This window comes from Drosophila biarmipes, unplaced genomic scaffold (genome assembly GCF_025231255.1).
Source record: "Drosophila biarmipes strain raj3 unplaced genomic scaffold, RU_DBia_V1.1 ptg000005l, whole genome shotgun sequence".
Lineage (NCBI taxonomy): Eukaryota > Metazoa > Arthropoda > Insecta > Diptera > Drosophilidae > Drosophila > Drosophila biarmipes.
The window spans coordinates 4,448,576-5,025,291 of NW_026114527.1; the positions used below are offsets into that span (position 1 = coordinate 4,448,576).

At 35.6% G+C, this 576,716-nt stretch overlaps 5 protein-coding genes, 3 long non-coding RNA genes and 2 pseudogenes across 21 annotated transcripts; 3 read left to right on the plus strand and 7 right to left on the minus strand.

Moving 5' to 3' along the window:
• Positions 1–102,411: 102,411 nt before the first annotated feature.
• LOC122818739 (uncharacterized) lies at positions 102,412–105,218 on the plus strand. 3 transcript variants are annotated; one of them, XR_006368251.2, is made up of 3 exons: positions 102,412–102,826; positions 103,096–103,317; positions 103,377–105,217. XR_006368251.2 is itself a non-coding variant. In XM_050889682.1 (3 exons), the coding sequence occupies exons 1-3, from the start codon at positions 102,729–102,731 to the stop codon at positions 103,407–103,409; spliced, it is 288 nt and encodes a 95-aa protein (XP_050745639.1). In that variant the 5' UTR covers positions 102,412–102,728; the 3' UTR covers positions 103,410–105,218. The 3 variants fall into 3 exon arrangements, 1 of the variants encoding a protein (XP_050745639.1); XR_006368252.2 differs by having other exon boundaries at positions 102,412–102,584; XM_050889682.1 differs by having other exon boundaries at positions 102,412–102,761; positions 103,377–105,218.
• A 31,210-nt stretch (positions 105,219–136,428) lies between these two features.
• LOC122818756 (uncharacterized) lies at positions 136,429–137,314 on the minus strand. Its single transcript, XR_006368259.2, has 3 exons — positions 137,117–137,314; positions 136,869–137,032; positions 136,429–136,815 (listed from the first exon to the last, which is right to left on the minus strand). It is a non-coding gene; the product is annotated as an uncharacterized LOC122818756 (long non-coding RNA).
• Positions 137,315–168,480: 31,166 nt separating this feature from the next.
• On the minus strand, positions 168,481–392,164 carry LOC108036172 (transcription-associated protein 1). Of its 8 annotated transcripts, XM_050889733.1 has the most exons (21): positions 391,842–392,163; positions 378,167–378,352; positions 370,714–370,911; positions 359,258–359,424; positions 348,425–348,515; positions 322,508–322,646; positions 319,745–320,117; positions 317,204–317,288; positions 317,007–317,150; positions 316,751–316,954; positions 260,544–261,161; positions 250,873–252,265; positions 237,712–238,007; positions 216,887–218,473; positions 216,542–216,828; positions 210,178–210,327; positions 195,304–198,097; positions 194,102–194,638; positions 190,092–190,220; positions 175,190–176,404; positions 168,481–169,185 (listed from the first exon to the last, which is right to left on the minus strand). In XM_050889733.1, exons 1-21 carry the CDS (start codon positions 392,076–392,078, stop codon positions 168,613–168,615), a joined length of 11,403 nt encoding a protein of 3,800 aa, XP_050745690.1. In that variant the 5' UTR covers positions 392,079–392,163; the 3' UTR covers positions 168,481–168,612. The 8 variants fall into 8 exon arrangements, 5 of the variants coding, with proteins under 5 accessions (XP_050745690.1, XP_050745691.1, XP_050745692.1 ...); XM_050889734.1 differs by lacking the exon at positions 378,167–378,352; XM_050889735.1 differs by lacking the exons at positions 348,425–348,515; positions 370,714–370,911; positions 378,167–378,352; positions 391,842–392,163 and having other exon boundaries at positions 359,258–359,396.
• LOC127011704 (uncharacterized) lies at positions 283,667–309,060 on the minus strand. Of its 4 annotated transcripts, none has more exons than XR_007764965.1 (3): positions 303,936–309,040; positions 291,764–296,996; positions 283,667–284,093 (listed from the first exon to the last, which is right to left on the minus strand). It is a non-coding gene; the product is annotated as an uncharacterized LOC127011704 (long non-coding RNA). The 4 variants fall into 4 exon arrangements; XR_007764964.1 differs by lacking the exon at positions 283,667–284,093 and adding an exon at positions 285,266–285,604 and having other exon boundaries at positions 289,439–296,996; positions 303,936–309,044; XR_007764966.1 differs by lacking the exon at positions 283,667–284,093 and adding an exon at positions 289,102–289,235 and having other exon boundaries at positions 293,065–296,996; positions 303,936–309,043.
• A 1,676-nt stretch (positions 392,165–393,840) lies between the features above and the next one.
• Positions 393,841–396,411, plus strand: LOC108032850 (probable protein phosphatase CG10417). The gene is made up of 3 exons (XM_017106854.2): positions 393,841–394,254; positions 394,317–395,822; positions 395,876–396,411. Exons 1-3 carry the CDS (start codon positions 394,144–394,146, stop codon positions 396,167–396,169), a joined length of 1,911 nt encoding a protein of 636 aa, XP_016962343.1. The 5' UTR covers positions 393,841–394,143; the 3' UTR covers positions 396,170–396,411.
• Positions 396,412–440,790: 44,379 nt separating this feature from the next.
• Positions 440,791–443,655, plus strand: LOC127011702 (uncharacterized). Its single transcript, XM_050889736.1, has 2 exons — positions 440,791–443,047; positions 443,172–443,655. Exons 1-2 carry the CDS (start codon positions 441,319–441,321, stop codon positions 443,264–443,266), a joined length of 1,824 nt encoding a protein of 607 aa, XP_050745693.1. The 5' UTR covers positions 440,791–441,318; the 3' UTR covers positions 443,267–443,655.
• Positions 443,656–452,508: 8,853 nt separating this feature from the next.
• Positions 452,509–453,416, minus strand: LOC127011705 (uncharacterized). Its single transcript, XR_007764967.1, has 2 exons — positions 453,298–453,416; positions 452,509–453,240 (listed from the first exon to the last, which is right to left on the minus strand). It is a non-coding gene; the product is annotated as an uncharacterized LOC127011705 (long non-coding RNA).
• A 58,678-nt stretch (positions 453,417–512,094) lies between these two features.
• Positions 512,095–516,922, minus strand: LOC122818743 (uncharacterized; annotated as a pseudogene).
• A 21,281-nt stretch (positions 516,923–538,203) lies between these two features.
• On the minus strand, positions 538,204–549,290 carry LOC127011703 (uncharacterized). Of its 2 annotated transcripts, none has more exons than XR_007764962.1 (2): positions 549,197–549,290; positions 538,204–538,401 (listed from the first exon to the last, which is right to left on the minus strand). XR_007764962.1 is itself a non-coding variant. In XM_050889737.1 (2 exons), the coding sequence occupies exons 1-2, from the start codon at positions 549,254–549,256 to the stop codon at positions 543,457–543,459; spliced, it is 519 nt and encodes a 172-aa protein (XP_050745694.1). In that variant the 5' UTR covers positions 549,257–549,284; the 3' UTR covers positions 543,404–543,456. The 2 variants fall into 2 exon arrangements, 1 of the variants encoding a protein (XP_050745694.1); XM_050889737.1 differs by lacking the exon at positions 538,204–538,401 and adding an exon at positions 543,404–543,915 and having other exon boundaries at positions 549,197–549,284.
• Positions 549,291–558,934: 9,644 nt separating this feature from the next.
• Positions 558,935–576,716, minus strand: part of LOC122818744 (uncharacterized) — a 23,299-nt pseudogene continuing 5,517 nt past the window's right edge.

A 576,716-nucleotide genomic window follows, 5' to 3' on the forward strand; every position in this document is an offset into this window, starting at 1 on the left:
TTAAAAAATGTTATTTCCAAGCTTAGAAGGTTATATGTTTAAAAACACCAAAGATATAATTTGTTCATATTTTCCGACTAATTTTCCAATCGTTTCTATGGCAGCTATAAGCTTACAATGTTATATGTGATAAAGCATCACAGCTATAATTTGTTTCATATTATTGTCCCACCAATTTACAGATCGTTCCTATGACAGCTAAATGATATAGTCGTCCGATTTCTATAAAATTTAATTCAATATTCAGAACTAACTAAAAAATGTTATTTCCACGCTTAGAAGGTTATATGTCATAAAGCACTAAAGCTATAATTTGTTTCATGTTATTTTCCCACCAATATTCCGATCGTTCCTATGACAGCTATATAATATAGTCGTCCGATTTTGTTAAAATTTAATTCGAAATTCTGAACTAATTAAAAAATGTTATTTCCAAGCTTAAAGAGTATATGTGATAAAGCACCATAGCTATAATTTGTTTCATATTATTTTCCCACCAATTTACCGATCGTTCCTATGACAGCTAATTGATATAGTCCTCCGATTTTGATAAAATTTAATTCTAAATTCAGAACTAATCAAAAAATGTTATTTCCAAGCTTAGAAGGTTATATGTTTAAAAACACCAAAAAGATAATTTGTTCATATTTTCCGACTAATTTTCCAATCGTTTCTATGGCAGCTATAAGCTTACAATGTTATATGTGATAAAGCATCACAGCTATAATTTGTTTCATATTATTGTCCCACCAATTTACAGATCGTTCCTATGACAGCTAAATGATATAGTCGTCCGACTTCTATAAAATTTAATTCAATATTCAGAACTAACTAAAAAATGTTATTTCCAAGCTTAGAAGGTTATATGTCATAAAGCATCACAGCTATAATTTGTTGATTTCCGATCGTTCCTATGACAGCTATTTCATATAGTCGTCCAATTTTGATGAAATTGAATTAAAAATTTACAACTAATTATAAAATGTTATTTCCAAGCATAGAAGGTTATATGTTAGGCAAGAAAGGAAGTTAACTTCGGCCAGCCGAAGTTTGTATACCCTTGCAGTTATAAAAAATAATCAACTTTAGTAACACCATGTGTTATTTTTAAAAATAGTTGCTCACTTCAGTGATAATAACAAAAAATTGTTGAATTCTTTTTTAAAACAATTCTTTTGACATCTAAATGTAAGAGTAGTCCGATTTTAATTAAATTTAATTCGAAATTCCTAAAATTATAAAAAACTAAATTCTAAATATTATAAGATAATATGTCAAAAAGCCCCAAAACTATAATTTGTTTCATATTATTTTCCCACCAATTTTCCGATCGTTTCTATGACAGCTATATAATATAGTCGTACGATTTTGATAAAATTTAATTTGAAATTCAGAACTAATTAAAATATGTTATTTCCACGCTTAGAAGGTTATATGTCATAAAGCACTAAAGCTATAATTTGTTTCATGTTATTTTCCCACCAATATTCCGATCGTTCCTATTACAGCTATATAATATAGTCGTCCGATTTTGTTAAGATTTAATTCGAAGCATAGAAGGTTATATGTTAAGCAAGAATGGAAGTTAACTTCGGCAAGCCGAAGTTTGTATACCCTTGCAGTTATACGAAATAATTAACTTTAGTAACACCATGTGTTATTTTTAAAAATTGTTGCTGACTTTAGTGATAATAACTAAAAATTGTTAAATTCTTTTTTAAGACCATTTTTTTGACATCTAAATGTTAAAGTAGTCCCATTCTTATTAAATTGAATTCGAAATTCTTAAAATTATAATAAATTAAATTCTCAATATTATAAGATAATAGTCAAAAAGCCCCAAAACTATAATTTGTTTCATATTATTTTCCCACCAATTTTCCGATCGTTCCTATGACTGCTATATAATATAGTCGTCCGATTTTGATAAAATTTGAAATTCAGAACTAATTAAAATATGTTATTTCCACGCTTAGAAGGTTATATGTCATAATGCACCAAAGCTATAATTTGTTTCATGTTATTTTCCCACAAATATTCCGATCGTTCATATGACAGCTATTTTATCAGACGTCCTATATTGTTAAAATTTAATTCGAAATTCAGAACTAATTAAAATATGTTATTTCCACGCTTAGAAGGTTATATGTCATAAAGCACTAAAGCTATAATTTGTTTCATGTTATTTTCCCACCAATATTCCGATCGTTCCTATTACAGCTATATAATATAGTCGTCCGATTTTGTTAAAATTTAATTCGAAATTCAGAACTAATTAAAAAATGTTATTTCCAGGCATAGAAGGTTTTATATTAAGCAAGAATGGAAGTTAACTTCGGCAAGCCGAAGTTTTTAAACTCTTGCACTTGTAAGAAATAATTAGTTTTAGTAACACCATCTGATATTTTTATGGATTGCTGCTGACTTTCGTGATAATAACTAAAAATTGTTGAATTCTTTTTTAAGACCATTTTTTTGACATCTAAATGTTAAAGTAGTCCCATTCTTATTAAATTGAATTCAAAATACTTAAAGTTATAAAAAACTAAATTCTCTATATTATAAGATAATATGTCAAAAAGCCCCAAAACTATAATTTGTTTCATATTATTTTTCCACCAATTTTTCGATCGTTCCTATGACAGCTATATAATATAGTCGTCCGATTTGGATAAAATTTAATTTGAAATTCAGAACTAAATAAAATATGTTATTTCCACGCTTAGAAGGTTATATGTCTAAAAGCACCAAAGCTATAATTTCTTTTATGTTATTTTCCCTCCAAATTTCCGATCGTTCCTATGACAGCTATTTAATTTAGTCGGCCGATTTTGGTAAAATTTAATTCGAAATTCAGAACTAATTAAAAAATGTTATTTCCAAGCATAGAAGGTTATATATTAAGCAAGAATGGAAGTTAACTTCGGCAAGCCGAAGTTTGTAAACTCTTGCAATTGTAAGAAATAATTAACTTTAGTGACATCATGTGATATTTTTATGGATTGCTGCTGACTTTAGTGATAATAGCTAAAAATTGTTGAATTCTTTTTTAAGACCATTTTTTTACTTCTAAATGTTAAACTAGTCCCATTCTAATTAAATTGAATTCGAAATACTTAAAATAATAAAAAACTAAATTCTCAATATTATAAGATAATATGTCAAAAAGCCCCAAAACTATAATTTGTTTCATATTATTTTCCCACCAATTTTTCGATCGTTCCTATGACAGCTATATAATATAGTCGTCCGATTTGGATAAAATTTAATTTGAAATTCACCAAATTGCACCAAAGCTATAATTTGTTTTATGTTATTTTCCCTCCAAATTTCCGATCGTTCCTATGACGGCTATTTAATTAAGTCGGCCGATTTTGTTAAAATTTAATTCGAAATTCAGAACAAATTAAAAGTGTTATTTCCAGGCATAGAAGGTTATATATTAAGCAAGAATGGAAGTTAACTTCGGCAAGTCGAAGTTTGTAAACTCTTGCACTTGTAAGAAATAATTAACTTTAGTAACATCATGTGATATTTTTATGGATTGTTGCTGACTTTAGTGATAATAACTAAAAATTGTTGAATTCTTTTTTAAGACCATTTTTTTGACTTCTAAATGTTAAAGTTGTCCCATTCTTATTAAATTGAATTCGAAATACTTAAAATTATAAAAAACTAAATTCTCAATATTATAAGATAATATGTCAAAAAGCCCCAAAACTATAATTTGTTTCATATTATTTTCCCACCAATTTTCCGATCGTTTCTATGACAGCTATATAATATAGTCGTACGATTTTGATAAAATTTAATTTGAAATTCAGAACTAATTAAAATATGTTATTTCCACGCTTAGAAGGTTATATGTCATAAAGCACTAAAGCTATAATTTGTTTCATGTTATTTTCCCACAAATATTCCGATCGTTCCTATTACAGCTATATAATATAGTCGTCCGATTTTGTTAAAATTTAATTCGAAATTCTGAACTAATTAAAAAATGTTATTTCCAAGCATAGAAGGTTATATGTTAAGCAAGAATGGAAGTTAACTTCGGCAAGCCGAAGTTTGTATACCCTTGCAGTTATACGAAATAATTAACTTTAGTAACACCATGTGTTATTTTTAAAAATTGTTGCTGACTTTAGTGATAATAACTAAAAATTGTTAAATTCTTTTTTAAGACCATTTTTTTGACATCTAAATGTTAAAGTAGTCCCATTCTTATTAAATTGAATTCGAAATTCTTAAAATTATAATAAATTAAATTCTCAATATTATAAGATAATAGTCAAAAAGCCCCAAAACTATAATTTGTTTCATATTATTTTCCCACCAATTTTCCGATCGTTCCTATGACTGCTATATAATATAGTCGTCCGATTTTGATAAAATTTGAAATTCAGAACTAATTAAAATATGTTATTTCCACGCTTAGAAGGTTATATGTCATAATGCACCAAAGCTATAATTTGTTTCATGTTATTTTCCCACAAATATTCCGATCGTTCATATGACAGCTATTTTATCAGACGTCCTATATTGTTAAAATTTAATTCGAAATTCAGAACTAATTAAAATATGTTATTTCCACGCTTAGAAGGTTATATGTCATAAAGCACTAAAGCTATAATTTGTTTCATGTTATTTTCCCACCAATATTCCGATCGTTCCTATTACAGCTATATAATATAGTCGTCCGATTTTGTTAAAATTTAATTCGAAATTCAGAACTAATTAAAAAATGTTATTTCCAGGCATAGAAGGTTTTATATTAAGCAAGAATGGAAGTTAACTTCGGCAAGCCGAAGTTTTTAAACTCTTGCACTTGTAAGAAATAATTAGTTTTAGTAACATCATCTGATATTTTTATGGATTGCTGCTGACTTTCGTGATAATAACTAAAAATTGTTGAATTCTTTTTTAAGACCATTTTTTTGACATCTAAATGTTAAAGTAGTCCCATTCTTATTAAATTGAATTCAAAATACTTAAAGTTATAAAAAACTAAATTCTCTATATTATAAGATAATATGTCAAAAAGCCCCAAAACTATAATTTGTTTCATATTATTTTCCCACCAATTTTTCGATCGTTCCTATGACAGCTATATAATATAGTCGTCCGATTTGGATAAAATTTAATTTGAAATTCAGAACTAAATAAAATATGTTATTTCCACGCTTAGAAGGTTATATGTCTAAAAGCACCAAAGCTATAATTTCTTTTATGTTATTTTCCCTCCAAATTTCCGATCGTTCCTATGACAGCTATTTAATTTAGTCGGCCGATTTTGGTAAAATTTAATTCGAAATTCAGAACTAATTAAAAAATGTTATTTCCAAGCATAGAAGGTTATATATTAAGCAAGAATGGAAGTTAACTTCGGCAAGCCGAAGTTTGTAAACTCTTGCACTTGTAAGAAATAATTAACTTTAGTGACATCATGTGATATTTTTATGGATTGCTGCTGACTTTAGTGATAATAGCTAAAAATTGTTGAATTCTTTTTTAAGACCATTTTTTTACTTCTAAATGTTAAACTAGTCCCATTCTAATTAAATTGAATTCGAAATACTTAAAATAATAAAAAACTAAATTCTCAATATTATAAGATAATATGTCAAAAAGCCCCAAAACTATAATTTGTTTCATATTATTTTCCCACCAATTTTCCGATCGTTTCTATGACAGCTATATAATATAGTCGTACGATTTTGATAAAATTTAATTTGAAATTCAGAACTAATTAAAATATGTTATTTCCACGCTTAAATGGTTATATGTCATAAAGCACCAAAGCTATAATTTGTTTCATGTTATTTTCCCACAAACATTCCGATCGTTCCTGTGACAGCTATATAATATAGTCGTCCGATTTTGTTAAAATTTAATTCGAAATTCTAAACTAATTAAAAAATGTTATTTCCAAGCATAGAAGGTTATATGTAAAGCAAGAATGGAAGTTAACTTCGGCAAGCCGAAGTTTGTAAACTCTTGCACTTGTAAGAAATAATTAACTTTAGTAACATCATGTGATATTTTTATGGATTGTTGCTGACTTTAGTGATAATAACTAAAAATTGTTGAATTCTTTTTTAAGACAATTTTTTTGACATCTTAATGTTAATGTAGTCCTTTTTTTTTTAATTGAATTCGAAATTCTTAAAATTATAAAAAATTAAATTCTTAATATTATAAGATAATATGTCAAAAAGCCCCAAACCTATAATTTGTTTCATGTTATTTTCCCACCAATTTTCCGATCGTTCCTATGACTGCTATATAATATAGTCGTCCGATTTTGATAAAATTTGAAATACAGAACTAATTAAAATATGTTATTTCCACGCTTAGAAGGTTATATGTCATAAAGCACCAAAGCTATAATTTGTTTCATGTTATTTTCCCACCAATATTCCGATCGTTCATATGACAGCTATTTTATCAGACGTCCTATATTGTTAAAATTTAATTCGAAATTCAGAACTAATTAAAATATGTTATTTCCACGCTTAGAAGGTTATATGTCATAAAGCACTAAAGCTATAATTTGTTTCATGTTATTTTCCCACCAATATTCCGATCGTTCATATGACAGCTATTTTATTAGTCGTCCGATATGGTTAAAATTTAATTCGAAATTCTAAACTAATTAAAAAATGTTATTTCCAAGCATAGAAGGTTATATATTAAGCAAGAATGGAAGTTAACTTCGGCAAGCCGAAGTTTGTAAACTCTTGCACTTGTAAGAAATAATTAACTTTAGTAACATCATGTGATATTTTTATGGATTGTTGCTGACTTTAGTGATAATAACTAAAAATTGTTGAATTCTTTTTTAAGACAATTTTTTTGACATCTTAATGTTAAAGTATTCCTATTTTTTTTAATTGAATTCGAAATTCTTAAAATTATAAAAAATTAAATTCTCAATATTATAAGATAATATGTCAAAAAGCCCCAAAACTATAATTTGTTTCATATTATTTTCCCACCAATTTTCCGATCGTTCCTATGACAGCTATATAATATAGTCGTCCGATTTTAATAAAATTTAATTTGAAATTCAGAACTAATTTAAATATGTTATTTCCACGCTTAGAAGGTTATATGTCTAAAAGCACCAAAGCTATAATTCGTTTTATGTTATTTTCCCTCCAAATTTCCGATCGTTCCTATGACAGCTATTTAATTTAGTCGGCCGATTTTGATAAAATTCAATTTGAAATTCAGAACTTATTAAAATATGTTATTTCCACGCTTAAATGGTTATATGTCATGAAGCACGAAAGCTATAATTTGTTTCATGTTATTTTCCCACCAATATTCCGATCGTTCCTATGACAGCTATATAATATAGACGTCCGATTCTGATAAAATTTAATTTGAAATTCAGAACTAATTAAAATATGTTATTTCCACGCTTAGAAGGTTATATGTCATAAAGCACTAAAGTTATAATTTGTTTCATGTTATTTTCCCACCAATATTCCGATCGTTCATATGACAGTTATTTTATTAGTCGTCCGATATTGTTAAAATTTAATTCGAAATTCTAAACTAATTAAAAAATGTTATTTCCAGGCATAGAAGGTTTTATATTAAGCAAGAATGGAAGTTAACTTCGGCCAGCCGAAGTTTGTATACCCTTGCAGTTATAAGAAATAATCAACTTTAGTAACACCATGTGTTATTTTTAAAAATAGTTGCTCACTTCAGTGATAATAACAAAAAATTGTTGAATTCTTTTTTAAGACAATTCTTTTGACATCTAAATGTAAGAGTAGTCCGATTTTAATTAAATTGAATTCGAAATACTTAAAATTATAAAAAACTAAATTCTCAATATTATAAGATAATATGTCAAAAAGCCCCAAAACTATAATTTGTTTCATATTATTTTCCCACCAATTTTCCGATCGTTTCTATGACAGCTATATAATATAGTCGTCCGATTCTGATAAAATTTAATTTAAAAATTAAGAACTAATTAAAATATGTTATTTCCACGCTTAAATGGTTATATGTCATAAAGCACCAAAGCTATAATTTGTTTCATGTTATTTTCCCACCAATATTCCGATCGTTCCTATTACAGCTATATAATATAGTCGTCCGATTTTGTTAAAATTTAATTTGAAATTCAGAACTAATTAAAAAATGTTATTTCCAGGCATAGAAGGTTTTATATTAAGCAAGAATGGAAGTTAACTTCGGCCAGCCGAAGTTTGTATACCCTTGCAGTTATAAGAAATAATCAACTTTAGTAACACCATGTGTTATTTTTAAAAATAGTTGCTCACTTCAGTGATAATAACAAAAAATTGTTGAATTCTTTTTTAAGACAATTCTTTTGACATCTAAATGTAAGAGTAGTCCGATTTAAATTAAATTGAATTCAAAATTCCTAAAATTATAAAAAACTAAATTCTAAATATTATAAGATAATATGTCAAAAAGCCCCAAAACTATAATTTGTTTCATATTATTTTCCCACCAATTTTCCGATCGTTTCTATGACAGCTATATAATATAGTCGTACGATTTTGATAAAATTTAATTTGAAATTCAGAACTAATAAAATGTGTTATTTCCAAGCTTAGAAGGTTATATGTCATAAAACACCAAAGCTATAATTTGCTTCATATTATTTTCCCACCAAAAATATGTTATTTCCAACCATAGAAGGTTATATGTTAAGCAAGAATGGAAGTTAACTTCGGCAAGCCGAAGTTTGTAAACTCTTGCACTTGTAAGAAATAATTAACTTTAGAAACATAATGGATTGTTGCTGACTTTAGTGATAATAACTAAAAATTGTTGAATTCTTTTTTAAGACCATTTTTTTGACATCTAAATGTTAAAGTAGTCCCATTCTAATTAAATTGAATTCGAAATATTTAAAATTATAAAAAAACTAAATTCTCAATATTATATGATAATATGTCATAAAGCACCAAAGCTATAATTTGTTTCATGTTATTTTTCACCAATATTCCGATCGTTCCTATGACAGCTATATAATATAGTCGTCCTATTCTGATAAAATTTAATTTGAAATTCAGAACTAATTAAAATATGTTATTTCCACGCTTAGAAGGTTATATGTCATAAAGCAACAAAGCTATAATTTGTTTCATGTTATTTTCCCACCAATTTTTCGATCGTTCCTATGACAGCTATATAATATAGTCGTCCGATTTGGATAAAATTTAATTTGAAATTCACCAAATTGCACCAAAGCTATAATTTGTTTTATGTTATTTTCCCTCCAAATTTCCGATCGTTCCTATGACGGCTATTTAATTAAGTCGGCCGATTTAGTTAAAATTTAATTCGAAATTCAGAACAAATTAAAAGTGTTATTTCCAGGCATAGAAGGTTATATATTAAGCAAGAATGGAAGTTAACTTCGGCAAGTCGAAGTTTGTAAACTCTTGCACTTGTAAGAAATAATTAACTTTAGTAACATCATGTGATATTTTTATGGATTGTTGCTGACTTTAGTGATAATAACTAAAAATTGTTGAATTCTTTTTTAAGACCATTTTTTTGACTTCTAAATGTTAAAGTAGTCCCATTTTTATTAAATTGAATTCGAAATACTTAAAATTATAAAAAACTAAATTCTCAATATTATAAGATAATATGTCAAAAAGCCCCAAAACTATAATTTGTTTCATATTATTTTCCCACCAATTTTCCGATCGTTTCTATGACAGCTATATAATATAGTCGTACGATTTTGATAAAATTTAATTTGAAATTCAGAACTAATTAAAATATGTTATTTCCACGCTTAAATGGTTATGTGTCATAAAGCACCAAAGCTATAATTTGTTTCATGTTATTTTCCCACAAACATTCCGATCGTTCCTGTGACAGCTATATAATATAGTCGTCCGATTTTGTTAAAATTTAATTCGAAATTCTAAACTAATTAAAAAATGTTATTTCCAAGCATAGAAGGTTATATGTAAAGCAAGAATGGAAGTTAACTTCGGCAAGCCGAAGTTTGTAAACTCTTGCACTTGTAAGAAATATTTAACTTTAGTAACATCATGTGATATTTTTATGGATTGTTGCTGACTATATGTTCCTATGACAGCTATTTAATTTAGTCGGCCGATTTTGATAAAATTTAATTTGAAATTCAGAACTTATTAAAATATGTTATTTCCACGCTTAAATGGTTATATGTCATGAAGCACGAAAGCTATAATTTGTTTCATGTTATTTTCCCACCAATATTCCGATCGTTCCTATGACAGCTATGTAATATAGTCGTCCGATTCTGATAAAATTTAATTTGAAATTCAGAACTAATTAAAATATGTTATTTCCACGCTTAGAAGGTTATATGTCATAAAGCACTAAAGCTATAATTTGTTTCATGTTATTTTCCCACCAATATTCCGATCGTTCATATGACAGTTATTTTATTAGTCGTCCGATATTAATAAAATTTAATTCGAAATTCAGAACTAATTAAAAAATGTTATTTCCAGGCATAGAAGGTTATATGTTAAGCAAGAATGGAAGTTAACTTCGGCAAGCCGAAGTTTGTAAGCTTTTGCAGTTGTAAGAAATAATTAACTTTAGTAACATCATGTGATATTTTTATGGATTGTTGCTGACTTTACTGATAATAACTAAAAATTGTTGAATTCTTTTTTAAGACCATTTTTTTGACATCTAAATGTTAAATTAGTCCCATTTTTATTAAATTGAATTCGAAATACTTAAAATTATAAAAAACTAAATTCTCAATATTATAAGATAATATGTCAAAAAGCCCCAAAACTATAATTTGTTTCATATTATTTTCCCACCAATTTTCCGATCGTTTCTATGACAGCTATATAACATAGTCGTACGATTTTGATAAAATTTAATTTGAAATTCAAAACTAATTAAAAGTATTATTTCCAGGCATAGAAGGTTATATATTAAGCAAGAATGGAAGTTAACTTCGGCAAGCCGAAGTTTGTAAGCTTTTGCAGTTGTAAGAAATAATTAACTTTAGTAACATCATGTGATATTTTTATGGATTGTTGCTGACTTTACTGATAATAACTAAAAATTGTTGAATTCTTTTTTAAGACCATTTTTTTGACATCTAAATGTTAAAGTAGTCCCATTTTTATTAAATTGAATTCGAAATACTTAAAATTATAAAAAACTAAATTCTCAATATTATAAGATAATATGTCGAAAAGCCCCAAAACTATAATTTGTTTCATATTATTTTCCTACCAATTTTCCGATCGTTCCTATGACAGCTATATAATATAGTCGTCCGATTTTGATAAAATTTAATTCGAAATTCAGAACTAATTAAAAAATGTTATTTTCAAGCATAGAAGTTTATATGTTAAGCAAGAATGGAAGTTAACTTCGGCAAGCCGAAGTTGTAAACTCTTGCAGTTGTAAGAAATAATTAACTTTAGTGACACCATGTGATATTTTTATGGATTGTTGCTGACTTTAGTGATGATAACTAAAAATTGTTGAATTCTTTTTTAAGACCATTTTTTTGACATCTAAATGTTAAAGTAGTCCCATTCTTATTAAATTGAATTCGAAATACTTAAAGTTATAAAAAAATAAATTCTTAAAATTATATAAAATTAAATTCTCAATATTATAAGATAATATGTCAAAAAGCCCCAAAACTATAATTTGTTTCATATTATTTTCCCACCAATTTTCCGATCGTTCCTATGACAGCTATATAATATAGTCGTCCGATTTTGATAAAATTTAATTTGAAATTCAGAACTAATTAAAATATGTTATTTCCACGCTTAGAAGGTTATATGTCTAAAAGCACCAAAGCTATAATTTGTTTTATGTTATTTTACCTCCAAATTTCCGATCGCTCATATGACAGCTATTTAATTTAGTCGGCCGATTTTGATAAAATTTAATTTGAAATTCAGAACTAATTAAAATATGTTATTTCCACGCTTAGAAGGTTATATGTCATAAAGCACTAAAGCTATAATTTGTTTCATGTTATTTTCCCAACAATATTCCGATCGTTCCTATGACAGCTATATAATATAGTCGTCCGATATTGTTAAAATTTAATTCGAAATTCTAAACTAATTAAAAGTGTTATTTCCAAGCATAGAAGGTTATATGTTAAGCAAGAACGGAAGATAACTTCGGCAAGCCGAAGTTTGTAAACTCTTGCAGTTGTAAGAAATAATTAACTTTAGTGACACCATGTGATATTTTTATGGATTGTTGCTGACTTTAGTGATAATAACTAAAAATTGTTGAATTCTTTTTTAAGACCATTTTTTTTACTTTTAAATGTTAAAGTAGTCCCATTCTTATTAAATTGAATTCGAAATACTTAAAATTATAAAAAATTAAATTCTCAATATAATAAGATAATATGTCAAAAAGCCCCAAAACTATAATTTGTTTCATATTATTTTCCCACCAATTTTCCGATCGTTCCTATGACAGCTATGTAATATAGTCGTCCGATTCTGATAAAATTTAATTTGAAATTCAGAACTAATTAAAATATGTTATTTCCAGGCATAGAAGGTTATATATTAAGCAAGAATGGAAGTTAACTTCGGCAAGCCGAAGTTTGTAAACTCTTGCAGTTGTAAGAAATAATTAACTTTAGTAACACCATGTGTTATTTTTATGGATTGTTGCTGACTTTAGTGAAAATAACTAAAAAATTGTTGAATTCTTTTTTAAGACCATTTTTTTACTTTTAAATGTTAAAGTAGTTCCATTCTTATTAAATTGAATTCGAAATACTTAAAATTATAAAAAATTAAATTCTCAATATAATAAGATAATATGTCAAAAAGCCCCAAAACTATAATTTGTTTCATATTATTTTCCCACCAATTTTCCGATCGTTCCTATGACAGCTATATAATATAGTCGTCCGATTCTGATAAAATTTAATTTGAAATTCAGAACTAATTAAAATATGTTATTTCCACGCTTAGAAGGTTATATGTCATAAAGCACTAAAGCTATAATTTGTTTCATGTTATTTTCCCACCAATATTCCGATCGTTCATATGACAGTTATTTTATTAGTCGTCCGTTATTGTTAAAATTTAATTCGAAATTCAGAACTAATTAAAAAATGTTATTTCCAGGCATAGAAGGTTATATGTTAAGCAAGAATGGAAGTTAACTTCGGCAAGCCGAAGTTTGTAAACTCTTGCACTTGTAAGAAATAATTAACTTTAGAAACATCATGTGATATTTTTATGGATTGTTGCTGACTTTAGTGCTAATAACTAAAAATTGTTGAATTCTTTTTTAAGACCATTTTTTTGACATCTAAATGTTAAAATAGTCTTATTCTTATTAAATTGAATTCGAAATACTTAAAATTATAAAAAATTAAATTCTCAATATAATAAGATAATATGTCAAAAAGCCCCAAAACTATAATTTGTTTCATATTATTTTCCCACCAATTTTCCGATCGTTCCTATGACAGCTATATAATATAGTCGTCCGATTCTGATAAAATTTAATTTGAAATTCAGAACTAATTAAAATATATTATTTCCACGCTTAGAAGGTTATATTTCATAAAGCACTAAAGCTATAATTTTTTTTCATGTTATTTTCCCACCAATATTCCGATCGTACATATGACAGTTATTTTATTAGTCGTCCGATATTGTTAAAATTTAATTCGAAACTCAGAACTAATAAAAAAATGTTATTTTCAAGCATAGAAGGTTATATGTTAAGCAAGAATGGAAGTTAACTTCGACAAGCCGAAGTTGTAAACTCTTGCAGTTGTAAGAATTAATTAACGTTAGTGACACCATGTGATATTTTTATGGATTGTTGCTGACTTTAGTGATAATAACTAAAAATTGTTGAATTCTTTTTTAAGACCATTTTTTTGACATCTAAATGTTAAAGTAGTCCCATTCTTATTAAATTGAATTCGAAATACTTAAAGTTATAAAAAACTAAATTCTCTATATTATAAGATAATATGTCAAAAAGCCCCAAAACTATAATTTGTTTCATATTATTTTCCCACCAATTTTCCGATCGTTTCTATGACAGCTATATAATATAGTCGTACGATTTTGATAAAATTTTATTTGAAATTCAAAACTAATTAAAAGTATTATTTCCAGGCATAGAAGGTTATATATTAAGCAAGAATGGAAGTTAACTTCGGCAAGCCGAAGTTTGTAAGCTTTTGCAGTTGTAAGAAATAATTAACTTTAGTAACATCATGTGATATTTTTATGGATTGTTGCTGACTTTACTGATAATAACTAAAAATTGTTGAATTCTTTTTTAAGACCATTTTTTTGACATCTAAATGTTAAAGTAGTCCCATTTTTATTAAATTGAATTCGAAATACTTAAAATTATAAAAAACTAAATTCTCAATATTATAAGATAATATGTCGAAAAGCCCCAAAACTATAATTTGTTTCATATTATTTTCCTACCAATTTTCCGATCGTTCCTATGACAGCTATATAATATAGTCGTCCGATTTTGATAAAATTTAATTCGAAATTCAGAACTAATTAAAAAATGTTATTTTCAAGCATAGAAGGTTATATGTTAAGCAAGAATGGAAGTTAACTTCGGCAAGCCGAAGTTGTAAACTCTTGCAGTTGTAAGAAATAATTAACTTTAGTGACACCATGTGATATTTTTATGGATTGTTGCTGACTTTAGTGATAATAACTAAAAATTGTTGAATTCTTTTTTAAGACCATTTTTTTGACATCTAAATGTTAAAGTAGTCCCATTCTTATTAAATTGAATTCGAAATACTTAAAGTTATAAAAAACTAAATTCTCTATATTATAAGATAATATGTCAAAAAGCCCCAAAACTATAATTTGTTTCATATTATTTTCCCACCAATTTTCCGATCGTTCCTATGACAGCTATATAATATAGTCGTCCGATTTTGATAAAATTTAATTTGAAATTCAGAACTAAATAAAATATGTTATTTCCACGCTTATAAGGTTATATGTTAAGCAAGAATAGAAGTTAACTTCGGCAAGCCGAAGTTTGTAAACTCTTGCAGTTGTAAGAAATAATTAACTTTAGTAACATCATGTGATATTTTTATGGATTGTTGCTGACTTTAGTGATAATAACTAAAAATTGTTGAATTCTTTTTTAAGAGCATTTTTTTTGACATCTAAATGTTAAAGTAGTCCCATTTTTATTAAATTGAATTCGAAATACTTAAAATTATAAAAAACTAAATTCTCAATATTATAAGATAATATGTCAAAAAGCCCCAAAACTATAATTTGTTTCATATTATTTTCCCACCAATTTTCCGATCGTTTCTATGACAGCTATATAATATAGTCGTACGATTTTGATAAAATTTAATTTGAAATTCAGAACTAATTAAAATATATTATTTCCACGCTTAGAAGGTTATATTTCATAAAGCACTAAAGCTATAATTTTTTTTCATGTTATTTTCCCACCAATATTCCGATCGTACATATGACAGTTATTTTATTAGTCGTCCGATATTGTTAAAATTTAATTCGAAATTCAGAACTAATTAAAAATGTTATTTTCAAGCATAGAAGGTTATATGTTAAGCAAGAACGGAAGTTAACTTCGGCAAGCCGAAGTTTGTAAACTCTTGCAGTTGTAAGAAATAATTAACTTTAGTGACACCATGTGATATTTTTATGGATTGTTGCTGACTTTAGTGATAATAACTAAAAATTGTTGAATTCTTTTTTAAGACCATTTTTTTGACATCTAAATGTTAAAGTAGTCCCATTCTTATTAAATTGAATTCGAAATACTTAAAGTTATAAAACACTAAATTCTCTATATTATAAGATAATATGTCAAAAAGCCCCAAAACTATAATTTGTTTCATATTATTTTCCTACCAATTTTCCGATCGTTCCTATGACAGCTATATAATATAGTCGTCCGATTTTGATAAAATTTAATTTGAAATTCAGAACTAAATAAAATATGTTATTTCCACGCTTAGAAGGTTATATGTCTAAAAGCACCAAAGCTATAATTTGTTTCATGTTATTTTCCCACCAATATTCCGATCGTTCCTATGACAGCTATATCATATAGTCGTCCGATTTTGTTAAAATTTAATTTGAAATTCTAAACTAATTAAAAAATGTTATTTCCAAGCATAGAAGGTTATATGTTAAGCAAGAATAGAAGTTAACTTCGGCAAGCCGAAGTTTGTAAACTCTTGCAGTTGTAAGAAATAATTAACTTTAGTAACATCATGTGATATTTTTATGGATTGTTGCTGACTTTACTGATAATAACTAAAAATTGTTGAATTCTTTTTTAAGACCATTTTTTTTGACATCTAAATGTTAAAGTAGTCCCATTCTTATTAAATTGAATTCGAAATACTTAAAATTATAAAAAACTAAATTCTCAATATTATAAGATAATATGTCAAAAAGCCCCAAAACTATAATTTGTTTCATATTATTTTCCCACCAATTTTCCGATCGTTTCTATGACAGCTATTTAATTTAGTCGGCCGATTTTGATAAAATTTAATTTGAAATTCAGAACTAATTAAAATATGTTATTTCCAAACATAGAAGGCTATATGTTAAGCAAGAATGGAAGTTAACTTCGGCAAGCCAAAGTTTGTAAACTCTTGCAGTTGTAAGAAATAATTAACTTTAGTACCACCATGTGATATTCCTATGGATTGTTGCTGACTTTAGTGATAATAACTAAAAATTGTTGAATTCTTTTTTAAGACCATTTTTTTTGACATCTAAATGTTAAAGTAGTCCCATTCTTATTAAATTGAATTCGAAATACTTAAAATTATAAAAAACTAAATTCTCAATATTATAAGATAATATGTCAAAAAGCCCCAAAACTATAATTTGTTTCGTATTATTTTCCCACCAATTTTCCGATCGTTTCTATGACAGCTATATAATATAGTCGTCCGATTTTGACAAAATTTAATTTGAAATTCAGAACTAAATAAAATATGTTATTTCCACGCTTAGAAGGTTATATGTCATAAAGCACTAAAGCTATAATTTGTTTCATGTTATTTTCCCACCAATATTCCGGTCGTTCCTATGACAGCTATATCATATAGTCGTCCGATTTTGTTAAAATTTAATTCGAAATTCTAAACTAATTAAAAGTGTTATTTCCAAGCATAGAAGGTTATATGTTAAGCAAGAATGGAAGTTAACTTCGGCAAGCCGAAGTTTGTAAACTTTTGCAGTTGTAAGAAATAATTAACTTTAGTAACATCATGTGATATTTTTATGGATTGTTGCTGGCTTTAGTGATAATAACTAAAAATTGTTGAATTCTTTTTTAAGACCATTTTTTTTAACTTCTAAATGTTAAAGTAGTCCCATTTTTATCAAATTGAATTCGAAATACTTAAAATTATAAAAAACTAAATTCTCAATATTATAAGATAATATGTCAAAAAGCCCCAAAACTATAATTTGTTTCATATTATTTTCCCACCAATTTTCCGATCGTTTCTATGACAGCTATATAATATAGTCGTACGATTTTGATAAAATTTAATTTGAAATTCAAAACTAATTAAAATATGTTATTTCCACGCTTAGAAGGTTATATGTCATAAAGCACCAAAGCTATAATTTGTTTTATGTTTTTTTCCCACCAATATTCCGATCGTTCATATGACATCTATTTTATTAGTCGTCCGATTTTGTTAAAATTTTATTCGAAATTCAGAACTAATTAAATGTATTATTTCCAGGCATAAAAGGTTATATATTAAGCAAGAATGGATGTTAACTTCGGCAAGCCGAAGTTTGAAAACTCTTGCACTTGTAAGAAATAATTAACTTTAGTGACACCATGTGATATTTTTATGGATTGTTGCTGACTTTAGTGATAATAACTAAAAATTTTTGAATTCTTTTTTAAGACCATTTTTTTTGACATCTAAATGTTAAAGTAGCCCCATTTTTATTAAATTGAATTCGAAATTCTTAAAATTATAAAAAAATTAAATTCTCAATATTATAAGATAATATGTCAAAAAGCCCCAAAACTATCATTTGTTTCATATTATTTTCCCACCAATTTTCCGATCGTTTCTATGACAGCTATATAATATAGTCGTACGATTTTGATAAAATTTAATTTGAAATTCAAAACTAATTAAAATATGTTATTTCCACGCTTAGAAGGTTATATGTCTAAAAGCACCAAAGCTATAATTTGTTTTATGTTATTTTCCCTCCGAATTTCCGATCGCTCCTATGACAGCTATTTAATTTAGTCGGCCGATTTTGATAAAATTTAATTTGAAATTCAGAACTAATTAAAATATGTTATTTCCACGCTTAGAAGGTTATATGTCATAAAGCACTAAAGCTATAATTTGTTTCATGTTATTTTGCCACCAATTTTCCGATCGTTCCTATGACAGCTATTTAATTTAGTCGGCCGATTTTGACAAAATTTATTTCGATTCTGATATAATTTAATTTAAAATTCAAAACTAATTAAAATATGTTATTTTTACGCTTAAATGGTTATATGTCATAAAGCACCAAAGCTATAATTTGTTTCGTGTTATTTTCCCACCAATTTTCCGATCGTTTCTATGACAGCTATTTAATTTAGTCGGCCGATTTTGATAAAATTTAATTTCAAATTCAGAACTAATTAAAATATGTTATTTCCAAACATAGAAGGCTATATGTTAAGCAAGAATGGAAGTTAACTTCGGCAAGCCAAAGTTTGTAAACTCTTGCAGTTGTAAGAAATAATTAACTTTAGTACCACCATGTGATATTCCTATGGATTGTTGCTGACTTTAGTGATAATAACTAAAAATTGTTGAATTCTTTTTTAAGACCATTTTTTTTGACATCTAAATGTTAAAGTAGTCCCATTCTTATTAAATTGAATTCGAAATACTTAAAATTATAAAAAACTAAATTCTCAATATTATAAGATAATATGTCAAAAAGCCCCAAAACTATAATTTGTTTCATATTATTTTCCCACCAATTTTCCGATCGTTCCTATGACAGCTATATAATATAGTCGTCCGATTTTGACAAAATTTAATTTGAAATTCAGAACTAAATAAAATATGTTATTTCCACGCTTAGAAGGTTATATGTCATAAAGCACTAAAGCTATAATTTGTTTCATGTTATTTTCCCACCAATATTCCGGTCGTTCCTATGACAGCTATATCATATAGTCGTCCGATTTTGTTAAAATTTAATTCGAAATTCTAAACTAATTAAAAGTGTTATTTCCAAGCATAGAAGGTTATATGTTAAGCAAGAATGGAAGTTAACTTCGGCAAGCCGAAGTTTGTAAACTTTTGCAGTTGTAAGAAATAATTAACTTTAGTAACATCATGTGATATTTTTATGGATTGTTGCTGGCTTTAGTGATAATAACTAAAAATTGTTGAATTCTTTTTTAAGACCATTTTTTTTAACTTCTAAATGTTAAAGTAGTCCCATTTTTATCAAATTGAATTCGAAATACTTAAAATTATAAAAAACTAAATTCTCAATATTATAAGATAATATGTCAAAAAGCCCCAAAACTATAATTTGTTTCATATTATTTTCCCACCAATATTCCGGTCGTTCCTATGACAGCTATATCATATAGTCGTCCGATTTTGTTAAAATTTAATTCGAAATTCTAAACTAATTAAAAGTGTTATTTCCAAGCATAGAAGGTTATATGTTAAGCAAGAATGGAAGTTAACTTCGGCAAGCCGAAGTTTGTAAGCTTTTGCAGTTGTAAGAAATAATTAACTTTAGTAACATCATGTGATATTTTTATGGATTGTTGCTGACTTTACTGATAATAACTAAAAATTGTTGAATTCTTTTTTAAGACCATTTTTTTGACATCTAAATGTTAAAGTAGTCCCATTTTTATTAAATTGAATTCGAAATTCTTAAAATTATAAAAAATTAAATTCTCAATATTATAAGATAATATGTCAAAAATCCCCAAAACTATAATTTGTTTCATATTATTTTCCCACCAATTTTCCGATCGTTTCTATGACAGCTATATAATATAGTCGTACGATTTTGATAAAATTTATTTTGAAATTCAAAACTAATTAAAAGTATTATTTCCAGGCATAGAAGGTTATATATTAAGCAAGAATGGAAGTTAACTTCGGCAAGCCGAAGTTTGTAAACTTTTGCAGTTGTAAGAAATAATTAACTTTAGTAACATCATGTGATATTTTTATGGATTGTTGCTGACTTTAGTGATAATAACTAAAAATTGTTGAATTCTTTTTTAAGACCATTTTTTTTAACTTCTAAATGTTAGAGTAGTCCTATTTTTATTAAATTGAATTCGAAATTCTTAAAATTATAAAAAACTAAATTCTCAATATTATAAGATAATATGTCAAAAAGCCCCAAAACTATAATTTGTTTCATATTATTTTCCCACCAATTTTCCGATCGTTTCTATGACAGCTATATAATATAGTCGTACGATTTTGATAAAATTTAATTTGAAATTCAAAACTAATTAAAATATGTTATTTCCACGCTTAGAAGGTTATATGTCATAAAGCACTAAAGCTATAATTTGTTTCATGTTATTTTCCCTCCGAATTTCCGATCGCTCCTATGACAGCTATTTAATTTAGTCGGCCGATTTTGATAAAATTTAATTTGAAATTCAGAACTAATTAAGATATGTTATTTCCACGCTTAGAAGGTTATATGTCATAAAGCACCAAAGCTATAATTTGTTTCATGTTATTTTGCCACCAATTTTCCGATCGTTCCTATGACAGCTATATAATATAGTCGTCCGATTTTGTTAAAATTTATTTCGATTCTGATATAATTTAATTTAAAATTCAAAACTTATTAAAATATGTTATTTTTACGCTTAAATGGTTATATGTCATAAAGCACCAAAGCTATAATTTGTTTCGTGTTATTTTCCCACCAATTTTCCGATCGTTTCTATGACAGCTATTTAATTTAGTCGGCCGATTTTGATAAAATTTAATTTGAAATTCAGAACTAATTAAAATATGTTATTTCCAAACATAGAAGGCTATATGTTAAGCAAGAATGGAAGTTAACTTCGGCAAGCCAAAGTTTGTAAACTCTTGCAGTTGTAAGAAATAATTAACTTTAGTACCACCATGTGATATTCCTATGGATTGTTGCTGACTTTAGTGATAATAACTAAAAATTGTTGAATTCTTTTTTAAGACCATTTTTTTTGACATCTAAATGTTAAAGTAGTCCCATTCTTATTAAATTGAATTCGAAATACTTAAAATTATAAAAAACTAAATTCTCAATATTATAAGATAATATGTCAAAAAGCCTCAAAACTATAATTTGTTTCATATTATTTTCCCACCAATTTTCCGATCGTTTCTATGACAGCTATATAATATAGTCGTCCGATTCTGATAAAATTTAATTTGAAATTCAGAACTAATTAAAATATGTTATTTTCACGCTTAAATGGTTATATGTCATAAAGCACTGAAGCTATAATTTGTTTCATGTTATTTTCCCACCAATATTCCGATCGTTCATATGACAGCATTTTATTAGTCGTCCGATTTTGTTAAAATTTAATTCGAAATTCAGAACTAATTAAAAGTGTTCTTTCCAGGCATAGAAGGTTATATATTAAGCAAGAATGGAAGTTAACTTCGGCAAGCCGAAGTTTGTAAACTCTTGCAGTTGTAAGAAATAATTAACTTTAGTGACACCATGTGATATTTTTATGGATTGTTGCTGACTTTAGTGATAATAACTAAAAATTGTTGAATTCTTTTTTAAGACCATTTTTTTGACTTCTAAATTTTAAAGTAGTCCCATTCTTATTAAATTGAATTCGAAATACTTAAAATTATAAAAAATTAAATTCTCAATATTATAAGATAATATGTCAAAAAGCCCCAAAACTATAATTTGTTTCATATTATTTTCCCACCAATTTTCCGATCGTTCCTATGACAGCTATATAATATAGTCATCCGATTTTGACAAAATTTAATTTGAAATTCAGAACTAAATAAAATATGTTATTTCCACGCTTAGAAGGTTATATGTCTAAAAGCACCAAAGCTATTATTTGTTTTGTTATTTTCACTCCAAATTTCCGATCGTTCCTATGACAGCTATTTAATTTAGTCGTCCGATTTTGATAAAATTTAATTTGAAATTCAGAACAAATTAAAAGTGTTATTTCCAGGCATAGAAGGATATATATTAAGCAAGAATGGAAGTTAACTTCGGCAAGCCGAAGTTTGTAAACTCTTGCACTTGTAAGAAATAATTAACTTTAGTAACACCATGTGTTATTTTTATGGATTGTTGCTGACTTTACTGATAATAACTAAAAATTGTTGAATTCTTTTTTAAGACCATTTTTTTTACTTCTAAATGTTAAAGTAGTCCCATTAAAATTAAATTGAATTCGAAATACTTAAAATTATAAAGAACTTAATTCGCAATATTATAAGATAATATGTCAAAAAGCCCCAAAACTATAATTTGTTTCATATTATTTTCCCACCAATTTTCCGATCGTTTCTATGACAGCTATATAATATAGTCATACGATTTTGATAAAATTTAATTTGAAATTCAAAACTAATTAAAATATGTTATTTCCACGCTTAGAAGGTTATATGTCATAAAGCACTAAAGCTATAATTTGTTTCATGTTATTTTCCCACCAATATTCCGGTCGTTCCTATGACAGCTATATCATATAGTCGTCCGATTTTGTTAAAATTTAATTCGAAATTCTAAACTATTTAAAAGTGTTATTTCCAAGCATAGAAGGTTATATGTTAAGCAAGAATGGAAGTTAACTTCGGCAAGCCGAAGTTTGTAAGCTTTTGCAGTTGTAAGAAATAATTAACTTTAGTAACACCATGTGTTATTTTTATGGATTGTTGCTGACTTTACTGATAATAACTAAAAATTGTTGAATTCTTTTTTAAGACCATTTTTTTTACATCTAAATGTTAAAGTAGTCCCATTTTTATTAAATTGAATTCGAAATTCTTAAAATTATAAAAAATTAAATTCTCAATATTATAAGATAATATGTCAAAAAGCCCCAAAACTATAATTTGTTTCATATTATTTTCCCACCAATTTTCCGATCGTTTCTATGACAGCTATATAATATAGTCGTCCGATTCTGATAAAATTTAATTTGAAATTCAGAACTAATTAAAATATGTTATTTTCACGCTTAAATGGTTATATGTCATAAAGCACCAAAGCTATAATTTGTTTCATGTTATTTTCCCACCAATATTTCGATCGTTCATATGACAGCTATTATATTAGTCGTCCGATTTTGTTAAAATTTAATTTGAAATTCAGAACAAATTAAAAGTGTTATTTCCAGGCATAGAAGGTTATATATTAAGCAAGAATGGAAGTTAACTTCGGCAAGCCGAAGTTTGTAAACTCTTGCAGTTGTAAGAAATAATTAACTTTAGTAACACCATGTGATATTCCTATGGATTGTTGCTGACTTTAGTGATAATAACTAAAAATTGTTGAATTCTTTTTTAAGACCATTTTTTTGACATCTAAATGTTAAAGTAGTCCCATTCTTATTAAATACTTAAAATTATAAAAAATTAAATTCTCAATATTATAAGATAATATGTCATAAAGCACCAAAGCTATAATTTGTTTCATGTTATTTTGCCACCAATTTTCCGATCGTTCCTATGACAGCTATATAATATAGTCCTCCGATTTTGTTAAAATTTATTTCGATTCTGATATAATTTAATTTGAAATTCAGAACTAATTAAAATATGTTATTTTTACGCTTAAATGGTTATATGTCATAAAGCACCAAAGCTATAATTTGTTTCGTGTTATTTTCCCACCAATTTTCCGATCGTTTCTATGACAGCTATTTAATTTAGTCGGCCGATTTTGATAAAATTTAATTTGAATTTCAGAACTAATTAAAATATGTTATTTCCAAACATAGAAGGCTATATGTTAAGCAAGAATGGAAGTTAACTTCGGCAAGCCAAAGTTTGTAAACTCTTGCAGTTGTAAGAAATAATTAACTTTAGTAACACCATGTGATATTCCTATGGATTGTTGCTGACTTTAGTGATAATAACTAAAAATTGTTGAATTCTTCTTTAAGACCATTTTTTTTTACATCTAAATGTTAAAGTAGTCCCATTTTTATTAAATTGAATTCGAAATTCTTAAAATTATAAAAAATTAAATTCTCAATATTATAAGATAATATGTCAAAAAGCCCCAAAACTATAATTTGTTTCATATTATTTTCCCACCAATTTTCCGATCGTTTCTATGACAGCTATATAATATAGTCGTCCGATTCTGATAAAATTTAATTTGAAATTCAGAACTAATTAAAATATGTTATTTTTACGCTTAAATGGTTATATGTCATAAAGCACCAAAGCTATAATTTGTTTCGTGTTATTTTCCCACCAATTTTCCGATCGTTTCTATGACAGCTATTTAATTTAGTCGGCCGATTTTGATAAAATTTAATTTGAATTTCAGAACTAATTAAAATATGTTATTTCCAAACATAGAAGGCTATATGTTAAGCAAGAATGGAAGTTAACTTCGGCAAGCCAAAGTTTGTAAACTCTTGCAGTTGTAAGAAATAATTAACTTTAGTAACACCATGTGATATTCCTATGGATTGTTGCTGACTTTAGTGATAATAACTAAAAATTGTTGAATTCTTTTTTAAGACCATTTTTTTGACATCTAAATGTTAAAGTAGTCCCATTCTTATTAAATACTTAAAATTATAAAAAATTAAATTCTCAATATTATAAGATAATATGTCATAAAGCACCAAAGCTATAATTTGTTTCATGTTATTTTGCCACCAATTTTCCGATCGTTCCTATGACAGCTATATAATATAGTCCTCCGATTTTGTTAAAATTTATTTCGATTCTGATATAATTTAATTTGAAATTCAGAACTAATTAAAATATGTTATTTTTACGCTTAAATGGTTATATGTCAAAAAGCCCCAAAACTATCATTTGTTTCATATTATTTTCCCACCAATTTTCCGATCGTTCCTATGACAGCTATATAATATAGTCGTCCGATTTTGATAAAATTTAATTTGAAATTCAGAACTGAATAAAATATGTTATTTCCACGCTTAGAAGGTTATATGTCTAAAAGCACCAAAGCTATAATTTGTTTTATGTTATTTTCCCTCCGAATTTCCGATCGCTCCTATGACAGCTATTTAATTTAGTCGGCCGATTTTGATAAAATTTAATTTGAAATTCAGAACTAATTAAAATATGTTATTTCCACGCTTAGAAGGATATATATTAAGCAAGAATGGAAGTTAGCTTCGGCAAGCCGAAGTTTGTAAACTCTTGCACTTGTAAGAAATAATTAACTTTAGTAACATCATGTGATATTTTTATGGATTGTTGCTGACTTTACTGATAATAACTAAAAATTGTTGAATTCTTTTTTAAGACCATTTTTTTGACATCTAAATGTTAAAGTAGTCCCATTCTTATTAAATACTTAAAATTATAAAAAATTAAATTCTCAATATTATAAGATAATATGTCAAAAAGCCCCAAAACTATAATTTGTTTCATATTATTTTCCCACCAATTTTCCGATCGTTCCTATGACAGCTATGTAATAAAGTCGTCCGATTCTGATAAAATTTAATTTGAAATTCAGAACTAATTAAAATATGTTATTTCCACGCTTAGAAGGTTATATGTCATAAAGCACTAAAGCTATAATTTGTTTCATGTTATTTTCCCACCAATATTCCGATCGTTCATATGACAGCTATTTTATTAGTCGTCCGATTTTGTTAAAATTTAATTCGAAATTCAGAACTAATTAAAAGTGTTCTTTCCAGGCATAGAAGGTTATATATTAAGCAAGAATGGAAGTTAACTTCGGCAAGCCAAAGTTTGTAAACTCTTGCAGTTGTAAGAAATAATTAACTTTAGTGACACCATGTGATATTTTTATGGATTGTTGCTGACTTTAGTGATAATAACTAAAAATTGTTGAATTCTTTTTTCAAACCATTTTTTTTGACATCTAAATGTTAGAGTAGTCCTATTTTTATTAAATTGAATTCGAAATTCTTAAAATTATAAAAAATTAAATTCTCAATATTATAAGATAATATGTCAAAAAGCCCCAAAACTATCATTTGTTTCATATTATTTTCCCACCAATTTTCCGATCGTTCCTATGACAGCTATGTAATATAGTCGTCCGATTCTGATAAAATTTAATTTGAAATTCAGAACTAAATAAAATATGTTATTTCCACGCTTAGAAGGTTATATGTCTAAAAGCACCAAAGCTATTATTTGTTTTATGTTATTTTCACTCCAAATTTCCGATCGTTCCTATGACAGCTATTTAATTTAGTCGGCCGATTTTGATAAAATTGAATTTGAAATTCAGAACTAATTAAAAGTGTTATTTCCAGGCATAGAAGGATATATATTAAGCAAGAATGGAAGTTAACTTCGGCAAGCCGAAGTTTGTAAACTCTTGCACTTGTAAGAAATAATTAACTTTAGTAACACCATGTGTTATTTTTATGGATTGTTGCTGACTTTAGTGATAATAACTAAAAATTGTTGAATTCTTTTTTAAGACCATTTTTTTGACATCTAAATGTTAAAGTAGTCCCATTCTTATTAAATTGAATTCGAAATACTTAAAGTTATAAAAAACTAAATTCCCTATAATATAAGATAATATGTCAAAAAGCCTCAAAACTATAATTTGTTTCATATTATTTTCCCACCAATTTTCCGATCGTTTCTATGACAGCTATATAATATAGTCGTCCGATTCTGATAAAATTTAATTTGAAATTCAGAACTAATTAAAATATGTTATTTTCACGCTTAAATGGTTATATGTCATAAAGCACTGAAGCTATAATTTGTTTCATGTTATTTTCCCACCAATATTCCGATCGTTCATATGACAGCTATTTTATTAGTCGTCCGATTTTGTTAAAATTTAATTCGAAATTCAGAACTAATTAAAAGTGTTCTTTCCAGGCATAGAAGGTTATATGTTAAGCAAGAATGGAAGTTAACTTCGGCAAGTCGAAGTTTGTAAACTCTTGCAGTTGTAAGAAATAATTAACTTTAGTGACACCATGTGATATTTTTATGGATTGTTGCTGATTTTAGTGATAATAACTAAAAATTGCTGAATTCTTTTTTCAGACCATTTTTTTTGACATCTAAATGTTAGAGTAGTCCTATTTTTATTAAATTTAATTCGAAATTCTTAAAATTATAAAAAATTAAATTCTCAATATTATAAGATAATATGTCAAAAAGCCCCAACACTATCATTTGTTTCATATTATTTTCCCACCAATTTTCCGATCGTTCCTATGACAGCTATGTAATATAGTCGTCCGATTCTGATAAAATTTAATTTGAAATTCAGAACTAATTAAAATATGTTATTTCCACGCTTAGAAGGTTATATGTCTAAAAGCACCAAAGCTATTATTTGTTTTATGTTATTTTCACTCCAAATTTCCGATCGTTCCTATGACAGCTATTTAATTTAGTCGGCCGATTTTGATAAAATTGAATTTGAAATTCAGAACTAATTAAAAGTGTTATTTCCAGGCATAGAAGGATATATATTAAGCAAGAATGGAAGTTAACTTCGGCAAGCCGAAGTTTGTAAACTCTTGCACTTGTAAGAAATAATTAACTTTAGTAACATCATGTGATATTTTTATGGATTGTTGCTGACTTTAGTGATAATAACTAAAAATTGTTGAATTCTTTTTTAAGACCATTTTTTTGAGTTCTAAATGTTAAAGTAGTCCCATTCTTATTAAATTGAATTCGAAATACTTAAAATTATAAAAAATTAAATTCTCAATATTATAAGATAATATGTCAAAAAGCCCCAAAACTATAATTTTTTTCATATTATTTTCCCACCAATTTTCCGATCGTTCCTATGACAGCTATGTAATATAGTCGTCCGATTCTGATAAAATTTAATTTGAAATTCAGAACTAATTAAAATATGTTATTTCCACGCTTAGAAGGTTATATGTCATAAAGCACTAAAGCTATAATTTGTTTCATGTTATTTTCCGACCAATATTCCGATCGTTCATATGACAGCTATTTTATTAGTCGTCCGATATTGTTAAAATTTAATTCGAAATTCAGAACTAATTAAAAAATGTTATTTCCAGGCATAGAAGGTTATATATTAAGCAAGAATGGAAGTTAATTTCAGCAAACCGAAGTTTGTAAACTCTTGCAGTTGTAAGAAATAATTAACTTTAGTAACATCATGTGATATTTTTATGGATTGTTGCTGACTTTAGTGATAATAACTAAAAATTGTTGAATTCTTTTTTAAGACCATTTTTTTGACTTTTAAATGTTAAAGTAGTCCCATTCTTATTAAATTGAATTCGAAATACTTAAAATTATAAAAAATTAAATTCTCGATATAATAGGATAATATGTCAAAAAGCCCCAAAACTATAATTTGTTTCATATTATTTTCCCACCAATTTTCCGATCGTTCCTATGACAGCTATATAATATAGTCGTCCGATTTTGTTAAAATTTAATTCGAAATTCTGAACTTATTAAAAAATGTTATTTCCAAGCATAGAAGGTTATATGTTAAGTAAGAATGGAAGTTAACCTCGTCAAGCCGAAGTTTGTAAACTTTTGCAGTTGTAAGAAATAATTAACATTAGTAACACCATGTGATATTTTTATGGATTGTTGCTGACTTTAGTGATAATAACTAAAAATTGTTGAATTCTTTTTTAAGACCATTTTTTTGACTTCTAAATGTTAAAGTAGTCCCATTCTTATTAAATTGATTTCGAAATACTTAAAATTATAAAAAACTAAATTCTCAATATTATAAGATAATATGTCAAAAAGCCCCAAAACTATAATTTGTTTCATATTATTTTCCGACCAATTTTCCGATCGTTCCTATGACAGCTATATAATATAGTCGTACGATTTTGATAAAATTTAATTTGAAATTCAAAACTAATTAAAATATGTTATTTCCACGCTTAGAAGGTTATATGTCATAAAGCACTGAAGCTATAATTTGTTTCATATTATTTTCCCACCAATATTCCGATCGTTCATATGACAGCTATTTTATTAGTCGTCCGATATTGTTAAAATTTAATTCGAAATTCAGAACTAATTAAAAAATGGTTTTTCCAAGCATAGAAGGTTATATACTAAGCAAGAATAGAAGTTAACTTCGGCAAGCCGAAGTTTGTAAACTCTTGCAGTTGTAAGAAATAATTAACTTTAGTAACACCATGTGATATTTTTATGGATTGTTGCTGACTTAAGTGATAATAACTAAAAAATTATTGAATTCTTTTTTAAGACCATTTTTTTTACTTTTAAATGTTAAAGTAGTCCCATTCTTATTAAATTGAATTCGAAATACATAAAATTATAAAAAACTAAATTCTCAATATTATAAGATAATATGTCAAAAAGCCCCAAAACTATAATTTGTTTCATATTATTTTCCCACCAATTTTCCGATCGTTTCTATGACAGCTATATAATATAGTCGTACGATTTTGATAAAATTTAATTTGAAATTCAAAACTAATTAAAATATGTTATTTCCACGCTTAGAAGGTTATATGTCATAAAGCACCAAAGCTATAATTTGTTTTATGTTTTTTTCCCACCAATATTCCGATCGTTCATATGACATCTATTTTATTAGTCGTCCGATTTTGTTAAAATTTTATTCGAAATTCAGAACTAATTAAATGTATTATTTCCAGGCATAAAAGGTTATATATTAAGCAAGAATGGATGTTAACTTCGGCAAGCCGAAGTTTGTAAACTCTTGCAGTTGTAAGAAATAATTAACTTTAGTAACACCATGTGATATTTTTATGGATTGTTGCTGACTTTAGTGATAATAATTAAAAATTGTTGAATTCTTTTTTAAGACCATTTTTTTGACATTTTAATGTTAGAGTAGTCCTATTTTTATTAAATTGAATTCGAAATTCTTTAAATTATAAAAAATTAAATTCTCAATATTATAAGATAATATGTCAAAAAGCCCCAAAACTATAATTTGTTTCATATTATTTTCCCACCAATTTTCCGATCGTTCCTATGACAGCTATGTAATATAGTCGTCCGATTATGATAAAATTTAATTTGAAATTCAGAACTAATTAAAATATGTTATTTCCACGCTTAGAAGGTTATATGTCATAAAGCACTGAAGCTATAATTTGTTTCATATTATTTTCCCACCAATATTCCGATCGTTCATATGACAGCTATTTTATTAGTCGTCCGATATTGTTAAAATTTAATTCGAAATTCAGAACTAATTAAAAAATGTTATTTCCAAGCATAGAAGGTTATATACTAAGCAAGAATAGAAGTTAACTTCGGCAAGCCGAAGTTTGTAAACTCTTGCAGTTGTAAGAAATAATTAACTTTAGTAACACCATGTGATATTTTTATGGATTTTTGCTGACTTTAGTGATAATAACTAAAAAATTGTTGAATTCTTTTTTAAGATAATTTTTTAGACTTTTAAATGTTAAAGTAGTCCTATTTTTATTAAATTGAATTCGAAATTCTTAAAATTATAAAAAATTAAATTCTCAATATTATAAGATAATATGTCAAAAAGCCCCAAAACTATAATTTGTTTCATATTATTTTCCCACCAATTTTCCGATCGTTCCTATGACAGCTATGTAATATAGTCGTCCGATTATGATAAAATTTAATTTGAAATTCAGAACTAATTAAAATATGTTATTTCCACGCTTAAATGGTTATATGTCATAAAGCACTGAAGCTATAATTTGTTTCATGTTATTTTCCCACCAATATTCCGATCGTTCATATGACAGCTATTTTATTAGTCGTCCGATTTTGTTAAAATTTAATTCGAAATTCAGAACTAATTAAAAGTGTTCTTTCCAGGCATAGAAGGTTATATGTTAAGCAAGAATGGAAGTTAACTTCGGCAAGTCGAAGTTTGTAAACTCTTGCAGTTGTAAGAAATAATTAACTTTAGTGACACCATGTGATATTTTTATGGATTGTTGCTGACTTTAGTGATAATAACTAAAAATTGTTGAATTCTTTTTTCAGACCATTTTTTTTGACATCTAAATGTTAGAGTAGTCCTATTTTTATTAAATTTAATTCGAAATTCTTAAAATTATAAAAAATTAAATTCTCAATATTATAAGATAATATGTCAAAAAGCCCCAAAACTATCATTTGTTTCATATTATTTTCCCACCAATTTTCCGATCGTTCCTATGACAGCTATGTAATATAGTCGTCCGATTCTGATAAAATTTAATTTGAAATTCAGAACTAAATAAAATATGTTATTTCCACGCTTAGAAGGTTATATGTCTAAAAGCACCAAAGCTATTATTTGTTTTATGTTATTTTCACTCCAAATTTCCGATCGTTCCTATGACAGCTATTTAATTTAGTCGGCCGATTTTGATAAAATTGAATTTGAAATTCAGAACTAATTAAAAGTGTTATTTCCAGGCATAGAAGGATATATATTAAGCAAGAATGGAAGTTAACTTCGGCAAGCCGAAGTTTGTAAACTCTTGCACTTGTAAGAAATAATTAACTTTAGTAACATCATGTGATATTTTTATGGATTGTTGCTGACTTTAGTGATAATAACTAAAAATTGTTGAATTCTTTTTTAAGACCATTTTTTTGACTTCTAAATTTTAAAGTAGTCCCATTCTTATTAAATTGAATTCGAAATACTTAAAATTATAAAAAATTAAATTCTCAATATTATAAGATAATATGTCAAAAAGCCCCAAAACTATAATTTTTTTCATATTATTTTCCCACCAATTTTCCGATCGTTCCTATGACAGCTATGTAATATAGTCGTCCGATTCTGATAAAATTTAATTTGAAATTCAGAACTAATTAAAATATGTTATTTCCACGCTTAGAAGGTTATATGTCATAAAGCACTAAAGCTATAATTTGTTTCATGTTATTTTCCGACCAATATTCCGATCGTTCATATGACAGCTTTTTTATTAGTCGTCCGATATTGTTAAAATTTAATTCGAAATTCAGAACTAATTAAAAAATGTTATTTCCAGGCATAGAAGGTTATATATTAAGCAAGAATGGAAGTTAATTTCAGCAAACCGAAGTTTGTAAACTCTTGCAGTTGTAAGAAATAATTAACTTTAGTAACACCATGTGATATTTTTATGGATTGTTGCTGACTTTACTGATAATAACTAAAAATTGTTGAATTCTTTTTTAAGACCATTTTTTTGACTTCTAAATGTTAAAGTAGTCCCATTCTTATTAAATTGAATTCGAAATACTTAAAATTATAAAAAATTAAATTCTCAATATTATAAGATAATATGTCAAAAAGCCCCAAAACTATAATTTGTTTCATATTATTTTCCCACTAATTTTCCGATAGTTCCTATGACAGCTATGTAATATAGTCGTCCGATTCTGATAAAATTTAATTTGAAATTCAGAACTAATAAAAATATGTTATTTTCACGCTTAGAAGGTTATATGTCATAAAGCACTAAAGCTATAATTTGTTTCATGTTATTTTCCCACCAATATTCCGATCGTTCATATAACAGCTATTTTATTAGTCGTCCGATATTGTTAAAATTTAATTCGAAATTCAGAACTAATTAAAAAATGTTATTTCCAGGCATAGAAGGTTATATATTAAGCAAGAATGGAAGTTAACTTCGGCAAGCCGAAGTTTGTAAACTCTTGCAGTTGTAAGAAATAATTAACTTTAGTAACACCATGTGTTATTTTTATGGATTGTTGCTGACTTTAGTGATAATAACTAAAAAATTGTTGAATTCTTTTTTAAGATCATTTTTTAGACTTTTAAATGTTAAAGTAGTCCCATTCTTATAAAATTGAATTCGAAATACTTAAAATTATAAAAAATTAAATTCTCAATATAATAGGATAATATGTCAAAAAGCCCCAAAACTATAATTTGTTTTATATTATTTTCACACCAATTTTCCGATCGTTCCTATGACAGCTATATAATATAGTCGTCCGATTTTGTTAAAATTTAATTCGAAATTCTGAACTTATTAAAAAATGTTATTTCCAAGCATAGAAGGTTATATGTTAAGTAAGAATGGAAGTTAACCTCGTCAAGCCGAAGTTTGTAAACATTTGCAGTTGTAAGAAATAATTAACATTAGTAACACCATGTGATATTTTTATGGATTGTTGCTGACTTTAGTGATAATAACTAAAAATTGTTGAATTCTTTTTTAAGACCATTTTTTTGACTTCTAAATGTTAAAGTAGTCCCATTCTTATTAAATTGATTTCGAAATACTTAAAATTATAAAAAACTAAATTCTCAATATTATAAGATAATATGTCAAAAAGCCCCAAAACTATAATTTGTTTCATATTATTTTCCCACCAATTTTCCGATCGTTCCTATGACAGCTATATAATATAGTCGTACGATTTTGATAAAATTTAATTTGAAATTCAAAACTAATTAAAATATCTTATTTCCACGCTTAGAAGGTTATATGTCATAAAGCACTGAAGCTATAATTTGTTTCATATTATTTTCCCACCAATATTCCGATCGTTCATATGACAGCTATTTTATTAGTCGTCCGATATTGTTAAAATTTAATTCGAAATTCAGAACTAATTAAAAAATGTTATTTCCAAGCATAGAAGGTTATATACTAAGCAAGAATAGAAGTTAACTTCGGCAAGCCGAAGTTTGTAAACTCTTGCAGTTGTAAGAAATAATTAACTTTAGTAACACCATGTGATATTTTTATGGATTGTTGCTGACTTAAGTGATAATAACTAAAAAATTATTGAATTCTTTTTTAAGACCATTTTATTTACTTTTAAATGTTAAAGTAGTCCCATTCTTATTAAATTGAATTCGAAATACTTAAAATTATAAAAAACTAAATTCTCAATATTATAAGATAATATGTCAAAAAGCCCCAAATCTATAATTTGTTTCATATTATTTTCCCACCAATTTTCCGATCGTTTCTATGACAGCTATATAATATAGTCGTACGATTTTGATAAAATTTAATTTGAAATTCAAAACTAATTAAAATATGTTATTTCCACGCTTAGAAGGTTATATGTCATAAAGCACCAAAGCTATAATTTGTTTTATGTTTTTTTCCCACCAATATTCCGATCGTTCATATGACATCTATTTTATTAGTCGTCCGATTTTGTTAAAATTTTATTCGAAATTCAGAACTAATTAAATGTATTATTTCCAGGCATAAAAGGTTATATATTAAGCAAGAATGGATGTTAACTTCGGCAAGCCGAAGTTTGTAAACTCTTGCAGTTGTAAGAAATAATTAACTTTAGTAACACCATGTGATATTTTTGCGGATTGTTGCTGACTTTAGTGATAATAATTAAAAAATGTTGAATTCTTTTTTAAGACCATTTTTTTGACATTTTAATGTTAGAGTAGTCCTATTTTTATTAAATTGAATTCGAAATTCTTTAAATTATAAAAAATTAAATTCTCAATATTATAAGATAATATGTCAAAAAGCCCCAAAACTATAATTTGTTTCATATTATTTTCCCACCAATATTCCGATCGTTCATATGACAGCTATTTTATTAGTCGTCCGATATTGTTAAAATTTAATTCGAAATTCAGAACTAATTAAAAAATGTTATTTCCAAGCATAGAAGGTTATATACTAAGCAAGAATAGAAGTTAACTTCGGCAAGCCGAAGTTTGTAAACTCTTGCAGTTGTAAGAAATAATTAACTTTAGTAACACCATGTGATATTTTTATGGATTGTTGCTGACTTAAGTGATAATAACTAAAAAATTATTGAATTCTTTTTTAAGACCATTTTTTTTACTTTTAAATGTTAAAGTAGTCCCATTCTTATTAAATTGAATTCGAAATACTTACAATTATAAAAAATTAAATTCTCAATATTATAAGATAATATGTCAAAAAGCCCCAAAACTATAATTTGTTTCATATTATTTTCCCACCAATTTTTCGATCGTTCCTATGACAGCTATGTAATATAGTCGTCCGATTCTGATAAAAGTTAATTTGAAATTCAGAACTAATTAAAATATGTTATTTCCACGCTTAGAGGGTTATATGTCATAAAGCAATAAAGCTTAAATTTGTTTCATGATATTTTCCCAACAATTTTCCGATCGTTCCTATGATAGCTATGTAATATAGTCGTCCGATTCTGATAAAATTTAATTTGAAATTCAGAACTAATTAAAATATGTTATTTCCACGCTTAGAAGGTTATATGTCATAAAGCACTAAAGCTATAATTTGTTTCATGTTATTTTCCCACCAATCTCCGATCGTTCATATGACAGCTATTTTATTAGTCGTCCGATTTTGTTAAAATTTAATTCGAAATTCAGAACTTATTAAAAAATGTTATTTCCAAGCATAGAAGGTTATATGTTAAGTAAGAATGGAAGTTAACTTCGGCAAGCCGAAGTTGTAAACTCTTGCAGTTGTAAGAAATAATTAACTTTAGTAACACCATGTGATATTTTTATGGATTGTTGCTGACTTTAGTGATAATAACTAAAAATTGTTGAATCCTTTTTAAAGACCATTTTTTTGACATCTAAATGTTAGAGTAGTCCTAGTTTTATTAAATTGAATTCGAAATACTTAAAATCATAAAAAATTAAATTCTCAATATTATAAGATAATACGTCAAAAAGCCCCAAAACTATAATTTGTTTCATATTATTTTCCCACCAATTTTCCGATCGTTCCTATGACAGCTATATAATATAGTCGTCCGATTTTGATAAAATTTAATTTGAAATTCAGAACTAAATAAAATATGTTATTTCCACGCTTAGAAGGTTATATGTCTAAAAGCCCCAAAACTATAATTTGTTTCATATTATTTTCCCACCAATTTTTCGATCGTTCCTATGACAGCTATGTAATATAGTCGTCCGATTCTGATAAAATTGAATTTGAAATTCAAAACTAATTAAAATACGTTATTTACACGCTTAGAGGGTTATATGTCATAAAGCAATAAAGCTATAATTTGTTTCATGTTATTTTCCCACCAATATTCCGATCCTTCATATGACAGCAATTTTATTAGTCGTCCGATACTGTTAAAATTTAATTCGAAATTGAGAACTAATTAAAAAATGTTATTTCCAGGCAAAGAAGGTTATATATTAACTTTAGTAACACCATGTGATATTTTTATGGATTGTTGCTGAATTTAGTGATAATAATTAAAAATTGTTGAATTCTTTTTTAAGACCATTTTTTTGACATCTAAATGTTAGAGTAGTCCTATTTTTATTAAATTGAATTCGAAATTCTTAAAATTATAAAAAATTAAATTCTCAATATTATAAGATAATATGTCAAAAAGCCCGAAAACTATAATTTGTTTCATATTATTTTCCCACCAATTTTCCGATCGTTATTATGACAGCTATATAATATAGTCCTCCGATTTTGATAAAATTTAATTTGAAATTCAAAACTAAATAAAATATGTTATTTCCAAGCTTAGAAGGTTATCTGTCTAAAAGCACCAAAGCTATAATTTGTTTTATGTTATTTTCCCTCCAAATTTCCGATCGTTCCTATGACGGCTATTTAATTTAGTCGGCCGATTTTGATAAAATTTAATTTGAAATTCAGAACTAATTAAAATATGTTATTTCCACGCTTAGAAGGTTATATGTCATAAAGCACTAAAGCTATAATTTGTTTCATGTTATTTTCCCACCAATATTCCGATCGTTCATATGACATCTATTTTATTAGTCGTCCGATATTGTTAAAATTTAATTCGAAATTCAGAACTAATTAAAAAATGTTATTTCCAGGCATAGAAGGTTATATATTAAGCAAGAATGGAAGTTAACTTCGGCAAGCCGAAGTTTGTAAACTCTTGCAGTTGTAAGAAATAATTAACTTTAGTAACATCATGTGATATTTTTATGGATTGTTGCTGACTTTAGTGATAATGACTAAAAATTGTTGAATTCTTTTTTAAGACTATTTTTTTGACATCTTAATGTTAAAGTAGTCCCATTCTTATTTAATTGAATTCGAAATACTTAAAATACTTATATGTCATAAAGCCCCAAAACTATAATTTGTTTCATATTATTTTCCCACCAATTTTCCGATCGTTCCTATGACAGCTATATAATATAGTCGTCCGATTCTGATAAAATTTAATTTGAAATTCAGAACTAAATAAAATATGTTATTTCCACGCTTAGAAGGTTATATGTCTAAAAGCCCCAAAACTATAATTTGTTTCATATTATTTTCCCACCAATTTTTCGATCGTTCCTATGACAGCTATGTAATATAGTCGTCCGATTCTGATAAAATTTAATTTGAAATTCAAAACTAATTAAAATATGTTATTTACACGCTATTTTATTAGTCGTCCGATTTTGTTAAAATTTTATTCGAAATTCAGAACTAATTAAATGTATTATTTCCAGGCATAAAAGGTTATATATTAAGCAAGAATGGATTTTAACTTCGGCAAGCCGAAGTTTGTAAACTCTTGCAGTTGTAAGAAATAATTAACTTTAGTAACACCATGTGATATTTTTATGGATTGTTGCTGACTTTAGTGATAATAATTAAAAATTGTTGAATTCTTTTTTAAGACCATTTTTTTGACATTTTAATGTTAGAGTAGTCCTATTTTTATTAAATTGAATTCGAAATTCTTTAAATTATAAAAAATTAAATTCTCAATATTATAAGATAATATGTCAAAAAGCCCCAAAACTATAATTTGTTTCATATTATTTTCCCACCAATTTTCCGATCGTTCCTATGACAGCTATGTAATATAGTCGTCCGATTATGATAAAATTTAATTTGAAATTCAGAACTAATTAAAATATGTTATTTCCACGCTTAGAAGGTTATATGTCATAAAGCACTGAAGCTATAATTTCTTTCATATTATTTTCCCACCAATATTCCGATCGTTCATATGACAGCTATTTTATTAGTCGTCCGATATTGTTAAAATTTAATTCGAAATTCAGAACTAATTAAAAAATGTTATTTCCAAGCATAGAAGGTTATATACTAAGCAAGAATAGAAGTTAACTTCGGCAAGCCGAAGTTTGTAAACTCTTGCAGTTGTAAGAAATAATTAACTTTAGTAACACCATGTGATATTTTTATGGATTGTTGCTGACTTTAGTGATAATAACTAAAAAATTATTGAATTCTTTTTTAAGACCATTTTTTTTACTTTTAAATGTTAAAGTAGTCCCATTCTTATTAAATTGAATTCGAAATACTTACAATTATAAAAAATTAAATTCTCAATATTATAAAATAATATGTCAAAAAGCCCCAAAACTATAATTTGTTTCATATTATTTTCCCACCAATTTTTCGATCGTTCCTATGACAGCTATGTAATATAGTCGTCCGATTCTGATAAAATTTAATTTGAAATTCAGAACTAATTAAAATATGTTATTTCCACGCTTAGAGGGTTATATGTCATAAAGCAATAAAGCTTAAATTTGTTTCATGTTATTTTCCCAACAATTTTCCGATCGTTCCTATGATAGCTATGTAATATAGTCGTCCGATTCTGATAAAATTTAATTTGAAATTCAGAACTAATTAAAATATGTTATTTCCACGCTTAGAAGGTTATATGTCATAAAGCACTAAAGCTATAATTTGTTTCATGTTATTTTCCCACCAATCTCCGATCGTTCATATGACAGCTATTTTATTAGTCGTCCGATTTTGTTAAAATTTAATTCGAAATTCAGAACTAATTAAAAGTGTTCTTTCCAGGCATAGAAGGTTATATATTAAGCAAGAATGGAAGTTAACTTCGGCAAGCCGAAGTTGTAAACTCTTGCAGTTGTAAGAAATAATTAACTTTAGTAACACCATGTGATATTTTTATGGATTGTTGCTGACTTTAGTGATAATAACTAAAAATTGTTGAATCCTTTTTAAAGACCATTTTTTTGACATCTAAATGTTAGAGTAGTCCTAGTTTTATTAAATTGAATTCGAAATACTTAAAATCATAAAAAATTAAATTCTCAATATTATAAGATAATACGTCAAAAAGCCCCAAAACTATAATTTGTTTCATATTATTTTCCCACCAATTTTCCGATCGTTCCTATGACAGCTATATAATATAGTCGTCCGATTTTGATAAAATTTAATTTGAAATTCAGAACTAAATAAAATATGTTATTTCCACGCTTAGAAGGTTATATGTCTAAAAGCCCCAAAACTATAATTTGTTTCATATTATTTTCCCACCAATTTTTCGATCGTTCCTATGACAGCTATGTAATATAGTCGTCCGATTCTGATAAAATTGAATTTGAAATTCAAAACTAATTAAAATACGTTATTTACACGCTTAGAGGGTTATATGTCATAAAGCAATAAAGCTATAATTTGTTTCATGTTATTTTCCCACCAATATTCCGATCCTTCATATGACAGCAATTTTATTAGTCGTCCGATACTGTTAAAATTTAATTCGAAATTGAGAACTAATTAAAAAATGTTATTTCCAGGCAAAGAAGGTTATATATTAACTTTAGAAACACCATGTGATATTTTTATGGATTGTTGCTGAATTTAGTGATAATAATTAAAAATTGTTGAATTCTTTTTTAAGACCATTTTTTTGACATCTAAATGTTAGAGTAGTCCTATTTTTATTAAATTGAATTCGAAATTCTTAAAATTATAAAAAATTAAATTCTCAATATTATAAGATAAAATGTCAAAAAGCCCCAAAACTATAATTTGTTTCATATTATTTTCCCACCAATTTTCCGATCGTTATTATGACAGCTATATAATATAGTCCTCCGATTTTGATAAAATTTAATTTGAAATTCAGAACTAAATAAAATATGTTATTTCCAAGCTTAGAAGGTTATCTGTCTAAAAGCACCAAAGCTATAATTTGTTTTATGTTATTTTCCCTCCAAATTTCCGATCGTTCCTATGACGGCTATTTAATTTAGTCGGCCGATTTTGATAAAATTTAATTTGAAATTCAGAACTAATTAAAATATGTTATTTCCACGCTTAGAAGGTTATATGTCATAAAGCACTAAAGCTATAATTTGTTTCATGTTATTTTCCCACCAATATTCCGATCGTTCATATGACATCCATTTTATTAGTCGTCCGATATTGTTAAAATTTAATTCGAAATTCAGAACTAATTAAAAAATGTTATTTCCAGGCATAGAAGGTTATATATTAAGCAAGAATGGAAGTTAACTTCGGCAAGCCGAAGTTTGTAAACTCTTGCAGTTGTAAGAAATAATTAACTTTAGTAACATCATGTGATATTTTTATGGATTGTTGCTGACTTTAGTGATAATAACTAAAAATTGTTGAATTCTTTTTTAAGACCATTTTTTTGACATCTAAATGTTAAAGTAGTCCCATTCTTATTTAATTGAATTCGAAATACTTAAAATACTTATATGTCATAAAGCCCCAAAACTATAATTTGTTTCATATTATTTTCCCACCAATTTTCCGATCGTTCCTATGACAGCTATATAATATAGTCGTCCGATTCTGATAAAATTTAATTTGAAATTCAGAACTAAATAAAATATGTTATTTCCACGCTTAGAAGGTTATATGTCTAAAAGCCCCAAAACTATAATTTGTTTCATATTATTTTCCCACCAATTTTTCGATCGTTTATATGGCAGCTATGTAATATAGTCGTCCGATTCTGATAAAATTTAATTTGAAATTCAAAACTAATTAAAATATGTTATTTACACGCTTAGAGGGTTATATGTCATAAAGCAATAAAGCTATAATTTGTTTCATGTTATTTTCCCACCAATATTTCGATCGTTCCTATGACAGCTATATAATATAGTCGTCCGATTTTGTTAAAATTTAATTCGAAATTCTGAACTAATTAAAATATGTTATTTCCACGCTTAGAAAGTTATATGTCATAAAGCACTAAAGCTATAATTTGTTTCATGTTATTTTCCCACCAATATTCCGATCGTTCATATGACATCTATTTTATTAGTCGTCCGATATTGTTAAAATTTAATTCGAAATTCAGAACTAATTAAAAAATGTTATTTCCAGGCATAGAAGGTTATATATTAAGCAAGAATGGAAGTTAACTTCGGCAAGCCGAAGTTTGTAAACTCTTGCAGTTGTAAGAAATAATTAACTTAAGTAACACCATGTGATATTTTTATGGATTGTTGCTGACTTTAGTGATAATAACTAAAAATTGTTGAATCCTTTTTAAAGACCATTTTTTTGACATCTAAATGTTAGAGTAGTCCTAGTTTTATTAAATTGAATTCGAAATACTTAAAATCATAAAAAATTAAATTCTCAATATTATAAGATAATACGTCAAAAAGCCCCAAAACTATAATTTGTTTCATATTATTTTCCCACCAATTTTCCGATCGTTCCTATGACAGCTATATAATATAGTCGTCCGATTTTGATAAAATTTAATTTGAAATTCAGAACTAAATAAAATATGTTATTTCCACGCTTAGAAGGTTATATGTCTAAAAGCCCCAAAACTATAATTTGTTTCATATTATTTTCCCACCAATTTTTCGATCGTTCCTATGACAGCTATGTAATATAGTCGTCCGATTCTGATAAAATTGAATTTGAAATTCAAAACTAATTAAAATACGTTATTTACACGCTTAGAGGGTTATATGTCATAAAGCAATAAAGCTATAATTTGTTTCATGTTATTTTCCCACCAATATTCCGATCCTTCATATGACAGCAATTTTATTAGTCGTCCGATACTGTTAAAATTTAATTCGAAATTGAGAACTAAAGAAGGTTATATATTAACTTTAGTAACACCATGTGATATTTTTATGGATTGTTGCTGAATTTAGTGATAATAATTAAAAATTGTTGAATTCTTTTTTAAGACCATTTTTTTGACATCTAAATGTTAGAGTAGTCCTATTTTTATTAAATTGAATTCGAAATTCTTAAAATTATAAAAAATTAAATTCTCAATATTATAAGATAAAATGTCAAAAAGCCCCAAAACTATAATTTGTTTCATATTATTTTCCCACCAATTTTCCGATCGTTATTATGACAGCTATATAATATAGTCCTCCGATTTTGATAAAATTTAATTTGAAATTCAGAACTAAATAAAATATGTTATTTCCACGCTTAGAAGGTTATATGTCTAAAAGCACTAAAGCTATAATTTGTTTTATGTTATTTTCCCTCCAAATTTCCGATCGTTCCTATGACGGCTATTTAATTTAGTCGGCCGATTTTGATAAAATTTAATTTGAAATTCAGAACTAATTAAAATATGTTATTTCCACGCTTAGAAGGTTATATGTCATAAAGCACTAAAGCTATAATTTGTTTCATGTTATTTTCCCACCAATATTCCGATCGTTCATATGACATCTATTTTATTAGTCGTCCGATATTGTTAAAATTTAATTCGAAATTCAGAACTAATTAAAAAATGTTATTTCCAGGCATAGAAGGTTATATATTAAGCAAGAATGGAAGTTAACTTCGGCAAGCCGAAGTTTGTAAACTCTTGCAGTTGTAAGAAATAATTAACTTTAGTAACACCATGTGATATTTTTATGGATTGTTGCTGACTTTAGTGATAATAACTAAAAATTGTTGAATCCTTTTTAAAGACCATTTTTTTGACATCTAAATGTTAGAGTAGTCCTAGTTTTATTAAATTGAATTCGAAATACTTAAAATCATAAAAAATTAAATTCTCAATATTATAAGATAATACGTCAAAAAGCCCCAAAACTATAATTTGTTTCATATTATTTTCCCACCAATTTTCCGATCGTTCCTATGACAGCTATATAATATAGTCGTCCGATTTTGATAAAATTTAATTTGAAATTCAGAACTAATTAAAATATGTTATTTCCACGCTTAGAAGGTTATATGTCATAAAGCACTGAAGCTATAATTTGTTTCATATTATTTTCCCACCAATATTCCGATCGTTCATATGACAGCTATTTTATTAGTCGTCCGATATTGTTAAAATTTAATTCGAAATTCAGAACTAATTAAAAAATGTTATTTCCAAGCATAGAAGGTTATATACTAAGCAAGAATAGAAGTTAACTTCGGCAAGCCGAAGTTTGTAAACTCTTGCAGTTGTAAGAAATAATTAACTTTAGTAACACCATGTGATATTTTTATGGATTGTTGCTGACTTAAGTGATAATAACTAAAAAATTATTGAATTCTTTTTTAAGACCATTTTTTTTACTTTTAAATGTTAAAGTAGTCCCATTCTTATTAAATTGAATTCGAAATACTTACAATTATAAAAAATTAAATTCTCAATATTATAAAATAATATGTCAAAAAGCCCCAAAACTATAATTTGTTTCATATTATTTTCCCACCAATTTTTCGATCGTTCCTATGACAGCTATATAATATAGTCGTCCGATTTTGATAAAATTTAATTTGAAATTCAGAACTAAATAAAATATGTTATTTCCACGCTTAGAAGGTTATATGTCTAAAAGCCCCAAAACTATAATTTGTTTCATATTATTTTCCCACCAATTTTTCGATCGTTCCTATGACAGCTATGTAATATAGTCGTCCGATTCTGATAAAATTGAATTTGAAATTTAAAACTAATTAAAATACGTTATTTACACGCTTAGAGGGTTATATGTCATAAAGCAATAAAGCTATAATTTGTTTCATGTTATTTTCCCACCAATATTCCGATCCTTCATATGACAGCAATTTTATTAGTCGTCCGATACTGTTAAAATTTAATTCGAAATTGAGAACTAAAGAAGGTTATATATTAACTTTAGTAACACCATGTGATATTTTTATGGATTGTTGCTGAATTTAGTGATAATAATTAAAAATTGTTGAATTCTTTTTTAAGACCATTTTTTTGACATCTAAATGTTAGAGTAGTCCTATTTTTATTAAATTGAATTCGAAATTCTTAAAATTATAAAAAATTAAATTCTCAATATTATAAGATAAAATGTCAAAAAGCCCCAAAACTATAATTTGTTTCATATTATTTTCCCACCAATTTTCCGATCGTTATTATGACAGCTATATAATATAGTCCTCCAATTTTGATAAAATTTAATTTGAAATTCAGAACTAAATAAAATATGTTATTTCCAAGCTTAGAAGGTTATCTGTCTAAAAGCACCAAAGCTATAATTTGTTTTATGTTATTTTCCCTCCAAATTTCCGATCGTTCCTATGACGGCTATTTAATTTAGTCGGCCGATTTTGATAAAATTTAATTTGAAATTCAGAACTAATTAAAATATGTTATTTCCACGCTTAGAAGGTTATATGTCATAAAGCACTAAAGCTATAATTTGTTTCATGTTATTTTCCCACCAATATTCCGATCGTTCATATGACATCTATTTTATTAGTCGTCCGATATTGTTAAAATTTAATTCGAAATTCAGAACTAATTAAAAAATGTTATTTCCAGGCATAGAAGGTTATATATTAAGCAAGAATGGAAGTTAACTTCGGCAAGCCGAAGTTTGTAAACTCTTGCAGTTGTAAGAAATAATTAACTTTAGTAACATCATGTGATATTTTTATGGATTGTTGCTGACTTTAGTGATAATAACTAAAAATTGTTGAATTCTTTTTTAAGACCATTTTTTTGACATCTAAATGTTAAAGTAGTCCCATTCTTATTTAATTGAATTCGAAATACTTAAAATACTTATATGTCATAAAGCACTAAAGCTATAATTTGTTTCATGTTATTTTCCCACCAATATTTCGATCGTTCCTATGACAGCTATATAATATAGTTGTCCGATTTTGTTAAAATTTAATTCGAAATTCTGAACTTATTAAAAAATGTTATTTCCAAGCATAGAAGGTTATATGTTAAGCAAGAATGGAAGTTAACCTCGGCAAGCCGAAGTTTGTAAACTCTTGCACTTGTAAGAAATAATTAACTTTAGTAACATCATGTGATATTTTTATGGATTGTTGCTGACTTTAGTGATAATAACTAAAAATTGTTGAATTCTTTTTGAAGACCATTTTATTGACTTCTAAATGTTAAAGTAGTCCCATTCTTATTAAATTGAATTCGAAATACTTAAAATTATAAAAAACTAAATTCTCAATATTATAAGATAATATGTCAAAAAGCCCAAAAACTATAATTTGTTTCATATTATTTTCCCACCAATTTTTCGATCGTTCCTATGACAGCTATATAATATAGTCCTCCGATTTTGATAAAATTTAATTTGAAATTCAGAACTAAATAAAATATGTTATTTCCACGCTTAGAAGTTTATCTGTCTAAAAGCACCAAAGCTATAATTTGTTTTATGTTATTTTCCCTCCAAATTTCCGATCGTTCCTATGACGGCTATTTAATTTAGTCGGCCGATTTTGATAAAATTTAATTTGAAATTCAGAACTAATTAAAATATGTTATTTCCACGCTTAGAAGGTTATATGTCATAAAGCACTAAAGCTATAATTTGTTTCATGTTATTTTCCCACCAATATTCCGATCGTTCATATGACATCTATTTTATTAGTCGTCCGATATTGTTAAAATTTAATTCGAAATTCAGAACTAATTAAAAAATGTTATTTACAGGCATAGAAGGTTATATATTAAGCAAGAATGGAAGTTAACTTCGGCAAGCCGAAGTTTGTAAACTCTTGCAGTTGTAAGAAATAATTAACTTTAGTAACATCATGTGATATTTTTATGGATTGTTGCTGACTTTAGTGATAATAACTAAAAATTGTTGAATTCTTTTTTAAGACCATTTTTTTGACATCTAAATGTTAAAGTAGTCCCATTCTTATTTAATTGAATTCGAAATACTTAAAATACTTATATGTCATAAAGCCCCAAAACTATAATTTGTTTCATATTATTTTCCCACCAATTTTCCGATCGTTCCTATGACAGCTATGTAATATAGTCGTCCGATTCTGATAAAATTTAATTTGAAATTCAAAACTAATTAAAATATGTTATTTACACGCTTAGAGGGTTATATGTCATAAAGCAATAAAGCTATAATTTGTTTCATGTTATTTTCCCACCAATATTTCGATCGTTCCTATGACAGCTATATAATATAGTCGTCCGATTTTGTTAAAATTTAATTCGAAATTCTGAACTAATTAAAATATGTTATTTCCACGCTTAGAAAGTTATATGTCATAAAGCACTAAAGCTATAATTTTTTTCATGTTATTTTCCCACCAATATTCCGATCGTTCATATGACATCTATTTTATTAGTCGTCCGATATTGTTAAAATTTAATTCGAAATTCTGAACTAATAAAAAAAATGTTATTTCCAGGCATAGAAGGTCATATATTAAGCAAGAATGGAAGTTAACTTCGGCAAGCCGAAGTTTGTAAACTCTTGCAGTTGTAAGAAATAATTAACTTTAGTAACATCATGTGATATTTTTATGGATTGTTGCTGACTTTAGTGATAATAACTAAAAATTGTTGAATTCTTTTTTAAGACTATTTTTTTGACATCTAAATGTTAAAGTAGTCCCATTCTTATTTAATTGAATTCGAAATACTTAAAATACTTATATGTCATAAAGCACTAAAGCTATAATTTGTTTCATGTTATTTTCCCACCAATATTTCGATCGTTCCTATGACAGCTATATAATATAGTTGTCCGATTTTGTTAAAATTTAATTCGAAATTCTGAACTTATTAAAAAATTTTATTTCCAAGCATAGAAGGTTATATGTTAAGCAAGAATGGAAGTTAACCTCGGCAAGCCGAAGTTTGTAAACTCTTGCACTTGTAAGAAATAATTAACTTTAGTAACATCATGTGATATTTTTATGGATTGTTGCTGACTTTAGTGATAATAACTAAAAATTGTTGAATTCTTTTTTAAGACCATTTTTTTGACTTCTAAATGTTAAAGTAGTCCCATTCTTATTAAATTGAATTCGAAATACTTAAAATTATAAAAAACTAAATTCTCAATATTATAAGATAATATGTCAAAAAGCCCAAAAACTATAATTTGTTTCATATTATTTTCCCACCAATTTTTCGATCGTTCCTATGACAGCTATATAATATAGTCCTCCGATTTTGATAAAATTTAATTTGAAATTCAGAACTAAATAAAATATGTTATTTCCACGCTTAGAAGTTTATCTGTCTAAAAGCACCAAAGCTATAATTTGTTTTATGTTATTTTCCCTCCAAATTTCCGATCGTTCCTATGACGGCTATTTAATTTAGTCGGCCGATTTTGAAAAAAAATGTAATTCGAAATTCAGAACTAATTAAAATATGTTATTTCCACGCTTAGAAGGTTATATGTCATAAAGCACTAAAGCTATAATTTGTTTCATGTTATTTTCCACTAATATTCCGATCGTTCATATGACATCTATTTTATAAGTCGTCCGATATTGTTAAAATTTAATTCGAAATTCTGAACTAATTAAAAAATGTTATTTCCAGGCATAGAAGGTTATATATTAAGCAAGAATGAAAGTTAACTTCGGCAAGCCGAAGTTTGTAAACTCTTGCAGTTGTAAGAAATAATTAACTTTAGTAACACCATGTGATATTTTTATGGATTGTTGCTGACTTTAGTGATAATAACTAAAAATTGTTGAATTCTTTTTAAGACCATTTTTTTGACATCTAAATGTTAGAGTAGTCCTATTTTTATTAAATTGAATTCGAAATTCTTAAAATTATAAAAAATTAAATTCTCAATATTATACGATAATATGTCAAAAAGCCCCAAAGCTATAATTTTTTTTCACATTATTTTTAATTTTTTTTACCATATGATATAGTCGTCGGAATTTCATAAAATTTAATTCGAAATTCAGAACTAATTAAAAAATGTTATTTCCACGCTTAGAAGGTTATATGTCATAAAGCACTAAAGCTATAATTTGTTTCATGTTATTTTCCCACCAATATTCCGATCGTTCCTATGACAGCTATATAATATAGTCGTCCGATTTTGTTAAAATTTAATTCGAAATTCTGAACTTATTAAAAAATGTTATTTCCAAGCATAGAAGGTTATATGTTAAGCAAGAATGGAAGTTAACCTCGGCAAGCCGAAGTTTGTAAACTCTTGCAGTTGTAAGAAATAATTAACTTTAGTAACATCATGTGATATTTTTATGGATTGTTGCTGACTTTAGTGATAATAACTAAAAATTGTTGAATTCTTTTTTAAGACCATTTTTTTTTACATCTAAATGTTAAAGTAGTCCCATTCTTATTAAATTGAATTTGAAATACTTAAAATTATAAAAAACTAAATTCTCAATATTATAAGATAATATGTCAAAAAGGCCCAAAACTATAATTTGTTTTATATTATTTTCCCACCAATTTTCCGATTGTTCTAATGACAGCTATATAATATAGTCCTCCGATTTTGATAAAATTTAATTTGAAATTCAGAACTAAAAGCAACAAAGCTATATTTTGTTTTATGTTATTTTCCCTCCAAATTTCCGATCGTTCCTATGACGGCTATTTAATTTAGTCAGCCGATTTTGATAAAATTTAATTTTAAATTCAGAACTAATTAAAATATGTTATTTCCATGTTTAGAAGGTTATATGTCATAAAGCACTAAATCTATAATTTGTTTCATGTTATTTTCCCACCAATATTTTTGACATCTAAATGTTAAAGTAGTCCCATTCTTATTAAATTGAATTCGAAATACTTAAAATTATAAAAAACTAAATTCTCAATATTATAAGATAATATGTCAAAAAGCCCCAAAACTATAATTTGTTTCATATTATTTTCCCACTAATTTTCCGATCGTTCCTATGACAGCTATATAATATACTCCTTCGATTTTGATAAAATTTAATTTGAAATTCAGAACTAAATAAAATATGTTATTTCCACGCTTAGAAGGTTATATGTCATAAAGCACTAAAGCTATAATTTGTTTCATGTTATTTTCCCACCAATATTCCGATCGTTCCTATGACAGCTATATAATATAGTCGTCCGATTTTGTTAAAATTTAATTCGAAATTCTGAACTAATTAAAAAATGTTATTTCCAAGCATAGAAGGTTATATGTTAAGCAAGAATGGAAGTTAACTTGTGCAAGCCGAAGTTTGTAAACTCTTGCAGTTGTAAGAAATAATTAACTTTAGTAACATCATGTGATATTTTTGTGGATTGTTGCTGACTTTAGTGATAATAACTAAAAATTGTTGAATTCTATTTTAAGACCATTTTTTTGACATCTAAATGTTAAAGTAGTCCCATTCTTATTAAATTGAATTCGAAATACCTAAAATTATAAAAAACTAAATTCTCAATATTATAAGATAATATGTCAAAATGCCCCAAAGCTATAATTTTTTTTCATATTATTTTTAATTTTTTTTACCATATGATATAGTCGTCGGAGTTTCATAAAATTTAATTCGAAATTCAGAACTAATTAAAAAATGTTATTTCCACGCTTAGAAGGTTATATGTCATAAAGCACTAAAGCTATAATTTGTTTCATGTTATTTTCCCACCAATATTCCGATCGTTCCTATGACAGCTATATAATATAGTCGTCCGATTTTGTTAAAATTTAATTCGAAATTCTGAACTAATTAAAAAATGTTATTTCCAAGCATAGAAGGTTATATGTTAAGCAAGAATGGAAGTTAACTTGTGCAAGCCGAAGTTTGTAAACTCTTGCAGTTGTAAGAAATAATTAACTTTAGTAACATCATGTGATATTTTTGTGGATTGTTGTTGACTTTAGTGATAATAACTAAAAATTGTTGAATTCTTTTTTAAGACCATTTTTTTGACATCTAAATGTTAAAGTAGTCCCATTCTTATTAAATTGAATTAAATACCTAAAATTATAAAAACTAAATTCTCAATATTATAAGATAATATGTCAAAAAGCCCCAAACTAAAATTTGTTTCATATTATTTTCCCACCAATTTTCCGATTGTTCCTATGACAGCTATATAAAATAGTCCTCCGATTTTGATAAAATTTAATTTGAAATTCAGAACTAAATAAAATATGTTATTTCCACGCTTAGAAGTTTATCTGTCTAAAAGCACCAAAGCTATAATTTGCTTTATGTTATTTTCCCTCCAAATTTCCGATCGTTCCTATGACGGCTATTTAATTTAGTCGGCCGATTTTGAAAAAAAATGTAATTCGAAATTCAGAACTAATTAAAATATGTTATTTCCACGCTTAGAAGGTTATATGTCATAAAGCACTAAAGCTATAATTTGTTTCATGTTATTTTCCACTACTATTCCGATCGTTCATATGACATCTATTTTATAAGTCGTCCGATATTGTTAAAATTGAATTCGAAATTCTGAACTAATTAAAAAATGTTATTTCCAGGCATAGAAGGTTATATATTAAGCAAGAATGAAAGTTAACTTCGGCAAGTCGAAGTTTGTAAACTCTTGCAGTTGTAAGAAATAATTAACTTTAGTAACACCATGTGATATTTTTATGGATTGTTGCTGACTTTAGTGATAATAACTAAAAATTGTTGAATTCTTTTTAAGACCATTTTTTTGACATCTAAATGTTAGAGTAGTCCTATTTTTATTAAATTGAATTCGAAATTCTTAAAATTATAAAAAATTAAATTCTCAATATTATACGATAATATGTCAAAAAGCCCCAAAGCTATAATTTTTTTTCACATTATTTTTAATTTTTTTTACCATATGATATAGTCGTCGGAATTTCATAAAATTTAATTCGAAATTCAGAACTAATTAAAAAATGTTATTTCCACGCTTAGAAGGTTATATGTCATAAAGCACTAAAGCTATAATTTGTTTCATGTTATTTTCCCACCAATATTCCGATCGTTCCTATGACAGCTATATAATATAGTCGTCCGATTTTGTTAAAATTTAATTCGAAATTCTGAACTTATTAAAAAATGTTATTTCCAAGCATAGAAGGTTATATGTTAAGCAAGAATGGAAGTTAACCTCGGCAAGCCGAAGTTTGTAAACTCTTGCAGTTGTAAGAAATAATTAACTTTAGTAACATCATGTGATATTTTTATGGATTGTTGCTGACTTTAGTGATAATAACTAAAAATTGTTGAATTCTTTTTTAAGACCATTTTTTTTTACATCTAAATGTTAAAGTAGTCCCATTCTTATTAAATTGAATTTGAAATACTTAAAATTATAAAAAACTAAATTCTCAATATTATAAGATAATATGTCAAAAAGGCCCAAAACTATAATTTGTTTTATATTATTTTCCCACCAATTTTCCGATTGTTCTAATGACAGCTATATAATATAGTCCTCCGATTTTGATAAAATTTAATTTGAAATTCAGAACTAAAAGCAACAAAGCTATATTTTGTTTTATGTTATTTTCCCTCCAAATTTCCGATCGTTCCTATGACGGCTATTTAATTTAGTCAGCCGATTTTGATAAAATTTAATTTTAAATTCAGAACTAATTAAAATATGTTATTTCCATGTTTAGAAGGTTATATGTCATAAAGCACTAAATCTATAATTTGTTTCATGTTATTTTCCCACCAATATTTTTGACATCTAAATGTTAAAGTAGTCCCATTCTTATTAAATTGAATTCGAAATACTTAAAATTATAAAAAACTAAATTCTCAATATTATAAGATAATATGTCAAAAAGCCCCAAAACTATAATTTGTTTCATATTATTTTCCCACTAATTTTCCGATCGTTCCTATGACAGCTATATAATATACTCCTTCGATTTTGATAAAATTTAATTTGAAATTCAGAACTAAATAAAATATGTTATTTCCACGCTTAGAAGGTTATATGTCATAAAGCACTAAAGCTATAATTTGTTTCATGTTATTTTCCCACCAATATTCCGATCGTTCCTATGACAGCTATATAATATAGTCGTCCGATTTTGTTAAAATTTAATTCGAAATTCTGAACTAATTAAAAAATGTTATTTCCAAGCATAGAAGGTTATATGTTAAGCAAGAATGGAAGTTAACTTGTGCAAGCCGAAGTTTGTAAACTCTTGCAGTTGTAAGAAATAATTAACTTTAGTAACATCATGTGATATTTTTGTGGATTGTTGCTGACTTTAGTGATAATAACTAAAAATTGTTGAATTCTATTTTAAGACCATTTTTTTGACATCTAAATGTTAAAGTAGTCCCATTCTTATTAAATTGAATTCGAAATACCTAAAATTATAAAAAACTAAATTCTCAATATTATAAGATAATATGTCAAAATGCCCCAAAGCTATAATTTTTTTTCATATTATTTTTAATTTTTTTTACCATATGATATAGTCGTCGGAGTTTCATAAAATTTAATTCGAAATTCAGAACTAATTAAAAAATGTTATTTCCACGCTTAGAAGGTTATATGTCATAAAGCACTAAAGCTATAATTTGTTTCATGTTATTTTCCCACCAATATTCCGATCGTTCCTATGACAGCTATATAATATAGTCGTCCGATTTTGTTAAAATTTAATTCGAAATTCTGAACTAATTAAAAAATGTTATTTCCAAGCATAGAAGGTTATATGTTAAGCAAGAATGGAAGTTAACTTGTGCAAGCCGAAGTTTGTAAACTCTTGCAGTTGTAAGAAATAATTAACTTTAGTAACATCATGTGATATTTTTGTGGATTGTTGCTGACTTTAGTGATAATAACTAAAAATTGTTGAATTCTTTTTTAAGACCATTTTTTTGACATCTAAATGTTAAAGTAGTCCCATTCTTATTAAATTGAATTAAATACCTAAAATTATGAAAACTAAATTCTCAATATTATAAGATAATATGTCAAAAAGCCCCAAACTAAAATTTGTTTCATATTATTTTCCCACCAATTTTCCGATTGTTCCTATGACAGCTATATAAAATAGTCCTCCGATTTTGATAAAATTTAATTTGAAATTCAGAACTAAATAAAATATGTTATTTCCACGCTTAGAAGTTTATCTGTCTAAAAGCACCAAAGCTATAATTTGTTTTATGTTATTTTCCCTCCAAATTTCCGATCGTTCCTATGACGGCTATTTAATTTAGTCGGCCGATTTTGATAAAATTTAATTTGAAATTCAGAACTAATTAAAATATGTTATTTCCATGTTTAGAAGGTTATATGTCATAAAGCACTAAATCTATAATTTGTTTCATGTTATTTTCCCACCAATATTCCGATCGTTCATATGACATCTATTTTATTAGTCGTCCGATATAGTCAAAATTTAATTCGAAATTCAGAACTAATTAAAAAATGTTATTTCCAGGCATAGAAGGTTATATATTAAGCAAGAATGGAAGTTAACTTCGGCAAGCCGAAGTTTGTAAACTCTTGCAGTTGTATGAAATAATTAACTTTAGTAACATCATGTGATATTTTTATGGATTGTTGCTGACTTTAGTGATAATAACTAAAAATTGTTGAATTCTTTTTTAAGACCATTTTTTTGACATCTAAATGTTAGAGTAGTCCTATTTTTATTAAATTGAATTCGAAATTCTTAAAATTATAAAAAACTAAATTCTCAATATTATAAGATAATATGTCAAAAAGCCCCAAAACCATAATTTTTTTTCATATTATTTTTAATTTTTTATACCATATGATATAGTCGTCGGAATTTCATAAAATTTAATTCGAAATTCAGAACTAAATAAAATATGTTATTTTCACGCTTAGAAGGTTATATGTCTAAAAGCACCAAAGCTATAATTTGTTTTATGTTATTTTCCCACCAATTTTCCGATCGTTCCTTTGACGGCTATTTAATTTAGTCGGTCGATTTTGATAAAATTTAATTTGAAATTCAGAACTAAAAAAAATATGTTATTTCCACGCTTAGAAGGTTATATGTCTAAAAGCACCAAAGCTATAATTTGTTTTATGTTATTTTCCCTCCAAATTTCCGATCCTTCCTATGACTGCTATTTAATTTAGTCGGCCGATTTTGATAAAATTTAATTTGAAATTCAGAACTAATTAAAATATGTTATTTCCATGTTTAGAAGGTTATATGTCATAAAGCACTAAATCTATAATTTGTTTCATGTTATTTTCCCACCAATATTCCGATCGTTCAAATGACATCTATTTTATTAGTCGTCCGATATTGTTAAAATTTAATTCGAAATTCAGAACTAATTAAAAAATGTTATTTCCAGGCATAGAAGGTTATATATTAAGCAAGAATGGAAGTTAACTTCGGCAAGCCGAAGTTTGTAAATTCTTGCAGTTGTAAGAAATAATTAACTTTAGTAACATCATGTGATATTTTTATGGATTGTTGCTGACTTTAGTGATAATAACTAAAAATTGTTGAATTCTTTTTAAGACCATTTTTTTGACATCTAAATGTTAAAGTAGTCCCATTCTTATTAAATTGAATTCGAAATACTTAAAATTATAAAAAACTAAATTCTCAATATTATAAGATAATATGTCAAAAAGCCCCAAAACTATAATTTGTTTAATATTATTTTCCCACTAATTTTCCGATCGTTCCTATGACAGCTATATAATATAGTCGTCCGATTTTGTTAAAATTTAATTCGAAATTCTGAACTAATTAAAAAATGTTATTTCCAAGCATAGAAGGTTATATGTTAAGCAAGAATGGAAGTTAACTTCGGCAAGCCGAAGTTTGTAAACTCTTGCAGTTGTAAGAAATAATTAACTTTAGTAACATCATGTGATATTTTTATGGATTGTTGCTGACTTTAGTGATAATAACTAAAAATTGTTGAATTCTTTTTTAAGACCATTTTTTTGACATCTAAATGTTAGAGTAGTCCCAATCTTATTAAATTGAATTCGAAATACTTAAAATTATAAAAAACTAAATTCTCAATATTATAAGATAATATGTCAAAAAGCCCCAAAACTATAATTTGTTTCATATTAGTTTCCCACCAATTTTCCGATCGTTCCTATGACAGCTATATAATATAGTCGTCCGATTCTGATAAAATTTAATTTGAAATTCAGAACTAATTAAAATATGTTATTTTCACGCTTAGAAGGTTAAATGTCAGAAAGCCCCAAAACTATAATTTTTTTCATATTATTTTCCCACCAATTTTCCGATCGTTCCTATGACAGCTATATAATATAGTCCTTCGATTTTGATGAAATTTAATTTAAAATTCAGAATTTAATAAAATATGTTATTTCCACGCTTAGAAGGTTATATGTCTAAAAGCACCAAAGCTATAATTTGTTTTATGTTATTTTCCCTCCAAATTTCCGATCGTTCCTATGACGGCTATTTAATTTAGTCGGCCGATTTTGATAAAATTTAATTTGAAATTCAGAACTAATTAAAATATGTTATTTCCACGCTTAGAAGGTTATATGTCATAAAGCACTAAAGCTATAATTTGTTTCATGTTATTTTCCCACCAATATTCCGATCGTTTATATGACAGCTATTTTATTAATCGTCCGATATTGTTAAAATTTAATTCGAAATTCAGAACTAATTAAAAAATGTTATTTCCAGGCATAGAAGGTTATATATTAAGCAAGAATGAAAGTTAACTTCGGCAAGCCGAAGTTTGTAAACTCTTGCAGTTGTAAGAAATAATTAACTTTAGTAACACCATGTGATATTTTTATGGATTGTTGCTGACTTTAGTGATAATAACTAAAAATTGTTGAATTCTTTTTTAAGACCATTTTTTTGAAATCTAAATGTTAGAGTAGTCCTATTTTTATTAAATTGAATTCGAAATTCTTAAAATTATAAAAAATTAAATTCTCAATATTATAAGATAATATGTCAAAAAGCCCCAAAGCTATAATTTTTTTTCATATTATTTTTAATTTTTTTTACCATATGATATAGTTGTCGGAATTTCATAAAATTTAATTCGAAATTCAGATCTAATTAAAAAATGTTATTTCCACGCTTAGAAGGTTATATGTCATAAAGCACTAAAGCTATAATTTGTTTCATGTTATTTTCCCACCAATTTTCCGATCGTTCCTATGACAGCTATATAATATAGTCGACCGATTTTGTTAAAATTTAATTCGAAATTCTGAACTATTTAAAAAATGTTATTTGCAAGCATAGAAGGTTATATGTTAAGCAAGAATGGAAGTTAACTTCGGCAAGCCGAAGTTTGTAAACTCTTGCAGTTGTAAGAAATAATTAACTTTAGTAACATCATGTGATATTTTTATGGATTGTTGCTGACTTTAATGATAATAACTAAAAATTGTTGAATTCTTTTTTAAGACCATTTTTTTGACACCTAAATGTTAAAGTAGTCCCATTCTTATTAAATTGAATTCGAAATACTTAAAATTATAAAAAACTAAATTCTCAATATTATAAGATAATATGTCAAAAAGCCCCAAAACTATAATTTGTTTCATATTATTTTCCCACCAATTTTCCGATCGTTCCTATGACAGCTATATAATATAGTCCTCCGATTTTGATAAAATTTAATTTGAAATTCAGAACTAAATAAAATATGTTATTTCCACGCTTAGAAGGTTATATGTCTAAAAGCAACAAAGCTATATTTTGTTTTATGTTATTTTCCCTCCAAATTTCCGATCGTTCCTATGACGGCTATTTAATTGAGTCGGCCGATTTTGATAAAATTTAATTTGAAATTCAGAACTAATTAAAATATGTTATTTCCATGCTTAGAAGGTTATATGTCATAAAGCACTAAAGCTATAATTTGTTTCATGTTATTTTCCCACCAATATTCCGATCGTTCATATGACATCTATTTTATTAGTCGTCTGATATTGTTAAAATTTAATTCGAAATTCAGAACTAATTAAAAAATGTTATTTCCAGGCATAGAAGGTTATATATTAAGCAAGAATGAAAGTTAACTTCGGCAAGCCGAAGTTTGTAAACTCTTGCAGTTGTAAGAAATAATTAACTTTAGTAACACCATGTGATATTTTTATGGATTGTTGCTGACTTTAGTGATAATAACTAAAAATAGTTGAATTCTTTTTTAAGACCATTTTTTTTGACATCTAAATGTTAGAGTAGTCCTATTTTTATTAAATTAAATTCGAAATTCTTAAAATTATAAAATATTAAATTCTCAATATTATAAGATAATATGTCAAAATGCCCCAGAGCTATAATTTTTTTTCATATTATTTTTAATTTTTTTTACCATATGATATAGTCGTCGGAATTTCATATAATGTAATTCGAAATTCAGAACTAATTAAAAAATGTTATTTCCACGCTTAGAAGGTTTTATGTCATAAAGCCCTAAAGCTATAATTTGTTTCTTGTTATTTTCCCACCAATATTCCGATCGTTCATATGACAGCTAGATAATATAGTCGTCCGATTTTTGTTAAAATTTAATTCGAAATTATGAACTAATTAAAAAATGTTATTTCCAAGCATAGAAGGTTATGTGTTAAGCAAGAATGGAAGTTAACTTCGGCAAGCCGAAGTTTGTAAACTCTTGCAGTTGTAAGAAATAATTAAGGTTATGTTTTAAGCAATAAAGGATGTAAATTTTGGAAAGCCGAAGTTTGTATACCCTAGCAGCTATGAGATATAATCAACTTTAGCAACATTATGTGATCTTTTTAAAGATTGTTGCTGACTTCAGTGATATTACAAAAATTGTTAAATTGTTTTTTAAGACCATTTTTTGACATCTAAATGTCAGAGTAGTCCTATTTTTATTAAATTGAATTCGAAATTCTTAAAATTATAAAAAATTAAATTCTCAATATTATAAGATAATATGTCAAAAAGCCTCAAAACTATAATTTGTTTCATATTATTTTTTCGCCAATTTTCCGATCGTTCCTATGACAGCTATATAATATAGTCGTCCGATTCTGATAAAATTTAATTTGAAATTCAGAACTAATTAAAATATGTTATTTTCACGCTTAGATGGTTATATGTCATAAAGCACCAAAGCTATAATTTGTTTCATGTTATTTTCCCACCAATATTCCGATCGTTCCCATGACAGCTATATAATATAGTCGTCCGATTCTGATAAAATTTAATTTGAAATTCAGAACTAATTAAAATATGTTATTTTCACGCTTAGAAGGTTATATGTCATAAAGCACTAAAGCTATAATTTGTTTCATGTTATTTTCCCACCAATATTCCGGTCGTTCCTATGACAGCTATATAATATAGTCGTCCGATTTTGTTAAAATTTAATTTGAAATTCTGAACTAATTAAAAAATGTTATTTCCAAGCATAGAAGGTTATATGTTAAGCAAGAATGGAAGTTAACTTCGGCAAGCCGAAGTTTGTAAACTCTTGCAGTTGTAAGAAATAATTAACTTTAGTAACACCATGTGATATTTTTATGGATTGTTGCTGACTTTAGTGATAATAACTAAAAATTGTTGAATTCTCTTTTAAGACCATTTTTTTACATCTAAATGTCAGAGTAGTCCTATTTTTATTAAATTGAATTCGAAATACTTAAAATTATAAAAAACTAAATTCTCAATATTATAAGATAATATGTCAAAAAGCCCCAAATCTATAATTGGTTTCATATTATTTTTCCACCAATTTTCCGATCGTTTCTATGACAGCTATATAATATAATCGTCCGATTTTGATAAAATTTAATTCGAAATTCTGAACTAATTAAAAAATGTTATTTCCAAACATAGAAGGTTATATGTTAAGCAAGAATGGAAGTTAACTTCGGCAAGCCGAAGTTTGTAAACTCTTGCAGTTGTAAGAAATAATTAACTTTAGTAACACCATGTGATATTTCTATGGATTGTTGCTGACTTTAGTGATAATAACTAAAAATTGTTGAATTTTTTTTAAGACCATTTTTTTGACTTCTAAATGTTAAAGTAGTCCCATTCTTATTAAATTGAATTCGAAATACTTAAAATTATAAAAAATTTAATTCTCAATATTATAAGATAATATGTCAAAAAGCCCCAAAACTATAATTTGTTTCATATTATTTTCCCACCAATTTTCCGATCGTTCCTATGACAGCTATATAATATAGTCGTCCGATTTTAATAAAATTTAATTTGAAATTCAGAACTAATTAAAATATGTTATTTCCACGCTTAGATGGTTAAATGTCATAAAGCACCAAAGCTATAATTTGTTTCATGTTATTTTCCCACCAATATTCCGATCGTGCATTTGACATCTATTTTATTAATCGCCCGATTTTGTTAAAATTTAATTCGAAATTCAGAACTAATTAAAATATGTTATTTCCACGCTTAGAAGGTTATATGTCATAAAGCACTAAAGCTATAATTTGTTTCATGTCATTTTCCCACCAATATTCCGGTCGTTCCTATGACAGCTATATAATATAGTCGTCCGATTTTGTTAAAATTTAATTCGAAATTCAGAACTAATTAAAATATGTTATTTCCACGCTTAGAAGGTTATATGTCATAAAGCACTAAAGCTATAACTTGTTTCATGTCATTTTCCCACCAATATTCCGATCGTTCATATGACATCTATTTTATTAGTCGTCCGATTTTGTTAAAATTTAATTCGAAATTCAGAACTAATTAAAAGTGTTATTTCCAGGCATAGAAGGTTATATATTAAGCAAGAATGGAAGTTAACTTCGGCAAGCCGAAGTTTGTAAACTCTTGCACTTGTAAGAAATAATTAACTTTAGTATCATCATGTGATATTTTTATGTATTGTTGCTGACTTTAGTGATAATAACTAAAAATTGTTGAATTCTTTTTAAGACCATTTTTTTGACATCTAAATGTTAAAGTAGTCCCATTCTTATTAAATTGAATTCGAAATACTTAAAGTTATAAAAACTAAATTCTCTATATTATAAGATAATATGTCAAAATGCCCCAAAACTATAATTTGTTTCATATTATTTTCCGACCAATTTTCCGATCGTTCCTATGACAGCTATATAATATAGTCGTCCGATTTTGATAAAATTTAATTTGAAATTCAGAACTAATTAAAATATGTTATTTCCACGCTTAGATGGTTAAATGTCAAAAAGCCCCAAAACTATAATTTGTTTCATATTATTTTCCCACCAATTTTTCGATCGTTCCTATGACAGCTATATAATATAGTCGTCCGATTCTGATAAAATTTAATTTGAAATTCAGAACTAATTAAAATAGTTATTTCCACGCTTAGAAGGTTATATGTCTAAAAGCACCAAAGCTATAATTTGTTTTATGTTATTTTCCCTCCAAATTTCCGATCGTTCCTATGACGGCTATTTAATTTAGTCGGCCGATTTTGATAAAATTTAATTTGAAATTCAGAACTAATTAAAATATGTTATTTCCACGCTTAAATGGTTATATGTCATAAAGCACTAAAGCTATAATTTGTTTCATGTCATTTTCCCACCAATATTCCGATCGTTCATATGACAGCTATTTTATTAGTCGTCCGATATTGTTAAAATTTAATTCGAAATTCAGAACTAATTAAAAATGTTATTCAGGCATAGAAGGTTATATATTAAGCAAGAATGAAAGTTAAATTCGGCAAGCCGAAGTTTGTAAACTCTTGCAGTTGTAAGAAATAATTAACTTTAGTAACACCATGTGATATTTTTATGGATTGTTGCTGACTTTAGTGATATTAACTAAAAATTGTTGAATTCTTTTTTAAGACCTTTTTTTTGACTTCTAAATGTTAAAGTAGTCCCATTCTTATTAAATTGAATTCGAAATACTTAAAATTATAAAAAATTAAATTCTCAATATTATAAGATAATATGTCAAAAAGCCCCAAAACTATAACTGTTTCATATTATTTTCCCACCAATTTTCCGATCGTTCCTATGACAGCTATATAATATAGTCGTCCGATTTTGATCAAATTTAATTTGAAATTCAGAACTAATAAAATATGTTATTTCCACGCTTAGAAGGTTATATGTCATAAAGCACCAAAGCTATAATTTGTTTCATGTTATTTTCCCACCAATATTCCGATCGTTCATATGACATCTATTTTATTAGTCGTCCGATATTATTAAAATTTAATTCGAAATTCAGAACTAATTAAAAATGTTATTCAGGCATAGAAGGTTATATATTAAGCAAGAATGAAAGTTAAATTCGGCAAGCCGAAGTTTGTAAACTCTTGCAGTTGTAAGAAATAATTAACTTTAGTAACACCATGTGATATTTTTATGGATTGTTGCTGACTTTAGTGATATTAACTAAAAATTGTTGAATTCTTTTTTAAGACCTTTTTTTTGACTTCTAAATGTTAAAGAAGTCCCATTTTTATTAAATTGAATTCGAAATACTTAAAATTATAAAAAACTAAATTCTCAATATTATAAGATAATATGTCAAAAAGCCCCAAAACTATAATTTGTTTCATATTATTTTCCCACCAATTTTCCGATCGTTCCTATGACAGCTATATAATATAGTCCTCCGATTTTGATAAAATTTAATTTGAAATTCAGAACTAAATAAAATATGTTATTTCCACGCTTAGAAGGTTATATGTCTAAAAGCAACAAAGCTATATTTTGTTTTATGTTATTTTCCCTCCAAATTTCCGATCGTTCCTATGACGGCTATTTAATTGAGTCGGCCGATTTTGATAAAATTTAATTTGAAATTCAGAACTAATTAAAATATGTTATTTCCACGCTTAAATGGTTATATGTCATAAAGCACTACAGCTATAATTTGTTTCATGTCATTTTCCCACCAATATTCCGATCGTTCATATGACAGCTATTTTATTAGTTGTCCGATATTGTTAAAATTTAATTCGAAATTCAGAACTAATTAAAAATGTTATTCAGGCATAGAAGGTTATATATTAAGCAAGAATGAAAGTTAAATTCGGCAAGCCGAAGTTTGTAAACTCTTGCAGTTGTAAGAAATAATTAACTTTAGTAACACCATGTGATATTTTTATGGATTGTTGCTGACTTTAGTGATAATAACTAAAAATTGTTGAATTCTCTTTTAAGACCATTTTTTTACATCTAAATGTCAGAGTAGTCCTATTTTTATTAAATTGAATTCGAAATACTTAAAATTATAAAAAACTAAATTCTCAATATTATAAGATAATATGTCAAAAAGCCCCAAATCTATAATTGGTTTCATATTATTTTTCCACCAATTTTCCGATCGTTTCTATGACAGCTATATAATATAATCGTCCGATTTTGATAAAATTTAATTCGAAATTCTGAACTAATTAAAAAATGTTATTTCCAAACATAGAAGGTTATATGTTAAGCAAGAATGGAAGTTAACTTCGGCAAGCCGAAGTTTGTAAACTCTTGCAGTTGTAAGAAATAATTAACTTTAGTAACACCATGTGATATTTCTATGGATTGTTGCTGACTTTAGTGATAATAACTAAAAATTGTTGAATTTTTTTTAAGACCATTTTTTTGACTTCTAAATGTTAAAGTAGTCCCATTCTTATTAAATTGAATTCGAAATACTTAAAATTATAAAAAATTTAATTCTCAATATTATAAGATAATATGTCAAAAAGCCCCAAAACTATAATTTGTTTCATATTATTTTCCCACCAATTTTCCGATCGTTCCTATGACAGCTATATAATATAGTCGTCCGATTTTAATAAAATTTAATTTGAAATTCAGAACTAATTAAAATATGTTATTTCCACGCTTAGATGGTTAAATGTCATAAAGCACCAAAGCTATAATTTGTTTCATGTTATTTTCCCACCAATATTCCGATCGTGCATTTGACATCTATTTTATTAATCGCCCGATTTTGTTAAAATTTAATTCGAAATTCAGAACTAATTAAAATATGTTATTTCCACGCTTAGAAGGTTATATGTCATAAAGCACTAAAGCTATAATTTGTTTCATGTCATTTTCCCACCAATATTCCGGTCGTTCCTATGACAGCTATATAATATAGTCGTCCGATTTTGTTAAAATTTAATTCGAAATTCAGAACTAATTAAAATATGTTATTTCCACGCTTAGAAGGTTATATGTCATAAAGCACTAAAGCTATAACTTGTTTCATGTCATTTTCCCACCAATATTCCGATCGTTCATATGACATCTATTTTATTAGTCGTCCGATTTTGTTAAAATTTAATTCGAAATTCAGAACTAATTAAAAGTGTTATTTCCAGGCATAGAAGGTTATATATTAAGCAAGAATGGAAGTTAACTTCGGCAAGCCGAAGTTTGTAAACTCTTGCACTTGTAAGAAATAATTAACTTTAGTATCATCATGTGATATTTTTATGTATTGTTGCTGACTTTAGTGATAATAACTAAAAATTGTTGAATTCTTTTTAAGACCATTTTTTTGACATCTAAATGTTAAAGTAGTCCCATTCTTATTAAATTGAATTCGAAATACTTAAAGTTATAAAAACTAAATTCTCTATATTATAAGATAATATGTCAAAATGCCCCAAAACTATAATTTGTTTCATATTATTTTCCGACCAATTTTCCGATCGTTCCTATGACAGCTATATAATATAGTCGTCCGATTTTGATAAAATTTAATTTGAAATTCAGAACTAATTAAAATATGTTATTTCCACGCTTAGATGGTTAAATGTCAAAAAGCCCCAAAACTATAATTTGTTTCATATTATTTTCCCACCAATTTTTCGATCGTTCCTATGACAGCTATATAATATAGTCGTCCGATTCTGATAAAATTTAATTTGAAATTCAGAACTAATTAAAATAGTTATTTCCACGCTTAGAAGGTTATATGTCTAAAAGCACCAAAGCTATAATTTGTTTTATGTTATTTTCCCTCCAAATTTCCGATCGTTCCTATGACGGCTATTTAATTTAGTCGGCCGATTTTGATAAAATTTAATTTGAAATTCAGAACTAATTAAAATATGTTATTTCCACGCTTAAATGGTTATATGTCATAAAGCACTAAAGCTATAATTTGTTTCATGTCATTTTCCCACCAATATTCCGATCGTTCATATGACAGCTATTTTATTAGTCGTCCGATATTGTTAAAATTTAATTCGAAATTCAGAACTAATTAAAAATGTTATTCAGGCATAGAAGGTTATATATTAAGCAAGAATGAAAGTTAAATTCGGCAAGCCGAAGTTTGTAAACTCTTGCAGTTGTAAGAAATAATTAACTTTAGTAACACCATGTGATATTTTTATGGATTGTTGCTGACTTTAGTGATATTAACTAAAAATTGTTGAATTCTTTTTTAAGACCTTTTTTTTGACTTCTAAATGTTAAAGTAGTCCCATTCTTATTAAATTGAATTCGAAATACTTAAAATTATAAAAAATTAAATTCTCAATATTATAAGATAATATGTCAAAAAGCCCCAAAACTATAACTGTTTCATATTATTTTCCCACCAATTTTCCGATCGTTCCTATGACAGCTATATAATATAGTCGTCCGATTTTGATCAAATTTAATTTGAAATTCAGAACTAATAAAATATGTTATTTCCACGCTTAGAAGGTTATATGTCATAAAGCACCAAAGCTATAATTTGTTTCATGTTATTTTCCCACCAATATTCCGATCGTTCATATGACATCTATTTTATTAGTCGTCCGATATTGTTAAAATTTAATTCGAAATTCAGAACTAATTAAAAATGTTATTCAGGCATAGAAGGTTATATATTAAGCAAGAATGAAAGTTAAATTCGGCAAGCCGAAGTTTGTAAACTCTTGCAGTTGTAAGAAATAATTAACTTTAGTAACACCATGTGATATTTTTATGGATTGTTGCTGACTTTAGTGATATTAACTAAAAATTGTTGAATTCTTTTTTAAGACCTTTTTTTTGACTTCTAAATGTTAAAGAAGTCCCATTTTTATTAAATTGAATTCGAAATACTTAAAATTATAAAAAACTAAATTCTCAATATTATAAGATAATATGTCAAAATGCCCCAAAACTATAATTTGTTTCATATTATTTTCCCACCAACTTTCCGATCGTTCCTATGACAGCTATATGATACAGTCGTCCGATTTTAATAAAATGTAGTTCGAAATTCAGAACTAATTAAAAAATGTTATTTCCAAGCTTAAAGAGTATATGTCATAAAGCACCATAGCTATAATTTGTTTCATATTATTTTCCCACCAATTTACCGATCGTTCCTATGACAGCTAATTGATATAGTCCTCCGATTTTGATAAAATTTAATTCGAAAGTTTATTATAGTTATTACATAGAACGAGAAAGGGCTTGTGCAGACAAAAATTTGATGTACATCGTGGCAAATTTAGAGGATAATAGTTTCGTGTTAGTCTTAGAAACATAGAATGTTAGGCGGTTTAAAATATCTGCAGAATCAATGTCACCTCTAATAAGATTTTTAATAAAAGTAGTACCAAGCATTGTTCTACGATTTACAAGTGTAGGTAAATTAAGAAATTGTAATCTACTCTAGTAGGAAGGTAGCTTTACGTTTTTATCCCAGTTCAAACTACGCAGGGCAAATAAGAGAAATTTTTTTGTACCGACTCAATACGGTCGATGTGGAATTGATATTGTGGACTCCAAACCGACGAACAATATCTCCAAATAGGACGGACAAGGGAGGTAAATAATAATTGGTCGTATAAGGATCAAATTCTTCTTCCAAGCTTAAAGAGTATATGTCATAAAGCACCATAGCTATAATTTGTTTCATATTATTTTCCCACCAATTTACCGATCGTTCCTATGACAGCTAATTGATATAGTCCTCCGATTTTGATAAAATTTAATTCGAAATTCAGAACTAATTAAAAAATGTTACTTCCAAGCTCAGAAGGTTTTATGTTTAAAAATACCAAAGATATAATTTGTTCATATTTTCCGACTAATTTTCCAATCGTTTCTATGGCAGCTATAAGCTTACAAGGTTATATGTGATAAAGGATCACAGATATAATTTGTTTCATATTATTGTCCCACCAATTTACAGATCGTTCCTATGACAGCTAAATGATATAGTCGTCCGATTTCGATAAAATTTAATTCAATATTCAGAACTAACTAAAAAATGTTATTTCCAAGCTAAGAAGGTTATATGTCATAAAGCATCACAGCTATAATTTGTTGTTTTCCGATCGTTCCTATGACAGCTATTTTATATAGTCGTCCAATTTTGATGAAATTGAATTAAAAATTTACAACTAATTATAAAATGTTATTTCCAAGCATAGAAGGTTATATGTTAGGCAAAAAAGGAAGTTAACTTCGGCAAGCCGAAGTTTGTGTACCCTTGCAGTTATAAGAAATAATCAACTTTAGTAACACCATGTGTTATTTTTAAAAATTGTTCCTCACTTCAGTGATAATAACAAAAAATTGTTGAATTCTTTTTTAAGACAATTCTTTTGACATCTAAATGTAAGAGTAGTCCGATTTTAATTAAATTGAATTCGAAATTCTTAAAATTATAAAAAATTAAATTCTCAATTTTATAAGTTAAAATGTCAAAAAGCCCCAAAACTATAACTGTTTCATATTATTTTCCCACCAATTTTCCGATCGTTCCTATGACAGCTATATAATATAGTCGTCCGATTTTGATAAAATTTAATTTGAAATTCAGAACTAACTAAAAAATGTTATTTCCAAGCTAAGAAGGTTATATGTCATAAAGCATCACAGCTATAATTTGTTGTTTTCCGATCGTTCCTATGACAGCTATTTTATATAGTCGTCCAATTTTGATGAAATTGAATTAAAAATTTACAACTAATTATAAAATGTTATTTCCAAGCATAGAAGGTTATATGTTAGGCAAAAAAGGAAGTTAACTTCGGCAAGCCGAAGTTTGTGTACCCTTGCAGTTATAAGAAATAATCAACTTTAGTAACACCATGTGTTATTTTTAAAAATTGTTCCTCACTTCAGTGATAATAACAAAAAATTGTTGAATTCTTTTTTAAGACAATTCTTTTGACATCTAAATGTAAGAGTAGTCCGATTTTAATTAAATTGAATTCGAAATTCTTAAAATTATAAAAAATTAAATTCTCAATTTTATAAGTTAAAATGTCAAAAAGCCCCAAAACTATAACTGTTTCATATTATTTTCCCACCAATTTTCCGATCGTTCCTATGACAGCTATATAATATAGTCGTCCGATTTTGATAAAATTTAATTTGAAATTCAGAACTAACTAAAAAATGTTATTTCCAAGCTAAGAAGGTTATATGTCATAAAGCATCACAGCTATAATTTGTTGTTTTCCGATCGTTCCTATGACAGCTATTTTATATAGTCGTCCAATTTTGATGAAATTGAATTAAAAATTTACAACTAATTATAAAATGTTATTTCCAAGCATAGAAGGTTATATGTTAGGCAAAAAAGGAAGTTAACTTCGGCAAGCCGAAGTTTGTGTACCCTTGCAGTTATTAGAAATAATCAACTTTAGTAACACCATGTGTTATTTTTAAAAATTGTTCCTCACTTCAGTGATAATAACAAAAAATTGTTGAATTCTTTTTTAAGACAATTCTTTTGACATCTAAATGTAAGAGTAGTCCGATTTTAATTAAATTGAATTCGAAATTCTTAAAATTATAAAAAATTAAATTCTCAATTTTATAAGTTAAAATGTCAAAAAGCCCCAAAACTATAACTGTTTCATATTATTTTCCCACCAATTTTCCGATCGTTCCTATGACAGCTATATAATATAGTCGTCCGATTTTGATCAAATTTAATTTGAAATTCAGAACTAATAAAATATGTTATTTCCACGCTTAGAAGGTTATATGTCATAAAGCACCAAAGCTATAATTTGCTTCATATTATTTTCCCACCAATATTCCGATCGTTCATATGACATCTATTTTATTAGTCGTCCGATTTTGTTAAAATTTAATTCGAAATTCAGAACTAATTAAAAAATGTTATTTCCAAGCATAGAAGGTTATATGTTAAGCAAGAATGGAAGTTAACTTAGGCAAGCCGAAGTTTGTAAACTCTTGCAGTTGTATGAAATAATTAACTTTAGTAACATCATGTGATATTTTTATGGATTGTTGCTGACTTTAGTGATAATAACTAAAAATTGTTGAATTCTTTTTTAAGACCATTTTTTTGACTTCTAAATGTTAAAGTAGTCCCATTCTTATTAAATTGAATTCGAAATTCTTAAAATTATATAATATAGTCGTCCGATTCTGATAAAATTTAATTTGAAATTCAGAACTAATTAAAATATGTTATTTTCACGCTTAAATGGTTATATGTCATAAAGCACGAAAGCTATAATTCGTTTTATGTTATTTTCCCTCCAAATTTCCGATCGTTCCTATGACAGCTATATAACATAGTCGTCCGATTTTAATAAAATTTAATTTGAAATTCAGAACTAATTAAAATATGTTATTTCCACGCTTAGAAGGTTATATGTCTAAAAGCACCAAAGCTATAATTCGTTTTATGTTATTTTCCCTCCAAATTTCCGATCGTTCCTATGACAGCTATTTAATTTAGTCGGCCGATTTTGATAAAATTTAATTTGAAATTCAGAACTTATTAAAATATGTTATTTCCACGCTTAAATGGTTATATGTCATGAAGCACGAAAGCTATAATTTGTTTCATGTTATTTTCCCACCAATATTCCGATCGTTCATATGACAGCTATGTATTTTATTAGTCGTCCGATATTGTTAAAATTTAATTCGAAATTTAGAACTAATTAAAAAATGTTATTTCCAGGCATAGAAGGTTATATATTAAGCAAGAATGGAAGTTAACTTCGGCAAGCCGAAGTTTGTAAACTCTTGCAGTTGTAAGAAATAATTAACTTTAGTAACATCATGTGATATTTTTATGGATTGTTGCTGACTTTAGTGATATTAACTAAAAATTGTTGAATTCTTTTTTAAGACCATTTTTTCGACTTCTAAATGTTAAAGTAGTCCCATTCTTATGAAATTGAATTCGAAATACTTAAAATTATAAAAAATTAAATTCTCAATATTATAAGATAATATGTCAAAAAGCCCCAAAACTATAATTTGTTTCATATTATTTTCCCACCAATTTTCCGATCGTTCCTATGACAGCTATATAATATAGTCGTCCGATTCTGATAAAATTTAATTTGAAATTCAGAACTAATTAAAATATGTTATTTCCACGCTTATATGGTTATATGTCATAAAGCACTGAAGCTATAATTTGTTTCATGTTATTTTCCCACCAATATTCCGATCGTTCATATGACAGCTATTTTATTAGTCGTCCGATTTTGTTAAAATTTAATTCGAAATTCAGAACTAATTAAAAGTGTTATTTCCAGGCATAGAAGGTTATATATTAAGCAAGAATGGAAGTTAACTTCGGCAAGCCAAAGTTTGTAAACTCTTGCACTTGTAAGAAATAATTAACTTTAGTAACATCATGTAATATTTTTATGGATTGTTGCTGACTTAAGTGATAATAACTAAAAATTGTTGAATTCTTTTTTAAGACCATTTTTTTGACTTCTAAATGTTAAAGTAGTCCCATTCTTATTAAATTGAATTCGAAATACTTAAAATTATATAATATAGTCGTCCCATTCTGATAAAATTTAATTTGAAATTCAGAACTAATAAAAATATGTTATTTTCACGCTTAAATGGTTATATGTCATGAAGCACCAAAGCTATAATTTGTTTCATGTTATTTTCCCACCAATATTCCGATCGTTCATATGACAGCTATTTTATTAGTCGTCCGATTTTGTTAAAATTTAATTCGAAATTCAGAACTAATTAAAAGTGTTATTTCCAGGCATAGAAGGTTATATATTAAGCAAGAATGGAAGTTAACTTCGGCAAGCCGAAGTTTGTAAACTCTTGCACTTGTAAGAAATAATTAACTTTAGTAACATCATGTAATATTTTTATGGATTGTTGCTGACTTTAGTGATAATAACTAAAAATTGTTGAATTCTTTTTTAAGACCATTTTTTTTACTTCTAAATGTTAAAGTAGTCCCATTCTTATTAAATTGAATTCGAAATACTTAAAATTATAAAAAACTAAATTCTCAATATTATAAGATAATATGTCAAAAAGCCCCAAAACTATAATTTTTTTCATATTATTTTTAATTTTTTTTACCATATGATATAGTTTTCCGATTTTGATAAAATTCAATTTGAAATTCAGAACTAATTAAAAAATTGTATTTCCAAGCTTTAAAGGTTATATGTAAAATAGCTCCAAGGCTATAATTTTTTCATATTTTATCCCACGTTTTTTCCGATCGTTTCTATAAACCAATTAAAAAATGTTATTTCCAAGCGCAGGAGGTTATGTGTTAAAAAAAACATAAAAGATATAATTTTGTTATATTATTTTACCAATAATTTAATCGTTCGTGTGGCAGCTATATGATGTAGTCGTCCGATTTTGATAAAATTTTATTCTAAATTCAGACCTAATTTAAAAATGTTATTTCCAAGCTAAGAAGGTTATATGTTAAAAAACACAGAAGATGTAATTTTTTTAATTTTATCCCCGATAGTTCCTATGGGAGCTATACGATACAGTTGTCCGATCCGGCTGATTCCGACTTATATACTACCAGCAATAGAAAGAAAGACTTTTGAAAAAGTTTCAGCCCGATAGCTTTACAAACTTAGAGACTAGTTTGCGTAGAAACGGACGGACAGTAGTACGGACAGACGGACATGGCTAGACTCGTCTTGTGACGCTGATCAAGAATGGGGTCGGAAACGTCTCCTTCACTGCGTTGCGGTGTTTAGTCGTACAGTTGTAAATATGAACTACCAAACTTTACTTAGACGCTCCAGAGCGAGAGAAAAGCGCTAAAAGCGTAACAAGGATAGGCTTATTGCCGATGGGCCCCTTGCTCAAAAAATAACTTTCGACAGACAACCTTGACAAGAGGGGAGAGTATTGCGCGGACCGCGACGAACCAATGGCACACTAACTTTGCGCAATAATATTATTTCCAGGCATTTTAAATATATACAATAATATATTTATTTATTCTGGTTAAGTTTTATTTTATATATGGACGTTGATGCACTTCGAGCAGTACAAACAAGTGGCCCAACGACACCAAGCACGTGCTTGTTACGCGCGGGGCCCTTTTATCAATTTGGGCAAAAAATGCGTGTGCGCGAGGAAGATACATACATAAAACAAATAGAGACGGGACACAAATGAAAATAAAAGGCACAACTTTGAATAAAGCATATGAGTTAAAATATTAGTTTTTAATACCGGGATAGATGTTGAAATGCAAATTAAATGATAAAGTTTATTATAGTTATTACATAGAACGAGAAAGGGCTTGTGCAGACAAAAATTTGATGTACATCGTGGCAAATTTAGAGGATAATAGTTTCGTGTTAGTCTTAGAAACATAGAATGTTAGGCGGTTTAAAATATCTGCAGAATCAATGTCACCTCTAATAAGATTTTTAATAAAAGTAGTACCAAGCATTGTTCTACGATTTACAAGTGTAGGTAAATTAAGAAATTGTAATCTACTCTAGTAGGAAGGTAGCTTTACGTTTTTATCCCAGTTCAAACTACGCAGGGCAAATAAGAGAAATTTTTTTGTACCGACTCAATACGGTCGATGTGGAATTGATATTGTGGAATCCAAACCGACGAACAATATTCCAAAATAGGACGTACAAGGGAGGTAAATAATAATTGGTCGTATAAGGATCAAATTCTTTTGACTAACGCTTTATAAACCCAAGAACACTCATGGCTTTGTTAACAGTGGACATAATGTGGCAGTCAAATTTAAGTTTAGGGTCCAGAAGAACACCTAAAGCGTTAACTGAATATATACGGTCAAGTGGCGTATTTTTAAGAAAGTAACTGATAAACGTAGGAGTACCCCTATAAAAAGTCATAACGTTGCATTTAAGGCAGTTCACATTTAAAAGGTTGTACTCACAACATCCATGAAATCAATAAATATCCGACTGTAAGTTAAATCCCGACGCTATATCATTATATGATAAACAAAGCTTAACATCATCAGCATACATTAGTACACGAGAATGTGTTATGATTGAGAGAAGATCTTTAATAAACAAAGTAAACAGCAAACGGCCCAAATGACTACCATGGGGTACTCCAGATGTCACGTGGATCAATTTTGAAACAGCATTCTTGAATATAACCCTCTGAGTCCTATCATTCAAGAACCATGAAATCCAAGATCATAGATTACCAGGAAACCGAAGCTGATCTTATTTAAATAAAAGAAATGAGTGGTTAACGGAGTCAAAATCTGTATATACAATGTCAGTCTGCATTTTTTCTTAAACCCATTTATTACAATAGATGACAATTCAAGAAGGTTGGTGGTGGTCGATCTACGCCTAACAAAACCATGCTGACACGGTAATATAAGCGAGGAACATAAATGTTGCAAATGAGAAGTGATAATACGTTCAAATGCTTAAGGAATTGCCGACAATTTAGAAATACCTCTATAATATTGGGCATTTCGGCGATTACAGGGGAAAAAATACAATTTGCCCTATTTAAGGGATTAAGGTAGTTAAAATTTGACCAAGCTGTCGAACTATAAGTAGTTTGGAAAAACTCAGCAAACAAATCAGCCATTTCAGAATCTGTCGATGCCTCCATTGACTTACGCTTGGCATTATTATGGGAAGCACGCTGACTCGGCTCGAAACGCGGAATGCTAAGAGTGCAGATCATATTACGTTTGCACTTGAAATGGCACTTGGCACGCTATCGCTTAGTGACAAATGTTATATGCCGTATGTTATATTATTATACATAATATTGGCATTACAACAAAGTGTTGTTACTCCGGCTAACAAAGTGTTGCCGCACACACATGCATAATTGCATTTTCCATTGCCTGGCTCTGACGTCATTGCGAGGTCGGTGGAGTTTGTGGGAGTGGCAAACTTTTTTTGAGGTCAATTAAAATTTGTTTTCTAGCATAAAAACTGTAGGCGCTTCAGCTGAAAATTGTGCTGCGCAGGAAGCCGAAGAATGTGCATGCCAAGTCTGCCTTTTCAGCTTATATAGTTTCCCAAATTTTAGCGTTCATACGGACAGACGGAGTCGGCAAGTGATTCTGATTAAGATACTTATACTTTATTGGGTCGGAAACGCTTCCTTCTACCTGTTACACATTTTTCGTCGAATATAGTATACCCTTTTAGTCTACGATTAAAGGGGTATAAATTGTTCTGGTTCGTATCTTCTTACGCAAAACAACACACAAGCAAATTTGCCAAGACAAATGGGTGTTTTTCACAATGGATATGTAGCATCCTGGTGTATTTTACTGGGAATGTAAAAAAAAAAACTCAAACCTAAAAATTAAATTAATTCACGCAATTAAATATACAACAAAAATTTTCCGTTAAGATTTTTATTTAAAATTTTTTGTTTACGGCAAAAAGGGAACTCATTACCTGTAAAATCAGTCTTTGATGAACGAATTCGATCTGTCAATAAAATTAAAAGTGCCGAAAACGTTTTTAACACCTTAAAAAATTGGTACCAAACAAAAAATGTTATGTTCCCATTTCTTACCAGAAAACCAAGGTCGCCTTCATAGCGTATTTCGCCAATTTCTATTGTAAACTGGTGATATATGTATGTATGTATGCAAATGGATGCTTGCCACAGGTGCATTCTTTTAAGTCCGGACCCTCGTGCATAGAATTCGGAACACCTTTTAGATGCCATTTCATAACGAAAGAACGCGTGCTGAAATGCTGTCACTTACGACTGGGTTATCCTTATTAAGCATGCTAAATTGTAAAAAGCAAAAAAAAAACAACTGTAAACGTAAGTAAAAGAATAACATGATCATGTATATACAATTAACATTGTTAAATACATTATTATCAGGTTTATTTATTAATTCATTTTAGATTGCTTCTTAAACATCATATATGAATAAGATGATGTTTGCCGGTTTTCGGCGCCCTCTGGTGGCAACATGAGAGGGTGATGCCTTGGTGCTGCCCTCACAATGGGTATCCTTGGTCACGTCTATTTTAGTGTTGCGCGTATCTGTACGTGTGCTAGTGGTGTGCTGGAGGGATGTTCGAGCACACGTTCACTCTCGGCACGGAGCGAAAGAGACTGAGTTAAGGAACCAGAGAACGCACTTTAGTCAAGCGTCGCGTTCGCTGAGCCCGTTTCCCGCTATCGATTGTGCTATCGATCGCGGGCCCCTCGAGTGCGATAACGCGTTAGGGGGCTTTGTCAAGGGTGCTGGTCTTGGCTCTAAGATTAATATTAGTTTAATTAGTTTCCTTAACAACTTAAAAGGTAATTAAAGGAATTACATTAGCGACTTAATATTATAGGATCAGTTTTCAAATATTTTTTCGGAATGTTAGATCTACTTAATAAAGAAGAGATGAAACAAATTAGAAATTTGGTACACATTAGTGTTCAGAACAATGCCATAAAAATTTAATTAAAATAAGTCAGCATTTAATGTATGAATTACGGATGAAGCTGACAAGACTATTCTACACAAAATTATTAAAAAACGATTATTTGGAAAGCATAAACCCTGAGAAATTGTTGAAAATCAAAATTTCCATTTGGATTAAAACAGACATAAATGAAATTATGAATTTTTCTCAAATTCCTTCAAGAAAATTAAATCACCTGTTTTTAAAATTATTTAATATCCCGATGAAAATAAGAACATTTTAACAGAAATTATACTTGTGAAATATTTCCTACATGAAGATAAAAAACATAGAAACTGGAAAAGTTGTATGTGTATTTGATGATTGAATAAGTGGAATAATTGGACAACAACAAAACATGTTATGTTAAACCTTAATTCTTATTGACATGGAATAATCCTAAAACATTGTTAAATCATAATTGCTTTTTTAATAAATTTCTATAGTTTGAAGTAATCTCGTTAAAATCCTTAGTTGTTCAATATTAGACACAGAGCCTTTACATAAATAATAATCTAACAAAGTTCAAATCATTATCTTATATTCAAACGAAAGAAATGCTAGTCCTAGCATGAGACATTCCCGCTCGTCCTACTCGTCCAGGCTGTGGTGATGACAAGCTAGCTCAGATTCGTGTCCTGGACAGCGGCATTCAGTTTTCGGTAGAAAAAAAGGTCGGTTAGCAAGGTGTTTTAATTTAGCTTGAGTAGGGAATTATCAGTTTTATTTAGGATAATAGATACACAGATTAAGTTTTACACATTCCTTGGCAATAGCGGTGAGGAGAAGGAGGACAATCGTTAGGGAAGTTACATTATACGATGAATTTACTATTAATAGTTCTGTATAGGATATGTGAATGTAGATCAATACGGAGCCAATTGCATTTCCAATACGTCCCTCAATTGGTAAGGCGTTGATCAACTGGATGTATACCCAAGGCTGTCTTGCACATATTGTGTTTTGAAGTACCGAGTCTCTTTGTCAATATGTCTGCTGACATCTATACATAGTTCCTTCTTCAACCAGCTTTCAGATGAAGTGGTGGCGGATATCAACATGCTTGGTGTGTTTGGAGAACACGGGGTTGCGTGGAAGTTGGCCAGCTCCTTGATTGTCGTTGTAGATGATGGTCGTCTTCAGTTGGACCAAAACTTTTTGTAGGAAGCTTCTTAGATGAACAACTTCCTTTGATAAGTCAGTTAGAGCCATACATTTTGCTTCTGTGCTTGACAATGCAACCGTCCGTTGCTTTCGGCATTCCCACGATATTGCTGCACCTGCGAACTTATACGTTTGTAAACTAGGCAGTAGTTCTGAGTGCCTTTTAGGTAACGTAATACCCTTTTGCAGCAATCCAATGTTATTTTCCAAAGTTAGTATTGTATTGACTCAGTGCACTAACTGCAAATGCAATATCAGGACGTGGCAAGTGAAGTGGCTTCGTAGAACACCTCTTCTGAGTCGGAATCAAACTGCGTATTGGGTGTGTCGATCTGCTCTGCAAGTATTTGATTGTAAATTAATTTGGGTCTTCTTGGTTTACCTATTAACAGCTTCCTTGGCCTTCCACGACCACGTTTTACTCATGGTCCTCAGACTCGGTATTTTTTGGTTGGATGTGTTCGTTGTAATCTTGCTAATTTTTTTGTTTGATTATCTGCTACCGGCTCAATGTTGACATCGATCTGAAGTTCAATGAATTCTTTGAACTTACATATGCTCGTGCCCAAAAAGATTTGTGAATACGACGTCTCGGCTTTTAATTAACATTTTGTTTTTTCACATCGTACATCCTATAAACTTTGGCATCGGTGCAGTATCTAACGAATACGCATTTCTTGGATTTTATGCTGATCTCTTCGATCGTTTGTCTAGTAAATATGCAATTTGACCATTTTTCGAGGAGTATATCCTACGGAATACTCGTGCTTTATTCGCTGGGCGGCAAGATTAATGTATTCTGTACCGTTATCTGACCTGATTGTTCTTCTCTTCTTTCTAGTTCGCCGTTCAACATAGTTTCCACGAGTCGTTCTTGACTAAAAAGGCCTGCATTTGTATTTTCCAGGTGTCGAAATTATCTTTGCCAAAGAGCTCTATGCCTATATTAGCAATGTTTATTTTCATTTTTATTTTGCTACAAAAGCAATATAATATTTCACGAAGCTTCATAAGCAACGAGCACTCTTCTTTTTTTGTCACCAATTTTACGCCTTCTGCTTGTGTCTAGTTTTGCTACACAAGCAACGAACACGGTTCTTTTCTCGATCGCCAATTAGACGCCTTTAGTCTCGTCCCCAGAAGTCTCAAATTCTTGCACATTCATATGTATGTGTGTGTATGTGCGCGTCGGCAATTTCACCACAACTTGAAATTTACCTTTAATCTCACTGATTGTTCAATATCTTTCTGCTAACTATTTTCTTCGGTCGTGTGTATACGTGTTCGCTTAACGCTCCGGAAAAGCAAATATTCACTCAGTCGAAAATGTTCGATGTTTATAAGCGCGAGGTTTTGCGTTTCGCGATGCCAATCGCAAATCGTAAACTAAAGTTATAATTAATTAATTATTTAATTAATCTTTACGCACTATCAAGAAACAAATGATTAAAAACGTGGATCAGCGCACTCAACGCCAAAAACAACAAGACGAAGCCCGTGAAAAAATTCAGAGAGAGCAAGGCAAACGTCGTAACAATGCTTATTACTCTGTCACGAGTAATACTCTAGAACCGAAAGTGCAAGAAAGTGCACGTTACTGACCGCCGAAAACCACAATGCAAAACTCCAACTGAGCTTCTGTCATCTAATGTTATAACAACAGCTACTACTAGTCAACTACAACGTTCTCTGACGCCAACAGTGCAATAACGACTACACTCTCTTCTTCTGCAGCGGGTAAAGCAACAACACAACCAAGTGCAAAAATCGGGTCAAACGGCAAAAGCTACTGTAGAAGAAATGACAGTTCCGCAAGCGGGTTCGGCCATGCACACAGGCATGAATCCCTACATTAATATTTCCAAGTGCAAGCTCACACCCCCAAAAAATCTGACGCCAATAAGGCCAAGGAAACATAAGCCGCCACCTATCTTTATCCGGGAGAAGATCTCGAATGCCCTAGTCAACAAAATAGTTGAGCTAGTTGGAAAAGATAACTTTCATGTTATTCCGCTTATGAAAGGGAATATAAGCGAAAATAAACTGCAAACCAAAACTGAAGACGATTTCTTCAAAGGTGCCAAAAAGTATTACTACACCTACCAGCGAAAAAGCTGCAAAGGCTTGCAAGTTGTGCTTGAGGGAATAGAAATCGATGTGATCCCCTCTGGAATTACAGACGCGTTAAAAAAAACGGTTTTTGTGCAAAAAATTTTGTAAACATTATGAACAAAAACAAGAAGCCGCAACCACTATTCAAGGTCGACCCTGCTGCATCGTAGGATCACAGTAGAAGAGCCGCATAAAAGGAACGGGCCAGTGCAATGCACAAATTGTCAAGAGTACGGTCACACCAAGGCTTACTGTACCCTCAGGTCAGTATGTGTAGCTTGTGGAAACTGCCTCGGCTCCGAACCCTGCCCTCCGAACAAGGTAGGTAAACAGTGTGTAAACTGCCAAGGAAACCACACAGCAAACTACAGAGGCTGTCCAGTTAGATGAAAAGTCGGAAGCAACGAGCGACAACGGCACGAGTTACCAATATTGTTGATAACAATATTGGTGTAGATATCTCCCAGGGTTAGTTATTCAATAAATACACTTTTATTATTTATTCTTGTTTTCATTTATTTTTGTAACGTCTGTTCAGTAACGATGTTCACACTCGACTGACTCGGCCGAGCAGAATCGTCACTTCGCGATTCTGTCTTCTCTTGTCTGTTTATAACGGTAGTTCCCCATTATGTCCAGTTGGATCGTGCCTCTTCGAGTTCGTCGCAGACTCTCCATCTCTACGAATAGGGTAGAGAGGGTAACTCCTCCCCCCCCAAGTGCTGAGTGAGGTCCGGAATGGAGACACATCTGTCGGCACGAACGAAGGTGTCTTCCTTAAAACGAGACCCTGCTCTAGTCTTAGATTAAGCATGGTTAGTAGTTTATTCGATTAATATAACATGAATAAGTATGTGGTTATTGAAATATTGTTACTTTGCCTTATTAGATATATTGTGACATAAGTACATTTTTTATTGCGTTCATCGCCTATTCTATACATACAGTGTTTGTAACTCTTATATTATTATGCTTATTATTCTGAATTTTGAGCTTACATAATATAACTATTTTATATGTTTTTCTCAAAAAATGATCAACTTATAAAAATATTAAGGCTTCATTATTTTGTTCATTAACTTTCATTATTTATATTATATATATTTATATATCTTACTTTTGTAACAAACTTCATTTTTTTTTTGTTTTTTTTTTTGTTTTTTTTTTTTGAAGGATTAGAATTTAAATGGACTGAGTTTCCTGTTTCTTTATTCTTTTTTTAATTTTTGATTTATGAATCTTCTGATTTTTGGATGTGATAAGGGTTGGACCTTTATCTCGTAATACTTGATGCTTAGTGAATCTAGGGGTAAGCTTATTTCGTCTATTTTCTTTTCTAAATATTATATCATTATTTTCTAGTCGTTCCGGGTCTTGCCTATCGTTATTCAACTTATTGATTCTAATTTTCATCTTTTTTTCAACTTTATCTTTAATCTCGGGATATATTACTCTCTGAAAATCATTAAGTTTTTGTATATAATCATGTTCGTTGCTGAAGGTCGTCTCTTTGTTAAATAAATGTGGTCTACCGTAAAAATCTCATATGGAGTGTATTTAGTGGTAGAATGGATAGCGTTATTATATGTAGTAAACGTTTCAGTAAGAATATCATCATGATCACAATCCAATTTTTTCTCCTTTTTTTATTTAATATGATGCGATATATTTCTGTTAAGGAGGAATGTAACCTCTCAACTGGTGAATTGCTAGATGATTGTTGGAAAGACGTGAAATGTACTTGAATATTATATTGTTGGCAGAAGTCTTTAAATATTTTTCCTGCAAATTCAGCGCCTTGATCGCAGACAAGTTTTTTTGGAGTACCGAAGAGTACAAAGAAATTTCTCATGGCTTTAACTATATTCAGACTATCCCTTGCTGGAATAGTATATCCAGCTGCAAATTTGAAAATTTATCTATAATTGTTAAAATAATTTTGCAATTGATGCTGTACAAGTCGATGTGTAATATTTGCATAGGAAAATCTGGAATTTCTGTTTCTTGATAAGATAGTTTTTGTGGTTGTCTATCATATTTTAAAGTTTGACAAATATCACAGCTATTAATTAATCGGGACGTTTGATTTTTAAGTTGTGGAGAATATATTTGTCTCTTTAAATGAGCTACCGTTTCGTCTACGCCTCTATGATTGTTGTTTATATGATAATTTTGTATTTCTGTGATTAATTCTGCAATACTTTCAACATCTTTCAGTATTGTAGTAGTTTTTACAATTTTATAAAGATTTGTGGGTAAGAAATATTCTTTTAATACATCTTGAATGATGGTGAAAATGTCATCTGCAGCAAAAATAGCGTATACTTTATTTGGTTTTAATATTGTTTTAAATGTTTATGTTATTTTTTTATTATCAAATGAACTATCCGTGACTACTCTCCTTATTTTTTTTTTGAAAAGAGTTGAGGTTATTATTTGAGAGTCTGTATGAATTCTAAATATAATCTGCATGTTGTATTCGTTAATTGGTTTATTTACGTTTAAAATTGTGTTTGTCTTTTTATTAAGGGTATTTTTTATAGAACTGTTGGTGTGTACTTCCGCTGAAATGCGACTAAGTGAATCTGCTACTACATTTTCAGAACCTTTTTTATATGAGATTTCATAATCATATTCTAAAAGTTGCAGTTTCCACCGAACCAATTTAGAATTAGGCTCTTTAAAATTCATTAGCCACGTTAGTGGTCTGTGATCGGTGTTAATTTTAAACTTTTGGCCATATAGATAAGGACGGAAATATTTAGTAGCCCATATAATGGCTAACATTTCTTTTTCGATGGTTGAATACTTTAATTCTGAGTCTGTAAGTGTGCGACTAGCAAATGATACTGGTTTTTCATTGTTCGATGTGCCTTGAGAAAGGACTGCTCCTATTGCCACATTACTTGCGTCTGTCGTAAGAGTGAAAGGTTTTGTAAAGTCCGGATATTTTAACAATGGATCATTACATAATAGGTCTTTACAATTTTCAAATGCGTTTAAGAACTCTTTGCCAATTTTGACTGAATCTTTACCTTTTAATTGTTGAGTTAAGGGTTTGGTGATCGTAGCAAAATCTTTAATGAATTTTCTATAGTAACCGAGCAGACCTAAAATTGATTTTATTTGTTTTCTGGTCTTTGGAAGTGGAAATGATTTTATAGCACTAATCTTTTTTGGATTTGGTTTTATTCCTCTGTCCGTAACCACGTGACCTAAATACTCAATTTCCTTTCTCATAAATTCAGACTTTGCAGGTTGCAATTTAAGGTTAGCATTATTTAATTTTTTAAAGACTGCTTTTAAATCGTTAATATGTTCCTGTAGAGATGCAGAGAATATTATTATATCGTCTAGATATATAAGACAACATTTGCCATTTAAGTCGGCTAAAACGTTATCCATAACCCTTTGGAAGGTGGCTGGGGCATTTGTAAGTCCAAATGGCATTCTTACAAATTCAAAGTGTCCTCCTTCTGTGGAAAATGCCGTCTTGTTTATATCTTTCGGATGCATCTCGATTTGGTGATACCCGCTAGCTAAATCTAATGCTGTGAAGTATTTAGCCCTGCCAATTCTATCTAACACATCATTGATGTTGGGCATAGGATATTTGTCTTTGATAGTTTTTTCATTTAATTTGCGATAATCCACTACTAATCGCCATAAGTTCACTTCAAAATAATCTTGTTCTCTACAGTTTTGTACTTCTAAGTATGTATCTAAGCAGAATTTTTTGTCCTGTTTTGAAAAATTATTAACTTTCATATAACTAAGATTATTTTCGGCAGTATAAAGTCCACCTGATATGGCAATGTCTTCGGAAATAGTTGTGGTTTCAAACAAGAACATTCCATTTGTTACGTTTACTGGTAGATGAATAATCTTTTTTGATTCTTCTTCTATTGTATATATATCAGAATTTGATTTCTCTTCTAGCTCAATATTTATTTTTGAAGTTTTTGTATTTTTAACGGAATGTTTACAATAGCTTTTATTTCTTGCAATATATCTATCCCGATAAGTCCATCAAAATATGGATGAAAATCAAATAAAAGAAATGAGTATTCTGACACATCGGAGAATTCACTAAACAATGGAATCATAGTCTTGTTATATAATTGGAATTGATTTAGTACTGTCTTAATGGCTATTGGTGTATGTAGTTTAATTTGATTTTCTTTTTCAATATAATTAGGGTTAATAAAAGAAAAGGTAGCACCAGTATCTATAAGGAACTTGAGAGTTTTATCGAAAATCTTGTTTACCATAATATATGGTAGTTTTGACTTGTCTTTATTTATCAGGTATCCGGTCTGTTGTCTGAGGCTTCTTGTGGAAAATTTGCCGCCTCATTAAAAATGTGCATTTGTGCGTGTTGATTAGCATTACTATTCGAATTTCTGTACTGATAGTTGGTGGTTTGTCTATTGGATTGTTTCTGTTGATTGTTATTGTTATAGTTATTATCTTTTGGCATAATTGCTAACATATTATTTCTTTTGTAATTATTATCAATATTGTCATAATCGTTTCGATAACGCTTATAGCTACGTCTGTCGTCATTTCCTCTACTACCGTTTCTATCGTTAGAACCGTCTCTACTACGTTTATGGCTACGTCTGTCATCATTTCCTCTATTATATTCTATACTTCTATTATAATATTGTTGAGATCCATATTCCTGTTTTTGATCCGGTATTTTTATATTCTTTTGAGCGAAAAAAGTTTCTCTTTCTTTCAATGCCCATTCGAAGGCCTCTCGGAGATTGGTCGGTTTCATGGATCTTATTGTAGCTCCTAATGGGCCTCTAATGCCTGCTAAAAATGAGTTGAGACATATGTCAGCAAACAATGTTTTTTTTGTCTTAACCACAATCTGCTCCGATTTTGTGGTTTCCGCTATTCTAAATAATGCTAATTTAATCTCACAGACTTTGTTATATAGTTGTCGTAAGGAAAGACCCTCCTGCACAGTATTGTGGAGCTCGAACATAAGAGTGGGTTCATCTCTCTTGTCCGCGCAATGCAAGATGAGGGCTTCTTTAATTTTTTCCCAATCAAGACTGGCTCCTGCTTCGATGATGCCTTCGCTGGCCTTTCCTTCGATTTTATTTCGAATCGATCTTAGAAGCAGCTGACCATATGGCGTTTTACTAGTGCCGCTAATCAGTGCTAGAATTTCCTCCACATTGGTTATAAATTCATGTAAAGTTTTTGGATTACCGTCGTATACAGGTAAAAAACGAATTGCGTCAGGTATTTTTAGTGTTGATAGGATATCAAGTGGATTAGCATTTTGCTCTCCTTGATTCGAAGGGACGTATTCTGATGAAGAAGTAGTGGATGATTGATCGTCTTGTCTTGTTACGATGGCTTCTGTATTCTCGGATACGATGGTGTTGATTCCAGTTTGACTCCTGGTATTTGGAGTATGGTTTTTTGCTCCTCTCATGGCAGCTCCTATCTGTTAATATAAAATATGTATTTTATTTTTCAGTTTTACGTGTAACAAACCAAATACGTATATTAATATATTGTTGCATTTGGTACTTAGGTTGCACCTAAATATATACTAATATCATTCGAACATGTATCAACTGCACGTTAAAAGGTTTGAAAACGTACATTTGCCCCTAGTCTGTGAGTCGCACTGAAACACGGAACTAACTGCAACTGTCTCAAACATCTTCCACGACACGTTCGATCGGCTTGACTACATATTGTTGCTCTTAGTCTGTGAGTCGCACTGAAACACAGAACTAACTGCAACTGTCTCAAACATCTTTGACGACACGTTCGATCGGTTTGAGCACATATTGTTGTTTTGCGCGTCTGTATGCATTGATTTTTTGTTGTATACATACGTATACACACAACTGTACTCAGGCAAAAAAAATGTTTCGACGACTGTTCGTACTGAATCGAACGATCCCGTTATCTGTGTGCGCTTCACGCATTGTTCCAACATATTCGTACAAAAACACAGAATAACGGAATTACAATAAGCAAATCATTTACTTTGCTTCACTGATATATACATACATACTTATATTTATGTTTTTCTTTCCATTTATTTTATTAAATTTCACCATTATGCTGTGTGTTTTCACTCGGAATTAATAAATCAAATACATACATGCATACATACATATATATAATGTTGTGTCCGGCTTAATATGGAATAACAGGTAAGAGTACGACTGCGCCAGTTACCAATATTGTTGATAACAATATTGGTGTAGATATCTCCCAGGGTTAGTTATTCAATAAATACACTTTTATTATTTATTCTTGTTTTCATTTATTTTTGTAACGTCTGTTCAGTAACGATGTTCACAATCGACTGACTCGGCCGAGCAGAATCGCCACTTCGCGATTCTGTCTTCTCTTGTCTGTTTATAACGGTAGTTCCCCATTATGTCCAGTTGGATCGTGCCTCTTCGAGTTCGTCGCAGACTCTCCATCTCTACGAATAGGGTAGAGAGGGTAACTCACGCTCCCAGAACACACAGAACATACACATGAGATCCCAAACGACACCGGAAGTTTTCTTCGCAGAAGCAGCCAGATCATCATTTCAACCAAAAAACCAAAAAATCTTGTTACAAATGCTTGCAGCTTCACAGTCCAAAAAAACTATTATGTTCCTGGCAGAAACGCATCTCACCAGCAAATATAACTTTCAAATACGGGGATACACGTTCTACAGCATCTTAATAAGAGACCGCATCAAACACCACTTTCACGAAATGTTCAAAAAAATTATTTGCCAGCTATTAGATAAAATTGCAGTTGGGCAACTGCAACCTTGCCATTGCCGCTGTTAACTGCCCACTCCGTTTTACAGTCTCCGAAGACCAATTCATGGAATTCTACAATTCACTTGGAGAGCGATTCATAGCAGCAGGAGATTACAACGCCAAGCACACACACTGGGGATCCCGCCTTGTGACCCCCAAAGGAAGGCAACTATATAATGCACTCATCAAAACATGCAACAAACTGGTTACGCCTACAGATCCTAGAAAACTACTAATCGGGCACCCTTGGAGGCAGACGTCGCATCGAACCAACTGGCTGAAGTTCAAAAAGTACATAAGTTCCCACATGGAACTAACTCCACAGCTCAACAACAAGGAAGTCATCGACTACTATACCGATCCACTGGAGTCTGTACTCGCCATCCTCAAAACAAAGTCTTAAGGAAGCTGGTCGCAGAATTACCAGGGCCCTATGGCACGAAGAAGTAAAAGGACAACGCCAGTACATTGAGAAATTCTTACCCGCCAGCACCACGCATCCCTTGTGGAGGGCTCACCCAAATCTAAGTGCGCCGGCCGAAACAGTAATTCTCATAAGACCCTCCTCAGGCAGCTGGGCCAGAAGCGACAAAGACAGAGCTTGTATATTTGCTTTACACCTTCAAAATGCCTTTCAGCCAAACCCTGCAACAAATTCATTACTGTCGCCGTCAATTCGAATTGAAACTGAGACGGAGCCAATTTTGTTTCAACCAGGAAAAGATCACACAATACATGCTTCATACAGACCGATAAGTTTACTCTCGTGTCTGTCAAAACTGCTCGAAAAATGCCTTTTGACGCGCATAATCCCATATCTGAAAAAGCACAACGTTATTCCGGCACATCAATTAGGCACTACAACATACAACGATTACACTATAGAGTCTGGAGTTCCCCAAGGTAGTGCTCTGGTCCAACTCTGTTTGTCCTTTACACAGCAGATATTCCCACGAACGACCGGCTAACTACTTCTACATTCGCAGACGATACCGCGATCATAAGTCGGTCCAAATGCGGAATTCAGGCATCAGCACTACTAGCTGATCATCTATACTGGCGTATAAAAATAAATGCACAAAAGTGTAAACACATAACGTTTACTCTTATCAGACAAACGTGTCCCCCGCTAACTCTGAATAACACGCCACTTCAACAAGCTGACGATGTAACGTACCTTGGCATGCACCTAGACAGGAGACTTACATGGCGGAGACATATCGAAGCTAAGAAAATTCATTGGCTCATAAACGCTCACTCCCCCTTCTGCCTGGACTTTAAGGTCCTGCTTTACAATTCAACGCTTAAGCCAGTCTAGACTTACGGCTCCCAGTTGTGGGGAAACGCGAGCAGCAGCAACATCGACATTATCCAGCGAGCACAATCAAAAATCCTGAGATGGATCACTGGGGCACCTTGGTATGTTCGGAACGACAACATCCACAGAGATCTTAGGATTCTACCAATAAAAGGCGAAATATCAAATCAAAAAGCGTCCTACCACACCAAGCTAACTTCTCATCCAAACCAGCTCGCCAAGGGCCTAGCCAGGGTTTCATACCGGACCCGATTGCAACGAAATGACCTTTCAGCTCAGCAATAGTTTGGTATAAGCTATGTGAATGTAGATCAATACGGTGTCAATTGCATTTCCAATACAAGGAGAGGCAAATTTTCGGAGACCTCTCTTTCTGTATCTTATAATCTGCCTGCCCACGGCACTCAGAGAGACAACGTTCGGTCGGTCCTTTTTTTTTAGTTTCTCCGTTATGTTCAGAAAGAAACCAAAAGAAAAAGAAGACCTGGTGCAGGTTGATTAAATTGTGCGCTGCGAAAAATTTTGATTTATTAATAAAAGTGATATTTTTTGAAAATAATAAAGTCAGGTGAGTTCAAGATGTTGTGCGTTGATCCACGTTTAAAATATGTCCTTTAATAAAATTTTGTATACGTTTTACAACATAACCTACAAAATTATGTTTCCGTTACCCAAAGGTGATAAAATGTTTTGTGCCAAAAAAATCCCGCAAAGGGTTTTACACAGCTCGAAAAGGTTAATATACAAATACTTATTTAAACACATGCTCTTATTTTTTCAGAAGCGTTGGACAGGGATTCGGAGCACCCGGGCCAATTTTTAGGGAAGGCGATGACGGACGTATACAATTAATTAAACTGGTAAAAAAAAATTCAGAATTTCCGAAGTGATTTCACTTGGGAACGTGTATGGATGTAGGGATGTTGAAATAGGCGTGCATGTATATCTTTAATGTGTATGGTTATATGGATGCTTATTATTATTATTATTAATGCCGGCGGGCATGAGTTGTGTTGGTATGTATTTGGTAAAAGAAAAAAAATTTTGGAAGAATTTTGTCGGCTGCGGATGTGCAGTGCGAAAATCTTGGAATGTTTTGGGGGCGTGAAATCGCAGAACGAAATTAAATAATTCTCACTGTATGCTGGGAATATATTTGCATAATATTTTTTTCTTAAGCTTAGTTCGTAAACAATCCCACATAAGAAGCCTTCCGTGCTCCAATGCGCAGTGGTGACACCACGGAGGGGATATGGGACAAGAGCGGTGCGGGGGTCCAGATTCGCGAGACAGTGGTCTTGAACACTTGGTTTTTCTGTCAATTAAAAAAGGCATTCCCTGTAGAGGAAAAAAATAAAAAATATCTTCACTGATATTATTTAATCTGGTTACTTTATAAGCTGGCTAATTTACCGTTTGGTTCCCTTTTTGAGCTTTAGGCTGGTCTCTATTAATTTGTGCGTTATTACTTTAAACGATTATTATTTTGATAACAATTATTATTAAATCTTCGATTATTAATTTCCTGCCAATTATCATTCGGCTGCCGATTGTTATTAGTTTTATTCGGGAGTTAAATCGATTGATAAACATCCATTGCTTTTGATTAACAAACATACCCGATATCGTAGAGTAAAAGGTTATAATATATTCGTCGAAAAGTATGTAACAGGTAGAATTAATCGTTTCCGACCCCATGTAGTAAACATGTTCTTGATCAGCCGCCGAGTCGATCTAGCCAAGTCCGTCTGTCCGACAGTCCGTCTGTCCGTATGAACGCTGAGATCTCGGAATCTTGGCATGCAGATTCCTGGGGTTCCTGTTTCAGCGAGTTGCCACACCCACTTTAACGCCTACAATCCGCGAAAATCTGTAGCGCGTACAGTTTTTATGATAGAACACAAATTTTACCTGAAATTAATTTGTCTCATAAATACTCTAATGCCAACTAACCGCCCAAAACTGTGGTGGCAACAATTTTCATGCTAGAAATTTTTTTAAAATGTATTTGTCTTAATAAAACCTTTCGATTGACCTAAAAAAATATTTGCCACGCCCTCTCTAACGCCCCCAAACGGATAAAACGCTTAAAACTGTCTGCCGCCCACTTAACGTATACCAAAATAGCCGGTAGGTGGCTTTTAGAATATTTCATTGCTGCTTATATATCTCCCTTTTTATTTTTCTCCCTCAAGCTGAGTAACAGGTATCTGATTGTCGAGGCACTCGACTATAGCGTTTTTCCTTGTTTTTTATTGACTTCGTTTTTATTCACTGTCATTCGTCCCTGCCTGAGGATACTGAGTTCTGATTCGAGAATATGTACGAGTATTGGTCGTTTATCTCTTTATATAAAGTCCAATCTAGATAAGATTGCTCGAGAGTTTAAAACGGTGTCATGATTGGTAAGAGCATCATGGTCAGCTCCCATCATTTTATTTCGTAAAATTGTTATGGCGCTAAAATATTGTTCACTTTGAAATTTTTTAAAACTCATTACAGTTTCGGCAGCTTCCCTCTTACATACACATTTTGATTGTTCCCCGGAGAATTTTTGTAAAGATTTTACCACTTCAAGTTTTGTATCGCATTTTATAGTTGGGCCGATTGCTTGAATTTTATAATCCTCTACACAGTTCGCATCTGCGCCAAACCTTCTTTCTAAACCCTCTATTTCTTTAATGTTAAATCGCCGGCTGTGGCTATACTACCTGCGGAAAAATTTGTTGCTCAGCCTTCTGTTGCCATTATTAAATCTTTGTTTCTTGACATTATTTATTAAATCGCGAATCTATCTTACTGTTTTTATCTGCTTAAATCTTATATTATTTTTATCAATTACCTGTTCTTAAATTATAATCTTTAATTTTGTATTATTGTAAATTAATTTCGCATGAGTCTGTCCCGAAGGGGTTTTCCTTCTGTGAAGTTGTGGGTTGATCTTCCTTTTTGGATTCAGCGAAGTTTGATGGCGAGAGAATGCCATTCCTTCCTTCTTTAGTTTTTCTTTTTTCAGCGTGTTGTTTTTTTTGGTTGTTAATTCTTCTCTGTATACATTTTTTTAGTTTAATGCGTTTGTGGGTTTTAATAATTTTTACCGTTTTTTTTTATTTATTTAGTGGTTTGTTGTTTTACTTATTTTTGGTTCTTATACTTTTTGACTTAATATTTTGGTCAACCTTTATTTTAAATTGTTGTTAACGATCACTGGGGATTTGTTGTATCGTTTGGTGTGTTTTTTTTTTAATTTTTACACAAAAAATTTTGAGTTGAGCACCGGTTATATTTAACACACTTTTCATTTAACAACTCTAAGAACCAATACAATAATTTGTTGGACGATGATTTGGTGTTAAAACTTTATCCATTAAACACATTTAATACAAGACCAATCGTTGGGTTGATCAAAATAGGACTGACTTCTTCATATCTTAGCTTCAGTCCTCCTCTCAGTCTTAAAACTTCAATTTATGTTTAACTTAAAAAATTTTAACGCAAAAGGTGCAATTGATTGGGTTTCGAAAGGAAGCTGATGCTTACTTTAATTATGATTTGTTTAACTAAGATGGGGAACAAAAATCGGACCTCAAAGCCAAAGGCAAAGACAGAGGACAAATGCAGAGTTGGAAAATATTGTTTACAAAAGCCATAAGTAGCCTCGTGTCACGGGTGGATTGAATTGCATTATCAGTAAACGAGGGAAGTGTTTTTCGTGACAGAAAATTTAAATTTGTCTGCCACATAATGTCCAATGCCAACAAAACCATGAGTGTTCGTGGGTTTATAAAGCGTTGGTCAAAATAATTCTATGATCCTTACGCAACCAAATTATTATTTATTAACTTGTCCGTCCTATTTTGGAATATTGTTCTTTGGTTTGGAGTCCACATTATCAAGTGCATATTGACGGTATTGAGTCGGTACAAACAAAATTTCTTCTTTTTGCCCTTGGTAGTTTAAACTGGTGGGAAATGTAAGAATACCTTCCTACGGGAGAAGATAACTGTTGCTTAATTAACTTGTAAATCGTAGAACAATTTTTGGTACTATGGGTGGTGTGAGGAGTTGAATAACTCCTTACAAATCCCAGCAGCAGATGGCCGGCCGGCTCACCGGGTACGCGGCGAATTCGCGTAGTGACGGCGCGGCGATGAGCGGTTGGAGAACGTGAGAGTTTGGAGATCAAGGACGGAGAACATGAGAGTTGGAGAACGGGAGAGAGAGTTTGGAGAGCAAGGGAGTTTGGAGAGCAAGAGAGTTTAGAGAGCAAGAGGGTTTTGAGATCAAGAGAGTTTGTAGACCAAGGATGGAGAAAGAGAGAGCCGTGTGCAAAAGAAAGTAACGTGACGCCGCCGGACTTTGGACGCGGCCGTGAACTTTGGACCAAGACAGAAGTTCCACATCTTGGCAGCGGAGCGGCACACAAGCATGCCATATGCATCACGGGAATCAGCGGGACGGCAGCAGCAGGCTGGGTATCGGCGGGAAGCAGCGCATGAAGGACAAGAGGGTCAAACTGGAGCCATGGACTTTGGACCCGCAAAAGGGGAATACGGTTTCCAGAGGCCCTATATAAACCCGCAGAGCGTTGGCAGCAGGGTCAGTCGTGATCGACTACGAGGAGAAGAGTTAAGACAAGCAGTCGATCAGATATCTAGTGAACAGAAAACCAACCAAGTAAACTACGAGGGAGTCACAACAAGGCGAGACGTCGAAAGCAGCGCCGTGGGAGCCTACAAGGAGCAAGATTGTTACGTCGAAACGTTCGGGATTGGGATTACAGGGAATCTCCGAACTGAGACACAGGTGGCTAAGGTCTAAAGGGGTACCACACGGCTAAGACAAGGTGGTCTGCTTGTTCCTGCAAACGAAGTTCTGGCGTTACGCCTGGAAGGTCTACAAGACTTGCAGCAGTGAAGGCCGGTGACAAGAAATCGTGAGCCTGTCGAACCCCAGTGTACCTTGCCCCAGGCACTACTTTGTCGTGCCCCAAGTGGAGTTGAGCAGGTCCTGGCGCGATCAGCCAGAAGGGAGAGCGGTCGACCGGTAAGGTTTCGAATGTGAAGTCCCGGAGCGGCGCGACCGAACCCCGAGAGTAACGAGCCAGAAGGGAGAGAAGTCTCGGAGCGGCGCTACAGAACCCCGAGAGTAACGAGCCAGAAGGGAGAGAAGTCCGGGAGCGGCGCAACCGAACCCCGGGAGTAACGAGCCAGAAGGGAGAGAAGTCCCAGAGCGGCGCGACCGAACCCCGGGAGTAACGAGCCAGAAGGGAGAGAAGTCCCGGACCGGCGTATGCCCAGAAGTCAAGATCCTGGAGAACTCGTCAGTCCGTTCACCCCAGTCTGAGAACGGTGACGCTTCTCTAAGCCCGCACGGCTGACCCCATAGCGACTCTGAATCGTTGCCGAGCACTCACCGAGACGCGTCAGGAACAAGCAGCAGACATGGATCTTCAGGTAGCTACAAAACTGAAACACCGTGTCAACGAGGCGAGAGAACACCGAGACAACCTGTACCGTCGGAGACAGCGAGAACAAGTAAATTATAAAGCCCACTGCAGTTATACCCGCGATAAACCCACAAGGAACCCGTGAATTCTGACCTTTCTTGCTGAACTACTGGGCGGTCACGTTTATATAAATTTGGTGGGACGATAACACACAATCTACTGAGCTAGCCGCACAAATCTCGTAGCGAGCAGAAAGCAAACAAATCAGTTCGTTACAGTGGTAATTTTAATTTCGTAGACTTTGTAACCCGCATACAAATTAAAGTTCCTGTTAACTAACACGAAATTATTGTCCTCTAAATTTGACACAATGTACATCAAATCTTTGAGGCCTTTCTATAAGGCCTCTCTATAATAATAATAATAAAAACAACATTGATCATTTTATTTGCACTTCAGCTTTTATTGTTTTATTTTGTTGTTCTAATGCTTCATTCTAAGTTACGCCTTTTATTTGCATTTGTGTCCGGTCTCTATTCGTTTTATGTATCCAAATAATAATAATAACACGAAATTATTGTCCTCTAAATTTGACACAATGTACATCAAATCTTTGAGGCCTTTCTATAAGGCCTCTCTATAATAATAATAATAAAAACAACATTGATCATTTTATTTGCACTTCAGCTTTTATTGTTTTATTTTGTTGTTCTAATGCTTCATTCTAAGTTACGCCTTTTATTTGCATTTGTGTCCGGTCTCTATTCGTTTTATGTATCCAAATTGATAAAAGGGAAGCGCATAAAAATCACTTGTTTGGAGTCGTTGGGGCAATTATTTGTACTGCTTCAACGTACAGCCGAGCCGAGTCGATCTAGCCATGTCCGTCTGTCCGTTTGAACGCTGAGAACTCGGAAACTGTAAGAGCTAGGACAGTCAGACCTGGCATGCAGATTCCTGGGCTTCCTGTGCCCACTCTAACGCCCACAATCCGCGAAAATCTGTAGCGCATACAGCTTTTATAATAGAAACAAAATTTTAACTGAAATGTGTGTGAAATGTGTTTATCTCATATCGACTGAGCCAAAAAAAGTGCCACACCCACTCTAACTCCCACAACCGGTTTATAAGCTTTCTATTTCTTTTGAGATAGTTGGTATAAAATTACAGGTTGGGTTCTTGCGCTTAATTATTTTTTTAATATATTTATTATTAACTTCTTTATTGTCTTGATTATACATTTTATTCTCATCTTCAAAATATGATTGTTGGTCTGAATAGTCTAACTGATACCCATTACGGTCGGGATAAGGAATTATTTTAATGGTGTTAATGGTTTTGTGATTAATAGGGATGTGTGAAATAAGTAGTAATTCGTTATTTTTATGGTCAATCCAAGTTGATGTTTTAATTAAAAGTATATTTTGACTGTCAACCGTCGTAATTGAGCAACTTTCGGTTGAAAAGTCCAAGACGGGAAAGTTGCATGCACATTTCTATGTCTTCAACGTACTCAATTAATTCATAAACAAGCGTTTCAATACTATTGCGGTTAATTTTGTAGTTTGTAAGTTTCTGTAATCCTTCATTTACAAACCTTATAACAATATTTAATTTATGAAGTGGAATTGAATTTTCTGCAATTAGATCAATTTTTTTTGTTAATTTTTATTCTATCATATTCATCAAGTGTGCCAAAAAGAAATTTAAGGGATGAACCTATTATGTCAAATAGTCCACGTTTTCGCTATTTTGCTGATGAATAGTTATACCATTTAATTCTTTTAGTAGTTTATTGTACAAGTATTTCATTCTGGGCGAGTCTGTGATTTTGTTACCAAAAGAATTTGTGATGATATTGATTTCCGTTAAATTAATTTCTAGACAGTGATGTTCATACACTACCGGTATTCGAATTGGAATGCTTGAGAAGAGTAAATAGCCAAGGTCGGAATCTGGGTTGGTTATTTGCATTTGTTGAGTGTGGCCCGTGGTGAATAATAGAAACAACACCATACTACAGAAGCTTCCTGTGGGAGTTTAACGGCATTAGTTATCTTTTGTTTCTTAAATTGTGCTTTGTGGTATTTGGTTTCTCTATTTTGATTAGTAATTTTGTAATGGTCTTCGTCTATTTTTTCTACATTTTTATTTGCTTTAAATGGATTTTCTAGTTTACCTTTTTGAATTGGTTCTTTTCTGTATCTAGTGCCAATGTTAAATTCCTGTAGATCTTCGTTTAGTTTATCTATTTTGCTTTCTTTAATATTTTGAGTGTCTAATATTGGATGTTTGTCCAGTAGTTGTATGTGTAAAGGATTGTTTCTATCTTGCTTATTTTTACTTCTTCATCATCGGATGAATTGATTATTTGGATTCTTTCATTTATTGTTTTATTAAGTCTTTCGACGTCTGCTACGCCGTTTTTTTGCCGTATTGAGTTGAAATTCAATTCCTTCTGCTTCAAGCCATCGCTTAAGAGACAAGCTGGAGAAATCTCCGTCATTGTCTGCCTTTAGTAATTTGGGTTTACCTAACTGATTAAAAATACGCACTAGCGCGTTCCTGCATTCTATACAGTACTTTGTTTTAATTTGTTCAAGTGTAGCGAATTTAGAATGAATATCGATGCAACTAATGTTATGTTTTCCCTCAGATGAATAAGTATCTACTACAAATTTGTCTCTACAATGTTCAGGGTTGGGTGTGATTTTAAAAGGCTTTTTTGTGCTTCTGTGTTGTGTTGTACCCAGATTGCATATGTTTCTTTCATTTATTATGTTCTGAATTAATAATTGGCTATTGGGAAAAAAGTGATTTTCTTTAAATAATTTTGTCATTTTCTGTATACCAGGATGTAAGAGTTTTTCATGTGATTGAAGTATAATTTCTTTAAATTCGGCATATGAGCAAACATTCTTTAAAAGGTAGAGGCTGCGAATTACTTTAGTGTAGGTGGTATTAATATTTTCTCTGTGTGCTTTTAGAATAATCAAGTAAAAAAAATGTTTGGCGTTTTCGAATGTCTTTTCATTATATAATAATTGTGGTAATGGAGTTGCCAAATATTGTTGAATTCTCTACTTTATTTTTCTTGAAATAATTGATTGGTTTTTCTGTTAAATGTCTGCACTATGTTGAGTAACTTCACTATGATGATTTTCTTCAATTTTAATTCTTGATAATGCATCAGCAACTGAATTTTCCTTCCCTTTAATATAGTTGATTTTAAATTGCTATTCGTTTAATTTAGCGCTCCACCTCTGTAACTTGGCATTCGGTTCTTTTAATGTATGCAGCAATCTAAGAGGTTGATGGTCACTAGCAATGAGAAAATGTCGTCATAGTAAATAATGTCGAAAAGTTTTAGTGGCATAAACTATGACGAGTAACTCCTTTTCGATAGCACTGTAATTTAATTTGTGTTCATTGAGTGTTCTGCTAATAATGGATATAGGATGGCCATTTTGAGATAGAACAGCTCCAAGGGCTAAATTACTGGCATCTGTGGTTAAAGTGAATTTTTTTCGAAATCGGATAATTGAAAAATTGGTTCTCTAATAATTAAAACTTTAAGTTTTTTGAACGCTTCTATCTAGTAGAGATTTTGTGTATCTATCTTTGCTCCTTTTGTTAAACATCTGGTCATGGGCTTGGCTATGTCTGCGTAGTTTGGGATAAATTTACGATAATAGCCGATTAATCCAAGCAATGCTCGGATCTCTTTTACTTGTGTTGGAATTGGATATGAAACTATGGCTTTAACTTTAAGGGGGTTTGGCTTTATGCCATTAGGGGTTACGATGTGACCAAGAAAGCTAGCTTCTTTTTTTAAGAATTCACATTTGTCTAACTGCAATTTTAAATTAGCTTCTGCAAGTTTGGAAAAAAAACTAGTTGTAATGAATTTAAATGTTCCGTAAGGGACGTGAAAAAAATTATAATATCATCTAAATACACTAAACAGTGTTTGTTAAGCAACGGTCGAAGGATATTATTTATGCACCTTTGAAAAGTGGCAGGTGCATTTCTAAGACCAAATGGCATTCGGGAGTATTCATAATGACCGCTTTTGGTGGAAAATGCAGTTTTAGATATCCATTTCTATTTGTTGAAATCCCTTTGCTAATCAATAGTAGTAAAATATTGACATTTTTCTAGTTTACCGAGGATTTTGTCCATATTTGGTATTGGATATCTATCGGGGATGGTTATTTCATTGAGTTTCCTATAATCAATTACTACTCTATATTTAATTTTACCGGAAGTATTCGTTTTTTTTTTGTTACTAACCAGGTGGACTTTTGTATGGTGAATTACTTTCTCTAATTAATCCCTGATTAAGCATTTTTTGCACTTGGTTTTCGACTTCAACTTCGTGTGCTTGAGCAAGTGGGTACTGTTTTGAATAAATTAAGGAATTATGTGTTGTATTTAGTACGTGTTGTATCCTTCTTCATATTGAAGATTTTTGAATTTATTTAATAAACCTTTCAACCTTGTAGTTTCCTCCTGATTTAGGTGACCTAATCGATATAATTCAAAATGTACTTTTTTATTGATTCCCGAGCTGAATTTTTATTTCTTTCTGGTGCCTTTTGAATATAAAATTTTGGTTTTTATCTGATTTTGAAGTAATTATGTTGTATGTTTTATCAAAAAGGGTTACTGTGCTATTTTTATAATTTATAATTGATTTTGGATTTTTCAACAATTTTCTGCCAATCAGTACATCGTAATTATTACAAAAACTGTGTACATAAAATAGTTCATTTGTTTTAAAAATACTTTAGTTGGGTAACATAATCAAGTTGTTTTATTGATCATATTTATTTAGGATCCTGTGTCTATAAGGCATATGTATGTACAACCTTTTCATGCTATTTCTATGTACTGGTGTTGCCCGGGGCTATTAACCGAAAATTTTCGTTTCCCTCTGAGCTATTTCGATTTTGATCATTTGTATTTTGAATGGATTGTACCTGTTGTTGCCCTTCAATAATACCCATGGTATTGATTGTAATACTGTTGTTCATAATAATTGGGTTGTAATTCTTCGTCTTCGTGCACGTCATGAAATATCAATTCGTCAATAGACATTTTAGTTTGCTCACTGTCCGACGGTCTTAGTCGTTTGGTAACCGAGAAGTTCGTGTTTTTAGATGTGGAGGGTTGTTGTTGTTGGGGGTATGTATTTTCTTTAAAATGTGCTGTTTGAGGAGTTGGAATTTTATTGGAATGTTGTGGTAAAGGATTTTTATGAGTTATTGGTTGTGTGTTCATGTATTGGTTGGGACCGAAATCATTTGGTACGTGCCACATTAGCTTGGATGTAAGGAATCTGTTGTGTATAGGTGGGTCTAAATGATTGCATGTATAGATTATAATTAGGTTGGAATGGTTGGGAATATTGTGGGTAAATTGGTTGATATGGGATTTGGGGATTTGTATTAAATTTGTATGATTTCGAATTCTGAGTAGGGTTTGCATTTTTATTATGGTTTTCTGTATTTTTATTCAATTCTAAATTAATATGTTCTTCACATATTCCCTCATTTTGTGCAATAGTTATTAATGATCTTAAGTATGCAATATCATGATGAGACAAAATAGTAAATAATTGTATTGGTTATTTTCTAATCAGTATTTTAATGGAATCTTTAATCGCCTGCACATAAATAAGAAAATCTGATTGGTTACCTTCCAGATGCAACTTTGAAATTAGTAGTTGACGTCGTCTTTCCGCTTCTTCGCAGAATGCTCTCAGATTTCCCTTATAAAGTGTCTCCCTGAAGTTCTCCAGTAGTTTGTAGTTCGGTGTCTGCGGCTCAAATTCTGCAATAAGTCTCGATCTTTGATGTTCGGAAGGCCCGTCTAAGTTTCTTTCGATAGCTCCAAGTACAATCCTTTGTTGTCGCACATCATTAGTTTGGTAGAGTGAAATTACATAGTCCACTCTGCTGATGAAGGTTTCTGGATCACCCTTAAATGGCAATGTCTTTAAGTTGCCGACGAGCTTCATCCAGATTGTTGTCGTTTAGCTCCACGATTTGGGGCGCGGCGATAGCTGATGGTACCATTGTTATTGCAAAGTTGTTATTTCGTAGTTGTTGTTACAGCAAAAATACAAATTTGTTTTATTTTTATTTTGTTTTCACTTATTTAAGTTGCCAAGTCCAAGGGCAACTGAGTTTTTTTTTTTTTATACTTCCACTTTTTGTTGGACAACCGAATTGGATTTATAATCCAAGTTGAAGGGTTAAAGGGTCGCGTAATTGTTAATCGAGAACTGAATTATAAAATTGAATTTATTTTTCACTTGAGGTACTTTCTTTTCGGATACTTTTTGTATCCTACCGACTGCGCCAGTAAAATTGTTTATTAATTTAATGAGTCGAACTAATGTCTCGTCAGTTGACTAAGGACAAAGCTAAGAAGAATAAAAAATCAAATATATATGCAACCGGTATAAATAAATAAAGTCAGCGAACTCAAAGTGGCACCGTGGGAAAATATCTTTGAATATACTTCAATAGATAATTTAAAATTAATGGGCAATAAAATATTGAAAACATTAAGAGTAGTGCTACTCAACTCAGGGACCCTAATAGATAAACAAAAAGATAATGAAGCCATTTTGTCTAACTTCCATGACGATCCGATACAAGGAGGTCATACTTGCATTTCAAAAACTTTAGCAAAAACCAAAAGACATTATTTTTGGAGGAATATGAGTACATACGAAAATGTCAAAAATGCCAGAAAGCTAAAATAAATAAGCATAGTAAGACCCCACTACAGACAGAGTTATAGTGGACACTATTGATCCACTATCAAAATCAGAAAATGACAACGAGTATGCAGTCACTTTAATATGGGACTTAACTAAGTATTTAGTTGCTATACCAGTTCCAAATTAGAATGCTAATACTGTTGCTAAAGCAATATTTGAATTTCTTGACCTGATGTACCGTCCAATGAAAATGTTCATTACGGACATGGGAGCAGAATACAAGAATTCAATTATATACAATTTGTGCAAATATTTCAATATTAACAAGAAAGGAAGTTAGCTTCGGCAAGCCGAAGCTTGTATACCCTTGAAGTTATAAAAAATAATCAATAATTTTATTAAATTGAATTCGAAATTCTTAAAAATATAAAAATTTATATGCCCCATATTATATGATAATATGTCAAATCCGTTTCATATTATTTCCCACCAATTATCCGATCGATCCGATTTAAAAATGTTATTTTAAAGCTTATAAAGTTATATGTTAAAAAACACTAAAGATATAATTTTTATATAATGTTTTCTGACTAATTTTCCGATCGTTCCTATGGCAACTATATGATATAGTCATCCGATTTTGATAAAATTTTATTCGGAATTCAAAACCCAATAAAAAATTTTATTTCCAAGGGTAGGAGGTTATATGTTAAAAAACACCGAAGATATATTTTTTCAAAATTATTTTACCACTAATTTTCCGATTGTTCCTATGGGAGCTATATGACATAGTCGTCCGATTTTGATAAAATTGAATTCGAAATTCAGAACTAATTGAAAAATGATAATTCCAAGCTTAGAAAATTATATGTTAAAAAACTCCGAAGATATATATTTTTTTTTAATTTTTTCCCCGATAGTTCCTATGGGAGCTATAAGATAAAGTTGTCCGATACGGCTCCGACTTATATTCTACCTGCAATAGAAAGAAGACTTTTGGAAAGTTTCAGCTTGATAGCTTTAAAACTGAGAGACTAGTTTGCGTAGAAACGGACGGAGAGACGGACGGACAGACGGACATGGCTAGATCGATTCGTCTTGTGACGCTGATCAAGAATATATATACTTTATAGGGTCGGGAACGTCTCCTTTACTGTGTTGCAAACTTCTGACTGAAATCATTATACCCTCTGCAAGGGTATAAAAATATTACAACATCACCACCAGACAGTTGGAACAATAGAAAGAAATCATAGAACTTAATGAATACATACGATCTTATATATCGGTTGATAAAACTGATTGGGACGTATGGCTTCATTATTTTGTCTTTTGTTTCAACACCGCCCCCTCTATGGCACATAATTATTGTCCATATGAGCTAGTATTTGGTAAAACAAGTAATTTACCAAAACAGTTTAATATTATAGATAGCAAAGATACAATATATAATATAGATGATTATGCTAAAGAAAGTAAATATAGTTTAGAAGTAGCAAATAAAAGAGCTAGGATAATGATAGAAGAGCATAAAAATAAAAATAAGGTACTATATGATCAAAAAGTAAACAATATAGATATATCAGTAGGAGATAAAGTATTATTAAGAAACGAAACAGGACATATAGAATATAAATATACTGGACCGTATAAAGTAACGGAAATAGGAGATAGAAATAATGTTATAATAATTAATGACAAAAACAAAAAGCAGATAATTCATAAGGTAGTCTGTCCTTTTTTTTTTATAATCACACTTAGTATGGCCATACATAGAAAATTTTTGATAATTTTATTGTTATTAAGTACAATCTCAAATAATAAAAAAACACAAAAAAAATGTATTTTATAGATAATAAGAATTAAAAAACTTCATGAAATTAAGTTATTTTTTAAAACGAGGGAGGTGTAATGTATGCCAATATGGGTTCTTATCACATAACATAAATTTTGATGATCTGTACTCTTAGCATACCGCGCTTAGAGCCGAGTCAGCATGGTTCCCATAATGACCGCTTTTATACATATGTGATAATATAATGCATATGCATAACTCTCTCTCTCTCTCTGCCCTTTTTACATAGTGTTACTTTACTAATATATAAAATATAAAAAATGGATGCTCTGCCTCTACGCCGACAGCTACATGCCTTAGTCTAAGAGAACCATGATTCATTCCAATAAAGACGATTAAAGCAACCACAACCGATGGTCTAGTTAATTTAAAATGCGATTGAACCAAAGCTTACAGTGAAATAGTTGCATACCAAGCTGCTCTGCAAACCGAAAAGCACTAGAAGGGGGCAGAGTGCGTGCCTAACTTATTCTATTACATTTTTAAAAATTTGTTTTGTAACCGCCTTACCTCTCCATTACATCTCAAAACCAATTTTAATAATCTAATTCCGATAAGGTTAGTGTAATGATAAGAGTGTGGGAGGGAAATTCTCGCTCTGGGATTGGAGTGATACGTTGGCCTCCTCTGCTGGTGGGCTCAACGCCGTTTCTGGATATTGCGGAAATATGATGGAAGAACTTCTCTCCGTTATTAACGGCCCTAAGGCTCGATAACCAATTCAATAACTAAGCAGCTTTCGCTGGAGTTGACTTGATAGGGCTATGCGCTCTTTATTCATATGACCATGGCCGGCAGGCCGACCGCTTGTCATACAAAAATGCTGACACTAGCAGAAAATGCATAACTTACCATGCCGATGTCAGTGAACATCGATGTTTCTCCACCTCTAATTACGCCTCTCTCCATTCTGAGCAGCACACCAATTACATGGAAAAGAAAGGAGGAGAATATCGTTTAAGCAATGTTGAAAGGAATTAGAAGACAGTGAAAGGACCAAGGTCGGGCAATTTCCCCATTAATTCTGGTGTGGAGAGGCCCGTGTAGCTAATGCTATTTTTTGAGAATTTTTTAAGTCGTATACCATTTTTAAACTTTAAACTTTTATAAATTGGTTATTTAAAAGCTTAGAAACGGGTTACGGGAATAAAAAAATAGTGATATTTTTTTTTAATTATTATGTCAGGTAAATGCTACCATAAGTGTAAGATCTTGTGCGTACGTCGCTTTTTAATTTACATAACCTAGAAAATTCTGGTTCTGTTACCCGAAGGTGGCATTATAAAATGTTTTGTGCCAATAAAAAGCGCCAATAGGGTTTTATACAGTTCAAAAAGGTAAAAACAGAAATATAAAAATAATACATATTTTTTACGCACATGCTTTTATATTTTTTCGGGATCGTTGGCTAAGGATTCGGGGAGACCGGTCATATGTTTCAGGAGGGCGATGGCCAATATAAAAAAAAACAAATTAGCGAAACAGAAAAATAGGCTTAAGTAAAACAATTTAAATAAAATGAATAACAATGTAAAAAATATTCAGTATTTCACAAGTGATTTCACTTGAGATGTGCCAATTGCAGTGAAAAAGCGGACATCCCATACAATTTTCTATATAGAGCGTCACTTGTTCTTCACTCGTGCAGGCTGATAATTTTTGTTTTTGGTCAGGGTGTTTTATTTATACAACCGACGAATTAAATAGAAGCAAAATCATTCCAGCACTCTACCAAACATATATCATTTACCGTTCCACAGCTGATTGGTATATACTTGGTATTTTTTCCTTCATTGCAACTTAAATTAAAACAGAAGAATACCAGTACGCCACTGATACTAAATAACATATAATTAGCATTTTCCGTTCAACTGACTGGTATGTATTTAATATTTTTCCCCAGCCTTCGAATTTAAATAAGAACAAAAGCTTCCCAGAAATCCACTGATACTAAATAAAAATAAATAGCATCTTCCGTTTCACAGCTGATTGGAATATATTTGGTATTTTTTCCTTACTCATTGGTTTAAATTAAGGCAAAAAATACTATTATTCCATCGGGGACTATAATACATAAAAAATAATACAGCAGTAATATAATAAAAAACCAATGGCTTTCGCCTCGACGCCTCGCAAAAGGCATACGGATTTGCGATCTATGTGCTCGACTAGATGGGCCAAGACAAGTGTTGCGCTAGTCAAAACGGTATCCCCTCCAAGGCTGGAGTTATGTGTCCATCCTAATATGCCGAGGCTGACCTCAAAGCTCCATTGTTGGACCAGTTCCAAGATCGTGCTAGAATGGTTAACCAAACCAGCGTGTCACTGGACAACGTTCGTTCCCAACAACAGGGTGACTAAAATCACCGAATCAACATAGAAAATTGTCCATCGATTCGTCCAGCCATGTTGTAAGCTATCACGCTGTCCGGGGTCCGTGTAGAGCAGATATTTTTCTGAAGAAGACCGCTGCTTGAGTCACCAGCGTCCTGTGCCCGCGACAAGTTTGATTTTCTCTTTGAATCACCTTCTAGAACAGATATACTAATCAGGTCATGCGGCCGCGTAACGACTTCCGACAGTTTGCGGTATGATGAACGGCCTCCTATATTCCTACTGTACGAATGTTTACTCTCGGGGCTTCTGGTAAAATGTACGCATCCATTTCATTACGTGGCGGTAATCAGCTAGTGGTGCGTCTCACCCGGTCCAGATAATGGGTTTCGAGAATAAAGAACTTGGCGAAGGCAGTGGTTAACTCCTGCACGGTCTGCGAAATCCACAAAAGAGATCGCAAGTCCAGATGATGGAACATTTTTCGATGGACTACGCCGGCCCGTTTGATATAGAAAATGATACCCGAAGAGCTTGACTCGTTACAAAAATGTATGTGTTGGTTTTCGATTTTTTTTTTTTTCAAAGGTCATCCACCTAGAGCCTACATCCGACCGAAATATTTCTTGCTGCCAAGTCCAGGTCGACAGTGGAAGGACTTTCGTCGGCGTTTCACCGTGCTTATGTGAGTCTGTAGCAGCAGCTCACCTTGCAATTCATTCCTACTGGGGCACCACATATGGAGGGCATATGGGAAGCTGGTGTCAAGAGCTTCAAGACCTTATTTTACAAATCCACCGCTACACGCAAGTACATCTTAAAGAGCTGTCCGCCCTCATAGCAAAAATCGAAGCTTGTCTTAATTCCAGACCGCTATCTTCGACGTCCGAGGAACCAACTGATCTCTTAGCGTTGACACCAGGGCATTTTCTTGTCGGCGGACCTTTGTTGACCATAGAGGAACCTGAAAAAAGGGCGAATCCAAGTCCATTCTGAACCGGTGGCAGCACTTAAAGTCTCTCCAACAACAATTCCGCCTTCGCTGGAAGGATGAGTACCTTAAAAAGCTCCTCAAACGCAACAAGTTTTAAGTTCCCACAGAAAATCGGTTAATCGAAAGTCGGTTATTCCGGGAACCGATCGCAGTGACCATCTTCCAGTAGAGCCGTCGTTGTAACGAGCAGCGTGTCCCCTTGACCTTAGTCCGTAACGAATATCCCTGTTATTGTTAATCAGCCTTGTTTGTTTTTTTCTTTACTATGACCAGTATAATGGCTCCCCGTCTACGTAGCGCTCAGGCATTGGATAGCAGACGTTCGAGAGGAATTCGATTCTACCGATGCCGAGTTCATGCCGCGGAATTCATCCTTTTCGAAAGTTTTAGATGTTCATAAAGCTAAGTGCAGAGAATCGGCTGCGGGCACAAACAACAGGAACAAGTCCAGCTCCCAGTCCCAGCTCGCTTCTTCACAGCGTTCGGGCCGGCAAGATCGCAAGGCTTCTTGGCTTAAGCAGTTCGATTTTGTGACTGATTATATAAAAAAATGTTTTTTTAAATAAGAACGAGTTATCAGAAAGATAACTGCAGTTCATCGGTATTCAATTGTAAAGTATTATCAAACATAAAATACAAATACAACTCCTACACATTCATACTCACATTATGCAGTCAGCCTTGAGACACCCTTTAAGAAATAAGAATCGCGTCACCCTCTAAAAAATAAGAATCCAATGGAAAATTACCAAATTATTAGGAAGCCAAATTACCATGAAACAAAAAACCTCATATTTTGATGATAAAAGTAGCAAAAACATTATTTGTCAAAAAAAATGAGGAAAGCTTAAAACTCAAAAATCCTGAGAGCGTCGACGTGAAATATTCGCCAATAAAAATACAAATATCTTGGGAATAAAAAATCCTGAGAGTGACGACGAAGTTAAAATCGTTGAGTTATTCGACAAACAATAGACAAGTGATATAGGTACTGATCAATTGGACGGACTAAAGGAACAAATAGTTCACTATATTGAAAAAGAGAATTCAAAGAGAAATATGCAAATTCCTCTACGAACAGACACAAAGTGGAACAAAAATCTTATCCGCGACAGTTAAATATACGGGAAACAATATCCGCATGCTTCTTCTGTCAACGACTTTTTGAATAGCGAAATCAGTAGAATGTTATCAGAAAAAAAAAGTAAGGCCTACCAGAGGCCCTTGCAATTTACCAGTTCAGGTAGTCCAAAAGAATGGAGAAAATGAAGACGGAAGCCGGAAGTTAAGACTCGTTAAGACTGGAAAGTGTCGGAGCCATTTTTGTTGCCGCGCCGAACTCCGATCTTGGTTTCCCAGATAAGTTAAACAAATAGAAATTAAATTAGTTATCCCACCCGTGAAACCAGGCTGCTTATGGCTTTTATAAACAATAATTTCAATCTCTGCATTCGCTTTTATCTTTGCCTTTGGCTTTGAGGTCTGAGGTCCGATCTTGGTTCCCCAGCTAAATTAAACAAATCAAAATTAAAGTAAACATCAGCTTATGTTCGAAGCCCAATCAATTGCGCCTTTTGCGTTCCAAGCGTCTGCCAAATTGCATCGGTCAGCATAATTGAATTTCACAATGAGATGAAACAGTTTCATCTTTCGACATAAATTGAAGTTCTAAAAGTTGAAAAAGAAAAGTTTCTAGCCGAGGTACGTTGGATTTAATTTAAGATGAATCAGTAATGATTTAGTAAAACGAAAGAAAAATTTTGTGTTAATATAATTTTTAATAAAATAATATCTGAAAATAACAATTAAATTTTTTCTTCAAAATTTCCGGAATAAAATTATTTTGCGCCCAACGAGGGCCGCGTTTTAAAAAAGTTCCTAATAATTATTTAATTAAAAACAATATAACATTGTGACAGTGATCGTTATTCAAAAATTAAATAGAAATTAATAAATGTAATAATAATTAAGAATAAATAAGGATAAAAAAATTATCAAAGAACAACGAAGTGAATTAAGAAAATCTTCGAATAAATTATTAAAAAAAAGTCAACACAATAACAAATAAAAAAAAACTTAAGCTTTAAACAAACTAAGGAAGGAAGATCAACCCACAACCTAACAGAAGAAAGACCCCGTCGGGACAGATTCATTCATTTAAAATAATAAACCATTTTTTTATTTAAGTTCAGGGAATAGAGAAAAATAATTTAATTGAAAAAAATAATAAGATAAATTCGCGAATTAAAAAATATCATCGAGAATCAATCTGGAAGATTTAATAAATAGCTTTGGTGAATTAAAATTAAAAAAGGAGGTTCAACATCAAATTTCTCTGCAGGTAGTATAGCCACAGCTGGCGGCCTAACAGTGGAATAGATCAATAGCTGTTCAGTTTGATGAAGTGACCTGGAAAATATAGGTCTTAGAAGAAATATTAGACTCAGATGCAAACATTGTGGAGGATTATAAAATACAAACAATCGACCCAACTATAAAGTCCGATACAACACTTGAAGAGGTAAAATCTTTACCAAAGAACACAGGGGAAACAACACAATATGTAGGTTGGAGGGAAGCTGCAGAAACTGTTATGAGTCTTTATAAAATTCAAAGTGAACAATACTTTATCGCTTTAACAATTCTACAAAATAAAATTATGGGAGCTGCTCATGATGCTCTTACCAATCATGGCACCGCTTTAATCTTTTAAGCAATCTTCTATAGATTGGATTTTATATATAACGATAAACGACCAATACATATTCTTAGGCAGCCACGAATGACAGTTACTGAATACTAAAGAAGTTAATTAAAAAAATGACTTTACTATTAAACAAAACCATAATGACAAACGGAAAGGACAGCGTAATTACCAAGGAAACAAACAAAACAACAAGAAGCAATGCTCTACGAATATTTATATCTATGGATCTATCTCAGAAACTCTTTTCTTATTAAATCCACAAGATTTGCCCAATGCTTTGGCAAAGGTCCAGGAATTAGAATCAAACCATTTCCATGCTCAATTTGCAACCAGGTTTAATTTATAAATAAAAATAAATATCAGGGAAACAACTTACGATTTGATCAAGTAGGAAAAAATAATAATAATAATAAAACGGGCAATCCATTGGGATAATAACCAAAATTATAACTGGCCACAAAAAGGACATTTTTGGCAAAACTATAACCAAAATAACATTCAAAAGCAACAAGCTGTCGAGCCAATGGATGTTGATCCATCGATTCAACTGTAGAATAAAGCTAATAACAATCGGCAGCCGAATAATAATTGGCAGGCATATAATAATCGAGGGAGATATAGTAATAATTTAACCCAAATAATAATCGTTTAAATTACTATCGCCCAAATCAAAAAAGCTAAAGCTTTCTTAAAAAAGTGACTGCAGTTCATGGGTATTCAATTATTAAGTATTACAATATTATGAATATATTTAAGACACGACATATATTTTATGAAATAGAAGTATAAGAATCTGATCTTCTAATTGGATACAATTTACTAAGAACAAGAAATGAAGCTAAACAATAATTTTATTGAATTGAATACTAAATTTTTAAAAATATAAAAATGTATATTCCCAATATTATAAGATAATATGTCAAAAAAGCCCCATAGCTATAATTTGTTTCATATTATTTCCCACCAATTGTCCGATCGTTCCTATGACAGCTATATGATATAGTCGTCCGAATTGTTGCTTTTACCGCTGGGACAATTACGTTTTAATTAAAAATTCCAAACCAAATAAAAAAATGTTATTTCCAAGCGTATGAGGTTATAATTTAAAAAACACCGAAGATATAATTTTTCAATATTATTTTTCCACTAATTTTCCGATTGTTTCTATGGGCGATATATGATATAGTGCTCCGATTTTGATAAAATTTAATTCGAAATTCAATACCAAATAAAAACTGTTATTTCCAAGCGTAGGAGGTTATAAGTTAAAAAACACCGAAGATATCATTTTTCAATATTAAGTTACCACTAATTTTCCGATTATTCCTATGGGGCCTATATGATATAGCGGACGACTATAAAGTCATCCGATTTTAATAAAATTTAATTCAAAATTCAAAACCAAATAAAAAAATGTTAATAACAAGCGTAGGAGGTTATAATTTAAAAAACACCGAAGATATAATTTTACCACTAATTTTCCGATTGTTTCTATGGGGGATATATGATATCGTAGTCCGATTTTGATAAAAATTTAATTCAAAATTCAGAACTAATTAAAAAGTCTTATTTCCAAGTTTAGGAGGTTTTATGTTAAAAAATTCCGAAAATATAATTCTTTTAAATTTTTTCCCCGATAATTCCTATGGGAGGTATAAGATATAGTTGTTCTATCTGGCTGGTTCCGACTTACATACTACCTGCAATAGAAAGAAGAATCTTGGGAAAGTTTTAGCCCGATAGCTTTAAAACTGAGAGACTAGTTTGCGTAGAAACGGACGGACGGGCAGACGGACATGGCTAGATCGACCCGTCTTTATACTTTATACTTTATGGGGTCGGAAACGTCTCCTTCACTGCGTTGCAAACTTCTCACTGAAATTATTATACCCTCTGCAAGGGTATAAAAATTGGAGCTATAATAAATTTAGCAAAGGGAGTTTTGGAATATAATGGGAAAACAGAAAAGTTAAGTTATTATAATACTAAAGAAAAAAATGATAAAAGTTTGAAGAAAAAAATAATATTCTTCAATCAGAAGAATTTATTATAAAAAAATATTTTTAAGATAAAGGTAGTAACGATACAGATTCATTATTTGTGGAACATAGTGAGAAAAGCTTGAGATTTGAATCCTGAGAACGTGGTCATAGAAATATCCGTCAATATAAATAAAAATATCTTGGAAATTAAAAATCCTGAGAGTGCGGACCTAGAAATATCCGTCCAAAATACACATATCTTGAGACCTCAAAATTATGAGAGTGCCGACGAAGAAAATACCGTCAAAAATCAAATAAATAAAAATCGTTCGAAATGTAAAACTTTCAAGCCCGCCGTCATTGAATTATTCGGCAAACAAAAGATAAATACTATAGGTATAGATCAATTAGAAGGATAAATAAATTGCAAATTCCTTTTAGAACAGACATAAAAGGGGAAATACATCTTATTCACGACAGGACAATACACGGGAAACAATATCCGTATGCTTTATCTGTCACCGACTTTGTGAATAGCGAAATCAGTAGAATGTTATCAGAAGAAATTATAAGGCCTAGCCGAAGCCCTAACAGTTCACCAGTTCTGGTAGTCCCAAAGATATGAGAAAATCAGGACGGAAGCCGTAAGTTAAGACTATTGACTATAAAAATTAGGTGAAATCACTATACCTGACAGGTACCCAATGCAAGACCCATCAGTACCCAATGCTAGACCCATCAGTAATTCTTTTTAATTTGGGGAAAGCAAGATATTTTCAACAATATATTTAGAATCAGGTTTTCATCAGATATTAATGAAAGAATCTGATGCCAAAAAAAATCTTTTTCAATAAATAATGGCAAATACGAATTTTTAAGAATGCCATTCGGATTAACAAATGCACCAACAATTTTTCAGCGAGCAATGGACGGCATTTAAGAGAACAAAATGGACGACATTATACTATTTTCAAATTCGATTGAACAACATTATGAAGTCTTAAACAAAATATAAATATACTTTTAGGGCAAACCTAAAAATCTCTTTGGAAAAATCAAAGTTTTTTAAACGCGAAACCTGTTTTCTACATCGTATCTTATAACGTCATTAAGACAGACCCAGAAAAAATTGACACAAAAAATATTCGGGAACTAAGAAGTTTCCTAGGCCTTACGGGCTATTATAGAAAATTTGTCTTAAACTACGCCTCTATACCCAAACCTCTAACAAAATATCTTGGAGGTCATAATGGCAAAATATTAAAAAGAATGTCAACGAAAATGTTAATTCAGCTTTTAAAACTTTTAACGAGCTGAAAGAAAATCTCAGTGCTCAAGTAGAACTAGTTCAACCGGACGATAATAAAAAATCTACTCTGACCACCGACGCTTCTGACGTCGCAATTGGTGCACTTTTCTCCCAAGATGGTAAACCAATTACTTTTATTTCAAAAACCTTATTTAAAACAGAACAAGCTTATGCAACTAATAAGAAAAAACTTTTAGCTATAGTATGGGCTCTTGAAAATCTAAGGAATTACATTTACGGAGTGATTGGAATTGAAATTTAAACCGATAACCAACCATTATCTTTCGCAATCTCAGATAAAAATCCTAATATAGAATTGAATCGCTGGTATTCCTTCATAGAAAGATTCACTCCAAAAGTCATTTATAAACCAAGTACAACTAAAGTAGTTGCAGACGCCTTATCAAAAATTCAGATTTACAACTTAACTGACAGTAACGAATCGGTCTCAGATCAAAACACTCTGCATTCAGCAGAGAGTAGTTTTGAGAATGTTATACAAGAAAACCGTAAACCCTTTCACCAGATTCAGCTCCAATTGTTATAAGAAATGGGGAGGTATACAATACATGATTCGGTTAATATATGCGAAAAGAAAATATAAAAAATATATTTAGTAGAATTTGACACTCCCGAAAACTTGATATCAATCTTAAGATAATACATTCCCTCTAATATAAAAAAAGGTATTAATTGCGCCTTAGAGGTGTATTGCATTTTATAGAATTCAAAAAGCACTTAAAGAAAATTTTATAAATACGTTTTTATATACAAGAATATCTGTCCAAGATTTAAAAAATTCTGAAGACTGAGCACTTATAATCGAAGAAACACATTGTAGAGCACGATTTGCAATAAAAACAAATATAACAGACATCCAATTAAAATTCCAAAAGCCGCAACCCCAAGTAAAGAAGGCGAAAAAGAAATCCAAAATAAATTAAACATCGAAAACAAAGTAATTGAGTTACGTCAACAATTTCCACAAGCCAAAGAATATAATCAGAGAATTCATTTATCAACGAAGCCAAAACCCTTTGACATACTATGTAATATAAGAGAGCACGATAATATTCCTCAAATTTTAAAAAATAAATAAGATAAAATGTTAGAAACACATAATGATAACAGAAAAGAAAAACCAAGTCATGTAGGACAAGTAGTTTGTAAAAATAAATACGGGGAAAGAAATAAAGTTAAAACTAGATATGAAAAGCAAGTAGTTAAGGAAATTTTACCCAACAATATAATAATCAACAGTAGAAATAGAATTATTCACAAAGATAATATAAAATTCGAAATATATATATATATTTTTTGCTCATACTACACCTTATTTCATTAACAAAATCAGAAATAATTGACTATACAAGACGCGAGTATCTTTTATTTAAGGACAATAAAGACGTATTGACGTATGATATATACGCAGATTTATTTCACGTAACGAACTTATGTTTTAATCAAGAAAAAATTCACTTGGAATCAGATAATATAAAAAGGGATACTAAAAAAAAATCACAATGGGACTTAGAAGTAATCGAATTAATTTCATCACAATTAATTTCAACTAGATCAAAAAGGGGAATAAATGAGTTACTGTGTGGAAATGGTTAGCTGGAATCCGGATCATGATGATTTTATTACAGTGTAGAATAAAATCAATGAATTCCAAATTGTTCAAAGAAATATAATCTCTTTTTCATGATTTAAAAAATGTCTTTATTGATCAAGATTTACCCCTGCGAAAACATCGCTTACGCCTATTAACATTTGATCTGCAAAATTTTACTGACACAACACACTTGCCAAAATTGACGTTTTAATACCAACATTTTAAACAACGATGATATCACGGAAATATTAAAGCACGAACAAAAACCAGTAATTATCGCTGACTTAATGGACATCTCTGTTTTTAAAATCGCACTTCATAGAGAACTTTTAATAATTAATATAAAATACCCAATAAAAAAAAACAGATGCGAAATATATCATGCCGAAACGATTTTTCAAATCGATGGGAAACTATATTAAGCAATCAAGTCGCGAAAGTGCAAATATGTTTTATGAAATGTCTAACTTTAAGAACGAATTTTTTAATTATTTTTGCACTTTAAATAAGGAAAAATCTTATTTTACCCGACTATTAAATGGTAAGAAATCAACTTGTAAAAAAATAAAAGAAAAAAATAAACATTATACAAGATGCTGCCATACATATAAATGGTAACAATATTGTTAACAAGTCCCATTTAAACGGGTCATATTTAATAACATTTAATGGTGCAACCAAAATTAATAATACCTCATATACCAATTTGGAAAACGAAATTCTTGACTACATAACTACGAACCACTTCAAAAATGATGAAATATCCGATTACATTTTATCAATTAACTCGAAACTCTCTTTATAATATAAAAATTTTAAATCCCTTCATACGTCAATACGTCTTTCTTGTCTTTGAATAAAAGATACTCGTGACTTGTATAGTCAATTATTTCTGATTTTGTTAATAAAATAAGGTGTATTATGAGCATCTGATAAAAAATTTTCTGGAAAAGGAAAAAACTCTATATAAATATTTAGAATTTTATATTATCTTTGTGAATAGTTATATTTCTACTGTTGATTATTATTTTGTTGGGTAAAATTTCCTTAACTACTTGCTTTTTATATCTAGTTTTAAGTTTATTTATTTTGCTGTATTTCTTTTTATAAACTTCTTGTCCTACATGATATTGTTTTTCTTTTCTGTTATCATTATGTGTTTCTAACATTTTCTCTTGTGTATTTTTTAAAATTTTAGAAATATTATCGTGCTCTCTTATATCACATAGTATGTCAAAGGGTTTTTGCTTCGTTGATAAATGAATTCTCTGATTATATTCTTTGGCCTGTGGAAATTGTTGACGTAACTCAATTACTTTGTTTTCGATGTTTAATTTATTTTGGATTTCTTTTTCGCCTTCTTTACTTGGGGTGCGGCTTTTGGAATTTTATATGTTAAAAACCACCAAAGATATAATTTTTGTTTCATATTTTCGACTAATTTTTCGATCGTTCCTATGGCAGCTATATAATATAGTCATCCGATTTTGATAAAATTGAATTCGAAATTCCGAACTAATTAAAAAATGTTATTTCCAAGCTTAGAAGGTTATATGTTAAAAAACTCCGAAGATATAATTTTTTTTTAATTTTTTGTCCGGTAGTTCCTATGGGAGCTATAAGATACAGTTGTCCGATCCGGCTGGTGCCGACTTATATACTACCTGCAATAGAAAGAAGAGTTTTGGGAATGTTTCAGTTCGATAGCTTTGAAACTGAGAGACTAGCTTGCGTAGAAACGGACGGACAGACGGACGGACAGACGGACGGACAGACGGACGGACAGACGGACGGACAGACGGACATGGCTAGATCGAGTCGTCTTGTGATGCTGATCAAGAATATTTATATTTTATGGGGTCGGAAACGTTTCCTTCACTGCGTTGAAAACTTCTGACTGAAATCATTATACCCTCTGCAAGGGTATAAAGATAAATATCAAATTTTCGGGAGTGTCAAATTCTACTATATGTTTGGTATTTATGAATATATTAACACACTCATGTATTGTATGCCTCCCCCTTGCTAATAGCAATTGGTGCTGAGTCTGGTGTAAGGGTTGTATAACATTCTCAAAACTACTCTCTGCTGAATGCAGAGTGTTTTGATCTGAGACCGATTCGTAACTGTCAGTTAAGTTGTCTGCAACTACATTAGTTGTACTTGGTTTATAAATGACTTTTGAAATGAATACTTCTATGAAGGAATACGAGCGATTTATTTCTATATTAGGATTTTTATCTGAGATTGCGAAAGATAATGGTTGGTTATCCGTTTAAATTTCAATTCCAATCACTCCGTAAATGTAATTCCTTAGATTTTCAAGAGCCCATACTATAGCTAAAAGTTTTTTCTTATTAGTTGCATAAACTTGTTCTGTTTTAAATAAGGTTTTTGAAATTAAAGTAATTGGTTTACCATCTTGGGAGAAAACTGCACCAATTGCGACGTCAGAAGCGTCGGTGGTCAGGGTAGATTTTTTATTATCGTCCGGTTGAACTAGTTCTACTTGAGCAATGAGATTTCCTTTCAGCTCGTTAAAAGTTTTAAAAGCTGGGTCATCCAGCTGAATTAACATTTTCGTTGACATTCTTTTTAATATTTTGCCATTATGACCTCCAAGATATTTTGTTAGAGTTTTGGCTACAGAGGCGTAGCTTAAGACAAATTTTCTATAATAGCCCGTAAGGCCCAGGAAACTTCTTAGTTCCCGAATATTTTTTGGAAGCGGATATTTAGTAATTGTGTCAATTTTTTCTGGGTCTGTCTTAATGACGTTATAAGATACGATGTAGAAAACAGGTTTCACGTTTAAAAAACTTTGATTTTTCCAAAGAGATTTTCATGTTTGCCCTAAAAGTATATTTATAATTTTGTTTAAGACTTCATAATGTTGTTCAATCGAATTTGAAAATATTATAATGTCGTCCATTTTGTTCTCTTAAGTGCAGTCCATTGCTCGCTGAAAAATTGTTGGTGCATTTGTTAATCCGAATGGCATTCTTAAAAATTCGTATTTGCCATTATTTATTGAAAAAGATTTTTTTTGACATCAGATTCTTTCATTAATATCTGATGAAAACCTGATTCTAAATCTATTGTTGAAAAATATCTTGCTTTCCCCAAATTAGAAAGAATTACTGATGGGTCTAGCATTGGGTACTGATGGGTCTTGCATTGGGTACCTGTCAGGTATGGTGATTTAACCTAATTTTTTAACTTACGGCTTCCGTCGTGATTTTCTCATTTCTTTGGGGATACCAGAACTGGTGAACTGTAAGGGCTTCGGCTAAGCCCTATAATTTCTTCTGATAACATTCTACTGATTTCGCTATTCACAAAGTCGGTGACAGATAAAGCATACAAATATTGTTTACAATAATATTGTTTAATTTTTCCACTAAAAATGTTGGGTTGCTGGCCGCGCGAGCTCCTTTTATTTTTAATTTGTTTTTCATTAAATATTTATTAAGGTTTTTATAACGCGGCCCCAAGTTGGACGCCAATTATTTCTGTTCCGGAAATTTTTAAGATAAAAAATTAAAGTTTTTTTTTTAGATATTTTATGATGTTAAACCTTTATTGAAAATACTTTTAGCACAAAACTTTTCTTTCGTTTTACTTAAACATTACTGATCTCGGCTCGGGTCTAAATAAGACTGCCTTCTTCCATCTTAAATAAAATCCAACGAACCTCGGCCAGAAGCTTTTCTTTTTGAACTTTTACATTTAATTTATGTTTAGATTTAAAGCTTAAAATGAAACCGTCGCATCTCATTGTGAAATTTAATTGTGCGGACCGATGCAATTTGGCGGACGCTTGGAACGCAAAAGGCGCAATTGTTTGGGCTTCGAACATAAACTGATGTTTACTTTAATTTTGATTTGTTTAACTTAGCTGGAGAACCATAGCCAAAGGCAAAGACAAAGGCGAATGCAGAGTTTGAAATTATTATTTATAAAAGCCATAAGCAGCGTGGTTTCACGGGTGCGATAGCAACTTTCATTTCTATTTTTTTAACTTAGCTGGGGAACCAAGATCGGACCTCAAAGCCAAAGGCAAAGACAAAGACGAATGCAGAGATTGAAATTATTGTTTATAAAAGCCATAAGCGGCCTGGTTTCACGGGTTGGATAACTTGCATTCTACAATGCAAAATATGAAAATTTGCTTGAATGTAGGAGACAATTATTTGTAACAAAAAACCTTGCGAATAATAAGACAATTTGTAATTCAGAAAATTTGATACATTTAAGCAATACTGGAAATACTGCTAGGCACCACAGTGTGATCGACTTCAATGGGCCAGTCTGGCTAGAATACAAATTTCTAGAACTAAAAGTAAAGGAAATAAAAATTGTCAAACCAGAACCCCTATTGTTCCAGTTATTAGGAGGAAAGGCCAAGTTAGAGGAAGTCCATTCACTACAAATGATCAAGGAACTCAACATCAACAACACAAAAACGCTGGAAAAACTAAGAAGCAAAACTCTTATATAATCTTCCGTTAGTTACGGATCATCCATCATCCTACTTCTAAGACCACGAAATAAAAAAGAATAAGCATTGATTGCACAACCAATGCCCTTAAAAAAGCTCACACGAACTAAGCCACGTGCGCTGAGCATGCACCTTTTGGTCAGCGATCGTGGGAATGGAGAATAGTCAATTTCCAAAGTTGATCGAACTCAGCCAAGTGAATAGAACAATAACAATTACTTAAATGAACTGGCCAATGACAATTACATTTGGTCAACAGCGACAGCGACCAGCAGCAGCCAATGATAATGAATCGACGCATAGTCATAATGAAAAATTTATAAGCTTAATTAAAATAAGTTCTTAAACCATCTTAATAAAGTTAAGTTTAATTTTTTTATAGAAAAAAAAATTATTTTTTTATCTTATTTATTTCAATTCCGTTATTTCTGCGCGACAATATTCCAGTTTCTCTTCTCACAATCGTAAGCTCAGAATAATTCCAGTGAGATGCAAAAGATATTTAAGTGCTAATAGTCAACCCGTATATTCCTAAAATATATTTTTAATTCCATTCCAGTCAAATTCCCGATTATTTTTCCTCGACAAGGGACCACTCCTTTTTTACTGCGTTTAAGTTACTTGCTTATAAACATAAATATAGTATAGAGAGAGACATAAATAGAGAGAGACAGAGGTTTTCTCGGGCGAGAATATTCGCTTATGGGAGCTATCCATCCTTAATAAAGACAAAATTCCTACGTGGCTTGAGCTTTGTTCCTTTCAGACAGAACACCATCGAACTCTTGAGACCGTCAAAAGCTTCGGATATACCAATTCCCACCATGTCCAATCCAAAGACTCAAATCAAGTAGCAAAATTTCCGAAAATTGAATTCTTTAACACACGTTCCGATACGAAGAAGAACCAGTCCTTCTGTACATGTCCAAAATTCCTACAAATGACGGTAGCTGATCGCCTAGCCTATATCCAAAGAAAGCAATTGTGCTCCAATTGCCTTGCAAGCAGCCATCAATTCCGGGATTGCACAAGCGCTCTTAACTGCCAAGATCTGCATCACACTTTGCTGCATCGAAACAGCGATCCTACTACGCCGACTCCATCCGACCCTCCACGGCGGGTATTCGCCTCAATTTCACGCCCATTTTCGTCCTATATAGCGGAAGTTTCCATACAAAAAGTTTTACCTAAGAATACACCATTTGAATACTGGGTTCCATATCCTGCTTTAGATGACAAACGATCCCGAGGTATTAAATTCTAGCAATACCAGGTCTGCCACAAGATCCATTCTCTACGGAAGTGCCACCATAACCATACTTCACCCCAACAGTCTTCACTCATGATTGGTTGACTCATTGTTAGACAATCCGCTGGACTAGACCATTTATCGGATTAAATTCAACTAAACGATCATGTATCAGCAAGCAAAATACTTAAACATTTTCGATAGCGGGTTTACCAAGTTAAATTGAAATCCTAACATCAATGGGTTCCGATTTAACCATTTCATTTTGATATTACAATAAAATGAGCTTTACTTCTAAACTCTGCAGATGATAGTAATGGAGATTCAATTACAAAATATAGTAGCTAGTTTAGAACACTTCATATAAGTTAATTCAACTTTCTCGAAGTCCAAATTTAAAACTTAATAGGGATATGTTTCGGAGTTTAGGTATTTCTTAAACAGGTGTGGAGGCTTTCCTTAATTCACGTTAAAGCAAATATTGACCTTCACGATTACCAGCTAATTTAACATTCCAAACACGATGTTTTCCATTACTTAGTTTAGAATTAATTTTTATAATATAAAAAATTGTAATTTTTGTTGAATCTCTGGGTGTTAATATGAAATCATTAATATCATTAATTATCAGTACTAATCACACTTTCTTTTTTATTCAAATATTCAATTAACAGTTCAGCTTCTAAATTTCGCTTTTTATTTTTATATAAACCTTTAATTCTTTAAACTTCTTCAATATTCATGTCACGTATTTGGTGACCATCATTCAGATAACATAATTGTTTGGCTAAGCTTTAAACAAACACAAGATACTCATAAAAAATCCATGAATAAGAAAAGTAAGCAGAGCATGGCTAAACAAACACAAGATTCTCATAAGAAGTCCATGAATAAGAAAAGTAAGCAGAGCATGACCATGTCTTTGGTCTATTGTTTTGGTCTTCAATTTCGGCCTTTTTCCCAAGTTAACCATTCGATACCTTTGCTGTTGTTGCATGCAATATAAGACTTATCCAAGAGACGATGTGGTGCCATCTACTAAGATTTTTAGTTTCTACCGCTTGTTCGGGTCGTTAGATAACAATTTATTGAACCTTTTTTTAATATTAATTGCTTTAAGCTGGTGTCGATCCAGAAAAAAAAATACTATTAATGTAAATTTAACCTCCAGTTACAAAAAAAATGTCATTTGTGGATCACCTTGTGATGTACCTTTTTACACAAGTGAAAACTCAAATGTAAATTTTTCACTTCGGATTTTAGTTGTTCCTTATACTCATTTGTTGTGTAGCCTGACAAGTCCCAAGTGAAATAAGGAATACTTTCAATGAGTTTTTACTTTTGAAAATGTAGAATTTAAAATACAACCATATTTATTTGCATTTTACTTTTTTTAAATTTAAATTGTATTACTTAAGCCAAATTTTCTGTTGCGTTAATTTATTTTTTATATTGGTCATCGCCCTTCTAAACATATTTCTGCACCCTCCGAATCTTTGGCCAACGCTTCTGAAAAATTATAAAAGCATGTGCTTAAAATAATTTATTTTTTTAATATTTGTATTTTTACCTTATCGAACAATACCATTTGTGGGTTTTTTATTGGCACAAAAAATTTTATCATGCCACCTTCGGGTAACCGAACCAGAACTATACATATAAAGCATCTTAAAAATAGACGTAAGCACAACATCTTACACTTTTGGTAGCACTTACCTGACATGATAATTTTCAAAAAATATCACTTTTTTAATAAAACAAATAAAACACAATTTAAAAAGACTGCGGCTTCTCTTCTAATAACTCAAACAGAATGCATCAGGTCTTCTTCTTTTGTTTTCTCTTCTCTGTTGGCGCGTCACTGAATCTATACCCTTTCTTGCGCGGAACATTTACGACTATATAACTTGTACTCCTTGTGTTACAAATACAAAAGGATTTTTTTTTAACTGTTGATACAAAAATTATTATTATTGTTATTTATAAATTATTATTATTTTTATTATAATTAATGTAGTGAATTCAGTTTACTTAATTTTGCCTTGATAAAATAATTAACTTTTATAAACAAAATTATTATTATTTTTTTAATACATTAATGGTTTCCAAATATTAGGGCATTTACATGTTACATGACAATTGTTCCGTCAAAGCTGAACATAAGAAAAGCAAAAGAAAGTCCGTCCAAATATTGACTCTTCGAGCGCCGAGGCCAAGAAGGTTATAAGGTACAAAAAGAGAGGGAAATCCCTTAAGATCAGACTCTTTGCGTTGCATGTCCGCTTTTATCGGCACTCTTCTACACTGCTTCGACGTATCTGCATAAGTCGACACACAGTTTTAGTCACAAAAAAAAGGTTTTTTCGGCTGACATGTCACTACCACCTACTGCAGAACTGAAGTATTTAAAAAAAAAATAACATAGTTCTGCGTCGTATCTTTTTTACGCAAAACAGCTCGTATGCAAATTTACCAAGGCAAATGTGCGTGCTGGGTGCATTCTATTTCTGTGCCTTATAGATGTGTTTCAAAAAGGTCCTTACAGATGTATGCCCTAAGAGGAATTCAGGAACGCATTCCGAAACAAATAGTTGTGGGTCGTATATTTTTTACGCAAAATAACACGCAGGCAACTGACGTAGGCAAACATGCGCGCAGGGTACATTCTAATGCGGTGCCATCCGGGTGTATTTCAATATAATGCATCCAGATGCATTCCAAACAGGAATTTGGAAACGTATAAAAGAAAAAACAAAAGAAAACGCTTCAGTCGATTTTCTCGACTATTAAATACCCGTTACTCAGCTTTTAAGTAACAAATTTATAAAAGTTTAAAATTGGAATACGCTTAAAAAATTCCCAAAAAATAGCATTAGGCTACACGGGCCTCTTCATGCCAGAATTAATGGGGAAATTGCTCGTCAATATTACGTGCACGAATTTGCGGTCTTTTAACTGCCGTCTAATGCCTTTCAACACTGCTTAAACGATATTCTTTCTTTTTCTTTTCCATGTGATTGGTTTGCTGCTCAGAATGGAGAGAGGGGTAAATTACAGATGAAGAAACATAGATGTTCACGGACATCGGCATGGTGAGTTATGCATTTTCTGCTGGTGTCAGCATTTTTTGTATGACAAGCGGTCGGCTTGCCAACCACGTTTAGCCGGGGTACAGCTTATAAATTTCAGTTTGATTTTCATATGAATAAAGAGCTCAAAACCCCATCAAATCAACTCCAGCAATCATTAGGACCGTTAATAACAGACAGAAGTTCTCCCACCATATTTCTCCAATATCCAGAAACGGCGTTGAGCCCATCAACAGAGGAGGCCAGCGTATTACCTGTTGAAAAAGTTCTCCCATCCCAGACATCGGCCACAGCGTATCACCCGTAGAAAAAGTTCTCCAATCCCAGACATCGGCCACAGAGGAGACGCACTGGCCACGTCAGGCAGCCACTTCACCACCCACTCCTCACGGAAAGCGGCTAGGGACGGCGACAATACTACTAAAAAAATTTGTAGTTGAAATTCTTCAAGATTCCTCTGTGTTCCTTAGAGATGAGAAAATATCGGAAACAAACATCGGCAACATGGCATCATTATTATACCCTTGCAGAGCGTAAAATGATTTCAGTCAGAAGTTTGCAACACAGAGAAGGAGACGTTTCCGACCCCATAAAGTATAAATATTCTTGATCAGCGTCACAAGACGAGTCGATCTACCCATGTCCGTCTGTCCGTGCGTTTCTACGCAAACTAGTCTCTCAGTTTTAAAGCTATCGAACTGAAACATTCCCAAAACTCTTCTTTCTATTGCAGGTAGTATATAAGTCGGCACCAGCCGGATCGGACAACTGTATCTTATAGCTCCCATAGGAACTACCGGGCAAAAAATTAAAAAAAAATTATATCTTCGGAGTTTTTTAACATATAACCTTCTAAGCTTGGAAATAACATTTTTTAATTAGTTCGGAATTTCGAATTCAATTTTATCAAAATCGGATGACTATATTATATAGCTGCCATAGGAACGATCGAAAAATTAGTCGGAAAATATGAAACAAAAATTATATCTTTGGTGTTTTTTAACATATAACTTTATAAGCTTGACAATAAAATTTTTAAATAGGTCTGAATTAAATTTTATTAAAATCGGACGACTGTGTTATATATGTCATAGGAGCGATCGGATAATTGGTGGGAAATAATATGAAACGAATTTTAGCTTTGGGGCTTTTTGAAATATTATTTTATAATGTTGGGAATATAAATTTTTATATTTTTAAGAATTTCGAATTCAATTTAATAAAATTATTGAATTTGTATAACTGCAAGGGTACACAAACATTGGCTTACCGAAGTTAACTTCCTTTCTTGTAAGAGAATACATACAACAGTAGGTAATACAACAGTAGGTAATTATTGCACTTTAGAGGTCAATTGCACTTCATAGTATTCAAAAACCACATAAAGAAAATTTTAAAAATAAATTTTTGTATACAAGATGTGGAAAATTCTGAAGACAGAGCACTTAAAATCGAAGAAACACAATGTAGAGCACACAGGGAGCTTGACGAAAATGACATACAAATCAATAGATTGTATTATTGCCCAAATGTACTCACAAAATTAAAATAATATATAAAAAATTGTACAATTTGCAATAAAAACAAACATAAAAGACATCCAATTCAAATTCCAATTGGAGAAGCCCCAGTCCCAAGTAATGTCGGCGAAAAATAAATCCAAAAAAATTAAATATCGAAAACAAAGTAATGGAGTCACTTCAACAATTTCCTCAAGCCAAAGTAATAATGACCGATAATGAACCGAGCTCCACATCGGCCCAATTTAAATCTTTGCTCAAAGAGGCGGATTAACTTTACATTACGCAGACCCTTGGCACAGTACCTCAAACGGACAAGTCTAAATTAACAGAATTGGCTCGATGCATTAAAGAAGAATTTAATTTAACCGACTATTCCGAAATAGTATTTGGAGGCGCTCAAGAATATAATCAGAGAATTCATTCATCAATGAACCAAAAACCCTTTGACATACTATATAATAAAAGAGAGCACGATAATATTTCTAAAATTTTAAAAAATACACAAGAGAAAATGTTAGAAACACATAATGATAACAGAAAAGAAAAACAATATCATGTAGGACAAGAAGTTTATAAAAAGGAATACAGCAAAAGAAAAGTTCGTTACGTGAAATAAATCTGCGTATATATCATACGTCAATACGTCTTTATTGTCCTTAAACAAAAGATACTCGCGTCTTGTATAGTCAATTATTTCTGATTTTGTTAATGAAATAAGGTGTAGTATGAGCAAAATATATATATATATATTTCGAATTTTATATTATCTTTGTGAATAATTCTATTTCTACTGTTGATTATTATATTGTTGGGTAAAATTTCCTTAACTACTTGCTTTTCATATCTAGTTTTAACTTTATTTCTTTCCCCGTATTTATTTTTACAAACTACTTGTTTTACATGACATGGTTTTTCTTTTCTGTTATCATTATGTGTTTCTAACATTTTATCTTATTTATTTTTTAAAATTTGAGGAATATTATCGTGCTCTCTTATATCACATAGTATGTCAAAGGGTTTTTGCTTCGTTGATAAATGAATTCTCTGATTATATTCTTTGGCTTGTGGAAATTGTTGACGTAACTCAATTACTTTGTTTTCGATGTTTAATTTATTTTGGATTTCTTTTTCGCCTTCTTTACTTGGGGTTGCGGCTTTTGGAATTTTAATTGGATGTCTGTTATATTTGTTTTTATTGCAAATCGTGCTCTACAATGTGTTTTTTATTATCGTCCGGTTGAACTAGTTCTACTTGAGCAATGAGATTGCCCATACTATAGCTAAAAGTTTTTTCTTATTAGTTGCATAAGCTTGTTCTGTTTTAAATAAGGTTTTTGAAATAAAAGTAATTGGTTTACCATCTTGGGAGAAAACTGCACCAATTGCGACGTCAGAAGCGTCGGTGGTCAGGGTAGATTTTTTATTATCGTCCGGTTGAACTAGTTCTACTTGAGCAATGAGATTTCCTTTCAGCTCGTTAAAAGTTTTAAAAGCTGGGTCATCCAGCTGAATTAACATTTTCGTTGACATTCTTTTTAATATTTTGCCATTATGACCTCCAAGATATTTTGTTAGAGGTTTGGGTACAGAGGCGTAGCTTAAGACAAATTTTCTCTAATAGCCCGTAAGGCCCAGGAAACTTCTTAGTTCCCGAATATTTTTTGTCAATTTTTTCTGGGTCTGTCTTAATGACGTTATAAGATACGATGTAGAAAACAGGTTTCACGTTTAAAAAACTTTGATTTTTCCAAAGAGATTTTCATGTTTGCCCTAAAAGTATATTTATAATTTTGTTTAAGACTTCATAATGTTGTTCAATCGAATTTGAAAATATTATAATGTCGTCCATCTCTTGAATGCAGTCCATTGCTCGCTGAAAAATTGTTGGTGCATTTGTTAATCCGAATGGCATTCTTTAAAATTCGTATTTCGTATTATTTATTGAAAAAGATTTTTTTGACATCAGACTCTTTCATTAATATCTGATGAAAACCTGATTCTAAATCTATTGTTGAAAAATATCTTGCTTTCCCCAAATTAGAAAGAATTACTGATGGGTCTAGCATTGGGTACTGATGGGTCTTGCATTGGGTACCTGTCAGGTATGGTGATTTAACCTAATTTTTTAACTTACGGCTTCCGTCGTGATTTTCTCATTTCTTTGGGGATACCAGAACTGGTGAACTGTAAGGGCTTCGGCTAAGCCCTATAATTTCTTCTGATAACATTCTACTGATTTCGCTATTCACAAAGTCGGTGACAGATAAAGCATACAAATATTGTTTCCAGTGTATTGTCCTGTCGTGAATATGATTTAATTTCCCTTTTTTGTCTGTTCTAAAAGGAATTTCCAGATTTATCTTTGAATGCTCTTTTTGAATATAGTGAACTATTTGTTCCTTTGGTCCTTCTAATTGATCTTTACCTATATTATTTATCTTATGTTTGTCGGATAATTCAATTACGGCGGGCTTGAAATTTTTACATTTCAAACGATTTTTATTTATTTGATTTTTGACGGTTTTTCTTCGTCGGCATTCTCATAATTTTTAAGTCCCAAGATATGTGTATTTTTGACGGATATTTCTACGTCGGCACTCTCTTCATTTTTAATTCCCAAGATATTTTTATTTTTATTGACGGATATTTCTACGTCGGCGTTTTTAGGATTTTCGAATCCCAAATCTTTCTTACTATGTTCCACAAATAATGAATCTGTATCTTTACTACTTTTATCTTCATATTTTTTTATAATAAATTATTTTAAAGTTGGAATATTATTATACCCTTGCAGAGGGTATAATGATTTCAGTCAGAAGTTTACAACGCAATAAAGGACCCAATAAACTATATTCTTGGATCAGCGTCACTAGACGAGTCGATCTAGCCATGTCCGTCTGTCCGTCTTTCCGTTCGTCTGTCCGTCCGTTTCTACGCAAACTAGTCTCTCAGTTTTGAAGGTTTCGGGCTGAAACTTTCCCAAAAGTCTTCTTATAAGTCGGAACCAGCCGAATCGGACAATTATATCTTATAGCTCCCATAGGAACTATCGGGGGAAAAATTTAAAAAAAAAAGTATATCATAGGTGTCTTTTATAATATACCCTTTTAAGCTTGGAAGTAATTTTTTTTATTGGTTTTGAATTTCAAATTTTAGTTGGAAAATATGAAATTTAATTATATAATTATAATCTTTGGTGTTTTTTTAACATTTAACCTTCTAGGCTTGGAAATAACATTTTTTAATTGGTTAAGAATTTTGAATTAAATTTTATCAAAATCGGACGACTATATCTTATAGCTATAATAGGAACGATCGCGAAATTGGTGGGAAAATAATATGAAACAAATTATAGCCTTGGGGCTTTTTGACATATAATCTTATAATATTGGGAATATATTATTTTTATTCTTAAGAGTTTCAAATTCAATTTAATAAAAATCTATTAAAATATTTAACTGCTTCTTGGTTTTTCTGTCTATCCTACTTAAATAAGGCGGCATTCTCCTGTAGGGGTCTCGTCTACAAAATGATCTTCACTAATTTTATTTAATCTAGTTACTTCATTTGCTGGCCGATTTACAGTTCCATCTGGTTACCTTTTTTGCGCTTGAGTTTGCTCTCTATTTTGATTTGGGCGATAGTAATTTGAACGATTATTATTTGGATAATAATTATTACTATATCCTTTCCGATTATTATTTGCCTGCCGATTGTTATTAGGTTTATTCTGGAGTTGAATCGATGGATCAACATCCATTGGCTCGACAGTTTGTTGCTTTTGGCCAGTTATAGTTTTGGTTATTACCCCAATGATTGCCTATTTTATTGTTATTATTATTTTTTCCTACTTGATCAAATCCTAAGTTGTTCACCTAATATTTATTTTCATTTTTAAATCCATTGAACCTGTTTGCAAATTGAGCACGGAAATAGTTTGATTTTAATTCCTGGACCTTTGCCAAAGCATCTGGTGGATTTAATGAGAAGAGTTTCTGAGATAGATCCATTTACTCCGAAATTAAATATTCGTAGAACATTGCTCCTTATTGTTTTCTTTTTTTTTCCGTGGTAAATACGCTGTTCTTTCCGTGTGACATGATGGTTTATTTATTAGTGAAGTCATTTTTTTATATTCGTTATAGTATACAATAACTGTCATTCGTCCCTGCCTGAGAATACTTAGTTCTGACTCTAAAATATGTATTGGTCGTTTATCGTTATATATAAAATACAATCTCTATAAGATTGCTTGAAAGATTAAAGCGGTGCCATGATTGGTAAATGCATCATGAGCAGCTCCCATAATTTTATTTTGTAGAATTGTTAAAGCGATAAAGTATTGTTCACTTTGAATTTTATAAAGACTCATAACAGTTTCTGAAGCTTCCCTACAACCTACATATTGTGTTGTTTCCCCGGTGAACTTTGGTAAAGATTTTACCACTTCAAATGTTGTATCGCAGTTTATAGTTGGGTCGATGGATTTTTTAATTTTTCCACTAAAAATGTTGGGTTGCTGGCCGCGCGAGCTCCTTTTATTTTTAATTTGTTTTTCATTAAATATTTATTAAGGTTTTTATAACGCGGCCCCACGTTGGACGCCAATTATTTCTGTTCCGGAAATTTTTAGGAAAAAAATTAAAGTTTTTTTTTTAGATATTTTATGATGTTAAACCTTTATTGAAAATACTTTTAGCACAAAACTTTTCTTTCGTTTTACTTAAACATTACTGATCCCGGCTCGGGTCTAAATAAGACTGCCTACTTCCATCTTAAATAAAATCCAACGAACCTCGGCCAGAAGCTTTTCTTTTTGAACTTTTACATTTAATTTATGTTTAGATTTAAAGCTTAAAATGAAACCGTCGCATCTCATTGTGAAATTTAATTGTGCGGACCGATGCAATTTGGCGGACGCTTGGAACGCAAAAGGCGCAATTGTTTGGGCTTCGAACATAAACTGATGTTTACTTTAATTTTGATTTGTTTAACTTAGCTGGAGAACCATAGCCAAAGGCAAAGACAAAGGCGAATGCAGAGTTTGAAATTATTATTTATAAAAGCCATAAGCAGCGTGGTTTCACGGGTGGGATAACAACTTTAATTTCTATTTTTTTAACTTAGCTGGGGAACCAAGATCGGACCTCAAAGCCAATGGCAAAGACAAAGACGAATGCAGAGATTGAAATTATTGTTTATAAAAGCCATAAGCGGCCTGGTTTCACGGGTTGGATAACTTGCATTCTACAATGCAAAATATGAAAATTTGCTTGAATGTAGGAGACAATTATTTGTAATCAAAAAACCTTGCGAATAATAAGACAATTTGTAATTCAGAAAATTTGATACATTTAAGCAATACTGAAAATACTGCTAGGCACCACAGTGTGATCGACTTCAATGGGCCAGTCTGGCTAGAATACAAATTTCTAGAACTAAAAGTAAAGGAAATAAAAATTGTCAAACCAGAACCCCTATTGTTCCAGTTATTAGGAGGAAAGGCCAAGTTAGAGGAAGTCCATTCACTACAAATGATCAAGGAACTCAACATCAACAACACAAAAACGCTGGAAAAACTAAGAAGCAAAACTCTTATATAATCTTCCGTTAGTTACGGATCATCCATCATCCTACTTCTAAGACCACGAAATAAAAAAGAATAAGCATTGATTGCACAACCAATGCCCTTAAAAAAGCTCACACGAACTAAGCCACGTGCGCTGAGCATGCACCTTTTGGTCAGCGATCGTGGGAATGCAGAATAGTCAATTTCCAAAGTTGATCGAACTCAGCCAAGTGAATAGAACAATAACAATTACTTAAATGAACTGGCCAATGACAATTACATTTGGTCAACAGCGACCAGCAGCAGCCAATGATAATGAATCGACGCATAGTCATAATGAAAAATTTATAAGCTTAATTAAAATAAGTTCTTAAACCATCTTAATAAAGTTAAGTTTAATTTTTTTATAGAAAAAAAAATTATTTTTTTATCTTATTTATTTCAATTCCGTTATTTCTGCGCGACAATATTCCAGTTTCTCTTCTCACAATCGTAAGCTCAGAATAATTCCAGTGAGATGCAAAAGATATTTAAGTGCTAATAGTCAACCCGTATATTCCTAAAATATATTTTTAATTCCATTCCAGTCAAATTCCCGATTATTTTTCCTCGACAAGGGACCACTCCTTTTTTACTGCGTTTAAGTTACTTGCTTATAAACATAAATATAGTATAGAGAGAGACATAAATAGAGAGAGACAGAGGTTTTCTCGGGCGAGAATATTCGCTTATGGGAGCTATCCATCCTTAATAAAGACAAAATTCCTACGTGGCTTGAGCTTTGTTCCTTTCAGACAGAACACCATCGAACTCTTGAGACCGTCAAAAGCTTCGGATATACCAATTCCCACCATGTCCAATCCAAAGACTCAAATCAAGTAGCAAAATTTCCAAAAATTGAATTCTTTAACACACGTTCCGATACGAAGAAGAACCAGTCCTTCTGTACATGTCCAAAATTCCTACAAATGACGGTAGCTGATCGCCTAGCCTATATCCAAAGAAAGCAATTGTGCTCCAATTGCCTTGCAAGCAGCCATCAATTCCGGGATTGCACAAGCGCTCTTAACTGCCAAGATCTGCATCACACTTTGCTGCATCGAAACAGCGATCCTACTACGCCGACTCCATCCGACCCTCCACGGCGGGTATTCGCCTCAATTCCACGCCCATTTTCGTCCTATATAGCGGAAGTTTCCATACAAAAAGTTTCACCTAAGAATACAATATTTGATGACAAACGATCCCGAGGTATTAAATTCTAGCAATACCAGGTCTGCCACAAGATCCATTCTCTACGGAAGTGCCACCATAACCATACTTCACCCCAACAGTCTTCACTCATGATTGGTTGACTCATTGTTAGACAATCCGCTGGACTAGACCATTTATCGGATTAAATTCAACTAAACGATCATGTATCAGCAAGCAAAATACTTAAACATTTTCGATAGCGGGTTTACCAAGTTAAATTGAAATCCTAACATCAATGGGTTCCGATTTAACCATTTCATTTTGATATTACAATAAAATGAGCTTTACTTCTAAACTCTGCAGGTGATAGTAATGGAGATTCAATTACAAAATATAGTAGCTAGTTTAGAACACTTCATATAAGTTAATTCAACTTTCTCGAAGTCCAAATTTAAAACTTAATAGGGATATGTTTCGGAGTTTAGGTATTTCTTAAACAGGTGTGGAGGCTTTCCTTAATTCACGTTAAAGCAAATATTGACCTTCACGATTACCAGCTAATTTAACATTCCAAACACGATGTTTTCCATTACTTAGTTTAGAATTAATTTTTATAATATCAAAAATTGTAATTTTTGTTGAATCTCTGGGTGTTAATATGAAATCATTAATATCATTAATTATCAGTACTAATCACACTTTCTTTTTTATTCAAATATTCAATTAACAGTTCAGCTTCTAAATTTCGCTTTTTATTTTTATATAAACCTTTAATTCTTTAAACTTCTTCAATATTCATGTCACGTATTTGGTGACCATCATTCAGATAACATAATTGTTTGGCTAAGCTTTAAACAAACACAAGATACTCATAAAAAATCCATGAATAAGAAAAGTAAGCAGAGCATGGCTAAACAAACACAAGATTCTCATAAGAAGTCCATGAATAAGAAAAGTAAGCAGAGCATGACCATGTCTTTGGTCTATTGTTTTGGTCTTCAATTTCGGCCTTTTTCCCAAGTTAACCATTCGATACCTTTGCTGTTGTTGCATGCAATATAAGACTTATCCAAGAGACGATGTGGTGCCATCTACTAAGATTTTTAGTTTCTACCGCTTGTTCGGGTCGTTAGATAACAATTTATTGAACCTTTTTTTAATATTAATTGCTTTAAGCTGGTGTCGATCCAGAAAAAAAAATACTATTAATGTAAATTTAACCTCCAGTTACAAAAAAAATGTCATTTGTGGATCACCTTGTGATGTACCTTTTTACACAAGTGAAAACTCAAATGTAAATTTTTCACTTCGGATTTTAGTTGTTCCTTATACTCATTTGTTGTGTAGCCTGACTCTGCAAGTGACAAGTCCCAAGTGAAATAAGGAATACTTTCAATGAGTTTTTACTTTTGAAAATGTAGAATTTAAAATACAACCATATTTATTTGCATTTTACTTTTTTTAAATTTAAATTGTATTACTTAAGCCAAATTTTCTGTTGCGTTAATTTATTTTTTATATTGGTCATCGCCCTTCTAAACATATTTCTGCACCCTCCGAATCTTTGGCCAACGCTTCTGAAAAATTATAAAAGCATGTGCTTAAAATAATTTATTTTTTTAATATTTGTATTTTTACCTTATCGAACAATACCATTTGTGGGTTTTTTATTGGCACAAAAAATTTTATCATGCCACCTTCGGGTAACCGAACCAGAACTATACATATAAAGCATCTTAAAAATAGACGTAAGCACAACATCTTACACTTTTGGTAGCACTTACCTGACATGATAATTTTCAAAAAATATCACTTTTTTAATAAAACAAATAAAACACAATTTAAAAAGACTGCGGCTTCTCTTCTAATAACTCAAACAGAATGCATCAGGTCTTCTTCTTTTGTTTTCTCTTCTCTGTTGGCGCGTCACTGAATCTATACCCTTTCTTGCGCGGAACATTTACGACTATATAACTTGTACTCCTTGTGTTACAAATACAAAAGGATTTTTTTTTAACTGTTGATACAAAAATTATTATTATTGTTATTTATAAATTATTATTATTTTTATTATAATTAATGTAGTGAATTCAGTTTACTTAATTTTGCCTTGATAAAATAATTAACTTTTATAAACAAAATTATTATTATTTTTTTAATACATAAATGGTTTCCAAATATTAGGGCATTTACATGTTACATGACAATTGTTCCGTCAAAGCTGAACATAAGAAAAGCAAAAGAAAGTCCGTCCAAATATTGACTCTTCGAGCGCCGAGGCCAAGAAGGTTATAAGGTACAAAAAGAGAGGGAAATCCCTTAAGATCAGACTCTTTGCGTTGCATGTCCGCTTTTATCGGCACTCTTCTACACTGCTTCGACGTATCTGCATAAGTCGACACACAGTTTTAGTCACAAAAAAAAGGTTTTTTCGGCTGACATGTCACTACCACCTACTGCAGAACTGAAGTATTTAAAAAAAAAATAACATAGTTCTGCGTCGTATCTTTTTTACGCAAAACAGCTCGTATGCAAATTTACCAAGGCAAATGTGCGTGCTGGGTGCATTCTATTTCTGTGCCTTATAGATGTGTTTCAAAAAGGTCCTTACAGATGTATGCCCTAAGAGGAATTCAGGAACGCATTCCGAAACAAATAGTTGTGGGTCGTATATTTTTTACGCAAAATAACACGCAGGCAACTGACGTAGGCAAACATGCGCGCAGGGTACATTCTAATGCGGTGCCATCCGGGTGTATTTCAATATAATGCATCCAGATGCATTCCAAACAGGAATTTGGAAACGTATAAAAGAAAAAACAAAAGAAAACGCTTCAGTCGATTTTCTCGACTATTAAATACCCGTTACTCAGCTTTTAAGTAACAAATTTATAAAAGTTTAAAATTGGAATACGCTTAAAAAATTACCAAAAAATAGCATTAGGCTACACGGGCCTCTTCATGCCAGAATTAATGGGGAAATTGCTCGTCAATATTACGTGCACGAATTTGCGGTCTTTTAACTGCCGTCTAATGCCTTTCAACACTGCTTAAACGATATTCTTTCTTTTTCTTTTCCATGTGATTGGTTTGCTGCTCAGAATGGAGAGAGGGGTAAATTACAGATGAAGAAACATAGATGTTCACGGACATCGGCATGGTGAGTTATGCATTTTCTGCTGGTGTCAGCATTTTTTGTATGACAAGCGGTCGGCTTGCCAACCACGTTTAGCCGGGGTACAGCTTATAAATTTCAGTTTGATTTTCATATGAATAAAGAGCTCAAAACCCCATCAAATCAACTCCAGCAATCATTAGGACCGTTAATAACAGACAGAAGTTCTCCCACCATATTTCTCCAATATCCAGAAACGGCGTTGAGCCCATCAACAGAGGAGGCCAGCGTATTACCTGTTGAAAAAGTTCTCCCATCCCAGACATCGGCCACAGCGTATCACCCGTAGAAAAAGTTCTCCAATCCCAGACATCGGCCACAGAGGAGACGCACTGGCCACGTCAGGCAGCCACTTCACCACCCACTCCTCACGGAAAGCGGCTAGGGACGGCGACAATACTACTAAAAAAATTTGTAGTTGAAATTCTTCAATATTCCTCTGTGTTCCTTAGAGATGAGAAAATATCGGAAACAAACATCGGCAACATGGCATCATTATTATACCCTTGCAGAGCGTAAAATGATTTCAGTCAGAAGTTTGCAACACAGAGAAGGAGACGTTTCCGACCCCATAAAGTATAAATATTCTTGATCAGCGTCACAAGACGAGTCGATCTACCCATGTCCGTCTGTCCGTGCGTTTCTACGCAAACTAGTCTCTCAGTTTTAAAGCTATCGAACTGAAACATTCCCAAAACTCTTCTTTCTATTGCAGGTAGTATATAAGTCGGCACCAGCCGGATCGGACAACTGTATCTTATAGCTCCCATAGGAACTACCGGGCAAAAAATTAAAAAAAAATTATATCTTCGGAGTTTTTTAACATATAACCTTCTAAGCTTGGAAATAACATTTTTTAATTAGTATGGAATTTCGAATTCAATTTTATCAAAATCGGATGACTATATTATATAGCTGCCATAGGAACGATCGAAAAATTAGTCGGAAAATATGAAACAAAAATTATATCTTTGGTGTTTTTTAACATATAACTTTATAAGCTTGACAATAACATTTTTAAATAGGTCTGAATTAAATTTTATTAAAATCGGACGACTGTGTTATATATGTCATAGGAGCGATCGGATAATTGGTGGGAAATAATATGAAACGAATTTTAGCTTTGGGTCTTTTTGAAATATTATTTTATAATGTTGGGAATATAAATTTTTATATTTTTAAGAATTTCGAATTCAATTTAATAAAATTATTGAATTTGTATAACTGCAAGGGTACACAAACATTGGCTTACCGAAGTTAACTTCCTTTCTTGTAAGAGAATACATACAACAGTAGGTAATACAACAGTAGGTAATTATTGCACTTTAGAGGTCAATTGCACTTCATAGTATTCAAAAACCACATAAAGAAAATTTTAAAAATAAATTTTTGTATACAAGATGTGGAAAATTCTGAAGACAGAGCTCTTAAAATCGAAGAAACACAATGTAGAGCACACAGGGAGCTTGACGAAAATGACATACAAATCAATAGATTGTATTATTGCCCAAATGTACTCAAAAAATTAAAATAATATATAAAAAATTGTACAATTTGCAATAAAAACAAACATAAAAGACATCCAATTCAAATTCCAATTGGAGAAGCCCCAGTCCCAAGTAATGTCGGCGAAAAATAAATCCAAAAAAATTAAATATCGAAAACAAAGTAATGGAGTCACTTCAACAATTTCCTCAAGCCAAAGTAATAATGACCGATAATGAACCGAGCTTCACATCGGCCCAATTTAAATCTTTGCTCAAAGTGGCGGATTAACTTTACATTACGCAGACCCTTGGCACAGTACCTCAAACGGACAAGTCTAAATTAACAGAATTGGCTCGATGCATTAAAGAAGAATTTAATTTAACCGACTATTCCGAAATAGTATTTGGAGGCGCTCAAGAATATAATCAGAGAATTCATTCATCAATGAACCAAAAACCCTTTGACATACTATATAATAAAAGAGAGCACGATAATATTTCTAAAATTTTAAAAAATACACAAGAGAAAATGTTAGAAACACATAATGATAACAGAAAAGAAAAACAATATCATGTAGGACAAGAAGTTTATAAAAAGAAATATAGCAAAAGAAATAAACTTAAAACTAGATATAAAAAGCAAGTAGTTAAGGAAATTTTACCCAATAAAATAATAATCAACAGTAGAAATAGAACTATTCACAAAGATAATATAAAATTCTAAATATTTATATAGATTTTTTTCCTTTTCCAGAAAATTTTTTATCAGATGCTCATAATACACCTTATTTTATTAACAAAATCAGAAATAATTGACTATACAAGTCACGAGTATCTTTTATTCCAAGACAAGAAAGACGTATTGACGTATGAAGGGATTTAAAATTTTTTTATTATAAAGAGAATTTCGAGTTAATTGATAAAATGTAATCGGATATTTCATCATTTTTGAAGTGGTTCGTAGTTATGTAGTCAAGAATTTCGTTTTCCAAATTGGTATATGAGGTATTATTAATTTTGGTTGCACCATTAAATGTTATTAAATATGACCCGTTTAAATGGGACTTGTTAACAATATTGTTACCATTTATATGTATGGCAGCATCTTGTATAACGTTTATTTTTTTCTTTAATTTTTTTACAAGTTGATTTCTTACCATTTAATAGTCGGGTAAAACAAGATTTTTCCTTATTTAAAAGGCAAAAATAATTTAAAAATTCGTTCTTAAAGTTAGACATTTCATAAAACATATTTGCACTTTTGCGACTTGATTGCTTAATACTAGTTTCCCATCGATTTGAAAAATCGTTTCGGCATGATATATTTCGCATCTGTTTTTTTTTTATTGGGTATTTTATATAAATTATTAAAAGTTCTCTATGAAGTGCGATTTTAAAAACAGAGATGTCCATTAAGTCAGCGATAATTACTGGTTTTTGTTCGTGCTTTAATATTTCCATGATATCATCGTGGTTTAAAATGTTGGTATTAAAACGTCAATTTTGGCAAGTGTAATTGTGTCAATAAAATTTTGCAGATCAAATGTTAATAGGCGTAAGCGATGTTTTCGCAGGGGTAAATCTTGATCAATAAATCATGAAAAAGAGATTCTATTTCTTTGAACAATTTGGAATTGATAATAGATTGCTTATTATTATTTTTAACCAATTCATTGATTTTATTCTACACTGTAATAAAATCATCATGATCCGGATTCCAGCTAACCATTTCCACACAGTAACTCATTTATTCCCCTTTTTTATCTAGTTGAAATTAATTGTGATGAAATTAATTCGATTACTTCTAAGTCCCATTGTGATTTTTTTTTAGTATCCCTTTTTATATTATCTGATTCCAAGTGAATTTTTTCTTGATTAAAACTTAAGTTCGTTACGTGAAATAAATCTGCGTATATATCATACGTCAATACGTCTTTATTGTCCTTAAACAAAAGATACTCGCGTCTTGTATAGTCAATTATTTCTGATTTTGTTAATGAAATAAGGTGTAGTATGAGCAAAATATATATATATATATTTCGAATTTTATATTATCTTTGTGAATAATTCTATTTCTACTGTTGATTATTATATTGTTGGGTAAAATTTCCTTAACTACTTGCTTTTCATATCTAGTTTTAACTTTATTTCTTTCCCCGTATTTATTTTTACAAACTACTTGTCCTACATGACTTGGTTTTTCTTTTCTGTTATCATTATGTGTTTCTAACATTTTATCTTATTTATTTTTTAAAATTTGAGGAATATTATCGTGCTCTCTTATATTACATAGTATGTCAAAGGGTTTTGGCTTCGTTGATAAATGAATTCTCTGATTATATTCTTTGGCTTGTGGAAATTGTTGACGTAACTCAATTACTTTGTTTTCGATGTTTAATTTATTTTGGATTTCTTTTTCGCCTTCTTTACTTGGGGTTGCGGCTTTTGGAATTTTAATTGGATGTCTGTTATATTTGTTTTTATTGCAAATCGTGCTCTACAATGTGTTTCTTCGATTATAAGTGCTCAGTCTTCAGAATTTTTTACATCTTGGACAGATATTCTTGTATATAAAAACGTATTTATAAAATTTTCTTTAAGTGCTTTTTGAATTCTATAAAATGCAATACACCTCTAAAGCGCAATTAATACCTTTTTTTATATTAGAGGGAATGTATTATCTTAAGATTGATATCAAGTTTTCGGGAGTGTCAAATTCTACTAAATATATTTTTTATATTTTCTTTTCGCATATATTAACCGACTCATGTATTGTATACCTCCCCATTGCTTATAACAATTGGAGCTGAATCTGGTGAAAGGGTTTACGGTTTTCTTGTATAACATTCTCAAAACTACTCTCTGCTGAAGTTTTGATCTGAGACCGATTCGTTACTGTCAGTTAAGTTGTAAATCTGAATTTTTGATAAGGCGTCTGCAACTACTTTAGTTGTACTTGGTTTATAAATGACTTTTGGAGTGAATCTTTCTATGAAGGAATACCAGCGATTCAATTCTATATTAGGATTTTTATCTGAGATTGCGAAAGATAATGGTTGGTTATCGGTTTAAATTTCAATTCCAATCACTCCGTAAATGTAATTCCTTAGATTTTCAAGAGCCCATACTATAGCTAAAAGTTTTTTCTTATTAGTTGCATAAGCTTGTTCTGTTTTAAATAAGGTTTTTGAAATAAAAGTAATTGATTTTTTATTATCGTCCGGTTGAACTAGTTCTACTTGAGCAATGAGATTTCCTTTCAGCTCGTTAAAAGTTTTAAAAGCTGGGTCATCCAGCTGAATTAACATTTTCGTTGACATTCTTTTTAATATTTTGCCATTATGATCTCCAAGATATTTTGTTAGAGGTTTGGGTATAGAGGCGTAGTTTAAGACAAATTTTCTATAATAGCCCGTAAGGCCTAGGAAACTTCTTAGTTCCCGAATATTTTTTGGAAGCGGATATTTAGTAATTGTGTCAATTTTTTCTGGGTCTGTCTTAATGACGTTATAAGATACGATGTAGAAAACAGGTTTCGCGTTTAAAAAACTTTGATTTTTCCAAAGAGATTTTCAGGTTTGCCCTAAAAGTATATTTATAATTTTGTTTAAGACTTCATAATGTTGTTCAATCGAATTTGAAAATATTATAATGTCGTCCATTTTGTTCTCTTAAATGCCGTCCATTGCTCGCTGAAAAATTGTTGGTGCATTTGTTAATCCGAATGGCATTCTTAAAAATTCGTATTTGCCATTATTTATTGAAAAAGATTTTTTTTGACATCAGATTCTTTCATTAATATCTGATGAAAACCTGATTCTAAATATATTGTTGAAAATATCTTGCTTTCCCCAAATTAAAAAGAATTACTGATGGGTCTAGCATTGGGTACTGATGGGTCTTGCATTGGGTACCTGTCAGGTATAGTGATTTCACCTAATTTTTATAGTCAATAGTCTTAACTTACGGCTTCCGTCCTGATTTTCTCATATCTTTGGGACTACCAGAACTGGTGAACTGTTAGGGCTTCGGCTAGGCCTTATAATTTCTTCTGATAACATTCTACTGATTTCGCTATTCACAAAGTCGGTGACAGATAAAGCATACGGATATTGTTTCCCGTGTATTGTCCTGTCGTGAATAAGATGTATTTCCCCTTTTATGTCTGTTCTAAAAGGAATTTGCAATTTATTTATCCTTCTAATTGATCTATACCTATATTATTTATCTTTTGTTTGCCGAATAATTCAAAGACGGCGGGCTTGAAAGTTTTACATTTCGAACGATTTTTATTTATTTGATTTTTGACGGTATTTTCTTCGTCGGCACTCTCATAATTTTGAGGTCCCAAGATATGTGTATTTTTGACGGATATTTTTAGGTCCGCACTCTCAGGATTTTTAATTTCCAAGATATTTTTATTTATGTTGACGGATATTTCTATGACGACGTTCTCAGGATTCAAATCCCAAGCTTTTCTCACTATGTTCCACAAATAATGAATCTGTATCGTTACTACCTTTATCTTAAAAATATTTTTTTATAATAAATTCTTTTGATGGAAGAATATTATTTTTTTCTTCAAACTTTTATCATTTTTTTCTTTAGTATTATAATATCTTAACTTCTGTTTTCCCATTATATTCCAAAACTCCCTTTGCTAAATTTATTATAGCTCCAATTTTTATACCCTTGCAGAGGGTATAATAATTTCAGTCAGAAGTTTGCAACGCAGTGAAGGAGACGTTTCCGACCCCATAAAGTATATATATTCTTGATCAGCGTCACAAGACGAGTCGATCTAGCCATGTCCGTCTGCCCGTCCGTCCGTTTCTACGCAAACTAGTCTCTCAGTTTTAAAGCTATCGGGCTTAAACTTTCCCAAAACCAGCCGGATCGGACAACTATATCTTATAGCTCCCATAGGAACAACCGAGGAAAAAATTAAAAAAAAATTATATATTTCGTGTTTTTTAATATATACCTTTCTAAGCTTGGAAATAACATTTTTTATTTGGTTTTGAATTTCGAATTAAATTTTATCAAAATCGGACGAGTATATCATATAGCTCCTATAGGAACAATCGGAAAATTGTTGTATTTTTAAGAATTTCGAATTCAATTTAATAAAATTATCAATTATTTTTTATAACTGCAAGCGTATACAAACTTCGGCTTGCCGAAAAAAAAACATCGATGTCTTCGATGTTGGCATCGAAGTTTCTCTACCTCGATTCGAGGAAGAGTACAAAATTCGGACTTAGTAGATGTTATCGAAGGGTTTTCGTATATGTTCTGCTTTATAAGAAATCGCAAAAACAAAAGTAAAGTATTTAAATATAACGAATCTTTTTTAATAATTGTCGAGATATTATAAAAGCACTAGTATCACGAAGAAAGGGAAAAAGTCCGTAAATGTCCCAAGTCTTCAGCACTAGATCCATTCAGCCATGAAGACAAGGGGACTTGAAGGCACTTTTCGTTCTTTCAAGTTGGGAGGCAAATTTCTAACGCTCCATTATCATAGGATGCCAAGTTTCTATAGTTAGTATAGATGAAACGCTCCTAATTTGTGCTGAGTTATGTCCGGTACTTGCAGAATTCAAATTTGTATGTTGGTCCACGAGTCTCCTTCGACAGCGCATTTGGATCGTAAATGCTTAAGAGGTCTGCAGTCAGATAGTTCGATCATGCATTTGCTGCTTTAGGATCGGGAAATTTACCCACACATCGTCTCGTTTGCTCTCCGCCTATTTGCTATAAGTGGCGTTGATTTTTATGGCCCTGTCTATACAACACTGAAAAGTCGTGGTAGGCCTCCGTATAAGTCATCTAGAAGTTGTTTTAGATTTAACCACCTTCCTTATTTCTTTTTTCTATTTTATTCGCTTTTCAAAGGTTCGTTGGGCGGTTCAAAAAACGGATGCGAGTTTGCATTCACACCACTATGGGAAAAACTTTTGCTCAAAACTTTTGCACCTACTCTTACGAGCTGTGGGCAGCGCGCTCCAAGGCGCAAAAGATCTGGCGAAAGTCCTCGTCGGAATCGAGGTGACGGAGAGGCGCTGATTCCCTATCATCTGTGAATAGGGGCCCTGCTCGCTTTATTTTTTGCTTTAAACCTTAGCAAATGCCACGTACGGAATGCGAAACGTATTATACCCATTCCAAACTCTTACCACATCAAAACCCACCCTCTCTCTGTTTTGAAAGAAATAGTTAATCTGATGGTATTTTTTGATAAAAAAGTTTTGTTTAATGAGCACCTCCATTTTATATAACCAAAAGCATATGCACTGTTAGGCTTTGTTTCACTGATCCGTATTCCAGACTGTCTGTTTACTCTGCGTTTGTCCGTTCTAGGATTGAATATGTTTCCTTTGTTTGGAATCCCTCGGGAAATGTCCAGATCAATGGGATTGAGAGGTTGCAGAAAATGTTTTTGAAGTTTGCATTGCAATCCTTGCGCTTTAACGAAACGGTGCCACCCTATGCTAGTCAGTGTTCCTTGCTGCATACTTGTTCCTTGAAGGAGCGCCGAACAATTGCTGGCCTTTCTTCCTAAATGCTTAATGTTGATTAGTTGTATCCAGATAAGGATTTATCTATTGGCGATATTAAATAAATAAATAATAGCATAACAGACGGTATAGCAAAAAAGATAAACTTATTTGCGGTCCTGACCTAGCGCAACGCCTAACCGAATGAGGAATTGGAATTGAGTGAAATTGGAGCTCCCCAAGCGGACACTCGAAAGTCCGAGCGAGGGGTTTTTTGTTGAAAATAACATCAAGCTGACGCCCAGTTTGCTCAGTTCAACAAGAAAAAAATAAACAAAATTTCGGTTTTGTAAAAGCAATCAAAAAAAAACAATTTTTTTCCAAATTCCTCCTAAACCTAAAAGAAAAACAATGCCTTGCGATCCAATAAGCAAAGTAAAGTAAAGTTAGTTTAAACTTCACGTATGTAATATCTTCTAGTTATGAATGGCGAGCTTAAGAAATTACGATGTTGAAATAATGCAAAAAGGTAGAACAGAACAAAACAGTTTTGAGTGATTCTATCGATTTGAGTGTCTGGTCTCTGACTCGGAACAAACTTTTTTTATGTGAAATAAACAAATATTAGATTCCTTTTTACAGAATTTCAAGACCACCTCATTTTCTACGAGGGAGTCGATTGGTACCAATCGAAATCTTTTGTTTATGTACGGTTTTTTTTACAATACAAGAAATTGAAAAAAAAATTCTAAAAAAAAAAATGCAAAAAGGGATTTATGCCCGAGCAATTCGTTGGTCATAACGTAAATTTATACTGACACAGGATAAAAAAGAAGCAAGAAAGGAAATTAGCTTCGGTAAAGCGAAGTTTGTAAACGCCTGCCATGTACAAACCATGTACATTTTTAAGGGTTCTTGCTCTGTATTTCTCTGACTGTTTTTTTCTATATCTTAGAATCGACAGATTTTTATTAAATTTATCCGAATTTTTTAAAATACAAATAAAATAATATGTTAAAAAAACACCGCAGCTATTATTTGTTTCATAGTACTTTCGTCCAATTTACGGACGGACAAACAAACATGGCTAGATCGACTCGTCTAGTGATGCTGATCACTAAAAAAAATTGCTTTATTTTTTATATAAGAAATGAAACTTCACTTTATTGAGATGGTTTAAGAATTTATTTTAACGCACGTGGCTTAGTTTGTGTGAGCTTTTTTAAGGGCATTGGTTGTGCAATCAATGCTTACTCTTACTTATGTCGTGGTCTTAATATTTTTTTGCGTGCTAACTCTTTCCTCCTTAAACGCGACTGTCCTCAGTCGCAACGAAGTGGAGTACTGGTCCGGAAAGTGAGGGCTTTTCTTGCCTTTTTGCCAAGGAAGCTGTGCTTTCCGTTGACTTTCGTTTTCGTAGAAGTTCCGTGACAAATCCTATTATTAGTAGAAGTAGGATGATGGCGAATCCGTAACTAACGGAAGATTCTAAAGTTGTTTTGCTTCATAATTTTCCAGCGCTTTTGTGTTGTTGATGTTGAGTTCCATTGAAGTCGTTCAGAAGTATGGTGCCTGGCAGTGTTTCTTCAAAATTGTTTTGATTGTTGATCATCTTACATTCTGGTTCTCAAATGTTTAGAAGAGCGTTTACACAAGTGTCATTGCTTAAATCTATCAAATTTTCTGAATTAGAAATTGTGTTATCATTTGCAAGGTTGATAATAAATAAATGTCTCTTATATTCAAGCAAATTTTCATATTTTACATAATTGATTACATGGTTTATGTTATGGTTAATGGGAGGCTTATAATATAAATTGGGTCTTTGCCATTTGTGGCTAATTTAACATTAGCAAATTCCAATGATTCCTCTATGTTGAAAAATAAGCTGTTTTCTTAATTATTTGATTAATGAATCTAAAGTGAAATTAATACCTACTTATTTATTAGGTGGAATGTATTATCTTAAGATTCATATCAAATTTTTGGGAGTGTCGAATTCTACTTGAAAAAATTATATCTTTGTTGTTTTTTAACATATAACCTTTTAAGCTTGGAAATAACATTTTTAAATTGGTGTAGAATTTCGAATTAAATTTTATCAAAATCGGACGACTATTTCAAATAGCTGTTATAGGATCGATCGGAAAATTTGTGGAAAAATAATATGAAAAAAAAATTATAGCTTTGGGGTTTTTTGACATATTACCTTATATTGGGAATATGATTTGTTAAATTTTTAAAAATTTCGAATTCGTCGGCCAGTGCACTTATGTTGTTCTTATTGTTGTATGCACTTGGCTGAGTTCGATCAACTTTGGAAATTGGCTTATCTGCATTCCCACGATTGCTGGCCAAAAGGTGCAAGCTCAGCGCACGTGGCTTAATTCGTTACCTTCGCATTGGTAGTGCAATCCGTGCTCACTCTTACTTATGCCGTGGTCAATTCCTCACTTGCACTGAAGTCTCTCAGTTTTGTAGCCTTTTTATATATTATTGTAAAGGATTTCTACCTAACCAAAAAAGTTGAAAGCTATGAAGATCAGCATGATTACTTCTTATTTGCTTAAAAAATGATTGTATCAATAGTTTTTATATGATTATATTTATGTATATTATTTTATTATATTATATTTCTATCGCCATGAAATACCATCATTATTATTTTAAATGAATTCTTGTAAGTCAAGACATTCGGCACTGCTAACTAGCTTTCTTTAACCCACTAATGCAGAAGTTATCTCTTGGTTAATTAATATGTTTAAGGGATGCGACTTGCAGGCAAAAACCATTGCCACACATTATTGTATAATTCCTTTTTATTTCCCCGTTTTATCGGCTAATTCCTATTTCGATTGTTATTCATCTCTCGACAATTAAAATTGGCTTATTGTTTTTGCATGCAACACTATCTTCCTGTAAGAATAATTAAAGGCGTATCTTTTGAAAGAGAAAGACCACCACGACCATTTACCATCGATCTAGAGCCAGGTTACATTTGTTTGTTGCATGCGCAACATGCTGCTACCAAGTTCGGATTTGGGTTGGATCCCATAGTCGTATTAACGACGGTAAGCTGGCTATTTTGCGTTAAGGCGACTCGGTTAATAATTTTTTATTATTAAACTGGGCGCAGACGGTATTGAACCCCTCATTGAGTTGCCTTAAAGCACCTGAGATAGGCTGTCTCGAGTCTGCTTCATAAAGCCGCTCATCTCAACCACCATTTTTTTGCAGGACCCACATGACCACATAAGATCAGAGTTAAAATCAATAAAATCTTTAGCTCTGCTGGTAAATCCTGAACATTTGACTTGCATCATCGAATCTAAGCTAAGAGATTAAATAAATCTAATAGAAATGTTAAAATAACTATAAAGACATACTGGGAGATATATTTACAATTTATAACACAATTGTTAGGCTAAGCTTTGTAAATAAATACACACAGAACACTCCCGCAAAATCACAGAAAAAGACAAAAACTCGGAGCACAAAAGTAAGCACAGGAAGTAAGACTGACGCAAATCAACGGGTAACTTATGGTAACAAACATAGCTTAGACCATTAAAAAAAAAAGATTTTATTGGCATTGTGGAGCTCTTTAGGTAAAATTTTATATTTTTTCGACGTCGTTAGGTATTGTTGGCGTTCAGCAGAACAGTCTATATCATTTAAGGGGGTCGTCCCGTGTTAATTTAATTTTTTTTTATTAAATATATATATACGCGAAGAAATTAAATTTTACTGTAATCGTCCGATTATCAATCGAAAGGTATCGTACCTTTAGGAAATCAATTGGTTTGGGAGAAAGAGCGGTGTAAGTGTAAAAGTTAAAATTTGGAAAATTTGATTTTTTGCACGAAGCTATATTCTCACTTAAAATATGCATCGAATGACTCTTAAACTGTCCAATGTTTTGTTTTAAAGTAATATGCAAAACACAATTTTGGGGAACTTTTCAAAATTAAAATTTTATTTTGGTTGTCAGTTTGTCCCAAGATGTAAGTCCTGAAAATTCTAGATCACTCGTAACAATTTTAGGGCATTAACCTAATTGGTACGCAACGCGACATACGAACAGCTGATGGCTGGCCGTCGCCGGCGAACGGTTACGCTGAGCGAATAGCTAATAAAAATAAGAAGAAAGAAAAGCGCGTGGAAGCTGCAAGTTAACCGGAGAGCCATACAAACTTTTAAGTTTGGCTTTTGTTACAATTTCTTGTCAAATGAACCAATTTCTGCCCTAGTTAAAATCTGTGCCAGCATATGATGCAATTAAAAGATACATGGAGTGAAACGAAAAGAGCGGACTTTTATTTGGGAATTTAACAACGGACTTAAGAGGCACGACTACGGAGGCATTGCCCGGCGAGGCAATGTTCGTAAAAACTTTGGTGGAAAACTTCAGCAGCAAATAGAACCATCTACGACCGCGATATGGAGAGAGATCGACGAGTCCAACAGAGATTATTACAACATGAGAAGGTTCGATTTCCACCGCTTTTAATAAGAGCTTGGTGGCCAGAGGGCAGCCTTGGAGTACATATAATGGATGGCACAGGTGGTCGGAAAATGAAAATGGAAAACATTTCAGACTTAATGTCTGTTACAAGTTGTGTGTCTGTTACAAGTTGGATTTGGATTGCGTTAGTGATATATACAGTGGCGTGATCACGGCGGTTACATCGACCACACCTAAGGTGCCAATCGTAGCATCCAGATGTCAGCTGGTAGCAGCACACTGAAGCAGAATGGATTGGAACAGATAGGTGTCCGGGTTGGCTGCTCAGTGGGAACCAGGTACATCGGAAAATATAATGTATGTTACCGCCATTGAGTGAGCGCGTTTTATAGTAACCCATCCCGGAGCAGCTTTCGGCGGAACCATGGTGAATTCTACGTTCTATAAAGGAAGAATGGAGCGATTATCCTACGGGACCGCAAGCTATCATCCCGGGCAATTGAAGGCAAATCGCAACCATATTTATGCAGGAACTCTGTTGAACATGACCTACACGGCGCCACGAGCGACTGCAAGTACGAGTTTCATATACACTCGTACTTGCAGTCGCTCGTGCTTATCCTCAAAGTATACCGAATTATGCGAGCACATGTCAGGGCACTTGGGACACAAGCCAGCATATACGTATTTACAGACATTCGCGCCGGCAGTGTCAAAAGTATGCTTAAATGCATCGCAAATAGCAAAAAGACAAGTTATTAGTAAGGACTTTCCTTGCTTTTATGGAAATCCAAAAAAAATGGCCAATGTTTATTAATTTCAAAAATGCTTGAGCGTTGTTTAGTTACGTGCCATAACGATGTAGGGGCCGAGTTGTAAGGTGAAAGACAAGATTCAACGGACTTGGTATTTTACCTACTCGTTATCAAAAATCCGAATAAAGGAAAATCGAGACTAGTTTGGGACGCTGCAGCCAAGGTGGAAGGGATCGGCCTCAACACGATGTTATTAAAGGTACCGGATCAACTACCCTTGTTGGAGTAATATTAAGATTTAGATAGAAACCGGTCGGATTATGTAGAGATATAAAAGAAATATTCCACCAGATAATGGTACGTAAAGAGGATCAAAGAGCACAACAATTTCTGGAGATATGGCGACAACACTAGAGAGCCAGATAGGTAGAGTACTGACCTTTGGTGCTTTCTGTTCCCCAGAAGAGGCTAACTTCGTGAGAGATAGGAAAGCTAAACAATTCCTTGATCAACACCAGAAGGCAGCGAAAGCCATTTTAAGGAATACATTTATAGATGACTGGCAAAGTTGTGAGTCTGAAGAAGAAATAGTCCGCATAGCTCATGAAGAAGAGGGGCTGGATATCAAACTCGTCTACAGTAATGCGAACGCTCTTGGGTGTCATTAAAACACCTAAACGCATCATTAAAATGACCGAGTCTACGAGAAACAAACGAGTGCTAGGAATGTGGTGGAATCCTAGAGCCGACCACTTTACATTTGTCAACAAATTTGGAGAAAATATTTATAACGAAACTACAGTCGTGACAAAGAGGTTTATACTTCGAATAGTTATGACCATCTTTGACCCATTAGGTCTGCTAGGATTCTATATAATTCAAGCGAAGCTGTTTCTACAGGATATGTGGAGGTCTGCCGTAGGTTGGGATAAACCAATCAGAAAAGAAGACCGTGTTCGTTGGGCTCTATGCTTAAGGCAACTCAAACACATCGAATATCTACAAATCCCACGGTATTTTGGCTTATCTACTGAAACATGTAATATTCAATTACACATATTTACAGATCCGAATATCCATGCCTTTGCCGCTGTAACCTACATAAAAATCGAAGAACGAGATGGTACCCGATGTACGTTACTGGCCTCTAAAAAGAGAGTGGCGCAGGTGAAACACATTTCAATCCCTAGAATAGAACTATTGGCTGACCGATTCCTGGAATATTGCGAAACCTCCGAATGGAAATGGAAGGAATACCACTGACCGTCTACGGAGCTAAGCCCATACACTCTGGAGAGGAAAAATGTCCATGAACTAAAGGAGTCATTATCAAGGCTGACAAGCGCCGTCCCGGAAATTAATCGTTTTAGCAAGTGGGAGAAGCTGCGAGGAGCCCTAAAATGCGTTATGCGTTTTTAAAGCAAAATAAGCAAGAGAGAATTAGCGTCGGAGGAGGCAAAGATAGCCACACGTACTCGGAACCTGGATGATGTAAACAACGTGTTTTACAGGATAGTTCAAGAGGAAGCGTAAGCGGAAGAAATAATTCTTTTACGCCGAGGAACCGTATTAGGAAGGAAGAGTCCAATATATAAACTTTCGCCTTACTTGGACAAAGCAGGCGTGCTGAGAATACGCGGCCGGATTGATCGAATGAGCGAAGTAGATATGAACGTGAAAAGGCCAGTAATTCTACCTAAAGAACACAAAGTCACCAATCTTCTGGTTGATTATTTTCACCGTAAGTTCCACCACCAGCGATCAGAAATTGTAGTCAACGAGATGCGCCTATTAAATCACATCCTGGGACTTAGAGAGTTCAAGCACTAGCAAACGCTTGTCAGACGTGCAATAAGAAAACGCCTCCGGAGCCACCGGAGACGGGAGATATTCCGCCAGAAAGACTTGCTATTATTGAGATACCTTTCACGAACACTGATATCGACTACCTCGGACCGATCGAGGTGAACGTTGGAAAACGACGACAGAAACGGTGGGGCGTACTGTTCACTTGTCTCACTGTAAGAGCGGTACACATCGAACTAGCTAACTCGCTGTCGAACACGAGGAGTGCCGAAAAGAATAAAGTCGGACAACAGACCCAATTTTCGAGGAGCGAGCCGACTACTACAAGAAGAAATCGGGAGGATCCCATCGAAGGAGCTGGAAAATAAGTACCCAGAGATCGAGGGGTCTTTTATACAGCCAGAAGCGCCCCACATGGGTGGCGCATGGGAGCGGATGATAAGATTTGTAAAATCTATCCTATCTGAAATGCTAGATGAGAAGCACGTTAAAAAACCGGTGCTTAGAGCAGCTCTAGCTGGGATACAAAACTCGCTCAACTTCCGACCATTGATGGCAGCAACACGAAAGGCATTTTGCTTGTTAAGAGTTTTCGTATTGCAGGTCCGATTGTAAACAGTTTCATGAAGGGATGGCTGAGGGAATACCTACCGTGCCTCACACAATGAGCTAAACTGCATGGCCCGCCTAACAACACGATCTGCATAGGAGATGTCGTCTTTATGGTTGATGAAGCGAACCCCAAGCAGTGAAGTGACTTCGGCGAATGCGCTATCGCCTAAGTGACTTCTGGAAGTGTCGCCGAAGTAACTTCTGGACGTGCCGCCGAAGTGACTCCGAGAATTGCCGCCCAAGTGGCACATTTCTTCCCGACGGGAGTGACTTCCGCGATCCGAATGCGATATCGCCGAAGTCATTTCTGGAAGTTACTTAGAAGTGATTTAACAGACGCTTCTAGATGATACCAGAAGGGCCTTTCCCCATTGGAAATCTTGAATAAAAAAACTTGTTTTTACATGTTAGGCAATATTTTGCATTTATTTTTTCCATAAGGTCTTTGATCACTTGTAGACACGGTCCTTGCCATATTTATGCCCAGCTCCGTTCACATGAGAAATGTAATGAAAACCACTTCGTAAATAAACAAAAGCAAAATATTTTTTATATTTAAAATAAAAATAAATTCGGAGGAATTACATTTTATAGATAGGTGGAGAGTCTTTGAATGCTTATTTCACTGCAATCGAGCCAGGTAATGTAAAAATATCTTGAAGTAATCGTACAGCTTCACGTTAATTCGCACTCTTCGTTGAGTTGGACATTTTAATGTGTTATACAATTTTAAAAATTCCGAAAAACAAAGCAACACACCAATTTTATACAAAACTTGACTGATCACAAGCAAAGTCCGAAATAAAGTGACGCACGGTCGAAAAACAACAGCGTAGGAAAAAGGGAGAGGAATTAAAGTGTAACGGCACTTATCGTGTCCTCCCTTTTCCCAGTAACTTTGTTTTTGTATCGTCTAACTATCGTCCAGAAGTGTCTCAGAAGTTACTTCTTCGCGTTCGCTACCCTTATTGTTTTTTGTAAAATTTGTGCTATCGTCTATTTATCGTCCAGAAGTGTCTCAGAAGTTACTTCTTCGTGATCAAAATGTGTGCTATCGCCTGCCTTTCTATCGCTCAGAAGTGACTTAGAAGTTACTTCTACGCGATTAACGTATATTTTGTTTTTGTAAAATGTGTACTATCGTCTTTATATCTTCTAGAAGTGACTTCTGGACGATAGGCGATAGAATTATCTCCCTTTTGCTTGCAGGGGTACAGTGCGACAAGAGCTCACAATAACTTTAACAGATCAAAAAATATGAAAGTCCGTAATTTTTAACTAAAATTCCGATCTAATTAATAATTATTGAAATTGCTTGATCAAGCGCAAGTGTGACCGTCTATTATTACGGAATTCGATTGGTTCCTAAATTCGAATTTATTTGGAGCTCCATTTCGGTTTCTTACTTCGGAATTAAAATTGTAAATTACTTTCCGTTATGGCACTATCAGCAAAATCCACGATAGCCCAAATTGTGGCTACAGCTGACTTCATGGTGCAATTATTAAATATCCGTCGCGATAATTTTAAATTCATGTGGCAAGCGGTAAAGGCAGCATACGGCATATCTATTCTCAGATTAAGTTCTGGCGAAATATAACAAAACGTATTCCGCATACGAAATGTTTGCAGCTCAGATCACCGAGCACATACGACAGGACCACTCTTCCAAAAACCCCCGAGCTCGGCAGCCCCGAGTTTGACAGCTCCCTCCCAGCCAACTTTCCGAGAAACTAGTGTCGAAACTCATTCCATAGTTTCGAAATCCCCACTCACCAATGATGGCTTTCGCTCTGCCTGTAAAAACCCAAAGGAACTTTAATGCACTTTTGAAGAATGCTTAACTTTGTTACAATTTTTCGGCGTTAATATTGAGAATTGGAACCCTATCTTGGTTAATATGTGCACAACAAAACTACCAAAGCTCACGGTCTCATTAAGGGAGCAATCCATCCAAAATACTTACGTGGCTTGAGATTGATTCCAAATCGATCCCAAATCGGGTGGCAGAATTTCCAAAAACAAAACCCTTTAACACAAGGGTAGTTTCGATACCCAAAGGCTGCGATATGTGTTCGAAAATGACCACCCCGTGCGTATATGCCCCTATATTAAAGGAACCAGTTATGCTCCAATTGGTTTGCTGCTTTACATTGCATCCAAAAATTAAATGATGTTAAAAAATTTAAATAAAAAAATTAAATTCAACGAGAACGAGTCGGTTTTACTACTCCGCCGATTCCATCCGACCCTCCAAGGACAGTATGCGTCTCAGTTTCACACACAATTTTGTCCTAGTCATCGCAAGTTTCCGTACAAAAAAAAAATCCATCCGATTATTGGATTCTATTGCAGATGTACAACTAGGATGACAGACCCAATCGAAGTATTAAATCTTATTGACGCCGACTCCGTCAAAAGATCTATCCTCTACGAAAGTGCCACCACTTTCTGCGGCACACATGCAGACTTTATTAATTGTGCTTTATTTATTGTGCTTCGGGAAAAAGTATTCAATAAACAGTTGACAGTCTTCAGATCAAACCCCGAAATCTTCTTCTCGACTGCAGTCAGCTACGCTTTAAAATCAGAACTGGCTACGCCTGTCCCAAAAAGCTCATTTCTGCAATTAATATACCAAATTTACAAAAAGGCTTACGGCATTTATATTGTTTATGCGCACAACTATGCAAGATTTAATACGAAACCAAAATCTCTTGATTCAAATGCTGGTTTCACAATAATCAAAATAATGACTTCCCTACGGATATCTACGCGGAGCGCTAAACTTGAGTAAGCGAATTCCTACTCGAAAATCACATCGACGTAATGCTCCTTACAAACAAATACATTTTACAGCTACGAGGATATTCATTATACGGAAAAAACAACCAGATGGTTAAGCACACAATTTACAATTTAAGATTCGAGGGCTTAAGATGGCGGACTAGTTCTTTTCTTCTTGACTTGGCAGGACTTTGATGACATTTGGCGGTAATTTCATGTCAATATCAGTATCAGTACTATATTTACGGTTGTATTTACCAATCGATCAAAAGTGCATTTGTCGATTTTTACAATGTCTGATTTAATTAAGCAGAGAAGTGCCATCAGATTTTGTTTGCGGAATAAAATTTAGGATTCGAAAACGTTGAGGATTTTACGGAAGGCCTTTGGTGATTCAACCATGTCCCAGAAAAATGTTTATAAGTGGTACAATGACTTCAAAGAGGGTCGGGAACGTGTTGATGACTTGGAGCACTGCGGACGACCATCGACGCCAACAGATGACCAACACGTCAATGAGGTAAAGAAATTAGTGCTCAAAAATCGTCGGTTGACTGCTATACCCTTACTGATAGGATCTGTGAAATCCAATTTGAAAGACCATTTCGACCTACGAAAAGTCAAATCTCGTTGGTACCGAAAACACTCAATCCAAAATCAATGCAAAAAAGTCATCGCGTTGATGTGTGTGAAACAGTGCATTCTGACTATCAGGACAAGCTCAAATGCATAATCTCGGGCGGTGAGACTTGAAGCGAAGATCGTGCTAAATACGAGGCCAGACTGAAAAGAGCACGCCAAAGTCGTTCAAAAATCAACGTTATGATGAGTTTTATTTTTTTCGATTTTCGTGGTTTGGTGCACTTTAAATTTTTTCCACCTGGCCAAACTGTTAATAAGGAATATTATTTAAGCGCAACCACCGTATTCTCCGGATTTGGCTCCGTGCGACTTCTGGCTATTCCCAAAACTCAAGAGAACATGTTTTGAGTCGATAGATGATATAAAAGCGTAATCGGCGAGGGTGCTCATGGCTATACCGGAAAGGGACTATTTGACCTGTTGGCATAAGTGTATTTTATCGGAAGGGATTACGTTGAAGGGGATGAAATTAATTCAGGAGAATTAATAAAGGAATTTTATTTTACAAACAAATTCGCCTTACTTTTAGCACACAGTAGTATTCAACTAAATACTGACAACCAACATACACTAGCCGCCGTACGAGCATACCTCCCCCCAGCTTAACTTAAGCTGAAGATGAGTTTATTCAGTTTTTCAACTCACTAGGAGACCACTTCATAGCAGCAGGAGACTACAATGGCAAGCACACACACTAGGGATCTTGTCTCGTGACTCCAAAAACATACTGGCCGGCAGACCCAAAGAAACTACCCAATTTAATAGATTTTGCGATAGCCAAAAACATTCCTAAAAATCTTATAAGTGCCGAATGCCAGTCCTGTTTAGTGTAAAAACTTTATTTTTCATTTTTTTTTTTTAATCGATCCACTTTTGTTTCTAGATTCATAAAAACACTTTTGGATTGGTTGGTTTTCCGTTGGAGCAAGGCGACTTAAACGCCAGCTCTCAACTCGTTTATTTTTCTTAAATTACATACAATGTTTCTGGAACACAGCCAGCGCATCCGAGGCCTTGGACTCTTCACTTCTCTTCTGCTGGCTTGGTTCATATTGCTAATGTTCGCTAAGCTATGCCGGCGGAGGCGCTACCAGAGCTGCGGTCGAAGCCTATGTGCAAATGCTTAAGGCTGACGGAGGGTCGACGCGGAAGAGAGCTAGTATGTTCACCTGGTGACAGAGTTACCGCGCATGTCAAATATGCTGACTCTGCAATGTTCAGTCCTAGTGCACTCAAGGGTGATCATATATCCATGCACTCTGGGAACTGCTTGGGTTGTACTTTTGTCTGTAAGTATTGTGGCCAAGTGCTACAATATGTTTGTACTTATATTAATTCATAACATTGAGTACAGTGTGCATTGGATATGTGAACATGCTACATCTCCCTCCATTTGAAAAGTAACGTAATTCTATGAAGTTTTTTTATATTATTGTTATTTTACTTTTTTTTGGTTCGAATCAGAAAGTATTGTTATGAATCAAAGAGTAATATTTTTATATTTTTTTTCACTATAATTATGTTTCTTTTTTTATGTATGGCCATACGTGATATATTTAAAAGAATTAAAGTGATTTTGAATTAAAAATGTTTAGCCTATCCTTATGCACGGTTTGTTTCTTATTTTTATTATTTGAAATTACTATGTTATTTTTGTTTTTTACACTTTCAATCCTATAGCGTCCAGTATATTTAAATTTTAGCTTATTTTCTGATTTATTTTCCAATAAAACTATATCTTCTATAGATATATCTATATCATTAGTCGAAAGGTCATAAAATTCTTTGTTTTTCCTATTATTTACCTCTATCATAATTCTAGCTTTTTTATGTGCTACTTCTAATCTATATTTGCTATACCTATTATACATAGGCTCTATGTTTTTTATATTATTAAATTGCTCTGGCAAATTCGATGTTTTTCCAAAAAGTAACTCATATAGACAGTAATCATTTGCCATTGAGGGTGTAGTGTTGAAGCAGTATACGAAATACTTTGTCTGTGGAGTGTCTGTGATTGTCATAGAAGTCTTTGTATGTGTTGTCCCTTTTGATTTTTTGCATTTTTGACATTTTCTTATGTAATTAGTAATATATCGGTTCACATCTTTACAATAATAATACCTTTTGACTTTATCCAAGGTTTTAGTTATTCCAGTGTGACCTCCTTGTACTGGATCGTTGTGAAATGCAGACAGTATAGCTTCTTTTTAAACCCTTGCAGAGGGTATAATAATTTCAGTCAGAAGTTTGCAACGCAGTGAAGGAGCCGTTTCCGACCCCATAAAGTATATATATATACATATATATATAGTATCAGCGTCACTAGACGAGTCGATCTAGCGATGTCCGTCTGTCTGTCCGTTTCTACGCAAACTAGTCTCTCAGTTTTATAGCTATCAGACTGAAACTCTCCCAAATGTCTTTATTCTATTTCAGGCATTATATAAGTTGGAACCATCCGGTTTGGACAACTATATATATAGCTCCCATAGGAATTATCGGGGATAAAATTAAAAAAATTACATCTTCTGTGTTTTCTAACATATGACCTTCTTAGCTTGGAAATAACATTTTTAAATTAGTTCTGAATTTCAAATTAAATTTTATCGAAATCGGACGACTATATCATATAGCTGCCATAGGAACGATCGGAAAATTAGTAGGAAAACATGAAATAAAAATGATATCTTTTGTGTTTTTTAACATATAACCTTATAAGCTTGAAAATAACATTTTTAATTTGTTCTGAATTTCGAATTAAATATTATTAAAATCGGACGACTATATCATATAGCTGTCATAGGAACAATCGGAAAATTAGTCGAACATTTTTAAAAAATGTTATCTTTGGTGTTTTTTAACATATAGCCTTCTAAGCTTGAAAATAACATTTTTTAGTTAGTTCTGAATTTCGAATTAAATTTGATCAAAATCGGAGGACTTTATCATATAGCTGTCATAGGAACGATCGGAAAATTCGTGGGAAAATAATATATAACAAATTATAGCTTTGTGGCTTTTTGACATATTATCTTATAATATTGGAAATATAATTTCATATATTTTTAAGAATTTCGAAATCAATTGAATAAAAGTCGGACCCCTCTAACATATAGGTGTCAAAAAATGGTCTTAAAAAAGAATAAAATCGTTGCCTTTACCGCGGTAACCTCTGTTATTGTAACTACCGCACTGGCCATGTCATGTTTGGGCGTTTAAAACTTACTACATTGTAAGTACTTAGTGATGGCTTCGTTCATCGTTGCGAAGTTTCCTGCCTCAAGATTTTCCATGCTCACAATCATTGTGGTAATGGCTTTTTAGTGCTGAATTTATCAGCATGTTCGGCTGGTAGGCCTTCGTCAGTGTACAAAGCTTCAAGCAGCTTTCTTAAATTGTCTAATTCTGTTGTAAATTTCTCGGTTGCTTGTTTTCGCCATTTTAGCTTTGACTAAGTTCACCGACTATAGTGTCTTGCAATTTTTTTATGATAGAGTTTATTGTTAGCTCGTTCTGCACCTTGTATAATGTAGATCCTATAATTTTTTTTTAATGACTTCTACAACCAAATCTTTGAATGTGCCTTTAGTCAAGTTAGCCAACTTCAAAGCTGTTACAAATCCTTGAAGGTGTATCTTTTGTTCGTTAAATTCCGGAATGGCGTTCGATATATCCCTTTGGGCTGCTGGATCTGCCATTATGTTTTCTTTTACGTCTGGCGCACTTATATCTGAGTCTATATCTTATTCCTCTTCTTTTACTGTTATAAATTCAGGAATTGTTAGATCTTGTAGATCTTTTTCTTTAATTTTAATTCCTTCGCTCGGTATATTTCCGTTAGGTATATTTCTTTATCTATGGTCAAAGGGGTATTTAAAATTGTCGGTATCGATATATTTAAGTTATACCTATCTTTCAAAGTTATTAAATTTGTTCGTAACTTGATCAATAATTTTGATTAATGCGCTCTATTTATGGCTATCCTATCAGGTATGTACTAAAGTTCTTGCCTTATGGAAGGAATCAACAAGAATCTTTCCATGTTTATTAATAGTGTCTACGAGTATATGTATTGGCCTATTTTGGCTTATAAATTTGTAAGACTAATCAAAGATGTCTTTTATTTCACGGATATGAACAGTTAACTGCTCCCATTCCATATTAAAATTTTATTAATTTTTTATTTGTTGTGTCAATTGTGCGTAATTCTTAGCACATTTATGTGCCCTAACACTGGGTGTATGTCTATTTCCGAGAATACTTTACAGTTTCTTATGGTAGACAGTATTATTGCTTTTTGCATTTTTAATTTTTCCTGCATTAGGCATTTTTAGGGAATTATTTCTGACTGTTATCTATTTTGTTCTGTTATTTTTGTTTTTTTTTAATATATCTTTAATAATTTCTAAGAGATACACATTTTTACATGTATCCCTACCTAGGTTAAAAAAAATTAAGACCCGCAGATAGAATGAAGCGCTGTCAGTTCACTTTTCCGTATTTCGGCTTGGTGCGCCGGACGGGACCGGTGCGAGTTGCACGGGCTATATAGTCTCCAACGGGTGTGCAAGGGGCGGACTGCCTCTCGCACAAGTCTTCTTTTCCTTCTCTGCTTTGCTCTGCTGTTTCTTCTGTGGCCGCATAGGGTTTTTTAATTTTCGACGTAGGTGCAAGGGGCGAACTGCCTCTCACACATGTCGTCCTTTTGTATTTATTTTATTTTTTTTCTATTTTTTTTTTATTTATTTATTTTTTTATTTTTTAGTCTATTTTTTAATCTGGCTTGCAGATACTTTATGTAAAATAATTTCACTTTTTACTGCATCTTCGCCATTTTTGTTTACTTTCATGTTTTCTAACTTGATCCACTTTCGTTAAGGGATTGTTAAAAAATACTTTTGATTTGTTTGGTTTTCCGTTGGAGCGACTTTATTGCCCGCTCTAAACTCGTTTATTATACCCTTGCAGAGGGTATAATGATTTCAGTCAGAAGTTTGCAACGCAGTGAAGGAGACGTTTCCGACCCCATAAAGTATATATATTCTTGATCAGCGTCACTAGACAAGTCGATCTAACTTTGTCTATCTGCCCGTCCGTCCGTTTCTACGCAAACTAGTCTCTCAGTTTTAAAGCTATCGGGCTGAAACTTTCCGACAAGTCGTCTTTCTATTGCAGGTAGTATATATCTTATAGCTCCCAGAGGAACTATTGGGGGAAAAATTTTAAAAATATATATCTTTCTCTTACGCTTGGAAATATTTTTTTTAATTGGTTCTTAATTTCGAATAAAATTGTATCAAAATCGGACGACTGTATCATATAGCTGCCATAGGAAGAATCGGATAATTAGTGGTAAAATAATATGAAAAAAGTATATCTTCGGTGTTTTTAACATATAACCTCCTACGCTTGGAAATAACATTTTTTAACAAATTTTAGAATTTCAAATTAAATTTTATAAAAATCGGACGACTCTATCATATAGCTGCAATAGAAACCTTCGGAAAATTAGTCGGAAAATATGAAAAAAAAAGTATTTCTTTGGTGTTTTAACCTTCTAAGCTTGGAAGTTTGTTCTGAATTTTAAATTAAATTTTATCAAAAGCGGACGACTTTATCATATAGCTGTCATAGGAAAGATCCGAAAATGGTTGGGAAAATAATATGAAACAAATTATAGCTTCGGTATTTTTTGACATATTATTCTATATTATTGAGAATATAGTTCTTTATATTTTTAAGGATTTCGAATTAAAATTAATAAAAATGGGACGACTCTAACATATAGCTGTCAAAGAAAAGGTCAGAGAAATAATGAAATACTTTTTTTTTTTATGTCACTGAAGCCAGCGACAATCCTTAAAACGTTACTAACGTTGATTATTTCTTATAACTGCAAGGGTATACTAACTTCGGCTTGCCGAAGTTAACTTCCTTTCTTGTGTTTTTTTAAATTACAGCAACCGAGGCGTTGGACTTCTTCTGCTGGCTTGGTTCATATCGCTAATGCTCGCTAAGCTATACCGGCAGAGGCGCCGGCAGAGCTGTGGTCGACGCTTCTGTGTAAATGCTTGAGGCTGACGGAGGGTCGCCGCTGATGAGAGAGGTAGTATGTTCACTTGATGACAGAACGGCGGCGCATGTCAAATAACTGACTCTGCAATGTCCAGTCTCAGTGTACTCAAAGGTGGTCATACAACCATGCACTCTGGGAACTGCCGTAGATAGCTTTGTTAATTCACTTAAGTCTATAGACGTACCTGCAGCTCGAGCTTCAACACCTCAATCTATAGATACACATTACATTACCTACATACATTATAAACGAAGAAAAACCTACAAATTGAACAGCTTGTCCTCGAAAAGAGACGATTACGTCGAGAGTGGCAATTACACAGAATGCCATCTGCTAAACAAAGCTTAAGACAAGCCTCACGTCAAGTTAACAAGGCTCTACACCAAGAAGAAGCATATGTCGACCAATTGTCAAGTTCTAGTACAAAGCACTCACCCAACTTTGACCTCACCGAAAGAAACCGTGATGACTAACAGGTGGCTGGGCGCGCAGCGATGCAAACAGAGCCAACCACAACTCACATATTGCGCCGTTTGCACTATCACCCAGCTTTTCAATGCCATCGCTCGTCGATTACAATAATAATAGCAAAGCCGGGAAAAGACGGCACAATCCCCACGTCGTATAGACCTATAAACCTATTTGTATGCTTATCTAAAGTCTTTGAAATATGCGTATGAACTCGGATAACCACATACCTAAGACATCAGAATGGAATCCCGTCACATCAATTTGGGTTTCGTGAAAAGCACAGAACTATTGAGCAGGTAAACCGGACATCAGAAATTCGGAAAGCGTTCGAAAAACGAGAGTGCTCTACTGCCTTATTTTTAGATGTCTCTCAAGAATCTGGCTAGATCTAATGTACAAGATCAAGACAATGCAACAACTACAGGCTTTTAGAGTCTTACCTTTAGGACAGAATATTTGTTGTGTGGTGCAAAACTGTTATATCTGATGATTTCACTGTCCTGGAGGTCCTCAAAGTAGCGTGCTGGGGCCAACATTCTATGTTCTCTACACGGTGACATCCCGACAAGCACACGACTAACATCATCTACGTTTGCTGATGCTATTCCTAGCCGCTCAAAATGACTGAAGCCATCAAATGCGCAGCTAGCTATTTATCTGGTCGATGTTGAAAAATGGAGATTGGAGAATGAAGGTGAAGAGCTTTGAATATAAAGTCGTGCCGTATATCTCGGTCCTAAAACCTATATGGATATGAATGACATTCCATTTCGCAAGAGTTAAAAGGAGTTTTTTGACTACGAACTGTGGACTCAATTCTAATAATGTAATTCTTATTTCGCTCAAGCTGTTCCAGAAAGTCCGTTGTGTCCTCCTCAGCTACTTTGGACTCCCACCAATTGTGATCAGCATACTTTATTTTTTACTCTTGCAGAGGGTATAATTATTTCACTCAGAAGTTTGCAACGCACTGAAGGAGACGTTTCCGACCCCATAAAGTAAATATATTCTTGATCAGCGACACTAGACGAGTCGATCTAGACATGTCCGTCTGTCCGCATGTCCGTCCGTCTTTAAAAGCTATCGGGCTGAAACTTTCCCAAAAGTCTTCTTTCTACAGTAGGTACAAGACAAGTCGGAACCAGACGGATCGGACAACCTTATCTTATAGCTCCCATAGGAATTATCGGGGAAAAAATTTTAAAAAATTGTATTTTCTTCTTAGCTTGGAAATAACATTTTTAAATTAGTTCTGAATATCGAATTAAATTTGATTAAAATCGGACGACTATATCATATAGCTGCCACACGATCGGAAAATAAGTGATAAAATAATAAAACAATATTATATCTTTGGTGTTTTTTTAACATATAACCTCATGCATTTGGAAATAACATTTTTTAATTGGTTTAGAATTTTGAATTAAATTTGATAAAAATCAAAAGACTATATCATATAGCTGTCATAAAAACGATCGGAAAATTGGTGGGAAAATAATATGAAAAAACTATAGCTTTGGAGCTTTTTGACATATAACCTTCAAAGCTTGGAAATATAATTTTTTAATTAGTTCTGAATTTCAAATTAAATTTTATCAAAATCGGACGACTATATCATATAGCTGTCACAAAAACGATCGGAAATTTAGTCGGAAAATATGAAAAAATTATATCTTTGGTGTTTTTTAACATATAACCTTCTAAACTTGGAAATAACATTTTTAAATCAGTTTAGAATTTTGAATTAATTTTTATCAAAATCGGACGACTTTATAGCTTTGGGGCTTTTTGACATATTATCTTATAATATTGGGAATATTATTTTTTATATTTTTAAGAATTTCGAATTCAATTTAATAAAAATCGGATTACTCTAACATATAGATGTCAAAAAAATGGTCTAAAAAAAGAATGAAATAATATTTATTAATATGGCTATGAAGCCAGCAACAATCCATAAAAATTTCACGTTGGTTATTAAAGTTGATTATTTCTTATAACTGCAAGGGTATACAAACTTCGGCTTGCGGAAGTTAACTTCCTTTCTTGTTATTTCAACAAGTACATGCCAATATACTTGGCTATGAGGTATATGCGAAAAGTCTGAGACAACCAAAAAGCGTGCGAAGAACGAAACAAGGCAACTTGGGTGAAATTATTATATGTTTATGTGCAATTGATAGTACTAAATATACTAGGCAGTCGAGAGCGCTGCAGACATAAAGTCTATACTCAACGCGAAAAATAATAAAACGTATTCCGTTTACGAAATGTTCTCCAAAAACCACCGAGCTCCAGAAAAGTCCCAGTTCCAGTTTAAAAAACTAGTGTGGAAGCTCATTCCATAGTTTCGAAATCACCACTTACCAATGATGGCTTTCGCCCTGTAAAAACCCAACTGAACTTTGTTCAATTTGCAACCCATAGGTCGGGAGTCTGGAATAGGCTTATAGGAACTTTAACGCACTTTTAAAGGATGCTTAACTTCGTTACAATTTTCCGGCGTTGACATTGAGAATTGGAACTCTATCCTGGTTAATATGTGCTCGTCTACCAAAGCTCATTATGGGAGCAATCCATCCGAAATACCTATAGATTGATTCCTAATCGATCCCAAATCGAATGGCAGAAGTTCCAAAAATAAAACCCTTCATCATACAAAATATAAGCAAAATAACTTTTTGCATCAAAAAATTTAAGATTTCACGACGAGAAAAATAGTTTAAAAGTCGGTTTTGACACATATTCGTCCCTAAGGTGAAACCATTTAGACTCACTAATTAAAATGTCATTATCATTGTCATTGTCATAGTGGAAAGCATGGTCAGTTAAAGAATAACAAACAATAAAAATATGTCTTAAAGTAATACATCTAAGTAAGTGCGTTTGAATTTCAAATTATAAATTAATAAAACTAAAAATTGTAAGGCGTAACCTTTCCTGGCTTTCTGTAGAAATTTTACACAGTCTGAACACGAATTCACATATTTATATTTATACACATATTTATATTTAAGGCCGCAAGTGCAAACGCAGCATATGCATTTCTAACAAGGAAGAAGATATATAGGCAGCAGAGAGATATTGTAAAGCGCCATCTACCTGATATTTCAGTATATGTTATGCGGGCGGCAGACAGATTTAAGCGTTTAAACCATTTGTGGGCGTTAGAATGGGTGTGTAACAGTTTATTTAGGTCAGTCGATATTGATGAAATTTCATTCGAAATTCAGACCTAATTTAAAAATGTTATTTCCAAGCTAAGAAGGTCATATGTTAGAAAACACAGAAGATGTAATTTTTTTAATTTTAGCCCCGATATTTCCTATGGGAGCTATATATATAGTTGTCCGATCCGGCTGGTTTCGACTTATATACTACCAGCAATAGAAAAAAAGACTTTTAAAAAAGTTTCAGCCCGATAGCTTTACAAACTTAGAGACTAGTTTGCGTAGAAACGGACGGACAGACGGACAGACGTCTAGTGATGCTGATCAAGAATATACATACTTTATGGGGTCGGAAACTTCTGACTGAAATCATTATACCCTCTGCAAGGGTATAAATGTGCATTAAGTTAGCAAAACAACTTTTGATATCCAAACTTTTTACCCATTGACAATTTGTGGTTAATTATACATAAATTATTTGACGCTCAATTTTTTATTTAATATAAGGTGTTTTGTTAAGTTGATATTAAGTTGGAATTACAACTCCTTAAACTTGAACTTTTTCAAAATGTTTATAATTGGTATTTTTCCGTTATTGATCCGTAAATTATTAGTAAAAGAATTAATTTAATCGTCCAATTAAATTTTTTTTAACTTAATTGTTCTGCTACGTTGATATAAGTTAGCAGTACTACTCGTTAAACTTGAACTTTTCCAAAATGTTTTTCACTGGTATTCTTCCATTATTTATCCGTAAATTATTCGCAAAAAAATTAATTTATTCGCTCAACTAAATTTTGTTTAACTTAATTGTTCTGTTATGTTGAAATTAAGCTAGCAACAACTCCTTAAACTTGAACGTTTTCAAAATGTTTTTAACTGTTATTTTGCCGTTATTTAGCCGTAAATTATCCGTGAAAGAATTTAGTTTTTAGTTTAGTTTTTAGCGTTTTTTTTACGTTTGTGTACACTGTAGAAAAAAAAAATACCTTCATGTCATCCTTAGCACTGTAAGAACTTTTTATTTCCCCTTTCTTTACTATCAAGAAACGCAGGCCAATATATCAACAGTGTTAAACATCGTCTATCATGAAAGCTGCCAACCCATCTTAGTCAAGCTGTTTTGTCATATGTTTTCATAAACATTTTTTTCGTAGATAAATCAACATATATACCCAAATATTTATCTTTTGACGAATACCCTATTACAAACATTAAGAAAATGCTAAAAAAATACGTTTATAACGATTAAAAATTTATTTATTACTATTGGGCTACCCCCAATTGTGTAAAAGATGGAGTGGCTTTAAATGTAAAATTAGCCAGGCTCACTACGTTGCAGCTGCAATCCACATTTTTAGTGGAAGTTTGTGGCTGTATTTAAAAAAAGATATAAAAATTAATTGTCGTGAGCAAATCATAATGTATAGACTTAGAATAAGAGTAAGAAAAAATTTTTTTGGCTTTTTAAGGTTGAAGAAAATGCAAAAGCTAGAATACAAGCAATACAAATAGTAGATTTTACGGAACAAGCAATTTTAACAATAAGGTCGGATACACTGCTCGAGTTAATAATAAGGTTCTAAATGTGCACTACAGTATAGAAACAGAAGATCAAAGAGCGTTGTCTTTGTCGTTTATAGAAGAAATTAGCGAAATACCTAACAATCTTAGGTAAAACCAATTGGACTCACCAATTATAATGTCATTGTCATTGGCATTGTCATAGCGGAAAGCATGGTCAGTTAAAGAAAAACGAACAATAAAAATATGTCTTAAAGTAATACATCTGTGTAAGTTCGTTTGAGTATTAAATTATAAATTAAAAAAAAACTAATAATTGTAAGGCGTAACCTTTCCTGGCTTTCTGTAGAAATTTCACACAGTCCGAACACGAATTAACATAAAGAACATATTTACGGCCGCAAGTGCAAATGCCAAATGTCATTGGCATTGTCATAGCGGAAAGCATGGTCAGTTAAAGAAAAACGAACAATAAAAATATGTCTTAAAGTAATACATCTGTGTAAGTTCGTTTGAGTATTAAATTATAAATTAAAAAAAAAACTAATAATTGTAAGGCGTAACCTTTCCTGGCTTTCTGTAGAAATTTCACACAGTCCGAACACGAATTAACATAAAGAACATATTTACGGCCGCAAGTGCAAATGCCAAATGTCATTGGCATTGTCATAGCGGAAAGCATGGTCAGTTAAAGAAAAACGAACAATAAAAATATGTCTTAAAGTAATACATCTGTGTAAGTTCGTTTGAGTATTAAATTATAAATTAAAAAAAAAACTAATAATTGTAAGGCGTAACCTTTCCTGGCTTTCTGTAGAAATTTCACACAGTCCGAACACGAATTAACATAAAGAACATATTTACGGCCGCAAGTGCAAATGCAGCACATGCATTTCTAACAAGAAAAAACGCTAAAATCGAGTGCCTTAACTATCAAATACCCTCTATTCTAGCTCTTATAGTTTCCGAGATCTCAGCGTTCATACGGACAGACAGACTCGGCTAGTGGGCCTGATCAAGAATATATATACTTCATGAGGTCGGAAACGCTTCCTTCTGCCTGTTACATAATTTCTGACGAATCTAGTATGCTCCTTTACGGGTATACAAATCTAAGAATTTACGAACAACAGATAAGAATGAAATGATAAATGTTATAAGTTCTATACGCCCGTCGAGGACCAAAGAAAACACGATGTTCTAATCTTTTATAACTTAAGACCCTATACAAATCCCTTCACAGTTTGGCTACCTAAGTTCATGCAATTGATATAAATAAACAGTTTCAATTTAGAACTCAACTCATGTAGATGTTTTTATACCCTTGCAGAGAGATTTCAGTCAGAACCCAGTGAAGGAGACGTTTCTTTTTGATCAGCGTCAATAGACGAGTCGATCTAGCCATGTCCGTCTGTCTGACCGTTTCTACGCAAACTAGTCTCTCAGTTTTAAAGCTATCGGGCTGAAACTTTCCAAAAAGTCTTCTTTCTATTGCAGGTAGTATATAATTCGGAACCAGCCGGATCGTAAAACTATATCATATAGCTCCCATAGGAACTATCGCTAAACAAAATTTAAAAAAAAATTATATCTTCGCTGTTTTTTTAACATATAACCTTCTAAGCTTGGAAATACCATTTTCTAATTAGTTTTGTAATTTTGAATTATATTTTATCAAACTAGGACGACTAAAATAATATGGAAAAATTATATCTTCGATGTTTTTTAACATATACCATTCTAAGCTTGGAAATAACATTTTTTATATTTTTAAGAATTTCGAATTAAATTCAATAAAAGTCGCACTGCTCTAACAAATAGATGTAAAAAAAATGGTCTAAAAATAAGAATGAAATAATTTCTTTTTTTTACATCACTGAAGTCAGCAACAATCCTTAAAAATTTCAGATGGTGTAAATAAAGTTGCTTATTTCTTATAACTGCAAGGGTATACAAACTTTGTCTTGCCGAAGTTAACTTCCTTTCTTGTTTCGTTTTGGTTTGGTCAAGGCATTTACAAAAGCACATTGTATCGATTTAAGAATAAAATTAATTAAATGATATTCTTTTATATTATACACAAGATGCAAAAGTTTAATTATTTATAAACATACCTACATGGTTTACATACTTCACTGTCCATATTTAAAGTAATGTATATATTTTTTTGCAAGGCCAAATTTAAGCGTATGCGTTGTCAACAAAATTGTTGAAGTCCAATACTATTCCATATGGAAACAAGTAGTGGCGAATTTAATTGTTGATGCACTTCAAGCAGTACAAATAAGTGGTCCATAAGTGGTTATTATCAATTTGGGAAGAAATGCAAGCTCGCGAGGAAGATACTTAAACAAGCTCAAGGCTATACCGAAAAGTGCTTATGGGAAGTGCTTTGAGGATTGCAAAAACCGTTGGCATAAGTGTATTGTATCTGAGGGGGATTACTTTGAAGGGGACAACATTAATATTGATAAATAAATTAAAAGTTTTTCTTGAAAATACAAAGTCACCTTACTTTTTGAACACACCTCGTACATAAAACAAATAGAGACGGGACACAAATGAAAATAATAAGCACAACTAAGAATGAAGCAAATGAGTTAAAATATTAGTTTTTAATACCGGGATAGAGGTTGAAATGTAATTTAAAAGAAAAAGTTTTTTTTACCGACTCAATACAGTCAATATGCACTTGATATTGGATAGGACGGACAAGGGAGGTAAAAAATAATTTTGTTGGATAAGGTTCATAACATTCTTTTAACCAACGCTTTATAAACCAAAGAACACTCATGGCTTTGTTGACAGTGGACATTATGTGACAGTCAAATTTATGTTTAGGGTCCAGAAGAACACCTAAATAGTTAACTGAATATGTATAAACTATAAAGAGTCATAACGTTGCATTTAAGGCAGTTCAAATTTAATAGGTTTTAGTTAAGTTAAAATCCCGACGTTATATCATTACAAACATTATAAACAAAGTTTAACATCATCAACATACATTACTGCATGAGAATGTATTATGATAGAGGAAAAATCGAAATTAAGCAAAGTAAAGGAACTTCAGATGTCACGTAGATCAATTTTGAAACAGCATAACCCTCTGAGTCCTACCATTCAATTAACTTGAAGTCATAGTTAATAGATTTCCAGATTAGCCAAGCTGATATAATTTGAACAAAAGAAGAGAATGGTTAACGGAGTTAACCTTGCTAAAATCTTAATATATAAAGTCAGTCTGCAAAACATATTTAATTCTGGGCATCCGCCTTTGCGCCACTTTTATGAAGTGGAATAATAAAATAGTCTTTCCAGATAGAAGGAAAAACTGATGATAAAATAGACAAATTAAAAAGTTAAAAATCGGTTTACAAATGGTTGACGCACAAAATATAAGCACACATCCAGAAAGTCCATCTGGACCAGTAAAATGGCGTTGTTGTTGTTAAATCCCTTAAGAGAGCTTTCGGTAATTACAGGGATAAAAATACAATTTGCCCTATTTAAGGTATTAGGGTAGTTAGAATTTGACCAAGGTGTCGATTACATCGATTTAGATACATAGAATAGCAATGACTGTTGAGAACATTAAAATCGGATCGAGCCACCACCCGATTTTCATGTTTTATAAGTGTTTGATTTAAGATTTTTATGTCTTTGAAGCGCATTGAAACGCATTCTTAAAAAATAGTTTATCAAGGTAATATCGTAAAGTTTATTATACTTTACGAAAACATCTCACTTTAGTTGGAGAAACTAAAGGAGAGGGTATCAGAGTAGGGGAGGCAAATTGTCAACTTCATAGTTGGATATCATCCAACGGTCTTCAGATAAAACAAAAGCTTACGTATAGAGCTTACTATGTAACGATAATTCCAGAGACCAAGAAATATCAGGTAGATTAAAGTTAAATTAAATGGCGATCGGTCCTATATGTATTAAAGTTATTTGACAGAAATCTAGAGTCGGACTTCTCTGGTTTCAGAGTTTTCAAGTTTCCGTTAAAGCTAAAATATCTTCAGTGAATGCAGAGGAGTCAGCACAAAGCGTGTGTAGCTTCATATTTAGTCCCCTAACATTTTTATACGCCAAAAATTAACTTTTTAGTTTTTTAGCACAGTGGAAAGTCTGTTATTTGTTCTCGGTTTATTGTGAACATATTCTTGAATTACTAAATCATTATTAAACCAAAAGCTTTCAGAAAGTAAACATTAAAACCAGCCGACGGAGCAAATATTTTAAATGACGATATACTACAAGCGTATTAAAATTTTAATTGTTCAACTGCAATATCTTCGGATGGGAATTTTTCAGGAATAAATTCCATGACATCCTCAGATGTGGTATCTGTGGTGAATTTAGAAACAAATAATTGCTTCCATTGTGGAACAACTGAAAGTTTCTTACGTCCCCCAGAAGCAGTCTGAACCTCACTCTGCTGAGATCCAGGAACGGTGCCTACAGTACCTATAGGAACGGTATCCTCGAATGGGAATATTTCACGTATAAATTCAAAAACATCTTCGGATGTGTTATCTGGGGTGAATCTAAAAACAAATAATTGCTTGAAAAACAACTAAAAGTTTCCTATGTCTAAACCTCACTAGGCTGAGAACCGGTGCATACTTTACCTATAGGTACGGTCGGCAACGAATTCCTTAACTTGGCCAATTTTATCCGGAAACAGGGACTCCACCAAAGGCATCAAGTTTTGGGGTGTATTCCATAATCGTATTAATGGCGATTAAGCTGGCTTTTTTGCCTTTGGGCGTCTCGATTAATAATTTTTTATTATTCAACTGGGCATAGACGGAATTGAACCCCTCATTAAGTTGTTTAAAAGTTCCTCATGTATTCAATAGGCTGTCGCGTGTCTGCTTCATAAGGCCGCTTATCTTAACCATTTCCTTGCAGGACCAATATGACCACATGAGACCAAAATTAAGATCAATGAAGTCTTTAACTCTTCCAGTAAATTCTGCACATTTAATGTGCATCATCGAATCGCAGAGCCAAAAAAAAGGGTCATTAGTTGAAGACGCAAGAGTACAATTTTTCTTTAAACAGACATTACAAGTTTAAGGCAAATAAAATACAATATGAAAAATACCTCAAAGTAAATTTGTCACTGGGGTCAAATCCAAAAAACACAAAGGCATAAAACACGAACAAAAATCAAAACCGGGAATAAAATCAAACATGAGAGAGCAGGAGTGAATAAATCTTCTATCTACTGAGCGTGGCGTGTGCGACCCTTACAACTTTACATAATCACGAAAAATTACAATATAAAGCAAGAGAGAGAGAGAGAAGGAATTAGAGAAATAGTAAAAAAAAAGTATACCAGAAGTTCGGTAGGTTCATAGAGAGTGTAAATTACAGCTATAAAATAAAGCGAGATAGAGTGAGAGGAAGTAAAACAGTTCTCGCAAGTTTAGAGAGGGTAAATTACACTAACAAAGCTAAGAGATTAATCAATATAATAGAAAGGTTAAAAAAACTATAAACACATAACCGTTTGCTGGGAGAGCTTTTTAAAATTTCTAACACAATTATTCGGCTACTCTCACAAAATCCCTAAAAAAAGTCAAAATACATATATTTATTTATTTATACATATATATATATATATATATATATATATAGACGTTAAATAATGGTTTGCTCTCAGCAGGGAATATAAATTCACAAGAAAACACAGGAGGAATTTGAAAGTGGTCTCTTTCAACACTTTCTAAAAGGGATTGAGAACCATTTCAAACTGTTGACTGATAACGTCACTACTTTAAACTACTTACCTGCTATATCACAGTAACTCTGATCATTACACGCCTTTCTAGGTCTTCATTTTGCAACATTACATTATTGAGCATTGACCACTTTGTTGGTCAATATAAATAACTCGCTCAATTTGAAATTGACTTTTTTGATTTTGTGATTTTAGGCAACATACATTGAATCAAACAAAAATATCCTAGAGCTCCGTATAATTTTTTTTTTGGTTAAATGATTAGTATATTAGTATTTTTCTTGTTTATAAAATTTTAAAAAAATTGTGTCGAAATTGAATAATAACATATTATAGTTTCCAATGGAACAACCTGCGACTTTACCCACCATCCCCGCATCTACACTAGGCGCTTTGATCAACAAGGATACTGCCTCTATATCTATCTATATTCACTTGCCTGGAAGTTCAGAGATGGAAGGCCGACCCACTTAAAGGAATTTGAAACTCTCATGACTGTTTTGGTTTAAAACCAACTAGCATAACCTCACTAAAATAACTTCAATTTCGAGTTGCATTTGCATTTTTTTTTGACTTCTTAGTTGCATATTTTTTTCATATGAAAAACAATTCAAAGTTCCAAAATGTAACCAGATTTCAACCGTTTAAACACATAAACACTTAGTATACACCACCTGTCTTTGAATTCATATTGCAAGAACTTCTTGGAACGCTTTTAAATTGTTATTTTCTATATTTCAAAAATGAACGGCGAATGTCGATTTTCACAAACAGACGTCTCGCTTCACAACCAGCTGATTTAACAGCTGTTAAGTTAACAAAGACAACGTTATCGGATTTCCTGAAACGTAACATTGGAGATTGGTGTTCTGCTAATGCACCCTCCTACAACTTTTTTTTTGATTTAACTACTTTTCAAACATGGGATTTTTGCCAAACAAAGTTGTCATCAAAGGCCCCATAGTGTATTATATCGACATTTTCACCAAACCCGCTTTTGAAGAAACACCTTCATAAATGGTTATTAAGAGATATTTATTTTGATTTATTAGTTTGCATTTGAGTTAAATAGTAAAATTAAAGTTTAAAATATTTAAAAATGACGTTCACGGGAATAGAAAACTAACTCAACAAATCGATTAATTAAATTATAGCCAGGGATGCCAGGCAGGGTCCATGCGACAAAGATTATCGATATTTGTTGCCGATTGTATAAGCATAGAAATCTTTTTATTTTCAATGCTGTCAAAGTAAGAAATTTTATTGAAACGCATCATTATTAAATCCACCGCTGAATTCACAACGCTAACTGTTTGGTCCATAACATTTCCATCAAAATATCGGCCTTCAGAACTATCTGAAACTTTACATTCTCCGAATCCTTTTTTTTGCAAGGCTATTATTTCATCCCTTAAAATAGTTTGTAGTATAGAACATAGCTTATAGTTCGGTTGAATAAAACATCGAGCTGTAGCCACAATTGCCGCCGATAAGGGTCCGGTTACTCCAATATGTGTTATAAAATCACCAACGTTTGGTGTTAGGCGAAATGGCACAGGTCTATGTTGGTTAAGCTGGAACTTATCATCATTTAAATCAAACTTGAAATACGATATGTTCATAAGTCCTGAATCTTGATGAAGGTACATCATATCTGCATTTAGACGAGTAAGATTTAACGCGTGTTCGCATAAAAAGGCCAAAGCCAACTGCAAGGTTATCTGAAAAAAGAATATTCAAATTGTTAATTGTGGCTTTATTTTTAAGATTTATGAGATTTTTTTATTTAAGGTAACTTAAAATCATAAACTAAGAGAGATAAGGTAAACGTTACTCAGCTAATGCAAGTGCGATGGAAATGAATCTTGAAGATATATCTACTCAAGGTAGAATTATTAAATGAAAAAAACAAAATTAACAGCCTGATCTCCGTGATGAAGTGGAGTATGAGGCTTAACAATACATATGCGAATATTTATCTTAAAAAAATAGTTTTATTGCTTCCCAAAGAATTCTCCAGAAATATTTATACACAGAGAAAATTGTTAACCAAGCACTTTGTTTATTAATAACAGCAAATGACCCATGAAATTTGATGTTTTGGCAAGTCTAAAAGGTCAACTACAATGTCAAAAATATGGTTTATTGTGTTTGGTATAGCTGAGCATTCTAAGACCGATTACAGAACTGCTCCTGAAATTTTAATTTCAGTGCTGACCAACGTAATGACGTGTATATAACTTCCTTAGTGATGTGAAACTTTTTTGTTTACGAAATAATATTTGTTGTCTAAACAAATAATCTTTATTAATCACGTGTTCGAAGACGACTACTATATAAAGCCGCAGAATTGAAAATCTGCTATAATGGTCCAATCGTAGCAAGTGATACACCAATCGAAAGATATGGCAAAAACAATGAAGATTGAATACCAAGACATTAGAAGCGGGAAGCGGTGAAAGTTGGGGATAAATGGCCCCGGCATTTAACCTAGTTAATTTCATACTGAGAATACACGTCGAATAAGAGCATTTGTTAAAATTCGATGTCCCGTTCAAAAGTAATTCCAAAAACAAGATTTTCTTCTTCTTCCCAAAGTGAAAATATTTGTCCCTGAGTTGATTTAAGAATCTTGGGTACCCTATGGGTGTATAAGGTAGCTCAAGAAAGAAACAACTTAAAGCGGTTTAGAAACAGTTTATTTAGTCGAATTAACAAGCATTATTCGTAACAACACCATTAACGGTGTATTCATACCGAAGTATTATGATTGATTTATTTTTTGTGTTTATTTGCTTAAATAGTTTTATCGATTAGCAAGCACTATTGATTAACTACGTTTGAAATAAAAGATTGTAATGTGATTTTATTTAGCAGGGACTTCATTTCTCTCAAAAATTTTATCCAGCAGTCGTGAATTGGCTATAATATTAAAGCCTCTTTTTAAAGATTTCAATTTTTCTTCTTGGGTACTTGGGCAAATCAAAATAATGAGTTGGCTCACGAATTTTCTGAAAATTTGGAACATAGGTTTTCTTGTGTTAAGAGCTCTGCGATAGAGAATCCGTTATAATTAATAGGGCTCATAATGTACAGAAGGCTTGCATTATATTGTGGTTGTTGCTACTAGCACTAGGGAGATGTCTTCCTCGTACAGGCAGTGCATTTTCGATCACGGCAAGAATCGGCTGTTTACGGATGTTTTAATTCCTATTTTTCATTGGAACATTCATTTCTGCCTTTAACACCCCTAAAAAAGGAATTCAATTTAATTAAAAGAACAAAAGAAGACAAACCGGCTGTTTCAGTATATGTTATGTGGGCGGCAGACAGATTTAATTGTTTGTTGGCGTTAGAGTGGGAGTGTACAGTCGATAGGTATTGATGAGACAAACACATTTAGTAACAATTTTGTTTCTATCATAAAAACTGTAGGCCCGGATTTTCGCGGATTGTGGGCGTTAGACTAGGCGTGTCACCCCGCTGAAACTTGCAAACTTGCGCTGCGCAGGAAGCCCATGAATCTGCATGCCAAGTTTGACTGTTCTAGCTTTTATAGTTTCCGAGATCTCAGCGTTCAGACGGATAGACGCACATCGCTAGATCGATCCTGATCAAGAATATACCTAATGGGGTCGGAAACGCTTCCTTCTACCTGTTGCATACTTTCCGACGAATCTAGTATACCCTTTTACTCTACGAGATATAGACGGCCTGCAATAGAAAGACTCATTTTACATAGAAACACACAACTTGTCACACAGCCCACGAAGGACTTATTAAAACAAACAGTAGTCCTGGTTAAAGAGGGCTACGAAGGATTTGGTTAATTGTGGTACAATTAAGTCAGTTGTGGTGCTGAATGGGGCGTATAAGAACGACTTCAATGCCTTAGGACACCCTGCCAGCAACCCACTTGAGGTGTTCTCCAACTCCTGGACCGGAGGACGGGTATTCTACCGATTCGTCACTAAAAAGAGTGACGCAAGTGCTAGTGACGACGAACTGAGCGACATCGCTGAGGCCGATGACACTTTGGTGCAGAGTTTCACTGCAGATGTCACTTGGTTCTAGTTCAAGACCTTTGTGTAGGTTTCTGAACTAAAACCAAAAGGAAATCAAGTTCCGTCAGTCTCTGTGCGACAACAACACTCTTCTCTTTTCATATTTTCTAAATAAATAATCATAAAAATAAAACTTGCCAAACGGTCTTAAACGTAACCTAATAGAAGCATTTAAAAACCGGGTAGTCTTTAACGGTCCCTCTTACTCAGGTCGCAGTCCCATAAACACTATCACTAGATACACCCTTGCCGGTCAACCTTGCAACCCCACGGCTAACCAACTGGCACATGCACATAGAAGTTGTATTCAGTATTCACCCCATGAAATCACCAGTAAGCTCAATATACCCTGTAGAGCCGAGTTAAATGGAAGGAAAATTCATAAACGCCCGCTAAACGACCTAGGGTTTTCCCTAGGTGAAGTCAACTTCTATAAATCCGTAATCCACATACATTAGCCCTGTTTAAGGGAACTAAAGCGAGAAACGATGACAAAATGGAGCAACATTACAAACCGCTACCAGCTTCCAACAAAAAAATCATGCAATGACAATAACAATATCACTTACAGAACTATGGGTTGAGAGACCCACAGTGTCAAATCAGACTGGAGTTGTAAATAGAACTTCTCAATTGATTATATTATTTGCTTATGTAAATGAAGTCGATATCATAACCCCTAAAAATACTTTCAGAATTTACGAAAAATAACGAACTAAACAAACCATTAGAAACAAACCATAAAACAAACAAATAAAACTGGCACATTTCACAAATATGAACGAAATTTCACAAATTAAACAACTTAAATATCCCCTATGGTGACCACGCCAGATACTTAGGGATAACAATAAAAACGACCATCGCTCTAAAGTCTTGTAAAAAAAACTCTTCGAACCACAACAAACGTAACGATAAACGCTATTTGAACTATGTAGTGTGAGGAGTTGAAAAACTCCACATTCGCATAGTGACGGCGCGGCGAAGAGCAGTTGGAGAACGTGAGAGTTAACAAATCAAGGATGGGGAACGTGAGAGTTGGAAAACGTGAGAGAGAGTTTGGAGATCAAGAGAGTTTGGAGACCAAGAGAGTTTGGAGACCAAGAGAGTTTGGAGACCAAGGATGGAGAAAGAGAGAGCGGAGACTTGGAAAAGCGAGAGTGCCGTGTGCAAAATGAAGTAATGGGACGCCGCCGGACTTTGGACTCTCCCGTGAACTTTGAACCAAAAGAGAGAGGGTGCCATTTCTCGGCAGCGGAGTAGCACACAAGCAAGCCAGACGCATCACGGGAACCAGGGGACGGCAGCATCAGGCAGGACGTCGGTGGGAAGCAGCGCATGAAGGACAACGGTTCAAACAGGAGCCATGGACTTTGGACCCTGTGGCAGCAGGATCAGTCGATCACGAGAGGCCGAGGCGAAGAGTCGACACAAGCAGCCAGATATCAAGTGAACAGACAACCAACCAAGTAAACTGCAAGGTAGCCACAACAAGTCGAGTCGTCGAAAGCAGCGCCGTGGGAGCCTACAAGGATCAAGATCGCTACGTCGAGACGTTCGGGATTGGGATTACAAAGAATCTCCGAACTGACACACAGTTAGCTGAGGTCCAGCGGACATCACACGGCTAAGTCAAGGCGATCTGCTTATTCCTGTCAACGAAGTCCTGGCGTTACGCCTGGAGGGTTTGTCAGAATTTGAGCAGTGAAGGCCGGCGTCAAGAAATCGTGAGCTCGGGGGTAAGCCTGTCTAAACCCTGTGTACCTTGCCCCAACTACTAACTTGGGGTGTCCCGCCTGAAGCCTCGTGAGATTGAACAGGTCCTATCGCGATCAGCCAGAAGGGAGAGCGGACGATCAGTACGGTCTCGAGTGAAATTTTCCAGGAGAACCTACGGTTCCGATTTTTGAAGTCCCGCAGCGGCGCGACCGAACCGCGAGGGTAACGAGCCAGAAGAGAGAGAAGTCCCGCTATCAGAAGTCACGCTACATACAGCCACCCAGTCAGGAGCAATTCGCAGGACAACGCCATCAGCGAGCGAGACACCACATCGCAACAGCCCCGCAAGGAATATCGAGCCCGCAGGAACGGGACGGCCAGTAAACTAAAGGGTGAGACTAGGGTGGAAGTTCGTTTACACTAGGCGTAGAAGCGAAAGGAAGCGCGAGGCAGCCTCCTGGCGTTTGTCCGCGCGATCTGAGCGGAAACCCTAGTGGGACCATCCGGGACAGAGCAAGGGACAGGCGGTCGTGTGTCAAGAGGAGTGGTCTTGGAGATCACGTCAGTCTGTTCACCCTAGTCTGAGAACGGTGACGCTTCCCTAAGCCCGCACGACCGACCCCATAGCGAATCTGAATCGTTGCCAAGCAGTCGCCGAGACAACGCGTTAGGGACAGGCATCGAACAGGGGACATCGAGACAACCAAAACCGTCGGAGACACTAAGTACAAGAAAATTACCAAGACGTCTGTAGTTATACCTGCAATAAACCCACTACGAACCCGTGAATTCTGTGCTTTTTCCCTGAACTACTGGGCGGTCAAGTTTATATAAATTTGGTGGGACGAACACACACAATCTACTGAGCTAGCCGCACGAATCTCTTAGCGAGCAGAAAGTTAACAAATCACTTCGTTACAGTAGTCTGGACTTACTTCGCCGTATGTTGTGAGAACACTACCGAAACGATATTTTTATCTTTTTACCACGCCGAATATAGTTGCTTGTTATTAAAAAATATTTATTCAACCGAAAATCTTTTAATACCCTTTCAGAGGGTATAATGATTTCAGTCAGAAGTTTGCAAGTTTTTGATCAGCGTCACTAGGCGAGTCGATCTAGCCATGACCGTCTGTCCGTCCGTCTGTCCGTCCGTTTCTACGCAAACTTATCTCTCAGTTTTAAAGCCATCGGGTTGAAACTTTCCCAAAAGTATTCTTTCTATTTCAGGTAGTATATAAGTCGGAACCAGCCGGATCGGACAACTATATCTTATAGCTCCCAAAGGAACTATCGGGGAAAAAATTTTAAAAAAATTATATCTTTGGTGTTTTTTAACATATAACCTCCTTGAAAATAATTTTTTTTAATTGGTTTTGAATTTCGAATTAAATTTTATCAAAATCGGCCGACTATATCATATAGCTGCCATAGGAACGATCGGAAAATTAGTGGTAAAATAATATAAAAAAATTATATCTTCTGTGTTTTTTAACATATAACTTCCTACGCTTGGAAACATTTTTTAATTGGTTTTGAATTTTGAATTAAATTTAATCAATTCAAAATTAGTGGTAGAATAACATTGAAAAATTATATCTTTGGTGTTTTTTAACATATAGCCTTCTAAGCTTGGAAATAACATTTTTTAGTTAGTTCTGAATTTCGATTTAAATTTTATCAAAATCGGACTACTATATCATATAGCTGTCATAGGAACAATTGCGAAACAATTTATTTACTAAAGTTGATTATTTCTTATAACTGCTAGGGTATACAAACTTCGGCTTACCGAAGTTAACTTCCTTTTTTGTTTCCTATGCCTTCTCTTGTTTTTGATTTTTTTGTTTGAAATTGAAAAAATAACAGTTATTTTCCTCCCTAGGTATAACTACAAACGAAAAGATTTCATAGTGCAATATTAAATAAGTTTACAACTTACCATTTTTCTGAAATGCCAAAAGTCTGTAGCTGCCGTAAATGTTTTCAAGGCCCAGTGTCTTAGTAAGTTCTTTGGTATCATAGTCATTTGAATTTCTGAAAATATTTCTCTTAAATGTGTGTGTGTGGCTTGAGTTCCTCTTGCCTGAACGTCAGAAAGCCGGTCATAATACTTAACTATTGGCACATCGTAGTCAACATGCATGTTGTGACAACATTTTTTAAATATTTTTAACAAAGAAATGCTGTTTGGATTATCTTCCGCTAATCGCATTTGTGGAGATATTGGGACAACCTTTGGTACCGTTATGTTAAGAAAGCGTCGGCTTGTTTCTTTTTGCTTTTCAAGGTAATAGTTTAACAAGCGTTTTAACTGCAATACTCTTTCTTCTCGACGAGCATCGCCCAGTCCGGAATCAAGGACTACAAGATAGGGATATATTTTTCCATTTGTACCTCTTATATATAATCTTCTCGCGGCTGTATTATTTTTTTGTACAATTTCAACACGGGGCATGAATCTGGCGATTCTAACATAATAATGTGATGATACCGGTAGTAATAGTTCTCCTGGAAGTTCAACCTCTGCCGTTTTTTGACTAAAGTTGGATAAGAACCTACACTTGTCTTCTATTAAAAATGATGTAGGTAGTTTTTTTACTTTTGTCTCAAGGACTTTTATCCATGTTTTTAATTTTGATATCAAATTGTGTAATTTCATAGCACCCGGCTTTGAAAAATCAAAATCACTGGTAAATTGTTCCTTCATTTTTTGAAATACTGGGTCCTGAAAAGTAACTTGGGCGCGTCGTGCAAGAGATTCGGAGGCTGCTGAATGCGAAATTGATGATGTTACGGACCCTGGAACGTTTTCGATTCCAATACCAAATGTAGAACCAAGCTTTTTAACAAAGTGCAACGTGTGGGGTGTTATGGTGGAGAGGACAACACTATTTCTATTTTCAAATGCTATAGCATAACATTTTATTAAGCCTTGACGTAGTTGTCGAAGAACTTCTTCGGTCCAGCTCTCTCTAAACCACACCATTTGGTCAACAATTCCTTCCAATGAACTTAATATTGTGGGATGTACTTCCCTTTGTAATTGCATAACCTTAGAGCAGCGCCACATGGGGGGCGTTGCTTTTATTGGATTAATTGACGAAATATTTCCTTGATTAGATCTTCCGCATGTTGAAGCAATGGTATCCATATTCTAAAATAAAAAACAAACATTATATAATTTATTATTTATTCTTAATTAAAAATATTAAAATTAAAACGTAAGCTATATAAGAAACTTTAATTATGTATGTGATTAAATAAGAAGTACGATATAAGCCAGAGAGAACTCTGTTGTCGATGCCATCGACTATCATATACCCGTTACTCAGCTAAGGGAGAAAGAGAAAGGGATATACAAAAAATTAAAATTAATGAAACAAAAAAAAAGCTATTTTTTATATTTTTACTAATATTTTTTCTTGGTATTAAAGTGGATTCACAAGTAGTTTAATAAATAAAGGTGAGGTTTCCTTCAAATTAAGTTCAAGATTCATTTCTTCCGTTCAAATTAATTTCTAAGGGTTTTTATATGACATTGGTTGCTTAAGCCGAGAGGCACTCCCACAAACTGCAATTTGCGACACCCTAGTATTTTTTAATTCGTTTATTTCAATTAATTTGCTAACTGATATTTGAATTGGTTAGCTTTATTACCAGAATACCAAAATAATTACCAAAATATAATATTTTTACTTAAATTCAAAATTGACATTTGGAAACCATGTTACTTAACGACAAGACCTTATTTTTAATTTATCGTATGAGTTCCGCATAGAAATAAGCTTAGTTTCACGTTTTTTAATGCACTTCTCAAAGTTTTACCATTTTTTAAAATTATAAAGAGCCAAACAGTCATATTTTGCATCTTCATTTTCTGTAATATAGTATTGAACAACAATAATTTAAGTTTAGGGTTGAACGTATTCGACTTTCATAATTTATTTATTTATTTATTTTTTTTTCAAACTTTATATTTTTAATGGCCCAGAATATATAAATGCAATTGTACCCGCAATAAAAATATATTGCAATAGCTTAAAACAAAGAGACTAGTTTGAAGTGGAGTCTCAACATTTCAATCAACTCGTTTTTAAGTTTGTACAAAACCTTATCTTTTCTTCTACATAGGTATACCTTGACTTCATATGAATCGTCTTCCAATCTCTTGCCGTCCCAGAATGCCATGCTTATTCAACTTATACCTCAAAAAATCGATCACGTCTCACTCGCATCGGCCCTCGTCAAGGTTCGTAGTCAGTCAGGAGACAAGCGGTGCCCTAGACTTTTGATAGACTCTGGGTCACAGGTTAATTTTATAACGAAGCAGTTGGTGAATATTCTTAATTGAAACGATATGATATGAGGCGACATTTTATTGGGAATTCCGCTAACTGCCATATCTTTTTATATATACAAAAAATTATATTTGTTACTACAGATCGCTTTTTAGTTCATGGGACTTCTACTCAGAAAACCCCAAATAACGTAGAAAACTAGGAATGGTGTGTGAAAGTTTCACAGATTTAAATTTTGTGTTTCTTTGCTATGAATAACTATTCTGGGATTAAGCTTTTTTCTCGTTCTAGCTTTTATTCGAAATTTAAGTAGCCTGCTTGATTTTCAGAATATTTATTCTTGATTTCCTTCACTACCTACGACGTTTAAGGTCAACATCAATAGTCGTTTTTTTCCGTATTTTATGATATCAACACACGCTTAAAATTCACGAAAAAATTCGACAAAATTGGTGGTATAGTTGCAGTTATAATCGGAAATATAAATCAACCAAATTTATTAGTTGGAGATATACTTGAAAACGGAGATTCTATACATTTATCTTGAAAGAAATATTAAAAATATTTTTCACTTCTTTTTCGGACCTTTTTTTTTACTTCTTGGGCATTTTTAAAATTCATTCGTTCATTTATTTCATATTAATTTTTTTACATTTTTATACTCGTTTCTCGTAGAGACAACCGGGCATGGCAAGATTGACTCGGCTAGTAATCCTGATCAAAAATATACTACCGTGGGCAAAAAGTAAGGTTATTATCCTGAATCAATTTCATCCCCTTCAAAGTAATCCCCTCCCGATAAAATACACTTATGCCAACGTTTTTTCAACTCCTCGAAACAAGCCAAATAGTCCCTTTTCGGTATAGCCATGAGCGCCATCGTCGATTCCGCTTTTACATCTTCAATCGACTCGAAACGCGCTCCCCGGAGTAGTCTCTTGAGTTTTGGGAATAGCCAGAAGTCACACCAAATCAGGAGAATACGGTGGTTTGAAAGTGACAATGTCGGACAAAATTTGTAATATGGCCTAAATCGTACTTCTAAATATTTTCAAAGAATCATAAAAATATAAAAATAATTATTTTTGAAACATTTTTTTGCAGTTTTTAAACGTGCTTCGCAACGTAATTTTGTAACACACATTGATTCGGAAGCTGAAATTTAAACAAGAAAGGAAGTTAACTTCGTAGTCTTCGGATTGATCAAAAATAAAAATACTTTATGGGGTCGGAAAGGTCTCCATCACTGCGTTGCAAACTTCTGACTGAAATCATTATACCCTCTGTAAGTGTATAAAAACCCCGGAAAAAATTCACAGCCTAAACTACCGTTCTCATACAATAAACATTTGTGGGGTGTACAGTGGACGTGGGAATATACGTTACGAATATAATCGTTATTCGTAGAGTAAAAGGGTATACTAGATTCGTAGGTGTGTGTTGGTGGCCAAGCCACCCTTAACGCCCAAATTACCAAAGACTGTAGCGCCTGCATTTTTTAAACTTGAAACCAAATTACTGAAATATATTAGTCTCATTGAAATATCGATTTGCTCAAAAACATCTTGCCACGCCCACTCTAACGCCCACAAATGCAGTATATGCTGGCAGACCACTACAGCTCTTGTTTCTCTTGGAATTACCGAAAGTTTTTTTTGAAGTGATTTAATGTGATTAAAGTGATTTTTAAAGTGATTAATGACATGGGTTGTGTTCTTAAGTCTTATGCCCGATCCATCGGAACGCTGTTTTCCAATTATCTTGGGTTTTGTTGTAAAATGTAAAAAATTTAAAAAAATGTATTTATTTAGTAGACAATAAATAATATAGATATAATAAAAACTTTATAAATGTCAAAAAACTTTTGTTATATTATATATTATATTATATTCACCAAATTAATTATTTCTTTGTGAAATCCGTAATGCATTACATAAATGAAATAATTAATTTTATACAGTGCGCTTTTAGTTTTTAGGCATTTTTTAAATTCATATAAATGCCTGGAGTATTTTATAAAAATTAAAAATTGCTACGCGACCAAACTTTGCCATTTTAGGTCCAGAGACAGCAGCTCTTCGGTAATTTGCTTGAATGTTCTAAAATTTTGTAAAATTCCCACTGTTACCATTTCATTTTGCTAAAAAATATTATTAAGTTTCAAAACCTATTTAAAATTGCATTTAATTTTTTTTGTCCTATTCCTCCAAAGTGTCGTTAATGACTTTGAGCTAAGCTTTAAAGTAGATACCCATTTACATTCTTTATCGTTTTACAAGCAAAACATTGATGAACGTAAAGTGCCATGTTTTAAATTTTTTATTTAACATAGTTCAAAACCCATACCATTTCAGTATTCAATTTTTTTTTTTTTTGCGTATCCAAACATTTTAAGGTCTTGGAATTAAATTAAATTGTTATTAACAGTTCCACAGTTCTTTTATTTTTTTATATTCTTAACGCTACAAGTAGAATTAAATTTATTGGGTTAGTCATATCGGGTTGAATAAAGAAATAAAATAAATTATTAAATATACTTCTTAAAAATTAACAAGGGTGTGTTTACAATTTGAGAATAAGATTGCAACTATCTTAAAGCGTGCCTAATTTTCATTCATTTTATAGATAAAGTAAAAGGCGCTTCTAATGGTTTTAAAAGCATGGGGTAGATTATTACACAGGCAAATAGCAATAATAAAGAATTGCCTTTTCAAACATTAGGTCTTATTTTTAGGGATAATAATTTTTTTTGCGATTGAGCTTTAAGAAGTTTTTGAAACGGGTCAACACAATCAATTGAAAATAAATTAATGTTCTAGGGTCAATCCATTGACTAAGGCTAAGGTCAAGGTGGTGAGTGCGACGTAGGTTAAACATGGAACGGGCGATTGCATTACAAGCAACAGTTAATTTTCGTTGAGTGTCACAATGCCAAAAATCTCAACATAAAAAAAAAGTGGGAACCAGAATTGTTTTGGACACTAGCATACGCAGCTAAGTTGCCAAGAACGGCTGAGAAGTAGCTGTCTCTGAAGTGTTTGCTCAATGTTAACGTGTTATTAAAGGTGATACCGAGGGTAACCGGCAGCTTCTTCATATTTGATTGGGCTATTGCGGATTATTTAATTCAAGAGTTGTGTAATGTAGAAGGGTTTTTCGTAAATAACTATGCTCTTGCTTTTTTTTTAATTAAACACATACTCCGTTTTCAATGGCCCATTTGTTAATTATTAACTTCACTTTGAGGCTTACTAGCATAGAACTGCACACCATTACCGTATGAATGGACATAAACAGGGAGCAGAACATCAGATAAGTCATTAAGTCATTAATCGCGGGCGATTGTATTGCATTTTAAAACAAGAAAGGAAATTAACTACGTCAGGCCGAAGTTTGTATACCCTTGCAGTTATAGAAAATAAAATGTTATGTTATGTTATACTATAAATAATATTCCCAATAGTATAAGATGTTATGTCGAAAAAAACCGAAGCTATAATTTGTTTCAATTTATTTTCCCGTCAATCTGTTTCAATTCATTTTAACACTAATTTTCCGAGCGTTCCTATGACAGCTATATGATAAAGTCGTCCGATTTTGTTTAAATTAAATTCGAAATTCAGAACTAATTAAAAATTGTTATTTTCAAGCGAAGGAAACACCAAATTTATAATTAAAAAAACATTTTTTCCGATTTTTCCTATGAGAGCTAGAGGATATAGTTGCCCGATTCGGCTGGTCCGACTTATAAACTACCTGCAATAGAAAGAAGACATTTGGGAAAGTTTCTGCCCGATAAATTTTAATCTGAAAGAAACTAGTTTGCGTAGAAACGGACGGACAGACGGACGGACAGACTGACATGGCTAGATCGACTCGCCTAGTGACGCTGATCAAAAACTTGCAAACTTCTGACTGAAATCATTATACCCTCTGAAAGGGTATTAAAAGATTTTCGGTTGAATAAATATTTTTTAATAACAAGCAACTATATTCGGCGTGGTAAAAAGATAAAAATATCGTTTCGGACGGACGGACATGGCTTGACCGACTTGTCTAGTGATGCTGATCTTCGGTGTTTTTTAACATATCACGTTCTAAGCTTGGAAATAACAGTTTTTAATTAAGTCTGAATTTCGAATTAAATTTTATCAAAATCGGACGACTATATCATATAGCTGCCATATGAACAATCGGAAAATGAATGGTAAAATAATATGAAAACATTGTATCTTCTGTGTTTTTAAACATTAAACCTCCTACGCTTGGAAATAACATTTTTTAATTGGTTTTGGATTTTGAATTAAATTTGATCAAAATCGGACGACTATATCATATAACTGCCATAGAAATGATCGGAAAATTAGTCGGAAAATATGAAAAAATTATATACTTTGCTGTTTTTTAACATATAACCTCCTAAGCTTGGAAATAACATTTTTTAATAAGTTCTGAATTTCGAATTAAATTTTATTAAAATCCGAAGACTACGAAGTTTACTTCCTTTCTTGTTTAAATTTCAGCTTCCGAATCAATGTGTGTTACAAAATTGCGTTGCGAAGCACGTTTAAAAACTATGTCTTCTTTCTTCACTTATTTAGCGTCTGCCGTTTCTGGAGACGAGTGCTTATATATAACATTAAAAATCAAAATTAAACCTAAATAAAGGCGGCAACATACCCCAATGCGTTTTTTTACTATTAAACCATGATGTAGACAAAGGTAATTCAGTTTTAATTTGATAATGTATTCGCTTTCATTTGTTGAATCAGTTATATTTATTTATTTACATATTGCTTTCTTAAAATTAAAAACTAAATAAAAAGGGATAGCTAGGCTTATATTCTAAGGCTAGCTTTACGCTGGCTTAAAGTCAGCAGTTTCAGTTTACTATTCGCTCCAAGATACAAAGGGAATAATTAATTCTTTCTGTATGCGCTTCTTAATTAATAAAGTTCATTTCAGGTGTCTTAAAGAACTTTCTTAGTTACAAGAAATAATACAAGTTTAATTTTTCAATGAAATCGAGATGTTAAAGAAGGTTTTTGGTCATAGGTTTATTTGGGATACGGGTTCGGTTGTTATTGAATGCAGTGCATTCGTTAAGGATATGCTGTATGCGCATTTTTGTCTGTTGTTGTTTGACTTGTCACTTAAGCTTAACTCGCTATTAAGTAAGATTTGGGAGAATGACACCACCGATCGTTATGAGGGCCAAACATAAACTGTAACTGGTGATAAAATGAATTAATCTGTACCCATATAAATTACTTTTAAAAACAGTTTAAAGTAAAAAAAGTTTAAAAAAAAAAATATCGTCTTCACAGAGTTAATATTAATGGAAAATTCCCAGTTCTCTACTTGGCAATCTCTGGCACTCCTCAGGGGAGTGCTATGGGACCTCTGCTTTTCATCTTTTTCATTATTGGTGAAAGGTGCTTTATGTCTTTAAAGTGTTTACTGTGTGCAAATTAAAATTTTTTTTTTTTTTTAAATTTTCATGTCTATTAAAATCAAACAAAAACACCTCTTAACGAGGTAAAAGTAAAGTGACGACCGCACCTTCAACAATCAAAAGTTCTGATATCTTCTTCTGTGACGTAAATGTAATATATGATCTACTAAATAAATACACTTCCTATATTGGGCACGCTGCACGTGTTACAGGTATACAATATTTAGTTATTTATAGCTGTTTTCTCGCCAAACTAGGTAGTTTTTCCAAAAGTCGTAGAACTAATGTTTTATATATTGAGCTGTTTAACATCATCTTAAATTTCCTGGACCTTTAAATAGAGTTTGGATTCGCACAAAAAACGATCAAAGCTCAGGCAGTGTAGGATGCTCTGAACTGGTAAAGGTGGCCATTTTTGTTGATTAATATCTCTGAAACGGCTATTTTTACAAGAATGTGTCGTATGCCAAAAGTTGAGGAATCTTTAGGGCTATACAACTTAACATTTTATTTAATCGTTAGAGCCGTTTTTGAGAAATCTGAAAAAAGGCTAAACAAAGTCTAAATCATTTTCAAACGGTGATATTTAAACAAATCGGTTTTATAAGGCGTACACAGTATTTCAAAATACCATAACGACGTATAGTACAAGCAGGTAGCTTCAGTACTTCACATGATACAACTGAGAGAATACAACTGAGTTGATAGGGGGGGGTATTTATCCCAACAGGCCTAAACAGATCAAATTTTCCAAATTTAAACTTTTACACTTTCGCCACTTTTTCTCCCGCACCAGTTGAGTTTTTTAAAGTCTTGGTATGCAAATTCTGTTGTTTTTGGATGGGATGATTACTGTAGACTGTTGTTCGCATCACACTTCGATTACTTCATGCCCAGGCCTATGCCATGTTCGGCTTTGTGACGTGGAACGAACCACTATTCACGGATCCCTACACCAGACTTGTGCTTTATTTTGCATTTACCCGATCTAAACTAGCTCTTATTTGGAATCCCTTCACTACCACTCACGGAAATAGAATAGACCGACTACAGAAACCCACCATCATCATTCACCTACCATCTCTTGAGCATCGTATAAGTATCCTCGCCATTTGCTTCACCTGTGATTTGGTGGTAGTATCTTCGGTACATTTTGTTTCGAGCTGCGGCGGTAAAACTATTCCCAATATGAGCCCCTCTATAGGACCTAATATGAGTCTAATTCTCTTCCAATTGTGATATGCAGTTGGACTACTTCTCAAGTAAATCAATTTTTACGCGTAGGTTAGTAAATTGTTTTCTAAATTTTAGTAAGTAAGATAAGTTGTTGAATTACACAAGTAGGTAGTAAAGGAATTCCGTTGGAGAAATAAATAATTAAATAAATAAAAATATAAGTCCAGTAAAAAAATAAGTCAACCCATAGATGGATGCGCAATAAATTCACATAAATTATTTGCATCAATATAAATGAGAAAGTTATTTACTTTACTGAAATCAATTTATTTAAGTTTGAGAAATTCTTTGGATCTCCTCTTTTTTAAAAATTGTACATGTCTCCGTATATAAGTTCAAATGTACATAACTATACCTGAGATTAATAAATCACTATCCAAATAAAGCTTTAAATAATCTCGTATAGTGTTACCACTAAAAGTTTACATAAACTATTGGGCTAGTTTTTAATCATCGATAATACAATATTTTTCAATGACAGAACTATAATATCAATGCCCAAAGTCTGGGTATCCTCAAATATTTCAACTTAACTAAATTTCTACGCACTTGCTTAAACTTTTCTGACTGAAATGTTTTATGTTCGGTTAGGTTAACCCGGCGCCAAGCATTGGCCTATTCGGCATTTAGCGCCGCGGTGGCCTTTTCCACCCTTTCTACTATATTGGGCTCCATGCCAGCTTGCAGTCTAGTACTAAGCCGAAGTATTTTATCTGTATTTTCGGGGTCACCCTGCGCTTTGCGCACCCTTTCATTTTTAATAATGAGAAATTTGTTCGTAAATAAAAATAAAAACAATTTAAATTACCATCTAAAATATCGTTTTTTTAGTTAGTCATTATTATTTATAAATTGATGAATATTGAACATGTTTTTATATAACGATTTGCTTGGTCGGATGCGTCTATAAATAACCCGCTTTTATGTCAAAACGGACAAGCCAAAAAAAAACAAAACAACAACGGATTAGCTTACCTTTGTAATTGCTTGTTGTTTTTCTGAAATTCCTAACGTGGCTATTTAAATAAGACTCCCAAACATCTCTAATTATTACACGTATGAAAAGTGCTCTTTTTTCGCAGCTATATGTTTTTTGAATTATTTTTTACAACACAAATAAATCAAGAGACAGTTAAAAAAGTTTGCAATGTTTTTCTAATAGTAGATGAAGTCGCTCAGATGGAGCCCTCGGAGCCTCCGGAAGAAGTGATGCAGGCGGCAAGCGTTTCGTGAGAAACCTGAGTTGTTCGAAGCGGAAGGCTATGCAGACCCAAGATACTGTCGAGGAAGTGCCAAGAACCTCAATAACACCGGGAACCCCAGAGCCCACATTGTTAATTAAAAAGAAAATAAAATCAAAACAATGAAATAAGACCAAAATTATATTTTATATTTATATCTCTGGTAAGCGCCCAACCTCTATTGAGCTCGTGCTTTTTCTTCTGCTTAAAGAAGCGCTTACTTTTCTTCTGCTTAATCAAGCGTTTAACCTGTGCTGAGCCTTCTTCTGCTTAAAAAAGCGCCCCAAAGGATGCTTAAAAAACACTGAATCTGTGCTCATTGTTTAGAACTACTGAACCCTATATGCACTACTGAACCCTATATGCCTATATTAATTTAAGAGCATCCCTCCTCGAGCATCTCCCCGGTACACCACTACCGATACACAGAGATACGCGCCGATCCGCCGGGGAGTCAAGTCAGCCTTGCGTATCCGAACCCGCGCCCGACCCCGCACCTTTTCGTTTAGTGTTTTCGGCTCTTGTCGGTCCGCGCAACACTACCAGCGCACCAAAATACACGTAAGCAAGGATACCCATTGTGAGAGCAGCAGGCCCCTATTATTACCAATTGCCAAAACAAACCTGAAACTTAAAAACCCCGTGTGTTATGCCCTACACCCCCTCCACCTTCTAATACCCTTTCTCGACCCAGATCAACAGCGAGTATTTGATTTCGCATCCGCGCAGCGCATCTCGACCGAGAGCTCCCACCTTAGAACCCTCGTAGACTCCGAGAACATCTATAGTGTAGAATCCTCGTAGCCTCCAAAAATTTCCAGAGTGTAGAAACCTCGTAGACTTCGAGAATATTTAGAGTGTAGAATCCTCGTAGTCTCCGAGAATATCCGGAGTGTAGAAAGCTAGCAGATTCCGAGAATATCCGGAGTGTAGGATCAGGAGTAGATAAACCCCTCCGTTCACGCTCGGAATCCCCGTAGCCAGTTACAGTCGGAGTTAAACAACAAGCAGTGCGATCGCCCTCTCAGTACCTCGCGCAGCCAACGAAGGGCGCCAGACGACTGGAAATTCCTTGGCCCCGATTGAGGTTTTACCCGGCGTGACAACGATTTGAATTGAATTTGGAGTACTTATAATAGTGTAGGACCAGGAGTAGATAAACCCCTCCGCTCACGCTCGGAATCCCCGTAGCCAGTTACAGTCGGAGTTAAACAACAAGCAGTGCGATTGCCCTCTCAGTACCTCGCGCAGCCAACGAAGGGCGCCAGACGACTGGAAATTCCTTGGCCCCGATTGAGGTTTTACCCGGCGTGACAACGATTTGGATTGAATTTGGAGTACTTATAATAATTGCAAAATAACTGCGATGGCTCTCGATTAACTTCAAATTTTATTGTTCAATGCACAACCGCAAAAGCCACATATGCGTCGGTGTCACAGATTCCCTCGACTCCAGCTACTCGGCCTAAGGGAAATGGATTTATATAAGCAGCAAAACGATATTGTATACCCTTGCAGTTATAAGAATTAATCAATGTTAGTAATGTTATATATAAAAGAATGAAAAGCATAATTTTTGTTTAAATAATTATTTTATTATTTCTCTGATCGTTTCTTGACGGTTATATGTTAGAGTCGTCCGATTTTTATCAAACTTAATTAGAAATTCTTAAAAAAATTACAACAAACTAAGTTTCAGCCCGATAGCTTTAAAACCGAGAGACAAGCTTACATAGAAACAAACGGACAAAAGGACGGACGGACGGACAGACGGACATGGCTGGATCGACTCGTCTAATGATGCTGATGAAGACATGTCTAGATCAACTCGTCTAGTGATGCCGGTCAAGAATTTATATACTTCATCGGGTGCGAAACGTCTCCTTCATTGTGTTGCAAACTTCTGACTGAAATCATAGTACCCTCTGCAAGGGTATACAAAATTTTTTTCGAGCATGAAAACTGTATCCGCCACATTTTTGGGCGGTTTATGGGCATTAGAGTGGGCGTGGCCAAATTGTTTTTTTTTTATCAATCGATAGGTATCGACGAGAACAATACATTTCATATGTTGTATGTTTCTAGCAAAAAAGCTGCAGGCGTTATAGTATTTTGCGAATTGTGGGCTGAAATTAACTCGCGCTGCGCAGAAAACTTAGGTATCCGCATGCTAAGTCCAAGCTTTTTCTAGCTCTTAAAATTTTCGAGAACTTAGCGTTCATACTGACGGTCGGACAAACGGACGGACAGACGAACGTGGCTAGATCGATTAGGCTAGTGATATTGATCAAGTATGTATATACTTTACATAGTCGGAAACGCTTTTGTTACATACTCTCCCACGAATTTAGTATACATTTATACTCTACGAGTAACAGGAATAAAAACCGTCTGCAAATCGTCCAGCCTGACAATGTTTCAAAGTAGTTAGCGAAATGTTGTGTAAACGAATTATTTATAATACCTATTTCTGGTAAAAATTTCATTTATTGAGTAAAATTATAAATTGTCCCATTTTTTGTAGAATAAGAAGCCGGCTTGAAGAAGAAGAAAGCATGTAAGCATTTTCGAAAATCACTCGCGAAAGTATCGGCATTGCCAAAGGATTTACTCGATCTTGTGACTTGCTCGGGAGGACCTTGCCAATGAGTTAAGTGCCCATTGACCACCTACTTGGTAGTAATAAACCAATTCAGCAGCCGCAAGCAGCTGTTTAGGGATGCAGTATGCATGGCAGGTAATTCAAATTTTTAATTTGTTTTCTTTTATTTTGTACAATATGCGCTTAAAACAAATATTCTTTTTGCTATTAAAAAAAAAAGGAGGCCAAAATTTAGTTACATCATATTAAATTTGACAATTATTAAATATCGCTTTTCAGCCACAACAGACACAAATGAAGTACATATCCCTGCCGACCTTAAATTTACCCAGCTGCTTGTCTGTCACTCCTAATGATTTTAATTTTCAGAATAAATTTCCGCCTCATGAACGCAGCACTACAGAATTTTGTGAAATGTTTATTCACATATTCAACACATCACTTGTTACTGCACGTCATTCAATTTGCATCGGCCGCTTCACTAAACTCAATTGTTATCCACGACCCCCGTTTTACATTTTTATTAATTTTAAATATTATTTATTTAGTATGTAGCTGGAACAAATACACATTATTCGACTTAAGAACATAGAATTTTGGTCGAAGCTGGGAAGTTTTTTAGCTAAACCTTACTTTGCTCCCTTGCTACTGATATTTTTAATTGTGTAGTGTGATATTAGAGAACATATCAGCGAGTTCAACCTTTTAATAGAATTTTTAGATAAAGTAATTGCGACGATGAACGTGAATTCTACCAAATGGCTTATGAATTTATTAAAGGTTAAAAAAAAAACAAATAGCGCCATTGTGTGCTCCATACTTAATTTTGAAATAAAACGGTATATTTTGACATTTCTTACGACAACAAAAATAGCACTATTAAAAGAAAAGGCTTAAGAAACTTTAAATTACTGCGACTTTCACATACGAGTATATAAGGTGAAAGTATGTTGTTCTGAAGCTTGGGCTGAAACAACAACAAAACCGCCAGTGACGTCACTACAGTCTAGAATCTTTTCTTGGGGTTATTGGAGAGTAACATTTCAAAAAGAGGTTTTGTATTAAAAACAGTGTTTTTTAATATTTCTGCAAAGCATTTCAGGGTTTTTTATTTTTGAGGAGGTCCCCATTATACTATTTGGCTCAAGTGCATTAAAAATGCATGATAAATTCTTATTGCCCGAAAAATTATTTGAGCTAGAAAAGTCAAAATGATTATCTTGCATTGGTTTTGAAATTTGAAATAAAATTGATCAAAATCGGACGACTATATCATATAGCTGCCATAGAAACGATCGGAAAATTAGTCGGAAAATATAAAAATATTATATATTTTGGTGTTTTTTAATATATAACCTCAATTTCGAAGCTTGGAAATAACATTTTTTAATTAGTTCTGAATTTCGATTTCAATTGTATTAAAATCGGAAGGCTATATCATATAGCTGTCATAGGAACGATCGGAAAATTGGTGAGAAAATAATATATAACAAATTATAGCTTTGGTGCTTTTTGATATATAAGCTTCTTAGCTTGGAAATAACATTTTTTGATTAGTTCTGAATTTCAAATTAAATTTGAATAAGATCGGACGACTATATCATATAGTTGTCATAGGAACGAACGGAAAACAATTTACTTACCAGTGTTGATTATTTCTTATAACTGCAAGTGTATGCAAACTTCGGCTTGCCAAAGTTAACTTCCTTTCTAGGAATTACGAATTCAATTTAATAAAAATCGGACTACTGTAACATATAGATGTCAAAAAAATGGTCTTAAAAAATGAAAAAATTTTTTTGTAATAAGCCGTACATACAGAGTCTTGCAAGAATATTTAAATCAGCAGTACTTAACAGTTAGTAGGAAGTATTTATTTATTTAAAGTATTTTTCGGTATATTTTATGCTAAACTTGAAATTTCTGAAATAGAAATTTCCTAATACATATGATGGCCAATTTATATAGACGATATTAAAATTTTGCTTTTAATTAAAGATCGTACTCACCGAGCATGACATTTTCCCAGCAAAGGCAGCTTGTTCGGCAGTTTTGTGTTTTTCCCGCTGTTCGATTTTCAAAGTCAAATATAAAGTTCGAATCGGAAAATAAACAGCTTGAGGATATAAGCGTCCAATCTAAACAAAATTAATAAGAAAGACTTGTGTTAATTTTACCAATTAACAATATACAGGGTTTAATTTTTGACGTTTACGACCCGATAAAGTATGTATATACAAACAAAAACACCTTTGACCGAAGTAAAAATATAGTGACGATTGCACCTACAGAAAACAATAGTTCTGATAACAATTTTTTTGACGAAAATTTAATATAAGATCTATTAAAGAAATACATTTTCTTAATTTACAACTAATGTTTCTTATTTTGAGCTGTTTAACAACGTCTACAATTTTTAGGATTCTCATTCTCATTTTGGGAGAAACTGACAAATAGAATTAGTTTTTCAGTCCCCGTATTTCTTCTGAACGGAGCATCCGAATTTGACAGTTGAGTTGTCAATCGACGCGTATTTTAAGTGAGAATAAAACTATTTAACCCACTGTCCTCAACAAATTACATTTTCTAAATTTTCACATTTACATTTTCACCGCTCTTTCTCCCAAACCAATTGCTTTTCTTAATGTCTTGGTATGCAATTATTTTAGTTTTTGCAATACCTTTCGATTGATGCATCACTCGCAATCGGACAATCACTGTAGATTTTCATTTCTTCGTGTATATATAGTAGTCGCCTTCGCACACCCCCTTCTGGTGCGCTTCGTCACTACGTGGACTGGCGTCCACAGTGATATGTGATTGCTGTACGTAGCCTTGATGCAATGTTTTGCCGCCACTTTAACAGAAGACTGGGAAATCGAGGTTCGATTTAAAACAGAAGTGCAGATGCCGGATTTCAGTCACAAAAAACAGCTCAATAAATGCAGTTTGAAGTTTATGATTACTAATTGTTTTAAATAAAATATGACTTTATAAGGTAAGTGGCGATGCAAAATTCACAATGTTCACAGTGAGAAAGGGAGATTGTTCCAAGTTTACACCGGAGATAACATTTTTCTACATAACATACTAGGTATAAACTCTATTTACTACGGAGCTTTTAAAAAAGTACGTTCTACGGTTCGTTTCGAAAAAAATGTTGTTTTATTAACATTCAAATATTTTTTTCCAAATCACTTTGATTTTTTTTTTATTTCGTCAGTACTTAAATTGTAAGACTTTTACTGAGATGATTGTATTTTAAATAACAAAACCCAAAGCGTTTTTGTATAATTAAACCATGTTGTAGACAAAGTTAATTCAGTTTTATATGGATAATGAATTCGGTTTTATTTGTTAAAAACTAAGGCTAGCTTTTCGCTGGCTTGAGGTCAGCAGTTTCAGTTTACTATTCGCTTCAAAGATACAAAGGGAATAATTAATTCATTTCTGTATGCGCTTCTTAATTAATAAAATTCATTTCAGGTGTCTTAAAGAACTTTCTTAGTTACAAGAAATAATACAAGTTTAATTTTTCAATGAAATCAAGATGTTAAAGAAGGTTTTTGGTCATAGGTTTGACAAGAAGTGGAATAAGTTTATTATTTGGTATACGGGTTCGGTTGTTATTGAATGCAGTGCATTCGTTAAGGATATGCTGTATGCGCATTTTTGTCTGTTGTTGTTTGATTTGTCACTTAAGCTTAACTCGCTATTAAGTAAGATTTGGGAGAATGACACCACCGATCGTTATGAGGGCCAAACATAAACTGTAACTGGTGATAAAATAAATTAATCTGTGCCCATATAAATTACTTTAAAAAACAGTTTAAAGTAAAAAAAGTTAATAAAATGCATGAATTAACCATTTAGATAATTCTAGAACAGCAACTCCTATGTTTATTTTTGATGGTGTTAATTTCCCGAATAACTCAACGCTATGGAAATCCTATCTAGCAACGCGATGTATAAAGCCTGCCAAAATGTATATTGATTTATAATGTTTTTCTAATACTACATTTCTACGCCTTGTATAACATATCTATGTGACTGGAGACTTTAATCTATCAATCCTCGTTTGGTCTCAATATCCGGAGCATCACTCTTCACTGCCAAGCAACATACATCAATTCTTTTTATCGATGTTATTTTCCGTATGGGCTTAATACATGTCAATAATCTAAACAATAACTAACATAAAATTTTACACTTAGTATTCGTTAGCACTGATATTAAATTTTCTTTAGTCCAATGTCGTTCAGCTATAAGTCATTGTTATATCTATCATAGGTCAGTGATACTGGATATAAGCTTTTATAGTTTTGCGCCTTCAGCTAAATATTCCGCTAAGTTTATTTTCAATAAAACCAGAAATGAGATCTCTGCCATTAACTGGGAGTCATGTCAGTTTAGAGTCATGTTATGACACTTTTTAGTTGCTATTTTAAATATAATTAATAACAATGCTCGAGAAACGGTCCACAATTTATATAAGTTGCCTTGGAATACGTAAGGTTTGAAAAAGCTTAAAAATCTTCGAAATACATTTTATAAAAGGTTTTTAGTTACACAGGATCCTAGCGATTGGAAGATACTTGCAGCACAAATGTGAATTTAAATTTCTAAAAAAATTTATTTACAATCAGTATATAGCAAATATAGCAAATGTTGAGAACGGGCTAAAAAGTAACCGAACTCTTTTTGGCGATTAATCAATTCGAAGAAAAACACTTCTTCAGTCCCGTTTGCTATGTTGCTAGGGAATTTATTTTCGCATTCAGATAAAGAAACTGCAAATCTCTTTGCTTCTTTTTCAAAGCTAATTTTGAGCCAATAGCAGCCTGGAATGATTCTCAAACCTTAAATGAATTTAGGTAGTTTAATCGTGCTAGAAGTGAATATTTATATGATTGTGGAAGATGTTGATGATTCTTACCCCCCGGACTGTAATGGGATTCCGGCCTTAAATTTGAAACATTCTATAGAGTTGCCATACGTACTACTAAATTGTCATTAATAAATCACTATATTACCCGCTTGGGTATACATTCGACATTACTAAATTGGATCAAATCACATTGACAATATCGTCTTCATAGAGTTAAAGTTAATGGAAAATCCCAGTTTTCTATTTGGCAATCTCTGGCTTTCATCAGGGGAGTGCTATGGGTCCTCTGCTTTTAATTGTTTTTATTAATGGCTTTCTATCTTCAGAGTGTTTACAGTTTTCAAATGATTTTAAAATTTTCATGTCTTTTAAAATCAAACAAAAACGAGGTGCAATCAAAAATTCTGACATTAACTTCTTTTACAAAAACGTATTATATTACCTACTAAATACATTTACATTCGGCACGCTTTATTAAAATGAAACAACTAAGCAATGGCATATTGAATTGCAGAGAGCCGAATGTTAAACCGGCCCCAAACAGATCAAACTTTCAAAATTCTTATTGCTTAAGTATATATTCGTCCGATTTTTATATTCGTTACTCGTAGATAAAGGAGTATACTATATTCGTCGGAAAGTATGTAACAGAAGTATGTAAAAAAAAGCGTTTCCTATCTCAAAAAGTGTACATAATCTTGACCAGGATCACTAGCCGAGTGGATCTATCCATGTCCGTCTGTCTGTCCGTCCGGCCGTATGAACGCTGATATCTTGGAAGCAATAAAAGCTTGAGCTTCTTACACGTCGCAAGTTTGTTTCAGCAGGGTGCCTCGCATACTTTATTGCTCACAAAGACCATAACACTAATACCTGTCTAGCTCCCATATTTTTTAATATTTGATAATTAAATTTGATTGTGTTCTTATTATCAATACCCATCTATATGCAAAAAAAAGATTTTCTTTTCGTCAGCCATATAATAATACTAAAATATAATATTGAACAATAAAATGAGCATTTTATATATAACATTTTTCTTAATTTGTTGTATTTTCTTCTGACATTCTTCTAGCATCCTTTAAAAATATTTATATAACGGACTGCAAGGATATTGTAATTTGTACTTACTTGACTCAAAAGATTTAATATAACATCGCCCTCAAATAGCTCCAAGCAGCACAGTAATTGAGGTATCCATGGAAGCCAATAAGAGGGTGGAATGCCTGGGACATATTTTTCCAAAGTATTTATGAGGGTTTTCGTATGGTTATCATAAGACATGAACCATAAAACTTTCGCAATATATTTTCTGGTTTTGCTTTCAATTTGATTTCTGCTTGCATGTAAATAACAAATTAATGCATTAGCAGCTAATGAAATTTTTCTTTCCTTAAGAAAAATTTGTTCCATATAATCGCCCCACATAGCCCATGCTTTTGTAAGACCATCATGAAGCTGCGCAGCAGCACTAAATGATTTTCCAGCTTCTTCACTTCGTCCTATTTGAGCTAGCAAAAGTCCTTTTAATGCATAAAATTCAGCATTCATTTCACCAGTAAAATATTTTAAGTTGGTAGATTCAATAACTTCCAAGGCTTCATTAATTTCATTTTTTCCAGATGTTGAGGGCATTTGGAGGTAGCATTTTACTTGCTGCCGAATTTTCTGAATAAAAGAAGTTCAAATGTTCAGATTTCTTTATAAAATTCAAATTTAAATAAAAAAGTCTGATAACTTTTTTTATGCCTATTCTGAATATATATTAGTACGACATGCATGTTTATAAATACTTCGGTTTGCCAAAGCTAGTTTTTTTCATTTTTTAACTTAAGCTTTTTATAGTTAAAAGTTCACAGTTTTGAAAATGGTTTATTTATTTGGACGAAAAATTTAGCTGCCATAGGAAAATTTATGAGAAAATAATGTTAAAGATAAAAGATATACAGCAGTGATCGGCTTTTACTTTTGCGTTAAGCTCGTTTTTTGGGAAATTTTTTTTTTGTTTCGCTATTTATTTTTTAACCGTTTCTTCCTACTTAGAAAACTTTTGTGACTATATGTGACGATACATTTATCGGCTTTGAACAAAACAAAAGTTGTTATTGATTGGTATAAATTCAGAAATTAATTTTGAATATGATATATTATTATATTTAATGCAAAACTCAAAACTATTATACATATGTAAAGTATCAAGGAATGACATTTTATAATTTAAAATCTTTAAGCTGCAATGGTAACTAAATTTATGATAGCTGAATTATGATTTCTTCCTTGTTTTTATTAATTTAGCCATTGAGACGAAACAATTGAATTTACTTTATAATTACCTGAAAGCAGTCCACTATCGGAACAGAAGGAATTGTATATATCCTGGACAATGTCTCTTGACAAACACCTGTCAAGTTGTGTTTTCTAGCAATTTTTCCAAAGGAAATAATTGCTTGTGCGGATGCGTGTACTCCTAGCATTGTACTTCCTTGATCTGCTTGTTGCTCTAAATGCTGTGTTATTATTTGGTAGTGATGTTGTCTCCAAGTAAATATATCACTCCAATGTGATAAGTCATCAGAAATAATTGGTAGCCGATTACGCCAGGTTTTAACGATTGCTTTCATATCGTGCAATGAATTATTACGAGATTGGGCCAGTCCTTGATGGATTTGACTCGCTTCATGAAGTTCCATAATTTGTTGTGAAGCTTGAAGATATGGCAAATGTATATGCGAAACTATGCTGGGTAATCGCCGCCACTCACGAATACATAAGCTAGATGCAATCTCTACATATCTTTCTACGCTGCCATTTTGCTTTTCTTCTTGGTGAAGTATATTCAAATAGCCTTTGTAAAGGTTTATTTTAAAGCCATGACGTTTCATATAACATTGTTCTGTTTTAGCTAAAGATGTTTTCATTAAATTCCAATCAGGTACGCGCCATGAACTTTCAAGAATTAAAAACATATTTTTATCTTTATTAGTTTGGGCATAGTCCAGCAGAATGTCCCACTGATTCAATTCCTTAGCACACCGCATCCAGTGCTTTTCCCACAATAATAATTCGCTATTAACATATGTATTAACGACGCCGTTATTTAAATCCTGTTTGAATTTGCTCATTGCTAGGTCATAAGCACCTTGGGCTTCTTCGAAAAATCCCATTTGCTCATATGAAACCGCTATATTTGTTTCCGGATAGTGTGCAAATTTAAGCCAAAGACCAGCCCACAAATCTTCCTCAAGCATTGAAGAATACATTTTTGAAAGTGAGTCGAATATATTTTTTGACTCACGATTATCTGAATCTGACCAATTAAAATCCACATCTTTAGAGCTATCTTTATTTTGGATTGTTTGATTAACTGACATATCTTCTAATACCAAGGTTGCCCTGTGCCATAGGTTATGAGATTTTCCAAGGTATGCTAATAAATTAGGTGGAATATGTATGGATGGCGTGCATTTAGTCAAACTTTCTACAAAAGTATTCAATGTACTTGGAAAGCAGTCCTTTTGATTGACATTGGTTCCAGACGATAAAAAGGGTATTAATTCCTTTGTGATGTTATGCTTCTGATCATCATTAAATATTGTCCAAATACGTGGAAAAATAGATATCCAAACGCTTTGGGCTAATTGCGTGTCGATATGACAAAGCTGAGAAGTAGCGACAAGCATCTGATCAGTCCTTATATTTCGATTTGCTTCTAAAAATTCAGCTTGCTTATGAACTAAGTCAACTAACGTAGCACGTCGAGTTGGTAATATTTGTAGGCAATCATCTTTTCGATCAGCGTTAAATTCCAGAGTTAAATCAATATCAAACACGTCATCTTTATCATCAACACTTTGAATAATATCAAAAGATTCCGATTGAGATGAAAGGAGGGACACAAACGAATTTTCCTGTGTTTCGGCTGAGTTAGCTGGAATAACTGAAGTAATGCTGGGTATTTTCAATTCTTCATTTGAACACTGAATTTGCATTATTGTATTAGCTGTTAGGATAAGCAATTCAATGCATTGTTTAATCCAATAATGGGAACCAATTGTGTCCCATGCTTGGGAACAAATAATATATAATAATCTATCGTGAAGTCTTCGACGCATTGAAGAGTCTAAAATCTCAAAGAATTTTGACCGTATATGGGGATTTTGAAATCGTAAACCATTCAAAAATGCTCCCTCCAGTTTGCTTGTTAATTCTGTTTGCTTGAGAATTTCATCTCTATATATAAAGTTTATAATTTCTAAGAATTGTACGTTTAGTTCAATTTCATCAGTGAATTTTTTTTCAACGTTCTGCATTAGTTTCACCAGCAAAGCTGATTTTTCCCGAATAGAGGGAACTTGAATCATAACATTTGGTTCTTTCGTTTTGATCCAGTCATCCATCATTTTTATTATACATTTTATTATTTTTACTTCCGAACTTTTTTCTATAAGACTTACCAAAATTGTACCTATGAAAAGTTTTCTGATTTCCACACTCATCACAAAAATTCTATTTTTTATTAATTCCAGCGAAAGCACCAATAGCTCTAAAGGTAAAGAATTTGAATCAGGGAGTTGGCTGTTAGCATTGTTATTGATTGTATTTATATGATCCTTTGTAAGACGATTTAGAACTCTTATAAATTGAACCAAAATTCGATCGATATAATTGTGGTTATTCGTGGTGCACGCTTTTAAAATCATTAAGGTACCAAATAGCGACGACGCATTTGGTTGTGGACTCTTTTCGTAAAACGTAAGGTTTTCGCCAATCATTTTACTAACTGCGCTATATAATAATTCGAGATCGTCATTTTTATGTTGCGTATCTGGTGGAAAAATTCCCATAATTCGTGTTAGAAACATATGCATTAATCGAACAATCCGAGTATTTTGATGAATTATACATAAAGACAAGCCTCGTTGAACTGGTCTTACTATTGATACTAACTGGTCCTTGTTTAATATAGTAGTTAAAAATGTTAGAAAATCGATTCCAGTGCAAATGTTGTTTAAGTTGTGATGAGGAGTTTCCACTGTTGCAAGAACTTTATCAAGCCAATTAAGCTTAATATCAAATGGCTGAGGCCAAATCTCAGGACGCATTGCCATTTTTAAAAGCATAACGCACCTAAAAAGAAATATACATAAAATTTAATTAAATATATTAAATAAAGACAACAAAGAACACCAGTTTAAAAGAAAAATCGTTACGAAGGTGACCTTGGGTTTTTATATTTTTTATGAGCTATTATTTTTCCTTCTTTTGTTTTTTACATATGCATTTTATTTATTGAATCTTCTCTGAATTGTTACTAACAATAAATATATAAAATCTTAAATTAAAAAACTATCTGACAGTCAATATAACTAACGCGAGTTTTAAGATTTAAGATTTAAAGGCTCTAATAACTATTGCTCAGGTGGAAGGTCATTTCGCTGTGATCGGGTCCGGTATGAAACCCTGGCTACGCCCCTGGCGAGCTTGTTTGGATGAGAAGTTAGCTTGGTGTGGTAGGACGCTTTTTGTTTTGATATTTCGTCTTTTATCGGTAGAATGCCAAGATCTCTATGAATGTTGTCGTTCCGAACATACCAAGGTGCCCCAGTGATCCTTCTCAGGATTTTTGATTGTGCTCGCTGGATAATGTCGATGTTGCTGCTGCTCGCGTTTCCCCACAACTGGGAGCCGTAAGTCTAGACTGGCTTAAGCGTTGAATTGTTAAGCAGGACCTTGAAGTCCAGGCAGAAGGGGGAGTGAGCGTTTATGAGCCAATGAATTTTCTTAGTTTCGATGTCTCCGCCATGTAAGTCTCCTGTCTAGGTGCATGCCAAGGTACGTTACATCGTCAGCTTGTTGAAGTGGCGTGTTATTCAGAGTTAGCGGGGGACACGTTTGTCTGATAAGAGTAAAAGTTATGTGTTTACACTTTTTCGCATTTCTTTTTATACGCCAGTCTGATAACCACCTCTCCACTACCACGAGATGATCAGCTACTAGTGCTGCTGCCTGAATTGGGCATTTGGACCGACTTATGATCGCGGTATCGTCTTCGAATGTAAAAGTAGTTAGCAGGTCGTTCGTGGGATTTTCTGCGATGTAAAGGAGAAATAGAGTAGGACCAGAGCGCTACCTTGGGGAACTCCAGCCTCTATAGTGTAATCGTCGGATGTTGTAGTGTTGCATCCCACGGCTAATTCTCTGTTGTAAAGGTACGATTCAAGTATCCTGTGAGTGTTTTCCGGCAGAATAGTTCTGAATTTATGCATAAGGCCATAAGGACAGACTCGATCGTCAGCCTGTGCAACGTCAAAGAATACCGCACTTCAGTATTCCCGAAATTCGAAAGCAGACCGTATTTCTGTTGTTAGGGCTGCCTGGTGAAACGAAGAAGACCATGAATTGGTCAAACAAGGTTGCAGTTGCCCAACTGTAATTTTATCGATGTAGCTTGCAAATAATTTTTTGCAAACCTTTGGTAAAAGTGACGTTGAATGCGGTCTCTTATTAAGATGCCGGTTCCGCCATGTGCTTTACCATCTAGATTATCGGTGCTGTAGAACGTGTGTCCCCGTATTTGAAAGTTATATTTGCTGGTAAGATGTTGCCAGCAACACCGTTGGCGTTCCACACAGTTATTCGAAGACTAGGCATAGTTTATTTTGACTGCTGAGCTGCAGGCATTTGTAACAAGATGTTTTGGTTTTGCATAAGGGTTTAATGAAGGACATAAATTCCATCATATTTATTTGCAAAGTGATCATCATAGTTTCCATGTTACTTTGTAACTGTCCTGCTGGATGGCCTGCTGGATGTAATCAATTTTCGGATCTAGGTGATCTGTGCCTGATCTTAGAGCACTGGCGTGAGAAATGCCGTTGGTGGTAGTTGGAGGGTCAAGTGATGAACTGGCTGCTTTTGCGAAGAAGACTTCCGGTGTCGTTTGTGATCTCATGTGAACGTTCTGTGTGTTCTGGAAGCGTGCCGTTGTCGCTCGTTGCATCCGACTTTTCATCTCCTTGTAGACTGGACAGCCTCAGTAGTTTGCTGTGTGGTTTCCTTGGCAGATTACACACTTTTTAGTGAGAGAGTCTTCATTGTTTACAAGGCAGGGTTTGGAGCCGTGGCAGTTTTCACAAGCTGCACATACTGACCTGAGGTTGCATTAAGCCCTGGTCTGTCTGTATCCCTAGCAATTTGTGCAGCTCTAGCTCGACCTCGAATAGTAGTTGCGGCTTTTTGTTTTTCATAATGTTTATAACATTTTTTGCACACAAACTGTTTTCTTTTAAAGCCTCTGTAATTTCAGAGGGGGTCACATTGGGTTCTCTTCCCTTAAGCACAACTTGCAAGTCTTTGCAGCTTTTTAGCTGGTACGTGTAGTAATTCTTTTTGGCTTCGTTTAAGTACTTTGTCACTGCTCGAAAATCGTATTCAGTTTTGGTTTGCAGTTTAGTTTCGCTTATATTCCCTTTCATAAGAGGAATAACATGAAAGTTATCTTTTCAACTATTTTGTTTACTAGGGTATTCTTCTCCCGAATTAAAAAAGGTGGCGGCTTAGGTTCAGACTCTTATTAGGGCTTCGTCAAAATGGAAAATCTATTTTCATTTAATGGCTCGAGATTTTCAGGGCCTTTGTTGTTACGGTTTACTGTGGGCTTATTGCCGTCACTTTTTTTTTGGGGGTGTTAGCTTGCGCTTGGAAATATTAATGTAGCGATCCATGCCTGTCTGCATGGCCGAACCCGCTTGCGGAATTGTCTTTTCTCCTCTCGTAGCTTTGTTTTTGCCGTTTTACCCGATTTTTGCACTTGGTTGTGTTGTTGCTTTACCCGCTGCATAAGAAGAGAGTGTAGTCGTTATTGCACTGTTGGCGTCAGAGAACGTTGTAGTTGACTAGTAGTAGCTGTTGTTATAACATTAGATGACAGAAGCTCAGTTGGAGTTTTGCATTGTGGTTTTCGGCGGTCAGTAACGTGCACTTTCTTGCACTTTCGGTTCTAGAGTATTACTCGTGACAGAGTAATAAGCATTATTACGACGTTTGCCTTGCTCTCTCTGAATTTTTTCACGGGCTTCGTCTTGTTGTTTTTGGCGTTGAGTGCGCTGATCCACGTTTTTAATCATTTGTTTCTTGATAGTGCGTAAAGATTAATTAAATAATTAATTAATTATAACTTTAGGTTACGATTTGCGATTGGCATCGCGAAACGCAAAACCTCGCGCTTATAAACATCGAACATTTTCGACTGAGTGAATATTTGCTTTTCCGGAGCGTTAAGCGAACACGTATACACACGACCGAAGAAAATAGTTAGCAGAAAGATATTGAACAATCAGTGAGATTAAAGGTAAATTTCAAGTTGTGGTGAAATTGCCGACGCGCACATACACACACATACATATGAATGTGCAAGAATTTGAGACTTCTGGGGACGAGACTGAAGGCGTCTAATTGGCGATCGAGAAAAGAACCGTGTTCGTTGCTTGTGTAGCAAAACTAGACACAAACAGAAGGCGTAAAATTGGTGACAAAAAAAGAAGAGTGCTCGTTGCTTATGAAGCTTCGTGAAATATTATATTGCTTTTGTAGCAAAATAAAAATCAAAATAAACATTGCTAATATAGGCATAGAGCCCTTTGGCAAAGATAATTTCGACACCTGGAAAATACAAATGCAGGCCTTTTTAGTCAAGAACGACTCGTGGAAACTATGTTGAACGGCGAACTAGAAAGAAGATAAGAACAATCAGGTCAGATAACGGTACAGAATACGTTAATCTTGCCGCTCAGCAAATAACGCACGAGTATTCCGTAGGATATACTCCTCAAAAAATGGTCAAATTGCATATTCACTAGACAAACGGTCGAAGAGATCATCATAAAATCCAAGAAATGCGTATTCGTTAGATACTGCACCGATGACAAAGTTTATAGGATGTACGATGTGAAAAAACAAAATGTTAATTAAAAGCCGAGACGTCGTATTCACAAATCTATTTGGGCACGAGCATATGTAAGTTCAAAGAATTCATTGAACTTCAGATCGATGTCAACATTGAGCCGGTAGCAGATAATCAAACAAAAAAATTAGCAAAATTACAACGAACACATCCAACCAAAAAATACCGAGTCTGAGGACCATGAGTAAAACGTGGTCGTGGAAGGCCAAGGAAGCTGTTAATAGGTAAACCAAGAAGACCCAAATTAATTTACAATCAAATACTTGCAGAGCAGATCGACACACCCAATACGCAGTTTGATTCCGACTCAGAAGAGGTGTTCTACGAAGCCACTTCACTTGCCACGTCCTGATATTGCATTTGCAGTTAGTGCACTGAGTCAATACAATACTAACTTTGGAAAATAACATTGGATTGCTGCGAAAAGGGTATTACGTTACCTAAAAGGCACTCAGAACTACTGCCTAGTTTACAAACGTATAAGTTCGCAGGTGCAGCAATATCGTGGGAATGCCGAAAGCAACGGACGGTTGCATTGTCAAGCACAGAAGCAAAATGTATGGCTCTAACTGACTTATCAAAGGAAGTTGTTCATCTAAGAAGCTTCCTACAAAAAGTTTTGGTCCAACTGAAGACGACCATCATCTACAACGACAATCAAGGAGCTGGCCAACTTCCATGCAACCCCGTGTTCTCCAAACACACCAAGCATGTTGATATCCGCCACCACTTCATCTGAAAGCTGGTTGAAGAAGGAACTATGTATAGATGCCAGCAGACATATTGACAAAGAGACTCGGTACTTCAAAACACAATATGTGCAAGACAGCCTTGGGTATACATCCAGTTGATCAACGCCTTACCAATTGAGGGGAAGTATTGGAAATGCAATTGGCTCCGTATTGATCTACATTCATATATCCTATACAGAACTATTAAAAGTAAAGTCATCGTATAATGTAACTTCCCTAACGATTGTCCTCCTTCTTATTCTCCTCACCGCTATTGCCAAGGAATGTGTAAAACTTAATCTGTGTATCTATTATCCTAAATAAAACTGATAATTCCCTACTCAAGCTAAATTAAAATACCTTGCTAACCGACCTTTTTTTCTACCGAAAACTGTATGCCGCTGTCCAGGACACGAATCTGAGCTAGCTTGTCATCACCACAGCCTGGACGAGTAGGACGAGCGGGAATGTCTCATGCTAGGACTAGCTTTTCTTTCGTTTGAATATAAGATAATGATTTGAACTTTGTTAGATTATTATTTATGTAAAGGCTCTGTGTCTAATATTGAACAACTAAGGATTTTAACGAGATTACTTCAAACTATAGAAATTTATTAAAAAAGCAATTATGATTTAACAATGTTTTAGGATTATTCCATGTCAATAAGAATTAAGGTTTAACATAACATGTTTTGTTGTTGTCCAATTATTCCACTTATTCAATCATCAAATACACATACAACTTTTCCAGTTTCTATGTTTTTTATCTTCATGTAGGAAATATTTCACAAGTATAATTTCTGTTAAAATGTTCTTATTTTCATCGGGATATTAAATAATTTTAAAAACAGGTGATTTAATTTTCTTGAAGGAATTTGAGAAAAATTCATAATTTCATTTATGTCTGTTTTAATCCAAGTGGAAATTTTGATTTTCAACAATTTCTCAGGGTTTATGCTTTCCAAATAATCGTTTTTTAATAATTTTGTGTAGAATAGTCTTGTCAGCTTCATCCGTAATTCATACATTAAATGCTGACTTATTTTAATTAAATTTTTATGGCATTGTTCTGAACACTAATGTGTACCAAATTTCTAATTTGTTTCATCTCTTCTTTATTAAGTAGATCTAACATTCCGAAAAAATATTTGAAAACTGATCCTATAATATTAAGTCGCTAATGTAATTCCTTTAATTACCTTTTAAGTTGTTAAGGAAACTAATTAAACTAATATTAATCTTAGAGCCAAGACCAGCACCCTTGACAAAGCCCCCTAACGCGTTATCGCACTCGAGGGGCCCGCGATCGATAGCACAATCGATAGCGGGAAACGGGCTCAGCGAACGCGACGCTTGACTAAAGTGCGTTCTCTGGTTCCTTAACTCAGTCTCTTTCGCTCCGTGCCGAGAGTGAACGTGTGCTCGAACATCCCTCCAGCACACCACTAGCACACGTACAGATACGCGCAACACTAAAATAGACGTGACCAAGGATACCCATTGTGAGGGCAGCACCAAGGCATCACCCTCTCATGTTGCCACCAGAGGGCGCCGAAAATAGGCAAACATCATCTTATTCATATATGAAGTTTAAGAAGCAATCTAAAATGAATTAATAAATAAACCTGATAATAATGTATTTAACAATGTTAATTGTATATACATGATGTTATTGTTATTGTGATGTTATTCTTTTACTTACGTTTACAGTTGCTTTTTTTTGCTTTTTACAATTTAGCATGCTTAATAAGGATACCCCAGTCGTAAGTGACAGCATTTCAGCACGCGTTCTTTCACTATGAAATGGCATCTAAAAGGTGTTCCGAATTCTATGCACGAGGGTCCGGACTTAAAAGAATGCACCTGTGGCAAGCATCCATTTGCATACATACAAACATATATCACCAGTTTACAATAGAAATTGGCGAAATACGCTATAAAGGCGACCTTGGTTTTCTGGTAAGAAATGGGAACATAACATTTTTTGTTTGGTACCAATTTTTTAAGGTGTTAAAAACGTTTTCGGCACTTTTAATTTTATTGATAGATCGAATTCGTTCATCAAAGACTGATTTTACAGGTAATGAGTTCCCTTTTTGCCGTAAACAAAAAATGTTAAATAAAAATCTTAACGAAAAATTTTTGTTGTATATTTAATTGCGTGAATTAATTTAATTTTTAGGTTTGAGTTTTTTTTTTACATTCCCAGTAAAATACACCTGGATGCTACATATCCATTGTGAAAAACACCCATTTGTCTTGGCAAATTTGCTTGTGTGTTGTTTTGCGTAAGAAGATACGAACCAGAACAATTTATACCCCTTTAATCGTAGACTAAAAGGGTATACTATATTCGACGAAAAATGTGTAACAGGTAGAAGGAAGCGTTTCCGACCCAATAAAGTATAAGTATCCTAATCAGAATCACTTGCCGACTCCGTCTGTCCGTATGAACGCTAAAATTTGGGAAACTATATAAGCTGAAAAGGCGGACTTGGCATGCAGATTCTTCGGCTTCCTGCGCAGCACCATTTTCAGCTGAAGCGCCTACAGTTTTTATGCTAGAAAACAAATTTTAATTGACCTCAAAAAAAGTTTGCCCCTCGCACAAACTCCACCGTCCTCGCAATGACGTCAGAGCCAGGCAATGGAAAATGCAATTATGCATGTGTGTGCGGCAACACTTTGTTAGCCGGAGTAACAACACTTTGTTGTAATGCCAATATTATGTATAATAATATAACATACGGCATATAATATTTATCACTAAGCGATAGCGTGCCAAGTGCCATTTCAAGTGCAAACGTAATATGATCTGCACTCTTAGCATACCGCGTTTCGAGCCGAGTCAGCGTGCTTCCCATAATAATGCCAAGCGTAAGTCAATGGAGGCATCGACAGATTCTGAAATGGCTGATTTGTTTGCTGAGTTTTTCCAAACTACTTATAGTTCGACAGCTTGGTCAAATTTTAACTACCTTAATCCCTTAAATAGGGCAAATTGTATTTTTTCCCCTGTAATCGCCGAAATGCCCAATATTATAGAGGTATTTCTAAATTGTCGGCAATTCCTTAAGCATTTGAACGTATTATCACTTCTCATTTGCAACATTTATGTTCCTCGCTTATATTACCGTGTCAGCATGGTTTTGTTAGGCGTAGATCGACCACCACCAACCTTCTTGAATTGTCATCTATTGTAATAAATGGGTTTAAGAAAAAATGCAGACTGACATTGTATATACAGATTTTGACTCCGTTAACCACTCATTTCTTTTATTTAAATAAGATCAGCTTCGGTTTCCTGGTAATCTATTATCTTGGATTTCATGTTACTTGAATGATAGGACTCAGAGGGTTATATTCAAGAATGCTGTTTCAAAATTGATCCACGTGACATCTGGAGTACCCCATGGTAGTCATTTGGGCCCTTTGCTGTTTACTTTGTTTATTAAAGATCTTCTCTCAATCATAACACATTCTCGTGTACTAATGTATGCTGATGATGTTAAGCTTTGTTTATCATATAATGATATAGCGTCGGGATTTAACTTACAGTCGGATATTTATTGATTTCATGGATGTTGTGAGTACAACCTTTTAAATGTGAACTGCCTTAAATGCAACGTTATGACTTTTTATAGGGGTACTCCTACGTTTATCAGTTACTTTCTTAAAAATACGCCACTTGACCGTATATATTCAGTTAACGCTTTAGGTGTTCTTCTGGACCCTAAACTTAAATTTGACTGCCACATTATGTCCACTGTTAAAAAAGCCATGAGTGTTCTTGGGTTTATAAAGCGTCGTTAGTTAAAAGAATTTGATCCTTATACGACCAATTATTATTTACTTCCCTTGTCCGTCCTATTTTGGAATATCGTTCGTCGGTTTGGAGTCCACAATATCAATTGCACATCGACCGTATTGAGTCGGTACAAAAAAATTTCTCTTATTTGCCCTGCGTAGTTTGAACTGGGATAAAAACGTAAAGCTACCTTCCTACTAGAGTAGATTACAATTTCTTAATTTACCTACACTTGTAAATCGTAGAACAATGCTTGGTACTACTTTTATTAAAAATCTTATTAAAGGAGACATTGATTCTGCAGATATTTCAAACCGCCTAACATTCTATGTTTCTAAGACTAACACGAAATTATTATCCTCTAAATTTGCCACGATGTACATCAAATTTTTGTCTGCACAAGCCCTTTCTCGTTCTATGTAATAACTATAATAAACTTTATCATTTAATTTGCATTTCAACATCTATCCCGGTATTAAAAACTAATATTTTAACTCATATGCTTTATTCAAAGTTGTGCCTTTTATTTTCATTTGTGTCCCGTCTCTATTTGTTTTATGCATGTATCTTCCTCGCGAACTCGCATTTTTTGCCCAAATTGATAAAAGGGCCCCGCGCTTGGTGTCGTTGGGCCACTTGTTTGTACTGCATATACATATATAAAAAGTTTTATATGTGAAACTTATTTAAAAGAGATGAATAACTTGGATAACTTTTTAAGGAAAGAAATGGTCGATTGACTGCTAGAGTCCTTACTGATATGATCGGAACATCAGAAGGATTTGTGAAAACCATTTTGAAAGACCATTTGGGCCTACGAAAAGTCTAATCACGTTTGGTACCGAAAACGCTCAATTTCATGCAAAAAAGTCATCGTTCTTCATGACCATTTCCCCAAGAATTTGACGCTTATCGTTCCGCAACCACAGTATTCTCCTGATTTGGCTCCGTGTGACTTCTGGCTATTCCGAAAACTCAAGAGACTACTCCGGGGAACGCGTTTCCAGTCGATTCGGTAAGTAATCCCCTACTTTGATGATGAAATTGATTCAGGAGAAAAAATAATGAATTTTCACGTTACAAACAAAGTCGCCTTACTTTTTGCCAACAGTAAAGAAGTTGCGAAGCTGCTCCCTGAGCAAACAGCGTTCTTCCTTGTTATACCCTTAAAGAGGGTATAATGATTTCAGTCAGAAGTTTTCAACGCAGTGAATGAGACGTTTCCGACTTCATAAAGTATATATATTCTAGATCAGCATCACCAGACGGGGCAATCTAGCCATGTCCATCATCCGTCTTTGTTGATTACAGTCAGAAGTTTGCAACGCAGTTATGGAGACGTTTCCGACCCCATAAAGTATATATTCTTGTTCAGCGTCACTACACGAGTCGGTCTAGCCATGTCCGTTTTTCTGTCCTTTGCAGGTAGTATATAAGTCGGAACCAGCCGGATCGGACAACTAAATCTTATAGCTCCCATAGGAACTATCGGGGAAAAAATTAAAAAAAAATGATATCTTCGGTGTTTTTTAACATATAACCAGGCTTAGAAGCCTGGAAATAACATTTTTTAATTAGATCTGAATTTCGAATTAAATTTTTTCAAAATAGGACGACTATATCATATAGCTGCCGATTGGAAAATTATTGGTAAAATAATATAAAACAATTATATCTTTGGTGTTTTTTAACATACGAGTATAACCTCCTGTGCTTACTAAAGATGATTATTTCTTATACTCGTAACTGCAAGGGAATACTAACTTAAGCTTGCCGAAGTTTACTTCCTTTCTTGTTTATAGTTGCAGGACCCACAAGACCACATAAGACCAGAGTTAAGATCAATAAAGTCTTTAACTCTGCCGGTAAATCCTGCACATTTGACGTGCACCGAGCCGCAGAGCCAGTAATAGATAAAGGGGTCTTTAGTTTAAGATACAGGACTAAAATTTTTCTTAAAACAGACAAGAGCCATTTAGTAAAGAAAGTAAAATGAAATAAAATATGAAAAAAATCTTAAAGTAAATTTGGCACAGGGATTAAATTCAAAACGCAAGATCGCGAAAATTAATCAAACGTAAGAGAGCACGAGAGAAAAAATATTCTATCGACTTAACGTGGTTTTTGCGACAGTAACAACTTTAAGCACGAACAAATACAATGTAAATCAAGCAAGAGAGAGAGAGAGAAAAAGAGAGTTCGAAAAATACCACCGAAAAAGTCTACCAGAAAAGCAGCAGGTTCCTAGAAAGGGTAAATGACAGTTATAAAATAGAGCGTTAGAGATTGAGGGGGAGGAAAAGAGTTCTTGCAAGTTTAGAGAGCGTAAATTACACAAACATATCTTAAAATAACTATACATACATACAAACGTATGTGTATATGTGTTTACTCGGAGATCTATTTAAAATTTCTAACAAAATTATTAGGCTAAGCGTTCTAAATAAATGAACACAAAACACTCGCACAAAATGACTGAAAAAGACAAAAACTCAGAGCACTAAAGAAAACATAGCTGTTCACAAGCGACGCTAAATCGATATCTTTCCGACGAATAGAGCCTTTTACTCTACGAGTAACGTGTATAAAAAAATTATATGTTTAAAAACACCAAAGATAAGATTAATATAATTTTATTTTCAATATAGTTATCCGATCCGGCTGGTTCCGACTTATATAATACCTGCAAAGAAGAATAAGAGTTTTGGGAACGTTTCAGCCCGATAGTTTTAAAGCTTTAAAAGAACATGTCTAGATCGACTCGTCTACTGATGCTGATCAAAATAAATATTCTTTATGGGGCCGGAAACGTCTTCTTCATTCTGTTGCAAACTTATGACTGAAATAATAATACCCTCTGCAAGGTTATAACAAAAAAACGCGGTAGTCGAGTGTCTTGACTATTAGATACCCGTTACTGAGCTTTTCAATATAAAATTAATGACTGCATTAAAATTGGAATATGCTGTAAAAAATTCGCAAAAAATTCACTGCCTTCTAGTGCGCCGGAAAGACTTTCTCTACCTGTTGCATGTTTTCCAACGTATCTAGTATACCCTTCTATTCTAACGGTTTTAAAAAGGTTCAGTCTTAACATGAGAATAATACACATGCAACACCCACTCGACGAATATTTCGGAAACAAACAAATCGTAGAAGAAACCACTGTCAATTCTTATTTTCAAAGTCGTGCATGTTCGAATGAAATACAAATTTTAAATTTAAAATATAGTACAAGAATAAAAAATCCTAATTACCCAAAAATTAAAAATGTTCTTCTAGATGCATCCTCCTAGTAAAAGGATTCCATCATCACAGCTTTCTGAATTCTAAATCTATGTAAAAAAAATCTAACCAAAAACGGATTTCTAAAGTCGTATGATATATAAAAACAGTATTTTTCATTTCATGCCGTTTAACCCATACCTTAGAGATTGAATGCAGGTAATAGGTATATCATATTCGAGACACTTTTATTTTTCACTTGATACCTTGATCATTAAAATATCATTTTTTAGCCGCTAGCTAGCTAAAACGTTGTATCAAACTATTCATACTTAGAACTCGGAATGAAAGAGTAGTATTTCATAGATACATTCAAAATTACTATGTACTGAGTTTATTCATTTAATAATAAATTAAATGCTTTGAACCAACTGCAATCAATGGTATGTACAAGGTAGAATGTTGAAATTATTTTATTTACCTTCGAGATAAACTCTCTCCTGGCGAAATGATTGCGATTTGTGGATCATTGACCTGGCATGCCAACCGTGCCAAAAAATTTAAAACCGTATCGCAGTACGATTTATCTATAGAGCGGAAAGCATCATCAGCCTTGGTATATGGTCCCACACCTGTATTAATAAAAAAAAATGTAAACCAGTTTAATTTAGAAAGTCATTTTCAATATGAAAGGAAGCTAAAGAAAGGACTATCAGGTACATAAAAAGTTTCCATGTTGAAGTAGGTTGTGCATTATCCCATCCGTATAAGGCAGCCCTGTACTTTTTTTTATTTTTATAAATGACATTTGTGTCTGTATTAATTTTTGGAACTTTCTTTTTTATGCGGATGATCAAAAGATTTATAGGACTGTCAGTACCGCAAATGATTAAGTATTGCTTCAATCTGACTTAGATAGAGTCGGTAAGTTGTGTTCCAAGAATAATATGCCTTTAAACCTTAACAAATGCCACATCGTTCGCTATGCGAAACGTCCTGTAACCATACCAACCTCTTATCACATCAATAACTACTCTCCCTCTGTTTTGAATGAAATAGTTGATCTGCGGGTATTATTTGATGATAAATTGTTGTTTAACGAACCTGAATTTTATATATAACGAAAGGCATATGCAATGTTAGTGTTTGTTAAGCGAAACACTTTTTTATTCCAAACTGTCTAAATACCCTCGTTTGTCTGTTCTAGGGTTCAATAAGCTTCCTTTATTTGGAAAAAGGTTTTGAAGTTTTCATTGCAATCCATGCATTTCAACGAACCGTCTCCACCTTATGCTTGTCAGTGATCCCTGTTTCACACTAGTTCCTTAAAGGATCCCCGTGCAACTGCTGGCATTCTCTTTCATAAAATCTGTTAGTAGGAAATATGTATTGTCCTTGCCTGTTGGGATGAATTAATTTTATTGTTCCTGCAAGGAATCTCCGTACCTTAGTTCCTCTTCCCGGACCATGCTGTCAGGAAAAACTATGCATGCAATTAGCTATTACTAAGGGCTTTGAGAATATTTCATTCCCTGCCTTCATAAAATTCAGATGGAGGGACAAAAAATATTCCCTTAAGAAATATTTTTCAAAACTGTTGATTAATTATAGCCAGATAAGAAATTATTCATAAAGCGTTAGACAATTCTGCTAAGCAGCTCCGATCGTTCCCACGACTGCTATGTGATATAGTCGTCCGATTTTGATAAAAATTTCATTCGCAATTCAAAACCAATATAAAAATGTTATCTCCAAGCGTAGGAGGTTATATGTCAAAAAGCACCAATGCTATAATTTGTTTCATAATATTTTCCCAGCAATTTCCCGATCGTTCCTATGACAGCTATATGATTTAGTCGTCTGATTTTGATAAGATTTAATTCGAAATTCAGAACCAAATAAAATATGTTATATTCAAGCGTAGGAGGTTATATGTTAAAGAACACAAAAAAATATATAATTTTTTTAATTTTTTCACCGAAAGTTCCTATGGGAGCTATAAGATATAGCTGTCCGATCCGGCTGGTTCCGACTTATATACTACCTGCAATAGAAAGAAGTCTTTTGGGAAAGTTTCAGCCCGATAGCTTTAAAACTGAGAAACTGAGAGAAACGGACAGGCAGACGGACGGACAGACGGACATGCTAGATCAACTCGTCTAGTGACGCTGATCAAGAATATATATACTTTATGGTATAAAAAGGGTATACTTAAGGGTATAAAAAGAAGTTTCGGTTTGTAAAAGTACGGCCCATTTGTCGATAGAAAGATATAACGAAATACTATGTACGCCTCTTGAACAAAATTTGTCTTAGTTCCACTGTTAAAACATTATGGCCCAAATTGCTTTTAATTTAGCTTTTGCATAGCTTTTTTCTGTTTAAATGTATCAAAGTTATTAATCAACAAAAAAGGCCACATTTACCAGTTCAGAGCATCTTTTCTGCGTTTCCAACCCATATTTGAAGGTCCCGGAAATTTAAGATGATGTTAGATTAATAGAAATACAGAAAACAACGATAAATAGCTAAATTTTGTGCTGTATATTATTAAAAAGGTATTTTATAGTAACACCACCGTTTACAAAAGGTTTAACATTATACATTTTTTTTTGTTGTTTTTATACCATTGCAGAGCGTATAATGATTTCAGTCAGAAGTTTGCAATTGAGCGAAGAAGATGTTTCCGACCCCATAACGTATATATCGGGTGTTTTTTTTTAGAGGTATAGAACTTTAAGTTGGCATCACTGTTCAAGATGGCGGCCGATTTAACAGCTGTCAAGTGATTTATTCTCAGTTTGGTTTGGCAATTCATCATGAATAGACTCACGCCTGAACAACGCTTGCAAATAGTGCAATTTTATTTCGAAAGTAATGGTTCAGTGCGGAATACGTACCGCGCACTACGTCCATTTTATCGTCGACAAAATCTTCCATCAGAGCAGTTAATTCGATTAACCATGGAACGTTTTCGCACCACGTTTACTTTTATTAATAACTCGCATCCACAGAGACGCCGTACGGTGCGTACAGAAGAAGCTATTGCTACTGTAGAGCGTAGCATTGAGGAAGACCCGAATGAGTCCATCCACCATAGAGCACAGGAATTGGATCTGTGTCCATGCACTTTATGGAAGATTTTGCGGAAGGATCTTGGCTTACAAAATCCAACTCGTGCAAGAATTGAAGCCAAACGATCATCAAGCATGGCGTAGATTCGTCGAATGGGCCAAAAACGATGTTGTCGTTGTTCCCGATTTCCCGATGAAGCGCACTTCTGGTTGAATGGCTACGTTAACAAACAAAACTGCCGCATTTGGAGTGAAGCTAATTACTTTGTATAGCTTATAATTTTTTCTTAAAAATCCCCTTAAAAATTTATAATGCCCTGGTAATTAATCCTTTAAGTCTAATCAAAAAAAAAAAAAAATAGACCGGTTGTGGGTTGTCATACACAAACAGAATTCTGACGTCCTTATCTGACTTGAAAATGTTCTTAATAACGACATTTTTGCAAGGAAATGTAAGGAAATTCCATGAAGGTAAGTATAAATTGCTTAGCCCACTTTGAGCTTTAAAATAATAAATGTATTTATGTAAGTATGGTATGGACACATGTTTGTATAAGTGTTTGCTTTTATACGGAAATTTTGCTGCATTCAAATTCAAGTTTTTTTTCCAAGAATTCGGAAAAGACCAATTCATTCGCCACGTGTGTTTATACTTACATACATAACCGAATTTTTATACATACATATGTATTTAAATATATAGAGGAACATAAATATCTAAAATATAATTTATCTTTCTAGTGCACCCTTACACAAATACTTATTAAATAATGAAAAAACATCACCTTAGATATAAATATTTATAAGCTATACAAAGTAATTAATATAATAAGAGAACAAAGCCTGTAAATAATTACACATTAAAAACATATCCCATATATATACAATTTAATAAAAGTATAAAACTATTACAAACCAAATATTATTATTTAAGCAGTTTTTTGGGAAGGATATTCAATATTGTATTTAGCTTATTTCAAAAACGATTTAGCTCATTTTTCCTTTAAAAAAAAGCTAAAATGTTCATTTTTTGATCCCAAATTCAGATAAAATAAATATAAAAATGTTAATATATATATCCAAATAAATTCATAAATTAAAACCAAAATATACTTGAAAATGGAACGAAATCAACTCATTTCACCCTTTTAGTTCCTACCATTTCGTTCTAGAATCAAGAACATTCAGCTCAAAATGAGAACATTTGTGCTTACACGGTTTTATGAACGAATGTTCTCAATTCAAGCACAATGTTCTTGGTTTTTAGTTTTTTACCAGTTACTTGTAGAGTATTCTAGATTCGTTGAAAAGTATGAAACGTTGGAAACATAAAAGTATGGCCGCGCCAACTCTTACGCCCACAAACCAATTTGTGGCGCCTACAGTTTTTATAATAGAAACAAATGTTTACTGAAATGTATTTGCCTCATCAATACCTATCGACTGACCAAAAAAAAATGCTACGCCCACACACCGCACAAAACTGTGGTAGTTACAGTTTTTATTCTATAAAATTTGTTGTTGCTAATATGTATTTGTCTCATTAATACTCTCGATTGACCTAAAATATTTTTTTCATGTCCACCTTAACGCCCACAAAAAGTTTAAGCGCTTAAATATGTCTGCCTGCCACATAACATATTCTGAAAAGCTTTCAGTTTCTTCAGATTTGTTGGTGGCATTTCTCGTATATATCTGACTTTTTACCCGTCCGCGCAGATTTCCGACAAGGTTATAACCTTACCCAGGTACTCCACATGGGTTCGCAGGAACTGCGACTTTTTTAATTTTACCTGCAGTCTGGCTTGCTTAAGTTTTTCGAATATAGCACGAAGGTTGTGCCAGTGAAAACAATGATGACGTTTGTATAGACATAACAGATCTTACCCAACATCACGTCGATCATTCTCTGAAACACGGAAGGTGCATTCTTCAAGCCAAATAGAAAACGCAAAATTTCATTCTTCCCGTTTGGGGTAGAAAAGGCGGTTTTTGGTATGTCCCATTCCTTCATATAGATTTGATGGAAACCCGTCGTTAAGTCAAGAGCTGTGAACATTTTCGCTTAACTGGAAAGTGCTTATGTTTTCCTGGGATCGATATTCGAGAATGCGACGTTTAAACCCTTGAAATCGACCATATCTTTATTTCTACAGCTTAAACTCGAAATGTTTTCAGTAAACGCGTGCATCCTTTAGCTACATATCTTAGGGTTAATAAAGTTATTATTCGCACCATTGTCTCTAAGAAGATTGACCCAATCTTTCACGTTAAACTATAGTATAGTACTCTAGAATGGCGTCGGCCATAAAATTTACTTCGCTAATATTGTTTACTTCACCCTCAGTCAGAGATGTCACAGATTTGGGGATGGTTGGTTTGAAAACTTACCCATGAACCCCTTTCCTTTTTTCGGAAAAATTTGCGAAAATTGACCAGGGCTGAATACATACACAAAATATCGAATATTGAATAATTATAGAATTTTACTTGACTTATTTTGAGCATTTTCCAATAAGTTTTACACTTAATTTACGATTTTTTTGATTTTTAAATAAACAAAAAACAAACAAGATTTTATTTTTCTTATCCGGCAAAAAATATGACATTTTTCGCGATAGTGCTAACTTTTACAAAAGCGGCATGTTTTTATAAATTTTCTCAATAACTCCAACTTTTTTGAATATAAAATTCTTAACAAAAATAGGTTTTATTTGTAACAACAATACTATGACAGTAGTATAAATAATTCGGTAACACAACATTTCGATAACTACACCGAAATTTGGTATTTTAAAGTTCGAGAAAATTTGTACCACTGAAAGGTTGAACGGATTGAAACTGCCTTAAATAGAACGTGGTGTCTTTTTATAGGGGTACTTCTACGTTTATTAGTTACATTCTTCAAAATACGCCACTTGACTGATTATATTTAGTTAGTGATTTGGGTCTTGTATTGTTCGTCGGTTTAAAGTCCATATTGACTGTATATTGAGTTTTCTTCTTTTTGCCCTTCGTAGTTTGAATTGGGGTTAGAACGTAAGGACACCTTTCCACCAGAATAGATAACAATTGCTAATTTACCTATACTTGTAAATCGTAGAACAACGCTTGGTACAATTTTTAAGCAAAATCTTATAACAGGTGATATTGATTCTGCCGAACTTATAAACCGCCTCACTTTCAATGTTTCTGTTAGTCTAACAAGAAATTATTATCCTATATTTTTTTTATTTTTAATTTGTTCATTCTGTTGTTTCTTTTTTTTTCTTTTGTGTCCATCTTTATTTGTTTTATGTATCTGTCTCGCATTTTTTGCCAAATTGATAATAGGGCCCAGCGCGTACCAAGCACGTGCTTGGTGTCGTTGGACCACTTCTTTGTACCGCTCGAAGTGCATCAACGTCCATCATATTAAGTGGACATTTCATGAAGGCGTAAGTTAACTAAAAATTTCCACTGTACTAAGAGTACTTAACGTGTAGACAAAGTAACTCTTCATTGCAGTGCCCGAAATATAAACCGAGCGGTATGCCTTGGCCCAAACACAATAAGTGGATTTGAACTCAAGTCTATGAGCATAAACCTATATAAACGACTGTCCGCTACAGCTGTCGGCAGCGCAGCTACAAGACTTAGTTTTTCTTAGCTCCTAAGAAGTGAAATAAAATCAGAATCCTATAAAAAAAATATTAAAACATGAAATAAAATCGAAATGGTTACAGTACTATAGTTTTTAGTTTTTGAAACTATATTAATGGTTTGTACTTCCCTTGCAATGCTGAATCCCGTGTGTTATCAAATGACTTCTTTCGATTTTCAACGGAATCCAATCCTGGACGCTTTACCGAGCTTTCTTGCATTATTTCCTCTTCAGTCGAATCAACTTTAGTTTCTCGATCATCCTCCTTAATCCGATGAAGCTCCCATTTTATAATAACTTCTGCTAAGTCCACAGCTAGTTTCTTATGTTCAATGGATGCTGTAGGAGGAAATCCCAGGCGCTGCATATAATTAATCAAGTGTTGCACTAATTGATGTCTAACAGGAAAATATACCTAAAATATAAATCCCATACAAAACATGAAGTTAAAGAAAAAATTAAATTATTCTTACTTTATAATGACGAATTATAAGTTGTAAAATATGGAATAACTGCTGCATTGCATGGCCTTCTTCAACGATAATTTTTTTTGTCCAATGAGTCAGCATAGTGTTTCCGTCTTCCATTCGCAATGGCATAGCTGGTGTTAGTACATCAAGTGCTTGTTTAACAATAGATCTGGCCTCTAACGCATGTCCTTTCAGCAAAGAATGAAATACTTGTAAGACTATTTTCTTATGAATTGCTAATCTAGCGATTATATGCGCAAGTAATAAGTGACCATGATATCGTGCAGTAGGGTCCACTGAATTCTTGCTGAGTAAACAAGGCCAAGCAAAGGTCATAAGACGCCTTAGCTTATTTCCTTGGCGTTTGTTATTTGCATCCCCATCATGTATATGCTGAGATGCACGTTCTACCAATAAGCAAGCTAGCTGAAGCAGAGCAATTCTCACTGCATCGTCATATTGCTTATCTGGGTCAAAAACTTTATTAATAAACACGGAAACAATGTTTTTTTCGTCTTCTTGATATGGGGTCGGCGGTGCTCCAATTAGTTTATTTCCTTCACCTTTATCAAAGCTTACAGTAAAACATGGAATAATTACGGCGGTAATAATTTTAGCCTTTAACTCTTCCGATATTATATTACTATTAAAAATTTCAACAAAGTAAAAAAAGGCATTTCGTTTCCAATTCACAGTAAAGCTTTGAGCAACTGTATTATGCAAAAAGTCTCGTAAGAAAAAGACATCCGGTATAAATCGAATGCACAATGCCCTTAATAATTGAAAAAGCAGTTCAATGTCATTTGTATTGTTAGAAAAATAAAGCAAAAGTATTTTTCCAATTAAATGCCATAAGTCACAAACTACATCTTCTGAGCACGTGGAGTTTAAATCACTCTGCCAACAACTTTTAAGGGTATCAACAATATCCTGTCGGGTCGGAATCCATTGCTCGTCTAATTCCATTATTGTAAAAATGATTAAAACGGCTTGGTGCTGAATTTTGTACTTATGCGTTTGAGGAAATTCTGTGCAGATATTTAAGTAAATTAATAATTTATTGTATTTACTGTTTTTTATAGCTGAACAAAATGGTGTTCCCATTTCGTGTTTCAAAATATATATAAAAAACCGACTCCATTGGGAATCAACCATAATAGATTCAGTTAAAAATAAATCTACGGTTTCGTCTGGGAAGCGTTGAAGAAACTTCAAAAGAGCTTCCCGATAAGGGCTAGATGCCTCAATCATCAAGTTTTCTTCGGTTTTTAAGACAAGCTGGCACAATTTTTCAATATATTTTACTGAGGCCGAGATATGGAAAAACATTTCAATTAATATGACAATTTTCTGTTCATACTCTCCACCTTTCGATGATGCAAAGAAGTTAACGTTTGCATTTGTGCACTTGTAGTCACCAACAAATGTTTCAATAATTTTTGAGCAATGTTGCAATATTTGCTCACTTAATTTCTCATTAAACATTTGTGGAAATAACTGAGTAAAGTACGACAATCGTTTTATTGCTGGTATAGATAAATTCCTGTGATCACCTAGTTTCAATAGCAGTGGACGCATTACTGATTGTACCTGCAAATATTAAAACAAACATAAATTATTATTATTTTTAAAAAGGCACGGCATATGAATTTTATTATTTAAATACATCTGAAACAATTATAACTCTGAAGTATATATATATTCTTAATCAGCATTACTAGACGAGTCGATCTAGCCATGTCCTTTTGTCCTTCCGTCTCTCTCTGTCCGTCTGTTTGCCCCTTTCTACGCAACTAGTCTCTCATATTTAAAGGGTTGGAAATTTCTTTAAAGTCTTCTTTCTTTTGAAGGTAGTGTAAAAGTTGGAACCAGCCGGATCGGACAACTATATATTATAGCTCCTATAAGAACTATCGGGCAAAAATTAAAAATAATAAGTAAACTTCCTTTCTTGTTTTAATTGTTTTAAATTTCGAAATAAATTTTATCAAAATCGGATGGAAAATTGGTGGGAAAATAATATGAAAAACGTATATCTATGGTGTTTTTTAACATACAACCTCCTACGCTTGGAAATATCATATTTTCGAATTAATATTTAGCTTAATATATAGCCGTCATACGAACAATCGGAAAATTGGTGGCAAAATAATATGAAAAATGTTATAAATTTTTATTTTAAATGTTCAATTAAATTTCTGTCGGTACAAAGAAGCAACGCGTACTTCTCTCTTAAATGTAAGCTCTGATTAAGCGCGGTCAATTACCCCCAACAAGGTGTAAAAACGACCCTACTTTCGGTCGATAGCCAAAGAGCAACAATTCAAAAGCCCCCCACCATCAGTTTTGACCCCTGGCGCACCAACAACATGCAACGGTAAAACTTCTGCATCCGCACGGCCATACATACCGGACTAGATAGATACATCCATATCAAGCGAAAGCTTAGCTCGCAGAATACCGCAGTATGTAACAACTCTAAAATAAACCTCGTCTAAATAAAAAACAAATTACTCGGGAGATCCAGCAGCAATAGATTTGCGCTTCTAGCAGAAAACGTATCAGAACAGGCTCAGGAGACCCAACCAAAACCTAAGCCACTACCAATTTACGTTAGGGACGGGGACGGAAACTTTCATGTTGTTCCGGTCACAAAAGAGGATATCCATAAATCCAAGCTTCAGACCAAATCTAAAGAACATTTCCGAGTTGTATCCAAATACCTGGAGGAAGCTAGGGAAATATACTAATGCACTGAAGAATAATCGTGGAAGAGCCACATAAAAGGAACGGCCCACTGCAATTTACAAATTGTCAGGAGTATGTACACACCAGGGTATACTGTTCACTTTGAACCAGCCCTGCCAACAAAGAAGACCCCAAAAAGAAAAAACGCGTTAGTTGACAAGGTACTCACACGGCAACTACAGGGACTGCCCAATCTACGAGAAGATGAAGGAACGCATGCGAAAAGTGACAGCAACGCGTCATCAGACTACACTTACTCGCGTAAGACGCCGGAAGTATTTTTCGCAACGGCTGCAATATCCTCATTTGGTCAACTAAATACCCAGAAAGGCTTCTCATACGCCGATGCCCTTCGAACAGGGACGGAAAACACACTCCAGTCTAATCTAGGAAACGCTCGTCAGATCCAAGTACAGTCACACAGCACTCTAGAATCTATGGTGGTCACCAACAAACTAAGTATGATGGAATTCGTGTCATTCATGAGAACGATCATGCAAACACTAATTCAAAACCAGAACATGGTGTTACAGCGACTTGCAGCTAAGCAGTCCAAATAACAGATGGCAAATTTACGAATAACAATGTGGAACGGCAATGGCATTCCACGGCACAACCTTGAAGTAACACAGTTCCTGAATGATAATCATATCGACATTGTGCTACTGGTAGAGACGCACCTCATAAACAAATACAACTTCCAAATAAGAGGCAACACTTTCTACCACACAGACCATCCAGATGGTAAAGGCCACAGCGGAACCAGCATTCTAATCAGGGCATGCATCAAGCACCACTTTTACAAAATAGTTGCAACTTATTACTTGGAAGCCATGTCTATCAAAGTGCAGTCAGGCACCGAAAACCTCACCATAGCCGCTCGAATGTCATTTGGCCTTTAAAATGTCCCCGCTACTTTCCAAAGATGTATGAACAATTTATTAGAAGATTTAATCTATAAAGATTGTTTAGTATATCTAGATGATATTATAATTTTTGCTAATGCCAATTTAAAATTACAATTAGATAAATGTAAATTTACGGAAAAGGAAACCGAATTCACATTGTCATATAGTAACCACTACAGGTATAAAACCAAATCCGAAAAAATAAGTGCCATCATAAATTTACCCGTACCAAAGACCCCAAAGAAATTAAATCATTACTAGGACTGTGTGGACTTTATCGGAAATTTATACCGAAACGCATCAAGCACCACTTTCACCAAAGGTTTGCAAATAATTATTTGCAAGCCACGTCTAATAAAGTGCAATTTTTGAAAGACAATTTAAGGACTTATACAAAACGCTTGGAGATCGCTTTAAAGCTGCAGGAGACTATAATGCCAAACATGCGCGCTGGGGATCACACCTTGTGACTCCCAAATTAAGGCTATTATACAGTACAATCATAAAACCGAACAATAAATTTAACTATGTTTCCCCTGGCATATCCACATGCTGGCAAACAGACCCCAGGAAAGTTTGAGACTTAATAGATTTTGCGGTGAGAAAAAACCATCCCCGCAATATAATAAGCGACGAAGCCCTTTGGACCTGTCGTCAGACCATTCGCCATTACTAATAACTCTTTTTGTAAGCTCACATATCTCATTAAGCCCTCACTTCAAGATTGAAGCGCATCGACTGTTCTACCGATACTCTTGAAGAACTATTCGTGAAGGCATCCACCCCAAAGCAGGGACGTGCAATCCAACCACTTAAAAAGTAATCTGCAAATTGAAGGGCTAGTCCTAGAAAAGAGGAGCCTGCGACGTGCCTGGCAAACCAACAGATCGCCGTCATTAAAACAACATCTTAAGGAAGCCACTCGCACACTAAATCGTGCTCTAAAGTAAGAAACAGAAAATGCACGGCTGCGATACATTAAAAAAATTTCCGCCAACCAGTACAACACATCCTCTTTGGAGGGCTCACCCAAATCTCAGCTCTCCGATTGAAACTGTCACAGTCAGCTGGGTCCACAGCGACGAAGATAGAGGCGAAACTTTTGCTTCACATCTCAGAAACGTCTTCCAGACGAACCCTGCTACTGGTTCATTTGTCCTACCACAAAGAAGACCTCAAAAAGAAAAAATGCGTTAACTGCCAAGGTAACAAAACGGCAAACTGCAGGGGCGCCGGAAGTATTTTTTGGCACGGCCGCAAGGTCGTCATATGGTCAACTAAATACCTAGAAGGGCTTCTCATACGCCGATACGAATAACAATGTGGAACGGCAATGGCATTCCACGGCACAACCTTGAAGTAACACAGTTCCTGAATGATAATCATATCGACATTGTGCTACTGGTAGAGACGCATCTCATAAACAAATACAACTTCCAAATAAGAGGCAACACTTTCTACCACACAGACCATCCAGATGGTAAAGGCCACAGCGGAACCAGCATTCTAATCAGGGCATGCATCAAGCACCACTTTTACAAAATAGTTGCAACTTATTACTTGGAAGCCATGTCTATCAAAGTGCAGTCAGGCACCGAAAACCTCACCATAGCCGCTCGAATGTCATTTGGCCTTTAAAATGTCCCCGCTACTTTCCAAAGATGTATGAACAATTTATTAGAAGATTTAATCTATAAAGATTGTTTAGTATATCTAGATGATATTATAATTTTTGCTAATGCCAATTTAAAATTACAATTAGATAAATGTAAATTTACGGAAAAGGAAACCGAATTCACATTGTCATATAGTAACCACTACAGGTATAAAACCAAATCCGAAAAAATAAGTGCCATCATAAATTTACCCGTACCAAAGACCCCAAAGAAATTAAATCATTACTAGGACTGTGTGGACTTTATCGGAAATTTATACCGAAACGCATCAAGCACCACTTTCACCAAAGGTTTGCAAATAATTATTTGCAAGCCACGTCTAATAAAGTGCAATTTTTGAAAGACAATTTAAGGACTTATACAAAACGCTTGGAGATCGCTTTAAAGCTGCAGGAGACTATAATGCCAAACATGCGCGCTGGGGATCACACCTTGTGACTCCCAAATTAAGGCTATTATACAGTACAATCATAAAACCGAACAATAAATTTAACTATGTTTCCCCTGGCATATCCACATGCTGGCAAACAGACCCCAGGAAAGTTTGAGACTTAATAGATTTTGCGGTGAGAAAAAACCATCCCCGCAATATAATAAGCGACGAAGCCCTTTGGACCTGTCGTCAGACCATTCGCCATTACTAATAACTCTTTTTGTAAGCTCACATATCTCATTAAGCCCTCACTTCAAGATTGAAGCGCATCGACTGTTCTACCGATACTCTTGAAGAACTATTCGTGAAGGCATCCACCCCAAAGCAGGGACGTGCAATCCAACCACTTAAAAAGTAATCTGCAAATTGAAGGGCTAGTCCTAGAAAAGAGGAGCCTGCGACGTGCCTGGCAAACCAACAGATCGCCGTCATTAAAACAACATCTTAAGGAAGCCACTCGCACACTAAATCGTGCTCTAAAGTAAGAAACAGAAAATGCACGGCTGCGATACATTAAAAAAATTTCCGCCAACCAGTACAACACATCCTCTTTGGAGGGCTCACCCAAATCTCAGCTCTCCGATTGAAACTGTCACAGTCAGCTGGGTCCACAGCGACGAAGATAGAGGCGAAACTTTTGCTTCACATCTCAGAAACGTCTTCCAGACGAACCCTGCTACTGGTTCATTTGTCCTACCACAAAGAAGACCTCAAAAAGAAAAAATGCGTTAACTGCCAAGGTAACAAAACGGCAAACTGCAGGGGCGCCGGAAGTATTTTTTGGCACGGCCGCAAGGTCGTCATATGGTCAACTAAATACCTAGAAGGGCTTCTCATACGCCGATACGAATAACAATGTGGAACGGCAATGGCATTCCACGGCACAACCTTGAAGTAACACAGTTCCTGAATGATAATCATATCGACATTGTGCTACTGGTAGAGACGCATCTCATAAACAAATACAACTTCCAAATAAGAGGCAACACTTTCTACCACACAGACCATCCAGATGGTAAAGGCCACAGCGGAACCAGCATTCTAATCAGGGCATGCATCAAGCACCACTTTTACAAAATAGTTGCAACTTATTACTTGGAAGCCATGTCTATCAAAGTGCAGTCAGGCACCGAAAACCTCACCATAGCCGCTCGAATGTCATTTGGCCTTTAAAATGTCCCCGCTACTTTCCAAAGATGTATGAACAATTTATTAGAAGATTTAATCTATAAAGATTGTTTAGTATATCTAGATGATATTATAATTTTTGCTAATGCCAATTTAAAATTACAATTAGATAAATGTAAATTTACGGAAAAGGAAACCGAATTCACATTGTCATATAGTAACCACTACAGGTATAAAACCAAATCCGAAAAAATAAGTGCCATCATAAATTTACCCGTACCAAAGACCCCAAAGAAATTAAATCATTACTAGGACTGTGTGGACTTTATCGGAAATTTATACCGAAACGCATCAAGCACCACTTTCACCAAAGGTTTGCAAATAATTATTTGCAAGCCACGTCTAATAAAGTGCAATTTTTGAAAGACAATTTAAGGACTTATACAAAACGCTTGGAGATCGCTTTAAAGCTGCAGGAGACTATAATGCCAAACATGCGCGCTGGGGATCACACCTTGTGACTCCCAAATTAAGGCTATTATACAGTACAATCATGAAACCGAACAATAAATTTAACTATGTTTCCCCTGGCATATCCACATGCTGGCAAACAGACCCCAGGAAAGTTTGAGACTTAATAGATTTTGCGGTGAGAAAAAACCATCCCCGCAATATAATAAGCGACGAAGCCCTTTGGACCTGTCGTCAGACCATTCGCCATTACTAATAACTCTTTTTGTAAGCTCACATATCTCATTAAGCCCTCACTTCAAGATTGAAGCGCATCGACTGTTCTACCGATACTCTTGAAGAACTATTCGTGAAGGCATCCACCCCAAAGCAGGGACGTGCAATCCAACCACTTAAAAAGTAATCTGCAAATTGAAGGGCTAGTCCTAGAAAAGAGGCGCCTGCGACGTGCCTGGCAAACCAACAGATCGCCGTCATTAAAACAACATCTTAAGGAAGCCACTCGCACACTAAATCGTGCTCTAAAGTAAGAAACAGAAAATGCACGGCTGCGATACATTAAAAAAATTTCCGCCAACCAGTACAACACATCCTCTTTGGAGGGCTCACCCAAATCTCAGCTCTCCGATTGAAACTGTCACAGTCAGCTGGGTCCACAGCGACGAAGATAGAGGCGAAACTTTTGCTTCACATCTCAGAAACGTCTTCCAGACGAACCCTGCCACTGGTTCATTTGTCCTACCACAAAGAAGACCTCAAAAAGAAAAAATGCGTTAACTGCCAAGGTAACAAAACGGCAAACTGCAGGGGCGCCGGAAGTATTTTTTGGCACGGCCGCAAGGTCGTCATATGGTCAACTAAATACCTAGAAGGGCTTCTCATACGCCGATACGAATAACAATGTGGAACGGCAATGGCATTCCACGGCACAACCTTGAAGTAACACAGTTCCTGAATGATAATCATATCGACATTGTGCTACTGGTAGAGACGCATCTCATAAACAAATACAACTTCCAAATAAGAGGCAACACTTTCTACCACACAGACCATCCAGATGGTAAAGGCCACAGCGGAACCAGCATTCTAATCAGGGCATGCATCAAGCACCACTTTTACAAAATAGTTGCAACTTATTACTTGGAAGCCATGTCTATCAAAGTGCAGTCAGGCACCGAAAACCTCACCATAGCCGCTCGAATGTCATTTGGCCTTTAAAATGTCCCCGCTACTTTCCAAAGATGTATGAACAATTTATTAGAAGATTTAATCTATAAAGATTGTTTAGTATATCTAGATGATATTATAATTTTTGCTAATGCCAATTTAAAATTACAATTAGATAAATGTAAATTTACGGAAAAGGAAACCGAATTCACATTGTCATATAGTAACCACTACAGGTATAAAACCAAATCCGAAAAAATAAGTGCCATCATAAATTTACCCGTACCAAAGACCCCAAAGAAATTAAATCATTACTAGGACTGTGTGGACTTTATCGGAAATTTATACCGAAACGCATCAAGCACCACTTTCACCAATGGTTTGCAAATAATTATTTGCAAGCCACGTCTAATAAAGTGCAATTTTTGAAAGACAATTTAAGGACTTATACAAAACGCTTGGAGATCGCTTTAAAGCTGCAGGAGACTATAATGCCAAACATGCGCGCTGGGGATCACACCTTGTGACTCCCAAATTAAGGCTATTATACAGTACAATCATAAAACCGAACAATAAATTTAACTATGTTTCCCCTGGCATATCCACATGCTGGCAAACAGACCCCAGGAAAGTTTGAGACTTAATAGATTTTGCGGTGAGAAAAAACCATCCCCGCAATATAATAAGCGACGAAGCCCTTTGGACCTGTCGTCAGACCATTCGCCATTACTAATAACTCTTTTTGTAAGCTCACATATCTCATTAAGCCCTCACTTCAAGATTGAAGCGCATCGACTGTTCTACCGATACTCTTGAAGAACTATTCGTGAAGGCATCCACCCCAAAGCAGGGACGTGCAATCCAACCACTTAAAAAGTAATCTGCAAATTGAAGGGCTAGTCCTAGAAAAGAGGAGCCTGCGACGTGCCTGGCAAACCAACAGATCGCCGTCATTAAAACAACATCTTAAGGAAGCCACTCGCACACTAAATCGTGCTCTAAAGTAAGAAACAGAAAATGCACGGCTGCGATACATTAAAAAAATTTCCGCCAACCAGTACAACACATCCTCTTTGGAGGGCTCACCCAAATCTCAGCTCTCCGATTGAAACTGTCACAGTCAGCTGGGTCCACAGCGACGAAGATAGAGGCGAAACTTTTGCTTCACATCTCAGAAACGTCTTCCAGACGAACCCTGCTACTGGTTCATTTGTCCTACCACAAAGAAGACCTCAAAAAGAAAAAATGCGTTAACTGCCAAGGTAACAAAACGGCAAACTGCAGGGGCGCCGGAAGTATTTTTTGGCACGGCCGCAAGGTCGTCATATGGTCAACTAAATACCTAGAAGGGCTTCTCATACGCCGATACGAATAACAATGTGGAACGGCAATGGCATTCCACGGCACAACCTTGAAGTAACACAGTTCCTGAATGATAATCATATCGACATTGTGCTACTGGTAGAGACGCATCTCATAAACAAATACAACTTCCAAATAAGAGGCAACACTTTCTACCACACAGACCATCCAGATGGTAAAGGCCACAGCGGAACCAGCATTCTAATCAGGGCATGCATCAAGCACCACTTTTACAAAATAGTTGCAACTTATTACTTGGAAGCCATGTCTATCAAAGTGCAGTCAGGCACCGAAAACCTCACCATAGCCGCTCGAATGTCATTTGGCCTTTAAAATGTCCCCGCTACTTTCCAAAGATGTATGAACAATTTATTAGAAGATTTAATCTATAAAGATTGTTTAGTATATCTAGATGATATTATAATTTTTGCTAATGCCAATTTAAAATTACAATTAGATAAATGTAAATTTACGGAAAAGGAAACCGAATTCACATTGTCATATAGTAACCACTACAGGTATAAAACCAAATCCGAAAAAATAAGTGCCATCATAAATTTACCCGTACCAAAGACCCCAAAGAAATTAAATCATTACTAGGACTGTGTGGACTTTATCGGAAATTTATACCGAAACGCATCAAGCACCACTTTCACCAAAGGTTTGCAAATAATTATTTGCAAGCCACGTCTAATAAAGTGCAATTTTTGAAAGACAATTTAAGGACTTATACAAAACGCTTGGAGATCGCTTTAAAGCTGCAGGAGACTATAATGCCAAACATGCGCGCTGGGGATCACACCTTGTGACTCCCAAATTAAGGCTATTATACAGTACAATCATGAAACCGAACAATAAATTTAACTATGTTTCCCCTGGCATATCCACATGCTGGCAAACAGACCCCAGGAAAGTTTGAGACTTAATAGATTTTGCGGTGAGAAAAAACCATCCCCGCAATATAATAAGCGACGAAGCCCTTTGGACCTGTCGTCAGACCATTCGCCATTACTAATAACTCTTTTTGTAAGCTCACATATCTCATTAAGCCCTCACTTCAAGATTGAAGCGCATCGACTGTTCTACCGATACTCTTGAAGAACTATTCGTGAAGGCATCCACCCCAAAGCAGGGACGTGCAATCCAACCACTTAAAAAGTAATCTGCAAATTGAAGGGCTAGTCCTAGAAAAGAGGCGCCTGCGACGTGCCTGGCAAACCAACAGATCGCCGTCATTAAAACAACATCTTAAGGAAGCCACTCGCACACTAAATCGTGCTCTAAAGTAAGAAACAGAAAATGCACGGCTGCGATACATTAAAAAAATTTCCGCCAACCAGTACAACACATCCTCTTTGGAGGGCTCACCCAAATCTCAGCTCTCCGATTGAAACTGTCACAGTCAGCTGGGTCCACAGCGACGAAGATAGAGGCGAAACTTTTGCTTCACATCTCAGAAACGTCTTCCAGACGAACCCTGCTACTGGTTCATTTGTCCTACCACAAAGAAGACCTCAAAAAGAAAAAATGCGTTAACTGCCAAGGTAACAAAACGGCAAACTGCAGGGGCGCCGGAAGTATTTTTTGGCACGGCCGCAAGGTCGTCATATGGTCAACTAAATACCTAGAAGGGCTTCTCATACGCCGATACGAATAACAATGTGGAACGGCAATGGCATTCCACGGCACAACCTTGAAGTAACACAGTTCCTGAATGATAATCATATCGACATTGTGCTACTGGTAGAGACGCATCTCATAAACAAATACAACTTCCAAATAAGAGGCAACACTTTCTACCACACAGACCATCCAGATGGTAAAGGCCACAGCGGAACCAGCATTCTAATCAGGGCATGCATCAAGCACCACTTTTACAAAATAGTTGCAACTTATTACTTGGAAGCCATGTCTATCAAAGTGCAGTCAGGCACCGAAAACCTCACCATAGCCGCTCGAATGTCATTTGGCCTTTAAAATGTCCCCGCTACTTTCCAAAGATGTATGAACAATTTATTAGAAGATTTAATCTATAAAGATTGTTTAGTATATCTAGATGATATTATAATTTTTGCTAATGCCAATTTAAAATTACAATTAGATAAATGTAAATTTACGGAAAAGGAAACCGAATTCACATTGTCATATAGTAACCACTACAGGTATAAAACCAAATCCGAAAAAATAAGTGCCATCATAAATTTACCCGTACCAAAGACCCCAAAGAAATTAAATCATTACTAGGACTGTGTGGACTTTATCGGAAATTTATACCGAAACGCATCAAGCACCACTTTCACCAAAGGTTTGCAAATAATTATTTGCAAGCCACGTCTAATAAAGTGCAATTTTTGAAAGACAATTTAAGGACTTATACAAAACGCTTGGAGATCGCTTTAAAGCTGCAGGAGACTATAATGCCAAACATGCGCGCTGGGGATCACACCTTGTGACTCCCAAATTAAGGCTATTATACAGTACAATCATAAAACCGAACAATAAATTTAACTATGTTTCCCCTGGCATATCCACATGCTGGCAAACAGACCCCAGGAAAGTTTGAGACTTAATAGATTTTGCGGTGAGAAAAAACCATCCCCGCAATATAATAAGCGACGAAGCCCTTTGGACCTGTCGTCAGACCATTCGCCATTACTAATAACTCTTTTTGTAAGCTCACATATCTCATTAAGCCCTCACTTCAAGATTGAAGCGCATCGACTGTTCTACCGATACTCTTGAAGAACTATTCGTGAAGGCATCCACCCCAAAGCAGGGACGTGCAATCCAACCACTTAAAAAGTAATCTGCAAATTGAAGGGCTAGTCCTAGAAAAGAGGAGCCTGCGACGTGCCTGGCAAACCAACAGATCGCCGTCATTAAAACAACATCTTAAGGAAGCCACTCGCACACTAAATCGTGCTCTAAAGTAAGAAACAGAAAATGCACGGCTGCGATACATTAAAAAAATTTCCGCCAACCAGTACAACACATCCTCTTTGGAGGGCTCACCCAAATCTCAGCTCTCCGATTGAATCTGTCACAGTCAGCTGGGTCCACAGCGACGAAGATAGAGGCGAAACTTTTGCTTCACATCTCAGAAACGTCTTCCAGACGAACCTTGCCACTGGTTCATTTGTCCTACCACAAAGAAGACCTCAAAAAGAAAAAATGCGTTAACTGCCAAGGTAACAAAACGGCAAACTGCAGGGGCGCCGGAAGTATTTTTTGGCACGGCCGCAAGGTCGTCATATGGTCAACTAAATACCTAGAAGGGCTTCTCATACGCCGATACGAATAACAATGTGGAACGGCAATGGCATTCCACGGCACAACCTTGAAGTAACACAGTTCCTGAATGATAATCATATCGACATTGTGCTAGAGACACACCTCTCAAACAAATACAGCTTTCAAATAAGAGGCTACACTTTGTACCGAACAGATTATATAGATGGTTAGGGAACGCATCAGGGACCACGTTCACCAAAGGTTTGCAAATAATTATTTGCAAGCTACGTCTAACGAAGTGCATCAGGCATCGGAAACCTCACCATAGTCACCATAATTTCTGAAGGACAATTTATGGTCTTCTAAAACTCGCTTGGAGATCGCTTTATAGCTGCAGACCATTCGCCAGTGCTAATAACTCTGCCTCAAGGCACACAAAAGCTGATGTCGCACAGAACCAACTGGTTAAAATATAAAAAGTATGTAAGATCTCACATTAAATTACCCCCTCACTTCAACATCGAAGCGGACATCAACTGCTCTACCGATATTCTTGTATTCGTTAAGGCAGCCGCTATCTCAACACCCATCTTAAGGAAGCCACTCGCACACTAAATCGTGGTCTAAAGCAAGAAACATAAAACTTTCGCCAACCAGTACCAAACATCCTCTCACATTAAATTACCCCCTCACTTTAACATCGAAGTGGACATCAACTGCTCTACCGATATTCTTGTATTCGTTAAGGCAGCCGCTATCTCAACACCCATCTTAAGGAAGCCACTCGCACACTTAATCGTGGTCTAAAGCAAGAAACATAAAACTTTCGCCAACCAGTACCAAACATCCTCTTTAAAGGGCTCACCCAAATCTTAGCTTTCTAATCGAAACAGTCACTCCGATAAGAAATTCATAACTCAAAATTCAAAGCAAATTCAAAATTCTACATCTCAGAAACGTCTTCCAGACGAACCCTGCCACCGGTTCATTTGTCCTACCACATATCAAATCTGAATATATTTCCCTACCACCATTGTTTCAGCTAAAAGAGATTGCGAAAGTCATTGGTGAACTGAAACTAAAAAAAGCACATGGCGGTGACCAAATAACCGTAAAAATGTTAATTATACTTCCAAACTTTGCCATTGAGGTTATTTGTAAGCTGTAATGGGATCATAACTCTTGGCTACTATCCAAAAAATAAAAAAAAATCTAATATCATTATGATACCGAAGCCCGGAAAAGTAATCAATTAGTTTACAGACCAATTAGTTTATTATCGTGATGTTAATTATACTTCCAAACTCTGCCATTGAGGTTATTTGTAAGCTGTAATGGGATCATAACTCTCGGCTACTACCCAAAAAATAAAAAAAAATCTAATATCATTATGATACCGAAGCCCGGAAAAGTAATCAATTAGTTTACAGACCAATTAGTTTATTATCGTGATGGTCTAACTAGCATAATATCATATCTAGGAGCACACAATGTTATCCCTGCTTTCGTTTGGCTTTCGTCAAAATCGTGGAACATCTGAACAAGTTAACCGAACTATAACACAGTTAGCGAACCGCCTCCTCACAGTAGTTTACTCTCAACAGGAAAACTTCCGCTAGCCGAAGTTTGTATACCCCTTCAGTTATAAGAAATAATCAATGTTTGTAACACCATGTTCAGTTTTTAATGATTTCTGCTATCTTCAGTGATATTAAAAAACAACGAGGAAGAACGCTATAGTCGAGTGCCTTGACTGTCAGATACCTGTTACACAGCTTAAGGGAGCATAAGGTAAATGGAGCATAAGGTATAAGCAGCAAAGCGATATTTTATCTACCTACCATCTACCGGCTATTTCAGTAAATGTTATGTGGGCGGCAGACAGATTTAAGCGTTTAAACCGTTTATGGGCGTTAGAGTGGGTGTGGCACATTTTTATAAGCAACAAAGCTATATTTAAGGGCGCCACCTACCGGCTGTTTATGAAGATTGTATGTGGATGGCAGATAGGTTTAAGCGTTTGTGGGCGTTAGAGTGGGTGTGGGCAATTATTGTTGTATTTTATTTCTATCATAAAAAATGAAGGCGATACAGATTTTCATAGATTGTGGTCGTTAGATTGTGCGTGAAACAAACTTGTGCTGCGCTGGAAGCCCAGGAATTTGCTCGCCAAGTTCGACTGTTCTAGCTTTTATAGATTCCGAGATCTCAGTGTTCATATTGACAGACGGACATGGCTAGATCGACACGGCTAGTGATCCTGAACAAGAATATATATACTTTATGGATCGGAAACGCTTCCTTTTACATGATATATACTTTCCGACGAATATAGTATACCCTTTTTCTCTACGAGTAACTGACACACAGCCTGTCACACAACCTTTAAACATATACATACAAGAATCAATTTATAATTAGATTGTTTTTACAATATTAATAATTATTACTTTTAAGCAGAGAAGGGCACGCCGTGGCTCAATTTGCTCACACTGCTCAAGCCGAACTGGCGTTGAATTTTGTTGTTTTTTTTAGCCGAACTGCTACCCAAACCGTTAGATCTCGTTTCGTCTCTGTATTACAATATACCTACTATGTATAGCAATTATTCAAATCAATCCGACATAAACATTAAATTCCTCGATCACAAATCTTTCCCACGCCTTCGATCTGCGGCAGACATAAACGAACGTTTAAAAAAAGAGCCCAGCCTGAGAACCCATTTGTCAGCATAAAAGCTTAGGTCAATTCAAATTTATTAAACAAAATATGAAGCCTAGAAACCGCTCATCGGGTTACATATTTGACCGATCGCTGCTCGCGTCGCTGTCACCGCTAAAAGTAATAGTTAAAAGAATAATGCAGTTTGTAAAATCAGTTTAAAATTGGGGATGTAACTTGAAAGAACTTTACCAATAAACAAACAAACAACTTCGGCAAGCCGAAGTTTGTATACCCTTGCAGTTATAAGAAATAATCAACTTTAGAAAATAATTTTTTCATATTATTTTCCCACTAATTTCCCGATTGTTCCTATGACAGCTATATGATATAGTCGTCCAATTTTGAAATTTAATTCGAAATTCAGAACTAATTAAAAAATATTATTTCCAAGCTAAGAAGGTTATATGTCAAAAAGCACCAAAGCTATAGTTTGTTATATATTATTTTCCCACCAATTATCCGATCGTTCCTATGACAGCTATATAATAAAGTCCTCCGATTTTGATAAAATTTAAATCGAAATTCAGAACTAACTAAAAAATGTTATTTCCAAGCTTAGAAGGCTATATGTTAAAAAACACCAAAGATATAATTTTTCAATGTTATTCTACCACTAATTTTTCGATTGTTCCTATGGAGCTATATGATACGAGGTGTGTTCAAAAAGTAAGATGACTTTTCAAATTTCGCGGGCAACATATTTTCGATTATCGATTTTTTTGTTTTGATATGTTGGTACACTCTTCCCTAACATCTGTACCAAGTTTCAATTGAATCCCCTTTTTCGTTTAGTTGTGAGAGGATTTTTTGCTATCGAAAAATATGGATCAAAGGATTTGCATCAAGTTTTGTGTAAAAAATAAAATTAAGTGCTCCGAAACAATTGAAGTGTTGACGACAGTGGCATACGGTGAAACTGTTCTGAGTAAAAAAAATGTGGTACAAACTCTTCCAAGATGGACGGGAAGATGGCAATGACGAACCTCGCTCTGGACGACCAAGCACGTCAACAACTGATAAAAACGTTCAAGAAGTGAAGAAAATGGTTTTGGAAAATCGTCGAATCACTATCAGAGAAGTTGCTGAAGATGTCGGTATATCGCTTGGCTCGTGCCATGAAATTTTTTCAAACGTTTTGGGCATGAGTCGCGTGTCAGCGAAGTTTGTTCCGAAATTGCTGAATTTTGACCGAAAGAACCGTCGCATGAGCATCGCTCAAGAGCTGTTGGATGACGCCAACGACGACCCAGATTTACTCAAAAGGGTCATAGATGGTGACGAATCATGGGTATATGGTTATGATATCGAAACCAAAGCCCAATCGTCACAATGGAAGACCCCTAGGTGAGCCAAGACCGAAAAAAGCACGCCAAGTTCGATCAAATGTCAAAGTTTTGATCACTGTATTCTTCGATTACCATAGCGTGGTGCATTTCTTACCATATGATCGCACGGTCAATAAACAGTAATATCTGGAAGTTATGCGCCGTTTGCGAGAAGCAATACGAAAGAAACGTCCAGAATTGTGGAAAAACAATTCATGGCTTTCGCATCACGATAATGCCCCTGCTCACTCATCTTTGCTTGTTAGAGATTGTTTGGCCAAAACACAACACCACAATAATGCCTCAACCACCATATTCACCGGATTTGGCCCCATGTGACTTTTTCTTGTTCCCAAAACTAAAAAGACCTATGAACGGACGGAGATTTGCAACGATTGAAGAGATAAAGACTGCATCCCTGGAAGAGCTCAAGGCTATACCGAAAATTGCTTATGGGAAGTGCTTTGAGGATTGGAAAAACCAATGGCATAAGTGTATTGTATCTGAGGGGGATTACTTTGAAGGGGACAACATTGATGTTGATAAATAAATTAATAGTTTTTCTTGAAAATACAAAGTCACCTTACTTTTTGAACACACCTCGTATAGTCGTCCGATTGTGAAATTCGAAATTCAGAACTAATTTAAAAATGTTAAATCCAAGCCTAGAAATGTATATGTTAAATAACACCACAGATATAATTTTTTTAAAGATTTTTGTTGTCTTTTATAAGTTGCTTTTTTTATAAGATATAGCCGTCCGATCCGGATGGTTCCGACTTATATACTACCTGCAATAGAAAGAAGACTTTTGGGAAAGTTTCAGACCGATAGCTTGAAAACTGAGACACTGGTTTGCGTAGAAACGGACAGACAGACGGACGGACAGGCCGACATGGCTAGATCGACTCGTCTAGCGACACTGATCAAGAATATGTATACTTTATGGGGTCGGAAAAGTTTCCTTTACTGCGTTGCAAACTTCTGACTGAAATCATTATACCCTCTGAAAGGGTATAAAAATAATAGTTAAAATAAAGCTTGTACATTTAAAACAAAATTCAGAAAGAAGATAGCGAGGGGTCACAATATTAGAAATGCAATAAAACGGTAGGATTCCGTGGACTATGAGATGTGTATATGCTTGCAATTAAAATCAACTCATACAAAATACAATTAAAACTGCCGTCGGAGATTTTTTTGGTAAGCACAGTTTAAGATGGTAGCGAATAAGATTTTGGAACAGACATCGAGGTTAATTTTTTATGATTTTTTTGTTCACTTATTTAGGTCTTATGGTCATATGTGGGCTGTTCTTTTACAAACCAAACGAACTTGGCAAAAAATTCACATTTTTGATTTGCTTGAAACGTTTTATACGTTAACGTTTTAAAAAATAAGTAAACACATTTTTTAGGATTTGAAAAAGAAAAAGTTTTTTTTTTTTGTTTTTTAGTTGTTAAATTCTTAAAGTTTGTACAAAAAAGGTATTTTTTAAAAAGTACCCTCTGTTTGCAAGTCTATATCTCCATTTGTAGTTATCCGATTCATTTCATGTCTTTTGCAGGAAAGCCTAAAAACAAATTTGAAGTATATACATTTTTTTAACTATTGCCGCCATCTCGCTCGCTCTTATGACGTTTGTATCTTTTTTTTGCAACCTTAAAAAATTATGACTAAAATAAAATATTTTTTTTTTTATACACGTGTTTACTTATTTTCTGAATGTTATACGTAAAACAGTTTCAAGGAAATCAAAAATGTCAACTTAAACAAGAAAGGAAGTTAACTTCGGCAAGCCAAAGTTTGTATACCCTTGCAGTTATAAGAAATAATCAACTTTAGTAACAACATGTACAAGTTTTAAGAATTTTTGCTGACTGCAGTCATGTTCGACTAATTTTCCGATTGTTCCTATGGCAGCTATTGATAGTCGTCCGATTTTAATAAAATTTAATTCGAACTTTATAACTAATTAAAAAATGTTATTTCCAAGCCTGGAAAGTTATATGTTAAAAAACACAAAGGATATAATTTTTTCTTATTATTTCACCACAAATTTTCCGATCGTATCTATGGAAGCTATATGATATAGTCGTCCGGTTTTGATAAAATTTAATTCGAAATTTAGAGCTAATTAAAACATGTTATTTTCAAGCTTAAAGGTTATATGTTAAAAAACACCAAAAACATAATTTTTTTTTGTTTTTTCCCCTATAGTTCCTATAGGAGCTATAAGATATAGTTGTCCGATCCGACTGGTTCCGACTTATATACTAGCTGCAATATAAAGAAGACTTTTGGGAAAGAATCAGGCCGATAGCTTTAAACTGAGAGACTTGTTTGCGCAGAAACGGACAGGCAGACGGACATGGCTAGATTAACTCGTCTAGTGACGCTGATCAAGAATACGAGTATAAATACTTATGGGGTCGGAAACGTCTCCTTCACTGCGTTGCAAACTTCTGACTGAAATCATTATACCCTCTGCAAGGGTATAATAAAATGTTCGGTTTGTAAAAGAACGGTCGATGTACAAAAGGTAAAAAAATTAACGTCAAATTATAATAGTATTTAAAAATTTTTTTTTTTCAAAAATGATGAATTTTATAAGAGTGTTATAAAACTATAATAAAAAAGGTGACTCCACCGAAGTGGCACATTTCTTCCCGACGGGAGTGACTTCCGCCATCCCAATGCGATATCGCCAAAGTTACTATTGGAAGTGTCGCCGAATTAACTTCTGGAAGTGTCGCCGAAAGGACTCAGAGAAGTGCCGCCAAAGTGGCACATTAACAGAAGTAGCACAAATAACAGATGCTTGTAGAAGATACCAGAAGGGATTTTCGCCACATGTTTTTACATCTTCGGCAATATTTTGCATTTATTTTTTCTATAAGGTGTTTGAGCGCTTGTAGACACGGTCCTTGGAATATCGGAAATGCTGCTTAGTAATATTATTTATGTCCAGCTCTGTTCACATCAGAAATTTAAAAATATCCATTTCTAAAATAAACAGAAACAATTTTTTTTTTTTATATTTAAAACAAAAATAAATTTGAAGGAAAACCCTTTTATAATTAAGTGGAAAATCTTTGAATGCTTATTTCATTGCAATCGCGACAGGTAATATGGAAATATCTTGAACTACAGCTTTACGTAAATTCGCACTCTTTGTTGAGTTGGATATTTTATTGTGTTATACAATTTAAAAAATTCCGAATGTGTGCTATTTCCTTCATATCGTCCAGAAGTGTCTCAGAAGTTACTTCATCGCGATGTGTGTTATCGCATTACTATCGCTCAGAAGTGACTTAGAAGTGCCTTCTACGCGTTATATGTTTATTTTGTTTTTGTAAAATGTGTACTATCGTCTTTCTGCTTTCCAGAAGTGACTTAGAAGTGACTTTTAGGACGATAGGCCATAGAATTATAGCCCTCACACTTTTATTAAACACATATATACATCTCTGTTACTCTTAAGATACACTATGCTTGTCTCACCCCCTTATACAGTATACCCCCAACTCTTGTAAAATAGGCTAGGCCTGTACAAGATTACTTTTGCAGCGACCGCCTAATAAAAAACACTTAGAAAGTGCCGTCTGCACATAGTTCATAAAACATAAAATACTGTCGCAAAATAACATCTCACCTTGTCTTTTTCGAGTGTAACTCCGGTTATAAAATGTTTCATGCATAGGTACGCAGTTTCCTGCAGTTCCGCTTTATCACTTTCCATGACTTTGAAAATTATATTTATAATTTTCTCTTTGTATCCAATATCACTGATGTAGTGGCATGCAGCTAGCGCTCGCAACGCACTAGTCCTAAGTGGTATAAGATTAGGAACGTTTTTGTAGCAGTCCAATTTCGCCAACGTGGCATCTTCGGCTTCACTTAATGTAAGCAACTCGTGGAAAAATAGTTTATGATAAGTGTTCGTCAAATCTGAAATTTTAAAAATATAAAGAAAAATTTCACTTTAATTCAGAGCTTGTAAAATACGGACTTTCTGCAATGCTGCTTGCAGAGGGTATAATGATTTCAGTCAGAAGTTTGCAATGCAGTCAAGGAGACGTTTCCGACCCCATAAAGTATATATATTCTTGATCAGCGTCACTAGACGAGTCGATCTAGCCATGTCCGTCTGTCCGTCCGTCTCTCCGTCCGTTTGTCCGTCCGTTCCTATGCAAACTAGTCTCTCAGTTTTAAAGCTATCGGGCTGAAACTTTCCCAACTTCTTTCTATTTCAGGTAGTATATAAGTCGGAACCAGCCGGATCGGACAACTATATCTTATAGCTCCCATAGGAACTATCGGAAAAAAATTATAAAACAAATATATCTTTCGTGTTATTTTAACATATACCTTTTTAGGCTTGGTTATAACATTTTTAAATTAGTTCTGAATTTCAAATTAAATTTTATCAAAATCGGACGACTATATCATATAGCTGCCATAGGAACGATCGGAAAATTAGTAGGAAAACATGAAATAAAAATGATATCTTTTGTGTTTTTTAACATATAACCTTATAAGCTTGAAAATAACATTTTTAATTTGTTCTGAATTTCGAATTAAATATTATTAAAATCGGACGACTATATCATATAGCTGTCATAGGAACGATCGAATAATTGGTGGGAAATAATGTGAAACAAATTATAGCTTTGGGGCTTTTTGACATATTATCTTATAATATTGGGAATATAATATTTATATTTTTAAGAATTTCGAATTTAATTTAATAAAATTATTGATTATTTTTTATAACTGCAAGGGTATACAAACTTCGGCTTGCCGAAGTTAACTTCCTTTCTTGTTTTCTTTTCGTTCGATATCAATCTCGGGTTTTAAGAGACTGCAACAAACAAATGTACGAAGGGAACCATGTCTTTTAAATCGAGAGTCAGCCTTTTGCTGCCCAAAAAAAGTAATTTATTTCTTTTCGCGATTGCTTTATTCTGTGGTCCCTTTTCTTTTGAAGAAGAAGAAGCATTACAAGAATATAGATATTGAGAAAAAATAAAGAAAAAATATGTCGTAAATTCCTTTATTTTAAATTATGTACCCGTTACTCTTATAGTAAAAAGGTGTACAAGATTCTTTTTCTGTCTGTCCGTTTAAACGCTGAGATGTCGAAAACTTTAAAAGCTAGATAGTTGGAATTCGGCACGTAGATTTTTGAGGCTCTGCGCAAGTTTAATGCAGTAGTAAGAAGCTTATGCTTCTTGATCCTAAAAAATTCATGATACAGCCGTAAGCCTGGGTCTACAGCTTAACTCCATTGGGGTTTAGGAAAAACTGGGTACATTTTCTCAAATCACAGGTTCATAGAAACAACATTATAACTTGATATACGTTTAACTGCACCAACCCAAGGTAAAGGAACTTGCACATGTACAAAGTATATTACAAGAACTCAGTAAAATAGAAACCAAATTCACAGAAACATGCGACAAGGCCTAGGGGAAAGAAAAAACGGCTTGATGGAGCCAATATAAATAAATAATTTATTAACCAGCTGCTTGACGAAACAAAAACAGAACATAACTAGCAAAAGCTTTTAACAAATATTCATAAGAAGGAAAAAGGAAACAACGGAACAGACTTACGCGTATTTAGAAACCACAACTGATGTCGCAAAACTTAGACTCGGACTAACGTTATTAGGACTTAGAATTCGTGCAGATTGGTTCAATAGTTTGTATTAAAAATTATTTATTCCAAAGAAGATAAACCTAAATATAAATTCATTTTATATATAAATATAAACAACTTTACATGTTGCCATGATTTTTTTAAAAATTGGACAAACTTTAGGAGTAGATTAAACCAAACGGTTTTAACTCTATAAAAAAAAAAACAACTATAATATCCCTAGAAAATTAATAAAGAAATTGTAAAAATTTAACTTTGTCGAGGAGACTATTTTGTAGTAATTCCGTCATGTATTGTTTTTGCAAAAAGTTTTAAGATAATTTTATAATACAATATGTGGGCAAACATTGGTATTTTATATTCTTACACCGCGGAACGTGTAGGTGATGTAAAAACGTTTGTGTAAGACTTTTACTTAGAAGAACTGAATTATCGTGGAAAACTAGAAATGGTTCGAGGGAATTTCACAAAGTTAAATTTCGCGTTCCTGCGTTACAGAAATATAAGATTTAAATTTACTATTGTGTATAAGAGCTATAAACAAAATTTGAGTTTAGTTATGATTTGAAATTTAATTGTAATATTAATTTCTAAACTTTTTTTTTGTTTTGTTTTCACCAATAGGAGCTATAATATTATTAGAAATTCTAAAAGATTAAAAGAATTATAATCAAGTTTATGCATTAACATTAACAAAAAACACCAAAAGTTATAATTTTTTTACAAATTTGTATGAAAACGCTTTTTGACCATTCCAAATACCAGAGGAGAAGCTCATTATAATTTTTTAAACGATCTTTGCGCTGTAGTTTTTTTGATTCGGATTATCTGCCTTTTTTACTACCTACAATATAAAAAAAATATTGGAAAGATTTCATCACTTTAAAACTTCGATAGTAGTTCACATAGAAATTGAAAAATATATATACTTTATTCACATTTTTTTCTATATGTAACATACTTTTCCCCGAATACCAAATATACCCTTTTACTACCTTTTGCCCTTTCTTACATACAAAATACTTGTTACATACATTTTCCCCAAACCTGAGATCGATAACAATTGATATTTTTATATCTTTAAACACTAAAAATAAATGTATAACATTTAAAAAAATTATAGAAAAATCAAAAATGTGAAAAATTTTCTTTAAGGAAATCCATTTGTGTAGTACCAGAACGGTCATATATTACTGCGGGCCAAAAGTAAGATGAATTTTTAATTTAATATTCGCCGACATAAGTTTTTTCTTTTTGATCGTTAATAAAATTTCTATAATTCGTCTAAGAATACATAAATTATCAGCCAACAACAAGATTGTGACCATTGCCCCAAAATTTAAAATATATTCAGCAAAATTTATTCAGATAATAGAAATATTCAACCCACAAACTCATTTTATTTCACTTATGTATCCTGATCGTGCAAATGAAATATTATTTCTAGTAGTGAAGTTTTTTTAAAGGTTAGGCCGAGGTTAGGGTTCGGAACATAAATTTGTATATTACTTATCGTCCCCCTGACAAATCGTTTGTACCCGTCCGTAAACATATCTATTATTGTCTTGATTATCCTTTTTGCTGGGTTTTCTTGCGGTGTATACAATGCAGTTAACTGGTGGTCGATTACGTATCGTTTAATAGTGCCATAGTGACTATAAAAATGTATCATTACTCTGCGCATGGTTTTCCTCAGACCTAGTTGCCCTGCTATGCTTTTCACTTGGCATCCGTCATGACGAAATTTTATGGCGATAAGCCATATCAGGGCTATTACGACGACGAAATGGTACCCTCCTAGGTAAATCATAATTTTTTGGATGCCCCTGTGATAATTCCTGTGTCAAGACGGCGATTTGTAAGATAAATGTTTTTTTCTAAATCCATGTATGCCAGTACTGGTGCTTCTGTAAGTGCTTGTTTAATGGCCTGGGTTGCGTCCGGGAGTTGTTCCAGCTCTACAAAACCCGGAGCAAACCATCTGTACCGCAAGCGACACCAAGAAAATTGTGGACTTTTTTTTGTTGTTCGTATTTAAGCTTTTTCTTGAAGTGGCCTTTTTCCTGGTTATCTTAAGATTAGGTTTTCAAAGTAATCGCGTTACCTCTCGCAATTTCATTTGTTTTTTCGTTTGATTTATTTTTTCTTCTTCGTCTAGGTATGTAAATGCAAATCGATCCATTTCTGGTCTTATTACTGAGTCCAGTGCTCTCTGAAATGTGGCTGGTGTGTTGTGAAGGTGGTAGTGCTTTACCTTCCATTGGTTTAATCCTTGGACTACGACGGTGAATGTAGTATATTGATTACACTGCTTTTCTTTTGGTACTTTTCAGTAACCGCTTTTCAGGTCTAATGTGCTAATGTACTTCGGTTCTCCAACATTTAATCAAATCTGAATAAACATGGATTGACGTAAACTATTACAGAAAATTTGTTTAATATTTTGTACACTGTCATGCTACGCTTCGTCACTGTGTTCTGCCCCACATTGCTTTATTTATAGCTGGCGAAAAAAAAAAACAATTCTTGGAATGTTTTGTCGTACACTAAAATCAAATTTTAGAATTGGATGGTCGGTGTTCATTGGCCTACAGGCACTGTCAGATTTAAGAAGTGAAGTTTTAACTCTCTAGCTTTCACCAGAAAGAGCTGTTTAGTCAGAGTGCTCATTTATTCAGCTTAAGAAAGGTAAAGGGAGATAGATACAGTAGCGCACATAAGTCTACATACGACCGTCCTTTTAAATGTTACCATCCTTTTTTATGTGACCAACTTCTATAACATTTACAGAAAAAAAAATAATGCAGTCTCGTTCTATCTGTTATTGTTATATAACAACCTAACTTTCATTTTTTTTATGCAACTGAAACTATCCAGCTCTAATCCAAAAGCTTAAAAACGGTCCTGACAAAATTGAACATACTACATATTTCTTCCATAGCACTTACCATATATAATAATAATACTAGATTCTATATTATATTTTCTAAATACCTATGTATTATATTGAAGGAAACCTGAAGATATATTTTTATTATCATTGTTGAATTGAGATCCTCTTGGATGACGACTAAACACAGTTTTTAATAAATCTAGTTGGTTCGATAAGATTCAAATTTACTCTTGCTCTGTAAGTAACCGAGCCACCAAGAGTTACATAACAACTAAAGGCGCTTTGTGCATTGGAGATGCGCATTAGAGATGCGCATTAGAGACCCGCACTTCAGAGCTCAGCACGCACAACTTAAGCCCATCTTTCGTCATCGGAGAGTACGCACAATCGGTGCGGCCTATCCCATTTCACCGTTAGAGCCCCACAAAAAGGTAAGCCCCAGCCTACATTCCGTCCTCGGAGCACCCATAAAGCGGAGTTTTGAATCTCAATATGGTATTAGGATGCCCTACAGATTGGTGCGTCTTATAGGAAGCCGTATAGGTAGCGCACATTGGCTGCGTCCCTAACCACCACCCAAAAAGCAGTGCAATATCACAATCGCAGCGCCCATCGACTGCGTCAGCGACTAGTATCGTTTATGGACGGTAAAGTTTTTTATATTTGTTTAGTATTTGTTATGCTTCTCCATTTATTTATTGAATCTTCTCCCATTAGATATTAACAAAAGGTTTATGAAATAACATAATAATCTAATTTACAGTCATATGAAATTTATTGCTGGGATGGGAGGTCGTTGCGTTGTAGGAGGGATCTGCTGGAAACCCAAATCAAGACTCTTGCGAGACAATTGGCGATAGCACGTTTTTTGTTTGTCATTTCATCTTTTAAGGCAAGAATGCCGAGGTCCCGGGAAATTCCGGGGAAACTGAATTACCAGTCAGTCCATTTTGTAAAATTGAATGATGCCATTGTTGACAGTTTTCAACCTTATGAGCTGTAAGGAGACAATTTGTGCATGCTCATACTTGAATAATAGCTTGTTGCCGCGTTTTGGGATCCATTTCTTGAAAACGGCTTCACACCTTTAAGTTATGATTCAGCATCTGTTGGTCTAGTTTTCTTCTAATAATAAAGCACAGAATTGGATCGCAGGATTTTGTGTAGATGTCTTTCGCGCTGTTTCATGTAGTGCTCGAATGATTCGATGATTCCGTTTTGGTACCTGTCTTTTATTCGTTGCCGAGTGTCGTCGTATCCGCCTTGACAGAAGGCCGTATCTGTCAAATAGTTTCCTGCTTCACCGCTTAGTGAGCATTGTAAAGTATGCAGCTTTTTGCTGGCTGAGTATGGTTTATTGTCCACATATAAATCGTGAAACCGGGGATAGTCGCCATTAATGCCGGAAATACTGCGGCGAGTATACAGGTTTATACAGAGGCACAGGTTTAGGCTCATTGGAGCAACGTTTTCTCGATGCAAGGCCATATAACAAGGGCAGTCCGATAAGTACTTGGCCTCACCGCCCGATGGCTTCACTATCACAAGCGAAATTTACTATCGTATAGTACATTCTCGAAATTTCAGCCGACTCGGACTTGTAGTTTTGTTGCGTGTGGAATCGGACGTGTCCGCGGATTTTAGAAAAATGGAGAAAGAGCAATATCGATCTAAGATTCGATTCTTATTTTTGGAAGGGAAATCGCGCATCGAAATCAAAGAGCGCTTGAATGCTGTGTACGGTGACTTTTCTCCTTCGATGGCGACCGTCAAAAATTGGTTTAACGAGTTTTAACGTGGTCGCAAGTTGTTACTTGAAGAGCCACGCCCGAAAACGGCTACCATGGAGGATAACGCGACAAAAATCCACTCTCGTATTGGCAACTGCCGATTTAAGATACGCGAGATAGCTGAGACAGAAGGCACGTCAAAAGACCGCGTGGGTCATATCCCGCATAAAAATTTGGGCATGAGAAAGCTGTCTGCGCGATGGGTACCGCGTTTGCTTACTCCGGAATTGTAAAGAAGAAGGCCTCCCCCGCTACTTTGGAGCTGTTAGCGAATGAGGTTCATTCCGATGTTTTTCTTATTATTAAGCTGTGTGTTTTAAATGTAAACCTAGAGTCGAGGATAGACTCTGAAATTTTCAGATTATCCGCTTTGCTTATACTTTTGTTTCTAAATACAATTTCGGGAAAGTTACAAATGTGCTTACGACACATATGTAGGACCTGACATTTTTCAATGCATAGTAAAGCCCCGGATGAAGAACCCTATTGATCCAGCTCTTCTTAAACTTCAGAGAAAGTTTCCTTGACAGAATTGAGTTTTTTTTTGTTTTTTTTTTTTTTAATAAAGGCATCGTCCGCATACAGCGAGATGGATATATGCTCAAAGGCAACCATAAAGAACAACACCTATAAAGGGGATCCCTGAGGTATACCGTTGTGGCGCTTGTGTAGTTTTGAGCGGTCGGACCATAAAGGTTCTATTGGTCATAAAGGCTTTGAAAGATTATAAAGCCTTAGACCAACACCCTAGAGTTCAAGTTGGTGTAACACTGAAAGTAACCCTACGCGATCGAAAGCCTTTACAAAATCCATAGCCAAATGGATACGATTTTTTGTAGAAAGGGCCTTCGACGTAAAGTGTTGGAATCTCAGCAGAGCGTCCATGGTAGAGTGGTTCCTTTTAAATGCCACTTGGTAGTGAGAGATTCGTTTTTTTTGGGTGATAAACCCCATGAGCCTACGAGCTATCATTTCTTTGGCTTTGGAATAGCGATTACTGTGGCCGATTTCCAGACGTGTGGGTAGGAACCACTGATAAGTGTGAGGTTTAACATTTCGAGGACTTTTTCCTTAAGAATGGGGGGAAAATTTTTTCTGTCGTACCCTTTGGAAGCTTTGGAAGTTCGAATGGCAAATTTTATTCCCAAGGGACTGAATTTCTGCTCGACCTAATTCCAAGAAAAATTGCAGTTTGCAAAATAATTTGACCAAGTATTACCAAATGCCTCAGCTATTTTACTCTCAATGGTAACAAACCCAGCTTCGGCTTTTAGGCACTTCATTGGACCATATCTTTTTTGAGCTGGACAGGGGCGAGATCCGTGATGTAAATTTTTCCAGGCAGGATCGCTTAGCAGTTAGGACGGTTTTTTTAAACCGAGATTTTGATTTCTTTTAATTCAAGAAGTTTGAAGTGGTCAGGTTTGACTTGAAAGTGTATAACAACGCTCCAAGCTCCCGAAGGGTGCTATTCCAGGGAACATTGGCGTTGTGCCGAATACTCTTGGTTTGCGGAATACTGCGATTGGCTGCGGCACGGATGCATTTGGTTACTTGAGCGACTTGGTGGTTAATGAGTTTGGTTTAAACTGCAGAGGAAAGTTGGTACATTCCGTTTCTATGAGTTTCCAGTGTGCTAGATCAGTTTTATATTTTGGCAAAAGAGGGGAACTGTCTGGGCTGGGTCTCAGACACAGAATAATTTAAATGGGAAAGTGATCACTGCCATGTGGGACTTGAAATCAGACCATTCCGAAATATTTGCCAGTCGTGGAGAAATGAAAGGTACATCCACATGTGTGAGTGTGTTGTGGGTAGAAATGTGGGATGCTGTGCCATCGTTTAAGGTGATCATATCGAATATGGCCCGCTCTAGGGTTTTGCCATGCCCATTGGATACAGGCGAACCCCATAGTGGGCTCCATGCGATAAAGTTACCAAACATTAAAAAGGGACCCGTAAACTGGTTTCTCATATTTAAAATGTCGCTGCTGGTAAAGTATAAATATATATATTTATATTAGTAATTAGCCTATCTAGACTGAGTTGAAGGGCCGTGCTAAGAATATTTATATTTAATACTTTGTAGGTGTGAGGAATATGCTGCTTTATGAGCACACCAATACCCTGTTTGCTTGTGATATTATTTGAAAAGTTTTGAAAATAGCCAACATAGGCATTTGGGCAGATGAAGTTTTGAAAGTTATGAGGCAAGTGGGTTTCTTGCAGGCATAAAACATCGGGGGCGAGGTCAAGGATTAGTTTAAGTTCATTGTAGTACCGTTAATGTTCCATTGAAGAATTTCGGCAGGCATAGCGGATAAAAAGATAATGTTTTACGTTTACCATTTTATTACATAGTTCACATGTTTTTAAAAGTCTTGATCCATAGAAGAATCAGAGTCGCTTATTGTGCTTTTATACCCTTGGGGTATAATGATTTAACTTAGACTTTGCAACGCAGTGAAGGAGACGTTTCCGATCCCATAAAGTATATATATTCTTGATCAGCATCACTAGACGAATCGATCTAGCCATGTTCGTCTGACCGAACGTTTCTACGCAAACTAGTTTCGCAATTTTAAAGCTATGGGGCTGAAAATTTCCTAAAAGTCTAAGTCCAAAAGAACCAGCCGGATCGGACAACTGTATATTATAGCTCCCATAGGAACTATCGGGGAGAAAATTAAAAAAATATATATCTTTCTTTTTTTTAACATATAACCTCCTAAGCTTGGAATTAACATTTTTTAATTAGTTCTGAGTTTTGAATTAAATTGTGTTTATCAGCGCATTTTGCGCACTAAGTTCTGGTGCATGTTGTAGGTGCGTGCGGGGAGAGGCTACAGGTACATCACATTGCAGTGTTTTTGCAGTATTTTGCCGTATGTCCAAGTTTTTGGGAGTATTTGGACTGGGTATACAAGGGTGGTCAAAAATATTTTCACAAAATAAAAGTAAATATACTCGAAACTTGACAATGTGAACTTTTGGTATCAATGGAAAGGTAGTTTAAAAGCCGTTTGAATGATACCATACTTTTTTTAACTCATTAAATATTTATTAAAAATGGCGAATTTTTGTGAAAATCTACTTTTTAAACTTTTTCCGTCGTCTTGAAAATTTTAATATTTTGATGCAAAAGTTTGTTCAAACAAAAGTAATAGTAGTATCCGACAGAAGTGCCTTGACAAAGTTTGCTTAACCACACAGCTGCCCGGAATCTAACTTTACTAAAAAGAAGTTGAATAATGAAAGATCAAGGGACAAACTTTTTAATAGAAGAACTTCACTTAGTTATGGGTTCGATGGAAGCTTAGCCACAACAGTAACTCCTTTACAAATGATTGATTCAAGCGGAAGTGTAGTATAGAACAATCGAACTCTTTTAAATTCTGCAGGCCTCTAAAGTTGGAATTCAAAAAGGAAACTAAGGAATGCATAATAAGGAAGCATACAAACTTGGAGAAGCAAATTACGTTTTGGTTTCGGTTATACCTGACAGTTATAGAGCCCACATCATTGCTGGATTCGATTCCTAGAGTTTATTGTTAGGGCGAGTTATAAAATCGTTTTAAAAAAGTGGAGAATCGCCAATGATGAAGAAAATAATGGATAAAAGAAAAAAAAGTTCAAAATTTATGTTGGGAAAAACTTTTTCTGAAAATAGTGACCAAAGGTCAGAGGATTCGGTAGCACGAATGACGGCAATACCGCTCGTCGAGCATTTAATGCAGAGGCAATACGCATTGACCTCATCTTAATAAGAAAATTACGAATTATGTTTATTGTGTCAATTGCCTATCAATATGAACAAATTTCAAAACTTCTTCTATGCTACGGCAAAAGTTATAATAGACAAATATCCTTGGCTACCTATGACCGCCGCGGTTCATAAAATTCTCGGTCACGAAAGAGATATTATTGAAAGCACAATGCTTTCTTTATATTAAATTATTTTTTTTTTTGAGAAAGTATTTTTTTTACTTATTTTTTTATTATTCTAATGATATAATAAAAAATTTCGTCCGATTTTTATAAAACCAAATTTGGAAATTCAAACCTAATTGAAAAGTGTTATTTTCAAGCAAAGGAGGTCATATTTTTGTTTTGTTTTATATTATTTTTCCTCCAATTTTCCGATCGTTCCTATGGTAGATAAGATATTGTCGTCCGATTTTGATAAAATTAAATTCCAAATTCAGAACAAACTAAAAAATATTGTTCCCAAGCGTATTTAAAAAAAAAATTTGTTTCCATCATTCCCATGGGAGCTATCCGGCTGGTTCCGATATGCTACACGATTATAATACTACCTGAAAAAGAAAGAAGACTTTTGGGAGAGTTTCAGTAAGATAGCTTTAAAACTGAGATACTAGGGACGGACAGATGGACGGACAGACGGACAGAAAGACGGACGGACAGACGTACAGACGTACAGACATACAGACGGACCGACAGACCGACAGACGGACAGGACATGGCTTGATCGACTCGTCTAGTGATATTTATCAAGAATATATATACTTTATGCGGTCGGAAACGTCCCCTTCACTGCGTTGCAAACTTCTGACTGAAATCATAATACCCTCTGGAAGGGAATAATAAAGACCGAAGAAACAATTTGTTTCATATTATTTTCCCATCAATTTTCGGATCGTTCCTATGGCAGCTATATGATGTAGTCGTCCGAGTTTGATAAAATTTAATACAAAATTAAGAACTAATTAAAAAATATTATTTGCAAGCGTAGATTTTTTTTTTAAGTGCCCAAAGATATCACTTTTTTGAACTATTTTCACATCAATTTTCAGATCGTTCCTAGGGCAGCTATAGGATATGTCCGTCCGATTTTAATAAAATGAAATTCGAAATTCAAAACTTATTGTGTCCTTTACTGCATTGCAAACTTCTGACTGAAATCATAAAACTCTCTGCAAGGGTATAAGAACACTAATTATCTAAAATTTGGCCAACGTGTACAAATCCACCATCAATCAATAAAGAAAATTATTTGTTTAGTTTTATTAACATGTATTAGAAAATAAAAATCAAAAATTAATAAACATAAAATAATAAACAATTGTTCTTGTTCATTATATATGATTAAAAAAAGAACGTTATCTTTACATTATGCTGTTGGAGAGTACGCCAAAAACGCACAAGTTTGCAACTTGCCAGGAAGTGAATTGACCAAGATCATAAGGCTTCTTTAGGGTACACAAAACTGACCCACGAGTACCGATTCTCCTAGCCAATAATCAGCCTATGCCGATTCTGCACCACAGATGCCATATCGATTTCACACATTCACAACGTTTGCCCCGCATTTTAAACACATAGACCTAGGAATTCAAATATAAAACAAGGAAGAACGCTATAGTCCAGTGCCTCGTACTCAGTTTAAGGGAGAAAAGGGATAATGAAGATAAACAAGCAGCAAAGCGATATTTTAGGGCACCATCTACCGGCTGTATTTAAGCGTTTTGGCCATTTGTGGGCGTGGCACCCTTTTTTGTAAATCGATAGGTATTGATGAGACAAATACATATCAGTTAAATTTTTTCTATCATAAAAACTGTAGGCGCTACAGAATTTCGAGGATTGTGGGCGTTAGAGTGGGCATGGCACCCCGCTACAACAAACTTTAGCTGCGAAGATATCCCAAGAATCTGCATGCAAGTTTGACTGTTCTAGCTCTTTTAGTTTCCGAGATCTCAGCGTTCATACGGACAGAAGGACATGGGAAGATCGACTTGGCTAGTGATTCTGATCAAGAATATATATACTTAATGAGGTCGAAAACGCATCCTTCTACCTCTTACATACTTTCCGACGAATCTAGTACACCTTTTTACTCTACTAGTAACTATCTGATGGTTTGAATAACCCTTCATTTGAAATCTCCAGCAAATTCTGAACTTCCTCAAATCAGCTAAACTTTTTTGAAATTTGTAACATTCAATAACAATGACTCTAAATCTGCGTAGCGTGCCTTCCCGGCCCGAAGGTTCCATTTTCATCGGACATTTTGCTTTTCCAGTTCACAACGACAAAATAAAATCTTAATTTAAACGGTTTTGCGAAATTTTGATATTTACCGGAGTTGTAGGGGTCAGAATATGGTATTTTTTTTTTCTTTTCGATAAAGTTGCACTCAGTCATTATTCTATATCTTTGGAATGGTTAAATATGTCTTTATGATGTTTTCGCTAAATGATCAGGAATTATTATCGATTGATAAATGTATAGTATAAATATGTACGAGTATGTCGGGTACTTACGTGTTTTGGCGCGACCGTGATTTCAACTCCTTATGGACACGATCGAGACATTTTGATAACACCTCACCCCATTAAAATAAGTATTTTTTAAGGATTATGCTAGTTTTCACGGAACAAGCAATTGGTTGTACAACAGTTTTTGGCTTAAAGTTTTCTCTCTTAGTCATAATAAATTGTTAGCTTACCTATGGTAAACAATCGTGGCTCTAAAGTTGTGCAAAATGTATTGCCATCCATTAATCCAATTTGAGCATTTGCTGGTTGGTGCCTCAACAAATGTTTCTTCGGTGGTATTATGTCAGAGAGAACATCTTTATGTGGGTCCATAACTTCAGAAACTGACTTTGATTGCATAATTCCAATGTGCTTTAACAGTACCATAGATTCTTCTCTGACAATTCCATTAGGGCTTGTTATATGGCGTACTAATTCATGAATAACTTCATAAGTGGCTTTTACTTGTAAATCTTTAAGCTCTTCATTTTTATAGCATTCACTTATGGGGCCTAAGCAAATTTCCAACATACTTTTCAAATAGCTTTTTGTTATTTCCATAGCGCCGTTAGATACATCTCCTTCCAAGTCCATTAGAATAAACATAAAAGCTTTCAAAAAATTAAAAAGATTTTGAAAAAGGGCACGTAAAGACAAATGTTTACATAAAAATTGTATAGCTTGGCAACCACCAACTTTAGAGTACCAAGGGCGTTCATAACATAAAGATATCATTTTTTCTGATAAATACTGTATGATAGGCAATTTACATGCTCTTTCTTTATTTCCCATTATATTTGTTGCAGTGTCAAGTATTATACCCATGCATGCTATACCCGGTTTACATAATTCCTTTTCTTCATGTCCCATGCAAGAGGCTAATGCATCAATTAATACCATAGGGTCAACTCCGTTCGTAGCTTGATATCCCTTTTTAGGAAAAGGTCCTGCCTGTTGTGCAATAGCTACCATTGTATAATGTCTTACAACAGCTGCCATTACTGGACACACAGAGTCACGCAAGTCCTTTGTTGCTGATGCGACTAGCATTCCTACAAGCGCTGTCTGATGAGTTAATCTAAGAGTTTCATCTTCGACTTTGTGCTGAAATGTTGACCAATTCATAATTTTATTTTCAACAAAATCCACATGACTAAAAAGTTTTAGCAGTATATGTTTTTCATCATCCAAACTAATAAACGCAGCTAAGAAACATCGAATTAATTCCCAGCTCTGTCGTCTATAAAATTGGTCAGTAGAGTTTGATCCCAATGCTCTAAGTGCTGATTTAATGGCCTCATCAACAGGAAAATCAATTGGTATTTCATATTCTTGAAAATACGTTACAATTGATATATTTGGTTTTTTAGTCCCATAATAGGATAAGGTTTGTGGCTCAACCATCATCTTTCGATTCCCGCCTCCAAATTTCCCAAGAACACGAAAAGCAACTAAAGCGGCACTGTCCTGATTTCTTAAGGTTTTCCACAAAGCTTGCATTAAAGCTGCTCTTACTGGTTGTATATGATCATATAAAAAGTCAGGTTGCAAATTATCAACGCAGAGCTCCAATGTTCGCAACCCCTAAAATAAAAAGGATATGATAAAAGTTAAAGTTTTGCTTGTGCGTTATGAATTAAAAATAAGAAAGAAGGCTATAGTCGAGAGCCTCGACTATCAAAAACCCATTCGTAAGCTAAAGGAAACTTAAGAACGACGGAGATACGTAAGCAGCTAACCGAGATAGTAAAGCGCCACCAACACGCGAATTCAATATATGGTAATGGCGGCAGACAGTTTGAACAGGTTTAAGCGTTGAAGGCGTTAGATCGGGCGTGGTAAACTTTTTCTGGCTTTACAAATATCGATACGAAGTCACTTCTAGAAACTTTCTGGACACATTATACAAAAACAAAAAGAGTCGGGATCAAAAAGAGGAAACTTCTCAGACACTTTTGGACGATTAAAAGACTATAATGGAGAGTCTAGAGAAACAATAAGGAAGAACGCTATAGTCGAGTGCTTCGACTATCAGATACCCGTTACTTAGTTTAAGGGAGCAGAAGGATAGTGAAGATTTGGACCTTTTAATGTGTTATACAATTTAAAAAATTCCGAAAAACAAAACAACACTGATCACAAGCAAAACTGGACTGATCACAAGCAAATTTCGAAATAAACTGACGCTCGGTGGAAAAACAACAGCGTAGTTAAAAAGGAAGAGGAATTTTCAGAATAAAAGGGTAACGGCAATTATCGTGTCTTCCTTTTTCCCAGTAAAGTTGTTTTTGTATCATCTACATATCTATCGTCCAGAAGTATCTCAGAAGATACTTCTTCGAGATCGAGGCCCTTTTAGTTTTTGTAAAATGTGTGCTATCGTCTAACTATCGTCCAGATGTGTCTCAAAAGTTACTTCTTCGCAATCGAAATGTGTGCTATCGCCTTTCCATCTCTCAGAACTGAAATGTGTACTATCGTCTTCCTATCTTCCAGAAGTGACTTAGAAATGACTTCTGGACGATAGGCGATAGAATTATCGCCTTTTTGCTTGCAACGGTATAACACCCTTGTAACGCCGCTTGACTACTTCGGTTAGGCACAAACACTACCCAAAAATGTGTGTCTTAAATTTAAGAAGTAAATTCAAAAATTATGTAACAGGAGAAATTGGATCGCTTTGAGGTGTGATTTTTTAAATTTGTCATTTTAGGGTTTTTTTCTAATTGAAAAAATAGGAAAACAATTACGCGCCCTATCGAAACGGGACAAAATTTATTGAATTGAATATAAAACTTTATAAAGGTTTGATTTAACCATTCCTATGGCAGCTATATGAACAGTCGTCCGACTTTTATAAAATTTAAAGAAAAATTTAGAATTAAAAAAATTATACAATTTTTCATTGTCTTTTTCATCCAATTTTCCGATTGTTCGTATGAGATATATTAAGGTATAATTTAATTTGAAATTCAGAACTAATTAAAAAATATTATTTCCAAGCTTAGAAGGTTATATTTAAAAAAACACCAAATATATAATTTTTTCAAATTTTTCAACTCATTTTCCGATCGTTTCTATGGCACCTAAATGATATAGTCGTACGATTTTAATAAAATTTAATTTGAAATTCAATACCAATTAAAAAATGTTATTTCCAAGCGTAGGAGGTTATATGTTAAAAAACACCAAAGCTATAATTTGTTTCATATTATTTTATCACTAATTTTCAGATCGTTCCTATGGCAGCTAAATGATATAGATTTTAATTAGAAAATCAGAACTAATTAAAAAATGTTATAGAAAAACATCCAACATATAATTTTTAATATTTATTTTTCCGATTATATAAGGTATTTTTGTCTTATCCGGCTGCCTCCGACTTATATACTTATTGGAAGAAAATGGAAAAATATGGGAAAGTTCAGCGCAATAGCTTTAGAACCGATAGAATATTTTGCGTAGAAACGGATGGAAAGGCGGGCGGACAGACGGACATGGCTATATCGACTCGTATAGTGATGCTGATCAAGAATATATATACTTTATTGGGTCTGAAACGTCTCCTTCATTGCGTTGCAAACTTCTGACTGAAATCAATATTTCCTTTCCAAAAAAAATACTCAAAAATCGGTTTTTTGAGCTTCTTTAGAAGCTTCGCCCTTAAATGTAAAAATAAGATAAAATAAGATAATAAAGAAAAGATATTATTTTCCCATCAATTTCCGAGCGTTCCTATGACAGCTGTATGATGTAGTCTTATAAAAGTTAAAGTTAGTTAAAAAACCCCGAAGATATAATTTTTCCATATTATTTTACCACAAAGTATTTCGAATTAAATTATCGATCGGAAAATTTGTTGGAAAATATGACAAAATATTATCTTTGGTTTTTTTTATATAAATTTGCAACGCAGTGAAGGAGACGTTTCCGACCCCATAATTGATCAGCGTCACTAGACGAGTCGATCTAGCCATGTCCGTCTTTCCGTCTGCCTGTCCGTTTCTCAAGTCTCTCAGTTTAAAGCTATCGGGCTGAAATTTTCCCAAAAGTCTTCTTTCTATTGCACTCCTGCTCCTGTTACGAGTTCGCAAATCACGAAGAGTTATACGCACATTGGGTGCATTGACATACACACATTTAGAGTTGTGAAAGCAGAGAGGTCGCGTTTTTAAATCGCTGCGTCTATTTTTTAAGTTTTCATCAAAAACTCAAAAGTACATCCGGCCATACGGCCTGAAACATCTGGACACGTACCTGGACGTCAGCTGGTGGCCAGGAGGCCGTGGACGACACCTAGGAACAACCCGGGAATTTATTCCCAACAGGTTTTGGCGGCCAGGCAGGGGACGGTCGTAGGCGAGGGAGGGGAAGCATCTTTTTCCTCTTTTTAATTTCCACTCGTTGTTTGTTTAGTTGTTGCCAATTTTTCCACTCGCGCTTTTTGTTTCGTAAACACTAAATCAGTGGTGAAAAGCGCTTGCGCGCCCAGCTGATCGTAGTGTGCGAAAGGGCTGCGGGTGCCATAGCAGCAAGCTTCGGACAGGGTACATGCCAAGCACTTAAGTTCCTGCCGTAGCATGTAAGGAAACCTTTGGCGGTTCTTGTTCTTTTGAAAATTATAAATAAAAAACTTTTAAGTCTTATCACTAAGATTTATTCCTTTTCTATTAAATAATAGAGCAAAGTCTGATCGAAGAGAAGCAGGTCACTGCGGGTAAGGGCTTAAACTTCGTGCAGTACCGGAGAATTCCCCAGGTGGGGATATGGCGGGTAGGGGACCGGTGGCACAACACCCTGGCGCAAGCCTAGGAGTTGGGCTTGGGGTGGGCGGTGGTACACAAAGGGCTGGCGGCACCGGCTAATGCGGACGGTTTTCATACGTCACTGTCCATTCTATCTGACTGGCCCATATGGAAGCTGACCCATTAAAAAAACACCTTAATGCCGAGATAGCCAGAAAAAAGGGCGGAGGGCAGTGGCAAGCAGTCTGGCACCCCCTTAACAGTAGAAAAAGGCAGACCAAAAGCTGCTGATGAAGAGCAAGGGAATGTGCTGAAACAGCTTACTGACCTGGGACCAAAGGCAGCTAATGAAGCTATTGGATGGAAAGCGCATCACAATAGTCGAAGAACAACCTCCACTGGAGGATCCTTCGCGGATATACTTAAAAAGGTAAAGGCAGAACCGCAGCAAAAGGATCTAGGTCAAGCCGCACAGGCCGTCAGGTGAACAGCCAAGGGGGACCTGCTAATCCTCCTAAATAAGGTCTCCGACACAAAAACCGCTGAGCTTCAGACCAAAATTAAAGCGGTCCTGGGCAGCAATGTTGACGTCAGAGCGCTGACTGAGACAACGGTGGTAGGATTAAGGGTGCATTCACACCTCTCAAACAAATTGTAAATCTTTATTTTTTTCAACTAATATGTATTAGTTTATTTGATACCTATAGATTGTCCCAAAGAACAACTTAGCCGTGTTCAGTCAGACGTCAAATATACAAACATATGTGTTGTTAGTCTTTTTTATGTTTTGATCTCTCATTCTTGGCGCTTGCTGAAACAAAAGCGAAAAATGAGAGCAAGGGCGCTGCCGCCTCTCAGAGAGAACATACTGCACGGCTAGCTTGTTATATTAAATATTAAGCAAAATAGGCTATTTGTCCTTTTTTGCCAATTTTACCATTTTACTTATTGCAGTAATTTGGTTGACTGGTTATGTTTAACAAACATATATTAAAACAAATGTTTTAAGTCTACTTTACGTTTTGCACTCACTTTCATAACGAAGGCTGTGAGAAATGCTGGTTAGAAACAAAAAAGCACAGTGACTATTACGAAAGATATATTTGTTTTTTAATTTTTGCAGGACGCTTGTGTGTTGATATGAACGCATATTTCTGACAACGCCAATCCCGACAACAATATAAGGCCTCCTGAGCAAAGATCTCAGTGCCAGAAACAAATTTGTGACCAAGATACTGTAGCTTTTGACGAATGCTTGAATTGTCTCTTCAAATGTCATTAGCTACTTCTCGCATTCATTTCGAAATACCCCTTTGGGATTTGTTAATATAAGTAATGACGTAGCTACAGCAAGCAAAAGGGACCAAAATTAACTGGACATCACTATTTGCCATTTGCAAAGAAAGAATCTGTTTAATATAAGCATTAGCTTGAATTTCTGCAAATATTTTCTTCAAAAAATCGGTGGTTTTTTCAAACTAGACCTAATAGCATACATGTAGTCCTCGTAAGTGAGGCTCACCTGAAGGTGAGAGAGAAAATTTTTAAATATGCTAAGATGGCTAATCAAACCATTTGATTGAACGCGAAGCAAAAGAGTACGAATTTCTTGAAAGTTTTCGATGTGAAGAGAAAAGTTTGGAGTTTCTGCAGGAAGTAGCTTCAATATTTCCGTTCGGGGCATTGGAGGATATGGAACACCGAATCGACAAACAGATTGTCCTCTCACCTTTTTAAGATACGAATGCCCTTGCTTATGCGTTTGATATTCAACATACGGACATCAACATCTACAGTTACAAACTGATCAATGACGACTATTACACTAGACATAGATTTTTCATTTTTGAAATTTACTTCCGGTTCGTCATTCAGACAAAACATACCGTGAATACGGGTGAACTTCTCTGATGAAACTCAACTCGCCAATAATATGTAACAAAATTACTTCCAAAGACACCCCCAGGTTTCTGCATCAATTTAAGAACTTCCCTATATATTTATAATCAAAATATCTAGCACACGTCACTGGGTCTGTCTTAATCATGCGTGCCTTTTCCCTAAATTGTAAATTTAAAGCTTCTTAATTAATATCAACCCTATCTACATTGCGCTCGTGCAGTACTATTAGCTCTGACCACCTAGATTCAGCGGCCGACAGAATTATAAAAAAAGTTGGCAAACTAAACTGTCGAATCATAGCCATGACTTTCTTTTTCTCATCTTCCCAGTGAGCAGGAGGCGTGCGTATATCCTTTAGAATTCGATATCCATCATCATGGCTAATTAAGTTGCCCATGAAATCTTCATCAAGTTCGTTAGTCGCTGTTATCGCTCTGGAGGCGATGCGCTTACGTAAGCAAGTTAAAATATTGTTTCGAATTTTCATCAATTCAAACTTCTTATATCTACGTTCCTAAGTTCAGACCTAACTATGGTTGTATAACTCTCTGAAGATGGTCTCTTGACGCCAGCATTTATGCTTGGGAACGCTAATTCTTCACAGTCAGCATCGAGAATCACTTCAAGAGGCTTTTGGCCCTCACCTGGAGCCATTGTTAATCTCAGAATTCCTACACTTTGTTTCTGGTTAATTTCAAGCATCGTTTCTTGTCCTTCAGGATTTATCATTTCGTCTCCCGTATTTTCATCGGAATTAGTCGCCTTCGGATTTACATCCTCCTGCTGGATGGTTAATTGTTCCTCTACTAATGGTAAGTCAGCTTGAGGAGCTCTAAAGGGAACAGTTTCGGATGTAAAGTCTAAGATCCACTGCTTGTTTACTGACACATTATGCTTTCTGTAAAGCTCTGTATTTACTAAGTATCTAATAGCGTCAACAATTTTAGAAGGCACAATGGTCTCTGTCATGAAATCATGTCCATATTCCATTCTTTTCTTGAAGCGGAGCTGTATAACCTCAGCCTCATTGACAGCTCGTGGAAGGGACTTCACGATATTGCTAACTGGAACATCGGAACATTTACAACAGCTCCTTTGATAGCACTCTGACGCTCATGACCTATTGACTTATTAATTATAACTGGAAGGCGAGGGGAAATCAGTCGTTCCTGAAAGGGTGTTAACCCCCTCAAGGAATGAGAAATTTCTGGTAAATGTAAGCCGTTGGAAATGGCACCTTTAGGCTTTCTTCCTGCTTTTATATTGTTGTGACAAGTTGCAGAAAACTTAAAAGAATCACCAATGAAAGTAAGCTTCTCTTCCCTGAACTCGCAATGTTCTTCCAAATGGGCTCTAGAAAGCTTATTTATTTGCTTGGGGAACCACAATCCCTTGCAACAAAAGCAAATCTGATCAGGTCCAAGCTTTACTTTTATATTAAAAGTAGCAAAAAGGCCTTCCAATTCAGTACTCTACTGGGACTATTTTCCTGAGATATACTAAGTCGTAACTCCTGACTTCGGATGGAGTTTCGATGGTTTTCTGCTACCCTATTATCACTAAAACTTCTATACTGACCAACTCTGACTAATATTTCTAATTGCATCGATAGTTGCTTGTCGAGCAGCTATAAGTGCACTACGCCGAGACAGTGTATTTCTTGCCTGCTTTATGACCCTGCGTCCCATGAAACTCCTACTTGTAGCTGTCCTAGCCCTATCCTGCGCTCTTTAAAATAGGTGATCCTGATTTGCTCTTACCTGTGCTCGTTGTTATGAAGGTATTTGCTTCTTGCTCACCCGCACGATCCAAGCGCCTAATTGAACGACGCCGAGTATTGGCTGCTTCCAACTGAACGGAAAGCAGGATCCAAGCGCCTTGCCGAGTGGTCAGAAGTATTTGGAACCTGATCTGTACCTCGGACTTGGCTATTTCTACGCTTTATAGAACGACGCCGAGTATTAGCGGCTTGCTCGACTACACGAGCTGACGGGTTTAAGCGCCTTGACCGATGGGACGCAGTATATAATCCTTGCTCTGCACCCTTAACTAATGAATTTTTCCTTCGCCTACGCTGAGCTTCGGAATTTTCTACCCTCCCCATCTCTGCATACTCAATGTTTGTATACTCTTGCAGAGAGTATTTGATAAAATTTAACTCGAAATTCAAAACGAAATAAAAAATGTTATTTCCAAGCGTATATCAATATTATTTTACAACTAAATTTCCGATCGTTACTATGGCGGCTATATGATATAGTCGTCCGATTTTGATAAAATTTAATTCAAGATTCAGAACTAACTAAAAAATGTTATTTCTAAGCTTAGAAGGTTATATGTTAAAAAACACCGAAGATATAATTTTTTCATATTATATTACTACTAATTTTCCGATCTTTCCTATGGTAGCTATATGATATAGTCGTCAGATTTTGCTAAAATTTAATTCGAAATTATGGGAGCTATAAGATATAGTTGTCCGATCCGGCTGGTTCCGACTTATATACTAGCTGCAAAAAGAAATAAAACTGTTGGGAAAGTTTCAGCGCGATAGCTTTTGTCTTTGATAGTCTTTTGAGAGACTAGTTTGCGTAAAAACGAACAGAAGGACGGACAAACGTACAGACGGACTTGGCTAGATCGACTCGTCTAGTGACGCTGATCAATAATATATGTACTTTATGGGATCGAAAACGTTTCCTTCACTGCGTTGCAAACTTCTTACTGAAAACATTAAATAAATATAAATCTGTCTAACCCCAAAACTTTTAAACCTTTTTAAAAGTGCAAATAAATTGTTTTGGTTTTGAAAACCCAACAACTACTATACTGGTTTAAGTCGGAACGTATTATATTATGACACAATGTTATAATTGTCGCTGGGTTTCCCGTGGAAAGCAGATTTGGCTGCATCCATAATCTTATCTCCCTTGCGCTTCATTTTTCGGTAACGGGTATTTTATATTCTACGCACTCTTTCTGTTTTTATTGAGATTTGTCAAAAACGAACTGACTAGAAACGAATTGGCAAGATCGATAAGACATATTCGGAATAGTCTCCCTCACGCTTTGACTGAAAAGGTATGTGCTAATTGGCAAGAATACATCCATTCTAAAGTGGCCCAAGAACTCTATTTTCCTTTGCCTTATCACCGCTCTCTGTAGTAGACCATTTTATTTATTCGTATCTAAGTATTATTTATTTTGGTACTTACCTGACTTATTAAAGTAGGTGATCCGTTTAAAGCAGAAACCAAAGGATCCATTAACATTGGTAGATAAGGCAGTAAAGATGACAAACGAACTGGGACCGTTAAGCAAAGTTCCACAAAAAGATCACGCATATGCTGTTTATGATATCCACTCTGAAGGCGATTTAATCCTTCCAAAAGATTTGGTAGAAGTGGCAGAAACTCTTGATATAGAAGGTCATGGCTACCACCACCAATGGATCTAAATAATGCCCTCAGGAGTAAAAAATAGTTATAAGGCTCGTCCGAAATCAAAGCCAATTCCATTGATCGAGTAACAATTTTATGAAGATGTGGACGCAACATTTGTTCATTTTCGACTGGAAAAAGACTAACGCTTCCAAAAACTAATTTGAATAAGCGCAGATACAAGTTAGATCGCTCCACATTTGATCCCATTTCTTTCATTTTGTCCAAAAGATATTCGACCAACACAGTGGCAAAAAGTGGTGAGGTTGTTGGATTTGCTAAAAACGAGTTTGCTATCACTTGCAAGGATTGATTTTTATAGATTCTTTCCACCAAAAAATTAATTGTTGTCGAAAATATTTCTTGGAAATTTTGGGAATGCATCATCAAAAACTGTAAAAACAAAATTAAAATAAAACAAGATTTGTTAAATTATTATGGTAATTGAGAATAGTATAAAACTTCTTCGGCTTCTTAGCCGAAGTTAAGCCTTGCATAACTGATGTAATAATTCTTTCATTTATGTTTTTTCGAGTAAAATCCACATTCCCTTTTCAATTTTTAATAAATATTTATGTCGTTCATGTTTCTGCGTGGATTAATAGTCTATTAACCACTTCTAAATCAATTTTAATAATTATTCCAAAACTTCTGCTAGTCAAACAAGAACGTACTTTAACTTCCGCAAGTCGAACATTGTTTTCCCTTGCAGTTTAAAGATATAAAGATGTAAGGAACACCATGTGCAATTTTTGAGGATTGTTCCTAACTTCAGGGATAATTAAACGCTAAGATCTCGGAAACTAGAACAGTCAGACTTGGCATGTAGATTCCTGGGCTTCCTACGCAGCGCAAGTTTGTTTCAGCCACGCCCACTCTAACGCCCACAATCCGCGAAAATCTGTACCGCCTACAGTTTTGATGATAGAAACAAAATTTAACGGAAATGTATTAGTCTCATAAATACCTATCGACTCACCAAAAGAATAGGTGCCACGCCCAACCTAACGCCCACAAATGGCCAAAACGCTTAACTAAAAGAGGCAAAAAAAAGACCCGAACTTCCTTTACAAGATTGTGACTGATGGTGGTGTTTTCAATATGATCCCGAAACGAAACGCCAGAGTGCTGAATAAAAGGCGCCGGACGGGCCGAAACCCAAAAAATCGCGCGATTTTTTTCTTTTGTTATGTTGGTACACTCTTCCCAAACAGCTGTACCAAGTTTCAATTGAATCCCCTTTTTTGTTTAGTTGTGAGAGGCGTAAAGGTAAAAATAAAATTAAGTGAAACAATTGAAGTGTTGACAGTTGCATACGGTGAAACTGTTCTGAGTAAAAAAAATGTTTACAAGTGGTACAAACTCTTCCAAAATGGCCGGGAAGATGGCAATGACGAACCTCGCTCTGGACGACCAAGCACGTCAACAACTGATGAAAACGTTCAAGAAGTGAAGAAAATGGTTTTGGAAAATCGTCGAATCACTATCAGAGAAGTTGCTGAAGAAGTCGGTATATCGCTTGGCTCGTGCCATGAAATTTTTTTTAATTGTTTTGGTCATGAGTCGTGTGTCAGCGAAGTTTGTTCCAAAATTCCTGAATTTTGACCAAAAGAACCGTCGCATGAGCATCGCTCAAGAGCTGTTGAATGACGTCAACGACGACCCAGATTTACTCAAAAGGATCATAACTGGTGACGAATCATGGGTATATGGTTATGATATCGAAACCAAAGCCCAATCGTCACAATGGAAGAGCCCAGGTGAGCCAAGACCGAAAAAAGCACGCCAAGTTCGATCAAATGTCAAAGTTTTGATCACTGTATTCTTCGATTACCATGGCGTGGTGCATCAGGAGTTCTTACCATATGGTCGTACGGTCAATAAACAGTATTATCTGGAAGTTATGCGCCGTTTGCGAGAAGCAATACGAAAGAAACTTCCAGAATTGTGGAAAAACAATTCATGGCTTTTGCATCACGATAATGCCCCTGCTCACTCATCTTTGCTTGTAAGAGATTGTTTGGCCAAAACACAACACCACAATAATGCCTCAACCACCATATTCACCGGATTTGGCCCCATATGACTTTTTCTTGTTCCCAAAACTAAAGAGACCTATGAAAGGACGGAGATTTGCAACGATTGAAGAGATAAAGACTGCATCCCTGGAAGAGCTCGAGGCTATACCGAAAAGTGCTTATGGGAAGTGCTTTGAGGGTTGGAAAAACCGTTGGCATAAGTGTATTGTATCTGAGGGGGATTACTTTGAAGGGGACAACATTAATATTGATAAATAAATTAATAGTTTTTCTTGAAAATACAAAGTCACCTTACTTTTTGAACACACCTCGTATATTAACGCTGAATTAAATTTTAGCAAAATCGGACGACTATATCATACCACTGCCATAGGAACGATCGGAAAGTTACCGGTAAAATAATATGAAAAAATTATATCTTCGGTTTTTTTAACACATAACCTTCTAAGCTTGGAAAGAACATTTTTTAATTGGTTTTGAATTTTGAATTAAATTTCATCAAAATCGCACGACTATATCATATAGCTGCCCTAAAAACGATCGGAAAATTAGTTGGAAAATATGAAAAAATTATATCTTTGGTGCTTTTAAACATATAACCTTCTAAGCTTGCAAATAACATTTTTGAATTTTTTAAGAATTTCGAATTCAATTTAATAAAAACCGGACTACTCTAACATATAGATGTAAAAAAATGGTCTAAAAAAAGAATGAAACAATTTATTTTTAATATCACTGAAGTCAGCAACAATCCTTAAAAATTTCACATAGTGTTACTAAAGTTAATTATTTCTTATAACTGCAAGGGTATACAAACTTTGGCTTGCGGAAGTTAACTTCCTTTTTTGTTATTTCAACAAGTACATGCCAATATACTTGGCTAAGTAGTATATGCGAAGGAGACGTTTCCGACTCCATAATTGATCAGCGTCACTAGACGAGTCGATCTAGCCATGTCCGTCTGTCCGTCTGCCTGTCCGTTTCTACGCAAACTAGTCTATCAGTTTTTAAGCTATCGGGCTGAAACTTTCCCAAAAGTCTTCTTTCTGTTGCAGGTAGTATATAAGTCGGAATCAGCCGGAAATATTATGAAACAAATTATAGCTTTGGGGCTTTTTGACATAATATCTAATACTATTGGGAATATAATTTCTTATATGTTTAAGAATTTCGAATTCAATTTTGAATTAAATTTTAGATGTCAAAAAATAATCTTGAAAATGAATGAAATAATTTTTTTTTTATTTCACTGAAGTCAGCAACAATCCTTAAAAATTTCACATAGTCTTACTAAGGTTAATTATTTCTTATAACTGCAAGGGTATACGCACTTCGGCTTGCCGAAAAAAAACTTCCAAATGGTTCAGAGAAAATTTTGCTTCCTGACTACCAAAAATTAATTCAAAATAACAGAACATAGAAATACCAAAATGACATTTGAACTTACCCCAGAAATTCAGAATATAAGGGAAAAATTTGTTATGGATTTTTATATGCTAGGCAACCAACAGTTCTTATCATGCTTAGGCGTATATTCCAAATTTGCTACTTTACTGGAAAGAAATATAGGCAGACCCCAAGAAATTAAGGCAGACAAGGATTCAGCATTTATGTGCGTAGCTTTACATAATTGGTTAAACTCCCTTTTGAGTTCAAATTCAAATTACAAATAGTAAAAAAGGGTATTTCAGATATAAAAAGATTCCACAAAACATTAAATTAAAAGTTAAGAATTATAGGAAGTGAATCAGATATTGAGAATAGATATACCAAATTCGAACTAATTCTTTATATTTACAATCACAAAACCAAACATAATGCTACAAATCAGACAACAACTGATATTTTCATGTATGCAGGAACACCAGATTACGACACACAAATGAAGAAAAGTAACAGAATTGAAAAACTAAATGAAAAATGATATGAATTTGAGATAGACCCTAATATAAACAAGCACCATTAGTGAAATCTAAGACTACAAACCCATTTAAAAAGACAGGTACTTTATAGAAAGTTGACGAAAAACATTTTGAAAAAACTAACAGGGGAAGGAAAATAGTACATTATAAAACAAAATTTAAAAAGAAAAAGAAAATTAATAATAAAAATTCCAGGCCAACGAAGGAAAACGAACGGACCAATGAAACCAATAATTTTGTCTATTATATTAGCAACTGTAATTCAATTGACACTCGCACAAAGTATTGAGATAAATCCTATAAAAGCTCAGAACGGATACCTCGTATTTAAAACAGGATCATTAGAAATCCCAACTAACTACGAATATCACTATTTAAGAGTAAATATAACGAAAACCGAACAAACATTTGAAAGAAGCCGAAGAATTCAATGATGTTATCCAAATCCGATATTTAGTAGGGAAACATAAAAGAGAAATTAATAGAATGCTTTAAAAAAAATTATTTCATTAGTTTTGTTTCCGACCATTTTTTTACATCTATAAGGTTAGAGAAGTTCGATTTTTATTAAATTGAATTCGAAATTCTTAAAAGTATAACAAATTATATCCCCAAAATTATAAGATATGTCAAACAACACCGAAGCTATAATTTGTTTCATATTTTTTTGCCCACAAATTTTTCAATCGTTCCTAACAGAGTCGTCCGATTTTGACAAAATTAAATTAGAAATTCAGAATTAATTATAAAATGGTATTTTCAAACGTACGAGGTAATATGTTGAAAAACGTTAAAGATATATCTTTTTAATAATCGACATACAGAACTAATTTAAAAATGTTATTTCCGTCTTGTTCCGATTTATATACTACTTTCAAAAGAAAGAAGACCTTTTTGAAAGTTTCAGCCCAATAGCTTTAAAACTGAGAGACTCCAAATACTTCTCAAAAATATTAACCTATTAGAAAGGCATATATCTTACATAGAACCAATACCTGCCCCTACAAACGTTACGCTTTTCTGCATTCGGAGAAGCATTCACAGTGATACTGGAGCAAAGTCTCACTAACTCGGCGGCGGACTGACCTACCAAAGCATTGTTGCAGTGTCAGCCGAGCCAATTATGCAAAATGCTACCATCATCTAAACCCATTGACCTACTCCAGAACAAAGCTTATGTCAGTAAATCTCCGTGTTCCTAGTAGTATATAAGCAAGTTCCAATTTTCGAATGAATCATAAAAATAGGCCTCGTAATACATCTCAATTAGCAGCTAACCGGTAGCTCAAACTTCAGCGCAGTGTCCGCATCACCTCTCCGTCCATCCTCGTCCCCGTCCCAGCGACAAAGCGCTCACTATAACACCCTTGTCCCGCGACGTGACCTAGAAGTGCCTACTTCGGTTGGGCACAAACATTGGTAACCTCGACGTGATCCTTTACCAACAAAGGATCACACTCCAGCGACCCCTTCAACCAAAATCTGAACCTCTAACTGGTGGAAAATACTGTTAAGTTCACACTATGTGCACCCACAGTGGGAACCACCTATTACGCAATCGACTACTGGGCAACCAAAATGAGCTAGAAGGAAAGATTCAACAGCTCAATTTCAACTATGGAAAAGATTCTGCCGAACGACGCAACCGAGACGGTTGTTATTCTAGTAAGCTACGCCAGTTGAGCGATCTCTGGCAGCAGTTCTGTGACCTTGATGATGAAGTCCAACGAATTATGCTCTAAATAAGTCTACTTGCAGAGTTTCATATATAGTTAACATTATGACACATAATATGCATTGGGATTCAAGCTCGTATAGGGACTAAAATAAATAAAATGATGTTCAAGTATTTCTCTAGTTTTAGTAAAAAAGTAGCCAGTTAAGGTTTCTATAGGAAAAATTTATAAATAATAATAATTTGTGATATTGGCCATGAGAGCTGTAAATCAGATGGCGCGGAGAAGATTCCTGACATAAAAAGGAAGATTTAAACTTATAAATAACATAAATAAATTTAAACATTCAATTTTTTTATTTGGTTCACTATTAGATTTGAGTTTTTTGAATTGCTGAATTCAAGCACCCAGCTGCTTGACATGTAGGATTATGCTAAATGAATTTCGGGTGAATTTTGAAAACTTTGGTCACACAACAAAGAATATGGCACCTCCCCTCCCATAACAGGTCGGCTATTCTTTCAAACCTCCGTCTCATCAGTATTGTGGCTGTTGCTTTCTCGGCTTTGTTTTCTCAGCCATTGCTCCCTTGGCGTTGAATACCTCAGCTTCTGCAAAATAATATGGCGCAAAAACTGACAAAATTTAAAATAAATCTTAAAAAATACTTTTAAACAAGGAGGAACGCTACTTTTATAACGAGTTTCTCGAATATCACATAACAAATAGGAATTCCAAATATAAAAGCAGCAAAGCGATATTGTAAAGCGCCAGCTACCGGCTGTTCCAGTATATGTTATGTGGGCGGCAGACAGATTTTAGTTCAATCGATAGGTAACATAATTTTTATAACACAAAAACTGTGGCCACCACAGTTTTGGAATGTTTGTGGGCGTTTGAGGCGCGGCAAATTTTTTTAGTTCAATCGATAGGTAACATAATTTTTATAAAAACTGTGGGCGCTAAACATTTTCGAGGATTGTGGGTGTGTCACCCCGCTTTTAGGTTTTATAGTTTCCGAGATATCAGCGTTCAAACGGACAGACGGACATAGCTAGATCGACTCGGTTAGTGATCCTGACCAAGAATATATGTGAGCTGGTGGATTAAACATAGGTGGGCGGGCAGTCCATATTACGTTGCGTTCTCAAATGATATTTGTCATTCCATCACTATCAGTCGAATAAAAATACAAAGATCTTCTGAAAAATTCGCTCGTCGTAAAGTGATTTCTGTCGCAAAATCAACTAAAAAGCAGCGTTATCAATATCAAAACTTATGTAAATCTTATTCCTAAACTTTATTAATAAACTACAGATAATATCAAATTGTCTTACATGTATAAGCGGTGAAAACGTCGCAGTTGAGATGGAGCTAAATGTGCACATATATACGTATATATCTAGATTTGTGTATATATAAAACTTTTTACAGTCTAATTCTTTTTGGGTAGTTTCTCTCTCCGTTCTTTCTCTCGCTTATGCGGATAACGCCGTGGATCTTATTAACATGCTCAAGCTCCAGATAAGCCTACGATTGAACGCTTATACTAACACGAGGCGCCAGTCAAAAACTTAAATTAAAATAAAATAAATAAATGAATAAAAGTAAATGAAATAAAATAATTACATAAATTAACTAAACATAATTTGCAAGCGGTCAATGCATTAGACAAATGCTGACTCAACTTGATCGATGTCAAGGTATTTTCGCGGTTGATCATATTGCGGGGCACTTGAACTGTACATAATTCATTTCAACAAAAGCTTGTTTCACTACCATACATATAGCGCTGCCAAGCCCGGTAGAACCAACTAGGGGCACCTCAGAAGCGTATTAATGAAACCGCTGATTTGCTGAATGTAGTGTCATCTTAAATTAATTGGCAAAACATTCATTATTATCTAGTTATAAATTTTAAATGAATCGTCTGATTTCCATAATTTGTTGGATGTAGACGGATGTTGATTAGAGACTCTAGACGGGTTCTAGTGCTCTGGTCGGTTGTGGGCGTTAGAATGTTCGTGGCACTGTAATGAAGCCAACTCGCGCTGCACAAGAACCTTAAGAATCCATATGCCAAATTCTAATTTCTTATTTCAGCGTTCCACCATCTGCTGATCTTAATCAAAATATTATGGCGTCGGCAACGCACACTAGAAGAGCTAGATAAGAACCCGGGAACAAAATGATGAACATTTAATGTCTGTTTGGGAAAGATCCTTGAAGATGAGATGATAAAAAGTTGGCAATGAAACTCGTCACCAATTCGAAAAAAACTCAAAGAAGAGAAAAGGATATCATAGTTATCAGTTCAGTGATCTGGTTGCCATTCTACTAGAGCTGACGTCATTAAGCTGTGGCGCTATGCTAGCAACGAGAAGGCAGAACTTTTCAACTGTAGAGGACAAGCCATTTACGACAGATGTTTAGAAAAATGACCGACTGTGACCTGGTGAATTGGATATAGGCGGGCAGTCACGCTGTGTTCTTAAATGATAGTCGATAATCCATCAATAGCAGCCGAACGCAGATTCAGAGAAGTTGTGAGAAAAGTCATTTGTCGTAAAGTTAAAATTCCATTTGCAAAATCAGCTGAAAATTCGCGTTAATCAATATTAAAACCTTTGTAGGTTATATATTAAAAAACTATTATATTCTTAAATTTTATTAATAAAGTAAAGATCATATCCAATTATCTTACATTAAAAAAATTTTTGGAGTCAGAAAGGCTTTCTTCCACTTGTTCCATACTTTCCTTCCACACCGTTAACCACAGTAAGCACCAAGCTAAAAAATTCTTTAATTTTTAGTTCGGACACTGCAGACATGCTCTTGAGGTCTTGTCTAACAGGTAAACGACAAGTCTGGGTCGTGTACTTCTCGCTTTGAAGTGGTGAATAGAGGCTCGGTGTTAGGTGTTACTTACTGTTCTGCCCTCTGGTGATGTCCATTTAAACTTTGATGATGTGAAGTTCTGTTAGTAAACCTATATGTTAACCATTCAGTTCTGCAGTAGGTGCATTTCAGACAGAAAAATTTTTTTTTGTGCCTAGAACTGTCTGCCGCTTTCGACGTGAACCAAGAATTTGGCGCATCGAAGAAGAGTTCCGACAAAATCTTATAATCTACTTATCCTCGGCGCTCGGAGAAACAACCTTTGGCCGGTGCTTTTTATTTGTGTCTCTCCGCTATTCCGCTGCGAAACATTTTAACTTATTAATAAATGAGATATTTTTTAAAAATAATTAAGTAAGGTAAGTGCTATATAAGTTTAAAGTCGGTTCATTTCTAAGATATTTTATAGGTTTTACAACATAACCTAGATAAAATAAATTCTGGTTCAGTTACCCGAAAGTGGTATGATGAAATGCTTTGTGCAAATATGAATCCCGCAAAGGGCTTTACACAGTTCGAAAGGCTAAATATACAAAAATACAAGTGTACAAAATTTTAATGTACATTCCCTTTTTTTCAGGAGCTTTGAACAACGATTCGGGGAACCCGGACCAATGTTTAAGGAAGGCGATGATGGACGTGAAAAACAAATGAACTAAAGAAAGAACAAGGAAGAACGCTATAGTCGAGTGCCTCGATTATCAGATACCCGTTACTCAGCTTGAGGGAGCAAAATAAAAATGGAGGTATCTAAGCAGCAAAGAAATATTGTAAAGCGCCACCTACCGGCTATTTTGACGGCAGACAGTTTAAAAAGTTTTAGCCGTTTGGGTGCCCTTTCTAAGGGCGTGAAAAATATATTTGTAGGTCAATCAAAAGTTTTTGATATGACAAATAATTTTAGCAAAAAAATTTCTAGCATGATAACTGTGGCAACAACAGTTTTGGGCGGTTTGTGGGCGTGGCAATTTTTTTGGGTTAATCGATAGGTTTTGACAAATTTATTTTAGGGAAAAATTTTTCTAGCATGACAATTGTGGCCACCACAGTTTTGAGCGGTTAGTGGTCGTGGAACATTTTTTGTTTGGTCTATCGATAGGTATTTATGAGACAAATAAATTTTTGTTCTATCATAAAAACTGTAGGCGCTATTTTCGCGAGTTGTGGGCGTGGCACACCGCTGAAACAAACTTGAACTGCGCAGGAACCCCAAGAATCTGCATGCCAAGTCCTACGCTTTTAGCTTTATAGTTTCCGAGATCTCAGCGTTCATACGGACATACGGATAGACGGACCTGGCTAGATCAACTCGGCTAGTGATGTTGATTAAGAATATATATACTTAATGGGGTCGGAAAGGCTTCCTTTTACCTGTTAAATACTTTCCGTCAAATCTTGTATACTCTACGAGTAACGGTATAACTAGGCTAACTAACAATAGCTATAATTCAATAGAAGTAAAATGTAAATTAAAATGAATGTATTTTAAATTTAATATTTTGATAGGTAAAAATTCTTTGGAAATATTTAGAACTTTGCTTTCACTTGGGCTGTTTCACTTGCAGGTGACAGGCCATACAATAATGAGTATAAGAAACAAGTGAAATCCGGTGTGACTTTGAAACATTTTTATTGGAATTTTCAGTTATTCAAAATTGAAACTTTTTATAACCTTTAATAACACGTTCACATGGAGCAAACATTTTTCCAAAGCAGCTAGCGATTTTCCCGAACGTTTTCAAACTCTTCGAGCACAGATATTGAAGGGGAAGGCTAATGATTGGCAGCAGGTAACAGCTATAGGAAAGCTTATCATTCACATGGGCCCTGAGGCGATGACTATTGAGTCGTTCCGAGGCGGTCGTACCTTGGGCTACCTTGCCTTCTGCTTCACCTGTTTCCACTCCTCTGGCTTCTTGACAGGTTTTTGGGGCTTGCTGGTGCTTTCTGTCCCGGCACGTTTCCCTTATTTCCTCCTTGGCTGGCTTCGCTTGCCGGCGACTTATGCATCGCCTTTTTTGATGGTTCAGCTAGCTGCCCATTTTGTTAACCTCTGGGTAGCTTGCTGTTTGCCGCTCGCGAGCACTTCTGCGCAATCTGGGGAATTCAGTGCGCTTGCGTCAGTACTGCAGGAAGTTTGCGCCTTTACCCGCAATATCCTGCTGATCATTGATCGGGCTTTAATATTTTTGATAAATTATTTAATAGAAAAATAATAAATCTTAATGACCGGAGCTTGCTGGTAAAGGACACGCAGCCCCTTTCGCGAACTACGATCAGATCCAAACTCGATCTAAACAATATCCCTCCGTTCTTGATCATGAAACAAATTGCTGCGGTAAAGTAGAAGAATTTAAAAAAACTCAGAAAGGAAATTTTACTAATTAAACTAAAATCTAACCTTCATGCTAAGAGACTATTCCAACTTAAAACTTTCGCCGATATAGCCGTCAACGTCCAACTTCAACACTCTTTTGATTTTACCAAGGGAGTCATAAACTCTAACGTCATTAGAGGAATCGACGAAAGTATTTTAAAAAGAGAACTAGATAATTAGCTAGCCTGGGACGTTAAGAAAATACTTTAGAGACAAAACGGTACTCTTACAGAGACCGGCCCTGTAATTTCTACCTTCAATTCTACCTTCAATATTCTCCCCGAATATATTGATTGGTCACCAGAAAACTAATGTTAGGGAATACATTCTCTGGCCCTTTATATGCAATAAATGCTTTATGTACAACCACATCAGTAATGCAAACAGAAACAACAAGAATAATTACCAAGAACTACAAACGTTCCTCTAACAATTTAACCCACATATAATGCCCTACAAGAAACCCATTAATCTCACACGGAATCTGTACATATTCCTGTAACTTTACACTTTTCTGCAGCTACAATACTAATGCGTTGGGAGACACAGCGAAACTGGTGCATAATTTTTTATCTCACACGCAACACAAACTATTCCCAGAATTTAAAACAATTGCCATTCGCATTAATTCCAAGTCAAAATACACACTGATATTAAGCAATTTCGCACAAACAACCTCCAAAACGTGTTTTTCCCAACAAACCTAACCACTATATAATAGTTCCATAGCTGACACTCTTATTGGGGTTCCAACAGAGCCAACTCTAGGGGCAAAATTTTTGCCAAATTCCTTGATGACAAGTCTCCAACACACTATTCCACTCATAACAAATTTACACATATAGACCTCTCTCTTGCCACTGCAGACATAGCGCTTGAAAAAAAGTAGAAAGTGATCGATGACCTTAAGGAAGCGATCATTTTCCTATTCTCATTTCTATCTTCTCAACCACTTCCTCTTCATCCTTTTTTCGCCAAACCATTCTTTAACCTGAACAAAGCAATTCAGTTCTTCTATACAACCTTGCAACAGCAACGTTAATATAGAAGCTGAACAACTTATTAAAACACTAATACAATACGTTCAAATAGATAGTCCACAAAACACAACCTTTTCCATAAAACACAGAGTTTCCTTGTGGAATCAGGAACTTACATTGCTAAGAAACACAAAAAAAAAAAAAAAAATTTTAGAATTTAAAATAGCAAATTTATAAAAGCCTTTACTCTACGAAACATATACATGCTATATAAACCCGATTACGCATGACATATAAATTATAGATTTAATGGGGGTTAGCTGGCGGGCAGGTCCCACGCAGTAGTCACTAATTGTTATATAATACAGATCGGCTGGCGGGCAGGTCCCACGCAGCAGTCACTAATATCAGTCCCAATTCTTATGGGACGGGTGTTGGATCCAGGGGGGATCACGCGTACTTGGTGTTGGTGATTCTTGAGGAGCCGGCTGGCTACTCCTATCCACTGAAGATTAGGAAGTTTACGTTGGAAGGGTGACTGCCCTTCTTTACCTGCTGGCCTAGAGACTCAGTCAGTATATTTTAATTAAAGATTTAACGGCTAAGTGCCGGAGTTTCATTAATAGGAGCTGGTGCTCTTTATTTATTGAATATCCTATATGAACTGAACTTAAGAATTAACAAAGGCTCATGCATGACCGGATGCCCGTGGCAGACCGCTGACCATGCACATTTTGCAGAAGTCATACGTTCGCTGTCAGCCAATGGGACAAAGCCACGGCCCATATGTTGGCACAATATGTTGGCTCAGCACTTGGGCTCATTAGGGTGGACCTCAAATTGAGGCGAACCATACACGAGTGGTATAAGAAGTGTAATAATAATATAATAATAGTGATTAATATTAATAAAGGGAATATGAATTGGCCTGCTCAGCCCAAGTTGGGAGTTGGTTGTTAACTACTCCCCCCTTTAAATTAGACGCCGTCCTCGGTGACAGCCAATTCGTCGATGGACTTTCGTAATCGGGATGCCTCTCGTTTGCGCCTGCAGTGATGTTGGAGCAGGACCAGGCCGCATAATGTAAAGCTGACGGCAACTCCCGCGGCGAACCACATCTTAGGTGCACCTCCCGCCGACACGTCATCTCTGAGTTCCTGCATCAGACGCAGGTTGTGCTCGTTCATCCGTTGCAGTAATGGCAAACTCAATATGTGATCATGTCCCGTTATGTTGATTAATGGGGAGGCCGCGATCCCTGGGCTCTTTTTCACAGAGAAGCCGAGGTTCAAAAACACGGAGTCATTAACCACCGCCTTCCTTTCGAAAGTAATAAGGTGGGTCCCTATTATGGTTGTTGGGGGACCGTCATCGATGGTGATCCTCGTGAGTTTTTCATTGACGATCATTATTCCGTCGTCCACGATTGTAAGTGGTTCCAGATTACTGGGCCGCGTCCGGCATGTAGCCGCCCCGCCTGCATGTAATTGCCTGGCGCAGGTGTCGTGCGGCGCCTTTTTACAAAATGTGGCCAAGTTGGTGGAGGCGCAGTCGGAAACTGCTAGGACTTCGTCGTCGCATTCCGCCACGCTGTTATCTTCTATTTGTAGAATAGTATGGTAGTGCGCGACCGGGAAGAGCAGGACTTTTTTACAAATACGCTTAACTTTAGGATACTGAACTAAGACATGGATAAAGACATTAGATTGAAAAATTTTAATCTTAGATACAGCCATAAGACTGACTATGGGGACCTCTGTGAGCTGTTCGTCAAAGATAGATTTAAGGTCATTGTGATTAAATATAACCGGATTTATAATGTTGTTCTTGGCAAGTGTGATTGTGAGCATGCAATTTTGTAATTCTGAAATGAGGATTCTATTCCTGGCTAGAAGTGTTTCGAAAAGGTGGCCGGAGTCAACTAACCCGTCCCTTTTTTCCTTGAGGATTTTATTTACTGTATCTGTAAGTTGGTTAATGTGTTTCTGTGTTTCTGTATTGATTACAACCTGCCTATTGTTTGCTTCGATCAGCGCTGCTTCGTTAGTCTTAATTCTATAGAGGTCCTCCGCGTCGGGCGTGCCTGCCACGACCTTAAGTGCAGTGCCCAGGAAATCTAGGCTCCTGGCCATTCTATGGTGCACGGTTAATTCATCCAGAATGTTCTGGGCATGATCGACGTCCACTTCCAATAACTTCCTCATATGCGACTGTGGGAACAGCTCCAGCATTCTGACCGTAGAGTCAATTATGCTGGAGAACTCAGACAAATTTGTCGAGTGCCTAACTAGGCCATATTGTTCCCACACCAGGACATTCCCGTCCAGTACCGGAATATACTTCGCGTGAGAGAAGTCGGTAATTCTCGCATTCGCTATGGACAGCAGTAAGACGAGTATAACGGCAAGCCTGTGGAGATGGTAGTAATGTTGAGTTCTGAATAACATAAGGGCGAGTATGGATGGCGGAGATGTTTATTTTATATTGTCCTTATGGACCACCCTCCCTTTAATGAGAACAGACGTTTTTAGGTCTGCTTCTATGCGCTCTTCCGAGTAGAGCGGCGTCAGCTTATTTCCGAGTCTTTTATTATTGCGCACGAGGACCTTTTCCCCAACTTCAAAGACTCTGTTTTGTCTTGAAGTGTTAATTCTATCGAGGTTGGTTTGTTGCGCCTTGTCGATCTTGGCTCTAATAGCCGAATTAGCCTCGTCGCTGCTGGCATGGATAACTTCTGCTGGCCTACAATCCGTGACTGAGTGCAACGATCTATTATATTCTACTGTAGCCCGCAAAATTAATTCCACAGTGTCGTCAATTTTTTTATCGATTTTGAGGCACCTGGCTATTTCTGCCAAGGTACTGTGGAATCTTTCCACTTGGCCATTGGAGCTACTGTGAAGCGGTGGCGCATTAATGACATCGATGCTGTATTGATTTTTCAGCAAAGACGTAATCGTTTCAGAATTGAAGGAAGCCTCATTGTCACAATAGATGGTTTTAGTTTTGTGGTAGAAATTTACCAATTGGAGTATAGGGGCCCGTACATCAACTATTGCCCTAGAAGATAAGGGCTGTACGATGGCGAACTTAGAGAACTTATCGATGCAAGTTAGGAAGATCTTTTTGTCGGTAGAAAAAATGTCAATATGTAACATCTCCCCTACATATGAAGGAATTGGGGTGCTTCCTAACTCCTGTCGTTTGGGGTGGCGATCGTATTTGGCTTTATTGCAGACCTTGCAATTTGCGACGACTTCGCTGGCCAGCTTTGACATGTTGGGAAAATAGTAGTCGCGAAGAATTTGCTTGGCGTTTTCCTGCGCAGCCCTGTGGGCGCGGTTGTGTTCGGCATTAACAATTTCCAGCTTTTCATTGGTATTTGTAATGTCAGTGACAAAGTTTTTACAATGCCAAAATTTCGTTGCAGGGAACTCCTGCCTCAAGGCATGTTGAACACAAGCTAGTGTCGGAAAGTCGCAGTGGATCGCGTTTACGACGTTGGCGTTGATAATTTCTTTAACAGATTGGACAAGTAGGTTTTTGTTATTAAAGTAAATGACGTGGCGAGTTCTATTGCCAAAAACAATGAAGTCTCGCCGAAGTGGTTGGTTTGCCTCTTCCAAAATAATTTGGTTTCTGAAGCAGTTTAGGGGTTTATCCGTAGTCTCGATGGTGTATGAGAGCGAAAGCTCGCTATGCACCGTGGCAGCGTCGGACTGAGGCTCAGCCTCTAGGTTGTTCAAGTGTTGCCGAGACAGCGCATCGGCTACAAGGTTTTGCTTCCCTGGCGTGTAAAACACCTTCCCGTTGTTTTCGTCTATAAAGGCCTTCCATCGCTTGATTTTAGCGTTGGTGTTTCTGTCAGATACCGCGTAAGTCAGCGGCTGGTGGTCTGTGAAGATCCTAACCTCCTGAGTGCCGTAAAGGTAGTTCTGTAGTTTGCCTATGGCCCAAACTATCGCTAACAATTCTCTTTCGTTGGTAGCGTAATTTAGCTCGCAATCCTTAAGCGTGCGCGATATCATTGTAATGGGCCTCTTGTTCTGGGACAATACCGCGCCTATTCCACTGGCTGAAGCGTCGGTGGTTAGGTCGAATGGTAATTTAAAGTCGGGGTACGTTAGAATGACATCTTCTGATGCCAGGATATTGCGCAGGTGGTCAAACGCATTGCGCTGGGCTTCATCAAACGTAATAGGAACTTTTTTCGACATGTTTTTACTGACTGCTCCGTTTTGCCCTTTGAGAATATGAGTAAGGGGCCTGGCAATGGAGGCAAAATTTTTGACAAAGCTTCTGTAATAACTCGCCAGGCCGAGGAAGGACCTGAGGCTAAAGAGGGTTTTAGGTTCTGGGAATTCTTGTATTGCCCTGACTTTTTCGGGATCTGTTTTTGTTCCCCCTCTAGTAACTATGAAGCCTAAAAATTCTACGCTTTCTTTAAAGAATTTAGTCTTTTCTCGAGCCACCTTCATGTTGGCGTCGAGCAGTCGCTTAAGCACTATATCGATGTGCTTAACATGTTCGGTTTCGTTTTCGGAAAAAACAATAACGTCATCGACGTACACGTAACATATCTTGCCTATTTCTTCCCGCAGTACATCATCGATGGCTCTTTGGAATATGCTACCTGCGTTTTTTAATCCGAAAGGTAGTCGACAAAATTCGTATTTTCCTCCGTTAACTGAGAACGAGGTTTTTTCCCGGTCTTTCTCGGCCAAGTATATCTGATGATACCCTGACTTCAAGTCTAGGGTAGTAAAGTATTTGGCTTTCCCTAAATTCGCTAGAATCATGGGAATGCTTGGCATAGGGTAGCGATCGGCAATTGTTTGCTCGTTTAGTTTCCTAAAGTCGATTACCAAACGTTTCTTCCTGATGCCATTATCGTCGGTCCCTTTTTTGTCAACTACCCAAGTAGGGCTGTTGTACGGGGATCTGGAAGGCCTGATTATGCCATTGCTCAGCAGTTCCTTGATTTCGCTGTTTACAAAGTCTGCTGCCCCCATGGGGTAGGGGTATAACCTGGAGTAGACGGGTTCGTCACTCTTAGTTCGGATAGTGGCGATGACCGAGGTGTTGAATGTTAGGGCCTCGTTAGAGGTCGAAAACACCTTTATTCTTTTCAGAATAACTTTTTTGAACTCGGCTTTCGCCGAATTTGGTACCACGATGTCGTCGATTTTTGTAAAATTCACGTTATCGCAGTCAAAGAATTTTAGTTTTTCCGTGGAGTTTGCGAATTTTATTACGCCATTGCCTAAGTCCAATGCGACCCCTGCTCGCGTTAGCGAGTCAAAGCCAATTATGGCATCGAACGTGCTTAGCGTATTTAACAAAAAAAATGGGGCGTTTAGCCCAAAAATGCGCATCATGCATTTTTGCTTGACGCTACTGGAGCCGTGAATAGAGCTCACAGTAAAGGGGTTCTCGACCGGCATTACGTTTTTTAGCTCCTTTACGGGCTTAACGTAATTTTTTGCCGCCCCCGTGTCGATAAGTATTTTTAATGTTCTATCAGCCAACTGTCGTTCGATGAACGGCAGTCGGGAGCGCTCCCTAAAAAATGTAGCAGGTCCTTAAGTTCGTCGGAGTCATTACCTTCTTCAATGCTGGCGACTTCCGCTTCAGCTGCGGCGGCGTAATCTGCCTCCTCCTGCTCATGGGACTGGGTTATGTTATTGACGCGCTGGCGTCTTTGCCCCGAATAACGCTGAGATGAATTCTGTCTTTTGTGATTGTTATTATTCTGAGGCTTTCCCCAATTAGTCTCCTGCCTAAACTTTGATGTGGAAGGGTCGACCTCCATAGGCTGTACTTTGTTATGGTCTGTAACTTCGGGGTCCCCGCGCTTCTGCCAGGGGCTGTCCTCCTGGGGCTTGCTTTGGCTTTGCTTCGGAACGAAGTGTGGATTTTTATCCTCTCCTTTCCATTGCTTTCCCTGAAATTTATTGTTACGCCTGTTTCCATCGTGGACAAGGGACTTGTCTTCTATTGCTTTTGCGTAGGAAGCCGCGAATGCACTTCTTTCAATGCTATTTTCGGCCTCCCGCGCTAGCGCAAGCGCAGACGGAAGGTCTTTTGGCTGTGCTGGCAGCACCAGTGCTCTAAGGGGTCTTTTCAGTCCAGCAATAAATGCGTGTAAGGCGTCGCCCCTAACTTCTTTATTCAGGATGGTTGCCGTGTCTGCAGTGTGCGACATAACTATTTTGTTCGTGACGAGCGTGAGTTTCCTCTCGACCTCGTCATAATATGCCATGAGATCGGCATCGCGCTGTTGAACCATCTCTAGATTTTGACGCAGTACGCGTAGGGACGTTTTGTCCGCGTATGTGCAATCCAGCCTAGCCAGAATTGCATCGAAATTTAGCACTGTATTATGGGACGTGAGGAGCGATCGCGCATTACCACAAATTTTGTTTTTGATAATAACCACTGCTTCATAGTGGGCCTCGCTGCCTTTGTATCTCTTGAATACCTCATACGCATCTGATGCGGCCTGCCTCCACGACACGTATTCATCGTGGCTGCCACTAAAGGTTGGGAGCGATTTTACAATATCTAATTTGACATCGCACTTTATGGCGGGGTCCGGTGTTACCCTTTCATAAACTTCTACTTGGGGTGCCTGCACAGTTAACGAGCTGACCTGATTTCTAACTGATTCAATTTCTGCCCGCCAGCGCTGCTCCTGTGCGGTTAGCGCGGCGTTGACAGCATTTGTAATGAGGGCCTGTATCATTTCTGGGTTCATTTCTGAGTCTGGTTGTGTCGTTGTGGGGCAAAATCCGATTTCTTCACTGTCGTCGCTCTCTACCTCTTGTTTAACTTCCCTATATTCCCAACTCATCGGCCGCAAATGGGGCTGAGTGAGTTAATCGGCAGTAATAAAGGCGACGATGGACAATTATTTAGGGGAGTAACTGCGCGGTGGGTGAAGCACAACGAATTTGAAGAGAAACTATAATAAAAAACCCGCTGAATTTATATATCTCAAGAAAAATTCCGGTTGGAAAATGGCTGGGTCGAAACAACAGGCTTAGTAATCACACAGGTACACTGGACACAAAATTTCTGTTTTTTTTTTTTAAAATAAACGCATGCAAATCGAGTATAATCATAGAATAATCAAGGGAATAGGGGAGGGGAAAATTTTCCACGCGTAATAACCACTTAAAATTGCAAACAAATATATATTTCATATAACTGCTTTGTGTATTTTTAAATTTAAATTTTTAAATTTAAATTGCTAGCTCTGGCACAAGTTTGTAAGTAAATATGGAGAATTTGTGTAGGCACTTATCTGTCACAATATTTCGTATTGACCTGGGTGACCTATCTTCGTCGCACAGTCACTTACATTTTGTTTTCCTCAGGGTGAGATTCGAAGAGTAGTTGGGCGCCAATTATAGATTTAATGGGGGTTAGCTGGCGGGCAGGTCCCACGCAGTAGTCACTAATTGTTATATAATACAGATCGGCTGGCGGGCAGGTCCCACGCAGCAGTCACTAATATCAGTCCCAATTCTTATGGGACGGGTGTTGGATCCAGGGGGGATCACGCGTACTTGGTGTTGGTGATTCTTGAGGAGCCGGCTGGCTACTCCTATCCACTGAAGATTAGGAAGTTTACGTTGGAAGGGTGACTGCCCTTCTTTACCTGCTGGCCTAGAGACTCAGTCAGTATATTTTAATTAAAGATTTAACGGCTAAGTGCCGGAGTTTCATTAATAGGAGCTGGTGCTCTTTATTTATTGAATATCCTATATGAACTGAACTTAAGAATTAACAAAGGCTCATGCATGACCGGATGCCCGTGGCAGACCGCTGACCATGCACATTTTGCAGAAGTCATACGTTCGCTGTCAGCCAATGGGACAAAGCCACGGCCCATATGTTGGCACAATATGTTGGCTCAGCACTTGGGCTCATTAGGGTGGACCTCAAATTGAGGCGAACCATACACGAGTGGTATAAGAAGTGTAATAATAATATAATAATAGTGATTAATATTAATAAAGGGAATATGAATTGGCCTGCTCAGCCCAAGTTGGGAGTTGGTTGTTAACTTATACAGTTGCCAACAAGCCAACAAACACTCCGCGCTGTAAAACAGTCAATATTCAATTTTTGTCTCAATTGTCGATTCTTGAATTATGTTGACGAAAAGAAATCGAATTAAAAGAGTATGTTGATGGTCCGGCGATAATGGATTTGAGTTCCATGTTGGAGTTTACTCTGACGCTGGATTTAACTTAATTTATTTTCTGGTTGTATTTAATTTTTGCTGTACTTTTTTGACTATTTATTTTATTGTTATTATTAAATTTTTTTATGTTTTTAAATCACTTTAGGAAGATATTGTTCCTATAGATATTTTTTTGTGTTTAAGTGACATATTTCGATTTAGCGTCGTTTGTGAACAGCTGTGTTTACTTTTGTGCTCCGAGTTTTTTGTGTGCGAGTGTTTTGTGTGTATTTATTTACAAAGCTTAGCCTTGTGTGTGAGAAATTGTAAATAGATCTCCCAGTAAACGGGTATGTCTTTATAGTTATTTTAACATTTCTATTAGATTTATTTAATCTCTTAGCTTTGTTATTGTAACTTACGCTCTCTAAACATGCTAGAACTCTTTCACTCCTTCTCAATTTCTAACGCTCTATTTTATACTGTAATTTATCCTCTTTTCTGGGTGCCACTTCTGTAACTCTCTCTCTTTCTTTCTCTCTCTTGCTTGATTTACATTGTATTTGTTCGTGCTTAATGTTGGTAGTGTCGTTCAATTACGTTTGATTAATTTTCGCGCTCCTATTTTTTTTTTTTGCGTTTTGTGCCTTTGTGTTTTTGAATTTCATCCTATTCCCAAATTTACTTTGCGGTATTATTGATACTTTTATTTCATTTAATTTTTATTTTTGTTTTCTTATAATGACCTATGTCTGTTCCAAGAAAAGCTGTACACTTCCGTTTTCAACGAAAGACCCCTTTATTTTTAGCTGGCTTTGCGGTTCGATGATGCACGTCAAATGTGCAGGATTTACCAGCAGAGTCAAAGATTATTAACTGAGTCGCCTAAACGTAAGAAAGCCAGCTTAACCGCCGTTATCACGACTATGGAATCCAACCCAAATCCGACCTTGGTAGCAGCAGTTCCTGTTGACACAGGGGTAAGCGAACCAACTGTGCGTATGGATACAGCTAGATCGAGTGAAGTCCATGTTTCTGGAATAAAATCTTCTGTACTGTCTAGGTCAAAGAAATCGGTTCTAAAACGCATGGTACGTTCTCAAAAATACATTAATCTGATACGACGTGTGCAGGACGTTTGACGTTATGTGTGTATGACTGCAGCTCAGAGCTCACTGGAGACTCGCAAGTTGGCAATTAAATTGTCTGTTGGTTGACATGCTAATCCAAGCATGTTTATTTATTTGCTTATTTAAGCAATGATCTACCTGTAGAATGTCAGTACCGCTCTCTCACCAGAGCACCTCTCGTGATCGTCGACTACAAATTTGAGACGATACACAATTGATGGATGTTGGAACCAACTATAATTATAATTCTCATAGTTTTATTATTAAGCTCTGAGGCGGTAGCACACAATAGTCTGGAATAAAAAATGGTGCTCTCCTTTATTAATGCCATTTTTGAATTAAATAATGTATGAGGTAATGAATGCGTGCATGAAATGAACTCCTTTTAAGAGGCATTGCTGCTTAATCGTTTCCCCGCTCTAAGGCCGACATCTTATATAGTATCATACATTTGCATTGGAAAACAATAATTATTACTAAAGTTCTTCAGTACTCGAAAGCAGCAGATATTCATAGATTTCCCTCGAAAAAAATAATAGTAACGCTTCACTTTATTTTAAGAAAGAGATATGAGATTTGACTAAAATATACATTCTGATCTTCAGACTTAAAATTTCGTATTAATATACGGATACATTTTCCAGGTTGAAAAGAAATGTAGAAGAGATGCAGAACGTTCGCGTGAAACAGTTTGATTAGTTGGGTTTTCGACAAATTTCTTTAAAAATTAGGTAGACATCGCATCACAAAACACATAAAACCCGATTTCTGACCCATTTGTTCATCCGTTACGTCATTACGAAGCATAATGATTCCTATTAAGGCCAAAACTAAACCAAAAATGGTTAAAAAGTAAGAAATTAATAAAACCATTATGTAATGCTTAGACATGTTCTAGCCCCCCTATTAAACAGCCCCTAAGTTCGGATCACCGACGCCAATTTAATCAAAGAAAGTGGAGAGGATCAACAATAATGATGACATCCGACATACCGTGATGTTTGTGACCCCAGTATCCGATCAGAGGCGTAGTGACCAATAGCATACTTCGAAAAAACTAGAGGTTTAATATTAATGTGTGAAAAAATGTAAGCTAAAGTAACTTTTTGCATAACCCAAAGCCAATTGCCGTATATAATATATTTTAAGTTAAAAACAAAAACATTGAAACATACATTTAAATCAAGCGAATCGCTAGACAAAATAGGCATCATGATATATATTATATTACATATATTATATATTTTTTGTTCAAGCGAATTGGAATACTTAAGAACATCAATATTTTATACAAGTAAATCCAATACAATATTTTTCAAAGCTCAGGATTCAGAACGTCGAGATCTTATCGTCGAAGACATAAAAAGGAAGTAAGTTTGTCGGAACATGGTTCCTTATTTAAAACATTCATATATAAATTTTTTTGCAGTCTATTACAGTTTTAAAGAATGCTATAAACTTTTCAGCGGCAAGTATCAGTTTTGTTGTTGCCCGTGCAATTACAGGAGACCTCTGAGCGACATTTGTAGTCGTGACTAGTCAGCGTTATACTACTTTATAAGCCTATAATGTGGAAGATAATTTGCTAACGCGAGAAGTAGAGAACGTCAAGAACAATGACTTAACTCTTGATGGACAACCTTTAAATCGAGGATCGTATTGCGTGGCACGTGACGAACCATTGGCACACGAATGTGTGAAGAGATGGAAACAGACACAGACACAGTCCGATCGTATTGCGTGCAAGAGACAGCTAAGCTTGTGAAGCAGTCTGGACTGACGACTAATGAATTTTACGCACTAATATTATTTTCCAGGCTCTTTATATATTTATTCTCAGTATGTTGGAAAAGCTTTATAAGATCCCACGACCCTAAAGCGACGTAGCTTATGCCGGCAAAAATTATGCCTAAACATCGGAGGCCTCTCTTGCGTATTCATATAATTTTCATGGTGCCAGAGATTGTGATTGGACCAGTTAACGAGAACTCAATGACCAAAAATGTGGTAATAGTAGGTCAAGCTGCTTATAACGGGGCCGGGAAAGTCTTAAAACATTTGTATTTCGTAGGTCAATAAATTGTTATGCCAATACTGGGGTAAGAATTAAAACTTTTCTCGAAGTCTTGCATTTGGAAAAAGGTATATCCAAAACAACACGCTTTCGTTGAAACCATCTATATCTCTTTATTAATAGATGAAATGCCCAACCAAACTTTTCTTACTAACCTTGCCGGGAATAAAGTGAAATTATCTAAAATATCCAAGATTAATTATTTCCCTATTAGTTAATCAATAATTATCTTATCGCTCCTATATCAGCTGTACGATATAGCCATCCTATTTTTTACATTTTAATACAAATATTTTAAATATTCGAAAAATAATAATTCTAAGAGGAGAAGATAATATGAAAAAAAGAATACCGAGGCTATAATATATACATTTAGCCACGGCGAACGGTTGCCCTAATAGTCAAGCAGGAATTGTGTAGAAGTAGGGTCGGAAGCCCAGTTGCCAACAAGCCAACAAACACTCCGCGCTGTAAAACAGTCAATATTCAATTTTTGTCTCAATTGTCGATTCTTGAATTGTGTTGACGAAAAGAAATCGAATTAAAAGAGTATGTTGATGGTCCAGCGATAATGGATTTGAGTTCCATGTTGGAGTCCACTCTGACGCTGGATTTAACTTAATTTATTTTCTGGTTGTATTTAATTTTTGCTGTACTTTTTTGACTATTTGTTTTATTGTTATTATTAAATTTTTTTTATGTTTTTAAATCAGAACATTTTTGTATACTGGGACTTTAGGAAGATATTGTTCCTATAGATATTTTTTTGTGTTTAAGTGACATATTTCGATTTAGCGTCGTTTGTGAACAGCTGTGTTTACTTTTGTGCTCCGAGTTTTTTGTGTGCGAGTGTTTTATGTGCATTTATTTACAAAGCTTAGCCTTGTGTGTTAGAAATTGTAAATAGATTTCCCAGTAAACGGGTATGTTTTTATAGTTATTTTAACATTTCTATTAGATTTATTTAATCTCTTAGCTTTGTTAGTGTAACTTACGCTCTCTAAACATGCTAGAACTCTTTCACTCCTTCTCAATTTCTAACGCTCTATTTTATACTGTAATTTACCCTCTTTTCTGGGTGCCACTTCTGTAACTCTCTCTCTTTCTTTCTCTCTCTTGCTTGATTTTCATTGTATTTTTTCGTGCTTAATGTTGGTAGTGTCGCACAAGCCACGCTCAGTCGATACAATATTTTTTCTCTCGTGTTCAATTATTTTTTTTTTTTTTTTTTTTTTGTGTTTTGTGCCTTTGTGTTTTTTGAATTTCATCCTATTCCCAAATTTACTTTGCGGTATTATTGATACTTTTATTTCATTTAATTTTTATTTTTGTTTTCTTATAATGACCTATGTCTGTTCCAAGAAAAACTGTACACTTGCGTTTTCAACGAAAGACCCCTTTATTTTTTGCTGGCTCTGCGGTTCGATGATGCACGTCAAATGTGCAGGATTTACCAGCAGAGTCAAAGATTATTAACTGAGTCGCCTAAACGCAAGAAAGCCAGCTTAACCGCCGTTATCACGACTATGGAATCCAACCCAAATCCGACCTTGGTAGCAGCAGTTCCTGTTGACACAGGGGTAAGCGAACCAACTGTGCGTATGGATACAGCTAGATCGAGTGAAGTCCATGTTTCTGGAATAAAAGCTTCTGTACTGTCTAGGTCAAAGAAATCAGTTCTAAAACGCATGGTACGTTCTCAAAAATACATTAATCTGATACGACGTGTGCAGGACGTTTGACGTTATGTGTGTATGACTGCAGCTCAGAGCTCACTGGAGACTAGCAAGTTGGCAATTAAATTGTCAGTTGGTTGACATGCTAATCCAAGCATGTTTATTCATTTGCTTATTTAAGCAATGATCTACCTGTAGAATATTAGTACCGCTCTCTCACCAGAGCACCTCTCGTGATCGTCGACTACAAATTTGAGACGATACACAATTGATGGATGTTGGAACCAACTATAATTATAATTCTCATAGTTTTATTATTAAGCTCTGAGGCGGTAGCACACAAGTCAGGAATAAAAAATGGTGCTCTCCTTTATTAATGCCATTTTTTGAATTAAATAATGTATCAGGTAATGAATGCGTGCATGAAATTAACTCCTTTTAAGAGGCATTGCTGCTTAATCGTTTCCCCGCTCTAAGGCCGACATCTTATATAGTATCATACATTTGCATTGGAAAACAATAATAATTACTAAAGTTCTTCAGTACTCGAAAGCAGCAGATATTCATAGATTTTCCTCGAAAAAAATAATAGACCCGCTTCACTTTATTTTAAGAAAAAGATGAGATTTGACTAAAATATACATTCTGATCTTCAGACTTAAAATTTCGTATTAATATACGGATACATTTTCCAGGTTGAAAAGAAATGTAGAAGAGATGCAGAACGTTCGCGTGAAACAGTTTGATTAGTTGGGTTTTCGACAAATTTCTTTAAAAATTAGGTAGACATCGCATCACAAAACACATAAAACCCGATTTCTGACCCATTTGTTCATCCGAATATGTAAGATTACGAAGCATAATGATTCCTATTAAGGCCAAAACTAAACCAAAAATGGTTAAAAAATAAGAAATTAATAAAACCATTATGTAATGCTTAGACATGTTCTAGCCCCCCTATTAAACAGCCCCTAAGTTCGGATCACCGACGCCAATTTAATCAAAGAAAGTGGAGAGGATCAACAATAATGATGACATCCGACATACCGTGATGTTTGTGACTCCAGTATCCGATCAGAGGCGTAGTGACCAATATCATACTTCGAAAAAACTAGAGGTTTAATATTAATGTGTGAAAAAATTTAAGCTAAAGTAACTTTTTGCATAACCCAAAGCCAATTGCCTTATATATATTTTAAGTTAAAAACAAAAACATTGAAACATACATTTAAATCAAGCGAATCGCTAGACAAATTACGCATCATGATATATATTATATTACATATATTATATATTTTTTGTTCAAGCGAATTGGAATACTTAAGAACATCATTATTTTATACAAGTAAATCCAATACAATATTTTTCAAAGCTCAGGATCCAGAACGTCGAGATCTTATCGTCGAAGACATAAAAAGGAAGTAAGTTTGTCGAAACATGGTTCCTTATTTAAAACATTCATATATAAATTTTTTTGCAGTCTATTACAGTTTTAAAGAATGCTATACACTTTTCAGCGGCAAGTATCAGTTTTGTTGTTGCCCGTGCAATTACAGGAGACCTCTGAGCGACATTTGTAGTCGTGAATAGTCAGCGTTTTGCTGATGTGTGCACTTTAATCGGCGCATGCCATTATACTACTTTATAAGCCTATAATGTGGAAGAGAATTTGCTGACGCGAGAAGTAGAGAACGTCAAGAACAATGACTTAACTCTTGACGGACAACCTTTAAATCGAGGATCGTATTGCGTGGCACGTGACGAACCATTGGCACACGAATGTGTGAAGGGATGGAAACAGACACAGACACAGTCCGATCGTATTGCGTGCAAGAGACAGCTAAGCTTGTGAAGCAGTCTGGACTGACGACTAATGAATTTCACGCACTAATATTATTTTCCAGGCTCTTTATATATTTATTCTCAGTATGTTGGAAAAGCTTTATAAGATCCCACGAACCTAAAACGACGTAGCTTATGCCGGCAAAAATTATGCCTAAACATCGGAGGCCTCTCTTGCGTATTCATATAATTTTCATGGTGCCAGAGATTGTGATTGGACCAGTTAACGAGAACTCAATGACCAAAAATGTGGTAATAGTAGGTCAAGCTGCTTATAACGGGGCCGGGAAAGTCTTAAAACATTTGTATTTCGTAGGTCAATCAATTGTTATGCCAATAGTGGGGTAAGAATTAAAACTTTTCTCGAAGTCTTGCATTTGGAAAAAGGTATATCCAAAAAAACACGCTTTCGTTGAAACCATCTATATCTCTTTATTAATAGATGAAATGCCCAACCAAACTTTTCTTACTAACCTTGCCGGGAATAAAGTGAAATTATCTAAAATATCCAAGATTAATTATTTCCCTATTAGTTAATCAATAATTATCTTATCGCTCCTATATCAGCTGTACGATATAGCCATCCTATTTTTTACATTTTAATACAAATATTTTAAATATTCGAAAAATAATAATTCTAAGAGGAGAAGATAATATGAAAAAAAGAATACCGAGGCTATAATATATACATTTAGCCACGGCGAACGGTTGCCCTAATAGTCAAGCAGGAATTGTGTAGAAGTAGGGTCGGAAGCCCAGTTGCCAACAAGCCAACAAACACTCCGCGCTGCAAAACAGTCAATATTCAATTTTTGTCTCAATTGTCGATTCTTGAATTATGTTGACGAAAAGAAATCGAATTAAAAGAGTATGTTGATGGTCCAGCGATAATGGATTTGAGTTCCATGTTGGAGTCCACTCTGACGCTGGATTTAACTTAATTTATTTTCTGGTTGTATTTAATTTTTGCTGTACTTTTTTGACTATTTGTTTTATTGTTATTATTAAATTTTTTTTATGTTTTTAAATCAGAACATTTTTGTATACTGGGACTTTAGGAAGATATTGTTCCTATAGATATTTTTTTGTGTTTAAGTGACATATTTCGATTTAGCGTCGTTTGTGAACAGCTGTGTTTACTTTTGTGCTCCGAGTTTTTTGTGTGCGAGTGTTTTGTGTGTATTTATTTACAAAGCTTAGCCTTGTGTGTTAGAAATTGTAAATAGATCTCCCAGTAAACGGGTATGTCTTTATAGTTATTTTAACATTTCTATTAGATTTATTTAATCTCTTAGCTTTGTTAGTGTAACTTACGCTCTCTAAACATGCTAGAACTCTTTCACTCCTTCTCAATTTCTAACGCTCTATTTTATACTGTAATTTACCCTCTTTTCTGGGTGCCACTTCTGTAACTCTCTCTCTTTCTTTCTCTCTCTTGCTTGATTTTCATTGTATTTTTTCGTGCTTAATGTTGGTAGTGTCGCACAAGCCACGCTCAGTCGATAGAATATTTTTTCTCTCGTGTTCAATTATTTTTTTTTTTTTTTTTTTGTGTTTTGTGCCTTTGTGTTTTTTGAATTTCATCCTATTCCCAAATTTACTTTGCGATATTATTGATACTTTTATTTCATTTAATTTTTATTTTTGTTTTCTTATAATGACCTATGTCTGTTCCAAGAAAAACTGTACACTTGCGTTTTCAACGAAAGACCCCTTTATTTTTAGCTGGCTCTGCGGTTCGATGATGCACGTCAAATGTGCAGGATTTACCAGCAGAGTCAAAGATTATTAACTGAGTCGCCTAAACGCAAGAAAGCCAGCTCAACCGCCGTTATCACGACTATGGAATCCAACCCAAATCCGACCTTGGTAGCAGCAGTTCCTGTTGACACAGGGGTAAGCGAACCAACTGTGCGTATGGATACAGCTAGATCGAGTGAAGTCCATGTTTCTGGAATAAAAGCTTCTGTACTCTAGGTCAAAGAAATCGGTTCTAAAACGCATGGTACGTTCTCAAAAATACATTAATCTGATACGACGTGTGCAGGACGTTTGACGTTATGTGTGTATGACTGCAGCTCAGAGCTCACTGGAGACTAGCAAGTTGGCAATTAAATTGTCAGTTGGTTGACATGCTAATCCAAGCATGTTTATTCATTTGCTTATTTAAGCAATGATCTACCTGTAGAATATTAGTACCGCTCTCTCACCAGAGCACCTCTCGTGATCGTCGACTACAAATTTGAGACGATACACAATTGATGGATATTGGAACCAACTATAATTATAATTCTCATAGTTTTATTATTAAGCTCTGAGGCGGTAGCACACAAGTCAGGAATAAAAAATGGTGCTCTCCTTTATTAATGCCATTTTTTGAATTAAATAATGTATCAGGTAATGAATGCGTGCATGAAATGAACTCCTTTTAAGAGGCATTGCTGCTTAATCGTTTCCCCGCTCTAAGGCCGACATCTTATATAGTATCATAAATTTGCATTGGAAAACAATAATAATTACTAAAGTTCTTCAGTACTCGAAAGCAGCAGATATTCATAGATTTCCCTCGAAAAAAATAATAGTAACGCTTCACTTTATTTTAAGAAAAAGATGAGATTTGACTAAAATATACATTCTGATCTTCAGACTTAAAATTTCGTATTAATATACGGATACATTTTCCAGGTTGAAAAGAAATGTAGAAGAGATGCAGAACGTTCGCGTGAAACAGTTTGATTAGTTGGGTTTTCGACAAATTTCTTTAAAAATTAGGTAGACATCGCATCACAAAACACATAAAACCCGATTTCTGACCCATTTGTTCATCCGAATATGTAAGATTACGAAGCATAATGATTCCTATTAAGGCCAAAACTAAACCAAAAATGGTTAAAAAATAAGAAATTAATAAAACCATTATGTAATGCTTAGACATGTTCTAGCCCCCCTATTAAACAGCCCCTATGTTCGGATCACCGACGCCAATTTAATCAAAGAAAGTGGAGAGGATCAACAATAATGATGACATCCGACATACCGTGATGTTTGTGACCCCAGTATCCGATCAGAGGCGTAGTGACCAATATCATACTTCGAAAAAACTAGAGGTTTAATATTAATGTGTGAAAAAATTTAAGCTAAAGTAACTTTTTGCATAACCCAAAGCCAATTGCCTTATATATATTTTAAGTTAAAAACAAAAACATTGAAACATACATTTAAATCAAGCGAATCGCTAGACAAATTACGCATCATGATATATATTATATTACATATATTATATATTTTTTGTTCAAGCGAATTGGAATACTTAAGAACATCATTATTTTATACAAGTAAATCCAATACAATATTTTTCAAAGCTCAGGATCCAGAACGTCGAGATCTTATCGTCGAAGACATAAAAAGGAAGTAAGTTTGTCGAAACATGGTTCCTTATTTAAAACAATCATATATAAATTTTTTTGCAGTCTATTACAGTTTTAAAGAATGCTATACACTTTTCAGCGGCAAGTATCAGTTTTGTTGTTGCCCGTGCAATTACAGGAGACCTCTGAGCGACATTTGTAGTCGTGAATAGTCAGCGTTTTGCTGATGTGTGCACTTTAATCGGCGCATGCCATTATACTACTTTATAAGCCTATAATGTGGAAGAGAATTTGCTGACGCGAGAAGTAGAGAACGTCAAGAACAATGACTTAACTCTTGACGGACAACCTTTAAATCGAGGATCGTATTGCGTGGCACGTGACGAACCATTGGCACACGAATGTGTGAAGGGATGGAAACAGACACAGACACAGTCCGATCGTATTGCGTGCAAGAGACAGCTAAGCTTGTGAAGCAGTCTGGACTGACGACTAATGAATTTCACGCACTAATATTATTTTCCAGGCTCTTTATATATTTATTCTCAGTATGTTGGAAAAGCTTTATAAGATCCCACGAACCTAAAACGACGTAGCTTATGCCGGCAAAAATTATGCCTAAACATCGGAGGCCTCTCTTGCGTATTCATATAATTTTCATGGTGCCAGAGATTGTGATTGGACCAGTTAACGAGAACTCAATGACCAAAAATGTGGTAATAGTAGGTCAAGCTGCTTATAACGGGGCCGGGAAAGTCTTAAAACATTTGTATTTCGTAGGTCAATAAATTGTTATGCCAATACTGGGGTAAGAATTAAAACTTTTCTCGAAGTCTTGCATTTGGAAAAAGGTATATCCAAAACAACACGCTTTCGTTGAAACCATCTATATCTCTTTATTAATAGATGAAATGCCCAACCAAACTTTTCTTACTAACCTTGCCGGGAATAAAGTGAAATTATCTAAAATATCCAAGATTAATTATTTCCCTATTAGTTAATCAATAATTATCTTATCGCTCCTATATCAGCTGTACGATATAGCCATCCTATTTTTTACATTTTAATACAAATATTTTAAATATTCGAAAAATAATAATTCTAAGAGGAGAAGATAATATGAAAAAAAGAATACCGAGGCTATAATATATACATTTAGCCACGGCGAACGGTTGCCCTAATAGTCAAGCAGGAATTGTGTAGAAGTAGGGTCGGAAGCCCAGTTGCCAACAAGCCAACAAACACTCCGCGCTGTAAAACAGTCAATATTCAATTTTTGTCTCAATTGTCGATTCTTGAATTATGTTGACGAAAAGAAATCGAATTAAAAGAGTATGTTGATGGTCCAGCGATAATGGATTTGAGTTCCATGTTGGAGTCCACTCTGACGCTGGATTTAACTTAATTTATTTTCTGGTTGTATTTAATTTTTGCTGTACTTTTTTGACTATTTGTTTTATTGTTATTATTAAATTTTTTTATGTTTTTAAATCAGAACATTTTTGTATACTGGGACTTTAGGAAGATATTGTTCCTATAGATATTTTTTTGTGTTTAAGTGACATATTTCGATTTAGCGTCGTTTGTGAACAGCTGTGTTTACTTTTGTGCTCCGAGTTTTTTGTGTGCGAGTGTTTTGTGTGTATTTATTTACAAAGCTTAGCCTTGTGTGTTAGAAATTGTAAATAGATCTCCCAGTAAACGGGTATGTCTTTATAGTTATTTTAACATTTCTATTAGATTTATTTAATCTCTTAGCTTTGTTAGTGTAACTTACGCTCTGTAAACATGCTAGAATTCTTTCACTCCTTCTCAATTTCTAACGCTCTATTTTATACTGTAATTTACCCTCTTTTCTGGGTGCCACTTCTGTAACTCTCTCTCTTTCTTTCTCTCTCTTGCTTGATTTTCATTGTATTTTTTCGTGCTTAATGTTGGTAGTGTCGCACAAGCCACGCTCAGTCGATAGAATATTTTTTCTCTCGTGTTCAATTATTTTTTTTTTTTTTTTTGTGTTTTGTGCCTTTGTGTTTTTTGAATTTCATCCTATTCCCAAATTTACTTTGCGGTATTATTGATACTTTTATTTCATTTAATTTTTATTTTTGTTTTCGTATAATGACCTATGTCTGTTCCAAGAAAAACTGTACACTTGCGTTTTCAACGAAAGACCCCTTTATTTTTTGCTGGCTCTGCGGTTCGATGATGCACGTCAAATGTGCAGGATTTACCAGCAGAGTCAAAGATTATTAAATGAGTCGCCTAAACGCAAGAAAGCCAGCTTAACCGCCGTTATCACGACTATGGAATCCAACCCAAATCCGACCTTGGTAGCAGCAGTTCCTGTTGACACAGGGGTAAGCGAACCAACTGTGCGTATGGATACAGCTAGATCGAGTGAAGTCCATGTTTCTGGAATAAAAGCTTCTGTACTCTAGGTCAAAGAAATCGGTTCTAAAACGCATGGTACGTTCTCAAAAATACATTAATCTGATACGACGTGTGCAGGACGTTTGACGTTATGTGTGTATGACTGCAGCTCAGAGCTCACTGGAGACTCGCAAGTTGGCAATTAAATTGTCAGTTGGTTGACATGCTAATCCAAGCATGTTTATTCATTTGCTTATTTAAGCAATGATCTACCTGTAGAATATTAGTACCGCTCTCTCACCAGAGCACCTCTCGTGATCGTCGACTACAAATTTGAGACGATACATAATTGATGGATGTTGGAACCAACTATAATTATAATTCTCATAGTTTTATTATTAAGCTCTGAGGCGGTAGCACACAAGTCAGGAATAAAAAATGGTGCTCTCCTTTATTAATGCCATTTTTTGAATTAAATAATGTATCAGGTAATGAATGCGTGCATGAAATGAACTCCTTTTAAGAGGCATTGCTGCTTAATCGTTTCCCCGCTCTAAGGCCGACATCTTATATAGTATCATACATTTGCATTGGAAAACAATAATAATTACTAAAGTTCTTCAGTACTTGAAAGCAGCAGATATTCATAGATTTCCCTCGAAAAAAATAATAGTAACGCTTCACTTTATTTTAAGAAAAAGATGAGATTTGACTAAAATATACATTCTGATCTTCAGACTTAAAATTTCGTATTAATATACGGATACATTTTCCAGGTTGAAAAGAAATGTAGAAGAGATGCAGAACGTTCGCGTGAAACAGTTTGATTAGTTGGGTTTTCGACAAATTTCTTTAAAAATTAGGTAGACATCGCATCACAAAACACATAAAACCCGATTTCTGACCCATTTGTTCATCCGAATATGTAAGATTACGAAGCATAATGATTCCTATTAAGGCCAAAACTAAACCAAAAATGGTTAAAAAATAAGAAATTAATAAAACCATTATGTAATGCTTAGACATGTTTTAGCCCCCCTATTAAACAGCCCCTAAGTTCGGATCACCGACGCCAATTTAATCAAAGAAAGTGGAGAGGATCAACAATAATGATGACATCCGAGAGGTTTAATATTAATGTGTGAAAAAATTTAAGCTAAAGTAACTTTTTGCATAACCCAAAGCCAATTGCCTTATATAATATATTTTAAGTTAAAAACAAAAACATTGAAACATACATTTAAATCAAGCGAATCGCTAGACAAATTACGCATCATGATATATATTATATTACATATATTATATATTTTTTGTTCAAGCGAATTGGAATACTTAAGAACATCATTATTTTATACAAGTAAATCCAATACAATATTTTTCAAAGCTCAGGATCCAGAACGTCGAGATCTTATCGTCGAAGACATAAAAAGGAAGTAAGTTTGTCGAAACATGGTTCCTTATTTAAAACATTCATATATAAATTTTTTTGCAGTCTATTACAGTTTTAAAGAATGCTATACACTTTTCAGCGGCAAGTATCAGTTTTGTTGTTGCCCGTGCAATTACAGGAGACCTCTGAGCGACATTTGTAGTCGTGAATAGTCAGCGTTTTGCTGATGTGTGCACTTTAATCGGCGCATGCCATTATACTACTTTATAAGCCTATAATGTGGAAGAGAATTTGCTGACGCGAGAAGTAGAGAACGTCAAGAACAATGACTTAACTCTTGACGGACAACCTTTAAATCGAGGATCGTATTGCGTGGCACGTGACGAACCATTGGCACACGAATGTGTGAAGGGATGGAAACAGACACAGACACAGTCCGATCGTATTGCGTGCAAGAGACAGCTAAGCTTGTGAAGCAGTCTGGACTGACGACTAATGAATTTCACGCACTAATATTATTTTCCAGGCTCTTTATATATTTATTCTCAGTATGTTGGAAAAGCTTTATAAGATCCCACGAACCTAAAACGACGTAGCTTATGCCGGCAAAAATTATGCCTAAACATCGGAGGCCTCTCTTGCGTATTCATATAATTTTCATGGTGCCAGAGATTGTGATTGGACCAGTTAACGAGAACTCAATGACCAAAAATGTGGTAATAGTAGGTCAAGCTGCTTATAACGGGGCCGGGAAAGTCTTAAAACATTTGTATTTCGTAGGTCAATAAATTGTTATGCCAATACTGGGGTAAGAATTAAAACTTTTCTCGAAGTCTTGCATTTGGAAAAAGGTATATCCAAAACAACACGCTTTCGTTGAAACCATCTATATCTCTTTATTAATAGATGAAATGCCCAACCAAACTTTTCTTACTAACCTTGCCGGGAATAAAGTGAAATTATCTAAAATATCCAAGATTAATTATTTCCCTATTAGTTAATCAATAATTATCTTATCGCTCCTATATCAGCTGTACGATATAGCCATCCTATTTTTTACATTTTAATACAAATATTTTAAATATTCGAAAAATAATAATTCTAAGAGGAGAAGATAATATGAAAAAAAGAATACCGAGGCTATAATATATACATTTAGCCACGGCGAACGGTTGCCCTAATAGTCAAGCAGGAATTGTGTAGAACTAGGGTCGGAAGCCCAGTTGCCAACAAGCCAACAAACACTCCGCGCTGTAAAACAGTCAATATTCAATTTTTGTCTCAATTGTCGATTCTTGAATTATGTTGACGAAAAGAAATCGAATTAAAAGAGTATGTTGATGGTCCAGCGATAATGGATTTGAGTTCCATGTTGGAGTCCACTCTGACGCTGGATTTAACTTAATTTATTTTTTGATTGTATTTAATTTTTGCTGTACTTTTTTGACTATTTGTTTTATTGTTATTATTAAATTTTTTTTATGTTTTTAAATCAGAACATTTTTGTATACTGGGACTTTAGGAAGATATTGTTCCTATAGATATTTTTTTGTGTTTAAGTGACATATTTCGATTTAGCGTCGTTTGTGAACAGCTGTGTTTACTTTTGTGCTCCGAGTTTTTTGTGTGCGAGTGTTTTGTGTGTATTTATTTACAAAGCTTAGCCTTGTGTGTTAGAAATTGTAAATAGATCTCCCAGTAAACGGGTATGTCTTTATAGTTATTTTAACATTTCTATTAGATTTATTTAATCTCTTAGCTTTGTTAGTGTAACTTACGCTCTCTAAACATGCTAGAACTCTTTCACTCCTTCTCAATTTCTAACGCTCTATTTTATACTGTAATTTACCCTCTTTTCTGGGTGCCACTTCTGTAACTCTCTCTCTTTCTTTCTTTCTCTTGCTTGATTTTCATTGTATTTTTTCGTGCTTAATGTTGGTAGTGTCGCACAAGCCACGCTCAGTCGATAGAATATTTTTTCTCTCGTGTTCAATTAATTTTTTTTTTTTTTTTTTTTGTGTTTTGTGCTTTTGTGTTTTTTGAATTTCATCCTATTCCCAAATTTACTTTGCGGTATTATTGATACTTTTATTTCATTTAATTTTTATTTTTGTTTTCTTATAATGACCTATGTCTGTTCCAAGACAAAAAACTGTACACTTGCGTTTTCAACGAAAGACCCCTTTATTTTTAGCTGGCTCTGCGGTTCGATGATGCACGTCAAATGTGCAGGATTTACCAGCAGAGTCAAAGATTATTAACTGAGTCGCCTAAACGCAAGAAAGCCAGCTTAACCTCCGTTATCACGACTATGGAATCCAACCCAAATCCGACCTTGGTAGCAGCAGTTCCTGTTGACACAGGGGTAAGCGAACCAACTGTGCGTATGGATACAGCTAGATCGAGTGAAGTCCATGTTTCTGGAATAAAAGCTTCTGTACTCTAGGTCAAAGAAATCGGTTCTAAAACGCATGGTACGTTCTCAAAAATACATTAATCTGATACGACGTGTGCAGGACGTTTGACGTTATGTGTGTATGACTGCAGCTCAGAGCTCACTGGAGACTAGCAAGTTGGCAATTAAATTGTCAGTTGGTTGACATGCTAATCCAAGCATGTTTATTCATTTGCTTATTTAAGCAATGATCTACCTGTAGAATATTAGTACCGCTCTCTCACCAGAGCACCTCTCGTGATCGTCGACTACAAATTTGAGACGATACACAATTGATGGATGTTGGAACCAACTATAATTATAATTCTCATAGTTTTATTATTAAGCTCTGAGGCGGTAGCACACAAGTCAGGAATAAAAAATGGTGCTCTCCTTTATTAATGCCATTTTTTGAATTAAATAATGTATCAGGTAATGAATGCGTGCATGAAATGAACTCCTTTTAAGAGGCATTGCTGCTTAATCGTTTCCCCGCTCTAAGGCCGACATCTTATATAGTATCATAAATTTGCATTGGAAAACAATAATAATTACTAAAGTTCTTCAGTACTCGAAAGCAGCAGATATTCATAGATTTCCCTCGAAAAAAATAAAAGACCCGCTTCACTTTATTTTAAGAAAAAGATGAGATTTGACTAAAATATACATTCTGATCTTCAGACTTAAAATTTCGTATTAATATACGGATACATTTTCCAGGTTGAAAAGAAATGTAGAAGAGATGCAGAACGTTCGCGTGAAACAGTTTGATTAGTTGGGTTTTCGACAAATTTCTTTAAAAATTAGGTAGACATCGCATCACAAAACACATAAAACCCGATTTCTGACCCATTTGTTCATCCGAATATGTAAGATTACGAAGCATAATGATTCCTATTAAGGCCAAAACTAAACCAAAAATGGTTAAAAAATAAGAAATTAATAAAACCATTATGTAATGCTTAGACATGTTCTAGCCCCCCTATTAAACAGCCCCTAAGTTCGGATCACCGACGCCAATTTAATCAAAGAAAGTGGAGAGGATCAACAATAATGATGACATCCGACATACCGTGATGTTTGTGACCCCAGTATCCGATCAGAGGCGTAGTGACCAATATCATACTTCGAAAAAACTAGAGGTTTAATATTAATGTGTAAAAAAATTTAAGCTAAAGTAACTTTTTGCATAACCCAAAGCCAATTGCCTTATATATATTTTAAGTTAAAAACAAAAACATTGAAACATACATTTAAATCAAGCGAATCGCTAGATTCATCATTTAATTTTTATTTTTGTTTTCTTATAATGACCTATGTCTGTTCCAAGAAAAACTGTACACTTGCGTTTTCAACGAAAGACCCCTTTATTTTTAGCTGGCTCTGCGGTTCGATGATGCACGTCAAATGTGCAGGATTTACCAGCAGAGTCAAAGATTATTAACTGAGTCGCCTAAACGCAAGAAAGCCAGCTTAACCGCCGTTATCACGACTATGGAATCCAACCCAAATCCGACCTTGGTAGCAGCAGTTCCTGTTGACACAGGGGTAAGCGAACCAACTGTGCGTATGGATACAGCTAGATCGAGTGAAGTCCATGTTTCTGGAATAAAAGCTTCTGTACTCTAGGTCAAAGAAATCGGTTCTAAAACGCATGGTACGTTCTCAAAAATACATTAATCTGATACGACGTGTGCAGGACGTTTGACGTTATGTGTGTATGACTGCAGCTCAGAGCTCACTGGAGACTAGCAAGTTGGCAATTAAATTGTCAGTTGGTTGACATGCTAATCCAAGCATGTTTATTCATTTGCTTATTTAAGCAATGATCTACCTGTAGAATATTAGTACCGCTCTCTCACCAGAGCACCTCTCGTGATCGTCGACTACAAATTTGAGACGATACACAATTGATGGATGTTGGAACCAACTATAATTATAATTCTCATAGTTTTATTATTAAGCTCTGAGGCGGTAGCACACAAGTCAGGAATAAAAAATGGTGCTCTCCTTTATTAATGCCATTTTTTGAATTAAATAATGTATCAGGTAATGAATGCGTGCATGAAATGAACTCCTTTTAAGAGGCATTGCTGCTTAATCGTTTCCCCGCTCTAAGGCCGACATCTTATATAGTATCATAAATTTGCATTGGAAAACAATAATAATTACTAAAGTTCTTCAGTACTCGAAAGCAGCAGATATTCATAGATTTCCCTCGAAAAAAATAAAAGACCCGCTTCACTTTATTTTAAGAAAAAGATGAGCTTTGACTAAAATATACATTCTGATCTTCAGACTTAAAATTTCGTATTAATATACGGATACATTTTCCAGGTTGAAAAGAAATGTAGAAGAGATGCAGAACGTTCGCGTGAAACAGTTTGATTAGTTGGGTTTTCGACAAATTTCTTTAAAAATTAGGTAGACATCGCATCACAAAACACATAAAACCCGATTTCTGACCCATTTGTTCATCCGAATATGTAAGATTACGAAGCATAATGATTCCTATTAAGGCCAAAACTAAACCAAAAATGGTTAAAAAATAAGAAATTAATAAAACCATTATGTAATGCTTAGACATGTTCTAGCCCCCCTATTAAACAGCCCCTAAGTTCGGATCACCGACGCCAATTTAATCAAAGAAAGTGGAGAGGATCAACAATAATGATGACATCCGACATACCGTGATGTTTGTGACCCCAGTATCCGATCAGAGGCGTAGTGACCAATAGCATACTTCGGAAAAACTAGAGGTTTAATATTAATGTGTGAAAAAATGTAAGCTAAAGTAACTTTTTGCATAACCCAAAGCCAATTGCCGTATATAATATATTTTAAGTTAAAAACAAAAACATTGAAACATACATTTAAATCAAGCGAATCGCTAGATTCATCATTTAATTTTTATTTTTGTTTTCTTATAATGACCTATGTCTGTTCCAAGAAAAACTGTACACTTGCGTTTTCAACGAAAGACCCCTTTATTTTTAGCTGGCTCTGCGGTTCGATGATGCACGTCAAATGTGCAGGATTTACCAGCAGAGTCAAAGATTATTAACTGAGTCGCCTAAACGCAAGAAAGCCAGCTTAACCGCCGTTATCACGACTATGGAATCCAACCCAAATCCGACCTTGGTAGCAGCAGTTCCTGTTGACACAGGGGTAAGCGAACCAACTGTGCGTATGGATACAGCTAGATCGAGTGAAGTCCATGTTTCTGGAATAAAAGCTTCTGTACTCTAGGTCAAAGAAATCGGTTCTAAAACGCATGGTACGTTCTCAAAAATACATTAATCTGATACGACGTGTGCAGGACGTTTGACGTTATGTGTGTATGACTGCAGCTCAGAGCTCACTGGAGACTAGCAAGTTGGCAATTAAATTGTCAGTTGGTTGACATGCTAATCCAAGCATGTTTATTCATTTGCTTATTTAAGCAATGATCTACCTGTAGAATATTAGTACCGCTCTCTCACCAGAGCACCTCTCGTGATCGTCGACTACAAATTTGAGACGATACACAATTGATGGATGTTGGAACCAACTATAATTATAATTCTCATAGTTTTATTATTAAGCTCTGAGGCGGTAGCACACAAGTCAGGAATAAAAAATGGTGCTCTCCTTTATTAATGCCATTTTTTGAATTAAATAATGTATCAGGTAATGAATGCGTGCATGAAATGAACTCCTTTTAAGAGGCATTGCTGCTTAATCGTTTCCCCGCTCTAAGGCCGACATCTTATATAGTATCATAAATTTGCATTGGAAAACAATAATAATTACTAAAGTTCTTCAGTACTCGAAAGCAGCAGATATTCATAGATTTCCCTCGAAAAAAATAAAAGACCCGCTTCACTTTATTTTAAGAAAAAGATGAGATTTGACTAAAATATACATTCTGATCTTCAGACTTAAAATTTCGTATTAATATACGGATACATTTTCCAGGTTGAAAAGAAATGTAGAAGAGATGCAGAACGTTCGCGTGAAACAGTTTGATTAGTTGGGTTTTCGACAAATTTCTTTAAAAATTAGGTAGACATCGCATCACAAAACACATAAAACCCGATTTCTGACCCATTTGTTCATCCGAATATGTAAGATTACGAAGCATAATGATTCCTATTAAGGCCAAAACTAAACCAAAAATGGTTAAAAAATAAGAAATTAATAAAACCATTATGTAATGCTTAGACATGTTCTAGCCCCCCTATTAAACAGCCCCTAAGTTCGGATCACCGACGCCAATTTAATCAAAGAAAGTGGAGAGGATCAACAATAATGATGACATCCGACATACCGTGATGTTTGTGACCCCAGTATCCGATCAGAGGCGTAGTGACCAATATCATACTTCGAAAAAACTAGAGGTTTAATATTAATGTGTGAAAAAATTTAAGCTAAAGTAACTTTTTGCATAACCCAAAGCCAATTGCCTTATATATATTTTAAGTTAAAAACAAAAACATTGAAACATACATTTAAATCAAGCGAATCGCTAGACAAATTACGCATCATGATATATATTATATTACATATATTATATATTTTTTGTTCAAGCGAATTGGAATACTTAAGAACATCATTATTTTATACAAGTAAATCCAATACAATATTTTTCAAAGCTCAGGATCCAGAACGTCGAGATCTTATCGTCGAAGACATAAAAAGGAAGTAAGTTTGTCGAAACATGGTTCCTTATTTAAAACATTCATATATAAATTTTTTTGCAGTCTATTACAGTTTTAAAGAATGCTATACACTTTTCAGCGGCAAGTATCAGTTTTGTTGTTGCCCGTGCAATTACAGGAGACCTCTGAGCGACATTTGTAGTCGTGAATGACGGACAACCTTTAAATCGAGGATCGTATTGCGTGGCACGTGACGAACCATTGGCACACGAATGTGTGAAGGGATGGAAACAGACACAGACACAGTCCGATCGTATTGCGTGCAAGAGACAGCTAAGCTTGTGAAGCAGTCTGGACTGACGACTAATGAATTTCACGCACTAATATTATTTTCCAGGCTCTTTATATATTTATTCTCAGTATGTTGGAAAAGCTTTATAAGATCCCACGAACCTAAAACGACGTAGCTTATGCCGGCAAAAATTATGCCTAAACATCGGAGGCCTCTCTTGCGTATTCATATAATTTTCATGGTGCCAGAGATTGTGATTGGACCAGTTATCGAGAACTCAATGACCAAAAATGTGGTAATAGTAGGTCAAGCTGCTTATAACGGGGCCGGGAAAGTCTTAAAACATTTGTATTTCGTAGGTCAATCAATTGTTATGCCAATAGTGGGGTAAGAATTAAAACTTTTCTCGAAGTCTTGCATTTGGAAAAAGGTATATCCAAAAAAACACGCTTTCGTTGAAACCATCTATATCTCTTTATTAATAGATGAAATGCCCAACCAAACTTTTCTTACTAACCTTGCCGGGAATAAAGTGAAATTATCTAAAATATCCAAGATTAATTATTTCCCTATTAGTTAATCAATAATTATCTTATCGCTCCTATATCAGCTGTACGATATAGCCATCCTATTTTTTACATTTTAATACAAATATTTTAAATATTCGAAAAATAATAATTCTAAGAGGAGAAGATAATATGAAAAAAAGAATACCGAGGCTATAATATATACATTTAGCCACGGCGAACGGTTGCCCTAATAGTCAAGCAGGAATTGTGTAGAAGTAGGGTCGGAAGCCCAGTTGCCAACAAGCCAACAAACACTCCGCGCTGCAAAACAGTCAATATTCAATTTTTGTCTCAATTGTCGATTCTTGAATTATGTTGACGAAAAGAAATCGAATTAAAAGAGTATGTTGATGGTCCAGCGATAATGGATTTGAGTTCCATGTTGGAGTCCACTCTGACGCTGGATTTAACTTAATTTATTTTCTGGTTGTATTTAATTTTTGCTGTACTTTTTTGACTATTTGTTTTATTGTTATTATTAAATTTTTGTTATGTTTTTAAATCAGAACATTTTTGTATACTGGGACTTTAGGAAGATATTGTTCCTATAGATATTTTTTTGTGTTTAAGTGACATATTTCGATTTAGCGTCGTTTGTGAACAGCTGTGTTTACTTTTGTGCTCCGAGTTTTTTGTGTGCGAGTGTTTTGTGTGTATTTATTTACAAAGCTTAGCCTTGTGTGTTAGAAATTGTAAATAGATCTCCCAGTAAACGGGTATGTCTTTATAGTTATTTTAACATTTCTATTAGATTTATTTAATCTCTTAGCTTTGTTAGTGTAACTTACGCTCTCTAAACATGCTAGAACTCTTTCACTCCTTCTCAATTTCTAACGCTCTATTTTATACTGTAATTTACCCTCTTTTCTGGGTGCCACTTCTGTAACTCTCTCTCTTTCTTTCTCTCTCTTGCTTGATTTTCATTGTATTTTTTCGTGCTTAATGTTGGTAGTGTCGCACAAGCCACGCTCAGTCGATAGAATATTTTTTCTCTCGTGTTCAATTATTATTTTTTTTTTTTTTTGTGTTTTGTGCCTTTGTGTTTTTTGAATTTCATCCTATTCCCAAATTTACTTTGCGGTATTATTGATACTTTTATTTCATTTAATTTTTATTTTTGTTTTCTTATAATGACCTATGTCTGTTCCAAGAAAAACTGTACACTTGCGTTTTCAACGAAAGACCCCTTTATTTTTTGCTGGCTCTGCGGTTCGATGATGCACGTCAAATGTGCAGGATTTACCAGCAGAGTCAAAGATTATTAAATGAGTCGCCTAAACGCAAGAAAGCCAGCTTAACCGCCGTTATCACGACTATGGAATCCAACCCAAATCCGACCTTGGTAGCAGCAGTTCCTGTTGACACAGGGGTAAGCGAACCAACTGTGCGTATGGATACAGCTAGATCGAGTGAAGTCCATGTTTCTGGAATAAAAGCTTCTGTACTCTAGGTCAAAGAAATCGGTTCTAAAACGCATGGTACGTTCTCAAAAATACATTAATCTGATACGACGTGTGCAGGACGTTTGACGTTATGTGTGTATGACTGCAGCTCAGAGCTCACTGGAGACTCGCAAGTTGGCAATTAAATTGTCAGTTGGTTGACATGCTAATCCAAGCATGTTTATTCATTTGCTTATTTAAGCAATGATCTACCTGTAGAATATTAGTACCGCTCTCTCACCAGAGCACCTCTCGTGATCGTCGACTACAAATTTGAGACGATACACAATTGATGGATGTTGGAACCAACTATAATTATAATTCTCATAGTTTTATTATTAAGCTCTGAGGCGGTAGCACACAAGTCAGGAATAAAAAATGGTGCTCTCCTTTATTAATGCCATTTTTTGAATTAAATAATGTATCAGGTAATGAATGCGTGCATGAAATGAACTCCTTTTAAGAGGCATTGCTGCTTAATCGTTTCCCCGCTCTAAGGCCGACATCTTATATAGTATCATACATTTGCATTGGAAAACAATAATTATTACTAAAGTTCTTCAGTACTCGAAAGCAGCAGATATTCATAGATTTCCCTCGAAAAAAATAATAGTAACGCTTCACTTTATTTTAAGAAAGAGATATGAGATTTGACTAAAATATACATTCTGATCTTCAGACTTAAAATTTCGTATTAATATACGGATACATTTTCCAGGTTGAAAAGAAATGTAGAAGAGATGCAGAACGTTCGCGTGAAACAGTTTGATTAGTTGGGTTTTCGACAAATTTCTTTAAAAATTAGGTAGACATCGCATCACAAAACACATAAAACCCGATTTCTGACCCATTTGTTCATCCGAATATGTAAGATTACGAAGCATAATGATTCCTATTAAGGCCAAAACTAAACCAAAAATGGTTAAAAAATAAGAAATTAATAAAACCATTATGTAATGCTTAGACATGTTCTAGCCCCCCTATTAAACAGCCCCTAAGTTCGGATCACCGACGCCAATTTAATCAAAGAAAGTGGAGAGGATCAACAATAATGATGACATCCGACATACCGTGATGTTTGTGACCCCAGTATCCGATCAGAGGCGTAGTGACCAATAGCATACTTCGAAAAAACTAGAGGTTTAATATTAATGTGTGAAAAAATGTAAGCTAAAGTAACTTTTTGCATAACCCAAAGCCAATTGCCGTATATAATATATTTTAAGTTAAAAACAAAAACATTGAAACATACATTTAAATCAAGCGAATCGCTAGACAAAATAGGCATCATGATATATATTATATTACATATATTATATATTTTTTGTTCAAGCGAATTGGAATACTTAAGAACATCAATATTTTATACAAGTAAATCCAATACAATATTTTTCAAAGCTCAGGATTCAGAACGTCGAGATCTTATCGTCGAAGACATAAAAAGGAAGTAAGTTTGTCGGAACATGGTTCCTTATTTAAAACATTCATATATAAATTTTTTTGCAGTCTATTACAGTTTTAAAGAATGCTATACACTTTTCAGCGGCAAGTATCAGTTTTGTTGTTGCCCGTGCAATTACAGGAGACCTCTGAGCGACATTTGTAGTCGTGAATAGTCAGCGTTTTGCTGATGTCTGCACTTTAATCGGCGCATGCCATTATACTACTTTATAAGCCTATAATGTGGAAGAGAATTTGCTGACGCGAGAAGTAGAGAACGTCAAGAACAATGACTTAACTCTTGACGGACAACCTTTAAATCGAGGATCGTATTGCGTGGCACGTGACGAACCATTGGCACACGAATGTGTGAAGGGATGGAAACAGACACAGACACAGTCCGATCGTATTGCGTGCAAGAGACAGCTAAGCTTGTGAAGCAGTCTGGACTGACGACTAATGAATTTCACGCACTAATATTATTTTCCAGGCTCTTTATATATTTATTCTCGGTATGTTGGAAAAGCTTTATAAGATCCCACGACCCTAAAACGACGTAGCTTATGCCGGCAAAAATTATGCCTAAACATCGGAGGCCTCTCTTGCGTATTCATATAATTTTCATGGTGCCAGAGATTGTGATTGGACCAGTTAACGAGAACTCAATGACCAAAAATGTGGTAATAGTAGGTCAAGCTGCTTATAACGGGGCCGGGAAAGTCTTAAAACATTTGTATTTCGTAGGTCAATAAATTGTTATGCCAATACTGGGGTAAGAATTAAAACTTTTCTCGAAGTCTTGCATTTGGAAAAAGGTATATCCAAAACAACACGCTTTCGTTGAAACCATCTATATCTCTTTATTAATAGATGAAATGCCCAACCAAACTTTTCTTACTAACCTTGCCGGGAATAAAGTGAAATTATCTAAAATATCCAAGATTAATTATTTCCCTATTAGTTAATCAATAATTATCTTATCGCTCCTATATCAGCTGTACGATATAGCCATCCTATTTTTTACATTTTAATACAAATATTTTAAATATTCGAAAAATAATAATTCTAAGAGGAGAAGATAATATGAAAAAAAGAATACCGAGGCTATAATATATACATTTAGCCACGGCGAACGGTTGCCCTAATAGTCAAGCAGGAATTGTGTAGAACTAGGGTCGGAAGCCCAGTTGCCAACAAGCCAACAAACACTCCGCGCTGTAAAACAGTCAATATTCAATTTTTGTCTCAATTGTCGATTCTTGAATTATGTTGACGAAAAGAAATCGAATTAAAAGAGTATGTTGATGGTCCAGCGATAATGGATTTGAGTTCCATGTTGGAGTCCACTCTGACGCTGGATTTAACTTAATTTATTTTCTGATTGTATTTAATTTTTGCTGTACTTTTTTGACTATTTGTTTTATTGTTATTATTAAATTTTTTTTATGTTTTTAAATCAGAACATTTTTGTATACTGGGACTTTAGGAAGATATTGTTCCTATAGATATTTTTTTGTGTTTAAGTGACATATTTCGATTTAGCGTCGTTTGTGAACAGCTGTGTTTACTTTTGTGCTCCGAGTTTTTTGTGTGCGAGTGTTTTGTGTGTATTTATTTACAAAGCTTAGCCTTGTGTGTTAGAAATTGTAAATAGATTTCCCAGTAAACGGGTATGTTTTTATAGTTATTTTAACATTTCTATTAGATTTATTTAATCTCTTAGCTTTGTTAGTGTAACTTACGCTCTCTAAACATGCTAGAACTCTTTCACTCCTTCTCAATTTCTAACGCTCTATTTTATACTGTAATTTACCCTCTTTTCTGGGTGCCACTTCTGTAACTCTCTCTCTTTCTTTCTCTCTCTTGCTTGATTTTCATTGTATTTTTTCGTGCTTAATGTTGGTAGTGTCGCACAAGCCACGCTCAGTCGATACAATATTTTTTCTCTCGTGTTCAATTATTTTTTTTTTTTTTTTTTTTTGTGTTTTGTGCCTTTGTGTTTTTTGAATTTCATCCTATTCCCAAATTTACTTTGCGGTATTATTGATACTTTTATTTCATTTAATTTTTATTTTTGTTTTCTTATAATGACCTATGTCTGTTCCAAGAAAAGCTGTACACTTCCGTTTTCAACGAAAGAACCCTTTATTTTTAGCTGGCTTTGCGGTTCGATGATGCACGTCAAATGTGCAGGATTTACCAGCAGAGTCAAAGATTATTAACTGAGTCGCCTAAACGCAAGAAAGCCAGCTTAACCGCCGTTATCACGACTATGGAATCCAACCCAAATCCGACCTTGGTAGCAGCAGTTCCTGTTGACACAGGGGTAAGCGAACCAACTGTGCGTATGGATACAGCTAGATCGAGTGAAGTCCATATTTCTGGAATAAAAGCTTCTGTACTGTCTAGGTCAAAGAAATCAGTTCTAAAACGCATGGTACGTTCTCAAAAATACATTAATCTGATACGACGTGTGCAGGACGTTTGACGTTATGTGTGTATGACTGCAGCTCAGAGCTCACTGGAGACTAGCAAGTTGGCAATTAAATTGTCAGTTGGTTGACATGCTAATCCAAGCATGTTTATTCATTTGCTTATTTAAGCAATGATCTACCTGTAGAATATTAGTACCGCTCTCTCACCAGAGCACCTCTCGTGATCGTCGACTACAAATTTGAGACGATACACAATTGATGGATGTTGGAACCAACTATAATTATAATTCTCATAGTTTTATTATTAAGCTCTGAGGCGGTAGCACACAAGTCAGGAATAAAAAATGGTGCTCTCCTTTATTAATGCCATTTTTTGAATTAAATAATGTATCAGGTAATGAATGCGTGCATGAAATGAACTCCTTTTAAGAGGCATTGCTGCTTAATCGTTTCCCCGCTCTAAGGCCGACATCTTATATAGTATCATAAATTTGCATTGGAAAACAATAATAATTACTAAAGTTCTTCAGTACTCGAAAGCAGCAGATATTCATAGATTTCCCTCGAAAAAAATAAAAGACCCGCTTCACTTTATTTTAAGAAAAAGTTGAGATTTGACTAAAATATACATTCTGATCTTCAGACTTAAAATTTCGTATTAATATACGGATACATTTTCCAGGTTGAAAAGAAATGTAGAAGAGATGCAGAACGTTCGCGTGAAACAGTTTGATTAGTTGGGTTTTCGACAAATTTCTTTAAAAATTAGGTAGACATCGCATCACAAAACACATAAAACCCGATTTCTGACCCATTTGTTCATCCGAATATGTAAGATTACGAAGCATAATGATTCCTATTAAGGCCAAAACTAAACCAAAAATGGTTAAAAAATAAGAAATTAATAAAACCATTATGTAATGCTTAGACATGTTCTAGCCCCCCTATTAAACAGCCCCTAAGTTCGGATCACCGACGCCAATTTAATCAAAGAAAGTGGAGAGGATCAACAATAATGATGACATCCGACATACCGTGATGTTTGTGACCCCAGTATCCGATCAGAGGCGTAGTGACCAATATCACACTTCGAAAAAACTAGAGGTTTAATATTAATGTGTGAAAAAATTTAAGCTAAAGTAACTTTTTGCATAACCCAAAGCCAATTGCCTTATATATATTTTAAGTTAAAAACAAAAACATTGAAACATACATTTAAATCAAGCGAATCGCTAGATTCATCATTTAATTTTTATTTTTGTTTTCTTATAATGACCTATGTCTGTTCCAAGAAAAACTGTACACTTGCGTTTTCAACGAAAGACCCCTTTATTTTTAGCTGGCTCTGCGGTTCGATGATGCACGTCAAATGTGCAGGATTTACCAGCAGAGTCAAAGATTATTAACTGAGTCGCCTAAACGCAAGAAAGCCAGCTTAACCGCCGTTATCACGACTATGGAATCCAACCCAAATCCGACCTTGGTAGCAGCAGTTCCTGTTGACACAGGGGTAAGCGAACCAACTGTGCGTATGGATACAGCTAGATCGAGTGAAGTCCATGTTTCTGGAATAAAAGCTTCTGTACTCTAGGTCAAAGAAATCGGTTCTAAAACGCATGGTACGTTCTCAAAAATACATTAATCTGATACGACGTGTGCAGGACGTTCGACGTTATGTGTGTATGACTGCAGCTCAGAGCTCACTGGAGACTAGCAAGTTGGCAATTAAATTGTCAGTTGGTTGACATGCTAATCCCAGCATGTTTATTCATTTGCTTATTTAAGCAATGATCTACCTGTAGAATATTAGTACCGCTCTCTCACCAGAGCACCTCTCGTGATCGTCGACTACAAATTTGAGACGATACACAATTGATGGATGTTGGAACCAACTATAATTATAATTCTCATAGTTTTATTATTAAGCTCTGAGGCGGTAGCACACAAGTCAGGAATAAAAAATGGTGCTCTCCTTTATTAATGCCATTTTTTGAATTAAATAATGTATCAGGTAATGAATGCGTGCATGAAATGAACTCCTTTTAAGAGGCATTGCTGCTTAATCGTTTCCCCGCTCTAAGGCCGACATCTTATATAGTATCATACATTTGCATTGGAAAACAATAATTATTACTAAAGTTCTTCAGTACTCGAAAGCAGCAGATATTCATAGATTTCCCTCGAAAAAAATAATAGTAACGCTTCACTTTATTTTAAGAAAGAGATATGAGATTTGACTAAAATATACATTCTGATCTTCAGACTTAAAATTTCGTATTAATATACGGATACATTTTCCAGGTTGAAAAGAAATGTAGAAGAGATGCAGAACGTTCGCGTGAAACAGTTTGATTAGTTGGGTTTTCGACAAATTTCTTTAAAAATTAGGTAGACATCGCATCACAAAACACATAAAACCCGATTTCTGACCCATTTGTTCATCCGAATATGTAAGATTACGAAGCATAATGATTCCTATTAAGGCCAAAACTAAACCAAAAATGGTTAAAAAATAAGAAATTAATAAAACCATTATGTAATGCTTAGACATGTTCTAGCCCCCCTATTAAACAGCCCCTAAGTTCGGATCACCGACGCCAATTTAATCAAAGAAAGTGGAGAGGATCAACAATAATGATGACATCCGACATACCGTGATGTTTGTGACCCCAGTATCCGATCAGAGGCGTAGTGACCAATAGCATACTTCGAAAAAACTAGAGGTTTAATATTAATGTGTGAAAAAATGTAAGCTAAAGTAACTTTTTGCATAACCCAAACCCAATTGCCTTATATAATATATTTTAAGTTAAAAACAAAAACATTGAAACATACATTTAAATCAAGCGAATCGCTAGACAAATTACGCATCATGATATATATTATATTACATATATTATATATTTTTTGTTCAAGCGAATTGGAATACTTAAGAACATCAATATTTTATACAAGTAAATCCAATACAATATTTTTCAAAGCTCAGGATTCAGAACGTCGAGATCTTATCGTCGAAGACATAAAAAGGAAGTAAGTTTGTCGGAACATGGTTCCTTATTTAAAACATTCATATATAAATTTTTTTGCGGTCTATTACAGTTTTAAAGAATGCTATACACTTTTCAGCGGCAAGTATCAGTTTTGTTGTTGCCCGTGCAATTACAGGAGACCTCTGAGCGACATTTGTAGTCGTGAATAGTCAGCGTTTTGCTGATGTGTGCACTTTAATCGGCGCATGCCATTATACTACTTTATAAGCCTATAATGTGGAAGAGAATTTGCTGACGCGAGAAGTAGAGAACGTCAAGAACAATGACTTAACTCTTGACGGACAACCTTTAAATCGAGGATCGTATTGCGTGGCACGTGACGAACCATTGGCACACGAATGTGTGAAGGGATGGAAACAGACACAGACACAGTCCGATCGTATTGCGTGCAAGAGACAGCTAAGCTTGTGAAGCAGTCTGGACTGACGACTAATGAATTTTACGCACTAATATTATTTTCCAGGCTCTTTATATATTTATTCTCGGTATGTTGGAAAAGCTTTATAAGATCCCACGACCCTAAAACGACGTAGCTTATGCCGGCAAAAATTATGCCTAAACATCGGAGGCCTCTCTTGCGTATTCATATAATTTTCATGGTGCCAGAGATTGTGATTGGACCAGTTAACGAGAACTCAATGACCAAAAATGTGGTAATAGTAGGTCAAGCTGCTTATAACGGGGCCGGGAAAGTCTTAAAACATTTGTATTTCGTAGGTCAATCAATTGTTATGCCAATAGTGGGGTAAGAATTAAAACTTTTCTCGAAGTCTTGCATTTGGAAAAAGGTATATCCAAAACAACACGCTTTCGTTGAAACCATCTATATCTCTTTATTAATAGATGAAATGCCCAACCAAACTTTTCTTACTAACCTTGCCGGGAATAAAGTGAAATTATCTAAAATATCCAAGATTAATTATTTCCCTATTAGTTAATCAATAATTATCTTATCGCTCCTATATCAGCTGTACGATATAGCCATCCTATTTTTTACATTTTAATACAAATATTTTAAATATTCGAAAAATAATAATTCTAAGAGGAGAAGATAATATGAAAAAAAGAATACCGAGGCTATAATATATACATTTAGCCACGGCGAACGGTTGCCCTAATAGTCAAGCAGGAATTGTGTAGAAGTAGGGTCGGAAGCCTGAGAGTAATACAACTCTTGATCATTAGCTAGCTCTATCTATTACCTCTCATTCAAAATCTTTTAAAATTCTTCAAAATCTTTTCACAGAATTTGCAATCCGATTTGTCATAACTAGTGTCTGGAACTCACACAATCAATGTTGGGGTTGTAGCCGCTCTTCATGTATGCAAGATGAAGTCCAGCGGCAATTGATAGTTATTTTACGTGTATTTCGTCTATATTTCTAATGAATGTGCTGATCTGAGTCCTCTACAAAAGATTTTTTCCTGCATGATTCATTCATCATTATTCCATGTGCTGTTTAAGCTTTATTTAAATTTGAGATTAGAAAATTTCATCTTAGTAGACTTTGACAAATCAGCTGTCATTTTATCCAGAAGAATAATACTTGCTTGTCTTGTTTTTAATTATTTACAAAGCTTAGCCTAATAATTGAGTTAGACTTTTTAAATAGGGGTCCCAGTAATTTATTTATTTGTTTCTATTAGATTTGTTTAATCTTTTAGCTTTGTTAGTGTAATTTACGTTCCCTAAACTCTAAAATATATCTTTTTGCTCCCTTTTTATCTCACTTGCTCTATTTTATATCTGTATATTACGATTTTTATGAAACTGCTGAACTTCTGGTAGTCTTTTTCGGTGCTTAAAGATGTTAGTGTCGCACAAGCCACGCTCAGTCGGCCGAATATTTATTCTCTCGTGCTCTCTTACATTTCATTAAATTCTGGTTTCATGTGTTCTTGTGCGTCCAGTTTAATAATAAAATATTATTAACCATGTCGCCCCAACGCAAAACAGCTAGCTAACCGCTGTTAATACGATTATGGAATCCAACCCAAATCCGAACTTGGTAGCAGCAGTTCCTGTTGACACACTGTGCGTATGGATACAGCTAGCTCGAGTGAAGTCCATATTTCACCCCAGATACCACATCTGAGGATGTTTTAGAATCTATATGAGAAAAAATTCCAATCCGAGGATATTGCAGTTGAACAATTTTGATTTTGCTACGCCGGAAGGATATAGCCTTTTAAAATATTTTATCAAAATGATGTGTTTAATGTGTTACTTTCTGAAAGCTTTTGAATTAATGATGATTTAGTAATTAATGAATTTGTTCCCAATAAATCGTGAGCAAATAACAGCCTTCAAATGAGCCAAAAAATTAAAAAGTTTATTTTTGGCGTAACAAAATGTTAGGCGGCTAAATGAAACCAGATTGAAACCAGAGATATCTGAATCTAAAATTCTGTTTAAAAACTTTAATACTTATAGGGCCGATCTCTCCTCACTTAGGGGGCGGTGTGCTGACGGCCGTTACCTCTAGCCTAATATTTGAAGTAATTCTCATTCATATCTCAAATAAAATTATATGTGTAAGTTTAAAAATCTCCTTGCAGTCTTTACCTATTTTTGTTACAAGATCTTATATTCCACCTCGCTTTGATGTAGTAATTTATGAGCATCATCTGTCTACGAGTATAATTAAAACTTTTCTAACACTTCTTTTTAACAGAGACCTTTTGATTGTTTTGGGGTCTTTAATCTACCTGATATTTTGTTGGTCACCTTCTGCCGAATCACTTGTTGCTATACCTTTATGGCTTTTACAATTATCGTTAAAGCAAGTAAGCTTTATACGAAATTCCATAAATAGACAATTAGATCATGTTTGTTTCAGGCCTGTTGAATTCACGGTATGTAGAATTGACGGTCTTGTTGTACATGACGACCGATATCATGCAAAACAATGGAATTGACAATTGCCTCCCCGCTCTGATACTCTCTCTCCTTTGGGTTTCCCATCTAAAATGAGAAGTGTTCTTAAATGGGACTATAATAAACTTAACGATATGAATTCTCATTATAACTGTACAGACTTGTACAATTGTACAGACATTGAAAGTGCCACTGAATTATTCTAAATAGTGTTAAATAGTTTTTTAATGAATGCGTTCCTGATAGGTTTAGTTCAAACCTAAAGGGGCCTCCTTGGTTTACCAATGCGCTTCAAAGACTTAAAAACCTTAAATCAAACACTTATAAAAAGTTTAAAAAATTGGGTAAGCCATCAGATTTTTCGAAATATGTGGTGGCTCGAACAGACTTTAATGTTCTCAACAGTCATTGCTATTCTATGTATCTAAGTCGATGTAAATTTGAATTTTCAAACGATCCGAAACACTTTTACAACTTTGTTAATGCCAAGCGTAAGTTATCGGCATTGCCTTCATCGGTACGTCTAAACTCAATGGAGGCATCGACACTACTTAGTGACAGGTTCTAACTACCTCAATCCCTTAAATAGAACAAATTGTATTTTCTCCCCTGTAATCACCGAAAGCTCTCTCGTAAGAGATTTAGCAAAAACAACGCCAACATTTTCTCCCGGTCCAGATGGACTTCCTGGATGTGTGCTTAAGTTTTGTGCGTCAACCATTTATAAACCGATTCTTAAACTTTTTATTTGTCTATTTCATCATCAGTTTTTCCTTCTATCTGGAAGGACTCTTTTATTATTCCACTCCATAAAAAAGGTGCGAAGGCAGATGTCCAAAATTAAAGAGGTATTTCTAAATTGTCGGCAATGTTTTGTTAAGCGAAGACCGACCACCACCAACCTTCTTGAATTGTTATCTATTGTAATAAATGGGTTTAAGAAATAAATGCAGACTGACATTGTATATACAGATTTTAGCAAGGCCTTTGACTCCGTTAACCACTTACTTCTTTTATTTAAATTAGATCAGCTTGGGTTTCCGGGTAATCTATTATCTTGGATTTCATGTTACTTGAATGGTAGGACTCAGAGGGTTATATTCAAGAATGCTGTTTCAAAATTGATCCACGTGACATCTGGAGTACCCCATGGTAGTCATTTGGGCCCTTTGCTGTTTACTTTGTTTATTAACGATCTTCTCTCAATCATAACACATTCTCGTGTACTAATGTATGCTGATGATGTTAAGCTTTGTTTATCATATAATGAGATAGCGTCGGGATTTAACTTACAGTCGGATATTTATTGTTTTCATGGGTGTTGTGAGTACAACCTTTTAAATGTGAACTTCCTTAAATGTAACGTTATGACTTTTTATAGGGGTACTCCTACGTTTATCAGTTACTTTCTTAAAAATACACCACTTGACCGTATATATTCAGTTAACGCTTTAGGTGTTCTTCTGGACCCTAAACTTAAATTTGACTACCACATTATGTCCACTGTTAACAAAGCCATGAGTGTTATTGGGTTTATAAAGCGTTAGTCAAAAGAATTTGATCCTTATCCGACCAAGTATTATTTACCTCCCTTGTCCGTCCTATTTTGGAATATTCGTCGTCGGTTTGGAGACAACAATATCAAGTGCAGATAGACCGTATTGAGTCGGTGAAAAAAAAATTCTCTTATTTGCCCTGCGTAGTTTGAACTGGGATCAAAACTTAAAGCTGCCTTCCTATGAGAGTAGATTACAATTGCTTAATTTACCTACACTTGTAAATCGTAGAATAAGGCTGGGTACTATTTTTTTACAAAATCTTATAAGAGGAGACATTGATTCTGCAGATCTTTTAAACCGCCTAACATTCAATGTTCCTGTTAGACTAACACGAAATTATTATCCTCTAAATTTGCCACGATGTACATTACATTTTTGTCTGCAGGAGTTTTATTCTATGTAATAACGCGGTATTAAGAACTAATATTTTAACTCATATGCTTAGGTGTGCCTTTTATTTTCATTTGTGTCCCGTCTCTATTTGTTTTATGTATGTATCTTCCTTGCGAACTCGCATTTTTTGCCAAAACTGATAAAATCCATCCTCATCTCAAAAAAAAAGATTACTGTCTGCCCTTTTACGAAAATTCTCATAAACACATAATTAACCGTATGTAATCTTTTTGGAAAGTTTTCGCCCGATAACTTTAAAACTGAGAGACTAGTTTGCGTAGAAACGGACAGACAGACGGACGGACAGACGGACCATGTCCTAGATCGACTCGTCTACAGACGCCGTTCAAGAATATATATACTTTATGGGGTCGGAAACGTCTTCTTCACTGCGTTGCAAACTTCTGACTGAAATCATTATACCCTCTGCAAGGGTATAAAAATTAAAGATATTTTGTGAGTAAAAGAATGTTATGTCGGACCGATAACTAGAACCGGTTATATGGAACGCATTTCTACAAACTGAATTTACCTTTTTGCTATTTTATTCGAAAAATAAGTTAACATGTGTATCAGGATTTGGACTGAAAAAATGTATTTTTATACCCTTGCAGAGGGTATAATGATGTCAAAAAAATGATCTAACAAAAGAATGAAAAAAATTTTTTTTTTTGATATTACTGAAGTGAGCAACAATCCTAAAAATTTCATAGTGTTACTTACTGTTGAATATTTCTTGTAACTGCAAGGGTATACAAACTTCGGCTTGCCGAAGTTAACTTCCTTTCTTGTTTTAGTTAAAATTATTTTAAGTTCGTAAAAAAAGCTAGTTTGCGCTAAAAAATATAATACAAATAATAAAATAGGTCCCTGCTATTCATTCCATAATATTAAATAATTTTTTAATTATAACTTACAATGCCACTAAAGTGTTCCAACACTTCCTTTTCTTCTTTACTTCTGGATATTAAACCAGAAGTTCGTTGTTGATTTGGATTGACGTTAATGGTATAAATATCTAAAGCCTCCATTGCATAATGAACTAATTCAATATAACAGCATAGAATTTCAGGTCCAAATATCTTTTCATGATTAGCAAGAATTGTATCAGATACCTGAAACTTTAAGAAACATTAAGACAAAAATAAATGCAAAAATATTATTAAAACATACTTTAGAGTTGAAGAAACCCCATGTTATTGTTTTAACTCCTCCTACAAGAGTTTTTACTAAGCTCCGAAATTCAGCTACATTTACAGAATTAACCCATTGTAATCCAGAAGCCGACGTTTTAGATTGTTCGTTGGATATTTGGTCCTAATTGAAATGTTGTTGGTTAGCTAAATGAAAGTATTTTTTTAAGTACATACATCTTTCGGATCAGGCACAGTGATAAGCGACAAAGAGACGTTGCCATTCGAATTGATCGATACTCCAGAATTCGGCTGCCCTTTGCTATGTTAGAAAGAAAAGACTTTTAATTATTTGTACGTATTGTTTGATGTGCAATCTACACAGAAAAAGTAAAATGTTTAATTGTTCTTATTCTTAAAAATATAAAAAATTATATTCCCAATATTATAGGATATATCAAAAAACTCCGAAGCTATAATTTGTTTCATATTATTTTCCCACCCACTTTCCGATCTTTCCTATGACAGCTATATGATATAGTCGACAGATTTTGATAAAAATTAATTCAAAATGTATAACTAATTAAAAAATGTTGATTTAAGCGTAGAAGGTTATAAGTTAAAAAACACCAAAGATATAATTTTTCAAATTATTTATATGTTAAAAAACACCAACGATATAATTTTTCATATTATTTTACCAGCCCGATAGCTTTAAACTGAGAGACTAGTTTGCGTAAAAACAGACGGACATGGCTAGATCGACTCGTCAAGTGATGCTTATCAAGAATATATATACTTTATGGGGTCGGAAAAGTCGCCTCCACTGCGTTTCAAACTTCTGACTGAAATCGATATACCCTCTGCAAGGGTATAATAATAATTTATCGTACGGTTAAAAATTCCAGAAGGTATTAAATACAAAATTATTCTTTAAGCGTGTCTCATAAATCACAAAATATGAATATTGTAAGACTATAGAGAAAGCGTTTCCGACCCTATAGTGTAGATATATTTTAATCAGGTTCATTAGCCTAGTCAACTAGCCATATCCGTCTGTCTGTTCGTCTGTATGGACGATCGATTTTATTTTTATTGGTGGGAAATATACTGAAAACAAAAAAGGAAGTTAACTTCGGTAAGCCGAAGTTTGTATACCCTTGCAGTTATAAGAAATAATTAACTTTAGTAACACCATGTGAAATTTTTAAGTCTTGTTACTGATTTCAGTGATATTAAAAATAAATTATTTCATTTTTTTTTAAGACTATTTTTTTGACATTTATATGTTAGAGTAGTCCGGTTTTTATTAAATTGAATTCGAAATTCTTAAAAAATTCAAAAATGTTATTTGCAAGCTTAGAAGGTTATATGTTTAAAAGCACCAAAGATATAATTTTTTCAAAATTCTAAAAATTTTAAAAATCTTATTTCCAAGCGTAGGAGTTTATATGCTAAAAACCACGAAAGATATAATTTTTTCATCATTATACAACCAATTATCCGATTGTTCCTATGACAGCTTGATATATGTCGTCCGATTTTAATAAAATTTAATTCAAAATTCAGAAAATTCAGAATTAAAAAAATTTATTTTTAAGCTTATAAAGTTGTATGCTTAAAAACACCAAAGATATAATTTTTATTTCATGTTTTCCGACTAATTTTCCGATCGTTCCTATGGCAGCTATATGATATAGTCGTCCGATTTTGATAAAATTTTATTCAATATTCAAAACCAATTATAATAATATAAATATAAAAATATTATTATAAAAATGTTATTTCCAAGCGCAGGAGGTTATATGCTAAAGAACACCTTAGATATACTTTTTTTATATTATTTTCCCATTAATTTTCGATCGTTCCTATGGCAGCTACATGATATAGTCGTCCGATTTTGATAAAATTTTATTCGAAATTAAAAACTAATTAAAAAATGTTTTTTCCAAGCCTAGAAGGTTATATGTTAAAAAACACCGAAGATATAATTTTTTTTTCAATTTTTTTCCCGATAGTTCCTATGGGAGCTATAAGATATAGTTGTCCGATCCGGCTGGTTCCGACTTATATAGACTATTAGTTTGTGTAGAAGCGGACGGACAGACGGACATGGCTAGATCGACCCACCTAGTGACACTGATCAAGAATATATATACTTTAGGGGGTCGGAAACGTCTCCTTCACTGCGTTGCAAACTTCTTAATGAAATCAGTGTACCCTCTGCAAGGGTATAAAAATATATATCCAAACGTTTTTCGTAAAAAAATTAATCCTCCTAAAGAAGTTAAACATGAACCTAAAAAAAACTTTTGGAAAGTTATGATTAACCTACTTTTTTACAATCTAAATTTTTTTTTGAAAAAAAAATTTTTTTTAATTAAAAAAATTTTTAAGTTTTTACATTTAGTTCAATTTTTTAGGTTTAACATGAAGCTACACTATTAAAAAAAAATATTTTTTGGGTTTGTTCGTCGGAGATGGATCAGCATCTTTTCTTCCGCAGGACATGTGCACACTTGAGGCGCTTCGGAAAAATGCCATAACTTGACATACATATAAATAATATTATTAATGTAGGACTTTGCTTGTGTATTATAATCAAGAAGGTTAAAAAAAATTCATAAATCTATCTATAATCGGTAAGAAAAAATGTTTGCTTTAGCAAGCTTATCTGTTATCTCTTATTAGTTATGTCTGTTATCTTGACAAAAATGTATGATCTTTTCTGATTTTGGGAAGGATAGTAAAATGCTTAAAAACCTAAATTTTACTTACCATTTTTGAATTATTAATGGAAGCTGTACTTTGGCAATAGTTTCAAATTTTTTCACAAACACTTTCAAAAGTTTTGTAAGTATAGTCCTAGATCTATGAGGTTCTATTTCACTGTGTTGTCGTAAGCAATCAACCAAGTTGAGTAAGAGCTTGCAAGACATGGTTTGTATTCCAACAGCAAGTGTTTCATCATGAACATTTTTTGAAAATAGATTTACAGCTTTTATTAATACGTCTAAGCTTAAGCTTTGGCGAACATGATGAGCAAGGTCTGCTAATGTTGAATAAGCCAAAGGGCGAATAGATTCCAAAGTGACACCTTTCCCAATAAGTAAGTCGTCATCAAATAGTTGTTCAATTGAAGGAATAAATTCTAAAAAATAAAACAAAACTATTATTGTATGACAATGTACTAAATACCATTCGAACAAATGTGTCTTAAATAGCTTAATCACATTAGTCACCATCTACCACTTACACTTAACATCACTGACGGTGTTTGGTATGATAGTATTATGCCCAATCCAGAAAAAAAAAGATGGAACGCTATAGTCGAGTGCCTCGAATATTAGATACCCGTTACTCAGCTTAATGGAGCAAAAGGATAATGGAGATTAATAACAGCAAAACTATATTTTAGGACCCCACCTACCGGTTTTCCCAGTAGATGTTATGTGGGCGGCAGACAGATTTAAGTATTTTTGCCAATTTGTGGGCGTTAGAGTGGGCGTGTCCCTTTTTTTTTTTGGTGAGTCGATAGGTATTGATAAGACAAATACATTTCAGTAAACATTTAATTCTATCATAAAAACTGCAGGCGCTACAGATTTTCCCGGATTGTGGGCTTGAGAGTGGGCATGGCATCCCGCTGAAACAAACTTACCTAGCGCAGTATCTGCATGCCAGGTTTGACTATTCTAGCTTTTATAGTTTCCGAGATCTCAGCGTACATACGTTCATACAGGCAGATAGACGGACTTTCGGGTTCGAAAACTCTAGCGGTCTAAAGCCTTTTATTCTTCGTTTTCCCATTGATCTGTTGCCATTGAATTTCAATTAAATGATTCAGCCTAATGACGGTTTTCAGTTTTTATGATTTTAATAAACAATTTAACGAAATGCTTTGAGTGGCCGTTTGGTAAAGAGGGACAGTCAGTAAAATAATTTTAAAAAAATTCCCAGGCAAAGTTAAGCAGTTCATCGAAATGGTCTCAAAAATCTCCAGCAAACATATGTCCAAATATGTTTTCTATTAAATTTTTTTTAACCAATCTCTGGAGGAGTCCTTCTTTCTGGAATGAAGGAGTCTCAATTCAGTTCAAGTTCAAGAGAAATCTTAACCTAATATTTTCTCCGCCTGAAATGTTTAAGAGCGTCATCTAAAACTTGTGTAGAATATGTGGTTAAAAGAAGGATGAATGTTATTCATACCTTCAACTTTTAAACGCGTTTTTCTTAAACCGCATTTTTTCATCTGGCTATATAATTTTAGCACATGTGTGGTTATGTGCTATAGCCGGTATTAAAACAATAAAAAAAAGTCACGTAGTTTATTTATACATAACAAAATAATAAATAATAATAAATAATACTAAATAATTACATTGTCCACACAAGAGGGGAAACTACAACTATTTAAAATTATTACGTGACGTTAGATATGATACTTAATGAGTTTGTCACATTGCCGTACTTTTTACCTTCACTCTTCATTTTTGTAAAAGACATAGAACAAAAGTAAATAGGTTTTTTTTTTACCATATTAAGAAGACATGCTTTTATTAGAACAAAAGCGACTATACCTAGAATTATATCTTATTATATATTCTTTACATTCACTCTTCATTTTTATACCCTTGCAGAGGATATAATGATTTCGGTCAGAAGTTTGCAACGCAGTGAAGGAGACGTTTCCGACCCAATAAAGTGTATATATTCTTGATCAGCGTCACTAAACGAGTCGATCTAGCCATGTCAGTCTGTCCGTCCGTCTGTCCGTCCGTTTCTACGCAAACTAGTCTCTCAGTTTTAAAGCTATCAGGCTGAAACTTTCCGAAAAGTCTTCTTTCTATTGCAGGTAGTATATAAGTCAGACCAGCCGGATCTGACAACTATATCTTATAGCTCCCATAGGAACTATCGAGGGAAAAAAAAAAAATTATATCTTCGGTTTTTTTTAATAATATAACCTTCTAAGCTTGGAAATAACATGTTTTAATCAGTTCTAAATTTCGAATTAAATTTTATCAAAATCGGACGACTATATCATATAGCTGCCATAGGAACAATCGGAAAATTAGTGGTAAAATAATATTGAAAAATTATATCTTCGGTGTTTTTTAACTTATAACCTCCTACGCTTGGAAATAACATTTTTTATTTGGTTTTGAATTTCGAGTTAAATTTTATCAAAATCGGACGACTATATCATATAGCTGTCATAGGAACGATGGGATAATTAATGGGAAATAATGTGAGACAAATTATAGCTTTGGGGCTTTTTGACATATTGTCTTATAATATTGGGAATATAAATTTTTATATTTTTAAGAATATCGAATTAATTAAATAAAATAATTGATTATTTTTTATACCTGCAAGGGTATACAAACTTCGGCTTGCCGAAGTTAACTTCCTTTCTTGTTTCAAAAGACATAGAACAAAAGTAAATAGGTTTTTTTTCTTACTACATTAAGATGGCATGCTTTTATTAGAGCAAGAGGGAATATACGTAAAATTATCCAATAAAATATAGAAACTTACTTTGACGCAAGTCCGTGGCAAAAATATGACGGGCTGCAATTAAGAGCTCTTTCCGGAGATGAGCGGCTTCCTTGGGACAGTTTCTCATTAGGTTCAGCATGCCGCTGGTAACAGATAAAGAGCTGGCTATCACTACTTCCTATAAGAAAAAGGTTACATAAATTAGGATTGTTGAACATCAGAACACCAAAATATTATCAACACGAAGTTTTGCTAACTATTAAAATTGCGATAAGTTATTTCTACAAACAATTCTTCAATTCAGTCTTTAACTTTAACAAATCCCCGCTTTTTTTTTTGAGGTCGATTTTCTGCGTTAAAGATTTGCATCGCAAATCAACAACTACTCTAGAGCTCACAAATAATTTTGCAAAGCCAATTGAGATTGCACACCACATGAAGGAAAATAGCTGTTTTAAATTATACGTCACGAAGCCGAGAGGGGCGACGCTATTTGTTGCTATAGGTGGGGGCGTTAGGTATCGCAAGGTGAGCTAAACAAAGGAAAAACAGATTAGCTGGAAGCATATCGGAGCAATCTTGTTTCAGAATTTCATAAGGGATGATATCCCGTGGGGCGTGGCATTGGCGTTGGTGACAGGCCAACAAGTAAAGTCACGAGAGACTTCGAAAAATGTTCACTTGTGAAAAAGCGGACAACCCAAACAATTGTATATATGGAGTGGGCATCTAGAAAGCCATTTTCGTTAAAGCAATTTGCGAATCGACTTTCGTTAACGATTTGTTGGAGTCGGTTGATACTCAGCTGAGGATCAAGGAGGAACCGTATAATAACTTGGCTCAGAGGACGAAATGCAGGAAAAAGTTTTATGAATGTGGTGGCTGCCCGAGCCTTACATGTTTACGTTTGTTATCAGCCCTGACTCTTATACAAAACCTCCGGTCATTTTCGATTCATTCGGGCTTCTTGGATTTTTACCTAAATTATCCTACAAAATATATGAAGGTATTGAGAGAGCTCGGATGACGGAATCAAAGCACCGGCCGGACTGGCTGAATGAAATGACAATTTTTTCTGCCAAAGCTGAAAGATCTTTGCATCCCTCAATACATGTTGTGTTGAGGTAAATAACTTAATAGGATGGTTCTCCGGATCGAATTATCTGTTGATAATGATAAAAATAAATTACTAAAACTAGAGAAATCCAAGTATTGTATCATAAGAAGGAAACTCAGAAACAAATCTCGCCTCTAGCATGGTCAAATCGATGCTATTGAAAATATATAATAATAGTGTTAAGCGTTTTGCAATACTTTCCCGGCATTGCATACCTAAAAGAAGAGTATCGTCACCGAAAGTACCTTCATTTGCATGCAGAATTATTACTCAACGAAATACAACAAAACTATTAGATACCAGGCCTGCGATTCTTTGTAAGGGAAATCAGGAGATTTACCTGCTTTACTTCTTTATCAACGGACTTATATTTTGATGGCTCTAAAACGCATGGTACGTTCTCAAAAATACATTAATCTGATACGACGTGTGCAGGATGATTGACGTTATGTGTGTATGACTGCAGCTCAGAGATCACTGGAGACTCGCAAGTTGGCAATTAAATTATCAGTTGGTTGACATGCTAATCCAAGCATGTTTATTCATTTGCTTATTTAAGCAATGATCTACCTGTAGAATATTAGTACCGCTCTCTCACCAGAGCACCTCTCGTGATCGTCGACTACAAATTTGAGACGATACACAATTGATGGATGTTGGAACCAACTATAATTATAATTCTCATAGTTTTATTATTAAGCTCTGAGGCGGTAGCACACAAGTCAGGAATAAAAAATGGTGCTCTCCTTTATTAATGCCATTTTTTTGAATTAAATAATGTATCAGGTAATGAATGCGTGCATGAAATGAACTCCTTTTAAGAGGCATTGCTGCTTAATCGTTTCCCCGCTCTAAGGCCGACATCTTATATAGTATCATACATTTGCATTGGAAAACAATAATAATTACTAAAGTTCTTCAGTACTCGAAAGCAGCAGATATTCATAGATTTCCCTCGAAAAAAATAATAGACCCGCTTCACTTTATTTTAAGAAAAAGATGAGATTTGACTAAAATATACATTCTGATCTTCAGACTTAAAATTTCGTATTTATATACGGATACATTTTCCAGGTTGAAAAGAAATGTAGAAGAGACGCAGAACGTTCGCGTGAAACAGTTTGATTAGTTGGGTTTTCGACAAATTTCTTTAAAAATTATGTAGACATCGCATCACAAAACACATAAAACCCGATTTCTGACCCATTTGTTCATCCGAATATGTAAGATTACGAAGCATAATGATTCCTATTAAGGCCAAAACTAAACCAAAAATGGTTAAAAAATAAGAAATTAATAAAACCATTATGTAATGCTTAGACATGTTCTAGCCCCCCTATTAAACAGCCCCTAAGTTCGGATCACCGATGCCAATTTAATCAAAGAAAGTGGAGAGGATCAACAATAATGATGACATCCGACATACCGTGATGTTTGTGACCCCAGTATCCGATCAGAGGCGTAGTGACCAATAGCATACTTCGAAAAAACTAGAGGTTTAATATTAATGTGTGAAAAAATTTAAGCTAAAGTAACTTTTTGCATAACCCAAAGCCAATTGCCTTATATAATATATTTTAAGTTAAAAACAAAAACATTGAAACATACATTTAAATCAAGCGAATCGCTAGACAAATTACGCATCATGATATATATTATATTACATATATTATATATTTTTTGTTCAAGCGAATTGGAATACTTAAGAACATCAATATTTTATACAAGTAAATCCAATACAATATTTTTCAAAGCTCAGGATCCAGAACGTCGAGATCTTATCGTCGAAGACATAAAAAGGAAGTAAGTTTGTCGGAACATGGTTCCTTATTTAAAACATTCATATATAAATTTTTTTGCAGTCTATTACAGTTTTAAAGAATGCTATACACTTTTCAGCGGCACGTATCAGTTTTGTTGTTGCCCGTGCAATTACAGGAGACCTCTGAGCGACATTTGTAGTCGTGAATAGTCAGCGTTTTGCTGATGTGTGCACTTTAATCGGCGCATGCCATTATACTACTTTATAAGCCTATAATGTGGAAGAGAATTTGCTGACGCGAGAAGTAGAGAACGTCAAGAACAATGACTTAACTCTTGACGGACAACCTTTAAATCGAGGATCGTATTGCGTGGCACGTGACGAACCATTGGCACACGAATGTGTGAAGGGATGGAAACAGACACAGACACAGTCCGATCGTATTGCGTGCAAGAGACAGCTAAGCTTGTGAAGCAGTCTGGACTGACGACTAATGAATTTCACGCACTAATATTATTTTCCAGGCTCTTTATATATTTATTCTCGGTATGTTGGAAAAGCTTTATAAGATCCCACGACCCTAAAACGACGTAGCTTATGCCGGCAAAAATTATGCCTAAACATCGGAGGCCTCTCTTGCGTATTCATATAATTTTCATGGTGCCAGAGATTGTGATTGGACCAGTTAACGAGAACTCAATGACCAAAAATGTGGTAATAGTAGGTCAAGCTGCTTATAACGGGGCCGGGAAAGTCTTAAAACATTTGTATTTCGTAGGTCAATCAATTGTTATGCCAATAGTGGGGTAAGAATTAAAACTTTTCTCGAAGTCTTGCATTTGGAAAAAGGTATATCCAAAACAACACGCTTTCGTTGAAACCATCTATATCTCTTTATTAATAGATGAAATGCCCAACCAAACTTTTCTTACTAACCTTGCCGGGAATAAAGTGAAATTATCTAAAATATCCAAGATTAATTATTTCCCTATTAGTTAATCAATAATTATCTTATCGCTCCTATATCAGCTGTACGATATAGCCATCCTATTTTTTACATTTTAATACAAATATTTTAAATATTCGAAAAATATTAATTCTAAGAGGAGAAGATAATATGAAAAAAAGAATACCGAGGCTATAATATATACATTTAGCCACGGCGAACGGTTGCCCTAATAGTCAAGCAGGAATTGTGTAGAAGTAGGGTCGGAAGCCCAGTTGCCAACAAGCCAACAAACACTCCGCGCTGTAAAACAGTCAATATTCAATTTTTGTCTCAATTGTCGATTCTTGAATTATGTTGACGAAAAGAAATCGAATTAAAAGAGTATGTTGATGGTCCAGCGATAATGGATTTGAGTTCCATGTTGGAGTCCACTCTGACGCTGGATTTAACTTAATTTATTTTCTGGTTGTATTTAATTTTTGCTGTACTTTTTTGACTATTTGTTTTATTGTTATTATTAAATTTTTTTTATGTTTTTAAATCAGAACATTTTTGTATACTGGGACTTTAGGAAGATATTGTTCCTATAGATATTTTTTTGTGTTTAAGTGACATATTTCGATTTAGCGTCGTTTGTGAACAGCTGTGTTTACTTTTGTGCTCCGAGTTTTTTGTGTGCGAGTGTTTTGTGTGCATTTATTTACAAAGCTTAGCCTTGTGTGTTAGAAATTGTAAATAGATTTCCCAGTAAACGGGTATGTTTTTATAGTTATTTTAACATTTCTATTAGATTTATTTAATCTCTTAGCTTTGTTAGTGTAACTTACGCTCTCTAAACATGCTAGAACTCTTTCACTCCTTCTCAATTTCTAACGCTCTATTTTATACTGTAATTTACCCTCTTTTCTGGGTGCCACTTCTGTAACTCTCTCTCTTTCTTTCTCTCTCTTGCTTGATTTTCATTGTATTTTTTCGTGCTTAATGTTGGTAGTGTCGCACAAGCCACGCTCAGTCGATAGAATATTTTTTCTCTCGTGTTCAATTATTATTTTTTTTTTTTTTTGTGTTTTGTGCCTTTGTGTTTTTTGAATTTCATCCTATTCCCAAATTTACTTTGCGGTATTATTGATACTTTTATTTCATTTAATTTTTATTTTTGTTTTCTTATAATGACCTATGTCTGTTCCAAGAAAAACTGTACACTTGCGTTTTCAACGAAAGACCCCTTTATTTTTTGCTGGCTCTGCGGTTCGATGATGCACGTCAAATGTGCAGGATTTACCAGCAGAGTCAAAGATTATTAAATGAGTCGCCTAAACGCAAGAAAGCCAGCTTAACCGCCGTTATCACGACTATGGAATCCAACCCAAATCCGACCTTGGTAGCAGCAGTTCCTGTTGACACAGGGGTAAGCGAACCAACTGTGCGTATGGATACAGCTAGATCGAGTGAAGTCCATGTTTCTGGAATAAAAGCTTCTGTACTCTAGGTCAAAGAAATCGGTTCTAAAACGCATGGTACGTTCTCAAAAATACATTAATCTGATACGACGTGTGCAGGACGTTTGACGTTATGTGTGTATGACTGCAGCTCAGAGCTCACTGGAGACTCGCAAGTTGGCAATTAAATTGTCAGTTGGTTGACATGCTAATCCAAGCATGTTTATTCATTTGCTTATTTAAGCAATGATCTACCTGTAGAATATTAGTACCGCTCTCTCACCAGAGCACCTCTCGTGATCGTCGACTACAAATTTGAGACGATACACAATTGATGGATGTTGGAACCAACTATAATTATGATTCTCATAGTTTTATTATTAAGCTCTGAGGCGGTAGCACACAAGTCAGGAATAAAAAATGGTGCTCTCCTTTATTAATGCCATTTTTTGAATTAAATAATGTATCAGGTAATGAATGCGTGCATGAAATGAACTCCTTTTAAGAGGCATTGCTGCTTAATCGTTTCCCCGCTCTAAGGCCGACATCTTATATAGTATCATACATTTGCATTGGAAAACAATAATAATTACTAAAGTTCTTCAGTACTTGAAAGCAGCAGATATTCATAGATTTCCCTCGAAAAAAATAATAGTAACGCTTCACTTTATTTTAAGAAAAAGATGAGATTTGACTAAAATATACATTCTGATCTTCAGACTTAAAATTTCGTATTAATATACGGATACATTTTCCAGGTTGAAAAGAAATGTAGAAGAGATGCAGAACGTTCGCGTGAAACAGTTTGATTAGTTGGGTTTTCGACAAATTTCTTTAAAAATTAGGTAGACATCGCATCACAAAACACATAAAACCCGATTTCTGACCCATTTGTTCATCCGAATATGTAAGATTACGAAGCATAATGATTCCTATTAAGGCCAAAACTAAACCAAAAATGGTTAAAAAATAAGAAATTAATAAAACCATTATGTAATGCTTAGACATGTTCTAGCCCCCCTATTAAACAGCCCCTAAGTTCGGATCACCGACGCCAATTTAATCAAAGAAAGTGGAGAGGATCAACAATAATGATGACATCCGACATACCGTGATGTTTGTGACCCCAGTATCCGATCAGAGGCGTAGTGACCAATAGCATACTTCGAAAAAACTAGAGGTTTAATATTAATGTGTGAAAAAATTTAAGCTAAAGTAACTTTTTGCATAACCCAAAGCCAATTGCCTTATATAATATATTTTAAGTTAAAAACAAAAACATTGAAACATACATTTAAATCAAGCGAATCGCTAGACAAATTACGCATCATGATATATATTATATTACATATATTATATATTTTTTGTTCAAGCGAATTGGAATACTTAAGAACATCAATATTTTATACAAGTAAATCCAATACAATATTTTTCAAAGCTCAGGATCCAGAACGTCGAGATCTTATCGTCGAAGACATAAAAAGGAAGTAAGTTTGTCGGAACATGGTTCCTTATTTAAAACATTCATATATAAATTTTTTTGCAGTCTATTACAGTTTTAAAGAATGCTATACACTTTTCAGCGGCACGTATCAGTTTTGTTGTTGCCCGTGCAATTACAGGAGACCTCTGAGCGACATTTGTAGTCGTGAATAGTCAGCGTTTTGCTGATGTGTGCACTTTAATCGGCGCATGCCATTATACTACTTTATAAGCCTATAATGTGGAAGAGAATTTGCTGACGCGAGAAGTAGAGAACGTCAAGAACAATGACTTAACTCTTGACGGACAACCTTTAAATCGAGGATCGTATTGCGTGGCACGTGACGAACCATTGGCACACGAATGTGTGAAGGGATGGAAACAGACACAGACACAGTCCGATCGTATTGCGTGCAAGAGACAGCTAAGCTTGTGAAGCAGTCTGGACTGACGACTAATGAATTTCACGCACTAATATTATTTTCCAGGCTCTTTATATATTTATTCTCGGTATGTTGGAAAAGCTTTATAAGATCCCACGACCCTAAAACGACGTAGCTTATGCCGGCAAAAATTATGCCTAAACATCGGAGGCCTCTCTTGCGTATTCATATAATTTTCATGGTGCCAGAGATTGTGATTGGACCAGTTAACGAGAACTCAATGACCAAAAATGTGGTAATAGTAGGTCAAGCTGCTTATAACGGGGCCGGGAAAGTCTTAAAACATTTGTATTTCGTAGGTCAATCAATTGTTATGCCAATAGTGGGGTAAGAATTAAAACTTTTCTCGAAGTCTTGCATTTGGAAAAAGGTATATCCAAAACAACACGCTTTCGTTGAAACCATCTATATCTCTTTATTAATAGATGAAATGCCCAACCAAACTTTTCTTACTAACCTTGCCGGGAATAAAGTGAAATTATCTAAAATATCCAAGATTAATTATTTCCCTATTAGTTAATCAATAATTATCTTATCGCTCCTATATCAGCTGTACGATATAGCCATCCTATTTTTTACATTTTAATACAAATATTTTAAATATTCGAAAAATATTAATTCTAAGAGGAGAAGATAATATGAAAAAAAGAATACCGAGGCTATAATATATACATTTAGCCACGGCGAACGGTTGCCCTAATAGTCAAGCAGGAATTGTGTAGAAGTAGGGTCGGAAGCCCAGTTGCCAACAAGCCAACAAACACTCCGCGCTGTAAAACAGTCAATATTCAATTTTTGTCTCAATTGTCGATTCTTGAATTATGTTGACGAAAAGAAATCGAATTAAAAGAGTATGTTGATGGTCCAGCGATAATGGATTTGAGTTCCATGTTGGAGTCCACTCTGACGCTGGATTTAACTTAATTTATTTTCTGGTTGTATTTAATTTTTGCTGTACTTTTTTGACTATTTGTTTTATTGTTATTATTAAATTTTTTTTATGTTTTTAAATCAGAACATTTTTGTATACTGGGACTTTAGGAAGATATTGTTCCTATAGATATTTTTTTGGGTTTAAGTGACATATTTCGATTTAGCGTCGTTTGTGAACAGCTGTGTTTACTTTTGTGCTCCGAGTTTTTTGTGTGCGAGTGTTTTGTGTGTATTTATTTACAAAGCTTAGCCTTGTGTGTTAGAAATTGTAAATAGATCTCCCAGTAAACGGGTATGTCTTTATAGTTATTTTAACATTTCTATTAGATTTATTTAATCTCTTAGCTTTGTTAGTGTAACTTACGCTCTCTAAACATGCTAGAACTCTTTCACTCCTTCTCAATTTCTAACGCTCTATTTTATACTGTAATTTACCCTCTTTTCTGGGTGCCACTTCTGTAACTCTCTCTCTTTCTTTCTTTCTCTTGCTTGATTTTCATTGTATTTTTTCGTGCTTAATGTTGGTAGTGTCGCACAAGCCACGCTCAGTCGATAGAATATTTTTTCTCTCGTGTTCAATTAATTTTTTTTTTTTTTTTTTTGTGTTTTGTGCTTTTGTGTTTTTTGAATTTCATCCTATTCCCAAATTTACTTTGCGGTATTATTGATACTTTTATTTCATTTAATTTTTATTTTTGTTTTCTTATAATGACCTATGTCTGTTCCAAGACAAAAAACTGTACACTTGCGTTTTCAACGAAAGACCCCTTTATTTTTAGCTGGCTCTGCGGTTCGATGATGCACGTCAAATGTGCAGGATTTACCAGCAGAGTCAAAGATTATTAACTGAGTCGCCTAAACGCAAGAAAGCCAGCTTAACCTCCGTTATCACGACTATGGAATCCAACCCAAATCCGACCTTGGTAGCAGCAGTTCCTGTTGACACAGGGGTAAGCGAACCAACTGTGCGTATGGATACAGCTAGATCGAGTGAAGTCCATGTTTCTGGAATAAAAGCTTCTGTACTCTAGGTCAAAGAAATCGGTTCTAAAACGCATGGTACGTTCTCAAAAATACATTAATCTGATACGACGTGTGCAGGACGTTTGACGTTATGTGTGTATGACTGCAGCTCAGAGCTCACTGGAGACTCGCAAGTTGGCAATTAAATTGTCAGTTGGTTGACATGCTAATCCAAGCATGTTTATTCATTTGCTTATTTAAGCAATGATCTACCTGTAGAATATTAGTACCGCTCTCTCACCAGAGCACCTCTCGTGATCGTCGACTACAAATTTGAGACGATACACAATTGATGGATGTTGGAACCAACTATAATTATAATTCTCATAGTTTTATTATTAAGCTCTGAGGCGGTAGCACACAAGTCAGGAATAAAAAATGGTGCTCTCCTTTATTAATGCCATTTTTTGAATTAAATAATGTATCAGGTAATGAATGCGTGCATGAAATGAACTCCTTTTAAGAGGCATTGCTGCTTAATCGTTTCCCCGCTCTAAGGCCGACATCTTATATAGTATCATAAATTTGCATTGGAAAACAATAATAATTACTAAAGTTCTTCAGTACTCGAAAGCAGCAGATATTCATAGATTTCCCTCGAAAAAAATAAAAGACCCGCTTCACTTTATTTTAAGAAAAAGTTGAGATTTGACTAAAATATACATTCTGATCTTCAGACTTAAAATTTCGTATTAATATACGGATACATTTTCCAGGTTGAAAAGAAATGTAGAAGAGATGCAGAACGTTCGCGTGAAACAGTTTGATTAGTTGGGTTTTCGACAAATTTCTTTAAAAATTAGGTAGACATCGCATCACAAAACACATAAAACCCGATTTCTGACCCATTTGTTCATCCGAATATGTAAGATTACGAAGCATAATGATTCCTATTAAGGCCAAAACTAAACCAAAAATGGTTAAAAAATAAGAAATTAATAAAACCATTATGTAATGCTTAGACATGTTCTAGCCCCCCTATTAAACAGCCCCTAAGTTCGGATCACCGACGCCAATTTAATCAAAGAAAGTGGAGAGGATCAACAATAATGATGACATCCGACATACCGTGATGTTTGTGACCCCAGTATCCGATCAGAGGCGTAGTGACCAATATCATACTTCGAAAAAACTAGAGGTTTAATATTAATGTGTGAAAAAATTTAAGCTAAAGTAACTTTTTGCATAACCCAAAGCCAATTGCCTTATATATATTTTAAGTTAAAAACAAAAACATTGAAACATACATTTAAATCAAGCGAATCGCTAGACAAATTACGCATCATGATATATATTATATTACATATATTATATATTTTTTGTTCAAGCGAATTGGAATACTTAAGAACATCATTATTTTATACAAGTAAATCCAATACAATATTTTTCAAAGCTCAGGATCCAGAACGTCGAGATCTTATCGTCGAAGACATAAAAAGGAAGTAAGTTTGTCGAAACATGGTTCCTTATTTAAAACATTCATATATAAATTTTTTTGCAGTCTATTACAGTTTTAAAGAATGCTATACACTTTTCAGCGGCAAGTATCAGTTTTGTTGTTGCCCGTGCAATTACAGGAGACCTCTGAGCGACATTTGTAGTCGTGAATAGTCAGCGTTTTGCTGATGTGTGCACTTTAATCGGCGCATGCCATTATACTACTTTATAAGCCTATAATGTGGAAGAGAATTTGCTGACGCGAGAAGTAGAGAACGTCAAGAACAATGACTTAACTCTTGACGGACAACCTTTAAATCGAGGATCGTATTGCGTGGCACGTGACGAACCATTGGCACACGAATGTGTGAAGGGATGGAAACAGACACAGACACAGTCCGATCGTATTGCGTGCAAGAGACAGCTAAGCTTGTGAAGCAGTCTGGACTGACGACTAATGAATTTCACGCACTAATATTATTTTCCAGGCTCTTTATATATTTATTCTCGGTATGTTGGAAAAGCTTTATAAGATCCCACGACCCTAAAACGACGTAGCTTATGCCGGCAAAAATTATGCCTAAACATCGGAGGCCTCTCTTGCGTATTCATATAATTTTCATGGTGCCAGAGATTGTGATTGGACCAGTTAACGAGAACTCAATGACCAAAAATGTGGTAATAGTAGGTCAAGCTGCTTATAACGGGGCCGGGAAAGTCTTAAAACATTTGTATTTCGTAGGTCAATCAATTGTTATGCCAATAGTGGGGTAAGAATTAAAACTTTTCTCGAAGTCTTGCATTTGGAAAAAGGTATATCCAAAACAACACGCTTTCGTTGAAACCATCTATATCTCTTTATTAATAGATGAAATGCCCAACCAAACTTTTCTTACTAACCTTGCCGGGAATAAAGTGAAATTATCTAAAATATCCAAGATTAATTATTTCCCTATTAGTTAATCAATAATTATCTTATCGCTCCTATATCAGCTGTACGATATAGCCATCCTATTTTTTACATTTTAATACAAATATTTTAAATATTCGAAAAATATTAATTCTAAGAGGAGAAGATAATATGAAAAAAAGAATACCGAGGCTATAATATATACATTTAGCCACGGCGAACGGTTGCCCTAATAGTCAAGCAGGAATTGTGTAGAAGTAGGGTCGGAAGCCCAGTTGCCAACAAGCCAACAAACACTCCGCGCTGTAAAACAGTCAATATTCAATTTTTGTCTCAATTGTCGATTCTTGAATTATGTTGACGAAAAGAAATCGAATTAAAAGAGTATGTTGATGGTCCAGCGATAATGGATTTGAGTTCCATGTTGGAGTGCACTCTGACGCTGGATTTAACTTAATTTATTTTCTGGTTGTATTTAATTTTTGCTGTACTTTTTTGACTATTTGTTTTATTGTTATTATTAAATTTTTTTTATGTTTTTAAATCAGAACATTTTTGTATACTGGGACTTTAGGAAGATATTGTTCCTATAGATATTTTTTTGTGTTTAAGTGACATATTTCGATTTAGCGTCGTTTGTGAACAGCTGTGTTTACTTTTGTGCTCCGAGTTTTTTGTGTGCGAGTGTTTTGTGTGCATTTATTTACAAAGCTTAGCCTTGTGTGTTAGAAATTGTAAATAGATTTCCCAGTAAACGGGTATGTTTTTATAGTTATTTTAACATTTCTATTAGATTTATTTAATCTCTTAGCTTTGTTAGTGTAACTTACGCTCTCTAAACATGCTAGAACTCTTTCACTCCTTCTCAATTTCTAACGCTCTATTTTATACTGTAATTTACCCTCTTTTCTGGGTGCCACTTCTGTAACTCTCTCTCTTTCTTTCTCTCTCTTGCTTGATTTTCATTGTATTTTTTCGTGCTTAATGTTGGTAGTGTCGCACAAGCCACGCTCAGTCGATAGAATATTTTTTCTCTCGTGTTCAATTATTATTTTTTTTTTTTTTTGTGTTTTGTGCCTTTGTGTTTTTTGAATTTCATCCTATTCCCAAATTTACTTTGCGGTATTATTGATACTTTTATTTCATTTAATTTTTATTTTTGTTTTCTTATAATGACCTATGTCTGTTCCAAGAAAAACTGTACACTTGCGTTTTCAACGAAAGACCCCTTTATTTTTTGCTGGCTCTGCGGTTCGATGATGCACGTCAAATGTGCAGGATTTACCAGCAGAGTCAAAGATTATTAAATGAGTCGCCTAAACGCAAGAAAGCCAGCTTAACCGCCGTTATCACGACTATGGAATCCAACCCAAATCCGACCTTGGTAGCAGCAGTTCCTGTTGACACAGGGGTAAGCGAACCAACTGTGCGTATGGATACAGCTAGATCGAGTGAAGTCCATGTTTCTGGAATAAAAGCTTCTGTACTCTAGGTCAAAGAAATCGGTTCTAAAACGCATGGTACGTTCTCAAAAATACATTAATCTGATACGACGTGTGCAGGACGTTTGACGTTATGTGTGTATGACTGCAGCTCAGAGCTCACTGGAGACTCGCAAGTTGGCAATTAAATTGTCAGTTGGTTGACATGCTAATCCAAGCATGTTTATTCATTTGCTTATTTAAGCAATGATCTACCTGTAGAATATTAGTACCGCTCTCTCACCAGAGCACCTCTCGTGATCGTCGACTACAAATTTGAGACGATACACAATTGATGGATGTTGGAACCAACTATAATTATAATTCTCATAGTTTTATTATTAAGCTCTGAGGCGGTAGCACACAAGTCAGGAATAAAAAATGGTGCTCTCCTTTATTAATGCCATTTTTTGAATTAAATAATGTATCAGGTAATGAATGCGTGCATGAAATGAACTCCTTTTAAGAGGCATTGCTGCTTAATCGTTTCCCCGCTCTAAGGCCGACATCTTATATAGTATCATACATTTGCATTGGAAAACAATAATAATTACTAAAGTTCTTCAGTACTTGAAAGCAGCAGATATTCATAGATTTCCCTCGAAAAAAATAATAGTAACGCTTCACTTTATTTTAAGAAAAAGATGAGATTTGACTAAAATATACAACAGTGAAACAGTTTGATTAGTTGGGTTTTCGACAAATTTCTTTAAAAATTAGGTAGACATCGCATCACAAAACACATAAAACCCGATTTCTGACCCATTTGTTCATCCGAATATGTAAGATTACGAAGCATAATGATTCCTATTAAGGCCAAAACTAAACCAAAAATGGTTAAAAAATAAGAAATTAATAAAACCATTATGTAATGCTTAGACATGTTCTAGCCCCCCTATTAAACAGCCCCTAAGTTCGGATCACCGACGCCAATTTAATCAAAGAAAGTGGAGAGGATCAACAATAATGATGACATCCGACATACCGTGATGTTTGTGACCCCAGTATCCGATCAGAGGCGTAGTGACCAATAGCATACTTCGAAAAAACTAGAGGTTTAATATTAATGTGTGAAAAAATTTAAGCTAAAGTAACTTTTTGCATAACCCAAAGCCAATTGCCTTATATAATATATTTTAAGTTAAAAACAAAAACATTGAAACATACATTTAAATCAAGCGAATCGCTAGACAAATTACGCATCATGATATATATTATATTACATATATTATATATTTTTTGTTCAAGCGAATTGGAATACTTAAGAACATCAATATTTTATACAAGTAAATCCAATACAATATTTTTCAAAGCTCAGGATCCAGAACGTCGAGATCTTATCGTCGAAGACATAAAAAGGAAGTAAGTTTGTCGGAACATGGTTCCTTATTTAAAACATTCATATATAAATTTTTTTGCAGTCTATTACAGTTTTAAAGAATGCTATACACTTTTCAGCGGCAAGTATCAGTTTTGTTGTTGCCCGTGCAATTACAGGAGACCTCTGAGCGACATTTGTAGTCGTGAATAGTCAGCGTTTTGCTGATGTGTGCACTTTAATCGGCGCATGCCATTATACTACTTTATAAGCCTATAATGTGGAAGAGAATTTGCTGACGCGAGAAGTAGAGAACGTCAAGAACAATGACTTAACTCTTGACGGACAACCTTTAAATCGAGGATCGTATTGCGTGGCACGTGACGAACCATTGGCACACGAATGTGTGAAGGGATGGAAACAGACACAGACACAGTCCGATCGTATTGCGTGCAAGAGACAGCTAAGCTTGTGAAGCAGTCTGGACTGACGACTAATGAATTTTACGCACTAATATTATTTTCCAGGCTCTTTATATATTTATTCTCGGTATGTTGGAAAAGCTTTATAAGATCCCACGACCCTAAAACGACGTAGCTTATGCCGGCAAAAATTATGCCTAAACATCGGAGGCCTCTCTTGCGTATTCATATAATTTTCATGGTGCCAGAGATTGTGATTGGACCAGTTAACGAGAACTCAATGACCAAAAATGTGGTAATAGTAGGTCAAGCTGCTTATAACGGGGCCGGGAAAGTCTTAAAACATTTGTATTTCGTAGGTCAATCAATTGTTATGCCAATAGTGGGGTAAGAATTAAAACTTTTCTCGAAGTCTTGCATTTGGAAAAAGGTATATCCAAAACAACACGCTTTCGTTGAAACCATCTATATCTCTTTATTAATAGATGAAATGCCCAACCAAACTTTTCTTACTAACCTTGCCGGGAATAAAGTGAAATTATCTAAAATATCCAAGATTAATTATTTCCCTATTAGTTAATCAATAATTATCTTATCGCTCCTATATCAGCTGTACGATATAGCCATCCTATTTTTTACATTTTAATACAAATATTTTAAATATTCGAAAAATAATAATTCTAAGAGGAGAAGATAATATGAAAAAAAGAATACCGAGGCTATAATATATACATTTAGCCACGGCGAACGGTTGCCCTAATAGTCAAGCAGGAATTGTGTAGAAGTAGGGTCGGAAGCCTGAGAGTAATACAACTCTTGATCATTAGCTAGCTCTATCTATTACCTCTCATTCAAAATCTTTTAAAATTCTTCAAAATCTTTTCACAGAATTTGCAATCCGATTTGTCATAACTAGTGTCTGGAACTCACACAATCAATGTTGGGGTTGTAGCCGCTCTTCATGTATGCAAGGTGAAGTCCAGCGGCAATTGATAGTTATTTTACGTGTATTTCGTCTATATTTCTAATGAATGTGCTGATCTGAGTCCTCTACAAAAGATTTTTTCCTGCATGATTCATTCATCATTATTCCATGTGCTGTTTAAGCTTTATTTAAATTTGAGATTAGAAAATTTCATCTTAGTAGACTTTGACAAATCAGCTGTCATTTTATCCAGAAGAATAATACTTGCTTGTCTTGTTTTTAATTATTTACAAAGCTTAGCCTAATAATTGAGTTAGACTTTTTAAATAGGGGTCCCAGTAATTTATTTATTTGTTTCTATTAGATTTGTTTAATCTTTTAGCTTTGTTAGTGTAATTTACGTTCCCTAAACTCTAAAATATATCTTTTTGCTCCCTTTTTATCTCACTTGCTCTATTTTATATCTGTATATTACGATTTTTATGAAACTGCTGAACTTCTGGTAGTCTTTTTCGGTGCTTAAAGATGTTAGTGTCGCACAAGCCACGCTCAGTCGGCCGAATATTTATTCTCTCGTGCTCTCTTACATTTCATTAAATTCTGGTTTCATGTGTTCTTGTGCGTCCAGTTTAATAATAAAATATTATTAACCATGTCGCCCCAACGCAAAACAGCTAGCTAACCGCTGTTAATACGATTATGGAATCCAACCCAAATCCGAACTTGGTAGCAGCAGTTCCTGTTGACACACTGTGCGTATGGATACAGCTAGCTCGAGTGAAGTCCATATTTCACCCCAGATACCACATCTGAGGATGTTTTAGAATCTATATGAGAAAAAATTCCAATCCGAGGATATTGCAGTTGAAGAATTTTGATTTTGCTACGCCGGAAGGATATAGCCTTTTAAAATATTTTATCAAAATGATGTGTTTAATGTGTTACTTTCTGAAAGCTTTTGAATTAATGATGATTTAGTAATTAATGAATTTGTTCCCAATAAATCGTGAGCAAATAACAGCCTTCAAATGAGCCAAAAAATTAAAAAGTTTATTTTTGGCGTAACAAAATGTTAGGCGGCTAAATGAAACCAGATTGAAACCAGAGATATCTGAATCTAAAATTCTGTTTAAAAACTTTAATACTTATAGGGCCGATCTCTCCTCACTTAGGGGGCGGTGTGCTGACGGCCGTTACCTCTAGCCTAATATTTGAAGTAATTCTCATTCATATCTCAAATAAAATTATATGTGTAAGTTTAAAAATCTCCTTGCAGTCTTTACCTATTTTTGTTACAAGATCTTATATTCCACCTCGCTTTGATGTAGTAATTTATGAGCATCATCTGTCTACGAGTATAATTAAAACTTTTCTAACACTTATTTTTAACAGAGACCTTTTGATTGTTTTGGGGTCTTTAATCTACCTGATATTTTGTTGGTCACCTTCTGCCGAATCACTTGTTGCTATACCTTTATGGCTTTTACAATTATCGTTAAAGCAAGTAAGCTTTATACGAAATTCCATAAATAGACAATTAGATCATGTGTTTGTTTCAGGCCTGTTGAATTCACGGTTTGTAGAATTGACGGTCTTGTTGTACATGACGACCGATATCATGCAAAACAATGGAATTGACAATTGCCTCCCCGCTCTGATACTCTCACTCCTTTGGGTTTCCCATCTAAAATGAGAAGTGTTCTTAAATGGGACTATAATAATCTTAACGATATGAATTCTCATTATAACTGTACAGACTTGTACAATTGTACAGACATTGAATGTGCCACTGAATTATTTTAAATAGTGTTAAATAGTTTTTTAATGGATGCGTTCCTGATAGGTTTCGTTCAAACCTAAACAGGCCTCCTTGGTTTACCAATGCGCTTCAAAGACTTAAAAACCTTAAATCAAACACTTATAAAAAGTATAAAAAATTGGGTAAGCCATCAGATTTTAATGTTCTCAACAGTCATGGCTATGTATCTTAATCGGTGTAAATTTTAATTCTCAAATGATCCGAAACAGTTTTACAATTGCCAAGGTAAAACAAGTCATCGGCATTGCCTTTATCGGTACGTCTTCGGCTGCTTAATACATTTCTAAGTACCCTAATCTCTTAAATAGGGCCAATTGTATTTTTACCCAGTAATTACAGAAAGCTCTCTTTTAAGAGATTTAGCAACAACAACACCAACTTATTCTCCCGGTCCAGATGGGCTTACTGGGCAGTTCCTATGAGTAACGATGAGTAACGCCCATACAACGAAATGTATGCCAACATTTTTGATGTGGATTTTCGATCTTGCTATTGTGCGTTGTCCGTGTAAAGGTCTTTGCTTGTGTGGGGTCTGCTGCAATAAGGGCTTAATGTCGCATTTGGCTAATGACTAGTGTCAATGGCCTTTAGGCCAGGGTCTAGTCGTTTAACCCCGGCGATTTAATATTAAAAATAAAGGCTATAAAAACATAATTTATATTAATAAAATAAAATAAAAACAAGAAAGGAAGTTAACTTCGACAAGCCGACGTTTTTATACCCTTGCAGTTATAAGAAAAAATCAACTTCAGTAAAACAATTTCATAATATTTTAGAACTAACTTTCCGATCGTTCCTATGGCAGTTATATGATATAGTCGTCCGATCCGGCTGGTTCCGACTTATATACTACCTGCAAAACAAAAATACAACTTTTGGGAAAGTTTCAGCGCGATAGCTTTTGTCTTTGATAGTCTTTTGAGAGACTAGTTTGCGTAAAATCAGACGAACAGACGGACGGACAAACGTTCAGACGGCCAGACGGACATGGCTAGATCGACTCGTCTAGTGACGCTGATCAAAAATAAAAATACTTTATGGGGTCGGAAAGGTCTCCATCACTGCGTTGCAAACTTCTGACTGAAATCATTATACCCTCTGCAAGGGTATAACAAGGAAGAACGCTATAGTCGAGTGCCTCTACGTTACTTAGGTAAAGGAAAATGGAGCAGCAAAGCTATATTTTACGGCGCCACCTACCGGCTATTTCAGTTATGTGGGCGGCAGACAGGTTTAAGCGTTTAATCCGTTTCTGGGCGTTCGTGTCACACTTTTTTTAGGTCATTTTCGCGGATGGTGGGCGTTAGAGTGGACGTGGAACCCTGCTAAAACAAACGTGCGCTGCGCAGGAATCTGCATGCCAAGTTTGGCTGTTCTAGCTTTTATAGTTTCCAAGATCTCAGCGTTCATACGGACAGACGGACATGGCTAGATCGACTCGTCTAGTGCTGATCAAGAATATTTATACCTTATGTGGTCGGAAACATCTGCTTTATAGCGTTTCAAACTTCTGACTAAAATCATTTTACCCTCTGCAAGAGAATAATAAAAACCAGTAACTCCTTTACAAATGCTTGATTCAAGCGGAAGTATAGTATAGAACAATCGAACTCTATCAAATTCTGCAGTCCTCTAAAGTTGGAATTCAAAAGGAAACCAAGGAATGCATAATAAGGGACCATACAAACTTGGAAAAGCAAATTACTTATTTTCAGCATTCCAAATTTGTTTTGGAAAATGGGAAAACGGTTTATATAAACTTTCGGCTGCACTTGACAGTTATAGAGCCCACATCATTGCTGGATTCGATTCTTCGCGTTTTTGTTAGGGCGAGTTATGAAATCGTTTTAAAAAAGTGGAGAATCGCCAATGATGAAGACATGAAGATATAAGCCAAAGGTAGGAGGATTCGTTAGCACGATTGACGGCAATTCCGTTCGTCGAGCATTTAATGCGGTGATAGAAGGCATTGACCTCATCTTAATAAAAAAAATTAGGAATTATGTTGATCGTGTCAATTGCCTATCAACGGCAGAAGTTATAATAGACAAATATATCCTTGGCTACCTATGACCGCCGCGGTTTATAAAATCCTCGGTCACGAAAGAGATATTATTGAAAGCACAATGCTTTCTGTGGGTTACTTTGGAGGGGAGGGTGCTGAGGCTAAGAATAAAACCTATAAATGAGATAGGTTAAATCAATGCAGTTGCAGCAACAATTTGAAGGACGTATTCCAAAGAAATTTATATACCTCAGATCCAAGAAAACAAAACAATGTTTTTTCCAAGCGTAAGAAGTTATATGCTAAAAAAAACCAAAGATATAAAGAAATAGTCAATTTTCCGATCGTTTCTATGGGAGCTTTATGATATAGTGGTCCGATTTTGATAAAATTCAATTCGAAATTCAAAACCAATTATAAAATGTTATTTCCAAGCGTTGGAAGTTATATGCTAAGAAACACCAAAGATATAGTTTTGTCATATGTTCCAACAAATTTTCCGATCGTTTCTATGGTAGCTTTATGATATAGTCGTCCGATTTTGATAAAATTTAATTCGAAATTCAAAACCAATTATAAAATGTTATTTCCAAGCGTTTGAAGTTATTTGCTAAGAAACACTAAAGATATAATATTTCATATTTTCCAACTAATTTTCCGATCGTTTCTAAAAATTTAAAACCTTTAACTCAAATCCTTTAACACACGAGCCACCAACACACGCCGAGCGCTATAGCCCGGCTATGAACCTCATGAGCAAAGCGTCTTTTTTTTAGATTCCTTTTCGTCATCATAATTTAAGAAAGATAATTGAGACAAAAATTGAGTTTTGACAGTTTTACAGCGCGGAGTTTCGTGAGCGTGATAGCAAGAGAGAGGGAGAGAGAAGGAATCAAAGCAACGGCGTTCTAAAAATAGATTCACATACGTGTGAGGCTTGCTTACAGTCAGATACTGATTGTTTTCTTGGATGGTGTGAGTACAACCCTTTAAATTCGAACTTCTACTTCGACGTTCATTAGTTTCTTTCTTCAAAATACGCCACTCGACCACGTTCAGTTAACGTTAGGTGTTCTTTTGGACCCTTAAATTTGACTGTCACATAATGTCCACTGTCAACAAAGCAATGAGTGTTCTTGGGTTTATAAAACATTGGTCAAAAGAATTTGATGACCCTTATACAACGAAACAAGGGAGGTACCCTTGTCCGTCCTACACAATACACAATATAAATCTTCCACGCGGACTTGCATTATTACCTAAATTGATAATAGGGCCCCTCGTGTAAAAAGCACGTGATTAGTGTCGTCCATAATATAAATTAATTTTACCAAAAAACGTAGATAATTATCAGCGGAAAAAGCTCGAAATGAAAAAAATTTAAAGGGACGACATTTGCCAAGGAAGTGGTTTACATACATGCCAAAATAAAATTTGTTGCAAAACTAGAGTTCAATTACATTTTGTAATACAGATTTTTTCGGGATTTATTCAGAGAACAAGCCTACGATTAAAAAAAAAACACATACATAAATTATTATTAAAGAAAGATACCAGTATTTTTACCTGTTAAGAAGCCTAATAGAGAATACGCTTGAACAGCGCTCAAGCTAACGCACAAGTTTTCATGCTTTTTTTTAAATTAATTGTTGCGCTTTAAAACGTTGTCTTCGACTATCAGGAGCTAAGTGTCTCTCGCTTTGCACGGCTGTACGTAGCGGCCGCTCATACACAACAGCTCTGCAAGTAGCGACTCTGTTTTTCAGTCATGGAGAAAGGTACCCTTTTACAATACTTATTGATCTTAGGCAAGATTTCGGCGGCAGCATTCTCGCCCAGTAAACTGCTCTCTTTGTGGGCGTGAATGTTTACTTATTAGTGCAGGGATTAGGGCATATTTACGTCGCAGACGGTCCACCTTCTAACTTGATCTGGAAGGAAATCACGGTCCTAGGGTCTCTAGAAATGACGAAAAAATAGTTGAGTAGACTGTCACTCGCTGATCCCAGTAGAAGATGATTCGGTGTTAAGGCATCGCTGTCATTCCCATCGAGAGACATGAATTTATGTGAACGTTCTTCCAGTTAGATTTCCAGCTCGCATAGTACACTTCGAAGTACTTCATCAGTAAGTTTATCGTGAGGCATATGACGTGCAGCCTCCTTTAAATCGATCGCACGAAAGGCTTCCAGGAGAGTGGATTTGCAGACGTGTTTAAAAGTTTTTGAGCCGACTTGAAATCCGAAGGAAATTGGAAAGAAAAATACTGAAGAACTTTTCGGGTGCGTGGGTAGTAATTTGGATGCTTGAAAATGGGGTGGTTCTTCTTTAAACACAGATTGCAGTTTTTAAGTACTAGGATGAAGAAGTTTATTCTTGGAAATTCTGTCATTCAGTTTGTGTCTTTAGACTGGACAAAGTGGAAAGTGGCAGATCTCTAGAGTTCGATGTCGCTGTATCAAAAAATAGCTAAACTCATGCCATGTAGGAAATTTGGCTTTATTTTGGATGGATTGCTTTTATATTGGGATCGTGAGCTTTGGTAGTGTTGTCGAGCACATATATACCAGGCTAGGGTCCCAAGTCTCAACATTAATGCCAAAAAATTTTAAGAAAGTTTAGCCACCTAAAAAATTATAGAAAATAGAAATTAAAGTTCCTTTAAGGAAGCTCCAGACTCCTGCTCTATGGATTGCGCATTGAACATAGTTTTTAGGTGACTGTTCACGCTCAGTTAAGTTTTCTCAGTCTGAGAAGTGTCTTTGAATTAATGGGAATTATTTTTCAACGGGTGTCTATGTATATCGCCGTAAAAAAATCGGAGAGCGAAGGTAATCGCCCGAGAAAACCTCTGTGTCGATAGAAGGGATCCGACAGCCTAAGAGTTAGTGGAGCTTAAGGTATTTGGGTGGAGCCCTGTTGTATTTGATCGAGGATTTGAGCTGCAAACGTTTCGTATACGGAAAATGTTTCGTTTTATTTCGCCTTGAGTACAGATATGATGTCTGCAATCGGAGAATGTGTCATATGCTGCCTTTAGCGCTTGCCCCGTAGATTTTAAATGATCGCGAAGGATTTTACACGCGGATAAGGTTGGGATAGGAGCCCCTGGAGCGTTCAAAGTGGGCTCAAAATGGGTCAGACCGTAAGCTGTGATTACAAATAGGACTAAAGCTGGTGTGCTGATGTTTCCATGACGGAAATTAATTTATAATTTTTTTTTTCAAAGTTAGTAAACTTAATCGGACCAGAAACAAATTCAAATTTAAGAATCAATTGAAATCTATAAAAATATATGGTCACATTTGCGCTCAAATAGGCAATTAGATTATTATTAGTTAGATTGGATGATCGGACTTTTGTAAAAAAAAATTGCGGACATTATTTTTTCTGGTTTGGGACCCCTTGACCCACTGTGCTCTGGAAAAAAACGAAGATGTTCGTTTCGAGTAGACTGTGTTAGAAGTGGTTGCAGAGGTGGTATATAAACACGCAGGTGGAACACAGTAAAAAATAAGAGTGCACTTGCTGGGGAAAAAGAATAGGTAATTTTTCACTGTGGCTGGGTTATATTTTACACACAATGGAGCTAAATAATACATTAAATATATGAATATTAGCACTGGAATATCTTTTGTATCTTATTGGAATTATTCTAAAAATAAAAATAAACTGAAAGATTGTCGAGCACAAATAAATAATTATTATTATTTTTATAATCCTGTCTGTTGTTGTGATTATAATTATTATTATAATAACCATTGCTTTTACCGCAATAATTACCTCTGTTGTTGTAATTACAACGCTGGCATTGGTCTTTTTGGGCGTATAGAATGGAATTCGCGTTGTCTGTCATTTTAGTACTGAATTGTTAGTACTTTGTGAATGCTTCGTGCATTGTCGAAAAATGTCTTAACTCGAGTATTGCATTAAGTTTTTCATTTTCACAATTTTTGACCATTGTGATAATAGCTTCTTTGGTGCTGAATTTATCAGCATGTTCCGTCGGAAGGCCTTCGTCAATATACGAGGCTTTCAAAAGGCTACGTAAATTGACAATTTTAGTGAATTTTTCGGCAGTTTTTTTTTGAGTGGTTTTTGCCAACTTTGTATTTACTACGTCGGATATTTCACCATCTATGGTTTCTTGAAATTTGTAAACCCTTGCAAAGGGTATAACGTTTTCAGTCAGAAGTTGGCAAAGCAGTGAAGAAAACGTTTCCGACACCATCAAGTATATATAGTCACTAAGCGAGTCGATCTAGCCACGTCCGTTTGTCCGTCTGTCTGTCTTCGGTGTTTTTTAACATATAACCTTCTAAGCTTGAAAAGAACATTTTTTAATTAGTTCTGAATTTCGAATTAAATTTTATCAAAATCGGAAGACTATATGATATAGCTGTCATAGGAACGGAAAATTGGTGAGAAAATAATATATAACGAATTGTAGCTTTGGTGCTTTTTGACATATAACCTTCTTAGCTTGGAAATTAGTGGAAAAATAATATGAAAAAATGATTTACTAAATTGATTATTTCTTATAACTGCAAGGGTATAAAAGCTGCGGTTTGCTTTAACTTCTTTTCTTGGATTATTTTTTCTTAATGATCTTCATCTAGTCACAATATGATGATGGTTTTAAGCTGTGCCAGCTTGGACTCTTGGATTTAAAAAAAAGGTGGTCAAAGAAATTAAATGACCCTTACGGCGCAAATACCATGTACGACTCATTAGTCTAACCAATTATTAAGTACTGCGTTCCCAACTGGACCATATTGATACATATGTACATATTGGTACATATTGACCGGATTGAATCTGTACTAGAAAAAAATTTCTGATATCTGCCTGCCGCCAGCACTTTATTGTGCCAAATAGATTCACTAAAAACTATATTCCACTAGTTTTAAATCATTGTATCTCCTATTATGACATGCAGAAACCTTTTAAAGTACTTTGCAATGACTATAAGAGAGTATTTCACCTAATTTCTACTACCGACTCACTGTCTATTTAGAAATTAATGCGTAACTGCGTGGTGCTGGCTTGGAAGCTGGTGAAGAGTATGGCACACTTGGCCCCTGCACCCTGCCAATACGACCAAGTCGGTGGGCTGCAACCTTCAAAGCTGTTTTATTGCAGTTTGTTACTAAAGTCGTGGTTTCAGGTAGAGCTCGTTTCCCACATTGTTGACGCAAACCTTGCACATCTGCAGCTTATAATAATATAATAACTTAACTCAGCGATGCTCCAACTTCTTTAACCCGTCTGAAAAATACGGTTTCTCGAGGTCTGTAAAATAGGCCTCTGTGGCAGCGACGACCTCTTCATTCGACGCAAATTTCGTTCCAGCGAGTAACTTTTTCAAGTTTGGAAACAAAAAGAAGTCACACGGGGCCAAATTTGGAAAATATAATGGATGGGGTAGCAGTTCGTAGCCCTTTTCGACCAATTTGGCCATGGCGAGGACGGAAGTTTAAGCCGTTGCGTTGTCATGATGAAAGAGCACTTCGTTATTCGCCAAATGGGGCCGTATTTTCTGCAATTCGGCGGCGAATCGGTTTTATAATAATTTAACGTAGTACAGATGTAGATGTAGATAGATGTAGATCACACCATGTGATAATCTTCTTTGGAGCAGGTTCGCCCTGTGAAGTCCACCGTTTCGACTGTTCCTTGGTCCTGGTGTGTACCAGTGTATTCATGTTTCGTCGACGGTCACGAAACGACGCAGAAACTCCTTCGATTTGAGCTTAAACAGAGTCAAACACTACTCTGAAGTGATCTTACAGTTGCGTTTGTTGTCCGGAGTGAGCAAAAGCGGCACCCATGGCGCCGACAGCTTTCTCATGCCCAAAATTTCATGCAGGATATCAACCGCGCGGTCTTTTGACAAGCCTACTGTCTCAGCTATCTCACGTATCTTTAAACGGCGGTCTGCCAATACGAGATAGTGGATTTTTGACTCGTTGTCACAGACCGATATTGCTCTTTCTCCATTTTTCTTAAATCCGCTGACACGTCCGATTCCACACGTCAAGTCAAAGCAAAACTACGTGTCCGATTCGGCTGAAAATTCGACGGTAGCCGTCTTCGAGAATGTACTACACGATAGTAAATTTCTCTTGCGATAGTGACGCCATCGCACGGTGAGGCTAAGTACTTATCAGACTTATTAAAGACCCTCTAATTCAGGCTCCCTTAATCACAGTTCTTAATGATTTATGGCAAGATTTCGGTGCCAACATAACCTTTACGTATTACGCAACAACTACTTTTTATATCATATCGTCAATTTGATGGTTGGGTCTCATTTAACTATTATATGTGCCAATTAACCAGTTTTTTTATGTAGGAAATAAGAACTGAAATTACTAAGTGACTAGAATGACAAACACGACACAATTGTACAAGTCTCATTGCACCGAAGGTTTTTTCAGTGAATAACATTATTAAATATTCATTTGTAAAAATAATAACATGTGAATTACCTGAAATATTCGGACAATGTACGCCAAAAATGACAAAGTTTTAATTTGCGCACCCATAAAATCTACAAAAATTTCTTTTTGTGGTGAGTTCCTGAAAAGAGAAAGCAAGTACGACAAATCAAAACATCATGAACAGCAAGCTAAATTTGGATTCGTTAGGCAACGGTATATCGGCATAAGTATTTTGACGAAACAAAAGTTAAATATACTCATAATTTCTTACTTCTTGTAAACTTTGGCATCAATGAATAAAAAATTAGATGCAGTTTAAAGGATACAATACTTTTCTTAACCCATTCAGTAATTATAAAAAATGAAGAATTTGTGTAAAAATCTACTTCTTAAATTGTTTTTCTTGTCTTACCGAATATTAATTTTAAAGTACCCTAGCGAGAAGGGGCAGCACAAAAGGCACCAGCCAAGACAAAATCTCAGATTAGTTGATACTGCTAAATGACTGGTCACGTCGATGAACGCAGAACTCTACTAAGCCATCCGCACGAATTTCGTAGCAAGCAAGCAATTGTATACGATAAATATCGCAAACGGGCGACTTCGCTCCCAAACGACTCATTAAATTAATAAAAAAAATTTACTGGCACTGTCGGTAGGATACAAAAATTATCCGAAAAAAAAGAACCTCGAGTGAAAAATAAATTCAATTTTATAATTCAGTTCTCAATTAACAATTACGCGACCCTTTAACCCTTCAACTTGGATTATAATTCCAATTCGGTTGTCCAAAAAAAGTGAAAGTATAAAAACAGAAAAAAAAACTCAATAAGTCCAAAGGCAACTAGCAGTTGAAACAGAAATAAGTATAACATATAAAAATTAAAGAAAAATTAAGTCCAACAAAACTAAAACTTAAATAAGTGAAATCAAAATAAAAATAAAACAACAACTTTACAATAACAATGGTACCACCAGTTATCGCCGCGTCCCAAATTGTGGCGCTAAACGACAACAATCTTGCTGAAGCTCGTCGGCAACTTAAAGACATCATGCCATTTAAGGGTGTTCTAGAAACCCTGTACACCTTCATCAGCAGAGTGGACTATGTAATTTCACTCTACTTGGAGCTATCGAAATAAACTTAGACGGACACGTAACACGATCATTGGGCCTTCCGAACATCGAAGTTTGGCCTACCCTTAGATCGAAACTAATTGTAGGATTTAAGGCACAGACACCGAACTACAAACTACTGGAAAATTAAGATCATTAATTACTTTGCACAAAATGAGGGAATATATGAAGAGCATATTAATTTTAAATTGAATATAAATGCAGAAAACCGCAATTAAAATGCAAACCCTACTCAGAATTCGAAATCATACAAATGTAATACACATACCCAAATCCCAAACCATTCCAACCTAATTATAATCAATACATGCAATAATTTAGACCCACCTATACACAACATATTCCTTACATCCAAGTTAATGTGGCACGTATCAAATCATTTCGTACCCAACCAATAACTCATAAAAATCATTTCCCACAACATTCCAATAAAATTCAAACTCCTCAAACTCCTCAAACTCCTCCTAAAGGAAATACATACCCTCAACAACAACAACCCTCCACATCTAAAAACACGAACTTCCCGATTACCAAACGACTAAGACCATCGGACAGTGCGCAAACTAAAATGTCTATTGACGAATTGAGATTTCAAGACGTCCACGAATACGAAGAATTACAACCCAATTATGATGAACAACAGTATTAAAATCAATACCATGGGTAGATTAATGAAGGGCAACAACAGGTACAATCATTTCAAAATACAAATGATCAAAATCGAAATAGCTAGAGCCAAACGAAAATTTTCGGTTAACAGCCCCGGACAACACCAGACATAGAAATAGCATACAAAGGTTGCACATCCAAATGCCTTATAGACACAGGATTCACAATAAATATGATCAATAAAAAAATACTCGTATTTCATTTTCCTATACAAAATACTAGATGTGAAGTTTTGACATCAAATGGTCCTATTACGTTAAACAACTTGATTATGTTACCCAGCAATAGTATTTTTTAAAACAAATGAACTAGTTTATGTGCACAGTTTTTATAATAATTACGATGTACTGATAGGCAGAAAATTGTTGAAAAATGCACAATCAATTATAAATTATAAAAATGTCACAGTAACCCTTTTTGATAAAACATACAAAATAATTACTTTAAAATCAGAAAAAAAAACAAATAAAAATTCACCTCAGGAATCAATAAAAAAAATAGATTTTGAATTATTTCGATAAGATCACCTAAATCAGGAGGAAACTACAATCTAACATTTACGAACACCATTAAACACGTACTAAATACAACACATAATTCCCCAATTTATTCAAAACGGTACCCACTTGCTCAAGCACACGAAATTGAAGAGCATTAAACCAAGTGCAAGAAATGCTTAATCAGGGATTAATTAGAGAAAGTAATAAACCATACAATGGTCCTACCTGGTTAGTACAAAAAAAAAACTACTGCTTCTGGTAAAAGTTAATATATGAGGTAATTGATTATAGGAAACTCAATGAAATAACCATCCCCGACAGATATCCAAAACCAAATATGGACAAAATCCTCGGTAAACTAGAAAAATGTCAATATTTTACTACTATTGATTTAGCAAAGGGATTTCAACAAATAGAAATGGATATCTAAAACTGCATTTTCCACCAAAAGCGGTCATTATGAATACTCCCGAGTGCCATTTGGTCTTAGAAATGCACCCGCTACTTTTCAAAGGTGCATAAATAATATCCTTCGACCGTTGGTTAACAAACACTGTTTAGTGTATTTAGATGATATTATAATTTTTTTCACGTCCCTTACCGAACATTTAAATTCATTACAACTAGTTTTTTTCCAAACTTGCAGAAGCTAATTTAAAATTGCAGTTAGACAAATGTGAATTCTTAAAAAAAAGAAGCTAGCTTTCTTGGTCACATCGCAACCCCTAATGGCATAAAGCCAAACCCCCTTAAAGTTAAAGCCATAGTTTCATATCCAATTTCAACACAAGTAAAAGAGATCCGAGCATTGCTTGGATTAATCGGCTGTTATCGTAAATTTATCCCAAACTACGCAGACATAGCCAAGCCCATGACCAGATGTTTAACAAAAGGAGCAAAGATAGATACACAAAATCTCTACTAGATAGAAGCGTTCAAAAAACTTAAAGTTTTAATTATTAGAGAACCAATTCTTCAATTACCCAATTTCGAAAAAAGTTCACTTTAGCCACAGATGCCAGTAATTTAGCCCTTCGAGCCGTGCTTTCTCAAAATGGCGATCCTATATCTATACCTATTACTAGCAGAACACTCAATGAACACGAATTATATGGCTGCATACATTAAAAGAATCGAATGCCAAGTTGCAGAGATGGAGAGCTAAATTAAACGAATACCAATTTGAAATCGACTATGTTAAAGCGAAGGAAAATTCAGTTGCTGATGCATTATCAAGAATTAAAATTAAAGAAAATCAGACGAATCATCAGCAGACGAAGACAATGGCAATCTTATTCAATCATATTCACACAGAAAAACCAATTATTTATTTCAAGAAACAAATACTTTTCATTAAATCTGATAAAAGTAAGGTAGATAATTCAACAATATTTGGTAATTCCATCACCACAATTCAATATAATGAAATGACATTCGAAAAGGCCAAACAGATTTTACTTGATAATTTTATTCATAAACATATCCATTTTTGAACTTACTCAAAGAGCACACATAGAAATTATTAAAACCACCTACACTTAAGTAATTCACAGCCTCTACCTTTTAATAAATGTTTGTTCATATGCCGAATTTAAAGAAATTATATTTCAATCACATGAAAAACTCTTACATCCTGGTATACAGAAAATGACAAAATTATTTAAAGAAAATCACTTTTTTCCCAATAGCCAATTATTAATTCACAACATAATAAATGAATGGCTAAAACAGAACACAGACACACAAAAATGATTTTTTAAAATCACACCAAACCCTGAAAATTGTAGAGACAAATTTGTAGACATATTTATTCATCTGAGGGAAAACATTACATCAGTAGCATTAACATTTATTCTAAATTCGCTACACTTCAACAATTAAACCAAAGGACTGGATAGAATTCAGGAACGCGCTAATGCGTATTTTTATTCAGTTAGGTAAACCCAAATTACTAAAGGTAGACGGAGACGGAGCTTTCTCCAGCTTGACTCTTAAGCGATGGCTTGAAGCAGAAGGAATTGAACTACAACTCAATACGGCAAAAAACGGCAACCATAAAATTAAACATGACACTACTGGACAAACACCTGCTCAATTATTCTTATACGCTGGGCATCCAATATTAGACACTCAAAATATTAAAGAAAGGAAAATAGATAAACTAAATGAAGATCGACAGGAATTTAACATTGACACTAGATACAGAAAAGGACCAATTTAAAAGGGTAAACTAGAAAATCAATTTAAAGCAAGAATTAATTTAACGGAAATCAATATCATCTCAAATTCTTTTGGTAACAAAATCAGACTCGCCCAGAATGAAATACTTGAACAATAAACTACTAAAAGAATTAAATGGTCTAAGTATTCATCAGCAAACTAGGCAGAAACGTGGACTATTTCCTTTAAAATTCTTTTTGGCACACGAAATACGAAAACATACCTTCCAGATGCAATTTCGAAATTAGTAGTTGACGTCGTCTTTCCGCTTTTTCGCAGAATGCGTTCAGATTTCCGTTATAAGGTGTCTTCCTGAAGTTCTCCAGTAGTTTGTAGTTCGGTGTCTGCGGCTTAAATTCTACAATTAGTCTCGGTCTAAAGGTAGGCCAATCTTCGATGTTCGGAAGACCAAATGATCGTGTTACGTGTCCGTCTAAGTTTCTTTCGATAGCTACAAGTAGAATCCTCTGTTGTCGCACATCATTAGTTTTCTAGAGTGAAATTACATAGTCCACTCTGCTGATGAAGGTGTAGAGGGTTTCGGGATCACCCTTAAATGGCATGATGACTTTAAGTTGCCGACGAGCTTCAGCAAGATTGTTGTCGTTTAGCGCCACGATTTGGGGCGCGGCGATAACTGGTGGTACCATTGATATTGTAAAGTTGTTGTTTCATTGTTAAAATAAAAATTTGTTTTATTTTTATTTTGATTCACTTATTTCTCTTTTCAACTGCTAGTTGCCTTTGGACTTATTGAGTTTTTTTTTGTTTTTATACTTCCACTTTTTGTTGGACAACCGAATTGGAATTATATATATTAGTTGAAGGGTTAAAGGGTCGCGTAATTGTTAATTGAGAACTGAATTATAAAATTGAATTTATTTTTCACTCGAGGATACTTTTTGTATCCTACCGACTGCGCCAGTAAAATTGTTTATTAATTTAACAAGTCGAACTAATGTCCCGTCAGTTCACTAAGGACAACGCTAAGAAGAATAAGTTAACACAGCTTAAGACTTTCTTTCTTGTGCTTGTTTGGGAGCGATTGGGATATGGATTGTACATAAGTTTGGGAGCGAAGTCGTCCGTTTGGGATATTGATTGTATACAATAATTTGAGAGTAAGAGTGCCACTCAGGGTGCGACACTTATTGATTGCAAGAATTGTTTATGTTATTGAAAAGCGGCGTCGCCTGCTCCGAATGTGGATTGTTTACATTGATTCAGCGTGGGATCGACTACGCTGCATATTCTTACTTTTTGGTACATAACTGAATATGTGAATATGTCACTATATACTTTATGGGGTCGGAAACGTTTTCTTCACTGCGTTCCCTCTGCAAGGGTATAAAAAAGGAAAATGACATTGTGATCGCCACTTGTGTGCTAGTGAAAAATACGGGGTTTGGGTAGAAGGTAAAACCATACGAAAAAAACATGTTTTTGTGATTTTTCCTGACGACAAAGGTAAAATGCCACAGTTATGCCATCCAAAGAATGTCTAAACCAATTTTTAATAAGGAATATTTAAAAATATGGTTATGGTAGCAATTGTTCGGACTTGTCCCGAAAAATGTTGATTTGCTGATTTTTTAAATTAAAATTTGTGAATTTTTTTTTAAGACTTTGAAGTAAAAAACAATATTTTTTGGGACAAAATCGTTGTGAAATCAAATTTATGAACAAAAAAAACTCGACAGCGTTACCTTGTAAAATATGTACAGAAATAGTATTTAAAATTTCAAAAGCATTGGTGTACTAGTTTTTGAAGTTATGATGGACAACGACTTTGAAAACGCCAGTTCTGGGAAACAGGCTTTAAAGTTTTTAACACAAAAAAATCCAGTGTAAAACGAAAATCCGACAGATATAAAAACACCCCTAACTTCGACAATTTTGCTTCAATCGATTTAAAATTTTGACACAATATTCTTCAATTTAAAAAATGAAAACAATATTTTTAATACCTTACCCCCTCCTTATGGTTGTGTTAGCACTCTCTGAAAGCAAAAGGGCGATAATTCGATCGCCTATCGATGACGATAGTAAACATTTTACATACAAAAATATATATATATTGCGTAGAAGTAACTTCTAAGCCACTTCTGAGCGATACAAAGGCAAGAGCTCACATTTCGATCGCAAAGAAGTAACTTCTGAGACACTTCTGGACGACAGCACACATTTTACAAAAACAAAAAGGGTCTCGATCGCGAAGAAATATCTTGTGATACACTTTTGGACGATAGACAGATGATACAAAAACAAAGTTATTGGGAAAAAGGGAGATTTATTGAGATGAGATTTATTTCTCAACATAATCTTCTTTTTGCTCGATACACTTGACCCAGCGACGCTCCAACTTTTTGACCCGTCTGAAAAATACGTTTTCTTAATGTCTGCAAAATTTTGCATTTTGCAGACCTTGAGAAAATTTTGCATTTTTCAGACCTCGAAAAAACGTACTTTTCAGATGGGTAAAAGAAGTTGGAGCATCGCTTGGTCAAGTGTATTGAACTAAAAGGAGTAAAATGAATGAATACTTTTTATACAATATTTAAAATAAAAACAAAACCAAAACGATGAAGAATAAGAAAACATTTGTAAGCTTTTACCTTAAAAAAATTAATTATATATTAAATAACTAAAAAACAAATAAATTTAATATTAACTCAAATTTGTTATTATATAATTTCGTACGAGATATAAATTATTTGTTTTATGAAATGGACTTTTAATTTTCAAAGAAAACATAATACTGAGAATAAAGAAAAGGGAGACATATCCCAATTTAAGAGAAATATTGCGAAACTTGAAAACAACTCAAAAATTTTAACAGCAACGCAGATAGATTGGCAGTGAGAAGGAAAGGAAAGAAAGCCAAAAAAAAAAACACTAATAAAAAGGCTAAAAAAAAAAGATGCAGCAAAAATTACATCAAATGGGTCTTCTGAGACTAATGGAAAAAATTACAAAAAAAAAAACGCAGCAAGAAATTCATTTAATTAATGTTCGGAGACTAAAGAAAAGAGTTTTGATAGATTAAAAAAGAATACAAAAAGTCGTTAACTACATCTAAAATTACTACATGGAAAATAAGAAAGAAGAATTAAAAAGATTACAAATAGTCGCAGAAGAACTTCATTTTATAAATGTATCGAGACTGGAAAAAAACGTCGTGATAGATTAAAAAAGAATGTAACAAGAAAGGCGTCAACTAGATCAGTCGAAAATAAGGAATATCAACTAAAAAGAACTTCATTTAATAAATGTTGTGAAGCTGTAGAAAAACTGTATTGAGACTGGAAAAAAAGGTCGTGATAGATTAAAAAAGAATGCAACAAGAAAGGCGTCAAGTAGATCAGTGGAAAATAAGGAATATCGACTAAAGAGAACTTCATTTAATAAATGTTGTAAAGCTGTAGAAAAACGGTTTGACAGATTAAAAAAAATGCAAAAAGAAAGCCAGCCTTTAGGTTAACTGAGATTGAAGAAGAGACTCTTAATAGACTAAAAAAGCAGAAAGACTTGTATTTAGCAGATCTTTTAAAAATCTCATGAAAAGGCTTTAGGTCGTGGTATTCATGATTTAATAACTTAACGAATAAATAAAAAAATGTGTCTTAAATTTTTCACCAAGGCTTTTATAATCGTTACTCGTAGAGTAAAAGGGTATACTACATTCGTCTGAAAGTAAGTAAGAGGCAGAAGGAAGCGTTTCCGAATACAAAAAATATGTATATTCCTGATCAGGATCAGTAGCCGAGTCGACAAAGCCATGTCCCTCTGTCCGCATGAACGCTGAGATCTTGAAAACTATAAAGGCTAGAACAGCCAAACTTGGCAAGCAGATTCCTGGGCTTCCTGCGCAGCGCAAGTCTGTTTCAGCGGCCCACTCTAACGCCGACAGTCCGCGAAAGTCTGTAGCGGCTACAGTTTTTATGATAGAAACAAAATTTTACCTGAAATTTGTCTCATCCATATCTATCGACAGACCTAAAAAAAAGTGCCACGCCCACAAGCCCCCGAAACTGTGGTGCCCTCAGTTTTCATGCTAGCAATATTTATACCCTTGCAGGGTATAATGAATTCAGTCAGAAGTTTGCAACGCAGTGAAGGAGACGTTTCCGACCCCATAAAGTATATATCGATCTAGCCATGTCCGTCTGTCCGTCCGTTTCTACGCAAACTAGTCTCTCAGTTTTAAAGCTATCGGGCTAAAACTTTCCCAAAAGTCTTCTAGCTCCGTGTTTAATAGTCTTTATGGTGTATTTGGGATCGAATGCTGTGTTTTTTGGGCGTCTTAGATGGGGTCTACCATCAGATCCAAACAAATCAATTTTTGTTTCATCGGACCAAAGGACATTTTTCCAGTTCTGGCGTGTCTGGTGGTTTTTGGCAAAGCAGAGTCGCCTTTCTGTATGCCTCTTGCTCATAAAAGGAACTCTCCTTGCTGAATGCGCTTTTAAACCGTGCTCAATCAGTCTGTTGCGAATGGTGCTCGTTACGGATGCGTTCATGTAGTTTTTAAGATCTTTCTTTAAATTGAACAAAAAATTGCTATAATAACACTCCTTGTAATAAAAATACTGAAAACAATACCTTTTATTTGAATTTAAACGAAGAATAACCACAGATTTCGACCAAATACAACCGCGTTTCTATTATTTCTTCCAACCCAAAACACGAGGTCTTCTGACAAATTTCCATGAATAAGAAAAATTGCAAACGAAAAGTGCTCAAAAAGGAGATTGTGATTAAGTACCGTTATCAATGTTACCAACCCAATGGATTTCATAAATATTCCTAAAGGTAGAACTTAAAAAAAAACGTTTCTATTATTTTTTCCATCACTGTATATTAATAGTCGTCAGATTTTGACAAAATTTAATTCAAAATTCAGAACCAATTAAAAAATGTTATTTTTTTTTAAACCGTGCTCAATCAGTCTGTTGCGAATGGTGCTCGTTACGGATGCGTTCATGTAGTTTTTAAGATCTTTCGAAGATAGAAATGTCTCCTTTTTCGACTTCCTTATAAGGCTCTTGTCAAATTTTGTAGAAGTGGCTCGTTTTCTTCCACGTTTCTCATGTTCAGCTTGATAGTGGATAGTAGAAAACAATTTTTTTTTTTTGAGCATTCTAATAGTTTTGCAATTTGTCCCATGGATTGGCCTTCTGCCTTTCATTTGAGGATTAGATTCCTCTCTACTATGGTGCAATGTGTTCCACGACCCATTTTAAAGCTTTTAACAATATTAAATGATAAATTGAACAAAAAATTGCTATAATAACACTCCTTGTAATAAAAATACTGAAAACATTACCTTTTATTTGAATTTAAACGAAGAATAACCACAGATTTCGACCAAATACAACCGCGTTTCTATTATTTCTTCCAACCCAAAACACGAGGTCTTCTGACAAATTTCCATGAATAAGAAAAATTGCAAACGAAAAGTGCTCAAAAAGGAGATTGTGATTAAGTACCGTTATCAATGTTACCAACCCAATGGGTTTCATAAATATTCCTAAAGGTAGAACTTAAAAAAAAAACGTTTCTATTATTTTTTCCATCACTGTATATTAATAGTCGTCAGATTTTGACAAAATTTAATTCAAAATTCAGAACCAATTAAAAAATGTTATTTCCAAGCTTAGAAGGTTATATTATTAAAAAACACCGAAGATATAATTTTTTTTAATTTTTTCTTCTATAGTTCCTATGGGAGGTATAAGATATAGTTGTCCGATCCGGCTGGTCTGACTTATATACAACCTGCAATAGAAAGAATACTTTTGGGAAAGTTTCAGCCCGATAGCTTTAAAACTGAGAGACTAGTTTGCGTAGAAACGGACGGACAGGCGGACATGGCTATATCGATATATACTTTATGGGGTCGGAAACTTCTTCACTGCGTTGCAAACTTCTGACTGAAATCATTATACCCTCTGCAAGGGTATACAATTTATATCTTCGGTGTTTTTTAACATATAACCTCCTACGCTTTGAAATAACATTTTTTAATTAGTTCTGAATTTTGAATTAAATTTTATCAAAATCGGACTACTATATCATATAGCTGTCATAGGAACGATTGCGAAACAATTTATTTACTAAAGTTGATTATTTTCTATAACTGCAAGGGTATACAAACTTCGGCTTGCCAAAGTTAACTTCCTTTCTTGTTTAGTTTTCTAAAAAATGTTTACTCCCATAGGAACACCAGCATAATAGAAACTTTGGTTTCATTCGTTGTACATTTTCTTAATCATAAAAGCGAGTACAAAACGTTGTTAAGTTTTTTGGTTTTGTAATTAAATATTAAAAAAAAATATATATGTATTAAAATTACCTTTGCATTGCTGTTGGTTGCAAATTGATAGTAGTCAATATTAAAGGAATGAATTCGGAAACTTCTTGATGTACTGCGTTTTTATATATTTGATACATTAGTACAACAATTATTGGAAGCTCTTGTAAAACCTTTAAGGACAATATTCCGCGAGGAAGAAGATTATACTGAAAATAAAAAAAATATTTATTTATTTAACATAGATTAAGAAGAAACGCTATAGTCGAGTGCTTCGACTATCAACTACCTATCAAAGGCCTCTTTGGTTACAAGGTACCCGCGTTCATCCGGTCGGACAGACAAAAAGAAATGTCTGGTATCGCTCTAGCTGTATATTCAAAATAACAAATTTAAAAAAAAAAACAAAAAAATAAAATTATCCTGTAAACTATCTTTTAAATTTGGTCCAGATCGCATAATAAATATAGAAATTATTTTATTTTATTTTTTTTGTAATATTTTATGTATTAATTTTCAACTTTATCGATGTCATAAATTTCATTATTATTATAAAAAAAAAACAAGGAAGAACGCTATAGTCGAGTGCCTTGACTATCAGATACCCGTTACTCAGCTTAAGCTTATGTATTAATTTTTGAACTTCATGTGGGCTGCAGACAGATTTAAGCTTTTTAACCGTTTGTGGGGCAACCTTTTCAGAAGACGTAATGTAACGTAACTCTACAATATGTATATAGACACTCAATGAAATAATTTTAATTTTGTTTTTTAACTCTTTGGAAAGTTCAACTTTCTTTTCAAAAGCGACAAGGAGATACCATTTGCAAAATATACAAATTGTTAGAAAAATACGTACGAAACACGAAACATATTAATATCAAAACCTGAAGAATTATTATTCTTTTTGAATTTAATTATTTAATGATCTTTTGTGAGAGATATGCCAATTTGAAACCCAACCCAACAAAGTTAAAATTTAAGACATAGCAACATCTGACTTTAACAACTGTTATTGTAACACTAAACTGTTATTGTAACATTATGTTAACATTTTAGGTATGTAACGTAGCATTTTGATCATTTCTTAACATGGTCCTTGAAAAAACCGGAAATAAGTTTTGGCCAGGGAAACATGGTACACTGTACTAATGCCAACATGTACGAGGTGTGTTCAAAAAGTAAGGTGACTTTTCAAATTTCGCGGGTAACATATTTTCGATTATCAAATTTTTTTGGTTTGTTATGTTGGTACACTCTTCCCTAACATCTGTACCAAGTTTCAATTGAATCCCCTTTTTTGTTTAGTTGTGAGAGGCGTAAAGGTAACAAGTTGTTTTGCGTGCTCAGCGATTTTTTGCTATCGAAAAATATGGATCAAAGGATTTGCATCAAGTTTTGTGTAAAAAATAAAATTAAGTGCTCCGAAACAATTGAAGTGTTGACGACAGTGGCATACGGTGAAACTGTTCTGAGTAAAAAAAATGTGGTACAAACTCTTCCAAGATGGACGGGAAGATGGCAATGACGAACCTCGCTCTGGACGACCAAGCACGTCAACAACTGATAAAAACGTTCAAGAAGTGAAGAAAATGGTTTTGGAAAATCGTCGAATCACTATCAGAGAAGTTGCTGAAGATGTCGGTATATCGCTTGGCTCGGGCCATGAAATTTTTTCAAACGTTTTGGGCATGAGTCGCGTGTCAGCGAAGTTTGTTCCGAAATTGCTGAATTTTGACCGAAAGAACCGTCGCATGAGCATCGCTCAAGAGCTGTTGGATGACGCCAACGACGACCCAGATTTACTCAAAAGGGTCATAGATGGTGACGAATCATGGGTATATGGTTATGATATCGAAACCAAAGCCCAATCGTCACAATGGAAGACCCCTAGGTGAGCCAAGACCGAAAAAAGCACGCCAAGTTCGATCAAATGTCAAAGTTTTGATCACTGTATTCTTCGATTACCATAGCGTGGTGCATTTCTTACCATATGATCGCACGGTCAATAAACAGTAATATCTGGAAGTTATGCGCCGTTTGCGAGAAGCAATACGAAAGAAACGTCCAGAATTGTGGAAAAACAATTCATGGCTTTCGCATCACGATAATGCCCCTGTTCACTCATCTTTGCTTGTTAGAGATTGTTTGGCCAAAACACAACACCACAATAATGCCTCAACCACCATATTCACCGGATTTGGCCCCGGTTCGAACTAGCTGAGCTATATAAGTAACGGGTATAAAACGGAAGCCCATATACATAATACAACTACTTATACAAAACAGTTTAGAAAATTATTATGCGAAATATAAATATATATATGTATATTTTTAAATATTATTATACAGTGCTAATCAACTATGTATTGAAATGACGTGGACAAATAAACAAAGATTAAAAAAAAAAAAACGAATGAAGTTAAATTGTGCAAGCCGAAATTTGTGTACCCATGTTAAATATTTAAGGATTGTTGTTTTCACTGAAGCTAGTGATATGAAAAAGAACAAATTGTTGTATTTATTTAAATATATCATTATCCCTTTAACCTTTTCATTGACAGATTTATGTGTGAATCGTTCGATTTTTATTCAATTTAATTCTAAATTCTTAAAAACTCAAAAAATTATATTCCCAACAATATGTCAAAAACAGCGAAGTTATAATTTGATTTATATTATTTTCCAACCAATTTTCCGCTCGGTCCTATGGCAGCTATATGATATAGTCGTCCGATATTGATAAAATTAAATTCGATATTCAGAATAATTATAAAACATATAATTTTTAATTTTAACCTGAATCCAATTTCGCAATAGCCCACTCTAGACGAAGATATGCAAATCGTTGTGTTTGTTTAACATTTTCAGTTTTATTAAAACGGAGCAGGAGACCAATGTACACTAATTGATCTAGATATTGAGCTGAACATTTTTGTACTGCTATATAGACCCAATAATTTAAATAAAATAATACAAAAAAACAGAAAATGTTAGAAAATATTTTTTAAATACTTAAATTCGATTGCAAACTTTGAGGGTAAGAAAATCATAAAATATATTTTATTTAAAAAATCAATTTAAAAATTCACAATTGAGCAATAGAGATGTTTTTTGATTTTAAAAGGATGTTTGCCTGTTAAAGTTTTTTTTATTGCAAAGTATCTTTTTTTTAAGTCGGTGAACACCAAAATTCTTTCGAAATCTAATGTACCGATCATTCTGAAATTTCAAACAGTATTTTTTCCGGAGGTACTTCGAGGTTTTTTTTACTGATTATTATACCCGTTTCTCGTTGAGTAAAAGGGTGTACTATGTTTGTCGAAAAGTATGTAACAGGCAGAAGGAACCGTTTCCGACCCCATAAAGTATATAAATTCAGGGTCAGGATCACTAGTCGAGTCGATCTAACCATGTCCGTTTCTCCGTATGAACCCTGAGATCTCGGAAACTATAAAAGCTATAAGCGGGGTGACACACCCACAATCCTCGAAAATTTGTAGCGCCTACAGTTTCTTCTATACACAAATTGTAACTGACATGCAATTGTCTCACCATTACCTATCGACTGACCAAAAATGTGCCACGCCCACTCTAACACCCACAAACATACCAAAACTGTGGTGGCCACAGTTTTTATGTTAGAAGGAAGTTAACTTCGGCAAGCCGAAGTTTGTATACCCTTGTAGTTACAAGAAATAATCAACTTTAGTAACCCCATATGAAATTTTAAAGGGTTGTTGCTGACATCAGTGATATTAAAAAAAAAATATTCCACTCCTTTTTGTAGACTATTTTTTTTCATCTATATGTTAAAGTAGTCCTATTTTTATTAAATTTAATTCAAAATTCAGAACTAATTAAAAAATGTTATATCCAAGCTTAGAAGGTTACATGTCAAAAAGTAATAAAGCTATAATTTGTTTCATATTATTTTCGCACCCATTTTCCGATCGTTCTTATGACATCTATATGATATAGTCGTCCGATTTTGATAAAATTTAATTCGAAATTGAGAACTAATTAAAAAATGTTATACCTAAGCTTAGAAGGTTATTTGTTAAAAAAACAGCTTGGATATAACATTTTTAAATTAGTTCTGAATTTCGAATATAATTTTATCAAAATCGGACGACTATATCATATAGCTGTCATAGGAACGATCGTAAAATTAGTCGGAAAATATGAAATAAAAATTATCTTTGGTGTTTTATATATATAATATATATATATATAATATAACTTTAAAAGCTTGAAAATAACATTTTTTAATCAGTTTTGAATTTTGAATTAAATTTTATCAAAATCGGAGGATTATGTCATATTTAATTAAATATTAAATTTTTAAAATTAAATTATTGATTATATTTTACAACTGCAAGGGTATACAAACTTCGGCTAACTCCTTTTCTTGTTTATTCTGATTTTGTTTGTTCAGCCTTTTTTTTTTGATTATTCGAAAACGGCTCGAACGGTTTTAAATTCAATTTAAAGGTGTATAGCATCTGAGATTCCTTAAAATTTTACGACACATTCTTGTAAACATATCCGTGTTAAAGTTATTTATCATTATTATTACCAGTTCAGAGCGTCTAAAACTGCCTGAGCATTGACTTTTTTTTTTTGCGTATACAAATTATTTGGTGAGGTAAAAATAGGTTATAGGTAAATAGGCAAAAGTAAAGAAGCAAATGTAATACTATTTAAATTCAACATAAAGACGAACTATTTCCCAACATACCGGCCCCCCTGAACGACGGTTCAGTTCAAAGGAAGCACAGCAATTTTCGTAATAGGGCGCTTGTAGATTCCCTTGGCGGTTTTAACGGTGACCACCCGAACCCTCTGATCCTGGCCAGGATGAACTTCGGTGACTCGTCCTAGCATCCACTTGCTTGGCGGTTGATTGGGCTCCTTCAACACAACCAGTGTGTCCACGGCAACATTTGGAGCATCTTGATGCCATTTCGTGCGAGGTTGAAGCGTGCTGAGATACTCGAGATTCCAACGTTTCCAGAAACCTTGAACCTTGGCCTGTAGTTGTCTCCAGCGCTGCAGTCTGTTGATATTTACATCCAGGAAAGATGGTTCTGGTACCGAAGTGAGAGGCTGACCTGTTAGAAAATGAGAAGGAGTTAGCGGGTTAAGACTGTGATCGCTAGGTGCGCATAAAGGGCGAGAGTTCAGAAGCCCTTCAATCTGAATTAACAGGGTCGAATACTCCTCGAATGTCAAGGCACTGCTGCCAATGACTCGTTTTAAGTGCAGCTTTATGGATCTCACACCAGTCTCCCAAATGCCTCCGAAATGGGGAGCAGATGGCGGAATGAAATGCCAATTAATCTCGTGGCTGGCCATGAAGCTTGAAATTTCTTCATCTTGACTTTGAGCTATTGCCATTCGTTGCATTTCAGCTAAATCTCTTTTGGCTCCATGGAAAGTCGTTCCATTGTCCGAGTATAAATCTGATATAGGTCCACGTCGAGACCAAAAGCGTTTGAAAGCGGCTATAAAGGCGGATGTCGTCAAATCGCTGACCAATTCTATGTGAATCGCTTTTGTAGATAGGCAGACAAAGATCGCAAACCAAGCTTTGCCAAATCTTGGTGTCCGGCCTGTCGATGTTTTGATTGACACAGGTCCAGCATAATCCAATCCAGTGTGCAGAAAACAACGGGCGGGTTGAACTCGAAACTCCGGTAAATCAGCCATAAGCTGAGAACTCGTGTGTCTTCGCTGCAGAAAGCAAGTTCTGCAATTGAATACAGTTTTGCGGACGAGGTTCCGAGCTCCTAGAATCCAATACCTTTGGCGTAGACTATGAAACGTGTATTCGACTCCAGCGTGTAACAATGCAGCATGTTGATAGCGAACTAGCAGACCAGCTATTAGAGATTCCTTAGGAAGGAGAATGGGATGCTTTGCGTCATAAGTAGCTATAGAATTATCGATGCGACCACCAACACGCATTACTCTCTGCTCGTCTAAAAAGGGTGTGTAGCGGATCAACTTCGATTTCTTCGACAATGGCTGTCCGGTAGTTAACTGCTGGTACTCCACGTTGAAGAACTCCTTTTGAGCGTGCGTAAAGATCTTTGCTCGTGCATATTGTAGCCCCCACGCCGATAGGAATGGTGAAAGTCGATTCCTCTCACGAAGACGATGAACGAAGCGAAGGCAGTAGCTGACTATCCTTAATAAACGGGACCATGAGGAGGATTTGTTGATCATACAAGATAGCGAATTTCCGTCGTCGGAAATGTGTAGATTAACTTTCGTTTCAGCCTTCATCTCTAGGCAGGCCTCTCCTTCTGTCGACAGAACAAACTTAGCTTTAACAGGTGGCCAAGCTGAACGTGACTGAGATAGCCAAGGTGGTCCATTCCACCATATTTGATGATCCACGAGGTCCTTTGGCAGTACTCCTCGCGATGCGCAGTCTGCGGGATTATCACCACTTCGAATATGTTGCCAGCAGCTGCGTGGGCAAACCTCTAGAATTTCAGCAGTGCGGTTGCAAACATAGGTGTTCCAAGTCCTAGGCGGAGAAGATAGCCAATGCAGGACTATTTCAGAGTCTGACCAACAATTAATTCTGGAAATAGGAACAGTTAATGATTGCTTGACCAGATAAATCAGTTTAGAGAGTAAATGAGCTGCGTTTAACTCTAGTCGCGGAATGGAGATAGGCTTAATAGGGGCTACGCGAATTTTAGCCATAATCAGTTTGACAGCATATCCATTGTTGACTTCGACGCGGCTATAGATGACGGCAACATACGCTTGAGATGATGCATCAGCAAATCCGTGCAGTTCCATTTCTTGATGTGGTGCAGATATGTAGCGAGGAACTCGACAAGTTTCCAATAAATGCATTTCCGATGCAAACTGTTGCCATCGTGTACATATTTGCTGCGGTAGTACTTCATTCCAATCGACAGAACTTAGCCAACTATCTTGAAATAGGATCTTCAGAAAAACAACAGTTGGCGAAAGCAAACCCAGCGGGTCGTAGATCTTGGCTAGTTCTGAAAGCAATATGCGTTTAGTAAGAGCAGTCGTAAATGCGGGGGTTTCTAATTTGAAGAAAATATAGTCCGGTTTTGGTTCCCAACACAATCCCAGGACTTTAACAAATCGAATTGAGCGGTCTTCCTCTAAATCCTCTGGTGGATACTCACAAATCTCCTTTGGCAACGACTTTAAAAGGGCGTAACAGTTTGAGCTCCACTTTCGCAATTTGAATTGAGCTTCGCTAAGAAGCAGAATCAATTCATCTTTGAGTGCAATGAGATCCTTGATGTTGTCGCATCCAGTAGGAATATCATCAACGTACGCGTCTCTGTTGAGCACGACAGCAGCGGTGGGATACAATTCGGCATAGTCATTCGAGAGCTGTTTAAGAACTCGAACTGCAATAAACGGCGATGAAGCTAATCCATATGTTACTGTCAACAGTCGATAATGATCCATCGTAGCGTTTTCATCCTTCCTCCAAACTATGCGTTGGTACTGTGTATGTTCGTCCGACACCAAAATGCCTCTAAACATCTTCTCGATGTCTGCACAAAATACATAACGATGCTGACGAAATCGAAGGCATACTCCAATTAAGTCCCGTTGAATAGGCGGTCCTATATGCAGTCGCGAATTAAGAGAATGACCCGTGGAATCCTTTCCAGAGCCGTCAAATACCACTCGGCAACGTGTGGTAGTACTATCTGGCTTAAAAACTGCATGGTGTGCCAAATAGTTGTAAAGTGCGGGATCCTCACCGCCTGCAGCAGCCGGAATCAATTCCATATGTCCTCGATTTAAATAATCATCCATGAAATCCACATATTGTTGTTTGAGTGCGGGGAATCTTCTAAATTTCCTTTCCAAAGCGGCGAAGCGGTTTAAAGCCTGTGGCAAAGTGGAGCCAATTGGCGTGCGGGGCTCCTTGAATGGGTATTGAACAATATAAACACCATCTTCTCTACGAGCATGTGTTTTCAGAAAATGTTGTTCGGCGGGATCACTGGCGTCTATCGTTGTTTTACTCGGATGCACTTGTTCCATGTCCATAAATGAGCGAACTAAGGAATCCAAATCTTCATAAGCGTGATGAACTTGTGCGTGCGTAGATGCTTTGTTACCATCAGTGTAGCTGCCTGTAATAACCCAACCAAAATTAGTATGCAGTGCGATGGGGTATTCGATACCAAACTCTCGGCGATGTCCAGTATATAAGTTCCACAGCTGATCAGCGCCTAAGATAACGTCGATTTTGCCTGGAGATCCAAACGTCGGGTCAGCTAGCGGTAGGCTGCGAATCTTGGTCCAAATAGTTGCATTTGATTTGACCTGCTGAGCTGGAATCGTAGAAGTTAGAGAACTCATAATTAGACAAGAGACTTCCAATGATGCAGTCGTGGTTCTTGAGAGTAAGGTGAAGCTAGCGCGACCTCGGCTAACACCAGCCGGGTTAGCACCTAAACCAACTACCGAAATGCGGGCATGCGTGCGAGGAATTCCGATCCTTTGGATAAACGACTCAGATACCATGGTTATTGTTGATCCAGTATCGAGCAATAACCTACACGAGGTCTCGTTTCCCCATGTGTCAATAACATTGGCGACAACAGTTGGCAGTAGGGCTGGATTGTTGGCCCTCTCCAAAATATGATGGCTAACAGCGGCATTATTCGTATCAGCGGCAGTCGAGTGCGCAGGTGCCACAGGAACCGATCTTGCTTCAATCGGGTGTACTAACGTGTGATGCTTAGCGTTGCACTGACGGCAAGTGTTCGATGAATTACAATCCCTGACTTGATGCGATCGACTCAAGCAGTTGAAGCATAATTTTGTATCCTTGGCGAAGGTGCGGCGGCTGACTACATCCAGTGCCTTGAATTCATTGCATGAATATATAGAATGCTGTCCTTGGCAATATATACATTCGCGAGACGACTGAGTTGATCCACTGGCATGAAAAGCGGCTTGGCGGCGTCTACTCTGGGCTGGTCTTGAGGGTTGCATTGCGGGTAAATCCTGACAAGACTCCAAAGTATCACAATGAGCGAAAAGAAAGGCGAACAGCTCCTCTATGGTGACGTCTTCAGTGGCCGATAAACTGCAGTTGGCCCAAGCTTGTTTAATTTCTGAACCTAACTTTGACAGCAAAATATGAATGAGCCATACATCGCGGCTGTCACAGTTCAGCGCATGTAAGCCTCGAATGCATTCGTCGGCCGAGTCAATTACCTTGCGTAATTCTGCAATATTCGAATTGTTAGCGGTTGGCAACGATAAAAAATTCTGAACAAACGATCGAGCGATGAGCGACCTTTTATTATAACGATTTTCTAATTTTTCCCATGCGTCTTGGTAATTATCATTACAGACGGAAATATGTTTAATTAGGGACAGTGCTTCTCCCTCCAGATATGATTTGAGATAATGAAACTTTTGGCACTTGGAGAGCTTTTCGTTACTATTTACTGAGCTTAAGAACAGATCACTAAACTGGCTCCAATCCTCATATTTACCAGAAAATGTGGGAATCCGAATTTTCTCAAACCTTAAATCAGCAGTTCCCGATGAAGTATGAATTTTCTCCAAAAGGTTGTTTTGTCCCTCAAATAGGCGTTCCACTGTACTTGAAAGTAGAATGTTCGACTGGTCCTGTCCATGATCCTGACCTCCCATGTCCTTGATGGCGTTACTAAAAATAGCATGCGCGGCGTAGAACTTGTCTTCGTATTCGGGTATGTCCAATCCAGGGTCTTCATATCCCTCCTCCAAGTGAAATTCCACTAACTCATCTGAGAGCTCCATAAAGTGGTTGAAAGTGGCGACCAAACGCTCCAGCTTGAATTGCAATGTTTCCACATTCTAACATCTTTGTGAAAACTCCACAGCACTGTTGAGGGTGCGCGTTATTTGCCCCTTGCAGGCACCACGTTGTTGAATCGTTCTATGCATTATCGCGTTCATGACGAAAAAACGGTAAATTTGTCTCTAATGTTCACAAAAGTAAATGCACAAATAAACGCGGGTATCCGGCTCGAAGGACCAAAATTTGTTATGTTTATGAATAGTGGACTGTATTATGGTTTTTATTATAGTTTTATGCATTTATTTTCACTATTTAGCGGGTTTACAATACTTTAAGCGGGGTTGCTATCAGCGAGCGGTTGCGGTTAATATCAACAAGCGAATGCAGCCGGCTTGCAAAACGTGCAGAAAAAGAACAGAAAAACGATCGCGTGATGTTCTAATACTAACGCATTGCACTGCAATTTCGGCTATGCGTGTGAGCTTAAAGCTCCCAAATGGTTACAATACAATGATGTGCGCAAAAATAGGTACTATAGGTAATAGGTAAAAATAGGTTATAGGTAAATAGGCAAAAGTAAAGAAGCAAATGTAATACTATTTAAATTCAACATAAAGACGAACTATTTCCCAACAAGCCTAATAGAAGAAACTTTGATTCTACCACTTTGGAAAAGCTAGCTTGTTTGTCGAGAAAACAGCTATAAATAGCTCCATTTTGTATACCCGTAACTTGTGAAGTACTGAAGCTACAGGTTTGTGCGATACGTCGATAGAAAGGTATTTCGAAAACCTATATACTTATACTTGTGAGCTACTGAATGTGTATAGCCCTTGAGATTTATCAACTTTTGGCATGGGACACACTCTTGTAAAAATATCCGTTTCAAAGTTATGATTCAAGAAAAATGGCCACATTTACGAGTTCAGATCATTTAGAACTTCCTAAGCATTAACTTTTTTTTGTGAGTATCCAAACTCTTTTTTAAAGGTTCTGGAAATTTAAGATGATGTTGAACAGTTTAGAATGAGAAACATAATTTCTACCACTTTTGGAAAAACTAGCTAGTTTGGCAAGAATCTTGTGAAGTACTGAAGCTACAGGCTTGTTAGAAAGGTATTTCGAAATACTTTACCTTTACCTTTAAAACACAATATGTCTAAATTTCACCGTTTAAAAACTATGCTAACGTTTTTTTACTTAGATTTTTTTGTAGAATTTTTTCTGATTTCTTAAAAACGCCTCTAACGATTTCTAATAACCTTTAATGTGTGATGTCTCAACTTTTGACATACGACTCACTCTTGTAAAAAAAAAACCATGTCAAAGTTATTAATCAACGAAAATTGCCACATTTATCAGTTTAGAGAATCTTACACTGCCTGAGCATTGACTTCTTTTTAGCTATATTTGGATACGCACAAAAAAGGACAATGCAAGGTTAAATGCTCTGAACAGGTATCCTCCACAGTGATATTCTCATGAAGTCGTAGGCCACACAATTTAATGTTTTGGCTGCACAGATAAACCTGTATGTGATGTAAACATAGTTTGTCTGGGACTTAAACTCAGAATGATTCAATCATAATATAAATGGCCCGTTATAAATTTTGTCTGCGCACCTGCGACTACTATTTTGTCTTTAAGTGTCGGCATGTAATTTTCCAATGATACTTACGAGTTGCTGTTGAGAATTGGAGTCCAGTTGCTTTTCGACATGTATGGTTCTTGCGGAATATGCCTCTGATAAAAGCAATTCGAAATTTAAATCTTTTAAATCGTTTGTCCAAATATCACTACATGTTTCAAAAATAGAAGCAATATGGTTTGGAAGATTTTTATATATTTCTTTAACAAATCCCAAAAATAGTTGAACCTAGAAGAAAAAAAATATATTTTTATTTTGTTCTTATACATTTAATTAAATTTAAAAAGGAGACAGTAGCATCTTTGTATGTATTTTAAAAGCTTTTAAAGAAAGGCTTTAATTAAATTGCTCATAACCTTTAAATGAATAACCCGAATTTTAAAAATGATCAATGAATGAATAACTGTGTAGTTTCTAGTAGAGTTCGAACACTAAATGATAAAAAAAAAACTGTGAAGCATATGTAGTTATATAGTTAGTTATAAAGTTAAATCTTTTAAGATTATCATTGTTGGACGGTAGCAGCTTTGGGCCTGAAATTTTAATTTCAGTATTGGGGATCATTCCCAAAGGCTGAGTTGTCATATTATGAGTTGAAAAATATTGATTATGTTTGGTTATACCTTTTTTTAGACCATTTTTTTTTTACAAATATATGTTGTTAGAGTAGTCCGATTTTTATTTAAATGAATTCTAAATTCTTAAAAATATAAAAAATTATATTCACAATATTATAAGATAATATGTCAAAAAGCCACAAAGCTATAATTTTTTTTTCATATTATTTTCCTATCAATTTTCAGGTCGTTCCTACGATAGCTATATAGTCGTCCGATTTTGATAATATTTAATTCAAAATTCCGAACTAATTAAAAATATTCTTTCCAAGGTTAGAAGGTTATATGTTAAGCAAGAAAGGAAGATTACTTCGGCAAGCCGAAGTTTGTACACCCTTGCAGTCGTTTCTATGGCAGCTATATGATATAGTCGTCCGATTTTGATAAAATTTAATTCGAAATTCAAAACCAAATAAAAAATGTTATTTCCAAGCTTACAAGGTTATGTTAAAAAACACCGAAGATATAATTTTTTTAAAATTTTTTCAGCGATAGTTCCTATGGGAGCTATAAGATATAGTTGTCCGATCCGGCTGGTTCCGACTTATATACTACCTGCAATAGAAAGAAGACTTTTAATAATGTTTTAGCCCGATAGCTTCAAAACGTCTCCTTCACTGACTTCTGACTGAAATTATTATACCGTCTGCAAGGGTATAAAAAATTAAATGCGCTGACAAGGGTAGCTAATGTTATGGTCGATCATGTCCCTTAAAGTGGGCATGGCACCTTGTGAAACAAATTTTCGTTGCGCGAGATGTTCAAGAATCTACATTGCAAATCCCAACTTTCTAGCTCTTATAACATGCTGCCAGACAGACATGGCCATGGGGTCGGAATAGCTTCCTTCTAATTGTTACATACTTTCTAACGAATTTAGTATATCCTTTACCCTTTTTAACGGGTTTAAATATAATGAAAAGATCAACAATTGGCCGCGTTAAAGCTATGCAGTCCTTTAATTTGTAAAATTGCACAATGATTGTTTGTATATGTTTCGATAATGACAGTGGTTTCTGGCTGAAGGTTGGCCGGGAAGAAAACCATATGAGTGCTTACTAGTGGTTTCTTTCCGAGTTGGCTTTCGAGGTGGCTTCTATAGTTGAAGCTTTGTTTTACGAGGAATCGAACTTAGATTGGCTTGATTTGAGAAACAAATTCGTTTTAGTTGCAATTTATTTACCAAATCTTCAATACACAAATTAACCTGAAACCACGAGTATAGCATAATTCTAACGCACAGCTTGACTCCTGACTGTCTTTGAACATCGACAAGAGCCATTGCAAGTTAGAATAATTGCAAGGAAGGTACAACGTTAAATAAAATGTTCATATGACTTGCAGAAGTGGCATTTAAATTTCGGTCCTTCGGCAGGTTGATGAATCGTTAATGCTCTTTTTTTTGGCTGTTCCAGTTTATGAGCTCTTCCGCCTGTCGTGGGCTTCCCAGTCGCTAAGTGTTGATAACGTTTATTAAGCGCATCTGATCAATCTACCTACCGCTTGTATTTCTAAAGAGAATAGCAAATTTTTGCATTTTTCGACTCAAGCGACCCAAGCTATTAAGAAAACAAAATTTTTGAACTCTGCATAGTTCCCGTCGAATTCTGGGAGTTTTATGTGTTAGTAATCTACTGCGGATTGTTGAAGAATTGAAACTACTATTATTTGCGAATCATGATTTATTTTTCCTTGAGACCGATTGCAATTTGACATTAATAAGGCCTTAGCTGGTACACATAAATCTTCTAGCTCTTCTCACATGCTTATTCAATTTTAGGTTCTTCATGAGCGGGACCCTTTTTGTTTTTGTAAAATGTGTACTATCGTCTTTCTATCGTCCAGAAGTGACTTAGAAGTGCCATTGTCTCAAATCGGAGATTCCTCATGTCCTCATCCTGAACGTATTGATGTAGCGATTTTGCTTCTTATAGGCTTCACACGGCGCTGCCGACGTCTGTATCTGTTGTTGCTGACTTGCTGCTGGTTAATTTGGTACTTCTTCTTTTATAATTCACTGGTCTTGGTGGATTGGCTCCCCTTGATTGATTGATCTCGCATCCAGCGCTGGACCCTCTTATAAAGGGGTCCTGGTACCGTTAATCCTTGGCTTCTGCGCACGGCCTACAGGGTCCAAAATCCGCGATTTTACTGTTCGACCCTTCGCCCTCTTCCCTATGAACTACTGTTAACCATTCGCTCTTTCTCTCCAAACTCTATTTTTAATTTCTCTCAAACCTCTCTCAAACTAAATTCCCCAAACTCTTGAAACCCGAACTCTTCAAACGAACTATTTTAAAAACAAGAAAGATATTTACTTCGGCAAGAAGATTTTTTACCCTTGCAGGTCTAAGAAATAATGTAGGTTAGTAACACCATGTTAAATTTTAAAGGATTGTTTGTAGCTTCAGTGATATAAATAAAAAACTATTATTTCATTATTTCTCTGACGGTTTCTTTGACAGCTATAAATATATTCGAAATTCTTAAAAATAATATGTCAAAAAAAAACACCGAAGCCTTAATTTGTTTCATATTATTTTCCAAACAATTTTCCGATCGTTCCTATGACAGCTATATGATATAGTCGTCCGATTTTGAAAACATTAAATTCGAAATTCAAAACTAATTAAAAAATGTTATTTCCAAGCGTAGGAGGTTATATGTAAAAAAATAAATATTTTTCAAATCACTTTATCACCAATTTTGAGATTGTTCCTGTGGCAGCCGTATGATATAGTCGTCCGATTTTGATCAAAGTTAATTCGAAATTCGGAACTCAATAAAGAATGTTATTTTCAAGCGTAAGAGGTTATATGTTAAAAAACACCAATTATTTATTTATTTATATTATTTTCCCACCAATTTTTTGGTCGTTCCTATGGCAGTTAAAGTCGCCCGTTTTTCATAAAATTTAAATCGAAAATCAGAACTAAGAACTAAGAACAGAAAAACGAATGCGACTACTATAAGAAATGAAAATGTACAGTAATCGTCCAATTGTTTCGAAACATAAATTGAAAGGTATTGTACAACCTAAAAAAATTAGTTTTGGAGAAGAAATGGTAAATGTGAGGAAATTAAAATTTGGATAATTTAACGCACCTACAGAAAACAAGTTAGGATATCAACTTATGTGACGAATATATATTATACGCAGCCAGTAAAACCAGCGCCAGGCGACACCCAGACCAGCCAAGGCACTCAATAAATAAATAGAACGAGATTAAACCGACTGTTATCATTCGAATCCTGTGTTTTCTTCGTTCACGTCATATAAATTTGGTAGGACGAACCCACAATCTTCTGAAGTAGCCGCACTAATCTCGTTGCGAGCAGACCTACAAAATCAGTTCGTTACATCTGGCGCACAAAGTGAGAGCAACAGAATCCTAATTGGAATGAAGTGGATTTGCCGCCTTAACGAGTAAGACTTCGTTCATGTCGCACAGAGGCCTAATGTGGCCCTGGATTGGACGACATAAGAAACGTACTATCTGAATATTATTCAGAAAAGGGGAAGGATCACGTTAACGAACGCTGAACTGACAACTTGCATAAGGAGGACCATAGGAGAGAGGAAGGTCAGGATAGAAAAACAGCAGCGCTGAATTGACCAAAGTCTGCAAAGGTCGCTAAACAAGGTCCTGAAACAAGTAAAATGGTACGCCAAAACATACGGCTTGAATTAAGACATGATCCCCCGAGCGATGCCGGGGAGGGAAGGGCTTTAAAGTGGTTCATTATCAACAACAAGTAATGGAGAACCTGGGCTTTCACACCAATTTTCTGCCAAAAGATTTCTTCACCAGGCTGGCGGGTCAGGTCAGGCAACGGATGCAGCTGATGATCTTAACCGATAACAAATTCCGTAAGCATCAGCATCGCAGGTCACATGCAGAAGATGCGAAAAGAATGACGACCAATGATTACCACCACCCCGAGTCCTACGGCGATCCCATCCGCAAAGAGGTGGAGATCGTGCAATGCTACCTCTCCAAACTAACTGGCAAGCTTATCGAGGAGGAGCAGTAGTTGTCCGCAGCGGCGATGATGGGTGAGAACAGCGACAAGCGACACCTACAAAATTGGCGGATAACCTGGCTGCTGTAGGAAGGATAACAAGGACAAGAGGGCTTGTTGGGTTAAAGGCACAGCTCGACAACAAACGTGTGACCATGAGCCCGTCTATTTTATCAGGAGTAGTGGATCCGTTAACGTTGGTATGGAATATTTTTATAACCGCCATAAAGTGTGCTGTATACGAGATCATAATACGAGTCAGGAACCGAAATAATAGATGGCTCGAGAAGAAGCTATCGGAAGCAATCTTTCAACTGCAACAACAATGCAGGAAACAGAGCTGGCAATCTTTAACACCGTGGTGGATACATAGAATACGGCAGAGACGTTTGGACCTAAAGAACGGATTCTGGCAGATGCCACTGGAAAAAAAATAGCAAGAAATAGACGACTTTCACAGTGGAGGATAATGCCGTTCGGACTCCAATTTGCGACGGCAACATTTCAGCTGGTTTTGGAGAAAGTAAGTAACCTCCTACCCGAGCCGAACCTGTATTCAACGCGGAAAGAACTATTAAACAACGGAGAAGGTGCATGGCAATCCTCTGGGCGATCCGAAAGCTCAAGTCGTATCTGGAAGGTTGCCACTTTAAAGTTGGTTTTGAAGAGGCTCAATGCATCGAATGCCCTTCAGAAAGGGTCGCCAGATGAGCTTTGGAGTAACAGCAGTACGATCTTGAGATAGCGTACATAGGGGTCACATAAACGTGGTCGACCCTTGTCAAGAGAATCATATAAGGGTGACGACGCCGACAATAGCTTTAGGAGGATGCAACTGGATCAAGGACATGGGCAAAAGCCGCAGAAGTACCCGGACTATGAGATGGAAGGCGAGACAGTACATAGAAGTATACCACACAGAGGGGGCAGCAAAATCGTTGCGTAGTGCAAGATGTGCATCCCAAAGTCGCTATGGGAAAGGGAAAACCCCTACGGTCGAACGGCGGGACACAATGGATAAAGACGCCCTAACCCTAAAAAATGCCAGTCTTTCATGATATATGATATATGTTTACCCAAGTGCCGGAGGAACCATGGGCTACGGTAGGCAGTGACTTCGTCGGAGCCCTACAAAGATATAAGCACGGAAAGGGTATAAATAGCAACTTTACGGATTCCTGCCAGTAGCTGAGGTCTGGAAGGCATCACACGGATACGTCAAGGAAGTTTGGTTCCAGCTCTGTCAAGACCACACTCTTACATATAACTAGACGGGTCTGTCACCCATCCTCGCAATAAACCCGATACGAAGCCAGCAGAGAGCATTTGAAGGCGATACCAGTAGGCATTACCGGCAGCCACGTCACGATCGCCGCGATTAGAACATCTTCAGTAAAGCCTGACAATTTCTTGACTTGCGTTTTTATGCAACAATCCAAAATATTTTTTTTGTGGACATCCAACATTTTCGGATGATGAATTTTCATTATTATAATACAGACACTATACATTTTTTTAGGAACTCGAAATCAATACTCACAGAAAATAAAATTGGATAGCTCTTTGCAAAATCATAGTTTGAGTTTGTTAGTTCACTGCTAAAATAAAGCCTAAAAACGTCTAAAAAAAATAATTTATTATCGACTTGTTAAAAAAATTCTATTGAAAATTAGATCATCCGAATTACCGCTAGCGAGACCGAATCGTCCACTGTGCGTTAAATTTAAATTTTGGATATTTTTTAAGCATAAACCGGTCGAAGTTCGGCTTTTCTTTTCGCGTCAATTGGATTTTGTAAGAAGAAGAATTCTTAATCAATATAAAATGGAAATTATTTTCCTTATGTATTTAAATGTTGTCCAAAAAAAAATTGACGGAAGCCTTCAATTTCATTCTTATTTAGCATAATCACTGCAGTTTTGCAGTCTTTAAGTGCACCTCGGCAAGTTAAGGCACAAATTTAATGGATGTATTCATAGCAAGATTTAGCAGCTTGGTAAATCGTTGGTCTAAAATTAACGCCAACGCTTTAAACGCATACATGGGTGTCCCAATGCGTTTTGTTTAGCCTTCCTTTCATTGCTTTCTCCGGAATACTTGAAAGTAGCGAGATCATGCAGTCCTTGTCTCCAGTCGGCAATGCTTGCTTTTTGGATTACCAAAAAGACTTCAATATTTTGCGAGTTGCAAATTCAGCTGCTTGCAGCTTTCGCGCCCTTTCACCTTTTAACACAAATGAAATTGATCGTCGTCCAATATTTTTTTATAGTAAGTATAGTAAGTAAGTAAGTATAGTATACTTCATGTTCTTGAAATTATTATTTCAGTCAGAAGTTGGCAACGTAGTAAAGGAGACGTTTCCGACCCCATAAAATGTATATATTCTTGATCAGCATCATTAGACGAATCGATCTAGCTATTTCCGTCTGTCCCTGCGTTTCTAGGCAAACTAGTCTCACAGTTTTAAAGCTATCGACCTGAAACTCTCCCAATAATTTTATTTCATTTGCAGATATTATATAAGTCGGATCCAGCCGGATCAGACAGTTCCCATAGGAATAACCGGCTTGCCGAAGTTTATTTCCTTTCTTGTTTTTATTATAATATTTGCCATTCGTAGCGCAAGCTACTGAAGAATTGGAGCTTTTTCCTTTTAAAATGGCATTATCATCAACATTGTTGCTCGAGTGGCGTTCGAAAAAACATTGTATTGCATACAAACAAATCGGAGTTGGAAAAAATTACTAGCTCATTTTTTCCATTTTTTTCGTAGAGAAAAAGGATCACAAAATACATTTTTTTAATGTCTATGAAGTTTTTAAATAAAATGGTTTTTTACTTACTTCAGGATTAAACGATGGGCGGAAGTGTTTATGTAGTTCAATTATAATGCGAAGACTCACAAGGACATTTTCTTCATTATCAGTTTTTAGTATTTTAAGCATCATAGTTATTATAGACTTGACATGTTGCCTTAAGCTTTCTGTTATAGGCAATCTGTGAATCAACTCCAAAATTAGCTTTCGAATCTAAAATTATAAGACAAGTTAAGAATTTAAAAATAACGTTTTTTATCAGTTAACTATTACAATAATCAAAGAAAATTATTATTTTGACTTCTCATTAGTTTCTGACGGCAAGAATTCCCAATTTTTGATGACATTTCTAAGTTTAAATAAGAACAACAAAGGAAGTTAACTTCGGCAAGCCTAAGTTTATATAGCCTTGCAGCTATAAGCAAGTTTAAGTTTTAAGTTTTTAAGGATTGTTGCTAGCTTTAGTGATATTAAAAAAAAATATTCCATTATTTTTCTGACCGTTTCTATATGTTAGAGTCGTCTGATTTTTAAATTAATTCGAAAGTCTTAAAAATATGAAATATGATATTACCAATATATAACATAATATAATATAATAATTTTCCGATATATTCGTCCGATTTTGATAAAATTTAATTCGAAATTCGAAACCAATTAAAAAATGTCACTTCCAATCGAAGGAGGTTATATGTTGAAAAACACCAAGATATATAATTTTTTTTATTTTTTCGCCGATAGTTCCTAGTGTTAGTGTTTGATCCGTCCGGCTCCGACTTATACACTACTTGCAATAGAAAGAAGACTTTTGAGAAAGTTTTACCGCACTAGCGTTTAAACTTAGAGACCAGTTTGCGTAGAAACGGACGGACAGACAGACATGGCTAGATCGACTCGTCTAGTTATGCTTATCAAGAATATATATACTTTATGGGGTCGGAAACGTCTCCTTCACGGCGTTGCAAACTTCTGAATGAAATTATTATACGCTCTGCAAGAGTATAAAAACAAATTTAGCCTATGTTGGCCAACATGACAAACCAAGAAGTAGGCTAGTTGGGAATTATACCAGGTTCCCAGTTGCACCCATTGCAGATGAGAATTGCTGAATTGCAAAACTTTCATGTTTTAGGTAGTATAAAGGATGCATAAGAATAAATCAGTTAACAACGAAGTCAGAACTTTTCAAAAAAAAGGTCATAAATTAGCGATGCTAAAAACAGAAATTAACTATAAAAATGTCTGGATATTTCCGCTATTTTTGAGAAACTAAACTCTCGAATGCGTCACCTAGATAATAATATCATTCCAATCCTTGGACCATATGGCAATCTGATCGATATAATTAAATTCGTGCACCTTTAGACTTTATCCTGAATTGTGGGATAGTCTGAACAGCGGCTCGTTCTAATTGTTTAGTCTACAAGCTGAGATTTTTGTTTCATGGTAATTTGCCTGTGGCTTGTTTATAGCTTGGTAATTTTCTTGTTTACAATTAAATTTTGATTCTTATTTCTTAGAGGGTGACTCGATTATTATTTCTTAAAAGGTTTCTCGAGGGTGATGTGAACATGTGCATAGGAGTGCGTTAAACTATGGATATGGTACTATACATTATTGAAAAGAATCACCTAGTCGACCTACCATGCCCTCTGAAATCTTTTAGTATGACAGGAGTGTTGTGGGTAATAACGAACACTCAAAAATGTAGAGAATTTATAGACAAAATTGGTGAAGTGTCTTAACAATGAACTATTTGCATAGTTTCTGATATCCCCAATGACACAAGTTGTCAAGTGGAACCTAGCCCCGCACCGGTTCTGCTACGAGCAAAAACCATAAGAAGCATTATAAGAACAAAGGGCACCTAGTTGGTCTGTATTTAACTCGAAATTGTGCCGAGAAATACAAATTCGCATGTTACCGTCAATTTTTTGAGAACAAACTAGGCAAGTCATCCGTTAAAAACGGTGTAGACGTTTCTAAATGACGATTCGTGAATTTTTAGCTTCTGTCACAATCCAATCCAAGTTTATGGTAAAATCCTGGATTTAAAATTTTACATATATCCATATAAGAGACAATGACATGACCTCGGAAGAAGGGGTTCTGTGTAGCTCTTCTTCGGTGTTTATACTACTACATCATGTTTGTCGGAAGCTTCTTGTCCGTGAATCCATGTTCTAGGAGATTCTCTCGGTTTTTAGAGGAAAGGCAATATTATCTTGCGCTTGGCGCTCTTCAACTTTTTTGCAATCTTTAGGATATGAGTCTATGGATTGCATATCTATTTTTATCTGAAGGAAGCTCCAAGGAAGTTGTGGGACTTTGCTGGAGACCATAATGAGAGGCAATGGGGTAGTGAAGTCCAGATTGTAAAGGCTATCCTAAGCAATACATCTCTCTATTTCTATTTTTCTATTTCCAAATAGCAAAATCGCCGTTGCAAACTTCTGACTGAAATCATTATACCCTCTGAAAGGGTATAAAAAAAAATTTTTGTTGACCACAATGCTCAATTAGTTTCTCTTGACGCTCCGGACAATCGGCAGCCAACACTCCCCGCCAATCCTGCACGCGGCAGTGCTGCTGACGACAGCCTGCGCTGCTCCGCGATGTTCTTTCTTGGCGTTCTTAGCGGTGCTCCTGTTCTGCGTCGTCCGTGCTGTCCGATCTTTTGCGTATCTGGGTCTCTGGCTCTCAGACTTTTCGCGGTATCGATTTCGGGCCAATGGATGCGCTTTTTAGAGAAACGTCAGGGGCTTCAATCAATCGGCTGCACGTCAGGACCAGTGGGATACGCCTCCGATACCGGACCTAAAATATCCAACGGCTGCGCTTTCCAGATAACCGTCGGGCGTTAAAACAAATCGGCCGCCACAGGCCAATACCACAGAAAACCATCGGTCGCTGCAGAGAATCATTATCACGTCAGAATCGGCTGGGCACTGCCTTGCGCCTTGCTGACTTTCATGGCTGTATCTCCTTGACTTTGACTTGCTTGAGATTGTTCACTGTAGTCCTTAATGACAGACTCTTTTGGTTTGTACTCTCCAAACTCTCATTCCTATTGTTTGCAAAAATCATTTTCCTCGGACCTTTTTTTACTTTCTTCCCTAGTATTTTCCAAACTCTTCTTCCTCTTACTAACTGCGTTCCTTTCTCTCTCTTCTCTTTTTTTCCAGCAGTGCTCCGGTAGGCCGGCTTACTCCGTACTGTTAATCTACGCAGTTATTTGTTCGGAGTAATTAAACTCCGTTAGGATGGGATGGCTTACATTCGTACAGAGTAAAGTTTTCTGATCGCGGTCAACTTGGTGGCCGCCAGTGCGATCTCTATTTTCGAAGGATTGCAAGTTGACACACAGCCTCCTCGTAGCAGTGAGCTAATGTGTGCAGCGAGTCACCCAGATGTTAAACGGTTGAGCGCAGAGTTTGGAACCCGCCTCGTGAAAAAAAAGCCCAGTGAAGACCAAAGCGAAAGCCTCGAAAAAGATCCCCCCTTATGATGACGACCACCGCAAAACGAAAAAGGACTACGATTTAAGGATATGCACCTGGAATGTCCGAACCCTCAATTGGGAAGGTGCCTCTATCAAACTGGCGGATGCCCTCGAAAAATTAAAGGCTGACATTACCGCCATCCAGGACATGAGATGGACAGGACAAGGTTGCTCCAAGCGAGCAAACTGCGATATCTACTACAGCTGCCATGCGGAGAGGCGCGAATTTAAATGCGGATTTGTAGTAAACCGGAGACTTCGCCAACACGTCTCCAATTTCTCCCCAGTGAGTGAACGGCTGGCTACAATCCGCGTCAAAGCTAGGTTTTTCAATCGTAGCATAATTTGCGCCCACTCCCCGACGGAGGAGAACGACGATGCTGTTAAGGATGCATTCTAGGCGAGACTCGAGGACACATACGACCGCTGCCCAGACCACGACGTGAAGCTTATCCTCGGGGACTTCAACGCAAAGGTCGGTCGCGAACGCATCTTTGACCCCACCGTCGGTCGATTCAGCCTCCATGAGACCACCACGAACAACGGTCTCAGGCTGTTTGACTTCGCCGCGGCGCGAAACATGGTAGTGAGTAGCACCAGATTCCGGCACCTGGACATCCACAAGGCCACATGGCTGTCCCCTGATCAAAGGACGCGCAACCAGATTGATCACGTTGTGATAGACGGAAGGCACGCCTCAAGCGTGATGGACAACATTGACTCGGACCACTATCTTGTCGCAGCCAAGATATGCATGCGGCTATGCCGAGCGAAAAACATACGCCCCATCACGCAACGAAAGCTTGACGTCACTAGGCTGCGATCACAACGGACAGCAATAGCATACTCCACTCACAGCGCCCACCCACACGGAACCAATGGTATGACGAGGAGTGTCGCGTCGCAGCTGCAGCAAAAAACGCCGCCCACAGAAAAACGCTGCAGTCTGGCGCAACGCGAGCTACGTGTGAACGTTACAGGGAGAAAAGGAAAGAAGAGAGGCGACTTTTCAGACGGAAAAATGGAAGCAAGAAAACCGAATTGCGAGAAATTTGAGGTGTTACAAGACAGGAATGATGTTCGAAAATTCTACCAACAAGTCAACGGTCTGACACAAGGTTTCAATACCGGAGCATCTAACTGTCGGGATGAAAATGGAAATCTGGTTACGAATACGCAGTGCACACTGAGGTTATGAAGGGAGCATTTCTCCAAGCTGCTAGCAGGCGATGACTGCACCAATCCCGCCATTGGAGGAAGCAGCGCGATACCACCAATCGACGACAATGTGGATATACCAATACCTAACCATGACGTGGTCCGAGTTGCTATAACGCGGCTCAAAAACAACAAAGCAGCCGTTACTGATGGACTGCCTGCAGAGTTGTTTAAGGCCAGCGGCGAAGAGCTGATACGGTGTATGCATCAGCTCTTGTGCAAAATATGGCTTGAAGAAAGCATGCCCAACGATTGGAATCTCAGCGTCCTTTGTCCCGTTCTGAAGAAAGGTGACCCGACGATATGCGCCAACTACCGGGCAATCAGCCTGATTACCATCTCATACAAGGTCCTATCGAGCGTAATATGTGAACGACTGAAGCCATATACCAGCACACTGATCGGACCTTATCAGTGCGGCTTCAGACCTGGTAAGTCCACCATAGACCAGATCTTCCCATTACGCCAAATCCTGGAAAAAACCCACGAGAATAGCATTGACACACACCATCTCTTTGTCGATTATAAAGCTGCATTCGATAGCCCGACGAGGCAACGCCTATATGCCACCATGTCTGAGTTCGGTATTCCTGCAAAGCTAATACGTCTTTGCAGATTGACATTGAGCAGCACCATCAGCTCTGTCAAGGTAGGAACGAACCTCTCCGAACCTTTTAATACCGTTCGAGGTTTTAGATAAGGCGACCCCCAGTCGTGCGACCTCTTCAATTTCGTGATGGAAGGGGTTCTGCGGAAAGCCGGTGTACATCGATCTGGCACTGTTTTTTATAAAAGTGTCCAGCTCCTTGCGTATGCCGATGATATTGACATCATTGGCCGCAGCAAGCGTGATGTCAGTGCTGCATTTTCGTCTATCGAAAAAGAGTCGTTTGGCGGTAAACGAGGGCAAGACGAAGTATATAGGGAGGCGCGGCGCCTAGACTCCCATGTGGTAGCGGACAGCTATACCTTCGAAGTGGTCAAGGAGTTCACGTACCTTGGCACTGCTATTAACACCGAAAATGACGTCAGCCTGGAGATCAAAAATCACACTTGCCATTAGGTGCTACTTTGGTCTGAGTAAGCAAATGTGCAATAGAGACCTCTCTCGCCGAACAAAATTAACACTCTACAAGATACTCATCCTACCCGTGCTATTATATGGCGCAGAAGCATGGGTAATATCACAGACGGGTGCAGCAGCGCTTGGAGTGTTCGAGAGAAAAATCCCGTTCGGATTGGGGACGACTTTCGTATTCGGATAACCCACGAGCTGTACGAGTTCTACGACGACGTGGACGTGGTCCGGCGCATCACGATACAACGTCTGCGCTGGCCGGCCACGTTGTGCGTATGGATAAAGAATCTCCAGCTCAGAAGGTGTTTGAAGCGAGGGTCGACTACGGGCGACGACGAAGGGGCGACCAAAGCTCCGATGGAAGGACCAAGTGGAGGAGAACCTGATTGCACTGGGTATTTCCGATTGGAGAAGGCGCGCGAGGAGCAGAGACGCGTGGAGGGAGACGCTGAGGTCGGTCAAAACCCGAATCGGGTTGTAGTGCCACCTAATGTAATGTAATTAAACTTCCCCACCTTTCTGTGGGTGACGAATTGAAGCTCGTTCCCTATCTCCGGCTTTTATCCTGTGAATCCTTGTAGCTAATGTCCTTCTACCTAATGTCCTAAATATTAAGTTACACAATCCATTTCGCGTTTTATGTTCGCATTATAATAAAAAGTATTTTTTTATATTCACTGAATGCTCTTTAAATTTGAATGTAACAAACATTTTAACCCACCAGTCTTTGCCACCGCCCTCTTGATGTGAGACGGGTTGGAGAGTATTTTCATGCATAATCTTTTCAGAAGTGATATTGATTCCGTAGATTTGGTAAGCCAGCTGTTTGGTCATTTCACTGTATTATTATTAGTTCTATGTTCATTGCGATGAATATCATTCCAAATCAGTGAGCACGGGCGTAGCATAGGCGAGTAAATCCCGTGGATTCGCGAAGTTGCATATTTACTCCCCTTTTCCTGAGCAAACATCGAATAACTTGCAACGATACACATCAAATTTTAGTTTTCCCAAGCCCTTTCGCTTACAGTTAGACTAATCTAATTTGTCTCTCAACTTATATGCCTGTATCTAAAACTTTTAGTCTTGCTGAGGTAATAATGACTTCAGTCAGAAGTTTACAACGCAGTAAAGGGCACGTTTATACATTCTTGATCAACATCACTAGACGAGTTGATCTAGCCATGACCGTCTGTCAGTCCGTTTTTAAGCAAACTAGTCTCTCAGTATAAAAGCTATCGGGCTGAAACTTTCCCAAAAGTGTTATATCTTTTGCAGGTAGTAAATAAGTCGGAACCAGCTGGATCGGACAACTATATATTATTGGTTCCATATGTATAATCAGAAAAACAAAATTAAAACATTTAGCATTCTACCTTTGGAAATAACATTTTTTAATGAGTTCCGAATTTCGAATTTAATTTTATCAAAATCTGACGACTTTATAATATTGGTGGGAATATAATAAGAAACAAATTAAAGCTTCGGAGATTTTTGACATATTATCTTATAATATTGGGAATATGATTTTATCATATTTTTAGGACTTTTGAATAAAATTTAATAATAACCTGACGATTCTAACATATAGCTGTTTTAATATCACAGGAGATAGCCACAATCCTTCAAAATTTAACATGCTGTTACTACTTTTATTAACTAAATAAATAAGATTTCGCCTTTGATTACTGAGTTATTACTAACATTCTTCTTTTGTTACTTTGGTAAAGCTAAGGCTCTATTCTTGGCTCTATCTTTGTCCTAAAAAAAACGACAAAACAACACATACAATTATTTTTAACTTCAACAGCCTCTTCCCTTCCCTTGCAGCCTTAAATACACCATGTTTGGTTGTAATCGATCTGATTTTTTTATACCCGTTACTCATAGAGAAAAAGTGCATACTAGATTTGTTGGAAAGTATGTAGAAGTAAAAGTTTCCGACCCCATAAAGTATTTATATTCTTGATCAGGATCACTAGCCGAGTCGATATAGAAATGTCCGTGTGTCCGTATGAACGCTGGGCTCTTGGAAACTATAAGAGCTAGCAGAGTCGGGCTTGGCATGCAGCTTCCTGGGCTTCCTGCGCAGCGCCAGTTTTTTTCAGCAGGGAATTTTGTTTGTATTTGTCTCATAAATGCCTAACCTTAAAAAGTTTGCCGCGCCCACTCAAACGCTCAAAAACGGGTTAAACGCTTAAATCTGTCTGCCGCCCACATAACACATACTGAAATAGCGGCTAGGTGGCACTTTACAATATCGCTGTGCTATTTAAAAATCTCCAGTTCATATTATCCTAGTTCAACGCTTTCTTCTTACTACCCTCGGCCCTCAAGGTAACCCATCCGGCTTGGCCTCGCCTGAAAATCTGGTGCGAAATACGAGACTAAGTCGACAGAAAAATATTCTTCCCGGCTTGGCCTCGCCCGAAGGCATAGCCCAGCGGATTTCTCGCATCTGGCGCGAAATACGGAACTGAGGCGTCAGTAATGAATGTACATTAACTTACCATAAATATATGGTTAACCTTTATTTTTATTTATTTATTTATTTGATTGAAGCCAGCAAACATCTGCCAACATAAATATAATACCCGTCTCACATTAGGGGGTCGGTAGCAAAGACAGGTTTGTTACATTCAAATTTACAGAGCATTCAGAGAATATCAAAAAGTACAATTCAATATATTGCGAACATATAAGACGAAATGAATCATATGATTCGAAATTAGTTTTACAAATGTTTAGGGCAATAGGTAGGAAATGAAGAGTTAACATTACAGGGATGGAGAACTGTATTTGACTGAGGAGGTAGATTGAATTTACAAGTTTTTATTATTAGTTTGTATTAATTTGTGAACATACTACCGTCGCATGTCCGACGATCCTTGAGAGAGGGCAGGTTCAGTAGACGCAGTCTATCCCCGTAAGATGATAGGTTACAATGGGTTTCCCAGTTTAAGCCACGTAGTGCAAAAAAGGAACTGTTTCAGTACCGATTCGAAAAGGTCCTGATACTTGGCAAATTGAGATGACCAAACGCACGAGCAGTATTCCAAGATATTAGGAACCAAGAATATGTTTAAGTGCTTCGTGATATAGAAGTTCTGAAATTTCTATGAACAACTTTTGACACAAGCAAAAACCCCTTTTGCTTTACAAACTATGATTCCAATGTTATCAATAAAGTTTAAGTTGTGGTTGAATAAGATTCCAAGGTCTGTAGCAAAATTTATGTGTTCAAAATCACTCGACGCTATTAAATATCTTGTGAGAAAGATATTCTTCCGATAAAAGGATATAAATTTACATTTAGAGTTTTTTAAGAACAGCAAATTCTGGATGCACCAAGAATGCAAGCCGTTGGCTTTTAAAAGAGCATTCATTGCGGAAGACCAGAGGTCACGTGGACAAGGACAAGCTTTTAAAAGATTCTCTCTGAGTTCGGTTCGATAAATATATTGAAATCCACTTAATCAACGTGATCGTGAATACTATTAGATTAAGTTTTTTCAATCATAACTGATAGTTCACGGAGTGGAATACCTTACTGAAGTCTTTAAAAATTACATCAGTTTTATAATTATTTTTAAAAGCGTTTATGATGATAGAAGTAAATTCCAAAAGATTCGTAGACGATGACCTTTGTTTCATAAAGCCATGCTGAGTCGGGGACGTAACAGAACTGCATCGGTGCTTTAGCCGAGTGGTAATAAATTGTTTAAAAAAAAAACTTGGAAATCACAGTCAGTTTTGTTTAATATTCGATTTACTGTCTTTTTTATAAAGCGGGAGGATAAAAGATTCCTTCCAAACTTCAGAGAAATAAGAGTGTTGAAGAGATATCTAAAAAGTTTAGATAACGTTTTGCACAAAGCATCAGCAGCAAAGCAGTTAGCAATATCGGAATCGCAAGAGGCGAATAAAGTATTAAGGTGAAAACAAGATAAAAGAATTTCCAAAAACTTCAGTACACCATCCAAACTTCAGGGAAATAAGAGTGTTGAAGAAATATCTGAATTGTTTGAGTCATCGAAACTATCGTAATTGTGTATTCGTGGATACATGACTCGAACACAATAGAAAATTTCAACGCAAGAACATTTTCTCCAGCTGAAATGAAATGAGACAGTTGGTATTGCCACGCATTGGGACAAAAAAGATGGAACATCCGGAATATAATAGTTTATTTATTTACTTGTCAGTTAATTTTCGATCTGGATACCACAATCGTTGACTTCTGCTTAAGTATGAGGATTATATAAAAATTAAAACTGTACTGGCATTGTTCAAGGCGATGCTACAATATCAGCTATTGATAAATCCAACTAGTTGCACAGCAATTAATCTGAGGCTCCTTTAAAAGTTAACCATCTTAACACAGGTACGTACGGCATGTCCTGGTAAAAATTTTTCACCAAAATTTGACTCCGAGTTACATGGATTTTAAGATGCATTGAAGCGCGAATGTAGCTGTGTCCTGTGTCTATGGACAGATATTTAGGGAGAATTAATTAATTTATCATGGCATTCAGCCGATTTGTGTGTGTATAAATTAATTTTCCGGTTCTTATTTTCCGATTGTAAATGAAGAATTTTAGTTTACCCATCTCGTTGTTGGGTTTGCTTATATTTTGTAAAAGTGTGACCAGACTAAAATACCAAATTGTACACGTCTGGAATCTCTACTGAAAGCAATTCACGAAATGATATGTGTCGTATAAACAGGGGTTATTTCTATATCGCGCTTTTAAGAAATCATGATTCCGATCGTATAAACATAGTATATATTAGTTATCAAAAAGTCTAGAGAGGCTCCAATAAAGGGTAGAATTGTGCGTCACATTTGTGTCATAAATTGTGTCGGCGCACTAAAAAAATGTAAGCAGCAGCTCTTTGCACAAGACAACGCATCAAAGGTCAATACATTCAGCATCATCAAGGGACTTGGCATCAAGTTCATCCTTCCGCGCTGCTCACTTTGGCGGCAAAGTCTAAGTGAAATTCATAAAGTCCAAATAGCTTACAAAGCTTACATTAAACCTGTCCAAATTACCATTTTCTAAAAAGACAATATACAATGCAAATCTGGATTGTATCATGGTCACCCACGTCAGCTTTGACGGAGGAGTTAAAGTGTTCGGCATAAAGGTTAAAAACGGAATTGTCCGACGACCCACCAGTAAAATCGCGCCATTTCCTACAAAAAATTTGAGTTTGAAGGTTCCTTTGATCATTTAACGGGCGGAAAATTTTGGAGGATACCATCAGTCAAAATCTTTACATTACTATAATCTTTGTTACACAGTAACACAACATTAGACTTTGTGAAATTTCCACGAGTCATTTCTAGTTTTCCATAATATATGGGTGATCCTGAGTAAAAGTGCCACACAAACTTTTTTTCCATTACCTGCTGGTTCCGCGTTTACGAACTTTTATTTATCCAGGATACTCAAAAGTTTCCAATTACGAAAAAGTATAAAATTTTTGTAATAATTGGGAAGTTAAAAGCTTATTAACTTTACCTTTTGCGTAATAATTGTAAACTCCCTGTCAAGACTTTTTTTTTTAAATTTGACAAATATAGAAGTAAATATTAAAACGGAAAAAAATGATAGAAACATTACTGAAATTGTTAAAATTTTGGGATATTTAACTTTGACCTCAAATATTAAAGACCAGTACAGTTGTTCAAGTTATGCACTTTTTTAGCATCGCCGTTATGGATTGAGACAAAATATTACCAATTACTTGATTCGAGGACAATTTTGGCTGTGTATTTGGGTTATTAATAAAAAACTTTGTTAATAAAAGTAATTTCTATGGTGGACTTTTTTGTAAAAAACTTGCATTTTGGTTCTCCAAATACATGACAAAAACGAATAGCTGAATAAATTAAATTTTAGGCGGTGTGCAATGGCCTTAAACTGTAAATCATTTTTAAGACTTGATGTTAGACACTGACAGTATGGTAAGAATTACCTATGTTTGGTTAACTTTATTCAGAGTCTAGGGTCATTAATTGAATTTCAGAAAGCTGAATATTCTTTAGAAACTTACATATGGTGGTAGCATTCATTCATTTAAAAAAGTATTAATGAAAAATGATTAAAACTAATTGAAACTAAAAAACTATATTTACCATCAAAACTGTGAGTATGCTAAAGAAGTTGGCACATTTTAGCACATTTATTATGCTCTTTTAGCATACAAGTAAGAAGAATAAAACAAAAAAAAATTAATTTAATTGGCGTCGTTTTTCAAGAAGATACCGTTGAACACTAAAAGTGGACATTATAAATAATTAGTCTTAAAACTCTATCAGATGGTTCTTATCATACCCGCTTTTATATAATATATATAATTTAACAATAATAATATAAAATAATATATATATATATATATATATATATATATATATATTTTGGACTGGTCCTTTTTTTTGGGTCTCTCCCTTATGTTCAGTAAAAAACCAAAAGAAGAAGAAGAACTGGTGCATACTGTTTGAGTTATGAAAAGAGAAGCAGCGGCTGCTTAAATTGTGCGCTGAGACTCATTTTAATTTATTAATAAAAGTGATATTTTTTTAATGAAATCAAGCCAGATAAGTGCTTCTTTAAGTTGTGCGTCGATCCACGTTTTTATAGATTTTAAGGTTTTACACAGTTTTAAAAGGTAAATATACAAGAAAACAAGTAAACACACATTATTTTTTTTAGGAGCGTTGGCCAGGGATTACGAGGACCCGGACTAATGTTTAAGAAAAGCTATTAAAAACAAACTATCTAAAAAAACATAGATTTAAATGATACAATTTAAATTAAATGCAGTGAAAAATAAATTAATATGTATGTATTTTAAATTCAATATTTGGAAAACTCCATGGAAAAATAGGGAATTTACGATGGCATTTTCCTGGGACGTTTCACTTGCAAGTTAAAGTCCATGGAATAATCGCGAATTTCCAATGGCATTTCCTTTACGTGTCCCTTGCAGGGGACAGGCCATACAACGAATGAGTATAAGGAACAGGGGAAATCCAAGGGGACTTCGAAAAAATGTACTGTGCGTTTTCCCCTCGGAAAAAACGGGCATCCCATACAATTTTTCAATGGGGCGTCCGGGGGAATTCCGTGCGCGAGAACATGACCCCTCGGGGGGATTTGGGACTGAAGGGTAGGTATTGACGATACCAATACATTTCACTTTCAAATTAGGGGGGTTATAGAGGACGTGGCACCTTTCTGAAACAAACTTGGCCTGCTTAGGAAGCCCAGTAATCTGCATGCCAAGTCTGTTTCTTCTGGCATTTATAATCTTCGAGATTTCAGTTAATACGGACAGACGGACGGACATGGCTAGTTCGACTCGGCTAGTGATCCTGGTTAAGAATATATATATATATCGGAAACGCTTCCTTCTGCCTTTTACATACCTTCCGACGAATATATTATAACCCTTTAACTCCACGACTAACGGGTATAACAATAGCTAAAGTTAACCACTTCTGAAAAAGGACAAATCCCGCCGAGAAGAAACCGAATATTCTACGAAATATTTTTCCGATTTATAAATAACCCTTGCTTTTGGATTTATATTTTCTGATTGAAAGAGAAAATTTATTTTATTTTTTTTTTTGGCTAACTGCAGGGTATTACGCACGGAGCAGCTCACAATTGTGTCAGGAATGCCGTTGCACGAGTGCCGGCAGGAGCTAGGCAAAGCTATTTCCTAGCGCCGCTTTTTGAGATGCTACAGACCACTTGTTTATTTGTAAGTTTATAAAATACTTTAGGATACATGTTTATAAGTACGGCAGGAAAATCGGATTTCGTCACCCAAAACCATAATTTTTTATTGAAACATATGCAGTCCTCTAGGTTTAGGTCCTTAAAACTTACGTGTTGCATTGTATTTTCTTGAATAAACTGAGGTTCGCCATCCTGAAGAATATGCATAAATATTTTTAATGAGTTGTCTAAAAATGACGGATATGCTGGACTTTGCAATATCATTTCAAAATGTTCACTCAGTTCCTGAGTAGCTTTCAGCTTGAGTTCCTCTTTTGTAGAAGAATCATTTAAAATATTTAAATAATTTCGGTAGGTATTAATCGAAACACTTTCTATGAGCGACATTGCTTTGCATTAACTTTATAGTCTTGTACACCGGTGTAAACAATACTGAATCAGCGGAAAGTGATAATCATATCGTTTCGCTGAAATTGTAATTAATAAATAGACATTTTGGAAATCACATTTAACCAGATATTTGGGATATATGAAAAAGTGAAACACCGAGTTCAAAAGAGTAATAGCCTATTCACACAAATAGGGTTTTCGGTTCAGCGGCCAAATTCCGTTTCCGAGAAATTTTTTTCCATAAGCCTAGTACTCACAACGCGGTATTCAGATAAACTAAGAAAATTCACAAAAGGGCGGATCGGCAGAAAGTGGACTGGAGTTAATCCAGATCCGTGCCCACGACACTAGAAGGATATGTTGGCATATACAAATTTTGCTTTTCCCCCAAAATCTCTTCCCTCTAAATCCCAAACAGTCAATATTATTACCCCCAATACAATAAGGAATTTTTCAATGTGACGTTTTAAATATGTTAAGATTGAAAAATCGAATATATGTGTATACATTATATGTTGATTGTATTGTATTGTATTTTATATGTTGACAATATAAAATAATGCAATCGTATAATTTACAATCTTTGTCCAAGATCTGCGCTGTCTCGAAATGTGGTATTTTTTTGTGGTATTTCTGTGCTATATCTGAGTCCGCGATGAAAAACGTTACTGGCGAAATGCTTTACCGCCCATTTGCCTATTACTCTCTTATATGGTAGACTAGCGATTTTCATCGATGTGAGTACTGGGATTAAGCCAATTACCTCCCTTCAGTTCCAAAATAAGAGTTTCTCGGGGGAATCCTCCCAGGATTCCGAGGGAACATGTCCTGACACACGGGGATATTCCCCGGGACGCCCCATTGGAAAATTGTATGGGATGTTTTTTCCGAGGGGAAAATTATAGGAAATTTTTTCGAAGTCCCCCAGTATTTCCCATGTTTCTTACGCTCCTGAAAAAAATAAGGGCATGTGGTAAAAAACATGTGTTTTACTTGTATACTTGTATATTTACCTTTTCAAACTGTTTAAAACCCTTTGGGGGATTTCATCACCCCACTTTCGGGTAACGGAAATTTTATAAAACCTATAAGAAAATCTCAAAAAGAAACGTTCCTTAAACGTAGATCAACGCACAACATCTTCAATTTAAGGAAACACTTACCTGACATGATCTTTTTTTTTCAAAAAATATCACTTTTATTATTATTATTAATTAAACAGCTTCTGCTTCTCTTTTTATAACTCAAATGCACCAGGTCTTTTTCTTCTTTTGGTTTCTTTCTAAACATAACGGAGAGCCGAGGACAGGCAGATTATAAGACACAGAAAGAAAGGGTAATATCCGAAGATCTCACTCTCTTCTTTGCCGAAATGCTTTCGTCGAAAGTCTTCTACTCTGCACCTATTTCTCTGCTGACGTCGACAGCCGCGTACAGTTTTAGGCAGAAAAAAAAACAAACAGCTTTTTGCGCTCAGACATGTCCCGGCGACGGCACTGCAGAAATGAAGGGCTCCGTAACCTTAGCCCATGTAAATAGGTTTGAAAAGGCAGTAAGAGTATGTGGCTTCTATTTTTTGATTTAGTTGGGAAATGATATTAAGGACAAGGCAAGCCATGAAATTGTACCTAAATATTCCCTTAGGCGAGTCTGTATGTATATACATATATATATATAATTATATATATATATATACATATATATATATAATTAAGGTAGATCATAAATGCATTTTTGTTCGCATACAGAACAACCTAAGCTTTAATTCCTTCAATTAATATTGCCTTTGGCTTGATAGAATTATTAATAAAGTCTTATGCATACTATCAAGTACATTTGGTTTATTTAAAAAAAAAACCGTGTTAATCGAAAAATTTACTACATATTTGTTTTTCCAGATAAATAATAGTAAAAATAATCAAGAATCGACCAACCGGCGAAAAAATATTTGATTTCCACGTTTGCGCTGGTTAGACGAAGATTTTCAGCTTAAAACCCATTATCCAAAGACAGTGCGTGACTTAGGACTTCTTAACCTTTTATAATACTGGAAATATATAATATGGGCGCATACCTGTCACAACCAAAGACGGATAAAGCGTCCACAGATGAATTCAATGATTGGCTTGTTGTGGGTGCCAGCTCCATGCAGGGATGGCGGAACAGCCAAGAGGTAAACAAATATATTTTTCTTGAATGGATGATATTGAATTAAGTATATTTGAATCTTTTCAGGATGCACACAATTCTATTTTAAATTTCGACAAAAATACCTCTTTATTTGCCGTGTATGATGGACACGGCGGTGCGGAGGTAGCGCAATATTGTGCCGATAAGTTTCCAGAGTTTCTCAAAAACCTTGAAAGTTATAAAAATGGACAATTTGAAGTAGCACTCAAAGATGCATTTTTGGGATTTGACAAAACGCTGCTAGATTCATCAGTAGTCGGCATACTAAAAGTATTGGCAGGAGAACATAACCTCGTGGATGATGAGGAAGTAGATTACGGAGATGATGAAGATTTGGCTGAGTTGCAAGAGGAGAGCAATTTGCCACTTAACGAAGTTTTAGAAAAATATAAAGGGCTGCCGCAGGCACACAATTTGGACAATTCGAAACCGGGGAATGAAAAGAATTTAAATTTGTTTTCGTCGTACTTGCGCGGTCGTCGAGCTGCAGCTCTAGCTGCCGAAGCTGTTAATAAGGCCGTAATGGACCCCGCAGCTGAGCCAGAAGGTTCTTCTACTTCAGCAGCAGCTGCTGCAGTATCAGCCTTAAGAGAGTTTGACTATCATGGGCCTAGCTATGAAAAGAAGGCAATACATAACCCACAATACGAACCAACTGTCAGCATTACCCACGCCAGCAATACAAACCAGTTATGCGACGATGATAATCAAATCGGGCAATCGAATGAGATGAATTTAAAGCAAGAGGTGTTAACTTCTTCAGAGCCTATGGGAACAATGACATATGAGAAGGCAAACACCACCGAATCAACTAAATTACTCAAATATGGGTCTAACGATATCAGCAAGGAAAATCAAAATGGACAATCCTTTAGAAGCGAGGACAGCAGCAAGAAAACTGAAAAACTGGACAAAACAAATAGTTCTCAAGATGATGAGTCAACAGATGATGATGACTATGAAGAAAATGACTTGGTCGGGAGTCCCGATATTTCCTCTGAAGAAAGCTCCGAGGACTGCAATGCAAACGATGATGATGATGAGACGGATGAAGATCTGAGGGCTAATGATAATTTCTGCGCCAACATGATTGAAGAACCTGGCAAAGATAGTGGATGTACTGCTGTTGTCAGTTTGTTACATGGTCGAGATCTGTATGTAGCAAACGCTGGAGACTCGCGATGTGTCATATCCCGCAATGGTCGAGCTATCGAAATGAGCCTTGATCACAAGCCTGAAGATGACGAAGAAGCTTCGCGCATTATTAGGGCAGGTGGCCGCGTCACTCTTGACGGTAGGGTAAACGGTGGCTTAAATTTGTCTCGAGCCCTTGGAGACCACGCTTACAAAACCAATCTTGAACTGCCAGCTGAAGAACAAATGATATCTGCTTTACCCGACATCAAGAAACTAATTATCACGCCAGAGGACGAGTTTATGGTTTTGGCTTGTGATGGTATATGGAACTATATGTCCAGTAAGGAAGTCATTGATTTTGTACGGTTCAGATTAAAAGATAAAAGCAAAAAATTATCGAAAATTTGTGAAGAGGTAAATTAATGCATTATAAAATACTATGTTATAATAATCATTTAAATTTATAGCTTTTTGATAACTGTTTAGCTCCTAATACAATGGGTGATGGGACCGGTTGCGACAACATGACTGCTGTGATTGTAAGGTTTAAGGAACAGCTACAAGAGCTACAGGCTCCAATCGAAGCTGAAAATTTTTATACGCCAATGGAAAAGGTATCGAAAACTGATCACAGTGTGGTAAAGCGGCGCGCTTCGCAAGATACCGTCGCTGGAGACACAAATTTAGGAAAAAAAAGTAAACCTAAACGCTTGAAAAGCAACACAGATGATAACGAAAGCCGTACCATGAATCCCTTATAAGTCGCTATTGTTATTTATTATTGACTTTCAAAAGCGCTATCGATATATTTAACATCTGATTATACCGTACATTTAAATAGTAATAATTACCTACATTTTATTTAACTAAGTACTACCTAATTCTTTCTTTAATGACTATACAGATCAATTGAAGTTAAATTATTCACATTAATCTGAATTTTAGGAATATGTACATCAAATTAAACTATCTTGCAAAATAAAATTCATGTTCTGCTTCCGAACCGTTTAGAGTAGTTTTTTTTCAAAATTATTCCCATATATGACAAAAAAATTTTAAACAGGTTGTATGAAACAGGGCGAAGGTTCTTTTTAAAATTGGTGCTTTTCTATAGATAAGTAATTCTGGTTGAGGACTTAGGCTAGATTTTTTATTATATTAATATTTTATTAACCGAATTTGCATGGGAATCAAAACGTTTTCAACACTTTAATTCACCAATCACCCTATAGTGTGCTTATTTCGTCACAGTTGATTGGTAAATAAATTAGGTTATGTGGTGTTACTGTCATTTTAACCCATGCGGAAAATTAATGCCAAATTCATGTAACGTGTTATTTGGTGTATTATCTATCAAAGGAATTGTATTTAATTTTAATATGTTATTAATATGTTTTAGGATGTGTCTGCTACTTTTTAATGTACACTAAAGAGTTGTCCAACAGATTTTTCTTTATTAAAGTAAACTGGCTCTCGGATGGTACTTTATTTAACTTAAAATATATTATTGTTACTTTTCATTTTACATTTTTTTCAGGGTTATAGTCTTTTAGCTTATTGTAAATGAAATTGGTGATCGCTTAATTATTATGATTCAGTAGGAATTGTAATAACATTGTTACCGATGTGAAAGAGAATATTTTTCGTCAATACTTAAAATCGAATGATATATATTCAATCGATAAGTATACGTTCCTATTGACCATTCAATAGGTGAAAAATAATATCATATTGGAATTACTTTTGGTTTCACTATCGCATTCCTTTTATCGGTTTGATTAATTTCTCCAAGTACTCATATTTACGTTGATATTAACTTTTTGAAAGCATATAAACATTTTCGAATTTTTATGTATTAAACTTAGCATGATATTAGATTCGAAGGCGAAAAAAATTAATTCCCTTTTTGTGTTCGGTAAGTAAGCACTATGTTGTGGCGTTAGATTCTTGTTCACCGTAAACACGTGGTGTTCTTGTCAATATGCTCGTTAAAAACCCATATTCCGGAATATCATTTTTGTGGACCAGGTACAAAGTTACACAATCGCTGTGATCAAGAAACAAACTCATTGTAAGAAGTTTGCCAGGAGCAATATTGCACATTGTCAAAAGAAAGCATTGAGTGATCGGCATCGGACCGACTCCATATTGATTGACAAAGCCTGGTCGTGTGTCAAGGCACCACATAGCAGTCTTGGTGAAAAAGCATCAACGTACTTTGTTACTAATATTATGAAAGCCGAGGAATAATTTGGGATAGGATTTCCATTACAGAAATCAAAAATGTTTAATTAATGTACCAAAAGTATAGGTTTCTAACAATCGACAATATAAGTTTGTCTAAGAAATATTACCCATATTACCAAAATACCCGTATTTATAAGAGATTTACTCCTAGAAACACCAAAAAATCGGCAGTGTGGTATAGTAAACATAGAAATTTAATCAATGTATGCAGGAGAGATCGAAATGGGTGTGGTTGCAGAGCTAAAAGATAAAAACACTAGTAAAAATAATGATTTTAATATAAGTAATTTGAATTCATTAACATATATTAACAATAAAGAACTATAAATTAAAAATAAAAAATAACATTATTAGTGGAATGAATTGTGACTCCTGGTCTCTACTATTTAATTTTTCTTAGTAAACAATAATGATCAAGATTTGTATAAAAAAAAAAATTTATATACATTAGAGTAGGCTAGAATCCAAATAACCGAATCAAGGGTACATGAGCATATAAATATAGTCTTATTAATAATAAGTAGATAGACAATGATTTCAGTCCTACAAAGTCTCTTCGCTCAAAAACAGGTTTTGGTAACATGACTCTTCAGAAATCAAATCCAATGATGCTCAGGATTAAGTCTAACAATTGAAAATTTCGGTGCCACTAAAAGCAGCGGGTAAAACCAGTTACAATAATGAAATTCGTTCTATATTAGAGGAGTTTCGTGAGGAATGCGTATATAGGAAATGCTAATTTGTTTTACATTTATAAACATCATGTCTGTCGACAGCTTTGACATTGTTTTCTTGATAAGGAACGATTAGAAAATTTGAAGACTTGTTTAGTCTACTAAGGGATTATTTAATTTGAGGACGGATCAGAAACGGAACTAAACCTTTAGATAACGACAATCTAGCAACTAAACAATATACTGATGAGAACACCGAAAAATATTTAGGAAAATTTATAACTGACAATATTGATCGTCGACTCACGAAAATGTCAAGCTTAGGAAAACAAATTAAATTGTATAATAAGAGGGCAGACAGTGCTGACCAAAATTTTGACACGAACCATCTAAAAACAAGTTATAGGGAATAATTAGCGTTAGTAACACCATCTTAAATTTGTAAGGATTATTGCTAGCTTCAATGATATGCTTATACAGCTATATATTACACTCGTCCGATTTGTACTAAATTTAATTCAAAATTCTTAAAAATGTAAAAAAAACGAAATTTCCTATATTATAAGATAATATGCCAAAAAACACCGAAGCTATAATTTGTTTCACTTAATTTGCCACCAATTTTCCAATCTCAGCTATATGATATAGTCCTTTATTCGAAATGTATAACTAATTGAAAATGTTATTTCCAAGCGTAGGAGGTTATACGTAAAAACCACCAAAAATATCATTTTTTAAAATTTTTTTTCGAATATTTCTATAGGAGCTATAAGATATAGTTGTTCGATCCGGCTGGTTCCGACTTATAAACTACCTGCAAAAGAAAGACTTTTGAGAAAGTTTTAGCCCAATACCGATAAAACTGACAGACTAGTTTGCGTATAAACGGACGGACAGACAGACGGGCATGGCGAGATCGACTTGTCTAGTGATGCTAATCAAGAATATATATACCTTCACTGCGTTGCAAACTTCTGACTGAAATCATTATACGCACTGTAAGGGTATAAAAACTTGCAACGTAGACGAGCGAATACAATGGAATTGATCTGTGGCAAGCAGATTTGGTTGAAATGGAAGCCTTTTCATTATCTAATGATGGGTATCGATATTTGTTGATTGTTATAGACACATTTTCGAAATATGTTTGGCATTAAAATAGAAAAATGCATATGATGCTCTCTAGCCATGTGAAGAATATTTAAACGGGGTCATGGAAGACCCAAAACCGTGCAATCTGTTATCATCAAACTATATAACTGAAATCTTTAAAATTAGAAAGGTGAACAATAAATACCTTAAGACATACTCAACACAGAGAGTAGATACGCGGGTTCAGGGACGATTTGCATATTAATGGCCCCGTCCCCCTCGTATTTGCTTATGCGGGTTCTGGGACAATTACCATAACCGTCGCGATCGTGTCCATAATGAGTATACTGATTCCCCCTTCGCCCCCACATCCCCATGTGACAATATTGATCATGTATCCCCCTCCTCATCATATGCAATCAATAGTGACATGAGAAAAAGACACGTGAAAAAGGTCGCACAGCTATAATATCCGAAGGTCGTTATCACATACCCTTTACCTTATTACCACAGGTGTTGCTATGCACTTGAGAGAGGTCGCACACCTAGAGTATCCAAAGGTTGTTATCTCAGAGAAACATGACCAATCATGTTTGCGAATAACGTTTTCCATGATTGCAAGACAAGTTTAGAAATTAAATGAAACCCAATAAAATAAATATCACAAGTTATTGATTCTTAGATGTGGGAAATATTTTGGAACCCATATTTTCGTTTCCGCGCCAGGACGTTTTACTCGTAAATTGTCAAAGATTCTTCTTTGCACAGAGGGTCATAAAGATATCAGACAGAGTCAGAGATCCGAACATGTGCCCTTGCCTATTACCTGACGACAATAAAAGGGACACACGCACAAGTCCGAGAGGCACGCTCATTGAGAAGGTCACTGGGCCGCAATAAAAGGGGCACGTGCCAATGAGCTTACCAGGCACAAGTATACCTGTAATTTGAACTCGAAATAAAAAGTCACAAGTTTATTTTGTAGCATAATAATACATATATTTAATTATTTTGGTATTGCGAACATGATTTGTTATACATTGATATTAATTTTCTGGCTCCGTTCTGGCGAGTTGCATAGAAGACGCATGCACACGTTGCCGATATTGAATGAGGATTACAAAATGTAAGGTGTTCACCATAGTTTGTAGTTTTCAGATCATGTCCACCTAGATTCATAAACATAGTTTTTGTTTTTAGAAGGCATTGAATGTGCTAACCGATATGACCCTTAAATTGCTCGATGAATTGGTCAATTTCCCCATGAAATTTCATTTTATCAATCTTGTTTTTTTGTAGCTCTTTACACATCTAGCCTCAACTTTAAAATTATGTATATAAAATTATTTTTTTGTTTTGATACTACTCTTAAAAAATGTCGAAATATTGTATGCATTATTGATGTGTTAAGATGTGTTTGACAATATGGAAACCGGTTTCCTTTAAACCTGTTTGATGGGGGGCAGCCCACTTCCACGATATTGACAAGCTGACGATTCCCAAAAAAATTCTCTAGAAATCGCTTCTTTTGAGTACCCTTACTAATAATCAGTTTTCCGTTTGTAGTTGTCCTCAAAAATCTTCGAGTTTGTGGAAAACTATTTTCTTCATCGTTTCAAAAAACATTGGTTAGCAAAATTGGAGTTTTTCTAGATTTTGTATTTAGCAAAATAAAATCATATGGTGGTTCTATTAAAAAACTATTATTCAAGCTGGGATCTTTTTCGAATACAATTCCAATTTCCTTTATAATAAATTTATTATTATTATCAAAGAAACCTTGAACATCAACAGAAACGGATTCTTTCTTAATTTTCTTAACTTTATACGACTCGTTGTACTAGTCCGTTTAATGGGTTATATTCAACTAAAAGATCATGTATAAGGAGACAATAAGCTTGGGTATTTTCATGACTTGGTATCCTGAGTTCTATTGAAATTCTCACATTAAAAGGACCAGTTTTCACTGATTCGTTTTGAAATGAAAGATTAATCACAACAATGGGGGCCTTCAATTTAAATTCATTTGGAATCAAAAATGAAATGATTGAAATTTTGTATATATTTCATAAAGGTGGGCATACTGATTCTTATTAAAATCGACATTCAGATTACCATATGGATATGACTCAGAATTCAAGTGAACTTTCAAGTTTGATAAATTGTTTGTGATAAGTTCTGCATTTAGTATAAATCCAATTAGAGCCAATCGTGGTTTTTCGCGGTTAGCTGTATTCCAGCTGTATTGGCTGCCATGCCCAATTTTGGGTTAACATATGAATCCCAACTCCGGAATGCGATTGGTAGGTTTACACAACTTTTAATAATATCGTACATCTTAATTTTTGGAAAATCACACGGAGTTACATGGGGGATTTTCCACGTTATATGCGTCATTACCAGTTTAAAATTTTGTTCATTTTTGGTTTGTTTAAACACATCACCAAGATTCTTAGTAAGCATCAACACTTGTTCATGTTTACAATTTGACAAAACTTTTTTATTATCCTCAGAAAATCCCAACAAATTTTTTAGTGGTACAGAAAAGTTGAAGTGGGGTTCCGTAGAAATTTCGTCTCCACTGCTCAATCCATAATATAATAGATTTTGACTTTGAAGATTATCCAGAGATATAAAATTGTTTAGGGTGGTAGTCATGCCCACAAATCGTGTTCTATCAATCTCACACCCATTTATTTCGTACTTAATTTCATCTAAAAAGTAAGTCATACAATTATTTAAAAAAAAAGTGGTAAAATTATCAGTTGTAGGTTCATTCTTTGAATCTTTTCTAATAATTCCTTGAAAATTAAGGTAACTTTCGTGAGGAAGCACGTACAAGAGTTGATTTTGGATAGTAATTCTAATTTCATCGTTTGGTTTAAATGTTTGATTAAACGATAAATAAGTATGAAACTCTTTCTTCGAAATACTCTCATCTGAGTAAACCTTTTCTCGAACATTTAAATTTTTGTTTATTGTTTTCCTTTTCCCTTTTTATATTATACTCGAAGCATCAATCCTAAAGTCTTTAAAAAAAAATATTTTATTTCTCAAAGTGAGTGAGCTTTTTTTTAGTGATGGTCCTCTTTCAATAGCTTTACAATTAGTAATGCTTGGCTGAGGACTATGGCTACGTCTTTTGTTATAAATAATCATTCTATCAGCCGAATGTGCGTGCGAATCGAAACGTTTTCACCACATAAATTCACCAAATCACCGTTTCGGCCAACAATGCGTATAGATAGTGTGCTTATTTCATCACATTTGATTGGTAATTAAATTAGGTTATGTGGTGTCACTGTCATTTTATACCCAGGTGGAACATTAATGCCAAACTCATGTACCGTATGATTCGGTGTATAATCAACATATGAACATCTGATATTATATTCCAAACGAATTGTATTAATTTTTAATATATTCACAGTCTGATCATTTCGATAGGTTTTTGAAAGTTGCGGTTCTAGTACTTTTTGATGGAAGTCAAACAGCTGTCCAACCGACCGTCCCTTATTAAAGTAAACTGGCTTCCGTAAGGTAGTTATTTCAACTTGAAGTGTATTATTATTACTTTGGATTTTAAATGTTATAAATAATCATTCTATCAGCCGAATGTGCGTGCGAATCGAAACGTTTTCAACACATAAATTCACCAAATCACCGTTTCGGCCAACAATGCGTATAGATAGTGTGCTTATTTCATCACATTTGATTGGTAATTAAATTAGGTTATGTGGTGTCACTGTCATTTTATACCCAGGTGGAACTAATTGCCAAACTCATGTACCGTATGATTCGGTGTATAATCAACATATGAACATCTGATATTATATTCCAAACGAATTGTATTAATTTTTAATATATTCACAGTCTGATCAGATCGATAGGTTTTTGAAAGTTGCGGTTCTAGTACTTTTTGATGGAAGTCAAACAGCTGTCCAACCGACCGTTCCTTATTAAAGTAAACTGGCTTCCGTAAGGTAGTTATTTCAACTTGAAGTGTATTATTATTACTTTGGATTTTAAATGTTTTTTTCAAGGTTATAGTCTCTTGGTTTATTGTAAATGAAATCGGTGATATCATATGAGTCGTATGATTCAGTAGGAATCGTAACACCATTGTCACCGATGTGAAATAAATTATTTTTTCGTTAATATTCGGAATCGAATTATATATATTAAAGTCAATAAGAGCGCATTCATATGGCCATTCAATTCGATAGGTGGAAAAAAGTTTGTATTTATAATGGAACTATTTCCATTCAAATTTCATGTAAGTGATCTAGACATATTGAAATCTATTGAAAAACTGTGAGACTGTTGGTATCTAACCCAGCTTTTACTGATATTACTCTTTAAATCATAATAAATTGACCAAATCCTTTTCTGAACCTTCCATTATCCATTTTATCATCCTTGCTAATCAAGAGAAATCCGCGCTTATCCTACCAACACTTTTGACAAATTTTTACAAATGTTTCATAATTCAAATCAGTGTTAATATGATTCCGATCTATATGCCACATATTTAAATCATCTTGTTTAACCATTATAATAAAGTTAGCATTGTCACGAATTAAATGTTTCGGTATATGACTTTATGTTTGAAATAAATAAAAAAAAACCGATATTTTTATATGGACCCATACAAAAATAGGATTTTATGTTGTCTTGTTTTTCACAAGCTACGTATCGAATATCATAATGAAATTATTTTTGGCTTCACTGAGGTTTAGTACACCGTCATTATGGGAGAATGTATGAGATCCCATTCCTTTTATGGGTTTGATTAATTTCTTCAAGAACTCATATTTAGGTTGATATAAACTTTTTGAAAATATATAAACATTTTCGAATTTTAGTCCATTGGGATTTTCTTAAGCATAGCATAATATTAATTTTTTTTATTCGGTAAGAGGACACTATGTCGTGGTGGTAGATTTTTCTCGTTTTCATCGTTATATTTCTAACTAGAATTTTTTGTTTTTGGCTTGCGTTTATCTTTCAATCTAATATAATTCATTCAATGAGAAATTTTTGATGATTAAACAAATGGAGAAACGTTTTTATAATCGCTTGAGTCGTATTTTTAATTGTAAGCACGGTGGTGGTCAATACATTACCGTTTGAAGCCCATATTCCGGGATATAATTTTTGTGGACCGGGTACAAAGTTGCAGAAAAGTTTGGAACGCGGGGATCAAGGAATAAACCCATTGGATGAAGCCTGCAAAGAGCACGATATTTTATATTCTACAAACAAGGCATTGAGTTAACGACATAAAGCCGACTCCATATTGATTGACAAGGCCTGGTCGCGTGTCAAGGCATCAGATATCACTCTTGGTGAAAAGGCAGCAGCATACTGATACTTTGTATTAATTGCAAAGACAATTAACAATGCAAGAATGGCTAAAGAAGATAAGGAACAGAAGAAACGTCACAACAGGAAAATTGAAGGTGTTTCTGTAGGAAAAGGATTATATCTTAAGCCCTATAGAAAGGACTATGGTTTCTTTGTCAAGCCCTATAGTATGGGGAAATAAATTAAGAAGCGAAAAAATAATTTCTCTGCTACCCAATAGACCACTATCAAATATCGACATTACATGTTTTGCTAAGAAACACATCCCTCATTTTAGAGGTGTATTAATAAGAGATCTACTCCCAGAAACACCAAAAATTCGGGAGGGTGGTATAGTTAACCTAGATAAATCACAATCAAGTGGTACACACTGGGTTGCATATAATAAAAATAATATACATTATTTCGATAGCTTTGGAAATCTTCAGCCATCTAGAGAAGTTGTGAAATACTTGGGCTTTCGAATACAATACAATTACGATAGAGTTAAAGACATTGATACGTACAACTGTGGACACCTGTGCTCGCTTTTCTACTTTCTTTGTTAGGCGATGAGGAGTCATAAAAGGTATATTTGGTTGATTAATTTACATTTGGTGGGTTGAAAATCAATGCGTGGGTACGTGTAAGTGTGAGCTCTGTTTGGTATAAAAAGTGGACCCGCACTCGTTGAAATTCACAGTCTAAGTCTTTACTTCACATCGATCGTCATCTAGTGAACAAGAACTTTGATTATTCTTAACGATAGACTAGAACAGCTGGTAAAAGTTGACAAATAAACAGATACATTACAGATACAGTAAAGCTACAGTACAGCCACAGTACAGCCACAGTACAGCTACAGTACAGCTATAGTACAGAAACAGTACAATCCTGTTCAGATACAGTAAAGCTACAGTACAGCCACAGTACAGCCACAGTACAGCTACAGTACAGCTATAGTACAGAAACAGTACAATCCTGTTCAAGTAATTACCATCCAAAACCAAGTCTAAGCCATCAAGGTAACAAAGGGTAACAACCTTAGCACGTCCAAAAAGCTCAATCACCATCATGAACCATGAAAACCAGATGAATATTGTAATCAAAAAGTTCAATAAATTTAATAAAAATACGCTGATATCGAAGACAAGGATGCCTGAAAATGGTTGGAGAATCTATTGCTTTCGAGTTGGAGGAACATATCCTTTACATGCCGGAAAGGTACACCTCTCTTTAGGATAATATCATCAATTAGATGGTTGATGGAAAATTTAATATTCATAAAAGTAATGACAATTTATTTTTAGAAAAAGACAATAATCTGAGATTTTAAGAATAAAATAAATGCATAATGGCGTTTCCTAACCAGTATTTGATTAATAACTGAGAAGTGAATTTCGAAAAAATTTTAATTCTTTCCCTATAAGGCTTGCAAAATATACTACAATGAATACTTTTTCCCAGTTAACCAAAGCCATTGAAGCGAAAATTCGATGATCTCAAACAAGTCAGAAATCAGACGAATTTACAATTGGAGGAAACTTTTAAACCCATTACCTAACCCTTACATGAACTTGTTAAGGAAAATAAAAACAAAAGACATCTAATGTAAAAGGCAGTATAATGGTTATATTCAACTAAAAGATCATGTATAAGGAGACAATAAGCTTGGGTATTTTCATGACTTGGTGTCCTGAGTTCTATTGAAATTCTCACATTAAAAGGACCAGTTTTCACTGATTCGTTTTGAAATGAAAGATTAATCACAACAATGGGGGCCTTCAATTTAAATTCATTTGGAATCAAAAATGAAATGATTGAAATTTTGTATATATTTCATAAAGGTGGGCATACTGATTCTTATTAAAATCGACATTCAGATTACCATATGGATATGACTCAGAATTCAAGTGAACTTTCAAGTTTGATAAATTGTTTGTGATAAGTTCTGCATTTAGTATAAATCCAATTAGAGCTAATCGTGGTTTTTCGCGGTTAGCTGACAATTTCACATTCCAGCTGTATTGGCTGCCATGCCCAATTTTGGGTTAACATATGAATCCCAACTCCGGAATGCGATTGGTAGGTTTACACAACTTTTAATAATATCGTACATCTTAATTTTTGGAAAATCACACGGAGTTACATGGGGGATTTTCCACGTTATATGCGTCATTTCCAGTTTAAAATTTTGTTCATTTTTGGTTTGTTTAAACACATCACCAAGATTCTTAGTAAGCATCAACACTTGTTCATGTTTACAATTTGACAAAACTTTTTTATTATCCTCAGAAAATCCCAACAAATTTTTTAGTGGTACAGAAAAGTTGAAGTGGGGTTCCGTAGAAATTTCGTCTCCACTGCTCAATCCATAATATAATAGATTTTGACTTTGAAGATTATCCAGAGATATAAAATTGTTTAGGGTGGTAGTCATGCCCACAAATCGTGTTCTATCAATCTCACACCCATTTATTTCGTACTTAATTTCATCCAAAAAGTAAGTCATACAATTATTTAAAAAAAAAAAGTGGTAAAATTATCAGTTGTAGGTTCATTCTTTGAATCTTTTCTAATAATTCCCTGAAAATTAAGGTAACTTTCGTGAGGAAGCACGTACAAGAGTTGATTTTGGATAGTAATTCTAATTTCATCGTTTGGTTTAAATGTTTGATTAAACGATAAATAAGTATGAAACTCTTTCTTCGAAATACTCTCATCTGAGTAAACCTTTTCTCGAACATTTAAAATTTCGTTTATTGTTTTCCTTTTCCCTTTTTATATTATACTCGAAGCATCAATCCTAAAGTCTTTAAAAAAAAATATTTTATTTCTCAAAGTGAGTGAGCTTTTTTTTAGTGATGGTCCTCTTTCTATAGCTTTACAATTAGTAATGCTTGGCTGAGGACTAATCGAAACGTTTTCAACACATAAATTCACCAAATCACCGTTTCGGCCAACAATGCGTATAGATAGTGTGCTTATTTCATCACATTTGATTGGTAATTAAATTAGGTTATGTGGTGTCACTGTCATTTTATACCCAGGTGGAACTAATTGCCAAACTCATGTACCGTATGATTCGGTGTATAATCAACATATGAACATCTGATATTATATTCCAAACGAATTGTATTAATTTTTAATATATTCACAGTCTGATCAGATCGATAGGTTTTTGAAAGTTGCGGTTCTAGTACTTTTTGATGGAAGTCAAACAGCTGTCCAACCGACCGTTCCTTATTAAAGTAAACTGGCTTCCGTAAGGTAGTTATTTCAACTTGAAGTGTATTATTATTACTTTGGATTTTTAATGTTTTTTTCAAGGTTATAGTCTCTTGGTTTATTGTAAATGAAATCGGTGATATCATATGAGTCGTATGATCCAGTAGGAATCGTAACACCATTGTCACCGATGTGAAATAAATTATTTTTTCGTTAATATTCGGAATCGAATTATATATATTAAAGTCAATAAGAGCGCATTCATATGGCCATTCAATTCGATAGGTGGAAAAAAGTTTGTATTTATAATGGAACTATTTCCATTCAAATTTCATGTAAGTGATCTAGACATATTGAAATCTATTGAAAAACTGTGAGACTGTTGGTATCTAACCCAGCTTTTACTGATATTACTCTTTAAATCATAATAAATTGACCAAATCCTTTTCTGAACCTTCCATTATCCATTTTATCATCCTTGCTAATCAAGAGAAATCCGCGCTTATCCTACCAACACTTTTGACAAATTTTTACAAATGTTTCATAATTCAAATCAGTGTTAATATGATTCCGATCTATATGCCACATATTTAAATCATCTTGTTTAACCATTATAATAAAGTTAGCATTGTCACGAATTAAATGTTTCGGTATATGACTTTATGTTTGAAATAAATAAAAAAAAACCGATATTTTTATATGGACCCATACAAAAATAGGATTTTATGTTGTCTTGTTTTTCACAAGCTACGTATCGAATATCATAATGAAATTATTTTTGGCTTCACTGAGGTTTAGTACACCGTCATTATGGGAGAATGTATGAGATCCCATTCCTTTTATGGGTTTGATTAATTTCTTCAAGAACTCATATTTAGGTTGATATAAACTTTTTGAAAATATATAAACATTTTCGAATTTTAGTCCATTGGGATTTTCTTAAGCATAGCATAATATTAATTTTTTTTATTCGGTAAGAGGACACTATGTCGTGGTGGTAGATTTTTCTCGTTTTCATCGTTATATTTCTAACTAGAATTTTTTGTTTTTGGCTTGCGTTTATCTTTCAATCTAATATAATTCATTCAATGAGAAATTTTTGATGATTAAACAAATGGAGAAACGTTTTTATAATCGCTTGAGTCGTATTTTTAATTGTAAGCACGGTGGTGGTCAATACATTACCGTTTGAAGCCCATATTCCGGGATATAATTTTTGTGGACCGGGTACAAAGTTGCAGAAAAGTTTGGAACGCGGGGATCAAGGAATAAACCCATTGGATGAAGCCTGCAAAGAGCACGATATTTTATATTCTACAAACAAGGCATTGAGTTAACGACATAAAGCCGACTCCATATTGATTGACAAGGCCTGGTCGCGTGTCAAGGCATCAGATATCACTCTTGGTGAAAAGGCAGCAGCATACTGATACTTTGTATTAATTGCAAAGACAATTAACAATGCAAGAATGGCTAAAGAAGATAAGGAACAGAAGAAACGTCACAACAGGAAAATTGAAGGTGTTTCTGTAGGAAAAGGATTATATCTTAAGCCCTATAGAAAGGACTATGGTTTCTTTGTCAAGCCCTATAGTATGGGGAAATAAATTAAGAAGCGAAAAAATAATTTCTCTGCTACCCAATAGACCACTATCAAATATCGACATTACATGTTTTGCTAAGAAACACATCCCTCATTTCAGAGGTGTATTAATAAGAGATCTACTCCCAGAAACACCAAAAAATTCGGGAGGGTGGTATAGTTAACCTAGATAAATCACAATCAAGTGGTATACTCTGGGTTGCATATAATAAAAATAATATACATTATTTCGATTGCTTTGGAAATCTTCAGCCATCTAGAGAAGTTGTGAAATACTTGGGCTTTCGAATACAATACAATTACGATAGAGTTAAAGACATTGATACGTACAACTGTGGACACCTGTGCTCGCTTTTCTACTTTCTTTGTTAGGCGATGAGGAGTCATAAAAGGTATATTTGGTTGATTAATTTACATTTGGTGGGTTGAAAATCAATGCGTGGGTACGTGTAAGTGTGAGCTCTGTTTGGTATAAAAAGTGGACCCGCACTCGTTGAAATTCACAGTCTAAGTCTTTACTTCACATCGATCGTCATCTAGTGAACAAGAACTTTGATTATTCTTAACGATAGACTAGAACAGCTGGTAAAAGTTGACAAATAAACAGATACATTACAGATACAGTAAAGCTACAGTACAGCCACAGTACAGCCACAGTACAGCTACAGTACAGCTATAGTACAGAAACAGTACAATCCTGTTCAAGTAATTACCATCCAAAACCAAGTCTAAGCCATCAAGGTAACAAAGGGTAACAACCTTAGCACGTCCAAAAAGCTCAATCACCATCATGAACCATGAAAACCAGATGAATATTGTAATCAAAAAGTTCAATAAATTTAATAAAAATACGCTGATATCGAAGACAAGGATGCCTGAAAATGGTTGGAGAATCTATTGCTTTCGAGTTGGAGGAACATATCCTTTACATGCCGGAAAGGTACACCTCTCTTTAGGATAATATCATCAATTAGATGGTTGATGGAAAATTTAATATTCATAAAAGTAATGACAATTTATTTTTAGAAAAAGACAATAATCTGAGATTTTAAGAATAAAATAAATGCACTTTTTTTAAATATAACGAAAAAAATAAATCGAATCTATTTTATTGGGAAATCGTATATAAATATTACAGATAATGGCGTTTCCTAACCAGTATTTGTTTAATAACTGAGAAGTGAATTTCGAAAAAATTTTAATTCTTTCCCTATAAGGCTTGCAAAATATACTACAATGAATACTTTTTCCCAGTTAACCAAAGCCATTGAAGCGAAAATTCGATGATCTCAAACAAGTCAGAAATCAGACGAATTTACAATTGGAGGAAAGTTTTAAACCCATTACCTAACCCTTACATGAACTTGTTAAGGAAAATAAAAACAAAAGACATCTAATGTAAAAGGCAGTATAATGGGTTATATTCAACTAAAAGATCATGTATAAGGAGACAATAAGCTTGGGTATTTTCATGACTTGGTGTCCTGAGTTCTATTGAAATTCTCACATTAAAAGGACCAGTTTTCACTGATTCGTTTTGAAATGAAAGATTAATCACAACAATGGGGGCCTTCAATTTAAATTCATTTGGAATCAAAAATGAAATGATTGAAATTTTGTATATATTTCATAAAGGTGGGCATACTGATTCTTATTAAAATCGACATTCAGATTACCATATGGATATGACTCAGAATTCAAGTGAACTTTCAAGTTTGATAAATTGTTTGTGATAAGTTCTGCATTTAGTATAAATCCAATTAGAGCCAATCGTGGTTTTTCGCGGTTAGCTGACAATTTCACATTCCAGCTGTATTGGCTGCCATGCCCAATTTTGGGTTAACATATGAATCCTAACTCCGGAATGCGATTGGTAGGTTTACACAACTTTTAATAATATCGTACATCTTAATTTTTGGAAAATCACACGGAGTTACATGGGGGATTTTCCACGTTATATGCGTCATTTCCAGTTTAAAATTTTGTTCATTTTTGGTTTGTTTAAACACATCACCAAGATTCTTAGTAAGCATCAACACTTGTTCATGTTTACAATTTGACAAAACTTTTTTATTATCCTCAGAAAATCCCAACAAATTTTTTAGTGGTACAGAAAAGTTGAAGTGGGGTTCCGTAGAAATTTCGTCTCCACTGCTCAATCCATAATATAATAGATTTTGACTTTGAAGATTATCCAGAGATATAAAATTGTTTAGGGTGGTAGTCATGCCCACAAATCGTGTTCTATCAATCTCACACCCATTTATTTCATTTAATTTCATCCAAAAAGTAAGTCATACAATTATTTAAAAAAAAAAGTGGTAAAATTATCAGTTGTAGGTTCATTCTTTGAATCTTTTCTAATAATTCCTTGAAAATTAAGGTAACTTTCGTGAGGAAGCACGTACAAGAGTTGATTTTGGATAGTAATTCTAATTTCATCGTTTGGTTTAAATGTTTGATTAAACGATAAATAAGTATGAAACTCTTTCTTCGAAATACTCTCATCTGAGTAAACCTTTTCTCGAACATTTAAAATTTCGTTTATTGTTTTCCTTTTCCCTTTTTATATTATACTCGAAGCATCAATCCTAAAGTCTTTAAAAAAAAATATTTTATTTCTCAAAGTGAGTGAGCTTTTTTTTAGTGATGGTCCTCTTTCTATAGCTTTACAATTAGTAATGCTTGGCTGAGGACTATGGCTACGTCTGTTGTTATAAATAATCATTCTATCAGCCGAATGTGCGTGCGAATCGAAACGTTTTCACCACATAAATTCACCAAATCACCGTTTCGGCCAACAATGCGTATAGATAGTGTGCTTATTTCATCACATTTGATTGGTAATTAAATTAGGTTATGTGGTGTCACTGTCATTTTATACCCAGGTGGAACTAATTGCCAAACTCATGTACCGTATGATTCGGTGTATAATCAACATATGAACATCTGATATTATATTCCAAACGAATTGTATTAATTTTTAATATATTCACAGTCTGATCAGATCGATAGGTTTTTGAAAGTTGCGGTTCTAGTACTTTTTGATGGAAGTCAAACAGCTGTCCAACCGACCGTTCCTTATTAAAGTAAACTGGCTTCCGTAAGGTAGTTATTTCAACTTGAAGTGTATTATTATTACTTTGGATTTTTAATGTTTTTTTCAAGGTTATAGTCTCTTGGTTTATTGTAAATGAAATCGGTGATATCATATGAGTCGTATGATCCAGTAGGAATCGTAACACCATTGTCACCGATGTGAAATAAATTATTTTTTCGTTAATATTCGGAATCGAATTATATATATTAAAGTCAATAAGAGCGCATTCATATGGCCATTCAATTCGATAGGTGGAAAAAAGTTTGTATTTATAATGGAACTATTTCCATTCAAATTTCATGTAAGTGATCTAGACATATTGAAATCTATTGAAAAACTGTGAGACTGTTGGTATCTAACCCAGCTTTTACTGATATTACTCTTTAAATCATAATAAATTGACCAAATCCTTTTCTGAACCTTCCATTATCCATTTTATCATCCTTGCTAATCAAGAGAAATCCGCGCTTATCCTACCAACACTTTTGACAAATTTTTACAAATGTTTCATAATTCAAATCAGTGTTAATATGATTCCGATCTATATGCCACATATTTAAATCATCTTGTTTAACCATTATAATAAAGTTAGCATTGTCACGAATTAAATGTTTCGGTATATGACTTTATGTTTGAAATAAATAAAAAAAAACCGATATTTTTATATGGACCCATACAAAAATAGGATTTTATGTTGTCTTGTTTTTCACAAGCTACGTATCGAATATCATAATGAAATTATTTTTGGCTTCACTGAGGTTTAGTACACCGTCATTATGGGAGAATGTATGAGATCCCATTCCTTTTATGGGTTTGATTAATTTCTTCAAGAACTCATATTTAGGTTGATATAAACTTTTTGAAAATATATAAACATTTTCGAATTTTAGTCCATTGGGATTTTCTTAAGCATAGCATAATATTAATTTTTTTTATTCGGTAAGAGGACACTATGTCGTGGTGGTAGATTTTTCTCGTTTTCATCGTTATATTTCTAACTAGAATTTTTTGTTTTTGGCTTGCGTTTATCTTTCAATCTAATATAATTCATTCAATGAGAAATTTTTGATGATTAAACAAATGGAGAAACGTTTTTATAATCGCTTGAGTCGTATTTTTAATTGTAAGCACGGTGGTGGTCAATACATTACCGTTTGAAGCCCATATTCCGGGATATAATTTTTGTGGACCGGGTACAAAGTTGCAGAAAAGTTTGGAACGCGGGGATCAAGGAATAAACCCATTGGATGAAGCCTGCAAAGAGCACGATATTTTATATTCTACAAACAAGGCATTGAGTTAACGACATAAAGCCGACTCCATATTGATTGACAAGGCCTGGTCGCGTGTCAAGGCATCAGATATCACTCTTGGTGAAAAGGCAGCAGCATACTGATACTTTGTATTAATTGCAAAGACAATTAACAATGCAAGAATGGCTAAAGAAGATAAGGAACAGAAGAAACGTCACAACAGGAAAATTGAAGGTGTTTCTGTAGGAAAAGGATTATATCTTAAGCCCTATAGAAAGGACTATGGTTTCTTTGTCAAGCCCTATAGTATGGGGAAATAAATTAAGAAGCGAAAAAATAATTTCTCTGCTACCCAATAGACCACTATCAAATATCGACATTACATGTTTTGCTAAGAAACACATCCCTCATTTTAGAGGTGTATTAATAAGAGATCTACTCCCAGAAACACCAAAAATTCGGGAGGGTGGTATAGTTAACCTAGATAAATCACAATCAAGTGGTACACACTGGGTTGCATATAATAAAAATAATATACATTATTTCGATTGCTTTGGAAATCTTCAGCCATCTAGAGAAGTTGTGAAATACTTGGGCTTTCGAATACAATACAATTACGATAGAGTTAAAGACATTGATACGTACAACTGTGGACACCTGTGCTCGCTTTTCTACTTTCTTTGTTAGGCGATGAGGAGTCATAAAAGGTATATTTGGTTGATTAATTTACATTTGGTGGGTTGAAAATCAATGCGTGGGTACGTGTAAGTGTGAGCTCTGTTTGGTATAAAAAGTGGACCCGCACTCGTTGAAATTCACAGTCTAAGTCTTTACTTCACATCGATCGTCATCTAGTGAACAAGAACTTTGATTATTCTTAACGATAGACTAGAACAGCTGGTAAAAGTTGACAAATAAACAGATACATTACAGATACAGTAAAGCTACAATACAGCCACAGTACAGCCACAGTACAGCTACAGTACAGCTATAGTACAGAAACAGTACAAGCCTGTTCAAGTAATTACCATCCAAAACCAAGTCTAAGCCATCAAGGTAACAAAGGGTAACAACCTTAGCACGTCCAAAAAGCTCAATCACCATCATGAACCATGAAAACCAGATGAATATTGTAATCAAAAAGTTCAATAAATTTAATAAAAATACGCTGATATCGAAGACAAGGATGCCTGAAAATGGTTGGAGAATCTATTGCTTTCGAGTTGGAGGAACATATCCTTTACATGCCGGAAAGGTACACCTCTCTTTAGGATAATATCATCAATTAGATGGTTGATGGAAAATTTAATATTCATAAAAGTAATGACAATATATTTTTAGAAAAAGACAATAATCTGAGATTTTAAGAATAAAATAAATGCACTTTTTTTTAAATATAACGAAAAAAATAAATCGAATCTATTTTATTGGGAAATCGTATATAAATATTACAGATAATGGCGTTTCCTAACCAGTATTTGTTTAATAACTGAGAAGTGAATTTCGAAAAAATTTTAATTCTTTCCCTATAAGGCTTGCAAAATATACTACAATGAATACTTTTTCCCAGTTAACTAAAGCCATTGAAGCGAAAATTCGATGATCTCAAACAAGTCAGAAATCAGACGAATTTACAATTGGAGGAAAGTTTTAAACCCATTACCTAACCCTTACATGAACTTGTTAAGGAAAATAAAAACAAAAGACATCTAATGTAAAAGGCAGTATAAAAGTAAAACGTGAATTGAATAAATATACATATATATATACATATATACATATTGTATATATATATACATATAAATATACAAAATACGATGACGATGAGAAAGAGTTGGACGATTTAGACTTTACAACTAATGAGCAAGACGTCAAATCTAATCGAAATATAATTTCATGAAGGTCTTCCGATGAAAGCAATTCCTATAACGAATTCTTTTCACAGACGAATGTAGAGGAAGATGTAAAAAAAAGAAAAAGGAGACGAAAAAGATTGAAGAAGAAGGGGCAACACCTTTACCAATGTATACAGAAGAGGTAGATATGGGTCTGGACCAGATCTAGAAGATAAAAACACTAGTTATAATTATGATTTTAATATCAGTAATTTGACCAGAGGAAATGTGTTGGATAAAGGTTATGGACCTAAAGAAAACTGCAAACAATTCATTAACATCGGGGAATAAAGAACTAAAAATTAAAGATAATAAAATAACATTTTTAGTGAAATGAGTTGTGATCTAACTCCTGGTCTGTACTCTCTAATTTTTCTTGGTAAACCTGAAAACTATGATGATCATGATTCAAAGATTCAAAGAACTTGCGAATGTGTCGGAGGTCCGTTAATATTACTGGTGTCCTATGATCGTCAGTGAACGTTTTCGTCATTGCTTCTGTCTGGTCCACGTAGTCATCATAAGTTGTTAGGTTCGTTGCGTGTTGTAAGTATCCGTAAGTCTCCCAGATTACGATGTCGTTGTCTTCTATCGGGATATAGTCTGCGTTTGTGTAGTCGTTGAGTTTCACCGTCGCGTCTGTCCTAACAGCCACTAGTGCCAAGATAAAAAGATATTGTCTTAACCTAGAAATAATATGAAAAGAATAGAATAACTAAAAGCGTAGTAAGGATCGTTATCGAAGATTGTCCTTGTGGACCACCCTCCCCTTAATAAGAACCGTGATCCCCAGGTCTGCCTCAATGATTCCCTCTGAGCATAGCGGCGAAAGATTGTTTCCCAATCGTTTATTTGCTTTCAGAAAAACTTTTTCGCCGACTTGATAGTTCCGATGGTTCCTATCTTTGTTCATTTGGTCGAGGGTTTTTTCTTGTGCCTGTTGGATTTTCTTGCTAATTTCCCTTTCGAATTCTGCGGGCTTGGAATGGACAATTTCTATGGGTTTTTCGTTGGTTACTAAATGAATTGATTTATTATATTTGTTGGTAGCCAAAAGGATTTTCTCAGTGGTGTCGTTCAGATTATGTTCTATTTTTAGGCATCGGGCTATTTCTGCTAAAGTGCTATGAAATCCCTCCACTTGGCCGTTTGCGGTACTGTGGAGAGTTGGTGCGTTCGAAATAGTAATATTAAAGTTTTTTAATAACATTGATTTTATTGTTTCGGAATTTAATGACTTTTCGTTGTCGCAATAAATTGTTTTTATATTTGGAAAAAAATTTACTATGCGTAATATAGTGGCCTTAATGTCGACAATAGCCCTTGATGCACCGTGGCGAATTTTGAAAATTTATCGACACAGAAAGAGGATTCCGTCTGTGGAAAAGATATCGGTATGGAGAATTTCTCCTACATAACCTGGTATTGGAGTTTGTGGACTGTTTGGATGGATGGCGTTTGTATTTTGCCATAGAACAGGTCTTGCAATTTAAGGTTATTTCTGTGGCTAAATTAAGCATTTTGGGGAAAAAGTAGTCCCTTAAATTTTTTTTTACATTTTCTCGGGCCACTCGATGGGCTCTATTGTGTTCTGTTAATATAATTTCCTTCTGCTCGCTTTTGTCCATTATGTCTTGAACGAAATATTTCGTGTGCCTAAATACGGTTCCTGGGAACAATTCTACTAGTGGGTTCAGGATCTTTGCCAGGATTGGAAGCGAGCAATGTATTGCGTTCACTGCATTGGCATTAACTACATCCTGTAACACATTTAGCAAATTGTCATGGTCCGAAATGTTTACTATATGTCTCACCTTGGTTTTAAACAAAATGAGTGTGCTTACCGATGAACTGTTCCCCTCTTCAATTATTATTTGGTTCCTAAAACAGTTTACCGGTTGGTCCGTTGTTTCTATAGTGTAGGTCAGGGATTGTTCGCTGTGCATGGTAGCCGCGTCAGATTCTACTGTATCTTCTAATGCATTTATATTTTGACGAGATAGTGCGTCGTACGAAATTTTTTTTCCCCGGTTTATAAATCAGCTTTGCCCCGTGTTCATCAATAATCCCTTTCCATCGTTTTCATTTCGCGTTAGGGTTTTTGTCTGAGACAGCAAAAGTTAGAGGCTGGTGGTCGGTAAAGATCCGTAAGACTTTTACTCCGTACAGATAATTACGAAGATTTTTAAGTGCCCAAACTATGGCGAGGAGTTCTCGCTCGCTCGCGGGCGTCCGTCTTGCGATAGTACCGCCCCTAGACCAAAGCCTGACGCATCCGTTGTTAAATCGAACGGTCTCTTAAAGTCTGGATAGGAAAGTAAAACATCTTCTGATGCTAGGATTTCTCTTAGTCTGTGGAATGTTTCACTTTGTTCTTTGTTAAGATCGATATCAATTTTTCTTGACTGATATTTGCTCGTCCTTCCGTTTTCGCCTTTAAGGATACTTGTTAGGGGCTTGGCGATTGCCGCGAAGTTTTTAATAAAGCACCTGTAGTAACTTGCTAGTCCTAGAAAGGATCTAAGTTCGAACAAAGTTTTGGGCGGGGGGAACTCTTTGATAGCCTTCACTTTTTCGGGTGAAGTCCGCAGCCCCCCTTGTGACACTATGAATCCGAGATATTCAACGCCCTTTTTAAGGAACTTTGACTTTTCTTGGGATACTCTCATGCCGGCCTCAAGAAGTTTTTGTAATACCCAATTGATATCGTTAATATGGTCTTCTTTGGTTTTGGAGAATATTATAATATCATCGGCATAAACATAGCATATCTTAGATATTCCTTCTCTTAGGACATCATCTATGGCTCTCTGGAAAATGCTTGGAGCATTCTTGAGCAGTCTACAGAATTCGTATTTGCCGTTATTTATCGAAAAAGCCGTTTTTTCTTGGTCTTTCTCTGCCAGCTCTATCTGGTGGAAACCTGACTTGAGGTCAAGAAAGGTAAAAAATTTGGACTCTCCCATATTTGACAGTATTGCGAAATCATAGGGATAGGGTATCTATCGTCCACTGTTTTTTGGTTCAATTGGTCGATAACCAATCGCTTTTTCTTAACCCGTTTTGGTCAATTCATTCATTTTTTATCTACAACCCAGGTTGGGTTGTTATAAGGAGATTTGGATGGCCTTATTACGCCGTCCGCTAGAAGTTGTTTAACCTCTGCGTTGACGAACTCGGTTACACCCATGGGGTGCGGGTATGACCTGGAATATACCGGCTCCCCATCCGTTTTTATCGTAGCTACCATGTTAATGTTGAAAGGTAGCGCCTCGTCTGGATCAGCGAAGGCTTTACGGTTTTTTATTATTATTTTATCAAAAGCTGTTTTTACTGCGGGGGGCACGTCACCATCATTGATTTTAATGAAATTTACATTCTCAACTCTTGTAAACTGAATTTTCTCAGTTCCGTTATTGGTGTTTCGCATTTACTTGTTTAAGTAAATCGAGCCCGATAATACCATCAAAGTCTTTAACAAATTACAAGACTCATCTGTGTCTAGATCATCCTGTATTTCCGTGGCGGACGCCTGAGCAACGGACTCATAATCTTCTCTTCTTCTTCTTCTGGCATGAAGTTGATTTTTTGTTGTGTTCGTGCTAACTGTCCCTTTTGCCATGTCGTGGGTTGCCTGAATCGAGATGAGGTGGCGTACACCTCCATCGGTTCTGTTCTAGTTTGTCCCTGATTATTTCCCCGATTAGTGTGTGTTTTTTGCCGGGACGAACCAGTTTGATTATTGCCTCCTCTTTGAGGTCTTTTGAAATGAGGGTTTTTTTATCGCCCCCGAATTTTGATTTTGCTCTTGGTATTGTGAATTTTTCCAACCAGCCTGTCGCTGGTTGTTTTGGTTAGTTGGCCTATAAGTCTTTTCGTCGTTATGTCGAGCGAAAGTGGCCGCGAAAATACTCCTTTCGTTACTCGATTCGGCTTCTTGAGCTAATGCTAATGCCGACGGTAAATCAGGTGGTTGTGCTGGAAAAACAGCTACCTTTAATGATTTTTTTAAACCTAATATAAACGAGTGTAAAGCGTCGCTCCTAAATTGTGTGCTTAAAACAGACGCCGCGGCGGCGTCATTATTGTTTTGTTTGTCAGAAGCGTTAGCTTCCGTTCTTCTTCGTCGTAATATTTGAGTAAGGGCAGGTCGACCTGTCTGGACAGGCTTAATTCCTGTTGTATTACGTGTGTCGGTGTTTTGTCGGCATACGTAAAGTCTAAACGTGCCAATATAGCATGAAAATTTAGCACCTTATTAAATTTAGCTCCCCCATAATTGTGGCTAATTTTTCGTCAAATTGCGTCTGCTGTCTTTGAAGTGCCTGATTTATTGCGGCCTCCAAATTTTCTAATTGTTCTGGCTGCATTTCTGCTTGTCTGTGCTGTCTACTAGTTTCTAGATTTTCTGTATCGAAGGCACTCATCCGGATAAGTATGTACCTTGCCTGTGTTCCCACTGGGCGACGTGTGACTACCCTCTTCGTTAAAATCCTGATTTTCTCTTGTTGTATGCTTTTTTTTACTATTCATAAATGTTTTTAAGTTTTAAAATATTATCTTGTGTGTTTTTTATATTATTTCTTTCGGTGTATTTATCGAGTTTGGCTTTCTTCAAAAAAAAAATTTACACAAAAACTTTAGTTTTAAAATATTTCATATTTGGTAAAAATTTGAACCAATTCTCCCGGTGTATTCTTTGAAATACGAGACGACACGGTAAGTGTTATTTAAGTTTAATCGTTTTATTTCAATGCTTACAGATTTAGCGAACCGTTTTATATTTGCGTTTTTATTTATGATAATTCGGACAAATAGACTACTTACATTTTCTTAATGGGGCGAGGGGTTTCCCTACAGCTCCCTTTTGCTCAATTTTTCCCGCGGAGGGTGCGAGGGGCTTTTCTACAGCTCCCTGTTGCTGTGTTACTTCCACGGAGGGGGGCGAGCGGTTTCCGTACAGCTCCCTTTCGTTCCTCTCATAGTTATAAACTTGCAGATATTTTGTAATATTCGTTCCACTTTTTGGAATTTGATTTAATTTTATTTTGGGTTGTAGATTTTCAATTGACTCCACTTTTTCACTTTTTTGAATTTGGTTTAATTTTGGTGGATTTTTGAAAATTATTCCTATTGAGCGCCAGTTATTTAATTGAGTTTCTTTATTTAGATACCAAGGTATTTCTTTATTTCACTTAAGCCTTTTCAAGCCAAAGATATTTTAATTCATACAATGGATTGTTAATTATAATATTGATCGCCAGCTATAGCCGCGGAGTTCAGTTTTAAACTAAACAGAAGGTCTCTCCCGGTCGCACCATGAAGCCCTTATTTGCGCTGCCGCTCAACCGCCTAAGTGCGATGTCAGCATTCCGTATCCATCTAGCGACGATCACTCGCTGCAGGCGTGTTGGGACCGAGCCTCGGGCAACTACCCCGGGAATGCGCGATCAGCAGTTTCGCACTTGCGCGTGTTGGCCGTCGGATCCGGTGTGCAATTTGGCAATTTTTCCAAATTCTTTTTGCGAGTGTTAACTTATACATAGAGTAGGCTTTAATCCTAATAACCGAATCAAGGGTACACGAGCATAGAAATATAGCCATATTATTAAGAAGTTGATAAACAATACTTTCAATCCTACAACGTCTACTCCACTTCGCTCAAAAATAGGTTTTGGTTACATGACTCTTCAGATGTCAAATCCAAACTATGTATACTGGAATGATGTCAATGAGTTAGTTGAACGATTGGAAATTTTGGTGGCATCGAAAGCAGCGGGTAACACTAGTCAGAATAATGAAATTTTTTCCATACTAAAGAGTTGCGTGAGGAAAGGATTATATTTTAATGGGTATAAATAGCAAGTGCACAAATGTTTTACGATTATAAACAACATGTCTGTCGACAAGTTTGGACATTTTTCTATTGATAAGGAAAGATCATAAAATTTAAAAAGACGTGTTAGGTATACTGAAGGATTTATCATCGATGGGGACGGTAACCTAAACGCTCAAAATAAACGTATTAAGAATGGAACAAAACCTTTAGATAACGATGATCTAGCCACGAAACAATATACTGATGAGAATATCGGAAATTGAAGAAGATTTAAGAAAAATTATAACTCAAAATATTAATCGTCGACTCCCGAAAATTTCAAGCTTAGTAAATAAAATTGAATTGTATAATAAGAAGGCAGACAGCGCTGACCAAATTTTTGCCAATATTCTAGAAAAGATTAAAAGCAGTGATGATTACTTTTTAAATATGTAACAAACCCAATATCATTGCCGAACAAAACAACAATTGAGATAGAAGGTGTCGCTTTTAAATTTATTAAAAAAATATGATTAGGCGAAAAATTGTAAATGAGTTGCATGGATCATCTCGAAAAAACTTTCAACGAAGACGAGTGATTACAAGAGGTATAAATGATTTGTGGCAAGCAGATATGGTTGAAATGGCAGCCTTTTCAAAATCAAACGATGGGTACAGATACTTGTTGACTGTTATAGACACATCAAAGAGTGGTAATGGTGTTTCTCAAGCCATGGAAATATATTTAAATCAGGTCATGGAACACCAAAAAACCTGCAAACTGATGGTTGTACTGAATTCCTTAATTCAAAATTAAAAGTATTAATGAAAAGTTATAGGTTAAATCATTATTCAACTTTCAATACTTTAAAGGCATCTTTAGTTAAACGTTTTAATAAAACTCTTAAAGAACTAATGTGGCGAGAATTTGGCTTCAATGGAAAATATAAGTAGATAGATATGTATAAGCAATTAATTAATAAATATAATTATCGGGCGCATAGAACAATTAAAATGAGTCCAAGTAATGTAAATTCTTCCAATAAAAAACAAATATTACAAACGTCCTATAATCACTTTGTTCCAAGTAAATTCAGTAAGAGCGCCAACGTTCGTATTAGTAAATATAAACATGTTTTTGAGAAAGGGTATTCACCAAACTATACAACTGATATCTTTAAAATTACAAAGGTGACCAATACCTACCCTAAAACATACTTACTTGAAGATTAAGATGGTATACCTAGTTGAAAAAGTTGTAAGGCGAAAAGGAAATAAAGCTTTGGTTAAGTGTCTGGGGTTTTCAAAGACTAGCTGGATAAATAAGGAAGAAATTTTGTAGTATAACAAGTGATTAATTTAAATGCCTTTTTTTTATATATTCAGCTTAGTTTAATCAAATTTTTGTACAATCTTTACTTAAATAAATTAAAAAAAAAATAAATAAACTTATTACAAGCTCAAACTATTTTAATACCCTTGATTTCAGTCAGAAGTTTGCAATGCAGTGAAGGAGACGTTTCCGACCCTATAAAGTATATATATTCTTGATCAGCGTCACTAGACGAGTTGATTTAGACATGTCCGTCTGTCCGGCAGTCTATCCGTCCGTCTGTCCGTTCGTTTCTACGCAAACTAGTCTCTCAGTTTTAAAGCCATCGCGCTGAAACTTTCTTCTTTCTATTGCAGGTAGTATATAAGTCGGAACCAGCCCGATCGGACAACTATATCTTATAGCTCCCATGGAACTATCGGGGAAAAAATTAAAAAATAATTATATATTTGGTGTTTTTTAACATATACCTTTCTAAGCTTGGATATAACATTTTTAAATTAGTTCTGAATTTCGAATTAAATTTGATCAAAATCGGACGACTATATCATATAGCTCCCATAGGAACTATTGAAAAATTAGTGGTAAAATAATATTGAAAAATTATATCTTCGGTGTTTTTTAACTTATAATCTACGCTTGGAAATAACATTTTTTATTTGGTTTTGAATTTCGAGTTAAATTTTATCAACAATTTCGAATTCAATTTAATAAAACTATTGATTATTTTTTACAACTGCAAGGTTATAAAAACTTCGGCTTGCCGAAGTTAACTTCCTTTCTTGTTTTATTTATATTTTCCAAAGTCTCGATAATAATAAAACATCTCCAATTCAATTGATTTATAAAATAGTTCCTTTTCAATTTGTTCTTTTTGCAACTTAAGGTTATCTAGTGATTTTCCATCGTTAACATTATTGTTATGTATCATCTCACCTAAGCAAAATGAATTAGTTTCTAACCTTTCAACATTTTCTAAAATATCTTTTTCAATTAGTCTCTGATGTTTAATTAATTCATTACTTAATTCTAAAAATTATGTTTCGTTAAAATTACGTTTTCAACGAACTTTTTTATTAAATTTAACTGTAGTTATTTTGTGTACTTTTGATCTAAACAGTGTTCTATTGCCTTAAAGTGGGGTGCCCGTTAATAAAACGTTTATAGTTTTCAATTGTAAGACTCACTTTCCTTGCTTTATTGTGTGAAGATTTGACCTTTGAACATAGACCTACAAATTCTGTCATGAGCTTACCTTTAAGCTCATCTTTAATAAAATATAAACTTTTTTTATTCACTCCTTTGAAATTATAGAGTTGAATCCTTTCGTCTGAATAGTCCGATGTATCAAATTTGGCTTCAAGATCACTACGAATATCATTATAAAAATCTTTACTTTTTATTGTATAGATAAATTAATCAGTATCCATATAATTTAATAGTAACTTTTCCTGAAAATTTAACTTCATATATTGATAATGAAAATAATACATATTCCATTTCGATAAGTCTAATGCTGCAAATCCTAAATCATGGGTTTATTAAATAGAACGGACAATCTTTTCATTTGAATTGCATAGAAATTTTCATTAATTTTAGTTGCATTATGAAAATTTGCAAATCTTTGGGGTTTTATAAATATCTTACAATAAATATAGGCTTACGTATGTCTATGGTAAATAAGCTTGGCGCTTAAGCAAGCAGCATGTTCGACCATAAAGTTAATCAAAAAAATAAATGCTGTATGCGAAACGCTCGGATGCCAGAGCGAAATTCGTGGCTGCAACCAAACTGTTGCCTAAAACGGCATCGCCTGCTCGAATAGATTGTAGCCATGGCCGGAGTAACTACGCGGCGGGTACAGGACAAACAGGCCCAACTGCAGCAGCGACAGAATGCAGTTCAGAAAGTTGGGTATCTGAATGAATGAGTCCGTTATCAGAATGTCGTAGATTAGCCACTGCAGACTGACCAGAAAGGATGTGGCTATCAGGGGCAGGCTCTCCGAGTTCTTCGCCCGTATCACATGCTTTCATGGCGCCGGAGAGGAACTGGAAGACGGTGCTGATCACCGCCGTCGTGAACAGCAGGGAGTCGGAGGCCACCGCCGATATGGCCATCGATCTCCCAATAACTTATGCCAAATTTAAACGGTGTTAAGAGACGCTTCGCTTTCAAATACAACGTCAGCAAAGGTTTGGCACAATGTGCTTTTCGTCCAGTCTTGTTGCTATCCGGAGCTTCCCAAGTACAAACAAGTTTTTTATCGACTCTGCGCTCGGGGTCCTCCATCGTTTTTCCTTAAACAGAGTTATTCATCAACTTAAAAAAATCTTTTTCAAATTTATTTTTTGCATTTTCCCTATGGAAGGTCTTTAGATCAATATAATTATAGAACCAAGGCTTTTGTAAGAATTGGACTCCCCTATAGATCTTTTTCTGTACTAAACAATTCTGTATAGATTTTTGCAAATTCTGATAATGTATTACATAATTTTTCTTATTTCCCAGGTCAGCAATTAATTTTTTTACCTTATCCACTTTTGAGGCCAGACAATTTGATGGACAAATTGGACGATCATTATGAAGATCATGAAAATGGTACTTTAAAAAAATAACCATATTTACCATCAATTGGAATATTATGAATATCAAAATTTTCCATATCTGTGCTTTTGTGTATCTATGATAACATTGGACTAAACCACCTCGAATGCTTTTTTGAATAAAATACCTGTATCTGTCAGCAATTCAAGTTTAATATTTGTGGTTTTTAACATTGCCTCTCAAGAAAGACCTGGTTTACCTATATGTATCGAGAAAACGAATTTCAAAACTATTTCCACCAAAACTTGTTATTTTTTCGAAACAGAAATATATTTCCTTACTAATTGGTATCTTTCCTAGTTCTTGAATAAATAAATGACAGTCGTATTTCGAAAAATTATGAAAAAATACTGATATGAATTGGTTTACTTTATAATCCAAGTTACATTTAGAGTGAGCTGCACCCCTAAAGTTACCTGTGAAATGACAGTGACCTCTAACCCTATCAGTCTCTAAAACTTGCTGGCAAATAGAACAATTCAACGAATTGTCAAATATCTTTTGGTCGTCTAAAGCTATTCTAATAAGAACTATTTTATGTAAGTATGCCATACTCAATTTCGTAGATATTCGATTAATGAATTTACGAAACTTGTTCCTGAATTTATTCCTGTTTCTATCAAAAGTACACTTTATATAAAAGGCGTGTAATATTCAAGATTCTTTGGTTCCAGAATGCAAATTAAGTTTCTCACTTGTGATTTAATTAAAAAAATGTATTTTTATTTATTAATCACTTAATCTCTACTACAAAAAAATTTTAATAGGTCGAACTTAGTTAATTCACTGCTCGTTTACTTTTTCTCGATTAGCACTACTGCTCGATTCGGATCTCAAAAACGGACTACTTGATCTCTAGTTCAATGATCAATAATCAAACCTCGGCGGAAAATAGGATGATGCAATTCGCCAATTAAATTTGAAGTCAAATCTTGGCCGGAAAATGGTGTTTACATTAGCGGAGTTTTAGGGACCGCTTTGTGGATCTTTTTGTTTTCGTTAACGGACTCGGGGCTCGCTTTGGGGATCTTTTGTTTACGTTAGCGGACTGGATGTTTACAGCATCCGTTTGACTTGGGCTGCGTGGAATTGATCTGGTTGGGAATGATTCGAAGGCCTGGTTGAAAGAAATAGCTGACCACGGATTTATCTCGGGTCTGTCAGAGTTATTTGGAAATTGGCTCTCGGCTCAAAGTTGTTTATAAATTGGGTAAGAGCCCCTAAATAATGGGTCATATAACTCCCCCCATTCTAAATTGAATCGTCCCGATTCATTGGAACTGATGGGTATATGGAATGTAATTGTTGGGTTAATTCGACAATGATATTTTCTTCTAGGGTATTTTCATTGTCGGGTATATTTTTTATTTCACTATCGGAAATATTATTTTCTGGTTCAGTTTCTATATGAATTTGCCATGGTTTGAATATTAAATATTTTTTGAATTTGATTATAATCATAATAGTTAAATATATAAATGTGAATATGATTAATATTAACGTAACTGGTATTTGAGTTTGTTTAATTTGAATAAATGGATTTAGTATGTTAATATTATCGAATGTGAGTTCCGAATCATTAGATAAAATAGATATTAGGATACTAAAAAATCTGTATATTTTCGAGCTGTGATGTATTCCAATATCTTATTGTCTACATTGTTGTTGGAAATATTATTAATTTTAGTGGTTCCATTAAAAGTTATTAAATATGACCCATTTAAATGAGTGTCATTAACTGTATTTTCTCCATTTACAAAAATGGCTCCATCTTGGATTACATCTACATTTTTATTTTTTTCTCGGATTTTGATACAAAAGGATTTTTGTCCATTTAGTAATCTAGTGAAACAAGAGCCTTCTGGGTTAAGTGTGCAATAATTATTAAGTATTTCTGCCTTAAAATTAGACATTACATAGTACTTATTTCTAAATTTTGCGACGTGATTATCAATTAATAATTTTCCATCATTATGTGATCTTGAATTGTAAACGTCACAACGATCGGTAATAATAGGGTATTTTATGTAAATTATAATAAGATTTTGATGCAAAGCGATTTTAAATTCAGATATATCTAAAAGGTCTGTTATAACAAGAGGACTATCTTCGTGCTTATAAATTTCTAGTATATCATCATTGTTTAGAATTTTAGTGTTAAATACATCAATTTTGGCAAGTGTAATTGTGTCCATTAAATTCATAAGATCGTAAGTAAGCAAACGCAGACGATATTTTCTAAGTGGAATTTCTTGATTTTTAAAGGCTGTTTTGAATTGTTCAGACAAAGATTTTATCTCTTTAAATATTTTAGAATTAATAACGAATTGATCGTTATTATTTTGTATTAAATCATCGATTTTATTTTGGACTGTTATGAAATCATCATGATCTGGTGTTCCCGCTATCCATTTCCAAATGGTGCCTATTTCATTAATGCCTTTTTTTGATCTACTGGGTATAACTTGAGAGATAAGTATTTTAATAATTTCTAAATCGTGGGATATTTCCCAAAGAAAATTCTTGTTGTCGTGACCCTTTAAAAATTCTGTTTCAAGATTAATTATTTCTCTATAAAAACTTATATTAGTTATATGAAATAAATCTGCGTGTGATTCATAAATAAGAACATCTTTGGTATCCTTGTAAAGAAGGAAATCATGGTTCGTGTAATCCATAATTTCGGATTTGGTTGTTGCTACCAGCAATAATAAGTACATTATTGAAATCATTATCTGTAATTTGAAACAAGTTATTTAATATTATCTTTATGAATCGTACGGTTCCTGTTATTTATAATAACTTTATTTGGGATTTTTTCCTTAACTACTTGTTTTTTTATATCTAGAATTAGGCTTGTTCCTTTCCCCGTGTTTCTTTTCGTAAATTACCTCTCCTACGTGATAATTCTTATTTTGTCTATCTTTATTGTGAAAATGTAACATTTTCTCTTGGGATTGCTGCAATAATTTAGGAATATTATCGTGTTTGATTTTATTAAATAATATATCAAAAGGTCGATGATTGGTTATTGAATGAATTGTTAAATTGTATTTTTGTGCTGCTCTAATTATAATTACGGTATAATCAATAAAATTAAGCTCATCTTTAATGCAGCGAGCAATTTCTGTTAAGATAGAGTGTGCCCTTTCTATTTGTCCGTTAGACGTACTATGTCGAGGATCTGCAAAAAATAAAGATATCCCATTTCTTTGTGCAAAAGATTTAAATTGGGATGAAGGAAAACTTGGTTCGTTATCTATCATCAAAGATTTGGCTAATGGAAATTGTTGTAAAATTTCTGAAACTTTATTTTTTATATTTAGTTTATTAGGGATTTCTTTTACCACTAAGTATTTCGAATACGAATCTATACAAGTAATGAATATAAGATTTTGAGCGTAAAACATGTCAAGATGCAAATTCTCACCTTCTCTTTCTGGAATTGGGGCTTGACCGATAGGAATCTGTACTGGGTGTCTGTTGTATTTGTTTTGATTGCAGATAGTGCAATTCTTTATAAACTCCTTAAGCTTTTTGTATAAATTTGGCCAATAATAGAGTCTAGTTATTTGTTTATAATTTTTATCAACACCTCTATGAGCTCTACAATGAGTTTCTGTGATAATAAGAGATCTATCTTCAGCGTTCTCGACATCCTGGACAAATGTATTAGTGTATAAAAATTTATTTATAAAATTGTTCTTGAGTGGTTTTTGAATTCTGTAAAAATCTTCTAGAGTACAGTGAACTCCTATTGTTATATTGGGTGGAATATATTCCCTTAAGATTGGTACTAAATTTTCTGGAGTGTCATACTCTATTATATGTCTATTATTTCCCCATATAAGTAATTTCTAAGATTTATAAAAGCCCATACAATGGCTAAAAGTTCCTTTTTATTGGTTGCGTATAATTGTTCGGTTTTTGTCAGAGTTTTTGAAATAAATGTAAACCAATTACAATTCCTGAGAAAGAACAGCACCAATTGATAAGTCAGATGCGTCCGTTGTTAGAGTAAATTTTTTATTACAGTCTGGTTGTACTAGTTCTACTTGTGCCATTAAATTTTCTTTGAGCTCGTTAAAAGCTCCTACAGCTGAATCATCAAACTGTATTAAAGTTTTACGTGATGACTTTTTTGATACTTTTCCGTTTTGGCCTTCTAAATATTTTGTTAAAGGTTTAGCCATTTTTGCGTAATTTTGCACAAATTTTCTGTAATATCCTGTAAGGCCTAGGAAGCTTCTAAGCTCTGAAATATTTTTAGGTATCGGATATTTTACGATAGTATACATTTTTTCGGGATCGGTGTTTTTACATTGTGGGAAACAACGTAACCGAGAAAATTGGTTTCTAATTTAAAGAACTTTGATTTTTCAATTGAAATTTTCATGTTGGCGTTCACAAAATTTTAATAATAAGAATTAAATCTTTGTAATGTTGTTCAATTGTTTTTGAAAATATAATTATGTCATCCATATAAACATGTTTTACCCACTTGTTCTTTTAAAATATCATCGATATCTCGTTGGAATATTCTTGGAGCGTTGGTCAAACCGAAAGGCATTCTTTTAATGGAAGAATGGTGTTTTCTGCTGTTAAAGAATGTTGGTTTAATATGTTTCCGTTATCATAATTTAATTTTTCTTCTATTCCATTATATTTAATTACTCCCTTAGCTGTATCAATTACCGCTCCTATTTTTTTTAATAGGTTATAGCCAATATATAATAATATAGTCTAGCCCATCTATTTCATAAAAAGTATATCGCGTATCAAAAATAGTTATCATATGATAATTTTTAATTATTGAATATCCATTCACTGTAGATACTCTTTTGTAAATTGGAAGCTCGTTCTTATTTTTATAAATTCCTGTTCTTATATAACACGAAGTTGCCCCAGTGGCAATTAATATTTTTAATTTTTTATTTATTTTTGGATCATTTCTAATTAAGTAGGGTAAGCCTACTCCTGACTTTTGTCTAAAAAATGGTTCTTCTCAATGTTATTTAATCTCATCGTCTTGTTAGCCGGTTGGTTAACAGTTCCAGTTGGTACCCTTTTATTTTGGGCTTGTCCTTGCTGAGTGTTCTGGGTCTCACATTTTTTTGTTTGATCCCACTTGTTCTGACTATAATTAATATTTTGATATTTATTATAGCCTTGATTATAGCTGTTGTAAGCCTTATTCTGAACCTGGATAGACTCTTCTACCTCCATTGGTTCCGGGTTCTTTTGTGGCTGCCTATAGGTGTTGCACTGTTTTTGTTGGTTATTATTAAATCTACCCTGGTTCCAAGAATTATTTTTATTCTGTAAGTATTTTTGTTCTGGTAGTTGTCATGATTAAACCTTAAATTATTATTGTTTCGCTGGTTACTGTAACTATTGTTTTGCTGTCTTGTCTTGTGGTTGAAATGTGTTTGTCCATTTCCACTAGAGTTTGGCTCGTTATGTTTTCTGTGAGTAGTAGAGAAACTATTTGCGAAATGAGCCCTCATATTGTTGCTTTCCAGTTCCTGAACTATGACCATTGCATTTTGTAGGTCAGGTGGATTCATTGAGAAAATAGTATCTGAAATTTGGCCATTGAGGCCGGTAATGAAAACTCTAAGAGCTGTCTTCCTATGTTTCTCATTCATTTCCGCTGATATAGGTTTGTTTCTACCATAGGTCATAATAGTTTTATTAATTAGCAGAGTTAATTTTCTATTAACTGTACCATAATAATCTATTATGGATAATTTTCCCTGACTCAATACACTTAATTCCTGTTCAATAATGTGAATTGGTCGTTTGTCGCTAAAGACGAAGTCAAGTCTCGCCATTATGGCATCGAAATTTAATACAGTACCGTTATGGGTTAAGGCGTCGTTTGCCATTCCTGTTATTTTGTTTCGTAATATAGATAAGGCAGAATAGAATCTTTCACTCCTTCTGACATATTGCCCCATGGCTACTTCTGCCGATTCTCTCCAGCTTACATATTTATCCTCTTCACCTTTATATTCCCTAACAGATTTGATGATCTCATAAGATGTGTCGCATTTTATATTCGGATCTACAATCTCTATCTGTTTTAATTTTGTGAGAAAGCTGCGATCTTAAGTTAACGATCTCCTCCTTTAATGGATTTAATTCAAAATTTACAATTTGCTTAATTAAACACCATTTAACATGGTGTTGTTTGTTATTGCCTGATGGCTTGTATTTTCTTGTAGCGGAATTATGTGGAGTCTTTTATTTGATCCAGACTGGCTTGTTGAAGGTTTGAGAACTTTTTCGAAATTTGAAATTAACTCTTCCACTTTGTATATTTATATTTCCTTTCTTACAAATTTTTTAAAAATAATAATAATAATAAAAAATTAATGATAATAATAATAAAAAAAAAAATAGTATCGCTCACGAATCGTCCTTTTTTTTTCTTCACGTTGTTATTTTTCCTGTTGGGGTCGTCCTTATCTTGAATGATGATCCTGATTGGGGTCGTCCTTTTTTTGTTTTTAGATTTTGTCTCGGGGTCTTCCTTCTTTAATTCTGATTTTAAATTAGGTCTTCCTTCTTTTCCAATATTTGGCGAGGGATTGCCCTTCAGCCTGTTTTCTTAGAATGTCTTTGTTGTTGATTTTGAAGATTTTTTTTTTTAATTGTTTTTCCCAATGTTTATTTATTGATGAAAAATTGTTTGTCGCTTTTTGATTTTTATATTGTCCGAGCAGTGAATTTATGTTACGATCACTATTTTGTAGTTTGAGATTTCAAGGGGATTATTTCATTAATTTATTTCCACCTTAGTTTTTTTGATCAACACAAACTTTTTATTTATTCGTCGGTTGTATCGGGTTTTTTGGCCGCGCTAAATTCCTTTTTTCACTTTAAAACTTTTTTGTTTTTATTTTAAAGCTTGCTTTTTTAAATTTTTTTAATCGCACGGCCCCACGTTGGGCGACAATAAAGTTTCTCACTTGTGATTTTTATTTAATAATCACTTAATCTCTACTACAATTTTTTAATAGGTCAAACTTAGTGAATTCACTGCTCGTTTACTTTTCCTCGATTGCACTACTGCTCGATTCGGATCTCAAAAACGGACTGCCTGATCTCTAGTTCAATGATCAATAATCAAACCTCGGCTTAAGAGAATTTATCCAAAAATTGATAAAGAGAATAGCTCAAGAGAGTCCGATCGTGAAATTCATCTGGGTGGGAATGATTCGGAGGCCTGAAAGAAATAGCTGACCACGGATTTATCTCGGGTCGGTCAGAGTTATTTGGAAATTGGCTCTCGGCTCAAAGTTGTTTATAAATTGGGTAAGAGCCCCTAAATAATGTGTCATATAACTTGCATATGGTGTTCGTTCATTACAATTATGCCGACGGTAGCACTTTTTGTGTGCGGCTAAGCCATAGCGATCGGTTCAGTGGGTATTCAATATATGTTATTTTTTATAATAAAAATTTCTAATTAATACATCCCTTTTTTTAGTTATTTATTTTTTTTTTGTGTATTATGTTATTAAAATCAAAGAAAATGAAATTATTGAATTATTGAATTAAAGAATATGTGTATTTACTTATCAATTTATGTGTGTCTTTGTATGGCCATACTAAGTGCAATTTGCGAAATAAAGATTTTTAATCTATCCTTATGAACTGTTTGTTTCTTATGTTTATTATTTGTTATTACTATGTTATCTTTATCTCCTATTTCCATTACTATATAGGGACCTGTATATTAAGGATCTAATTTTTGACCTGTCTCGTTTTTTAATAAAACTTTGTCACCTACTTATATATCTATACACCTTACTTTATGATCGTATAGTAGTTTATTTAATCTATACTTACTCTCCTTAGCATAGTCATCTATATTATATGAGGTGTGTTCAAAAAGTAAGGTGACTTTTCAAATTTCACGGGCAACATATTTTCGATTATCGATTTTTTTGTTTTGTTATGTTGGTACACTCTCCCTAACATCTGTATAGTGCTTCTACACTCGTATAGTGCTTCTACACTATCTATGCTATTAAAATGTTTTGGTAAATTACTTGTTTTACCGAATACTAGCTCATATGGACAATAAGTGTGTGCCGTAGAAGGGATCGTGTTGAAACAGAACACAAGATATTGAAGCCATACCTCCCAATCAGTTTTATCAACCGATATGTAAGATCGTATGTACTCACTGAAAGTTCTATGACTTCTTTCTATTGTTCCAACTGTCTGGTGGTAGTGTGCCTTGTATGTAATATTTGCAATATTTAAATATTTGCACAAATCGTCTATAATTGAATTCTTATATTCTGTTCCCATGTCCGTAATGAACGTCTTCATTGGACCGTACCTCAGGATAAAAGATTCAAATATTGCTTTAGCGACAGTATTAGCATTTTTATTCGGAACAGGTATGGCAACTAAATACTTAGTTAAATCACATATTAAAGTGACTGCATACTCATTGCCATTTTCTGATTTTGACAGTGGACCAATGGTGTCCACTATCACTCTGTCGAAAGCACTTATTGGTGTGTCTGTAATTGTTAAGGGGGTCTTTGTGTGTATAGTTATTTTGGCTTTCTGACATTTTTGACATTTTCTTACGTACTCAGTTATATCTTTAGACAGGCTTTTCCAGTAATAGTGACTTTTTACTTTGGCCACAGTTTTTGATATGCCAGTATGACCTCCTTGAATTGGATCATCATGAAATGTAGACAAAATTGCTTCTTTTTCTTTTAAATTTGTTATTTGGGTCACCGGGTTGAGTAGCGCTACTCTTAATGTTTTCCAAATTTTATTGCACATTAATTTAAAATTATCTATAGAAGTAAGTTCAAAGATATTTGCCACTTTGAGTTGGCTGATTTTGTGTATACCGGCTTGCATTTCAAGGCTTTGGAAAAATTGATCTAAGTCAATAACTCCATTAGTATATAAATCGCTAACATCATATCTTGCAGTAATTTTTCTGCCTTGTTTAAATAAACGTAACGTATCTCTTATCTGCAAGGTTACTACTTTACGTACTTCATCATTGTTTATGACGTCGTATACGTTGGACTTAGAAGCTTTATTTAAAGATTGCATAGGCAATTCTTATTCTTGTTTTTCCGCGCGGAATTTTTGTCTACTTTGATATCTAGTAGTGACTTTTAATATATTTCTAGTTATATTTTGTAGATCTTTGATGGTAATCCTTGATAACGCATCAGCTACATGATAATCTTTTCCCTTTAAATATTCGACTGTAAGTTGTATTCTTCTAGTTCGAGCCTCATACTTGTCAGTTTAGAACTGGGATTGGTCATTGAGAAAAGGTATATTAAAGGCCTATGGTCTATTCTTATTAAGAAATGTTTTCCATATATATATGGTCTGAAATGTAATATCGCCCAATGAATTGCAGCTAATTCCTACTCAGTAGTACATTTGTTACTTTCACCTTTTGTAAATGCTCTTGATGCGTATGCAATGGGAAGTTGGAGACCATTATGGTTTTGAGTTAAAAACACTCCATATGCTTGCTTACTTGCATCTGTTATTATACAAAATTCTTTAGTAAAATCTGGATATTGTAGCAAGGTAGGCTCCATAATTTTGTTTTTAAGTATTAAAATGCATTATCACACCTATCCGTCCATTTAAAAGGAACATTCTTTTTAAATAATCTTGTTATGTGCCGTGAATAGTCGGCGATTTTTTTTATAAAACGTCTATAATAGTTATAAAATGCTACGAAACGTCTAGCACTGTCCGCGTTGTGCGGAACTGGGTAGTTCATAATGACATCGTATTTCTTGTCATCAGAAAGTATTCCTTTATCAGTGCATTTATGACTTAGAAAAGTAACTTCATGCATAACTGGATGTAACTTTAGGTTGTATTTCCTGCATTTCTCAAAAACGTCTGTTAAGTTCTTAAGCATATGTTTTTCGGAACAACCGATTACTATTAAGTCATCCATATAAAGAAATGCTTGAGAAGGTTCTAGACCAGAGAACGCAATAGTCATCATTCTCTGAAACGAATTAGGAGCTATTTTTAATACGAAGGGTAATCGCGTGAAGCGATATGAGCCGTTGCTCGTTGAAAAAGACGTGTTATCTCTTGAACCATTTTCTAGTTTAATTTGATGGAATCCTGACATTTCTTAGGAACAAGTAACGCATACTGACGCTTCGACAATCCCGTCAGAGATTAATTTTTTTACTTGCTTTTGTATTTCGTTCACCTGACTATGTGGGCTTCGATAGTTCTTTATATAGTTTAGATAGTTGTGATAGTACGGATTTTTTTCTATTGTCTGAATTTGTGTTGACTACATCGTAGTTCGAAAGTGATTCATATGTTAGGTTACCTGTACTGACTACTTGGTCGGTATTTGTTGTGTTTAATAGTCTTATGAAGGCATTATTGGATGTTGCTATGGTATTTCTTCCATTTCTGAGTGTCCTTTATCCGAAAATTGCGTTGCAAGTATTAGAGAAACTATTTGCGAAATGAGCCCTCATGTTGTTGCTTTCCAGTTCCTGAACTATGACCATTGCATTTGGTAGGTCAGGTGGATTCATTGAGAAAATAGTATCTGAAATTTGGCCGTTGAGGCCGGTAATGAAAACTCTAAGAGCTGTCTTCCTATGTTTCTAATTCATTTCAGCTGTTATAGGTTTGTTTCTACCGTAGGTCATAATAGTTTTATTAATGAGCAGAGTTAATTTTCTATTAACTGTACCATAATATTCCCTTATGGATAATTTTCCCTGACTCAATACACTTAATTCCTGTTCAATAATGTGAATTGGTCGTTTGTCGCTAAAGACGAAGTCAAGTCTTATGGCATCGAAATTTAATATAGTACCGTTATGGGTTAAGGCGTCGTTTGCCATTCCTGTTATTTTGTTTCGTAATATAGATAAGGCAAAATAGAATCTTTCACTCCTTCTGGCATATTGCCCCATGGCTACTTCTGCCGATTCTCTCCAGCTTACATATTTATCCTCTTCACCTTTATATTCCCTAACAGATTTGATGATCTCATAAGATGTGTCGCATTTTATATTCGGATCTACAATCTCTATCTGTTTTAATTTTGTGAGAAAGCTGCGATCTTAAGTTAACGATCTCCTCCTTTAATGGATTTAATTCAAAATTTACAATTTGCTTAATTAAACACCATTTAACATGGTGTTGTTTGTTATTGCCTGATGGCTTGTATTTTCTTGTAGCGGATTTATGTGGAGTCTTTTATTTGATCCAGACTGGCTTGTTGAAGGTTTGAGAACTTTTTCGAAATTTGAAATTAACTCTTCCACTTTGTATATTTATATTTCCTTTCTTACAAATGTTTTATAAAATAATAATAATAATAAAAAATTAATGATAATAATAATAAAAAAAAATAGTATCGCTCACGAATCGTCCTTTTTTTTTCTTCACGTTGTTATTTTTCCTGTTGTGGTCGTCCTTATCTTGAATGATGATCCTGATTGGGGTCGTCCTTCTTTTTTTGTTTTTAGATTTTGTCTCGGGGTCTTCCTTCTTTAATTCTGATTTTAAATTAGGTCTTCCTTCTTTTCCAATATTTGGCGAGGGATTGCCCTTCAGCCTGTTTTCTTAGAATGTCTTTGTTGTTGATTTTGAAGATTTTTTTTTTTAATTGTTTTTCCCAATGTTTATTTATTGATGAAAAATTGTTTGTCGCTTTTTGATTTTTATATTGTCCGAGCAGTGAATTTATGTTACGATCACTATTTTGTAGTTTGAGATTTCAAGGGGATTATTTCATTAATTAATTTCCACCTTAGTTTTTTTGATCAACACAAACTTTTTATTTATTCGTCGGTTGTATCGGGTTTTTTGGCCGCGCTAAATTCCTTTTTTCACTTTAAAACTTTTTTGTTTTTATTTTAAAGCTTGCTTTTTTAAATTTTTTTAATCGCACGGCCCCACGTTGGGCGACAATAAAGTTTCTCACTTGTGATTTTTATTTAATAATCACTTAATCTCTACTACAATTTTTTAATAGGTCAAACTTAGTGAATTCACTGCTCGTTTACTTTTCCTCGATTGCACTACTGCTCGATTCGGATCTCAAAAACGGACTGCCTGATCTCTAGTTCAATGATCAATAATCAAACCTCGGCTTAAGAGAATTTATCCAAAAATTGATAAAGAGAATAGCTCAAGAGAGTCCGATCGTGAAATTCATCTGGGTGGGAATGATTCGGAGGCCTGAAAGAAATAGCTGACCACGGATTTATCTCGGGTCGGTCAGAGTTATTTGGAAATTGGCTCTCGGCTCAAAGTTGTTTATAAATTGGGTAAGAGCCCCTAAATAATGTGTCATATAACTTGCATATGGTGTTCGTTCATTACAATTATGCCGACGGTAGCACTTTCTGTGTGCGGCTAAGCCATAGCGATCGGTTCAGTGGGTATTCAATATATTTTATTTTTTATAATAAAAATTTCTAATTAATACATCCCTTTTTTTAGTTATTTATTTTTTTTTTGTGTATTATGTTATTAAAATCAAAGAAAATGAAATTATTGAATTATTGAATTAAAGAATATGTGTATTTACTTATCAATTTATGTGTGTCTTTGTATGGCCATACTAAGTGCAATTTGCGAAATAAAGATTTTTAATCTATCCTTATGAACTGTTTGTTTCTTATGTTTATTATTTGTTATTACTATGTTATCTTTATCTCCTATTTCCATTACTATATACGGACCTGTATATTAAGGATCTAATTTTTGACCTGTCTCGTTTTTTAATAAAACTTTGTCACCTACTTATATATCTATACACCTTACTTTATGATCGTATAGTAGTTTATTTAATCTATACTTACTCTCCTTAGCATAGTCATCTATATTATACGAGGTGTGTTCAAAAAGTAAGGTGACTTTTCAAATTTCACGGGCAACATATTTTCGATTATCGATTTTTTTGTTTTGTTATGTTGGTACACTCTCCCTAACATCTGTATAGTGCTTCTACACTCGTATAGTGCTTCTACACTATCTATGCTCATAAAATGTTTTGGTAAATTACTTGTTTTACCGAATACTAGCTCATATGGACAATAAGTGTGTGCCGTAGAAGGGATCGTGTTGAAACAGAACACAAGATATTGAAGCCATACCTCCCAATCAGTTTTATCAACCGATATGTAAGATCGTATGTACTCACTGAAAGTTCTATGACTTCTTTCTATTGTTCCAACTGTCTGGTGGTAGTGTGCCTTGTATGTAATATTTGCAATATTTAAATATTTGCACAAATCGTCTATAATTGAATTCTTATATTCTGTTCCCATGTCCGTAATGAACGTCTTCATTGGACCGTACCTCAGGATAAAAGATTCAAATATTGCTTTAGCGACAGTATTAGCATTTTTATTCGGAACAGGTATGGCAACTAAATACTTAGTTAAATCACATATTAAAGTGACTGCATACTCATGGCCATTTTCTGATTTTGACAGTGGACCAATGGTGTCCACTATCACTCTGTCGAAAGCACTTATTGGTGTGTCTGTAATTCTTAAGGGGGTCTTTGTGTGTATAGTTATTTTGGCTTTCTGACATTTTTGACATTTTCTTACGTACTCAGTTATATCTTTAGACAGGCTTTTCCAGTAATAGTGACTTTTTACTTTGGCCACAGTTTTTGATATGCCAGTATGACCTCAGTAGCTATTAAAAGCGGTTGCAGAGGTTTTTTAGGCGGTTTTAAATGTGTTTTGTATGAGTTGTTTTTAATTGCAAGCGTATACTCATCCCAGAATCAGTGTGTTTGGTATTCCACGGAACCCTCCCTTTGTATTGCATTTCAAATATTGTGACCCCTCGTTATCTTCTGAGAATGAGCAGGAGAAAGTGAACGTGCGTACCCACGAACCCGAATCTCACCCCTACCCTCGAGTCCTTGCTCATGACTGCTTGTGCGCGAAGGTGTGAAATTTTAATTTTGTGAGTTTTTTTCAAAATGTGCAGTTTTTATTTTAGAACAGAGAAAATTATACCATTGGAAAGGGCTTGAAAAATGCTTTCCAATGACACCAAATTTTTTTTTTTTTTTTTTTAGTGAGGGGGTATACTATTTACGGTAGCGGAGGTCATCGTCGTTTTTTGCCTTTTTCAGTCGAGTAGTGGGAATATACGGGAGCGGCGGTTTTCGCAGCGGAGGTTTGGTCGCTGCCGAGACTGCCGCTGCGATGACCGCCGCTGCGGTCTTATACTCTAGTTTTTCTTATATGTTATACGATTCCTTTTGAGGAGTGTGTCTAGGAAAAATGAGCTGAAGAATCACTTTAATGTTAAAGTTGTATAAGACTTATAGGATCACTTTTTAGGGCTGAGGATATCGAAATTGTTTTTGTCTACGATAAAGTTAGACGGGTGTGTATAGAAAAGTCAGCTAGTGGAATCACTTTAAGGTTTATGTTTTAAATTTCTTATTGGGAACACTTTTCAGGGTTTATATCTAAAGGCCACCCAATAAAATTTATGTGTAGGATAAGAAGTTTAGTTTTAAGAATTTCTTAAAACGGGTCACTGAAGCGGAAAATTATACCGAATTTCAAATTCTGCCTCCTCCCGTATATTCCCACTACTCGACTGAAAAAGGCAAAAAACGACGATGACCTCCGCTACCGTAAATAGTATACCCCCTCACTAAAAAAAAAAAAAAAAAAATTTGGTGTCATTGGAAAGCATTTTTCAAGCCCTTTCCAATGGTATAATTTTCTCTGTTCTAAAATAAAAACTGCACATTTTGAAAAAAACTCACAAAATTAAAATTTCACACCTTCGCGCACAAGCAGTCATGAGCAAGGACTCGAGGGTAGGGGTGAGATTCGGGTTCGTGGGTACGCACGTTCACTTTCTCCTGCTCATTCTCAGAAGATAACGAGGGGTCACAATATTTGAAATGCAATACAAAGGGAGGGTTCCGTGGAATACCAAACACACTGATTCTGGGATGAGTATACGCTTGCAATTAAAAACAACTCATACAAAACACATTTAAAACCGCCTAAAAAACCTCTGCAACCGCTTTTAATAGCTACTCTTAGCTTAAGGCTTAGGAAATTCGAATGGCTGCATCGCGACATCTTATGCCAATGCTGGCCCGACTTTAACTGACCATTTGCTCATATCTTGCTTACACAGAGATTGCCTTTCCTTAACCTATGTCGAAGTTGCACACCTTCGATATTTACCTACATCCAGACCCCTCCTACACCACGTTCACCCCCGGTAACTTGTTATCAATCCTTGTGTTCGTTTTCCTTCTAATAACCATTCTACTGGGGTATTGGGCTGCTCCTTTTGTTCGAGAACCAATCGGATTGGTTCTAGGAGTACAACATACCTGTATGCACTCCCTGTAGATGTCAACCTGTTAAGTGAACATTCTGGACTATAAAAATGACACCACTCAAATTGCTCAGGATCAGTTCTTCAAATGCCTCAGTACTGTATTCTAAAATAATTAGATCCACATCGGTCCTTGCAATCGCGCCTAACAATTCTAATCGTGCTTTTTACCTTTTAAACGAGTGGGTGAAAATTGGTAACAACATTATCGTGGTTTTTACCTTTATAACGCGTGGGTGAAAATTGTTAACAACATTACAACATATAACAATATATTTTTTGAATAAAAATATTAAAACCAAAACCCTAAAAATGGAGTCATTCGTTGCTTGTGATTTGTGCACCAAAAATGTGGAGATGAGTGAGTTTGAAACTCATTATGCTCAGTGCTCAAAGCCTCGGAATGCCTTCGAGGTTTTAATGTGTAAATCAAAAATAAGGTGTGACTTATGCTCTACCTTAGTTCATAATTATGAATTTGACGAGCACTATCAAAATTGTAATGGACCTATAAATGCCTTCAATGTTTTAATGAATGCTGAAAAACGGCAACCACAAAACAGAAGGCAAAATAATTTGGACGATCATCCCACAACATCATCAAATGCTCTCAAACGGATGAGAATGGATGAGGGTAAGGAAGTACTCAAACAAGGAAAAAAAGCTAAGATTAGCGAAAATACAAATGATTTAAAATTAGAACTTTTATGTCCTACTTGTGGTGATAAATATCTTGCATCAAGGGAACGTCAACATATATTGACCGATAAGCATAAAAATGCATCAGCCAGAGAAGTAAAAAATAATGAAAACATAATTCTTCTTAACTCTCAAACTGTTTTTCCTGTTAAATCATATCGAATCAATAGTACAGTCCAAAACACTATTGATTTAAAAGATTTTTATCAGCTTTGCCAAAAAAATATAATTGAAATTATAAAGCATTGCATGATAGAATATAGAGCCATTAAATTCAACCTAAGAGTTTATGGTACCTATATTAAACAAACAGACGAAGGAGTTACTGTTGAAACAACAAAACATTTTGGGACATCTTATAAATCTGTATACCAAAATGAAAGCATTATCGATGAACTTAATATGGCAGTAGATAGCTTACTAGCATCGAGCAGTGAGTTTCAAGAAAAAGACTCTGGTTGGGCAATAAAAAATTTCAATTATTTTGAAATTACTATAATAAAGCTAGAAAACATTCCTGCTAGCGGATACATTCAGGCCCCGAAGAATATAAGAGCCCGAAATGCACTTATAAACGTACAGAATACTGACGTATTTTGTTTCAAATGGTGCATACTGGCATTCATAGCTAACAAAACTCATGAGAGTGCTACCTTTATAACAGCAAAGCAAAAAAAGTATTCACGAGAGAAAATGACAAAGCCCACAACTTACCACATTAATATTAATAATGAAATAATTGTATACGACGGAATAAGATTGGATTTTTCAGGAATCGAGTTTCCAATAACGAATAAAGGGATTATCCATTTCGAGAAAAATAATAAAGACTTCAGTATAAATGTTTATGAGATCGACGCTGATGGTGATAAAATTATCGGCCCAACGTTTAGAACCAAATGTATTCAAACCAACCACATCAATATATTGGGAATAAATAACGTAAACCAGGACAGTATGCATTACGCTTACATTACAAGTGTAAAAAGATTATGCTACTCACAGCATTCCAAGGCAAAATCAGGAGGATATTTTTGTGATAACTGTCTACAGTTTTTCACAGTTAATAATACTACCCACAACAAACTTGAATGCGGAAAAGTGGCCTCGTTTTACCCTGAACCAAACACTACAACTTCATTCAAGGGCTTTCATAAAAAATTATCTCCTCCGGTGGTGATATATGCCGATATTGAGGCTGTTCTTGAAAACTATAGAACATGCCTAAATTCGTCTTCAACATCGTCAACAACAAAAGTGCAGAAGCATACTGCATGTGCCGTATCATTTTATATAGCACATAAATATAATCCGGATCTTAACGAATTGTGGACATATGAAGGTATGTAAAAACAATAAATAATTAATTTCTTAGTATTTTAAAAACTAATTCAAATTTTGTATAATTTTATAGGCGCTGACTGCATACAAAAATTCTGCAAATCACTAAAGGAAAAAACTTCGAGCTTGTTTTACATGTACTGGTCGACCCCCAAAAACCCGATTGCTAGCACAATCCATGAACAGGAAGGAAATTGCTGTGCCTGTGAAAAGGAAATAAACGCTGACGATCTGGACAAATATTTTGATCAATTTTCTGGAAAATACATGGGTCCCATTCATAAAAATTGTAAGCCAAAGTACAAATTAAGTGATCCCTTCTTTCCTGTAGTATTTCATAACTTATCTAAATATGACATACATTTATTCATTACTGAATTAGAAGGAGACTTAAGCCCTATACCCTGTAATAAAGAGCTTTATATAGCGCTAACGCAGACAATTAAAATAAATGCATCAAATAGATATAAAATAAGATATATCGATTCGATTAGATTTTTAAATTCTAGTTTAGAAAAACTATCAAGCTACATGGAGGACAAAGATTTTAAAATTCTAAGTACTAAATTTCAGGGAGAAAAATTTAAGCAAATGCGTAGGAAGGGTGTCTTCCCTTACGACTATTTAGATAGTTTTGAAAAATTTGAGGATACCCAGCTTCCTGACATTGATAGTTTTTACAATTCTCTCAGCGAAGAAAATTGTAGTATAGATGATTACAATTTTGCACAAAAGGTTTGGAAAACTTTTAACTGTAATACTATAAAAGATTATATAAAACTTTATTTAGAAAGTGATGTTTTAATTTTGACCGATGTTTTCGAAAATTTTAGAAAAATTTGTCAGAAAATTTATAAGCTTGACCCTATTAACTATGTTACAGCACCGTCAATATCTTGGGATGCTATGCTCAAGTATACTAATGTAAATTTAGAACTTATTAGTGACGGAGACATGTACAACTTTTTAAAAAGAGCGATAAGGGGTGGGTTAACTCAATGTACCCAAAGAATTTCTATAGCTAATAATAAATATATAACTAACTTCGATTCAAGTAAACCAAATAACTACCTCAGCTATATTGATGCAAATAATTTATATGGTTGGGCAATGAGTCAACCCTTACCGCTTTCAGGATTTAAATTTTTAAGTAATGATCAATTAGAATCTTTCGATTTCAAAAATATTTCTGCTGATGGAAATGTAGGATATATATTAGAAGTGGATTTAGAATATCCTACTGATCGTCATGACTCGCATAACTACTTGCCTTTCTGTCCAGAAAACAAAGTTCCTCCAGGAGGTAAGCAGCAAAAACTTATAGCTGATTTATCGAATAAAAGCGAATACATTATCCACTTAAAACAGCTTCAACTTTGTATACAGCATGGTTTAATTGTAAAAAAAATACATAGGGTTTTGTCTTTTACACAATCATGCTGGTTAAAGCCCTATATTGATTAAAACACTGATCAAAGAAAACTAGCCGAAAATGATTTTGAAAAAAATTTTTTTAAGTTAATGAATAATGCAGTATACGGCAAAACAATGGAAAATGTGGCCACGCGTAGAAATATAGTATTAGTAAAACATTATAAATCAAGACAAAATTCGCCAGGCTTCAGGCAACGCATAGCTAGACATGACTTCCATAGCGTTGAGATATTTGGGACAGATCTTGCAGCGATTGAATCAACACCATCAAAAATTATGTATGATAAGCCAATATACATAGGAGTTGCTGTTTTAGAATTATCTAAATGGTTAATGTATGAATTTTATTATAATTTTCTATTACTTAAAAGTCCTTCTTCGAAAATAATTTATATGGATACAGATTCATTTATTTTATCTTCAGAGGAAGACTTTTACGAAACTATAAAAGAAAATCCTGAACGATTTGATACCTCAAATTATAAACTAGAAAACCAATTTAATATAGTTAAAGCTAATAATAGGGAACCTGGCAAAATGAAGGATGAACATGCAGGTAGGGTTATGACTTCTTTTGCTGGACTGAAGGCTAAGGCATACTCTTGTTTAGTTGATAAGGAAGGAAACGAAAACGAATGTATAAAAAAAATTAAAGGAGTTAAGAAATCGGTTATTAAAAAACTGAATCATGAAGATTATATAGAATGTATAAAATATAAAAAAACATTTTATGGATCCCAGCGAGTTATTCGAAGTAGGTCGCACATCCTCTATACTGAAATTATGAATAAAATAAGTCTTAATTATAAGGATGATAAGAGATATATTTTACCAGATAATTGTAATACATTGGCTCATGGTCATTATAATATTGAACATATATTAAGTAGTCAAAATTAAACCCGTTATTAAGTAAATGTTTATATTATAAGAATAAAAATTTGTAAATAAATAGATAAAAAATTAAACTTGTTATTGTTGCGTTTTATTACTTTAGCAGGTCATTTACAGATATCCATGAGTTGTGGCTGGAATCGAAACCGCTCCATTTTACAAGCACTTGATTATTTTTCCTTTTTAGTATTTTCTCTACTAGGAAAGCATTTTTGTCTTTCACTTTTTGAAGTTCCTCTTCATAAAATGACCCATTAATAGGGGTACCCATATAATCTTGTATTTCATATGTTACGGGGTATGTAGACTTGACTTTTAAAACTTTAAAAACTTCTGTGGTCCAATTAGGTTCGTATCCCTTCATAAATGCTCCCTTGTATTTACTTATTCTAACAAAATCACCTACTAAAAATTTATGTTTTGGAAATATTTTTGGTATATTATATACCGATTTTAAAATAAACTCTTCATTTTTCGTGCAGACATCTATAGGCTTCATTTTAATTGTTCGGTGATATGAATTATTGTATTGATTTACGAGATAATTGATGTTATGGATCCACTTATATTTACCCTGCATACTAAACATTTTCCACATACGATTTTTTAATGTTCTATTAAAGCGTTCACATATAGAAGCCTTGAGATGCGTATAAGTATGATAATGATTTATATCAAATTTATCCATTAATTTCCTAAAAGTGGAATTAAAAAATTCTTTCCCTTGATCTGACTGAATATTCTTGGGTGTACTTTTACTCTTTTTAAAAACAGATTTCATTGCCTCTGCTACATCCAGGGCAGACTTTGACTTAACTGCCTCGGCGTATGCATACTTTGAGAACGTGTCAATAACGGTCAGTAAATATCTAAAACCCTTATTTTCTTTCGAAAATGGTATCATTTCAACTAAATCAATTTGCCATGTGTCATTTATCCCTTTTTGAACGAACTTTCGCCGTATGAAGTTTTTTCGCGCTGCCTTATGAATTTCATCGACAACTTGTTGTTTGCTCATCTTAAGGTGTTGATTTATTAGTATTATTTTTTATTTGATGACGATGGTTGCTTAGTCAATAATGCTTGCTTATATACAAGAACATCCCTTTTTATTTCTGAACGCATCTTTTTTGATATTTCAAAACATAATCGTGTTAAATCTATTTGCACATCCTTATCATAGGTACCTTCTAAATCAGATAGTTGAATATCAAATTTTTGTAAAGATACACACTTAGGAATAATATGATTATTGTAAAGATATATTACTTGCTGTCTTAATATGGAGTTCCAACATAAAAATGTAGTAAAAAATATGCCTAATCTTAGTAATGATCTCCAGGACTCAGAATCAAACTCAATTTTGTTACCATACTGATTAATCACAAAAACGTACTGATTATCTGATTTCCTAAATCTAAAGTTACATTTTATGGAGTGCAAGCACGGATGATCAATAATTGTATCAGGCATCAAGAAGTCATACTGGTCCAGCTTCAACTGAATAAATTCCTTATACGTAAGAAGTTGCATCCATTCGTCTTTGTCAAATCCAATGAAATTATTTTTACTTTGCTGCATCCAAACCATCGGCAAAAATTTTCGAGTAGTTGACAGACCACATTTCAATTTTAAGTTATGAACAACATAATACTCGAATCCAAAAATGACTTCGTGGTCCTGTTTCTTTCGAGAAGTTTTATTTCTTTTAGTTACACACATGTCCATCAGGTAAGACTATTTTAAATAAACTGTAAATATGTTCTAGTCTTACCGGTATATAAAGGAGAAAGCCCTAGCAAGCACACCCTCAGTTGATTAAAAAATCTCAACCAATGATGAACACAGTCGATCGTAATTCAAGCATTATAGTAGATTTTCAATATGTACTTGGTAACAACAAACAAGTTTTCGTTAAGGAGCTGGCGTTTATGCCTGCTGGAACTGTTATACCTAATTTTTTCCATTTCAAACCGCCATATAACATAAAAGAATTGGATAATGGAGCTCTTAAGCAGCAGCACCTTAACCAGCAGAACATAAACGGATTGGATTGGTCAGCTGGAGATATTCCATACACAAGTCTTGAAGAAATACTCACACCACTCAATAAGTATCACACAGTTCTTGTTCGTGGTGAAATTAAAAAGAATTTTTTAATCAAGTATTTATCAACAAACATTATCGATATAGATATCGGAAGAAGTTTAACTCAACTACCCAATTTTTTTACGAATTGTAGAATACACAAGAAAAAACTTCCACTTCGATGTTCATTAAATAATTTATTTAAGCTGTTTGTATTCTTAGAAAACACCAATTATGAAATATATAGTAATGGTGACACATGTGTTTAAAATTTAGTAAAAAGAAATTCATGGTCCTATCAGGTTGTCTCTTATTATGGATTCTTTTAAGAGATTTTTTGGAAATGATCCCCGTAAAAATGGATACACGCAACTTATTTATTGTAATTATTGCGGATCTGATACTCATTTCGAGAAGAACTGCTCCAAGAAACGCGATCAAGTGAATATTAATAAAACCTAATATAACTTAAAAACATTATATAAGCAATTAGTAATAATATAATATATTAAAATTCATTCCGAATAAAAAAATTTTTTTAATAAAAAATGTTTACACAATTTATACATCCTTTTACAATGCTTATTTGTGGACCCTCAGGATCGGGAAAAACAACCTTTTTAGAAAATCTAATCACTAAAAAGAATGATCTTTTTAATATTTCAATAGATCGAATTATTTGGTGTTATGCAGAGGAGAGTGCCAAGCCCAATTTCGAAAAGATTGAATATTTTAAAGGAGTCCCTGAAACAGTTGAAAATGAAACGAATGAACCAATTCTTTTAATATTGGATGACTTGATGATGGGAGCCTTTAATAAAAATGTGTGTGAGCTGTTTACAAAAGGATCACACCATAGGAATTTATCAGTAATAGTGGTAACTCAGAACATATTTCATAAATAATAAATAATAATAAATGCACACCAGAGATATTTCACTAAATACCAAATACATTGTTGCTTTCAAAAATCCTCGTGATAAGCTTCAATTTCAATGTTTAGCAAGACAAATTTACCCAGAAAACCCCACGGAGCTATTTAGAATATATAAAGAAGTAACGGAGCAACCTCACGGATATTTACTTATTGATCTCACTCAGGGCATTAACGATCTCTTAAGATTTAGATCTGACATTTTTAATTCAGAATATTCTGTGTGCTATTCAAATGAAAATGGTTTACAAAAAGAGCCTAAATCGCTTGAAAGCGAACAAACATTTATTGTATGTGCTCAAAAAGGCCGACAATAGACTACGTAAGGCAATTATAAGCAATAGTAATAGTGACCTGGTAAAAACAATAGTAGAGATTGTATTGAACACATTACAGGGAAACCATAAAGTTACTAAATCCCATCTTAATGCTCTAAAAAAGTATAAAAATGCATTGCGCTACCTTTCGTGCCCAAAACGTACATTAAACTCTAAGAGAAAAGTCCTTATTCAAAAAGGGGGATTTCTACCGATTCTAATAACTTCATTGCTTTCTGGAATTTTTGGAAAACTATTAAAAAATGATTAAGAATAAACATAATTTAAGCAAAGTAATTTTAATGCATCCTAACAGCTATCAGAAATTGATAAACAATGATAGAGGAAATGAATTAATAAATATAAAATTTTTACCAATATTAAATAATAACAAAATAAGTGATTTCGATAAATGGATCAAAATTCGTCAAGAATTAAGTTACTATCAAAACAAAAAACGTAATAAATCATGGAATTTTCAAAATGAACAAAAAGCGAATCCTATTACAACCAAAACAATTGAATCCCAAACCACTGATTGGATTGATATAAAACCCAGCACATCAAAATCAACATCAAAGTACGATCACTCACGTCCGGAAAAATTTGAGTTTCCCGATTTACCACCTGAAAGTGATAATGAGGATTTTAGTTCAAATACAAAAGAAAATGTTGTTTCAGATAAACGAAAAGTGAGTGATACCTCTTTTTTAGATAGTGAAACAGATAAAAAGAAAATAGGATTAGAGAAACCAGTGCTCAAAGCGAAGCTTAATGAACGACAACGCAAATTCAAAGCAAAACTACAAAAATTGAAAACGGAAACTTTACCTTATCAAAATTTTAAATATGTAACAGGACGTGAAAGGTTAATGCGATCGGTTAGAACAAAAAATCCAGTACAAACTGGTAAAAATAAATTAAATTGGATTTCGTATCATTAACTTCCATAAATATCAAATATGGGTTATTTAAATGAGATTTTTATCACATTGTTAAGTAACGACTCAATGAATGTATTTCCTGACAACGTAAAGTGTGCATTTACAAACATTGTTAACATTCCAGAAGACATGAACGATGACTGGGAAGTCGGTATTTCAGACATATATTTGAATAATTACATTAAATATACACCTAACCAAGATAAAAATGTCGTTGAAGAAACCGAGTTTGTTAGTCTTGTAAATGCTGAAACATTTAGGTATAAAAATGTATCCGTTAAAACGAATATTCCTGAAAATGGATTGATTTTTATTTACACTGACATAATAAAACCAAGGTCAGTAGGTAGTAAAAGACCGCGATGTCTTCGTGTAATGCATTATAATGGAAAGGAAAGAAATATTCAATTTAAAAATATTGAATATTACCCTTTGGACATATGGTCGCCAAATGAAATCTCAATACTCATTACTGATTCCAATGGATATAAGGTACCATTTGAAACTTCAGCTGTTCCCATTTTCGTTACTCTTCACTTTAGAAGAAGAAGAAGGTCAGGACTATAAATAATGCATACCCAAATGTTATTTATTTAGAACCAAAATAGTCATCATGGTGAAATCTTATCAGGATTATTATGTAAATCAGTGTGGTGGGGGCTTAAGCAACATCGGAAGTCTTTACATATCTCCGCATATAGTGCAACAAGGACGAGGAATAGGAAATTTTTTTAGCGGTCTTTTTAATTACATAAAACCACTTTTTCTTTCGGGCATAACTGCTATAAAAAATCAGGCTGCTGAGACTGGTAAGGCTGTAATCAATGAATTTGGGAGAAAGCCTTTAAGAAATATAATTCAAGAACAAAGTAAAATTGCTTTACAAAATCTTTCAAATAAAGCAATTGATAAAATTACCCGTTTTCAAAGTGGAAGTGGAAAAAGAAATAAAAGGCTAGGTAATAAGAAAAAACGACTTCATTATACATCTAAACGACCACGTAAACATACCCAAACGCAACATAAAAAAAAAAAATCAATAAGAAAATTAAATATTAAAGATATTTTTTCTAAAGCAAAATGAGTACGCATATCGAATGTATGAAAAGTGAATTAGATTTGTTTGCGGCACACCCCACGCAAAGTTCTATTCTAAGAACTGAAGAAGTCTCATACAACCCAATTGCTTCTTTGGACGGTGCCTCTTCAATCGAATTTGTTTGCTTGGGAAATGGTGAAACGTATCGAGATTTATCCAGTGTTTATTTACGACTTGTTGTGCAACTTAAAAAAAATGATAACAACAGCATTGAAGGAAATGCTGTTGGTGTTGTAAACAATATTCTACATTCAATATTTAGAAGTTCGTCCGTTTATTTAAATAATATACTGGTATCGCAAAGTGATAATAATTATCACTATAGAGCGTATTTGCAAACAATTTTAAACTATGGGAGTGACGCCTCTGAAAGTCACTTGGCCTCCCAAGGTTATTTTCCCAATTTTGGAAGAATAACAGCAGGGAAATATGTTTATCCGGACTCGAATGAAACCCTTAAAAATATGTTTCAAAATAGTAACAAGGTTGAGTTATTCGGAAAAGTTCATGGAGATATTTTCAATCAAACCAAACTGCTTGTTAACAATGTTGATTTAAGAATCAATTTCAATATTGAAAAAACAGCGTTTTATTTAATGGAAACTGGTACTGAATCAAATTTAAAGATACTTGAAGCACAACTTTTCATGAACCACATAACAGTTAACCCAAGCATTTTATTGGCTCATCATCATGTTTTACAAACAAAAAATGCTCTGTACCCATTCAGCAAGGTTGAAGTCAAATCATTTACAATATATCCGGGCAACAACACACTGTCGATAGACAACGCAGTTATTGGTCAAATACCAAATTTTCTGGCCTTTTGTATGGTTAAGAACCGCTCATACTCAGGAAACCGAGGCTTAGACCCATTTCAATTTGAACATTTTAAAATTCAACGCTTTAACCTATTGGTTAACGGAGTTCAAGTTCCTTCCCAGGCTCTGGAGTTCGATTACTCGAACGCTGAAAAGGTTCAGAGCTCAAGAGGTTATAATATGCTTTTTAGATCATGTGGAATTAAACATTACGATCGTGGACTACAAATTACCAAGGAAATGTTTGATTCAAACAGTTTTATATTAGCCTTTGACTTAACTGCTGATCAATCAAATTCAACTATATGTTCAAATTTAATCTCTCAAGGTACTATAAGAATCGAAGGAAGATTTTCGGAACCACTTGCTGAAGCAGTTACTTGCTTGGTATACTGTGAATACGATTCAATGATTGATATTGATAAGCATAGAAATATTCGTACGCTCTTTTAAAATGAATACTTTACAAATTGAACATTTTCTTTCTAAGCATTCAAAGACAAAATCTATTTTTAAAGGAGTTTTTCCTTCTGATAGGTTACCAAAAACTATTTTAAAGTATCCCGCACTAATAATTGCAAATACCGACACTTCAGATCAACCTGGAACTCATTGGATTGCATTTTATTTTGAAAGTCGTAGGTCAGCAGAATTTTTCGATACATATGGTCAATATCCCCAGAAAGAAGAATTTTTAATATTTTTAAAATCTAACGCTTATAAATTTTGTTTTAATAAGCAACAACTGCAGGGATACTTTTCTAACACTTGCGGACATTATTGTATGCTGTTCGGTCTTTTTAAAAGTAAAAAGAAAACACTAAATTCTTTTTTAAGAAAATTCAAGAAAAACGACTATTCATTTAATGATAAATTAATAATAAAAATGTTTAAGAACCATTTTAAAAAATAAAAAACATAAAAACATATATATATTTAGGTAAAATTAAATCGTTTTATTTATGGTTTTGGAGCAATACGTTTGTTTAACTTATAATATTTAATCATTAGACTAAGGGCTTCCTCTTTCAGTGCAGGCAGCATATGACACTGACATGTGTCTGGTCCAGATGAAGCATCATCGTCGCTCCAGGGACAAAGTTTATAATGGAATCCAAACTTCGAATGGATCAACTCTTTTTCCTCTAAATCCTCCAAAGTAGCTTTTAGGAACTCCATCCTTTGTAGGTGTTGCTCGAAAAGCATGCCTTCAAATTGCATCAAGAATAGTTCTATCTGTTGAGCGTACATTTTTAAGGACAACTATTTCTTTTTGAGACTGATTTAAGACTGTTGTTGGATTTAAAAACTCAGCTCTTTATATTGAAGAATCTTATTTACTTTACTTATTTACTGATAAAAATTCAATTTGAGCACAACTAAATCTGTTCAGATCTTTTCCTTTATATACCATATGAGTTATTCCATTCTCATTTAATTTCCTAAATGGTGTCTTTGTAGAAAATTTGTTCACATAACTTTTAGGTAGAAATATCCAAACATCTTTATCGTCCTTATCAGTTAAATATAGAGCTATTTTAGTTCCATATGGTGTCTTTTTCAGCTTACATCCAGTGATCTTATACTTAAATCCAATACATAGATTTTCAATTTTTGTGTAGCCAATCACAGGCTTCACGTCATTTAAGGTCTCTAAGAAGTCCTATAAAATTCAACAAAATTAGGTGATAAAGTATTTACTTTTAATTTATATGCATACCATTTTTGATCAGCGTAAGTTTGGATTCGTCGTGCACTAGTACCTAACTGTTGTATACTAATTCTTTAACCAGAAATTACATGGTCTTTTATACTTGTCAAAAACTATACACTTCTATCAATTCATGTGGAGTAAATGAGATAACAATATATCTTCATTATATGCACCAAAATACTTATTCAAACTATGTAATACTTGAGAATAAAGTTAGAAATACATATCAGTATGTCTATCTCTTTTTATATTTATATAAATCTTTCAATAGCGTTAAAATAAAGTTAGTATATATAACGTAAGAATTGTCCCTCAAATGCTATATAAGATAAATTTTTTATAGAAAAGTCAGTTTATTTTTAAAAACATCGAAATGGTGAAGTACCATTGCGAGTTGTGTTCAGAAACAAAATCCTTTACTACTCGCAGCGGTCTAAAAGGGCATACATTAAAAATACACAACTTCGCCTATCAGAAATCTAAATCCTCCTTCTATTATTGTTATTTCTGTCCTAAAGTACGGAAAATTTGGTTGCGATACGACTTTAATATGCATCGTCTATTGGTTCACAACGCAGAGCTAAAAAGTATTTGTAAGGCAAAGAAAAATTGTTCAATAAATAAAAAACAATTATAAGCCCTCAATTTTAAAATAGTTTTTACTTTATTTTTCTTTATGCATGGTGTATTTATAATTAAAAAGTTAAGAATCTAGGTCAAATAAAACATCTAGTAATGCGTCGTCATCTCCATCATCCAGCAAAGTTAAATAATGGTTAGTCGGTGGCGGTTGAGGTCCCATAAGTTCTTCAAAGATGTGGTCGTCGTTAGGAAAAACCTCATCTTCTGTCCTGGATAGGTCGTCGTCCAATTGAAATTCCTGTGCGCACTGAAATACATCTTCACCTTCTTCGTGTGTGATAAGGGATTCCAAGAAAGCCTGCGTAGTAGTCCCCAATGGAAACTGGCTCCACTCAAGAGACTCCAATCCTGGGTCCCTATTTTGGGTCGACGATGCAGCCGGTTGAAATACGCTTTGTAGAAGGCGATCAACCGAATCTTCTGCTTCGGAAACCTGTACAAGTTCCAGATCCGAGTTTTCGATTATTTCGAGATCAGAATCTTGCGTGGGTGGTAATTCCGGGTTGTCAATCTCAACCTCGTTTTCCGAATCGATAAATTCTACGGTTAGATCCATAGGTATGCAGTACTGAGGCATTTGAAGAACTGATCCTGAGCAATTTGAGTGGTGTCATTTTTATAGTCCAGAATGTTCACTTAACAGGTTGACATCTACAGGGAGTGCATACAGGTATGTTGTACTCCTAGAACCAATCCGATTGGTTCTCGAACAAAAGGAGCAGCCCAATACCCCAGTAGAATGGTTATTAGAAGGAAAACGAACACAAGGATTGATAACAAGTTACCGGGGGTGAACGTGGTGTAGGAGGGGTCTGGATGTAGGTAAATATCGAAGGTGTGCAACTTCGACATAGGTTAAGGAAAGGCAATCTCTGTGTAAGCAAGATATGAGCAAATGGTCAGTTAAAGTCGGGCCAGCATTGGCATAAGATGTCGCGATGCAGCCATTCGAATTTCCTAAGCCTTAAGCTAAGAGTAGCTATTAAAAGCGGTTGCAGAGGTTTTTTAGGCGGTTTTAAATGTGTTTTGTATGAGTTGTTTTTAATTGCAAGCGTATACTCATCCCAGAATCAGTGTGTTTGGTATTCCACGGAACCCTCCCTTTGTATTGCATTTCAAATATTGTGACCCCTCGTTATCTTCTGAGAATGAGCAGGAGAAAGTGAACGTGCGTACCCACGAACCCGAATCTCACCCCTACCCTCGAGTCCTTGCTCATGACTGCTTGTGCGCGAAGGTGTGAAATTTTAATTTTGTGAGTTTTTTTCAAAATGTGCAGTTTTTATTTTAGAACAGAGAAAATTATACCATTGGAAAGGGCTTGAAAAATGCTTTCCAATGACACCAAATTTTTTTTTTTTTTTTTTAGTGAGGGGGTATACTATTTACGGTAGCGGAGGTCATCGTCGTTTTTTGCCTTTTTCAGTCGAGTAGTGGGAATATACGGGAGGAGGCAGAATTTGAAATTCGGTATAATTTTCCGCTTCAGTGACCCGTTTTAAGAAATTCTTAAAACTAAACTTCTTATCCTACACATAAATTTTATTGGGTGGCCTTTAGATATAAACCCTGAAAAGTGTTCCCAATAAGAAATTTAAAACATAAACCTTAAAGTGATTCCACTAGCTGACTTTTCTATACACACCCGTCTAACTTTATCGTAGACAAAAACAATTTCGATATCCTCAGCCCTAAAAAGTGATCCTATAAGTCTTATACAACTTTAACATTAAAGTGATTCTTCAGCTCATTTTTCCTAGACACACTCCTCAAAAGGAATCGTATAAAACATAAGAAAAACTAGAGTATAAGACCGCAGCGGCGGTCATCGCAGCGGCAGTCTCGGCAGCGACCAAACCTCCGCTGCGAAAACCGCCGCTCCCGTATATTCCCACTACTCGACTGAAAAAGGCAAAAAACGACGATGACCTCCGCTACCGTAAATAGTATACCCCCTCACTAAAAAAAAAAAAAAAAAAATTTGGTGTCATTGGAAAGCATTTTTCAAGCCCTTTCCAATGGTATAATTTTCTCTGTTCTAAAATAAAAACTGCACATTTTGAAAAAAACTCACAAAATTAAAATTTCACACCTTCGCGCACAAGCAGTCATGAGCAAGGACTCGAGGGTAGGGGTGAGATTCGGGTTCGTGGGTACGCACGTTCACTTTCTCCTGCTCATTCTCAGAAGATAACGAGGGGTCACAATATTTGAAATGCAATACAAAGGGAGGGTTCCGTGGAATACCAAACACACTGATTCTGGGATGAGTATACGCTTGCAATTAAAAACAACTCATACAAAACACATTTAAAACCGCCTAAAAAACCTCTGCAACCGCTTTTAATAGCTACTGACCTCCTTGAATTGGATCATCATGAAATGTAGACAAAATTGCTTCTTTTTCTTTTAAATTTGTTATTTGGGTCACCGGGTTGAGTAGCGCTACTCTTAATGTTTTCCAAATTTTATTGCACATTAATTTAAAATTATCTATAGAAGTAAGTTCAAAGATATTTGCCACTTTGAGTTGGCTGATTTTGTGTATACCGGCTTGCATTTCAAGGCTTTGGAAAAATTGATCTAAGTCAATAACTCCATTAGTATATAAATCGCTAACATCATATCTTGCAGTAATTTTTCTGCCTTGTTTAAATAAACGTAACGTATCTCTTATCTGCAAGGTTACTACTTTACGTACTTCATCATTGTTTATGACGTCGTATACGTTGGACTTAGAAGCTTTATTTAAAGATTGCATAGGCAATTCTTATTCTTGTTTTTCCGCGCGGAATTTTTGTCTACTTTGATATCTAGTAGTGACTTTTAATATATTTCTAGTTATATTTTGTAGATCTTTGATGGTAATCCTTGATAACGCATCAGCTACATGATAATCTTTTCCCTTTAAATATTCGACTGTAAGTTGTATTCTTCTAGTTCGAGCCTCATACTTGTCAGTTTAGAACTGGGATTGGTCATTGAGAAAAGGTATATTAAAGGCCTATGGTCTATTCTTATTAAGAAATGTTTTCCATATATATATGGTCTGAAATGTAATATCGCCCAATGAATTGCAGCTAATTCCTACTCAGTAGTACATTTGTTACTTTCACCTTTTGTAAATGCTCTTGATGCGTATGCAATGGGAAGTTGGAGACCATTATGGTTTTGAGTTAAAAACACTCCATATGCTTGCTTACTTGCATCTGTTATTATACAGAATTCTTTAGTAAAATCTGGATATTGTAGCAAGGTAGGCTCCATAATTTTGTTTTTAAGTATTAAAATGCATTATCACACCTATCCGTCCATTTAAAAGGAACATTCTTTTTAAATAATCTTGTTATGTGCCGTGAATAGTCGGCGATTTTTTTTATAAAACGTCTATAATAGTTATAAAATGCTACGAAACGTCTAGCACTGTCCGCGTTGTGCGGAACTGGGTAGTTCATAATGACATCGTATTTCTTGTCATCAGAAAGTATTCCTTTATCAGTGCATTTATGACTTAGAAAAGTAACTTCATGCATAACTGGATGTAACTTTAGGTTGTATTTCCTGCATTTCTCAAAAACGTCTGTTAAGTTCTTAAGCATATGTTTTTCGGAACAACCGATTACTATTAAGTCATCCATATAAAGAAATGCTTGAGAAGGTTCTAGACCAGAGAACGCAATAGTCATCATTCTCTGAAACGAATTAGGAGCTATTTTTAATACGAAGGGTAATCGCGTGAAGCGATATGAGCCGTTGCTCGTTGAAAAAGACGTGTTATCTCTTGAACCATTTTCTAGTTTAATTTGATGGAATCCTGACATTTCTTAGGAACAAGTAACGCATACTGACGCTTCGACAATCCCGTCAGAGATTAATTTTTTTACTTGCTTTTGTATTTCGTTCACCTGACTATGTGGGCTTCGATAGTTCTTTATATAGTTTAGATAGTTGTGATAGTACGGATTTTTTTCTATTGTCTGAATTTGTGTTGACTACATCGTAGTTCGAAAGTGATTCATATGTTAGGTTACCTGTACTGACTACTTGGTCGGTATTTGTTGTGTTTAATAGTCTTATGAAGGCATTATTGGATGTTGCTATGGTATTTCTTCCATTTCTGAGTGTCCTTTATCCGAAAATTGCGTTGCAAGTATTAGAGAAACTATTTGCGAAATGAGCCCTCATGTTGTTGCTTTCCAGTTCCTGAACTATGACCATTGCATTTGGTAGGTCAGGTGGATTCATTGAGAAAATAGTATCTGAAATTTGGCCGTTGAGGCCGGTAATGAAAACTCTAAGAGCTGTCTTCCTATGTTTCTAATTCATTTCAGCTGTTATAGGTTTGTTTCTACCGTAGGTCATAATAGTTTTATTAATGAGCAGAGTTAATTTTCTATTAACTGTACCATAATATTCCCTTATGGATAATTTTCCCTGACTCAATACACTTAATTCCTGTTCAATAATGTGAATTGGTCGTTTGTCGCTAAAGACGAAGTCAAGTCTGTCCCTTATGGCATCGAAATTTAATATAGTACCGTTATGGGTTAAGGCGTCGTTTGCCATTCCTGTTATTTTGTTTCGTAATATAGATAAGGCAGAATAGAATCTTTCACTCCTTCTGGCATATTGCCCCATGGCTACTTCTGCCGATTCTCTCCAGCTTACATATTTATCCTCTTCACCTTTATATTCCCTAACAGATTTGATGATCTCATAAGATGTGTCGCATTTTATATTCGGATCTACAATCTCTATCTGTTTTAATTTTGTGAGAAAGCTGCGATCTTAAGTTAACGATCTCCTCCTTTAATGGATTTAATTCAAAATTTACAATTTGCTTAATTAAACACCATTTAACATGGTGTTGTTTGTTATTGCCTGATGGCTTGTATTTTCTTGTAGCGGATTTATGTGGAGTCTTTTATTTGATCCAGACTGGCTTGTTGAAGGTTTGAGAACTTTTTCGAAATTTGAAATTAACTCTTCCACTTTGTATATTTATATTTCCTTTCTTACAAATTTTTTATAAAATAATAATAATAATAAAAAATTAATGATAATAATAATAAAAAAAAAAATAGTATCGCTCACGAATCGTCCTTTTTTTTTCTTCACGTTGTTATTTTTCCTGTTGGGGTCGTCCTTATCTTGAATGATGATCCTGATTGGGGTCGTCCTTTTTTTGTTTTTAGATTTTGTCTCGGGGTCTTCCTTCTTTAATTCTGATTTTAAATTAGGTCTTCCTTCTTTTCCAATATTTGGCGAGGGATTGCCCTTCAGCCTGTTTTCTTAGAATGTCTTTGTTGTTGATTTTGAAGATTTTTTTTTTTAATTGTTTTTCCCAATGTTTATTTATTGATGAAAAATTGTTTGTCGCTTTTTGATTTTTATATTGTCCGAGCAGTGAATTTATGTTACGATCACTATTTTGTAGTTTGAGATTTCAAGGGGATTATTTCATTAATTAATTTCCACCTTAGTTTTTTTGATCAACACAAACTTTTTATTTATTCGTCGGTTGTATCGGGTTTTTTGGCCGCGCTAAATTCCTTTTTTCACTTTAAAACTTTTTTGTTTTTATTTTAAAGCTTGCTTTTTTAAATTTTTTTAATCGCAAGGCCCCACGTTGGGCGACAATAAAGTTTCTCACTTGTGATTTTTATTTAATAATCACTTAATCTCTACTACAATTTTTTAATAGGTCAAACTTAGTTAATTCACTGCTCGTTTACTTTTCCTCGATTGCACTACTGCTTGATTCGGATCTCAAAAACGGACTGCCTGATCTCTAGTTCAATGATCAATAATCAAACCTCGGCTTAAGAGAATTTATCCAAAAATTGATAAAGAGAATAGCTCAAGAGAGTCCGATCGTGAAATTCATCTGGGTGGGAATGATTCGGAGGCCTGAAAGAAATAGCTGACCAGGGATTTATCTCGGGTCGGTCAGAGTTATTTGGAAATTGGCTCTCGGCTCAAAGTTGTTTATAAATTGGGTAAGAGCCCCTAAATAATGTGTCATATAACTTGCATATGGTGTTCGTTCATTACAATTATGCCGACGGTAGCACTTTCTGTGTGCGGCTAAGCCATAGCGATCGGTTCAGTGGGTATTCAATATATGTTATTTTTTATAATAAAAATTTCTAATTAATACATCCCTTTTTTTAGTTATTTATTTTTTTTTGTGTATTATGTTATTAAAATCAAAGAAAATGAAATTATTGAATTATTGAATTAAAGAATATGTGTATATACTTATCAATATATGTGTGTCTTTGTATGGCCATACTAAGTGCAATTTGCGAAATAAAGATTTTTAATCTATCCTTATGAACTGTTTGTTTCTTATGTTTATTATTTGTTATTACTATGTTATCTTTATCTCCTATTTCCATTACTATATACGGACCTGTATATTAAGGATCTAATTTTTGACCTGTCTCGTTTTTTAATAAAACTTTGTCACCTACTTATATATCTATACACCTTACTTTATGATCGTATAGTAGTTTATTTAATCTATACTTACTCTCCTTAGCATAGTCATCTATATTATACGAGGTGTGTTCAAAAAGTAAGGTGACTTTTCAAATTTCACGGGCAACATATTTTCGATTATCGATTTTTTTGTTTTGTTATGTTGGTACACTCTCCCTAACATCTGTATAGTGCTTCTACACTCGTATAGTGCTTCTACACTATCTATGCTATTAAAATGTTTTGGTAAATTACTTGTTTTACCGAATACTAGCTCATATGGACAATAAGTGTGTGCCGTAGAAGGGATCGTGTTGAAACAGAACACAAGATATTGAAGCCATACCTCCCAATCAGTTTTATCAACCGATATGTAAGATCGTATGTACTCACTGAAAGTTCTATGACTTCTTTCTATTGTTCCAACTGTCTGGTGGTAGTGTGCCTTGTATGTAATATTTGCAATATTTAAATATTTGCACAAATCGTCTATAATTGAATTCTTATATTCTGTTCCCATGTCCGTAATGAACGTCTTCATTGGACCGTACCTCAGGATAAAAGATTCAAATATTGCTTTAGCGACAGTATTAGCATTTTTATTCGGAACAGGTATGGCAACTAAATACTTAGTTAAATCACATATTAAAGTGACTGCATACTCATTGCCATTTTCTGATTTTGACAGTGGACCAATGGTGTCCACTATCACTCTGTCGAAAGCACTTATTGGTGTGTCTGTAATTGTTAAGGGGGTCTTTGTGTGTATAGTTATTTTGGCTTTCTGACATTTTTGACATTTTCTTACGTACTCAGTTATATCTTTAGACAGGCTTTTCCAGTAATAGTGACTTTTTACTTTGGCCACAGTTTTTGATATGCCAGTATGACCTCCTTGAATTGGATCATCATGAAATGTAGACAAAATTGCTTCTTTTTCTTTTAAATTTGTTATTTTGGTCACCGGGTTGAGTAGCGCTACTCTTAATGTTTTCCAAATTTTATTGCACATTAATTTAAAATTATCTATAGAAGTAAGTTCAAAGATATTTGCCACTTTGAGTTGGCTGATTTTGTGTATACCGGCTTGCATTTCAAGGCTTTGGAAAAATTGATCTAAGTCAATAACTCCATTAGTATATAAATCGCTAACATCATATCTTGCAGTAATTTTTCTGCCTTGTTTAAATAAACGTAACGTATCTCTTATCTGCAAGGTTACTACTTTACGTACTTCATCATTGTTTATGACGTCGTATACGTTGGACTTAGAAGCTTTATTTAAAGATTGCATAGGCAATTCTTATTCTTGTTTTTCCGCGCGGAATTTTTGTCTACTTTGATATCTAGTAGTGACTTTTAATATATTTCTAGTTATATTTTGTAGATCTTTGATGGTAATCCTTGATAACGCATCAGCTACATGATAATCTTTTCCCTTTAAATATTCGACTGTAAGTTGTATTCTTCTAGTTCGAGCCTCATACTTGTCAGTTTAGAACTGGGATTGGTCATTGAGAAAAGGTATATTAAAGGCCTATGGTCTATTCTTATTAAGAAATGTTTTCCATATATATATGGTCTGAAATGTAATATCGCCCAATGAATTGCAGCTAATTCCTACTCAGTAGTACATTTGTTACTTTCACCTTTTGTAAATGCTCTTGATGCGTATGCAATGGGAAGTTGGAGACCATTATGGTTTTGAGTTAAAAACACTCCATATGCTTGCTTACTTGCATCTGTTATTATACAGAATTCTTTAGTAAAATCTGGATATTGTAGCAAGGTAGGCTCCATAATTTTGTTTTTAAGTATTAAACACACCTATCCGTCCATTTAAAAGGAACATTCTTTTTAAATAATCTTGTTATGTGCCGTGAATAGTCGGCGATTTTTTTTATAAAACGTCTATAATAATTATAAAATGCTACGAAACGTCTAGCACTGTCCGCGTTGTGCGGAACTGGGTAGTTCATAATGACATCGTATTTCTTGTCATCAGAAAGTATTCCTTTATCAGTGCATTTATGACTTAGAAAAGTAACTTCATGCATAACTGGATGTAACTTTAGGTTGTATTTCCTGCATTTCTCAAAAACGTCTGTTAAGTTCTTAAGCATATGTTTTTCGGAACAACCGATTACTATTAAGTCATCCATATAAAGAAATGCTTGAGAAGGTTCTAGACCAGAGAACGCAATAGTCATCATTCTCTGAAACGAATTAGGAGCTATTTTTAATACGAAGGGTAATCGCGTGAAGCGATATGAGCCGTTGCTCGTTGAAAAAGACGTGTTATCTCTTGAACCATTTTCTAGTTTAATTTGATGGAATCCTGACATTTCTTAGGAACAAGTAACGCATACTGACGCTTCGACAATCCCGTCAGAGATTAATTTTTTTACTTGCTTTTGTATTTCGTTCACCTGACTATGTGGGCTTCGATAGTTCTTTATATAGTTTAGATAGTTGTGATAGTACGGATTTTTTTCTATTGTCTGAATTTGTGTTGACTACATCGTAGTTCGAAAGTGATTCATATGTTAGGTTACCTGTACTGACTACTTGGTCGGTATTTGTTGTGTTTAATAGTCTTATGAAGGCATTATTGGATGTTGCTATGGTATTTCTTCCATTTCTGAGTGTCCTTTATCCGAAAATTGCGTTGCAAGTATTAGAGAAACTATTTGCGAAATGAGCCCTCATGTTGTTGCTTTCCAGTTCCTGAACTATGACCATTGCATTTGGTAGGTCAGGTGGATTCATTGAGAAAATAGTATCTGAAATTTGGCCGTTGAGGCCGGTAATGAAAACTCTAAGAGCTGTCTTCCTATGTTTCTAATTCATTTCAGCTGTTATAGGTTTGTTTCTACCGTAGGTCATAATAGTTTTATTAATGAGCAGAGTTAATTTTCTATTAACTGTACCATAATATTCCCTTATGGATAATTTTCCCTGACTCAATACACTTAATTCCTGTTCAATAATGTGAATTGGTCGTTTGTCGCTAAAGACGAAGTCAAGTCTGTCCCTTATGGCATCGAAATTTAATATAGTACCGTTATGGGTTAAGGCGTCGTTTGCCATTCCTGTTATTTTGTTTCGTAATATAGATAAGGCAGAATAGAATCTTTCACTCCTTCTGGCATATTGCCCCATGGCTACTTCTGCCATTTATATTCGGATCTACAATCTCTATCTGTTTTAATTTTGTGAGAAAGCTGCGATCTTAAGTTAACGATCTCCTCCTTTAATGGATTTAATTCAAAATTTACAATTTGCTTAATTAAACACCATTTAACATGGTGTTGTTTGTTATTGCCTGATGGCTTGTATTTTCTTGTAGCGGAATTATGTGGAGTCTTTTATTTGATCCAGACTGGCTTGTTGAAGGTTTGAGAACTTTTTCGAAATTTGAAATTAACTCTTCCACTTTGTATATTTATATTTCCTTTCTTACAAATTTTTTATAAAATAACAATAATAATAAAAAATTAATGATAATAATAATAAAAAAAAAAATAGTATCGCTCACGAATCGTCCTTTTTTTTTCTTCACGTTGTTATTTTTCCTGTTGGGGTCGTCCTTATCTTGAATGATGATCCTGATTGGGGTCGTCCTTCTTTTTTTGTTTTTAGATTTTGTCTCGGGGTCTTCCTTCTTTAATTCTGATTTTAAATTAGGTCTTCCTTCTTTTCCAATATTTGGCGAGGGATTGCCCTTCAGCCTGTTTCCTTGGAATGTCTTTGTTGTTGATTTTGAAGATTTTTTTTTTTAATTGTTTTTCCCAATGTTTATTTATTGATGAAAAATTGTTTGTCGCTTTTTGATTTTTATATTGTCCGAGCAGTGAATTTATGTTACGATCACTATTTTGTAGTTTGAGATTTCAAGGGGATTATTTCATTAATTAATTTCCACCTTAGTTTTTTTGATCAACACAAACTTTTTATTTATTCGTCGGTTGTATCGGGTTTTTTGGCCGCGCTAAATTCCTTTTTTCACTTTAAAACTTTTTTGTTTTTATTTTAAAGCTTGCTTTTTTAAATTTTTTTAATCGCACGGCCCCACGTTGGGCGACAATAAAGTTTCTCACTTGTGATTTTTATTTAATAATCACTTAATCTCTACTACAATTTTTTAATAGGTCAAACTTAGTGAATTCACTGCTCGTTTACTTTTCCTCGATTGCACTACTGCTCGATTCGGATCTCAAAAACGGACTGCCTGATCTCTAGTTCAATGATCAATAATCAAACCTCGGCTTAAGAGAATTTATCCAAAAATTGATAAAGAGAATAGCTCAAGAGAGTCCGATCGTGAAATTCATCTGGGTGGGAATGATTCGGAGGCCTGAAAGAAATAGCTGACCACGGATTTATCTCGGGTCGGTCAGAGTTATTTGGAAATTGGCTCTCGGCTCAAAGTTGTTTATAAATTGGGTAAGAGCCCCTAAATAATGTGTCATATAACTTGCATATGGTGTTCGTTCATTACAATTATGCCGACGGTAGCACTTTCTGTGTGCGGCTAAGCCATAGCGATCGGTTCAGTGGGTATTCAATATATGTTATTTTTTATAATAAAAATTTCTAATTAATACATCCCTTTTTTTAGTTATTTATTTTTTTTTTGTGTATTATGTTATTAAAATCAAAGAAAATGAAATTATTGAATTATTGAATTAAAGAATATGTGTATTTACTTATCAATTTATGTGTGTCTTTGTATGGCCATACTAAGTGCAATTTGCGAAATAAAGATTTTTAATCTATCCTTATGAACTGTTTGTTTCTTATGTTTATTATTTGTTATTACTATGTTATCTTTATCTCCTATTTCCATTACTATATACGGACCTGTATATTAAGGATCTAATTTTTGACCTGTCTCGTTTTTTAATAAAACTTTGTCACCTACTTATATATCTATACACCTTACTTTATGATCGTATAGTAGTTTATTTAATCTATACTTACTCTCCTTAGCATAGTCATCTATATTATACGAGGTGTGTTCAAAAAGTAAGGTGACTTTTCAAATTTCACGGGCAACATATTTTCGATTATCGATTTTTTTGTTTTGTTATGTTGGTACACTCTCCCTAACATCTGTATAGTGCTTCTACACTCGTATAGTGCTTCTACACTATCTATGCTCATAAAATGTTTTGGTAAATTACTTGTTTTACCGAATACTAGCTCATATGGACAATAAGTGTGTGCCGTAGAAGGGATCGTGTTGAAACAGAACACAAGATATTGAAGCCATACCTCCCAATCAGTTTTATCAACCGATATGTAAGATCGTATGTACTCACTGAAAGTTCTATGACTTCTTTCTATTGTTCCAACTGTCTGGTGGTAGTGTGCCTTGTATGTAATATTTGCAATATTTAAATATTTGCACAAATCGTCTATAATTGAATTCTTATATTCTGTTCCCATGTCCGTAATGAACGTCTTCATTGGACCGTACCTCAGGATAAAAGATTCAAATATTGCTTTAGCGACAGTATTAGCATTTTTATTCGGAACAGGTATGGCAACTAAATACTTAGTTAAATCACATATTAAAGTGACTGCATACTCATTGCCATTTTCTGATTTTGACAGTGGACCAATGGTGTCCACTATCACTCTGTCGAAAGCACTTATTGGTGTGTCTGTAATTCTTAAGGGGGTCTTTGTGTGTATAGTTATTTTGGCTTTCTGACATTTTTGACATTTTCTTACGTACTCAGTTATATCTTTAGACAGGCTTTTCCAGTAATAGTGGCTTTTTACTTTGGCCACAGTTTTTGATATGCCAGTATGACCTCCTTGTATTGGATCATCATGAAATGTAGACAAAATTGCTTCTTTTTCTTTTAAATTTGTTATTTGGGTCACCGGGTTGAGTAGCGCTACTCTTAATGTTTTCCAAATTTTATTGCACATTAATTTAAAATTATCTATAGAAGTAAGTTCAAAGATATTTGCCACTTTGAGTTGGCTGATTTTGTGTATACCGGCTTGCATTTCAAGGCTTTGGAAAAATTGATCTAAGTCAATAACTCCATTAGTATATAAATCGCTAACATCATATCTTGCAGTAATTTTTCTGCCTTGTTTAAATAAACGTAACGTATCTCTTATCTGCAAGGTTACTACTTTACGTACTTCATCATTGTTTATGACGTCGTATACGTTGGACTTAGAAGCTTTATTTAAAGATTGCATAGGCAATTCTTATTCTTGTTTTTCCGCGCGGAATTTTTGTCTACTTTGATATCTAGTAGTGACTTTTAATATATTTCTAGTTATATTTTGTAGATCTTTGATGGTAATCCTTGATAACGCATCAGCTACATGATAATCTTTTCCCTTTAAATATTCGACTGTAAGTTGTATTCTTCTAGTTCGAGCCTCATACTTGTCAGTTTAGAACTGGGATTGGTCATTGAGAAAAGGTATATTAAAGGCCTATGGTCTATTCTTATTAAGAAATGTTTTCCATATATATATGGTCTGAAATGTAATATCGCCCAATGAATTGCAGCTAATTCCTACTCAGTAGTACATTTGTTACTTTCACCTTTTGTAAATGCTCTTGATGCGTATGCAATGGGAAGTTGGAGACCATTATGGTTTTGAGTTAAAAACACTCCATATGCTTGCTTACTTGCATCTGTTATTATACAGAATTCTTTAGTAAAATCTGGATATTGTAGCAAGGTAGGCTCCATAATTTTGTTTTTAAGTATTAAAATGCATTATCACACCTATCCGTCCATTTAAAAGGAACATTCTTTTTAAATAATCTTGTTATGTGCCGTGAATAGTCGGCGATTTTTTTTATAAAACGTCTATAATAGTTATAAAATGCTACGAAACGTCTAGCACTGTCCGCGTTGTGCGGGACTGGGTAGTTCATAATGACATCGTATTTCTTGTCATCAGAAAGTATTCCTTTATCAGTGCATTTATGACTTAGAAAAGTAACTTCATGCATAACTGGATGTAACTTTAGGTTGTATTTCCTGCATTTCTCAAAAACGTCTGTTAAGTTCTTAAGCATATGTTTTTCGGAACAACCGATTACTATTAAGTCATCCATATAAAGAAATGCTTGAGAAGGTTCTAGACCAGAGAACGCAATAGTCATCATTCTCTGAAACGAATAAGGAGCTATTTTTAATACGAAGGGTAATCGCGTGAAGCGATATGAGCCGTTGCTCGTTGAAAAAGACGTGTTATCTCTTGAACCATTTTCTAGTTTAATTTGATGGAATCCTGACATTTCTTAGGAACAAGTAACGCATACTGACGCTTCGACAATCCCGTCAGAGATTAATTTTTTTACTTGCTTTTGTATTTCGTTCACCTGACTATGTGGGCTTCGATAGTTCTTTATATAGTTTAGATAGTTGTGATAGTACGGATTTTTTTCTATTGTCTGAATTTGTGTTGACTACATCGTAGTTCGAAAGTGATTCATATGTTAGGTTACCTGTACTGACTACTTGGTCGGTATTTGTTGTGTTTAATAGTCTTATGAAGGCATTATTGGATGTTGCTATGGTATTTCTTCCATTTCTGAGTGTCCTTTATCCGAAAATTGCGTTGCAAGTATTAGAGAAACTATTTGCGAAATGAGCCCTCATGTTGTTGCTTTCCAGTTCCTGAACTATGACCATTGCATTTGGTAGGTCAGGTGGATTCATTGAGAAAATAGTATCTGAAATTTGGCCGTTGAGGCCGGTAATGAAAACTCTAAGAGCTGTCTTCCTATGTTTCTAATTCATTTCAGCTGTTATAGGTTTGTTTCTACCGTAGGTCATAATAGTTTTATTAATGAGCAGAGTTAATTTTCTATTAACTGTACCATAATATTCCCTTATGGATAATTTTCCCTGACTCAATACACTTAATTCCTGTTCAATAATGTGAATTGGTCGTTTGTCGCTAAAGACGAAGTCAAGTCTGTCCCTTATGGCATCGAAATTTAATATAGTACCGTTATGGGTTAAGGCGTCGTTTGCCATTCCTGTTATTTTGTTTCGTAATATAGATAAGGCAGAATAGAATCTTTCACTCCTTCTGGCATATTGCCCCATGGCTACTTCTGCCATTTATATTCGGATCTACAATCTCTATCTGTTTTAATTTTGTGAGAAAGCTGCGATCTTAAGTTAACGATCTCCTCCTTTAATGGATTTAATTCAAAATTTACAATTTGCTTAATTAAACACCATTTAACATGGTGTTGTTTGTTATTGCCTGATGGCTTGTATTTTCTTGTAGCGGAATTATGTGGAGTCTTTTATTTGATCCAGACTGGCTTGTTGAAGGTTTGAGAACTTTTTCGAAATTTGAAATTAACTCTTCCACTTTGTATATTTATATTTCCTTTCTTACAAATTTTTTATAAAATAACAATAATAATAAAAAATTAATGATAATAATAATAAAAAAAAAATAGTATCGCTCACGAATCGTCCTTTTTTTTTCTTCACGTTGTTATTTTTCCTGTTGGGGTCGTCCTTATCTTGAATGATGATCCTGATTGGGGTCGTCCTTCTTTTTTTGTTTTTAGATTTTGTCTCGGGGTCTTCCTTCTTTAATTCTGATTTTAAATTAGGTCTTCCTTCTTTTCCAATATTTGGCGAGGGATTGCCCTTCAGCCTGTTTCCTTAGAATGTCTTTGTTGTTGATTTTGAAGATTTTTTTTTTTAATTGTTTTTCCCAATGTTTATTTATTGATGAAAAATTGTTTGTCGCTTTTTGATTTTTATATTGTCCGAGCAGTGAATTTATGTTACGATCACTATTTTGTAGTTTGAGATTTCAAGGGGATTATTTCATTAATTAATTTCCACCTTAGTTTTTTTGATCAACACAAACTTTTTATTTATTCGTCGGTTGTATCGGGTTTTTTGGCCGCGCTAAATTCCTTTTTTCACTTTAAAACTTTTTTGTTTTTATTTTAAAGCTTGCTTTTTTAAATTTTTTTAATCGCACGGCCCCACGTTGGGCGACAATAAAGTTTCTCACTTGTGATTTTTATTTAATAATCACTTAATCTCTACTACAATTTTTTAATAGGTCAAACTTAGTGAATTCACTGCTCGTTTACTTTTCCTCGATTGCACTACTGCTCGATTCGGATCTCAAAAACGGACTGCCTGATCTCTAGTTCAATGATCAATAATCAAACCTCGGCTTAAGAGAATTTATCCAAAAATTGATAAAGAGAATAGCTCAAGAGAGTCCGATCGTGAAATTCATCTGGGTGGGAATGATTCGGAGGCCTGAAAGAAATAGCTGACCACGGATTTATCTCGGGTCGGTCAGAGTTATTTGGAAATTGGCTCTCGGCTCAAAGTTGTTTATAAATTGGGTAAGAGCCCCTAAATAATGTGTCATATAACTTGCATATGGTGTTCGTTCATTACAATTATGCCGACGGTAGCACTTTCTGTGTGCGGCTAAGCCATAGCGATCGGTTCAGTGGGTATTCAATATATGTTATTTTTTATAATAAAAATTTCTAATTAATACATCCCTTTTTTTAGTTATTTATTTTTTTTTTGTGTATTATGTTATTAAAATCAAAGAAAATGAAATTATTGAATTATTGAATTAAAGAATATGTGTATTTACTTATCAATTTATGTGTGTCTTTGTATGGCCATACTAAGTGCAATTTGCGAAATAAAGATTTTTAATCTATCCTTATGAACTGTTTGTTTCTTATGTTTATTATTTGTTATTACTATGTTATCTTTATCTCCTATTTCCATTACTATATACGGACCTGTATATTAAGGATCTAATTTTTGACCTGTCTCGTTTTTTAATAAAACTTTGTCACCTACTTATATATCTATACACCTTACTTTATGATCGTATAGTAGTTTATTTAATCTATACTTACTCTCCTTAGCATAGTCATCTATATTATACGAGGTGTGTTCAAAAAGTAAGGTGACTTTTCAAATTTCACGGGCAACATATTTTCGATTATCGATTTTTTTGTTTTGTTATGTTGGTACACTCTCCCTAACATCTGTATAGTGCTTCTACACTCGTATAGTGCTTCTACACTATCTATGCTCATAAAATGTTTTGGTAAATTACTTGTTTTACCGAATACTAGCTCATATGGACAATAAGTGTGTGCCGTAGAAGGGATCGTGTTGAAACAGAACACAAGATATTGAAGCCATACCTCCCAATCAGTTTTATCAACCGATATGTAAGATCGTATGTACTCACTGAAAGTTCTATGACTTCTTTCTATTGTTCCAACTGTCTGGTGGTAGTGTGCCTTGTATGTAATATTTGCAATATTTAAATATTTGCACAAATCGTCTATAATTGAATTCTTATATTCTGTTCCCATGTCCGTAATGAACGTCTTCATTGGACCGTACCTCAGGATAAAAGATTCAAATATTGCTTTAGCGACAGTATTAGCATTTTTATTCGGAACAGGTATGGCAACTAAATACTTAGTTAAATCACATATTAAAGTGACTGCATACTCATGGCCATTTTCTGATTTTGACAGTGGACCAATGGTGTCCACTATCACTCTGTCGAAAGCACTTATTGGTGTGTCTGTAATTCTTAAGGGGGTCTTTGTGTGTATAGTTATTTTGGCTTTCTGACATTTTTGACATTTTCTTACGTACTCAGTTATATCTTTAGACAGGCTTTTCCAGTAATAGTGGCTTTTTACTTTGGCCACAGTTTTTGATATGCCAGTATGACCTCCTTGTATTGGATCATCATGAAATGTAGACAAAATTGCTTGTTTTTCTTTTAAATTTGTTATTTGGGTCACCGGGTTGAGTAGCGCTACTCTTAATGTTTTCCAAATTTTATTGCACATTAATTTAAAATTATCTATAGAAGTAAGTTCAAAGATATTTGCCACTTTGAGTTGGCTGATTTTGTGTATACCGGCTTGCATTTCAAGGCTTTGGAAAAATTGATCTAAGTCAATAACTCCATTAGTATATAAATCGCTAACATCATATCTTGCAGTAATTTTTCTGCCTTGTTTAAATAAACGTAACGTATCTCTTATCTGCAAGGTTACTACTTTACGTACTTCATCATTGTTTATGACGTCGTATACGTTGGACTTAGAAGCTTTATTTAAAGATTGCATAGGCAATTCTTATTCTTGTTTTTCCGCGCGGAATTTTTGTCTACTTTGATATCTAGTAGTGACTTTTAATATATTTCTAGTTATATTTTGTAGATCTTTGATGGTAATCCTTGATAACGCATCAGCTACATGATAATCTTTTCCCTTTAAATATTCGACTGTAAGTTGTATTCTTCTAGTTCGAGCCTCATACTTGTCAGTTTAGAACTGGGATTGGTCATTGAGAAAAGGTATATTAAAGGCCTATGGTCTATTCTTATTAAGAAATGTTTTCCATATATATATGGTCTGAAATGTAATATCGCCCAATGAATTGCAGCTAATTCCTACTCAGTAGTACATTTGTTACTTTCACCTTTTGTAAATGCTCTTGATGCGTATGCAATGGGAAGTTGGAGACCATTATGGTTTTGAGTTAAAAACACTCCATATGCTTGCTTACTTGCATCTGTTATTATACAGAATTCTTTAGTAAAATCTGGATATTGTAGCAAGGTAGGCTCCATAATTTTGTTTTTAAGTATTAAAATGCATTATCACACCTATCCGTCCATTTAAAAGGAACATTCTTTTTAAATAATCTTGTTATGTGCCGTGAATAGTCGGCGATTTTTTTTATAAAACGTCTATAATAGTTATAAAATGCTACGAAACGTCTAGCACTGTCCGCGTTGTGCGGAACTGGGTAGTTCATAATGACATCGTATTTCTTGTCATCAGAAAGTATTCCTTTATCAGTGCATTTATGACTTAGAAAAGTAACTTCATGCATAACTGGATGTAACTTTAGGTTGTATTTCCTGCATTTCTCAAAAACGTCTGTTAAGTTCTTAAGCATATGTTTTTCGGAACAACCGATTACTATTAAGTCATCCATATAAAGAAATGCTTGAGAAGGTTCTAGACCAGAGAACGCAATAGTCATCATTCTCTGAAACGAATTAGGAGCTATTTTTAATACGAAGGGTAATCGCGTGAAGCGATATGAGCCGTTGCTCGTTGAAAAAGACGTGTTATCTCTTGAACCATTTTCTAGTTTAATTTGATGGAATCCTGACATTTCTTAGGAACAAGTAACGCATACTGACGCTTCGACAATCCCGTCAGAGATTAATTTTTTTACTTGCTTTTGTATTTCGTTCACCTGACTATGTGGGCTGCGATTGTTCTTTATATAGTTTAGATAGTTGTGATAGTACGGATTTTTTTCTATTGTCTGAATTTGTGTTGACTACATCGTAGTTCGAAAGTGATTCATATGTTAGGTTACCTGTACTGACTACTTGGTCGGTATTTGTTGTGTTTAATAGTCTTATGAAGGCATTATTGGATGTTGCTATGGTATTTCTTCCATTTCTGAGTGTCCTTTATCCGAAAATTGCGTTGCAAGTCACGGTCGCCATGTTATATAATAATTTAGTCGTTTAGTTGGAGCAGCAATGGTGCCGCTCCAACGATCGAAGTGTCTCTGATCTTTTACCATATTCTTTAAGTATAAGTAAGGCTACGTCTCGTAGCAGCGCTGCTCGCAGGCGGCGGCAGAGAGACGGCTATGTACGTATATACCTTTTTTTTTTTTTTAGATTTTGTCCAGGTCATTTGCTTGACTCTGGAATCTTCAAACATTTGTTGTATAATTTATACAATTTTAGTAATACGCTTGCCAACATTATAATAACTATTATCATTAACAATATTGTGATTGTTCGAAGATCAATTTTTTCAGATTCATTTTTATTAACGACAATTGCCGTGGAATCTACAACTTTTGTATCTACCAAACCCATTTTGGATATTGTATCGATTTTCCTTTTTCCAATTTCTATCTTATTTTCCTTTGTGCCTTGTAATGTAGGAAGTAATAGTCAGAATCATTTATTTCTTCTGTTTTACTTATGCTATTACTTCTCATTAGAAAAGAGTGAGAAAAAAAAAATTGAATTGGCTTTTATCCCAATTTTTTTTTTACAATTCTATTTTCCTGTTTATCATTTGTACGGCTTTACGGGCCATACTTTCTAATTGGGCAGAAAAAGATCCGCTCAATTTTAAAAAATATTATATTATGTTACAAAAAAATATGCACCGTAGTGCAATCAAAAAAAATTATGCAGCGCAGTGCATGGGTAAGAAAAAATGTTGTTTCCAGCTTTGTTGGTTTCTCTTCCTTCCTTCTACGTCAGCTGGTCGTCGCTGGTTTGGCTACGCTGAGGCACTGGCGCAGGAGGTGGCGTATTCCCGCACTCTATTTGCTGCTGCTGCTGTCCGGGTCCTTTTGGGCTCAGGCGTTACCGGTGCCAGTCCTCGCACAGGTGTAGTTGCAGTGGGGGCTGTCCAGTGGTCCAGGGCAATCCTTCGGGCACGTCTTTTGAAGTTTTGGTAATTGCTTTTGGGATGGGGTTTTGTTGTTGTTAGTGTTTCGTTAATTCTTCTTATTGGCACTGAGTGAGTGGAGGCAATTTTTGGGCGTTTATTATTTATTAAGTGGAGTATTTACTTAGAGTAGCCACTTCAGGTGTGCTACCATTTTTTTTATTTTTTGCGCAACTCCTCCGCGTTAGCCCATTGCTTTCACGGACGAAAAAAAAAATTTTATTGAGTAGAGACTCATTCAGGGGGCTAAGCCATAGCGATCGGTTCATATTTTGGCTACTTAGGGCTTATGACCGGGACTTTTAAATATGTAAACACTGCAAAAAAGTGTTACAGTGCACACCCTTTAAGTACTTTCGGTACAGTGGGTATTCAATATATGTGCATACTACAATATTCTGCAAACAGTTCAAAAAAGTTAATAAAAAACTGAGATGAGGTAGCAACGACAATCCAGCTTCACTCCAGAAATTTTCATGTAATGCAATATTTTTCCCCTGAATCCTTCAGAAATTTTCTTGACTCTTTCGTCAAGGGGTTGAATTGCATTTCGCTTATGAGACTCTGAGCGGACATGGTTTGACCACCGATTTTTTTGCACATCACACTTGCAGGATTGACTAAACTGATTTTAGGTATTCATTTTCTTATTGTATTTAATTATTTTTCACGATCACTTTTTAACTTTGACTTGACTTGTGCTTGATGCAGCAGACTAACCCAGTTCAATACTTTGTTTAGAAGACTAACTATTGTCCTCGGTCCTTTATAGAATTTGAAGTGGGCGTGTACGATAACATTGAAAATGAGAGGTGCATACTTAGAATTTTGTAAATTTAAAAACAATATAGATAGTTCTAGCAAGGCACATAGATAAGATTAGAAGAGATAAGAAGTATTGATTTTGAAAAATATTCGATTGAGATTTTGTATATTCGAAAATAAAACAGGTAGTTTTAACAGGTTACATCGACTATTCATTGGTTAGAAGAGATGAGAAGTATAGGTTTTGAATGTTTGATCCAAGTGTAACCAATAGTTCACCATCAGTCGATCAAGGAGATAAAGGAGACAAAAAATTGTAGAACAAAAGAGAAGGTTGGTTAGAAGAGAGTGCGCATACTCTGCTTAAAGGTGGGAAAGATTAGTTTTTATACACACCGTCATTCTCAGGTAGCCAATAGGGGACATTTTAGAAAAAAAATCATTTTGATATTCAAAGATATTCATAAGTACAGCTTGAGGTAAAAGAAGAATACGGAAACCTATATAAAATTTTCTTGTGTAAGAATATTTTAAAGGGCAAGTCAAGATTGTTGAGTTAGAGAGACATCATGCATTCACATAAAATAAATAACTTTCTAAACGAACTCGACGGAATTCTGTTCAATGCACACTATGTCATTGAATTGTAATTGAATGTAATGGAGATAATATGAAAACATCTATTTATGGAAATCATATAGACACCTATGCATGTAGCACGGATTTAGCCACCGAGGGAGTCGATACTTGTGTATGCCATCGAATTTCGGATTACAAAAATGGGGCACTCAATATTATGAATATATATTATAATCTGGAAAAAAGACTGAAAAATAAGGAATAACATAACATTATATTTTGTTATTGTTATAACAATACCAAAATAAATGAGTAAATGTATTATTATGTTACCAAATAAACTTGTGACTTTTTATGTCGAGTTTAAATTACAGGTATACTTCTGCGTTGTACTCTTTTGGGAAAATGTCAGATTTAGGTAGTCAGTGAGTCATTAATATGCAAATTGTCCCAGAACCCGCGTTTCCTATTTACTACAGAGCTTTAAAAATAGATTCCCCAACATATCTAGTAGTAAAAGTTTTAATGCGAAAGGGAAATAACGATTAGGCTAATGGGCTGGGGGTTTCAAAGACTAGCTAGTTGAACAAGGAAGACATTTTTTACTTTAGCACATGATTTATGTAATTAATTTTATTTTTTATGTTTAGCTTATCTAATATTTAGTTTAATATTAATAATTTTCTACAATGTTTACTTCAACAAAATTTAAAATAAGTTATATACAAAAAATTAAAGCCCTCTTTGTGTTCCGTAAGAAAGCACTATGTTGTGGCGTTAGATTCTCGATCACTGTAAACACATGGTGTTCTTGTCAATATGCTCGTTTAAGGCCCATATTCCGGAATATCATTTTTGTGGACCAGGTACAAAGTTACAAGAAATAAACTCATTGTAAGAAGTTTGCAAGGAGCAATATTACATACTGTCAAAACAAAACATTGAGTGATCGGCATCGGACCGACTCCATATTGATTGACAAAGCCTGGTCGCGTGTCAAGGCACCACATAGCAGTCTGGGTGAAAAATCATCAACGTACTTTGTTACTAATATTACGAAAGCCAAGGAATAATTTGGGATAGGATTTCCATTACGGAAATCAAAAATGTGTAATTAATGTACCAAAAGTATAGGTTTCTAACAATCGACAATATAAGTTTGTCTAAGAAATATTACCCATATTACCAAAATACCCGTATTTATAAGAGATTTACTCCTAGAAACACCAAAAAATCGGGAGTGTGGTATAGTAAACCTAGATAATTAATCAATGTATACAGGAGAGATCGAAATGGGTGTGGTTGCAGAGCTAAAAGATAAAAACACTAGTAAAAATAATGATTTTAATATAAGTAATTTGAATTCATTAACATATATTAACAATAAAGAACTACAAATTAAAAATAAAAAATAACATTATTAGTGGAATGAATTGTGACTCCTGGTCTCTACTATTTAATTTTTCTTAGTAAACAATAATGATCAAGATTTGTATAAAAAAAAAAATTTATATACATTAGAGTAGGCTAGAATCCAAATAACCGAATCAAGGGTACATGAGCATATAAATATAGTCTTATTAATAATAAGTAGATAGACAATGATTTCAGTCCTACAAAGCCTACTCCTCTTCGCAAAACAGGTTTTGGTAACATGACTCTTCAGAAATCAAATCCAATGATGCTCGGGATTAAGTCTAACAATTGAAAATTTCGGTGTCATTAAAAGCAGCGGGTAAAACCAGTTACAATAATGAAATTCGTTCTATATTAGAGGAGTTGCGTGAGGAATGCGTATAAATAGGAAATGCTAATTTGGTTTTACATTTATAAACATCATGTCTGTCGACAGCTTTGACATTGTTTTCTTGATAAGGAACGATTAGAATATTTGAAAAGACTTGCTTAGTCTACTAAGGGATTATTTAATTTGAGGACGAATCAGAAACGGAACTAAACCTTTAGATAACGACAATCTAGCAACGAAACAATATACTGATGAGAACACCGGAAAATATTTAGGAAAATTTATAACTGACAATATTGATCGTCGACTCACGAAAATGTCAAGCTTAGGAAATCAAATTAAATTGTATAATAGGAGGGCAGACAGCGCTGACCAAAATTTTGACACGAACCATCTAAAAACAAGTTATAGGGAATAATTTGCGTTAGTTAAACCATCTTAAATTCGTAGGCATTATTGCTAGTTTCAATGATATTAAAAAAAATACAATTTCAATATTTTTCTTACCGTTGCTTATACAGCTATATATTACACTCGTCCGATTTGCACTAACTTTAATTCAAAATTCTTAAAAATGTAAAAAAAACGAAATTTCCTATATTATAAGATAATATGTCAAAAAACACCGAAGCTATAATTTGTTTCACATAATTTGCCACCAATTTTCCAATCTCAGCTATATGATATAGTCCTCCGAGTTTGATTAAATTTAATTCGAAATGTATAACTAATTGTTATTTCCAAGAGTAGGAGGTTATACGTAAAAACCACCAAAAATATCATTTTTTAAAATTTTTTTTTGAATATTTCTATAGATATAGTTGTTTGATCCGGCTGGTTCCGACTTATAAACTACAAAGAAAGACTTTTGAGTAAGTTTTAGCCCAATACCGTTAAAACTGAGAGACTAGTTTGCGTATAAACGGACGGACGGACAGACGGGCAAGGCTAGATCGACTTGTCTAGTGATGCTAATCAAGAATATACGAGTCTCCTTCACTGCGTTGCAAACTTCTGACTTAAATCATTATACCCACTGTAAGGGTATAAAAACTTGCAACTTAGACGAGCGAATACAACGGAATTGATCTGTGGCAAGCAGATTTGGTTGAAATGGAAGCCTTTTCATTATCTAATGATGGGTATCGATATTTGTTGATTGTTATAGACACATTTTGGAAATTTGTTTGGCATTGAAATAGAAAAATGTTTATGATGTTCTTTATCCATGGGACGAATATTTAAACCGGGTCATGGAATACCAAAAACCGTGCAATCTGTTAAAGGTACTGAATCCTTTAATTCGAAATTTAAAGTATTAATTCATTCAAAAATTAAAGGATAAATTATTATTCTACCTTCAGTACTATAAAGGATTAATGTGGAGTGAGTTCAGGTTCAAAGAAAAATATAAGTGGATAGATATGTATAAACAAATTATTAATTAAAATAATAATAGAGTGCATAGAACAATAGAAACTAGTCCAATTAATGTAAATTTTTCCAATGAAAAACAAATATTACGAAGTTTTATGATCACCAGGAAATATTTATTGCAAGTAAATTTTGTAAGGAGGCCACGTTCGTGTTAGTAAAGATAAACAAATCTTTGAGAAGAAGTATATACCGAACTATACAACTGAAAAACATACCCTAATGCATACTCAATACAGGGCTGATTTTACGATCTATATCAATGTAAATAAATAATGATCTGTAACTTTAAACCTACAAGGGTGCAGTGCCGAACAATTGTAATCTTAAATATAGACCACTTGAGCCTGACCATAAATATAGTTCTCACACTGTACAAAGGGTTGGCTTGCGGGAGGCCGTTGATAAGGCTCCCGCTCAGGCAAAAAGATGTGGTCTCTACAGGTTGCAAACAGACTCACACGATTGTTTTCCCCAACCAGTGGTAAGAGACAAAAGTGTTGAACAAAAAAAAAGCATATCTTTATGAAAGAGATAAAGAGTTTTTTTTGTTTTTTAAAGCACCTTATAGATTCTCTTTCTTTTTTTTTGAAACAGCTACAGGTCGCTACCATTGAGCGTTTCCGAGGCCATAACATCGGAAAAATAAAGCATAAAAAATGTGTGTATTTTTATAAACTAAAAATAAAAATTTGTTGTTTATAAGGCGTATTTGAGGCCAACATCAGACATAAAAAAATAATTTGTGAAAAGTGCCAACAATTTAACACTAGTTAAAATTAAGAAAGAATACCCGCAAGTGAAATAAAAAATTTCTAAAATATCCAAAAAGTTGGATAAATATAGAAAAAGTGCCTATAAACGCTTAAAGCCAAAGAGCTAAGCAAAATGAAGTGCCTACAATGCTGAAAAAGCATTAAAAATTACAAAAACCTGCTAACAAAACAACAACAAAAAATTACATCTCAAAGACAACATTGAAAAAAAACAACAAATACGAAATAAACTTTAAAAGGAAGACCCACAACCCCAGAAAGACGACTTCAGCAGGAAGCATCGCCAGCATTATCGACTTCAAGCAGCAAGGAACCAATATCTTCGACATCAATTACCGCAGCACAACAGCGTCCAGACAAACTCAGACAAGTTAGAAATAAATTATTCCTAAATTTACTTAACTTAATCTTAAATAAAAAGAGTATATAAATTACGTAAATGTTATCCGAAAAGACCATTGAGCTTTTGCAGAAGCAGTCCGAGCTTACTAAACAAATTAGAGTTTTAGAGGCAAAAGTGCACTTATCGCTACCAGAGTTTCAGAAATCTTTGGATTCACAAAAGGCTTTTTTAGATTACTAATCATAGTAATTTACTAAAGATAGGTCCAGTTGACCATGAGTACTGTACATTAAAACATTATGATGCGATGATGATGATACTAGAAAAACTGAAGGTACAGTTTGAAAAGGACTCGAGTAGGGCAAGGAAGCGGAGATCAAGAAGTGGCAGAAATAGGAGAAATGAAACTAGCTTCGAGGGCTACTATATTGAAGGAAGACTTTTATGCAAATGCTGGGCAGTTAAGGAATTATTTAGATGAATCCTTTAATAATTTAAATACCCATCTCTTTTTCCTAGAAGTTTGCAAAAATAAAATTAAATTTTGGGAAGCTAAAACTATCGGTTTAGTTGAGGAAGTAAGAGGTTGTTTTGAAAGCAGAGAATTCGAAAGATTGGTTATCGAATTGGAATTCGATGTTAAAAACATTATAGATGCTATAGATAAAAGACTTAGCGAGGAAACAAATCCTGTTAAGGAATCTATAACTGTAATGAAAGAGAAATTACCTAAGCTGCCAAAAATAGCACCCCACTTTCTTTGGTGATTCCAAAGAATTGAGCTGTTTATGAAACTCATTCATACAAGAGAGAACCTAACTGCGGCCGTTAAATGTACTTATCTCAAATCAGCATTAAAAGGAGAAGCCAAGAAAGTGGTTTCCCATTTACTGCTAGGCACTGGGGATAATTATGAAGCCGCTTGGGAGTTGCTAAACAAGCGGTATAAGAACAGAAGAAAACTTTTCTTTGATCACATAAATAGGCTTATGGATTTACCCAATTTAAATTTGGAGTCCAATAAGCCAATTAAAACATTTATTGACACGATTAATGAGACAATTTATATCATAAAATCAAAAGCACAATTATCCGAAGACGTGAATGCAGTTTGTGCCCATATAATACTTTGGAAATTTAATAAAAATATTCTAAATTTGTATGAGAGCCATGTGAAAAAGACAAAAGAAATTCAGGAACTTTCTGATGTCATGGAGTTTTTAGAGCAAAAACTCAGCTCCATATTCTCTTTTTTACAGGATAATAAGTATATGAGACAAGAGTTTCAAAACAAAAGCAGCAAAGAAAATTGCTCTTATTGTAATCTACCAACCCATAATATAACAAAGTGTTTTAAATTTCAGGGTATGGAACCAGCAGAAAGAAATGACTGGATAAAAAAAGACACATTTGTTTCTTTGCTTGAACTGCAAAAAACTGAACCACACGCTTCTTAACATTAATAATAATAAAGAAAAAGTGAATACGTGTAGGACGACGGAACAAGCCCTTTTGGCCACAGCATTGATTCATGTGAAATCAGCTAGTGGAGGCTATGAAAAACTTAGAGCGCTGATTGACAGTGGATCTCAGAGTACAATAATATTAGAGAAAGCTTCACGAATACTTAAGTTACCAATAATTAAAAATTATACTGAGTTTCCTCGATAAAAAAATGCATATCAAAGCATAAAATAAAGCTAAACATTAAACCTTTAAAAGAAAGGAAAAATGAATTTGCAGTGGAGGCAATTGTCCTTCCAAAATTAATGAAATCGTTGCCAATGCGCTCATTAAATATTGATTAAACGAGGTGGCAAGCCAGGTCGAGTGGACTTAAATATAGGAGCCGATTTATATGCTAAAATTTTTCAAAAAGGAGTAATAAAGATGGACGGTCTTCTTTGTCAAAACACAGACTTTGGTTGGATAGTGTCTGGATGCACCAAATCAAAAGGAAGTAACACGGTAGTTGCGACCACGATAGAGTGCAAGGATCTAAAAAGATTCTGGGAATTAGAAGAAGAAAGCAAGGAGTCTGAATTATGTGCAGAAAATTTTACGAAAACAACACATATAGTCTCTTCAGGATGATATGTTGGGAAGATGCCTTTTAAGGAAGAGCAAATCTTAGGGGATTCTAATTGCCAAGCCATGGCAAGATTTTTAAACTTGGAGAAAAAACTAATGACAAATCTAAACCTAAAAGAACACTGCAAGTTTATGTCTTTAGGGCATATGATTGAGGCAAACTCTGAAGGTAAATATTAGTTACCAAATCAAGCCGTAATTAGAGATTCGAGAATAACCCCAAAATTAAGGGTTGTTTTTAATGCATCGACAAAACCATAAATGTCCAAATGATATTATGTGGATTGGACCTAGAGTTCAAAAGGATATTTTCGATATCATTTTAAAATGGCGCAGTTGGCAGTATGTAGTTTCAGCGGACATTGAAAAAATGTACCGTGAAATAAATATACAGAAAGCGATCAAGAATTTTTGCATGTCAGATGGAGAGATTCTCCAAATAAAAATAAAAAATAAATAAATAAAGTAACTACAGTTACCTATGGTACTGCTTCAGCTCCATATTTAGCTAAAAGAGTACTAGCGCAAATAGGAGATAAATGTAAAAATCCATCCATCAGTGGAATTATAAAAAATGATTTCTATATAGATGATTTAATGACAGGGTCAGACAACATTAAATAATCCAACGAGATCGTTAAACAGGTCTCATTTGAGCCAGAAAAAGTAGAGATGAATTTGAGAAAATGGATTTCAAATCATCAGGAGATTATTGAAAATGACGAAAATGCTGGAGAAAACAAAACGTTAGACATTGAAGGGAATGAGTTCTTAAAGGCTTTAGGGCTTTAATGGAAACCTTTTAAAGATGAACTTAAGTTTTGCGTTAAATTTACTATCAGTAAAAAATGAATAAAAGGCTAGTATTGTCGAACCTAGCAAAAATGTACAATCCATTAGGATGGCTATCACCAGTTACTATTGTTGGAAAATTCTTTATGCAAAGTCTTTGGAATTGGGATCAAGAACTAGATGAGCATGATTTAAACGAGTGGAAGTTGTATGAAGAAAATTTTGAGACGGATAAGACACATGTAAATTTTCCAGTTCAGCTTCACAGTTTTGCAGATACTTTTGAAAAAGCGTACGCGGTAGTTGCATATGCAAAGGTAGAAGAATCAGAAGAATCAGTCATAGCTAGTAAAAGTAAAGTAAATCCTAAGAAAAACAGAAAGACTATTCCTAAATTAGAGCTTTGCGCAGCCCATCTGTTAAGTAAATTAATGCAGAGAACAAAGGAATCAATTTCTAACAAATCAGAAAGTTTTGCATGGAGTGATTCCACCATTACATTAGCTTGGATACGTAATGGGAACGGCAAAGATAAATTTATTAGACGTAGAACTGATTATATTAAAAAACTAATAGATACAGAATGGAGTCACTTGAAGTCGGAAGATAACCCGGCAGACATTGCATCCAAAAGGTATTTGTGCCACCAAAATAAAAGATTGCTCAGGTTGGTGGAATGCGCCAAAATGGCTTTCGATATCTAAAGACCATTGGCCAAAGTTTCAATTGGAACAAAAAGAAGAAGTAGCTGTTAGTACAGTAGTCACGAGTGCAGAAAACAACATATCTAAATTACTTGAAGGATACTCAAGTTTTTAAAAATTACAGCGGATTCTAGCTTTAGTATTAAGATTTATTGGTATTAAAGCTAAAAAGGCTTCATATCCAATTTTTCTGACAGTTCATGAATTGAAATGCGCTAGAATACTGATTATTAAAAAACAACAGGAGCGTCAATTTATGTCAGAAATAGTTTGCTTGAGAGACGGTAAAGAAATTGAATCCAAGAGCAAGATATTAGGGTGGAAGGCTGCAAAATAGCAATATGCGATTTGATGTCAAGCTCCCAATAATATTAGATAAATGCCATTTACAAACTTACAGAGTAAATGCTTCATAACCCTTCCTTAATACAGGAATAGACTATGCGAGACCATATCACCTAATATGCTCCAGAAATCGCGGGGAAAAGACTTTTAAAGGTTATATATCAGTATTTGTGTGTATGGCTACTAAAGCCATTCACTTAGAAGCTGTTAGTGACTTAACGTCCGATGCATTTTTAGCAGCAAATAAAAAGATTTATATCTAGAAGATGGAAATGTACTAATATTTCTTCGGATAATGATACTAATTTCGTAGGATGCAGAATTTCTAGAGTCCATTAAACATAATACTGGAGTAGCTTCAGAAAATGATAAAATGCATTGGCATTTTATCCCGCCGGCAGGACCTCACTTCGGAGGTATTTGGGAAGCAGCTGTTAAATCCATTAAATATCATTTAAAACGGGTAATTGGGGATAGTATTTTGACCTACGAAGAAATTGCAACTCTGTTATGTCAGATAGAAGCGGTGCTGAATTCAAGACCCATATACTACGGGGGACGATATTGAAGATAACCAAGTTCTAACAACAGGACACTTTTTAATAGGTAGACCACCATTAGATGTGGTTGAGTCAATCCAAGACAATGATAAAATTGTAAGCATTGATAGGTGGAAATTGATTCAAAAAATGAAAGTAGATTTTTAAAGTGAAAGGACGACTATCTTTACACACTACAGCAAAGATATAAATGGTAAAAGGGAGTTCCAAATATAGAGAAAGGGCATGTAGTGCTCTTAAAAGATGAAAATTATCACCCATCCAGATGGCCAATGGGAAAAGAAGAGGATGTTCACAAGGGTAAAGACCCAAGAAGATTCATTTACAAGACCGATAACAAAAATTTGTCCTTTAATTGGTGTAAAACAAGCAGAGGTGTAACAAGAGAGGTGTAACAAGAGAGGTGTAAAAAGAAGAGTATCACCAAGATTTTCTAAATTAGGCACCGTAATGGTAATGCTATTGCTTACATTGTTCTGTCAAGTCTCACCAGCAGCAAAAATAAAAGGCGAGAATAAATCATTTAGCATTCAAAATATAAATAAGACGGTTGCCATTTATTTAGATCCACTAGGAGATGTAGAATTTATAAGCGCATCATGAAATCTGGAGATTTACTATAATATGGATGCTTATTTCACATGATTAGAAAAAGTAATGTGCTGATACAGAAAATGAGAATGGTTTGCGGTAAGCTTCATAGCTTCGAGAATCACTGGAAAATAGTTTTGGAAAATATGTAAAATCAGTTAATAAAACTAAAAGAAAATAATAATCTATTTATGATGAAAGAGATATCAAGAAGCAAAAGTGCTCCTTTCGAATTCATGGGGTCATTATATCACATTTTATATGGGATAATGGATGAAGATGATAGGAGGCAACTAGAAGAAAATATCAGAAATCTTTTAGACAATCAGAACAATATAAATGAATTAGCTCAAAAACAGACTTCAGTGGTAGATTCCATTGACATTAATAATGGTAGATTAAACACAAATATCCTTAAGCCAAATCAATTACAAAATGAGATATTCAAATTTCAAAGTAGTCTTTCCGAAATATTAGTTCTTCCTGGGAAAAAGACAGGTACTGAGCTTAAGGAATAATTATGACAGCTAAGGGATTATTTATCGAAAATAAATTAATTATAAATGCTAAAATTCCTCTGTTTAGTAGACATCCGTCTAAACTGTTTAGAATTATTCCTTGGCAATACAAAATGAAGATAGAATGATTATGGTTCATATCACTTCGGAATATTTAATTTATAATTTGGAAATCGATTATTATCATATGATGTTCGAATCAACTTTAAGTCAATGTCAGAGATGGCAGCAAAATAAGAGAATTTGTCAGGAATGTTGGCCTTCGAATTCTGCGAATGCCAATTCTTGTGAAGTATAACCACTTAAGCCAAATAGAGTTTCAAACTGTATTCACAAAACAGTAATAGATTCTTCATCTTATTGGACAGAGCTAGAAAAAAAGTAGTTGGCTGTTTAAGGTTCCCTTCAATTCCAAGATAAGAGTACAGTGCACGAATGCAGAAATTCAGTTACTTCATTTGCCAACGCAAGGTATTCTATTCTGCTACAGATTGTACAGCTAGAACGGATGATAGGATTTTGATTGCCCATCATAATATTCAATCTGAAAGTGAAGAAGTATTATCATCATCGTATCTTTGAAATATTAGTCAAGTTCCAAATTTTGTTTGGGGTCCATTAAAATTGAACTCTGTTAATCATACTGTTGAGATTGCACACCTAAATAAAGAAATTAAATATTTAATTTACAGAAGAATCATATTAAATCAATAGATTTACATTTTCATCAAATTTCCGTACATGCTTCTTAGGGCTCGAATTAATAATAATAATAATCATGGTAATATATGCCACAAGGCAACGATTGCAAGCCATTATTTTCGCCGGACCGTTGCAAGGTGTCTTATAATACGTTAAAAGCAAATAAATAAATATATGGAATTAAAAAAAATACAGTCCACTAATTTTATGTTTGCATTGTTACCAAAAGGAATTTATAAATTAATATCCTGTACACCTCACCTTGCCGTCCCTTGGGAGAATGATCAAGAAGAACACTAATTGTCATAAAAGTAAGATTTTACGAGCTCTATCAATGTCAATATGTAAATCAATTTAGAACCGTAAATAATGATCTTTAACTTTAAATCTACAAGGGTGCAGTGCCGAACAACTTTTATCTCAAGTACAGGCCACTTGAGCCTGACCATAAATATAGTTCTCACACTGTACAAAGGGTCGCCTTGCGGGAGGCCGTTGATAAGGCTCCCGCTCAGGCATACAGATGTGGTCTCTGCGTAGACCATAGATAAGTACGAGTATATCAAAAGAATTTCAAGTTAATTACGTAAGCGAAGGCTTAGAGAAACAAAATCAGTTTTTATACAGAACTTAACCATGAAGGTTGTTTTCCTTACAGGAATCCCTTTCAGGGCTTAAATGAAAAACGATTCCCCAACATACCTAGTTGTATAAGTTGTAAGGCGAAAAAGAAATAACGTTTCAGCTAATTGGCTGGGGATTTCAAAGACTAGCTAGTTAGTTAAGGAAGACATTTTGTACTGTGTCAAATGATTTTTTTAATTAATTTTATTTTTTATGTTTACCTTATCTAATATTTAGTTTAATATTAATAATTTTCTACAATGTTTACTTCAACAAAATTTTAAATAAGAAATATACTTTTTACAAACTCAAAATAATTTTAATTTGTATTTTCTAAAGTCTCGATCATAACAAAAAAAATGTCCAATTCAACTGACTTATGAATTGTTTTGTAAAATCGAACCCAAGCTAAATGAATTACATTCTAACCACTAAACATTTTTTAAAATATATTTATACCCTTGTAGAGGGTATATTAAATAAATATTCCCAAAAGTCTTCTTTCTATTGCAGGTAGTATATAAGTCGGAACCAGCCGGATCGGCAAAACTATATCATATATATAAATTATATTTTTCGTGTTTTTTCACATATACCTTTCTAAGCTTGGATATAACATTATTAAATTAGTTCCGAATTTCGAATTAAATTTTATCAAAATCTGACGACTATATCATATAGCTCCCATAGGAACAATCGGAAAATTAGTGGTAAAATAATATTGAAAAATTATATCTGCGGTGTTTTTTAACTTATAACCTCCTACGCTTGGAAATAACATTTTTTATTTGGTTTTGAATTTAGAACTACATTTTATCAAAATCGGACGACTATATCATATAGCTGCCATAGGAACAATCGGAAAATTAGTCGAAAAACATGAAATAAAAAATATATCTTTGGTGTTTTTTAACATATAACTATATAAGCTTGAAAGTAAAATTTTTAAATTAGTTCTGAATTTCGAATTAAATTTTATTAAGATCGGACGACTATATCATATAGCTGTCATAGGAACGATCGGATAATTGGTGGGAAATAATGTGAAACAAATTATAGCTTTGGGGGTTTTTGACATATTCTCTTATAATATTTACATTATTAAGAATTTGAAATTCAATTTAATAAAATTATTGATCATTTTTTATAACTGCAAGGCTATAAAAACTTCGGCTTGCCGAAGTTAGCTTCCTTTCTTGTTTTCGATAAGTCTCTGATGGTTTAGGCCTTATCGGATTAATGTCTTCATTACTTAACTCTTAAAAGTGTGTGTTGTTTACAACATTTTTTCTTTAGTTATCTTTCCTACAAATAATTATGGTACTATCTATTGTAGTTATTTTGTGTTCCTTTTATCTAAATCCAGATAATAAAACGTTTTATAGTGTTCAATTATAAGATTTCGTGAACTCACTCCGCTTGCTTTATTATGTAAAGATTCAACTTGAACTATTCTAAAAGAATAAAGCTTAAGGCATAGACCTACAAATTCTATCATAAGTTTACCGTCAAGCTCATCATTGAAAACCCGTAGACTTTTATTGTTAACTCCTTTGAAGTTATACATATACATTTTTCCCGGAATAATCTGATGAATCAAATTTTGCTTCAAGATCATTACAAATGTCTTTATAAAAATTCTCAGTTTTTATTGTATAGATAAATAAACCAATATGCATATATTTTAAGAGTATAAAAAGATAATGTACATTGGATTATTATGAATATCAAAATTGTATATGTCTGTGGTAGGCATCCTCTTAATTCTTTATATGGTAAAGGTTGTGACAATGCCATCGCATTCATATAAATTAAAAGTGAAGACTCCTTAGAGTAATCATAATCCGACAAATATTTATTATTTGCTTTTGTGTATCTATGACAAAATTGAACTAAACCACCTCGAAAGTGAGACTTATATCTGTCAACATTGCCTCGAAAAATGTCATTTAAAAGGAATACAACTATACAAAAATGTAATAATAATAAAAATATTTTTAAATATAGGTTTAAATAGTCTTAGATAAATGTGACCAAATATCGTGATCATTTTCTCTTGGTAGAAGGAAAGTTTCCTCAAGTCTAGCGGAATATCATTACCGAAAAATAACTTCACAGTATTCACAGTATATAGTAGATGCTAGGCTATCTAAACTTGAGGGCTTAAAACTACATGCATCGTGAAAACGAATTTCAAAAAACCTTTTTCCCTTAAACTTTTTTTTGAAGAAGAAATATAGTGTTCCTTTTTATTGGTATTACTGAAATTTACCCTAAAATCATTCCCAATACATGAATAAATTATAGTGAAATAATAGTATGAATTTCTTTACTTTTTAATCCAAATTACATTTAGAGTAGGCTGCGCCTCGAATGCAACTTATGAAATGACTATGATCTTTAACCCTATCAGATCCTAAAACTTTCATTCTTATAGGAACTATTTTATGTAAGTACTCATCGCTCAATTTGGTTAAATTTTCTATTAATGAATTTACAAAACTAATTCCTGAATTTTTTTCTCTTTCTAAAACTCATATACCTAGTCTAGAATCAAAAGCACACATTATAATTTAAGCATATGATATTGAATTATGTTTATTAATATTAAATAATTCGGGGCTCGCTTTAGGATTCTTCGGTTCTAGAACGCATTTAAAATCCGCGTAGATAACAAAAGAAACTTGGAGCGGATGTCGAACTTCAGAAAATTCCAGTATATTATTCTTTCAGTTCCGAAAAAATGTAAACGGACATTGCAGAAATATGGCAACCTATTTTAATCTCCTCTTTGTGCAATAATAAGTCTTTGAATCTAAATATATACAAACTAGTTTGTTGCTAAAAGATTTTATCTCTCTTATGAATATAGAAAAGTACCCTAATTTTTACCGTTTTCCAAAAACAACATCTTGATATGAAGTGGTTCCATCCACTATTCATTGGATAGAAGATAAAGTGTTAAAGTATTGATCCAAGTATAACTAAACCACAAAATTAGACAGCAAAAAAGAAGTTTGGTAAAAAGTTTTGAGTATGCATAACTTCTGGTAAAAAATAAAGACGAGAAATCGTTAGAATATTTATATATGAAAGATGAGATTTTAAAGTTAGATGTCATCATGCTTTCAGTCAAAATACTACTTTTTAAACGACTTTGACGAAATTACGTTTAATGCACACTATGACGTCTCCAGTTTATAAAAACAAAACTATTTAAATGTGATGGAGATAATATGAAGAAATATATTCATCAAAATCATATAGACACCTGAGTGTGGAGCAATGATACAGCCACCGAGGGAGTCATCGAATTTAAAATTACAAACCGCAATAACTCAGTATCATAAATATATATTATAAAAATATATAATAAATAATAAAATAAGATAATAATATAAGAAAACATGTTGAAAACACCAAATAAATTAATAAATGTTTTAATGTCCTACAAAATAATCTTCTGTCTTTTTATATTGAGTTAAAATTACAAGTACGGACAATGGAAAATTTTCCCTGAGAGATTTCAACCCCTATTATGCGTTAGAAGTCAGGTCGTTGGCGTGAGGTCCATAATGATTAGTGATTCATGCTTGTGCTTAGGCGCTTTCAGGCTTGTGCATGGGTCATTTTTGTTGCGATCAGGTAATGATGTTTATGACCTATTTGTGGAAAGGATAAAATCTTTGACAATTTACCAAGTAAACTTTCTGGGCAAAAACAAAAATGTCTGTTTACTCCCACATTTCAGAATCATTTACTGGTGAGATTTTCATGCCGAATTCCTTTTGATTAATTAATAAATTAATTAATTACAATCATAAAAAACATTATTCCAAAGCAATATCGAAAATGTGATAATGAGACAAAAGGGTACATCATCACACCGTTCCATAACATGATAACATAAAGCAAACGAAGACGCATGCATAGAATTATACTTGGGTTGGCCCGTAAAAATCAAATGCATGAGAAACATTATGTTGCTCATTTGGAAGGTCCACCATTTTTTGCTCTGCTCGGGACTGTTTTTAAATGCATCAAACACATTTCTTATCTGTTTTGTTTTCCTTCTTCCTCTCCCCAATAGTCCAATATTGGGATCGAATTATATAGTATAATTTTGTACTGACGGTCATTAAAATCAAGCGTCGAGTTCTTTAGTCAGGCATCCACTCTAAGAAGCCCAAAATTTTAAAAAAAGGCAAATCGATGCGATGAGTTAGAAAGTGTATTATCCTTTTGGCTGCAATGATTTTATATGGTCATTAGCTGAATACCATTTTGAAGATCGAACACCGTGAGCAAGGGGTGACAGATGCATTTAACAAACTTTAAGGCGTATCCGAAAACTGTTTGAGGCACTGTAAAAGAATAAGCAAATCTCAAGCTGACTAATACGTGAGCAAGGGGTGACAGATGTATTTAACAAATTTTTGGCGTATCCAAAAACTATTTGAGGCACTGTAAAAGAATTAGCAAATCTCAAAGCTGACTAATAGGTTTTTATTTTTTTTGAAGACATACACCATAAAGTATATATATTCCTGATCAACATTACTAGCCGAGTCCTTTTAGCCATGTCCATCTGTCCGATCGCCAGGCAATAAAAAAGGCATTTATGCATGTGTGTGTGTAAATAATTGGAGGTCGAGGTGCAATGCAAAGCGCTGCCGGCGCTAAGAGAGGCCAAAATGCGCGGCCTATTTATACTAATTGACCTGTCGTCTAGTTCCCGTATCGAAATTAGAAGTCACTTTTTAAACTTTAAAAGAATATTTCACTTTATTGGAAACATTGTGGGCTTTCTTTCACTGATAAATTATAACTCCGAGCTTCTACTTAACTCTAATGTTAGGAGAGCGTGTTCCGAGACCGAGATGAGAGACCAACTGGATGTTACTGCTCTCGTCTGTAAACCACTTACATTCACAGTATCACCTCCTTGGCAGACATTCTGTCGACATGATTCCGAGACAATTCAGCCGAACACAGTGCTTTGTGCAACAGGCAACAACCATCCAGATTCAGGAACCCGGGTTAGAAGACGTAACGATACACGTCAGAGCCCAACACTAGGGAAATTGTTCGTCAGCGAGGCGGAAAGACGGTCTCGTCTACGACGCTCGTAGTGGGAAGATGGTGCTCACTAGGGTGCACGGGTCGATCAGGGACCCGAGACGCCACAGATGGAGCTGCAGTTGACGCTTCGAACTGGTCGGAACACAGGAAATGGTTCCGCGAGCTTGGCGTTGAATTTGGCGAGCGTAAGCCGGAAGCTGAATGTCGTAATGACGTCGCCGAGGGTCGCAACGGAGAAATTGATCGGCTGCGCGAACTGCAAGATTCACGCAAATGGAGCAGCTTGTGGTGGTCCTGCCCACACTTTTTGCGCGTGCCTCCTCTGCGATATACTCCTTCGGAATGCTGGTGGGCCAGGCAATTCGCACAATATTTGTTTATGATAATGGCGTGTAGCCGCTTCCCAGTGCTGAGCCACATGAAACGGTTGCACTTCCGTAGAGGATGGATTCCCCAAAAGACTCGGCAGCGGTAGGATCGAGTACCTCGTGAACATATGTCGTCCAATGTTTGGGCGCTGCGTGAACGTGGATCCATGGTTTTAATGCTTTAATAACAAAAAATGATAGGCGTATTTAGTATCAATTGTGAACGGTTTTTGAACCATAAGGAGAGAAGGCATTATTTTGGAAGAGCGAAGGTTGCTTTGTCCTCCATAGGAATAAGAAGTAGCTTGTGGATGGAACGTGTTATAGTCCCTCGAGCGGTAAGGATTTCGTCTACGCGAACTCAACTATCGGCCCCTGGAAAGACAGATACAACTCTGCCGAGCCGCCAGTCGTTTGATGGCATATTGTCTTCTTTTACCGACCACCATATCATCGACTTGGATATTTCTAGAAGGATTCTGCCACTTATTGCGCTTGTGAAGTTCTTTTAAGTACTCCACTTTCCATCGCGCACTGAACTGCTGATGCAAAGCCATTAAGTGTTGCCAGCGAATTATAATCGACTTAGCTTTGCCCTTAAATTCGAATTCAGCTGTGGAAAGCAATGGACATGGCGTCAATGACAACAACTCAGAAGGATTTTCGGACATATATTTATTATTTGCTTTTGTGTATCTATGACAAAATTGAACTAAACCACCTCGAGAGTGAGATTTATATCTGTCAACATTGCCTCGAAAAATGTCATTTAAAAGGAATACAACTATACAAAAATGTAATAATAATAAAAATATTTTTAAATATAGGTTTAAATAGTCTTAGATAAATGTGACCAAATATCGTGATCATTTTCTCTTGGTAGAAGGAAAGTTTCCTCAAGTCTAGCGGAATATCATTACCGAAAAATAACTTCACAGTATTCACAGTATATAGTAGATGCTAGGCTATCTAAACTTGAGGGCTTAAAACTACATGCATCGTGAAAACGAATTTCAAAAAACCTTTTTCCCTTAAACTTTTTTTTGAAGAAGAAATATAGTGTTCCTTTTTATTGGTATTACTGAAATTTACCCTAAAATCATTCCCAATACATGAATAAATTATAGTGAAATAATAGTATGAATTTCTTTACTTTTTAATCCAAATTACATTTAGAGTAGGCTGCGCCTCGAATGCAACTTATGAAATGACTATGATCTTTAACCCTATCAGATCCTAAAACTTTCATTCTTATAGGAACTATTTTATGTAAGTACTCATCGCTCAATTTGGTTAAATTTTCTATTAATGAATTTACAAAACTAATTCCTGAATTTTTTTCTCTTTCTAAAACTCATATACCTAGTCTAGAATCAAAAGCACACATTATAATTTAAGCATATGATATTGAATTATGTTTATTAATATTAAATAATTCGGGGCTCGCTTTAGGATTCTTCGGTTCTAGAACGCATTTAAAATCCGCGTAGATAACAAAAGAAACTTGGAGCGGATGTCGAACTTCAGAAAATTCCAGTATATTATTCTTTCAGTTCCGAAAAAATGTAAACGGACATTGCAGAAATATGGCAACCTATTTTAATCTCCTCTTTGTGCAATAATAAGTCTTTGAATCTAAATATATACAAACTAGTTTGTTGCTAAAAGATTTTATCTCTCTTATGAATATAGAAAAGTACCCTAATTTTTACCGTTTTCCAAAAACAACATCTTGATATGAAGTGGTTCCATCCACTATTCATTGGATAGAAGATAAAGTGTTAAAGTATTGATCCAAGTATAACTAAACCACAAAATTAGACAGCAAAAAAGAAGTTTGGTAAAAAGTTTTGAGTATGCATAACTTCTGGTAAAAAATAAAGACGAGAAATCGTTAGAATATTTATATATGAAAGATGAGATTTTAAAGTTAGATGTCATCATGCTTTCAGTCAAAATACTACTTTTTAAACGACTTTGACGAAATTACGTTTAATGCACACTATGACGTCTCCAGTTTATAAAAACAAAACTATTTAAATGTGATGGAGATAATATGAAGAAATATATTCATCAAAATCATATAGACACCTGAGTGTGGAGCAATGATACAGCCACCGAGGGAGTCATCGAATTTAAAATTACAAACCGCAATAACTCAGTATCATAAATATATATTATAAAAATATATAATAAATAATAAAATAAGATAATAATATAAGAAAACATGTTGAAAACACCAAATAAATTAATAAATGTTTTAATGTCCTACAAAATAATCTTCTGTCTTTTTATATTGAGTTAAAATTACAAGTACGGACAATGGAAAATTTTCCCTGAGAGATTTCAACCCCTATTATGCGTTAGAAGTCAGGTCGTTGGCGTGAGGTCCATAATGATTAGTGATTCATGCTTGTGCTTAGGCGCTTTCAGGCTTGTGCATGGGTCATTTTTGTTGCGATCAGGTAATGATGTTTATGACCTATTTGTGGAAAGGATAAAATCTTTGACAATTTACCAAGTAAACTTTCTGGGCAAAAACAAAAATGTCTGTTTACTCCCACATTTCAGAATCATTTACTGGTGAGATTTTCATGCCGAATTCCTTTTGATTAATTAATAAATTAATTAATTACAATCATAAAAAACATTATTCCAAAGCAATATCGAAAATGTGATAATGAGACAAAAGGGTACATCATCACACCGTTCCATAACATGATCGGATATGTTTCTCTTAGATCATTATTTGATCAAGCAGCTCATTGCGCTCGCCTACAAAGTTATTTGCATTGTCTCACTAAATTTGACGCGGTGCACATAAATCGTTTCGGGCTATGATATAACGACATCGTCATGAGATTGATTAGCTTCAAAAAGCAAACGAAGACGCATGCATAGAATTATACTTGGGCTGGCCCGTAAAAATCAAATGCATGAGAAACATTATGTTGCTCATTTGGAAGGTCCACCATTTTTTGCTCTGCTCGGGACTGTTTTTAAATGCATCAAACACATTTCTTATCTGTTTTGTTTTCCTTCTTCCTCTCCCCAATAGTCCAATATTGGGATCGAATTATATAGTATAATTTTGTACTGACGGTCATTAAAATCAAGCGTCGAGTTCTTTAGTCAGGCATCCACTCTAAGAAGCCCAAAATTTTAAAAAAAGGCAAATCGATGCGATGAGTTAGAAAGTGTATTATCCTTTTGGCTGCAATGATTTTATATGGTCATTAGCTGAATACCATTTTGAAGATCGAACACCGTGAGCAAGGGGTGACAGATGCATTTAACAAACTTTAAGGCGTATCCGAAAACTGTTTGAGGCACTGTAAAAGAATAAGCAAATCTCAAGCTGACTAATACGTGAGCAAGGGGTGACAGATGTATTTAACAAATTTTTGGCGTATCCAAAAACTATTTGAGGCACTGTAAAAGAATTAGCAAATCTCAAAGCTGACTAATAGGTTTTTATTTTTTTTGAAGACATACACCATAAAGTATATATATTCCTGATCAACATTACTAGCCGAGTCCTTTTAGCCATGTCCATCTGTCCGATCGCCAGGCAATAAAAAAGGCATTTATGCATGTGTGTGTGTAAATAATTGCAGGTCGAGGTGCAATGCAAAGCGCTGCCGGCGCTAAGAGAGGCCAAAATGCGCGGCCTATTTATACTAATTGACCTGTCGTCTAGTTCCCGTATCGAAATTAGAAGTCACTTTTTAAACTTTAAAAGAATATTTCACTTTATTGGAAACATTGTGGGCTTTCTTTCACTGATAAATTATAACTCCGAGCTTCTACTTAACTCTAATGTTAGGAGAGCGTGTTCCGAGACCGAGATGAGAGACCAACTGGATGTTACTGCTCTCGTCTGTAAACCACTTACATTCACAGTATCACCTCCTTGGCAGACATTCTGTCGACATGATTCCGAGACAATTCAGCCGAACACAGTGCTTTGTGCAACAGGCAACAACCATCCAGATTCAGGAACCCGGGTTAGAAGACGTAACGATACACGTCAGAGCCCAACACTAGGGAAATTGTTCGTCAGCGAGGCGGAAAGACGGTCTCGTCTACGACGCTCGTAGTGGGAAGATGGTGCTCACTAGGGTGCACGGGTCGATCAGGGACCCGAGACGCCACAGATGGAGCTGCAGTTGGCGCTTCGAACTGGTCGGAACACAGGAAATGGTTCCGCGAGCTTGGCGTTGAATTTGGCGAGCGTAAGCCGGAAGCTGAATGTCGTAATGACGTCGCCGAGGGTCGCAACGGAGAAATTGATCGGCTGCGCGAACTGCAAGATTCACGCAAATGGAGCAGCTTGTGGTGGTCCTGCCCACACTTTTTGCGCGTGCCTCCTCTGCGATATACTCCTTCGGAATGCTGGTGGGCCAGGCAATTCGCACAATATTTGTTTATGATAATGGCGTGTAGCCGCTTCCCAGTGCTGAGCCACATGAAACGGTTGCACTTCCGTAGAGGATGGATTCCCCAAAAGACTCGGCAGCGGTAGGATCGAGTACCTCGTGAACATATGTCGTCCAATGTTTGGGCGCTGCGTGAACGTGGATCCATGGTTTTAATGCTTTAATAACAAAAAATGATAGGCGTATTTAGTATCAATTGTGAACGGTTTTTGAACCATAAGGAGAGAAGGCATTATTTTGGAAGAGCGAAGGTTGCTTTGTCCTCCATAGGAATAAGAAGTAGCTTGTGGATGGAACGTGTTATAGTCCCTCGAGCGGTAAGGATTTCGTCTACGCGAACTCAACTATCGGCCCCTGGAAAGACAGATACAACTCTGCCGAGCCGCCAGTCGTTTGATGGCATATTGTCTTCTTTTACCGACCACCATATCATCGACTTGGATATTTCTAGAAGGATTCTGCCATTGCGCTTGTGAAGTTCTTTTAAGTACTCCACTTTCCATCGCGCACTGAACTGCTGATGCAAAGCCATTAAGTGTTGCCAGCGAATTATAATCGACTTAGCTTTGCCCTTAAATTCGAATTCAGCTGTGGAAAGCAATGGACATGGCGTCAATGACAACAACTCAGAAGGATTTTCGGACATGGGAGACAGCGGCCTGGTATTGGGTAAAAGAGTTGCGAACTCTTCAAACTTGTACTTCCGACTTGACGTCGACTTGTAGAAAAATGCCTTGAAGCTTTTAACTCCAGCCTCCCACAATCCTTCTATATGTGGAGCTCATGGTGGAATCAACCGCTACAAAATTCCCTGATAGCTATAGGTATCATTCACAGTCACTCCTTGAACGTCTGCATGAAATCCCGAGAAAGTAGAGTCGTTGCCCCCACAAAGGTTTTGCCATTATACGAATGGACCAGCTGAGGACAACCTATTCTCGCTACGAATCGGGCAAATGCCGTGCGGCACTCCACGGCTGTCAGGTCGGTCGTAGGCTCTAAATGGATAGCCTTTCTGGAGAAACCCACAAACGCCAAGACTGGCTAGGTCCGCGGAATTGTGCTCAGATCGCACATGCGCCCACATGCGCTTGTCACCTGAGTAATCTTGTTCACTCGGTTGGCTACAAACGTTGTCCAGTGGCATGCCGGTTTATTCAACTATGCGAGGACGAAGGTGAAATCAGTCCAACAGACAATGCCGAAATTGGAAATTGACAAATTCGGAAGGATAGCTGCGATCATTTCTGACAACAGCGGCCCCGTATGCCTTCTGCGACGCATCACAAAAACCATGATGCTCTACATTCACCTCTGACTGGAAACCAACCCACCTTGGATACGAATCTCTTAATTTCTGTGGGATATTTTCTAAATCTCTTGCGCTAAGATTTTGAGCGTAGAATAAACGGGGACAGACATCTAGCTGGGTCAAAAAGTTTAGCGATTTGGGAATAAAATAGAACTCATTCGAGGTCGTATTGCACCGAACAAAGCTGGCAAAGCTTTCGGAATTAAGGTCACGAAAGTCTACGTGGAGTAGATGCTCGTTTGGGATATCTTCGAATATGCTCTTCTGATTAGCTGTCCACTTTCTCAATGGGAACCCGGCGCGGTTAAAAGCGTGGTTAAGCTCGCTGATCGCAAGTTGAGCCTCTTGAATGGAATTGGCCCCCGCCAGAACGTCGTCTACGTACATAAAATACCGAAAAACATTTCTTGCTACAGGGAAGTCCTTTTCTACGGCATCTGGCAATTGTTGGAGTATGCGGAGTGCCAGAAACGGTGATTTTTGTAATGTCTGCACTGAACATGAATTGGAATTAACGCCACTTCAAGATCTGAATGGTTAAATCAGATTGTAGGACTGGACCAGCATAAAGAATATCGTTCAAGCTTGCTGAAGGCCTAGAAGCATTGAATACCACGCCAAGTTTGGTGGTGGTACTCTCAGGTTTGATCACCACGTGGCGTGACTGTGGGACTTCTCTCATGTGACCCTGATCCAATTACGCTTGAATAACTGAGTCATATTTCTCTTTTAATAGCAAGTCTCTAGTCAAACGGTTTTTGTTTTTAAGAAAGTGAGCTAGGGCAATGGATCGCGAGTGTCCTAATTTGGATCCGAAATTTTCGGGTTCGCAAAACAGTAAAGCTACCACGTATCTCCCGCTTACGTCTCTAGTGGGGTTTGGAGAAAATTGCTTTGCAATAGAAATCGGATTCTTTTAACATCTTCGTTGGTATGTTCTCGACCTCCCAAAACTTAGAGAAGTTTTTCCAAGACCCTGTCACTCGTTTCGGTTATGTGAGTCGTGAAAACTTATACCCGATTTTGGCTAGATGTACTAGAAACTAGGCCGGTGCTTACCTAGCCGAAAATAGTTTCCTGACCTAGGAGAGAACAACAAATGTTTGTGCGCGTGCCGCTCAGCAACCCGGACGGTAAAATGTCGGCTCCGATCAGAACATCTATGTGGAAACTCTCTAAAAATGTTGGATCTGCCAGGGGCATGGCAGGTAAATCAGTCAGCGCATCTCGTGGAATTAAGTAAGACGCTTCATGCAGGCCAATTCATGCAAAACGTAAGCTGCGGTTTCTAGCTGAAGGCCTGGCTTATTAGGGGCTCGAATAAAGAGGAGCCTGGAAACGGTCTGAGCATTCACAGCTGTGAATGCTTGAACATTCACGTAGCTGGTGACCTTTCGCGAAACAATTTAAGCAAAGTTGCTTTTTTTATGTAGTTTGTTCGCGCATTCACAGACATCTGGAGAAAACGATGGAATAAATGCACTAGATGACTCTCTTTTGAGCACAGATCGGAATTCTTTGTTTTTTTTTGTGACCATCTTAGCTTCAAAGGAGTTGAGCTACCTGAAAACGGGCTGACTCTTAGCGTTAGAGTGATTGCTGGTGCTGGGTTTCATATCCTCAATCGCCTCTAGCGTTCGGTATCGGTCGCTCAGAAACGTGTTCATTTCATCCCAAGTCGGAATGTCGGTCTTGGGTCAGTTTTGGTAATCTAGTGGCGCACAAGAATTCTAGGAGACAGTCCCAGTTCTATGTGGAAGTGTGGGAATGAGCCAGCGCTATTAAGCACCCTTGGGTTGTGATCTGTAGGTCTTTCAGAGCTTGGTTAGATTCAGATCTTACGGACCCAAAATTTAAAAGGAGTTTGAGTTGGCTGTTTACTAGCGGCCTCTTATTTTCAAAACGGTCTCGAAACGCTGCCCATGCTCAATCAAAATCCTCATTTGCGAGGGGGACTTGGCTTCGATTGCCCTAGCATTACCGCTAGTTCTAGTGATGTCAAGCTAGAATTGTTAACATAAACTGCTGGAAAAAGATCGCTAAATCTTGGTCATTTCAGATAGTCCCCTTTGAGTACTTCACAATCGCATGGTGGCAACCGGCACCCAGACGGATTGTAAGTGGACTGATTATTGGTGCACGTGGGCGGATGCTGAAAATTTACTCGGTCGATTAACTCACTGTTAACTCGATTAACAGCTGAACTGCTCGTTCCTCGTACACCGAATAGCTATATTCATATTTTCGGTGCAGAGTCGCCAGAATATCCTCCGCCCCTTCAGTCGTAATGCTGAAATCGTGTCTAGACACGCTTCATATTCTTTCTAGGCTTTGTCCTAGAGTGAGCGGACTTGTTCCTTACGGCCTTTTCTGGTGTGGATACGGAGATGACGACCATGGAGTTTCAGTCGTCGCTCTGAAATAGCTCATAAGGTATGACACCGTGATGAACCGAGTGAGGGGTGCACTTGCAATTTCGTTACTCATTTTTGCCTTATAACGAGTTGCTAGCGACTTTACGGACTTGACAGACAGCTTCTTGTCGTCTCTTGGGTGGCTAAGAAAGTTTCACTCTTCACCTTTGTGATCGACTTTGTGGCTACTGGGCTTGCTGTGCGCGGGCGAGAACAGGCGGAACCGATAACCTTATATCTGGGCCGCCCTTGTTTGATTTGTAAAAATTAGACCCGCCCGGAAAAATCTGTCCTGGAGTGTGGTCACACTGTTGCGGATCATCAGATTGGTTTCCAAAGGAAAAAGAATGACGACAAATCGTAATTTAATTTAATTTTAAAAATAAAAAAATAATATATCGCAGTGCCTACTTCGTTTTTCCGTTATGGCAATTGCAAGCGGTCGCAGCTCCGGTCTACTTTTGGAATATGTGGGAACGGACGCACATGAACAACTTGATGTGCGAAGTAATAACGAGAATTCGGAAAAAATGTTCTGCAAGATATTAGAAGTTGTTTGATGTGCTGCGGAAATGAGCGCTACTAATAGGAAAATAAATATATATTTCGCAACGTCACGGCTTGCACAAAAAAAAAAATATATTTTTATTTATTTTTATTTAATGGATCTGAAAACGGGCTGACTCTTAGTGTTAGAGTGATTGCTGGTGCTGGGTTTCATATCCTCAATCGCCTCTAGCGTTCGGTATCGGTCGTTCAGAAACGTTTTCATTTCATCCCAAGTCGGAATGTCGGCCTTGGGTCAGTTTTGGTAATTTATTGGCGCACAGGAATTCTAGGAGACAGTCCCAGTTCTCTGTGGAAATGTGGGAATGAGCCAGCGCTATTAAACACCCTTGGGTTGAGATCTGTAGGTCTTTCAGAGCTTGGTCAAATTCAGAACTTACGGAGTTTGAGTTCTTCACCTTTGGATGGACTTTGTGGCTATTGGGCTTGCTGTGCGCGGGCGAGGAGATGCGGATAGCGATCGCGTTTTAATTACAGGCGGAATTGATAACCTTGTTTTATCTCCTCCTGGCATTCCAGAAATCAGATTATCTGGGCCGCATTTGTTTGATTTGTAAAAATTAGACCCGCCCGGAAAAGTCTGTCCTGGAGTGTGGTCACACTGTTGCGGATCACCAGATTGGCTTCCAAAGGAAATAGAACGACGACAAATCGTAATTTAATTTAATTTTAAAAATAAAAAAAATAATATATCGCAGTGGCTACTTCGTTTTTCCGTTATGGCAATTGCAAGCGGTCGCAGCTCCGGTCTACTTTTGGAATATGTGGGAACGGACGCACATGAACAACTTGATGTGCGAAGTAATAACGAGAATTCGGAAAAAATGTTATCCAAGATATTAGAAGTTATTTGATGTGCTGCGGAAATGAGCGCTACTAATAGGAAAATAAATATATATTTCGCAACGTCACGGCTTGCACAAAAAAATATATATTTTTATTTATTTTTATTTAATGGATGTGAGCAGACGGTGTTTGCGAATTAGCGCTGCTGAAAACAATATAATGCAAATTCTGGAAAGGCCTATCGTGGTGATGGGTTTGGTGGAATCACGTTATATTGATTTTTGATAATATAATTATATAATGTATATATGTTGCAGTGGACAGGCATATGCACGTCTATTAATAAGCATACATCAGGATTATATATGTGTATGTATAGACGAATGGATATTTGTGTTTGTGGGAACTTGGAAAAATATGTGTGTAAATTGTACTTTTTATATTTGGAAATTATAAATAATGTGGATTGTATTGTTAATGTCGCTTTTGAAATGTTTGTAGGGTGTATCGCGAAAGTAGGTAAGTTGGTTACCGTGCTTACGTTGTCTTACGTTACACATGTTGAGATGGTCGGGCATATGTACGTACATTATTAAGCATGCATCAGGATTATAAGTGTGATTGCATACGAATATATATGGAAATGGCAAATAATAAAAAGAAGCCGGAATATGGTTCCTTGGAGCGAACATCGGCTTGGAGTCCTACCGGCAGCGGTAGGATCGAGTACCTCGTGATCATATGTCGTCCAAGGTTTGGGCGCTGCGTGGACGTGGAGCCATGGTTTTATTGCTTTAATAACAAAAAATGATAAGCGCATTTAGTATAAATTGTGAACGGATTTTGAAGCATAAGGAGAGTAGGCACTATTTTTGAAAATGAAGGTTGCCTTGGCCTCCATAGGAAGAAGAAGTATGTAGCTTGTGGATGGGACGTCTTATACTCCTTCGAGCGGTAAGGATTTCGACTACGCGAACTCTACTATCAACCCCTGGAATTTTGTCCTTTTTGACGACCATCATATCATCGACCTGGACATTTCTAGAAGTATTCTGCCACTTATTGCGCTTGTGAAGTTCTTTTAAGTTAGCTTCGCCCTTAATTTCGTATTCAGCTGTGGAAAGCAATGGGCTGGCGTCAATGCAAACAACTCAGAAAGATTTTCGGACATGGGAGACAGCGGCCTGGAATCGAGTCATTCTTCAACTTTGACTAGAAGAGTTGGGAACTCTTCAAACGTGTACCTTCGACTTGATGTCGACTTGTAGAAAAATGCCTTGAAGCTTTTCACTCCAGCCTCCCACAATCCTTCCATATGTGGAGCTCATGGTGGAATTAACCGCCACAAAATTTTCTGATAGCTTAGGTATCATTCACAGTCAGACGTTCAACCACAAAGGTTTTGCCATTATCCGAATAGACCAGCTGAGGACAACCTCTTCTCGCTACGAATCGGGCAAATGCCGTGAGGCACTTTACGGCTGTCAGGTCGGACGTAGGCTCTAAATGGATAGCCTTTGTGAAGAAACACACAAACACTTTTACCAGATTCTTGATTTTAGGAATCCAATACTTCGATCGGATGAGGCGTACCACTCGTTGGTTGCCGCCATGCAGGGAAATCTGTTGTGAAAAAAGGCGAGCAGGCGAGCTAGTCGACAGTTGTATGGCAGTATAATACGATGCCTCTCGTCATACTGAAGGGCCGTTGAGGCTGTAATGCGACCACATACCCTTACAAGCCCTCGCTGGTCTAGAAATGGAAATAGGTTGACTATCGTGTTGGAGTTGGACGCTTATCATTTAGGAATTTAATCTCTTTGGTATATTCCTCCCGCTGAGCATATAGAATAAGGGCTCTTTCAGTTTCTTGGACCTCTTCCTTGGTAGGCCGATCAGCAGGGCCCCTCGGCCTCATGCGGCAGCGTTGAATAAACCGTAAAACGTACGCAAGGACCTGCAGAGCCCTGTCCAACTTGGAGAACCGTTCCAGAAAATCTCCGGATGGGGCCTTTGCAGAAATACCACGCATTGAATACCACGCTAAGTTTGGTGGTACTCTCAGGTTTGATCACCACGTGGTGATCGGAACATCGTAAGACGGTTGGACTTCTCTCATGTGACGCAGATCCAAATACGCTTGAATGACTGAGTCATATTGCTCTATTAATAGCAAGTCTCTAGTCAAACGGTTTTCGTTTTTAAGAAAGTGAGCTAGGGCAATGGATCGCGAGTGTCCTAATTTGGATTCGAAATTTTCGGGTTCGCAAAACAGTAAAGCTACCACGTATCTCCCGCTTGCATCTCTAGTGGGGTTTGGAGAAAATTGCTCTTGCAATAGAAATCTGATTCTTTTAACCTCTTTGTTGGTATGTTCTCAACCTCCCAAAACTTAGTGAGAAGTTTTTCCAAGACCCTGTCACTCGTTTCGGTTATCTGAGTCGTGAAAGCTTATACCCGATTTTGGCTAGATGTACTAGAAACTAGGCCGGTGCTTACCTAGCCGAAAATAGTTTCCTGACCTAGGAGAGAACAAAAAATGTTTGTGCGCGTGCCGCTCAGCAACCCGGACGGTAAAATGTCGGCTCCGATCTGAACATCTATCTGGAAACTCTCTAAAAATGTTGGATCTGCCAGAGGCATGGCAGGTAAATCAGTCAGCGCATCTCGTGGAATTAAGTAAGACGGTAACTTTCCGGCCAATTCAGGCAAAACGTAAGCTGCGGTTTCTAGCTGAAGGCCTTGCTTTTTAGGGGCTCGAATATAAAAATGGTGGAGCCTGGTCGCCTAAGCGGAAACGGTCTGATTTAAGCCCGAAACTTGGGCTTGGATATGGCGGAATGGGAGCTTAATCAGATTGAATAGGCGTTCCGTAACAGACGTAGCCTCAGAACCCGAGTCTATTAGAACGCGAGCCCTGTAGCTCGTTCTCAAGTGGCATATGTCAATAATGGCCGTGCCTAGCAAAACCGCTCTGGCACCGGTTGCGAAATAGTTCTGCATACTGGGCAGATTTTCTGAACCGTTGGCGGCCCCCTGTACAGCTGAATTTAGTAAACTTGCTGAAGAACTAATTGCGGGAGTTGACCCACGGTGTTGCCTTTATGCAACAGTGTATGATGCCGTGTTCGACATTTCAAACAGCTGTGAATGCTAGAACAGTCACGTAGGTGGTGACCTCTCGCGAAACAATTTAAGCAAAGTTGCTTTTTTTTGTAGTTTGTTCGCGCATTCACAGACATCTGGAGAAAACGATGGAATAAATGCACTAGATGACTCTCTTTTAAGCACAGATCGGAATTCTTTGTTTTGTTTTGTGACCATCTTAGCTTCAAAGGAGTTGAGCTACCTGAAAACGGGCTGACTCTTAGCGTTAGAGTGATTGCTGGTGCTGGGTTTCATATCCTCAATCGCCTCTAGCGTTCGGTATCGGTCGCTCAGAAACGTGTTCATTTCATCCCAAGTCGGAATGTCGGTCTTGGGTCAGTTTTGGTAATCTATTGGCGCACAAGAATTCTAGGAGACAGTCCCAGTTCTATGTGGAAGTGTGGGAATGAGCCAGCGCTATTAAGCACCCTTGGGTTGTGATCTGTAGGTCTTTCAGAGCTTGGTCAGATTCAGATCTTACGGACCCCAAATTTAAAAGGAGTTTGAGTTGGCTGTTTACTAGTGGCCTCTTATTTTTAAAACGGTCTCGAAACGCTGCCCATGCTGAATCAAAATCCTCATTTGCGAGGGGGACTTGGCTTCGATTGCCCTAGCCTTACCGCTAGTTCTAGTGATGTCAAGCTAGAATTGTTAACATAAACTGCTGGAAAAAGATCTCTAAATCTTGGTCATTTCAGATAGTCCCCTTTGAGTACTTCACAATCGCATGGTGGCAACCGGCACCCAGACGGATTGTAAGTGGACTGATTATTGGTGCACGTGGGCGGATGCTGAAAATTTACTCGGTCGATTAACTCACTGTTAACTCGATTAACAGCTGAACTGCTAGTTCCTCGTACACCGAATAGCTATATTCATATTTTCGGTGCAGAGTCGCCAGAATATCCTCCGCCCCTTCAGTCGTAATGCTGAAATCGTGTCTAGACACGCTTCATATTCTTTCTAGGCTTTGTCCTAGAGTGAGCGGACTTGTTCCTTACGGCCTTTTCTGGTGTGGACGGACGGAGATGACCACCATGGAGTTTCAGTCGTCGCTCTGAAATAGCTCATAAGGTATGACACCGTGATGAACCGAGTGAGGGGTGCACTTGCAATTTCGTTACTCATTTTTGCCTGAGAACGAGTTGCAGCGACTTTACGGACTTGACAGACAGCTTCTTGTCGTCTCTTGGGTGGCTAAGAAAGTTTCGCTCTTCACCTTTGTGATCGACTTTGGGGCTACTGGGCTTGCTGTGCGCGGGCGAGGAGATGCGGATAGCGATCGCGTTTTAATTACAGGCGGAACCGATAACCTTGTTTTATCTCCTCCTGGCATTCCAGAAATCAGATTATCTGGGCCGCATTTGTTTGATTTGTAAAAATTAGACCCGCCCGGAAAAGTCTGTCCTGGAGTGTGGTCACACTGTTGCGGATCACCAGATTGGCTTCCAAAGGAAAAAGAACGACGACAAATCGTAATTTAATTTAATTTTAAAAATAAAAATAATAATATATCGCAGTGGCTACTTCGTTTTTCCGTTATGGCAATTGCAAGCGGTAGCAGCTCCGGTCTACTTTTGGAATATGTGGGAACGGACGCACATGAACAACTTGATGTGCGAAGTAATAACGAGAATTCGGAAAAAATGTTATCCAAGATATTAGAAGTTGTTTGATGTGCTGCGGAAATGAGCGCTACTAATAGGAAAATAAATATATATTTCGCAACGTCACGGCTTGCGCAAAAAAATTATATTTTTATTTATTTTTATTTAATGGATGTAAGCAGACGGTGTTTGCGAATTAGCGCTGCTGAAATAAATATAATGCAAATTCTGGAAAGGCGTATCGTGGTGATGGGTTTGGTGGAATCACGTTTTATTGATTTTTGTTGTTGCAGTGGACAGGCATATACACGTCTATTAATAATACATCAGGATTATATATGTGTATGTATAGACGAATGGATATTTGTGTTTGTGGGAACTTGGAAAAATATGTGTGTAAATTGTACTTTTTATATTTGGAAATTATAAATAATGTGGATTGTATTGTTAATGTCGCTTTTGAAATGTTTGTAGGGTGTATCGCGAAAGTAGGTAAGTTGGTTACCGTGCTTACGTTGTCTTACGTTACACATGTTGAGATGGTCGGGCATATGTACGTACATTATTAAGCATGCATCAGGATTATAAGTGTGATTGCATACGAATATATATGGAAATGGCAAATAATAAAAAGAAGCCGGAATATGGTTCCTTGGAGCGAACATCGGATTGGAGTCCTACCGGCAGCGGTAGGATCGAGTACCTCGTGATCATATGTCGTCCAAGGTTTGGGCGCTGCGTGGACGTGGATGGCATTTTGTCTTTTTTGACGACCACCATATCATCGACCTGGACATTTCTAGAAGTATTCTGCCACTTATTGCGCTTCTGAAGTTCTTTTAAGTTAGCTTCGCCCTTAATTTCGTATTCAGCTGTGGAAAGCAATGGGCTGGCGTAAATGCCAACAACTCAGAAAGATTTTCGGACATGGGAGACAGCGGCCTGGAATTGAGTCATTCTTCAACTTTGACTAGAAGAGTTGGGAACTCTTCAAACGTGTACCTTCGACTTGACGTCGACTTGTAGAAAAATGCCTTGAAGCTTTTCACTCCAGCCTCCCACAATCCTTCCATATGTGGAGCTCATGGTGGAATTAACCGCCACAAAATTTTCTGATAGCTTAGGTATCAATCACAGTCAGACGTTCAACAACAAAGGTTTTGCCATTATCCGAATAGACCAGCTGAGGACAACCTCTTCTCGCTACGAATCGAGCAAATGCCGTGAGGCACTTTACGGCTGTCAGGTCGGACGTAGGCTCTAAATGGATAGCCTTTGTGAAGAAACACACAAACACTTTTACCAGATTCTTGATTTTAGGAATCCAATACTTCGATCGGATGAGGCGTACCACTCGTTGGTTGCCGCCATGCAGGGAAATCTGTTGTGAAAAAAGGCGAGCAGGCGAGCTAGTCGACAGTTGTATGGCAGTATAATACGATGCCTCTCGTCATACTGAAGGGCCGTTGAGGCTGTAATGCGACCACATACCCTTACAAGCCCTCGCTGGTCTAGAAATGGAAATAGGTTGACTATCGTGCTGGAGACTGGAATTGGACGCTTATCGTTTAGGAATTTAATCTCTTTGGTATATTCCTCCCGCTGAGCATATAGAATAAGGGCTCTTTCAGTTTCTTGGACCTCTTCCTTGGTAGGCCGATCAGCAGGGCCCCTCGGCCTCATGCGGCAGCGTTGAATAAACCGTAAAACGTACGCAAGGACCTGCAGAGCCTTGTCCAACTTGGAGAACCGTTCCAGAAAATCTCCGGATGGGGCCTTTGCAGAAATACCACGCATTGAATACCACGCTAAGTTTGGTGGTACTCTCAGGTTTGATCACCACGTGGTGTGAAAGATAATAGTTCGGAACATCGTAAGACGGTTGGACTTCTCTCATGTGACGCAGATCCAAATACGCTTGAATGACTGAGTCATATTGCTCTATTAATAGCAAGTCTCTAGTCAAACGGTTTTCGTTTTTTAAAAAGTGAGCTAGGGCAATGGATCGCGAGTGTCCTAATTTGGATCCGAAATTTTCGGGTTCGCAAAACAGTAAAGCTACCACGTATCTCCCGCTTACGTCTCTAGTGGGGTTTGGAGAAAATTGCTCTTGCAATAGAAATATGATTCTTTTAACCTCTTTGTTGGTATGTTCTCAACCTCCCAAAACTTAGTGAGAAGTTTTTCCACGACCCTGTCACTCGTTTCGGTTATCTGAGCCGTGAAAGCTTATACCCGATTTTGGCTAGATGTACTAGAAACTGGGACGGTAAGCACCAAGCCGAAAATAGTTTCCTGACCTAGGAGAGAACAAAAAATGTTTGTGCGCGTGCCGCTTAGCAACCCGGACGGTAAAATGTCGGCTCCGATCTGAACATTTATCTGGAAACTCTCTAAAAATGTTGGATCTGCCAGGGGCATGGCAAGTAAATCAGTCAGCGCATCTCGTGGAATTAAGTAAGACGGTAACTTTCCGGCCAATTCAGGCAAAACGTAAGCTGCGGTTTCTAGCTGTAGGCCTTGCTTTTTAGGGGCTCGAATATAAAAATGGTGGAGCCTGGTCGCCTAAGCGGAAACGGTCTGATTTAAGCCCGAAACTTGGGCTTGGATATGGCGGAATGGCAGCTTAATCAGATTGTACAGGCGTTCCGTAACAGACGTAGCCTCAGAACCCGAGTCTATTAGAACGCGAGCCCTGTAGCTCGTTCTCAAGTGGCATATGTCAATAATGGCCGTGCCTAGCAAAACCGCTCTGGCACCGGTTGCGAAATAGTTCTGCATACTGGGCAGATTTTCTGAACCGTTGGCGGCCCCCTGTACAGCTGAATTTAGTAAACTTGCTGAAGAACTAATTGCGGGAGTTGACCCACGGTGTTGCCTTTATGCAACAGTGTATGATGCCGTGTTCGACATTTCAAACAGCTGTGAATGCTAGAACAGTCACGTAGGTGGTGACCTCTCGCGAAACAATTTAAGCAAAGTTGCTTTTTTTTGTAGTTTGTTCGCGCATTCACAGACATCTGGAGAAAACGATGGAATAAATGCACTAGATGACTCTCTTTTAAGCACAGATCGGAATTCTTTGTTTTGTTTTGTGACCATCTTAGCTTCAAAGGAGTTGAGCTACCTGAAAACGGGCTGACTCTTAGCGTTAGAGTGATTGCTGGTGCTGGGTTTCATATCCTCAATCGCCTCTAGCGTTCGGTATCGGTCGCTCAGAAACGTGTTCATTTCATCCCAAGTCGGAATGTCGGTCTTGGGTCAGTTTTGGTAATCTATTGGCGCACAAGAATTCTAGGAGACAGTCCCAGTTCTATGTGGAAGTGTGGGAATGAGCCAGCGCTATTAAGCACCCTTGGGTTGTGATCTGTAGGTCTTTCAGAGCTTGGTCAGATTCAGATCTTACGGACCCCAAATTTAAAAGGAGTTTGAGTTGGCTGTTTACTAGTGGCCTCTTATTTTTAAAACGGTCTCGAAACGCTGCCCATGCTGAATCAAAATCCTCATTTGCGAGGGGGACTTGGCTTCGATTGCCCTAGCCTTACCGCTAGTTCTAAAGATGTCAAGCTAGAATTGTTAACATAAACTGCTGGAAAAAGATCTCTAAATCTTGGTCATTTCAGATAGTCCCCTTTGAGTACTTCACAATCGCATGGTAGCAACCGGCACCCAGACGGATTGTAAGTGGACTTATTATTGGTGCACGTGGGCGGATGCTGAAAATTTACTCGGTCGATTAACTCACTGTTAACTCGATTAACAGCTGAACTGCTAGTTCCTCGTACACCGAATAGCTATATTCATATTTTCGGTGCAGAGTCGCCAGAATATCCTCCGCCCCTTCAGTCGTAATGCTGAAATCTTGTCTAGACACGCTTCATATTCTTTCTAGGCTTTGTCCTAGAGTGAGCGGACTTGTTCCTTACGGCCTTTTCTGGTGTGGATACGGAGATGACGACCATGGAGTTTCAGTCGTCGCTCTGAAATAGCTCATAAGGTATGACACCGTGATGAACCGAGTGAGGGGTGCACTTGCAATTTCGTTACTCATTTTTGCCTTATAACGAGTTGCTAGCGACTTTACGGACTTGACAGACAGCTTCTTGTCGTCTCTTGGGTGGCTAAGAATGTTTCGCTCTTCACCTTTGTGATCGACTTTGTGGCTACTGGGCTTGATGTGCGCGGGCGAGAACAGGCGGAACCGATAACCTTATATCTGGGCCGCCCTTGTTTGATTTGTAAAAATTAGACCCGCCCGGAAAAATCTGTCCTGGAGTGTGGTCACACTATTGCGGATCATCAGATTGGTTTCCAAAGGAAAAAGAACGACGACAAATCGTAATTTAATTTAATTTTAAAAATAAAAAAATAATATATCGCAGTGGCTACTTCGTTTTTCCGTTATGGCAATTGCAAGCGGTCGCAGCTCTGGTCTACTTTTGGAATATGTGGGAACGGAACAGTCGCACATGAACAACTTGATGTGCGAGGTAATAACGAGAATTCGGAAAAAATGTTATGTTATGTATGTTAAGATATTAGAAGTTGTTTGATGTGCTGCGGAAATGACCGCTACTAATAGAAAAATAAATATATATTTCGCAACGTCACGGCTTGCACAAAAAAATATATATTTTTATTTATATTTATTTAATGGATGTGAGCAGACGGTGTTTGCGAATTAGCGCTGCTGAAATAAATATAATGCAAATTCTGGAAAGGCGTATCGTGGTGATGGGTTTGGTGGAATCACGTTATATTGATTTTTGATAATATAATTATATTATGTATATATGTTGCAGTGGACAGGCATATGCCCGTCTATTAATAAGCATACATCAGGATTATATATGTGTATGTATAGACGAATGGATATTTGTGTTTGTGGGAACTTGGAAAAATATGTGTGTAAATTGTACTTTTTATATTTGGAAATTATAAATAATGTGGATTGTATTGTTAATGTCGCTTTTGAAATGTTTGTAGGGTGTATCGCGAAAGTAGGTAAGTTGGTTACCGTGCTTACGTTGTCTTACGTTACACATGTTGAGATGGTCGGGCATATGTACGTACATTATTAAGCATGCATCAGGATTATAAGTGTGATTGCATACGAATATATATGGAAATGGCAAATAAGAAAAAGAAGCCGGAATATTGTTCCTTGGAGCGAACATCGGCTTGGAGTCCTACCGGCAGCGGTAGGATCGAGTACCTCGTGATCATATGTCGTCCAAGGTTTGGGCGCTGCGTGGACGTGGAGCCATGGTTTTATTGCTTTAATAACAAAAAATGATAAGCGCATTTAGTATAAATTGTGAACGGATTTTGAAGCATAAGGAGAGTAGGCACTATTTTGAAAAATGAAGGTTGCCTTGGCCTCCATAGGAAGAAGAAGTAGCTTGTGGATGGGACGTCTTATACTCCCTCGAGCGGTAAGGATTTCGACTAAGCGAACTCTACTATCAACCCCTGGAAAGACACATACAACTCTGCCTAGCCGCCAGTCGTTTTATGGCATTTTGTCTTTTTTGACGACCACCATATCATCGACCTGGACATTTCTAGAAGTATTCTGCCACTTATTGCGCTTGTGAAGTTCTTTTAAGTTAGCTTCGCCCTTAATTTCGGATTCAGCTGTGGAAAGCAATGGACCTGGCGTCAATGCCAACAACTCAGAAGGATTTTCGGACATGGGAGACAGCGGCCTGGAATTGAGTCATTCTTCAACTTTGACTAGAAGAGTTGCGAACTCTTCAAAAGTGTACTTCCGACTTGACGTCGACTTGTAGAAAAATACCTTGAAGCTTTTCACTCCAGCCTCATACAATCCTTCCATATGTGGAGCTCATGGTGGAATCAACCGCCACAAAATTCCCTGATGGCTGTAGGTATCATTCACAGTCACTTCTTGAACGTCTGCATGAAATCCCGAGAAAGTAGAGTCGCTGCCCCCACAAAGGTTTTGCCATTATCCGAATAGACCAGCTGAGGACAACCTATTCTCGCTACGAATCGGAAGCAAATGCCGTGAGGCACTTCACGGCTGTCAGGTCGGTCGTAGGCTCTAAATGAATAGCCTTTCTGGAGAAACACACAAACACGCAAACATATCCCTTTGTAATAAGGCATGCTCTGCCTGTATAGTTTTGATCTCAAACTGGCCTGCATAATCAATGCCAGTATATGTAAATGGCCTGGAAAAGGAGACTCGATCGGTAGGAAGATCGCCCAATAATTGCGTCTGTACTCTCTTCTTGTAAATAGTCCACACCAGATTCTTGATTTTAGGAATCCATTACTTCGATCGGATGAGGCGTACCCCTAGTTGGTTGCCGCCATGCAGGGAAATCTGTTGTGAAAAAAGGCGAGCAGGCGAGCAGGCGAGCTACAGTTGTATGGCATTATAATAGGATGCCTCTCGTTGTACTGAAGGGCCGTTGAGGCGGTAATGGGATCACAAGGCCTCGCTGGTCTAGAAATGGAAACAGGTTGACTATCGGGCTGGAGACTAGAATTGGACGCTTATCGTTTAGGAATTTAATCTCTTGGGCATATTCCTCCCGCTGAGCATATAGAATAAGGGCTCTTTCAGTTTCTCGGACCTCTTCCTTGGTAGGCCGATCAGCCGGGCCCCTCGGCAACTTGCGGCAGCGTTGAATAAACCGTAAAACGTACGCAAGGACCTGCAGAGCCTTGTCCAACTTAGAGAACCGTTCCAGAAAATCTTCGGATGGGGCCGTTGCAAAATTGACCTTCACAGCGCGCTGCTCTAAGTCTGTGACTGGAAGTGCAAGCCCCAGTGTTGGCCACATGTCTTTTGGCTGTTGTAACCAAACCGGTCCTTCCCACCAGAGTTGGCTATGAAACAGCTCCCGCAGCGAAACGCCTCGACTGGCTAGGTCCGCGGAATTGTGCTCAGATCGCACATGCGCCCAATGCCCAGCGCTTGTCACCTGAATAATCTTGGTCACTCGGTTGGCTACAAACGTTGTCCAGTGGCATGCCGGTTTATTCAACTATGCGAGCACGAAGGTGAAATCAGTCCAACAGACAATGTCGGATTTGGAAATTGACGTATTCGGAATGATAGCTGCAATCATTTCTGACAACAACGGCCCCATATGCCTTCTGCGACGCATTACAAAAACCATCTACATTCACCTCTGACTGTAAACCAACCCACCTTGGATACGGATCTGTTAATTTCTGTGGGATATTATCCAAATCTCTTGCACTAAGATTTTTGAGCGGAGAATAAACGGGGACAGCCATCCGGCTGGGTCAACAAGTTTAGCGATTTGGGAATAAGTAGTTTCAGTCGAAACTGACGATGGGACAAAATAGAACTCATTCGAGGTCGCATTGCTCCGAACAAAGCTGGCAAAGCTTTCGGAATTAATGTCACGAAAGTGAATGATGAATGGTTAAATCAGATTGTAGGACTGGACCAGCATGAAGAATATCGTTCAAGCTTGCTGAAGGCCTAGAAGCATTGAATACCTCGCTAAGTTTGGTGGTGGTACTCTCAGGTTTGATCACCACGTGGCGTGACGGTGGGACTTCTCTCATGTGACTGAGTCATATTGCTCTATTAATAGCAAGTCTTTAGTCAAACGGTTTTCGTTTTTAAAAAGTGAGCTAGGGCAATGGATCGCGAGTGTTCTAATTTGGATCCGAAATTTACGGGTTCGCAAAAGAGTAAAGCTATCACATATCTCCCGCTTGCGTCTCTAGTGGGGTTTGGAGAAAATTGCTGTGCAATAGAAATCGGATTCTTTTAACATCTTCGTTGGTATGTTCTCGACCTCCCAAAACTTAGTGAGAAGTTTTTCCAAGACCCTGTCACTCGTTTCGGTTATCTGAGTCGTGAAAGCTTATACCCGATTTTGGCTAGATGTACTAGAAACTAGGCCGGTGCTGACCTAGCCGAAAATAGTTTCCTGACCTAGGAGAGAACAACAAATGTTTGTGCGCGTGACGCTCAGCAACCCGGACGGTAAAATGTCGGCTCCGATCAAAACATCTATCTGGAAACTCTCTAAAAATGTTGGATCTGCCAGGGGCATGGCAGGTAAATCAGTCAGCGCATCTCGTGGAATTAAGTAAGACGGTTACTTTCCGGTCAATTCAGGCAAAACGTAAGCTGCGGTTTCTAGCTGAAGGCCTTGCTTTTTGGGGGCTCGAATATAAAAATGGTGGAGCCTGGTCGCCTAAGCGGAAACGGTCTGATTTAAGCCCGAAACTTGGGCTTGGATTTGGCGGAATGGCAGCTTAATCAGATTGTACAGGCGTTCCGTAACAGACGTAGCCTCAGAACCCGAGTCTATTAGAACGCGAGCCCTGTAGCTCGTTCTCAAGTGGCATATGTCAATAATGGCCTTGCCTAGCAAAACCGCTCTGGCACCGGTTGCGAAATAGTTCTGCATACTGGGCAGATTTTCTGAACCGTTGGTGGCCCCCTGTACAGCTGAATTTAGTAAACTTGCTGAAGAACTAATTGCGGGAGTAGACCCACGGTGTCGCCTTTATGCAACAGTGTATGATGCCGTGTTCGACATTTCAAACAGCTGTGAATGCTAGAACAGTCACGTAGGTGGTGACCTCTCGCGAAACAATTTAAGCAAAGTTGCTTTTTTTTGTAGTTTGTTCGCGCATTCACAGACATCTGGAGAAAACGATGGAATAAATGCACTAGATGACTCTCTTTTGAGCACAGATCGGAATTCTTTGTTTTGTTTTGTGACCATCTTAGCTTCAAAGGAGTTGAGCTACCTGAAAACGGGCTGACTCTTAGCGTTAGAGTGATTGCTGGTGCTGGGTTTCATATCCTCAATCGCCTCTAGCGTTCGGTATCGGTCGCTCAGAAACGTGTTCATTTCATCCTGTCGGTCTTGGGTCAGTTTTGGTAATCTATTGGCGCACAAGAATTCTAGGAGACAGTCCCAGTTCTATGTGGAAGTGTGGGAATGAGCCAGCGCTATTAAGCACCCTTGGGTTGTGATCTGTAGGTCTTTCAGAGCTTGGTCAGATTCAGATCTTACGGACCCCAAATTTAAAAGGAGTTTGAGTTGGCTGTTTACTAGTGGCCTCTTATTTTTAAAACGGTCTCGAAACGCTGCCAATGCTGAATCAAAATCCTCATTTGCGAGGGGGACTTGGCTTCGATTGCCCTAGCCTTACCGCTAGTTCTAAAGATGTCAAGCTAGAATTGTTAACATAAACTGCTGGAAAAAGATCTCTAAATCTTGGTCATTTCAGATAGTCCCCTTTGAGTACTTCACAATCGCATGGTAGCAACCGGCACCCAGACGGATTGTAAGTGGACTTATTATTGGTGCACGTGGGCGGATGCTGAAAATTTACTCGGTCGATTAACTCACTGTTAACTCGATTAACAGCTGAACTGCTAGTTCCTCGTACACCGAATAGCTATATTCATATTTTCGGTGCAGAGTCGCCAGAATATCCTCCGCCCCTTCAGTCGTAATGCTGAAATCTTGTCTAGACACGCTTCATATTCTTTCTAGGCCTTGTCCTAGAGTGAGCGGACTTGGTCCTTACGGCCTTTTCTGGTGTGGATACGGAGATGACGACCATGGAGTTTCAGTCGTCGCTCTGAAATAGCTCATAAGGTATGACACCGTGATGAACCGAGTGAGGGGTGCACTTGCAATTTCGTTACTCATTTTTGCCTTATAACGAGTTGCTAGCGACTTTACGGACTTGACAGACAGCTTCTTGTCGTCTCTTGGGTGGCTATGAAAGTTTCGCTCTTCACCTTTGTGATCGACTTTGTGGCTACTGGGCTTGCTGTGCACGGGCGAGAACAGGCGGAACCGATAACCTTATATCTGGGCCGCCCTTGTTTGATTTGTAAAAATTAGACCCGCCCGGAAAAATCTGTCCTGGAGTGTGGTCACACTGTTGCGGATCATCAGATTGGTTTCCAAAGGAAAAAGAACGACGACAAATCGTAATTTAATTTAATTTTAAAAATAAAAAAATAATATATCGCAGTGGCTACTTCGTTTTTCCGTTATGGCAATTGTCGCAGCTCCGGTCTACTTTTGGAATATGTGGGAACGGAACAGTCGCACATGAACAACTTGATGTGCGAGGTAATAACGAGAATTCGGAAAAAATGTTATGTTATGTATGTTAAGATATTAGAAGTTGTTTGATGTGCTGCGGAAATGAGCGCTACTAATAGGAAAATAAATATATATTTCGCAACGTCACGGCTTGCACAAAAAAATATATATATTTATTTATTTTTATTTAATGGATGTGAGCAGACGGTGTTTGCGAATTAGCGCTGCTGAAATAAATATAATGCAAATTCTGGAAAGGCGTATCGTGGTGATGGGTTTGGTTGAATCACGTTATATTGATTTTTGATAATATAATTATATTATGTATATATGTTGCAGTGGACAGGCATATGTACGTCAATTAATAAGCATACATCAGAATTATATATGTGTATGTATAGACGAATGGATATTTGTGTTTGTGGGAACTTGGAAAAATATGTGTGTTAATTGTACTTTTTATATTTGGAAATTATAAATAATGTGGATTGTATTGTTAATGTCGCTTTTGAAATGTTTGTAGGGTGTATCGCGAAAGTAGGTAAGTTGGTTACCGTGCTTACGTTGTCTTACGTTACACATGTTGAGATGGTCGGGCATATGTACGTACATTATTAAGCATGCATCAGGATTATAAGTGTGATTGCATACGAATATATATGGAAATGGCAAATAAGAAAAAGAAGCCGGAATATGGTTCCTTGGAGCGAACATCGGCTTGGAGTCCTACCGGCAGCGGTAGGATCGAGTACCTCGTGATCATATGTCGTCCAAGGTTTGGGCGCTGCGTGGACGTGGAGCCATGGTTTTATTGCTTTAATAACAAAAAATGATAAGCGCATTTAGTATAAATTGTGAACGGATTTTGAAGCATAAGGAGAGTAGGCACTATTTTGAAAAATGAAGGTTGCCTTGGCCTCCATAGGAAGAAGAAGTAGCTTGTGGATGGGACGTCTTATACTCCCTCGAGCGGTAAGGATTTCGACTAAGCGAACTCTACTATCAACCCCTGGAAAGACACATACAACTCTGCCTAGCCGCCAGTCGTTTTATGGCATTTTGTCTTTTTTGACGACCACCATATCATCGACCTGGACATTTCTAGAAGTATTCTGCCACTTATTGCGCTTGTGAAGTTCTTTTAAGTTAGCTTCGCCCTTAATTTCGGATTCAGCTGTGGAAAGCAATGGACCTGGCGTCAATGCCAACAACTCAGAAGGATTTTCGGACATGGGAGACAGCGGCCTGGAATTGAGTCATTCTTCAACTTTGACTAGAAGAGTTGCGAACTCTTCAAAAGTGTACTTCCGACTTGACGTCGACTTGTAGAAAAATACCTTTTCACTCCAGCCTCATACAATCCTTCCATATGTGAAGCTAATGGTGGAATCAACCGCCACAAAATTCCCTGATGGCTGTAGGTATCATTCACAGTCACTTCTTGAACGTCTGCATGAAATCCCGAGAAAGTAGAGTCGCTGCCCCCACAAAGGTTTTGCCATTATCCGAATAGACCAGCTGAGGACAACCTATTCTCGCTACGAATCGGAAGCAAATGCCGTGAGGCACTTCACGGCTGTCAGGTCGGTCGTAGGCTCTAAATGAATAGCCTTTCTGGAGAAACACACAAACACGCAAACATATCCCTTTGTAATAAGGCATGCTCTGCCTGTATAGTTTTGATCTCAAACTGGCCTGCATAATCAATGCCAGTATATGTAAATGGCCTGGAAAAGGAGACTCGATCGGTAGGAAGATCGCCCAATAATTGCGTCTGTACTCTCTTCTTGTAAATAGTCCACACCAGATTCTTGATTTTAGGAATCCATTACTTCGATCGGATGAGGCGTACCCCTAGTTGGTTGCCGCCATGCAGGGAAATCTGTTGTGAAAAAAGGCGAGCAGGCGAGCTACAGTTGTATGGCATTATAATAGGATGCCTCTCGTTGTACTGAAGGGCCGTTGAGGCGGTAATGGGATCACAAGGCCTCGCTGGTCTAGAAATGGAAACAGGTTGACTATCGGGCTGGAGACTAGAATTGGACGCTTATCGTTTAGGAATTTAATCTCTTGGGCATATTCCTCCCGCTGAGCATATAGAATAAGGGCTCTTTCAGTTTCTCGGACCTCTTCCTTGGTAGGCCGATCAGCAGGGCCCCTCGGCAACTTGCGGCAGCGTTGAATAAACCGTAAAACGTACGCAAGGACCTGCAGAGCCTTGTCCAACTTGGAGAACCGTTCCAGAAAATCTTCGGATGGGGCCGTTGCAAAATTGACCTTCACAGCGCGCTGCTCTAAGTCTGTGACTGGAAGTGCAAGCCCCAGTGTTGGCCACATGTCTTTTGGCTGTTGTAACCAAACCGGTCCTTCCCACCAGAGTTGGCTATGAAACAGCTCCCGCAGCGAAACTCCTCGACTGGCTAGGTCCGCGGAATTGTGCTCAGATCGCACATGCGCCCAATGCCCAGCGCTTGTCACCTGAATAATCTTGGTCACTCGGTTGGCTACAAACGTTGTCCAGTGGCATGCCGGTTTATTCAACTATGCGAGCACGAAGGTGAAATCAGTCCAACAGACAATGTCGGATTTGGAAATTGACGTATTCGGAATGATAGCTGCAATCATTTCTGACAACAACGGCCCCATATGCCTTCTGCGACGCATTACAAAAACCATCTACATTCACCTCTGACTGTAAACCAACCCACCTTGGATACGGATCTGTTAATTTCTGTGGGATATTATCCAAATCTCTTGCACTAAGATTTTTGAGCGGAGAATAAACGGGGACAGCCATCCGGCTGGGTCAACAAGTTTAGCGATTTCGGAATAAGTAGTTTCAATCGAAACTGACGATGGGACAAAATAGAACTCATTCGAGGTCGCATTGCTCCGAACAAAGCTGGCAAAGCTTTCGGAATTAATGTCACGAAAGTGAATGATGAATGGTTAAATCAGATTGTAGGACTGGACCAGCATGAAGAATATCGTTCAAGCTTGCTGAAGGCCTAGAAGCATTGAATACCTCGCTAAGTTTGGTGGTGGTACTCTCAGGTTTGATCACCACGTGGCGTGACGGTGGGACTTCTCTCATGTGACTGAGTCATATTGCTCTATTAATAGCAAGTCTTTAGTCAAACGGTTTTCGTTTTTAAAAAGTGAGCTAGGGCAATGGATCGCGAGTGTTCTAATTTGGATCCGAAATTTACGGGTTCGCAAAAGAGTAAAGCTATCACATATCTCCCGCTTGCGTCTCTAGTGGGGTTTGGAGAAAATTGCTGTGCAATAGAAATCGGATTCTTTTAACATCTCCGTTGGTATGTTCTCGACCTCCCAAAACTTAGTGAGAAGTTTTTCCAAGACCCTGTCACTCGTTTCGGTTATCTGAGTCGTGAAAGCTTATACCCGATTTTGGCTAGATGTACTAGAAACTAGGCCGGTGCTGACCTAGCCGAAAATAGTTTCCTGACCTAGGAGAGAACAACAAATGTTTGTGCGCGTGACGCTCAGCAACCCGGACGGTAAAATGTCGGCTCCGATCAAAACATCTATCTGGAAACTCTCTAAAAATGTTGGATCTGCCAGGGGCATGGCAGGTAAATCAGTCAGCGCATCTCGTGGAATTAAGTAAGACGGTTACTTTCCGGTCAATTCAGGCAAAACGTAAGCTGCGGTTTCTAGCTGAAGGCCTTGCTTTTTAGGGGCTCGAATATAAAAATGGTGGAGCCTGGTCGCCTAAGCGGAAACGGTCTGATTTAAGCCCGAAACTTGGGCTAGGATTTGGCGGAATCGCAGCTAAATCAGATTGTACAGGCGTTCCGTAACAGACGTAGCCTCAGAACCCGAGTCTATTAGAACGCGAACTGTAGCTCGTTCTCAAGTGGCATATGTCAATAATGGCCTTGCCTAGCAAAACCGCTCTGGCACCGGTTGCGAAATAGTTCTGCATACTGGGCAGATTTTCTGAACCGTTGGCGGCCCCCTGTACAGCTGAATTTAGTAAACTTGCTGAAGAACTAATTGCGGGAGTAGACCCACGGTGTCGCCTTTATGCAACAGTGTATGATGCCGTGTTCGACATTTCAAACAGCTGTGAATGCTAGAACAGTCACGTAGGTGGTGACTCTCTCAGGTTTGATCACCACGTGGCGTGACGGTGGGACTTCTCTCATGTGACTGAGTCATATTGCTCTATTAATAGCAAGTCTTTAGTCAAACGGTTTTCGTTTTTAAAAAGTGAGCTAGGGCAATGGATCGCGAGTGTTCTAATTTGGATCCGAAATTTTCGGGTTCGCAAAACAGTAAAGCTATCACATATCTCCCGCTTGCGTCTCTAGTGGGGTTTGGAGAAAATTGCTGTGCAATAGAAATCGGATTCTTTTAACATCTTCGTTGGTATGTTCTCGACCTCCCAAAACTTAGTGAGAAGTTTTTCCAAGACCCTGTCACTCGTTTCGGTTATCTGAGTCGTGAAAGCTTATACCCGATTTTGGCTAGATGTACTAGAAACTAGGCCGGTGCTGACCTAGCCGAAAATAGTTTCCTGACCTAGGAGAGAACAACAAATGTTTGTGCGCGTGCCGCTCAGCAACCCGGACGGTAAAATGTCGGCTCCGATCAAAACATCTATCTGGAAACTCTCTAAAAATGTTGGATCTGCCAGGGGCATGGCAGGTAAATCAGTCAGCGCATCTCGTGGAATTAAGTAAGACGGTTACTTTCCGGCCAATTCAGGCAAAACGTAAGCTGCGGTTTCTAGCTGAAGGCCTTGCTTTTTAGGGGCTCGAATATAAAAATGGTGGAGCCTGGTCGCCTAAGCGGAAACGGTCTGATTTAAGCCCGAAACTTGGGCTTGGATTTGGCGGAATGGCAGCTTAATCAGATTGTACAGGCGTTCCGTAACAGACGTAGCCTCAGAACCCGAGTCTATTAGAACGCGAGCCCTGTAGCTCGTTCTCAAGTGGCATATGTCAATAATGGCCTTGCCTAGCAAAACCGCTCTGTCACCGGTTGCGAAATAGTTCTGCATACTGGGCAGATTTTCTGAACCGTTGGTGGCCCCCTGTACAGCTGAATTTAGTAAACTTGCTGAAGAACTAATTGCGGGAGTAGACCCACGGTGTCGCCTTTATGCAACAGTGTATGATGCCGTGTTCGACATTTCAAACAGCTGTGAATGCTAGAACAGTCACGTACGTGGTGACCTCTCGCGAAACAATTTAAGCAAAGTTGCTTTTTTTTGTAGTTTGTTCGCGCATTCACAGACATCTGGAGAAAACGATGGAATAAATGCACTAGATGACTCTCTTTTGAGCACAGATCGGAATTCTTTGTTTTGTTTTGTGACCATCTTAGCTTCAAAGGAGTTGAGCTACCTGAAAACGGGCTGACTCTTAGCGTTAGAGTGATTGCTGGTGCTGGGTTTCATATCCTCAATCGCCTCTAGCGTTCGGTATCGGTCGCTCAGAAACGTGTTCATTTCATCCTGTCGGTCTTGGGTCAGTTTTGGTAATCTATTGGCGCACAAGAATTCTAGGAGACAGTCCCAGTTCTATGTGGAAGTGTGGGAATGAGCCAGCGCTATTAAGCACCCTTGGGTTGTGATCTGTAGGTCTTTCAGAGCTTGGTCAGATTCAGATCTTACGGACCCAAAATTTAAAAGGAGTTTGAGTTGGCTGTTTACTAGCGGCCTCTTATCTTCAAAACGGTCTCGAAACGCTGCCCATGCTGAATCAAAATCCTCATTTGCGAGGGGGACTTGGCTTCGATTGCCCTAGCCTTACCGCTAGTTCTACTGATGTCAAGCTAGAATTGTTAACATAAACTGCTGGAAAAAGATCGCTAAATCTTGGTTATTTCAGATAGTCCCCTTTGAGTACTTCACAATCGCATGGTGGCAACCGGCACCCAGACGGATTGTAAGTGGACTGATTATTGGTGCACGTGGGCGGATGCTGAAAATTTACTCGGTCGATTAACTCACTGTTAACTCGATTAACAGCTGAACTGCTAGTTCCTCGTACACCGAATAGCTATATTCATATTTTCGGTGCAGAGTCGCCAGAATATCCTCCGCCCCTTCAGTCGTAATGCTGAAATCGTGTCTAGACACGCTTCATATTCTTACTAGGCTTTTTCCTAGAGTGAGCGGACTTGTTCCTTACGGACTTTTCAGGTGTGGATACGGAGATGACGACCATGGAGTTTCAGTCGTCGCTCTGAAATAGCTCATAAGGTATGACACCGTAATGAACGGAGTGAGGGGTACACTTGCAATTTCGTTACTTATTCTTGCCTTATAACGAGTTGCTAGCGACTTTACGGACTTGACAGACAGCTTCTTGTCGTCTCTTGGGTGGCTAAGAAAGTTTCGCTCTTCACCTTTGGATCGATTTGGGGCTACTGGGCTTGCTGTGCGTGGGCGAGAAGATGCGGATAGCGATCGCGTTTTAATTACAGGCGGAACCGATAACCTTGTTTTATATCCTCCTGAAATTCCAGAAATCAGATTATCTGAGCCGCCCTTGTTTGATTTGTAAAAATTAGATCCGCCCGGAAAAGTCTGTCCTGGAGTGTGGTCACACTGTTGCGGATCACCAGATTGGATTCCAAAGGAAAAAGAACGACGACAAATCGTAATTCAATTTGATTTTAAAAATAAACAAAATAATTTTTCGCAGTGGCTACTTCGTTTTTCCGTTATGGCAATTGCAAGCGGTCGCAGCTCCGGTCTACTTTTGGAATATGTGGGAACGGACGCACATGAACAACTTGATGTGCGAAGTAATAACGAGAATTCGGAAAAAATGTTCTGCACGATATTAGAAGTTGTTTGAAGTGCTGCGCAAATGAGCGCTACTAATAGGAAAATAAATATATATTTCGCACCGCCACGGCTTGCACAAAAAAAATATATTTTTATTTATTTTTATTTAATGGATGTGAAAACGGGCTGACTCTTAGTGTTAGAGTGATTGCTGGTGCTGGGTTTCATATCCTCAATCGCCTCTAGCGTTCGGTATCGGTCGCTCACAAACGTTTTCATTTCATCCCAAGTCGGAATGTCGGTCTTGGGTCAGTTTTGGTAATTTATTGGCGCACAGGAATTCTAGGAGACAGTCCCAGTTCTCTGTGGAAATGTGGGAATGAGCCAGCGCTATTAAACACCCTTGGGTTGAGCTCTGTAGGTCTTTCAGAGCTTGGTCAGACTCAGAACTTATGGAGTTTGAGTTCTTCACCTTTGGATGGACTTTGGGGCTATTGGGCTTGCTGTGCGCGGGCAAGGAGATGCGGATAGCGATCGCGTTTTAATTACAGGCGGAACCGATAAACTTGTTTTATCTCCTCCTGGCATTCCAGAAATTAGATTATCTGGGCCGCATTTGTTTGATTTGTAAAAATTAGACCCGCCCGGAAAAGTCTGTCCTGGAGTGTGGTCACACTGTTGCGGATCACCAGATTGGCTTCCAAAGGAAAAAGAACGACGACAAATCGTAATTTAATTTAATTTTAAAAATAAAAAAAATAATATATCGCAGTGGCTACTTCGTTTTTCCGTTATGGCCATTGCAAGCGGTCGCAGCTCCGGTCTACTTTTGGAATATGTGGGAACGGAACAGTCGCACATGAACAACTTGATGTGCGAAGTAATAACGAGAATTCGGAAAAAATGTTATCCAAATGAAGTTGTTTGATGTGCTGCGGAAATGAGCGCTACTAATAGGAAAATAAATATATATTTCGCAACGTCACGGCTTGCACAAAAAAATATATATTTTTATTTATTTTTATTTAATGGATGTGAGCAGACGGTGTTTGCGAATTAGCGCTGCTGAAATAAATACAATGCAAATTCTGGAAAGGCGTATCGTGGTGATGGGTTTGGTTGAATCACGTTATATTGGTTTTTGATAATATAATTATATTATGTATATATGTTGCAGTGGACAGGCATATGTACGTCAATTAATAAGCATACATCAGAGTTATATATGTGTATGTATAGACGAATGGATATTTGTGTTTGTGGGAACTTGGAAAAATATGTGTGTAAATTGTACTTTTTATATTTGGAAATTATAAATAATGTGGATTGTATTGTTAATGTCGCTTTTGAAATGTTTGTAGGGTGTATCGCGAAAGTAGGTAAGTTGGTTACCGTGCTTACGTTGTCTTACGTTACACATGTTGAGATGGTCGGGCATATGTACGTACATTATTAAGCATGCATCAGGATTATAAGTGTGATTGCATACGAATATATATGGAAATGGCAAATAAGAAAAAGAAGCCGGAATATGGTTCCTTGGAGCGAACATCGGATTGGAGTCCTACCGGCAGCGGTAGGATCGAGTACCTCGTGATCATATGTCGTCCAAGGTTTGGGCGCTGCGTGGACGTGGAGCCATGGTTTTATTGCTTTAATAACAAAAAATGATAAGCGCATTTAGTATAAATTGTGAACGGATTTTGAAGCATAAGGAGAGTAGGCACTATTTTTGAAAATGAAGGTTGCCTTGGCCTCCATAGGAAGAAGAAGTATGTAGCTTGTGGATGGGACGTCTTATACTCCTTCGAGCGGTAAGGATTTCGACTACGCGAACTCTACTATCAACCCCTGGAATTTTGTCCTTTTTGACGACCATCATATCATCGACCTGGACATTTCTAGAAGTATTCTGCCACTTATTGCGCTTGTGAAGTTCTTTTAAGTTAGCTTCGCCCTTAATTTCGTATTCAGCTGTGGAAAGCAATGGGCTGGCGTCAATGCAAACAACTCAGAAAGATTTTCGGACATGGGAGACAGCGGCCTGGAATCGAGTCATTCTTCAACTTTGACTAGAAGAGTTGGGAACTCTTCAAACGTGTACCTTCGACTTGATGTCGACTTGTAGAAAAATGCCTTGAAGCTTTTCACTCCAGCCTCCCACAATCCTTCCATATGTGGAGCTCATGGTGGAATTAACCGCCACAAAATTTTCTGATAGCTTAGGTATCATTCACAGTCAGACGTTCAACCACAAAGGTTTTGCCATTATCCGAATAGACCAGCTGAGGACAACCTCTTCTCGCTACGAATCGGGCAAATGCCGTGAGGCACTTTACGGCTGTCAGGTCGGACGTAGGCTCTAAATGGATAGCCTTTGTGAAGAAACACACAAACACTTTTACCAGATTCTTGATTTTAGGAATCCAATACTTCGATCGGATGAGGCGTACCACTCGTTGGTTGCCGCCATGCAGGGAAATCTGTTGTGAAAAAAAGGCGAGCAGGCGAGCTAGTCGACAGTTGTATGGCAGTATAATACGATGCCTCTCGTCATACTGAAGGGCCGTTGAGGCTGTAATGCGACCACATACCCTTACAAGCCCTCGCTGGTCTAGAAATGGAAATAGGTTGACTATCGTGTTGGAGTTGGACGCTTATCATTTAGGAATTTAATCTCTTTGGTATATTCCTCCCGCTGAGCATATAGAATAAGGGCTCTTTCAGTTTCTTGGACCTCTTCCTTGGTAGGCCGATCAGCAGGGCCCCTCGGCCTCATGCGGCAGCGTTGAATAAACCGTAAAACGTACGCAAGGACCTGCAGAGCCCTGTCCAACTTGGAGAACCGTTCCAGAAAATCTCCGGATGGGGCCTTTGCAGAAATACCACGCATTGAATACCACGCTAAGTTTGGTGGTACTCTCAGGTTTGATCACCACGTGGTGATCGGAACATCGTAAGACGGTTGGACTTCTCTCATGTGACGCAGATCCAAATACGCTTGAATGACTGAGTCATATTGCTCTATTAATAGCAAGTCTCTAGTCAAACGGTTTTCGTTTTTAAGAAAGTGAGCTAGGGCAATGGATCGCGAGTGTCCTAATTTGGATTCGAAATTTTCGGGTTCGCAAAACAGTAAAGCTACCACGTATCTCCCGCTTACGTCTCCAGTGGGGTTTGGAGAAAATTGCTCTTGCAATAGAAATATGATTCTTTTAACCTCTTTGTTGGTATGTTCTCAACCTCCCAAAACTTAGTGAGAAGTTTTTCCACGACCCTGTCACTCGTTTCGGTTATCTGAGCCGTGAAAGCTTATACCCGATTTTGGCTAGATGTACTAGAAACTGGGACGGTAAGCACCAAGCCGAAAATAGTTTCCTGACCTAGGAGAGAACAAAAAATGTTTGTGCGCGTGCCGCTTAGCAACCCGGACGGTAAAATGTCGGCTCCGATCTGAACATTTATCTGGAAACTCTCTAAAAATGTTGGATCTGCCAGGGGCATGGCAGGTAAATCAGTCAGCGCATCTCGTGGAATTAAGTAAGACGGTTACTTTCCGGCCAATTCAGGCAAAACGTAAGCTGCGGTTTCTAGCTGAAGGCCTTGCTTTTTAGGGGCTCGAATATAAAATGGTGGAGCCTGGTCGCCTAAGCGGAAACGGTCTGATTTAAGCCCGAAACTTGGGCTTGGATTTGGCGGAATGGCAGCTTAATCAGATTGTACAGGCGTTCCGTAACAGACGTAGCCTCAGAACCCGAGTCTATTAGAACGCGAGCCCTGTAGCTCGTTCTCAAGTGGCATATGTCAATAATGGCCTTGCCTAGCAAAACCGCTCTGGCACCGGTTGCGAAATAGTTCTGCATACTGGGCAGATTTTCTGAACCGTTGGTGGCCCCCTGTACAGCTGAATTTAGTAAACTTGCTGAAGAACTAATTGCGGGAGTAGACCCACGGTGTCGCCTTTATGCAACAGTGTATGATGCCGTGTTCGACATTTCAAACAGCTGTGAATGCTAGAACAGTCACGTAGGTGGTGACCTCTCGCGAAACAATTTAAGCAAAGTTGCTTTTTTTTGTAGTTTGTTCGCGCATTCACAGACATCTGGAGAAAACGATGGAATAAATGCACTAGATGACTCTCTTTTAAGCACAGATCGGAATTCTTTGTTTTGTTTTGTGACCATCTTAGCTTCAAAGGAGTTGAGCTACCTGAAAACGGGCTGACTCTTAGCGTTAGAGTGATTGCTGGTGCTGGGTTTCATATCCTCAATCGCCTCTAGCGTTCGGTATCGGTCGCTCAGAAACGTGTTCATTTCATCCCAAGTCGGAATGTCGGTCTTGGGTCAGTTTTGGTAATCTATTGGCGCACAAGAATTCTAGGAGACAGTCCCAGTTCTATGTGGAAGTGTGGGAATGAGCCAGCGCTATTAAGCACCCTTGGGTTGTGATCTGTAGGTCTTTCAGAGCTTGGTCAGTTTCAGATCTTACGGACCCCAAATTTAAAAGGAGTTTGAGTTGGCTGTTTACTAGTGGCCTCTTATTTTTAAAACGGTCTCGAAACGCTGCCCATGCTGAATCAAAATCCTCATTTGCGAGGGGGACTTGGCTTCGATTGCCCTAGCCTTACCGCTAGTTCTAGTGATGTCAAGCTAGAATTGTTAACATAAACTGCTGGAAAAAGATCTCTAAATCTTGGTCATTTCAGATAGTCCCCTTTGAGTACTTCACAATCGCATGGTGGCAACCGGCACCCAGACGGATTGTAAGTGGACTGATTATTGGTGCACGTGGGCGGATGCTGAAAATTTACTCGGTCGATTAACTCACTGTTAACTCGATTAACAGCTGAACTGCTAGTTCCTCGTACACCGAATAGCTATATTCATATTTTCGGTGCAGAGTCGCCAGAATATCCTCCGCCCCTTCAGTCGTAATGCTGAAATCGTGTCTAGACACGCTTCATATTCTTTCTAGGCTTTGTCCTAGAGTGAGCGGACTTGTTCCTTACGGCCTTTTCTGGTGTGGATACGGAGATGACGACCATGGAGTTTCAGTCGTCGCTCTGAAATAGCTCATAAGGTATGACACCGTGATGAACCGAGTGAGGGGTGCACTTGCAATTTCGTTACTCATTTTTGCCTTATAACGAGTTGCTAGCGACTTTACGGACTTGACAGACAGCTTCTTGTCGTCTCTTGGGTGGCTATGAAAGTTTCGCTCTTCACCTTTGTGATCGACTTTGTGGCTACTGGGCTTGCTGTGCACGGGCGAGAACAGGCGGAACCGATAACCTTATATCTGGGCCGCCCTTGTTTGATTTGTAAAAATTAGACCCGCCCGGAAAAATCTGTCCTGGAGTGTGGTCACACTGTTGCGGATCATCAGATTGGTTTCCAAAGGAAAAAGAACGACGACAAATCGTAATTTAATTTAATTTTAAAAATAAAAAAATAATATATCGCAGTGGCTACTTCGTTTTTCCGTTATGGCAATTGTCGCAGCTCCGGTCTACTTTTGGAATATGTGGGAACGGAACAGTCGCACATGAACAACTTGATGTGCGAGGTAATAACGAGAATTCGGAAAAAATGTTATGTTATGTATGTTAAGATATTAGAAGTTGTTTGATGTGCTGCGGAAATGAGCGCTACTAATAGGAAAATAAATATATATTTCGCAACGTCACGGCTTGCACAAAAAAATATATATATTTATTTATTTTTATTTAATGGATGTGAGCAGACGGTGTTTGCGAATTAGCGCTGCTGAAATAAATATAATGCAAATTCTGGAAAGGCGTATCGTGGTGATGGGTTTGGTTGAATCACGTTATATTGATTTTTGATAATATAATTATATTATGTATATATGTTGCAGTGGACAGGCATATGTACGTCAATTAATAAGCATACATCAGAATTATATATGTGTATGTATAGACGAATGGATATTTGTGTTTGTGGGAACTTGGAAAAATATGTGTGTAAATTGTACTTTTTATATTTGGAAATTATAAATAATGTGGATTGTATTGTTAATGTCGCTTTTGAAATGTTTGTAGGGTGTATCGCGAAAGTAGGTAAGTTGGTTACCGTGCTTACGTTGTCTTACGTTACACATGTTGAGATGGTCGGGCATATGTACGTACATTATTAAGCATGCATCAGGATTATAAGTGTGATTGCATACGAATATATATGGAAATGGCAAATAAGAAAAAGAAGCCGGAATATGGTTCCTTGGAGCGAACATCGGATTGGAGTCCTACCGGCAGCGGTAGGATCGAGTACCTCGTGATCATATGTCGTCCAAGGTTTGGGCGCTGCGTGGACGTGGAGCCATGGTTTTATTGCTTTAATAACAAAAAATGATAAGCGCATTTAGTATAAATTGAGAACGGATTTTAAAGCATAAGGAGAGTAGGCACTATTTTGAAAAATGAAGGTTGCCTTGGCCTCCATAGGAAGAAGAAGTAGCTTGTGGATGGCACGTCTTATACTCCCTCGAGCGGTAAGGATTTCGACTAAGCGAACTCTACTATAAACCCCTGGAAAGACACATACAACTCTGCCTAGCCGCCAGTCGTTTTATGGCATTTTGTCTTTTTTGACGACCACCATATCATCGACCTGGACATTTCTAGAAGTATTCTGCCACTTATTGCGCTTCTGAAGTTCTTTTAAGTTAGCTTCGCCCTTAATTTCGGATTCAGCTGTGGAAAGCAATGGACCTGGCGTCAATGCCAACAACTCAGAAAGATTTTCGGACATGGGAGACAGCGGCCTGGAATTGAGTCATTCTTCAACTTTGACTAGAAGAGTTGCGAACTCTTCAAAAGTGTACTTCCGACTTGACGTCGACTTGTAGAAAAATACCTTGAAGCTTTTCACTCCAGCCTCATACAATCCTTCCATATGTGGAGCTCATGGTGGAATCAACCGCCACAAAATTCCCTGATGGCTGTAGGTATCATTCACAGTCACTTCTTGAACGTCTGCATGAAATCCCGAGAAAGTAGAGTCGCTGCCCCCACAAAGGTTTTGCCATTATCCGAATTGACCAGCTGAGGACAACCTATTCTCGCTACGAATCGGAAGCAAATGCCGTGAGGCACTTCACGGCTGTCAGGTCGGTCGTAGGCTCTAAATGAATAGCCTTTCTGGAGAAACATACAAACACGCAAACATATCCCTTTGTAATAAGGCATGCTCTGCCTGTATAGTTTTGATCTCAAACTGGCCTGCATAATCAATGCCAGTATATGTAAATGGCCTGGAAAAGGAGACTCGATCGGTAGGAAGATCGCCCAATAATTGCGTCTGTACTCTCTTCTTGTAAATAGTCCACACCAGATTCTTGATTTTAGGAATCCATTACTTCGATCGGATGAGGCGTACCCCTAGTTGGTTGCCGCCATGCAGGGAAATCTGTTGTGAAAAAAGGCGAGCAGGCGAGCTACAGTTATATGGCAGTATAATAGGATGCCTCTCGTTGTACTGAAGGGCCGTTGAGGCGGTAATGGGATCACATATCCTTACAAGGCCTCGCTGGTCTAGAAATGGAAACAGGTTGACTATCGGGCTGGAGACTAGAATTGGACGCTTATCGTCTAGGAATTTAATCTCTTGGGCATATTCCTCCCGCTGAGCATATAGAATAAGGGCTCTTTCAGTTTCTCGGACCTCTTCCTTGGTAGGCCGATCAGCAGGGCCCCTCGGCAACTTGCGGCAGCGTTGAATAAACCGTAAAACGTACGCAAGGACCTGCAGAGCCTTGTCCAACTTGGAGAACCGTTCCAGAAAATCTTCGGATGGGGCCGTTGCAAAATTGACCTTCACAGCGCGCTGCTCTAAGTCTGTGACTGGAAGTGCAAGCCCCAGTGTTGGCCACATGTCTTTTGGCTGTTGTAACCAAACCGGTCCTTCCCACCAGAGTTGGCTATGAAACAGCTCCCGCAGCGTAACGCCTCGACTGCCTAGGTCCGCGGAATTGTGCTCAGATCGCACATGCGCCCAATGCCCAGCGCTTGTCACCTGAATAATCTTGGTCACTCGGTTGGCTACAAACGTTGTCCAGTGGCATGCCGGTTTATTCAACTATGCGAGCACGAAGGTGAAATCAGTCCAACAGACAATGTCGGATTTGGAAATTGACGTATTCGGAATGATAGCTGCAATCATTTCTGACAACAACGGCCCCATATGCCTTCTGCGACGCATTACAAAAACCAAAAGTCTGTGGTGGAGTGTGGTCACACTGTTGCGGATCACCAGATTGGATTCCAAAGGAAAAAGAACGACGACAAATCGTAATTCAATTTGATTTTAAAAATAAACAAAATAATTTTTCGCAGTGGCTACTTCGTTTTTCCGTTATGGCAATTGCAAGCGGTCGCAGCTCCGGTCTACTTTTGGAATATGTGGGAACGGACGCACATGAACAACTTGATGTGCGAAGTAATAACGAGAATTCGGAAAAAATGTTCTGCACGATATTAGAAGTTGTTTGAAGTGCTGCGCAAATGAGCGCTACTAATAGGAAAATAAATATATATTTCGCACCGTCACGGCTTGCACAAAAAAAATATATTTTTATTTATTTTTATTTAATGGATGTGAAAACGGGCTGACTCTTAGTGTTAGAGTGATTGCTGGTGCTGGGTTTCATATCCTCAATCGCCTCTAGCGTTCGGTATCGGTCGCTCACAAACGTTTTCATTTCATCCCAAGTCGGAATGTCGGTCTTGGGTCAGTTTTGGTAATTTATTGGCGCACAGGAATTCTAGGAGACAGTCCCAGTTCTCTGTGGAAATGTGGGAATGAGCCAGCGCTATTAAACACCCTTGGGTTGAGCTCTGTAGGTCTTTCAGAGCTTGGTCAGACTCAGAACTTATGGAGTTTGAGTTCTTCACCTTTGGATGGACTTTGGGGCTATTGGGCTTGCTGTGCGCGGGCAAGGAGATGCGGATAGCGATCGCGTTTTAATTACAGGCGGAACCGATAAACTTGTTTTATCTCCTCCTGGCATTCCAGAAATTAGATTATCTGGGCCGCATTTGTTTGATTTGTAAAAATTAGACCCGCCCGGAAAAGTCTGTCCTGGAGTGTGATCACACTGTTGCGGATCACCAGATTGGCTTCCAAAGGAAAAAGAACGACGACAAATCGTAATTTAATTTAATTTTAAAAATAAAAAAAATAATATATCGCAGTGGCTACTTCGTTTTTCCGTTATGGCCATTGCAAGCGGTCGCAGCTCCGGTCTACTTTTGGAATATGTGGGAACGGAACAGTCGCACATGAACAACTTGATGTGCGAAGTAATAACGAGAATTCGGAAAAAATGTTATCCAAATGAAGTTGTTTGATGTGCTGCGGAAATGAGCGCTACTAATAGGAAAATAAATATATATTTCGCAACGTCACGGCTTGCACAAAAAAATATATATTTTTATTTATTTTTATTTAATGGATGTGAGCAGACGGTGTTTGCGAATTAGCGCTGCTGAAATAAATATAATGCAAATTCTGGAAAGGCGTATCGTGGTGATGGGTTTGGTTGAATCACGTTATATTGATTTTTGATAATATAATTATATTATGTATATATGTTGCAGTGGACAGGCATATGTACGTCAATTAATAAGCATACATCAGAATTATATATGTGTATGTATAGACGAATGGATATTTGTGTTTGTGGGAACTTGGAAAAATATGTGTGTAAATTGTACTTTTTATATTTGGAAATTATAAATAATGTGGATTGTATTGTTAATGTCGCTTTTGAAATGTTTGTAGGGTGTATCGCGAAAGTAGGTAAGTTGGTTACCGTGCTTACGTTGTCTTACGTTACACATGTTGAGATGGTCGGGCATATGTACGTACATTATTAAGCATGCATCAGGATTATAAGTGTGATTGCATACGAATATATATGGAAATGGCAAATAAGAAAAAGAAGCCGGAATATGGTTCCTTGGAGCGAACATCGGATTGGAGTCCTACCGGCAGCGGTAGGATCGAGTACCTCGTGATCATATGTCGTCCAAGGTTTGGGCGCTGCGTGGACGTGGAGCCATGGTTTTATTGCTTTAATAACAAAAAATGATAAGCGCATTTAGTATAAATTGAGAACGGATTTTAAAGCATAAGGAGAGTAGGCACTATTTTGAAAAATGAAGGTTGCCTTGGCCTCCATAGGAAGAAGAAGTAGCTTGTGGATGGCACGTCTTATACTCCCTCGAGCGGTAAGGATTTCGACTAAGCGAACTCTACTATAAACCCCTGGAAAGACACATACAACTCTGCCTAGCCGCCAGTCGTTTTATGGCATTTTGTCTTTTTTGACGACCACCATATCATCGACCTGGACATTTCTAGAAGTATTCTGCCACTTATTGCGCTTCTGAAGTTCTTTTAAGTTAGCTTCGCCCTTAATTTCGGATTCAGCTGTGGAAAGCAATGGACCTGGCGTCAATGCCAACAACTCAGAAAGATTTTCGGACATGGGAGACAGCGGCCTGGAATTGAGTCATTCTTCAACTTTGACTAGAAGAGTTGCGAACTCTTCAAAAGTGTACTTCCGACTTGACGTCGACTTGTAGAAAAATACCTTGAAGCTTTTCACTCCAGCCTCATACAATCCTTCCATATGTGGAGCTCATGGTGGAATCAACCGCCACAAAATTCCCTGATGGCTGTAGGTATCATTCACAGTCACTTCTTGAACGTCTGCATGAAATCCCGAGAAAGTAGAGTCGCTGCCCCCACAAAGGTTTTGCCATTATCCGAATTGACCAGCTGAGGACAACCTATTCTCGCTACGAATCGGAAGCAAATGCCGTGAGGCACTTCACGGCTGTCAGGTCGGTCGTAGGCTCTAAATGAATAGCCTTTCTGGAGAAACATACAAACACGCAAACATATCCCTTTGTAATAAGGCATGCTCTGCCTGTATAGTTTTGATCTCAAACTGGCCTGCATAATCAATGCCAGTATATGTAAATGGCCTGGAAAAGGAGACTCGATCGGTAGGAAGATCGCCCAATAATTGCGTCTGTACTCTCTTCTTGTAAATAGTCCACACCAGATTCTTGATTTTAGGAATCCATTACTTCGATCGGATGAGGCGTACCCCTAGTTGGTTGCCGCCATGCAGGGAAATCTGTTGTGAAAAAAGGCGAGCAGGCGAGCTACAGTTATATGGCAGTATAATAGGATGCCTCTCGTTGTACTGAAGGGCCGTTGAGGCGGTAATGGGATCACATATCCTTACAAGGCCTCGCTGGTCTAGAAATGGAAACAGGTTGACTATCGGGCTGGAGACTAGAATTGGACGCTTATCGTCTAGGAATTTAATCTCTTGGGCATATTCCTCCCGCTGAGCATATAGAATAAGGGCTCTTTCAGTTTCTCGGACCTCTTCCTTGGTAGGCCGATCAGCAGGGCCCCTCGGCAACTTGCGGCAGCGTTGAATAAACCGTAAAACGTACGCAAGGACCTGCAGAGCCTTGTCCAACTTGGAGAACCGTTCCAGAAAATCTTCGGATGGGGCCGTTGCAAAATTGACCTTCACAGCGCGCTGCTCTAAGTCTGTGACTGGAAGTGCAAGCCCCAGTGTTGGCCACATGTCTTTTGGCTGTTGTAACCAAACCGGTCCTTCCCACCAGAGTTGGCTATGAAACAGCTCCCGCAGCGTAACGCCTCGACTGCCTAGGTCCGCGGAATTGTGCTCAGATCGCACATGCGCCCAATGCCCAGCGCTTGTCACCTGAATAATCTTGGTCACTCGGTTGGCTACAAACGTTGTCCAGTGGCATGCCGGTTTATTCAACTATGCGAGCACGAAGGTGAAATCAGTCCAACAGACAATGTCGGATTTGGAAATTGACGTATTCGGAATGATAGCTGCAATCATTTCTGACAACAACGGCCCCATATGCCTTCTGCGACGCATTACAAAAACCAAAAGTCTGTGGTGGAGTGTGGTCACACTGTTGCGGATCACCAGATTGGATTCCAAAGGAAAAAGAACGACGACAAATCGTAATTCAATTTGATTTTAAAAATAAACAAAATAATTTTTCGCAGTGGCTACTTCGTTTTTCCGTTATGGCAATTGCAAGCGGTCGCAGCTCCGGTCTACTTTTGGAATATGTGGGAACGGACGCACATGAACAACTTGATGTGCGAAGTAATAACGAGAATTCGGAAAAAATGTTCTGCACGATATTAGAAGTTGTTTGAAGTGCTGCGCAAATGAGCGCTACTAATAGGAAAATAAATATATATTTCGCACCGTCACGGCTTGCACAAAAAAAATATATTTTTATTTATTTTTATTTAATGGATGTGAAAACGGGCTGACTCTTAGTGTTAGAGTGATTGCTGGTGCTGGGTTTCATATCCTCAATCGCCTCTAGCGTTCGGTATCGGTCGCTCACAAACGTTTTCATTTCATCCCAAGTCGGAATGTCGGTCTTGGGTCAGTTTTGGTAATTTATTGGCGCACAGGAATTCTAGGAGACAGTCCCAGTTCTCTGTGGAAATGTGGGAATGAGCCAGCGCTATTAAACACCCTTGGGTTGAGCTCTGTAGGTCTTTCAGAGCTTGGTCAGACTCAGAACTTATGGAGTTTGAGTTCTTCACCTTTGGATGGACTTTGGGGCTATTGGGCTTGCTGTGCGCGGGCAAGGAGATGCGGATAGCGATCGCGTTTTAATTACAGGCGGAACCGATAAACTTGTTTTATCTCCTCCTGGCATTCCAGAAATTAGATTATCTGGGCCGCATTTGTTTGATTTGTAAAAATTAGACCCGCCCGGAAAAGTCTGTCCTGGAGTGTGATCACACTGTTGCGGATCACCAGATTGGCTTCCAAAGGAAAAAGAACGACGACAAATCGTAATTTAATTTAATTTTAAAAATAAAAAAAATAATATATCGCAGTGGCTACTTCGTTTTTCCGTTATGGCCATTGCAAGCGGTCGCAGCTCCGGTCTACTTTTGGAATATGTGGGAACGGAACAGTCGCACATGAACAACTTGATGTGCGAAGTAATAACGAGAATTCGGAAAAAATGTTATCCAAATGAAGTTGTTTGATGTGCTGCGGAAATGAGCGCTACTAATAGGAAAATAAATATATATTTCGCAACGTCACGGCTTGCACAAAAAAATATATATTTTTATTTATTTTTATTTAATGGATGTGAGCAGACGGTGTTTGCGAATTAGCGCTGCTGAAATAAATATAATGCAAATTCTGGAAAGGCGTATCGTGGTGATGGGTTTGGTTGAATCACGTTATATTGGTTTTTGATAATATAATTATATTATGTATATATGTTGCAGTGGACAGGCATATGTACGTCAATTAATAAGCATACATCAGAGTTATATATGTGTATGTATAGACGAATGGATATTTGTGTTTGTGGGAACTTGGAAAAATATGTGTGTAAATTGTACTTTTTATATTTGGAAATTATAAATAATGTGGATTGTATTGTTAATGTCGCTTTTGAAATGTTTGTAGGGTGTATCGCGAAAGTAGGTAAGTTGGTTACCGTGCTTACGTTGTCTTACGTTACACATGTTGAGATGGTCGGGCATATGTACGTACATTATTAGGCATGCATCAGGATTATAAGTGTGATTGCATACGAATATATATGGAAATGGCAAATAAGAAAAAGAAGCCGGAATATGGTTCCTTGGAGCGAACATCGGATTGGAGTCCTACCGGCAGCGGTAGGATCGAGTACCTCGTGATCATATGTCGTCCAAGGTTTGGGCGCTGCGTGGACGTGGAGCCATGGTTTTATTGCTTTAATAACAAAAAATGATAAGCGCATTTAGTATAAATTGTGAACGGATTTTGAAGCATAAGGAGAGTAGGCACTATTTTGAAAAATGAAGGTTGCCTTGGCCTCCATAGGAAGAAGAAGTAGCTTACTCCCTCGAGCGGTAAGGATTTCGACTAAGCGAACTCTACTATCAACCCCTGGAAAGACACATACAACTCTGCCTAGCCGCCAGTCGTTTTATGGCATTTTGTCTTTTTTGACGACCACCATATCATCGACCTGGACATTTCTAGAAGTATTCTGCCACTTATTGCGCTTGTGAAGTTCTTTTAAGTTAGCTTCGCCCTTAATTTCGGATTCAGCTGTCGAAAGCAATGGACCTGGCGTCAATGCCAACAACTCAGAAGGATTTTCGGACATGGGAGACAGCGGCCTGGAATTGAGTCATTCTTCAACTTTGACTAGAAGAGTTGCGAACTCTTCAAAAGTGTACTTCCGACTTGACGTCGACTTGTAGAAAAATACCTTGAAGCTCTTCACTCCAGCCTCATACAATCCTTCCATATGTGGAGCTCATGGTGGAATCAACCGCCACAAAATTCCCTGATGGCTGTAGGTATCATTCACAGTCACTTCTTGAACGTCTGCATGAAATCCCGAGAAAGTAGAGTCGCTGCCCCCACAAAGGTTTTGCCATTATCCGAATAGACCAGCTGAGGACAACCTATTCTCGCTAAGAATCGGAAGCAAATGCCGTGAGGCACTTCACGACTGTCAGGTCGGTCGTAGGCTCTAAATGAATAGCCTTTCTGGAGAAACACACAAACACGCAAACATATCCCTTTGTAATAAGGCATGCTCTGCCTGTATAGTTTTGATCTCAAACTGGCCTGCATAATCAATGCCAGTATATGTAAATGGCATGGAAAAGGAGACTCGATCGGTAGGAAGATCGCCCAATAATTGCGTCTGTACTCTCTTCTTGTAAATAGTCCACACCAGATTCTTGATTTTAGGAATCCATTACTTCGATCGGATGAGGCGTACCCCTAGTTGGTTGCCGCCATGCAGGGAAATCTGTTGTGAAAAAAGGCGAGCAGGCGAGCTACAGTTGTATGGCAGTATAATAGGATGCCTCTCGTTGAAGTACTGAAGGGCCGTTGAGGCGGTAATGGGATCACATATCCTTACAAGGCCTCGCTGGTCTAGAAATGGAAACAGGTTGACTATCGGGCTGGAGACTACAATTGGACGCTTATCGTTTAGGAATATAATCTCTTGGGCATATTCCTCCCGCTGAGCATATAGAATAAGGGCTCTTTCAGTTTCTCGGACCTCTTCCTTGGTAGGCCGATCAGCAGGGCCCCTCGGCAACTTGCGGCAGCGTTGAATAAACCGTAAAACGTACGCAAGGACCTGCAGAGCCTTGTCCAACTTGGAGAACCGTTCCAGAAAATCTTCGGATGGGGCCGTTGCAAAATTGACCTTCACAGCGCGCTGCTCTAAGTCTGTGACTGGAAGTGCAAGCCCCAGTGTTGACCACATGTCTTTTGGCTGTTGTAACCAAACCGGTCCTTCCCACCAGAGTTGGCTATGAAACAGCTCCCGCAGCGAAACGCCTCGACTGGCTAGGTCCGCGGAATTGTGCTCAGATCGCACATGCGCCCAATGCCCAGCGCTTGTCACCTGAATAATCTTGGTCACTCGGTTGGCTACAAACGTTGTCCAGTGGCATGCCGGTTTATTCAACTATGCGAGCACGAAGGTGAAATCAGTCCAACAGACAATGTCGGATTTGGAAATTGACGTATTCGGAATGATAGCTGCAATCATTTCTGACAGCAACGGCCCCATATGCCTTCTGCGACGCATTACAAAAACCATCTACATTCACCTCTGACTGTAAACCAACCCACCTTGGATACGGATCTGTTAATTTCTGTGGGATATTATCCAAATCTCTTGCACTAAGATTTTTGAGCGGAGAATAAACGGGGACAGCCATCCGGCTGGGTCAACAAGTTTAGCGATTTCGGAATAAGTAGTTTCAATCGAAACTGACGATGGGACAAAATAGAACTCATTCGAGGTCGCATTGCTCCGAACAAAGCTGGCAAAGCTTTCGGAATTAATGTCACGAAAGTGAATGATGAATGGTTAAATCAGATTGTAGGACTGGACCAGCATGAAGAATATCGTTCAAGCTTGCTGAAGGCCTAGAAGCATTGAATACCTCGCTAAGTTTGGTGGTGGTACTCTCAGGTTTGATCACCACGTGGCGTGACGGTGGGACCTTTCTCATGTGACTGAGTCATATTGCTCTATTAATAGCAAGTCTTTAGTCAAACGGTTTTCGTTTTTAAAAAGTGAGCTAGGGCAATGGATCGCGAGTGTTCTAATTTGGATCCGAAATTTTCGGGTTCGCAAAACAGTAAAGCTATCACATATCTCCCGCTTGCGTCTCTAGTGGGGTTTGGAGAAAATTGCTGTGCAATAGAAATCGGATTCTTTTAACATCTCCGTTGGTATGTTCTCGACCTCCCAAAACTTAGTGAGAAGTTTTTCCAAGACCCTGTCACTCGTTTCGGTTATCTGAGTCGTGAAAGCTTATACCCGATTTTGGCTAGATGTACTAGAAACTAGGCCGGTGCTGACCTAGCCGAAAATAGTTTCCTGACCTAGGAGAGAACAACAAATGTTTGTGCGCGTGCCGCTCAGCAACCCGGACGGTAAATTGTCGGCTCCGATCAAAACATCTATCTGGAAACTCTCTAAAAATGTTGGATCTGCCAGGGGCATGGCAGGTAAATTAGTCAGCGCATCTCGTGGAATTAAGTAAGACGGTTACTTTCCGGCCAATTCAGGCAAAACGTAAGCTGCGGTTTGTAGCTGAAGGCCTTGCTTTTTAGGGGCTCGAATATAAAAATGGTGGAGCCTGGTCGCCTAAGCGGAAACGGTCTGATTTAAGCCCGAAACTTGGGCTTGGATTTGGCGGAATGGCAGCTTAATCAGATTGTACAGGCGTTCCGTAACAGACGTAGCCTCAGAACCCGAGTCTATTAGAACGCGAGCCCTGTAGCTCGTTCTCAAGTGGCATATGTCAATAATGGCCTTGCCTAGCAAAACCGCTCTGGCACCGGTTGCGAAATAGTTCTGCATACTGGGCAGATTTTCTGAACCGTTGGCGGCCCCCTGTACAGCTGAATTTAGTAAACTTGCTGAAGAACTAATTGCGGGAGTAGACCCACGGTGTCGCCTTTATGCAACAGTGTATGATGCCGTGTTCGACATTTCAAACAGCTGTGAATGCTAGAACAGTCACGTAGGTGGTGACCTCTCGCGAAACAATTTAGGCAAAGTTGCTTTTTTTACGTAGTTTGTTCGCGCATTCACAGACATCTGGAGAAAACGATGGAATAAGCGCCCTAGATGACCATCTTAGCTTCGAAGGAGTTGACCTACCTGAAAACGGGCTGACTCTTAGTGTTAGAGTGATTGCTGGTGCTGGGTTTCATATCCTCAATCGCCTCTAGCGTTCGGTATCGGTCGCTCAGAAACGTGTTCATTTCATCCCAAGTCGGAATGTCGGTCTTGGGTCAGATTTGGTAATCTATTGGCGCACAAGAATTCTAGGAGACAGTCCCAGTTCTATGTGGAAGTGTGGGAGTGAGCCAGCGCTATTAAGCACCCTTGGGTTGTGATCTGTAGGTCTTTCAGAGCTTGGTCAGATTCAGAACTTACGGACCCCAAATTTAAAAGGAGTTTGAGTTGGCTGTTTACTAGCTGTCTCTTATTTTCAAAACGGTCTCGAACGCTGCCCATGCTGAATCAAAATCCTCATTTGTGAGGGGGGCTTGGCTTCGCAGCTAGTTCTAGTTAACATAAACTGCTGGAAAAAGATCCCTAAGTGTTGGTCATTTCAGGTAGTCCCCTTCGAATACTTCACTATCGCATGGTGGCAACCGGCACCCAGACGGATTGTAAGTGGACTGATTATTGGTGCTCGTAGGCGGATGCTGAAAATTTGCTCGGCCAATTAGCTCATTGAGCTGAACTGCTAGTTCCTCGTACACCGAATAGCTATATTCATATTTTCGGTGCAGAGTGGCCAGAATATCCTCCGCCCCTTCAGTCTAGACACGCTTCATATTCTTACTAGGCTTTTTCCTAGAGTGAGCGGACTTGTTCCTTACGGACTTTTCAGGTGTGGATACGGAGATGACGACCATGGAGTTTCAGTCGTCGCTCTGAAATAGCTCATAAGGTATGACACCGTAATGAACGGAGTGAGGGGTACACTTGCAATTTCGTTACTTATTCTTGCCTTATAACGAGTTGCTAGCGACTTTACGGACTTGACAGACAGCTTCTTGTCGTCTCTTGGGTGGCTAAGAAAGTTTCGCTCTTCACCTTTGTGATCGACTTTGTGGCTACTGGGCTTGCTGTGCGCGGGCGAGAACAGGCGGAACCGATAACCTTATATCTGGGCCGCCCTTGTTTGATTTGTAAAAATTAGACCCGCCCGGAAAAATCTGTCCTGGAGTGTGGTCACATTGTTGCGGATCATCAGATTGGTTTCCAAACGAAAAGAACGACGACAAATCGTAATTTAATTTAATTTTAAAAATATTTTTTCGCAGTGGCTACTTCGTTTTCCGTTATGGCAATTGCAAGCGGTCGCAGCTCCGGTCTACTTTTGGAATATGTGGGAACGGAACAGTCGCACATGAACAACTTGATGTGCGAGGAAATAACGAGAATTCGGAAAAAATGTTATGTTATGTATGTTAAGATATTAGAAGTTGTTTGATGTGCTGCGGAAATGAGCACTACTAATAGAAAAATAAATATATATTTCGCAACGTCACGGCTTGCACAAAAAAATATATATTTTTATTTATTTTTATTTAATGGATGTGAGCAGACGGTGTTTGCGAATTAGCGCTGCTGAAATAAATATAATGCAAATTCTGGAAAGGCGTATCGTGGTGATGGGTTTGGTGGAATCACGTAAATTTGATTTTTGATAATGTATATATGTTGCAGTGGACAGGCATATGTACGTATTAATAAGCATACATCAGGATTATATATGTGTATGTATAGACGAATGGATATTTGTGTTTGTGGGAACTTGGAAATATATTTGTGTAAATTGTACTTTTCATATTTGGAAATTAGAAATAATGTGGATTGTATTGTTAATGTCGCTATTGAAATGTTTGTAGGGTGTATCGCGAAAGTAGGTAAGTTGGTTACCGTGCTTACGTTGTCTTACGTTACACATGTTGAGATGGTCGGGCATATGTACGTACATTATTAAGCATGCATTAGGATTATAAGTGTGATTGAATACGAATATATATGGAAATGGCAAATACGAAAAAGAAGCCGGAATATGGTTCCTTGGGGCGAACATCGGATTGGAGTCCTACCGGCAGCGGTAGGATCGAGTACCTCGTGATCATATGTCGTCCAAGGTTTGGGCGCTGCGTGGACGTGGAGCCATGGTTTTATTGCTTTAATAACAAAAAATGATAAGCGCATTTAGTATAAATTGTGAACGGATTTTGAAGCATAAGGAGAGTAGGCACTATTTTGAAAAATGAAGGTTGCCTTGGCCTCCATAGGAAGAAGAAGTAGCTTGTGGATGGGACGTCTTATACTCCCTCGAGCGGTAAGGATTTCGACTACGCGAACTCTACTATCAACCCCTGGAAAGACACATACAACTCTGCCTAGCCGCCAGTCGTTTTATGGCATTTTGTCTTTTTTGACGACCACCATATCATCGACTTGGATATTTCTAGAAGGATTCTGCCACTTATCGCGCTTGTGAAGTTCTTTTGAGTTAGCTTCGCCCTTAATTTCGGATTCAGCTGTCGAAAGCAATGGACCTGGCGTCAATGCCAACAACTCAGAAGGATTTTCGGACATGGGAGACAGCGGCCTGGAATTGAGTCATTCTTCAACTTTGACTAGAAGAGTTGCGAACTCTTCAAAAGTGTACTTCCGACTTGACGTCGACTTGTAGAAAAATACCTTGAAGCTCTTCACTCCAGCCTCCCACAATCCTTCCATATGTGGAGCTCATGGTGGAATCAACCGCCACAAAATTCCCTGATGGCTGTAGGTATCATTCACAGTCACTTCTTGAACGTCTGCATGAAATCCCGAGAAAGTAGAGTCGCTGCCCCCACAAAGGTTTTGCCATTATCCGAATAGACCAGCTGAGGACAACCTATTCTCGCTAAGAATCGGAAGCAAATGCCGTGAGGCACTTCACGACTGTCAGGTCGGTCGTAGGCTCTAAATGAATAGCCTTTCTGGAGAAACACACAAACACGCAAACATATCCCTTTGTAATAAGGCATGCTCTGCCTGTATAGTTTTGATCTCAAACTGGCCTGCATAATCAATGCCAGTATATGTAAATGGCATGGAAAAGGAGACTCGATCGGTAGGAAGATCGCCCAATAATTGCGTCTGTACTCTCTTCTTGTAAATAGTCCACACCAGATTCTTGATTTTAGGAATCCATTACTTCGATCGGATGAGGCGTACCCCTAGTTGGTTGCCGCCATGCAGGGAAATCTGTTGTGAAAAAAGGCGAGCAGGCGAGCTACAGTTGTATGGCAGTATAATAGGATGCCTCTCGTTGTACTGAAGGGCCGTTGAGGCGGTAATGGGATCACATATCCTTACAAGGCCTCGCTGGTCTAGAAATGGAAACAGGTTGACTATCGGGCTGGAGACTAGAATTGGACGCTTATCGTTTAGGAATTTAATCTCTTGGGCATATTCCTCCCGCTGAGCATATAGAATAAGGGCTCTTTCAGTTTCTCGGACCTCTTCCTTGGTAGGCCGATCAGCAGGGCCCCTCGGCAACTTGCGGCAGCGTTGAATAAACCGTAAAACGTACGCAAGGACCTGCAGAGCCTTGTCCAACTTGGAGAACCGTTCCAGAAAATCTTCGGATGGGGCCGTTGCAAAATTGACCTTCACAGCGCGATGCTCTAAGTCTGTGACTGGAAGTGCAAGCCCCAGTGTTGACCACATGTCTTTTGGCTGTTGTAACCAAACCGGTCCTTCCCACCAGAGTTGGCTATGAAACAGCTCCCGCAGCGAAACGCCTCGACTGGCTAGGTCCGCGGAATTGTGCTCAGATCGCACATGCGCCCAATGCCCAGCGCTTGTCACCTGAATAATCTTGGTCACTCGGTTGGCTACAAACGTTGTCCAGTGGCATGCCGGTTTATTCAACTATGCGAGCACGAAGGTGAAATCAGTCCAACAGACAATGTCGGATTTGGAAATTGACGTATTCGGAATGATAGCTGCAATCATTTCTGACAGCAACGGCCCCATATGCCTTCTGCGACGCATTACAAAAACCATCTACATTCACCTCTGACTGTAAACCAACCCACCTTGGATACGGATCTGTTAATTTCTGTGGGATATTATCCAAATCTCTTGCACTAAGATTTTTGAGCGGAGAATAAACGGGGACAGCCATCCGGCTGGGTCAACAAGTTTAGCGATTTCGGAATAAGTAGTTTCAATCGAAACTGACGATGGGACAAAATAGAACTCATTCGAGGTCGCATTGCTCCGAACAAAGCTGGCAAAGCTTTCGGAATTAATGTCACGAAAGTGAATGATGAATGGTTAAATCAGATTGTAGGACTGGACCAGCATGAAGAATATCGTTCAAGCTTGCTGAAGGCCTAGAAGCATTGAATACCTCGCTAAGTTTGGTGGTGGTACTCTCAGGTTTGATCACCACGTGGCGTGACGGTGGGACTTCTCTCATGTGACTGAGTCATATTGCTCTATTAATAGCAAGTCTTTAGTCAAACGGTTTTCGTTTTTAAAAAGTGAGCTAGGGCAATGGATCGCGAGTGTTCTAATTTGGATCCGAAATTTACGGGTTCGCAAAAGAGTAAAGCTATCACATATCTCCCGCTTGCGTCTCTAGTGGGGTTTGGAGAAAATTGCTGTGCAATAGAAATCGGATTCTTTTAACATCTCCGTTGGTATGTTCTCGACCTCCCAAAACTTAGTGAGAAGTTTTTCCAAGACCCTGTCACTCGTTTCGGTTATCTGAGTCGTGAAAGCTTATACCCGATTTTGGCTAGATGTACTAGAAACTAGGCCGGTGCTGACCTAGCCGAAAATAGTTTCCTGACCTAGGAGAGAACAACAAATGTTTGTGCGCGTGCCGCTCAGCAACCCGGACGGTAAATTGTCGGCTCCGATCAAAACATCTATCTGGAAACTCTCTAAAAATGTTGGATCTGCCAGGGGCATGGCAGGTAAATTAGTCAGCGCATCTCGTGGAATTAAGTAAGACGGTTACTTTCCGGCCAATTCAGGCAAAACGTAAGCTGCGGTTTGTAGCTGAAGGCCTTGCTTTTTAGGGGCTCGAATATAAAAATGGTGGAGCCTGGTCGCCTAAGCGGAAACGGTCTGATTTAAGCCCGAAACTTGGGCTTGGATTTGGCGGAATGGCAGCTTAATCAGATTGTACAGGCGTTCCGTAACAGACGTAGCCTCAGAACCCGAGTCTATTAGAACGCGAGCCCTGTAGCTCGTTCTCAAGTGGCATATGTCAATAATGGCCTTGCCTAGCAAAACCGCTCTGGCACCGGTTGCGAAATAGTTCTGCATACTGGGCAGATTTTCTGAACCGTTGGCGGCCCCCTGTACAGCTGAATTTAGTAAACTTGCTGAAGAACTAATTGCGGGAGTAGACCCACGGTGTCGCCTTTATGCAACAGTGTATGATGCCGTGTTCGACATTTCAAACAGCTGTGAATGCTAGAACAGTCACGTAGGTGGTGACCTCTCGCGAAACAATTTAGGCAAAGTTGCTTTTTTTACGTAGTTTGTTCGCGCATTCACAGACATCTGGAGAAAACGATGGAATAAGCGCCCTAGATGACCATCTTAGCTTCGAAGGAGTTGACCTACCTGAAAACGGGCTGACTCTTAGTGTTAGAGTGATTGCTGGTGCTGGGTTTCATATCCTCAATCGCCTCTAGCGTTCGGTATCGGTCGCTCAGAAACGTGTTCATTTCATCCCAAGTCGGAATGTCGGTCTTGGGTCAGATTTGGTAATCTATTGGCGCACAAGAATTCTAGGAGACAGTCCCAGTTCTATGTGGAAATGTGGGAGTGAGCCAGCGCTATTAAGCACCCTTGGGTTGTGATCTGTAGGTCTTTCAGAGCTTGGTCAGATTCAGAACTTACGGACCCCAAATTTAAAAGGAGTTTGAGTTGGCTGTTTACTAGCTGTCTCTTATTTTCAAAACGGTCTCGAAACGCTGCCCATGCTGAATCAAAATCCTCATTTGTGAGGGGGGCTTGGCTTCGCAGCTAGTTCTAGTTAACATAAACTGCTGGAAAAAGATCCCTAAGTGTTGGTCATTTCAGGTAGTCCCCTTCGAATACTTCACTATCGCATGGTGGCAACCGGCACCCAGACGGATTGTAAGTGGACTGATTATTGGTGCTCGTAGGCGGATGCTGAAAATTTGCTCGGCCAATTAGCTCATTGAGCTGAACTGCTAGTTCCTCGTACACCGAATAGCTATATTCATATTTTCGGTGCAGAGTGGCCAGAATATCCTCCGCCCCTTCAGTCTAGACACGCTTCATATTCTTACTAGGCTTTTTCCTAGAGTGAGCGGACTTGTTCCTTACGGACTTTTCAGGTGTGGATACGGAGATGACGACCATGGAGTTTCAGTCGTCGCTCTGAAATAGCTCATAAGGTATGACACCGTAATGAACGGAGTGAGGGGTACACTTGCAATTTCGTTACTTATTCTTGCCTTATAACGAGTTGCTAGCGACTTTACGGACTTGACAGACAGCTTCTTGTCGTCTCTTGGGTGGCTAAGAAAGTTTCGCTCTTCACCTTTGTGATCGACTTTGTGGCTACTGGGCTTGATGTGCGCGGGCGAGAACAGGCGGAACCGATAACCTTATATCTGGGCCGCCCTTGTTTGATTTGTAAAAATTAGACCCGCCCGGAAAAATCTGTCCTGGAGTGTGGTCACATTGTTGCGGATCATCAGATTGGTTTCCAAAGGAAAAGAACGACGACAAATCGTAATTTAATTTAATTTTAAAAATATTTTTTCGCAGTGGCTACTTCGTTTTTCCGTTATGGCAATTGCAAGCGGTCGCAGCTCCGGTCTACTTTTGGAATATGTGGGAACGGAACAGTCGCACATGAACAACTTGATGTGCGAGGAAATAACGAGAATTCGGAAAAAATGTTATGTTATGTATGTTAAGATATTAGAAGTTGTTTGATGTGCTGCGGAAATGAGCACTACTAATAGAAAAATAAATATATATTTCGCAACGTCACGGCTTGCACAAAAAAATATATATTTTTATTTATTTTTATTTAATGGATGTGAGCAGACGGTGTTTGCGAATTAGCGCTGCTGAAATAAATATAATGCAAATTCTGGAAAGGCGTATCGTGGTGATGGGTTTGGTGGAATCACGTAAATTTGATTTTTGATAATGTATATATGTTGCAGTGGACAGGCATATGTACGTATTAATAAGCATACATCAGGATTATATATGTGTATGTATAGACGAATGGATATTTGTGTTTGTGGGAACTTGGAAATATATTTGTGTAAATTGTACTTTTCATATTTGGAAATTAGAAATAATGTGGATTGTATTGTTAATGTCGCTATTGAAATGTTTGTAGGGTGTATCGCGAAAGTAGGTAAGTTGGTTACCGTGCTTACGTTGTCTTACGTTACACATGTTGAGATGGTCGGGCATATGTACGTACATTATTAAGCATGCATTAGGATTATAAGTGTGATTGAATACGAATATATATGGAAATGGCAAATACGAAAAAGAAGCCGGAATATGGTTCCTTGGGGCGAACATCGGATTGGAGTCCTACCGGCAGCGGTAGGATCGAGTACCTCGTGATCATATGTCGTCCAAGGTTTGGGCGCTGCGTGGACGTGGAGCCATGGTTTTATTGCTTTAATAACAAAAAATGATAAGCGCATTTAGTATAAATTGTGAACGGATTTTGAAGCATAAGGAGAGTAGGCACTATTTTGAAAAATGAAGGTTGCCTTGGCCTCCATAGGAAGAAGAAGTAGCTTGTGGATGGGACGTCTTATACTCCCTCGAGCGGTAAGGATTTCGACTACGCGAACTCTACTATCAACCCCTGGCAAGACACATACAACTCTGCCTAGCCGCCAGTCGTTTTATGGCATTTTGTCTTTTTTGACGACCACCATATCATCGACCTGGACATTTCTAGAAGAATTCTGCCACTTAATGCGCTTGTGAAGTTCTTTTAAGTTAGCTTCGCCCTTAATTTCGGATTCAGCAGTGGAAAGCAATGGACCTGGCGTCAATGCCAACAACTCAGAAGGATTTTCGGACATGGGAGACAGCGGCCTGGAATTGAGTCATTCTTTAACTTTGACTAGAAGAGTTGCGAACTCTTCAACGTGTACTTCCGACTTGACGTTGACTCGTAGAAAAATGCCTTGAAGCTTTTCACTCAAGCCTTATACAATCCTTCCATATGTGGAACTCATGGTGGAATCAACAGCCAAAAAATTTCCCGATGGCTATAAGTATCATTCACAGTCACACCTTGAACGTCTGCATGAAATCCCCAGAAAAGGAAAAGGAGACTCGATCGGTGGGAAGATCGCCCATTAATTGCGTCTGTACTCTCTTCTTGTAAATATTGCACACCTTACAGGAGTTTAGCACAGCTTTTACCAGATTCTTGATTTTAGGAATCCAATACTTCAATCGGATGAGGCGTACCACTAGTTGGTTGCCGCCATGCAGGGAAATCTGTTGTGAAAAAAGGGCGAGCAGGCGAGCTAGTCGACAGTTGTATGGCAGTACAATAGGATGCCTCTCGTTATACTGAAGGGCCGTTGAGGCTGTAATGCGACCACATACCCTTACAAGGCCTCGCTGGTCCAGAAATGGAAACAGGTTGGCTGGAGACTAGAATTGGACGCTTATCGTTTAGGAATTTAATCTCTTGGGTATATTCCTCCCGCTGAGCATATAGAATAAGGGCTCTTTCAGTTTCTCGGACCTCTTCCTTGGTAGGCCGATCAGCCGGGCCCCTCGGCAACTTGCGGCAGCGTTGAATAAACCGTAAAACGTACGCAAGGACCTGCAGAGCCTTGTCCAACTTAGAGAACCGTTCCAGAAAATCTTCGGATGGGGCCGTTGCAAAATTGACCTTCACAGCGCGCTGCTCTAAGTCTGTGACTGGAAGTGCAAGCCCCAGTGTTGGCCACATGTCTTTTGGCTGTTGTAACCAAACCGGTCCTTCCCACCAGAGTTGGCTATGAAACAGCTCCCGCAGCGAAACGCCTCGACTGGCTAGGTCCGCGGAATTGTGCTCATATCGCACATGCGCCCAATGCCCAGCGCTTGTCACCTGAATAATCTTGGTCACTCGGTTGGCTACAAACGTTGTCCAGTTGCATGCCGGTTTATTCAACTATGCGAGCACGAAGGTGAAATCAGTCCAACAGACAATGTCGGATTTGGAAATTGACGTATTCGGAATAATAGCTGCAATCATTTCTGACAACAACGGCCCCATATGCCTTCTGCGACGCATTACAAAAACCATCTACATTCACCTCTGACTGTAAACCAACCCACCTTGGATACGGATTTGTTAATTTCTGTGGGATATTATACAAATCTCTTGCACTAAGATTTTTGAGCGGAGAATAAACGGGGACAGCCATCCGGCTGGGTCAACAAGTTTAGCGATTTCGGAATAAGTAGTTTCAATCGAAACTGACGATGGGACAAAATAGAACTCATTCGAGGTCGCATTGCTCCGAACAAAGCTGGCAAAGCTTTCGGAATTAATGTCACGAAAGTGAATGATGAATGGTTAAATCAGATTGTAGGACTGGACCAGCATAAAGAATATCGTTCAAGCTTGCTGAAGGCCTAGAAGCATTGAATACCTCGCTAAGTTTGGTGGTGGTACTCTCAGGTTTGATCACCACGTGGCGTGACGGTGGGACTTCTCTCATGTGACTGAGTCATATTGCTCTATTAATAGCAAGTCTTTAGTCAAACGGTTTTTCGTTTTTAAAAAGTGAGCTAGGGCAATGGATCGCGAGTGTTCTAATTTGGATCCGAAATTTTCGGGTTCGCAAAACAGTAAAGCTATCACATATCTCCCGCTTGCGTCTCTAGTGGGGCTTGGAGAAAATTGCTGTGCAATAGAAATCGGATTCTTTTAACATCTTCGTTGGTATGTTCTCGACCTCCCAAAACTTAGTGAGAAGTTTTTCCAAGACCCTGTCACTCGTTTCGGTTATCTGAGTCGTGAAAGCTTATACCCGATTTTGGCTAGATGTACTAGAAACTAGGCCGGTGCTGACCTAGCCGAAAATAGTTTCCTGACCTAGGAGAGAACAACAAATGTTTGTGCGCGTGCCGCTCAGCAACCCGGACGGTAAAATGTCGGCTCCGATCAAAACATCTATCTGGAAACTCTCTAAAAATGTTGGATCTGCCAGGGGCATGGCAGGTAAATTAGTCAGCGCATCTCGTGGAATTAAGTAAGACGGGTACTTTCCGGCCAATTCAGGCAAAACGTAAGCTGCGGTTTCTAGCTGAAGGCCTTGCTTTTTAGGGGCTCGAATATAAAAATGGTGGAGCCTGGTCGCCTAAGCGGAAACGGTCTGATTTAAGCCCGAAACTTGGGCTTGGATTTGGCGGAATGGCAGCTTAATCAGATTGTACAGGCGTTCCGTAACAGACGTAGCCTCAGAACCCGAGTCTATTAGAACGCGAGCCCTGTAGCTCGTTCTCAAGTGGCATATGTCAATAATGGCCTTGCCTAGCAAAACCGCTCTGGCACCGGTTGCGAAATAGTTCTGCATACTGGGCAGATTTTCTGAACCGTTGGCGGCCCCCTGTACAGCTGAATTTAGTAAACTTGCTGAAGAACTAATTGCGGGAGTAGACCCACGGTGTCGCCTTTATGCAACAGTGTATGATGCCGTGTTCGACATTTCAAACAGCTGTGAATGCTAGAACAGTCACGTAGGTGGTGACCTCTCGCGAAACAATTTAGGCAAAGTTGCTTTTTTTTTGTAGTTTGTTCGCGCATTCACAGACATCTGGAGAAAACGATGGAATAAATGCACTAGATGACTCTCTTTTGAGCACAGATCGGAATTCTTTGTTTTGTTTTGTGACCATCTTAGCTTCAAAGGAGTTGAGCTACCTGAAAACGGGCTGACTCTTAGCGTTAGAGTGATTGCTGGTGCTGGGTTTCATATCCTCAATCGCCTCTAGCGTTCGGTATCGGTCGCTCAGAAACGTGTTCATTTCATCCCATGTCGGAATGTCGGTCTTGGGTCAGTTTTGGTAATCTATTGGCGCACAAGAATACTAGGAGACAGTCCCAGTTCTATGTGGAAGTGTGGGAATGAGCCAGCGCTATTAAGCATCCTTGGGTTGTGATCTGTAGGTCTTCCAGAGCTTGGTCAGATTCAGATCTTACGGACCCCAAATTTAAAAGGAGTTTGAGTTGGCTGTTTACTAGCGGTCTCTTATTTTCAAAACGGTCTCGAAGCGCTGCCCATGCTCAATCGAAACCCTCATTTGTGAGGGGGAGCTGGCTTCGATTGCCCTAGCCTTGCCGCTAGTTCTAGCGATGTCAAGCTAGAATTGTTAACATAAACTGCTGGAAAAAGATCCCTAAGTGTTGGTCATTTCAGGTAGTCCCCTTCGAATACTTTACTATCGCATGGTGGCTACCGGCACCAATACGGATTGTAAGTGGACTGATTATTGGTGCTCGTGGGCGGATGCTGAAAATTTACTCGGTCGATTAGCTCACTGAGTTGAACTGCTAGTTCCTCGTACACCGAATAGCTAGATTCATATTTTCGGTGCAGAGTCGCAAGATCATCCTCCGCCCTTTCAAGCGTAATGCTGAAATCGTGTCTAGACACGCTTCATATTCTTTCTAGGCTTTGTCCTAGAGTGAGCGGACTTGTTCCTTATGGACTTTTCAGTCGTCGCTCTGAAATAGCTCATAAGGTATGACACCGTGATGAACGGAGTGAGGGGTGCACTTGCAATTTCGTTACTCATTTTTGTCTGAGAACGAGTTTCTAGCGACTTTACGGACTTTGACAGACAGCTTCTTGTCGTCTCTTGGGTGGCTAAGAAAGTTTCGCTCTTCACCTTTGGATCTTCTTTGGGGCTACTGGGCTACCAGAAATCAGATTATCTGGGCCGCCCTTGTTTGATTTGTAAAAATTAGACCCGCCCGGAAAAATCTGTCCTGGAGTGTGGTCACACTGTTGCGGATCACCAGATTGGATTCCAAAGGAAAAATAACGACGACAAATTGTAATTTAATTTGATTTTAAAAATAAACAAAATAATTTTTCGCAGTGGCTACTTCGTTTTTCCGTTATGGCAATTGCAAGCGGTCGCAGCTCCGGTCTACTTTTGGAATATGTGGGAACGGAACAGTCGCACATGAACAACTTGATGTGCGAAGTAATAACGAGAATTCGGAAAATGTGTTCTGCAAGATATTAGAAGTTGTTTAATGTGCTGCGGAAATGAGCACTACTAATAGGAAAATAAATATATATTTCGCAACGTCACGGCTTGCACAAAAAAAATATATTTATATATATATATATATATATATATATTTTTTTATTTATTTATATTTAATGAATGTGTAAACGGGCTGACTCTTAGTGTTAGAGTGATTGCTGGTGCTGGGTATCCTCAATCGCCTCTAGCGTTCGGTATCGGTCGCTCACAAACGTTTTCATTTCATCCCAAGTCGGAATGTCGGTCTTGGGTCAGTTTTGGTAATTTATTGGCGCACAGGAATTTTAGGAGACAGTCCCAGTTCTCTGTGGAAATGTGGGAATGAGCCAGCGCTATTAAACACCCTTGGGTTGTGATCTGTAGGTCTTCCAGAGCTTGGTCAGATTCAGAACTTACGGACCCAAAATTTAAAAGGAGTTTGAGTTGGCTGTTTACTAGCGGCCTCTTATTTTCAAAACGGTCTCGAAACGCTGCCCATGCTGAATCAAAATCCTCATTTGCGAGGGGGACTTGGCTTCGATTGCCCTAGCCTTACCGCTAGTTCTACTGATGTCAAGCTAGAATTGTTAACATAAACTGCTGGAAAAAGATCGCTAAATCTTGGTCATTTCAGATAGTCCCCTTTGAGTACTTCACAATCGCATGGTGGCAACCGGCACCCAAACGGATTGTAAGTGGACTGATTATTGGTGCACGTGGGCGGATGCTGAAAATTTACTCGGTCGATTAACTCACTGTTAACTCGATTAACAGCTGAACTGCTAGTTCCTCGTACACCGAATAGCTATATTCATATTTTCGGTGCAGAGTCGCCAGAATATCCTCCGCCCCTTCAGTCGTAATGCTGAAATCGTGTCTAGACACGCTTCATATTCTTACTAGGCTTTTTCCTAGAGTGAGCGGACTTGTTCCTTACGGACTTTTCAGGTGTGGATACGGAGATGACGACCATGGAGTTTCAGTCGTCGCTCTGAAATAGCTCATAAGGTATGACACCGTAATGAACGGAGTGAGGGGTACACTTGCAGTTTCGTTACTTATTCTTGCCTTATAACGAGTTGCTAGCGACTTTACGGACTTGACAGACAGCTTCTTGTCGCCTCTTGGGTGGCTAAGAAAGTTTCGCTCTTCACCTTTGGATCGATTTGGGGCTACTGGGCTTGCTGTGCGTGGGCGAGAAGATGCGGATAGCGATCGCGTTTTAATTACAGGCGGAACCGATAACCTTGTTTATATCCTCCTGAAATTCCAGAAATCAGATTATCTAAGCCGCCCTTGTTTGATTTGTAAAAATTAGATCCGCCCGGAAAAGTCTGTGGTGGAGTGTGGTCACACTGTTGCGGATCACCAGATTGGATTCCAAAGGAAAAAGAACGACGACAAATCGTAATTTAATTTGATTTTAAAAATAAACAAAATAATTTTTCGCAGTGGCTACTTCGTTTTTCCGTTATGGCAATTGCAAGCGGTCGCAGCTCCGGTCTACTTTTGGAATATGTGGGAACGGAACAGTCGCACATGAACAACTTGATGTGCGAAGTAATAACGAGAATTCGGAAAAAATGCTCTGCAAGATATTAGAAGTGGTTTGATGTGCTGCGGAAATGAGCGCTACTAATAGGAAAATAAATATATATTTCGCAACGTCACGGCTTGCAAAAAAAAAATATATTTTTATTTATTTTTATTTAATGGATGTGAGCAGACGGTGTTTGCGAGTTAGCGCTGCTGAAATAAATATAATGCAAATTCTGGAAAGGCGTATCGTGGTGATGGGTTTAGTGGAATCACGTTATTTTGATTTTTGATAATATAATTATATTATGTATATATGTTGCAGTGGACAGGCATATGTACGTCTATTAATAAGCATACATCAGGATTATATATGTGTATGTATAGACGAATGGATATTTGTGTTTGTGGGAATTTGGTATATGTGTGTAAATTGTACTTTTTATATTTGAAAATTATAAATAATGTGGATTGTATTGTTAATGTCGCTTTTAAAATGTTTGTAGGGTGTATCGGGAAAGTAGGTAAGTTGGTTACCGTGCTTACGTTGTCTTACGTTACACATGTTGAGATGGTCGGGCATATGTACGTACATTATTAAGCATGCATCAGGATTATAAGTGTGATTGAATACGAATATATATGGAAATGGCAAATAAGAAAAAGAAGCCGGAATATTGTTCCTTGGAGCGAACATCGGATTGGAGTCCTAACGGCAGCGGTAGGATCGAGTACCTCGTGATCATATGTCGTCCAAGGTTTGGGCGCTGCGTGGACGTGGGGCCATGGTTTTATTGCTTTAATAACAAAGAATGATAAGCGCATTTAGTATAAATTGTGAACGGATTTTGAAGCATAAGGAGAGAAGGCACTTTTTTGGAAGAACGAAGGTTGCCTTTGCCTCCATAGGAAGAAGAAGTAGCTTGTGGATGGGATGTGTTATAGTCCTTCGAGCGGTAAGGGTTTCGACTACGCGAACTCTACTATCAACCCCTGGAAAGGCACATACAACTCTGCCGAGCCGCCAGTCGTTATATGGCATTTTGTCTTTCTTGACGGCCACCATATCATCGACTTGGATATTTCTAGAAGGATTCTGCCACTTATCGCGCTTGTGAAGTTCTTTTGAGTTAGCTTCGCCCTTAATTTCGGATTCAGTTGTGGAAAGCAATGGACCTGGCGTCAATGCCAACAACTCAGAAGGATTTTCGGACATGGGAGACAGCGGCCTGGAATTGAGTCATTCTTTAACTTTGACTAGAAGAGTTGCGAACTCTTCAAAAGTGTACTTCCGACTTGACGTCGACTTGTAGAAAAATACCTTGAAGCTTTTCACTCCAGCCTTATACAATCCTTCCATATGTGGAGCTCATGGTGGAATCAACCGCCACAAAATTCCCTGTTGGCTGTAGGTTTCATTCACAGTCACTTCTTGAACGTCTGCATGAAATCCCGAGAAAGTAGAGTCGCTGCCCCCACAAAGGTTTTGCCATTATCCGAATAGACCAGCTGAGGACAACCTCTTCTCGCTACGAATCGGGCCAATGCCGTGAGGCACTTCACGGCTGTCAGGTCGGATGTAGTAATAAGGCATGCTCTGCCTGTATAGTTTTTATCTCAACTGGCCAGCATAATCAATCCCAGTATATGTAAATGGCCTGAAAAAGGAGACTCGATCGAAGATCGTCCATTAATTGCGTCTGTAATCTCTTCTTGTAAATAGTGCACACCTTAAAGGAGTTTAGCTCAGCTTTTACCAGATTCTTGATTTTAGGAATCCATTGCTTCGATCGGATGAGGCGTACCCCTAGTTGGTTGGAATAAACCGTAAAACGTAAGCAAGGAAACGCCTCGACTGGCTAGGTCCGCGGAATTGTGCTCAGATCGCACATGCGCCCAATACTCAGCGCTTGTCACCTGAGTAATCTTGGTCACTCGGTTGGCTACAAACGTTGTCCAGTGGCATGCCGGTTTATTCAACTATGCGAGCACGAAGGTGAAATCAGTCCAACAGACAATGCCGGATTTGGAAATTGACATATTCGGAAGGATAGCTGCGATCATTTCTGACAACAGCGGCCCCGTATGCCTTTTGCGACGCATCACAAACACCATGATGCTCTACATTCACCTCTGACTGGAAACCAACCCACCTTGAATACGGATCTGTTTATTTCTGTGGGATATTTTCCAAATCTCTTGCACTAAGATTTTTAAGCGGAGAATAAACGGGGACAGCCATCCGGCTGGGTCAAAAAGTTTCGCGATTTGGGAATAAGTAGATTCAATAGAAACTTGCGATGGGACAAAATAGAACTCGTTCGAGGTCGCATTGCACCGAACAAAGCTGGCAAAGCTTTCGGAATTAAGGTCACGAAAGTCTACGTGGAGTAGATGCTCGTTTGGGATATCTTCGAATATGCTCTTCTGATTAGCTGTCCACTTTCTCAATGGGAACCCGGCGCGGTTAAAAGCGTGGTGAAGCTCGCTGATCGCAAGTTGAGCCTCTTGAATGGAATTGGCCCCCGCCAGAACGTCGTCTACGTACATAAAATACCGAAAAACATTTCTTGCTACAGGGAAGTCCTTTTCTACGGCATCTGGCAATTGTTGGAGTATGCGGAGTGCCAGAAACGGTGATTTTTGTAATGTCTGCACTGAACATGAATTGGAATTAACGCCACTTCAAGATCTGAATGGTTAAATCAGATTGTAGGACTGGACCAGCATGAAGAATATCGTTCAAGGTTTGCTGAAGGGCTAGAAGCATTGAATACCACGCTAAGTTTGGTGGTGGTACTATTAGATTTGATCACCACGTGGTGTGAAAGATAATAGCTTGGCGAATCGTAAGACGGGGGGACTTCTCTCAAGTGACGCAGATCCAAATACGCTTGAATGACTGAGTCATATTGCTCTATTAATAGCAAGGGTCTAGCCAAATGGTTTTCGTTTTTAAGAAAGTGAGCTAGGGCAATAAATCGCGAGTGTCCTAATTTGGATCCGAAATTTTCGGGTTCGCAAAACGGTAAAGTTACCACGTATCTCCCGCTTGCGTATCGTGCTCTTGCTCTTGCAATACCTCTTCGTTGGTATGTTCTCGACCTCCCAAAACTTAGTGAGAAGATTTTCCAAGACCCTGTCACTCGTTTCGGCTATCTGAGTCGTGAAAGCCGATTTTGGCTAGATGTACTAGAAACTTGGCCGGTACGCACCTAGCCGAAAATAGTGTTCTGACCTAGGAGAGAACAACAAATGATGAACCGAGTGAGGGGTGCACTTGCAATTTCGTTACTCATTTATGCCTTAGATCGAGTTGCTAGCGACTTTACTGACTTGACGGACAGCTTCTTGTCGTCTCTTGGGTGGCTAAGAAAGTTTCGCTCTTCACCTTTGTGATCGACTTTGGGGCTACTGGGCTTGCTGTGCGCGGGAGAGGAGATGCGGATAGCGATGGCGTTTTAATTACAAGCGGAACCGATAACCTGGTTTTATCTCCTCCTGGCATTCCAGAAATCAGATTATTTGGCCGTCCTTGTTTGATTTGTAAAAATTAGACCCGCCCGGAAAAATCTGTCCTGGAGGTGGTCACACTGTTGCGGATCACCAGATTGGAATCCAAAGGAAAAAGAACGACGACAAATCGTAACTTAATTTGATTTTAAAAATAAACAAAATAACTTTTCGCAGTGGCTACTTCGTTTTTCGTTATGGCAATTGCAAGCGGTCGCATCTCCGGTCTACTTTTGGAATATGTGGGAACGGAACAGTCGCACATGAATTACTTGATGTGCGAAGTAATAACGAGAATTCGGAAAAAATGTTCTGCAAGATATAAGAAGTTGTTTGATGTGCTGCGGAAATGAGCGCTATTAATAGGAAAGTAAATATATATTTCCCAACGTCACGCCTTGCACAAAAAAATATATTTATTTATTTTTATTTAATGGATGTGAGCCGACGGTGTGTGCGAATTAGCGCTGCTGAAATAAATATCATGCAAATTATGGAAAGGCGTATCGTTGTGATGGGTTTGGTGGAATCACGTTATTTTGATTTTTGATAATATAATTATATTATGTATATATGTTGCAGTGGACAGGCATATGTACGTCTATTAATAAGCATACATCAGGATTATATATGTGTATGTATAGACGAATGGATATTTGTGTTTGTGGGAACTTGGAAATATATGTGTGTAAATTGTACTTTTCATATTTGGAAATTAGAAATAATGTGGATTGTATTGTTAATGTCGCTTTTGAAATGTTTGTAGGGTGTACCGCGAAAGTAGGTAAGTGGGTTACCGTGCTTACGTTGCCTTACGTTACACATGTTGAGATGGCCGGGCATATGTACGTACATTATTAAGCATGCATCAGGATTTTTAAGTGTGTATGAATACGAATATGTATGGAAATGGCAAATACGAATAACAAATACGAAGCCGGAATATGGCGATAGTATTGCACAATGGAAAACATTGTGAGCTTTTTTACTGGTAAATTAGAACTCCCAGTTTCTACCTAAACCTAATTTTAGGAGAGCGGGGGTGGAGACTGTTAACAGTCCGGGAGCGAGATGAGAGACCATTTGGACGTAACTGCTCTCGTCTGTTAGCCACTAACATTCACAGTAGCACCTCCTTGGAGCGAACATCGGATTGGTGTGCGAGGCAGAAGCACCACGTCGAATTTGAAGGTGCCCGTCCGTGACCTTATGGACTGGTCGGAACACCGTGAATGGTTACGCGAGCTTGGCGAGCTCCGAGGGTTGCAACGGAGAAATTGATCGGCGAACTGGAAGATTCACGCAAATGGAGCGGCGTGTGTGGCTCAGAGCTTCAGGAAACGGTTGCACTTCCGTAGAAGATGGCTTCCCCGACAGACTCGGCAGTGGTAGGATCGAGTACTTCGTGATCATATGTCGTCCAAGGTTTGGGCGCTGCGTGGACGTGGATCCATGGTTTTATTGCTTTAACAACAAAAAATTTTAAGCACATTTAGTATCAATTGTGAACGGATTTTGAAGCATAAGGAGAGAAGGCACTTTTTTGGAAGAACGAAAGTTGCCTTTGCCTCCATAGGAAGAAGAAGTAGCTTGTGGATGGGACGTGTTATAGTCCTTCGAGCGGTAAGGATTTCGACTACGCGAACTCTACTATCAACCCCTGGAAAGACACATACAACTCTGCCGAGCCGCCAGTCGTTATATGGCATTTTGTCTTTTTTGACGACCACCATATCATCGACTTGGATATTTCTGGAAGAATTCTGCCACTTATTGCGCTTGTGAATTTCTTTTGAGTTAGCTTCGCCCTTAAATTCGGATTCAGGTGTGGAAAGCAATGGACCTTGCGTCGATGCCAACAACTCAAAAAGATTTACGGACATAGGAGACAGCGTCCTGGAACTGAGTCATTCTTCAACTTTGACTAGAAGAGTTGCGAACTCTTCAAAAGTGTACTTCCGACTTGACGTCGACTTGTAGAAAAATACCTTGAAGCTTTTCACTCCAGCCTCCCACAATCCTTCCATATGTGGAGCTCATGGTGGAATCAACCGCCACAAAATTCCCTGATGGCTGTAGGTATCATTCACAGTCACTTCTTGAACGTCTGCATGAAATCCCGAGGAAGTAGAGTCGCTGCCCCCACAAAGGTTTTGCCATTATCCGAATAGACCAGCTGAGGACAACCTATTCTCGCTACGAATCGGAAGCAAATGCCGTGAGGCACTTCACGGCTGTCAGGTCGGATGTAGTAATAAGGCATGCTCTGCCTGTATAGTTTTTATCTCAAACTGGCCAGCATAATCAATCCCAGTATATGTAAATGGCCTGGAAAAGGAGACTCGATCGAAGATCGTCCATTAATTGCGTCTGTAATCTCTTCTTGTAAATAGTGCACACCTTAAAGGAGTTTAGCTCAGCTTTTACCAGATTCTTGATTTTAGGAATCCATTGCTTCGATCGGATGAGGCGTACCCCTAGTTGGTTGGAATAAACCGTAAAACGTAAGCAAGGAAACGCCTCGACTGGCTAGGTCCGCGGAATTGTGCTCAGATCGCACATGCGCCCAATACTCAGCGCTTGTCACCTGAGTAATCTTGGTCACTCGGTTGGCTACAAACGTTGTCCAGTGGCATGCCGGTTTATTCAACTATGCGAGCACGAAGGTGAAATCAGTCCAACAGACAATGCCGGATTTGGAAATTGACATATTCGGAAGGATAGCTGCGATCATTTCTGACGGCCCCGTATGCCTTTTGCGACGCATCACAAACACCATGATGCTCTACATTCACCTCTGACTGGAAACCAACCCACCTTGAATACGGATCTGTTTATTTCTGTGGGATATTTTCCAAATCTCTTGCACTAAGATTTTTAAGCGGAGAATAAACGGGGACAGCCATCCGGCTGGGTCAAAAAGTTTCGCGATTTGGGAATAAGTAGATTCAATAGAAACTTGCGATGGGACAAAATAGAACTCGTTCGAGGTCGCATTTCACCGAACAAAGCTGGCAAAGCTTTCGGAATTAAGGTCACGAAAGTCTACGTGGAGTAGATGCTCGTTTGGGATATCTTCGAATATGCTCTTCTGATTAGCTGTCCACTTTCTCAATGGGAACCCGGCGCGGTTAAAAGCGTGGTGAAGCTCGCTGATCGCAAGTTGAGCCTCTTGAATGGAATTGGCCCCCGCCAGAACGTCGTCTACGTACATAAAATACCGAAAAACATTTCTTGCTACAGGGAAGTCCTTTTCTACGGCATCTGGCAATTGTTGGAGTATGCGGAGTGCCAGAAACGGTGATTTTTGTAATGTCTGCACTGAACATGAATTGGAATTAACGCCACTTCAAGATCTGAATGGTTAAATCAGATTGTAGGACTGGACCAGCATGAAGAATATCGTTCAAGGTTTGCTGAAGGGCTAGAAGCATTGAATACCACGCTAAGTTTGGTGGTGGTACTATTAGATTTGATCACCACGTGGTGTGAAAGATAATAGCTTGGCGAATCGTAAGACGGGGGGACTTCTCTCAAGTGACGCAGATCCAAATACGCTTGAATGACTGAGTCATATTGCTCTATTAATAGCAAGGGTCTAGCCAAATGGTTTTCGTTTTTAAGAAAGTGAGCTAGGGCAATAAATCGCGAGTGTCCTAATTTGGATCCGAAATTTTCGGGTTCGCAAAACGGTAAAGTTACCACGTATCTCCCGCTTGCGTATCGTGCTCTTGCTCTTGCAATACCTCTTCGTTGGTATGTTCTCGACCTCCCAAAACTTAGTGAGAAGATTTTCCAAGACCCTGTCACTCGTTTCGGCTATCTGAGTCGTGAAAGCCGATTTTGGCTAGATGTACTAGAAACTTGGCCGGTACGCACCTAGCCGAAAATAGTGTTCTGACCTAGGAGAGAACAACAAATGATGAACCGAGTGAGGGGTGCACTTGCAATTTCGTTACTCATTTATGCCTTAGATCGAGTTGCTAGCGACTTTACTGACTTGACGGACAGCTTCTTGTCGTCTCTTGGGTGGCTAAGAAAGTTTCGCTCTTCACCTTTGTGATCGACTTTGGGGCTACTGGGCTTGCTGTGCGCGGGAGAGGAGATGCGGATAGCGATGGCGTTTTAATTACAAGCGGAACCGATAACCTGGTTTTATCTCCTCCTGGCATTCCAGAAATCAGATTATTTGGCCGTCCTTGTTTGATTTGTAAAAATTAGACCCGCCCGGAAAAATCTGTCCTGGAGGTGGTCACACTGTTGCGGATCACCAGATTGGAATCCAAAGGAAAAAGAACGACGACAAATCGTAACTTAATTTGATTTTAAAAATAAACAAAATAACTTTTCGCAGTGGCTACTTCGTTTTTCGTTATGGCAATTGCAAGCGGTCGCATCTCCGGTCTACTTTTGGAATATGTGGGAACGGAACAGTCGCACATGAATTACTTGATGTGCGAAGTAATAACGAGAATTCGGAAAAAATGTTCTGCAAGATATAAGAAGTTGTTTGATGTGCTGCGGAAATGAGCGCTATTAATAGGAAAGTAAATATATATTTCCCAACGTCACGCCTTGCACAAAAAAATATATTTATTTATTTTTATTTAATGGATGTGAGCCGACGGTGTGTGCGAATTAGCGCTGCTGAAATAAATATCATGCAAATTATGGAAAGGCGTATCGTTGTGATGGGTTTGGTGGAATCACGTTATTTTGATTTTTGATAATATAATTATATTATGTATATATGTTGCAGTGGACAGGCATATGTACGTCTATTAATAAGCATACATCAGGATTATATATGTGTATGTATAGACGAATGGATATTTGTGTTTGTGGGAACTTGGAAATATATGTGTGTAAATTGTACTTTTCATATTTGGAAATTAGAAATAATGTGGATTGTATTGTTAATGTCGCTTTTGAAATGTTTGTAGGGTGTACCGCGAAAGTAGGTAAGTGGGTTACCGTGCTTACGTTGCCTTACGTTACACATGTTGAGATGGCCGGGCATATGTACGTACATTATTAAGCATGCATCAGGATTTTTAAGTGTGTATGAATACGAATATGTATGGAAATGGCAAATACGAATAACAAATACGAAGCCGGAATATGGCGATAGTATTGCACAATGGAAAACATTGTGAGCTTTTTTACTGGTAAATTAGAACTCCCAGTTTCTACCTAAACCTAATTTTAGGAGAGCGGGGGTGGAGACTGTTAACAGTCCGGGAGCGAGATGAGAGACCATTTGGACGTAACTGCTCTCGTCTGTTAGCCACTAACATTCACAGTAGCACCTCCTTGGAGCGAACATCGGATTGGTGTGCGAGGCAGAAGCACCACGTCGAATTTGAAGGTGCCCGTCCGTGACCTTATGGACTGGTCGGAACACCGTGAATGGTTACGCGAGCTTGGCGAGCTCCGAGGGTTGCAACGGAGAAATTGATCGGCGAACTGGAAGATTCACGCAAATGGAGCGGCGTGTGTGGCTCAGAGCTTCAGGAAACGGTTGCACTTCCGTAGAAGATGGCTTCCCCGACAGACTCGGCAGTGGTAGGATCGAGTACTTCGTGATCATATGTCGTCCAAGGTTTGGGCGCTGCGTGGACGTGGATCCATGGTTTTATTGCTTTAACAACAAAAAATTTTAAGCACATTTAGTATCAATTGTGAACGGATTTTGAAGCATAAGGAGAGAAGGCACTTTTTTGGAAGAACGAAAGTTGCCTTTGCCTCCATAGGAAGAAGAAGTAGCTTGTGGATGGGACGTGTTATAGTCCTTCGAGCGGTAAGGATTTCGACTACGCGAACTCTACTATCAACCCCTGGAAAGACACATACAACTCTGCCGAGCCGCCAGTCGTTATATGGCATTTTGTCTTTTTTGACGACCACCATATCATCGACTCGGATATTTCTGGAAGAATTCTGCCACTTATTGCGCTTGTGAATTTCTTTTGAGTTAGCTTCGCCCTTAAATTCGGATTCAGGTGTGGAAAGCAATGGACCTGGCGTCGATGCCAACAACTCAAAAAGATTTACGGACATAGGAGACAGCGTCCTGGAACTGAGTCATTCTTCAACTTTGACTAGAAGAGTTGCGAACTCTTCAAAAGTGTACTTCCGACTTGACGTCGACTTGTAGAAAAATACCTTGAAGCTTTTCACTCCAGCCTCCCACAATCCTTCCATATGTGGAGCTCATGGTGGAATCAACCGCCACAAAATTCCCTGATGGCTGTAGGTATCATTCACAGTCACTTCTTGAACGTCTGCATGAAATCCCGAGAAAGTAGAGTCGCTGCCCCCACAAAGGTTTTGCCATTATCCGAATAGACCAGCTGAGGACAACCTCTTCTCGCTACGAATCGGGCAAATGCCGTGAGGCACTTCACGACTGTCAGGTCGGACGTAGGCTCTAAATGGATAGCCTTTGTGACGAAACACACAAACACTTTTACCAGATTCTTGATTTTAGGAATCCAATACTTCGATCGGATGAGGCGTACCCCTAGTTGGTTGCCGCCATGCAGGGAAATCTGTTGTGAAAAAAAGGCGAGCAGGCGAACTAGTCGACAGTTGTATGGCAGTATAATAGGATGCCTCTCGTCATACTGAAGGGCCGTTGAGGCTGTAATGCGACCACATACCCTTACAAGGCCTCGTTGGTCTAGAAATGAAAACAGGTTGACTATCGGGCTGGAGACTGGAATTGGACGCTTATCATTTAGGAATTTAATCTCTTGGGTATATTCCTCCCGCTGAGCATAAAGAATAAGGGCTCTTTCAGATTCTCGGACCTGTTCCTTGGTAGGACGATCAGCAGGGCTTCTCGGCATCTTGCGGCAGCGTTGAATAAACCGTAAAACGTACGCAAGGAAACGCCTCGACTGGCTAGGTCCGCGGAATTGTGCTCAGATCGCACATGCGCCCAATACTCAGCGCTTGTCACCTGAGTAATCTTGGTCACTCGGTTGGCTACAAACGTTGTCCAGTGGCATGCCGGTTTATTCAACTATGCGAGCACGAAGGTGAAATCAGTCCAACAGACAATGCCGGATTTGGAAATTGACATATTCGGAAGGATAGCTGCGATCATTTCTGACAACAGCGGCCCCGTATGCCTTTTGCGACGCATCACAAACACCATGATGCTCTACATTCACCTCTGACTGGAAACCAACCCACCTTGAATACGGATCTGTTTATTTCTGTGGGATATTTTCCAAATCTCTTGCACTAAGATTTTTAAGCGGAGAATAAACGGGGACAGCCATCCGGCTGGGTCAAAAAGTTTCGCGATTTGGGAATAAGTAGATTCAATAGAAACTTGCGATGGGACAAAATAGAACTCGTTCGAGGTCGCATTGCACCGAACAAAGCTGGCAAAGCTTTCGGAATTAAGGTCACGAAAGTCTACGTGGAGTAGATGCTCGTTTGGGATATCTTCGAATATGCTCTTCTGATTAGCTGTCCACTTTCTCAATGGGAACCCGGCGCGGTTAAAAGCGTGGTGAAGCTCGCTGATCGCAAGTTGAGCCTCTTGAATGGAATTGGCCCCCGCCAGAACGTCGTCTACGTACATAAAATACCGAAAAACATTTCTTGCTACAGGGAAGTCCTTTTCTACGGCATCTGGCAACTGTTGGAGTATGCGGAGTGCCAGAAACGGTGATTTTTGTAATGTCTGCACTGAACATGAATTGGAATTAACGACACTTCAAGATCTAATTGGTTAAATCAGATTGTAGGACTGGACCAGCATGAAGAATATCGTTCAAGGTTTGCTGAAGGGCTAGAAGCATTGAATACCACGCTAAGTTTGGTGGTGGTACTATTAGGTTTGATCACCACGTGGTGTGAAAGATAATAGCTTGGCGAATCGTAAGACGGGGGGACTTCTCTCAAGTGACGCAGATCCAAATACGCTTGAATGACTGAGTCATATTGCTCTATTAATAGCAAGGGTCTAGCCAAATGGTTTTCGTTTTTAAGAAAGTGAGCTAGGGCAATAAATCGCGAGTGTCCTAATTTGGATCCGAAATTTTCGGGTTCGCAAAACGGTAAAGTTACCACGTATCTCCCGCTTGCGTATCGTGCTCTTGCTCTTGCAATACCTCTTCGTTGGTATGTTCTCGACCTCCCAAAACTTAGTGAGAAGATTTTCCAAGACCCTGTCACTCGTTTCGGCTATCTGAGTCGTGAAAGCCGATTTTGGCTAGATGTACTAGAAACTTGGCCGGTACGCACCTAGCCGAAAATAGTGTTCTGACCTAGGAGAGAACAACAAATGATGAACCGAGTGAGGGGTGCACTTGCAATTTCGTTACTCATTTATGCCTTAGATCGAGTTGCTAGCGACTTTACTGACTTGACGGACAGCTTCTTGTCGTCTCTTGGGTGGCTAAGAAAGTTTCGCTCTTCACCTTTGTGATCGACTTTGGGGCTACTGGGCTTGCTGTGCGCGGGAGAGGAGATGCGGATAGCGATGGCGTTTTAATTACAAGCGGAACCGATAACCTGGTTTTATCTCCTCCTGGCATTCCAGAAATCAGATTATTTGGCCGTCCTTGTTTGATTTGTAAAAATTAGACCCGCCCGGAAAAATCTGTCCTGGAGGTGGTCACACTGTTGCGGATCACCAGATTGGAATCCAAAGGAAAAAGAACGACGACAAATCGTAACTTAATTTGATTTTAAAAATAAACAAAATAACTTTTCGCAGTGGCTACTTCGTTTTTCGTTATGGCAATTGCAAGCGGTCGCATCTCCGGTCTACTTTTGGAATATGTGGGAACGGAACAGTCGCACATGAATTACTTGATGTGCGAAGTAATAACGAGAATTCGGAAAAAATGTTCTGCAAGATATAAGAAGTTGTTTGATGTGCTGCGGAAATGAGCGCTATTAATAGGAAAGTAAATATATATTTCCCAACGTCACGCCTTGCACAAAAAAATATATTTATTTATTTTTATTTAATGGATGTGAGCCGACGGTGTGTGCGAATTAGCGCTGCTGAAATAAATATCATGCAAATTATGGAAAGGCGTATCGTTGTGATGGGTTTGGTGGAATCACGTTATTTTGATTTTTGATAATATAATTATATTATGTATATATGTTGCAGTGGACAGGCATATGTACGTCTATTAATAAGCATACATCAGGATTATATATGTGTATGTATAGACGAATGGATATTTGTGTTTGTGGGAACTTGGAAATATATGTGTGTAAATTGTACTTTTCATATTTGGAAATTAGAAATAATGTGGATTGTATTGTTAATGTCGCTTTTGAAATGTTTGTAGGGTGTACCGCGAAAGTAGGTAAGTAGGTTACCGTGCTTACGTTGCCTTACGTTACACATGTTGAGATGGCCGGGCATATGTACGTACATTATTAAGCATGCATCAGGATTTTTAAGTGTGTATGAATACGAATATGTATGGAAATGGCAAATACGAATAACAAATACGAAGCCGGAATATGGCGATAGTATGCACAATGGAAAACATTGTGAGCTTTTTTACTGGTAAATTAGAACTCCCAGTTTCTACCTAAACCTAATTTTAGGAGAGCGGGGGTGGAGACTGTTAACAGTCCGGGAGCGAGATGAGAGACCATTTGGACGTAACTGCTCTCGTCTGTTAGCCACTAACATTCACAGTAGCACCTCCTTGGAGCGAACATCGGATTGGTGTGCGAGGCAGAAGCACCACGTCGAATTTGAAGGTGCCCGTCCGTGACCTTATGGACTGGTCGGAACACCGTGAATGGTTACGCGAGCTTGGCGAGCTCCGAGGGTTGCAACGGAGAAATTGATCGGCGAACTGGAAGATTCACGCAAATGGAGCGGCGTGTGTGGCTCAGAGCTTCAGGAAACGGTTGCACTTCCGTAGAAGATGGCTTCCCCGACAGACTCGGCAGTGGTAGGATCGAGTACTTTGTGATCATATGTCGTCCAAGGTTTGGGCGCTGCGTGGACGTGGATCCATGGTTTTATTGCTTTAACAACATAAAATTTTAAGCACATTTAGTATCAATTGTGAACGGATTTTGAAGCATAAGGAGAGAAGGCACTTTTTTGGAAGAACGAAAGTTGCCTTTGCCTCCATAGGAAGAAGAAGTAGCTTGTGGATGGGACGTGTTATAGTCCTTCGAGCGGTAAGGATTTCGACTACGCGAACTCTACTATCAACCCCTGGAAAGACACATACAACTCTGCCGAGCCGCCAGTCGTTATATGGCATTTTGTCTTTTTTGACGACCACCATATCATCGACTTGGATATTTCTGGAAGAATTCTGCCACTTATTGCGCTTGTGAATTTCTTTTGAGTTAGCTTCGCCCTTAAATTCGGATTCAGGTGTGGAAAGCAATGGACCTTGCGTCGATGCCAACAACTCAAAAAGATTTACGGACATAGGAGACAGCGTCCTGGAACTGAGTCATTCTTCAACTTTGACTAGAAGAGTTGCGAACTCTTCAAAAGTGTACTTCCGACTTGACGTCGACTTGTAGAAAAATACCTTGAAGCTTTTCACTCCAGCCTCCCACAATCCTTCCATATGTGGAGCTCATGGTGGAATCAACCGCCACAAAATTCCCTGATGGCTGTAGGTATCATTCACAGTCACTTCTTGAACGTCTGCATGAAATCCCGAGGAAGTAGAGTCGCTGCCCCCACAAAGGTTTTGCCATTATCCGAATAGACCAGCTGAGGACAACCTATTCTCGCTACGAATCGGAAGCAAATGCCGTGAGGCACTTCACGGCTGTCAGGTCGGATGTAGTAATAAGGCATGCTCTGCCTGTATAGTTTTTATCTCAAACTGGCCAGCATAATCAATCCCAGTATATGTAAATGGCCTGGAAAAGGAGACTCGATCGAAGATCGTCCATTAATTGCGTCTGTAATCTCTTCTTGTAAATAGTGCACACCTTAAAGGAGTTTAGCTCAGCTTTTACCAGATTCTTGATTTTAGGAATCCATTGCTTCGATCGGATGAGGCGTACCCCTAGTTGGTTGGAATAAACCGTAAAACGTAAGCAAGGAAACGCCTCGACTGGCTAGGTCCGCGGAATTGTGCTCAGATCGCACATGCGCCCAATACTCAGCGCTTGTCACCTGAGTAATCTTGGTCACTCGGTTGGCTACAAACGTTGTCCAGTGGCATGCCGGTTTATTCAACTATGCGAGCACGAAGGTGAAATCAGTCCAACAGACAATGCCGGATTTGGAAATTGACATATTCGGAAGGATAGCTGCGATCATTTCTGACGGCCCCGTATGCCTTTTGCGACGCATCACAAACACCATGATGCTCTACATTCACCTCTGACTGGAAACCAACCCACCTTGAATACGGATCTGTTTATTTCTGTGGGATATTTTCCAAATCTCTTGCACTAAGATTTTTAAGCGGAGAATAAACGGGGACAGCCATCCGGCTGGGTCAAAAAGTTTCGCGATTTGGGAATAAGTAGATTCAATAGAAACTTGCGATGGGACAAAATAGAACTCGTTCGAGGTCGCATTTCACCGAACAAAGCTGGCAAAGCTTTCGGAATTAAGGTCACGAAAGTCTACGTGGAGTAGATGCTCGTTTGGGATATCTTCGAATATGCTCTTCTGATTAGCTGTCCACTTTCTCAATGGGAACCCGGCGCGGTTAAAAGCGTGGTGAAGCTCGCTGATCGCAAGTTGAGCCTCTTGAATGGAATTGGCCCCCGCCAGAACGTCGTCTACGTACATAAAATACCGAAAAACATTTCTTGCTACAGGGAAGTCCTTTTCTACGGCATCTGGCAATTGTTGGAGTATGCGGAGTGCCAGAAACGGTGATTTTTGTAATGTCTGCACTGAACATGAATTGGAATTAACGCCACTTCAAGATCTGAATGGTTAAATCAGATTGTAGGACTGGACCAGCATGAAGAATATCGTTCAAGGTTTGCTGAAGGGCTAGAAGCATTGAATACCACGCTAAGTTTGGTGGTGGTACTATTAGGTTTGATCACCACGTGGTGTGAAAGATAATAGCTTGGCGAATCGTAAGACGGGGGGACTTCTCTCAAGTGACGCAGATCCAAATACGCTTGAACGACTGAGTCATATTGCTCTATTAATAGCAAGGGTCTAGCCAAATGGTTTTCGTTTTTAAGAAAGTGAGCTAGGGCAATAAATCGCGAGTGTCCTAATTTGGATCCGAAATTTTCGGGTTCGCAAAACAGTAAAGTTACCACGTATCTCCCGCTTGCGTCTCGTGCTCTTGCTCTTGCAATACCTCTTCGTTGGTATGTTCTCGACCTCCCAAAACTTAGTGAGAAGATTTTCCAAGACCCTGTCACTCGTTTCGGCTATCTGAGTCGTGAAAGCCGATTTTGGCTAGATGTACTAGAAACTTGGCCGGTACGCACCTAGCCGAAAATAGTGTTCTGACCTAGGAGAGAACAACAAATGATGAACCGAGTGAGGGGTGCACTTGCAATTTCGTTACTCATTTTTGCCTTAGATCGAGTTGCTAGCGACTTTACTGACTTGACGGACAGCTTCTTGTCGTCTCTTGGGTGGCTAAGAAAGTTTCGCTCTTCACCTTTGTGATCGACATTGGGGCTACTGGGCTTGCTGTGCGCGGGAGAGGAGATGCGGATAGCGATGGCGTTTTAATTACAAGCGGAACCGATAACCTGGTTTTATCTCCTCCTGGCATTCCAGAAATCAGATTATTTGGCCGTCCTTGTTTGATTTGTAAAAATTAGACCCGCCCGGAAAAATCTGTCCTGGAGTGTGGTCACACTGTTGCGGATCACCAGATTGGATTCCAAAGGAAAAAGAACTACGACAAATCGTAATTTAATTTGATTTTAAAAATAAACAAAATAATTTTTTTTTTTATTTATTTATTTTTATTTAATGAATGTGAGCCGACGGTGTTTGCGAATTAGCGCTGCTGAAATAAATATCATGCAAATTATGGAAAGGCGTATCGTTGTGATGGGTTTGGTGGAATCACGTTATTTTGTTTTTTGATAATATAATTATATTATGTATATATGTTGCATATGTACGTCTATTAATAAGCATACATCAGGATTATATATGTGTATGTATAGACGAATGGATATTTGTGTTTGTGGGAACTTGGAAATATATGTGTGTAAATTGTACTTTTCATATTTGGAAATTAGAAATAATGTGGATTGTATTGTTAATGTCGCTTTTGAAATGTTTGTAGGGTGTACCGCGAAAGTAGGTAAGTGGGTTACCGTGCTTACGTTGCCTTACGTTACACATGTTGAGATGGCCGGGCATATGTACGTACATTATTAAGCATGCATCAGGATTATAAGTGTGTATGAATACGAATATGTATGGAAATGGCAAATACGAATAACAAATACGAAGCCGGAATATGGCGATAGTATGCACAATGGAAAACATTGTGAGCTTTTTTACTGGTAAATTAGAACTCCCAGCTTCTACCTAAACCTAATGTTAGGAGAGCGGGGGTGGAGACTGTTAACAGTCCGAGAGCGAGATGAGAGACCATCTGGACGTAACTGCTCTCGTCTGTTAGCCACTAACATTCACAGTAGCACCTCCTTGGAGCGAACATCGGATTGGTGTGCGAGGCAGAAGTTGGGTCTAACCTTCAGCACCACGTCGAATTTGAAGGTGCCCGTCCGTGACCTTATGGACTGGTCGGAACACCGTGAATGGTTACGCGAGCTTGGCGAGCTCCGAGGGTTGCAACGGAGAAATTGATCGGCGAACTGGAAGATTCACGCAAATGGAGCGGCGTGTGTGGCTCAGAGCCTCAGGAAACGGTTGCACTTCCGTAGAAGATGGCTTCCCCGACAGACTCGGCAGTGGTAGGATCGAGTACTTCGTGATCATATGTCGTCCAAGGTTTGGGCGCTGCGTGGACGTGGATCCATGCTTTATTGCTTTAACAACAAAAAATTTTAAGCACATTTAGTATCAATTGTGAACGGATTTTGAAGCATAAGGAGAGAAGGCACTTTTTTGGAAGAACGAAAGTTGCCTTTGCCTCCATAGGAAGAAGAAGTAGCTTGTGGATGGGACGTGTTATAGTCCTTCGAGCGGTAAGGATTTCGACTACGCGAACTCTACTATCAACCCCTGGAAAGACACATACAACTTTGCCTAGCCGCCAGTCGTTATATGGCATTTTGTCTTTTTTGACGACCACCATATCATCGACTTGGATATTTCTGGAAGAATTTTGCCACTTATTGCGCTTGTGAAGTTCTTTTAAGTTAGCTTCGCCCTTAATTTCGGATTCAGCTGTGGAAAGCAATGGACCTGGCGTCAATGCCAACAACTCAGAAAGATTTTCGGACATGGGAGACAGCGGCCTGGAATTGAGTCATTCTTCAACTTTGACTAGAAGAGTTGCGAACTCTTCAAAAGTGTACTTCCGACTTGACGTCGACTTGTAGAAAAATACCTTGAAGCTTTTCACTCCAGCCTCATACAATCCTTCCATATATGGAGCTCATGGTGGAATCAACCGCCACAAAATTCCCTGATGGCTGTAGGTATCATTCACAGTCACTTCTTGAACGTCTGCATGAAATCCCGAGGAAGTAGAGTCGCTGCCCCCACAAAGGTTTTGCCATTATCCGAATAGACCAGCTGAGGACAACCTATTCTCGCTACGAATCGGAAGCAAATGCCGTGAGGCACTTCACGGCTGTCAGGTCGGATGTAGTAATAAGGCATGCTCTGCCTGTATAGTTTTTATCTCAAACTGGCCAGCATAATCAATCCCAGTATATGTAAATGGCCTGGAAAAGGAGACTCGATCGAAGATCGTCCATTAATTGCGTCTGTAATCTCTTCTTGTAAATAGTGCACACCTTAAAGGAGTTTAGCTCAGCTTTTACCAGATTCTTGATTTTAGGAATCCATTGCTTCGATCGGATGAGGCGTACCCCTAGTTGGTTGGAATAAACCGTAAAACGTACGCAAGGAAACGCCTCGACTGGCTAGGTCCGCGGAATTGTGCTCAGATCGCACATGCGCCCAATACTCAGCGCTTGTCACCTGAGTAATCTTGGTCACTCGGTTGGCTACAAACGTTGTCCAGTGGCATGCCGGTTTATTCAACTATGCGAGCACGAAGGTGAAATCAGTCCAACAGACAATGCCGGATTTGGAAATTGACATATTCGGAAGGATAGCTGCGATCATTTCTGACAACAGCGGCCCCGTATGCCTTTTGCGACGCATCACAAACACCATGATGCTCTACATTCACCTCTGACTGGAAACCAACCCACCTTGAATACGGATCTGTTTATTTCTGTGGGATATTTTCCAAATCTCTTGCACTAAGATTTTTAAGCGGAGAATAAACGGGGACAGCCATCCGGCTGGGTCAAAAAGTTTCGCGATTTGGGAATAAGTAGATTCAATAGAAACTTGCGATGGGACAAAATAGAACTCGTTCGAGGTCGCATTGCACCGAACAAAGCTGGCAAAGGTCACGAAAGTAGATGCTCGTTTGGGATATCTTCGAATATGTTCTTCTGATTAGCTGTCTACTTTCTCAATGGGAACCCGGCGCGGTTAAAAGCGTGGTGAAGCTCGCTGATCGCAAGTTGAGCCTCTTGAATGGAATTGGCCCCCGCCAGAACGTCGTCTACGTACATAAAATACCGAAAAACATTTCTTGCTACAGGGAAGTCCTTTTCTACGGCATCTGGCAATTGTTGGAGTATGCGGAGTGCCAGAAACGGTGATTTTTGTAATGTCTGCACTGAACATGAATTGGAATTAACGCCACTTCAAGATCTGAATGGTTAAATCAGATTGTAGGACTGAACCAGCATGAAGAATATCGTTCAAGCTTGCTGAAGGCCTAGAAGCATTGAATACTACGCCAAGTTTGGTGGTGGTACTCTCAGGTTTGATCACCACGTGGCGTGACTGTGGGACTTCTCTCATGTGACCCCGATCCAATTACGCTTGAATGACTGAGTAACATTGCTCTATTAATAGCAATTCTCTAGTCAAACGGTTTTCGTTTTTAAGAAAGTGAGCTAGGGCAATGGATCGCGAGTGTCCTAATTTGGATTCGAAATTTTCGGGTTGGCAAATCGGTAAAGACTCCACGTATCTCCCGCTTGCATCTCTAGTGGGGTTTGGAGGAAATTGCTCTTGCAATAGAAATCTGATTCCTTCTCTTTGTTGGTATGTTCTCAACCTCCCAAAACTTAGTGAGAAGTTTTCCCAAGACCCTGTCACTCGTTTCGGTTATCTGAGATGTGAAAGCTTATACCCGATTTTGGCTATATGTACTAGAAACTAGGCCGGTAAGCACCTAGCCGAAAATAGTTTCCTGACCTAGGAGAGAAGAACAAATGTTTGTGCGCGTGCCGCTCAGCAACACGGACGGTAAAATGTCGGCTCCGATCAGAACATCTATCTGGGAACTCTCTAAAAATATTGGATCTGCCAGGGGCATGGCAGGTAAATCAGTCAGCGCATCTCGTGGAATTAAGTAAGACGGTAACTTTCCGGCCAATTCAGGCAAAAACGCAAGCTGGGGTTTCTAGCTGAAGGCCTTGCTTTTTAGGGGCTCGAATAGAAAAATGGTGGAGCCTGGTCGCCTGAGTGGAAACGGTCTGATTTAAGCCCGAAACTTGGGCTTGGATATGGCGGGAATGGCAGCTTAATCAGATTGAACAGGCGTTCCGTAACAGACGTAGTCTCAGAACCCGAGTCTATTAGAACGCGAGCCCTGTAGCTCGTTCTCAAGTGGCATATGTCAATAATGGCCGTGCCTAGCAAAACCGCTCTGGCACCGGGTGCGAAATAGTTCTGCATACTGGGCAGATTTTCTGAACCGTTGGCGGCCCCCTGTTCAGCTGAATTTAGTAAACTTGCTGAAGAACTAATTGCGGGAGTTGACCCACGGGGTTGCCTTTATGCAACAGTGTATGATGCCGTGCTCGACATTTGAAACAGCTGTGAATGCTAGAACATTCCCCTAGCTGGTGACCTCTCTCGAAACAATTTAGGCAAAGTTGCTTTTTTTATGTAGTTTGTTCGCGCATTCACAGACATCTGGAGAAAACGCTGGAATAAGCGCACTAGATGACTCTCTTTTGAGCACTGATCGCAATTTTTTGGTTTTGTGACCATCTTAGCTTTGAAGAAGTTGAGCTACCTGAAAACGGGCTGACTCTTAGCGTAAGATTGATTGCTGGTGCTGGGTTTCATATCCTCAATCGCCTCTAGCGTTCGGTATCGGTCGCTCAGAAACGTCTTCATTTCATCCCAAGTCGGAATGTCGGTCTTGGGCCAACTTTGGTAATTTATTGGCGCACAGGAATTCTAGGAGACAGTCCCAAATGTGGGAATGCGCCAGCGCTATTGAACACCCTTGGGTTGAGTTCTGTAGGTCTTTCAGAGCTTGGTCAGATTCAGAACTTACGGACCCCAAATTTAAAAGGAGTTTGAGTTGGCTGTTTACTAGCTGTCTCTTATTTTCAAAACGGTCTCGAAACTCTCATTTGTGAGGGGGACTTGGCTTCGATTACCCTAGCCTCGCCGCTAGTTCTAGCGATGTCAACCTAGAATTGTTAACATAAACTGCTGAAAAAAAGATCCCTAAATGTTGGTCATTTCAGGTAGTCCCCTTCGAATATTTCACTATCGCATGGTGGCAACCGGCACCAATACGGATTGTAAGTGGACTGATTATTGGTGCTCGTGGGCGGATGCTGAAAATTTACTCGGTCGATTAGCTCACTGAGTTGAACTGCTAGTTCCTCGTACACCGAATAGCTAGATTCATATTTTCGGTGCAGAGTCGCAAGATCATCCTCCGCCCTTTCAAGCGTAATGCTGAAATCGTGTCTAGACACGCTTCATATTCTTTCTAGGCTTTGTCCTAGAGTGAGCGGACTTGTTCCTTATGGACTTTTCAGTCGTCGCTCTGAAATAGCTCATAAGGTATGACACCGTGATGAACGGAGTAAGGGGTGCACTTGCAATTTCGTTACTCATTTTTGCCTGAGAACGAGTTTCTAGCGACTTTACGGACTTTGACAGACAGCTTCTTGTCGTCTCTTGGGTGGCTAAGAAAGTTTCGCTCTTCACCTTTGGATCGACTTTTGGGCTACTGGGCTTGCTGTGCGTGGGCGAGAAGATGCGAATAGCGATCGCGTTTTAATTACAGGCGGAACCGATAACCTTGTTTTATATCCTCCTGACATTTCAGAAATCAGATTATCTGGGCCGCCCTTGTTTGATTTGTAAAAATTAGAACCACCCGGAAAAATCTGTCCTGGAGTGTGGTCACACTGTTGCGGATCACCAGATTGGATTCCAAAGGAAAAAGAACGACCACAAATCGTAATTTAATTTGATTTTAAAAATAAAAAAATAATGTTTCACAGTGGCTACTTCGTTTTTCTTATGGTTTTGGCAATTGCAAGCGGTCGCAGCTCCGGTCTACTTTTGGAGTATGTGGGAATGGAACAGTTGCTCATGAACAACTTGATGTGCGAAGTAATAACGAGAATTCGGATAAAATGTTCTGCGAGATATTAGAAGTTGTTTGATGTGCTGCGGAAATGAGCGCTACTAATAGGAAAAAAAAATATATATTTCGCAACGTCACGGCTTGCACAAAAAAAAATATTTTTATTTATTTATATTTAATGGATGTGAAAACGGGCTGACTCTTAGTGTTAGAGTGATTGCTGGTGCTGGGTTTCATATCCTCAATCGCCTCTAGCGTTCGGTATCGGTCGCTCAGAAACGTGTTCATTTCATCCCAAGTCGGAATGTCGGTCTTGGGTCAGTTTTGGTAATTTATTGGCGCACAGGAATTCTAGGAGACAGTCCCAGTTCTCTGTGGAAATGTGGGAATGAGCCAGCGCTATTAAACACCCTTGGGTTGAGCTCTGTAGGTCTTCCAGAGCTTGGTCAGATTCAGAACTTACGGACCCCAAATTTAAAAGGAGTTTGAGTTGGCTGTTTACTAGCTGTCTCTTATTTTCAAAACGGTCTCGAAACGCTGCCCATGCTGAATCAAAATCCTCATTTGTGAGGGGGG

Excerpts from the sequence above, each read along its gene's own strand:
- LOC122818739 (XM_050889682.1), top strand. The coding sequence starts at position 102,729 with ATGCGGCCGCGTAACGACTTCCGACAGTTTGCG. Across the intron at positions 102,762-103,095 it reads ACGACTTCCGACAGTTTGCG|GTCATCCACCTAGAGCCTAC; the intron begins GTATGATGAACG and ends TTTTTTTCAAAG. Across the intron at positions 103,318-103,376 it reads AAATCCACCGCTACACGCAA|ACCGCTATCTTCGACGTCCG; the intron begins GTACATCTTAAA and ends TCTTAATTCCAG.
- LOC108036172 (XM_050889733.1), bottom strand. The coding sequence starts at position 392,078 with ATGTCGCTCATAGAAAGTGTTTCGATTAATACCTACCGAAATTATTTA. Across the intron at positions 378,353-391,841 it reads AAGAAAATACAATGCAACAC|ATTCGAAAGCTAATTTTGGA; the intron begins GTAAGTTTTAAG and ends TTATAATTTTAG. Across the intron at positions 348,516-359,257 it reads CAACCAACAGCAATGCAAAG|GAACTCACCACAAAAAGAAA; the intron begins GTAATTTTAATA and ends TTCTCTTTTCAG.
- LOC108032850 (XM_017106854.2), top strand. The coding sequence starts at position 394,144 with ATGGGCGCATACCTGTCACAACCAAAGACGGATAAAGCGTCCACAGAT. Across the intron at positions 394,255-394,316 it reads GATGGCGGAACAGCCAAGAG|GATGCACACAATTCTATTTT; the intron begins GTAAACAAATAT and ends GAATCTTTTCAG. Across the intron at positions 395,823-395,875 it reads TATCGAAAATTTGTGAAGAG|CTTTTTGATAACTGTTTAGC; the intron begins GTAAATTAATGC and ends TTAAATTTATAG.
- LOC127011702 (XM_050889736.1), top strand. The coding sequence starts at position 441,319 with ATGGAGTCATTCGTTGCTTGTGATTTGTGCACCAAAAATGTGGAGATG. Across the intron at positions 443,048-443,171 it reads CGAATTGTGGACATATGAAG|CTTGTTTTACATGTACTGGT; the intron begins GTATGTAAAAAC and ends AAAAACTTCGAG.
- LOC127011703 (XM_050889737.1), bottom strand. The coding sequence starts at position 549,256 with ATGTGGCCAACACTGGGGCTTGCACTTCCAGTCACAGACTTAGAGCAG. Across the intron at positions 543,916-549,196 it reads TAGAGCAGCGCGCTGTGAAG|GTCAATTTTGCAACGGCCCC; the intron begins GTCAATTTTGCA and ends CGCGCTGTGAAG.